At 37.0% G+C, this 576,716-nt stretch overlaps 1 long non-coding RNA gene across 3 annotated transcripts; it reads left to right on the plus strand.

Moving 5' to 3' along the window:
- Positions 1-556,938: 556,938 nt before the first annotated feature.
- Positions 556,939-560,587, plus strand: LOC145112102 (uncharacterized). Of its 3 annotated transcripts, none has more exons than XR_013710437.1 (3): positions 556,939-557,288; positions 559,332-560,157; positions 560,247-560,587. It is a non-coding gene; the product is annotated as an uncharacterized LOC145112102 (long non-coding RNA). The 3 variants fall into 3 exon arrangements; XR_013710438.1 differs by lacking the exon at positions 556,939-557,288 and having other exon boundaries at positions 559,303-559,528; positions 559,798-560,157; XR_013710436.1 differs by lacking the exon at positions 556,939-557,288 and having other exon boundaries at positions 559,262-560,157.
- Positions 560,588-576,716: the final 16,129 nt, after the last annotated feature.

A 576,716-nucleotide genomic window follows, 5' to 3' on the forward strand; every position in this document is an offset into this window, starting at 1 on the left:
ATACATCCTGTTTTCCACGTCTCGAACTTCAAGAAGTGTCTGTCCGATGAGACTCTTGTAATTCTACTCGACGAAATCGAGATTGACGAGAGCCTCAACTTCGTGGAAGAGCCAGTAGAGATCATGGACCAAGAGGTCAAGCAAACGACGCAAAGCCGTATTCCTAGAGTGAAGGTTCGCTGGAATGCCTTGTGGGGACCTGAATTCACTTGGGAGTGCGAGGATCAAATGAAACTGAAATATCCTCTTCTTTTTGCTAAATTATTTGTAATTGCTTAATTGCTTAAACTCTAATTTCGGGACAAAATTCTCTCTAACGGGGGGATAATGTAACAACTCGAAATTTCTATCTTGTACAGTCATTCAATTCAATCACTGTCAGACTCGTTTCTGCTATCTTTTAGCATTGTTTAGGGTCTGTTTGAGTGTTCTAAGCCTAGTAAATTCAAGGTTTGGGTTTAGGGGTGAGTTAAATTAAGTTCTTCGTATAGCATTCGAGCCAAACACTCCTTCAAGAGGAGTGTATGGCCGTACACATGGGTGTACGGCCGTATACCCAAGGTGGCCGTGAACCCAAACCCATATACAAGCTTCTCCCTCATTTTCTCACACTTTCTCACACTTTCACCTCAAGAACTTCCATTCTCTCTCAACTACAATCAAGAACACTCCTTCTAATCTTCAAAAGTGGTAAGTGATTATTCATGTACCTTGTTATACTTGAAAGACCACTAGATTCAAGCTTTGATTCTTCAGGATTCAACATCCCTTCATGATCTTGAAGGGAGTACGGTCGTGAACCCTTCATAGGTTCATTGGCCGTACACACCCCAAGACCTTCCAAAATGAGAACTTTGTCCATCTTCTTGTTGTACATTTGACACACTAGTTTCCCCATGGATCAAACACCCGTTTTTGCATGTTTCTTCCATGAGTGTACGGCCGTAAACTACATGACCGTACACTCTATAACCGTACACTCAATGACCGTACACTCCATGACCATATACTCTATAGCCGTACACTCAATGACCATACACCCAATGGACGTACACCACATTGGCCGTACACATCTTGGCCGTACACACCATTATGTGGCCGTAAACCCCTTTAATGCAATCACATGTGATTGTAACACTTCAATTCAAGTGTTTCCTAGTCCCTAAAGTGGTTTCCTATCATAATTAGTTGTTATATACACTACTTATATCCATAAATGTGTCATTACATGCTTAATAGGATCCGTTTGTGCTCGAGACTTCACTTGACACTTAGCATCCTATATCGACCTTTTACTCGAATGACTCACTACAGGTGAGTTCATACCCCCATATTTTCATAATTTTTACTGTTTTAAGGGGGGGGGGGGGAATACAAGCCTAACACAAGGATTTTGTGTTATAAAAAAATGGTTTCAAATATCTTATCAAAATGGATTTCAGTTATCATCAAATCAAATAGTTTTCAATGATTGTATCAAAATGACATCATGTCACCAAAACGTATTTCAAAATGTTAAACTTCTTTTAAATGTTACTATAAACTTATATTTCTCCCAGAAATCATACTTGTATATATATATATTTACACACACACACACACACATATATATATATATATATATATATATATATATATATATATATATATATATATATATTATATAAATAAGATTTAAAAGGCTTAGGACTGATAACCCACTTTGGTTCCTTTTATTCATTTTAAAACATTTGGGATGTCATCGTCAATACAGAAACATAAGCATAAACAGAACTTACATTCATTTAAACTAGTGATCTACATCTCTTTCAAATCTCTTAGTGTAAAGTAGCTTCATATCGACACCTGTGATACAAATAAGCTTGAGTGGGTCAGGTTGGGAAACCTGGTGAGTACATAGGGTTTTCAACCCACAATAATATAATTATTATGTTTAATCATCAAACAATTAACCCAATTACCCATCCCCATTATCTTCTTTACTCATAAGGATTTACCCTAATAATCAACTATTCCTCGTTCATTCTTTCCTAAGGATTATCCTAAGGAATCGGCACGAAGTCCATCATCGCCACGGATTATCCGACAGGCACTAAGTCCATAGTCACCAGGGTTTAAGCACTAAGTCTGCATAGTTGCCAGGGTTTATACAACATGCACTAAGTCCATAGTCGCCAGGGTTCAGGCACTAAGTCTGCATAGTCTCCAAGGTTCAGGTACTAAGTCTGCATAGTTGCTAGGGTTCAGGCACTAAGTTTGCATAGTCGCCAGGGTTTGACATTATTGTTTTCGAGAGTCCACTTGCAATACATGTCGATGGGTTTTTAGACTACACTGGGTGAACACATCGTTCACAACACCTACAGATTGCGTGCCTGCTACTGTTCCACTGGACTGTCTAGAATAGTCCGTGGTTCTCATCCATTATCTGCTAGATGACGGGGCCAACGCTTGGGTAAAAGGCTTCTCTCATTGTTCACCTATCACCCTAATCTCATTGTCTATATCACCTCTTATCTCATCATCCAACTCATATTTCATCTACCCATGTTTTACCCAACATATTTTGTAGATATAAAATACATATACAGTTTAAATCATTTAAACATGTATAAAATCGTTCATTCAACATAGACATCAAGTATTCAGATAATATGCACACATAACACGTAATTTATATAAAATACTTCATATCTATGTGTAAGATGAAAGTAACTATGCACTCACTTGTTAAAGTGATGATTCCAAACTCGGACAGCGCTTCGCTTCTTAACAATATAATTTCCTGCGACGAAACCTAGTATTATTACCACTAGATTTTAGTCTAATATTACCGTGACTAATTATTAGTCTTAGCGTTACTATTATTGTATAAGCGTTTAAACAATATTTTCCAACCACTATGTACAGACATGGGCCAGACATAAAACACCGGAGGGCAGGACCATTTTGGCATATAGCACTTCTAAAATCCAACAACCGTATGCAGCCCTTTAAACCAGATTCCCCGTACCGCGAGTGGTTAAAAAGATATTATAACGACACTTATATAACTCATAATAATTTCCCAGATATTTATTATAAGGTCCTAATAACATTACTATATTTAAATAAAAGCTATATTAAAAATAGTGTAGGCGTAGCTCACTTACAGCGGGTTTTTACAAAAACCGGGCTTCACTGAAGCAGCGTTTCCGAGCCGAAAAGCTCTTTTTCTTGGAGCCTTCGGGAGCTCCGGGGCTTCCTTCTAGTACTAGAGGGGTACCCTAGGCTTTGGGGGTTGGGATAGTCTAAAGAGAGAGTAGAGAGAGAAAGTAGAAGTCGGAGGTGTGAAAAATGGAGGATGCCTCGCAACCTATTTATAGGTCGGACCTGCTGAGTACGCAACGCGTTCCTGCGAGGGTATGCAGGGCGCTCCTCGTACGCAGGGCGTTCCTCTTCTACGCAGCGCGTTCGTACGAAACGTGTCCGAAGCTCCTTGGTGCGACGTGGTCCATCCGCAGCCTAGTGTTGTGAGAATGCACATCGTTCAATCCTCGTATGCATGACGTTTTCGAGCGCGAGGCGCTCCTTGGCTACGCTGTGCGTAGCCTTTGGACCCAGCTCATATTTTTCCCTCTCGACTTCTAAAATTCGTAACTTTCGCATGCAAGCTCCATTTTCAACGTTCTTTATTTCCACATATAAGCGGGACCGTACCTTACAACTTTCGTTTAGACTTCGACGGCTAATTTTGATTTAATTTTTATAGTTATATTTTTAACAGGCCGGGACAAGAATAGTCCGTTAAAAATTCATAACTTCTTCATCCGACGTCCGTTTTCGTCTATCTTTTTATATCGTTAAGCTACTATTAACGAGATCTTCGATTCTCGTATAGGTTGTGTCGGCCAAAAAGGGCTCGATCTAATATTCGAACTCCGAGCTATGTACTGCTGATCCGAAACTTAGAAAAATCAAAACTTCCTCATACGAAGTCAGATTTGGGCATTCTTCTGATGCACACTCTTGGTTTAACGTATTCTAAGACTTTCGTTTAGATCGCTAAGGCTAAAAATTGCTCTATCGAAAAATGACTATTTACGTCGCATAGTGTCGTGCCGGTTTTGTCGCGAAAATTCGACGAGCCATAACTTCTTCGTTATAATTCAAATTTCGGCGTTCTTTATATGTACGGAACCCTTGTGACATATTCTACAACTTGGTTATGATTATTTATTCTAATTAATCTTTTGTCAAAAAATCGTTTTCGACACTTATTTTCACTAAATTGACTAGCCCGGATCTGCGGGCGTTACATCAACAACCTCTTGTTCAGAACTAGTGCCAACTAAAGATGCATTAGGTTGAGGTTCTTGATCTTCTTCAAGTTCCATGTGCCTCCCACTTGCCTCATCCATTAAAAACTTGCTTTATAAGAATTTAGCTTTTGGTGAGATAAATATCTTCTTCTCACTATGGATGTAGAAGTAATATGCTACACAATCTTTAGGATATACTACAAAGATGCATTTGGTAGATCTTGGCTCAAGTTTGCATGAAGTCTCTTGTCTGACATAAGCTTCACAACCCTAAATTTCATATATGATAAGGATGGAGCTTTTCCATACCACATCTCATAAGGTGTTTTGTCTACCTTTTTAGTTTGTGCCATATTCAAGATACGGGTTGTGGTGAGTAAAGCATAACTCCAAAATAATAAAGGAAGAGTACTTCAACTCATCATAGATCGAACCATATCAAGTAAGGTTCAATTTCTCCTCTCAGAAACACCATTAAGCTGTGGTGTTCTAGGTGAAGTGAGTTGTGAGATAATCCCACGACTCATTTGATGGTCTTGGAACTCTTGGCTCAAGTACTTGCCTCCTCTATCCGAACGAAGGATTTTGATTCTTTTGTTGAGTTGATTTTCAACTTCAGTTTGAAACAATTTAAACTTTTCAAATGCTTCATGTTTATGTTTCATCAAATACACATAACCAAAACAACTAAAGTCGTCAGTGAAGGTGATGTAATATCTTTCACCATATCAAGACATTGTTTTGAAAGGACCACATACATCACTGTGTATGATGCCTAATAAAACACTTGCCCTTTCACTAGTTCTAGAGAAAGGGGACTTTGTCATCTTGCCACATAAGCAAGATTCACATATGTCAAATGACTCAGTGTCAGTTGCCCTCAAAAGTCCAATCTTTTGAAGTTGGGATATGCGCTTCTTGTTTATGTGTCCAAGGCGACAATGCCATAGATATGTTTGGTTCAAATCTTGTTTGAGCCTTTTGGTGATAAATGGACTTATTTTTTGAAGTCTCATCTAGTTTTAATTCATAAATTCAATTTATTGATCTAGCCTCAAAATAGAAAATGCCATCCAAGAAGGAATGAATATTATCATCAACAAATTGAAAATTAAAACTAGATTTTCTTAAACAGGAAACTAATACAATATTTCTAGTAATAGAGGTAATCAAATACACATTGTTTAATTCTAAGTATAGACCAGATGGTAAATGTAAATCAAAATGTCCTATTGCTTGGACTGCAACCCGTGCTCCATTGCCCACATGCAGTACCATCTCATATGTCTTCAGTTTCGTACTCTTTCTGAACCCCTGCAACGAATTACAAATACGAGTTCCACAACTAGTATCAAATACCCAAGTTTTAGATGAAAAACTAAAATAGTCCCATTTAAATCATGATAATGGATATACCTAAAGGGCCTTCCCCGACCTTCTTGTTCTTCAACTCAGCAAGGTACTTAGGATAATTCCTTTTCCAATGCCCCACGATACCACACTTAAAGCATGTGTCATCTTTGGCAACCTTTTCCTTCTTCTTTGGTGGTGGGTTTTGGGAAGCTTTCTTCCCTTTTCCCTTTCCAGCTTGTGGCTTTCCCTTGAAGTTCTTGCCTTTGTTCTTCTTGACTTATCCTTCCCTAATCATGAACACTAGGGGGGTTTTCCTTGGGATATTCTTCTCTGCAGTTTTTAGCATCCCGTGCAACTCAGAGATAGGGTTCTCCCACCCATTCATGTTGTAGTTCATGATGAAGGTATCATAAGACTTTGGCAATGAGTTCAGAATTAAATCTGTGGCCACGTCTTGTAGATATGGAGAGACCAATCTCCCCAGTTGATCCAGATTGCTTTTCATCTTGAGAACATGTGTGCTCCCATTTCCACTCTCCTCCATTTTCATGCCATGGAGGGCTCTTACAGTTTCGAACCTTTCGGTTCTAGCTTGTTAATGAAACATCTGCTTGAGATGTTCGATCATGTCAAAGGCACTAAAGAGTTCAAGATCCTGCTAAAGATCGGGAACCATAGTGGAAAGCATGAGGCATGCAACATCAAGTAAATCATTCACATGCTTAAGCCATGCATCATATGCAACCTTTGGAACAGAAGGTGGTTCATCAGGGGTTTGATTTTCAAGGACACAATCTTTCTTTTCTTGTTTCAAAACGATTCTTAAATTTCTGTGCCAATCCAAAAAGTTGGATAAACTTGTATAATTGGCCTATAACTTGATTACCGAAATCGCAAAAATACTTTGGCCACCAAAAGATGATACTAATGGTTAAGTATCCTATATCCCACTACCATTATACAAGTGATGTGCAAATGTTTATAAAGTTGGATGGCATAGACTTGCATTTTGAAAAGGGGATTTGTATGTTTTATTATTCTATTTAAAACATGTGATATCATGAAAATTGCATGCATCCAATATGTCATGGTATCAATTTTCTAAAAAATCACTTTTAAGGTTCTTATAAAAAGCCCGGTTTTTATATTTCGACTTGGTTTAGTTTTAAAATTAATACCTAGTATTAAGTTTGAGTTTGAGCCATTTAAAACCTCTTAATATTGTTTAATAAATATTCCTTTCATTAAATAACACTTTGGAGTTTGAATAAGTTATAAAAACATGATTTTTACACTAATAAATCAATATTTCAAAAGTTGCCGTAATTAACAATTTTATAAAACCGTTTTTATTTTATGGATAGAATATGTTACATCTAATGTCCATATTTTATATTTTAAAATCCAAACTCCATGTGATGTTTATTTTGTCCAAAATATAGTTTGGGTTTGTGAAAAACTAAATTATCAACCACACAAAATATTTACTTGAAAAATTAACAACACAAGCATGCATTTGACATAAACAAGCCTTCAACTATATAACACTTTTGTGAGCCAACACAAAAGTGTTAAGTCCTTCCTAAGGGACAAAGGGACCAAATATTACAACTTGTTCTTCATGTGATCTTCAAGCTCCCACTTGCAATGACAACCAACTTTGTTGTAATTTTATAAAAACTTTATAAAAGTTATGAACTTTTATAAAATCTTTATAAAACCGTGGGTCTCCATGGTTCTTCAAGAAATGACCTCCATCTTCATCTTGTTACATTTTTTATAAAATAAATCTAGTCTAAAACTAATCTATTTCATAAAAATAACAAGAATAAAAAGTACCTACTTTTATTACATACTTTATGAATAAAAGAATATTACAAACCATTTTTAACCAAATCACACAAACGACAACACAAATAGTCCAAGGCTTGTTTATGCACTCTAAAATACATATAAACATAAAAACCCTTTGTTTTCCTAAGACAACTTTAAGTGACAAAAAATGCATGTAAGTTTTTGTCACAAAAAATAACAATTATAAAGTTGTCAAAGAAAATATGCATGAACTTGTTTTTATACAAAAACAAGTTATCCATATTCTCTTAAAACTAAGATTCCATAAATGAAAAAAATCTTACCAAACTTGCAAGGTGGCTCTAGATACCAATTGTTGCGTTTTATTTAAAAACTACTTTCAAAAACTACAAATAATTGCAAACGGAAGACTTGAGTTTTATAAATAACATAAACATTATATCACCCACCAAGGATCATCTTGCAAGTAGCCAACAGTTTTAAAGCACAACCATAGAAGGAATAAGCAACAACAACCATTGATAAACTTTGGGTCCTCTTGGGAGGCTTGGAAGTTGATGGAGAGATGTTAAACCTTTGAGACACCAACAAAATGTGAACTTGACTTCAAAATAGAGAGAGCATGGAGATGGAAGAGCTACGGTTTTGGCACTAAAAAATGACCAAAATGAAATCCTTTTTCATGTCTAGTTAAAGTAGAAACCTTACCTAAAGGTCCTTAACCATTAAGCCCTTATGACACAAGACACGGATGTCCCCCATGCAAGTCATGCTTGTTTCTTTTAATTAAACAATTCAAAAGTCCGTACTCTTCCAATAAAAGAGAGCCTAAAGTTTGTTTATAAAAGAAGTCAACATTTTTATAAATCTCTGTAACATCTAAAAATTTTATGCCAAATTTAAACTTTTTCAATCATAAATAAAACCATATAGTAATTGTTTACAAAATGTTTTCAATCATTATTCATCAGAGTGTCCCAATAACCAGATCATAAGGATGAGGAGCGGTACGGTCACGCCTTCGCCTTGCCATGATCTCCTGAAGTACCTGAAACAATAAACTGAAAACTGTAAGCCCGAGGGCTTAGTGAGCTACCTCCAAAATACCAATACCCCACTGATAATACCATATCAGTAACAAACAATCAACAACATGCATACTGGGCCATCAGCCTGACTGGACCGCCCTGCAGGGCCTACAGTCTATCTGAATCTGTCCCGAGCCTTTGGCATAACTGGACCGCCAAGTAGGCCTACAGTCTCCCCGGACCGCTCATAGGGTATATTGGCCTTCAGCACAAAGCAGGACCGCCTCAACCCAAGCAACAAATAAATAACTATGTGCGCATAAGTAACATATACTAGCATATACAAACATAAAACATATCTATCTCACTGACCACCAAACATAGCAATCTCTCATAACTAGAGCACTGACCTAGCAGGTCACTAACATATTAATCCCTACGGATCATAAGAGCATAACATACTGTCTATCCTGATTCCGATTTAACAGATCATATCCACATGTAGCATACCATAATGATAACAACTAAAGGGCCGACCTTGGTGCCTTAGACCCTATCAATATAGTAAGGATAACTCTCCTTGCAGATGTCGACTCGGTAGATAAACTTCAACCCTCGGATCACTGCCACAAACTCCACCACGTATTACCATAGTATGAATATACCCATAAGTCCTCAACCTTACAAGGTACTCCATAAACCTACTAGTCAACCCTTGGTCAAAGTCAAAGTCATCAGTCAAGGTCAACAGTCCATGTTGACCTTGACTCGTCGAGTACCCTTGGCTACTCGCCGAGTTCCTTGAAGTACTAACCCACTCACCGAGTCACCTGAGTGACTCGTCGAGTTCCTTCGGTTTACGATCGAGACCCTAAGGCCATTCGTCGAGCTTCCTTCTTGCAACTCGACGGTTACACACGCATACATAAATTGGGGAAACATCAACCGACTCCCCGAGTTGTTCATCCACTCGTCGAGTCTACGACAATATTTATTTGACTCGCCGAGTTGTTCTTCCAACTGGCCGAGTTCATGTCTATCTTCATATGACTCGCCGAGTCGACCATGCGACTCGCCGAGTCCCTTCAGTCCTTTTTGCCATACAGACTCATTTGAGCCATGCAGCGGTTCCAAACTACATATCCAAGCTTCTAAGGCATGCTTTTCACATAAAGTTGCAAACTTTACGTGCATGCATATCTACAAAGGCTCTTAACGTCAAATCCAAGCTCACAATGTGGGGTTCATACTCAAAGAAGCTTCATACATAACCAAATTCGGAGCTTTATGACTCTAGATCCCAAGAAGGGTACAGATCTGAAGTTATAATTTCAGATCTAGCTCATATCTCACATTACCATCTCAACCAAACCATAAAAACCCTAGATCTCAACCAAAAGAGGTCTAGAAGGAAAAGAAGAAAAGGTGACGACTTGATACCTCCAAATGATGCTATCTGAGGTAGATTTCTGATTTCCCACACTTCCTTGCTCCTAGCCTTTTGTTCTCCAAGCTCTTCTTCTCAAAAGATCTCCTCTCCAAAGCTTTAGACACACAAGAGTGAAGCACCACATAAATTAGGGTTTTCTGAGCTCTCAAAGGACTGCAAAGAGGCCAAAGGAGGCTTATGCTTCCTTAAATAGGGTGTAAAACCCCAGGATTTAGGCTTTCATCTCCCAGCTCCTACTCGTCGAGTCCCTTCATGGACTTGGCGAGTAGGCCACTAAATACGCGAACCGACCCGCTGCTACTCGACGAGTAGGGCAACAACTCGTCGAGTAGGCCTTGAAACCAATTAAATTCTTATTTAAACAATACCTGAGAATCGGGGCTTTACAATTCTCCCCCACTTGAACTAGACTTCTCCCTCGAAGTCTGCTGGAATAAACAACGCCGAGTAATGCTCTCGCATTTCCGCCTCCGGCTCCCACGTCCACTCGGATCCTTTCCGATGCTCCCACTGCACTTTTGCCAATGATATTTCTTTGTTCCGCAAAATCTTCTTCTTCCTTTCCAAGATGGCTACAAGCCTCTCCACGTAATTCAGACGCTCATCGACCTGAATATCATCCAGCGATACTACTGCCTCCTGATCCATAATACACTTTCGCAATTGCGAAACATGGAACGTGCTATGAATTCGGATGAGCTCCTCCGGTAGCTCAAGCCTATAAGCGACTTTGCCAACCCTGGAAATAATCCTGAATGACCCAATATAACGGGGACCCAATTTTCCCCTCCTCCTGAAGCGGATCACACCCTTCCAGGGCGAGACCTTTAGAAGTACCATGTCACCAACCTGAAAGTCTAAATCCGATCGACGTCTATCAGCGTAACTCTTTTGCCGACTCTGAGCGGTCTGCAGCCGCTGTCTGATCTGCTGGATCTTTTCGGTAGTCTGCAAGACTACCTCCGTCCGACCCATCACTCTGTGTCCAACCTCACCCCAACAGACCGGGGTTCTACACCTCCGACCATACAACAGCTCAAAAGGCACGACGCCAATACTGGAATGATAGTTGTTGTTGTAGGCGAACTATGCCAGCGGTAGGTGAGAATCCCAGCTCCCACCGAAATCAATAACACACGCCCTCAACATATCCTCGAGGATCTGAATGGTCCGCTCGCTCTGACCGTCGGTCTGCGGATGGAATGCTGTACTAAAGTGCAGCTGCGTACCCAGTTCCTCATGGAACTTCTGCCAAAAACGGGAAGTAAACCTGACATCCCGATCGGAAACAATGGAGACTGGAACCCCATGGCGAGAGACAATCTCGCTGACGTACATATCGGCCAATCTCTTGGCCGACGAACTCTCCCGTATGGCCAAGAAATCGGCACTCTTGGTCAATCGATCCACGATGACCCATATAGCATCAAGCCCCTTCGCCGTTCTCGGCAACTTGGTAATAAAGTCCATCGTGATCTGTTCCCATTTCCACATGGGAATCTCCAGGGGCTGTAGTTTACCATGCGGCTTCTGATGCTCGGCCTTGACCATCCTACATGTCAAGCACCTCTCGACGTACCAAGCCATTTCTCGCTTCATGCACGGCCACCAGTTGCTCAAACTCAAATCCCGGTACATCTTGGTGGCCCCCGGGTGTATATAAAAGTGAGACTTATGAGCCTCCTCCATCACTGTCTGCCGGACCCCTCCGGACATCGGAACCCAAACCCGACTGTGTCGGGTCAATAATCTGCGGCTATCCTGAACAAACCAGGCGTTCACGCCCTTAATACGCTCCATCTTCCAGTTCTCTGGTCTTATGCCCTCGACCTGAGCATCCCTTATCAAGCTCATAAGCGGGGAATCCATCGCTATTCTCATACACCTTGCCGGGGTAGAAGTCCCAGCTCACTTGCAGCTCAAAGCGTCCGCAACCACATTCGCTTTTACCAGGATGGTAAAGGATCTCACAATCATAGTCTTTGACTACATCCAGCCACCTGCGCTGCCTCATATTCAGGTTCGGCTGATCCATGATGTGCCTCAAACTCTTGTGGTCCGTGTATATAGTACATCGGACCCCGTACAAATAATGCCTCCAAATCTTGAGAGTGAATACCACCGCTCCCAACTGAAGATCGTGCGTAGGGTATCTCGTCTCATGCGGCTTCAGCTGCCGCGATGCATAGGCTATCACCCGTCCCCTCTGCATGAGGACCGCCCCCAGACCTGTGATGGACGCATCACAAAATACTACGAAATCCTCGACTCCCTCGGGGAGCGTCAACACTGGCGCCTCACATAAACATCGTTGGAGGGTCTCAAACGCCGTCTGCTGCTCAGGGCCCCATCGGAAATACACCCCTTCCTCGTTAGACGAGTGAGGGGTACTGCAATCTTGGAAAAATCTCGAATGAATCTCCGGTAGTACCCTGCTAATACCAAGAAACTCCTGATGTCTGAGGGAGATTTCAGAATCTCCCACTGCATAACTGCCTCGACTTTGGCCGGGTCGACCAAAATCCCCTCCTGGTTAACAAGATGTCCGAGAAACTGGACCTCTCGTAACCAAAACTCACACTTCGAGAACTTGGCATACAACCGTTCTCGTCGCAAAACCTCCAGCAGCTCCCTGAGATGCTCCTCGTGCTGCTCTCGGGTCTTGGAATACACCAAGATATCATCAATGAACACAATGACCGAGTGATCGAGCATCGGTCTGCAGACCCGATTCATCAAATCCATGAACACTGCCGGCGCGTTGGTGAGCCCAAACGGCATCACCACGAACTCGTAATGACCATAACGAGTCCGAAACGCGGTCCTCTCCACGTCTTCCTCCCTCATCCTGACCTGGTGATACCCGGATCTCAAGTCGATCTTGGAAAACCAAGATGCACCCTGCAGCTGATCGAAAAGATCATCTATCCTTGGGAGTGGATAACGGTTCTTCACCGTTAGCTTGTTCAACTCCCTGTAGTCGATGCACATACTGTACGAACCGTCCTTCTTCCTGACGAAGAGGATCGGTGCTCCCCATGGGGAAGTACTCGGACGAATAAACTGCTTACCCAGCAGCTCCTGAAACTGTGATGACAACTCCTGCATCTCTGGCAGTGCCAGTCGGTACGGCGCCTTAGTGATAGGGGCCACACCCGGCACCAGATCAATCCCGAACTCCACCTGCCTCTCCGGAGGCACTCCAGGTAACTCTTCTGGAAACACGTCAGCAAACTCTCTAACCACCGGGACCTCTGAAACTGAAGTCTGATCCCTGACCCGCGTGTCCACCACACACGCTAAATAACCTGCACATCCGTGCTGAATATACTGCCGAGCCCTGGTGGCCGAACAAAACCCTGATCCTACTCTGGTGCCCTCACCATATACCACCAGTTCTCCCCCACTTGGGGTTCGAACTACTACTCGCTGTCCCTCACAGTCGATCATGGTGCCAAACCGGCTGAGCCAATCCATCCCTACGATCACACATACTTCCCCCATGGGAATAGGAATCAAATCTATCGGGAATGATACCCCGAAAATCTCCAGCTCGCATCCCCGGTAAACCGAAGAAGCAGAAATCCCGTGCTCGTTGGCGATCGAAACTTATCTACCGACACACTGAACTCTCTACTGAAAGTCTGAGATACAAACGACCGACTCGCCCCCGAGTCGAATAAAACCAAAGCAGGCAAGGAGTTTACTAAAAACGTACCTAAAAACAGGTACCACCGATAAGCATAACACAGATACAATAACTGAATAAAAAAATAGAAACATACCAGCAACCACATCTGGTGCTGCCTTGACCTCCTCGGCCGTGAGCTGGAAGGCGCGCCCCTGAGCTTTCGGAGGATCCACCTTGAATGGCCTCCCATCTCCCATCCTCAAAGTAGCCGGTACGGATCCCTGCGCCGGCTTGGCCGCGAGCTGTGGGCAGTTGGTCTTCACGTGACCAACCTGATGACAATGATAACAAATCCTCATATCTACTGGAGGGGAGGACTCGCGACAGTTCCTGGCATAGTGCTCCTCCTTGCCACATTTGTGGCAACCACCTCCTGCTCGACAAATCCCAGAATGACCCCTACCACACTTTCCACAAGTACGACTCTGCTGACCCCCGGTCCGAGTATCAGCGGTCTTGGACCGCTTAGGTGCCAGCTGAGACTGTGACGGAACCTGACGCTGCTCCTTCAACTGCAGCTCTATCTCCAACTCGCACCGCCTCACGACTTCCTGAAGATCCAAAAGAGTCTCACAACGTTGCGTAGCAACAAACTGTCGAATATCAGTCTTGAGCATACTTAGATAATGAGTCAGCTGAGACTGCTCTGAAGCAAACTCGGGTAGAACATATCCCTCTCCGTGAACATACGAGTGATCTCCATCACTGACTCCCCCATCCTGTCTCAATGTTAAATACTCCTGAGCAAGCCGCTCCCGCTCAACGCGTGGAACGTAGCGGGTGCGGAACATATCCCGGAACTGCTCCCAAGTAACAGCAGCTCGCTGATCATCAGTGTACAACCTTGTCGTCAATGTCCACCAGTCCTTTGCCCCAAGCCTCAGCAGGTTCAGGGCACACCTGACCTTCTGGTCAGCAGGACATGAACACGTGAAGAAACATCCCTCCACGTCAGATAAGCACCTTATAGCCCTGATCGAATCCTGTGTACCATCAAACGTCGGGGGCTTCGTGTTATCGAAGTCTTGGTACTGGAAAGCCCTGCCGGCTCCTCCTCTAACCCCTGCCACAGTTACAGCCGATGTGGCTGCAGCGGCAACTGTCTCTGCTAGAGCTGCATATCGCTCATCAAAGTACTCAACCATCGCGGTCTTAATCGACCCAAACATCTCTGGCAGCTGCGCTCAAAATGCTGCATCAATCTCGTCGTGCATAATCTCCCGGATCCTGGCATCCAACTCCTCTGTCCCTATCTGTACCACGGGCTCAGGTGCTATCGGCACCTCCGACCCTCCTTCTCCCGATCCTGATCCTGACCCGGATCCAGTAGTAAAACGTCTCGTCACCACCATACTAAAAATATAACCAAGACGTCAGATAAGCAACATATACCGGGAGACCAATTCCCACCACCCTAGGGGTTGTGACTTCCTTGCTACGCGTATAGGTCTTGTGCTTTCAGTAGTACGGGTCCATACTACCTTCCGCACCTACCCATATTTGTCACAAGTATCACCACAACGCCCTAATACTATCATCAACATAATATGCGCTCAACCCTCACTCCTAGAGGAATATCGACTATCTCGCCACTGGTCTCACAGCTCCTCACAACCCACACATGCATGAAACTTTCATCAACCTCTGCAGTACTAGTGCAGGCTAGTCGCACATAACACTGGACCCAATAGACTTTCGAATATCCAATCCTATCCGAAGACTGAATCAAACATTCTCAGGCTATAATATCTTGATTACGCACAACCGTGATGCCTACACTAACGACTACAATAATGATGTCAATTCCATATACAAGAAACCCTAGGCTAGTAGGCATCATATAATCAGGCAAGTCTATCATGCGATTCCTGAAGATCCCTAGCCTAGCACTAGCATACTGTTCTAACATATCATAATATCAATAACCGTATGGTATTTTGGGGTTTACTTACAAGCTCCGGCTGATCGTACCCTCTGCATCCTCCATCCTTTATTTTGAAAACCATTTTAGAATTTATTCCAAAAATTTCCTTGATTTGAGACTGGGTTCACACGTGTTTTTTCCCCAATTCACTCAAACCAAGGCTCTGATACCAACTTGTAACATCCAAAAATTTTACGCCAAATTTAAAATTTTTCAATCATAAATAAAATCAAATAGTAATTGTTTACAAAATGTTTTCAATCATTATTCATCAGAGTGTCTCAATAACCAGATCATAAGGATGAGGAGTGGTACGGTCACGCCTTCGCCTTGCCATGATCTCCTGAAGTACCTGAAACAATAAACTGAAAACTGTAAGCCCGAGGGCTTAGTGAGCTACCTCCAAAATACCAATACCCCACTATTAATACCATATCAGTAACAAACAATCAACAACATGCATACTGGACCATCGGCCTGACTGGACAGCCCTGCAGGGCCTACAGTCTATCTGAATCTGTCCCGAGCCTTCGGCATAACTGGACCGCCACGTGGGTCTACAGTCTTCCCGGACCGCTCATAGGGTATATTGGCCTTCAGCACAAAGCAGGACCGCCTCAACCCAAGCAACAAACAAATAACTATGTACGCATAACTAACATATACTGGTATATACAAACATCAAACATATCTATCTCACTGACCACCAAACATAGCAATCTCTCATAACTAGAGCACTGACCTAGCAGGTCACTAACATATCAATCCCTACGGATCATAAGAGCATAACATACTGTCTATTCTGATTCCGATCTAACAGATCATATCCACATGTAGCATACTATAATGATAACAACTAAAGGGCCGGGCTTGGTGCCTTAGACCCTATCAATATAGTGAGGATAACTCACCTTGCAGATGTCGACTCGGTAGATAAACTTCAACCCTCGGATCACTGCCACAAACTCCACCACCTATTACCATATTATGAATATACCCATAAGTCCTCAACCTTACAAGGTATTCCATAAACCTACTAGTCAGCCCTTGGTCAAAGTCAAAGTCATCAGTCAAGGTCAACAGTCCATGTTGACCTTGACTCGCCGAGTACCCTCGGCTACTTGCCGAGTTCCTTGAAGTACTAACCCACTCGCCGAGTCACCTGAGTGACTCGTCGAGTTCCTTCGGTTTATGATCGAGACCCTAAGGCCACTCGTCGAGCTTCCTTCTTGCAACTAGACGGTTACACGTGCATACATAAATTGGGGAAACCTCAACCGACTCGCCGAGTTGTTCATCCACTCGTCGAGTCTACGACTCGCCTTTTGTTCTCCAAGCTCTTCTTCTCAAAAGATCTCCTCTCCAAAGCTTTAGACACACAAGAGTGAAGCACCACACAAATTAGGGTTTTCTGAGCTCTCAAAGGACTGCAAAGAGGCCAAAGGAGGCTTATGCTTCCTTAAATAGGGTGCAAAACCTCGGGATTTAGGGTTTCATCTGCCAGCTCCTACTCGTCGAGTCCCTTCATGGACTCGGCGAGTAGGCCACTAAATACGCGAACCAACCCACTGCTACTCGACGAGTAGGGCAACAACTCGTCGAGTAGGCCTTGAAACCAATTAAATTCTTATTTAAACAATACATGAGAATCGGGGCGTTACAATCTCATAACTAGTTTATAATATTTAGACTTTAACCTTTTGGTAAAAGATAAAACAATTCATCGAGTCCAAAATGTTGTACTTGACTAATTAATTCATGCCATATGAAATAATGTGTTAATTGTTATTGCAAAATAATTATTTCCATGAAATAAATATTTTCTCAATTTATTATAAGAGTTTATGAATGTTTATTAAAATGAATTTCTAATAAATAATCATTTGTATAAAGTTGTTGTTAGTGTGACCCTTAGGATCATATGCTATTTAGCAATATCGTTTTAATATGACTCTTGAGCATTCTAGATATTTCAGAAGATTATGAAGGTAAACAAGGAGGTTGGAAAACCTTTCTTTATACGCTTGATCTGCTGAACTTATTTTTAAATATCTTTATATGTTTTGTAAATGTTGAATCTAAAGTAATAAGGTCACATATTTAAACCCATATGAGTTGCCGACAATTACTCGCAGTGAAAATGTCATATTGGATCAAAGTGTCATAATAGGTAGTCAAAGTATTAAAAATTGCAATAAAATTTTCATAATTTGCAGTCAAAGTGTTAGAATTCATAATCAAAGTGTCATAATGCATAGTAAAAGTGTTAGAATTTGCAAACAAAGTGTCATAATTCATAGTCAAAGTGTCAAAATTCGCAGTGATAGTGTTAAGAATTTTTAGTCAGAGTGTCAGAATTTCCAGTTAAAATGTTAGATTCGTAGTCAATGTTTTAGAATTCGTAGTTAAAGTGTCATACTCCACCAACCACAATAATCAAGCCTCTATATATAGTATCTAAGAAAAACGAATGGATTACTAAGATTGTGGAAGTTCTTCGATTAAATCTACCAAACGACATATTGTGATTGTGGAAGTGAAGCAATTATAAGGACATCGACGACCAACACTGAACCTTAAAGACAATTTTATCTTTTTGAGGATGGTATCCTGCTCACCAGATTTCCTCTCTTTTTCTCTTGTTAGCGATTTTAATTTCTCACATGTTAACCTTAATCTACTATTTCTTAGTTTCAAAGGAACCATGATGTGGGTTTATTTGTTGGATTGATGATGAAAAAGGCAGTTAGAATTTGTTTGATAAATTCTAAGTTGGTAAGGTCGACAAGACATCTTGAAACGAAAAATAGGAAGTTGAAGATATGCTTAGTTTGTAGTTTGGTTATGTTCTTGGGCATAGTTCTTTACAACTTGTAAGCATTAATAATATTATTTTTCTTTTAAGTGTACTGCTAATGATATTTGTTAAACGTGACTTGAGCATTTGGAGCATTCTTATGGAGCATTTGAGTTTAATGGAGCATTTGGGGTTTATGGAGCATGTAACAAAGGAACAAATCATCTGAGAAGGGAATGAATCATCTAACAAATGAACGGCTTAAGTGCAAAAGGAAAAAATCTTCTAAAAGGGGGTATCAAGCATATGAAGGAGGTATGGAGCACCTAGGAGTGAAATGGAGAACCTTGGTGAATGGATGAGCCATACATGATCAAGTTGCACCACTCTATACACAAGGTTAGCCACTTTGAAGAATGGTGCACCATTTGGAAGGATGGTGGGCTGTTGGTGAACAAGGAGTGCCATCGGAGAAGTAGAGGCACTCCATGGAAAAATATGTTTCAATTTGTAAGGAGGATGCACCACATTGAAGCCTCATGTGCCAAATGTGAGGAAGGTGCGCTATCCTAGGAAATTATGCACCATTACTTGTACAAGGTGCACCATCCTCAAGGATGATGTGCCATATTGGTGCAAGGATGCGCCACTTGTGTCCTTGATGAGCCATGTATGCTATAATCTTCTCTATGATTCCCAAGATTGTTCAAGGATGCTTAGAAGTTGAAGATGCTTAAGGAATACAACATAATGTACAACCATGATGGATGCTGCACCACTAGTGTTCATGATGCGCCATATGTGCATCATGATGCTCCAGTATGACTCATGGTTCTCCATCATGTGCATTACAGATACTCATGTTTCGTATGACATGGATGAATGTTCCACAAGTTGTTGCATGGTGTATTGTGATTGCTTGACACCATTTATGGGCATTTGGAGTATTCTTGTGGAGCATTTGAGTTTAATGGAGCACTAGGGGTTTATGGAGCATGTAACAAAGGAACAGATCATCTGAGAAGGGAATGAATCATCTAACAAATGAACAGGTTAAGTGCTAAAGGAACAAATCTTCTAAAAGGGGGTATCAAGCACGTGGAAGAGGTATGGATCACCTGGGAGTGAAATGGAGCACCTTGGTGCATGGATGTGCCATCCATGATCAAGGTGCGCCACTCCATAAACAAAGTTATCCACTTTGAAGCATGGTGCACCATTTAGAAGGATGGTGCGCCGTTGGTGAACAAGGAGTGCCACTAGAGAAGTAGAGACACCACTATAGAAGAAGATGTGTCACTTTGGAAGGAGGATGCACCACATTGAATCCTCATGCACCAAATGTGAGGAAGGTGTGCCATCTTAGGAAATGATGCACCGTCCTTTGCACAAGGTGCACCATCCTCAAGGATGATGCGCCGTCTTGGTGCCACTTATGTCCTTAATGAGCCATGATATCCCTTGATGAGCCACATATGCTATAAAGTTCTCTATGATGCCCAAGATTGTTCAAGGATGCTCAGAAGTTAAAGATGCATAAGAAATACAACATCACGTGCACCACGATGGATGATGCGCAACTATTGTTCATGATGCCCCATTTGTGCATTATGATGCTCCACTGTGTCTTATGGTGCTCCTTCATGTGCGTTGTAGATGCTCGTGTTTTGTGTGACATGATTGAATGTTATAGAAGCGTTTTCATGGTGTATTGTGATTGTTTTACACCATTTATGGGCCTATGGGACATTAGGCTTGGCTCATTAGGGTTTTAGATCTGATCTCTTCACTATAAATAAGGATGTTTGCTAGTCATTTAAAGTGTCTTATAATTTAGAGTGATAGGAGAATATATATTGAAATTATACTTCTAACCTCTGTTTGAGAGCTCATAAATAAAGAATACTCCCCTCCTTCTTTTGTACACAGGTCACCTTGACCAAACCACATAAATACTATGTCTTGTGTTCTTTTGGTTTTGCTTGTTTTCCACTTTACTTCCTAACATGTGGTATCAAAGCTGCGGTTTTTCTTCCCGTGATTTAAGATCTCTATGTACAAGTTTGATTTGGAGAAGTTCAATGGTTAAAATGACTTCACTTTGTGGAAGGTGAAGATGAGGGCTCTTCTGATTCAACAAGGATGTGCAACGACACTGGAAGTAGAGGAAAAACTGCCAATGGACATGGCAACTGAAAAGAAGGTGGATATTATGATGAAGGAACATAGTGCCATTTTGTTGAGTTTGACAAATTAAGTACTAAGGGGGTCGAGGATCAAGCTACAGCTTCTAAGCTCTACGTGAAACTTTATGACAAGTACCAGAATAACTCTCTGAAGAACATGTTGTATCAGAACCAATGGTTATAGACTCTCAGAATGTCTGAAAGTACCCAAGTGAAAGATCATATGGATAACTTCAATCAAATCATATTGGACCTACAAGGGGTTGATGTGGATATTAAAGATGAAGATCAGGCGCTCAATCTCTTATGTTCTCTTCCGAACTCATATAAGAATTTTGTTGATACCATGCTCTATTATCGGAAGACAATCAATGGGAATGATGTGAAGGATTATCTTATGTCTAAGGAACTGAAAAAGAAAAGTTTCATTTTGGAGAAGAGGTGTCTACTTTAAGTTTGTTCGTAGGGAGAGGAATGGAAAAAGAGAGGAAAGGGGAAACAGAGGTAGAATACGTTTAAAATTAAATTTTAAATGTAACACCCTGGTTTGAATCATTTCATTATTCGGGGCTGTGACCCGAAGATCAGTTATCATAGGGCGTCAGGCTTTGGGGGAAAGAGAGGTTTAGACCCCTTTAGATGTGGGTAATGTAGAGTAAGGTGACCCGAGAGTTCGGTTTCTGCTTTGGAGCCCAAGGGTATAATACTAAAGTGGTGGTTTAGGCATTTCATGAATCTAGAATTTAATTTTAGAAGGTTTTAAGGCAAATGAGAGTTGATAGGATTGTAGACCTTCTCACTACTTTCCGTGGATATAAGGATCATCAGAATCAGAGTTAGAACGAAGAAGTTATGTCCTTCATGTTGGTTATTTTATGTTGCATCATGGGCTTTATTTTGTATATTCGGATTGGGCCTGTCCATCCGTGATTATTAATTAGGGTTAAGCTATAAATAGTGCATGCATGTATGCCTTAGATACTGTTGTGATTATTATCATTATTGCTTTGTAACCCTAAACACCTCTACATTCGAAGTTCTTAATCGAGCTCTTCTGAGGTGTTAAAGCTTAATCATTCGACATCAGTTAAACCATCCCTGTGTTCTTTATTACGTATTTTATTTCTTTTCTGTTTAGACTCAATCGATCCTACTAGAACATTGTTCTAACAATAGGTATCAGAGCAGGAGACTGTGTAATCATCACGCATTCCTTCTGTTTGAAGAATTCTTAAGGGTTTCCGCTTTTGTCGAATATAAAGAAGCTGTCTTCTTCCTGTCGACGGTAACTCTTGTGTTCGATAAAACCCTAATCTCAAGTTTACAGGTCTGATTCTAGCAGTTCCAAGGAAAGGCTCATCATGTCTCATGACGATTCACAAACTAATCCCATCAACATCTCCAACAACAATGGATCCACTACAAGGGTTCCCATTCTTTACACTCAAGACTATGAAGTGTGGGCGCATCACTTTGAAGATTACGTAGTTGGATATGAAGATAATGGTTATCTCATCCAGGAAGCTATCACGATTGGGCCGTTTGTTCACTCTGGAACGAACATGATAGTGAATACTCAAAAAGAATATAATCAGCTTGTGGCGGACGTAGATAAGATGCCACAGGATGAAAAGGACAAGGTGCTATGTAATGTGAAAGCCATGAGAATGATCAGATTCGCATTGCAATCTGACACTTTTCGTTTAGTCGGTTCATGCACGACGGCTAAAGAAATCTGGGATAGGTTAAAAGAACTGTACTCAACCGATGAGGATCTAGAAAACTCGATCCAAACCTTGTTTCTCTCAAAATTTGGAGTTTTCGAACAGAAACCTGAAGAGAAACCGATACAAACCTTCGATCGCTTCAATCATCTCCGTAGCAAGATGATCAAGCATGGTATTGAAAGAAAATTGATTGAGCAGAAGGTGACCTTCATGAATGGTTTAAGACCAGAATGGATGGCAGTGGTTTCAACAGTGAAAGCTCATGAACAATTTAAAACATACTCGCTAGCGAAACTGGTGGGTATTCTTAAATCCCATGAAAGCGTGGTAACCAAGGAGGCGAAGATAGTTTCGGGTGTGGGATCACTGGCCCTTGTCTCAAAAGGAAAAAGTGTTGCAGAAGAAGAGGAGGATCCAGATATGTCTGAGTGTAACCTTATAGGCGAAGAATATGCAATGATTGTTACCAACCCAAAGAAGTTTGCACGAAAGAAGTTCTCTGTCAATAAAAACAGAAACTGGCAAGGAAGTTACAGCTCTGAGAAGGTGAAAGAAGAAACGAAGAACACCTCTCAAAAGGATGACGACAAGAAAGAAAGCAAGCTTGCGGGAGACTCTGGATTCGACTGCAATTACTGTCATGGCAAGAACCACTTTTCTAAAGATTGCATGTTGAGGAAGATGGCTGAGAAAAGGGACGGTGAAGATGATGAGGCGTATTACATGTGAAAGTTGGAAGAAATAAAGAAAAAGAAGGCAACTAATAGTTCAATGAATGCCTTGATTGTGCTGGAAAATGTGGATGAAGATGAGTTCGGTGGCGTTGAAGTCTGGTCAATCGATTCTGAGGATGAAGAAGTTAGAAAACCCATACATGGAAGAGCTTATGTGGCGAGAGATACTGGTTCGGCTGGAAAATGTTTGATGGTTACTGCTGGAAGACCAACCGAAGGTGAGCTTAAGGAGCCGAACCTGACTGAGGACAAGTGCTTTGCAGCCAAGCCCGTAAGTGAGAAGATCTACGACTGTGATCGGCTGATCAAAAAGGTACAATCCATCCTTCAATCACTTAAAGTTCATGTAACAAATTATGAAGAAGAATTAAATGAACTAAAATTTAAATTCTCTAACTTAAGTGGTAGTCTCATGCTAACTCGCTTAGCGAACTCTAACCTAACTGACCAACTCAGCAGGGTGTCTTCGAAGAGTGAGGAAAGAAGGATGTGGATTGAGTTGAAGGATACGGAGTTAAATAGGGCTAGGGATGAGATTATTTGTTTGCAACAAGACAATTTAAAGTTTTTAAAACAACGGAATGTTTTTTGCTTGATTGCTAAACGCTTATAAACGAATATTACTCAGTTGCACTTAAATTGTGAAATAGGGAAAAAGATTCATAAGATGATCTTACCGTTCCTTGAATTTAAGGAGGATGAGGTCATCGCTGAGTGTGAATCCATAATGTCCTCAGAAGAGACTTCCATCACTTATAAAATGAGACTGGACAAGATAGAGACCTTTATTGACTCTAAGGAACATAAATGTTTGCTCAAAAATCTTTTAGATGAAAATGATAGGTTGAAAATTAAGTCCGAGACCATTCAAACATTTGACTCATCTAACGCCAAATTAATTTCAGAACATAAAATGAATATAGAAAACACGTTTGAATTTGATGAGGAAAGTGAGATGAGCGAAATCTCGGTGGAAGATGTAGTTGATTGCTCTGAATTTATGAAGAGCGAAACCAAGAATGAAAAACCACTCATATCTGAGAACTCGGTTTAATATGCTCGCCTGTCAAAGGACAAGCCGCAGAAACTTAAAGAGAAAGCAATGGTCTATCAGAAAGTTCAAACAGTGCCGAATCAAGTATATGTTGTTACAAGGGTCACTGAAAAACAAACAGCAGAATTGAAAATCTTGGTCGACATAGATAATGCTGAAGGATGCGACGATTACTTCTGGTCTGCCCCTATCGATAATGCAAATGAAACCGTCGGCTTATTGGAGCGAACTTCGTGGAGGGTAAAAGGTAGATACGTTGCTGAACCCATCAACAAGCCCTCAAGTTTTGATAAACCAAGCACGAGTGGAAAAAAATTGATACCAGTAGAACCAAAGAAAGTATCCAATGTACCTTCCAAGAAAACCGAAACTCAAAAGGAGAAGCCAAAATCAAGTTTCAATATTCATAAATCTCAAAAACAGCTGGCTGAACAGAAACGCCAAAGAAATCAGAGATACATGAAGAATCTGAATGAGCGAAAATGGTTTTGGCAGTCTCAAAACCCTAACTATGTTCCTTCCAAGAAAGAGTTAAACGTCAAAGAAAATGACAAGCCAAACCAAAAGGAAAGTTTTAGTCCAAGCTCCTATTATTCCAAAGCTCAAAACCGAACATCCAGTTTCGGTTCCAACACCAAAGCTCAGAACCGAACATCCAGTTTCGGTTCCAACACCAATTTCGATTACAATACCAGATCTCAGAACCGAACATCCAGTTTCGGTCACAACATCAAGACTAACAACCGAAGGTCAAGCTTTGGTCCTTCCTGCTACCAACAAAAGCCGAATTTAATGAAGGACATCAAAGGAAAGGGAAAGCTTGATTCGAATTCTGATAACAATAATAAGAAAAAGTCAGCTAACCTTAGGATTCAAAAGAAGATTCCAAAACCATCTAATAACACACCATCTGATACACCACAATTTAAACAAGATAAAAACAAAATCAAGGTGTATACCATCAAAAGAAAAGACAACACCACTCTAATAAAAAGAACTTATTTGGTTGATCTTTCTGTTGCTATTCCTGTTTCTGTAAAAGACTCACTAGGGCCCAAGAGACTTTGGGTTCCTAAATCTGCTTGAATTTGCAGGTTATAAGTGACGAGCAGTTCGATGACGAATGGTACATTGACAGTGGCTGTTCTCGTCACATGACAGGAAGGAGGGAAGAGTTGAGGGAGTTTTGGTCCCTTAAGGATGGTGGATGTGTGAAGTATGGAAACAATTCTTTTGGCACAATCAGAGGATATAGAATGATAACCAACGGAGAATTCACAATTCTAAAAGTGGCTTACGTGGAAGGATTGCAGCACAACCTCATCAGTGTATCTCAATTGGTTGTGGGAACTAGTTTGAAAGTTTCATTCGATGATGAGGGATCAGAAATTATTGAAAAGTAATCCAAAACAGTTCTGTTGAAATCCGAATGCAAGGGAGAGATGTATCCTTTAAATCTCAACCCAATTCGAGGAAAACCAGCAATATACCTGCTATCAAAGGCAAACTCTGATGAAAGCTGGTTATGGCATCGACGCCTATCGCACCTGAACTTCAAAGACATAAATAAGTTTGTGCTTGGTGATCATGTTCGAGGCCTTCCTTTTCTCAACTTTGATAAGGAACACCTGTGTGCAGGGTGTGAGATGGGCAAACAAAGCAGAAAGAGCCATCCCACACGTATCAATACAAAGATTGTTGAAGCTCTTGAACTTCTGCATATTGACTTATGTGGACCTTCGGCTATCGAAAGCATCGGTGGTAGTAAGTTCATTCTTGTCATAGTAGATGATTTTTCACTCTTCACCTGGGTTTTCTTTCTTAAACAGAAATCAGAAGCAACTCCCAAGTTGAAGGTGTTTATCAAGCAAGTGGAACTGCAGCTGCGAAAGCTGGTGAGGAATATTAGAAGCGACAATGGGCTTGAATTCAAGAATAAAGATTTTGAAGATTTTTTGGCTGAAAAGGGGATATCTCACAACTTCTCGGCCCCCTATACACCACAACAGAATGGAATTGTTGAGAGACGAAACCGTTCACAACTTCTCTTCCGCTATACTTCTGGGCCGATGCAGTTGTAACCGCGTGCTATACTCAGAACCGATCCTTACTTAACAAACGATTCTCCATCACTCCGTATGAGATTCTGAACAATCGAAAGCCCAACGTTAAGTTTTTCCACGTGTTTGGTTCAAGATGCTTCATCTTCAATTCTAAAGAGAACCGAAAAAAGTTCAACGTCAAAGCCGATGAGGGAATTTTTCTTGGTTATTCACTCAATTCAAAGGCATATAGGATTTTGAATAAACGCTCCAAATGTATTGAAGAATCATACTATGTAACCTTTGATGACAATTACATGAAGAAAGTTTAAACAAGCAAAAGTACCATGGGGAAATATTTCCACAATCCGGACAAGTCTCGGTTCCCATTTCCAACTTGTTTGAAGAGTATATAAGGCTATTTGATGAACCAGAAAAGGCCATACACTCAGAAGCGAAAGCGGCAGACAACAAAATTGACAATCTGAAAAAGATCATCGATGAAGCTGCAAAAGATATGGAAAGTGCTCTTCCTAAACCGACTGGTGGTCAACCCTCAACCGACCCTCCAAATAACAACTCAACGTTCAAGGGGGAGGGTTCATCAGTACCCAAAACAACCGATTTGACTTGCGAGGGGGAGAATTCAACTCCAACCCCAACCCATGATAGTCCAATCGAGGGGGAGAATCCAAATCCAAACGATGGTGAAAATACTGAACCTGACATGGGATACGCTTCGCCATTTGAGGGGGAGAATGAGAATTCAAATGACGAAGGTGATCAATCAGAATTTGAAGAAGAGGTAAATGCAGAGTTGGATCCTGTCTATGACCCAAATTACCATCCTCTAATGAAATGGAAAAAGGATCATCCCAAAACACAAATAATTGGTGAATCATCTGAGGGAGTTCTCACACGTTCTCTATTGAAAGCCAAACAAACTGCCTTATTCTCTCATGTTGAATTCTGCATGTTTAATTCGTTTGTCTCGAAAATCGAACCGAAGACGGTTAATGCTGCACTTGATCACGCTGATCGGGTACAAGAAATGCAAGATGAACTCCATGAGTTTGAACGTAATCGATTTTGGAGACTGATTCCCACTCCAAAGGATGCTTCTGTGGTCGGCTTAAAATGGGTCTTCAGGAATAAGTTGGATAAAGAGGGCAACATCATTCGCAATAAGGCTCGGCTGATGGTGAAGGGATATTGCCAAGAAGAAGGGATAGACTATGAGGAGGCCTTCGCTCATGTAGCAAGGTTGGAATCAGTTAGAATCTTTCTGGCATATGCTGCTCATAAAAACTTCAAAGTTTTCCAGATGGACGTGAAATGTGCTTTTTTAAATGGAGAACTAGAAGAAACGGTCTATGTTGAGCAACCACCTGGGTTCGCGAATGAGAAATACCCTGATCACTGCTATATGTTGGATAAAGCTGTATATGGTCTGAAGCAAGCACCGAGAGCCTGGTATGAAACATTAACTCGCTTTCTTAAAATGTCGAAATTCAAGCAAGGTTCGGTTGACCCAACCTTCTTCCGGAAGAAAGAAGGCAAACATCTGATGATAGTTCAGATTTATGTCGATGACATCATTTTCGGCTCCACGAATCCTAGCTTAACGGCTGAATTCAGGAAGTTGATGGAGACTAAATTTGAAATGAGCGCAATAGGTCCAATTAATGTTTTCCTTGGATTGAATATAAGACAGGGAGAGGAAGGCATTTTTATCAACCAGGAGGCCTACACGAAGAACTTGCTGGTGAAGCTCGGTATGACGGGAGATTCGAAGGTGAAGGTTCCCATGGCGTTTGGCACAAAGTTAACACCATCTCTGGAAAAACCTGCTGTTGATGTAACACTCTATCGTCAAATGATAGGGTCTCTTATGTATCTAACATCTAGTAGACCAGACATTATGTTCTATGTTTGTTATTGTGCCAGGTTTCAAGCAAATCCAAGAGAACCTCATATGGTGGCAGTAAAAAATATTTTACGTTATCTGAAGCAAACCTCTTCTCTCGGTCTCTGGTACCCTGCTAGATCCGGATTCTTTGTTCAAGCCTTTTCTGACGCCGATCTTGGAGGATGCAGTTTAGACCGAAAGAGCACAACTGGAGGATGCCAATTCCTTGACGGTAAACTTGTTAGCTGGCAGTCCAAGAAGCAAACCTGTGTGTCTCTTTCAACAGCCGAAGCTGAGTATATAGCTGCATCATCCTGTACCTCACAAATGATATGGATACAAAGCCAACTAAGAGACAACGGACTGAGTATGAAGAAAATACCTCTCTATTGTGACTCTGAAAGTGCGATAAGAATATGTCACAATCCAGTGCAACACTCAAAGACAAAGCATATTGCACTAAGATACCATTTCATCAAGGACCATGTTGAAGATGGAAACGTGGAAGTACATTTCGTTCAGTCCTCTGATCAACTGGCTGACATCTTCACTAAAGCCTTACCAGAAGCAAGCTTCAATAAAATTCTACAAGGTTTGGGAATGATGGAAGCAGAGTCGGCACCGAACCCTCAAACCTCTTTCTAAAAATTAGACAAGCAAAACAGAGCGAACGCTCGGTCTATTTCGGCTCCATCATTTTCGGGAACCGAAATGAAGCGAACGCTCGGTCTATTTCGGCTCTGGAATTTTAGGGAACCGAAATGAACCGATCGCTCGGCTTATTTCGCTTCATTCCTTTTAAGGTTTGATTTCGGCTATATACTTTGTAAACTCTCTTTTAAATCTTTTTCTTGCTATATTTTATTTTTATTCCTAGAGTTTTATTAACTTTAATTTCGTTTATTCTTGTTTCTTTTTTTGTTTTTATTATTATTATTTTTTATTTATTTTTCAGAAAACATCAAAAATCCAAAAATATTTTGTTTTTTTTATTTTTATTTTTCAGAAAATTCAAAATTTTCAAAAGATTTTATCCTTTATTTTTCTCGTAATTATCTTTTTTGTTTGTTTTGTTTGTGTGGTTTGTTTGTTTGCTCATTCTCTTTACTAGGTACCAAGTACATCGTTGCTACATACATTGAAGCTGGGGCAGGTATGACCATTTTTACTTTGAACTAGTTAAGTGTCCCTAGAAGCATGCTACTGCAAGTAGACCGAAGCCTCTACGACTATGGGTAAGGCCTTAATGATTCGATCTATACCTATCGTTTCTTCCCAATCAGGCTGCTAAATTCACTCAAGTCATGTGCTACCTTATTCTTCTCAAATGAGTTAAGAGTTTTCTGCTTTGTCACTTTTATAAATAGCAAGGGTACTTTCGTTTCCTTAGCCACCTCCTCTACCTTCTCCATCAACTTTCGGTTCACCAAGGTAACCCTTGAAACTCTCAGATATTACCACTGAGGTTTATGGTTACACAAAATCTGCGTTGATGATCTTAGATGTGTACACCACGTGCTAAGTGAGACCCAAAATCCAACACCAATAATGAATTGACAGTGAATTTTAATATTCAAGATCTCACTTGTTACCTAACGAAATCTCATTTTATTTTTGAGTGGTCTTTTATGAAATTGTCTAACACCAAGGCCTTTCTTCCCAACAATATCCAGTTTGTTTTTTGTTTTTGAGATTTTTATAACATCATTAGTCACAACAAACTATATCCAACCTACTTGTTCAACAGACCACATCGGTCTCACAAGTACTTTATCCAACGTTCGGTCTTATGTTGAGTATCGATGTTCGGTTGAAGATAAGCCACCCTATAAACCTATTATTTAAAAAGAAGCCTTTCGGTGTTTTTTTACAAACACTCGATCGTATTTTCTCGGGGAACCACACAAGCACTTCAAGTCTCTCTTGACTTTGAAGGAAGAGATTCTTGCCCGTAATCATCTGCTTTATGTCTTATTAAAGACATCACTCACATCCTATACACATTTTGCTTTATTTCTTTATTTTTTGACACACTCTTACACGCAAATTCTTTGTGATTTTCCAAACTTTTGGTTGATGTTCTTTATGGCCCTTTTAAAGTTTTTTTGGAGCAACAGTGGTTATTTTGACATATGGAGCGAAAGTGAATTTGAAAAGACGATATGAGGATAAGATTTTGTATCATGTCATCGGATAATCATTCATTTTGGGCGCGTGAATTTGAAACGGTTCCTAAACCCACGCTTGATGACGTCTATCTGGGGAAACCAAGCTGTCAAATCGTGCTTTTTCAGGCGACGTTTCAGTGATCGCATCATCATCACATAGATTCTTTCTCTCTCCTGGAAACGGTATATAAAGGGTTTCTCGCACATATTGTACCTTCTTACCTTCTTCAAACTCTCTCAAATACAACAGGCGATCTTCCACTGTTCATCTTCCTCCTTCCATCAAGAATGGCGGAATCATCATCTGTTCAAGATCAAACTGCTTCATCGTCATTGCTCGTGATCAAACCTAATCAGAACATGATTATTCAACTAAACCCCTTTTTGTATGATTCGTACATGCTCCACGTTGTTGAATGTCTCAAGTATTCCCCACTGGTTATCGCTCTTACGCAGGTGGAATCTGTTCCCATGTCTCTGCTGTCACAAGTGTATTCAACTGCGTCTTATGACAAGAACAAGGAGAGGATCTATTTTCAAATCTTCACTCACAAGGCATCAATTTCGAAAGGCCGATTATGTTCCCTGTTAAGGCTTGCCGTCGATGCTTCTGTCATCTCTCCTGATTTCATCACTACAACCCAATTGTTTATGATGCTTTATGAGATGGGGTATACTGATGTTCTTACCACAGTGACGAAGTTTAAGAAGTCGTGTTTGCCGCACAATGGAATGGGTTACTTACTCTGATCAACAAAGGTTTGGCGGAACGAGTAGCTGGGTCAGATGGTACGAGTAAGGGTTTTCTGACCATTCTCTATGGTCTCTACAATGGTATCAATCTGGATTACGACTCGATTATTTGGTCACAACTGGTGCAAAGTCTCAACACCTCTACTAGACATTTAGAGATTTCCTGTGGTCGTTTCTGGACCATCGTCACCCGACGGGCCATTGACACCTTACAGATTCCAGTTATGAAAGATGCCTTGGTCTCCTCTGTGGCTACTTTTCATACAAAGAAGATTATCTTCTCAGATGCCACCAAGTTTTCTCACATTGGTTCGATACCTGAACCAATGTACATGTGTGTGTCAAGCGAAAGTAAAGTGATGGCTGACTACCGGAAGCTTACTCCCAAAGGCCCAAGAGAACTGACTCCTGAACAGAAGGCTGCCTTAGATGCTGTGTAAACGCCAGCAAAGCGCGGGAAGAGGGCAGATCCCAAAAAGGTGGAAACCGAAGGTCCTTCTTCTAAGCTTGTCAAGTCCAAAAAGCGAAAGGCTGAAAAGGCTGATTCTTCGGCTCCAAAGAAAGTTAAGAAGATGGCTAGGAAATCAAAGAGTCCTTCTCCTTCAAGTTCAGATCATACTGAGGAGAAATCGGCTGATGAGGAAGAAGAGGTTCAACATCACGGTTCACCAAGAGGTAATACACCCCCTCGTTCTCCAACTCCCACTGAACCACTCAATGACGAAATTCCAACTCCTCCTCTATCTCCACCGAACACTACTGTTCCAGTTTCGGTTGCTCCAATACCACCACCAGTTAATACCGTACCAATCTCTACGCCTCCTTTACCCCTCCCATCTTTTCACAAGCAACTACCACAACTACACCTATTTCCACCACTCCAACCGAACATCCAGTAAACGTCAACGTATCTGATACGGGGGCTAATACTGAAACCGAAACCCCTGTTACATCCAAACCTCTTTCACCCTCACCCTCAACTGATTCTGGTGCTACTCTCGGTGGTGACAATCTTGAGTTTGACTCCAACTATTACAGTCCTTATAGACTTCCCACTGATGACGATGAAGAGGCTTCAGTAACCAGATAACAAGTGAAAAGTCTCGATGAAAAGCTTGATCAATTGCTCGCTTCTTCTTCGATGTATAATGATGTTGTGCTGAAGGCTTTCCTGGACACTACTTTTGAACAGTATACAGGAGCAATTGATAAATCCACAAAGGCGGTTGAAGAATCCACATCTTCATGTCAGAAGGCTACTACAGATGTTGCTGAACTCATTCACAGTTCTCAGATATTTCTTGAATCCATTAAGGGTCATGCTGATGCGAATGCATCTAAAGTAAATGCTTCAGTTGACTCTCTCTCAAAGTCACTACAAGGGGAGCAAGCCATGTTTGAGACTGTTCGTTCTGAAATTCAAGCTGAGAACACTTCTCTTCTTAGCTCAGTGAATTCTCATCTTGAAAAGCTCCATGCTGATTTAGCAAAGGAGAGCGCATTGCGGGAGGATCTTGCTCGTCAAAAATCTACCATTGAAGTCCAGAAGGTTCAATTGGCTCAAGCTGAGCAGGAGATTTCATTATTGAAAACTGAGCGTGCTGTTTTCCGGAGTTGTGCTGGTGATGTTCAGAATATGCTGCATAATGTTCTTAATGCTCATGATCCGATTCTTACACTGACCATCCGGAATCACCTGACCTCCAAGCTTCTTCCTGCCCTTGAACTTCTACATGAGATGATGGGTGTTTCAGAGCGATTCGAACCTCCAAAACAAGGGGGAGAAGGTGCTCAGAAAACTCAACCGAAGGTCACTGTCAAAACAGAACCGAAGGGCTTCGGGTTCTGGGAATCAAGAAAAGAAGAAAGGACTTGCTGATGATAGTGATAAAGAAGAAACTATTGCTGATGCCCTGAAACGGAAGAAAAGGGATAAGGAGTTAGATGAAACCCTTCGAGTTGCAAAGGAAGCAGAAGAGAGGGAGCGAAAGAACAAGGAAGATCAAGATGCCTTAAATTGCAAAAAGGCTTTGTTTCCTCCTTGGACTAGGGAAACGCTCATCAAAGAAGCGATAGAGTTTCCAAGTGTGTACTGGCTGGAACCTGTAGCTTCGTTTGATTGGGAGAATACGAGGGAGTCACAGTTTGATATGCCTATAACACGAAAGGCATTTAGTTTTCACTGCTTTGATTCAACAGTTCAAGTTCCCTCACCTCACCCTCAAGTTGATCATGAACTTATCGATTTTTATCTCAAGTTCGGTCAGCCTCAGTATCTGACTTCGAGTGCACAAAAGATTACAACTGTCAAGGTGTTGAAACCTTCGCATGCAGGGAAGTTTGTTAATGTTAATTTCAAAATAACCCGAGGTTCGGACAACTCGGTTTCTGTGATTTCCCTGGCAGATCTTCCTAACTTGAGTCCTCATGATTGGATCTTATTGTACAACATTTTGCTCACTAATGCGAAGGAGTATGAGCCGATCCTAGATCATCTGAAGAGGATGTTTTCTTCCTATGTCCATGAAGTTGCTGCAATGGATCAGGAGATAACTAATGTTTTGAAGAAGAAACGAATTGTAAAGCCAACCGCAAAGCCTGGAGATGTGAACAAGATGAAACTGGGTCAAATTGATTCTACACATCTCACAGTGATGTTCACAAGAGATGAAGCTAACAGATTTCTTTTCGCTCTTGTTGATAAGCATTTGTTTTCAACTGACTGCTTGGAGCATATAATCAATATTATCCATCGATGCAAGCAAAACACTGAGTCAGACAAGAAGAACTTCACTGACATGCTTCAATGGTATATTACTTTTCGTCATACTCTACTGGCGATTATACCGAAGGTGTTCAAGACTGTCAAAAAATCTTCTATAGCTCAACCGAACTGAGCTCTCGGCTCCATTGACGCAAAGGCGGAAATTGTTGGGTATTTTATGTTGCGTCATGGGCTTTATTTTGTATATCCGGATTGGGCCTGTCCATCCATGATTATTAATTAGGGTTAAGCTATAAATAGTGCATGCATGTATGCCTTAGATACTGTCGTGATTATTATCATTATTGCTTTGTAACCCTAAACACCTCTACAGTCGAAGTTCTTAATCGAGCTCTTCTGAGGTGTTAAAGCTTAATCATTCGACATCAGTTAAACCATCCCTGTTTTCTTTATTACGTATTTGATTGCTTTTCTGTTTAGAATCAATCGATCCTACTAGAACATTGTTCTAACACTTCAAAAGTTAGGAGGATTTTGGGCTAGGACGGGTACGTTGGGCATACAGGGAGTACGTTGGGTGTACCAGGCAGGGAAGATCGGGGTGTGCCATTGAGTACGCTGGGTGTCCTCAAGTTAGGTTCAAACCATAATTTAGGGTCTTGGACCCTATTTAAAGGCCTTAACTCATTCCCAAACCCTCTAATCTTCAGCCTCCATCCTATTTAACCCTAGGTTCGAAACCCTAGCCTCTCTTGTCTGAATTTCAAGCCTTGGTGTGATTTTTGGTGTGCCTTAGAGAAGAATGAGATATTTTTAGAAGCATTGCTTGGCTTGGAGCTTGCGGGGCATAACGATCTGGTACATGGGGCGCACTCCTGAAAGGCTCTTTTAGGCCTTTTGGGCCTTAGGACTTTTGGTAATTGGGCCATGAGATGTTGGGTCAGATATAGGAAGGGTAAAATGGTCTTTTATCCATGGAAGGATAGGATATGGATGGGACCTTGTATTTTGGGAAATGACCTTAACTATTGATTAGGGATAATTTGGATGTTTTCAATGTAAGGATTTCGTTAGCAGCAGCAAGTGTGTTTCGGTTATCTTTGATTGAGTTGAGTCTCCTCATTGTACTCGTGGGTCGAAGGCACCAATGTCGGCCCACTAGGATCTGTTATGTAGTTGTCTTTGTGACCCTTGCATGGTATGTTGGGCTAGGCCCATTGTATAAAGGGCAAGGCCCATTTGTATGTTGGGCTGGGCCCATGGATCAGGAAGGGCTTGGCCCAATGTATGCCAGGTAGGATTCTAGCTGTCTCTGTGACTCTTGCATTTCTATGCTGGGCTGGGCACATTGACTTGGAAGGGCTAGGCCCATTACGGTAGGCTGGGCCCAGTACACGGGCTAGGCCCAATGATATGTATGGTATATGGTATTTTGAGGAACTCACTAAGCTTTGTCCTTACTGTTTTATGGTTATGGTTTCAGGTACTTCCAGTTAGAAAGGGGAGGGCCCGACTTGATCGTATCGCATCCACCCATGTTTCCACAACTATATGATTTTGAGATTGTACTCTGATAACTGTTTTTATTTTGGAATACTTTTAAATGATTGGAAAAAGGATAATTGGCGTTTACGGTTGAATTAAAAATGAAATTTTTACCTTTGGATTTTCGGGATGTTACAAGTTGGTATCAGAGCCTTGGTTTGAGGGATTTGGACACACTCTCGGGTACGACTAAACTCAAACTGGGGAGTTGGTAATCTTTTAAAGGGAAATTAATTTCTAAAAAGACTTTTATAAAGAAAAAAGGGGGTGTGGTGCGTGCAATCAACCGAGCTCAAGTAAGTGACTCCCAGAATACCCATACATGTTGATATGTTATATGATATGAATGTTTTCATTCTAGGACAAGGCTAGGGATACTTTTAGGAATTGCATGATAGATTGGCCTGATTTGTGATGCCTTGTAGCCTAGGAAGCATTGGATGCTATGCTAGATTGGGAATATATATTGGTATCAGTAATTGCTAAGTGTATGCTTTAAAAATTGTATACGATTAGGATCATATAGTCCTAGAATGACTGATTTGACATGATTTCCTGTTCCTCGTTTGGTTGTCGTCCTAAGGTAGAGTGTTTTATTCAACAGTCTATTTGATCCTATATTGTGTATAATTTGCATGCATAAGGCAACCGACAATAAGAGTGGAAGTTCCTAGCATGGGTTGTAGTAAGTGAGCTTGGGATGTCCTTTATTGTTCTGTAGCTTGGAGTGTTACGACACGAATGCTACTTTCTTTGTGCTTTGTGGAACTCTTAGTGATGTGAGTTAAATATTAAGTGAATATTTTAAGTCACATGTTGCAAAGGGTAAAGAGTCTCAGAGTGACGTATTTGACTCTATTGCACAGCTCTCGTTTGAGTCTAACTGTTGTAGGGTTGAGTCTTTTACTCGAAGGATTATCTATGCTTTATGCCATGTGATTGTATTCATGAAGTAGTTAGCTGACATTAGTGGGAGTTCTTCAGAAGCTAATGGCAGGATGAGGTCGGAACCTAGGAGAGCCTAGGAAGTGCTTTAGTGGGTTTGGTTGTGCTGTTTAGCAGGTACTTGGTGTACAAATTTGAAAAGGTGAACTGGAGGGTTCGGGATGACTCTTGAGGAAAGTATGGATAGGTTTGGAATGTAGTATTGGGACCGTAATACTAAAAGCATAGGATCCATCCTCGAATCGAGAGGAGTCATGGAGAATCTAGGAAGCCTGTGGAAGTGTGGATGAAGATTTTTGGGTATGTTCTTATTATTGTATGGTTGCTTTTTAGTATGGTGATGAGCACTCGTGGTGGAGGATCTGGTTAGAGCTCAGGTGCTTGAACTGAGCCGATTGATGAGCAGATGCAGGAGTTTATCTCGTCGGAGATCACACACACTATTTTGGAGCAGACACTTGTGATCTTTAGTTTCGTCAAAGTGGGGATCATGGATATTTTGGATGAGCGTCTGGGAACGTTTCTCACTGAGATTATGGCTATTGTGGGAGCTCGCACTCTTTCCTATTGTGAGTTCTATGCTTGTGGAGCTCCCGAGTTCTTTTGGGGAGAAGGACCCCATTGCTAGTAGGAGGTGGTTAGCGGATATGATGAACACTTTCTGGATGAGTTTCTTCCCCGAGGGGTCGAAGGTCAAATTTTACTCCTGTATTTTGAAAGGCAGAGATCAAGATTAGTGGGAGGAGGTACATTTTGCTTTGAGAGACGAAGCCATTGAGACGATGACTTGGGATGAGTTTGTTACCCAGTTTAGGGCGGAGGTTGCCCCAGCCATTGAGGTGTAACAGTTGGCAAGGGAGTCTCAGGACCTTCACTAGATGACTGACACTGTGGCGGAGATCACCGCCAAGTTTAGGAAAAGGGCTCTTTTAGACCAGTTGTATGTCGCAGATGAGGAGATGAAGAAGACAAGGTACCATGATATGATGCAAGATGATATCCAGGAGTTTTTTAGCTTTTCAACTTGCCGGACTTTGGAGGACATGATAGCTAGAGCTCGAGAGCAGGAAATTGATTTGGAGCACCTTGGGAAGAGGAAGCCAGAGCATATTCAGATTGCAGTGGTCCAAGCAATGAAGCCCAAGACTCAGGATTCGTGTTTGGTAGGCCATTAGGGCCAGACCGTTGTGCCAAGTGTGGGAGGACCCGTGAGAGTGGCTGTCGAGAGATAGAAAGAGGATGTTTCAGTTGTGGTCTGATGGGCCCTTTTAGTAGGGATTGCCCTCGTGGATCGATTCCGAAGTGTTTTTATTACAACCAGGAGGGCCACAAGAAGGCCGAATGTCCGAGGTTGATGGGTGGAGCAATGAGTGCATCTTTTCCAGTTACTTTGAGGATCACTGACGGTCGTGAGGGCAGGGCAGAAGCCCCAACAACAAGGAGCTGAACATTGCAACTTCAATCAGGGGAGGCTAGAGCTTCATCAGTTGCTATAATGGGTATGTTATCTTTTATTTTCTTCGTACTTTTGAATCATGTTCTTGAATGTGTGAGGCATTATCTTTGTTCTAGTTCTCTATTTTTACCTGGTTAATATTATCAAGGATTGATATATGCCATTTTTGCATGTTGGGAGTTATGAGTGGGGCACATCTTCTCGAACTGGATTTAGATGGCTAGGTAGATTGTTGTGGGCCATTGATGGAAACAAATCAGGGGTATCTCTTGGAATATCAATAGTCAGATTAGGGTGATTCGTTCAACAACGAAGTCATAGTTGAGAAGTAATGCATCCCTCAACAGGGATGGCGATCGTTTATGGAAGGACTTTTGGGTGTGATTGCTACCGTTGCTAGGGAAGGAGCGGTAGCAAGTGGATGATGATGGAGACCGCGTGGGATTGTTCAGACATTGGAAGTGTCAAGAAATTTCAAAAAGTGGGATGTTGGGTTGGTGATCAGTCATTTCCGGAAAGGGAATTCATTATTCGCTGTTTTTAGTATGGTTGGAAAGGTATATTTATATCCATGTGGGGGAGAACCGTTTGGATTTTTGGGGATAGAATCAGGCGTGGAACCAGGAAGTGTTCCACATCCTAGTCGAGAGGGAAGCCAGTTCAAGTGGTCGTCTGGATAGAGGTTGTACAAGGTTGGGGGTTCGGATACTTTCAACGATAGGTTGGCACATTTGTAGTAACACATGGAAGACGTGGGATTGGATCCAGGTGGAGAGTTGTGTTAGAGACTCTCTACCTGTTCTTGCCTGTGAAGGCTTTGGGGTTTGAACCATCACCCAGACACCTGATTGGGGTATAGTTGAACGCGGGTTCAACTTATGATGATTATGGTTGGCTTGGTAGTTAGACAGTAAGACCATAGGATGGGTCCATGGCAATATGGAAGTGTTGTAAGACTACGGGGGAGTCATAGCATTCACAAGGTTGATAGGAGGTATGGAAGTGTTGTAAGACTACAGGGCAGCCGTAGCATTCACAAGGTTGATATGCATTTGTGGGGGTGTTGTAAGACTATGAGGTAGTCGTAGCATTCACAAGGATGATAGGTTTTCAGGTAAGTGTTGTAAGTCTGCAATGTAGTCGTAGCATTCACCAGAATGAAGTAGGCCATTGCAGGAGTGGCCATTAGACTTAAAGAGGATCAGTGCATGCCTGGGTTGAGGCGGACAGTATTGTCGGAGGATTACTCTTCGTTTGGGATGAGGATCGTTGGATCCGAGGTGAGGCTAGGCGTGTATATAACTCGATTGGATGAGACCCATGGGCGAGGCCCATTCGATTGTGCAGACTGGGTGAGACCGGTGGGTGAGGCTCGAATGGTCACGTTTAGAGTGGGATGAATTTGTGGTTAGTGATTGGTATCCGTATGATGTATACGCTAGGGTAGCCTTTATTATTTAGACTCTTAGTAGCAACCTGGTGGTGGGACCAGGTGTAAGACTGTCAGTTTCTGCGGTGGATTGGGGATTTTATATCTCAGTTTACTAGAAGGTCGCCGTTGAATATGAAGATTTCGGATATAATGCAAGTGTAAATCTCTTGATTTCGGAATGCGACTTATGTTCCGAGTTAGGAAATGGATTAAAGTCGTGTTGGGAGTCATTTTTGTTTATATGAAAGGTCCTTTCATCGGAAAGATATGGTCAAGGAATTTTCCTGCCTAGGGTATTAGTTGGATAATTCAGGATCGAAAGGATGTATTACGGTACAGATTGTAGAGAGGAGTCCAAGTGGTTGTGTCCGGATTGGTCCTGCCGGTGTGGAGGTCATGTAAAGTTTTGGGGTTTTAGACTTAAAGCAGTGAAGTGCTGGTTTTCCATATTACAAAACTTTGTGGATCGATAATTCGATTCCCATCAGGCGTATGGGTATTCCTATGATTGGGTTTCGATGGTAGCATTGGAAGGTCGTCGTGTGCATGTGTCAATCTTTTCATCAAAGCAGGGTTGAAGAGGAATTAGCCAGATCGTCTAATTGTCTGGAAGTTAGCAAGGAGTGATTTCGAGAACGAAATCTAATTTAAGTAGGGGAGATTTGTAACACCCTGTTTCGAATCATTTCTTTATTCGGGGCCGTGAATCGAAGATAAGTTATCATAGGGCTGCAGTCCTTAGGGGAAATAGAGGTTTAGACCCCTTTGGATGTGGGTAATGCACAGTAAGGTGATCTGAGAGTTTGGTTTGTGCTTCGGAGCCCAAGGGTGTCACACCCCAAAACCGGAATGGCGGAAACGTTCTGGGGTGGACGACGTCATATTTAGTATCACAAGACATGCATCATAGTAATCAAAGTAACGAACAACCATTTCATTAGAAAGAAAGTGTTTATAAAGTGTGTGTTCACAAAACATAGAATACATAAGCAGATAACAAACAAGACTTGAAGCTATACTACTCCATCTTCTGAATCCCAGCACGAGTACCTGTCTACTAGGCTCCTGAGAATACAAGTGATTTGAAAGAGTTGATCATCAATTAAGCTGGTGAGTTCATAAGATTTTAGTGATGTAAGTAAGCTGTAGAAAGTTGTTGTAAAATGTTGTTGAAAATGTAGTTGAAAAATGTAGTAACTTGTAAGTTCTGTTTAGAAAAGTTCGCCTGTTCCTCTTAGGAAATCCTATATTTCCTACTTTGATGAAAGATACGTAAAAATGATTATACAATCCTTTCTATGAGTACTAAATGAACACAAGTGATATAAAACTCAGAGTAAACAAACAATCGACTGTGCGCATCTGCCCTAAGCTCACAACCAAATAAGGAACCGGAAGTAAGGCGGATAGCACACATCCCATTGTTTGTTAAATCATTGTTGTATATAACCCTGGCCTATTCACTTGTTACTCATGGAGTTAATTGTAATGGTTCCTTTATATTTAATGAAAAGATTTTTTAAGAAGACCCTTATTCCTTATAATAAAATGGTGACCACAGTGATTACTTCTATTATCACTTAGTTTATACTGGCTATATATGATCTAATATCGAATAGATAGTTAATTGGGTGAATCTGCCCTAAGCCCACAACCAAACAAGGAACAGGAAGTAAGGCGGAAAGCACACATCCAACTACCTATTGGGTATCAATGATATATAACCATGATGTATAAACTAAAGTATTAAAGAGTTAATCACCTAAGGTCCTTTAAGTTTATCCTGGTTTAATAAAATGGATTAAACCCTTAACTGGTAAGTTTCTAGTTTTGTATACAAAAAGTTCTGATTTGGAAAGTATGTTTTGTACTAGAAAACTGTGCATTGACTCTGTGTCCTATGACTTGACCCATATCTGGTACCCTTATGATGACTTAATGTGTACTGAACGTATATATATCTAGAATCGAATAGAAAATAGACTGGGTGAATCCGTTCCAAGCCCACAACCAAACAAGGAACAGGAAATGAAGCGGAGAGCACACATCCTATTACCTGTCGGATCCTATTGATATATATGTATCCTTTGATGTATACATTAAGGAATCATAAGGTTAGCATTATGGTCCTTTCTACTAAACGTAGCCTTCTACCAAGGCATCAAATGTTATGATTGTTTGTTTATTGTATGAGTGTGTATTTTCCCGAGTGAGACTCTCATTAACTAAATATAGTTTATACATTAATGAATATGTGAGAAGATCACAAAGTAGATGTATTAGGGAAAATAAGATTTTACCTCAGCAGTGACACTACTAGCTATAAAGTAATAAAATACAGACTCCAGGTAGTATTAAATGTACAATACACCTCGGGGAGTCTTTTTGCCATTAATCCTTAGTCGGTTAATTAAAGGTTTAAATGTGAAGTCGTTTGTAAGCGGAAAGATATATTATTATATTTTATCACCTCGTGTCTGCTAAACCGGATACGTGAAATCATACTAAAGTTAACGCAAACCGGAAAGATATATTATTATACTTTATCACCTCGTGTCTGCTAACCCATATACGTGTAATCGTACTAAAGTTAACGCAAACCAGAAATATATATTATTATACTTTATCACCTCGTGTCTGCTAACCCAGATACGTGTAATCGTACTAAACTTAATGCAAACCGGAAAGATATATTATTATACTTTATCACCTCCTGTATGCTAACCCAGATACGTGTAATCGTACTAAAGTTAACGCAAACCAGAAAGATATATTATTATACTTTATCACCTCGTGTCTGCTAACCCAGATACGTGTAATCGTACTAAAGTTAACGCAATCCGGAAAGATATATTATTATACTTTATCACCTCGTGTATGCTAACCCAGATACGTGTAATCGTACTAAAGTTAACGCAAACCGGAAAGATATATTAACGCGATTTTTCCAGGTACTTAGTATAGTATGTTCCTCATGTGCTTGTTATAGTATGTTCCTCCCTGTACTTGTTATAGTATGTTCTGTTTCTGACTCATGTATGAACTGACTCTTTGTATGCTTCATTGTACTAGAAGTAATGACTAGTGTCCTCCTAAACTATACCTATTATACTTTACTAATGTTTTACTTGAACTATTATCGAAAAGACCCATTTATCTACTAAGTTATGCTTGTACTTTAGAAACGGAGTTTTGTAAAACTATAAAGTAACATAACTTTAAAAGAGTTTTCAAAATGTTTTGATCACTTATAAAAGAGATAAGTAATCTTTTGGAAGGTGTTTATAGCAAACATTTACACAATTATCATTGTGTTCAACTTGTATTCCCACCCTTAAAAGCATTTAAAATAGTTAAAAGATTCATTACGGGGTATAAGCTCACCTGATGTGGGTGATTCAACGAATACGTGTGTAAGAATAAGAAGTTCCACGAATGAAGTCCCGAGATACAACAAGTCCTAAATGACATATATTAGCATATACTGACATAAATATAGTGTTTGGAAGCAACCCAATGCAAGGAAACACCTCACGGGACTAGGAAACACTTTGACCAAGTGTTGGAATCACATGTGATTCATCAAAGGAAAGTGGAATGGCACTACCATGAGTTTACGGCCATGGGTTTACGGCCAAGGGAGTTTACGGCCGTAAACTCATGGTCAAACATGCATAAGAGGGTGTTTGAAGGCTAGGGAAGCTTGAGGGACTTTTGCTCTACACAAGGATGAGAAGGACCAACTCAATGGAGAGTGTTGAGGTGTTTACGGCCAAGGGAGTTTACTCCTGGCCGTAAACTCTCTAAATGGTCACATTTAGGGTATTAAAGGTAAGGAGTCTCAAGGGTTCAAGTGTTCTAAGGTTTAGCAAGGGTCTAGAAGTGTTTAAGGTCCAAGACTTGACCTTAATTGGAGTTTACGGCCAAGGGTGTTTACTCTTGGGCCGTAAACTCTCTAAATGATGATTTTGGTGATGGTTCAAGGTCTTACAAAGCACATGGGAGTGTTCTAGCCTCAAATCCAAGCCTTAGGAAGAGTTTAGGGCTCAAATGGCACCTTTATAGGGGTGTACGGCCATGGGAGGTGGCTTGGCCGTAAACTCCTTTTGGTCTTGTGTTTTTGATGTTTTCATGGCTCTAAGCATGAGTCCTAACTAGATATCAAGTGTAGGGAAGAGTACTTACGATGTAGAGGCTTGAAATGGTTGATTTTGGCCAAGAACACTAGTGTGTGTTCTTGGTGTTTCTTGAAGATCTAAGAAAAGATGATTTCTATGGATGAAATCAATGGATGAAGCTAGATTAAGAGATGTATCAACAAATCAAGGAAGAACACTTACAATTCTTGAAGATGTTGGATGAAAAGTTGGATGATACTTGAGAGGATTTGAAGAAAATCGTCCAAGGAAAGAAAGAATGGGAAAAATGGCTAAGTTTATATATATATATATATATATATATATATATATATATATATATATATATATATATATATATATATATATATATATAGAGGTGAGTTTACGGCCCCCTTGAGTTTACGGCCGTAAACTCTTGGTAACTTGGCCGTAAACTCCTCTTGATGGAGTTTAAGGTTTGCATGCTATACTGTGGTTCTAACAGGTACTTCCTAACACTCATTCCTTGAGTGTATTAGGCTTAAAACTCCTTAGAATGACCTTTAACCAGGCTCGAACTCATTACCAATGAGTCTGATACTCAGTTGAGTTGACTGACTGAGCTTTCAAAACAAAAACTTTTTCCGGGTTTTCACATCATCCCCCCGTTAGATGGAATTTCGTCCCGAAACCGAAATTAGCTTTCTTAGCAGTACTACTGGGGTTGCGCTCCTCTGATGGGCAGAATACCTACTCGTAGACCTGGCAACTTTGCCCTGGTGTTCATGATAGGATTCGTACTTGGTCCATCTATCATTACCTCGTGTATACAAGTCGTATATAATTAGGATTAGTAAGACGGTCGGATGTGCGACTCTGCCCCAGGTCCACAACCAAACAAGGAACAGGAGATAGGGCGGAAACACACATACTAAATCTGCGTAATCGTAATCATATACCACCCTCGCGTATACACTGAATAGTGATAGGTGGGCTGTATTCGTCCATAGCCTCTGTGCTCGAACTTGGCCTGTTAGACGAGTGGTATTTCGTGACGGTCTACGGACATTCGACGATAAGGCTTCGGAGGACAAAGTACTCTTCGCACGAGTACTTCAGGGTTTAGAATACGAAAGATAAAAATGAGGTTTAGGTCGGACCGTCGATACGAATGACGAAAGTTTCGAGAACTTGCCGATCGAGGCGATAGAAACATACGAACTTAGTATGGTGAGGACCACGCCAATTCATGACGAATGATAGTAACGGACTCTTTACTGAACAAAGTTTTGGCTAATTGAAAGAAACATCTGTTATACGATGATGTATCCCTAGTGTGTTCGATAATGTACTCCTAGTGTGTTCGACAATGTACTCTTTGTAAATGATCCAGGGCTCTCTGTGTTCCCTTTGATGTTAACACTCCTACGTATCGTACCGCTATGTGGGCATACATACAAATGAGAGTGCTTTGATTAACTGGTGAAGATACTTTATATCATGATCCTCCTCGGTACCACTACGATCGCCTGCCATATACAAATTATGAATATTTAAGATGAATAAGACAGTCGACTGAGAAACTCTGGCTCAAATCCTCTACCAAATAAGGAACAGGGATTAAGGCGGAATCACTCACTCTAATCCTGCAGCCTCTTAGTTGTTCACAACCATGATGTATATGCTACGCCATCATAGCTTCTCTAAACGGATCTTTTAGTTCTCTTGAATACTGTGATCTATTTCAATATGTGAGTTATTATAATTACTTTTTAAGTGTTTTCCCCAAGTTTTAATCTTATATGAATATAAATTAATTTTCAAAGTAATTACTATTTCGAAAACGTACCGCTGCTCGTCGACGATTCCGGGGTAGATTCCCCTGCGGTGATCATCAGAATTCTTCCATCCGCTCCTGAGTTCTTTGTTATCGGGCAGTCGCTCTGATAGTGTCCAGTCTCACCACAGCCATAACAGGCTTGGTTTTCTTCAGCTCCGGGGACTTGGGAGATCGGTTGAGCCGGTGTCCTACAGAAACGGACTGTGTGTCCCTTTCTGTGGCAGTTCAGACACTGCATTTCCCGGCATACTCCGGTGTGGTGATAGTTGCACTTTGCACACTTCGGGAGGGTTCCATCATATCGACTGGCAGGTGCTGGAGCAGCAGGTGTTGTAGCGGCGTACATAGTACTTGCTTGTTGCTCTTGCGGGGTGTCCTGTGTTGTTCGCTTCTTCTTCCTCTTGTTCCCCGACTTCTGATTATAGTCCTTTCCCCTTAATTGCTCGGGAACGAGGACTTCCACACCATGGCGGACTCCATGGTCGATGAGTCGCTGGGCCAGGCGTTTGGCGCTATCGAATGTGGCTGGGTTAGAAGACAACACATCTCCTTGGGTCGGAGCAGTCAGACCCCAAATGTATCTTTCTATCTTCTTACTCTCCGGGGTAACCATTCCGGGGCATAGCGCTGCTAGGTCGCTGAACCGGTTAGTGTAGGTCACTATGTCTGAGCCGACCATAGTGAGCTCCCATAGTTCTTGTTCCAGCTTTTGAACTTTGCCCCTCGGGCAGTATTCTTCCAGCATTAACTCTTTTAGGTTCTCCCAACCTATTGAGTTAGCCACTGATAGGGTCAGTGACTTAACATGGCTGTTCCACCATGTTAGGGCTTTGTCAGAGAAGGTGCAGGCAGCAAACTTCACTTTGCTCCCTTCTGGGCACGAACAGATTTCGAAGACCGAATCTGCTTTCTCGAACCATCGCATCAGAGTGATGACTCCACCATTTCCATTAAAGGAATTTGGTTTGCAGTTCATGAAGTCTTTATACGAACACTCCCTTGGGTGTCCGTGAGTAGCTCCGGGGTTGGCTAAGTGGGTACCGCTACCAGATCCGAAGGTACTACTTTCACCGAGGTGAGCTATAGCAGTTGCCACTGCGGAGGATATCGATGCGTGGAGAGTAGCAGTATCGAATTGTGACGGTGGAGTTGGAGTTATCGGAGTAGGGCGTCTGTTTGATCTGCGAGGAGGCATCTTTGCTAAAGGAATACAAAGATGAGACGGAATAAGTCTAAAGCAATGGACACAAGACGAAAGCTGAAAAGACAAGGTTATCCTAGTTCTGGGTGTATCGAGTCCTGACTTCCACAGGGTTCTAGAAACAATTCATAAAAGAGTCTATACCTAATAAACTCTATGAATTTGAAATGGCTATCCTCGAATGAATATCTGTTGCCTGAATAACTGTTACCAGCTGCATGTAAGAAAATAACCCTAACACATAATGTGAGCAGTGTCTCCACTCGCTCATTAAGTTAACAAGATTATTAATTATTATTGTGACGTGTAGGACGTTTTGGTTACTTCGGTTGATCCTTCTTTGAAAAGCTTCTCATGAACTTGCTTTTGTTCCTCCTTGACTCTTCTGTTGTCTACTTATGAGGAAATGGTTACATCTATCTGGGTTTGTCGTGCGAGAATGGAAGTGACTAAAGAATCTATGAGGTTTAAGGTAACATTATGGGGTGATCCTTACAGAGTCCTCCTATAATTGCACAAGGTATACAAATTGTATATAATTCAAGATTAAATAGACCTTCGAATAAGTGATCCTACTCCAAAATCACAACCATAAGAGGAATGGGTAGTGAAGCGTAGATCACAAATTCTAAGTCTATAAGATCTCAATTATATAAAACCTTGGGAGTATACATTGTAAGATTATAGACCTATCCGTAAGGGTCCTTTAAGTTATCATGTAAGTTGTTTATATAGTGCATAAAATACTCCTATAGTATTTTAATGCAATCTACTTGGTATGTTTCAAACTTGTTATCGCGTTATAGTATCATAGAATATTCCTATTGTATTCTAACTCTAATGTACTTGATCTAGTATTCTCTCAACTGGTGTTTAGGTAAGTTTTAAGACTGTTGCAACACCACATCACTCCCAAACACATGTCGGTCACATCTCGAATGAATATAGTTGATCAGGCTATATTGATCCTAGCGATGATTACATAACTGTTCAGGTTTGACGACAGTGTTCAACCTTTAAATACTTTAGTTCTGTTCTTCTTGTGATACTTGGTCTAGTATGTACATGTATAAGCAAGTAGGTATATTTTTATAACTTATCGTTATACTCTTAAAATATATCATTATCCAAAGCACTTAAGCCCCATTGTCTTTATAGTTGTATATCTTTTATCAGTTGATATACTTAGTTCACTATAAACAATGCTCTGATACCAATCTGTCACACCCCAAAACTGGAATGGCGGAAACGTTGTGGGGTGGAGGACGTCATGTTTAGTATCACAAGACATGCATAAGAGTAATCAAAGTAATGAACAACCATTTCATTAGAAAGAAAGTGTTTACAAAGTGTGTGTTCACAAAACATAGAATACATAAGCAGATAACAAACAAGACTTGAAGCTATACTGCTCCATCTTCTGAATCCCAACACGAGTACCTGTCTACTAGGCTCCTGAGAATACAAGTTATTTAAAAGTTATGATTTGGAAAGTATGTTTTGTACTAGAAAATTGTGCATTGACTCTATGTCCTATGACTTGACCCATACCTGGTACCCTTATGATGACTTAATGTGTACTAAACGTATATATATCTAGAATCGAATAGAAAATAGAGTGGGTGAATCCGTTCCAAGCCCACAACCAAACAAGGAACAGGAAATGAAGCGGAGATCACGCATCCTATTACCTGTCGGATCCTATTGATATATATGTATCCTTTGATGTATACATTAAGGAATCATAAGGTTAGCATTATGGTCCTTTCTACTAAATGTAGCCTTCTACCAAGGCATCAGATGTTATATATGTTTTTTTATTGTATGAGTGTGTATTTTCCCGAGTGTAACTCTCATTAACTAAATATAGTTTATACATTAATGAATATGTGAGAAGATCACAAACTAGATGTAATAGGGAAAATAATATTTTACCTCAGCAGTGACACTGCTGGCTATAAAGTAATAAAATACAGACTCCAGGTAGTATTAAATGTACAATACACCTCGGGGAGTATTTTTGCCTTTAATCCTTAGTCGGTTAATTAAAGGTTTAAATGTGAACTCGTTTGTAAGCGGAAAGATATATTATTATATTTTATCACCTCGTTTCTGCTAACCCAGATACGTAAAATCGTACTAAAGTTAACGCGAACCGGAAAGATATATTATTATACATTATCACCTCGTTTCTGCTAACCCAGATACGTGTAATCGTACTAAAGTTAACGCAAACCAGAAAGATATATTATTATACTTTATCACCTCGTGTCTGCTAACCCAGATACGTGTAATCGTACTAAAGTTAACGCAAACCGGAAAGATATATTATTATACTTGATCACCTCGTGTATGCCACCCAGATACGTGTAATCGTACTAAAGTTAACGCAAACCGGAAAGATATATTATTATACCTTATCACCTCGTGTCTGCTAATCCAGATACGTGTAATCGTACTAAAGTTAACGCAAACCGGAAATATATATTATTATACTTTATCACCTCGTGTATGCTAACCCAGATACGTGTAATCGTACTAAAGTTAACGCAAACCGAAAAGATATACTAACGTGATTTTTCCCTGTACTTAGTATAGTATGTTCCTCATGTGCTTGTTATAGTATGTTCCTCCCTGTACTTGTTATAGTATGTTCTGTTTCTGACTCATGTATGAACTGACTCTTTGTATGCTTCATTGTACTAGAAGTAATGAGTAGTGTCCTCCTAAACTATACCTATTATACTTTACTAATGTTTTACTTGAACTGTTATTTAAAAGTCCCATTTATCTACTAAGTTATGCTTGTACTTTAAAAACAGAGTTTTGTAAAACTATAAAGTAACATAACTTTAAAAGAGTTTTCAAAATGTTTTGATCACTTATAAAAGACATAAGTAATCTTTTGGAAGGTGTTTCTAGCAAACATTTACACAATTATCATTGTGTTCAACTTGTATTCCCCCCTTAAAAGCATTTAAAACAGTTAAAAGATTCATTACGGGGTATGAACTCACCTGATGTGGGTGATTCAACGAATACACGTGTAAGGATGAGAAGTTCCACGAATGAAGTCCCGAGATACAACAAGTCCTAAATGACATATATTGGCATATACTGACATAAATATAGTGTTTGGAAGCAACCCAATGCAAGGAAACATCTCACGGGACTAGGAAACACTTTGACCAAGTGTTGGAATTGTTGAGAGAAAAACTTAGAGACACACTTGAACAAACGTTAGAACAAGTAGTATTGCGGAATAGTTAATCTCGAAGGATCTAAAAGCTCAACAATAATATTAATAAGTTAGAGTGTTAGTTGCGGAAAAGTAAAGTAATATAAATGACAGCAATGATTATATCAAGTATACACTTAAGTTGATTCATAACATGGAATGCATTCAAACCAAGTTAATAAGGAAGATCAAACTTAGTGATTAAGTCACATAAGACTTGCTCCGGAGAGAGGTTATAATCAGTTATGTTTTAGTAAGAATTGAGAGTAAGAAGTGATGCGTAGATAGAGGGATAGAAAAGATAACTTTAGAGAAGTGTATTCAGAATAGATACATGCGTGCTTGAATACAAATAGAGTGAGCTCTATTTGTAGAGACTCACGATGTACACTAGATTACCTCTCTAAGAGTAGCCATGCAAGGCATACTGGACAAAAGAGAGTGTTAAAATAAAAAAACAAGTAAAGTAATCTAGTTAAGTGACTGCGGTAGGAAGAGACTCCAGTTGCGGTTGCTGATGAAGAAGTTGAATGCAGGTGCTGGATGGCTGCGGTAGCTGAAGAGGTTGCGGTAGCTGTAGTTCAAGAGGGTCACTTTTTATGATTCAACAATTTCCCCCTAAGTGACCTATTTAAATTCTGATTAGTTATCAAGTTTGAGAAACTTGATCAGGGTCCACCAAAACTTCCTGATGTTTTCCAGCCAGATGATTCTTCTTAAGATCTCGAACTTGACTTCTGCGGTAGTGTGCTTCGATCTTTCAACTACAGTTCGTCAGATGTCAAGTTGCTTCTTGGTGAGGCGATGCATGGCAGTCATTGGAATGAAGTATTTGACATTATCGATCTTCCTTTTGAAAATGACTCTAAGTTCAGGAAAGTTGGTTGCACCTAAGGATCTTTCTTCATAACCTTCGGTAGGCATCGGTGCAGGATCGAGAGGTGGTAGATCAAACTTCTTGGCAATAGTGGGGTAGATGTCTGCGTCGATTTTGGCAAAATCGCAGACATTTTCCTTCAAAAAGGTATTGGCCCTTTCAAGCGCAATCTTCATTTTCGGGTGCTTTTCTGACTTGTTCTGAAACACCTTAGCAATGAGAAAGACTTCTTCCGGATTCATGCAAGGGAAGTCAGCTTGGGTGCGGACGTAGTCATGTTCTCTTCTGGTGAGGGTGTACTGGATGAAGTCAGCCTTCATGAACTTCCGAAGTTTGTAGTTCTTGACTACGGATGGTCTATCGTTAGACCATATTTTCTCAATGGGAGAGGCATGCTTAGCATAGAAAAGACTAAGTCTCTCGAATTCCATTGGCAGTCTCTTGTGGTCTGGAAGGCTGCGGTCGAATGGCTCGAAAACTGTGAAGTACTTAGCATTTGGGGTGATTGGAACATCCCAGTAGCCATCCGAAGAAGGTTTAGCATATGTGAGGTGAGGTCTGTAATCTTCATCCAACAGTCTACGGTGAGGATTGATCCAAGAGTTGATCAAGGATTCGTCCATGACCGTGTCAAAATCGCATTCTCTCCATATTAGCTCTGCCAGTTTGCCTGCCTTCCAATCTTTCTTCCTTTGGGTGGTGGCAGGAGAGTCAGTTGAGCTTGGAGAGGACATATGCTCCACGAAATTTTTAAAGTGAGGAGGGGTCTCTGGCTTGTTAGGAGTGTTCTCCTTTTGTGGTGAAGTATGATGAGGTGGAGTATGGTGAGATGGTTGCGGTGTAGGAATTTTTTCTGTGATGATGGGGGGGCTCTGATGTTGAGAGATTGATTGATCGGAGTGATGGAGTTCTTCTTCTTCACTTCCCCCTCTTGAGGAATGCAACGGAGGAGCTTCCTCAAGCCATTGTTTAAGGCCATCAACCTTGGCATAGACTTCTTGAAATTGAGCTTTGAGGGCTTTTGCCAATTGTTGATTGTTGGGGATGGAGGGGTTGAAGAGCAGCCTGTGAATCTCTTTGGTGATTTGAAGGATTTCAGGACCGTGGAAGTTGGAGGACAGGGATCGTTGCAGTCTGTTTATGGTGGCTTGAAGAACTGAGATAGTGGACTCATACGCAGTGTGAGTCTCATCTATCAGTTTTTGAGACCGAGTGGCTTGATCCGCAATGGCTACTTGGAGATCTTTCTTGATTACGGTCACCTCAGAGATGAGGCGTTCTGCAGCAGCCATAAAGTCCTTGTGATCTGCTTTGCGGTTGTTGTCAAGGGACCGGATCCCCATTTCAACTTTGAGAGAAATTCTCTCAGCAGCCAAGCGCTCACGCGTTTCCAAGCGCCCTATTCGTTCGATCAGAGACTGCGGCCCTAGGGTGTCTTCTGGTTGCGGTTGAGTTGGCTTGACCGCAGCTAAGATTTGATCGACTTTTGCTTGTAAGCTCAGAAACTCCTTTCTCGTGACCGCATTCTTCTTTTTTTTTCTTCTTTTCTTTGGGTTTAGAAGTTGAATGGTGAGAGCCACTGGATTCCTCCTCTTCATCGAACAGCATGAGGTCATCATCAGAAGAGCTGGGCTTATTTACCTCCTGAATGTCTTCATCATCAAGACCGAAGGTGGGAGCAGAACTGACCTCTATTGCGGTTCCTTCGTCTTGTGATTCATGAATTGTTGGAGTTGGAATTGGATTTGGAGTTGGAGTAGGAGTTGGAGTTACTCTGGAGGTACCTGCACCTTCACCAGTTACTTGAGCTTTGAGGATTGTCTCAGCAATCTCGGTCATCCAGTCTTGAATTTTGAGAATGGTGGCTACGGTATTGGCATTATTTATTGCATCTGCCCAATACTTAGCCACTGACTGGATTTCTTGCTCCTTCTGTTGTTGTTGCTTGATCTGTTGCTCCTTGCGGGCTTGGAATGCCCTTCTGAAAGCGGCATATTTCTTTATTTCTGACTCGGTTACCGGAGTGTAGCGTAACCATGAGTCGTTTGATTCATAGCCGTCAAATCCATTAAATCGCACCGAAGTGTCCATCGGGTCCACGGATCCTTACACGTTTGTGCTCACCGTGCCTAAACCACCTATTGCGGATGTAAGCAGAGTAGGATTTCCTAAGCTTCCTTGGTCTCCTTGAACTGTGGTCAAGTTTGGCCTCGGCTCAGTTCTGGCATGGGCGGAAGAAGTGCCCTGCGGTTGGGAAGGTGTTTGTAGTGTATGGGTGACATTCAAAAGGATGGAGTGCAACTCCTCAGGGGAAAAGAAATGCAGTCGGGAAGCCCTGGAGACCTTAGGGCGTGCACCAGTGTCATCCTCTTGGGAGTGAACTGGAGGGGAGTCTCCACGATGTTGTGAATCAGACTCACTTTCTGAGTCTGATTGGAAAATGATGGTAGTGATGAATGGGTCTGCGGCCACCCCAAGGACTACCAGCGCCTTTTGAGAGGCTTCAGTATCGGTCCGGTCACGCATTTGTTGGATTAGTGTCTATGTCCGTAACTATATTTGGTATGTACTTGACCCGAGTGTGCATGGTCCTTTTGGGTTGCCTTCACCAAAGCAACTTGACAAGGTAATTTGATATGAGAGAGAAGATATTATGGTTTATTAATATATTATAAGAATAATATATTAAAGGAGAAATCATATTTATTTAATTAGTATTAGTCATAAATTAATTAGGAATTAATTTGGTGACTAAAAGAGATTAATTAAATAAAGGGGTATAAACTGTCAAATGTGTGATAGTTAAGTTTTGGGCTGGGAAACCTTATGGACTAAGGGGGAACGAAATTATGATGAGGGATCATCATATTTTCGTCCAAGGGCCTCATTCCAGAAGGTTCCTTGGGCTGCTTGGTGGCTAAGCTATCCATTAGGGTTTAGACTGAAACCCTAGCACCCTACAGTATAAATAGATGCCCTATGCTTCAATTTTAGGCCACTTGATTCCAAGGGAAACCCTAGGGCCGAAATTAGCATCCTTCCCCTCTCTCTCTTAATTGCCTTCTTGCTTCAAGGTGTTTGTGAGCCATTAGAGGCACTACAATTGTGGTGCTTGCTTTCAAGAGTTCAAGAGATCAAGGAAACTAGTTGTTATTGCAATATAACAACAAAGGTATGTCTTCTACACTTCTATATGTTTTTTGAAAATTATAGAAGCATGCTAGGGTTTATTTTGTGTTCATATAGTTGTATGTCTTATAGTGAAAACATAGATCTAATTAGGGTTGCATGCACACATAGGATTGTTTGTATAAAACCTATCAGTGGTATCAGAGCCTTTGGTTTTTGTTTTCAATTTGATTTGATACATATTATGAATTTGACAAATTAGGGTTTATGGCAAGTAAACCCTAAGGCTTGGTGGTTTTCGAAAATAGGGTTAAGAAACCCTATTTGGCGATTTTTTGTAGGGTTCTTAAACTTTTTTTTGCCTAGCCTCCAAATTTCGAAATTAGGGTTATGAAACCCTAGGGATTTCGAAAATCCCTTGCCCCCCAAGACAAGATCCCAAAATTTTAGGGATTTGGATAATGCCATCTTTGTGATTATCAACTTAATTGTTTAAACTAGATAATTGAAGATCTTGAATTATCCTTTCCATAAATTTCGAAATCTAGGGGATAAAATGGATTAGGATAAATTAATTGTTTAATTTTATGATAATCCTTCATGATTTAATAATTTAAATTAATTGTTTAATTTTGATAATTATTAAATCAAAGATTTTTGGTGTTTAAAATTTTAAATTAAATTGTCTAATTTTCGAAAATTTTAAATGCAACAAAGACACTAGTATTTTAAAATGTTTTAAAATACACCCTTATACAATTATGATATTATAAGATTAATTATTATATATATGTATAAGAATAAGCTAGTCTTATCGCTAGTAGGCCTCATTCACGAAGCCAGTCTATAAGGTGGGTATAAGGTTGCTGCCTATAAAATGGCGCTTAATGGATGTACACTCACATCTACCGCTTGCTTGACTGGTGGAGGGTCGTTAGCCGAACGGATAGGATAGGGCACTTAATTCCTCATTATAAGTATAATGGAAATATTAAAGTAACTACATTGTTTTACAAATTCCCACTCTTAGTTACTTTAGGGTAAAATGTGAAAATGATGCTATTCCATGGAATTACACTTTGTACCCCTGTCAAACGTTAGTGGAGCGTGCGTGGTTAACCAGCACACTAATTTGGGATTGACATTGGTGACAAAGGGTGGCTCGATGTCTTATCATAGATCAATGGAGCGTGCGTGGCTAACCAGCACATTGATTAGGTGATGAAGACATTGAGTGCACCATGATGATTCGCATGGTTATTCACAAACTTGTTTGCGATCCTCGGCATCCCAGTCGCAAATTTGAAGTGCATATCGAGATTTAAACATGCCATTGAAATGTTCAATGAATCTCAAAAGAAATCTAGGAATTTTCAAATACATTTAAAACTTAACCTCTTTCGTTTTTCATGGTGAAAATTAGTGAATCGTCATTCACTTACCTTCAAATTATTTACTTTTAGATTACGGCATCCCTTTTCTAAGTTGTAAATAATGTTGTTGGATCCTAGCCCTAATTTCTCATGTGGGTGTTTAATTAGGGATTCATTCTAATCAAACTTTGTTCCTTTCTATTTCAGATGTCAAACGCAAACGCAAACAACAACACTTCTGGGTCATTCTCGCTGATGAACCTGTGTCAAAAGGTGACATTTGATGGCTCGAACTTCAACGAGTGGATGAGATACATTCGCATGATAACTCGTTATGAGGACAAAGAATATGTCCTAGACGAGAAGCTTGAAAGGATCAACCCAGAAGAAGCTACTCCTGAAGAGATGGCCGCCTTTGAGGCCCACGAGCGTGATGCAACGAAAGTTCATTGCATCATGTTGGCCACCATGAACCTCGAACTCCAAAAGTCCTATGAGGACATGTATCCATATGAGATGCATCAAGATTTGCTGGACAGGTACCACCAGAGCGCGAGGCAAGAGCGCTATGAGATCATCACCAACATGATCACCGCTAAGATGGGGAGTGGAGAATCCCTAACTGCTCATTTGCAAAGAATGCAAAGATATGTTGATCGTCTTCTCAAACTTAATGTTAAGTTTGATGAGGATTTGGCTATCGACATCATCCTCCACTCCTTGCCTTCCTGCTACAGCCAGTTCAGAATGACCTACCACATGAATAAGGAAGAGGTCACCCTAAGTAAGCTTCAAGGGCTCCTGAGGACAGCTGAGAGCAACCTCAAGGACAAATCTGTTGCATCATCCTCTACTGTAGCTGCTCCTGTGTTGGCAATTGGCCAAGGAAAGGGAAAGAAGAGGAAGGCTCCTTACAAGAGCCACCATAAGGGTAAGACCCAAGATGGTTCTTCTTCTAGTGGGACCAAAGCAGGTTCTGTTAAGCCCTCTTCTGACCCCAAGGAAGCAGAGTGCTTCTATTGCCACCAGAAGGGCCACTGGAAACGAAGCTGCCCTAAATATCTGCAAGATATTAAGGATGGGAAGATAAAACCCACCTTCTCAGGTATGTATTTAATTAAATCTAATAACTCATCATTTGCTACTTCATGGGTTCTTGATACAGGGTGTGGTTACCACATTTGTTCTGATATGCAGGGCCTAAAAAGAAGTAGGGAAGTGGAGCATGGAAGGATAAGCTTGATCATGGGAAACAAGAAGTCTTCACCAGTAACCAAGATCGGAGTTTATTCCTTAGTGTTGAGTAATGGGTTAGGGCTAGATTTAAATAATTGTTGCTATTCGCCAGATATGGCAAGAAACATCATTTCTTTTCATGGTTTGTTTAGACAAGGTTTCAGATATTCATTTGATAATAGTAATGGTTCTATTAATGCTTATTTGAATGGTGTCTTTTATTTCAATGCATTACCTTGTAATGGGATTTATGAATCTGTGTTAGTTATTGATAATTTAGGAAATGATGTTTTGAATATTGATTCGTCCACAAGTTTGGACAAAGCATGCTTGTGGCATTGTCGCCTTGGCCATGTGAACAAGAAACGCATAGCCCAACTCCAAAAGGATGGAGTCTTGGAGTCTTTCGACCTTAGGGACGATGACGTGTGTGAGTCTTGTTTACTTGGGAAGATGACCAAGTCACCCTTTACTGGCACATGTGAAAGGGGTGAGGGTGTATTGGATCTCATACACACAGATGTATGTGGACCCTTTAGATCCACCACAAGGGACGCTTGTCGCTTCTACGTGACTTTTACAGATGATTATAGCAGATATGGATATATTTACTTAATCAAGCAGAAGTCAGAAACTTTTGAAAAGTTCAAAGAGTTCAAGAATGAAGTAGAGAATCAGTTGGGCAGGAAAATCAAGATGCTTCGATCTGATCGAGGGGGAGAGTACCTAAGTCTTGAGTTTCACGACTATCTGAAAGAGTGTGGAATAGTTTCACAATTGACGCCTCCTAGAACGCCACAATTGAATGGTGTGGCTGAGAGACGTAATCGAACCTTGTTGGACATGGTTCGCTCTATGATGAGTCGTGCTTCGTTACCAATCTCATTCTGGGGGTATGCCTTGGAGACTGTCGCCCATATCCTTAACTTAGTTCCCACCAAGAAGGTTACCAAAACACCTCACGAGATGTGGACAGGGAAAGCTCCCTCGTAACACATATCAAGGTTTGGGGTTGTGAAGCTTTCGTAAGACGAGAGACTCACGACAAGCTAGAACCTCGTAGTGAGAAGTGTTATTTCATCGGCTATCCACATAAGTCTTTTGGTTATCTCTTCTATAGACCAAATGACAATGTTGTCTTTGTTGCTAGGAGAGGGGTTTTCAGAGAAAGAGAACTCATAAGCCAAGAAGACAGTGGGAGTCAAATTGACCTTGAAGAGCTTCAAGAGTCAGGAGAAGAAGGAACCTCTGACACTGGCATGCAACCTGAGGAGGAAACTCCTGTTGAACCTATTGACCAGTCCTTACCTCTTAGACGTTCAAGTAGAGTTGTTGTTCCACCCCAGTTTTATGGTTTCCATATTACTACTGACGGGGATACGTTTATTAGTGATAGTACACTAGTAAATTTGGACGAACCTAACAGCTACAAGGAAGCCATGGCAGGCCCAGAGTCTGTTAAATGGAAAGAGGCAATGGATAGCGAGATTCAGTCCATGTATGACAACCAAGTTTGGAATTTGGTTGACAATGTGCCAGGTCGTAAGACGGTCGGGTGCAAGTGGATCTTCAAGAAGAAGACAGACATGGATGGGAAAGTGCACACTTATAAAGCACGATTGGTCGCGAAGGGCTTTACTCAAACTCCTGGAGTTGACTATGATGAGACCTTCTCACCAGTTGTGAAAATAAAGTCTATTAGGGTAATGCTTGCGATAGCTGCGTTTCATGATTATGAAATTTGGCAGATGGACGTAAAAACCGCTTTCCTAAATGGGAAGTTGGCTGAGGATGTTTACATGAATCAGCCAGAGGGTTTTGTCGATGCAAAGCATCTAAATAGAGTGTGCAAGCTTGAGAAATCCATTTATGGATTAAAGCAAGCGTCTCGCAGATGGAATCTTTGTTTTGACGAGAAGGTCAAAGAGTTTGGTTTTCTGCGAAATGAAGATGAGTCATGTGTATATGTCAAGGCCAGTGGGAGTATAGTGAGCTTCCTAGTATTATATGTCGATGACATACTACTCATAGGAAACGACATCCCAACATTGCAGGAGGTCAAGTCCTAGCTTGGGAAGTGTTTCGCTATGAAGGACCTCGGAGAGGCTGCATATATTCTGGGAATAAGGATAGTGAGAGACAGAAGTAAGAGACTGATAGGACTCAGTCAGGATACATACTTGGAAAGGGTACTAAAACGTTTTAGTATGGAAAATTCCAAGAAAGGGGAGTTACCAATCCAATGCAATACCAAACTGAGTAAGACTCAGAGCCCGAGTACAGAGGCAGAAATAGCTGATATGAGCCGAGTACCTTACGCTTCCGCAGTTGGCTCAATTATGTACGCTATGACCTGTACTCGCCCTGATGTGGCTTTCGCTTTGAGCATGGTCAGCAGATATCAAGGGAATCCTGGTAGGGCACATTGGATTGCTGTCAAGAATATTCTTAAGTACCTACGAAGGACTAAGGAATGGTTTCTAGTCCTGGGTGGGAGTGATGACTTAAGGGTGCGAGGGTACAGTGACGCTAGTTTCCAGACAGATCGGGATAATTACCGATCGCAGTCAGGCTGGGTCTTTACCCTGAATGGAGGAGCAGTGACTTGGAAAAGTTCCAAGCAAGAAACCGTAGCTGATTCAACGTGCGAATCAGAGTACATTGCGGCAAGCGAGGCGTCAAAGGAGGCTATATGGTTGAAGAACTTCATTGGAGACCTTGGAGTTGTGCCATCCATAAAGGAGCCCATGGAAATTTTCTGTGATAATGAAGGAGCGGTTGCCTTAACCAAGGAACCAAGGGATCATGGCAGATCTCGACATATCGACAGGAAATACCATTTTATTAGACATCGGGTAGAAGAGGGACTCCTCGTTGTGAAGAGGGTATCGTCAGAAGATAACCCAGCAGATCCCCTCACGAAGGGACTGAGTAGGGTTAAACATTTGCAGCACGCTAGGAGCGTAGGGCTGAAGGACGATATTATTTTAGATTAGATAGGTAGGAAACTTGTAATGGATGATCATGTATTCAACATTTGATGATTAAATAAAGGTGTGTTATTTATAAGAAAGCTTCTATCTTGTGTTGATTATTTATCTATTGTTTCAATTTTGCATGTTTTGACTTCCTGAATAATAAGATTATTCGAACAGTCCACAATCGTTCATATGTTGGAAGTAGATATGAAGGAAGATTGTCATAAATTTGTTTGTAGATTGTCTGAAAAGTTTTAGACATAGCAAGGTTTGCTGCAAAGTTTATGAGTGCTTATGAAATTTGTATTGAGCATTGGAATAGACCCACACTTGCTGGTATCACTTCATGAATGTTATCACAAGTGATCGCAAGATGATAATATCATATAATCTTTAAACCTAGAGATATGGTTATTGTTTGCTGGTTGATTATACATTGATAATGCGAAAACGCATCAGTAACTTGATGTTATAAAACGCATTATTGTGTGTGGTTTAACTAGTAAATGATAAAGGCATATTAGTCGACGTTTTTCTGTTCCTTTTATTCTATGAGAATAAAAGCGATATCTTGGCCACTTGATGATTTGGTTTGACTTATGTGCCGGGCCCGGTCAGGATGAAGTTGATGTGTTCAACTGAGTTCTATGTCGAACAAATCAGAGATCAAGAAATAAAATGCTAAACAATAAGTATTGTTAGCATGATATCTAGAACAGAGGATTATACGATCCCTTATCTGAAGGACAGATTATTGGTCAGAGTTGACAGCGGCTATTGAAAGCTACGATTGCTAATCGGATACGGAAGTCATATGTGAGATGTGGTTACTAGACTTATCCAAGTGGGAGACTGTTGGATTAGTGTCTAAGTCCGTAACTATATTTGGTATGTACTTGACCCGAGTGTGCATGGTCCTTTTGGGTTGCCTTCACCAAAGCAACTTGACAAGGTAATTTGATATGAGAGAGAAGATATTATGGTTTATTAATATATTATAAGAATAATATATTAAAGGAGAAATCATCTTTATTTAATTAGTATTAGTCATAAATTAATTAGGAATTAATTTGGTGACTAAAAGAGATTAATTAAATAAAGGGGTATAAACTGTCAAATGTGTGATAGTTGAGTTTTGGGCTGGGAAACCTTATGGACTAAGGGGGAACGAAATTATGATGAGGGATCATCATATTTTCGTCCAAGGGCCTCATTCCAGAAGGTTCCTTGGGCTGCTTGGTGGCTAAGCTATCCATTAGGATTTAGACTGAAACCCTAGCACCCTACAGTATAAATAGATGCCCTATGCTTCAATTTTAGGCCACTTGATTCCAAGGGAAACCCTAGGGCCGAAATTAGCATCCTTCCCCTCTCTCTCTTAATTGCCTTCTTGCTTCAAGGTGTTTGTGAGCCATTAGAGGCACTACAATTGTGGTGCTTGCTTTCAAGAGTTCAAGAGATCAAGGAAACTAGTTGTTATTGCAATATAACAACAAAGGTATGTCTTCTACACTTCTATATGTTTTTCGAAAATTATAGAAGCATGCTAGGGTTTATTTTGTGTTCATATAGTTGTATGTCTTATAGTGAAAACATAGATCCAATTAGGGTTGCATGCACACATAGGATTGTTTGTATAAAACCTATCAGCATTTGGCCAGAGGTATCTATTTTTCTTTTCTTAAGGATAGCAATTGGTTGCATATCCTCATCAGAATCACTATCAGGTGTGGTTGTGGTGGGTTTGGTTTTCCGTTTCTTGGTGGGTGCGGTTTGTTTGGGAGCATCCTTCTTGGGAGTTCTTTGTTTCTTCTTGGTGGCCAATTGCTTTCTTCTTTGAGAAAGATTGGAGAGAGTAGTGGAAGAAGGGACTGCGGTACCTTCAGGGTTAATGATTGGGGATGGGTTCTGAAGAGGTGGGGTAGGAGGGTATTGGGCAATACCTTCCGTAGCCTCAATATGGTCTGAGACATCAGCAGTCTCAAGACCCAGAGTAGAAAGAATATGGGTGGGGAGTCTTCTAATTGGTCCAAAAAGAGATTGATCAGAAGATGGATTGTACCTTTTAAGATACTTAGTGACAAAGAAATTGATGTCACTACCCATGTCGATTCCTGCATCCGCATGAAGGTCTGAGATGCAGAGTGACCAGAACCTTGCAAAGGTGAGCTCGGTTGGGTTTTCCCCTGGGTTTTCCTTGGGAATGTATTGTAGAAAGTTGTCCCATAGGATCTGCCCGTAGTTTACATCGTTTTTTGTGAATATGCTCCATACCAACTCTAGAAGCTTCAATCCCATATTGTATGTGCCTCCGGTTCTGCCGGATAGACTGTGGATGACAAAGTGGCAAACAAATTGCCACACCGCAGGCAATTGGTTTTTCTTGAATTCCCCAATCCCCTTAATATTCTTCTGGTATCCCATTTGGTAAAGAGCAGAAGTGAAGTCTGTCATGGTGGGGGTGAAAATCTTGATGGAGGGATGAACAAGGAGATTTATGGCAGAAAGAAACTTTTCCTTGGACAGAATGACCAAAGAATCATTAACTAGGTTAAGATGAACTTCTTGGGGGTTTTCGATTGGGCGATAAGCGGAGAATGCATATTTGAAAAGGGTTGAGATTGGGACAACATCTGTGAAAGCATCAAAGGGGCCAAACAGGGGGTGATTCTTTAGGAACTTGATCATCAGCTTGATCAGGGCATTGTAGGAGGGATGATCTTCGAACACTGCTCTGAAGTTTCTTGACGCGATCGTGGGTGTGAGTTGTCGTGAAGCAGATTCTGAACCAGTAGGGTTCACTGATCCAGATGCCTTTGACTGTTTCTTAGAGACACCGGATTTCACCAATGTTGAAGATTGAGAGAATGAGTAGAGAAACAGAGTTCTTGAAGGATTTGAGAGAAAAGATTCAATGTTCAGAAAGCGTAAAGTGATTTTGGGGAAGACGAAGGGTTTATATAGGTGGTGAATTGGAACGGTAACTATTTTTACCCTAGGTAAAAAGAAAGGATAAGGTAAATGGTCGTTTGGGGGGAATCTTTTGAATTGGCAAATAAATCTCAGCCACATAATTATGAAACGGTTTAAAAAGGTTTTTGAGATTTTACCAAAAAGGGATTTGCATTTAATGAAATGTCAGACATGCATCAACACGTCAGGTGATAGAGTGGTGAGGGGAAAGGAAGTTGTAACGGATGGGACGTTCTGGGTAAGCGGAAAAGACAAATTAAGGATGTGATTATGGAAAAACATTCTTTTTGTCATCATACCTAAAAATAGGTCTGACACAAGGTTTATTCAGAAAGAGAATGAGACTGTTTCTCAAGGGAATGTTTTTTTTGTTATTTAATGTTTTATTTAATGAAGGATCATTAAATAGCACACAAAGATTCAAGGGTAGATGAAACAGTTGAGAAATTATCAACGTGATTGCGGATGGAAACTTTATTGCGGATGACCAGGTGTCATTGCGGATGAACAAATGTCAAATGTCATTGCGGATGAACAAATGTCATTGCGGATGGGTATATTTATGACTGCAGTAGAAGAAACTGAGGAGAGCACTTGTTCAAAAGGTTAGTAATAACAAATAATAAGGACCCATGAAAAATAAGTATGATATATGGTTGCGGTACCTAGACTGCGGTACCAAAACCATCTGTCATAAGTAACTTTCAGTTAGAACCGCAACGGAGACCAAGGATGGTCTGCGGTATCTATCAATTCAAAAAGAATTGCGGGTCGGGATTCATCATTCCTAACATTTGTAGGAAGGTGTTAAGTTTTGTGGAGTCGAGCGCTTTTGTGAACACATCAGCAATCTCTTCATGAGTATGGACAAAGATGAGTTCAATGTTACCTTTCAAGATGTGGTCTTTGATGAAATGATACCGTAGTTCAATATGCTTAGTCTTTGAGTGCTGAATAGGATTATGAGAAATAGCAATAGCACTTTCAGAGTCACAATATATCGGTATCTGCAAGATTCTGTATCCGTAGTCCATAAGTTGTGTCTTCATCCATAGGACTTGTGAACAACAGCTGGCTGCGGCCACATATTCAACTTCTACGGTAGACAGAGATACACAATTTTGTTTCCTTGAAGACCAGCTGACGAGTCTTCCACCCAAAAATTGACATCCTCCTGAGGAACTTTTGCGGTCTAATCTGCAACCGGCGTGATCCGCATCTGTGAAAGCTTGCAGGGTGAAGTCATTGCCTGCGGGGTACCACAGACCAAGAGATTTGCTTCCTTTCAGGTACCGTAGTATCTGTTTGGCTGCGGTCATATGTGACACTTTCGGGTCAGCCTGATACCTTGCACATACACCAGTTGCAAAGACAATGTCTGGTCGGCTTGCGGTGAGGTACATTAGAGAGCCAATGATAGCTCTATAAGTCTTGTGATCCACAAGTTCTCCTGAAGGATCAGCAGAGATCTTATAACCGAAGGCCATGGGGACCTTAGCCGAAGAACAATTATCCATAGAATATTTCTTTAAAAGTTCAGTGGTGTATTTCTCTTGATGAATGAATATCCCTTGCGGAACTTGTTTCACTTGAAGCCCTAGAAAGAAGTTAATCTCTCTATTCATGCTCATTTTGAACTTGTTGGTCACGAGCTTAGCAAATTCATTCACCATTTCTTGATCAGTTGATCCGAAGATGATGTCGTCCACATATATTTGAACGAGCATAAGGTGGTTACCATTTGCTTTTCTAAATAACGTGGGGTCAATCACTCCTCTCTTGTACCCGGATGAGACAAGGAATTCAGAAAGAGTCTCTATCGACCAACCAGAGGAGGAAACTCCTGTTGATCCGATAGATGAGTCTATACCTCCAAGACGTTCCACTAGGGTGAGGAACACACCTGATTTTTATTATGGTTATCACATCACCACTGAAGGTGATACATTTATTAGTGATAGTACACTAATAGATTTGGATGAACCTAATAATTACAGCGAAGCCATTGCAGGCCCTGAGTCTGCTAAATGGAAAGAGGCTATGGACAGCGAGATTCAGTCCATGTATGACAATCAAGTTTGGAACTTGGTTGACAATGTACCAGGTCGTAAGACAGTTGGGTGCAAATGGATCTTCAAGAAGAAGACGGACATGGATGGGAAGGTACATACTTACAAAGCGCGACTGTTTGCGAAGGGCTTTACTCAAACTCCGGGAGTTGACTATGATGAGACCTTCTCACCAATAGCTAAGATTAAGTCTATTAGAGTATTGTTAGCCATAGCTGCATTTCATGATTATGAAATATGGCAAATAGATGTCAAAACCGCTTTCCTTAATGGAAAGTTGGCTGAGGATGTTTACATGGCTCAACCAGAGGGTTTTGTCGATACAAGATACCCTAATAGAGTGTGTAAGCTTGATAAATCCATTTATGGATTGAAACAAGCATCTCGCAGATGGAATCTTTGCTTTGATGAGAAAGTCAAAGAGTTTGGCTTTTCTAGGAGTGAGGATGAGTCTTGTGTGTATGTCAGGGCTAGTGGGAGCATAGTTAGCTTCTTGGTGTTGTATGTGGATGACATACTTCTCATAGGAAATGACATCCCAACCTTGCAGGAGGTTAAGTACTGGCTTGGGAAGTGTTTCGCTATGAAGGACCTTGGGGAAGCTGCCTATATCCTAGGGATAAGGATATTGAGAGATAGGAGTAAGAGACTAATTGGACTTAGTCAGAGTACTTATGTGGATAAGGTACTGAAGAGGTTCAGTATGCAAGATTCCAAGAAAAGAGAATTACCAATCCAGAGTAATGCCAAGCTGAGTAAGACTCAGAGTCCGAGTACAGAGGCTGAGATAGCTGAGATGAGTCAAATACCATATGCTTCCGCTGTGGGCTCGATCATGTATGCTATGACTTGTACTCGCCCTGATGTGGCCTTTGCTTTGAGCATGGTCAGTAGATATCAAGGGAACCCTGGCAAGGCACACTAGACAACGGTAAAGAACATTCTCAAGTATCTGCGGAGGACTAAGGATTGGGTCCTTACCCTCGGAGGCAGTGATGGCTTGAGAGTGGAAGGATATAGCGATGCTAGCTTCCAGACTGATAGGGATAATTTCCGCTCTCAGTCAGGCTGGGTCTTTATCCTAAATGGAGGGGCAATTACTTGGAAAAGTTCCAAGCAGTAGACAGTAGCTGATTCTACTTGTGAATCAGAGTACATAGCAGCAAGTGAAGCAGCTAAGGAGGCGATATGGCAAAAGAACTTCATCGGAGACCTTGGAGTTGTACCAGCTATAAAGGAGCCAATGGAAATTTTCTGTGACAATGAAAGTGCGGTTGCTTTGGCTAAGGAACCGAGAGATCACGGGAGATCTAGGCACATTGACAGAAAATACCATTTCATCAGACATCGAATAGAAGAAGGACTCCTCGTGGCTAAGAGGGTATCATCAGATGAGAACCCGGCAGATCCCCTCACGAAGGGACTGAGCAGGGTTAAGCATTTACAGCATGCGAGGCGCATTGGGCTGAAGGATGATATTAGTTTCAATAATTAGATTCCTGAAACTTGTGAAATGTAATTGACATTTGATGATAAATAAAAGTTGTTATTTATTTATGAGTAAGGTGTTACTATCTTGTGTTGATTGTTTACTATGTTTCAATTTTGCATGTTTTTACTTCCAGAATAATTATGTTATTATTCAAACCATCCACAGTCAGTCAAACTTTGGAAGTAAGTATTGATTTAAGACTGTCATGAATTTGGCTTGTATGATTTGTCTGAAAGTGCTTTGGACAATGCAATGGTTGCTACAACATTCATGAGTACTCATAAGGGCTGAGTATTGGATCCAACCCACGCTCACTTGCATCACTTCATGGAATTTATCTCGAGTGATCGTGAGACGGTAATATCATATAAATCTTCAAACCTAGAGATATGAGTTGTTGACTATGAGTTGGTTATTCATTGATTGTACGAAAACGCATTGGTAACTCGATGTTATAAAACGTGCCTTTGTGAATAATTCAACAAGTAGTTAGTACAAGCATATCAGTCGAAGTTTATCTGTTCCTTCTAGAAATAGGAGCGATATCTGGGCCCCTCGATGATTTGGTTTTGACCTATGTACCGGGCCCGGTCAGAACCTAATTGATGTGTTCAATTTAGTTCTACGTCGAAACAAATCAGAGATCGAGAAACAAATGCTGGACAATAAGTAAGACCATGTTCCATGTGTTTGTCCGGTTGATATCATGAGAACAGAGGATTATATGATCACTTATCTTAAATGGCGTATCATCATCATCTCAGTTCCGAGAGACTTTGAAAGAGCTACGATTGCTAGTCGGATTTTGAAGTCATATTTGCAAATATAGTTATTAGACTTATCCAAGTGGGAGACTGTTGGATATAGTGTCTAAGTCCATAACTTTATTTGGTATGTACTTGACCCGACCCGGCATGGTCCATTTGGGTTGCATGGCATTGCAATACTTGGATAGACTAGATGAGAGAATAAGGCACTTATGATTATTAATATATTATAAGTTCTAATATATTAATAATAGTATTATTTAATTAGTATTGATCAAGTATTAATCTAGTATTAATTTGGTGATCAAAGTGAGACTAATTAAATATATAGGGTTGATTATGACAATCATCAATTCTTTTATGGTGGATTAATGATCCATGGTTTATGGGTTTGGTTATAACCATATGGAGCTCCATGGATAGTCCATGGGAGTTACAAACCCATGGGTCATGAGAAATCAAGAGTCATGACAATTAAGGGCATTCATGTGTAAACCCTAATTGTGACAACACTATAAAAGGAACCCTATGGCTAGCAAAATCGTGACCTAGTGTTACTAGAGAGGGCATAACCGATTTTGAGTGCTAGAAGTATTCTCTCAAGTTATTCCAAGTCTTGTGGTGTTGTGTGAAGCATTTGAGGCACAACATTTGGGGTGCTAGGCTCACAAAGTCTTGAAGGAATCCAAGCAACAACAAGGTATGTATTTTTACTAGTTTTATGTTCTATGTAATCCCCATGCCATGCTAGTTAGGAAATAACCTTTGGAAAAAGAAATTTGCATGTATATAGAGAAAACATAGATTCAAGGTTATTAGGGTTGCATGTACACTTAGGAAGTGTTAGAATGCTCAAAAACCCATCAGCCCACTGTTGGATATAGTGTCTAAGTCCGTAACTTTATTTGGTATGTACTTGACGCGACCCGACATGGTCCATTTGGGTTGCATGGCATTGCAATACTTGGATAGACTAGATGAGAGAATAAGGCACTTATGATTATTAATATATTATAAGTTCTAATATATTAATAATAGTATTATTTAATTAGTATTGATCAAGTATTAATCTAGTATTAATTTGGTGATCAAAGTGAGACTAATTAAATATATAGGGTTGATTATGACAATCATCAATTCTTTTATGGTGGATTAATGATCCATGGTTTATGGGTTTGGTTATAACCATATGGAGCTCCATGGATAGTCCATGGGAGTTACAAACCCATGGGTCATGAGAAATCAAGAGTCATGACAATTAAGGGCATTCATGTGTAAACCCTAATTATGACAACACTATAAAAGGAACCCTATGGCTAGCAAAATCGTGACCTAGTGTTACTAGAGAGGGCATAACCGATTTTGAGTGCTAGAAGTATTCTCTCAAGTTATTTCAAGTCTTGTGGTGTTGTGTGAAGCATTTGAGGCACAACCTGAGGAGGAAACTCCTGTTGATCCGATAGATGAGTCTGTACCTCCAAGACGTTCCACTAGGGTGAGGAACACACCTGATTTTTATTATGGTTATCACATCACCACTGAAGGTGATACATTTATTAGTGATAGTACACTAATAGATTTGGATGAACCTAATAATTACAGGGAAGCCATGGCAGGCCCTGAGTCTGCTAAATGGAAGGAGGCTATGGACAGCGAGATTCAGTCCATGTATGACAATCAAGTTTGGAACTTGGTTGACAATGTACCAGGTCGTAAGACAGTTGGGTGCAAATGGATCTTCAAGAAGAAGACCGACATGGATGGGAAGGTACATACTTACAAAGCGCGACTGGTTGCGAAGGGCTTTACTCAAACTCCGGGAGTTGACTATGATGAGACCTTCTCACCAGTAGCTAAGATTAAGTCTATTAGAGTATTGTTAGCCATAGCTGCATTTCATGATTATGAAATATGGCAAATGGATGTCAAAACCGCTTTCCTTAGTGGAAAGTTGGCTGAGGATGTTTACATGGCTCAACCAGAGGGTTTTGTCGATACAAGATACCCTAATAGAGTGTGTAAGCTTGATAAATCCATTTATGGATTGAAACAAGCATCTCGCAGATGGAATCTTTGCTTTGATGAGAAAGTCAAAGAGTTTGGCTTTTCTAGGAGTGAGGATGAGTCTTGTGTGTATGTCAGGGCTAGTGGGAGCATAGTTAGCTTCTTGGTGTTGTATGTGGATGACATACTTCTCATAGGAAATGACATCCCAACCTTGCAGGAGGTTAAGTCCTGGCTTGGGAAGTGTTTCGCTATGAAGGACCTTGGGGAAGCTGCCTATATCCTAGGGATAAGTATATTGAGAGATAGGAGTAAGAGACTAATTGGACTTAGTCAGAGTACTTATGTGGATAAGGTACTGAAGAGGTTCAGTATGCAAGATTCCAAGAAAGGAGAATTACCAATCCAGAGTAATGCCAAGCTGAGTAAGACTCAGAGTTCGAGTACAGAGGCTGAGATAGATGAGATGAGTCAAATACCATATGCTTTTGCTGTGGGCTCGATCATGTATGCTATGACTTGTACTCGCCCTGATGTGGCCTTTGCTTTGAGCATGGTCAGTAGATATCAAGGGAACCCTGGCAAGGCACACTGGACAGCGGTAAAGAACATTCTCAAGTATCTGCGGAGGACTAAGGATTGGGTCCTTACCCTCGGAGGCAGTGATGACTTGAGAGTGGAAGGATATAGCGATGCTAGCTTCCAGACTGATAGGGATAATTTCCGCTCTCAGTCAGGCTGGGTCTTTATCCTAAATGGAGGGGCAATTACTTGGAAAAGTTCCAAGCAGGAGACAGTAGCTGATTCTACTTGTGAATCAGAGTACATAGCAGCAAGTGAAGCAGCTAAGGAGGCGATATGGCTAAAGAACTTCATCGGAGACCTTGGAGTTGTACCAGCTATAAAGGAGCCAATGGAAATTTTCTGTGACAATGAAAGTGCGGTTGCTTTGGCTAAGGAACCGAGAGATCACGGGAGATCTAGGCACATTGACAGAAAATACCATTTCATCAGACATCGAATAGAAGAAGGACTCCTCGTGGCTAAGAGGGTATCATCAGATGAGAACCCGGCAGATCCCCTCACGAAGGGACTGAGCAGGGTTAAGCATTTACAGCATGCGAGGCGCATTGGGCTGAAGGATGATATTAGTTTCAATAATCAGATTCCTGAAACTTGTGAAATGTAATTGACATTTGATGATAAATAAAAGTTGTTATTTATTTATGAGTAAGGTGTTACTATCTTGTGTTGATTGTTTACTATGTTTCAATTTTGCAAGTTTTTACTTCCAGAATAATTATGTTATTATTCAAACCATCCACAGTCAGTCAAACTTTGGAAGTAAGTATTGATTTAAGACTGTCATGAATTTGGCTTGTATGATTTGTCTGAAAGTGCTTTGGACAATGCAATGGTTGCTACAACATTCATGAGTACTCATAAGGGCTGAGTATTGGATCCAACCCACGCTCACTTGCATCACTTCATGGAATTTATCTCGAGTGATCGTGAGACGGTAATATCATATAAATCTTCAAACCTAGATATATGAGTTGTTGACTATGAGTTGGTTATTCATTGATTGTACGAAAACGCATTGGTAACTCGATGTTATAAAACGTGCCTTTGTGAATAATTCAACAAGTAGTTAGTACAAGCATATCAGTCGAAGTTTATCTGTTCCTTCTAGAAATAGGAGCGATATCTGGGCCCCTCGATGATTTGGTTTTGACCTATGTACCGGGCCCGGTCAGAACCTAATTGATGTGTTCAATTTAGTTCTACGTCGAAACAAATCAGAGATCGAGAAACAAATGCTGGACAATAAGTAAGACCATGTTCCATGTGTTTGTCCGGCTGATATCATGAGAACAGAGGATTATATGATCACTTATCTTAAATGGCGTATCATCATCATCTCAGTTCCGAGAGACTTTGAAAGAGCTACGATTGCTAGTCGGATTTTGAAGTCATATTTGCAAATATAGTTATTAGACTTATCCAAGTGGGAGACTGTTGGATATAATGTCTAAGTCCATAACTTTATTTGGTATGTACTTGACCCGACCCGGCATGGTCCATTTGGGTTGCATGGCATTGCAATACTTGGATAGACTAGATGAGAGAATAAGGCACTTATGATTATTAATATATTATAAGTTCTAATATATTAATAATATTATTATTTAATTAGTATTGATCAAGGATTAATCTAGTATTAATTTGGTGATCAAAGTGAGACTAATTAAATATATAGGGTTGATTATGACAATCATCAATTCTTTTATGGTGGATTAATGATCCATGGTTTATGGGTTTGGTTATAACCATATGGAGCTCCATGGATAGTCCATGGGAGTTACAAACCCATGGGTCATGAGAAATCAAGAGTCATGACAATTAAGGGCATTCATGTGTACACCCTAATTGTGACAACACTATAAAAGGAACCCTATGGCTAGCAAAATCGTGACCTAGTGTTACTAGAGAGGGCATAACCGATTTTGAGTGCTAGAAGTATTCTCTCAAGTTATTCCAAGTCTTGTGGTGTTGTGTGAAGCATTTGAGGCACAACATTTGGGGTGCTAGGCTCACAAAGTCTTGAAGGAATCCAAGCAACAACAAGGTATGTATATCTACTAGTTTTATGTTCTATGTAATCCCCATGCCATGCTAGTTAGGAAATAACCTTTTGAAAAAGAAATTTGCATGTATATAGAGAAAACATAGATTCAAGGTTATTAGGGTTGCATGTACACTTAGGAAGTGTTAGAATGCTCAAAAACCCATCAGCCCACTATTGGATATAGTGTCTAAGTCCATAACTTTATTTGGTATGTACTTGACCCGACCCGGCATGGTCCATTTGGGTTGCATGGCATTGCAATACTTGGATAGACTAGATGAGAGAATAAGGCACTTATGATTATTAATATATTATAAGTTCTAATATATTAATAATAGTATTATTTAATTAGTATTGATCAAGTATTAATCTAGTATTAATTTGGTGATCAAAGTGAGACTAATTAAATATATAGGGTTGATTATGACAATCATCAATTCTTTTTGGGTGGATTAATGATCCATGGTTTATGGGTTTGGTTATAACCATATGGAGCTCCATGGATAGTCCATGGGAGTTACAAACCCATGGGTCATGAGAAATCAAGAGTCATGACAATTAAGGGCATTCATGTGTAAACCCTAATTGTGACAACACTATAAAAGGAACCCTATGGCTAGCAAAATCGTGACCTAGTGTTACTAGAGAGGGCATAACCGATTTTGAGTGCTAGAAGTATTCTCTCAAGTTATTGCAAGTCTTGTGGTGTTGTGTGAAGCATTTGAGGCACAACCTGAGGAGGAAACTCCTGTTGATCCGATAGATGAGTCTGTACCTCCAAGACGTTCCACTAGGGTGAGGAACACACCTGATTTTTATTATGGTTATCACATCACCACTGAAGGTGATACATTTATTAGTGATAGTACACTAATAGATTTGGATGAACCTAATAATTACAGGGAAGCCATGGCAGGCCCTGAGTCTGCTAAATGGAAGGAGGCTATGGACAGCGAGATTCAGTCCATGTATGACAATCAAGTTTGGAACTTGGTTGACAATGTACCAGGTCGTAAGACAGTTGGGTGCAAATGGATCTTCAAGAAGAAGACCGACATGGATGGGAAGGTACATACTTACAAAGCGCGACTGGTTGCGAAGGGCTTTACTCAAACTCCGGGAGTTGACTATAATGAGACCTTCTCACCAGTAGCTAAGATTAAGTCTATTAGAGTATTGTTAGCCATAGCTGCATTTCATGATTATGAAATATGGCAAATGGATGTCAAAACCGCTTTCCTTAATGGAAAGTTGGCTGAGGATGTTTACATGGCTCAACCAGAGGGTTTTGTCGATACAAGATACCCTAATAGAGTGTGTAAGCTTGATAAATCCATTTATGGATTGAAACAAGCATCTCGCAGATGGAATCTTTGCTTTGATGAGAAAGTCAAAGAGTTTGGCTTTTCTAGGAGTGAGGATGAGTCTTGTGTGTATGTCAGGGCTAGTGGGAGCATAGTTAGCTTCTTGGTGTTGTATGTGGATGACATACTTCTCATAGGAAATGACATCCCAACCTTGCAGGAGGTTAAGTCCTGGCTTGGGAAGTGTTTCGCTATGAAGGACCTTGGGGAAGCTGCCTATTTCCTAGGGATAAGGATATTGAGAGATAGGAGTAAGAGACTAATTGGACTTAGTCAGAGTACTTATGTGGATAAGGTACTGAAGAGGTTCAGTATGCAAGATTCCAAGAAAGGAGAATTACCAATCCAGAGTAATGCCAAGCTGAGTAAGACTCAGAGTCCGAGTACAGAGGCTGAGATAGCTGAGATGAGTCAAATACCATATGCTTCCGTTGTGGGCTCGATCATGTATGCTATGACTTGTACTCGCCCTGATATGGCCTTTGCTTTGAGCATGGTCAGTAGATATCAAGGGAACCCTGGCAAGACACACTGGCAGCGGTAAAGAACATTCTCAAGTATCTGCGGAGGACTAAGGATTGGGTCCTTACCCTCAGAGGCAGTGATGACTTGAGAGTGGAAGGATATAGCGATGCTAGCTTCCAGACTGATAGGGATAATTTCCGCTCTCAGTCAGGTTGGGTCTTTATCCTAAATGGAGGGGCAATTACTTGGAAAAGTTCCAAGCAGGAGACAGTAGCTGGTTCTACTTGTGAATTAGAGTACATAGCAGCAAGTGAAGCAGCTAAGGAGGCGATATGGCTAAAGAACTTCATCGGAGACCTTGGAGTTGTACCAGCTATAAAGGAGCCAATGGAAATTTTTTGTGACAATGAAAGTGCGGTTGCTTTGGCTAAGGAACCGAGAGATCACGGGAGATCTAGGCACATTGACAGAAAATACCATTTCATCAGACATCGAATAGAAGAAGGACTCCTCGTGGCTAAGAGGGTATCATCAGATGAGAACCCGGCAGATCCCCTCACGAAGGGACTGAGCAGGGTTAAGCATTTACAGCATGCGAGGCGCATTGGGCTGAAGGATGATATTAGTTTCAATAATCAGATTCCTGAAACTTGTGAAATGTAATTGACATTTGATGATAAATAAAAGTTGTTATTTATTTATGAGTAAGGTGTTACTATCTTGTGTTGATTGTTTACTATGTTTCAATTTTGCATGTTTTTACTTCCAGAATAATTATGTTATTATTCAAACCATCCACAGTCAGTCAAACTTTGGAAGTAAGTATTGATTTAAGACTGTCATGAATTTGGCTTGTATGATTTGTCTGAAAGTGCTTTGGACAATGCAATGGTTGCTACAACATTCATGAGTACTCATAAGGGCTGAGTATTGGATCCAACCCACGCTCACTTGCATCACTTCATGGAATTTATCTCGAGTGATCGTGAGACGGTAATATCATATAAATCTTCAAACCTAGATGTATGAGTTGTTGACTATGAGTTGGTTATTCATTGATTGTACGAAAACGCATTGGTAACTCGATGTTATAAAACGTGCCTTTGTGAATAATTCAACAAGTAGTTAGTACAAGCATATCAGTCGAAGTTTATCTGTTCCTTCTAGAAATAGGAGCGATATCTGGGCCCCTCGATGATTTGGTTTTGACCTATGTACCGGGCCCGGTAAGAACCTAATTGATGTGTTCAATTTAGTTCTACGTCGAAACAAATCAGAGATCGAGAAACAAATGTTGGACAATAAGTAAGACCATGTTCCATGTGTTTGTCCGGCTGATATCATGAGAACAGAGGATTATATGATCACTTATCTCAAAATGGTGTATCATCATCATCTCTGTTCCGAGAGAGTTTGAAAGAGCTACGATTGCTAGTCGGATTTTGAAGTCATATTTGCAAATATAGTTATTAGACTTATCCAAGTGGGAGACTGTTGGATATAGTGTCTAAGTCCATAACTTTATTTGGTATGTACTTGACCCGACCCGGCATGGTCCATTTGGGTTGCATGGCATTGCAATACTTGGATAGACTAGATGAGAGAATAAGGCACTTATGATTATTAATATATTATAAGTTCTAATATATTAATAATATTATTATTTAATTAGTATTGATCAAGTATTAATCTAGTATTAATTTGGTGATCAAAGTGAGACTAATTAAATATATAGGGTTGATTATGACAATCATCAATTCTTTTATGGTGGATTAATGATCCATGGTTTATGGGTTTGGTTATAACCATATGGAGCTCCATGGATAGTCCATGGGAGTTACAAACCCATGGGTCATGAGAAATCAAGAGTCATGACAATTAAGGGCATTCATGTGTACACCCTAATTGTGACAACACTATAAAAGGAACCCTATGGCTAGCAAAATCGTGACCTAGTGTTACTAGAGAGGGCATAACCGATTTTGAGTGCTAGAAGTATTCTCTCAAGTTATTCCAAGTCTTGTGGTGTTGTGTGAAGCATTTGAGGCACAACATTTGGGGTGCTAGGCTCACAAAGTCTTGAAGGAATCCAAGCAACAACAAGGTATGTATTTCTACTAGTTTTATGTTCTATGTAATCCCCATGCCATGCTAGTTAGGAAATAACCTTTTGAAAAAGAAATTTGCATGTATATAGAGAAAACATAGATTCAAGGTTATTAGGGTTGCGTGTACACTTAGGAAGTGTTAGAATGCTCAAAAACCCATCAGCCCACTATTGGATATAGTGTCTAAGTCCATAACTTTATTTGGTATGTACTTGACCCGACCCGGCATGGTCCATTTGGGTTGCATGGCATTGCAATACTTGGATAGACTAGATGAGAGAATAAGGCACTTATGATTATTAATATATTATAAGTTCTAATATATTAATAATAGTATTATTTAATTAGTATTGATCAAGTATTAATCTAGTATTAATTTGGTGATCAAAGTGAGACTAATTAAATATATAGGGTTGATTATGACAATCATCAATTCTTTTATGGTGGATTAATGATCCATGGTTTATGGGTTTGGTTATAACCATATGGAGCTCCATGGATAGTCCATGGGAGTTACAAACCCATGGGTCATGAGAAATCAAGAGTCATGACAATTAAGGGCATTCATGTGTACACCCTAATTGTGACAACACTATAAAAGGAACCCTATGGCTAGCAAAATCGTGACCTAGTGTTACTAGAGAGGGCATAACCGATTTTGAGTGCTAGAAGTATTCTCTCAAGTTATTCCAAGTCTTGTGGTGTTGTGTGAAGCATTTGAGGCACAACATTTGGGGTTCTAGGCTCACAAAGTCTTGAAGGAATCCAAGCAACAACAAGGTATGTATTTCTATTAGTTTTATGTTCTATGTAATCCCCATGCCATGCTAGTTAGGAAATAACCTTTGGAAAAAGAAATTTGCATGTATATAGAGAAAACATAGATTCAAGGTTATTAGGGTTGCATGTACACTTAGGAAGTGTTAGAATGCTCAAAAACCCATCAGCCCACTGTTGGATATAGTGTCTAAGTCCATAACTTTATTTGGTATGTACTTGACCCGACCCGGCATGGTCCATTTGGGTTGCATGGCATTGCAATACTTGGATAGACTAGATGAGAGAATAAGGCACTTATGATTATTAATATATTATAAGTTCTAATATATTAATAATAGTATTATTTAATTAGTATTGATCAAGTATTAATCTAGTATTAATTTGGTGATCAAAGTGAGACTAATTAAATATATAGGGTTGATTATGACAATCATCAATTCTTTTATGGTGGATTAATGATCCATGGTTTATGGGTTTGGTTATAACCATATGGAGCTCCATGGATAGTCCATGGGAGTTACAAACCCATGGGTCATGAGAAATCAATAGTCATGACAATTAAGGGCATTCATGTGTAAACCCTAATTATGACAACACTATAAAAGGAACCCTATGGCTAGCAAAATCGTGACCTAGTGTTACTAGAGAGGGCATAACCGATTTTGAGTGCTAGAAGTATTCTCTCAAGTTATTGCAAGTCTTGTGGTGTTGTGTGAAGCATTTGAGGCACAACCTGAGGAGGAAACTCCTGTTGATCCGATAGATGAGTCTGTACCTCCAAGACGTTCCACTAGGGTGAGGAACACACCTGATTTTTATTATGGTTATCACATCACCACTGAAGGTGATACATTTATTAGTGATAGTACACTAATAGATTTGGATGAACCTAATAATTACAGGGAAGCCATGGCAGGCCCTGAGTCTGCTAAATGGAAGGAGGCTATGGACAGCGAGATTCAGTCCATGTATGACAATCAAGTTTGGAACTTGGTTGACAATGTACCAGGTCGTAAGACAGTTGGGTGCAAATGGATCTTCAAGAAGAAGACCGACATGGATGGGAAGGTACATACTTACAAAGCGCGACTGGTTGCGAAGGGCTTTACTCAAACTCCGGGAGTTGACTATGATGAGACCTTCTCACCAGTAGCTAAGATTAAGTCTATTAGAGTATTGTTAGCCATAGCTGCATTTCATGATTATGAAATATGGCAAATGGATGTCAAAACCGCTTTCCTTAATGGAAAGTTGGCTGAGGATGTTTACATGGCTCAACCAGAGGGTTTTGTCGATACAAGATACCCTAATAGAGTGTGTAAGCTTGATAAATCCATTTATGGATTGAAACAAGCATCTCGTAGATGGAATCTTTGCTTTGATGAGAAAGTCAAAGAGTTTGGCTTTTCTAGGAGTGAGGATGAGTCTTGTGTGTATGTCAGGGCTAGTGGGAGCATAATTAGCTTCTTGGTGTTGTATGTCGATGACATACTTCTCATAGGAAATGACATCCTAACCTTGTAGGAGGTTAAGTCCTGGCTTGGGAAGTATTTCGCTATGAAGGACCTTAGGGAAGCTGCCTATATCCTAGGGATAAGGATATTGAGAGATAGGAGTAAGAGACTAATTGGACTTAGTCAGAGTACTTATGTGGATAAGGTACTGAAGAGGTTCAGTATGCAAGATTCCAAGAAAGGAGAATTACCAATCCAGAGTAATGCCAAGCTGAGTAAGACTCAGAGTCTGAGTACAGAGGCTGAGATAGCTGAGATGAGTCAAATACCATATGCTTCCGCTGTGGGCTCGATCATGTATGCTATGACTTGTACTCGCCCTGATGTGGCCTTTGCTTTGAGCATGGTCAGTAGATATCAAGGGAACCCTGGCAAGGCATACTGGACAGCGGTAAAGAACATTCTCAAGTATCTGCGGAGGACTAAGGATTGGGTCCTTACCCTCGGAGGCAGTGATGACTTGAGAGTGGAAGGATATAGCGATGCTAGCTTCCAGACTGATAGGGATAATTTCCGCTCTCAGTCAGGCTGGGTCTTTATCCTAAATGGAGGGGCAATTACTTGGAAAAGTTCCAAGCAGGAGACAGTAGCTGACTCTACTTGTGAATCAGAGTACATAGCAGCAAGTGAAGCAGCTAAGGAGGCGATATGGCTAAAGAACTTCATCGGAGACCTTGGAGTTGTACCAGCTATAAAGGAGCCAATGGAAATTTTCCGTGACAATGAAAGTGCGGTTGCTTTGGCTAAGGAACCGAGAGATCACGGGAGATCTAGGCACATTGACAGAAAATACTATTTTATCAGACATCGAATAGAAGAAGGACTCCTCGTGGCTAAGAGGGTATCATCAGATGAGAACCCGACAGATCCCCTCACGAAGGGACTGAGCAGGGTTAAGCATTTACAGCATGCGAGGCGCATTGGGCTGAAGGATGATATTAGTTTCAATAATTAGATTCCTGAAACTTGTGAAATGTAATTGACATTTGATGATAAATAAAAGCTTTTATTTATTTATGTGTAAGGTGTTACTATCTTGTGTTGATTGTTTACTATGTTTCAATTTTGCATGTTTTTACTTCCAGAATAATTATGTTATTATTCAAACCATCCACAGTCCGTCAAACTTTGGAAGTAAGTATTGATTTAAGACTGTCATGAATTTGGCTTGTATGATTTGTCTGAAAGTGCTTTGGACAATGCAATGGTTGCTACAACATTCATGAGTACTCATAAGGGCTGAGTATTGGATCCAACCCACGCTCACTTGCATCACTTCATGGAATTTATCTCGAGTGATCGTGAGACGGTAATATCATATAAATCTTCAAACCTAGAGATATGAGTTGTTGACTATGAGTTGGTTATTCATTGATTGTACGAAAACGCATTGGTAACTCGATGTTATAAAACGTGCCTTTGTGAATAATTCAACAAGTAGTTAGTACCAGCATATCAGTCAAAGTTTATCTGTTCCTTCTAGAAATAGGAGCGATATATGGGCCCCTCGATGATTTGGTTTTGACCTATGTACCGGGCCCGGTCAGAACCTAATTGATGTGTTCAATTTAGTTCTATGTCGAAACAAATCAGAGATTGAGAAACAAATGCTGGACAATAAGTAAGACCATGTTCCATGTGTTTGTCCGGCTGATATCATGAGAACAGAGGATTATATGATCACTTATCTTAAATGGCGTATCATCATCATCTCAGTTCCGAGAGACTTTGAAAGAGCTACGATTGCTAGTCGGATTTTGAAGTCATATTTGCAAATATAGTTATTAGACTTATCCAAGTGGGAGACTGTTGGATATAGTGTCTAAGTCCATAACTTTATTTGGTATGTACTTGACCCGACCCGGCATGGTCCATTTGGGTTGCATGGCATTGCAATACTTGGATAGACTAGATGAGAGAATAAGGCACTTATGATTATTAATATATTATAAGTTCTAATATATTAATAATAGTATTATTTAATTAGTATTGATCAAGTATTAATCTAGTATTAATTTGGTGATCAAAGTGAGACTAATTAAATATATAGGGTTGATTATGACAATCATCAATTCTTTTATGGTGGATTAATGATCCATGGTTTATGGGTTTGGTTATAACCATATGGAGCTCCATGGATAGTCCATGGGAGTTACAAACCCATGGGTCATGAGAAATCAAGAGTCATGACAATTAAGGGCATTCATGTGTAAACCCTAATTGTGACAACACTATAAAAGGAACCCTATGGCTAGCAAAATCGTGACCTAGTGTTACTAGAGAGGGCATAACCGATTTTGAGTGCTAGAAGTATTCTCTCAAGTTATTCCAAGTCTTGTGGTGTTGTGTGAAGCATTTGAGGCACAACATTTGGGGTTCTAGGCTCACAAAGTCTTGAAGGAATCCAAGCAACAACAAGGTATGTATTTCTATTAGTTTTATGTTCTATGTAATCCCCATGCCATGCTAGTTAGGAAATAACCTTTGGAAAAAGAAATTTGCATGTATATAGAGAAAACATAGATTCAAGGTTATTAGGGTTGCATGTACACTTAGGAAGTGTTAGAATGCTCAAAAACCCATCAGCCCACTGTTGGATATAGTGTCTAAGTCCATAACTTTATTTGGTATGTACTTGACCCGACCCGGCATGGTCCATTTGGGTTGCATGGCATTGCAATACTTGGATAGACTAGATGAGAGAATAAGGCACTTATGATTATTAATATATTATAAGTTCTAATATATTAATAATAGTATTATTTAATTAGTATTGATCAAGTATTAATCTAGTATTAATTTGGTGATCAAAGTGAGACTAATTAAATATATAGGGTTGATTATGACAATCATCAATTCTTTTATGGTGGATTAATGATCCATGGTTTATGGGTTTGGTTATAACCATATGGAGCTCCATGGATAGTCCATGGGAGTTACAAACCCATGGGTCATGAGAAATCAAGAGTCATGACAATTAAGGGCATTCATGTGTAAACCCTAATTGTGACAACACTATAAAAGGAACCCTATGGCTAGCAAAATCGTGACCTAGTGTTACTAGAGAGGGCATAACCGATTTTGAGTGCTAGAAGTATTCTCTCAAGTTATTGCAAGTCTTGTGGTGTTGTGTGAAGCATTTGAGGCACAACCTTAGGAGAAAACTCCTGTTCATCCGATAGATGAGTCTGTACCTCCAAGACGTTCCACTAGGGTGAGGAACACACCTGATTTTTATTATGGTTATCACATCACCACTGAAGGTGATACATTTATTAGTGACAGTACACTAATAGATTTGGATGAACCTAATAATTACAGGGAAGCCATGGCAGGCCCTGAGTCTGCTAAATGGAAGGAGGCTATGGACAGCGAGATTCAGTCCATGTATGACAATCAAGTTTGGAACTTGGTTGACAATGTACCAGGTCGTAAGACAGTTGGGTGCAAATGGATCTTCAAGAAGAAGACCGACATGGATGGGAAGGTACATACTTACAAAGCGCGACTGGTTGCGAAGGGCTTTACTCAAACTCCGGGAGTTGACTATGATGAGACCTTCTCACCAGTACCTAAGATTAAGTCTATTAGAGTATTTTTAGCCATAGCTGCATTTCATGATTATGAAATATGGCAAATGGATGTCAAAACCGCTTTCCTTAATGGAAAGTTGGCTGAGGATGTTTACATGGCTCAACCAGAGGGTTTTGTCGATACAAGATACCCTAATAGAGTGTGTAAGCTTGATAAATCCATTTATGGATTGAAACAAGCATCTCGTAGATGGAATCTTTGCTTTGATGAGAAAGTCAAAGAGTTTGGCTTTTCTAGGAGTGAGGATGAGTCTTGTGTGTATGTCAGGGCTAGTGGGAGCATAGTTAGCTTCTTGGTGTTGTATGTCGATGACATACTTCTCATAGGAAATGACATCCTAACCTTGCAGGAGGTTAAGTCCTGGCTTGGGAAGTGTTTCGCTATGAAGGACCTTGGGGAAGCTGCCTATATCCTAGGGATAAGGATATTGAGAGATAGGAGTAAGAGACTAATTGGACTTAGTCAGAGTACTTATGTGGATAAGGTACTGAAGAGGTTCAGTATGCAAGATTCCAAGAAAGGAGAATTACCAATCCAGAGTAATGCCAAGCTGAGTAAGACTCAGAGTCCGAGTACAGAGGCTGAGATAGCTGAGATGAGTCAAATACCATATGCTTCCGCTGTGGGCTCGATCATGTATGCTATGACTTGTACTCGCCCTGATGTGGCCTTTGCTTTGAGCATGGTCAGTAGATATCAAGGGAACCCTGGCAAGGCACACTGGACAGCGGTAAAGAACATTCTCAAGTATCTGCGGAGGACTAAGGATTGGGTCCTTACCCTCGGAGGCAGTGATGACTTGAGAGTGGAAGGATATAGCGATGCTAGCTTCCAGACTGATAGGGATAATTTCCGCTCTCAGTCAGGCTGGGTCTTTATCCTAAATGGAGGGGCAATTACTTGGAAAAGTTCCAAGCAGGAGACAGTAGCTGACTCTACTTGTGAATCAGAGTACATAGCAGCAAGTGAAGCAGCTAAGGAGGCGATATGGCTAAAGAACTTCATCGGAGACCTTGGAGTTGTACCAGCTATAAAGGAGCCAATGGAAATTTTCCGTGACAATGAAAGTGCGGTTGCTTTGGCTAAGGAACCGAGAGATCACGGGAGATCTAGGCACATTGACAGAAAATACTATTTCATCAGACATCAAATAGAAGAAGGACTCCTCGTGGCTAAGAGGGTATCATCAGATGAGAACCCGACAGATCCCCTCACGAAGGGACTGAGCAGGGTTAAGCATTTACAGCATGCGAGGCGCATTGGGCTGAAGGATGATATTAGTTTCAATAATTAGATTCCTGAAACTTGTGAAATGTAATTGACATTTGATGATAAATAAAAGTTGTTATTTATTTATGAGTAAGGTGTTACTATCTTGTGTTGATTGTTTACTATGTTTCAATTTTGCATGTTTTTACTTCCAGAATAATTATGTTATTATTCAAACCATCCACAGTCAGTCAAACTTTGGAAGTAAGTATTGATTTAAGACTGTCATGAATTTGGCTTGTATGATTTGTCTGAAAGTGCTTTGGACAATGCAATGGTTGCTACAACATTCATGAGTACTCATAAGGGTGAGTATTGGATCCAACCCACGCTCACTTGCATCACTTCATGGAATTTATCTCGAGTGATCGTGAGACGGTAATATCATATAAATCTTCAAACCTAGAGATATGAGTTGTTGACTATGAGTTGGTTATTCATAGATTGTACGAAAACGCATTGGTAACTCGATGTTATAAAACGTGCCTTTGTGAATAATTCAACAAGTAGTTAGTACCAGCATATCAGTTAAAGTTTATCTGTTCCTTCTAGAAATAAGAGCGATATCTGGGCCCCTCGATGATTTGGTTTTGACCTATGTACCGGGCCCGGTCAGAACCTAATTGATGTGTTCAATTTAGTTCTATGTCGAAACAAATCAGAGATCGAGAAACAAATGCTGGACAATAAGTAAGACCATGTTCCATGTGTTTGTCCGGCTGATATCATGAGAACAGAGGATTATATGATCACTTATCTTAAATGGCGTATCATCATCATCTCAGTTCCGAGAGACTTTGAAAGAGCTACGATTGCTAGTCGGATTTTGAAGTCATATTTGCAAATATAGTTATTAGACTTATCCAAGTGGGAGACTGTTGGATATAGTGTCTAAGTCCATAACTTTATTTGGTATGTACTTGACCCGACCCGGCATGGTCCATTTGGGTTGCATGGCATTGCAATACTTGGATAGACTAGATGAGAGAATAAGGCACTTATGATTATTAATATATTATAAGTTCTAATATATTAATAATAGTATTATTTAATTAGTATTGATCAAGTATTAATCTAGTATTAATTTGGTGATCAAAGTGAGACTAATTAAATATATAGGGTTGATTATGACAATCATCAATTCTTTTATGGTGGATTAATGATCCATGGTTTATGGGTTTGGTTATAACCATATGGAGCTCCATGGATAGTCCATGGGAGTTACAAACCCATGGGTCAAGAGAAATCAAGAGTCATGACAATTAAGGGCATTCATGTGTAAACCCTAATTGTGACAACACTATAAAAGGAACCCTATGGCTAGCAAAATCGTGACCTAGTGTTACTAGAGAGGGCATAACCGATTTTGAGTGCTAGAAGTATTCTCTCAAGTTATTGCAAGTCTTGTGGTGTTGTGTGAAGCATTTGAGGCACAACCTGAGGAGAAAACTCCTGTTCATCCGATAGATGAGTCTGTACCTCCAAGACGTTCCACTAGGGTGAGGAACACACCTGATTTTTATTATGGTTATCACATCACCACTGAAGGTGATACATTTATTAGTGACAGTACACTAATAGATTTGGATGAACCTAATAATTACAGGGAAGCCATGGCAGGCCCTGAGTCTGCTAAATGGAAGGAGGCTATGGACAGCGAGATTCAGTCCATGTATGACAATCAAGTTTGGAACTTGGTTGACAATGTACCAGGTCGTAAGACAGTTGGGTGCAAATGGATCTTCAAGAAGAAGACCGACATGGATGGGAAGGTACATACTTACAAAGCGCGACTGGTTGCGAAGGGCTTTACTCAAACTCCGGGAGTTGACTATGATGAGACCTTCTCACCAGTAGCTAAGATTAAGTCTATTAGAGTATTGTTAGCCATAGCTGCATTTCATGATTATGAAATATGGCAAATGGATGTCAAAACCGCTTTCCTTAATGGAAAGTTGGCTGAGGATGTTTACATGGCTCAACCAGAGGGTTTTGTCGATACAAGATACCCTAATAGAGTGTGTAAGCTTGATAAATCCATTTATGGATTGAAACAAGCATCTCGTAGATGGAATCTTTGCTTTGATGAGAAAGTCAAAGAGTTTGGCTTTTCTAGGAGTGAGGATGAGTCTTGTGTGTATGTTAGGGCTAGTGGGAGCATAGTTAGCTTCTTGGTGTTGTATGTCGATGACATACTTCTCATAGGAAATGACATCCTAACCTTGCAGGATGTTAAGTCCTGGCTTGGGAAGTGTTTCGCTATGAAGGACCTTGGGGAAGCTGCCTATATCCTAGGGATAAGGATATTGAGAGATAGGAGTAAGAGACTAATTGGACTTAGTCAGAGTACTTATGTGGATAAGGTACTGAAGAGGTTCAGTATGTAAGATTCCAAGAAAGGAGAATTACCAATCCAGAGTAATGCCAAGCTGAGTAAGACTCAGAGTCCGAGTACAGAGGCTGAGATAGCTGAGATGAGTCAAATACCATATGCTTCCGCTGTGGGCTCGATCATGTATGCTATGACTTGTACTCGCCCTGATGTGGCCTTTGCTTTGAGCATGGTCAGTAGATATCAAGGGAACCCTGGCAAGGCACACTGGACAGCGGTAAAGAACATTCTCAAGTATCTGCGGAGGACTAAGGATTGGGTCCTTACCCTCGGAGGCAGTGATGACTTGAGAGTGGAAGGATATAGCGATGCTAGCTTCCAGACTGATAGGGATAATTTCCGCTCTCAGTCAGGCTGGGTCTTTATCCTAAATGGAGGGGCAATTACTTGGAAAAGTTCCAAGCAGGAGACAGTAGCTGACTCTACTTGTGAATCAGAGTACATAGCAGCAAGTGAAGCAGCTAAGGAGGCGATATGGCTAAAGAACTTCATCGGAGACCTTGGAGTTGTACCAGCTATAAAGGAGCCAATGGAAATTTTCCGTGACAATGAAAGTGCGGTTGCTTTGGCTAAGGAACCGAGAGATCACGGGAGATCTAGGCACATTGACAGAAAATACTATTTCATCAGACATCGAATAGAAGAAGGACTCCTCGTGGCTAAGAGGGTATCATCAGATGAGAACCCGACAGATCCCCTCACGAAGGGACTGAGCAGGGTTAAGCATTTACAGCATGCGAGGCGCATTGGGCTGAAGGATGATATTAGTTTCAATAATTAGATTCCTGAAACTTGTGAAATGTAATTGACATTTGATGATAAATAAAAGTTGTTATTTGTTTATGAGTAAGGTGTTACTATCTTGTGTTGATTGTTTACTTTGTTTCAATTTTGCATGTTTTTACTTCCAGAATAATTATGTTATTATTCAAACCATCCACAGTCAGTCAAACTTTGGAAGTAAGTATTGATTTAAGACTGTCATGAATTTGGCTTGTATGATTTGTCTGAAAGTGCTTTGGACAATGCAATGGTTGCTACAACATTCATGAGTACTCATAAGGGCTGAGTATTGGATCCAACCCACGCTCACTTGCATCACTTCATGGAATTTATCTCGAGTGATCGTGAGACGGTAATATCATATAAATCTTCAAACCTAGAGATATGAGTTGTTGACTATGAGTTGGTTATTCATAGATTGTACAAAAACGCATTGGTAACTCGATGTTTTAAAACGTGCCTTTGTGAATAATTCAACAAGTAGTTAGTACCAGCATATCAGTCAAAGTTTATCTGTTCCTTCTAGAAATAGGAGCGATATCTGGGCCCCTCGATGATTTAGTTTTGACCTATGTACCGGGCCCGGTCAGAACCTAATTGATGTGTTCAATTTAGTTCTATGTCGAAACAAATCAGAGATCGAGAAACAAATGCTGGACAATAAGTAAGACCATGTTCCATGTGTTTGTCCGGCTGATATCATGAGAACAGAGGATTATATGATCACTTATCTTAAATGGCGTATCATCATCATCTCAGTTCCGAGAGACTTTGAAAGAGCTACGATTGCTAGTCGGATTTTGAAGTCATATTTGCAAATATAGTTATTAGACTTATCCAAGTGGGAGACTGTTGGATATAGTGTCTAAGTCCATAACTTTATTTGGTATGTACTTGACCCGACCCGACATGGTCCATTTGGGTTGCATGGCATTGCAATACTTGGATAGACTAGATGAGAGAATAAGGCACTTATGATTATTAATATATTATAAGTTCTAATATATTAATAATAGTATTATTTAATTAGTATTGATCAAGTATTAATCTAGTATTAATTTGGTGATCAAAGTGAGACTAATTAAATATATAGGGTTGATTATGACAATCATCAATTCTTTTATGGTGGATTAATGATCCATGGTTTATGGGTTTGGTTATAACCATATGGAGCTCCATGGATAGTCCATGGGAGTTACAAACCCATGGGTCGTGAGAAATCAAGAGTCATGACAATTAAGGGCATTCATGTGTAAACCCTAATTGTGACAACACTATAAAAGGAACCCTATGGCTAGCAAAATCGTGACCTAGTGTTACTAGAGAGGGCATAACCGATTTTGAGTGCTAGAAGTATTCTCTCAAGTTATTCCAAGTCTTGTGGTGTTGTGTGAAGCATTTGAGGCACAACATTTGGGGTTCTAGGCTCACAAAGTCTTGAAGGAATCCAAGCAACAACAAGGTATGTATTTCTATTAGTTTTATGTTCTATGTAATCCCCATGCCATGCTAGTTAGGAAATAACCTTTGGAAAAAGAAATTTGCATGTATATAGAGAAAACATAGATTCAAGGTTATTAGGGTTGCATGTACACTTAGGAAGTGTTAGAATGCTCAAAAACCCATCAGCCCACTGTTGGATATAGTGTCTAAGTCCATAACTTTATTTGGTATGTACTTGACCCGACCCGGCATGGTCCATTTGGGTTGCATGGCATTGCAATACTTGGATAGACTAGATGAGAGAATAAGGCACTTATGATTATTAATATATTATAAGTTCTAATATATTAATAATAGTATTATTTAATTAGTATTGATCAAGTATTAATCTAGTATTAATTTGGTGATTAAAGTGAGACTAATTAAATATATAGGGTTGATTATGACAATCATCAATTCTTTTATGGTGGATTAATGATCCATGGTTTTTGGGTTTGGTTATAACCATATGAAGCTCCATGGATAGTCCATGGGAGTTACAAACCCATGGGTCATGAGAAATCAAGAGTCATGACAATTAAGGGCATTCATGTGTAAACCCTAATTGTGACAACACTATAAAAGGAACCCTATGGCTAGCAAAATCGTGACCTAGTGTTACTAGAGAGGGCATAACCGATTTTGAGTGCTAGAAGTATTCTCTCAAGTTATTGCAAGTCTTATGGTGTTGTGTGAAGCATTTGAGGCACAACCTGAGGAGGAAACTCCTGTTGATCCGATAGATGAGTCTGTACCTCCAAGACGTTCCACTAGGGTGAGAAAGACACCTGTTTTTATTATGGTTATCATATCACCACTGAAGGTGATACATTTATTAGTGATAGTACACTAATAGATTTGGATGAACCTAATAATTACAGGGAAGCCATGGCAGGCCCTGAGTCTGTTAAATGGAAGGAGGCTATGGACAGCGAGATTCAGTCCATGTATGATAATCAAGTTTGGAACTTGGTTGACAATGTACCAGGTCGTAAGACAGTTGGGTGCAAATGGATCTTCAAGAAGAAGACCGACATGGATGGGAAGGTACATACTTACAAAGCGCGACTGGTTGCGAAGGGCTTTACTCAAACTCCGGGAGTTGACTATGATGAGACCTTCTCACCAGTAGCGAAGATTAAGTCTATTAGAGTATTGTTAGCCATAGCTGCATTTCATGATTATGAAATATGGCAAATGGATGTCAAAACCGCTTTCCTTAATGGAAAGTTGGCTGAGGATGTTTACATGGCTCAACCAGAGGGTTTTGTCGATACAAGATACCCTAATAGAGTGTGTAAGCTTGATAAATCCATTTATGGATTGAAACAAGCATCTCGCAGATGGAATCTTTGCTTTGATGAGAAAGTCAAAGAGTTTGGCTTTTCTAGGAGTGAGGATGAGTCTTGTGTGTATGTCAGGGCTAGTGGGAGCATAGTTAGCTTCTTGGTGTTATATGTGGATGACATACTTCTCATAGGAAATGACATCCCAACCTTGCAGGAGGTTAAGTCCTGGCTTGGGAAGTGTTTCGCTATGAAGGGCCTTGGGGAAGCTGCCTATATCCTAGGGATAAGGATATTGAGAGATAGGAGTAAGAGACTAATTGGACTTAGTCAGAGTACTTATGTGGATAAGGTACTGAAGAGGTTCAGTATGCAAGATTCCAAGAAAGGAGAATTACCAATCCAGAGTAATGCCAAGCTGAGTAAGACTCAGAGTCCGAGTACAGAGGCTGAGATAGCTGAGATGAGTCAAATACCATATGCTTCCGTTGTGGGCTCGATCATGTATGCTATGACTTGTACTCGCCCTGATATGGCCTTTGCTTTGAGCATGGTCAGTAGATATCAAGGGAACCCTGGCAAGACACACTGGCAGCGGTAAAGAACATTCTCAAGTATCTGCGGAGGACTAAGGATTGGGTCCTAACCCTCGGAGGCAGTGATGACTTGAGAGTGGAAGGATATAGCGATGCTAGCTTCCAGACTGATAGGGATAATTTCCGCTCTCAGTCAGGCTGGGTCTTTATCCTAAATAGAGGGGCAATTACTTGGAAAAGTTCCAAGCAGGAGACAGTAGCTGATTCTACTTGTGAATCAGAGTACATAGCAGCAAGTGAAGCAGCTAAGGAGGCGATATGGCTAAAGAACTTCATCGGAGACCTTGGAGTTGTACCAGCTATAAAGGAGCCAATGGAAATTTTCGGTGACAATGAAAGTGCGGTTGCTTTGGCTAAGGAATCGAGAGATCACGGGAGATCTAGGCAGATTGACAGAAAATACCATTTCATCAGACATCGAATAGAAGAAGGACTCCTCGTGGCTAAGAGGGTATCATCAGATGAGTACCCGGCAGATCCCCTCACGAAGAGACTGAGCAGGGTTAAGCATTTACAGCATGCGAGGCGCATTAGGCTGAAGGATGATATTAGTTTCAATAATTAGATTCCTGAAACTTGTGAAATGTAATTGACATTTGATGATAAATAAAAGTTGTTATTTATTTATGAGTAAGGTGTTACTATCTTGTGTTGATTGTTTACTATGTTTCAATTTTGCATGTTTTTACTTCCAGAATAATTATGTTATTATTCAAACCATCCACAGTCAGTCAAACTTTGGAAGTAAGTATTGATTTAAGACTGTCATGAATTTGGCTTGTATGATTTGTCTGAAAGTGCTTTGGACAATGCAATGGTTGCTACAACATTCATGAGTACTCATAAGGGCTGAGTATTGGATCCAACCCACGCTCACTTGCATCACTTCATGGAATTTATCTCGAGTGATCGTGAGACGGTAATATCATATAAATCTTCAAACCTAGAGATATGAGTTGTTGACTATGAATATTCATTGATTGTACGAAAACGCATTGGTAACTCGATGTTATAAAACGTGCCTTTGTGAATAATTCAACAAGTAGTTAGTACAAGCATATCAGTCGAAGTTTATCTGTTCCTTCTAGAAATAGGAGCGATATCTGGGCCCCTCGATGATTTGGTTTTGACCTATGTACCGGGCCCGGTCAGAAACTAATTGATGTGTTCAATTTAGTTCTATGTCGAAACAAATCAGAGATCGAGAAACAAATGTTGGACAATAAGTAAGACCATGTTCCATGTGTTTGTCCGGCTGATATCATGAGAACAGAGGATTATATGATCACTTATCTTAAATGGCGTATCATCATCATCTCAGTTCCGAGAGACTTTGAAAGAGCTACGATTGCTAGTCGGATTTTGAAGTCATATTTGCAAATATAGTTATTAGACTTATCCAAGTGGGAGACTGTTGGATATAGTGTCTAAGTCCATAACTTTATTTGGTATGTACTTGACCAGACCCGGCATGGTCCATTTGGGTTGCATGGCATTGCAATACTTGGATGGACTAGATGAGAGAATAAGGCACTTATGCTTATTAATATATTATAAGTTCTAATATATTAATAATAGTATTATTTAATTAGTATTGATCAAGTATGAATCTAGTATTAATTTGGTGATCAAAGTGAGACTAATTAAATATATAGGGTTGATTATGACAATCATCAATTCTTTTATGGTGGATTAATGATCCATGGTTTATGGGTTTGGTTATAACCATATGGAGCTCCATGGATAGTCCATGGGAGTTACAAACCCATGGGTCATGAGAAATCAAGAGTCATGACAATTAAGGGCATTCATGTGTAAACCCTAATTGTGACAACACTATAAAAGGAACCCTATGGCTAGCAAAATCGTGACCTAGTGTTACTAGAGAGGGCATAACCGATTTTGAGTGCTAGAAGTATTCTCTCAAGTTATTCCAAGTCTTGTGGTGTTGTGTGAATCATTTGAGGCACAACATTTGGGGTGCTAGGCTCACAAAGTCTTGAAGGAATCCAAGCGACAACAAGGTATGTATTTCTACTAGTTTTATGTTCTATGTAATCCCCATGCCATGCTAGTTAGGAAATAACCTTTGGAAAAAGAAATTTGCATGTATATAGAGAAAACATAGATTCAAGGTTATTAGGGTTGCATGTACACTTAGGAAGTGTTAGAATGCTCAAAAACTCATCAGCGTGTTGTTGTTGAGCTGCGGGTGACACAAGAACTTCGGATAGTTTCGCCATTTCAACAGGATCGAAAAGATCGTCATAATTGACTTCAACTAGATTTAAAGGACCTGAAGAGGCAGGAATATCGCTTTCCATCATTGCGGTGGTTTCAGTGGATGGAAGGGCATTGCGGATGTGAGAATCATCAAATTTCACATCGAAGCTTTCAATGATCAGCCTTGTACGTCTGATGAGCACTCGATAAGCAACCTTGTTAGTGGAATAACCAAGGAAAATGCCTTCATCAGACTTCGATGCAAACTTGTTAAGCTGATCTCTGTTGTTGATCATGAAACATCTACACCCAAAGATATGAAAGAAGTGAACATTTGGCTTGCGGTTGTTAAGGCCCTCATATGGTGTTTTATTGAGACGTTTGCACACAATGCTTCGGTTTTGAACAAAGCATGCGCTGGCTACAACTTCAGCCCAGAAGTAGAGAGGAAGGTGTGCGAAGTTGAGCATAGATCTGACTGCTTCTACTAGAGTGCGGTTCCTTCTCTCTACTACCCCATTTTGTTGCGGTGTGTAGGGAGCTGAGAAGTTGTGAGAGATGCCCTTGGACACCAAGAAACTGTTGAGGAGATGATTAGTAAAATCGGTTCCCTTATCACTACGGATCCTTCTTACTGGAAGCTTGATCTGAAGTTCGATCTCTTTGATGAAGTTGATGAAAATCTGCGGTGTTTCTGACTTGAGTCTGAGGAAGAAGACCTATGTGAAGCGTGTAAAGTCATCTACAATAACCAGTATGTATTTTTTATGATGGAGACTGGCTACGGTAGATGGACCGCAGAGATCAATGTGCAATAGCTCCAGTGGTTCAGAAATTGAAGAGTCCATTACCGGAGGGTGACTTGCTTTGGACTGTTTACCACATTCACAAGCCGGACAAAGAGTATCGTTGCTGAATTTGAGAATAGGGAGACCTCTGACTAGCTCTCCGGTGACCAAATTGTTGATGTACTTGAAGTTGAGATGAGCTAGCTTGCGGTGCCATAGCCAGCTGACTTCGGATACAACTTTGGACAGGAAACACAACTGCGGTATGCCAATGATCAGAGAGACATCCAAAGGATACATGGTACCTTCGGATCTGGATTTGATCAGACAGTGTTTCTGTCACTAGTCATTACATAGCAGAACTGATCATCAAATTCAACTCGATGTCCTGCCTTACATAGTTGGCCTACACTGATGAGATTGTGTTTAAGGCTTTCTACATAGGCAACCTTCTGAATAGAGAAATTCCCCGTAGTGAGAACACCATAACCTCGGATGACCCCATTCACATTGTTGCCGATTGTGACATTTCCACCATTGCATATAGGCCTGAAATCCTGAAGGTATTCTAACCTTCCGGTCATGTGCAAGGAGCAGGCACTGTCAATTAACCATTCTTCTTCTTGTTCCTCCTTGCACAAAGCCTGAGAATTATACGGTTAGTTTAGGCATCCAAACTAGTTTGGAGCCTGGGGCAATTGGTGAATTGCAGAATGATGCATGGACCGAGGTTGCAGGGACGGGTCTCTTGTCAAATTTTAATCCTAGTCCTGGATGTTTGTGCAGAATTAGAGTGTTGTGAGTTTTCGAAAAAGTACGAGGTTTCTGACTCCGACTAGATTTGACATAGGATGAATCCTTTTGACAACTATACTTGATGGGTTTTATGCATAAGAACAATCATATGTGCTCATACAAACCCTAATGCTTGGATCTAGGTTTCTCTATTGTACATGCAATGAATCCAAGACTTACAAACCCTAGATCTATCAAATAAGAACTGAAATAAAGGGTTTAGTATTTACCTTTGATTGTTATATAGCAATAACAATCAATCCTTGCTTTGATTGGCTTCAGAGAGCTTAGTGCCTCAAGTGTTGCACCTCTAATGGAGTCACAAACACCACTAAGCAACTTGGATGAAGAGGGAGGAGAGAGGAGGTAGCCAAAACGTCCAGAAACCCTAATCTAAGAGTTGTCCACGTTTTTGGGCATAAAGGGCTCTTTATATAGGTGTAGGCTATTAGGGTTTACAACTAGGAAACCCTAATCTGACTGCTTAGGCCCTAAGCAGCCCATGGATCCCTTTTTTTAGAGTCATGGACGAAATCTTATGGGCTTCCCCATAAATTTTGTCCACTCCACTCTATGGAGTCCATTAGCCCACTCTTGCAATTATCTTATGATTACAATTCCAGTCCCTTAAGTTTAATTAATCACTTTTAGTCACAAAATTAATTCATAATTAATTCTCGACTAATATTAATTAAACAATATGATTTCTCCTTTAATATATTATTCTTATAATATATTAATAAATCATAATTCTCCTTAATTCATCCTACATATTGCTATGGTGAAGGCAACCCAAAAGGACCATGCTCATAATCGGGTCAAGTACATACCAAAATAGTTATGGACTTAGACACTAATCCAACAGTCTCCCACTTGGATAAGTCTAATAACTATTCTGCGTATGACTTCAGAACCTGATCAGCAATCGTAGCTTTCAAGGCCGCTGTCAACTCTGATCTTATCAGATACGCGTGTCCTTTAGATAAGGGATTATATATTCCTCCATTCTACAAGATATCGTATAGACATGAGACATGGTTTGAAATCATTCTCTCAGTCTACGTGTCGTTTCCCGATTTCTGATTTATGACAACTGACTAATTGAACAAATCAAATCAGTCCTGGCCCGGCCGAGCACTTTCCTTTGTCATCACTAAATCATCGAGGGGCCCACAAATATCGCTTTTATCCCACTTTGGGTAAAAGGAATGGATAAACTTTGACTCAAATGCTTGCTTGCACCTACTAATCGAATCACACACAACAATAAGTTTTATAACACCAAGTTACTGGTGCGTTTACTTATCATCAATGTGCAACTGATCAGCAAGTAACAACTCACACGTCTTGGTTTCAAGAATATACAATATTATCGTCTCACCAATCACTCGTGATAAAACCATGAAGTGATTCAAGTGAGCGTGGGTTTAATCCAATACTTTAATCTTATCAAAGCACTCATGAACTCTGCAGCAAACTTGTGCTATGTCTAAACACTTTAGACAATCTACAGATAGATTCATGACAGTCTTCCTTCATACTTACTTCCAACGTATGACCGACTATGGAGGTTCGAATAACCTAGTTATTCTGGAAGTCAAAACATGCAAAATGAAACGCAATAATAATATTAATCCTATATGGTCCCAAAACTTTTGAGCGTAAATGAAAACCCTTTTATTTAAACACCATATTGATTACTCATTATTCATTGCTTACTATTTCAGAAAATCAACTTATTACTCGAATTATAACCACAATTGTCCCATGCTCCAAGCATACACACTTTGGTTTCCTATGGTCCATACTTTGTGAAATAGATAAATTGAAAAACCTTTTCCAATGAAACTCATTTCACAATCCCCAATCCTTATTATAAGAATACCAAATTCTTGCCACTTTTAGAATATGTTAGATTCTAATAATTTATGCAACAACCCTTTCGTAAAGTCATATAGCACTAAAGTCACCAGGACTTGGCTAATGAAATTACTAAGTTCTCTATCAGAAATTGTTACAGAACAATTTTATAGATGTGATGTCTCTCACTCAAAGTACATTCCTTTGAACATCCTTATGCATAAAAGTTTCTAATCTACATAGATTCTTAATTTCCAACTCCCATTTATGAAAACATTTCCATATTTGCCATATGACAACTCATTCTTAATAGAATCTTATCTATTCATATTAATGTCAATATAGTCCATCCAGTACTATACTTCCAACTACTCACAAGTGACAAATCCTCAGTGAACCTCAAATCGTCCTTTGATAGTTGTTTAATTATTTTAGTCAAAACCGATTCTAGTCCTTTTTCCCTCTTAATGCCCTAGGCATTTGGAAAATTTAGAATGGTCAAATATTATAGCATATGCAATCGATCCTATATCCGAAGCGTATTGGACACGATGCATAATGTCTCACATAAGGACGTGATACTTTATCATCCTTCTGCCATAATATTTTATGTGCCCTGTTCCCACAATTCGAACTATGAAGAGGGATGCCATAATCATAATCGAATTTTGAGAATGCACTATGTATCCTTGACTAAATTTATTAACATTTCTTGATCTAAGCTTTAGAATTTTGAAACGAAGTATAATATTCTCTCCCTTAATTATAGCAAAACAACTTTTCAACCCTTATAACTTTGCAAAATGAATCTTTGTTTTCTATAATTAATATTGCTAACTTGCAATACTTACCATAATAATTATGCTCCCACTAACATGATGATTATTTTCTTACCAGCATAACACTTATGCTCCCACTAGCTTTGACATGTATTCAGAAAACAATTGAACTTCTAGAAAACAATGCTTATTGAATTCCTTAAGTTCATATTTCTAATACCTAATGCTTTGATAAGCCTTTATCTAAGCTTTTTAAGCTCATACACCTTTGCCTTAGATATCTCACATGTGTGTCTAAACAATTCAGAATTTATGTTACTAAGTCCCAAATGTTCAGATCAATTGCCAAATCTCACAATTCGAACTATGAAAAGGGATGCCGTAATCATAATCGAATTTGAGAATACAATTTTCTCAATTGCTATCTTCTTAAAATCTCTCTTAGTGAAAGCATTTCCTCACAATCATTTTCATGAAGGAGGAAAACCTTATGACACTTAGATTTTATGATGTATGTGTTCCTATCCATGTGAATGTGTCAAAACGAAAGTTTGCGGCAAATCTAGAACCATATGGACTGAACTTGTTCAATCTTGATTTCTTGCCTCATGGTAACATGAATGCCCACCATGTCTTCCAAGCAACTCACCCTTTCGTATCAATGTACTTTCCATTGATCAAGGTGCTTTGTCTTTATGCATTCAAATGAGAACTCAAAGAACTCACATGCATAATTAACTCAATTGGAATGGCACAGAAAAAGAGTATGTCATCCACGATAGGCTTTAGACCTCAAGTCGTGTCCTAGTGATGATCAACTAGGTTTACTCTTGATTTGTTCTTGAAGCTTTTCAAGACCATTAAGACTCCCACTGACTCCTTGACATATAAGATTCTCTTGTCAAGAAACATTTCTTGACAAACAAATATTCAAGAGTTAGTGTAGCCTTTTGGCAAGTTCAACACTTCACACAATTGGTCCTGGTTGGTCTTTGTCTTATCCAAGACATCACAACTTACCAATTTCAAATGTGCAAGAATAAGAAAACTTTTCCAAATTCCACATTTGTCGAGTGTTATAAACCTACTTAAGACTAGTCACTCATGTCAGAATCTTGACTCTAAGACTTGATATTGGAACGAAGTATGATTGACTTCTTGATTTAACCATTTCTATAATTCTCGATTCCTCTTCTTAGACATGCAATTGCACTAAGACTCACTTAGAGGATCTATTGAGATATGGTTCTTAATCATTAAGACTTATCATAAAAACACAATAAAAGGTACTCTCCCTTCTTCTTGGAATGGAGAAACTTTTATCTTTCTGCCTACTCGATTCTTCTTATTCGTTCTGCTATTGATTGAAACTCTTTCAATCAACTCAGAATTATACTTAATCTTATAAGTATAACCATATTTAATAAACTTTAGTAAATCATGACGAACATCTTTATCACTCTTGTGGTGGACTTGATCAACGCACAACCTAGTGTACTCGATCTCCTAGTCCTTCTCTTGACACTTTGTCGAAGAATTAGTCTAATTTCCAAATATGAAGTTTCTCATTCATCACGCAACCAAGTTCCATGATTCCAAGTTTCTGTCCAACTGAAACTTGGGCGATGAGAATCTTCCTTTATTTGGAAAATCCTCGACATTTCACAAATAACATAATCAAGAATCACATCCAATTCAACATTGCTAAAATTAGAAATACATAAACATCCATTTTCACATATGCCATTGCAAGGGTAAATAAATAGGACGAAATCAAAATTCATTTTATTGTGGAAAAACTTGTCCTTACAATGCATTTCAAATGAAAACTATGCTATTTCAATTTCTAAGCAATCCATTCTAACTCTAAAGTAGTAGCTCAAAAATCCGATCTTCAAGCAATGCGATCGAAATCCATTTCTTCACGATCAGATTCAGCTTACTTCTTCCCTTAAGCTTCCTCTCTTTTATTCGATCCTACAAAACATCAAAATGTAATCTTATCACATCATGTATTGAAAATCAAAGAATAGGAACTTATAGAGTTAGTTATTGGATTTTACCTAAATTAGAGCCATACGTCTTGACTCTCCCATCTCTTAGACCTCTCAGGTAAACAGGACAGCTTCGTCTCCAATGCCCCTTCTCTTGGCAGTAGAAGCAGATGGACTCTTTTGAAGTTTGGGAGTTTGATTTGCCAGACAAATTTGCTCGATTAGCACGCCAAATCATTTCTGATTCAGCAGCTATAAGCAAATAGGTCAAATCAATGAGGGTCACGTCATGGTCCATCATATAGTACTCTCTAACGAACTTACTATATGATCCAGGAAGTGACTGAAGAACCCAATCAACAGCCAACATTTCTGAGATATCGATACCCATCATCCTTAACCTATCAATGTGTGACTTCATCTCTAAGATGTGTGCACACACAGGTTTCCCATCTTCGTGTTTACTTGCCAAAAGGGCTTGAGTGAGCTTGAACTTTTCAAGCCTTTGAACTTGTGGGTTAGGGAGAATAATTGGAGGAGGTGGAGGAAGTGAAGCATGACTCTCATTTCCTTGATCGTATCGTGGAACTTCATCTTCATTTGGAAAGCTTGTTCCAAGGGACTTGGGAAGACCATTGTAAGATTTAGACATCTACAAAACGGGAGAAAATTCAAGTTAGTTGATAAGAATCCTTGATGTAACACCCAAATGAAACATCAAGGCTAGGATCCAACACAACATTCTAGAACCTAGAAGAGGGATGCCGTAATCTAGTTGCAGAATGTTTGAAGGTAGGTAAATGACGATCTACCAATTTCCACCATGAAAAACGAAAAAGGCTTTTAAGTTTTAAATGAATTGAAACTCCTAGATCTTTTGAGATTCATTGAACTTTTCAATGGCATGTTTAATCTCGATTATGCCCTTCAAGTTTGCGACTGGGATGCCGAGGATCACAAACAAGGTGTGAATAACCATACGAATCACGTGGTGCACCCAATTGCTACTATCACCTAATCAATGTGCCGGTTAACCACACACGCTCCATTGATCTATGATAAACATCGAGCCACCCTTCGCCACCAATGTCAATCCCAAATTTAGTGTGCCGGTTAACCACACAAGCTCCACTAACGTTTGACAAGGGTACGAAGTGTAATTCCATGGATGAGCATACAAATTCACATTTTGCCCTAAAGTAACTAAGATTGGGAATTTGTAAAAGCATTTAGTTACTTTGTACTTCATTATACTTATAATGGAAGGTTTCGTCCTATCCTACCCGTTCGGCTAACGACCCTCCACTAGTCAACAGTGCGGTGGGTAAGAGTGGATACCCATTCAATCGCCATTTTATAGGCAATTTCCTTAAACACCCCTTATAGACCAGCTTCGTGAATGAGGCCTACTAACGGTAAGACTGACTGTTTACTCATATATATAATATTAGACTTTTAATTTTATATATAGTATAGGATGTATTTTACACTTTTAAAATACTTCGTGGTTTTATCAACTTTCTCTTTTAATTAAACTTTTAATTAACTTAACAAAACCATGAGGGAGTGATTTGAATTTTTTCAAAATACTAGAGTTTTAGAATTTAAATATTACATAATTAAACTATTAATCTAAATTTTCAATTCCAAAACTTGAGGGCAAGTTTTGAAACATTTCAAAACATTAGGGTTTAGAATTTAAATATTTCAAAATTAGACTTTTAATCAAAAATTTAAATTCCAAAACTTGAGGGCAAGCTTTGAAACTTTTCAAAACATTAGGGTTTAACTATTTAAATTTCAAAAACAAAACTTTTAAGTTCAAATTTAAACTATAAAACCTAAAGGGAGTAATTTGAAACTATTCAAACTTACAAGGGATCAAATAACAAATAATATAAATCAAACAATTAATTTAGTGATTATCTATATTCGACCTAATCCAATTTTAGTCACAAGATAATTACCAAATAATTTGAATAATCCATATTTATCATATAAAGAAACAATTATTCAAAAGATTTGAAATTATCTATTGTTTTGGCAAGGATAATCATTTAATAAGATAAAATTCGGATTTTAACTTCAAAAAACGATTTAGGCATCAAATCCAAGTCAAAATAGCAACAAAATCTCGAAATATCCTCTGCCTGACGCACAAACTCGCCGAGTCAGCTCTGAACTCGCCGAGTAGGGCCAACTCGCAGAGTCCAGATACTGACTCGCCGAGTTTAGTCGGGCAGAGGCAAGAAAATGTTTTTTCAGCAAACAAAACAGTTAAGCATCACATACAATTGGAACCAATTATGGCTCTGATACCACTGATGGGTTTTATGCATAAGAACAATCCTATGTGCTCATACAAACCCTAATGCTTGGATCTAGGTTTCTCTATTGTACATGCAATGAATCCAAGACTTACAAACCCTAGATCTATCAAATAAGAACTGGAATAAAGGGTTTAGTAATTACCTTTGATTGTTATATAGCAATAACAATCAATCCTTGCTTTGATTGGCTTTAGAAAGCTTAGTGCCTCAAGTGTTGCACCTCTAATGGAGTCACAAACACCACTAAGCAACTTGGATGAGGAGGGAGGAGAGAGGAGGCAGCCAAAACGTCCAGAAACCCTAATCTAAGAGTTGTCCACGTTTTTGGGCATAAAGGGCTCTTTATATAGGTGTAGGCTATTAGGGTTTGCAACTAGGAAACCCTAATCTGACTGCTTAGGCCCTAAGCAGCCCATGGATCCCTTTCTTTAGAGTCATGGACGAAATCTTATGGGCTTCCCCATAAATTTTGTCCACTCCACTCTATGGAGTCCATTAGCCCACCCTTGCAATCATCTTATGATTAAAATTCCAGTCCCTTAAGTTTAATTAATCTCTTTTAGTTACAAAATTAATTCATAATTAATTCTCGACTAATATTAATTAAACAATATGATTTCTCCTTTAATATATTATTCTTATAATATATTAATAAATCATAATTCTCCTTAATTCATCCTACATATTGCTATGGTGAAGGCAACCCAAAAGGACCATGCTCATAATCGGGTCAAGTACATACCAAAATAGTTATGGACTTAGACACTAATCCAACAATACTGACATTTACAAAAACAGATTTTGTCTTTTGATCTGACACTATGCTTGGTCAGCGGTCTATAGGATGAATTGGACTTGTTACCGGTTCGAGGTTGGTAATCCCTGACATGAAAGTTGTTGGATTTTGAAAAAGTTTGTTTTTGAAAAGGTTTAACACGTGCAAATCTTTGAGTCCTTTTTGGTGGATTTGGTAGAATACCCTTCCATTTGTTGAAATTGTGACGTGACTTTGAAAGTGTTGGAGTGGGTAAAATCCCTTTCCATTTAGGATCATTTGAGGAATAGACCTGAAAACCATTTTTTTGAAAAGACTGAACACCCTTTTGGGTTGTGTTAGAAGAAGTAGGAATGACTTTTGAAGATGGACTTTCCCTTTTGTTTGTTTTCTTGGTGGGAGAGTTTTTTTAAAAGTAGTGTGAGAAAACAAATTTTTTTGGACTCTTGGACTTTGGAATTCTGACATGCTTCTTAATTTTTGAAAAAGTGTGTCTATTTGTGCCTCGAGATCTAATTTCCTCTTTGAAGGCCTTTTTGGCCTAGGATTTTGGTGAACCGCAGTCATTGTTGTTCAACTGCGGTTTCCTGGAATTCTTAGAATGATTTTGAAAACGTGGGCTTGAGTCATCCGAACTTTAAGATTCTGGGGTCTATGAGCATTGACCCACTTCAAAGTTCTCTATAGGTAATTCATGATGAATCACCTGAAGGGTCACAGTTCCTTTTACTGAGGACTGCGGTAGTGAAGATTTGACTACTGCAGAGTAAGTCTTTGTTGGGACTTCAGTGGGACTCTTGAGGGATTTTTGACTATAGTGTGAGACACTGCGGTCTGAGGGCAGAGATGGAAAGTCTTTTGAGACTTCGGGGCCCTCAATGAAAAATTCTTCATCAACTACGGATGAGGTTTGAGAATTTGGATAAATGGTGCCACAGATAGGAATTTGATCACTTGTGTGACCCAAAACCTCAGGCATAATTTCCTTAATGACATAATTATTGCTTAGATTATGGAGTCTACCGAAGTGAGTTTTGATGTCTCCGGGGAAGGTCTTGTCATTGACTGGGAAATGAAATTCTCGGTGTGGAGGGACATATAGTTTGTCTTTGTTGAACCGGGGTGAGGAATCCATTGCGGTAGGATATCCATTTGACCAACCCCAATTGTATGTATTGTCCACAGTGCCATTATTTACCAAATTTTCAATAGCTTCACTTTCATTGAACAATTTTTCGATTAAAAGATTTAAGCGTACAATTTCACTATGAACTAAATCTTTCTTGTTCAAAGCTATCTCTAATTGTGTTTCACTCAGCATTCTTGCATCTTTCTCTAACTCTAAGTCTTTTTCTAACATAGCCATTTTGAGTCTTTTGTTATCCAGGCGTCCTCTCACATGGAACATTTCTTGGGACGCAATGTTCTTCTCATCTAAGGCTTTGTTATAGTCTGTAAGGACGGCAGCACAAGTGTCATTAAGATCATCTATGTATGGTTGACAGTCATGCATGCTATAGTTTAGAGTTTGGATCATGATTTTTACCTGTTCGACGATGCTTAGAGTTCCATCATTTTCCATGTAGCAGTAGTTCTTTTCCAGCTTTGTAGACTCATCATCATCCGCAGTTGCCAGCATGCAGATTTTCCCTTTTCCTTTGACACTGCTGATGGCTTCATCTTCATCTCCGGATGACCAAACTTGATGGTCTCTTTTGACATGGGCTACGTATGCCCTTGCCTTTTCCTTATCTTCCAACTCTTGAGCCATTCTAAGATAGAATGCTCTGTCTTTTACTACATTGGCCTTACAATCTCTTGCAAAGTGATTCTCTTTGTTGCATTTGTGACAAATCACAATATCAGTCTTGTCTTCAGAGGTAGTACCAGAGTCAGTGGTTGGAGTAGACTGCGGTACCTCCTTCGGTTGAGAATTTTGAGATTGCGGTGGTGGATGAGAACCTTTTGGATAACAAGAATGATTATTCTGTGGACTGAAGTTACGGTTGAATGGAGGTTTGTTGAAATGTTGATTCTGTTGGGTTTTGAGCATTCTAACACTCCTAAGTGTACATGCAACCCTAAATACCTTGGATCTATGTTTTCTCTATTATACATGCAAATATGAATATTCCAATGTATTACCCTATCTAGCATACAATCCTTGATACTTGGGTAATATAACAAGTTAGAATACATACCTTTTAATGAAGCTTGAAGTCTTGAACTTTAAGAGCTTAGCCCCACTAGTGTGGAAGCCTCAAGTGGAATCAAAAATCACCAAAACACCTTGGAAGACTTTAGAGAATATGGATACTTGGCTCACACTTATGAAATCAGTTATTGCCCTCTTTAGTGTATCCACACTAGCCACTAGCCTAATTTCATGAACCATAAGACCCTTTATATAGTGTGGAGGATTAGGGTTAAACCCTAATACCCATGACCTTTCATTTCCTAGGATCCATGGGTTAAAGCTCCATGGACTATCCATGAAGACTTAGCCCAACCTAAATGAACTTGGCCCACTACACATATATCTAAGAGTCCATATTTAATTAGTTCCTTTTGATCACTTAATTAATTATAAATTAATTCTTGATCAATACTAATTAAATAATATGATTATATATTAATATATTAGAACTTATAATATATTAATATAAATCATAAATATACTATTCTCAAAAGACTATCCATATAAATTGTGCCGGTGAAGTGCAACCCAAATGGACCATGCCGGGTCGGGTCAAGTACATACCAAATATAGTTATGGACTTAGACATTAATCCAACAGTCTCCCACTTGGATAAGTCTACAACTATTATTGAGTATGACTTCAAAAACCAACTGGCAATCGTAGCTCTTAAAGCCGTTGTCGAACTCTGATCTTGTCAACGAACTCTGACCTTTGTCAATGACTTGTCCATTAGATAAGGGATCATATATTCCTCCATTATAGATATCATATGGACTGAGACATGGATTATAATCATTCTCTCTGTCCATTTGTTGTTTCCCGATTTCCGATTTATGATGACTGACTGATTGAACAAATCAAATCAGTCCTGGCTTGGCCAAGCACTCACATGTGTCATCGCTAAATCATCGAGGGGCCCACAGATACCGCTTTTATCCCTAAGGTAAAAGGAATGGATAAACTTCGACTCATATGGCTTGTTCTACTACTTTTTGAATCATACACAAAGGCACGTTTTATAACATCGAGTTACCAATGCGATTTCGTGCAATCAATGTATAACCAACTCATAGTAACAACTCATATCTCTAGGTTTTAAGAATATAAGATATTATCGTCTCATGATCACTCGTGATAAAATCCATGAAGTGATTCAAATGATCGTGGGTTGAATCCAATACTCAGAACTTATGAGCACTCATGAGTGTTGTAGCACCGCTTTGTCCAACATCTTAGACCTCTACAAGCCAACCCATGACAGTCTTGATTCATATCTACTTCCAACATATGACTGACTGTGGATAGTTTGAATAACTTAGTCATTCAGGAAGAATGACCTATTTTATTCTGGAAGTCAAAACATGCAAAATGAAACACAAGAATAAATGAATCAAATATGGTATCAAACCCTATGAATATAAATAGACCACTTTTATTTATCACCATACTGATTACTCATTATTTCATTGTTTCGGTTTTATCAACTTTATACCTGAATTAAAAACACTAGTTGTCCCATGCTCCAAGCATGTACACTATGTTTTTCTAAACAATAGCTTTGCCATACACCAAGTATACACTCTATGTTTGTCTATGATCCTTACTTTGTGAAATAAACCAATTGAACATAATTTCAATGATTCTAATTTCACACTCCCAAACCTTATCGAAAAATGTGAGAATTTCAAATTCCTATCATTTATCGAAATCTGTTTAGATTTTAAACTTATATGCACTGACCCTCCTTTAATGAATATGTACAAAGTCACAAAGACTTGTCAACAGTCATTATAAGGTATTCCAATGGAGATCAACTCCATGGAAACTAAGTCTCATATTCAAATTATATTGCTTTGGACATGCTTCTTGCATTAAGTTTTCTAATCTTACACAGATAACTTCCACCTATGGAGACAACTCCATATTCTCATTTTGACTATCACTTCTGAACAAGAGATGTCAGAATATGTCAATATGGTCCTTCCAAAATTAGCACTATACTTCCAACTGTCCCTGAGCAACCATTCTTTGGTAAACCTCAGATTGTCCTCGACAATTGCTTAATCATTTTAGTCATATCCAATTCTAGACCTTTTCCCTTCTTAATGCCTCTGGGCATTTGGAAAAGTTTAGAAATGACAAATATTATAGCAAATGCAATCGATCCTGTACCCAAAGGAAATGGTACACGATTCATGATGTCTCACATAAAGACATGATTCTAGACCAGTCTTTTGCTACAATATTTTTATTTGCCATGTTTTCAAAATTTGACTATGAAGAGGGATGCTGTAATCATAATCGAATTTTGAGAACGCAATATATAGAATTTCCTTAAGTTGAACCAATCCAACATGAAATTCATATATATATTCTTGACTAAAGATGATTAAGGTCTCAATCTAAGCCTTTAGAACTGAAATGAAGTATATCCTCTCCCTTAATTATAGCAAAACAACTTTTTCAATCCCTGCAGCCTCACGAATTGAAACTTTTGTTTTCTATAATTAACATTGCTAACTTGCAACACTAACAATAATTATCATGCTGCCACTAACATGATGATTAATAGCTTCACTTTCATTGAACAATTTTTCGATTAAAAGATTTAAGCGTACAATTTCACTATGAACTAAATCTTTCTTGTTCAAAGCTATCTCTAATTGTGTTTCACTCAGCATTCTTGCATCTTTCTCTAACTCTAAGTCTTTTTCTAACATAGCCATTTTGAGTCTTTTGTTATCCAGGCGTCCTCTCACATGGAACATTTCTTGGGACGCAATGTTCTTCTCATCTAAGGCTTTGTTATAGTCTGTAAGGACGGCAGCACAAGTGTCATTAAGATCATCTATGTATGGTTGACAGTCATGCATGCTATAGTTTAGAGTTTGGATCATGATTTTTACCTGTTCGACGATGCTTAGAGTTCCATCATTTTCCATGTAGCAGTAGTTCTTTTCCAGCTTTGTAGACTCATCATCATCCGCAGTTGCCAGCATGCAGATTTTCCCTTTTCCTTTGACACTGCTGATGGCTTCATCTTCATCTCCGGATGACCAAACTTGATGGTCTCTTTTGACATGGGCTACGTATGCCCTTGCCTTTTCCTTATCTTCCAACTCTTGAGCCATTCTAAGATAGAATGCTCTGTCTTTTACTACATTGGCCTTACAATCTCTTGCAAAGTGATTCTCTTTGTTGCATTTGTGACAAATCACAATATCAGTCTTGTCTTCAGAGGTAGTACCAGAGTCAGTGGTTGGAGTAGACTGCGGTACCTCCTTCGGTTGAGAATTTTGAGATTGCGGTGGTGGATGAGAACCTTTTGGATAACAAGAATGATTATTCTGTGGACTGAAGTTACGGTTGAATGGAGGTTTGTTGAAATGTTGATTCTGTTGGGTTTTGAGCATTCTAACACTCCTAAGTGTACATGCAACCCTAAATACCTTGGATCTATGTTTTCTCTATTATACATGCAAATATGAATATTCCAATGTATTACCCTATCTAGCATACAATCCTTGATACTTGGGTAATATAACAAGTTAGAATACATACCTTTTAATGAAGCTTGAAGTCTTGAACTTTAAGAGCTTAGCCCCACTAGTGTGGAAGCCTCAAGTGGAATCAAAAATCACCAAAACACCTTGGAAGACTTTAGAGAATATGGATACTTGGCTCACACTTATGAAATCAGTTATTGCCCTCTTTAGTGTATCCACACTAGCCACTAGCCTAATTTCATGAACCATAAGACCCTTTATATAGTGTGGAGGATTAGGGTTAAACCCTAATACCCATGACCTTTCATTTCCTAGGATCCATGGGTTAAAGCTCCATGGACTATCCATGAAGACTTAGCCCAACCTAAATGAACTTGGCCCACTACACATATATCTAAGAGTCCATATTTAATTAGTTCCTTTTGATCACTTAATTAATTATAAATTAATTCTTGATCAATACTAATTAAATAATATGATTATATATTAATATATTAGAACTTATAATATATTAATATAAATCATAAATATACTATTCTCAAAAGACTATCCATATAAATTGTGCCGGTGAAGTGCAACCCAAATGGACCATGCCGGGTCGGGTCAAGTACATACCAAATATAGTTATGGACTTAGACATTAATCCAACAGTCTCCCACTTGGATAAGTCTACAACTATTATTGAGTATGACTTCAAAAACCAACTGGCAATCGTAGCTCTTAAAGCCGTTGTCGAACTCTGATCTTGTCAACGAACTCTGACCTTTGTCAATGACTTGTCCATTAGATAAGGGATCATATATTCCTCCATTATAGATATCATATGGACTGAGACATGGATTATAATCATTCTCTCTGTCCATTTGTTGTTTCCCGATTTCCGATTTATGATGACTGACTGATTGAACAAATCAAATCAGTCCTGGCTTGGCCAAGCACTCACATGTGTCATCGCTAAATCATCGAGGGGCCCACAGATACCGCTTTTATCCCTAAGGTAAAAGGAATGGATAAACTTCGACTCATATGGCTTGTTCTACTACTTTTTGAATCATACACAAAGGCACGTTTTATAACATCGAGTTACCAATGCGATTTCGTGCAATCAATGTATAACCAACTCATAGTAACAACTCATATCTCTAGGTTTTAAGAATATAAGATATTATCGTCTCATGATCACTCGTGATAAAATCCATGAAGTGATTCAAATGATCGTGGGTTGAATCCAATACTCAGAACTTATGAGCACTCATGAGTGTTGTAGCACCGCTTTGTCCAACATCTTAGACCTCTACAAGCCAACCCATGACAGTCTTGATTCATATCTACTTCCAACATATGACTGACTGTGGATAGTTTGAATAACTTAGTCATTCAGGAAGAATGACCTATTTTATTCTGGAAGTCAAAACATGCAAAATGAAACACAAGAATAAATGAATCAAATATGGTATCAAACCCTATGAATATAAATAGACCACTTTTATTTATCACCATACTGATTACTCATTATTTCATTGTTTCGGTTTTATCAACTTTATACCTGAATTAAAAACACTAGTTGTCCCATGCTCCAAGCATGTACACTATGTTTTTCTAAACAATAGCTTTGCCATACACCAAGTATACACTCTATGTTTGTCTATGATCCTTACTTTGTGAAATAAACCAATTGAACATAATTTCAATGATTCTAATTTCACACTCCCAAACCTTATCGAAAAATGTGAGAATTTCAAATTCCTATCATTTATCGAAATCTGTTTAGATTTTAAACTTATATGCACTGACCCTCCTTTAATGAATATGTACAAAGTCACAAAGACTTGTCAACAGTCATTATAAGGTATTCCAATGGAGATCAACTCCATGGAAACTAAGTCTCATATTCAAATTATATTGCTTTGGACATGCTTCTTGCATTAAGTTTTCTAATCTTACACAGATAACTTCCACCTATGGAGACAACTCCATATTCTCATTTTGACTATCACTTCTGAACAAGAGATGTCAGAATATGTCAATATGGTCCTTCCAAAATTAGCACTATACTTCCAACTGTCCCTGAGCAACCATTCTTTGGTAAACCTCAGATTGTCCTCGACAATTGCTTAATCATTTTAGTCATATCCAATTCTAGACCTTTTCCCTTCTTAATGCCTCTGGGCATTTGGAAAAGTTTAGAAATGACAAATATTATAGCAAATGCAATCGATCCTGTACCCAAAGGAAATGGTACACGATTCATGATGTCTCACATAAAGACATGATTCTAGACCAGTCTTTTGCTACAATATTTTTATTTGCCATGTTTTCAAAATTTGACTATGAAGAGGGATGCTGTAATCATAATCGAATTTTGAGAACGCAATATATAGAATTTCCTTAAGTTGAACCAATCCAACATGAAATTCATATATATATTCTTGACTAAAGATGATTAAGGTCTCAATCTAAGCCTTTAGAACTGAAATGAAGTATATCCTCTCCCTTAATTATAGCAAAACAACTTTTTCAATCCCTGCAGCCTCACGAATTGAAACTTTTGTTTTCTATAATTAACATTGCTAACTTGCAACACTAACAATAATTATCATGCTGCCACTAACATGATGATTATTAGCATAACACTTATGCTCCCACTAGCTTTGACATGTACTCAGAAATCAGCTGGACTTCTAGAAATTAATACTTTATTGACTTTCTTACCAAAGTTCAGATTTCTGATACGAGATGCTTTGATAAAACTTTATCACAATCATACACCTTTCCTTAGATAGCATGCATGTGTGTCTAAACAATTTCAGAACTATGAAAAGGGATGCCGTAATCATAGTCTCAATTGTTTAGACCTTTTGCCATCTGCTTCAAATCTACTTGGTGGAAGTGTTTCCTCACCATCATTTTCATGAATCGGAGAGAAACCTTATGACCCTTAGATTTTATGTTGTATGTGTTCTTATCCATGTGAATCGTCAAAACCACAGTCACAAGACAAGGATAATGACAAATCCAAACTCATATGGACTGAACTTATGCAATCTTAACTTCTTGCCACCTGGCAGTATAGGGCCTGCCATTGCTTCCAAGTTATTATGCAACCAATTGAGAACTTTCAGAACTCCTATGCAAAGCCAACTTTAACTGGAATGGGCACAGAATATGTCAACACGATAGGTTATAAACCTCAAGTCGTGTGCTAGTGAAGAACCTCTGGTTTTATTCTTGATTAGTTCTTGAAATTCTTTTTAGGATCTTTAAGACTCCCACTATCCTCTTGACATATAAGACTATCTTGCCAAATATTCAAGAGATTGTGCGGATTCTTTATCAAGACAAACACTTCACACAATTGGCCTTAGTTGGTCTTTGTTTTATCCAAAACATCACAACTTACCAATTTCAAATGTACAAGAGTAGGACACTTTTACTCTTACATTTGACAAGTGTTTTAAACCTTTCTTTAAGATATGTCACTCAAGTTACAATCTTGGAGTATGACTCTAAGAATTGTTTTGGAACGAAGTATGACTCATCATCCTGATCTAACCATTTCAACAATTCATGACTCCTCTTCTTAGTCATAAGAATGCACTAAGATGACCTTTAGAGGACTAATTGTGATATGATTTCTAAATCATTAAGATGATCACAAACATGATACTAAAGTACTCTCCCATCTTTTCAGATTTGAGAAACTTTTATCTTTCTGCCTAATTTGATTCTTCCCATTCGTTCTGCCATACATTGAGACTTTTCCAATGTTTCAGAATTATACTTAAACTTGTAAGTATAACCATATTTACTAAACTTTAGTAAATCAAATAGTCTTAAAGAGCTTTGTGGTGGACATGACCAGTGCACAAGTATGTGTACTCGATCCCTTTAGTCCTTCACTTGACTCACACATCCATGTGAACAAGTAATTAGTCTTGATTTTCCAATGCTTGAAAGTTCTCATTCATCATACTATTCAAGTTGCATGATTCCAAGTTTCGGTCCAATTGAAACTTGGGTGATGAGGAACTTTCCTGATTTGGTAAATTTAGACACTACCACAAATGAAAGAATCAAATCCATTTTCCAATATTGCTATCAGTGGAATCATATAAGCAACAATTTTCCACAAATGCCATTGTAAGGATACTTCAAATAAATAAAATTAAACAATTTTCTTTTATTTTAAAACTTTGCGGAAAAACTTCTCCTTACAATCCACATGGAAAATTGTTGTTATCTATTCCTTAGCAATATATCATAACTTCTTAAGCAACTGCTCAAAATTCTGATGCGATCGAAATCCACCTTCGCGATCAGAATCAGCATATAATTCCTTTAAGATTTCTCTCTATTCTTTGATTCTTAAAACATCAACATGTGACCCAGTCACATCATGTAATGAGGATCTCAGAATAGAACTTAACAGAGTTAGATAATGGGCTCTACCTGATGTAGAGTCAAACTTATTGACTTAAACATCCTTAGGTATATTTGGCAGCTTTGCAATCAATGCCCCTTCCTTTGGCAAAATAAACATATGGACCCTTTGGTAATGGGACTATCTCAGACTTAGCCTTTCTCTTTACCATTTGGTCAACCGGGTTGACTATGGTCAATCCCTTTCCATTGGGAAGAGAATTCTTTTTCTGGATTTCCAGTGTCGCCATTGTCACTGTCCATAAAGTTTTTGGGAAGTTGATCTTCTAATCAAATTTGCTTTACTATCGTTCCAAATCATTGCTGATTCAGCAGCACCAAGCAAATAGATATGATCATTAAGGTTCATGTCATAGTCTGTTTCATACTAGTCCCAAAGGAACTCACTATATGACTCAGAAAGTGATTGAACATCCAACTTTCTCAAGACTTTGACACCCAACTCTCCCGGCTTGTCAATATGTGACTTCATCTCTAAGATGTGATCATACATAGACCTTGCTTTCCATTAGGGCTTGAGTGATCTTGCACTTGTGGGTTAGGGAGAATAATTGGAGGAGGTGGAGGAAGAGAAGTATGACTTCCATGAGCCAAACTCGGGAAGTCATATTCATTAGGAAAGCTTGGTTTGGGAAGATCATTGTTGTCTAAACCAGACATCAACAATGGGATAAATTCACGTAAAGTTGATTTAAGTCCTTAATATAACACCCAATATGATATATTAAGGCTAGGACCCAACAAACTATTTTATAACTTGGAAGAGGGATGCCGTAATCCAAGCTATAAAATATTTGAAGGTAGGTGAATGACGATTCACCAATTTCCACCAAGATAAACGAAATGTATTATTAGGTTTTAATTGGTTTTGAAACTCCTAGATTCTTTTGAGATTCATTGAACTTTTCAATGGAATGTTTCAATCTCGAGTGTGCCCTTCAGGTTTTGTGACTGGGATGCCGAGGATCACAAAACAAGGTGTGAAGTAACCATGCAAATATACTTGGTACCCTTAATATTTACCCCTCAATCGATGTGCCGGTTAACCACACACGCTCCAACGATACTATGATAAACATTAAGTTACCCTTTACCTACCTTGTTAAGTCCAGGTTAGTGTGTCCGTTAACCACACACGCTCCACTAACAGCTTAAACAAAGTGCAAAGTGTAATTTCATGGATTAGCACCTTATTCACATTTTCCTAAGTAACTAAGATTGGGAATTTTTAAGTGTTTAGTTACTTAGTATTTATCATTATACTTATAACGAATGGAGAATTATAGTCCTTGTCCTACCTGTTCGGCTAACGACCCTCCACCGGTCAAGGAAGCGGTGAGTGAGAGTGGACACCCATTAAACTGCCATTTTATAGGCAGTAACCTTATACTCCCCTTATAGACCGGCTTCGTGAATGAGGCCTACTAATGGTTAGACGACTTGCTCTTATACATATAATATATTAAACTTTTAATATTATAATAGTATAAGGGTGTATTTTAAAATTTAAAATACTTGGTGGTTTAATCTATTAATTAAACTAGACTTTTAATTTAATTAAACTCAAACCATATATTTATGGATTAATAATACTCTTTTAATTAAACGTTTTAATTAACTATTAATAAAGTCCATAAGAGTTAATTTGAACTATTCAAAAAAACATCATAATTCCAATTATTAAACTCAAAATTAAAACAATTTAATTAATTGTTTAAGTTATGAACCCAAGAGTTTTAGAATTCAATTCTTTTTTTCATAAAAAACGTTTCTCAAATTCCAAAACTTGAGGGCAAGTTTTGTAATTCTTGAAAACCTTTGGATTCCATAACTTATGGAATTAATGGTGTTTTATGATGAAACTTTCCATGTTCCATAACTTAAGAACAAGTTATGGAATTTTGTAAAACATTAACACCAAATTTTGTAACTCCATAAAAACTTTGAATCAAATTTTTTTTTTTAAAAAAAGAACTTTCATATCCATAACTTATGGAAGTTTCAAAAACCCTTAAGATCACAACTTTAAAAAAAAAACTTTTGAGCTCCAAAATTTTATGACAAAATATGTAACTCCTTAAAACATTTAGATCAAACTTTTAAAACTAATAAAATAATCATATCATTTTATCTTTTACTAAATTTGACCTAATTCAACTCATATAACAAATGATTCAAATTTTACAAATAATTCCTTTTTCACAAAACAAGTAATTATCTTAAAATTTGACAAACGTCATGTTTTTTTTTCCTTTTTTGTCAACTTGAAAATAAAACATTTGCATCAATATAACAGAAAACAACCAATGACTCTGATACCACTGTTGGGTTTTGAGCATTCTAACACTCCTAAGTGTACATACAACCCTAAATACCTTGGATCTATGTTTTCTCTATTATACATGCAAACATAAATCCTTTAAATATTTACTACATAAGTATCATATTATTTTACAAAATTTCATTTTATTAGTTTTATCATTAAAAAAACAAAGTGATTTTCCTTTTTAGTCAAAGAAATCAATCAGCTATACCGTTATATGCAACGACTTTGAATGTCTAAGTTAGAGGTGCACAAACTATTTTTTTTACAAACTGGTTTGGTTTTTTAAACCGGTTCGGTTCAGGTCAAATAAGTCAACACTGGTTCATGCCTAAACCGATTCGGTTTGAAACCTGTTCGTTCATGAAAAAAATCGAAACTGGTTATGTTCGGTTCCGAACCGGTTCATATGAAACCGGTTCGAAAAAACCCACCTTGGATGAAATATGGTCTGAAGCAGCAAAAGTGTGACAACAAGAAACAAGTTGTATCTATGCATACCTTGTAAAAAACTTCATCTCTTCTGTGCAGGTTTGTACATTAGCTCGTAAAAAACAGAAGATTGACATTCTTGTTGTATCAAGTGCACCAAAGAATGAGATAATGTTTGTGCAGGGGTAAAATGGTCAATTGTGGTTTGTGCAGGAGTTTAACAAGGACTGCAACTTTTGGAGGATTGTGTGTGCAGGAGAAACCTCGAATACATGCATGTTCCATGCATACTTTTGTTTGTTTCAATTAACTTTTGTAAGAATATTTATATTATATAGGTTTTGGAGTTGTTTTCGACTTGTCACAGGATCTTGTTATCATTCACATAGTTTTCTCATAATTTAATAAAAATCAAATTAGTTAAGATGTTATAAGTGACATAATTCTAAATAAAAAAACAATAAATAAGAAATAAATTTATAAAATACAAATGATTTTTTTTTCAATAAACACAATGTCTTAACATCATGATTTAAATTAGTCAAAATCATATGAAGCATATTATACCATGTCACAACATGAAAAATTCTAGAGCAAACTAGGTCTAAACTTCAACCATGTACCAGTCAATTCACAACGTAACTTGATGCAATAGAACTATGATTGTCATGAAGTGTAGCGCCCGCAGATTCGGGCTAGTCAACTCAGAGACGATAAACATCAAAAATAAGGTCCACGATGTGAAAATAAGGTCCACGACGTGGAAAAAACCCTAATCAGCCATGCTCCACGACGTGGAAATAAGGTCCACGAAGTGGAACGTGTCAGGGAGACTAATAGGGGCTACAAAACACGTGTTAAAGCTACGGGGTGACTCATGGAAGTCCATGACGTGGCCATATGTATGCCATGACGTGGAATGGCCCAAAACAGCCTATGAATAGCGATCAAAGCTCATTCATTCCTTACACTTTGTTCTTTCATTCTCTCTCGTTTTCGAAGGCCGTTTCCCTTCCCGATGCCTGTCAACGACTAACCGCTGCCAGTTTCTAGCTAAATTCTACCTACAATCAAACTTAAGGTGAGTTCATACGCCTACATTTTCATGTCTTTTTCCTACGTTTTAGGGGGGAGGGGATACAAGTAAACATACGGAAACTCGTGCTAAACTAGAAAATATTGTTATTGTTTTCTTACAGTTTATATAACTACTACATGAAAACATTTGCATACAATACATCTTATGACTCAACGGTTATCAGTTCATATGAGACATACATTGTAAACTATAATAGGTATAGTTTGGAAACATTCATTCTATTTTACCCTTTCAGGGCAAAGAAACGATTATATGAAAATATGATTATTTTTATATATTATAAACATTACGAAAAGGGTAACAATTACATATACAAACATTTTCATTACAAAAACATGTATTTCGTTGGAAATTTGTGAGTCATCGTCTTCGTCGTACCTACCAAGGTATACACGGAAGTCCTGTTTTATAACCAAAGTCTCCATCTGGAGAGTGTGATACTTGTGTATAGATCTATACGGGACTAATGATCCCGCACCCTGGCTGTTAGCTACAACACGACCGACAGATTATGGGTGACAAATGTCATAACTTTTCGACGCCTGAAGAACGTCGAGGCAGACAATTCATTAATAGCACGGTTATGAAAACTCACATGATAAATGACAATACGTTATTTCACGTGAAATCGACAATACATTTATTTTACGTAAAAACACATCTCTTTGAACGGTTTTATTCACGAATAAAACTACATGTTATTAAACTAAGTATGGCATATATACTTGTACTTTTCGGTCTTAGAACGTATAAGACTACAGTTCAATTTTATGGAAAATATAGTATTTTTCGGGATAATTACGATTACTTTACAAACAAACTGTTTACAAATCAGCTTTATGGAAAATATAGGATTTTCCTGGATAAACACTCACATTTTTATAAACAAAGGAATTACAACTCATTTTATAGAAAATATCAGATTTTCTAGAAACAAACGTGATTTCATCTCATTAAATGGCATATATTTATTCATACAAATGCTTATGAACTCACCAACTTAAATGTTGACACTTTTTCTCAAATAACTTGTATTCTCAGGAAACAAGTAAAACAGGTTATCAACAGCATTTGAAGAATTGACGCTAAGGCGTTAAGGAAATCTTTTGACATCATAATGTAATTGACATTTTGGAAACATGTAAAACATACAATGATGTAACTTTTTCAATTACGTATATGATGGTGGTGTTTATTTTCGTTACTATTCAATTGTTATTATACTGCACATGACGTCCTCCGCCCCCAAATGTTTCCGCCGTTCAGGTTTAGGGGTGTGACATACCACAGGTTGAAGCATATACATGAATTTGAATTAGCACATTGACTATTCACCACACCTGATTTATTAAAATTATACATGAAAGTTTGAAAAAAAAACTTGTTTAAAGTACAATTCCATTTCAAGTACAATGCCCATAATATAATTGACAATTATGCCCCTGGTCATAAACAATTGTGATTAGTTCCGTAGTTCAAAATTGATCCCTCCTCCCACCTCTTTGTTTACGTATTCTCTTTCAATTTACCTACACAAAAATCAGAAAAAATTGAACTCGTAAATCTGAATAATTATAATAAATGCAAAGAGGGCATAAAATTTAAAAACATCACCAAAAGAAGCATCACCAAGGCACAACTCAGGAAAAACAATGAATAATGAGCTTGATAATTAATCAAAAGAAGCCAAACAATAGGCACTTTGAAAACAAAAACCAATTAAAAACAATGAGAAAGGCCGATAACAGGGGAAAAAACAGAGCATGAGCAAAACTAGAGTAAGGGGCAAAGCCGTCCATGATGGCAAAAAATCCAATAACCAAGGTATAGATCATCCCAAAATGAAGAGTAAAATCATATAAACACTTCCACCACAGTATCAAAATATTGTAGACAAACACATGCCACATCACGTGCCAAATGGAGTCAGGGGCATTACCGTACACATGATCAAAAAGTCCATCAAAAACGAAAATAATTCAAAACCGACCGAAACTTAAGAAATAGTAGCAAAGTAGCAAACAGATGCAAACATCACCACATCAACAACATTAATAAAAATTTTCCCAAATATAAGGTGCATTTTAGTCGGACTAGAAACAAAAATAGGGAAACAACATCAAACCCTGTTATTTCTTTGTTGATTTACTTATGACACTTAGAGGGGAGGAACCAGAAATATTCATCAGCAGTACACTAGTACAAAAATGACTTACGGTCACACTTTTCGAAAAACGGTCTATCACACTTTTTATTAGAAGTGTGGCTAAAGGCTAGTAAAAAAATTTAGAGATTGTTTTTGGATACTTTTAAATTAGTTTGTGTGACTATTGTATAGATAATCAAAACTTTAACCACACTTAATTATAACAAATGTGACAATTATTATCCACACTTGAACAATGTGGCCATATGTCATCATCACCATCACCTGTCATCACCACCCACCCATCACCACTACCCACCTCCACCACCCACCCACACGCCTGACCCATACACCACCCACTCGCCTGAGCTAAACACCACCCGCCCGCCATACGTCCGACTCACCTCATACTTCCATACGATAGACACAACCCATATCCCACTACCTACCACCCTCCCCATACATATACACATAACCACATCTACATCCCCACCCCCTTACACCAACCAACCCCACTCATCCACTCACTCTTACACTCACACCCAGAACTACATGCATTACTTTATAAATATGGTTTAAGTTTCATTTTCATTTTCATATTTAACCCTTCAAGTTGAGTTTATATATATATATATATATATATATATATATATATATATATATATATATATATATATATATATATGGTTAATTTATTGAAAAATTATTTAATAATATATATCAATCATAAACTTTGTGAGTTTAAGAATTTTAGTTTTTGTATATATTGTCAAAAGTAAATATGTTAATTTGAAGTTTGAGAGTTTTAAAATTTTAGGTTTTTACAAATTTTCAAAATTAAATTTGATAATTTCGTGTTACCGCTCCCATTTTCGTTTCCCCCTTCCTAATTTCAATTTCCACCATTTGTAACACACCTGATATGCTCATCCCTCTCTTTTCTACCCTTTATCTTTTCTCTAAGATAAAATCAATCGCTGGAAACAATATTGTTGGTCCACACACCACGATCTCGCTTCCTTGGTATGATTTTGGTTGTCAAATTAGCTTTTCTTCTCTTCTTCTACTTAATGTAAGTAATTGCTTATGGTCCATTCTTCACTCTTTGCTCATGATTGTGGCCGATTCACCCTCTCCAAATTTCTATGTTGACGAACCATGTGCTTAGTTTTAAGCACATGAAGGGTCTTAAATTGATGGTCTGGATGGCTTTATTTGTGCATCTTTAGCTATAAGCTTAAGTTTTTGTTCATGATTTATATTGTCCGATGCAGGTGAGACGTGTTCAGCTATTCAACTCTTTTCTGCTCTCTTTTGATGGATTTTTGTGGCGTCGACTGCTTAGTCACACCATATCTCTATTCGGTTCTAACCTTCTGATTGATTTTCCACCGAGGTACACTTCTTTCGCTGTTATGGTTAGGGTATGGGACAAGCGGAGGTAAGATTATTTATTGTTCCATCGGTTTCAATTCCAGAGCTTTTTTTCTGTTGGCTATCAAGTACAGGTAAAAAATAATTTCGGTGTATCCTTTCTTTAGTTTCTTTTTAAATTGTTTTATGTACTTTGATGGACTTTGTAATGGTTATGGTTGTCGATTATTAACTTTTTTTGTTTCTCAGGTTACCTCAATATGTTGTGAGAGGAAGGCCTTTTCAATTCAGTTATGTTCTCTGTTATTTTTAGGTTTATTTTGTTGATACTGATGAGCTTTTTCATCAGAATGTATAGATTTTCATTCGTAAATTGATAACGTAGGTGATCCTTCAATTTTGTGTTTTGATTGCATAACGTGATTGAATTTCATTGTGGAGGTCGATAAAGTTATCTAATTGTTTTGTTGATATCTGTTTGTGAAGCGTGACTTTTATGCTTTATTTGTTGATGAAAAATCCCAGACCTATTCCATTATTGATGGGGTTTCCGGTTCCCTTCTTTCTTCTTTACTTCCTTCAAGCTAAAATTTTATAGTGTTCATTTTTAATTGTGTTGTTTGGTTTGATATAGGGCAGAACAAATTTTTTTGTGCTCGCAAGTCGTTGATTGTTACTCCGGATCTTCTCAAGTAATGTTTAATTACCTTGATTTTAATGAGATCATTTCTTCTATTATATTAATTAAGTTACAGGTAGGCGAAAAAATAGCTCCTTTTAAACTTTATGGGCCAAATAGTCGTTTCTTTTAAGCATGCCACATGTTTGTGAAAATGTCAGCGGAATGTTAGTAATGTACACTACAATTATGTGGTTTTTACATTTAAAAAGAATACGAGGCTTAGGTTATGACTTATGAAATTTATGATTTTGTAATTGGAAGAATACAGGCAATATGTTCTACAACGTCGTGACAATTTTATTTTGCTTTTACCCAGGGAGATGCAGGTCGAAGAAGAGAGAATTGAGACTGAAAAAAGTGAGACTTCACGGGCTCCTTCAATTCAATAAATACCCTTTGCTTCTATCAAATCGAGCATGACAAAGTACATGATTTGGGTGGGTTACTTTGGATACTAAATATTCAGGTTTTAATTTTTGATGTATGCCATTTTGGTATTTCTTTTTTATGTAGCTCATAATTATCAATCTATTAAAACTGAATCTTAATTGCAATAATGCTCCATATACACCAGTTTGAATCGTCCTATCTGTATTGTATATTCACTTCATATTTAGTTTTGATTATTATTTGTCCTTTTAGATTTTCATTAGTCTACTTGTCTTATATGGTGTATATACTTCATATGATCTGTTTTAGTAGTAGATTGATAGGTTGCATGTATGATTATATAACTTGGAAACTGTATGTATGTGTTGTATGTAACTTGGATGACATATTGTTGTTGATGTTGGTGGTGTTAAACCAAAGCAATTGGAAATTGAAATTAATATTTCCAAATGTCAGGTTCATATTACACCCTCTAATGGAATATTGGCCAGAGCTGCAGGAGATACAGGTATTGTAGTGTGGTTTCATTTAGTTTATTGACAGCATATGTTATTCATGTACTATACTAATAAAGAATTGATACAGAAACATGGTTCCTTACACATTCTTTTTATATGATCATGTATGGTTTGACTTATAAATGGTTTATTTTCATTTTCTATTCACATGCATATTAGCATATATGAAGCCCTAGAATTAAAAGATGCATATTGTGAGTATCTACGAAAAGGAGTGTTCTCATTCGATATTTTCTGTCACAATTCGCATAAAGTAAATTTTTCAGAAGGAGAAAAGGTTATTAGATGTGGAAAGTTGAATTTTTTTGGTTTACGATGTTTTTTGTTTTCTTTACCATATTTTTATACTTGTTATTAGTACAAGTTTTTTTTTGGCTATTTTAATTAAGGATCTTATGTATGGATTTGTATTTCAATTATTAATAATATTGATTTCTTTTTATCGTTTCATATTGTCGCTTTATGGTTACTTTCATCTATATTGTTTTTATGTGTATGAAATATAGCAAAAGGTAACAATCAAAATTGAATTAATGTCACTGAATATTAAACAATAATCACACTTCAAAATTTTCTTGTGTCTATAATATAAATTTGACTATGTTTTTAAGTTTTTCATTGTCTTTATACAATAGGCAATAGTCACAATAAAAGATTGTTTTTATGACTACTTATTAACCGCAGATGCATGTCTGCAAAAGATATGTAATAGTCTTAATAAACTTTGAATTGTGTGACAATTTATTAGCAAAACGTCACATATAAACAATATGTATGTCGCAAGTTGGTGACATACAGTCACTACTATTACTAAATAAATGTGTCTACTGACGGTTTAACGCCACAATATTGGATAAAAGGATTGATTTTAGGAAGAAAATTCCCTACACAATAGCCACACTTTTATAATATGGCCACATTTTTTCATATCATACGGACACTACATTTTAAAGTGACCATATGACCCATACGATGGCGTCACCTTCCGTCACTCTCAGTGAAAAAATAAAATGTCACTATACGTATATGGTTACACTTTTATGGTCTGTCCGTAGGTGATTTTTGTACTAGTGGTAGCACCAAAATACCATGCTTATTTTTAAACTTTTTGAATTTTATAGCAATGAACTGTCAGTTTTTTATTTTTATTTTTTAATTTTTAATTTTTAATTTTCTTTTACAACATCATACTTTAAGTTTTGCAGCCATTCACGGTCAAAATACCATGATTTTTTTAAAAACTGTGTAGAAAACCAAACAACTAAAATTACATGTACATATGAAGAAAAAGAGTATTCCAGACAATCTCACTTATATAAAAAAATCTCATGATTTGAAAAAAACACAAATGTAATCATTAGCTCTAATATGCAACAACTATTAAGCCACCAACTTTTAACATCCACTAAATAGCTCTAATTTGCATCATCTACATATAGAATTCACTTGCACCTGATCTAAAAGTGCAATTGCCCACACTTAATTACAAAAAGTAGTTTGAGTAATCCATTACTGATTTTACTCTTCTAGGAATAACAAGATATATACTCTTTTAGATATAATAAGTTTCTTTTGTAAAAAATTTAAAAAAAAAGAATTTACTAAGCATTTTATCAAATAGTTTATGAGGATACAAAATATACAAATCGTGAGGCTATTTGGAAGGTTCACAAGAGATGCAAAACAAGTAGAAGAAAGAAAAGTGTACACAGGGGAAGTGCTTAAACAACATTACATGTAATAAGGAGATGCTAACCTGGAAATTGACTGAAGCCCTTGCTTTATTGAATTCGGCTGTAAAGAAAAGAAGTTGGTATGAAAATTAATTGGTACTAGAACTAGATTAAAGCCCTTCTTCTCGGGAATTTTTTAGGGCTAGCACAAAATATTTGAGGTGGTAACAACTGTTGTTGGTTGAAGTCATCGTCAATCTCATAGGATAAGAGAGACATCATCGGATATGCTAGACAACAAAGACACCATCGTCGGTACTTGCCTTTGTCGGAGATAAAACCGCATATGAGTGTGGCAGCATGAAATTCTTGAGCGGGAATGTGAAAGTCAAAAAAGGGATTTGGTTATTAATTTAGGTTTTATTATTTTTTTTTGTTTTTTTTATAAATCAAAGTAATATTTGACCGATTTCAAGATTGACCGATTAGCACCGATGTTGACCAAGTCTGAGTGTAAATTAAAGTTGAAGTCAAAAAGATTTTACAAAAATAATTCTTTGATATTCAAGTTAAAGACAAATATCGTTCTCTTGATGTTAGCTCAAGCTTCTAGAAAAGAAAATCAAGATTCCATTGCCGATGCGATAATTGGTATGCTCACTGATAAGAAATATGCAATATTATTAAATTGAATTTTTACACGACCGACACTATTTACTTGTGTATGTTATTTAGACCGAGGGGTGCATTTTCTATTAAGAGGTTCACTCGAGGTCTATGCGTATCAGAAAGCACCACAATGTTACAAACGGGATGTGACCCCCAACCCACTTTCTAAGGTTTTTGGCAGTTCTCGCTGACCTTAAACGCAACGTGGTTCCTACTAAATTCTGGACTCAAAATTCAAGAATGGTTTCAATCTTAGGGGTGGGAATCAGTTTCCGTTTATGGGTTCTTTGGTTTCCTTAAATCAGTTTCCTCGGTTTGATTTTTTTTTGGTCTAATTTGAAAATCTAACAACATCAAATTCAAATCTCTTTAGACCTGACAAAAACCAAATTCTAATTTTATATGGTTTGGTTTAGTCTGATTTGAAAATCGAACGAAATCGAATTCAATGTTCTAATTTTCAAAACACAAATTAGAAAGGTTCAAACATAAAAAGATAAAGTTCCAAACATGAAGATCGATCAAAAGTTTGTATGAATGACATATGTAATTGAAAACGGAAAGTGTATTGTGCGTGTGAATCGTGAATTTGTGAGGTTTATGAGTCGTAAAGACTGATAACTGAAAACCCTAAATTTGTTAAAGGGCTAAAATGTCTTTTACTTTATATTGGTTATTTAATATTTTTATTCAATATATAAAATATAAAATATAAATTTTAATTAATTAATTAACGCAATTCGTATTTTTGGTTCGGTTTGGTCTAAAGTTTATGACACCAAAATTCAAACAAAAAACAAATTCAAAATTCGGTTTGATCTTAGAGCAAACCAAAAACCAAATTTGAATATGGTTCGGTTTGAAATCGATTTCGATCGGTTCGATTTCTTTTTCGGGTATTCCGGTTGCAAACCAAATAATTCACACCCGTATTCATGCCGGGAAATTCTATTGCATAATATTTATGGTTTTTATTTTAGAGTATAATAGTTACGACCTATGATTTCGTAGCAAATTATGTAGCGACACAACTATGGATTTTCACTCCGTAACAAATGTCGTAGTAAGCTATCTACAGAATTAGATTCGGTGGAAAATGTTGTAGCAAAATAGCTATAGATTTTGATTCCGTAACAATTTATGTAGCAAAATAACTACAAACTTTGATCCATAGCAAAATTTGTAGCAAAATATCTTCACCTTATAATTCTCTAGTAAATTCCGTAGCATGATAACTACAGACTCCGATTACATAGTAAAATTCTATAGTTATTCAAATATTAGCTACAAAACATAATTTTGTAGCTAATTCTGTAGCAAATATACCTACGTCTAATTATTCCGCAGCATAGTCCATAGTAGAATATCTACTGTTTTTTATTTCGTAGCAAAATTCCATAACTATTCAAATATTAGCTACGAAATGCAATTCTATAGCAAATTCCATAGAAAAATAGCTACGACAAGCCATTCTGTAGCATATGTCGTAGCAGAATAACTACGAATTATACTTCCGTAGAAAATTTTCGTAGTTATTTCAACTTTTTCTTGTAGTGTTGGAAGAGCTAGGACCATTATGGTGGGCTGGACTCACTGCGCGGGCTAGGCCTAATGATATGTATGATATGTGGTATTTTGTGGAATTAACAAATCTTTGTGCTTACAGTTTTATGGTTATGGTTTCAGTTACTTCTGGTTCGAAAGGGAAGGGCCCGACTTGATCGTAACACATCCATCCATGTTTCCGAAACTATACGATTTTGGGATTGTACTCTAATAACTGTTTTTATTCTAAAATACTTTTGAATGATTGGCAAAAGTATAATTGGCGTTCATGGTTGAATTAAAAATGAAATTTTACCTTTGGATTTTTAGGATGTTACACAAAATGTTCATCAAATGGTAAATTTTATTGTTAAATGTGACTTGAGTATTTGGAGCATTATCATGGAGAATTTGAGTTCAATGGTGCACTTACAACTCGATGGAGTACTCGAGGTTCATGGAGCATGTGAAAAAGGAACGGATCATCTGAGAAGGGAATCGATCATCTGAAAAAGGATCAGATCAAGTTCCAAAGGAACGAATCATGTAAAAGGAGGTTTGGTGCAACTTGGAGCAAACTGGAGCAACTTCGAGTAACTTGGAGATACTTATAGCAACTTGGAGCATTTGGAGCAACTTGGAACAACATGGAGCAACATGTTGCACCATCCAAGAAGAAGTTGTGCCATCATGATCGAAGTTACACCATGAGGAAGGGTGTTGTGCCATTCAAGTTAACGTTGGGCCAAGTGGAAGGAAGTTGCGCCATAAAGGTGGATGTTGTGCCATCTAGAAGGATCTTGTGCAAAGTAGAAGAATCTTGAACCAAATGGGACGACGTTGTACCATCCTGGAAGATCTTGTACGACCTTGGATAGATGTTGCGCCACATAGAAGGATTTTACGCCAAGCATGAAGGATGTTGCGCCATCATGGTGCAAGATGCGCCATATTCGTTACTTGATGAGACATGACATCCCTGATGAGCCACACATTCTATGAAGTTTCCTATGATGCTCATAAGTTGGTGATGCTATAGGAATACACCATGTTTTACCACCATGATGGATCTTGGGCCATAAATGTTCATGATGTGCCACTTGTGCATCACAATGCTCCACTATGGCTCAAGGTGCTTCATCATGTGTGTTGCTTATACTCATGTGTTATATATTATGGATGAATGTTCTAGAAGCTACTGCATAAAGGATTATGATTGGTTGACACCATTCACTGGCCTATGGGCCAATTGGCTCTGCCCATTAGGGTTTTAGGTATGACCCTCAAGTATAAATAGGGATGCATGCTGAGTCATTTGGGGTGTCTTGTCTTTTATATCCTTAGTGAGTAGGATGAATCTCTACTGGTTGTACTTGTAATCTCTGTTTGAGAAATCTATGAATAAAGAATACTTCGCTCCTGCCCATGGATGTAGGTCACCTCGACCGAACCATGTATATACTCTGTCTTTGTGTGCTTTTGGTTTTTCTTATTATACGCATTACATGCTAACAAGGGTCATCAGAACTTCGCAAGTGGCATCAGATTTGTTCTGAGTCTTGACAAGTATCATCTGATTCCGTAACAAGTCGTATCAGTGCTATGGTTGGTGTTCTGTTGATTGAAGATGGCATCTAACAAATTCGATTTGGAGAAGTTCAATGGTTCAAATGGTTGTGGAAGGTGAAGATGAAGGCTCTTCTGGTTCAACAAGGATGTGCAGTGGCACTGGAAGGGAAAGCGAAACTGCCAAATGACATGGCGGAAAGGAAGGTGGATATTCTTGAAAGAGTGCATAATGTTATTAATTGGAGTTTGGCAGACGAAGTACTGAGAGAGGTCGGGGATCAAACGACTGCATCTGGGCTTTGTGAGAAATTATATGACAAGTATTAGAATAGTTTTCTGATGAACAAGTTGTATAAGAAGCAACGTTTGTATAAACTTAGGATGTCAGAAAGCACTCAAGTGATGGATCATTTGGATTACTTTAATTGGATCATCTTGGATTTACAAGGTGTGAATGTAAAGAATGAAGATGAAGATAAAGAACTTATCCTCTTATGTTTACTATCGAATTCTTATGATAATTTTGTTGATACCATGTTGTATGGTAGGACAACGATCATTGTGAATGATGTAAAGGATTATTTGATGTCCAAGGAACGGAAAAGAAAAGTTTTTGTTGCAAAAAGAATTTTCCAGTTTCGTTGTGTTCACAGGAAGGCAGAACATCAAATAGAAGTGGAGGTAACAGAGGGAAGTCAAGTTCTGAAGCTGAAGCCAATATCAAATGTTATAATTGAAAGGAAAAAGGAACTTCAGAAGAGAATTTCCATTATTGAAGAAAGGGGATAATGGTGTTGGACCAAGCAACAACAATGCTGCTATGGTTCAAGGAAATTTTGATGAAGGGGATGATGGTGATGTTTTGATTGTATGTACATCTGGTTCTGCTGATGCTTGGGTTTTCGACTTTGGTGCATCATATCATCTGACATGCAATTGCGACTACTTCGACTCCTTCAAAGAGTGGAATGGCACAATCATGATGGGTGGTGATTGGTTGAGCAGTATCAAGGGAATGTGGCATGGTGCAGATGAAGATGGACAATGGTATTTTCAGGAAACTAGATTACTGGTTCGTCCCGGAGCTTCAAAAGAATTTGATTTCTCTTGGAACTTTAGCGAATGATAGATTGAAGTATTCTAGAGAGGGTGACTGGTTAAGAGTCTCAAATGGTGCGCTTCTAGTTATGAAGGGAAATATGAATCCTCATGGGATTTATATCCTAGAGGGCTATGCGGTTGAAGGAACGGTGACTGTATCCCAATCCTTGGATCAGTATAGTGATGAAAGCAAGTTGTGGCATCATAAGTTCGAACAAATGAGTGAGAAGGTGTTGTTTGGTAGAGATGCAATGGGAAATGTGAAACCTGGTGATGCTTATGTTCACGAGATACAATGCAGGGTGAAGTTTAGTTTGGTTGGACACTCAAGCAAGGAGATCCTCAAGTGTGTTCCCTCAGGTCGCTGGGGTCCCGCTCCTATGAAGTCTCATGGTAGATGTCAATACCTTGTGACTTTTATCGATGATTACTTGAGGAAGACCTGGGTGTATTTTCTAAATACAAAGGACGAGAAGTGTTTGGGTGGTTCAAGGAGTGGAATATCATGGTAGAGAAATAGATCAGAAACCATGTCTGGTCACTTAAAATAGAAAATGGGTTCAAGTTCTGCAAGGTTTCTTTTGACAAATTTTGCAAATCAGAATGTATGGTGAGGTATTACACTGTATAGCTAACACCGCATCAATGCGGAGTGACAAAATATATAAACGAAATACTAATGGAGCATGCTCAGTGCATGCGATTATCTGCTGGTTTATCGGAGCAATTCTGGGCGGAAGTAGTTAACATTGCTTGCTATATGGTAAATATATCTCCATTAACTACAATTGATTGTCAAGAGGTTTGGTTTGGGAAACCTTCTAAGAATTCTAGTTTACGGATGTTTGGATGTCGTGTTTAAGTTCGTGTGAATGATGGTAAGGTTGTTGGTTTTTAGTATTCTACATCATCCTATGGTGCACATACAACCCTAAATGCTTTGGATCTATGTTTTGTCTAATTATACATGCAATATTGTTTCCAAAGCATTAATCCTACAACTAGCATGCAATTGACATAAACAACATAAAATACTAGTTAGGAGTTTACCTCTTTATGTAGCTTGTAGAACTTGCTGTATTTGGCCTTTAAGAACTTAGTGCCCCAAATGTTGCACCTCAAATGGTTCACAACACACCTTGGACAAAGGATGACTTTTAAGAGAGTATTCTTGCACTAGAAATCGTCTCCATGAACTCTTAGAACATTAGGTTAGCGATTTTAGCTATGGGGTGCTCTATATATATGTTAGGAATCCAAGAGTTATGGGTAAACCCTAATCCATACTCTTGGGCTTATTATCCATGATCCATTATTCAAGTGGGCTAACTCTTTATCGATTCTTCCATAAACTTAGTCCATCATGTATCATAGGCCCAAACTTATATATAACTAATTTACACAATTAGTCCCCATTAATTTAATTAATCTCTTTTGATCATTAAATTAATTCCAAATTAATTCTTGATCAATACTAATTAAATCATATGATTTCATATTAATATATTAGAACATATAATATATTAATAAATCATAAATAACCTCTTCTCAAAAGTCCATCCTATCAAATTGTCGTGGTGATATGCAACCCAAATGGACCATTCTACTCTCGAGTGAAGTACATACAAATTATAGTTATGAGCTTAGACGCCTAATCCAACAGTCTCCCACTTGGATAAGTCTAATAACTATTATTGCAAGTACGACTCCACAATCCCGACTAGCAATCATAGCTTTTAAAAGTCGATGTCGAAATCTAACCTAGTCAATGACACGTCCACTAGATAAGGTATCATATATTCCTCCATTGTAGAAGATATCATATGGACTGAGACATGGATTATAATCATTCTATATGTCCATATGTTGTTTCCCGATTTCCGATTTATGACGACTGACTAATTGAACAAATCAAATTAGTCCAGGCTTGGCCAAGCACTTCGGGTGTCATCACTAAATCATCGAGGGGCCCACAAATATCACTTTTATCCCTATAAGGGTAAAATGAATGGATAAAATTCGACTCAAATTCTTGCTTGTACTTACTCATCAAAGCACACACAACAATATGTTTTATAACACCAAGTTACTGGTTCGTTTACATATGTCAATGTGCAACCGACTTGTAAATTACAAATCACATGTCTTGGTTTCAAAAATATAAGATATTATCGTCTCACAATCACTCGTGATAAAGTCCATGAAGTGATTCAGATGAGAGTGGGTTTAATCTAATACTTGAATCTTATTCCAGGAGTACTCATGAAAACTGCAGCAAACTTGTGCTATGTCTAAAACACCTAGACAATCTATAGTCAGATTCATGACAGTCTTGCCTCAATACCTTCTTCCAAAGTATGATTGACTGTGGATGGTTTGAATAACCTAGTTATTCGGGAAGTCAAAACATGCAAAGTGAAACACAAGAATAAGCGAATCCAATAAGGTCTCAGAACTTATGAATATAATTAAAACACCTTTTATTTAATCACCATATTGATTACACATTATTCATTGGATAATGGTTCGATTAATCAAATTAATACTTGAATTACAACAACAGCTATGCCATGCTCCAAGCGTGCACACTATGTTTACCTATGGTCCTTTCTTTGTGAAAAAGATATATTGAAAGCATTTCAATGACACTCATTTCACAATTCCAAATCCTTATCGTAAATGTAAGAATACCAAATTCTTGCAATTTGCTATAATGTGTTAGATTTCAAACTTATATGCAATGATCCTCTTGTAATGTGTGACAACCCGGAATTTTCATTTGTATAAACTCTATAGTCAAGCACTACAAATAATAGTCAAATTCATTTTTGGAAGTTTTTAGCCGGTTTAAAGTCCGTTTGGCTATTTTTATTTTAAGTTTCGTCAAACGAATAAATGATTGGGAGTATCTTTTAGGAGTGTTGGGGATCAAATAAACAAACAACACCTTAGTTAGGTGTTTACGGCCAAACATGATGAGTTTGGGCCGTAAACTCCTCTATGACCAAGAACTCATGCATATAGCATGAGTTTACTCCTCATTTTACCCCCCTTCTCACTTCCTAGCTCAAGAACACCCAACTTTTCTCTCAACTATCATAGGATCATCTTCCAAATCTTCCAAAAGTGTAAGTGTTTCTTCACTTGTTTTGTTGTTATAACACCTTATCTAGTGTTTATACATCATTTCATCCATGAATTCTTCATTTTTACTTAGATCTTCAAGTGTTCTTCAAAACACCAAGAACACACACTAGTGTTCTTGGCCCTTAACCACTCTTACAAGCTTCATATAAGTAAGTATACTCCTCCTAACTAGTTACTTGCTTAGAATACTTGCTAAACCATTGAAGAACATCAAAAACCCTCAAGAACACTTGTGTTTACGGTCAAGGGATATCCTTGAACCGTAAACACCATCAAGTGGTGTTAAAGTGCCACTAACACCTCCTAGGGCTTGGATATTGGACTAGAACCTTGCATGCATGAGCTAGAAACCCCAAAACACGAAATGGTAGGAGTGACCATGAGTTTACGGCCGTAAACTCATGCGTTTACGACCGTAAACTCAAGGGTTTACGACCGTAAACTCCAAGGGAGTGGTCCAAGGACCGTAAACTCCAAAGATGAGCCATTTTGAGCCCTAGTCCCTTCCTAAGCCTTTGATTCAAACCTAGAACACTTCCTTAAGGGGTATAAGACCTTAAATCACACAATGGTACAATTTACCATGAGTTTACGGCCGTAAACTCATGGGGGAAATGACCAAAAACCGTAAACACATGTAGGGTTACCAAATGAGAGGTAAACTCCAATATGAGGCCATACTCTCCTTAGATGCAACCCTTTAGCACTCATAGCACTTGAAGCAAAGTGTTTCCATGTATTAGGATGTCTTTACTTGATTAATTAGTTGTTAAAAGACTAATTAGATACATTTATGTATCATTACATGTTAACTAGGAACCGTGTGTGTGTTCAAGTCCTCACTTGACACTTAGCATCCTAGCCGGCACTTCCATCCAAACCACTCACTACAGGTGAGTTCATACCCCTTAATTAACCTTTCAAATGATTTTAAGTGCTTTTATGGGGGGGAATACAAGTTGAACATTTCTAGGTATTGCTTTAATCACATGTGACTAATAACTAGAACAAACAGAAAGATTTACTACTGCTTTCAAATTGCTATCAAACTTATGGATTTTCAAGTGTTACAAACCTTTTATTTAACTCTTTAAATGTTAAAACTGCTTTTAAACTCTTTTAAACTTTCATTATTTTCAAACTCATATCTACACCCATATATTTATATAAGTAAGACTTGAAGGACTTAGGACTGATAGCTCACCTTATTTCCTGTTCCTTGTTTGGTTGTGGACTTAGGGTATCCTGTTATCTGTCTGAATGTCGTTGAATTCTTAGTTATATATATATATATATATATATATATATATATATATATATATATATATATATATATATATATATATATATATATATATATATATATATATATATATATATATATATGTGTGTGTGTGTGTGTGTTGGATATAAAACTTTTCACTTTAGTTTAGTACCTTTGTGTAACAAAGGCATCCAAACAACCTTACTATTTAACTATAATAGGTATACTTAAGGGATTACTACTCACTACTACTATTACAATGACCCATACAAGAGTCAGTATATTTATGAGTCACTACATAAGTATTACATTGAGTATCAATACATGCTATACACTATACAAGTGAATATACTATACACTATACAAGAGAATATACTATACACTATACAAACATTGAATACTATAACAGAATGTGACATACTACTTCTCGATACGACACTTCATCGTGGTATCACTTTGTAACCAGAGTCTCCTGGAGGGAGAGCAGACATTGTGTGTATAGATCTATGCGGGACAGACACTCCCACATCCTGACTGCTAGCTACAGTCCCAGCCGAAAGGCCAAGGGGTGACAGAATGCTACCTCACTATTTATGACCTGTAGGGTCATCTGTTATTCAGCCGTCGATCAGCATGGTTACATACGAGTTCACATTCAAACCTTAAATTAACTAAATAAGAATTTAAGGCAAAAATAGACTTTTCGATGCGTATTATTCATTTAATACCACCTGGGGTCTACATATTCATTACTTTAGACTCTCTGAGGTGTGTTGTACATCTAGTACTACCTGGAGTCCGTATTTTATTACTTTACGACCAGCAGTGTTACTGCTGAGGAAAAATATTAGTTTCCCCCTATTACGTTTATTTTGTAATCACCTTACAAGAGTGAAGTCTAAAACTATATTTTTATACGGATAGTTTCACTGGGGAAAAATTTATATTTACAAAAGAACATTTATACGAACAATCGGGTCTTGGTAGAAGACTACCTTTTTACTGGAAAACATAGGGCTTTCTAGGGAGTATACTATTTACAAAACATTTGAAATCAATTACTACACTACATTGTTATTAACATTTTTATACAAGCAATGACACTAAATACTTATGAACTCACCAGCTTTATGTTGATAAACTCTTTCAAAATAACTTGTATTCTCAGGTGATCAGTAGACAGGTACAGATGAAGCTTTTGAGAAGATGGATCACATACAAGACTCATCTTTTATTTTGATTACACTTTTGGTGTCTTACAAATTATACAGAACACGCTTGTATTACAATTATTATATTAATGCAATGGATGTTGTTGCTTGTCTTTACTATTATGCATTGTTGTGCTACTGTACATGACGTCCTCCACCCCAGAACGTTTCCGCCGTTCTTGGTTTTGGGGTGTGACATAATGACTATGCACAAAAGTCATAGAGACTTGTCAACAAACATTACAAAGTACTCCAATGGATAGCAATTCCACTTATGGAAACATTTCCATATTCCCATTTTGACTATCACTTCTGAACAAGCGTTACCTCTTCTCGGAGTATGTCAATATGGTCCTTCCAAAAGTAAGAATATACTTCCAACTGTCCATAAGCAAAAAATATTTGGTAAACCTCAGATTGTCCTCGACAATTGCTTAACCATTTTAGTCATATATCGTTCTAGTCCCCTTTTCCCTCTTAATGCCCTAGGCATTTGGAAAAATTAGAACACGAGAATATTATAGCATATGTAATCGATCCTATACCCGAAGTATATGGGACATGATTCATATTAACGACCTGATACTTTACCAGTCTCTTGCTATAACAGTTCCATATACAGAATTTCCTTATGTCGAATTTTTTCAACATTACATTAATATGTGTCCTTCACTAAATTTGATTAAAATCTCACAATCTAAGCTTTTAGAATTGAAATGAAGTATAAATTCCTCTCCCTTAATTATAGCAAAACAACATTTCAAACTCTGCAACTTTGCAAATTGAAACTTTGGTTTTTCTATAATTAACATTGCTAACTTGCAACACTTACCATAATAATTATGCTCCCACTAGCATAATAATTATTATCTTACTAGCATAACACTTATGCTCCCACTAGCTTTGACATGTACTCAGAAATCAGCTGGACTTCTAGAAATCAATACTTATTGACTTTCTTACAAAAGTTCAGATTTCTGACACGAGATGCTTCGATAAGACTTTATCTAGGCTCCTCAAACTTATACACCTTTCCTTAGATAGCTCACAAGTGTGTCTAAATAATTTTAGAACTTACAACAATAAGTCTCAAATGTTTAGAGCTTTTGCCATATCTAACAATTCGAACTATGAAGAGGGATGCCGAAATCATAATCGAATTTGAGAATGCAAATATCACAATTGCAATCTCCTTAAAATCGACTTAGTGAAAGTGTTTCCTCACAAGAAACCTTATGACACTTAGATTTTATGGTGTATGTGTTCCTATCCATGTGAATTTGTCATAACCATAATCATAAGACAAGGTTAGTGACAAATCCAAACTTATATGGACTGAACTTGTTCAATCTTAATTTCTTGCCACCTGGCAGCATAAGGGCCTAACATTGCTTCCTAGGTTGTTATGCAAACAATTGAGAAGTCATAGAACTCACATGTATAGTCAACTTTAACTAGAATGGGCACAAAAACAAGAATATGTCAACACGATAGTTTACAAACCTCAAGTCGTGTGCTAGCGATAAATAATAGGTTTCATTCTTGATTAGTTCTTGAAACTTGTAATGATACTTAAGACTCCCACTGACCTCTTGACATATAAGACTCTCTTGTCAAGAACCATTCCTTAACAAACAAATATTCAAGAGTTAGTGAGGATTCTTATCAAGACAAACACTTCACACAATTTGTCTTAGTTGGTCTTTGTTTTATCCAAAACATCACAACTTACCAATTTCAAATGTATAATAGTAAGAAAAAATTTTACTCTACATTTGATGAGTGTTATAAACCTTCTTAAGATTATGTCACTCAAGGCACAATCTTGGAGTATGACTCTAAGACTTGATTTTGGAACGAAGTATGAGTCATCTTCTTGATTTAACCATTTCAACAATTCACGATTCCTCTCCTTAGCCATGCAAATGCACTAAGATGTCCTTAAAGGATCAATTGTGATATGGTTTCATAATCACTAAGATGATCATAAAACACAATAATAAAGTACTCTCCCTTCTTCTCAGATTGGAGAAACTTTTTACTTTCTGCCTAATTTGATTCTTCTTATTCGTTCTGCCATACATTGAAACTTTTCTAATGAATCAGAATTACACTTAATCTTGTAAGCATAACCATATTTACTAAAATTTAGTAAATCATAACGAATAGTCTTATCGTTCTTTGTGGTGGACCTGATCAGCGCACAACCAAGTGTACCCGATCTCCTAGTCCTTCACTTGACTCACATATACATGTGAACAACGAATTAGTCTTAATTTCCCAAACACGAAAATTCTCATTCATCACCTACTACAAGTTGCATGATTCCAAGTTTCTATCAAACTGAAACTTGTGTGATGAGAACCTTTCCTTATTTGGTAAATTATGACACTACCACAAACGAAAGAACCAAACCCATTTTCCAATATTGCTACCAATGGAAACACAGAAACAACAATTTTCACAAATTCCATTGTAAGGAAACTTAAAATAAAATAAAATCATAAATTTTTCTTTTATAAAGTTACGGAAAAACTTTTCCTTACAATGCAAATACATATAAAAACTATGTTGTTATCTATTCGTAAGCAATCTATCATAACTCTTAAGCAATAACTCAAAATTCTAATCATCGAACAATGCGATCAAAATCCATCTCTTCGCGATCAGAATCAACTTACTCTTCCTTCAAGCTTCCTTTCTTTTCTTCGATCCTACAAAACATCAAAATGTAATTACATTACGTCATGTATTAAGAATCTCCAAATAGGAACTTAATAGAGTTAGATAATGGACTTACCAAAAGCAGAGTCAAACTTTTTGACTTTACCATCCTTGCGATCTTTCAGGTAAATATGGCAGCTTCGCAACCAATGCCCCTTCTTTTGGCAAAAGAAACATATGGACTCTTTGGGCATGGTACATGGGACTATCTCACACTTAGCCTTTCTCTTTACTATTTGGTCAAATGAATTGACCATGGATGATCCCTTTCCATTGGGAAGAGAAAGCTTTTCTGGACTTCCAATGTTGCCATTCTCAATGTCCATGGAAGTTTGGGGAGTAGATCTTTCAATCAAAATTGCTTTACCAGTGCGCCAAATCATTGCTGATTCAGCAGCAACAAGCAAATATGTTAGATCAATAAGGGTCATGTCGTGATCTCCCATATGGTAGTCCTTAAAGACCTGCTATATGACTTAGGGAGTGATTGAAGAACCAAGTCAACAGCCAACTTCCTTAAAACAACGAAACCCAACATTCCCATCCTGTCAATGTGTGACTTCATCTCCAAGACATGTGTACACACACGCTCCACTAACGACTTGGCAAGGTGCAAAGTGCAATTTCATGGGTTAGCATCAAATTCACATTTTTCCTAAAGTAACTCAAATTGGGAATTTATATGTGTTTCGTTACTTGGTATTTTGATTATACTTTTAATGAGAATTAATGTCCTATCCTACCCATTCGGCTAACGACCTTCCACCAGTCAAGGAAGCGGTGGGTGAGAGTGGACACCTATTAAACTGCCATTTTATAGGCAGTAACCTTATACCGCTTTTAACTTATACATATATAATTATTAAACTTTTAATGTTATAATAGTATAAGGGTGTATTTTACACATTTAAAATACTTGATGGTTTAATCTATAAATTATACTCTTAATTTAATTAAACTTAAACCATGTCATTATGGAATTATTAATTCTTTTTTAATTAAACACTTTAATTAATTTAATAAAGTCCATAAGGTGCAATTTGAACTAATCAAATACTTCAAGGTTCTAAATATAAAAATTCAAAATAAAAAAAACTATTTAATTAATTTTTTAATTTATGAACCGAAGAGTTACATCTTTTTAATTACAAGAGTTTCTTAATTTGAGACTTTTCAAATACCAAACTTGAGGGCATGTTTTGTAAGTATTGAAAAACCTTTGATTTCCATAACTTATGAGTTTAATGTGGTTTTTATGAAAAAACTTTTCATGTTCCATAACTTGAGGACAAGTTATGGAAGACTTTAAAAAACATTTAAGATCAAATTTACCAAGCAAAAATATCATATAATTTTCATGATCTAATTAAACTCATAAGTCAAGATAATTCACATCAACAATATTCAAGAAATTAGTCTACCATATAAACTAATACAAATCTTGAAATTATGACAATTATCTTTGTCACACCCCAAAACCGGAAGGGCAGAACGTTCTGGGGTGGAGGACGTCATGTACAGTATCACAACATAGCATAATAGTAATCAAGCAACAACATCCATTGCATTAATAGAATAATTTTAATACAAGCGTGTTCTGTATAGTATGTAAGACACCAAAATGAATGATCAAAATAAAAGATGAGTCTTGTATGTGTTCCATCTTCTCAAAAGCTTCATCGGTACCTGTCTACTAATGACCTGAGAATACAAGTTATTTTGATAATGTTTATCAGCATAACGCTGGTGAGTTCATAAGTATTTAGTGTCATTGCTTGTATAAAAATGTTTGTAACAACGTAGTGTAAATGTTAGTAGCTATTTGTAAATGTTTGTAAATGGTTGTACTCCCTAGAAAATCTTATATTTTCTAGTGAAATGTAGTCTTCTACCAAGATCCGACTGTTTGTATGTTTGTTCTTTTGTAAATGTAAGAGTTTTCCCCAATAAAACTATCATTATGAAAAATATAGTTTAGGACCTCACCGATTCGAGATGAATACAAAGTAGATGTAATAAGGGAAAATAATGTTCTACCCTAGCAGTATCACTGCCGGCTAAATGTGATGAAAGTGCAGACTCCAGGTAGTATTAAATGTATAATACACCTCGGGGAATCCGTTTGCCTTTAATTCTTAGTTAGTTAATTAAAGGTTTGAATGTGAACTCGTATGTAACCATGCTGATCGATGGCTGAATAACTGATGACCCTTCGGTGTCATATGTAGTGAGGTAACATTCTGTCACCCATGGCCTTATCGGTTGGGACTGTAGCTAGCAGTCGGGGTGTGGGAGTGTCTGTCCCGTATAGATCTATACACATAATGCCCGCTCTCCCTCCAGGAGACTTTGGTTACAAAGTGATACCACAATGAAGTGTCGTATCGAGAAGTAGTATGTCACATTCTGATTATCGTATTCAAATGTTTGTATAGTAGGCCATAGTGTAGTGATGTTTTCTCCGTACAAGTATATAGTATATTATCTTTCATAGTGTATAGTGTGTTCTCTTGTATAGTGTATAGTATGTTGTTTCTCATAATAGTATGTATGTAGTGACTCGTAACTGTACTGTCTCTTGTATGTATCGTTGCAATAGTAATAGTGAGTAGTAATCCCATAACTATACCTATTATAGTTAAATAGAAATGTTGTTTGTATGCCTTTGTTACACAAAGGTACTGAACTGTAGTAAAAGCTTTTATATCCACACATATATATACGATATATAACTAAGATTTCAACGACATTCAGACAAATAACAGGGTACCCTAAGTCCACAACCAAACGAGGAACAGGAAATAAGGTGAGCTATCAGTCCTAAATCCTTCAAATCCTACTTATATAAATATAGCTGTATAGATATGAGTTTGACAGTAATGTAAGTTTAAAAGAGTTTTGAAAACAGTTTTAGCGTTTAAAAGAGTTTAGTAAAAGGTTTTGCAGTGCTTGAAATCCGTAAGTTTGATAGCAACTTGAAAGTAATAGTAAATCTTTCTGTTTATTCTAGTCACTAATCACATGTGATTAATATAATAGCTAGAATATTTCAACTTGTATCCCCCCCATAAAAGCATTTAAAATCATTTCAAAGGTTGACTAGGGGTATGAACTCACCAGCAGTGAGTAACTCGAATGAAAGATCGATATAGGATCGTCGGGTGTCAATTGGAGTGTTGAGCACAAACGAATGCTATTTTACATGTAATAACATATATATGAATACACTTAGTTTATATAACCACTAATAGACACATGGACACGCCTTAGGGACATGAAAACACTTATAATGAAGTGTTACAAACACCTCTTGAAGTCCCAAAATGAGTTTAGGGCCTTAGATTTGAGTGTAAGGCCACCGAACTCGACTTTTATGTGTGTGCGGCCAGGTGTACAGCCAAGGTGTTCGGCCAGGCCTGTGTGCGGCCAGGGTGTGTGGCCAGGCCTATGTGCGGTCGTACACTCCCATACAAATGTCCCCAAATCGATTTTCCAAGGCTTTGTGATGATCCTAAGAAGGTGTTTTTGGCCGATGCTAGGCTTAGATGAGCGTTTAAGTCCATTTTAGCGCCAAACGATGTGTGTGCGGTCACACATGATGTGTGTGCGGCCGTACACACTTGAAGATCATCTAGAATGATGATTTCATGGATCAAACTCGAGTAAAAGGCTTTCTAATGTGTTGTAGTAAGGATCTAAGGATGTTTACTTACTTGTATTGCCGATTGGAGAGGAAAAACTTGAAGAACTCTTGAGAGAAAATGTTCCAGCTTTGAAGGAGTGTGAAAAGGGGTGTAAGGTTGACTTAGGGTCCTTTATATAGGCTAGAGTGTGAGGCTGGGAGGGTGTGTGGTCTGCTGTGTGCGGCTGGCTGGCCGCACACTCGGGTGTGCGGCACCACACACCTTGATGGGTGTGTTTGGCCCGATTTTGTGATGCTACACACATTCTCACCCTTCCTAAGACTCATATCTAGGTTATACTAAGCCTCAAGCACTCATATAGACCCAAAAATTCATTATAAAAATACCAAAACGAGGCTAACTTTGATAAAAATGAAGAATGTACAAGTTAGAAATTTGGGGTTGTCACAATCTTTAAATTAGACGAGCATGATCATTACCTCATGAAAAAAAAAACAGATTTCATGGTTCAAAAAATAGTTTGGGGTAATGATTCTAATCCAATTTCTGGCCAAAACTCGAAATTCTGCACACTGGAGCACCAACTCGGCGAGTACATGAACTGGACTCATCGAGTTGGTCCATTTCTAAGTGGACTCGTCGAGTCACCCAGTGGACTCGTCGAGTTCACCAGTAAGAATGCAGAAAAATGATTTTTCAGCCCTAAGCTCTGATACCACTCTTGGGTTTTAGTATACTACATCATCCTATGGTGCAGATACAACCCTAAATGCCTTGGAAGTTTGTTTTCTCTAATTATACATTTAATGTTGTTTCCAAAGAATTAAGCGTACAACTAGCATGTAATTGACATAAACAACATAAAATACTAGTGCCCCAAATGTTGCACCTCAAATGGTTTACAACACACCTTGGACAAATGATGACTTTTGAGAGAGTATTCTTGCACTAGAAATCGCCTCCATGAACTCTTGGAACATTAGGTTTGTGATTTTAGCAATGGGGTGCTCTATATATATGTTAGGAATCCAAGAGTCATGGGTAAACCCTAATCCATACTCTTGGGCTTATTATCCATGATCATTGATTCAAGTGGGCTAACTCTTTATGGATTCTTCCATAAACTTAGTCCAACATGTATCATAAGCCCAAAACATACATATAACTAATTTACACAATTAGTCCCCATTAATTTAATTAGTCTCTTTTGATCACTAAATTAATTTCAAATTAATTCTTGATTAATACTAATTAAATCATATGATTTCATATTAATATATTAGAACTTATAATATATTAATAAATCATAAATAACCTCTTCTCAAAAGTCCATCCTATCAAATTGTCGTGGTGAGATGCAACCCAAATGGACCATGCTACTCTCGGGTCAAGTACATACCAATTATAGTTATGGTCTTAGACACCTAATCCAACAAAGGTAGAGCCGAGGGCAATGAAGTGCATATTTTTATGATATGCAGATGGATGGAAAGGTCATTATTTGTGGTGTATAGAAGAAGGAACGACTCCAAAATTCATTATTAGAAGATATGTGACCTTTGCATATACAATATGTAATCAGAGAGGAGATGGTATAATTATTGCGGGGAAGGATTTGGGTATTAGCCAGAATGTGGAGTTTGAAACAGAAACCTCACATAATTTTTTGATAAATGAGAAACAGCAGGGTGGCGTGGAACAATATACACGTGAGGAATCCCTTGATCAACCCAAGGTAGAAGTGTCTGATGATGCTGATGCCAACAAAGACAACTTGATGAAACTTCTAGAGAATGAGATTGTGAAGGAAAATTTAAGACCTGAAAAAAAGATAACAAGGATGAAGATTCAGAGTGATAGAAGAGCAGGATGGTTATACATTTTTCACTTCATTGAGAAAGTATTGCGATCATTCTATTGTGATGTAACACCCGCAAATTCGGGCTAGTCAATTAAATAGAATAAGATATGGCATTTTTATAGTATATTATTTAGGTGAAATAATCACAACCAATTTATAGTATATGCAACAAGGATTCCGTACATATAAAGAACGCTGAAATCCAACTTCGTACGAAGAAATTATGCTTCTTCGATGCTTCGCAATTAAACTGGCGCGACTCTGCATATCGTAAAAAGAGAATTTTTGACATATTACTTTTAGCCTAAAAAGATCTAAATGAAATTCATAGTAGTTGTTAAACCGAGAGCGTGCATATAGAGAACATCAATAACATAGTCTGTATATAGGAGTTATGCGTTCTATAGCGATCTGTAACAGCCTAAGCCTATCAAAAGTATAAATTTTTTATAGAGTAAGAATTAGCTGTGATGTGTGAATGAAAGTTGCAGATCTCGTCGAGGGATTTCTGGGGTTATAAAAAACATTAAAAACAAAGCTCGTAGCGCATTATGACATGGCGCTCTCCAGAGGCGACAAGTGGCGATGTTGAGTGGTCGGATCTCTCGCGAGACAAGGCGACCTGGCCCCAGGAAAATATGACATGTGGCTGCATTGGAATGTGACAAGTGTCACATTCTACCTAGAAGGATGCGTGGTAGGCGAACAACAATGTGACAAGAGGTAGGAGCCCCATTAAGCCAGCATCACCCTTGTGCATGGTGCGTCCCTATACCAGGCGCGACACACATTTCAAAACTCTCTCTCTCTCTCTCTCTATATATATATATATATATATATATATATATATATATATATATATGGCTTATTTCCGTATAAGTTCCTCACATCCAACCCGTACATCCTCTCACTCTGAAATCTCCCTCCTGTAGGCCCTTTTTCCTTGAGTTTCTAGCCTACGGTGAAGCCTTGCGATATTCCTGAATACTTAGCTAGTCATAACCTTCGAATAGGAGTTCCCGAGTCAGTATTCTGCCCGCTTAGATTCTTATTTTCATCAAGTACCTCTGTAAGTTAAGCTACACTTTTTTTTAAAGTAACTTATATTTATAGTCACGAGTCATTATTATGAACCTATAAATAAGACTTATGAGTAATTCCAAGTCATTATACCGATTAATATACTTATGGGAGAGTTTTCTAGAATGGTCTCTTTGGCTTGATTGTTGGATTTCAGAAAAGCTATTATGCCGAAATGATATTGCCTCCCAACTGTCCTGCCTCGCTGATCCTTACTTGATAGATGTTGATGTAGACATCAGGATTAGTGAGGACTCTAAACTATACTTATTTTAATAACTAGGATTGTGAAACTAGACTAAGGCTTAATACTTTATGTATCTAGATCTTTTAAAAGTACGAAGCGAAGCACTAGCTAAATAATCAGTCACCTAATTTTATCAAGTGAGTGCATAGTCCTTTTCATAAACATGATTTTAATACATGTATTAATTAACGTATTAAATATCTGTTAAAGAGTTTATGTGTGAAATGTTGCTATTGCAGAACATATCTGATAATATTTGATATGTGAACCAAGTAAGGTTCTATTTGAGTTAGGTTGTTATTTAATGATAACAATAATAAATGTATCATTAAAAAGAAGGATAGATGTTTGTTAATACCTAAATACTCTACACACACAAAAGTAGGACAACGTTGTATAAAAAGAGCCGATATTAGGAGTTGAGCGTTGTAGTCTTAGCATGAGATAATATAAGACATGTAAAAGAGACTTTAGTTTAATTAAGTTGGACAACAGGTAGCATATACTTAAGGGTTCACGTGAGACATTAACGGAGAGTAGAATTCTGACTATCCTGGGCCGAGAGTATGGATTAGGCATAGCCATTTGTCCTTGGTCCATGAGTATGGACTAGGCATAATCATTTGTCACTGATCTGAGAGTATGGATTAGACATAGATATTCATTTCTGATCCGTGATTATGAATTAGATATAGTTATTCATCCGTAGTCCAAGAGTATTGATTGGGCATAATTATTTGTCACCAATCCGAGAGCATGGATTAGACATCAACATTCATTCGTAATCCGAGAGTATGGCTTAGGTAAAGCCATTTATTTCTAAATATGAGAGTATAGATTATGTCGTTGTATAGGATTAAAGTGTGAGGATCGACGGAATTGGTTATGCTTATATGAGGTGTATTTGTATATTGCAAGTTTTAAATATATATATATATATATATATATATATATATATATATATATATATATATATATATATATATATATATATATTATAAAATCGTGGGATTGAAGTCCCTATGTAGTCACCAGGTTTCCTAACCTACGCCGCTCAACTTCGTTATATCACAGGTAGCGGCACAAAGATATATGCACAATGAGAGATTCAAAGAGATGTAGAATGTTAGTATATGAAACTGTAAGGGCTGTTTATGATTATGTTCTTTTATCAGTTATGACATCCCAAGATTTTTATAAATTAATGAGTAACATTTCTTCGGGAATACTTTTATGGTAGAAATTTCGTATTTATAAATAAACTCTATTTTAATAATCATAAAGAAATAGTTTTAAAATGGCCATGAAATTTGGGGATGTCACAGTTGGTATCAAAGCATTAGTTTAAGCGAACTAGGAATTTTGAGGATTTCTAGACTTAAACATAGAATGATAAGAGATGATCATGATATATGTGTCTATTATAATATAGTTAATACACCTGAATTGACACAAGCACTAGTTCACATTAGGACAAGATGCCTAATTTGCTTTATGTGCCAAAAGACTTATGCATGCTATATCTATAAGACACCCAATGATTCCTATCTAATAGCTATTATTAGGTTGACGGTCTGTTGCCGACCTTGAATTAGGAAATTTTACGTGTTCAGATTTCTAAACGTTTAATTACGGTATTATAATTGGCATATAACTTTTCAGAGTGATAAGGAGGATTTTCGTCTAAACCATTCCTATGTACATTCTCGTCTCGGTACACTAAACGCCAATTGGGTGTATAGAACAAGATGGTGAGGACAAGAATAGGATTAGGAAACAACAATGGAAACCAACAGCCTGAGCGAGTGATGGGTCGTGCACCGGTGATCGTACCTGCACCCGGACCTATCACAATGGCGATGATACAAACAATGTTAGATCGTGAAATGGAAGAGACAAGGCGTCTACTTCAGGGGAATAGGGAAGAGCCTATTACACCCATCACGTAACATGAGATAGAAGAACAACAGTCGGAGGAAGCGAATTACAGTTAGGTTGAGCGCCAAGTGGTTAGAAGGAACAATCTTGATAGTATGGTTAAGAGTGGGGGATGTAAGTACAAAGATTTCATGGCTGACAAAATTCCAAGCATTTATGGAAATCCAACCCTGATGCAAGTCATGGAATGGATCTACGAGATGGAGATGGTGTTCGATAGTTGTGACTTCAGTAAGAGGCAGAAGACAATCTTTGATGCTTGACAGCTAAAGGGCGCAGTTTTGATCTGGTGGAATTTGTGGGATGATTATATGCCAAGAGGAGAAGAAAGGAGAATGTCATGGGGAAACTTCCTAATGCAGTTGAATAGAGAATACTGCTCCGAGCAAGACCTTCTACTTACCAACATTGAGTTCCAGAATCTAAAGAAAGGCAAGTTAAGCGTCAGCAAGTATGATACAACCTTCGCTGAAAAGATGAAGTTGGTACATGCTCTGATATCCACAGAACTTTCCATGGTCGATAAGCTCGATAACGGAGTACCAGCGGACTTTGGTTAACGGTAAAGTTAGCGAAGACCATGAAAGAGGCTATCTGGTAAACTAATAATGTGGAGATACAGATTAGGGAAAAGAGTCTGGAGAGAGCTGAAAAGGGAGAGAATAGGAAGATTGAAGGATCTTGTGAATGCAATAAAAAGAGTAGATTTTCAAAATATAACGACAAGGAGCTTGAGAGTAGCGGCAAGGAACAATGGTGTGAGAAGTGCAAAAGGAAGCACTCTAGGGGATGCACTGAAGATGTGACCTGCTTCAAGTATGGTAAGACTGGTCACTTTGCTAACGAATGCAAGGCCAAATAGGAGGTTTGCTTCTAGTGTGGAGAAGCAGGGCATTTCCACAAGGACTGCCCAAATAAAAGAGGAGCGGAAAGGCCAAATATTATGCCGAAGCCGAAGGCAAGGGCGTATCATTTGATCCTTGACGAAAGAACAATAGGTCGAGAATAGAGAGAAACTTATCTAGAGTTTGGGATATAAGGAAGAACACGAGTACTAGTAGAATGAGTGGTCTGATGTAAATCATCTAACTGTTTTTGTAGATAACGCAATTTCCTAAATTATGTTATGTTCTTTCTGTGTGATTCCCTTTTTTGTGATAACTTGGTGAACAGTGAGACAATAATTGGTACGAGTATGAGTAGGTGTGAAAGGTAGTAGAGGCCTATACTACCAGAAGCACAGGACTCACATTTAGATCACAGAAAGTCACAAGGTTACTAAGTCTCTATGTAGTTGAGCTATTTTGTTCATTTCCATCATAAGTTTGTTTCGGTAATGACTGCGAAGATAAATATTATTCTGACCTTAGTGGTCATATCAAATCGAGTCCGAATAATATGCGAAGTAAGTTCGACATAGCGTCCAAATTTAGTTAAAAGATCGAAGGAAAAGATAATCGAAACAATCAATAGAAGTATCGAGATCTCCACTAAATTTAATTAGCTTGTAGCTAGAAGTGCTACATGCTAGAATGTTATTATATCACATTAAAACACGGAGGAAGGTATTTTTCATGCTAGAGTCTGACTCAAAGAGACCCGAGTCTAACCGTTGCATCATACGATGAGAGGTGATTAGAACATGACCCATCGGTATGTTACAGTAGTTGAAGTAAGGACCTTGATTTAGGTTAAGTCTATTCTAGTCTCCAATGGAGATCAAATTTAGAAGGAAGCGCAAATGCATAATTTACACTGTTAATATTCATGAAGTTTCAGAGTTAAAAACTCAATAGAAAAGACATAAGAGTTACGCTTATCACCCAGGATGGAACCGTAAAATGCAAAGTCATTATATAAGCGTTGTTTTGTTGATGATTCCGACACCTAATCATCCTTAGGGGGAGATAATTGTAACACCCGCATATTCGAACTAGTTAAGTAAACTGAATAAGCTACAACATTTTTATAGAATATTATTTAGGGTAAATAATGTTAACCATGTTGTAGTATATGTGACAAAGAATCCATACATATAAAGAACACAGAAATCCGACTTCGTATAAACAATTTATGCTTCTTCGAAGTTTCGCGATTAAACTAGAACGACTCTTCGTATCGTAAAAAGAGAATATTTGATAAATTACTTTTAGCCTAAAAATATCTAAATGAATATCATAGTAGTCGTCAAACCGAGAGTGTGCATATAGAGTCCATCGAGAATAGAGTTCGTATATAGGAGTTATGCTTTCTACAACGATCTCCAACAACCTAAGCCTATCAAAAATATAAATTCTTCATAGATTAAGAATCAGCTGTTGAGGTCTAAAGCAAAATTCTAGATCTCATCGAGAGCTTTCTGTGGATATAAAGAGCATAAAAACGGAGCTCGTATGAAGAAGTTATGCCATTTTGAGAATCTGGAAAATCGCGCAGGCGATGACGTGTCACTCTTCGAAGGCGACAAGTGGCTATGTTGGGTGGCCAACTCCCTCGCGAGATAAGGCAACGTGGCCCACGGAAAACCCGACATGTGGCTCCATAGGGATGTGATACATGTCACATTCTAGAAGGACGTGAAGTGGGATAACGGCAACACGACACGTAGAAGAAGCCCTTTGGAGCCAGCATGACCCTTGTGCGCAGCGTGCATTTCAAAATCTATATTTATGGCTCATTTCTGTACCAGTTCCATTCGTCCAACCACTAAAGCCTGTCACTCTCAAATCTCCCTCACGTAGGTCCTTTTTCCTTGAGTTTCTGGCTTGCAGCGAAGCCCTACGATACTCTTGAATACTTAGCTCTTTGTAACCTTGAAATAGGAGTTCTCGAGTCAGTATCCTGCCCACTTAGACTATGATTTTTGTTAAGAATATCTTTAAGTTAAGCTACACTCTTGTGTTTTCAGTGTAGCTTATATTTATAGTCATAAGTCATTATTATGACCTTATAAATAAGATTTATCAGTAATTCCAAGTAATTATACTGATTAATATACCTACGGGTGAGGTTTCTAAAATTGTCTCGTTGGCTTGGTTGGTAGATCTTGATGTAGATATTAGGATTAATGATGAATCTAGATTATAATTATTATAGTCACTAGGATTATGAAACTAGACTAAGGCTTAGTACTTTATGTGTCTAGGTCTTTTCAAAGTACGAAGTGAAGCGCCGTTGAAGTCATCAACCACCCATTTTTAACAAGTGAGTGCATAGTACATTTAATGAACATGGTTTTAATAAAAGTATTAATTAAAGTATTAAATATATATTAAAGAGTTTATGTGTGAGATGTTGTTATTGCCTGTAATACATGTTAAGAACATATATGATATGCGAACCAAGTATGGTTCTATATGAGTTAGGTTATTATTTCATGATAATTGTAATAAAAGTATCATTTGAGAGAAGGATAAACGTGTATTAATACCTAAATACTTTGTATAGACCGAAGTAGGATAACGTTATCTAAACAGAGCCGGTATTAGAATTTGAGCGTTGTAGTGTTACCAAAAGAAAATATAAGACTTGTAAAAGAGACTTAAGTTTAATTAATTTGGACAACGGGTTGCATATCCTTAAGACTGCATGCGAGACATGAATAGAGAGTAGAATTCTGATGTTCCTAATCCGAGAGTATAGATTAGGCTTAACCATTCGTCCCTAGTCTAAGAGTATGGACTAGGCATAATCATTTTTCCTTGATCCGAGAGTGTGGATTAGACATAGGCATTCATTGCTGATCCGAGAGTATGGATTAGATATAGTTATTCGTCCTAGTCCGAGAGTATGGATTGGGCATAGTCATTTTTTACCAATTCGAGAGCATGGATTAGACATCGACATTCATTGCTTATCCGAGAGTATGGATTAGGTAAATCCGTTTATTTATAAATCCAAGAGTATGGGTTATGTTGTTGTGTGGGATTAAAGTGTGAGGATCGATGGAATTGGGTAGATTGCTTATATGAGGTGTATTTGTATATTGCATGTTTTAAGATATATATACATACATATATATATATATATATATATATATATATATATATATATATATATATATATATATATATATATATATATATATATATATATATATATATATATATATATATATATATAACATCATTAGATTGAAATCCTTATGTACTCATCAGGTTTCCCAACCTGACCCACTCAGCTTCTTTGTATCACAAGTAGCGGTACAAAGATACATGCACAATGAGATATTCAAAGAGATGTATACTTTTAGTCTAAGAAACTGTAAAGCATGTTCATGCTTATGGGACAAATTCCACATTTATAAATAAACTCTATTTTAAATAAGCATAAACAAAAAGTTTTAAAATGGCCATGAGATTTGGGGATGTCACATGTGATCAATCCAAACATTTTGGCACTTCTTTGGCGGTTCGAGACAATCGGGGAAAGCGCATTAGGAAGTGGTCAAGTGGATGTTGTGACACTTGAAGGGAATGCTTGAGGTTTTTTTGGTGTATGGTGTCAATGCATGTCATACTGGCTTGGTTGGATTGATAGACTCAGACCATGGAAGTTAGCTAGAGACTAGAAGATCATTGGAGGTTAGTCCCGTTCAGATTCTTCTTTTTAAGGTGGATAAACCTATCATGTTCTATGATAGGTTATATATTCAAAATTCAGGTGCCAAGGAGAATCCGAAACACATGATGACAAGGTTGTTGCCCAGAGATAAGTTCAAGCTTTATGTGGACTTGGTTGATGTTTGCATGTGGTAAGGACCTTTGGGGATTGATGGAAGGATGAGAGAGGAAGTTCTTGTTTAAGGTGGAGTTCAGAGGATGCTCAAGTCAAGGTGGATATTGTTAAAAGTGACTTGAGTGTTTGGAGCATTCTAAGGGAGCATTTGAGTTTAATGGAGTAATTAGAACATAATGGAGCACTTAGGGTTCGTGGAGCATGTGACAAAGGAACATATCATATGAGAAGGGAATGGATCACCTGAAAAAGGAACGAATGAAGTGCAAAAGTCAAGGATGATCTAAAAGGGGGTTTGGAGCAACATGGAGCAACTTAGAGCAACTTGGATCATTTGGAGCAACTTGGAGCAACATGGAGCAACATAGAGCTGTTGGGTTTTTATTCTAAATTGTTTCATAAAAACAAAGATAGAATCGAAAGACTTTAATTTTGAACAAAATAAAACTAGTTTTATTCCCACCAAAAGATCATTTTGTAAAAACTTAGAAATAGTAAATCACCAAAGAAGAAGAAAGTGAAACAACCTTTGAAGACTTTGGTTCCTTTTGGCAATTAGGAAGTTGATGAAGATGGCTTTAAGCTCCAAGAAAGAAGCTCTCAAGAAGTATCCAGTAACATTTAGCCAACTTGATAAGACGCTAGTCTTATATATTCTTGTAATAATAGAACACTCTTAAGCTTTAAGTTAAGACCTAAGTATTAACTTAAAGAGAGTTTTCAAGTATCATCTTCCACCTAATAAGAACTTAACACTCTAAGAAACTAGAGAGAAATAGGAGATATGATGGTCATAATTTCTTGGTTTTTGGCTTATAAGAGAAAAAATACATGCAAGCCTTTTAATCATCTTAATCCAAGTCCTTACACATTAAATCTTATAAATAATATATTTACATAAAGTTGTTGTTAGTGTGAACCTTTAGGATAATATATTATCTACCAATATCATTCTATAATGACTGTTGCGCATATAGATCCTTCAATATCCTACTTGCATAAGACTTATCATAAATTGATATAGACAATGGAGAATGTCTAGCAACATTTCCCAAAAGCTCAAAGCCTCAATTGATGTACAAGGTAAGTTTATCAGTTATCCATTTATTACATATATCCTGTTGAACATGAGACTTGGATCGCAATCAATCTCATTTGGAGTTTCACTTTGGGTAATGTGCGTTAGATGTAACACCCCATTTTTACCGTTCCATAGGATTCAATGTGAAAAAATGTTTATAAAATTCGGAGTAGAAATTTATTACTCTTTAGCCCAAGAAAAATAGGAAAAATAAACTGAATCATCCGTAAATCGTAAAAATGAGTGCGCCAAAACATACATATTATTATATATTTAAAAGTACACATCGTCCTGATCCCGAAAATATAACTTTCGTAGAAATCCGACTCCGTATGAATTATAAGATATAAATGTAAGCGACGCACAATGAATGTGGGACGTAAAAAGCTACAAAGAAAATGGTTGACCTTTATCTAAAGTCACCAAAAGGAAAATCATTGTACTCTTTAAGATATGAATTTTGAGAAAAAGAATGCCAAAAACGGAGTTCGTACGAGAAAGTTATGATTTTTACGAAATCATTTATTTATATAAAAATATGGACAAAAAATAAATTAAGAATTTGCTATTGGGATCTAAAGGAAAGTTGTAGATCTCTTCGAGATATTTCCGGGGATGTAAAAAACGTCAAAAACGGACTTTGTATGAAGAAGTTACAAAATTTACAAAATATACGTTTTGCGTCGCACGCGGTGTGCCGGGTGCGCGACGTCCTCTTCTAGAAGGTGAAAATGCAGACCATAGAGTGGCCGACATGTGACAAATCGTCAGGGGTGTCGTTGCCTTAAAATGCACGATGTGCACTCCATTTGCATGCGGTGCACCCGAAAAATCGCCTATAAATAGCCTCCAATGGCTCATTATCTTCCCAAACCTTCCAAGTTCTTCTCTCTCTAGTTGCTTTCGATTTTAGCCTATTTTCCCTTAGTTTTAGTCTGCAACGAAGCCCTACAATACCTAAAGTAGTAGTAGCTAGCAAGTAGAAGCTCTTTCAGTGCAATTTCCTGACTTTTGTCTAGGAAATCTCTATAAGTTAAATTACAGTCATCCTTATTTGAGTTTAATTTATATTTATAAGTCATAGACATTATTGTGACAACCCGAACTTTTTTTTTAGTCAACGAAAGTCAATATCCCGTTAAATAAAATTTCGGATTTTATTTATTTTTGTCAAGCTTGTAAGGGTTGAAAGCAACTTAGATCATATAAATTAAATTTATATAAGTGTCGGGTCAAAAATCGTGCGAAAAATCAAGTTTTTCTTCGAAAATCAGCTAAGTCTCGAGCAACCCGGTCTTCACGGTCGTAAACCGTGCATGGTTGGGTGGACCCCACCACCGACCATGACCCCAGCCTATATATACGTGTTTCCACCCTCACTTTTACTTTTCTGGCCGAAAACACTACTTTCTCTCTCTAAAACCATCAACCGAAAACTCAAGTTTTCTCTTCATATATCACCCAATCCACCTTAGAACTTGTTTTGGAGCATTATACATTCATCCTTTCATCAAATAAAACAATCCTCATTCTTGAGTTCACGGTCGTGAACCCTTCAAGTCTTCATATTTCACCAAGAACACCAAGAACAGGCCGTAAACCATTTAAAGACCGTAAACCCTTCAAAGGCAGAAAACTGTAAACGGCCGAGAACAGTTCACGGTCGAGAACAATTCACGGCCGTAGTCCTTTCACGGCCGCAATCAGCCCCAATCGAATCTTGGCTGCAAACCGACTTTTCCACCTCGATCGAGCCTCGGTAACATTCCTTAACCAAAAACAAGTGTTTTATAACACTTTAACTAATGGATTTGCCAATTTAAATATGAATATGTGTTTAATTATTATTAGGATTCCGTTAACTTCGCGTACAACAACTCAAGGGTCCTTAATTCCAACTATGAGTTCATACCCCTACATTTTACTACTTTTACTGTTTCAGGGGGAGAATACAAGTAAATTACTAGAATTTTGTGCTTTTATACAAAATAATTTCAAACATATTTAAAAACCTTTGCAATCGAAACAAACCGAGAGATCACTACATTTATAAAAATATTTAGATATTTTAATCCCTTATGTAACATGTTGAGCATGAGGGTAGTATCTGTGACAACCCGAAATTTTTTGCCTTGTAAGTCCAGCCATTCAATTCAACCAAGAGTCAGACTCGTTTCTGCTATCAATTTGCATTGTTAAGGATCATTTTAAGGGTTCTAAGCTTAGTATAATCAAGTTTTGGGTTTAGGGAAGTGTTAGCTTAGGTTGTTCGCGTTGCAATCGAGCCAAACACTCCATCAAAGGGAGTGTACGGCTGCACACATGGGTGTACGGTCGTACACCCATGATGGCCGTGAACCCATGCTCGTATGTAGGGTATTCCTTGATTATTCTTCATTTCTTACATTTCCACTTCAAGAAATCCAATTCTCTCTCAACTATCATCAAGCTTTTCACATTGATCTTCAAAAACGTAAGTGATTCTTCCATCTATCAGTTGTTATCCTTCTTGATCTAGTATCACCCTTTGATTTCATCCATGAAAATCATCTTTTTTTGTAGATCTTCAAGATTATCATCTTTCACCAAGAACACCAAGAACACACACTTGTTCTTGGTGGCCGTGAACCCTCTTCAAGCTTCCAAATCGTAAGTATCCTTTCCATATGCTTAGTATACATTAGGAACTATTGATTAACACCCTAGAAACGACCATTTTTCATGAACAAAATGAGTGTACAGCCGTACACCCTTGCATGGCCGTACACACCTCAAGACCCTCCAAAATGAGAACTTTGTTCATCTTCTTGTTGTGCATTAAACTCACTAGTTTCCCCATGGTTCAAACACGCTCTTTATGCATTTTTACCATGAGTGTATGGCCGTACACTGCATGGCCGTACACACCTTGGTCGTACACTCCATGGTGTGGTCGTATACTCCCTTTAGTTAATCACATGTGATTGTAACACTTAGTCCAAGTGTTTCCTAGTCCCGAATGGTATTTCCTTGCATGTTAGCTGTTTAAAACACTAATTACATGCCAATATATGCCATTATATGTCATTTAGGACTCGTTTGTGTCTCGAGAATTCATTCGTGGAACTCCTCATCCTTACACGAATCTGCAATTGAAACACCCACATAAGGTGAGTTCATACCCCTATAATCAATCTTTTAAATGTTTTAAATGCTTTTAGGGGGGGGGGGGAATACAAGTTGATTACAATGATAATTGTGTAAATGTTTTGTGATAAACATCATTTTAAAGGATTGCTTATGTGTTAATAAGTGATCAAATCATTTCAAAAACTCTTTTAAAGTTATGTTACTTTATTGTTTATAAAACTCCGTTTTTAAAGTACAATCATAACTCAGTAGATAAATGAGTCTTTTTCAAATCAGATACAGTTCGAGTAAACATACTAAGTAAACTATAATAGGTATAGTTTAGGGGTTCAGTTCATACTATCACTAGTACAGGGAGGAACATACTACACACTAGAACAGAAGGAACATACTATAACGAGAAACAGAGAAAACATATTATACACTAGTTTAGGGAGGAACATACTAACACTAAAACAAGAACAAGATAACTTTAATGTGAGACTACTTCACGACTTAGCAATTTGTTTGTTAAGTCGCGTTTTGTAACCAGAGTCTCCTGGAGGGAGAACGTTATTAGTATGGTTACAACCACATCACATTATGACCTTAAGTAAACAAACTGGTTTTTAAGGTAGTCTGTACTTCAGTAGTCACTTTAAAAGACTACTGAATACTTTCATTTTCCCATTCCTTTCATATTGTGTCATTCTCACTTGAAAGGTAATGCAAACTATTTTCAAGTAAAGATAGTTATAAACTAGGGAAAACTTACATCATTACAAGCGACAAACAGAACAGTCGAGTCTTAGTACATTCAGTTCGAAAGGGGGCTATATCGCTAACTTTATAGGATGTGTGCTTTCCGCTTCATTTTCTGTTCCTTGTTTGGTTGTGGGCTTAGAGGAGATTCACCCAGCCTACTATCTATACGATCTTAGCTATATATATATATATATATATATATATATATATATATATATATATATATATATATATATATATATATATATATATATATATATATATATATTCCGTATACACTAAGTAATCATATGGAGTACCAGGTATGGGCCAGGTCATGGCACACTAATTCAATACACCGTTTTCTAGTACAAAACATACTTTTCAAGTAGAACATTTGGTAGACACTACTAGAAACTTACCAGTAAAAGGGTTTAATCCATTTTATGAAACTAGTATAACTTAAAGGACCTTAGGTGGTTAATTCTATAATACCTTAGTTTATACATCAGGGTTATATATAATTAATACCCGATAGGTAGTTGGATGGGTGCTTTCCGCCTTACTTCCTGTTCCTTGTTTGGTTGTGGGCTTAGGGCAGATTCACACAATTAACTATCTGTTCGATATTAGATTATATATGGCTAGTATAAAATAAGTGATTATAGAAGGAACCATTGTGGTTACTATTTTTACTAAAAGAAATAAGGGTTTTCTTAAAGAATGTTTTCATCAAATATAAAGGAACTATTACAGGGTTATATACAATTATGATCTAACAAACAATAGGATGTGTGCCTTCCGCCTCATTTCCTGTTCCTTGTTTGGTTGGGGGCTAAGGAAAGATACACACAATCGATTGTTTGTTTACTCTGGGTTTTATATAAATTGTATCCGTTTAGTACTCATAGAAAGGATTGTAGAGTCATTTTACTTATCTTTCATCATATCAGGAAATATAGGATGTTCTGGAGGAACAGGCGAACTTTTCTAAAAGAACTTACAACTTACTTTACATCACTAAAATCTTATGAACTCACCAGCTTAAATGCTGATCTACTGTTTCAAAATAACTTGTATTCTCAGGAAACTAGTAGACAGGTACGCGCACTGGGATACAGAAGATGGAGAATAGTAGCTTCATGTCTTGTTTGTTATTTACTTTTGTAGTCTATCTTATGTGAATCACATACTTCGTAAACACTTTCTTTCTAATGAAATGGTTGTTTGTTACTTTGATTGCTATGATGCATGTCTTGTGATACTAAACATGACGTCCTCCGCCCCCGAACGTTTCCGCCGTTCCGGTTTGGGGTATGACAGATTGGTATCAGAGCATTGTTTATAGTGAACTAAGTATATCAACCGATAAAAGATATACAACTATAAATGCAATGGGGCCGAAGTGCTCTGGATAATAACATATTTAAAAAAAATATAACAATACCTTATAAAAATATACATACCTGCTTATACATATATACATAGTAGAACAAGTATCACAAGAAGAACAGAACATAAGTATTTAAAGGTTGAACACTGCGGTCAAACCTGGACAGTTATGTAATCATATCTAGGATCAATATAGCCTGATCAACTATATTCCTTCGAGATGTGACCGACATGTGTTTGGGAGTGATGTGGTGTTGCAACAGTCTTAAAACTTACCTAAATCTATTCAAGGGATTTCTAGATCAGTACATAAAGTTAGAATAGTATGGGAGTATTTTATGATGCTATAACACAACAAGAAGTTTAAAACATACCAAGATCATTACTTTAAAATACTATAGGAGTATTTTAGACTCTATATAAATAACTTATGTGATAATGTAAAGACCCTTCTGGTAGGTCTATGATTCCGGAGTGTATACTTCTAAGGTTCTATATAATTGAGATTTATAGACTTAGAATTTGTGATCTATGCTTCACTACCTGTTCCTTGTTTGGTTGTGGTTTTGGAGTAGGATCACTTATTCGAAGGTCTATTTAATCTTAAATTATATACAACTTGTATACATTGCGCAATTATAGGGGGGCCAGTAAGGATCACCCCATAATTTATCACCTAAATCTCATAGATTCTTTAGACACTTCCATTCTCACACGAAAAACCCAGATAAATGTAACCACTTCCTCATAGCGGTCAGTAGAAGAGTCAAGGAGGAACAAGAACAGGTTCATGAGAAGTTTCCAAGAAGTGATCAGCCAGAGAAACTAAAAACGTCTTATGCGTCACACTAACAAATAATTACCTTAATTGACTTCGTGAGCTAGTGATTACACTACTCACGCTACATGTTAGAATTATTTCTTTTTCATGCAACTAGTATCAGTTATTCAATTCACAGATATTAATTCGAGGATAGCCACTTCTGATTCATAAAGTTTATTTTGTATAGACTCTCTTTATGAATTGTTTCCAAGAACTCTACGAAAGTCAGGACCAGATACATTAAGAACTAGGATAACTTAGTCTTTCAGCGTTCGGCTCATATCCACTGCTATAGACTTATTTCCATCTTGTCTTTGTATTCTTTTAGCAAAGATGCCTCCTTGTAGATCAAATAGGCGCACTACTCCGATAACCCCAACTCAAACTCCACAATTCGATCCTGCTGCTCTCCAAGCAGCGATATCAGCCGTAGTGGCAGCTGCTCTATCTCATATCAGCGAAAGTGGTACCTTCGGATCTGGTAGCGGTACCCACTTAACCAACCCCAGAATTACTCACGGACACCCAAGGGAGTGTTCGTACAAGGACTTCATGAACTTCAAACCCAAATCCTTTAATGTAGATGGTGGAGTCATTGCTATGATGCGATGGTTCGAGAAAACATATTCGGTCTTCGCAATCTGTTCGTGCCCAGAAGGGAGCAAAGTGAAGTTTGCTGCCTGAACCTTCACCGACAGAGCCCTAACTTGGTGGAATAGCCATGTTAAGTAACTGACCCTATCAGTGGCTAATTCAATAGGTTGGGAGAACCTAAAAGAAATGATGTTAGAAGAATACTGCCCGAGGGGCGAAGTACAAAAGCTAGAACAAGAACTATGGGAGCACACCATGGTCGGTTTGGACATAGTGACCTACACTGACAGGTTTAGCGACCTGGCAACACTATGCCCCGGGATGGTTACCCCGAAAAGTAAGAAGATAGAAAGGTACATCTGGGGTTTATCTACCCTGATTCATGGAGATGTACTGTCTTCTAACCCAACTACATTCGATAGTGCCAAACGCCTGGCTCAGTGGCTCATTGACCATGGAGTCTGCCATGGCGTGGTAGTCCCCGTTCTCGAGCTATCAAGGGGAGGGGACTATAAACGGAAGTCGAGGAACAAGAGGAAGAAGAAGCGAACAACACAGGAACCCCCACAAGAGCAACAAACGAGTACTATATACGCCGCCACAACGCCTGCTACTCCAGCTTCTGCCAGTCGATATGCTGGAACTCTCCCGAAGTGTGATGGTTGTAACTACCACCACACCTGAGTATGTCAGGAAATGCAGTGCCTGAACTGCCACAGAAAGGGACACACTGCTTGGTTCTGCAGGGCACGACTCAATCGATCTCCCAAGTCCCTGGTGTTGAAGAAAACCAAGCCTGCTATGGCTGTGGTGAGATTGGACACTATAGGAGGGACTGCCCGATAACAAAGAACTCAGAAACAGATGGACGGATTCTGATGATCACCGCAGGAGAATCTAACTCGGAGTCGCCATCGAGCAGCGGTACGTTTTCGAAACAAAATAATTACTTTAAAAATTAATTTTATATTTATATAAGATTAAAACTTGGGGAAAACGTTTAAAAGTAATTATAATAGCTCACTAGTCTGAACAAGTCACAATATTCAAGAGAACTAAAAGATTCGTTAAGAGAAGCTATGATGGCTTAGTATGTACATCAGGGTTGTGCATAGCTAAAATTTTGCAGACTTAGAGTGAGTGATTCCGCCTAAATTCCTGTTCCATTTTTGGTTGTGGATTTGGGGAAGAGTTACTCAGTCGATTGTCTTATTCATCTTAATTATTCAAAACTTGTATATGTCAGACGATCATAGTGGTACCGAGGAGAATCGTAGTATAAAGTATCGACACTAGTTATCAAAGCACTTTCATTGTATGTACTCGCTCATCGCAGTACGATACGTAGAAGTGTTAACATCAATGAGAAAACAGAAAGCACTAGAAAGTTTACACAGAGTACATTTTCGAGGACACTAGGGATACATCATCGTATAACAGGCGTTTCTTTCAAATCGGCCAAACTTTTGTTCTGTAAAGAGTCCGTTGTTATCATTCGTCATGAATTGGCGTAGTCCTCACCATACTAGGTCCATATGTTTCCATCGCCTTGACCGTCAGATTTGCGAAACCCTTGTCATTCGTATCGACAGCCCGACCCAGGCTTCGGAATCGTCTTCCTCGTATTCTAAACCCCGAAGTACTCATGCGAAGAGTACTGTCGCACCCCCAAACCAGAACGGCGGAAACGTTCGGGGGCGGAGGACTTAAGGTAAGTATCACAACACATGTAACATAGTAATCAAAGTACAATGAACCATTGAATTAATAAGTATAAGTTTTACATAAGTGTTTAAACATTACATATTCAAACACTAAAGTAGGTACAATAGATGACAAGAGTCGCGGTACGGTACTAGGTAGTCTTCTCAAAAGCTTCTGGAGTGTACCTGTCCACTGGATTCCTAAGAATACAAGTTATTTGGAAAGAGTAGATCAACATTTAAGCTGGTGAGTTCATAAGTATTTTAGTTCTGTTAAGTATACCCTAATGTTCTTTGAATAAGTTCACTGGTTTCTCCAGGAAATCCTATATTTCCTGAGGTGCTAGATTGATAACCTCAATAGTTTCCCTCTGTAATTACTTAGTTTATACTGATTATACATAACACAATATCGAATGGACAGTTAATTGGATGTATCTGCCCTAAGCCCACAACCAAACAAGGAACAGGAAGTAAGGCGGAAGTCACACATTTCACTGTCAATCGGATATTACTTATGTATAACTATGATGTAATAACTAAGGAATTATAGAAGTAACCACTAAAGGTCTTTTATGTTATACTAGTTTACCGAAATTAAGTGACTAAGTTTCCATTGGATAAGTGGTTTAATCCCATAAACCGTTCTCTTTGTATTACTGTTTTATATTTGTATTCCTTTATGAAAACTTGAAACTGAGAGTGTTCCTGGCTCCACCAGGTGTTAATGAAAACTGTATTAAACCATTGTATTTTGTATTCTATAAATGGTACTTTGAAGGTGTACTTTCGTTTATTTGTTTATACACTAACGTATTGTTAATACATTTTTAATGAGTAGTTTTTTTTATAACCATACTATGATGGATGGCCTCAAACAAACGCTTTGTGGGCGTTTAAACTGGTGATAACAATTGTCACTCATCTAACTGTAGCTAGCAGCTTGAGTGCGGGGTTGTCAATCCCGATATAGATCTACACACAACTTGTTTCGATCCCCGGGTGGAGATTCTGGTTATAATGTCAGGACTTTCCTATGTTGTCTAAAATGAATTAAACAACCTGAATATAGAGTCTCATAAAAAGCATATTAAATGTTACATGTATATTAGTTTTGAAAACCCAATCATTCTGAAATAATGATTGATAGTATATTCTTAGTTTTCCAAACATGTATTGACAAGTGTAAACCCTTGATTTGTTTTGAATCAAAACCCTGGTTTCTTATAAAACCGTGTATTTTAGTATACTTGAATGATGAATTATTACCTCGTGTTTGCTAATTCGGGTAGTCTGTATAGTACCTTTGCTAATGCAAACACGGCAGAATGTATTATTACCTCGTGTTTGCTAACTCGGTACTCTGCTTATCGTACCTTTGTTAATGCAAACCCGACATTACCACGTGTTTGCTAACCCTGGTACTCTGTATCGTACCTTTGTTAATGCAAACTAGGCATGATGTATCTTTACTTCTTTAATATGTTATGCGTATATTAAAGGTATTATACATATCTTGGTATAGTTGAATTAATTTTGGTAATTTCCTTGGAAAGTATACAGTTGTAATTCATACTTGTATCTTTAGTTTTGAATGATAATTATACCTATTATAATTTATATGTTCTATCTGATTAGCATGGTTTCTCATGGATGAACGCCTTTGCCCAGCCTAATACAATGGTAAAGATACCAAAAGGAGTAACCTTTGGTACTCATATATGTATAATATATATATATATATATATATTATATATATATATATATATATATATATATATATATATATAATTTAGAAGGAAACGACCTTCGGACAACAATACAACCCTAATTCCACATCCAAACAAGGAAAAGGATATAGGATAAGACATTAGTCCTAAGCCCTTCAAATCTTATTTATATATTTATACATATATAAACATGATTTTGGCATTTATACTTTGAAATAGCTTATAAAAACTTTTTCAATGAATTTAACGGAGTTTTTACATGACTTTAAAGATTTAACATGGTTTCACGTTATTTTGGAAGTATTTGATAATTCTTAAAAGCATACGGAATCATTTTTGTTGATTATTATCACATACAGTTATTAACACAATTTAATATTGTGTTAAACTTGTATTCCTCCCTTAAAAAGTATTTAAAAACCATGGAAAAGGTAAATTATAGGGGTATGAACTCACCAGCTTAAATACTGATCTACTCTTTCCAAATAACTTGTATTCTCAGGAATCCAGTAGACAGGTACACTCCAGAAGCTTTTGAGAAGACTATCTAGTACCATACTGCGACTCTTGTCATCTGTTGTACCTACTTTAGTGTTTTGAATATGTAATGTTTAAACACTTATGTAAAACTTATACTTATTAATGCAATGGTTGTTTGTACTTTGATTACTATGTTACATGTGTTGTTATACTTACCTTAAGTCCTCCGCCCCCGAACGTTTCCCCGTTCTGGTTTGGGGTGCGACAGATTGGTATCAGAGCAGTGTTTATAGTGAACGCAGTATATCAGTCATAAAAGATATACAACTATAACCCATTGGGATAAAAACACTCTGACCAAGAGTTATAACTTTAAAAATATATTAATATTTTATAAAAGTATAAGTAGATGCAGAGTATATATACCAGAATGAGTATCACAAGAAGAACAAAACTAAAGTATTTAGATGTTGGACATTGGAGTTAAACCTAGACAGTGACGTAATCATATCTGGGATCAATATAGCCTGATCAACTATATTCATCAGAGATATGGACCAACATGTAATTAGGGGAGTGATTGTAGTGCTGCAACTGGTCTAAAACTTACTTAAATACCAGAAGAATTCTAGAACCAAACATAAAGACTAAACTACTATGGGAGTATTTTAGGATGCTATAACAAGGAAACTGAAAACTTGTTAAGTTCTTGTATCTAGAAGTCCAAGAATCAAACTCATAACTAAAATAACATGGAGGTATGTTACATACCTCTGGGGAAATGTTAAAAAGATCTTTTCTGATAGGTCTATAATTACTAAGTGGATACGTTAAGGTTATATATAGTCGAGATTTTATGGACTTAGAATATGTGATTTTCACTCTACTTCCTTTTCCTTGTTTGGATGTGGTTTTAGAGTAGGATTACTTATTCAAAGGTCTATTTGATCTGGATTATATATAATCGGTACACACCATGTGATTATAGAAGGACTAGAAAGAATCACCTTCGTAAAAAATTTCTCATAGATTCTTTAGACATTCCCCATTCTCGTATAAACCCTTAGATAAACATAGTTACTCCAGCAATCAATAGAAGAGTCAAGGAGGATCCAACAGAATTTCATTAGGAGAATTCCAAGAAAAAACAAACAGATAAACTATAGAAATCATTTAATGCATTTACCCTATTAAGGACACCAACGAGATATTCGCATGAACTTCCGAGATTCAAAATCTTCATTACGAAGTAATGGGGATCGGTGTCAGAATCGGAAGTAAGATAGCCCGGGAATTCAATATACCTACAGAGGAGAGGGACACCCTATAGATACCAGGAGAGAACAAATCATTACCATCCAAAATAGAACAAAGAACAAAGGAAAACCACGCATGATTCATGTGAAGTTGTTCGAGCACCTTTTCATCTAAGTAATAACTAGTAAATCGGTTCAACCTAGTGAGTTAGTGATTTCATTACTCACATTAGGTTTTGAGCTTATCCTCTTTTCCTGTCACGGCTAATAACAATAAATCAGATCACGAAATCTTAATTGATAGTGATTACCTCTCAAATTCATAAGTCTATTTTATGTAGACACTGTTATGAATTATTTTCGAATATTTCGAAAATTGGGAAACAATATCCACCAAACGAAGGTAACTTAGTTCGGATGATACTCGGTTCCTAACCATTCTAGAAACTTAATTTTGTTCCTCACCAGGACTGCATCATAGGGATGCACGTCGAATCATTAAGAACAATATAACAAAATGAAAGATTAATACATAGATACAAATGGTTAGAATACATCTTGAGACACGATAGTCGCTCACGAGCTCATTTCTTATCATGTAACATAATCATGCCTCCAAAGATATGTAACCAACCCACCAGCGAAACACCAATCCTTCAGATAGATGCGGCTACGTTTCAAGCTGCGGTCATAGCAGCTGTAACGGCTGTCATGGCACACCTTAATGCTAACAATGCAAATGTTAGTAGTAATGCTATCGGTAACCCCGATCGTGGTGATGGCCAAGTACAACAACGAGCACCTACTTGTAAGAACACCTCGAACCTTAAGCTTAATTATCCTTAAACGAAAGTTCGAGAACACGAAAGGGGAGTTGTTAAACTCAAGAACCTAATCGAGGGCAACGAACTGGGGCAGTCAATACCCCCATCAACCTGTTATTCTAGCACCAACCAAGCCGTACTTAGGAAACATCCCACACTGCAGCAAGTGCAACTACCATCATCATGGAGTTTGCCGAGAGCTGCATTGCAATAGATGCAACATGAAAGAGCATACCGCCCGCATCTGTAGAACTCAGGTCTAGTTCATCACTTCAACTACCAATGTTGGAACCATTCCCATATCTCACCTTTGTGGCAAAATAGGACATTACAAAAGGAATTGTCCAACAGAGAAGAACGACGGGGGAGCAGGAGGATTTTGATCCCAATACATGGGAAAACATCAAAGAACCCTGCTATATTTTGGTATGCTTCCAAACCCCGATAATTATCTATAATTACTTATATAAAAATTTGAAACCCTAACATGTAAGCTATGATAACTTAGTATATACATAAGGGTCATTTATAATTAAGATTTGTAGACTTAGAGCGAGTAATCCCGCCTCATTTCCTGTTCCTTGTTTGGTTGTGGATTTAAGGCAGGGTTGCTCAGTCAAAGGTCTTACCAATCTTAATTATACATGACTTGTATACACCAAGCGATTATAGAGAGACCTAGTAAGGATCGTTTCATGAAAGTTCATAATTTCAAATTGTCAGAACCCTCGTATTGGTAGTACCCGCCAATTTCGAATGAATAGGGGTTCGCAGCGACAATAACATAATAAAACTAGAAACGCTGAGAACTTAGGTACATAGGATATCATCCTAGAAAGCATTCGTCCCAGAACGACTTAATATCTATTTCGTCGAGAAAATTCTGACATCCTCATTAGACATGGTTTGGCCTAGCCCTTGCCATGTGAAAAATTCTTATGCTGTATAAGAGAACTTTTTCCTTAATTAGCCGTAAGATGAAATTATTTCAATCCATGACACAAAACCCTTAGGTTGTCTCTCGTTTCAAAACTTCATAAGTACTCATGCGAAGAGTAGACCACCATTCTAGCCTACTTAGTAGACAGGAAACTTCAAACGAAAAGCACCGAAGTAGTTTTAGAAGTCAGTAACTACTGAAGTACCTCAATAGATCTCAAAGGAAAATCATTGTACCGCAGGTCAAGTTCAAGAATAGAGACTAAGAACTCATTAAGTAAATCTATCGCTGCTAAGTGTATACACGAGGGTGGTATATAAGTTAGACTTAACAAGATTAAGGATGTGTGCTTCCTCCCTATCTCCGGTTCCTTGTTTGGTTGTGGACCTGGGGCAAAGTCACCCATCCGAACGTCTTGTGAAATCTAAATTATATACGACTTGTATACACGAGGTTATGGTGGATGAGCCAAGTATGAGTCTGATCATGAACTTCGGAGCAAAAGCCTACATCATATATTCTACCAGGTAGAATTCAACATGAGACCACAACGATGGGTTGAGCTACTAAATGACTATGAATTTGAACTTCGTTATCATCTCGACAAAGCCAATATAGTAGCTAACACCCTAAGTCGGAAGGAGTACCCAAGTCATAGTACCAATCATGGACTATGATAACCCATTCAAATCTCTCCACATAGAGTAAGGAGGCTCAACAGGAAGCCTTGAAACCTGAAAATGTGGCAAGTAGAGAAGATAACTAGAACGTGTGAGTGTACGGTATGCCAGTATCTGTTATCTCCACTGAGATAATAGAATCATCTCCCAGTTCAGGCCGTCACTCAAAAACCTCTAGGAACCAGAGTAGTCATGATTCTATGGGATCGGTTATGGTAAAGAATGGGATATCCATTTACCAATTAGTCGAGTCCTTTAACACGCTAGCATTTAAGTTGCTCCATTCGAAACCTTCTGTGGTCATAAGTACAGATTCTATATGCACTGGACTAAAGTAGGTAATACGCAACTAGCTAGAGATCCAATTTCCACACAGCACCCTCGCTGATCTGGAAATTATCCGAGAAACTACCAAAAACAAAATACGAATCGGGAAACGCCATAAAGCTTCCAGAGTTAATCAAGAGAAGCTACGGCTTCGATAAAAGAAAACCCTGGGAATTCCAGGATTGATGACCTTGTCATATGAAGGTCTCACCCTGGAAGGACAAGATACGCTTGTGAAAGCGTGGAATACAAAATTCAAGGTACATAAGACCATTTGAGATTCTTACCAGAATTGGTCTTGTACTTTTAAACTTAAACTACCACAAAAACTTAATTAGATTCATCCCATCTTTCACATATCAAATCTAAAGAGGTGTCTATCCGATAAAACATTTGTTATTTCACTCGATGAAATCAAGTTAAATAAAAGTCTACACTCTATAGAAGAAACAATAAAAACCATGGATAGGGAAATCTGAAGAACCACGCTAAGTCTCATCCCGTTAGTGAAGGTTCGCTGGATTACAAACCAGGAACCTGAATTCACTTGGGATAGGAAAGATTAGACCTAGTCCATGAGTATCACTTTAGACTTAATTTCGGGACGAAATTCCCTCTAACGGGGGGATAATGTGACACCAGTCAAATTTTGGTCAAAAATTAATTGATCAATAATCATAATTGGGATGAACCAAGTGGTAGAGTTTGTAACAAGGTTTCCAAAAACATAAAGAACACTGAAATCCGAGTTATAACGAAGAAGTTATGACCAATCGAAAATTCGCGGTAAAACCAGCAAAACACTGTTCAGTGTAAAAAGCGAATTTCCGATAAAAGGATTTTTAGCCTTAACAATCTAAATGAAACTTGTAGAATATATTAAACCGAGAACGTTCATAAAAAGAACGTGAAAATCTGACTTCGTATGAGGAAGTTATGATTTTTCGAAGTTTCGGTTTCGCAGTAGACAACTAAAAATTCGAAATATAAATCGATCGATATTTAGCCGATGCAACTTAAACGAGAATCGAAGGTCTCGTCAAAAGTAGCACAACGGTAAAAAGACAGACGAAAACGGACGTCAGATGAAGAAGTTATGAATTTTTAACGGATTCCCATCCCGGTCTGTTTAAAATAATAATATTAAAAATAAAGTCGGCCGACGAAGTCTAAACAAAAGTCGTAGAGTATGATTTTACCTACGCGTGCATATAAAGAACGCCAAAAACGGAGCTCGTATGCGAAAGTTATGATTTTCGCAAGTTTGGCACAAAAATAAAGAAAAAATGGGAAAAACCGGGCAATTTCGCATGCCACGTCGCCCTCGCACGTGGCAGCTGCTGAGTGGACCGAGCCCATGCGTGGCACCTCCTGATTGGACCGCAGCCAAGGTCCACTTAGAAGCGAACAGCTTCGCATGAGACACCCCGGAGACACCCCCCTTCGCATCGTGGCACCCACCCATTGGACCGAAGGTTGGTCCTATCCGAAGCGGCCAGCAGCGAACCGCCTGACCGAGCCCTCGCCACCTGTCTGAACCGAGACACGCGTCTGCTTCCTTCGCTGCCACGTTGCTGATGACTAAGCTGCTTCGGAACGAGACTTCGGACTATAAATAGCCCGCGAGACCCTCCAGATTTTTACACCTTTTCACCCCATTTTTGGTCCTCTTTCACCCCTTTCACTTCCATAAACTCCCAAACGACCCCCGAAGGCCCCGGTATCGAGTCTAAAGCCTGAAGCAAGCCCAGGAGCCCCAGAATTCTCGAGAATTCATCCTCTCTCCTGTCGAAACTCTGCCCGGTTTGAGCCGGCTTCTCGTTAAATAAACACTTTACGGGAAACGAAACGCTGCCCAAATCACCGCTTATCAAAGTGAGTTCATACCCCTATAATTTACCTTTTCAATGGTTTTTAAATACTTTTTAGGGGGATAATAATCACACAAAATGATTCCACAAAATGATTCCGTATGCTTTTAAGAATTATCAAATACTTCCAAAATAACGTGAAGCCATGTTAAATCTTTAAAGTCATGTAAAAACTCCGTTAAATTCTTTGAAAAATGTTTTATAAGCTATTTCAAAGTATAAATGCCAAAATCATGTTTATATATGTATAAATATATAAATAAGATTTGAAGGGATTAGGACTAATGACTTATCCTATATCTTTTTCCTTGTTTGGATGTGGAATTAAGGTTGTATTGTTTGTCCGAAGGTCGTTTCCTTCTTAATTATATATATATATATATATATATATATATATATATATATATATATATATATACATATATATATATATATATATATATATATATATATTATATATATGAGTACCAAAGGTTACTCCTTTTGGTATCTTCACCTTTATATCAGGCTGAGCAAAGGTGTTCATCCATGAGAAACCATGCTAATCAGATCGAACATATAAATTATAATACGTATAATTTATCATTCAAAACTAAAGAGACAAGTATGAATTACAACTGTATACTTTCCAAGGAAATTACCAAAATTCATTCAACTATACCAAGATATGTATAATACCTTTAATATACGCATAACATATTAAAGAAGTAAAGATACATCATGCCTAGTTTGCATTAACAAAGGTACGATACAGAGTACCAGGGTTAGCAAACACGTGGTAATGTCGGGTTTGCATTAACAAAGGTACGATATGCAGAATACCGAGTTAGCAAACACGAGGTAATAATACATTCTGCCGTGTTTGCATTAGCAAAGGTACTATACAGACTACCCGAGTTAGTAAACACGAGGTAATAATTCATGATTCAAGTATACTAAAATACACGGTTTTACAAGAAACCAGGGTTTTGATTCAAAACAAATCAAGGGTTTACACTTGTCAAATACATGTTTGGAAAACTAAGAATATACTGTCAATCATTATTTCAGAATGATTGGGTTTTCAAAACTAATATACATGTAACGTTTAATATGCTTTTTATGAGACTCTATATTCAGGTTGTTTAATTCATTTTAGACAACATAGGAAAGTCCTGACATTATAACCAGAATCTCCAGCCGGGGATCGAAACAAGTTGTGTGTAGATCTATATCAGGATTGACAACCCCGCACTCAAGCTGCTAGCTACACTTAGATGAGTGACAATTGTTATCACCAGTTTAAATGCCCACAAAGCGTTTGTTTGAGGCCATCCGTCATAGTATGGTTATAATAAAAAATACTCATTAAAAAGGTATTAACAATACGTTAGTGTATAAACAAATAAACGAAAGTACACCTTCAAAGTACCAGTTTATAGATTACAAAATACAATGGTTTAATACAGTTTTCATTAACACCTGGTGGAGCCAGGCACACTCTCAGTTTCAAGTTTTCATAAAGGAATACAAATATAAAACAGTAATACAAAGAGAACGGTTTATGGGATGAAACCACTTATCCAATGGAACTTAGTCACTTAATTTCGGTAAACTAGTATAACATAAAAGACCTTTAGTGGTTACTTCTATAATTCTTAGTTATTACATCATAGTTATACATAAGTAATATCCGATTGACAGTGAAATGTGTGACTTCCGCCTTACTTCCTGTTCCTTGTGTGGTTGTGGGCTTAGGGCAGATACATCCAATTGACTGTCCATTCGATATTGTGTTATGTATAATCAGTATAAACTAAGTAATTACAGAGGGAAACTATTGAGGTTATCAATCTAGCACCTCAGGAAATATAGGATTTCCTGGAGAAACCAGTGAACTTATTCAAAGAACATTAGGGTATACTTAACAGAACTAAAATACTTATGAACTCACCAGCTTAAATGCTGATCTACTCTTTCAATATAACTTGTATTCTCAGGAATCCAGTAGACAGGTACACTCCAGAAGCTTTTGAGAAGACTACCTAGTACCGTACCGCGACTCTTGTCATCTGTTGTACCTACTTTAGTGTTTGAATATGTAATGTTTAAACACTTATGTAAAACATATACTTATTAATGCAATGGTTGTTTGTACTTTGATTACTATGTTACATGTGTTGTGATACTTACCTTAAGTCCTCCGCCCCCGAACGTTTCCGCCGTTCTGGTTTGGGGGTGCGACAACTTTGCCCTCCGAAACCTTGCCACAGTATATTCAGCAGACCTTCCCGAACTACCACTCGTCCAGCAGATCAAGTTCAAGCACAGAGGCTAAGGAAGAATACAACCCACTTATCACTCATAAGTGTATACACAAGGGTGGTATATAATTATGATTATGTAGATTTAGTATGTGTGTTTCCGTCCTATCTCCTGTTCCTAGTTTGGTTGTGGACCTGGGGCAGAGTCGCACATCCGATCGTCTTACTAATCTTAATTATATATGACTTGTATACACGAGGTAATGATAGATGGACCAGGTATGAATCCTATCATGGACATTAGGAAAAAGTTGCCTAGGTCTACGAGTGGTTATTCTGCCAATCAGAGTAGCACAACCCCAGTAGTACTGGTAAGAAAGCTAATTTCGGGACGGAATTCCATCTAACGGGGGGATGATGTAACAACCCAAGAATTTTTGCTTTGTAAGTCCAGCCATTCAATTCAACCGAGAGTCAGAATCGATTCTGCTATCAATTAGCATTGTTAAGGATCATTTTAAGGGTTCTAAGCTTAGTACAATCAAGTTTTAGGTTTAGGGAAGTGTTAGCTTAGGTTCTTGGCGTTGCAATCGAGCCAAAAACTCCATCAAAGGGAGTGTACAGCCGCACACATGGATGTACGGCCGTACACCCATGATGGTCGTGAACCCATGCCCTTATGTAGGGTATTCCTTCATTATTCTTCATTTCTTACATTTCCACCTCAAGAAATCCAATTCTCTCTTAACTATCATCAATCTTTTCACCTTGATCTTCAAAAACGTAAGTGATTCTTCCATCTATTAGTTGTTATCTTTCTTGATCTAGTATCACCCTTTGATTTCACCCATGAAAATCATCTTTTTGGGTAGATCTTCAAGATCATCATCTTTCACCAAGAACACACACTTGTTCTTGGTGGCCGTGAACCCTCTTCAAGCTTCCATATCGTAAGTATACTTTCCATATGCTTATTATACATTAGGAACTCTTGATTAACACCCTAGAAACGACCATTTTTTATGAACAAAAGGAGTGTACAGCCGTACACCCTTGCATGGCCGTACACACCTCAAGACCCTCCAAAAGACCCTCCAAAATGAGATCTTTGTTCATCTTCTTGTTGTGCATTAGACTCACTAGTTTCCCCATGGTTCAAACATGCTCTTTATGCATTTTTACCATGAGTGTACGGCCGTACACTCCATGGCCGTACACAACTTGGTCGTATACTCCATGCTGTGGCCGTATACTCCCTTTAGTTAATAACATGTGATTGTAACAATTAGTGCAAGTGTTTCCTAGTACCGAAGGGTGTTTCCTTGCATGTTAGTTGTTTAAAACACTAATTATATGCCATTATATGTCATTTAGGACTCGTTTGTGTCTCGAGAATTCATTCGTGGAACTCCTCATCCTTACACGAATCTGCAATTGAAACACCCACATAAGGTGAGTTCATACCCCTATAATCATTTTTTTAAATGTTTTAAATGCTTTTAAGGGGGGGAATACAAGTTGAGCACAATGATAATTGTGTAAATGTTTTGTGATAAACATCATTTTAAAGGATTGCTTATGTGTTAATAAGTGATTAAATCATTTCAAAAACTCTTTTAAAGTTATGTTACTTTATTGTTTATAAAACTCCGTTTTTAAAGTACAATCATAACTCAGTAGATAAATGAGTCTTTTTTGAAATCAGATACAGTTCGAGTAAACATACTAAGTAAACTATAATAGGTATATTTTAGGGGTTCAGTTCATACTATCACTAGTACAGGGAGGAACATACTACACACTAGAACAGAAGGAACATACTATAACGAGAAACAGAGAGAACATACTATACACTAGTTTAGGGAGGAACATACTAACACTAAAACAAGAACAAGATAACTTTAATGTTAGACTACTTCACGGCTTAGCAATTTGTTTGTTAAGTCACGTTTTGTAACCAGAGTCTCCTGGAGGGAGAACGTTATTAGTATGGTTACAACCACATCACATTATGACCTTAAGTAAACAAACTAGTTTTTTAGGTAGTCAGTACTTCAGTAGTCACTTTAAAAGACTACTACATACTTTCATTTTCCCATTCCTTTCATATTGTGACATTCTCACTTGAAAGGTTATGCAAGCTATTTTCGAGTAAAGATAGTTATAAACTAGGGAAAACTTACATCATTACAAGCGACAAACATAACAGTCGAGTCTTAGTACATTCAGTTAGAAAGGGGCCTATAATGCTAACTTTATGATTCCTTAGTTTATACATCAGGGATATATATGAATTGGATCCAACAGGTAGTAGGATGTGTGCTTTCTGATTCATTTCCAGTTCCTTGTTTGGTTGTGGGCTTAGAGCAATTTTCACCCAGCCTACTATCTATCCGATCTGAGCTATATATATATATATATATATATATATATATATATATATATATATATATATTCCGTATACACTAAGTAATCATAAGGAGTACCAGGTATGGGCCAGGTCATGACACACTAATTCAATACACCGTTTTCTAGTACAAAACATACTTTTCAAGTAGAACATTTGGTAGACAAAACTAGAAACTTACCAGTAAAAGGGTTTAATCCATTTTATTAAACCAATATAACTTAAAGGACCTTAGGTGGTTAATTCTATAATACCTTAGTTTAAACATCAGGGTTATATATAATTAATACCCGATAGGTAGTTGGATGTGTGCTTTCCGCCTTACTTCATGTTCCTTGTTTGGTTGTGGGCTTAGGGCAGATTCGCACAAGTAACTATCTGTTTGATATTAGATTATATGGCTAGTATAAACTAAGTGATTATAAAAGGAACCATTGTGGTTACTATTTTCACTAAAAGAAATAAGGGTTTTATTGTTTTCATCAAATATAAAGGAACTATTACAGTTAACTCCGTGAGTACCAAGTGAATACGCCAGGGTTATATACAACAATGATCTAACAAACAATGGGATGTGTGCCTTCCGCCTCATTTCCTGTTCCTTTTTTAGTTGTGGGCTTAGGGCAGATACACACAATCGATTGTTTGTTTACTCTGGGTTTTATATAACTTGTATCCGTTTAGTACTCATAGAAAGGATTTTAGAGTCATTTTACTTATCTTTCATCATATAAGGAAATATATGATTTTCTGGAGGAATAGGCGAACTTTTCTAAAAGAACTTACAACTTACTTTACATCACTAAAATCTTATGAACTCACCAGCTTAAATACTGATCTACTCTTTCAAAATAACATATATTCTCAGGAGACCAGTAGACAGGTACGCACACTGGGATATAGAAGATGGAGCATAGTAGCTTCATGTCTTGTTTGTTATTTACTTTTGTAGTCTATCTTATGTGAATCACATACTTCGTAAACACTTTCTTTCTAATGAAATGGTCATTTGTTACTTTGATTACTATGATGCATGTCTTGTGATACTAAACATGACGTCCTCCGCCCCCGAACGTTTCCGTTGTTCCGGTTTGGGGGTGTGACAGTTTCAATATACATATTGCAAGGTTTCATTATCATACATTCTATACATTCTAACTTTGTGAATCTACTTTGGAAGTATCACTGAACTTTTACAAACATTATAGAAAACTATAATAGGTATAGTTTGGAGTTTAATACATTGTTTTACAAGATTCAAGAACTGTACATCATAAAAACCATATAAACTATGGTAAAACTAGTTTATGGCATACAATACTGTTTTCGAACACAAGAGTACTATACTAAATAATTATTTAAGTATAGTTATTTTTATTCTACAAGACATACGTATAGATTCCAGTACAAGTGAACATTACAATGCTACACGTAAACTAGTTAATACAGGGTTGTGAGGCACTACTTTAGTATGTACCCTTCGGGGTACGGAACTAAATCCTAACACAGTATAACCAGAGTCTCCTGGAGGGAGAGCGTGAGATTTGTGAATAGATCTATTCAGGACTGACAATCCCACACCTGAACTGCTAGCTACAGTTAGGCAGGCATGACTGGGGTGACAAATATCATAACATCCGATACTTGAAGAACGTCGTAGGGGTCACTAGGTCATATCAAACATGGTTATACCAAACTCACAATAGTATAAACTAACCGTTTGTTTACGGAATTCATTTCTTCAATTAGTTTTATTTTCATTAACACAACTATCATACATTACAACTGGAGGATTCCAGGGAATTCGAATACATGGTTTTATTTTAAGAAATACAACTACTATACATATTGGTGGTAGCCAGGGTTTTTCATACAGAACGTTCTACACAAAAGTTTTCGTACAGAACACACCATACAATACATCTGGTAGTAACCAAGCATACAAACTAACATTTTTCATATACTATAACAGGATACAGTAACGGACATTCATAGTTAATTCTATAATTCCTTAGTTTATGCATCTGGGTTATGTGTGAAGAATATCCGATAGACTGTGGAATGTGTGGTTTCCGCCTCATTTTCTGTTCCTTGTTTGGTTGTGGGCTTAGGGAAGATCCACATAATCAACTATCTGTTCGATATTGGTTTATACGTGGCTAGTATGAACTAAGTGGTCATAGAAGGAACTGGTACTATCACGCTTTTGCTAAAGAAAATATTGGATTCTCTTGAGTGCATGTAAACATTTTACAGATTCAGACAGGATTTCATTACAAAAACATGCTTATTAACTCTCCACCTTTAATCATGATACTCTTTCAAAACCGCTTGTATTCTCAGGGAATCAGTAGACAGGTACTCACGTAGGCTTTTGAGAAGACGGAGCTTATAGTGTATCGTCTTTTATACTTTTGGATATATATACTTTTGTTGTATACAAACTATGTATCAAACAAATGTAAATATTTTACTTATTTAATGTAATGGTTGTGATTACTTTGATTACTATGATGCAATTGTTGTGATACTATACATGACGTCCTCCACCCCTGAACGTTTCCACCGTTTCAATTCGGGGGTATGACAGATTGGTATTAGAGCTATTGTTTATAGTGAACCAAGTATACCAAACCTTACATGGTATACAACTATAAACACTAAAAGGGGCCAAAGCGCTATGAAACTAAAAGTATACTTTTAAAATTTAAGTATTTTACAAGAAGTATACAAGTATAAATACATACGAGAAGATATAACATAGTAAGAACTACATAAAAGTATTTAGGACGAGTTGGGCACTACGGTTAAACCTGAATAGTTATGTAATCATATGTGGGGCCAATATAACTTGATCAACTATATTTCTCCCAGATATGACCAACATGTGTTTGGGAGTGACTGTGGTGTTGCGACAAGTCTAAAACTCACCAAATCTGACACTAATGAAGCACATAGTTAAAATACTATAGGATTATTTTATAATTCTATAACACTACACAGAATTGTTACAACTAATACTAATCCTCACAAATGAAAGACCTACAATTCCTTGTTTATGTTAGTAAGCCTTTATTATTGATCTTTGTTAACGCTGTAGGATTAAGATGCATCTTGTTCGAAAGTATCTGACTCTTGAAAAATTTAGAAGGCTTATCGTCATTTTCCCCTTGTATCTTTTAGAGAAAGATGCCTCCCAAAAAGAGACCCAACAGAAAGAACAACGATCCTCCACCGCCGCCACCTCCTCAGTTTGATCCTGTTATGTTCAAGGAAGCAGTTACAAGCGCTGTGGCTGCCGCAATGTCGCAGATCAATTCTGGCGGCACTAGCGGATCGGGAAGTGGTACCTATCCCCTTAATCTTGAAGGTGGCCAGGGATACCCAAATCATTTGACGGCAATGGAGGTGTCATTTCCCTAACTCGTTGGTTCGAGAAGATCAAATCAATTTTCAAGATATGTGCATGCCCCGAGGCAAGCAAGGTGAAGTTTGTCGTCTGCACCTTCACCGATAGAGCACTAACTTGGTGGAATAGCCGATTCAAATCCATAACTCTGCCAGTGGCCAATGCTATGAGTTGGGAAAGTATGAAGGAACTGATGCTCGCTGAGTACTGCCCAAGGGGCGAGATGAAAAAGGTGGAGCACGAGCTCTGGAACCTGAAGATGAAAGGTTCCGACATTGCTGCATACATTGCCTGGTTCAGCGACCTGACTCTTCTCTGTCCTGGGATGGTCACCCCGGAAAGCAAGAAAATTGAGAGGTACTTATGGGGATTGACACCCCCAACTCAAGGGAACGTCTTGGCTGCTAAACCTCTGATATTTGACAGCGCCAAGTGTCTAGCGCATAATCTAATAGATCATGGGGTTGATCATGAAACCGTAATAGCCGTTCCCGAACCACCAAAGGAGAGTGATGGGAAGAAATTTTTTGGAACAAGAGTAAGGGCCAGTCTTCGCAAGAGCCCTCTAAGAAGCAACAGACGGTGGCAGTCCACGCTGCTACTACTCCTGCTGCTATTCCTGCAACTCAAGCATCTGCCAGTACATATGTTGGAACTCTTCCAAGGTGCGGCAAGTGTAACTTTCATCATCACGGACCCTGCTGTGATTTGCAATGCAACAACTATGGCAAGAAGGGACACACAACTCGTTTTTTGCAAGACTCCAGCACAACCAGCCAATCAAGGTCCCGGAGCGGGAGTAGGCCAAGCCTGCTATGGTTGTGGAGGGACCGGGCACTTCAAGAGGAATTTCCCCAAAGCAACAACTGCAGGGAATACAGGGAAGGTTCTAGCTATGGGCCAGGAGGAAGCATTCACTATTCCCACCATAGTTATGGGTACGTTCCTCCTCGACAAGTCTTATGCATTCATTCTTTTCGATAGTGGTGCGGAGAAGAGTTTTGTTAGTCATGCATTTAAACATTTACTCAAGCATAAATCCCAACCTTTAACCGAAACATTCACCATCGAGATGGCTAACGGAAAGAAAGAGAGCACTAAAGACGTATTCATAGGTTGTACCCTTACCCTAAACGACCATTCTTTTCCAATCGACCTCATGCCAGTTTCCATAAAAAGTTTCGATGTCATCATCGGCATGGATTGGTTGAGCCCCAATCGTGCTGATATGCTTTGTTATGAAAAATCCATTCGCCTTAATCTGCCATCTGGCGAAGCTCTCATTATCTATGGTGATAAACTCAGCTCAAGCCTTCGTATCATTTCGTGCATCAAAGCCCAAAAATATCTACAAAAGGAGTGTCATGCATTCCTAGCCCATGTCGTTAACGAAAAACAGGAAGTTAAAGACCTCGAGAGGATCCCCAAAGTCTGCAACATTCCTGATGTCTTCCCCGAAGATCTTCCCGGAATTCCTCCCGAGAGCCAAGTCGAGTTCCGAATCGACTTAATCCCCGGAGCTACTCCCGTAGCCAAATACCCTTACCGTCTAGCGCCGACAGAAATGCAAGAGTTATCTAGCCAGCTCAATGAACTACTCAACAATGGATTCATCAGACAAAGTTCCTCACCCTGGTGAGCCCGAATCTTATTTGTGAAAAAGAAGGATGGGTCCTTTCGGATGTGCATAGATTATCGCGAACAGAACAAGATTACTATCAAGAACCATTACCCCCTACCCAGAATCGATGACCTCTTCGATCAACTCCAAGGAGCCAAATACTTCTCAAAGACAGACCTAAGATCAGGGTACCATCAGCTACGAGTCATGGAGAGTGATGTTCCAAAAACAGCTTTCCAAACTCGGTATGGTCACTACAGGTTTGTAGTATGACCTTTGGTCTAACCAACACACCCGCGGTATTCGTGGATCTGATGAATCACGTGTGCTGCCCATTCCTAGACAAGTTCGTGATAGTATTCATAGATGATATACTTGTCTATTCTCGGAGTGAGGAAGATCGCAGGCAGCATTTGAGGCAAGTGTTGGGAACTCTAAGGGAGGAGAAACTATATGCAAAATTCTCCAAGTGGAAATTCTGGATAAAAAAAGTAACTTTCCTCAGTCACATGGTTAGCGAAGAAGGCATACACGTGGACCCTTCCAAAATTAAAGCGATCGAGAATTGGTCAGCACCGAAGACACCCACAGAAATCCGTCAATTCTTGGGTCTTGCTGGTTACTATCGCAGGTTTATCCAGAATTTCTCCAGGATTGCTAAGCCTCTTACCGCCCTGACTCAGAAAGGTGTAACGTTTAGTTGGGGAGAAAATCAATACACTACATTCCAAACATTGAAGCAGGCCCTATGCAGAGCACCTATCTTGTCTCTTCCAGAAGGGACGGAGGACTTCGTGGTCTACTGCGATGCATCCAATCAGGGGCTAGGCTGTGTTGTCATGCAGCGAGGAAAAGTCATTGCATATGCCTCGATACAGCTAAAAGCACACGAATTGAATTATAGTACTGACGATCTTGAGTTGGGAGCAGTGGTCTTTGCGCTGAAGATTTGGAGACATTATCTCTATGGAACCAAGTGCACCGTCTTCACCGACCATAAAATCCTTCAACATATTTTTGACCAGAAGGAGCTAAACATGAGACAACGACGATGGGTAGATCTACTCAATGATTACGAGTGTGAAATACACCATCACCCCGGCAAGGCCAATGTGGTAGCAGATGCCCTCAGCCGGAAAGAGTATTTAGGTCGCATAGTGAAGGTACTTACAATGACCATCCATTCCCATCTGTCCGCACAAATCAGAGAGGCTCAGCTGGAAGCCTTGAAACCAGAGAACATGATGGATGAAGCCTTGAGGGTAATGGAAAAGAACTTAGAAATCATGGGTGACGGGGTTCTTTATTTCATGAACCGGATCTGGACACCATGGTTCGGTGGGTACAGAGATGTGGTCATGAATGAAGCCCATAAAACTCGATATTCCGTTCACCCAGGTTCAGATAAGATGTATCTGGATCTCAAAAAGCTATATTGGTGGCCAAATATGAAAGAAGAAATTGCTACCTTCGTGGGCAAATGCCTGACTTGCGCCAAGGTGAATGTGGAATATCAAAAGCCCTCAGGTCTACTTCAACAGGCAGAAATACCTGAGTGGAAGTGGGAACGAATCAGAATGGACTTCATTACCAAACTGCCCAAGACCCCGAGTGGCCATGACACTATCTGGGTAATTGTTGACAGATTGACTAAGTCTGCCCACTTCCTGCCAATCAAAGAAACATACAAGATGGAGAGACTGACACAAATTTACATCCAATAGATAGTTCAATTGCATGGTGTGCCTGTGTCCATTATCTCTAATCGAGATAGCAGATTCACGTCGATATTTTGGCAGTCTTTGCAGAAGGCTCTTGGAACTAAGCTGGATATGAGCACAACTTACCATCCACAGACCGACGGGCAGAGTGAGAGAACCAATCAACCCCTAGAAAACATGTTGAGAGCGTGCGTTTTCGACTTTGGTATGTTGTGGGATACCCATTTTCCATTGGTCGAGTTCTCTTACAACAACAGATATCACACTAGCATCAAAGTTGCTCCTTTCGAAGCCCTCTATGGCCGCAAGTGCAGATCCCCTCTGTGATGGGCTGAGGTGGGAGACACGCAACTAGCCAAAGGTTAAGTCCCTGATAACACTCTCACTGGCCCAAAAATCATCCGAGAAACCATAGAAAAGATCGTACAAATCCGGGAACGACTAAAGGCTTCAAGAGATAGACAAAAGAGCTACACCGACAAAAGACAAAAACCTTCTGAGTTCCAGGTTGGTGACCATGTCCTGTTAAAAGTCTCACGCTTGAAAGGCATGACAGGCTTCGGAAATCGTGGAAAGCTAAATCCGAGATACATTGGGCCTTTCGAGATCCTTGCCAGGATCGACCTCGTAGCTTACAAACTCCGTTTACCCCAAGAGCTTAGCAACCTACATCCCGTCTTCCACGTGTCAAACCTCATAAAGTGTCTATCCGACGAGACTCTTGTAATTCCACTCGATGAAATCGAGGTCAATGAGAGTCTTAACTTCGTGGAAGAGCCAGTCGAAATTATGGATAGGGAAGTCAAACGAACGAAACAAAGTCGCATCCCGATAGTGAAGGTTCGCTGGAATGCCAAGCGGGGACCTGAATTCACTTGGGAGCGCGAAGACCATATGAAACAGAAGTATCCACATCTCTTTCCCTAGTCCATAATTGTATTCGTTTTAGAATTTCAGGACGAAATACCCTTTATCGGGGGGATGATGTGACAACCCGAACTTTTTTTTTTTCAGTCAACGAAAGTCAAAATCCCGTTAAATAAAATTTCGGATTTTATTTATTTTTGTCAAACTTGTAAGGGTTGAAAGCAACTTAGATCATATAAATTAAATTTATATAAGTGTCGGGTCAAAAATCGTGAGAAAAATTAAGTTTTTCTTCGAAAATCAGCCAAGTCTCGAGCAACCCGGTGTTTACGGCCGCAATCGTGTTCACGGCCGTAAACCGTTCACAGTCGTAAACCGTGCACGACTGGGTGGACCCCACCACCGACCATGAACCCAACCTATATATACATGTTTTCACCCTCATTTTTACTTTTCTGGCCGAAAACACTACTTTCTCTCTCTAAAACCATCAACCGAAAACTCAAGTTTTCTCTTCATCTATCACCCAATCCAACTTAGAACTTGTTTTGGAGTATTAAACATTCATCCTTTGATCAAATCAAACACTCCTCCTTCTTGAGTTCACGGCCATGAACCCTTCAAATCTTCATATTTCACCAAGAACACCAAGAACAGGCCGTAAACCATTCAAAGACCGTAAACCCTTCAAAGGCAGAAAACCGTTCAAAGCCGAGAACAGTTCACGGCCGAGAATAGTTCACGGCCGTAGTCCTTTCACGGCCGCAATCAACCCCAATCAAAATCTTGGCTGCAAACCTACTTTTCCACCTCGATCGATCCTCAGTAACATTCCTTAACCAAAACAAGTGCTTTATAACACTTTAACTAATGGATTTGCTAATTTAAATACGAATATGTGTTTAATTATTATTAGGATTCCGTTAACTTCGCGTACAACAACTCAAGGGTCCTCATTTCCAGTCTCATTGTCTGGAACATACGCGCATCCAACTGTGAGTTCATACCCTTACATTTTACTACTTTTACTGTTTTCAGGGGGAGATTACAAGTAAATTACTAGAATTTTGTGCTTTTATACAAAATAATTTGAAACATATTTAAAATCCTTTGCAATCGAAACAAACCGAGAGATCACTACATTTATAAAAATATTTATATATTTTAATCCCTTATGTAACATGTTGAGCATGAGGGTAGTTTCAATATACAAATTGCAAGTTTTCAGTATCATACATGTTATACATTCAAACTTTGTGAATATACTTTGGAAGAATCATTGAACTTTGACAAACATTATACAAAACTATAATAGGTATAGTTTGGAGTTTAAAACACCGTTTTACAAGATTCATGAACCGTACATCATAACAAACATATAAACTATGGTCAAACTAGTTTATGACATACAATACTGTTTTTCGAACACAAGAGTACTATACTAAATAATTATTTAAGTATAATTATTTTTATTCTACAAGACATACGTATAGATTCCAGTATAAGTGAACATTACAATGCTACACGTAAACCAGTTAATACAGGGTTGTGAGGCACAACTTCAATATGTACCCTTCGGGGTACGAAACTAAATCCTAACACAGTATAACCAGAGTCTCCTAAAGGGAGAGAGTAAGATTTATGAATAGATCTATTCGGGACTGACATTCCCACACCTTAACTGCTAGCTACAGTTAGGCAGGCATGCCTGGGGTGACAATGTCATAACAACCGACACTTGAATTAGTTTTATCAAGCATGGTTATACTAAGCATGGTTATACCAAACTCACAATAGTATCTTTTAGTATAAACTAACCATTTTTTACGGAATTCACAATAGGTCATATCATACATTACAACTGGAGGATTCCAGGGAATTCGAACAAATGTTTTTACTTTAAGAAATACAACTACTATATATACTGATGGTAGCCAGATTTTTTCATACAGAACGTTGTACACAAAAGTTTTCGTACAGAACACACCATACAATACATCTGGTAGTAACCAAGCATACAAACTAACATTTTTCATATACTACCACAGGATACAGTAACGAACATTCATAGTTAATTCTTCAATTCCTTAGTTTATGCATCTGGGTTATATATGAAGAATATTCGATAGACTGTGGAATGTGTGGTTTCCGCCTCATTTCCTGTTCCTTGTTTGGTTGTGGGCTTAGGGCAGATCCACATAATCAACTGTCTGTTCGATATTGGTTTATACGTGGCTAGTACGAACTAAGTGGTCATAGAAGGAACTGGTATGATCAAGCTTTTAGTAAATAAAATATTGTATTTTCTTGAGTACATGTAAACATTTTACAGATTCTGACAATATTTCATTACAAAAACATGCTTATGAACTCCCCAGCTTTAATATTGATACTCTTTCAAAACCGCTTATATTCTCATGGAATCAGTAGACAGGTACTCCCGCAGCCTTTTGAGAAGACAGAGCTTATAGTGTCTCGTCTTTTATACTTTTGGATATATATACTTTTGTTGTATACAAACTATTTATCAAAAAGATGTAAATATTTTACTTATTTAATATAATGCTTGTGTTTACTTTGATTACTATGATTCAGTTGGCATGACACTATACATGACGTCCTCCACCCCTAAACGTTTCTACCGTTTCAGTTTGGGGGTGTGACAATTATTAAGAACCATTAATTAAGATTTATCAGTAATTCAAAGTCATAATGCTGATTGATCAACTTAACGGAGATGTGTCTAGAATGGTCATGTTGGCTTGGTTGTTAGATTTGAGAAATGCTATATGCCGAAATGGTCCTGCTTCCCAACTGTCTGGCCTGGCTGATCCTTATTTGTTAAAAATCTCAGTATTCATTGGGAGTAGTGAAAGATCTAGTCATCATTACGAGGTTGTCATAGAGATTTATAGGATAAAGTATTCTAGGTTAATACTCGTTCGACGCATTATCCGTCAGTTAGATCGTCAGTGGAATCATTCAGATAGTTGTCAATCTTCCGAGTCATTGTCAAGGTGAGTTTTCACAATATATTATTTGCTCGAGTATATATAATTTGTATGTTAGGATATAGTTGCTCAGTAGTACGAAATTATGCTAGTTCTGTTAGTGGCGTGTAGTATTTAATTATTGAATGTTGTACTAAGTATATGTGTTGATATATTATTTGGGGAGTTGAGGGCGGACCAGCCTCTGCTGAAGGCCAATAGACTCGGGCGGACTAGCATTATGCTAAAGGCCAATGTGCGGACCAGCTATATGTTATAATATATTAATTAAAGAAGAAAGAATTATGCTAAAGGCCAAAGTGCAGACCAACTATATGTTGTAGGCAAAAAGGGCAGACCAGTTTCTTGTTGAAGGCCAAGGACGGACCAGCTTGATGCTAAAGGCCATTGTGTCTATACATTATATATGTATTGTGGGATATGATATTTTGAGGAACTCAATAAGCCTAGAGCTTACCCAGTTGTTATAAATATTTTTCAATTACTTCATCGTTTCGTGAGAAGGGCAAGGCTCGACTATACATGCGCATTCAGAATCATGTTTCCACATAATGTAATAAATACTATGATGTAAATAAATATTTTGAATAAAAAATGAAAATTTTGGGTTGAAAATTGGGACGTAACAAGTTTGTACCAGAGTTTTGGTTTGAGAGAATTGGATGAACACTCATGTGATTCTAGACTCAAGCTACGGATCTGAATATCTTAACAAATATTTTTAAGAAAAAGAACTATATTCAAAAGAAAAGAATGCGATTGCGTACAATCAATCAAAGCTCATAATGGAAAGTGATTGCCAAAATATCCATATTTGTTATGTATACTAATATATGAAATGTTAGAAATACCTGATAGTATGTAGGCTAGGGATCTTTTCTGGAATTGCAGATTAGAATTTACTGATACTTAAGACGCCTTATAGCCTATGAAATTTGCTTGTTAGTTGTTGCGTAGAACCTATATCGATATTAGTTAGTTATCTAATAAATACATTAGGTTTCATGCTCCCATAATTTAATAGTTTTGGTTTCCTGATTTGCCACTATTGCGTAACTCTTGTCTATGTCTAACCGTCGTTGTGTCGGATCTTTCAGTCAAAAGACTGTTTGAGTTTAGAAGCATGCCATCGTATTCGTCTGATAGTTGGTTAATATTGGTAGAAGTTCTTCCTCGGTTAATAGTATGGTAAAGTGGGAAGGAATCTTAGAAAGAGAATCTAGGAAATTTAATATATGCCTAACCGGGCATATTTTCGTAGATAGAGCATCGGTGAAGATGCAAAGTTCCAGTGGATTTTAGGAAAACATGTTGTATGTGCTAATGGGCCACATACATATATATGTTTAGTGGTTATCGTAGGTAGTTCAAAAGTCACTTGGAGACTACGATACATTTTTTAGGACAAGTATGCATAGGTGTGAAAGGTAGTAAAGTCCTATGCTACCCAAATCACATGACTCACACTTGGATCAGGAAGAGTCAAAAAGTTAGGTAGATAGTGTGCCTAACACTACAAATTCATTTTGCGGTATTTCTGTCATTACCATTGTTTCGGCGATGACTAATACATGTTATTCCAACCTCAAAGGTCATAACAAATCGAGTCCAACTAAGATAAATTTGTGACATAAGATCGATGAGTATCCGAGATTTATTGTATGATTGAAGAAGAAGATGACCAACGCAATCGACAGACAGATTGCAAACTATTATTGAAGCTAAATACCCAATAGCTAGAAATGATACCCTCAATAAGGTGGTTATACCACATTAGAATAAGAAGGAAGGTGCTTTCGATGTTACGCGTTTTCTCATAGAGATAAGGATTTAATTTATCATGAACCTGTTTGCATCAAAGGACTATTAGGATATGTGATGACGACTCTGTAGGGGTGAGCATAGTTCGGTTTGGTTTAGTTTTTTGTAAAAACGAAAACCGACTTAAAAAGTTCGGTTTTTTATTTTGGAAAAACCAAACCGTTGGTTTTTTTCAGTTTCGTTTTTTTTCGTTTTTTCGGTTTTATATTTCAGTTTTTTGTTTTTTTTTTTGTTTTTTTTTTGGTTTTTTAGTTAACAAATTATTAGACTCGGCTCATTGGACTTTAAAAGCTCATACTTATTTAATATATACTCCAATACAAATATGCAATATGTCTCATCCGTTTAAGTAATACGGAAATTACCGAAAAATAAAAAAAGATGGTGCCTATTTTTTATATGTGTTCTTATTTAGTATAAAAAAAATCTTAGTATAAAAAAAATCATCTCTTTTGAATCTCACAATCGTTATGAGATGTATGTGATTTGAATCTTTTTAGACTTTTAACTCTCTAACGTCTCGTATCATATACCATAGAATATTAATTTTTATTAATTTATGGATTACTTTACTAATTGTGTGATACTTATACATAGAACGACGCCCTTTTATCTAAAAACAAATACCAAAGCATCGTTTTCAAATGGTTCGGCTTTTTCGGTTTCAGTTTTTTGGGTTTTTTTTCTGGTTTTTGTTTTGTTTTGGTTTTTTTGTACAACCCTACAACTGTATGATATTTAATAGAATGGGGACCGATATGAAGTAGAGTCTCGGAGCAGGTTTAGATGAACAAGGGTTATGCGAACGGATTTCGGTCGAGGTTTCTGAGGACGTCATAAAGGAGTTACCGAGCATGATTGATCAGATCACTAAAAGATTGATGGCCAAATTGAGGGAACGAAGTGTAGCTTCTTGGGCTATTGGGGAAGGAATACAAACTACACAAGGTCAGAGTTTGGAAACTCAACCAGGTAAGAGGAAGCGAATGTAATACTCGCCCCTACTATCAGAAGCTAAAGATTTTGGTTCTACTACGACGAGCATACGTAGTCTAGAAAACCACCCCATTTGTGTTAACTATGGAGAAACCCACAGATTTTTATGCCACAAATACATATGTTTTAAGTGTGGAAAAAAAGGACATATACGACGAGACTGTACCAATACCCAATCCCCTAAAACTTGACGCTCTTTGGCAAGAAAACCTACGACTAAAAAGAGATTTGTGTTGCTTCTTGTCAAGTAAGAATAAACCAACGCTCGTAGGGGCTTCAAAAAGGATTTAAAATAAACTAGTATGTCGAGTTTGTGTTCAAATGCATTAGTTGTTGTCCAACAAACCTTGTTGTTGCTTGAAATTTCTAATAAATTAATAAAAACCACTTGTACCCATTTTCTCATGTGTATGTGTTAGTACGTTTTTCAGCAACATTATGCTTGTCACGTCCTTATCCTGTTTTGGTCATGCCATGCAAGAATACCCCTTACGGTAGGCAAAATCAGTAGTAATACGATGAGAATGTTAGAGGTCATTGGATATGAGAAACATGAGTTTCTTCAAAGTCAAAAGGAGCCACAAATCATGAAGGCAAGGCCAGTTTAGGCTTTAGCAAGATGCGAGGAATGGGAGATGATGGGCCAAACCCAAGTAGGGGAGAACCAACCCTTAAGATAAAGTTGCAAAGGGTAGTTCGACTTTCAATTTCGACGTCAAGGTCCAAGAGAGTAGCAACACGAGTAAGCAGAAGTTGTCAGCTTCATTTTCGTTAAGCAAGTAATAAAAGGAGGTTTTATGTGAGAATACCCACAAACTATGAGTTTCTTGCTTCTCAAGGAAATGTTAGTCTTTCATCCCAAACAACTAATAGGATTCAGAAAGTGGCCGAATTCCCAGGTGCGGTTCAGATAGCCAAGAGAACCATATAGGTTCGTGCCTTCGAGGATGTAAGATTTATCCTCATAGTAGAGGATCATAAATTAATGGGTAGTATAGTTTCCATAGAGAGCATCAAGTGTTTAAGACATGCAATTAGACATACATATTTGATTTCAACCATAGTAAAGGATTTAGTTAAACTATACCAAAGGATTTTAACAGTAGGATCAATGTCAAGGGAGAGAGTGTTTTGGTAAGTATGATTAGAGACCCATAAGAGGAGACCATTTAAAAAGGACTATGCCCATTAAGGATATAGTAATACTTTAGTGTAACTTTAGGCATCAAGATAAACTATGTGATTAGTTATCCCTTTAGTCGATAAGTGTAACAATTAATAGAGAAATAGGATTGAATCTCAAATGTTCATAGGTCGACATAAGACGAAAGTTAGACTTTAGCACCCATACGGTGTAGATTAAGAACCCCCAAATTAGTTGTAGTCTCAAAATTTTATAAAATAAAGATCCATGGCGATAAGTAGATATCAATGAAGGATGATGCTTGGGGCAGTCAGAAATGGTTGTGAGTCTTTAGGACCATCGAAAGGTTGATCTAGAGTCTTCAAGCCCGGGGGATGATGAAAAGAGTGACCTATCCTGAAAATCCTAGTAGTGGGATAAGCGTCATGACGTATCATGAACAAATTATTCAGACAGTAGTTGTACCTCGATGTAGGTAATGTAGCCAGAGCTTTGTGAGAGGGCTATTTGGTAAACCTAGTATTCATTATAGTAAAGGATAAGAAAGTCGTATTTTGAGTCCATCACCAATATTAGAATAATGGTTCCAGGATTTTCAAGTCAGTAAAACTGTCGTAGTAATTTTGGTTAAATTCCGGATGTTGAAACACTTGAACTAGGTTGAAATAGCATTTGTAATCTAGATTCTGAGAGAACAAAATAGATCTGATGCGCAGGGACAAAGTTTGAAAACTCAAACCTTGAGTGGATGCTTAAGATCAATGTCTGCTTGCTAATAAATGTTCTAGCCATGCTTGGATAGACCAGTCAAGTCTAAGTTAATATATTCAACAAATGATCAAGTCATAAATGAAGAATGTGAATAAAAGTTCAAAGTAAGGTTACTAAATGAAGAACAAGAAGAATGTTTGAAAGAGAATTGAAATAACTTAGTAAATTCCAAAAGTGAGCAAATGATCCGTCTTTTACTTTGCATTGAAAGCTCCTTTAAATAGGAGTGTAGGATACAATGAATCACTGAGAGACTAACATAGAACCGGACAATAGAGAAGTTTCTGATATTCTGATTGTCTAACTTTACAAAAAGACTAAGTCCTATGAAGTGTCAAATCAATACAAAGACATATTACATTAATTGCATAGGGACAAAATATTCATTCTGGATTAGCACACATTCCGGTCATGATGACCATTCCGGAATGCCTTCACTTCTAAACATCTCTTATTTAACTCTTCAGGTCCGAACAGATTCCGGACCACTCTTCACTTCGGAACATATATACACTTCAGAATTGTCACTGGGACTTAGGATTGCCAGAGGTTTACTTTCAGGTTCCAACAATCTCCCCCTAAGTGAACTTAGCAATTCATTCAGTTTATACAGCTTCTTCTTTGATGAAAGTGTAGGCATTGAACAACCATTCTCTGACTTCGATGTACCAGGATAGCTGACTTACAAACTTCGCTTTGATCTGTTCCGGAGCATCAGACTTGGATGCTCGAGCAATGAACTTCCGAAGGGATTTGGTTGGAACAAGGTGTTTGTCAAGGACTGGGAAAAAGTCCTTCTTGTTATTCTTTCTGGTTGTGTAGACAAACCCTAGAACCGGGTCATCGATTGGACCATCTGCAAGTAGTTCAGCTTCTAGAAGAACAAAATGGATTTTCGCAACGAAGTCTTCAGTTCCGTATAGGTTTGCCAGCTCATAGTCGCCTCTGCAAAACTCTGCGACATAATCCTTGAGGATGCTCAGAGTAGCATGGTAAGCACCCATACTGATATCATATGCTTGCATTCCTCGGAAGTAAGCAACCAATGTGAGAATGTCATTAGGATTCATCGAGGGGAAATCAGCATCAGTGATGGTCCGGGGTGTTGGTTTGTTCCGGAGGATGTGAAATTGAAATAATGGGAAGTTGAGATCGAACTTCACTAGAATCTTTCTTCCGAATCCATGGACTTTTGTAATTCTTTTCCTCGTCCACACTTCCTTAAAGGGTTGTGCATTCTTGGAATAGAATGTTTTAAGCCTTTCTCGCTCAGTCCGGAGGATCACTTACGGATCGTCATTGGGGTGAAGAGGAGCGAACTTGATGTAGTATTTGCTGTATGGAGAGAGAGGAAGATCGAGCTGTTCAGAGTCATTTTTAGGAACATCGTAATACATGAACATAATAATTTCATGATTACGGAGAATGCCTTCTTGTTGATTTCCTCCTGAGACCATCCTTGTTTTTGCTTTGGAGGAGGTCCGGAGTGGAAGGCTTGTTCTTCGACAGTCATTGGCGATTTGCCTTTGTCTCTCTTTAATGCAGCCATGATGAACCGCATGTTCTCATCCACAACATATTCTGGAGTAGGGTTTGGAAGAGGTTCTTCCGGAATGTCATCAGGGATCCGGAGTGGAGAACCCTGGTCTATAGCAATAATCTTTGGAGCCAGAATAGGTAGAAGCATTGAAGGAGTGGCTCAGAAGACTAGAGCTGTAAGTAGGGACTTTGCCTTAGCCATTTGTATTCCCATCCGAAGAGCATCAGGTAGAGAAGTGATGGTTTTGAGCATTCTAACACTCCTATGGTGTACATGCAACCCTAGAAACCTTGGATCTATGTTTGACTATGATACATGCAAATAATTATTTTTCCAAGGTTCTTATCCTAACTAGCATGGCGTGGGGTACTTGAATCAAATAAAACTAGTAGAATTACTTACCTTGTAGTAGTAGTTGATTGCATGGAGTTTGAGAGCCTAGCACCAATAATATGGATGCCTCAAATGGAAGTCACAAATCACCACAAACTTGGAAACTTGAGAGAATAGTCACAAACTTCTTGAAATCGGCCCTCTTAGTTTACACACATCAACTAGTGCAATTTCAAGAACCAAAGCCTCCTATAAATAGTGTAGTGGATTAGGGTTACATCCATGTAAACCCTAATACCCATGTCTTTTCATTTCCATGAGATCCATGGGTTAAAGCTCCATGGAGTATCCATGGACTTTCCATGCAAGCCTAGCCCATTCCAAATAAGCATTAGCCCACACTATATAAATACAAGAGCCCATATTTAATTAGTCATACTTTTGATCTCTAAATTAATTCTAAATTAATTATAGATCAATACTAATTAAATAATATGATTTTATATTAATATATTAGGACTTATAATATATTAATAAATCATGACTTATACTATTCTCAAACGATTATCCATAAATTGTTCGGGTCAAGTGCAACCGAAATGGACCATGTCGGGTCGGGTCAAGTACATACCAAATATAGTTATGGACTTAGACACTATATCCAACAGTTTCCCACTTGGATAAGTCTAATAACTATAGTTGCAAGTATGACTTCAGGAACCGATCAGCAATCGTAGCTCTTTAAACTCTGTTGAACTATGAAGCGCCATTTTAGATAAGTGATCATATAATCCTCTATTCTATATATCAGCCGAACAAATACATGGAACATGGTCTTGCTTATTGTTCAGCATTTGTTTCCCGATTTCCGATTTGTTTGACATAGAACTTAACTGAACACATCAATTTAGTTCTGACCGGGCCCGGTACATAGGTCAAAACAAAATCATCGAGGGGCCCAGATATCGCTTCTAATCGTAGAAGGAACAGATAAACTTCGACTCATATGTTTGCTCTACTACTTGTTGAACTACACACAAAGGCACGGTTTATAACATCGATTTACTAATGCGTTTTCGTGCAATCAATGCATAACCAACTCATGGGCAACAAATCATATCTCTAGGTTTGAAGACTTATATGATATTACTGTCTCACGATCACTCGAGATAAATTCCATGAAGTGATACAAGTGAGCGTGGGTTGAATCCAATACTCAGAACTTATGAGCACTCATGAGTGCTGTAGCCCCGCTTTGTCTAACATCTTAGACCTCTACAAGCCAACCCATGACAGTCTTGATTCATATCTACTTCCAACATATGACCGACTGTGGAAAGTTTGAATAATATGATATAAACCATAACATAATTATTCTGGAAGTCAAAACATGCAAAAAGAAATAATAGTAAACGATTGACAAGAGATAGAAACACTTTACTCATAAATAACAGCTTTTATTTATCATCAATTTTCAATTACATTTTACAAATTTCAAGATTATCTAACTACTAAAACTAATATCATCCTTCAGCCCTATGCTCCGAGCATGCTGGAGATGCTTAGCCCGAGTCAGTCCCTTCGTGAGGGGATCTGCTGGGTTCTCATCCGATGATACCCTCTTTGCCACGAGGATTCCTTCTTCTATTCGATGTCTGATGAACTGATATTTTCTGTCAGTGTGTGGATCTCCCATGATCTCTTGGTTCCTTGGCTAAGGCAACCGCACTATTGCTGTCACAGAAAATCTCCATTGGCTCCTTTATAGCTGGTACAACTCCAAGGTCTCCGATGAAGTTCTTTAGCCATATAGCCTCCTTTGCTGCCTCGCTTGCTGCTATATACTCTGATTCACAAGTGGAATCAGCCACTTTCTCCTGCTTGGAAGTTTTCCAAGTAATTGCCCCTCCGTTTAGAGTAAAGACCCAGCTCGACTGAGAGCGGAAATTATCCCTGTCAGTCTGAAAGCTAGCATCACTGTACCCTACAACTCTCAAGTCCTCACTGCCACCGAGGGTAAGGACCCAGTCCTTAGTCCTCCGTAGGTACTTGAGGATATTCTTTACCGCAGTCCAGTGTGCCTTGCCAGGGTTCCCCTGATACCTGCTAACCATGCTCAAAGCAAAGGCTACATCAGGTCGAGTACATGTCATAGCATACATGATCGATCCTATAGCTGAAGCATAAGGTATTCGACTCATTTCTGCTATCTCAGCCTCAGTACTAGGGCTTTGTGTCTTACTCAATCTGGCGTTACTCTGGATGGGTAACTCTCCTTTCTTGGAGTTATGCATGTTGAACCTTTTCAACACTTTGTCCACATAGGTGCTTTGACTAAGTCCAATTAGTCTTTTACTCCTGTTTCTCAAAATCCTTATCCCTAGGATATATGCAGCTTCTCCAAGGTCCTTCATAGTGAAACACTTCCCAAGCCAGGACTTTACTTCCTGCAGGGTTGGGATGTCATTTCCTATGAGTAGTATGTCATCCACATACAGTACCAAAAAGCTGACTATACTCCCACTAGCCTTGATATAGACACAAGATTCATCTTCACTCCTTGAAAAGCCAAATTCTTTGACTTTCTCATCAAAGCAAAGATTCCATCTGCGAGGTGCCTGTTTTAATCCATAAATGGATTTCTCGAGCTTACACACTCTACTGGGGTACTCTCTACTGACAAAACCCTCTGGCTGAACCATGTAAACATCTTCAGCCAACTTTCCATTAAGGAAAGCGGTTTTGACATCCATTTTCCATATTTCATAATCATGAAATGCAGCAATGGCTAACAGAACCCTAATAGACTTAATCGTGGCCACTGGTGAAAAGGTCTCATCATAATCAACTCCCGGAGTTTGAGAATAACCCTTTGCAACCAGTCGTGACTTATAAGTGTGTACATTACCATCCATGTCGGTCTTCTTCTTGAAGATCCATTTGCACCCAACTATCTTACGATCAGGTACATTGTCAACCAAGTTCCAAACTTGATTCTCATACATGGACTGTATCTCGCTATCCATAGCCTCTTTCCATTTAGCAGCCTTAGGGCCTGCCATGGCTTCCGTGTAGCTGTTAGGCTCATCCAGATTTACCAGTGTGTTATCACTGATAAGTGTCTCACCTTCTGCAGTAATATGAAAACCATAATAATGCTCAGGTGCATTCCTAACTCTGGTGAAACGCCTCAGAGGTATAGATTCTTCAGTCGGCTCAACAGGAGTTTCTTCCTCAGGTTGAGAGCTAGGGTTTGAGGTTCCTTCACCACTTGACTCTTGAAATTCCTCAAGGTCAATTTGCCTCCCACTGTCTCCTTGGCTGATGAATTCTCTCTCTCGAAAGAATCCTCTTCTTGCTACAAAGACCACAATATCACTGGGTCTGTAGAAGATGTAACCAAAGGATTTATGTGGGTAGCCGATGAAAATACACCTTTCGCGTCGGGGTTCGAGCTTATCGTGAGTCTCGCGTCTCATGAAAGCCTCGCAACCCCAAATCTTGATGTGGTCTAGATTGGGAACTTTTCCAGTCCACACCTCATGAGGTATTTTGGCAACCTTCTTTGTAGGGACTAGATTAAGGATATGGGCGGCAGTCTCTAATGCATACCTCCAAAATGAGATTGGTAGCGAAGCTCGACTCATCATGGAACGAACCATGTCCAACAAGGTCCGATTGCGCCTCTCAGCTACACCATTCAACTGTAGTGTCCTAGGAGGAGTCAATTGTGAGACAATCCCACATTCCTTAAGATAGTCAAGGAACTCAGTACTAAGATACTCACCACCACGATCGGATCGAAGCATCTTAATGTTCCTGCCCAACTGATTCTCCACTTCTTGCTTAAACTCTTTGAATTTCTCAAAGGTTTCTGACTTATGCTTGATTAGGTAGACATATCCATATCTACTAAAATCATCAGTAAAAGTCACATAGAACCGATTAGCATCTCTTGTGGCGGTTCTGAAGGGTCCACACACTTCCGTGTGTATGAGGTCCAACAAACCTTAACCCCTAGCACAAGTGCCAGTAAAAGGTGACTTTGTCATTTTACCAAGCAAACAAGATTCACAACTATCATCTGACTTTAGGTCAAATGACTCCAAGACTCCATCCTTTTGGATTTGGCCTATGCGTTTCTTGCTTACATGTCCAACACGACAATGCCATAAGGATGCTTTATCTAAGCTAGTGGAAAAGTTAATACACAATACATTATTTCCTAGATTATCTACAACAAATACAGTTTCATACACGCCATCACAAGGTAATGCTTTAAAATAAAGAACATTATTAAAGAAAGCATCAATACTACCATTATTATTATCAAAATAAAAGGTAAAACCTTGTTTATACAATGCATGAAAGGAAATAACATTTCTTGCCATTTCTGGCGAATAATAACATTTATTCAAATCTAATGTAAACCCACTATTTAGCACTAAGGAATAAACTCCTATCTTGGTGACAGGAGAAGCTTTCCTGTTTCCCATGATCAAGTTTATCTTTCCCTGCTCCACATTCTCACTTCTTTTTAGTCCCTGCAAATCACAACATATGTGAATACCACAACCTGTATCAAGGACCCAAGACTTAGAATGAGGTGAGTTATTAGACAATATAGTGAATATACCTGCATGGTTGGGTTTTACTTTCCCATCCTTCAAATCTTGCTGGTACTTTGGGCAGTTTCGCTTCCAGTGCGACTTTTCATGGCAATAGAAGCATTCAGCCTCATTAGGGTTAGCAGAAGGAGTGACAAAACCTTTCTTGGTTTTGCTTGAAGAGGAGCCTTCAAGGGTCTTACCCTTGGTACCCTTAGAAGGGTTCTTTCTCTTCTTCCCTTTGCCATGCCCGATTGCCAAGACATTGGCCGCAGTTGGAGTAGGAGTAGGAGTAGTAACAACCGACTTACCCTTTAAACCACTTTCGGCGGTCTTCAAGATTCCTTGAAGTTTGCTGAGGGTGACTTCTTCCTTGTTCATGTGATATGTCATGCGGAATTGATCATAACACGATGGCAAGAAGTGCAAAATGATGTCTATTGCTAACTCCTCAGGGAAGTTCACATTCAGCTTCAGTAAGCGGTCCACATACCTTTGCATTTTCTGCATGTGGCCCGTGATGGGTTCACCATCCTTCATTCGGGTTCTTATCATGGAGGAGATTATTTCATATCGCTCTTGACGAGCACTTTGATGGTAGCGGTCCATCAAGTCCTGGTGCATCTCAAAAGGATAATAGTCCTCATACGACTTTTGGAGCTCGACTGTCATGGTGACCATCATGATGCATGCCATTTTTGTAGCATCTCTTTCATGTACCTCATATTCAGCAAGCTCTTCAGGAGTAGCAGTTGGCTCGGGTACCTTCAGCTCCTTGTCGAGAACATATTCTTTGTTCTCATACCGAGTGGCCATCCTGATGTTTCTGATCCAATCTGTAAAGTTGGACCCATCAAAGATGACTCTCCCACAAAGATTCATGAGAGAGAAGGAGCTAGTTGGGTTTGAGCCAGAAGCATTGTTATTGGAAGACATCTGAAAAGAAGAGGGAATAGATTAGATTAGATATAGAGATAGTCCTTAACAAAACACCCAAATGTAATATTAAGGCTAGGACCCAACACAATATTTTATAACTTAGAAGAGGGATGCCGTAATCTAAGCTATAAGATATTTGAAGGTAGGTGAATGACGATTCACCAATTTCCACCATGAAAAACGAAATATTTAAATAGGTTTTAATTGGTTTAGAAACTCCTAGATTCTTTTAGATTCATTGAACTTTCTTCAATGGCATGTTTCAATCTCGAGTGTGCCCTTCAAGTTTTGTGACTGGGATGCCGAGGATCACAAAACAAGGTGTGAAGTAACCATGCAAATTACTTGGTACCCTTAATGTAGTACCCCTCAAACGATGTGCCGGTTAACCACACACGCTCCATCGATACTATGATAAACATTAAGTCACCCTTTACCTACCTTGTTAAGTTCAAGTTAGTGTGTCGGTTAAGCACACACGCTCCACTAACGACTTAAACAAAGTGTAAAGTGTAATTTCATGGATTAGCACCTTATTCACATTTTCCTAAAATAACTAAGATTGGGAATTCAATAAAGTTTGGTTACTTTAGTATTATCATTATACTTTTAATGAGAATTTATAAGTCCTTGTCCTATCCGTTCGGCTAACGACCCTCCACCGATCCAGGAAGTGGTGGGTGAGAGTGGACACCCATTAAGTTGCCATTTGTAGGCAACAACCTTATACCCCCTTATAGACCGGCTTCGTGAATGAGGCGTACTAACGGTAAGACGACTTGATCTTATACATATATAAATATTATTAAACTTATAATATTATAAAGTATAAGGGTTGAATTTTAACTTTTAAAATTCTAGGGGTTGGAACTAAAGTTTTTAATATGACTTTACATGTTCCAAAACTTGAGGGCAAGTTTTGTAAACTTTCAAAACTTTTCATTTCTCATAACTTATGAGTTAATGGTTATTAAAAATGAAGACTCTTCATTTTTGTAACCTATATGTTCTTTTAATGGTTATTTATAAATGTTACTTTTGGTTATCCATAACTTAAGAACTAGTTATGGACTCCATTAAAACACATAAAGATCAAGAATTAATCTAATCAATTATTAGCACATAATTTCTATGATCTTCTAAACTCATATGTTTATGAGTGTTCATATCAAAATTTCAAGAATCGTAAGTACATATACAAAACTTGAAATTTTGATACGAGCTTTTGAACAAAACTTCGATTTTCAAGTTTTTTTTTTTTTTTTGCATCAAGTATCAAATAAACAAACCAGACTCTGATACCACTGATGGGTTTTGAGCATTCTAACACTCCTATGGTGTACATGCAACCCTAGAAACCTTGGATCTATGTTTGACTATGATACATGCAAATAATTATTTTTCCAAGGTTCTTATCCTAACTAGCATGGCATGGGGTACTTGAATCAAATAAAACTAGTAGAATTACTTACCTTGTAGTAGTAGTTGATTGCTTGGAGTTTGAGAGCCTAGCACCAATAATGTAGATGCCTCAAATGGAAGTCACAAATCACCACAAACTTGGAAACTTGAGAGAATAGTCACAAACTTCTTGAAATCGGCCTTCTTAGTTTACACACATCAACTAGTGCAATTTCAAGAACCAAAGCCTCCTTTATATAGTGTGGTGGATTAGGGTTACATCCATGTAAACCCTAATACCCATGTCTTTTCATTTCCATGAGATCCATGGGTTAAAGCTCCATGGAGTATCCATGGACTTTCCATGCAAGCCTAGCCCATTCCAAATAAGCATTAGCCCACACTATATAAATACAAGAACCCATATTTAATTAGTCATACTTTTGATCTCTAAATTAATTCTAAATTAATTATAGATCAATACTAATTAAATAATATGATTTTATATTAATATATTAAGACTTATAATATATTAATAAATCATAACTTATACTATTCTCAAACGATTATCCATAAATTGTTCGGGTGAAGTGCAACCCAAATGGACCATGCCGGGTCGGGTCAATTACATACCAAATATAGTTATTGACTTAGACACTATATCCAACAAGAAGATGGCCAGGAAACAACAGACCAAATTCCCTTTTCTTCATCTGTCATAACCTTTGGGAAAAGCTTCTTCGGAGCCTTGAGACCAAGAACTCCGTTTGTAACATACTTGTCTTCATCACTGTCTTCATCATCATCAGAGTTATTTCCTAGAATTCCAGAAACAATGTGGAATTCATCATCGGAATTCAGATCTTCATCTCGGAGTTGAAAAACCGAGGCAGGCTTCCATGGTTGGCTGGGACCTTCTCCCCCTCTTGCATCGGTGGCTTTCGGAACCGGTGCAAGTAGTAAGGAGTCCTTCATATCTTCAAACTTGGAGAATACTTTTTGAAGGCACGTATTAAGTCGGCGAGTAAGCACATCATATGCTTTGGAAGTGGGAGCCTGAGTAGCGAGATGATCGAACAGATGGCCAAGAACGGCAAACATCTCATCAAACTTTCGATTCGGAACGTCAACAACGTTCCAAGTGGATCGAAGAAGTTTGATGAGGACTTGTTGGATAATAAGATTCATCTCGTCCTTCTGCTTGATTTCCTTCTCCAATCGCTGAATTTGCTTCTCACGACGAACATGGGTCTACTTAATAAGATCGTTGGTAGCAGACACCTAGTCATCATGGACCCTTAGCATTGTGGTGATCGTGTCGAGATAATGCTCAACCGAAGCATCATACTTAGCTTCAACTTCTTTAATCGAATGCTTGAGCCTGATGGACATCAATTGATCCAATTAGGCTTCCCTTTCAGCAATTGATGGTCCGGATTGATTGGAGAGAGACTGAATGAAGCATCAAGTTTGGAGTCAATTCCGGAAACCTTTTGATTTAATTTGGTGTTGAGATATGTTACAGAGGTTTCGATTGAAGAGACTTTCTTCATGGTATCGGACAAGTTGGTTTGAATTTCAAGAAGAGCGAGTGGATCTATATAATCACCAGCTGAGGATTCAGAGTCAGAATTGTGATGATGAGAATTTGCTTGATGTGATGAGGGATTTGTAGATGGACCAGGTTGAGTGGTAGCATCATCTTCGGGTAGCTTGATGTTAGATTTAGATTCATCATTCGGAGTGATTGAGGAGGATGATCTGAAGTCAAAAGCAGTTTTGGTGGATGGTGGCTTAGATTGAAATCGGACAGAAGACATGAAGTTGGGATCCGGAACCGTTTTTTCTTCATCAGATAGCATAACTTCTTTAGAGAGTTCTTCATCCGGATCGGTTTGGGTGAATTCGTGAGGATTGACTGGTGTTTGTTCTGACGCAAGCTCTGCATCAACATCAGCATCAGTGGGAGGAACGTATGGATGATTTCTTTGAATAACCCTGTTACGCATTGAAATAAGTGTGGCCTCCACCTGAGCTCTTGAAAGATTTGGACGTCTGGACACAACCCTGTTCACGTAATCTTCCCATTTGGGATAGTTAGCTCCTGGTCGTCCTGTACACCTTTCGGGTATCAGACCAATTGTGGCATCCGAAGTCGGAGGGACTACTCCAGCTTCGAAATGCTTAGTGTCCGGAACAGGGGTTCCGGAGTGTGTGCGTGAGGAAGAAACAATAGGAATATCAAAAGTGACACGTGGGTGTGTTCCAGGGGGTTTTAAGGAACTATGTTCAACACCAACAACACCTTTTTGAGAAGGTGAGGGTGGATTATTTGGAGACTCCCCGTGAGTGTGTGCTTGTGATTTTGAATCACCGAGGGGTACCTCGCATGAATGAGCAGGAGGGGTGTTCGGGTGGCCAGAATCAACCAGAATGTCATGTGTTGCTTCCTGTTAAGAGGAGGAACTGACTTTGCATTTCTTTTTAGGCTTTGGCTTTGGTGGGGAATTCTTCCGTTTGGCAAATTTTTTGATCTTTGGTCCAGATGTGGGAGGATTGGCCTCTTCCGAAGTGGGCTCAAATGAGATTGGGCCAAGTTGTGTTGGTTCAAACACAACCGAAGTCTCTAAACGTTGTTTCAAATAAATAGAATAGGAAGGGATTAAGGCCAAATAAAAGAGGATTGGTCCGGAATCCTATGTGCCTTGACAACCTTGAAAGAAACACATACCTCCAGTGGAATCACAGATACAGGAAGCGGTTCGGAAAGTTCCTTAAAGAGTTGTTGAATCGTCAGTGCCTAGAACCTAGGGCTTGAAATCTCATTCTCCTTCCTCTTAGTGGCAAACTTGCAGAAATCCTGCCATAGTACTTCTGGAAGATCAACCACATTGATGCGTCCGGAAAAGATGTTGTATACCACATGGAGCCAGTCTTTGCTAACAGTATCCGTACCCCCGTGCTTTCCGGATAACCCCCAAATAATGAAGTGCATCAACACAGTCCAGAGACCAGAAACAGCTGATTTCTTGAAGTCCTTTGACCTGTAATCCTGATTGTATTCGATGTGATTCAAGAACATTTGAAACTCTTCTGGTGTGGGTTATTGCACTTTGAATCCTCTGGGGTTTTCTTGAACACCAATTGCTTTGAGGAACGTCGACTTGTAGATGGGCACAATCCTGTCGCCAATGATCTTTGTTTCCAACACACCATTTTCAAGTCTGATTTTTGTAAATGCTCTGTGAAGATGATGAAGTGGAAGAGGAGGTTCAGGGACTTTGGTGAGAGGGATGGATATGGGGTGATTTGCTATGAACTCGATCATAACTTTGATGGATTCATCGTAATCCAAGGGATTTAGGGAAAACAGTTGTGTTGTATCCCTGAGAAACGGTTCAGGCGAAGCTGATGATGACGAACCCTTGGAGGTTTTCTTCTTTGCAATCGATTTCCTAGGAGTGGAAGCAGATTGAGTTTGTTTTGGTGAAGAAGACGGAGAAGTCATTGTTGCAGAGAGTTGAAGACTTGATGAACATGATGAACACAAAGAGGGTTTAAAGGTTTAGTGGGTTTGAGAGCATAAAGAGGTAAAAAGGGGTTTTGATGGGTATATATAGGTATAGGAAATGGGTTGGGTTAAGAATGGTAATGATGAGGGTCCGAATTTTAACCGGGTTGCATTAAATGAAAAACGGCTTTTGGAGGTTGAGTTGACTTGGGAGGGGAAAGGTAGGATTGTTTTACGCTTGAAATAGAAAACCCAAACTTGTGATTGGATGGTTGCTTTTGGAGATGTGCAGTCGTGGCACGAAAAACAAGGAAGATTTGATAAGGATCCTCACAAAGTAACCGTTCCAGCAGAAAACGTTTCGCCTTATTAACCTTTGGTATTCAGGATGAGCGGTTCCGGACAGTGTAAGATCCGGAGGATAAAGAGTTGTGCTCCGGAACATGGTTGTTTTGAAAAATGGTCCAGAATAGGAAATAATCCGGAGTGAGTTTCAGTTAAAAAAAGTTCGATTTCGGAGTAAAAACTTGATTGCGATTTCGGAAAAAGTTTATGATTCCGGAGCAAAAATTCTGAAATAATAATTTTTAAAGAATTTCCGGAAGGGATTTGAAGAAGTTTCTGGAACATGATTTGTAAGCCATTCCGAAATAAGATTTGAGAAAACTACCGGAGTGAATTTTGAAATTCCAAAGTGCAGAAGGCAATACCTTTCCGGAGTGGAATTCCGGGATGCCATTATGAAGTATATTCCGAGATAAAAATTTTGATCACTATGACTATGTGTACTTGAACAACAAATAATCAGGAGGAACTGTACAACTTAAACTCAAGTGATGGTCAAAAATAAAGATAAGTAAAATGATTCTATGTATTCCGAGAGAAAGTAGTTCTGAGATGAAAAAAGCTTTTTAAGATCGGAACTAATTTTCTTTCGAATACTTCCATCAAAGAGAACAAGTCTTCTGAAAGAACTAAGGATCTGGCATCATCATACCCATCTTGTTCATAAAACCATTGAATTTGGTTTCGTCTAATGCCTTAGTAATGAAATCAGCAATCTCATCGTCAGATGGAACAAAAATGAGTTCAATGTTACCATTTAGAACATTATCTTTTATAAAATGGTACCTTATATCAATGTGCTTAGTCATTGAGTGCTGAATTGGATTGTGAGAAATCGCAATGGCACTTTGAGAATCACAATCGATAGGAATGCTTTGAAAGAGGTAACCATAATCCAAGAGTTGAGATTTCATCCACAAAACCTGAGATGTACAGCTGGCAGCAGCAATGTATTCGACTTCGGCTGTAGAGAGTGCAATGCAGTTTTGTTTCTTGGATGACCAACTGACCAAACGACCACCTAAGAACTGACAGCCACCTGATGTGCATTTTCTATCAAGTTGAAGACCACCATAGTTTGAATCTGAATATGCTTCAAGTAGGAAGCTCTCGTTTTCTGGGTACCGGATTCCGAGACTCTTTGTACCTTTGAGGTATCGGAAAATTTGTTTCACAGCCAAGAGATGAGACATCTTTGGGTTGACTTGAAATCTGGCACATAAACATGTGGAAAACATGATATCCGGACGACTTCCTGTGAGATAGAGCAGAGATCCAATCATTCATCGGTACTTCTTTTCATCCACTGATACACCTGAGGGGTCGGCAAAGATCTTGTGTCCGAAGCCCATTGGTACCTTGGCTGAGGCACATGTATCCATTGAGTATTTCTTGAGGAGTTCCGAAATGTACTTCTCTTGGTGAATGAGGATTCCTCTGTTAGTCTGTTTGACTTGGAGGCCAAGAAAGAAGCTTAACTGCCGATTCATGCTCATTTGGAATCGATTGATCATTAGTTTAGCAAAGTCAGCAACCATAGATGAATCTGTAGATCCAAAAATGATGTCATCTACATAAATTTGAACCAGCATGAGATGCATTCCATTTGATATTCAGAACAGGGTAGGATCTAGAATTCCTCTTGGAAAACTAGAGCGCTTGAGAAAGTCAGTGAGGGTCTCGTACCGTGCCCGAGGATCCTGCTTGAGGCCGTAGACTGCCTTTCGGAGTTTGTAACAGTAGTTCAGAAAGGAGAGATTAACAAAACCGGGGGGCTGTTGAAGATATACTTCAGTTTCCAGTTCACCATTAAGAAAAGCACTCTTAACATCCATTGGGTAAACTTTGAAGCCTTTGTGAGCAACATAAGCAATAAAGATTCTGATGGCTTCAAGACGTGCAACAGGACCAAAAGTCTCATTGTAGTCGAGCCCTTCAGTCTGTGTAAATCCTTTTGCCACCAATCTTGCTTTATTCCGAATAATAACTCCTGCGTCATCTAGCTTGTTGCGAAATACCCATCTCGTACCGACAATGGGATGATTCTGAGGAGGAGGCACGAGAGTCCACACTTCATTTCGGTCAAATTCTGCTAATTCTTCTTGCATGGCTGTAATCCAGTCAGCATGCTCTAATGCTTCCTTGATGGATTTGGGTTCAACCATGGATATAAATGTCGAGAAATGGCATTCATTTTGGAAACTTGTGGCGGAACGAGTCTGTACACCAGTATTAGGATTTTTTATAACTTGGTTCGGAGGATGATCCTTTGTCCAGACGTGTAACCTAGGGAGTTCTTGTGCAGCAGTCGATCCGATATCAACAGTAGGATTGAGTTTCTCCCCCTAAATGGTTTGAATATGAGGATGATGATCCCCCTGAACTTCTGCACCGGAGAGGTTGACATCATCATCATAAGGGAACTCAAATAAATTTTTATTTTCATCATTGTTGATAGGATTGGAGTCGTCGAAGTCAGCAGCTGCATCTTGGAAGCCATCCACATTTTATTCAAGAGAGGGAGGAGCATTCTCCCCCTCAACCTGAGAAGGTTGAAACGGTTCGGAATCAAATGGAGGGAGGCTTGGGATCAGACCGGAGATGTTTTGTGAGACAGGAGCTGCCGAAGGAGAGATAGGAGTGGGGATTAGCCTTGTTCGAGATTCCGAATCAAAGGCTGTTTCGGAAGGTCCAAGGAGAGTTTCAAAATCAACTTCAAGAATTGTTTGCGGGTTCGGACATCCTGGCGGTGGAGCATCAGACTCCATAATGTGAGTTGTAACATGGGTTGGGCCAGAATTCCGAACAAAATTGTCATCGAAACTAACATCAAAGCTTTCTTCCAGAACACGAGTTCTCCGATTAAGAACTCTGTAAGCTTTTGATTTAGAAGAGTACCCAAGGAAGATGGCTTCATCAGCTTTAGGTTGGAACTTGGTAAACTGATCACAGTTGCTCTTGATGAAGCATCTGGATCCGAAAACATGAAGAAACGAGATTGTTGGCTTCCGACCATTCATTGCTTCGTATGGTGTCATGTTGAGGCGTCGGATTGATGATACTCCGATTTTGGGTGAAGCAGGCAGTTGATACGGCTTTAGCCCAAAGGTAGAGTGGTAGATTTGCGAATTTTAGCATGGATCGAGCAGCTTCAGCGAGAGTTCTATTGCGTCTTTCGACTACACCGTTCTGTTGTGGAGTATAAGGGGCTGAGAAGTTGTGGTCAATTCCATTCTCGGTGAGGAATTTCTCAATGGTGGAATTAGTGAATTCCGAGCCATTGTCACTTCGGATTCTCCTAACTGGGAGTTTAATAAGAACTTCTATTCCTTTGATAAAGTTGATGAGCTCTGAGGCTGTTTCGGATTTCAGACTTAGGAAGAAGACCCAAGTGTAAAGTCATCAACAATCACAAGAATGTATTTCTTATGATGAAGACTTTCTACAGTGGATGGTCCACAAAGATCAATGTGTAGAAGCTCCAATGGTTCCGAAATGTATTTTTCGATGATAACAGGATGACCCTTCTTCGATTGCTTACCAAACTCATAAGAAACACACAAATGATCATTTTCGAATTTGAGAAGAGGTAAACCTCTCACCATTTCGTCAGATACAAGATCATTCATGTACCGAAAGTTCAGATGAGCGAGCCATCGGTGCCATAACCAACTGACGTCAGGAACAGCTTTGGTGAGAAGGCAGAGTTGCGGTTTGCCAATATTCATGTTGATGTCGAGGGGGTACATGTTCTTGTTACGATGCGACTTGATTAAGCACTCTTTCCGGTATTCAGTCATTACATAGCTGTACTTTTTGCAAAATTCCACACTTACCAAATTATGTTTCAGATCAGCCACATTTGAGATAGAGAAGTTTCCATTGTTGAGAATTCCGTAACCACAAATTTAAGAGTTGGAGTTGTTGTCATATGTCACGTAACCAGCGTTTGGAGAAAGCTTTAGATCTCGTAGAAAGTCTTTCTGCCCCGTCATGTGCATGAAGCAAGCACTATCAATATATCATATTGTATCTTGCTCTGAAGCACAAAGTGCCTGTAAAATTAGTGAGTGATGGACTTTATAGGCTCCGAGTTAGACTTTGGGACATAGGCACCGGCTTTAGACTTAGATTGTGACTTCGGAACAACTTTGTGTTTCCTGGTGGTACTTTTTGAGTTCTTTGGAAATAGACAGAAGGTTAAGGTCTTTTCATCTATCCAGTAGTCATATTCATTGACTTGAGGGTGGCTAACAGTCTTCTTCGGACCTTGAACTTCCGGAACGTTGGAAACGGTTGTAACCTCCGGAACTGTTGTTTCATCAATAAGAGATTTGACTTTCCACACAAGATTTTTCTTTGAAGATTTTGAAAATTTTGTTTTCTTAGCAGTTGTGGATTTTCTTGGTGACACATTGGTTTTCGAAAGATTAGGTTTAAAAGTTATGCCATCATATTTAGCAATAAAAACAGATGAAACAGTCCGAGGAGGAGTGTTTTAGACAGTCATGGCATTCACACGAGATTTAGGCTGAGTAGTACTGACTACTTTCTTGGGTTCTACAGGACTGAGAGATTCAGAAGGTCTATTGAGGATCTTAGTGGGAGTGAAGGAGTTTTGACTATGGGTTGATGAATGGGAGTTCCGAGATTCACTCTTTTTGGAGTTGTCAAGGAACCTGGAATTTTGTCTAGTCTTAACTTCCTTTTTATGTGCATTTCGAGCTTCTACTTTGGGATCTACAATATCCTTCCTATTCATCATTGGTTTTCTCTTAGGGTAAAACTAGGATTTTAAAGTTTGTCTTGCGGATGGATTACTAAACTCAGGGTTAATGGGAACCAATTTTGTTTTAGAGACTACTAAGGAATTCGGTTCGAAAGAGTCAGACGAGATACAACTTTAATTTTCAACTTTATCATCTAAGGATGCCCATACAAACTCAGAGGTAACAGTTTCAGTTGTCACCGGAATGATTTCTTCAACAACACAGTTGTTCGGATGAATATGCTTAGGAACGTAATCTACACGATTTGAAACACTGTGATGTAATTCCGTGGTCCGATTCACGCCTAGGTTTATCAGAGGTGGAAGAGGCGTGGAATCGGGACATTTGACAGCAATTAGTTGGACTTCAGGAATTAATGACTCAAAATGGTCTGTGGTCTCATGAAGAGGTGACGAGGGAGAAACAGGGGTGTCTGAATGTTTGATGTTCGGAAACGCTCCCATGAATGTCAAATTTTGCAATTCCTTCAAGGGACGAGAAATTGGTTTCGGAAACTCGCTTCCGAGACCAGGTGGTTTAGACCATGCATGACGAAAATTATGAGTCAACCGTTGGTTCGATTCAAGTATGTCTATAGAATTATGCAAAGCATCTATCTTAGCATTGAGACGTTTGTTATCAGAGATCAAGACATTTCTTTTAGAATATGTGATTTCACATTTGTCTTTTAAAATGATACATTCATCGTTTGACATTACAAGTTCACGCTCTAAAGACTCGATTTTCAATTTTTTATCCTCAAAACGTAACCTAAGACGATTTAATTCGCAATCCTTCTTCTCACTGGCTTATATGGCAGACTCATAGGATTTATAAATGGTGCTCATATCTGTTTGGATTTGGTTCAGATAAGGTTCACAAAGAGATGGACCAATTATTATCAGTAATCATAGATTTTACCTGCTGAACGATGCTTCGACCGGGTGGATCATTGGTGGCCATATAGCAGTAGTGAGGTTCAGCAACATCATCTTCATCTTCAGAACCGGAGGACCAATAGCTTGCTTCACATTCAACGGATTGCCTTGCCATCAAGCACATGTTTCTTCCAGGTACCAGGTCATCATCATCTCCGGATGACCAATATCCTTCAATATCCCTTGATGTAGTTGTTAGGAAAGCTTTTTCACTTTCAGCCATTTCTTGACCTCTTCGGGCGTAGTATGCAGAGTCCTTGATCTTTTGTTTTTGTGAAGCTTCTGCCAATAAATCTTTTGCAAAGTGATTTGCATGTCCACACTTGTGACACATAATTTTTGGTTTATCCGATTTTGGATTCTGTTGTGGTTCCGAGGTAGAGTTTGGTTTTGATATGTTTGGTTTGTATGAGGGAGGATTTTCCGGAGTTGGTTGTGGTTCCGGAGCTGAGTATGTTTGAGGATTGTTTTGGTGAGGAGCATTGAACCGATTTTGGTATGGTTTGTAAGAGGGATTGAAAGGACGTTTGTATTTCATGGAGAGGAGAGAAAACTCCTGTTGGAAAAGTAGTTCAGAGTTCAAGGCTTCAGAATCATCAACATGATAGTTTTGTGTGGGTAAGATGGGTGCGGAAGGTTGAACAGATGGAACAATGGGTTTGAAAATATCCGAAGTAGATGAGTTCCTAACGGTTGGTTTGAAAGAACTGACAAGAGCAAGAGGGCCTCCGGAGAGTTCCCTTATGGTTTCAGCGACATTAGACTCGTGTCCTTGAAGTTCATCAAAAAGGTGATAGAGCATTAACTTTTTCAAAGAACCATTACTTTGGAGACAAGATTTCACATTTCCCCATCCTTTGCCGAGACTGTTTATGAATTTGAGATTGTACTCCAAGGGATTTCGGACAATCCCATGAGCAGTCATGTTGTTGACCACTATTCGGTAACGGTTGGAGGCTGAGGCCACTGATTCACCAGGAGTGGTAGTGAAGGTATCAAAGTTATTGACAACTGAAGTGAGATGCTTGTCTTTCATATTTTCCGAACCTTCAATCAGGTCCTGAAGAGTGTCCCAAATCTCTTTTGCTGATTTGCACAACTTGATGTGCTCAAAGAGTGAAGGAGGAACACCAAACATCATTTCTGAGAAAGCAACTTGATCAGCATGCAGCTTCTTAATATCATCTGCAGTTAGAGGAGCTGGACGAGCTTCATCCTGACCGATAAGCTGAGCAACAACATCTCTCACAACTGTTCTTACAGGAACAAGAGGACCTTCTTTGACGGACCTCCAAATTTCTTCACCTTTATCTTTGGCCAGTAAAAATCTTTCCATTCTAACTTTCCAGTGATCATATTCTTCCACAACTAGTAATGGGGCACGTATAGGGCCACCCACACTATTTGCGATTTGCATTGAAATCATTTGTTGAGGATTAGAAGCAACCATTGAAGTTAAGATATCTTTAAGAAAAAGTGGTATATAGAAGAAATTTTATCCTTAACACAGAAATGGTTGAAATACCAAGGTAATTTCAAACCAACTATAATCTGATCTTATGGAGTCAAAGGACAACCACTTGAGCTCTAATACCAATTGAGAGAACAAAATAGATCTGATGCACAGGGATAAGGTTTGAAAACTCAAACTTTGAGTGAATGCTTAAGATCAATGTCTGCTTGCTAATAAATGTTCTAGCCAAGCCTGGATAGACCAGTCAAGTCTAAGTTAATATATTCAACAAATGATCAAGTCATAAATGAAGAATGAGAATAAAAGATCAAAGTAAGGTTACTAAATGAAGAACAAGAATAATGTTTGAAAGAGAATTGAAATAACTTAGTAAATGCCAAAAGTGAGTGAATGATCCATCTTTTACTTTGCATTGAAAGCTCCTTTAAATAGGAGTGTAGGATACAATGAATAAACTGAGAGACTAACATAGAACCGGACAATAGAGAAGTTCCTGACATTCTGATTGTCTAACTTTACAAAAAGACTAAGTCCAATGAAGTGTCAAATCAATACAAAGACAAATTACATTAATTGCATAGGGACAAAATATTCATTCTGAATTAGCACACATCCTGGTCATGATGACCATTCCAGAATGCCTTCACTTCTAAACATCTCTTCTTCGACTCTTCAGGTCCGGACAGATTCCAAACCACTCTTCACTTCGGAACATATACACACTTCAAAATTGTCACTGGGACTTAGGATTGCTAGAGGTTCACTTTTAGGTTCCAACAGATTCATGTGGGTTTTAAGATAGGTCAGAAGCCTTCTGGAAGGCATGATCTGGAAAGTACATTCCGTTAGGATGTCGTAGATAAATTTCCTTAATTAATCATCTTATATAGAGTCGACTGTGTCAACATTTCACATATGAAGGTGACCATTCATCGTAAAATAGAAATTCAGAGAGTCCTAACCGAAGGGTTCTTGGTTTTGAATGATTTTTCTAGGAGAGCAAGAGTACATATAACGTAGAAAATGACGTTCTACGAGACATATAAATGCGAAAACATCAACTAAATCACGAGCTAATCTCGATAACCCCGATAAGATAACGTCTAGGTGCACGAGGAGCAGAATTTCGAAGACGAAATCTTTGTAAGTGGGGGAGAGTTGTAGCACACCATTTTTACCGTTCCATAGGATTCAATATAAACAAATGTTTATAAAATTCGAAGTAGAAATATATTACTCTTTAGCCTAGAAAAATAGGAAAAATATACAAATCGTCCACAAATCATAAAATTGAGTGCGGTAATATATATATACATATATATATATATATATATATATATATATATATATATATATATATATATATATATATATGTATATATAAATATATATATATATATATATATATATATATATATATATATATATATATATATATATATATATATATATATACGTATATATATATATGTATATATATACATACATATTATATTTAGAAAGTACACGTCGTCCCGATCCCGAAAATATAATTTTTGTGGAAATCCGACTCCGTATGAATTAGATAACATTTTTATAAGATATAAAAGTGAGTCGCGTGCAAGAGAGTTATTATTTTAGCAAATCCATTTAATTATATAAAAATATGGACAAAAAATACATTAAGAGTTAGCTAATGGGATCTAAAAGAATGTTCTAGATCTCATCGAGAGCATTCTGGGGATATAAAGAACGTAAAAAACGGAGCTCGTATAAAGAATTTATGGAATTTACAAAAACCGCGTTTTACATCATGTGCGGTGCATGCTGGGTGTGCGACGTGCGGTTCTGGAAGGTGAAAAAGCGGACCATAAAGAGCCGACACATGGTACAAAGAAGTTGCGGAGACATCGCCTTAAAATGCACGACATGCACCCCAAAAATCGCCTATAACTAGCCTCCAATGGCTCATTCTCTTCCCAAACCTCCCAAGTTCTTCTTTCTCAAGTTGGTTTCAATTTTAGCCTATTTCTCTTAGTTTTAGTCTGCGGAGAAGCCATGCATTCCCCAAAGTAGTAGTAGCTATAAAGTTGAAGCTCTTCCAGTGTAATTTCCAAACTTTTGTCTAGGAAATCTCTATAAGTTAAATTACACTCATCCTTATTTCAGTGCAATTTATATCTATAAGTCATATTCATTATTATAAACCTATGTATAACTTTTGTCAGTAATTCCAAGTCATAATGATGATTAATCTATGTAAGGGAGAGGTGTCTAGAATGGTCATGTTAGCTTGGTTGTTGGATTTCAGAAAGGCTATACGCCGAAATGTTCCAGACTCCCAACTGTCCGACTTGACTAATCCTTATTTAATAAAACTCTCAGTGTTCATTTAGATTAGTGAAAGATCTAGTTTTCATTAACAGGTTTTCATAGATATTAATAGGATAATGTGTTATAGGTTAATACTCATTCGATGCATTAGCCGTCAGTTCGATCGTCAGTAGAATCACTCAGATAGCTGTCAATCTTCCGAGTCACTGTCAAGGTGAGTTTCTCACTATATTATGTTCTCAAGTATATATCTTTTGTATGTTAGGATATAGTTTCCAGTAATACGCCATTAGGCTAGTTACGTTAGTTGCATTTCGTATTAGATTATTGCCTATTATACTAAATATATGTGTTGATATATTATGTGAATAGTTGAGGGCAGGCCAACCTCATGCTGAAGGCCAATAGACTCGGGTGGACTAGCATTATGCTAAAGGAAAAAGTGTGGACCAGCTATATGCTTTAGGAAAAAAGGGCGGACCAGCTTCTTGATGAAGGCCATTGTATGTATACATTGTATATGTAATGTGGGATATGATATTTTAAGGAACTCGCTAGGCCTAGTGCTTACCTAGTTGTTATAAATGTTTTTCAGGAATTTTCATCTGTTCTTGATAAGGGAAAGGCTCGATGGTACATGTGAATTCACAATCATGTTTCCTCATAATGTATTAAATACTTTGATGTCAATAAATATTCCCAGTAAATAAAAATGAAAAATTTGGGTTAAAAACTGGGAAGTAACATTAAATGTCTAACTCTCAACACATATCAGGAACAAATCCCATCTTGAATACATAAGCTTCTTGCCTAGTTCACACCGTACCTAAAAATGACTTTTATAATTGCCCGATTATGGATAATCATTTGACCATATCAAATTACAACAATCCTTACACTTAAGTCCCAATACGTATCTTAGGTGTTAATGATACAAAGATAGTACCTTTTAATTAAGTATCAGTCATGACTGCGATCTATGAGTTGATCTTGATGCGGGTCCATCAATACTAATTCTATGACAAGTACCAATGAAACTTGGTTACACTCACTTGTCTACTTTCGTCCAATGAGAGTTTGCCAATGCAATTTAGATTAGTCTTACTTCATAATTGCTCCCATAATATAACCGACTATGAACTTTTAGAATAATAATATTATTCATGGATTAAACATGCTAATATAGAACATAAAAAGTTTTAATGTGATGATCATCTCACAATATATCAATGCATTCTTGTATTTTTGTTGTTACAACGTTCCAATATCCAAATACTAAATCCAAATCAAAATCCCATTTCAGAATAATGAAGTCTTATAGTTGAAGTGTGACCATTCATACTTAGATCAAAAGAAGGACTTTATTCATGGGTCCGAGTAAAATTAATTTGTATGAAATATGCGAATACTATCATCTCCTTTTTTGACTTTACTCTAGATATAGTTAAATATCTTGGAGAATATGACTGGTGTTCTTTCGTGACATAGAGTATCTTAGCTTGACTAAGCATACTCTCGAAGTCATGAAGATTTCTATATGATCCTTAAATTGAAGAAATCAATATAGTTATTCAATGAACACATTAATCCAATCATATTTGATTTTAACTTCGAAAGTAGGTAGTGTATTCTTGTGTAGTAGATTCTGCAATTATGTTTTGCTTGGACCTCATTACCACAAAACTTACTCTTCATTCCATAATGATGTAATTATCCAATTGTAATTCATAATTTTATATATATATATATATATATATATATATATATATATATATATATATATATATATATATATATATATATATTTATATATATATATATATATATATATATATATATATATATATATATATATATATATATATATATATATATATATATGTTTGAAGTTAGTATCTTATGTAGCTCTTTAAATAATTATCTTCTTCCACACTGATTATCTCATAAACATTCTCTTAGTTCTTCTTAAGTACTCTTAGAATGTTCTTATAATCATTTAGTGACTTAGCTATGTATTCAATTTGTATCTCATCATATGACATAAATGATGGATTCATTTTCCAAGCAAAGAGAATATAAATCATTTCATCTATATCAAACCTATGTGCTAGGTCTTCTTCAGACAAAATCAAAAAAGGTATCATGCGACAATGCCAAGAATCCTCCACATGAATCTTGTATCTTGACCTCTTTCAAGATATTGTTAATTTATGCAAAAGAATTTTAAACTTTTAGCATTCATATTTATCTATCTCTATGGATCTTACATTCTAAGAATGAATCTTGTTACTCATAAGTCTTCAATTTAGAAATACTTTCCGAGTGAAGGTGATAAGATTAGGAGTGTCACTATCGTCCCACTAGTTCTTAGCAAACACATATTTTCTTTTCATTTTGATATAAAAACATACCTTGTATCTTCATATTAAAATGACTATTCCAACCTTGAGATGTATGCTTTACATCCATAAATGGATCTTAAGTTTTACATGTTTTGTTAGGATAACATGGATTAAGAAAACCTCCAGGCTAAGATATATATGTATCTTCTATTAGATGTCTATTAAGAAAAAGCGGTCTTTCTTGAAATCTATTTTCTATATCTCATATTAAGAATATGAAGTTATAGTAAATAATATACTTATTGATCTAATTATAGCTACTTGTAAAAAAGTTTAATCACAGTCAACGTCATGGGTATGATAAGTGATGGGTTTGAGCCATAAGAACTTTCCTATATGCACATGCAAACCCTAATGCTTGGATCTAGGTTTCTCTAATTGAACATGCAATTATCCAAGTCTTGCAAACCCTAGATCTAGTGAGTATAATACAAACTTGATGAGACAAATCAGAGCTAGATGATTACTTCTTGTTGCTTGCTTGAATCTTCTTGTTCTTAAGCTTAGAGTCACAATTGTCACTCCTCTAATGGCTTACAAACACCAACTAGCAAGAGGATGATTTGAAGAGAGAATGCAGGCACAAAATCGGCTCTTAGGAACTCCTTAGGGTTTTTGGTAACCGATTTCTGTAGCCCTTGGGGTCTTTAAATACTTGAGCTGCTAGGGTTACATCCTGAAACCCTAATTGAATAACTTAGGCCCTAAGCAATCCGAAGACCCTTCTAGATTGAGGCTTGGACGAATTCAAGTAGTCCATACACCTTGATTTCGTCCACCCTATAATCCTTAAGGATCCATAGCCCAAAATCAACTATCACACAATTGACAGTTCCAGTCCCCTTTATTTAATTATGCTCTTTTAGTCATCAAATTAATTCCTAATCAATCTATGACCAATATTAATTAAATAATATGATTATTCCTTTAATATATTATTCTCATAATATATTAATAAATCATAATATATTCTCTCTCTTCATAAATCACCCTGTCAAGTTGCTATGTTGAAGGTAACCCAAAAGGATCATGCACAACCGGGTCAAGTACTTACCAGATATAGTTACTGGCTTAGACACTAATCCAATAGTCTCCCACTTGGATAAGTCTAGTAACTACAAATGCAAGCACAATCTGATTAGCAATCGTAGCTCTCAAAGATGTTGTCGAACTCTGATCTTATCAGTAACCTGTCCTTTAGATAAGGGATCGTAAAATCCTCTGTTCAAGATATCATGTGGACAATTGCATGGAACATAGTCATACTTATTGTCCATCAATTAGTTTCTCGATCTCAGATTCATTTGACATAGAACTTAATTGAACACATCAATTCAGTCCTGACCGGGCCCGACACATAAGTCAAATCAAATCATCGAGGGGCCCTGATATCGCTTTTACCCTCTTAGGATAAAAGGAACAGATAAACTTCGACTTATATGCATTTATTATCCACTAATCAAATCATACACAACAATGCGTTTTATAACATCAAGTTACTGATGCGTTTGCGCATTATCAATGCACAACCAATTAGCAAACAACAAACCATATATCTAGGTTTTAAGATCATATGATATTACCGTCTTGCGATCGCTCGTGATGAATTCCATGAAGCGATTATAGCAAGTGTGGGTTTATTCCAATGCTCAAATCAAGTTCATAAGCACTCATGAACGTTGTAGCAAACCTTTGCTATGTCTAATACATTTTAGACATTCTACACACCAATTCATGACAATCTTCATTCATATCCACTTCCAACATATGAACGACTGTGGACTGTTCGAATAATTCGATCATTATCAAATAATTCAATTATTCAGGAAGTCAAAACATGCAAAATGAAACAATAGGTAAATGATTAAGATAAGACAACAACATTACTAATAAATAATACTCCTTTATTTAATCATCGAATGTTAATTACAATTTTATCTATTACACGTTTCTGAACTATCTAATCTTAACCCTGCTCAGTCCCTTCCTAAGAGGATATGCTGGGTTATCCTATGACGATACCCTCTTCACTACGAGGAGTCCTTCTTCCACCCGATGTCGAATAAAGTGATATTTTATGTCGATATGTCGAGATCTACCGTGATCCCTTGGTTCCTTGGTCAAGGCAACCTCTCCTTCATTATCACAGAAAATTTCCATAGGCTCTTGTATGGCCGGCACAACTCCAAGGTCTCTAATGAAGTTCTTCAACCATATTGCCTCCTTTGACGTTTCGCTCGCCGCTATATACTCTGATTCACACGTTGAATCAGCTACGGTCTCCTGTTTGGAACTTTTCCAGGTCACTGCTCCTCCATTAAGGGTAAAGACCCAGCCTGACTGCGAACGGTAGTTGTCCCTGTCGGTCTGAAAATTGGTGTCACTGTACCCTCGCACCTTTAAGTCATCACTCCCACCGAAGACTAGAAACCATTCCTTGGTCCTCCGAAGGTACTTAAGAATATTCTTGACTGTGATCCAATGCGCTCTGACCGGGTTCCCTTGATATCTACTGACCATGCTCAAAGCAAAGGCCACATCAGGACGAGTACAAGTCATAGCATACATGATTGAGCCAACTGCGGAAGCGTAAGGTACTCGGCTCATCTCTGCTATTTCGACTTCAGTACTCGGACTTTGAGTCTTACTCAACTTGGCATTACTTTGGATTGGTAACTCCCCTTTCTTTGAATTCTCCATACTAAAACGTTTTAGTACCTTGTCCAAGTAACTATTCTGACTAAGTCCTATTAGTCTCTTACTTCTGTTTCTCACTATCCTTATTCCCAAAATATAGGAAGCCTCTCCGAGGTCCTTCATAGCGAAGCACTTCCCGAGCCAGGACTTAACCTCCTGCAGTGTCGGGATGTCGTTTCCTATGAGTATTATGTCGTCGACATACAAAACGAGAAAGCTCACTACACTCCCACTGGCTTTGACATATACACATGATTGATCTTCGCTTCGCAGAAAACTAAACTCTTTGACCTTCGCAGAAAAAGATTCCATCTGCGAGACGCTTGCTTAAGTCCATAAATGGACTTCTCAAGCTTACACACTCTATTGGGATGCTTCGCATTGACAAAACCCTCTGGCTGAGCCATGTAAACATCCTCAGCCAACTTCCCATTAAGGAAAGCGGTTTTGACATCCATCTGCCATATTTCATAGTCATGAAATGCAGCAATGGCCAACATCACCCTGCTAGACTTTATCTTTGCAACTGGTGAGAAGGTTTCGTCGTAGTCAACTCCAGGAGTTTGAGTGAAACACTTCGCAACCAATCGTGCCTTATAAGTGTACACATTCCCATCCACGTCAGTCTTCTTCTTGAAGATCCCTTGCACTCGACCGTCTTACGACCTGGTACACTGTCAACCAAATTCCAAACTTGGTTGTCATACATTGACTGAATCTCGCTGTCCATAGCCTCTTTCCATTTTGTAGACTCCGGGCCTGCCATGGCTTCCTTATAGCTGTTAGGTTCGTCCAGATTCACTAGTGTACTATCACTAATGAACGTATCCCCTTCTGTAGTAATATGAAAACCATAAAACTGGGGTGGAACATTAACCCTTTCGGAACGTCTAAGAGGTAAGGATTCGTCAATCGGTTCAACCGGAGTTTCCTCCTCGGGTTGAGCGCCAGTGTTAGAGGTTCCTTCATCGCTCGACTCTTGAAGCTCTTCAAGATCGATTTGCCTCCCACTGTCTCCTTGGCTTATGAGTTCTCGCTCTCGGAAAACCCCTCTCCTTGCAACGAAGTCAACATTGTCACTCGGTTTGTAGAAGAGATATCCAAAGGATTTCTGCGGGTAGCCGATGAAAATACATCGCTCACTACGAGGTTCGAGCTTGTCGTGAGTCTCTCTTCTTACAAAAACGTCGCAACCCCAAACCTTGATATGTGCCAACGAGGGAGCCTTCCATGTCCACATTTCGTGAGGTGTTTTGGCAACCTTCTTCGTAGGGATTAAGTTAAGGATATGGGCGGCAGTCTCTAAGGCATACCCCCAGAATGAGATAGGTAGTGAAGCACGACTCATCATGGAACGAACCATGTCTAGCAAGGTTCGATTACGCCTCTCAGCCACACCATTCAACTGTGGTGTCCTAGGTAGCGTCAATTGCGAAACTATTTTGGATTCCTTGAGATAGTCGTGGAATTCAAGACTTAGGTACTCTCCACCTCGATTAGATCGAAGCATCTTGATTTTCTTGCCCAACTGATTCTCCACTTCTTGTTTAAAGTCTTTGAACTTTTCAAAGGTTTCTGACTTGTGCTTGATTAAGTAGATATACCCATATCTGCTATAATCGTCTGTGAAAGTCACATAGAAGCGATTCACTTCCCTTGTGGTGGATCTAAAGGGTCCACATACATCTGCATGTATGAGATCCAATAAACCCTCACCCCTCGCACAAGTGCCAGTGAAGGGTGACTTGGTTATCTTTCCAAGTAAACAAGACTCGCACACGTCATCGTCCCTAAGGTCGAATGACTCCAACACTCCATCCTTTTGGATTTGGGCTATGCGCTTCTTGTTGACATGTCCAAGACGACAATACCACAAGCATGCCTTATCCATACTATTGGAAGAATCCACACACAACACATCATTTCCTAAGTTATCTACAACCATCACAGTTTCATATATTCTATTACAAGGCGATGCTTCAAAATATAAAACATTATTAAGATAAGCATAAATAGAACCCTTTTCATTATCAAATGAATATCTAAAACCTTGTCTATATAAACCATGAAATGAAATGATGTTTCTTGCCATATCTGGCAAATAGCAACAATTATTCAAATTTAAACCTAATCCATTACTTAGCACTAAGGAGTATACTCCAATCTTGGTCACAGGCGACGATCTTCTGTTTCCCATGATCAGATTCATCCTTCCATGCTCCACATCCCTATTTCTTCTTAGTCCCTGCAAGTCAGAACATATGTGAAAACCACATCCTGTATCAAGAACCCAAGAAGTAGCATGTGATAAACCATTAGATTTAATTTTGTAAATACCTGCCAAAGATGGGTTGATCTTCCCATCCTTGATGGCCTGCTGATATTATGGGCAGCTTCTCTTCCAATGCCCTATCTTGTCGCAGCGGTGGCACTCTACCTCCTTAGGGTTAGATTTGGGTTTAGCAGAAGCAACTTTGGTTCCACTAGAAGAGGTACCATCTTGGGACTTTCCCTTGTGGTGGCCCCTTGAGGGATCCTTCCTCTTCTTACCCTTCCCTTGCCTTATTGCCAAGACAGGGGCAGGAGCATGAGTTAGAGTTGATGCAACAGATTTATCCTTGAGGTTGCTCTCAACAATCCTAAACAAGCCCTGAAGCTTGCTCAAGAAGACCTCTTCCTTATTCATGTGGTAGGTTATGCGGAACTGGTTATAGCAGGAAGGCAATGAGTGAAGGATGATGTCAATTGCCAGCTCTTCATCGAAGTTCACATTCAACTTCAGCAGGCGATCGACATATCTCTTTATCTTTTTCAGATTAGCGGTAAGAGACTCTCCATTACCCATTTTGTTAGTGATCATCGAAGTGATGATCTCATACATTTCTTGCCTAGCGCTTTGGTGGTAGCGTTCCAACAGATCCTGATGCATCTCATAGCGGTACTTGTCCTCATAGGACTTCTGGAGTTTTGCAGTCATAGTCGCTATCATGATGCAATTGACTTTCCTAGCATCACGCTCGTGGGCCTCATAGGTCGCGATCTCTTCGGCGGTAGCAGTGTCGATGTCAATCTCCTTTAACTTCTCATCGAGGACATATTCTTTTTCCTCGTAGCGAGTGACCATGCGAATGTTGCGGATCCAATTACTGAAATTGGTCCCATCAAAGATCACTTTCCCACACAAGTTCATGAGTGAGAACAAACCAGAGGAGTTTGAACCAGAAGCGTTGTTGTTTGCGTTCGACATCTGAAAAGGAAAAAGAACAAAATTGATTAGAAATGAATTTCCCCAATTAATCACCCAAATGAAAATTTTAGGGCTAGGAACCAACAACATTATTCACAAATTAGAAAAGGGATGTCGTAATCTAACAAGTAAATAATTTGAAGGCAAGTGAATGTCAATTCACTAATTCTCCACCATGAAAAACGAAAAAGAGATTAAGTTTTAAATGTATTGAAAAACTCCTAGATCTTTTGAGATTCATTGAACTTTTCAATGGCATGTTTAAATCTCGATATGCCCCTCTAGTTTGTGTCTGGGATGCGGAGGATCACAAAGTGGGTGTGAATAACCACGCAAATGTACATGGTGCCCTCATTGTTACAATCACCATTTCGATGTGCCGGTTAGCCACACACGCTCCATCGAACTATGACAAACGATGAGTCACCCTTTTCCACCTTTTCTTAGAACCCAATTAACGTGCCGGTTAACCACACACGCTCCATTAACGTCTTAGCAAGGGTACAAAGTGTAATTTCATGGAATTTCATCAAATTCACTTTTGCCTAAAGTAACTAAGATTGTGAATTTTGTAAAAACATTTAGTTACTTTATATAGATTCATTATACTTTTAAATGAGGAAAGTTTTCCCTATCCTACCCGTTCGGCTAACGACCCTCCACCAATCAAGGAAGCGGTGGGTGAGAATGGACACCCATTAAATGGCCATTTTATAGGCCATAACCTTATACCCCCCCCCTCTTATAGATTGGCTTCGTGAATGAGGCCTACTAACGGTAAGACTAGCATTTAAGTTATAGATATATATATTAATCTTTTAATATTATAAGTATAAGGTTGAATTTTAAAACTTGTAAAATTCTAAGGTTTGAAATTTAAATAGTTCAAATTAAAACTTTTAATCACAAAACTTAAATTTCAAAACTTGAGGACAAGTTTTGAACTTTTCAAAACATAAAGGATCAAATAGCAAATAATATAAATTAAACAATTAATTTAATGATTATCTAAATTTGACCTAGTCAATACTACTCGCAAGACAATTCAACAATTAATTCAAATAATTAATTATTATCAAATAAGGAAATTATTATTTAAACAATTGGTAATTATCTTTTGTTTTGATGAGGATATTGACAAAAAGATGATAAAATTCGGATTTTATTGAACCAAAACGATTTAGGTAAGTATACTCAAGCAAAACAACAAGAAATCCCGAAAATCACTCTGACAGACGCTCCGACTCACCGACTCCCCTGATGGACTCGTCGAGTTCATCCTACTCGTCGAGTCCACAATGGGACTCGCCGAGTCTGTCAGTTAGAAGGCAGAAAAACGATTTTTCCAAAGCTTGAACAAATAAACAATGCATCAATTCAATAGAAATCAATCAAAGCTCTAATACCACTGATGGGTTTGAGCCATAAGAACTTTCCTATGTGCACATGCAAACCCTAATGCTTGGATCTAGGTTTCTCTAATTGAACATGCAATTATCCAAGTCTTGCAAACCCTAGATCTAGTGAGTATAATACAAACTTGATGAGAAAAATCAGATCTAGATGATTACCTCTTGTTGCTTGCTTGAATCTTCTTGTTCTTGGAGCTTAGAGTCACAATTGTCACTCCTCTAATGGCTTACAAACACGAACTAGCAAGAGGATGATTTGGAGTGAGAATGTAGGCACAAAATCGGCTCTTAGGAACTCCTTAGGGTTTCTGGAAACCGATTTCTGTAACCCTTGGGGTCTTTAAATACTTGAGCTGCTAGGGTTACATCCTGAAACCCTAATTGGATAACTTAGGCCCTAAGCAATCCAAAGATCCTTCAAGATTGAGGCTAGGACGAATTCAAGGAGTCCATACACCTTGATTTCGTCCACCCTATAATCCCTAAGGATCCATAGCCCAAAATCAACTATCACACAATTGATAGTTCCAGTCCCCTTTATTTAATTAATCTCTTTTAGTCACCAAATTAATTCCTAATTAATCTATGACCAATATTAATTAAATAATATGATTATTCCTTTAATATATTACTCTCATAATATATTAATAAATCATAATATATTCTCTCTCTTCATAAATCACCCTGTCAAGTTGCTATGGTGAAGGCAACCCAAAAGGACCATGCACAACCGGGTCAAGTACTTACCAAATATAGTTACTGGCTTAGATACACTAATCCAACAATAAGGACCATAGTCAATGACATGAGTATGAGAAAAAATCTTTTATAATAAGTCTTGCATAATGTGTATATATATCCATGCATGTATTCCTTCTAAAAGAATATCTTACTCCTTCTAGCCTTACTATATAGAGGAAGATTAATCAAACCCATACTTGATTATTACACATGGATTACATCTCAATGTTCATGACTCTAAGTCATTTATCAAATTCAAAATTTGATATAACATCTTGGTAGTTGATGGATTTTCTAGAAACCATTAAGAAGAACTCATCAATTATAGATTCCACCTTTGTCATGTCAAAGATGATTTCTACCATTAATGCGAATCATTTGTGTTTGTGAATAGCTATTATTCGAGTTCAATAATTCCTTGTTGAAACTGGTGTCAACAATTTCTACATTAGGGTATGGTTCTTGACATGTTTCAAGTTTCATATGCCTCCCACTTGCTTTGTGTCACACCCCCAAACCGGTACGACAGAAATGTTCGGGGGTGGATGGCTTCATGTATAGTATCACAACCATTGCATTACAATAATCAAAGTAAACACAACCATTAAATTAATTAAGTTCTCCCTCCAAGAGACTCTGGTTATAATCTCAGGACTTTTGTTAGTACTTAAGTAAGTACGCGAATAATGCTTACTCATAAAATGCTATACTAACGATTACATGTAGAATAAAATGAATCCATTGAATTTAACTCTATGTCTATATATCTCATAAACTATATATATGTCTGGTTGCATTGAATCCATGATTTGTGCATTGATATGTTAATTGATCCCTAAACTATAGCTATTATAGTTTATATGCTCATTCATGTATTTAATTCAAGTTTTACATTGAAAGCTCTGTGATTATGATGAAAACTCCCCTTATGCTCCGCATAGTACAAAAGGGATAAATATCTATATATTTTATGAAAGTATAGAAACTATATGGTTGTATCAATTGTATCCATTTTAAGTTCATTGAAATCCTTTTGTTTAAGTTTCACAAAATCATTTATGTTTGCCTTGTATTCCCTCCCCCCCCCCCCACTGAAAACGTTAAAACAGTAAAGATATAGGGGTATGAACTCACCTTATGTGGGTGATTCAATCGAATATGCGCGTAAGGATGAGAAGTTCCACGAATGAATTCCCGAGACACAAACCAGTCCTAAATGATATATAATGGCATATATAGGCATGAAATTAGTGTTTTACACAGCTAATATGCAAAGAAACCACCCTTCGGGACTAGGAAACACTTAGACTAAGTGTTACAATCAGATGTGATTCACTAAAGGGGTGTATACGGCCTAACCATGGAGTGTATGGCCATGGGTGTACGGCCATGGAGTGTACGGCCATACACTCATGGTAAAACAAGCACAAGAGGGTGTTTAAACCATGGGGAAGCTTGTGGGTCTATTGCTCATCAAGATTATGAACTAGGATCTCATTTTGGAGGGACTTTTGGGGTGTTTTCAGGTGTGTACGGCCATGCAAGGGTGTACGGCCGTACACTCCTTTTGTTCCAGCTAAATGGTCAATTCTAAGGTGTTTAACATGAGTTTCTAACGTATACTAAGCATAATGAAAGGATACTTACGTTTTGGAGGCTCAAAGAGGGTTCACGGCCACTAAGAACAAGTGTGTGTTCTTGGTGTTCTTGGTGAAAGCTGAAGATCTAGCCAAAGATGAATTTAATGGAATGAAAACATGAATCCTTCACTAGTAAAGCAATGAAGCAACTAATCAAGGTAGGAAACACTTACATCCTTGAAGATCAAGGTGAGAAACGTGATGATAGTTTAGAGAGAAATCCGAAATCAAGGCTTGGAAGTGTAAAAAGTGTTGGAAAATGACTAAGTGTCATCTTTGTAGGTGAGAGTGTACGGCCATGAGGGGGTGTACGGTCGTACACCCATGTGTACGGCCGTACACTCCTCCTGAAGGAGTGTTTGGCCCGAAATGCAACTTTATGACTTTGGTAACACATCCCTTAACCTCAACCTTAATTTTACTAAGCTTAGGACACTCGAAAAGACCCCAAACAACGCTGAAAGGTAGTTGAAATGAGTCTGACTTGGATTGAATTGAATGTTGTACAAGATAGGAATTTCAGGTTGTCACATCATCCCCCCGTTAAAGGGAATTTTGTCCCGAAATTAGAGTTTAACCAATTTACATGGATGAGGTGGAAGGTACAGATACTCACGATTCATTTGATTCACCCGATTTCTAGGGAAATCAAGTCCTCAGAATACACGTTAGAAGGCTTTCGCCACAAGGTACGGTTTCGTTTTCATTCGCTGGACTTCACTGACTAGGGTTCCCAAAGGTTTCTCTCACTGAACTGGATTTCTACAGATTTCTTTACCAAGACGAGGTTTTTGCTTACATTGATCTAATCAAGTGAAATTATAAAAGTTCCGATGGACAACCGCTTATTCAAATCTCTATAGACGTGGAAGGATAGGGTGAAATGTATTGAATTTCCTAAATAGACAGGACATGTAAGCTGCTAGGCCAGTTCTATTTAGAATCTCACATCGTCCTAAGTACCTTGGATTCAGCATTCCATGCATCTGAAACACATGATGCCCTTCTAGGGTGAGGTTCCCATTTGACGTGATCATCATCCTGGAGTTCCAAAGGTTTTTCTCTTATGGAAGGCGTAGCTTTCCCGATTGGTTGTAGAAGTTCTAGGTCGTTTTTGGATTCGTACATTTTGTTTAGCAGTTTCCCTCGAATGGTTTCTGGATCGGCGAATATGTTGTCTGACATTTGGCAACTAACTAGTTGCGTGGCACCTACCTTAGTCCAGTGCAGAGATGTTTTGTGCTTGCGACAAATGAAGATTTTCGAATGGAGCAAGTCCAAATGCCAGTATGGTAAAGGACTTAACTAGTTGCCAATTGGGTATCCCAAGCTTTACCAAGGTCAATCGAATGCATTTTCTGCACAATCCCTAATGGTTGAATCGTCCTATTATTCCGTCTGTCGTTTCATGGATGGTAGGCTATGCCCATGAGTAGCCTAGCCCTCAGGGATCTTCTGAAGTGACTGCCAAACTCGGAAGGTGATTCTATTATCTCAAATAGAGATAACATACATTTGAACACCGAGCAGTCTAACTAATCCCTCGGACACGCGTTCCATCAGCTTTTCTATTGTGTCTGTTTTCTTTAATTTGCAAGGAGCGTGCGGATTTAATCCGTCAACGGTCACTCAAAATTATATCGTGCTCGTCTGTTGCCTTGGGAGGCTTGACTATGAGGCCAAACGCAATCTGCTACCTCTGATTGGCGGAATACCCACCCGTAGACCTGGCAACTGTGCCCTAATGTCCATGATAGGATTCATATCTGGTCTATCTATCATTACTTCGTGTATACAAGTCGTATATAATTAAGATTAGTAAGACAGTCGGATGTGCGACTCTGCCCCAGGTCCACAACCAAACAAGGAACAGGAGATAGGGCGGAAGACACACATACTAAATCTGCATAATCTTAATTATATACCACCCACACGTATACACTTATTAGTGATAGGTGGGCTGTATTCGTTCTTAGCCTCGGTGCTTACACTTGATTCTCTGGACGAGTGGTAGTTCGGGAAAGTATGCTGAATATACGGTGGTAAGGTTTCGGAGGGCAAGTTACTCCTTGCATGAGTACTTCAGGGTTTGGAATATGAGCGAGATGATTCTGAGGACTAAGTCGGGTTGACGTTACGAATGAAGAGGGCTTCGTGAACTTGACGGTCAAGGCGATGGAAACATATGAACTTACTATGGTGAGGACCACGCCAACTCATGACGAATGATGACAACGGACTCTTTACTGAAACAAAGGTTAGGCCGATTTGAAAGAAACGTTCATTATATGATGGCGTATTCTGAGTGTGCTCGACAATGTACTCGGTGTAAATGTTCTAGTGCTTTCTGTTTTCACCCTGATGCTACCACTGCCACAAATCGTACCGCGATGAGCGAATACTAATAGTGCAGTGTTTTGATTACAAGTGTTGATACTATATATTATGATCCTTCTCGGTACCTCTATCATCACCCTGCATATACAAGTTATGTATAATTAAGATGAATAAGATGGTCAACTGAGTAACTCTGCCCTAAATCCACAACCAAACAAGGAACAGGAATTAAGGCGGAGTCACTCACTCTAAGTCTGCAAAATCTTAGCTATCCACAACCCTGATGTACATGCTAAGCCATCATAGCTTCCCAGAACGGATCCTTAGTTCTCTTATGAATGTTGTGACTTGTTCATGCGAGTGAGTTATTATAATTACTTTTAAAGTTTTCCCCAAGTTTTAATCTTATATAATTATAAATTAAGTTTTAAATCAATACTTAATTCGAAGACGTACCAAAATCTCAAAAGCAGGATCCCTCGCTGCTCCTTTATGTCTTGTTGTTAGTTTCCTCCTTCTCCTCCGTCACCTCTCTCTGTTGGGCAGTCTCTCTTGGCATGTCCCCTTTCACCACATGCATGGCATACCTGAACTATACTCGCATCGGTGGTTGAAGTGATGTGCTGAGTCAGAGTTTCGCAGAAGCGAACTCCTTCGTCATTTATCTCCGTTGGACATTCCTTCCTGAAGTGTCCAGATTCGCCGCACTTGAAACAAACATGTTTTACTAGGGAGATTGACTGTGTCGGCGCCCTGCAGAAACGGGCAGTGTGCCCCTTTCTGTTACAATTTCTACAGTGTAACTCTCGGCAAGCTCGGTTGTGTTGGTAAGTAAATCTGTCAAACTTTGGGAGATTTCCAACATATCGTTTGACGGGGGTTGTAGTGGTAGATGAAGTTCCAGATGTTGTGACTAATGTTGTGACCGCAGGGGTAGTCACGGGCTGTCGTCTCTTGTTAGAACCTTGAGCCGACCTTTTTATCTTGTTATCCCAGAACTTTCGCTTCTTGTTCTTAGCTTTGTGGTTTGGGGTGTTCTTGTCAACTGACACTCGCTGGTTCCCTTGATTGCCACTGCGATTAGCATAACGGGCACCGTTGGCGTCATTAGCATTGAAATGTGTCATGACGGCTGTCACCGCAGCTGTGACCGCAGCCTGAAAAGTAGCGGAGTCTATCTGCAGAATTGATGCTTCGCCTGTTAGTTGGTTTCTTCCTGGTGAAGACATGATTCTGTTGCACGGCGAAGAATGATCTCGTGAGTAATGCTGGTCATCACTAGATGCATTCCATTATTTTAAATGTACTAAATAGTTTCACCCTTTTCTGAGCTATTCTCAATGTCTCCGACAACATTCCTGATATGTGCCCATAGTAGTGGATAGGAGTAGGTTTTGTACGTGTGATATTTAAACTAAGTCATCTCTGGTCTGGGTGTATTCTGGTTCTGACTTTCATAGGGTTCTGGAAACAATTCATAAAGGGAGTCTATCTAAAATAAACTCTATGAATCAGAAGTAGCTATTCTCGAATGAATTTCTGTGAACTGAATAACTTATACTGGCTGAATGAAAAGAAATAATTCTAACACATCGTGTGAGTAGTGTAATCACTAGCTCACGAAGTCAAGTAAGGTAATTATTTATTAGTGTGACGCGTAAGACGTTTTAGTTTCTCTGGCTGATCACTTCTTGGGGATCTCTCCTTGTTTCTCCTTGTCTCATCTACTGACTGCTATCATGGAGTGGTTATGCCTATCCGGGTTTGTCGTGCGAGAATGGAAGTGTCTAAAGAATCTATGAGATTTAAGGGTAACATTATGGGGCGATCCTTACTGGGTCATCCTATAATTGCGCAATGTATATAAGTTGTATATAATTTAAGATTAAATAGACCTTCGAATAAGTGATCCTACTCCAAGACCGCCACCAAACAAGGAACAGGTAGTGAAGCATGGATCACAAATTCTAAGTCTATAAAATCTCAATTATATAAAACCTTGGAAGTATACACTCTGGAATCATAGACCTACCGGAAGGGTCTTTTAAGTTCTCACATAAGTTATTTATAGTGCCCAAAATACTCCTATAGTATTTTATCATAATGAACTTGGTATGTTTTAAACTTGTCGTTTGTTTTATAGTATCATGAAATACTCCCATAGTATTCTAACTTTTTGTTCTGATATAGAAATCCCTTGAATAGAGTTAGGTAAGTTTTAAGACTATTGCAACACCACATCACTCCCAAACACATGTTGGTCATATCTCAAATGAATATAGTTGATCAGGCTATATTGATCGCAGATATGATTACATAACTGTCTAGGTTTGACAGCAGTGTTCAACCTTTAAATACTTCTATTCTGTTCTTCTTGTGATACTTTTTCTAGTATGTATATATGTATAAGCATGTATGTATACTTTTATAAAGTATCGTTATATTCTTAAAATATATTATTATTCAGAGCACTTAGGCCCCATTGTATTTATAGTTGTATATCTTTTATCAGTTGATATACTTAGTTCATTATAAACAATGCTCTGATACCAATCTATCACACCCCCAAACCGGAACGGCGGAAACGTTCGTGGGTGGATGACTTCATGTATAGAATCACAACCATTGCAATACAGTAATCAAAGTAAACACAACAGTTACATTAATTAAGTAAAATGTTTACATCAGTTTGATTCATGTTTATAGACATCAAAAGTATCACAAAAGTAAAAGACGAGACTCTATATGATCCGTCTTCTCAAAACTCCAGGAGGTACCTGTCTACTGATTTCCTGAGAATACAAGCAGTTTTGAAAGAGTGTCAGCATAAAGATGGTGAGTTCATAAGCATGTTTTGAGAAGAAAGTCGGTTAATAATTCAATAAGTGTATTTGTATGCTTCCAAGAAAATCCATTATTTTCTAATAGGTGTATTCTGTTACTAAATCTCATTGAATAAGTCGTGCATTGTTTTGATAAATAAGAAACCTCTTTTCCATGAAAAACTCTGATTATTGTCAGTATGTATAATAGCTCCGGAAAAGCTTTGAAAACTTTAATAAGTATAATAGTTCTATTATTTTATAATAAAACTAATTAAAGATATTATCATTCGTACATTAATCGTATATTATTAGTACCAAATTTATGAGTTGTTATAAACATACTTGACCATTGAATTGCCTGAACGACGTTCTTCAGGTGTCGGAATCGAAATGACTTTGTCACCGAGGCCTTCCGGCCTAACTGTAGCTAACAGTTATGGTGCGGGATTGTCAATCCCGTATAGATCTATACACAAACACATGTTCTCCCTCCAAGAGACTCTGGTTATAATCTCAGGACTTTTGTTAGTACTTAAGTAAGTACGCAAAGAACGCTTACTCATAAAATGCTATACTAACGATTACATGTAGAATAAAATGAATCCATTGAATTTAACTTGCTGTCTATATATCTCATAAACTATATATATATATATATATATATATATATATATATATATATATATATATATATATATATATATATATAAATATATATATATATATATATATATATATATATATATATATATATATATATATATATATATATATATATATATATATATATATATATATATATAAATATATATATATATATATATATATATATATATATATATATATATATATATATATATATATATATATATATATATGTCTGGTTGCATTGAATCCATGATTTGTGCATTGATATGTTAATTGATCCCTAAACTATACATATTATAGTTTATATGTTCATTCATGTATTCAATTCAAGTTTTACATTGAAAGCTCTGTGATTACGATGAAAATTCCCCTTATGCTCCGCATAGTACAAAAGGGATAAATATCTATATATTTTATGAAAATATAGAAACTATATAGTTGTATCAATTGTATCTGTTTTAAGTTCATTGAAATCCTTTTGTTTAAGTTTCACAAAATCATTTATGTTTGGCTTGTATTCCCCCCCCCCTGAAAATGTTAAAAACAGTAAAGATATAAGGGTATGAACTCACCTTATGTGGGTGATTCAATCCAATATGTGTGTAAGGATGAGAAGTTCCACGAATGAATTCCCAAGACACAAACGAGTCCTAAATGATATATAATGGCATATATAGGCATGAAATTAGTGTTTTACACAGCTAATATGCAAGGAAAACACCCTGCGGGACTAGGAAACACTTAGACTAAGTGTTACGATCACATGTGATTCACTAAAGGGGTGTATACAGCCTAACCATGGAGTGTACGGCCATGGGTGTACGGCATGGAGTGTACGGCCGTACACTCATGGTAAAACATACACAAGAGGGTGTTTGAACCATGGGGAAGCTTGTAGGTCTATTGCTCATCAAGATTATGAACTAGGTTTTCATTTTGGAGGGCCTTTTGGGGTGTTTTCAGGTGTGTACGGCCATGCAAGTGTGTACGGCCGTACACTCCTTTTTTTCCAACTGAATGGTCGATTCTAAGGTGTTTAACACAAGTTTCTAACGTATACTAAGCATAATGAAAGGATACTTACGTTTTGGAGGCTCAAAGAGGGTTCATGGCCACCACGAACAAGTGTGTATTCTTGGTGTTCTTGGTGAAAGATAAAGATCTAGCCAAAGATGAATTTAATGGAATGAAAACATGAATCCTTCACTAGTAAAGCAATGAAGCAACTAATCAAGGTAGGAAACACTTACATCCTTGAAGATCTACGTAAGAAACTTGATGATAGTTGAGAGAGAAATCTGAAATCTAGGCTTGGAAGTGTAAAAAGTGTTGGAAAATGACTAAGTGTCATCTTTATAGGTGAGAGTGTACGGCCATGAGGGGGTGTACGGCCGTACACCCATGTGTACGGCCGTACACTCCTCCTGAAGGAGTGTTTGGCCCGAAATGCAACTTTATGACTTTGGTAACACATCCCTTAACCTCAACCTTAATTTTACTAAGCTTCGGACACTCGAACAGACCCCAAACAATGCTGAAAGGTAGTCGAAATGTGTCTGACTTGGATTGAATTGAATGTTGTATAAGATAGGAATTTCGGGTTGACACAGTTTGTCATTAGAAGCTTGCTTTCTTGCGACTAGACATTTAAAGGAATAAGAAAACTTATTCTTGGTGGGTTTTTATAATCTAAATACCCTTTTAGAATATTCTACAAATATATAATTAATTGGTGTTTTTTATTCTACATACAATTAATAGTCATTGAAGTATAATCCCAAGAAGATTAATAGAGGATATATCTAACAATTAGAGACTAAACTATATCAAGTAAATTTTAATTCATCATTTATTATCACTAAGGCTTTATATGGTATTACTGGGTTGTATCTTGTGCTTAATCTTAGACATTCATTAGAAACGAAGTCATGCATCACAATGTATAGTTCCTTAATAATTATTTCCTCTAAAGATTGGTGAAAAATATCATTAGGAATCTTTTATAGATAAATAGGTTTCACATATGTCAAATAAACTACATTATTTTTCTTCAAATATTCATTTCTTGGTGTTGGAATATGTGTGTTTCATTTATATAATAAAGATAACAATGTCTTAGACAACTTTAATTCAAAACAAGTTTAAGTCAAAAGTATGTGGCATATAGTACTTGCAATTTATAAAATATTGATATTTACTTTATAATTCTATTTAGAGATCTTGTCTCATAAATAGAAGTTAATCATTTAGAATATGAATATTATCGTTATGAAAAACGATCAAGTAAATAATCAAACATTTAAATATAATATCTGAGACATATATATTTACACATGCTAAATTTAAAATATACATTGTTCGAAAACAAACGTTGTTTTATATTACAAGTAATTTATGTTCTAAGCATACATAATAAACCAAACTCAGAGAGTATAGTTCAAACTTGCTTGTGCTCAACTGATTACTCTTCTATAAATATCTGCAAACAAGTTACAAATATTAGATTAATATTTAAGTACCAAGTACTTGAGTGTTATATGGAAAGTAAGAGTTCTATCTAGTAGATACCCGAAGTACAAGTCTCTTCAAGACTTTGTTTTAAGATAAGAGACACAGTTCCTCTTCCAATTTTTAGTTTCTCCATGGAAAAAACAAGATCCACCTATATGGGCCTTATTGGATTTTTTGGGCTTAAAGGTGTCCAATCCATAAAACATTGGCCTCTTAGATCACACAAAGCGATTCTTTTCAGCTTTGTATTATTGCATTTTTTGAACTAATTTAAAACAAATATCACTGTATTTATTGGAATATTGCTTAACCTGTTATATCATCAAATATATATTTAAATTATCTGAGACTTCGTATACATCATGAATAATTGCTCCTAGTTTGATGTTAGAAGAATCTTTAGCATCATAATGATGCCTTTACTAGGTATCATGTTCAGGTCTACTGCTCAAAGCAGGTTGTTTAGGACTAGGAGTTTTAAGAGTATACAATTTAGATCTCTCATGAGATTGTCTATGAAGACATGAACCCATTCATTGAATTTGTATCTATCGAGTGTTATTGTTTTTCAATTCATTTAAGAAAATCATAATTCATAGTAATGAGAGTGGATTATATATCTACAAAATTTTAACAAAATTCATTTAGTGTTTTCAATATTTAGTCTTCAATAATTAATACCCTTTTAGTTTCCAAAGACATTAATTATCGAAGTACAGGATCCAAGTTGCAAAACAAATAAATGGTTAGGTATCCTTTATCTCATTCATTTAAATTCAACCTGGTAGATATCGATTATCAATTATATTCTACTATATAATTTCTAGATTTATGGGATCGCTAATAACAAATTTAATTATACCTGTTTGATCCCATCTATGCGTCATAACTCTCTTGCTTAGGTATCCTTTATCACAAAAGATTTCCGATCAAATCATCCAATTTAAAAAAAAAAATTGTGTAATCGACCTATAACTTGGTTATAGAAATCACGACAACACCCTGGCCATCAAAAGATAACATTAAGCGGTTAGGTATCCTTTATCCTACTAGTGCATACAAGAGATGTGCGAGTGTTATTAAAAAAGGATTGCATGGATTTGAGGTTTGTAAGGCGTTTTTGATGCTTTTATAATTTTAGTTTAAAAAACATATTATATAATGGTTATTGCATGCATCGAATAACCCACGATATACTTTTAAAAAATTATTATTTTATGTATAATCACATTTTAACAATGTTCTTTTATAAAATCCAGTTTTATAAAATTGACGCGATCAAATTTTAATAGCAAGTAGTAAGTCTACGTTTGAGCGCTTTAGAAAATTTGTAAACTTTTTATTAAAACTTACTTTTATAAAATAAGTTTTGAAGTTTTATAAGTTTATAAATCTCAATTTTACACTTATGCAACTTTAATCCCGAAATTTTACGGGTTTCTAGTTTTAACGTTAAAGCTTGTTTTATTTTAAAACTATTTTCACCATCTTATGTTAAAATGTAAATTTCATTAAAATCAAACTCCTTTGTGATGTTTATTTATGTTTAAATATGATTTTGCATTCGAAAAACTAATTTATCAACCATAACTCAATAATAACAACATAAATAAAAAACAACACAGACATATTAAAAACACATGTGCATCAACCAACAAACTAATGACATTTTGTGATCCTTCACAAAATGCCAAGTCCATTCCTAAAGGGAAATTTAAAGGGACCAAAAATATTCTAGTAATGTTGTTGTAGAAGCTCCCACTTGAGAAAGCACTCATTGCCTGCAAAAAGTTGAAAGGATTCTTGAAAGTAAAAATTTAGCAACATGGAACACTTTCAGGAAGTGTTGCAGAAAGTATCACAAAAGTTTCAATACTTGCCCTCAAGTTTTGGAATTTAAATTAAAAAGTTTTAATTTTGAAATATTTAAATTCTAAACCCTAGAGTTTTAAAAGTTTAAAATTCAACACTTATACTATTATAATATTAAAAGATTAATAATTATATATATATATATATATATATATATATATATATATATATATATATATATATATGTATGTATAAGATAACACAGTCTTAACGTTAGTAGGCCTCATTAACGAAGCTGGTCTATAAGGGGTGTTTACGGAAGCGGCATGTAAATGACCGCCATTGGATATCCACTCTTACCCACGACACTCTTACCTAGTGGAAGGTCGTTAGCTGAACGGGTAGGATAGGACAAACTAATTCCTCATTAATAAGTATAATGATTTTATTAAGTAACTAAATGTTTTCATAAATTCCCAATCTAGTTACTTTAAGAAAAATGTGAAAATGATGTTATTCCGTGAAATTTCACTTTGCACCTTGCCAAGTCGTTAGTGGAGCGTGTGTGGCTAACCGGCACACTAATTTAGGACTAGTAATGGTGGCAAATGGTAGCTCGATGTTTATCATAGATTAATGGAGCGTGTGTGGTTAACCGGAATATTGATTAGGTGATAAATGACATTGAGAGTACCAAGGGCATTTGCATGGTTATTCACACCTTGTTTGTGATCCTCGGTATCCCAGTCACAAACTTGAAGGGCATAATCGAGATTTAAATATGCCATTGAAAATTTCAATGAATCTCAAAATAATCTAGGAATTTCAATTCATTTAAAACCTAATGTTCCTTTTAGTTTTTCATGGTGGAAATTGGTAAATCGTCATCTACATACCTTCAAATTATTTGCGATTAGATTACGGCATCCCTCTTCTGTACTGTAAATACTTGTGTTGGGTCGTAGCCCTAATTTTTCATTTGGGTGTTAAATTGGGGATTCTTATCTAATCTAAGCTTTGTCTCTTTTCTTTTTAAGACGTCGACTTCAAACAACAACGCGTCTGGCTCAAACCCTTCTGGCTCTTTCTCCCTTGTGAACTTGTGTGGGAAGGTGATCTTTGATGGAACCAATTTTAATGATTGGATTCGCAACATTCGCATGGTCACCCGCTACGAGGACAAATAGTATGTTCTCGATAAGGTGTTGTAGGAGATTGACCACAACACTGCTACTCCTAAGCAAATCGCTCAATATGATGCTCATGAGAGGGATATCACAAAAGTGTCGTGTATCATGCTTGTGACCATGACTGCCTAAATCGAAAAGTCCTACGAGGACTTCTATCCCTACGAGATGCGCCAAGATTTGATGGAAATGTACCATCAAAGTGTGAGGCAGGAAAGGTACGAGATCATCGCCTCCATGATTACTACAATGATGAAGGATGGAGAGTCCATAACGGCCCACTTACAAAAGATGCAGAGATTCGTGGACCGCTTGCTGAAGTTAAATGTAAACTTCGACGAAGAGTTTGCCAAAGATATTATCTTACACTCTTTGCCTCCCTGTTATGATCAGTTTCATATGACCTATCATATGAACAAGGAGGAGGCCACTCTAAGCAAGCTCCAAGCCCTTCTATGAACTGATGAGAGTAGTTTGAAAGGCAAGTCTGTTGCATCCGCTCGTACTGCTGCTGCCCCTGTCTTGGCAATTGGACAAGGGAAAGGGAAGAAGAGGAAGGCTCCTTGTAAGAGCCACAAGGGAAAGTCTCATGATGGACCCTCTTCTAGTGGGACCAAACGTGGTTTTGCTTCTCCCTCTTCCAATCCGAAGGATGCAGAGTGCTTCTACTGTCACGACAAAGGGCATTGGAAACGAAGCTGCCCGAACTATCTGCAAGACATCAAGGATGGGAAGATAAAGCCCACCTTCGCAGGTATTTATACTATTCAATCTAACAACTCATCACATGCTATTTCTTGGGTCCTTGATACAGGATGTGGTTTTCACATTTGTTCTGATTTGCAGGGTCTAAGAAGATTTATGATGTGGAGGATGGGAATATGAACTTGATCATGGGGAATAGGAAACTGTCACCTGTCACCAAGATTGGAGTTTATTCTTTAGTACTTAGTAGTGGATTAGGTTTAGAGTTGAATAATTGTTGCTACTCGTCAGAAATGACACGAAACATTATTTCTTTTCATGGTTTGTATAAACAAGGTTTTAGATTTTCGTATAATAATGAAATTGGTTCTATTAATGCTTTCTTGAATGGTACTTTCTATTTTGAAGCATTGTCTTGTAATGGTATAAATGAAATTGTGATGGTTGTAGAAAACATATGAAATAATGTTGCGCACATCGATTCGTCCAATGGTTTGGACAAAGCATGCTTGTGGCATTGTCATCTTGGACATGTCAACAAGAAGCGCGTAGCCAACCTCCAAAATGATGGATTGTTAGAGTCATTTGACCTTAGGGCCGATGACATGTGCGAGTCTTGTTTACTTGGAAAGATGACCAAGTCACCCTTCACTGGTACTTGAGAAAGGGGTGAGGGTTTATTGGATGTCATACATACGGATGTATGTGGGCCCTTTAGATCCAACACAAGGGATACGAACCGCTTCTACGTGACTTTTACCGATGATTATAGAAGATGTGGGTATATCTACTTGATCAAGCACAAGTCAGAAACCTTTGAAAAGTTCAAAGAGGTTAAGCAAGAAGTGGAGAATCAGCTGGGCAGGAAGATAAAGATGCTCCGATCCGATTGAGGTGGAGAGTATCTTAGTATCGAGTTCTACGACTATCTTAAGGAATGTGGAATTGTTTCGCAATTGATGCCGCCTAGGACACCGCAGTTGAATGGTGTGGCAGAGAGGCGTAATCGAACCTTGTTGGACATGGTTCATTCCATGATGAGTCGAGCTTGGTTACTTATCTCATTATGGTGGTATGCCTTAGAGACTGCCGCCCATATCCTTAATCTAGTCCCAATTAGAAGGTTGCCAAAACACCTCACGAGATGTGGACAGGGAAGGTTCCGTCGTTAGCACATATCAAGGTTTGGGGTTGCGAGGCTTTCGTAAGACGAGAGACTCACGACAAGCTCGAACCTCGTAGTGAGCGATCTATTTTCATCTGCTATCCGCAAAAGTCCTTTGGATATCTTTTCTATAGACTGAGTGACAATGTTGTCTTCGTTACGAGGATAGGGGTTTTCTGAGAGAGAGAAAACTCATATGCCAAGAGGACAATGGGAGGCAAATTGATCTTGAGGAGCTTCAAGAATCAAGCAATGAAGGAACCTCTAACACTGGCACTCAACCCGAGGAGGAAACTCCTGTTGAACCGATTGACGAATCCTTGCCTCTTAGACGTTATACTAGAGTCACTGTTTCCATATAACAGCTGAGGGTGATACGTTTATTAGTGATAGTACACTAATAAAAATGGATGAACCTAACAACTACAAGGAAGCCATGACAGGCCCGGAGTCTGCGAAATGGAAAGAGGCCATGGATAGCGAGATTCAGTCCATGTATGACAATCAAGTTTGGAACTTGGTTAACAATACCAGGTTGTAAGACGGTCTGGTGCAAATGGATCTTCAAGAAGAAGACCGACATGGATGGGAAAATACACACATATAAAGCATGATTGGTTGTGAAGGGCTTTACTCAAACTCCCGGAGTTGACTATGACGAGACCTTCTCACCAGTAGCGAAAATTAAATCTATAAGGGTTATGCTAGCCATAGTTGCGTTTCATGATTATGAAATATGGCAGATGGATGTCAAAACCGCTTTCCTGAATGGGAAGTTGGTTGAAGATGTTTACATGAGTCAGCCAGAGGGTTTTGTCGATGCGAAGTACCCTAATAGAGTGTGTAAGCTTGAGAAATCCATCTATGGATTAAAACAAGCATCTCGTAGATGAAATCTTTGTTTGGATGAGAAAGTCAAGGAGATGGGTTTTTCGAGAAGCGATGATGAGTCTTGTGTATATGTTAAAGCCAGTGGGAGTATAGTTAGCTTTCTCGTTTTGTATGTGGATGACATACTGCTCATAGGAAATGACGTCCCAACCTTGCAGGAGGTTAAGTCCTGGCTTGGGAAGTGTTTCGCTATGAAGGACCTCGGAGAAGCTGCTTATATTCCGGGGATAAGGATATTGAGAAATAGGAGTGAAAGACTAATAGGAATTAGTCAAAGTACTTACTTGGATAAAGTGTTGAAATGTTTCAGCATGGAGAATTCCAAGAAGTGGGAGTTACCAATCCAAAGCAATACCAAGTTGAGTAAGGCTCAATGTCCGAGTACCGAATCTGAGATAGCAGAAATGAGTCGAGTAACTTACGCTTCCGCTGTTGGCTTAATAATGTATGTTATGAAGTGTACTCGCCCTGATGTGGCCTTCACTTTGAGCATGGTCAATAGATGTCTAGGGAATCCTGGTAGAGTTAATTGGACTGTGATAAAGAATATTATTAAGTACCTGTGGAGGACTAAGGACTGGGTTCTTATCCTCGATGGGAGTGATGACTTGAGAGTGCGAGGGTATAGTGACGCCAGTTTTCAAACCGATCGAGATAATTTCCGCTCTCAGTCGGGATGGGTGTTTATCCTGAATGGAGGAGCAGTGACCCAGAAAAGTTCCAAGCAGGGGACCGTAGTTGATTCAACGTGCGAATCAGAGTACATAGCAGAGAGCGAAGCGTCGAAGGAGGCAATATAGCTAAAGACTTTCATCGGAGAACTTGGAGTTGTACCTGCCATAAAGGAGCCTATGGAGATTTTCTGTGATAACAAAGGTGCAGTCGCCTTAACCAAGGAACCGAGGGATCATGGCAGATCCAAGCACATCGACAGAAAATACTACTTCATCAGACATCGAGTAGAAGAGGGACTCCTCGTATTGAAGAGGGTGTCATCAAAGGATAACCCAGTAGATCCCATTACAAAGGGACTGAGTAGGGTTAAGCAATTGCACCATGCTAGGAGTATTGGGCTGAAGGACGATATTAGATTTAGTGATTAGATAGCCTTTAGAAACTTGTAATAGATAAAATGTTATTGACATTTGATGATTAAATAAAGGAGTTTTATTTATAAGTAATGTTACTGTCTTGTGTCAATTGTTTACTATTGTTTCATTTTGCATGTTTTGACTTCCAGAATAATATGATTATTCAAACCATCCACAGTCGATCATACTTTGGAAGTAGGTATTGAGGCAAGACTGTCATGAATTGGCTTGTAGATTATCTAAGCGTTTAGACATAGCAAAAGTTTGATGCACCGTTCATGAGTGCTTCTGAAATAAGATTTGAGTATTGGATTAAACCCACGCTCACATGAATCACTTCATGGAATTTATCACGAGTGATTGTGAGACGATAATATTGTATAGTCTTTAAACCGAGATATATGAGTTGTTGTTTACGAGTTAGTGGTGCATTGATAATCCGTAAACACATCAGTAACTTGATGTTATAAAACGTATTGTTATGTACGATTTAATGAGTAAATAGTACAAGCATATAAGTAAAAGTTTATTTGTTCCTTTTATCCTAAGAGGATTAAAAGCGATATCTTGGGCCCCTCGATGATTTTGTTATGACTTATGTGTCGGGCGTGGTCAGGACTAAGTTGATGTTTTCATTTAAGTTCTATGTCAAACGAATCAGAAATCGGGAAAAAAACTATTGGACAATAAGTATGACTATGTTCCATGTATTTGTCCGCATGATATCTTGAGAACGGAGGACTACATGATCCCTGATCTATAGGACGTGTCAGAGTTCGACAACGGCTTTTGAGAGCTATGATTGCTTATCGGATTTTGAAATCGTACTTGCATTTATAGTTATTAGACTTATCCAAGTGGGAGACTGTTGGATTACGTGTCTAAGCCTATAACTATATTTGGTATGTTATTGATCCGATAGTAGCATGGTCCTTTTGGGTTGCCTTCACCATAGCAACTTGACTAGATGAATTATGGAGAAAGAGGTTAATTATGATTTATTAATATATTATAGGAATAATATATTAAAAGAGAAATCATATTATTTAATTAATGTTGGTCAAGAATTAATTTTATGGTCAAAAGAGATTAATTAAATTAAAGGGACTGGTACTGTAATTATAAGATAGTTACAAAGTTGGGCTTAGGGTTTATAAGGATGGCATGGACGAAATTCATGTGGGATTCCACATAGAATTCGTCGAAGGGGCCTTCTGGAAGGATCCTATGGGCTGCTTAAGGACCAAGCAACTGGATTAAGGTTTTTACTGAAACCCTAACTGCTCAGCTATATAAGGAACCCTTGGGCATCCCAAAATCGGCCACTAGAAACCCTAGAAGGATCTCCAGTTGATTTTGTGCATCTCCCTCTCTCTCATATTCTTCCAACTTGCTTTTGGTGTTTGTGATCTATTAGAGGCATCACATTTGAGGTGCTAAGTTCTCAAAGGTTGAAGATCAAGCGAGCTACAATTGAAAGGTAACATTCTTATCTTTATATTAGATGTAAATTTCGATTTATACATGCTAGAGTAGGGTTATAGCTTTGGATGATTATTATTGCATGTACAATTAGATAAAACCTAGATCCAAAGCTTTAGGGTTGCATGTGCACCATAGGAATGATATAATACTAAAAACCCATCAGTGGTATCAGAGAGTAGGTCGTTTTTCTATTGTATTTGATGCATTGCTTAATTGTTCTTAGGTGAAAAAGTTGAAATTCTGCAATCTAACTGATTTACTCGTCGATTCCTCTGATGAACTCGACGAGTCAAGGCTACTCGACGAGTCCAAAGTTTGACTCGACGAGTCGGCTCGTCAGTTGGCAGATTTTTAGGGATTTTGACCAGAATTGGATTAGGATAATTACCAAAAATGTTTTTGACCGATAAAACTTGAATTTTATTATATGGGAATGATTATCCTCATCCAGTTAGAAGATAATTGTCAAACTATAAGATAATTATTAGTTTATATGATAAGGATAATTATTCATATTATTTGATGTGAATTATCTTGTCATAAATTGAATTAGGTCAAATTCGGATATTGACAAATTATTTGATTAATTATATTAATTTTTAAATTTGATCTAGAAAGGTTTTGAAAAGTTTCATAACTTGCCCTCAAGTTTTGGAATTTAAATTAAAAAGTTTTGATTTTGAAATATTTAAATTCTAAACCCTAGAGTTTTAAAAGTTTTAAAATTCAACCCTTATACTATTATAATATTAAAAGATTAATAATTATATATATGTATAAGATAAGTCAGTCTTACCGTTAGTAGGCCTCATTCACAAAGCTGGTCTATAAGGGGTGTTAAAGGAAGTGGCCTGTAAAATTACGGCCATTGGGTATCCACTCTTACCCACCGCACTTTTGACTAGTGGAGGGTTGTTAGCCGAACGAGTAGGATAGGACAAACTAATTCTTCATTAATAAGTATAATGAATTTCTTAAGTAACTAAATGTTTTCATAAATTCTCAATCTTAGTTACTTTAGCAAAAATGTGAAAAGGATGCTATTCCATGAAATTTCACTTTGCACCTTGCCAATTCGTTAGTGGAGCGTGTGTGGCTAAGCGGCACACTAATTTGTGACTAGCAAGGGTGGCAAAGGGTAGATCGATGTTTATCATAGATTAATGGAGCGTGTGTGGTTAACCGGCACATTGATTAGGTGATAAATGACATCGAGAGTACCAAGGACATTTGCATGGTTATTCACACCTTATTTGTTATCCTCGAGATCCCAGTCACAAACTTGAAGGGCATAATCGAGATTTAAACATGTCATTGAAAAGTTCAATGAATCTCAAAATAATCTAGGAATTTCAATTTAATTAAAACCTAATGTTCTTTTTCGTTTTTCATGGTGGAAATTGGTAAATCGTCATTTACCTACCTTCAAATTATTTGCAATTAGATTACGACATCCCTCTTCTGAATTGCAAATAATAGTGTTGGGTCCTAGCCCTAATTTTTCATTTGGGTGTTATATTGGCGATTCTTATCTAATCTAAACTTTGTCTTTTTTATTTTTAAGATGTCGACTTCAAACAACAATGATTTTGGCTCAAACCCTTCTGGCTCTTTCTCCCTCATGAACTTGTGTGGGAGGGTGATATTTGATGGAACCAATTTTAATGATTGGATTCGCAACATTCGCATGGTCACCCTCTACAAGGACAAAGAGTATGTTCTCGACAAGGAGCTGAAGGAGATTGACCACAACACTGCTACTCCTGATCAAATCGCTCAATATGATGCTCATGAGAGAGACGCGACAAAAGTGTCGTGTATCATGCTTGGGACCATGACTGCCGAACTCCAAAAGTCCTATGAGGACTTCTATCCCTACGAGATGCACCAAGATTTGATGGAAAGGTACCATCAAAGTGCGAGGCAGGAAAGGTACAAGATCATCGCCTCCATGATTACTACAAAGATAAAGGATGGAGAGTCCATCATGGCCCACTTACAAAAGATGCAGAGATTCGTGGACCGCTTGTTGAAGTTAAATGTCAACTTCGACGAAGAGTTGGCCATAGATATTATCTTACACTCTTTGCCTCCCTTTTATGATCAGTTTAGTATGACCTATCATATGAAGAAAAAGGATGTCACTCTAAGCAAGCTCCAAGGCCTTCTACGAACTGCTGAGAGTAGTTTGAAAAGAAAGTCTGTTGCGTCCGTTCTTACTACTGTTCCCCTGTCTTGGCAATTAGACAAGGGAAAGGGAAGAAGAGGAAGGCTCCTTATAATAGCCACAAGGGAAATTCTCACGATGGATCCTCTTCTAGTGGGACCAAAGGTGGTTCTGCTGCTTCCTCTTCTAATCCGAAGGATGCAAAGTGCTTCTACTGTCTTGACAAAGGGCATTGGAAACGAAGCTGCCTGATGTATCTGCAAGACATCAAGGATAGGAAGATAAAGCCCACCGTCGGAGGTATTTATACTATTCAATCTAACAACTCATCATATGCTATTTCTTAGGTCCTTGATACATGATGCGGTTTTCACATTTGTTCTTATTTTCAGGGTCTAAGAAGAAGTAGGGATGTGGAGCATGGGAAAATGAACTTGATCATGGGGAATAGGAAAGTGTCGTCTGTCGCCAAGATTGGAGTTTATTCTTTAATTCTTAGTAGTAGGTTAGGTTTAGATTTGAATAATTGTTGCTACTCGTCAGAAATGACACGAAACATTATTTCTTTTCATGGTTTATATAAACAAGGTTATAGATATTCATTTAATAATGAAATTGGTTCTATCAATGCTTTCTTGAATGGTACATTCTATTTTGAAGCATTGCCTTGTAATGGTATATATGAAATTGTGATAGTTGTAGACGACTTAGGAAATAATGTGTCGCACATCGATTCGTCCAATGGTTTGGAGAAAGCATGCTTGGGGCATTGTCGTCTTGGACATGTCAACAAGAAGCGCATAGCCCAACTCCAGAAGGATGGAGTGTTGGAGTCAATTAACCTTAGGGCCGATGACATGTGCGAGTCTTGTTTACTCGGAAAGATGACCAAGTCACCCTTCACTGGTACTTGTGAAAGGGGTGAGGGTTTATTGGATCTCATACATACGGATGTATGTGGGCCCTTTAGATCCACTACAAGGGATGCGAACCGCTTCTACGTGACTTTTACTGATGATTATAGAGGATGTGGGTATATCTACTTGATCAAGCACAAGTCAGAAACCTTTGAAAAATTCAAAGAGGTTAAGCAAGAAGTGGAGAATCAGCTGGGCAGGAAGATAAAGATGCTCCGATCCGATCGAGGTGGTGAGTATCTTAGTATCGAGTTCCACGACTATCTTAAGGAATGTGGAATTGTTTCGCAATTGATGCCGCCTAGTACACCGCAGTTGAATGGTGTGGTAGAGAGGCGCAATCGAACCTTGTTGGACGTGGTTCATTCCATGATGAGTCGAGCTTGGTTACCTATCTCATTATGGGGGTATGCCTTAGAGACTGCCTCCCATATCCTTAATCTAGTCCCAACTAGAAGGTTGCCAAAACACCTCACGAGATGTGGACAGGGAAGGTTCCCTCGTTAGCACATATCAAGGTTTGGGGTTGTAAGGCTTTCGTATGACGAGAGACTCACGATAAGCTCGAACCTCGTAGTGAGCAATGTATTTTCATCGGCTATCTGTAGAAGTCCTTTGGATATCTTTTCTATAGACCGAGTGACAGTGTTGTCTTCGTTACGAGGAGAGGGGTTTTCCAAGAGCGAGAAAACTCATATGCCAAGAGGACAATGGGAGGCAAATTGATCTTGAAGAGCTTCAAGAATCAAGTGATGAAGGAACCTCTAACACTGGCACTCAACCCGAGGAGAAAACTCCTGTTGAACCGATTGACGAATCCTTGCCTCTTAGACGTTCCAGTAGAGTAATTGTTCCACCTGTGTTGTATGGTTTCCATATAACAACTGAGGGTGATACGTTTATTAGTGATAGTACACTAATAAATATGGATGAACCTAACAACTACAAGGAAGCAACGGCAGGCCCAGAGTCTGTGAAATGGAAAGAGGCTATGCATAGCGAGATTCAATCCATGTATGACAATCAAGTTTGGAACTTGGTTGACAATGTACCAAGTCGTAAGACGGTTGGATGCAAATGGATCTTCAAGAAGTAGACCGACATAGATGGGAAAGTACACACATATAAGGTGCGATTGGTTGCGAAGGGCTTTACTCAAACTCCCGGAGTTGATTGTGACGAGACCTTCTCACCAGTAGCGAAGATTAAATCTATAAGGGTTATGCTAGCCATAGCTCCGTTTCATGATTATGAAATATGGAAGATAGATGTCAAAACCGCTTTCCTGAATGGGAAGTTGGCTAAAGATGTTTACATTAGTCAGCTAGAGGGTTTTGTCGATGCGAAGTACCCTAATAGAGTGTGTAAGCTTGAGAAATCCATCTATGGATTAAAACAAGCATCTCGCAGATGGAATCTTTGTTTCGATGAGAAAGTCAAAGTGTTTTGTGACAACCGGAAAATTTTTATTCTTGTAAGGTCAAACACATCAATCGAAGGTCAAACTTATAGGTTTCTAGACCTAGTATACGTAAGGGTTGTGTGTTAGGAAGTGAACCACGTAAGAACCGACAACCAAGAACTACATTCAAGCCATAAACCTCAACAAGTGAGGTTCACGACCGCAAACTAGGTTCACCACCGTGAACCCTCCCTTGGCCGTGAACTATACCTTATATATATGAGGTTGTTCTATTTTATCCTCGTTTCTTCATCTCTTGGCCGAAAACCCTCCCTTTCTCTCTCAAGTATCGTATACCAAGAACACCATTTTCACTCTTTTCATCCCTTTTTCCTTTTGCATCTCCTTAGTATACCACTTAGGACCTTCAAACACTTGCCAATCATCAAGATTTTCCAGTGTTCTTCCCTAATTTTGGGCCGTGAACCCTTCTTAGGGACGTGAACCATCCATGGGCCATGAACCCTTCATCGGGCCGTGAACCCATCAAGCTAGCTGTGAACTCCTTTTCAGCCTTCCATTTTCGATTCTAACACTTCTTTGTAAGTGTTCCCTACTTCATAGGTTGTTTCCTTTGCACCTTAAATGTTAAATGCACTAACTGTATACATATATATGTCTTAATATGCTAAATAGGACTCGTTTGTGCTTCGGGACTTCACTCGTGAAACTTATCATCCTATATCGAATCTTCAGTTGAATCACCCACATAAAGTGAGTTCATACCCCTATAATCTACCTTTTTAATGGTTTTAAATGCTTTTAAGTGGGGGAATACAAGTTGAACACAATTAAATTGTGTTAATGTTTACATCTGATAACAATCACACAAAAGGTTTTCTTATGCTTTTAATTATTATGTTTATAATAAAAGATTACCAAATGTTTCCAAAATGACATAAAGTCATGTAAACTCTTTTGAGTATTGTGAAACTCCTTGAAAAAATTGTTAAACTCTTCGGAAAACTGTTAAACTCTTTTAATTGTTTTATAAACTCTTTAAACTTATATTTGTCAAAAATCATGTTTATATATGTATAGGTATATAAATAAGACTTAAAGGGGTTAGTACTAATGAATTGCCTTATTTCCTTTTCCTTGTTTGGATGTGGGCATAAGGTGGAGTTATTTGTCCGAAAGTCGTTTCCTTCTTAATTATATATATATATATATATATATATATATATATATATATATATATATATATATATATATATATATATATATATATATATATATATATATATAAAAGGTTACTTCAGTCAATATCATTACCTTTGTATCATGTTGAGCAAAGGGGTACATTCATGAGAGATCATGCTAATCACGTAGAACATATAAATTATAATAGGTATAATTTATGAAACAAACGAGAAATCTATTTTTACTAGATAAGCATACCAGGTTTAAACTACTTTTTTAGAAAAAGGATATATTTTGATCTTTCCTTAAACCTGATAAACCAGAAATGTGAGCCACTACTTCACGGCATAGCAATATACTTGTTATGTCGCTTTTTGTAACCAGAGCCTGCTGGAGGGAGAGCGAGCATTGTGTGTATACATCTATACGGGACTGACAATCCCACACCTCGCTGCTAGCTACAGTGGGACCTACCGGTCTACGGGTGACAAATGTCACATTAGTTTTGACGCCAGTAGGTCGTCGTGTTAAACACTAGTCAATCAGTATGGTTATAACTTTATCACATTTTAACCCTAATTAACCAGTTCAATAATAGGGTAGTCATTACAACAGTAGTTTATTTTTAAGAAATACTACTGTATTAATCATTTTCCACAAACAAAACAGAACTGTTTTATGGGATTAAAAGTACTCTTCACAAACAAAACGGAAAACATTCTTCTTATAATTTTATGGAGAGTTAAAATTATGTTAAACTATATTATAAGTACAATAATACTTAAACAGAACGGTTTATGGGATTGTAAAACTACTTTAATTGTAAACCAGAAAGTGTAGGACTTTCTGGAACGTAATCAATCACTTTCTTAAATATGAAGCAACCATAAATGAAACTAATGCTTATGAACTCACCAGCTTAAATGTTGATCCTCTCTTTCAAAATGACTTGTATTCTTAGGAATTCAGTAGACAGGTATACTCCCGGAGCTTTTGAGAAGACAGCCTAGTACTGCGCTGCGTCTTTTGTCTTTAACTATATCTACTTTTGATGTTCAATATCTAATGTTTGAACACTCATGTAAATACTTTTACATTATTAATGCAATGGTTTTTTGTACTTTGATTACTATAATGCATGTGTTGTGATACTTGACATGACGTCCTCCGCCCCCGAACGTTTTCGCCGTTCCGGTTTGGGGGTGTGACAGATTGGTATCATAGCATTGTTTATAGTGAACTCAGTATATCAGCCATAAAAGATATACAACTATAAACACATTGCGATAAAAACACTCCGACCAAGAGTTATAATTTAAAATATAAAAGTATTTTATAAAAGTATTAGTACATGCAGAATATATATATATATATATATATATATATATATATATATATATATATATATATATATATATATATACTAGAACAAGTATCACAGGAGAACAAAACAAAAGTATTTGGAGGTTGGACATTACAGTCAAACCTGCACAGTTATGTAGTCATATCTGGGATAAATATAGCCTGATCAACTATATTTATTTGAGATGCGACCAACATATGTTTGGGAGTGATAGTGGTGTTGCAACGAGTCTAAAACTTACCAACCATATACATAAAGGAATACTAGAACCAAACATAAAGTTTAAAATACTATAGGAATATTTTATGATGCTATAGCAACAAAACTAAAAACTTACCAACTTCTTATATCAAGAAGTTCTAGAATCAAACATATAATTAAAATACTATAGGAGTATTTTAGGTACCATAAATAACTTATGTGAAAATTTAAAAGACCCTTTCTCTTAGGTCTATAATTACTAAGTGTATACGTTAAAGTTGTATATAGTTGAGATTTTATAGACTTAGAATAGGTGATTTTCGCTCTACTCCCTTTTCCTTGTTTGGATGTGATTTTAGAGTAGGATCACTTATTCGAAGGTCTATTTTATCTGGATTATATATAATCGGTACACACTATGTGATTATAGAAAGACCTAAATGCATCGTCCTCGTAAAAATGTATTTGTAACGAAAATGTTTTATTAATATCATAGATTCTTTAGACATTCCCATTCTCGTATAAACCACTTAGATAGATGTAACCATCCCACCACAACAACCAACGGAGGAATCAGCGACGATCCAGAAGGGATTCGTTAGGAGGATTCCGAGAAAGAAACTATAGAAACCACCAAGTTTCTTTACCTTATTAAGGGCACTGATGAGAAGTTCGCATGAACTTCTGGGATTCGAACTCTCAATTATGAAGTAATGGGGATCAGTGTCAGAATCAGAAGTAAGACGGCATAGGAATTCAATATACCTACGGAGGATAAGGACACCATTTTGATACCAGGAGAGAACAAATCATTACCGCCCAGAGTAGAACGGAGAACAGAGGAAAACCACACGTGATACATGTGAAGTGTTTGAGTGCCTTTTCGTCACATTAATAACTAATAAATTAATGCAACCTAGTGAGTTAGTGATTACACTACTCACGTTAGGTATTAAGTTTATCGCCTTTTCCCGTCACGACTAATAACAGTAAATCGGATCACTAAATCTCAATTAAGAGTGATTATTTCTAAAAATTCATAAGTCTATTTCATGTAGACACTGTTATGAATTGTTTTCGAATCTTTTCGAAAGTTGGAACATGATATACACCAACCAAAACTTACTTCTGCCCTTTACCAGGACTACATCATGAGGATGTAGGTCGAAACATTGAGAACCGGATAACAAAACGAAAAATTTATATGTATATAAATAATTAGAAGACATCTAGAGACAACCATCGTTGCTCACGAGCTCGTTTTCTCATCGTGTAACAGAATCATGCCTCCGAAGAAACGTAACCAACTCACCGGAAAAACACCAATCCTTCAGATAGATAAGGCTACATTTCAAGCTGCAGTCACAGCAGCCGTAACAGCTGTCATGGCTCACGTTAATGCTAACAATGCAAATGTTAGTGGAAATGTTATCGGCAATCCCAATCACGGTGCTAACCAATTTCAGCAACGAGTGCCTACTTGTAAAGAAACTCCGGACCTCAAACCTAATATCCTGAAACGAAAGTTCGAGAACGAGAAAGGGAGTTGTTCAACTCAAGGACCTACCGAAGGGCAACAATCTGGGGCAGTCAATACACCCATTATCCCTGCTATCCCAACACCAGCTACACCGTACTTAGGAAACCTCCCACACTATAGCAAGTGCAACTAGCATCATTATGGAGTCTGCCGAGTACCGCATTGCAATGGATGCAACATGAAGGGGCACACCGCCCGTTCCTGTAGGACTACAGTCGAGTTCATCACTTCAACCACAAATGTTGGAATCAGTTCAATATGCCACCTTTGTGGTGAAATAGGACATTTCAAGAGGGACTGTCCAACAGAGAAGAATAACAGGGGAGCAGGAGGAGTTTGACCCCAGAGCATGGGGAGGCATCAAAGAACCCTGCTATATTTTTGGTACGCTTCCAAACCGTAATAGTTAATCATAATTATGCTTACTCTCTCGTTCGAACCAAATCACAACACTCATATAAAAATAGGAACCCTAACAGGTAAGCTATGATGGCTTAGTGTATACTTTAGGGCCATTTATAATTAAGATTTGTAGACTTAGAGTGAGTGATTTCGCCTCATTTCATGTTCCTTGTTTGGTTGTGGATTTAGGGCAAGGTAACTCAGTCTACCGTCTTCCCAATCTTAATTACACATGAATTGTATACACCAAGCGGTTATAGAGAGACCTAGTAGGGATCATTTCATGAAAGTTCATTATTTCAAATTATCAGACCTCTTCTATTGTTAATGCTCGTTAATTTCGGAGCAAAAAGGGTTCGTAGTAATAATACTAAGGATAAAACCAAAGGCGCTGAAAACATATGTATGTAGGATAGTTCATCGTCCAAGTAATCACTTCTTCCAAATCAACTTAATATCTTTTACATCGAGGTGTTCCGACATCATCATCCGTCATGGTTTGGCTTGGTCCTCACCATGCAAAATTCCTATGCTGTGTAAAAAAACTTTTCCCTTAATCAACCGTCAAATGAAATTCTTTCAATCTATAACGACAAACCTAATCCAAACCCTTATATCATCTATCGCTTCAAAACTTCAGATGTACCCATGCGAGGGGTACCACGTCCTTCTAGCCTACTCAGTAGATAGGCAACTTGAAGCGAAAAGCACCAAAGAAGTCTCAGAAGTCACTAACCACCCGAAGTATCCCCAATAGATCTCATGAGGTTAATCCATCGCTGCTAAGTGTATACGCGAGAGTGGTATGTAATTTAGACTTAATAAGACTTAGGATGTGTGATTCCCCCCTATTTCCTGTTCCTTGTCTGATTGTGGACTTGGGGCAGAGCCACCCATCCGAACATTTTGTCAATCTAAATTACATACTACTTGTATACACGAGGTGATGGTGGATGAGCCAAGTATGAGTCTTATCATGAACTTTAGAGCAAAAGCCCGCAGGCTTACTACAACAACCGGAGATACCTGAGTGGAAATGGTAGCGGATTCCAATGGGCTTCATAATCAAGTTACCCAAGGCAACAGGTGGACTTGATACCATTTTGGGTGATCGTCGACAGATTAACCAAGTCCTCACACTTCCTGCAAATTGAAAGGAAATGGGAAAAATTAAGGAGCTAACTAGAACGTGTATCCGAGAGATTAGCTGGACTGCACGGTGTTCCAATATCTGTTATCTCCGTTCGAGATAGTAGAATCATCTCCCAGTTCAGTTAGTCACTTCAGAAATCTCTGGGAACTAGGCTAGTCATGAGCATAGCCTACCATCCTTAAACTGACAGACAGGATGAGAGAACGATTCAAGCATTAGAAGTCATGCTGAGAGCATATGTGATCGACTTTAGTAAAGCATGGGATACCCATTTACCAACTAGTCGAATCCTTTACCATTCTAGCATTAAAGTTGCTCCATTTGAAGCCCTTTTTTGGTCACAAGTGCAGATCCCCTCTGCACTGGACTAAAGTAGATGACACACAACTAGCTAGAGGACCAATTTCTAGACAACACCTTCACTGGTCAAAATATCTGAGAAACTACCAAGAAGAGAGTATGAATCCGGGAGCCATGTAAAGCTTCCAGATTCAGACAGAAAACCTACGACTTCAATAGGAGAAAACCCTTGGAATTCCAGGTTGGTCACCACGTCATGTGAAGGTCTCACCCTGGAAGGGCATGATACGCTTCGGAAAGTGTGGATTACTAAATCCAAGGTACATAAGACCATTCAAGACTCATACTAGATTTGATCCAGTAGCTTATAGACCCCGACTACCTCGAGAATTCAATAACATACACCCTACCTTCCACGTCTTTAACTTGAAAAAGTGTTTGCTCGACGAGACTCTTGTTATCCCACTCGATTAGATCGAGGTAAAAGAGAGCCTCAACTTTATGGAATAATCCGTAGAAATCCTAGATAGTGAAGTCAATAGGACTACTCAAATCCTATCCTGATAGTAAGGGTCCGCTTAAGTACATAGCGAGGACCCAAATTCACATGGGAGCGTGAGGATCATCAGAAACACAAGTATCCACCTCTTTTCCTTTAGTCCATGTGTATACCTAAGACTTAATTTCGGGACGAAATTCCTGTTAACGGGGGGATGATGTGACAACCCGCAAATTTTTATTCTTGTAAGGCCAAACACATCAATCGAAGGTCAAACTTATAGGTTTCTAGACCTAGTATACGTAAGGGTTGTGTGTTAAGAAGTGAACCATGTAAGAACCGAGAAACAAGAACTACATTCGAGTCATAAACCTCAACAAGTGAGGTTCACGGCCGCAAATTAGGTTCACGGCCGTGAACCCTCCCTTGGCCGTGAACTATACCTTATATATATATGAGGTTGTTCGATTTTATCCTCATTTCTTCATCTCTTGGCCGAAAACCCTCCCTTTCTCTCTCAAGTATCATATACCAAGAACACCATTTTCACCTTTTTCATCCCTTTTTCCTTTTGCATCTCTTTAATATACCACTTAGGACCTTCAAACAATCGCCAATCATCAAGATCTTCAAGTGTTCTTCCCTGATTTTGGGCCGTGAACCCTTCTTAGGGTCGTGAACCACCATGGGCCATGAACCCTTCATGGTGTCGTGAACCCATCAAGCTAGCCGTGAACTCCTTTTCAGCCTTCCATTTTCGATTCTAACACTTCTTTGTAAGTGTTCCCTACTTCATAGGTTGTTTCCTTTGCACCTTAGATGTTAAATGCACTAACTGTATACATATATATATATATATGTCTTAATATGCTAAATAGGACTCGTTTGTGCTTCGGGACTTCACTCGTGAAACTTATTATCCTATATCGAATCTTTAGTTGAATCACCCACATAAAGTGAGTTCATACCCCTATAATCTACCTTTTTAATGGTTTTAAATGCTTTTAAGGGGGGGATACAAGTTGAACACAATTAAATTGTGTTAATGTTTACCTATGATAACAATCACACAAAAGGTTTTCTTGTGCTTTTAATTATTATGTTTATAATAAAAGATTACCAAATGTTTCGAAAATGACTTAAAGTCATGTAAACTCTTTTAAATATTGTTAAACTCCTTGAAAAAACTGTTAAACTCTTCGAAAAACTGTTGAACTCTTTTAATTGTTTTATAAACTCTTTAAACTTATATTTGTCAAAAATCATGTTTATATATGTATAGGTCTATAAATAAGACTTAAAGGGCTTAGGACTAATGAATTGCCTTATTTCCTTTTCCTTGTTTGGATGTGGGCTTAAGGTGGAGTTATTTGTCCGAAGGTCATTTCCTTCTTAATTATATATATTATATATATAGACCACTTTGTCAGTAGAAGGTTATTCAGTCGATCTTCGTAAGTAAGTAAGTAAGTAACACTTTCATCGATGATTCCTATAATCCTCTCAAGGATATACAAGGTTACTTCAGTCAATATCATTACCTTTGTATCACGTTGAGCAAAGGGGTACATTCATGAGAGATCATGCTAATCAGATAGAACATATAAATTATAATAGGTATAATTTATGAAACAAACGAGAAATCAATTTTTACTAGATAAGTATACCAGGTTTAAACTACTTTGTTAAGAAAAGGATATATTTTGATCTTTACTTAAACCAGATAAACCAGAAATGTGAGCCACTACTTCACGGCATAGCAATATACTTGTTATGTCGCGTTTTGTAACCAGAGCCTGCTGGAGGGAGAGCGAGCATTGTGTGTATAGATCTATATGGGACTGATAATCCCACACCTCGTTGCTAGCTACAGTGCGACCTACCGGTCTACGGGTGACAAATGTCACATAAGTTTCGACGCCAGCAGGTCGTCGTGTTAAACGCTAGTCAATCAGTATGGTTATAACTTTATCACATTTTAACCCTAATTAACCAGTTCAATAATAGGGTAGTCATTACAATAGTAGTTTATTTTTAAGAAATACTACTGTATTAATCATTTTCCACAAACAAAACAGAACTGTTTTATGGGATTAAAAGTACTCTTCACAAACAAAACGGAAAACATTATTCTTATAATTTTATGGAGAGTTAAAATTATGTTAAACTATATTATAACTACAATAATACTTAAACAGAACGGTTTTATGGGATTGTAAAACTACTTTTAATTGTACATCAGAAAGTGTAGGACTTTCTGGAACGTAATCAATCACTTTCTTAAATCTAAAGCAACCATAAATGAAACTAATGCTTATGAACTCACCAGCTTAAATGCTGATCCTCTCTTTCAAAATAACTTGTATTCTCAGGAATCCAGTAGACAGGTACACTCCCAGAGCTTTTGAGAAGACGACCTAGTATCGTGCTGCGTCTTTTGTCTTTTACTATATCTACTTTTGATGTTGAATATCTAATGTTTTACGACTCATGTAAAAACGTATACATTATTATAGCAATGGTTTTTTGTACTTTGATTACTATAATGCATGTGTTTTTATACTTGGCATGACGTCCTCCGCCCCCTAACATTTCCGCCGTTCCGGTTTGGGGGTGTGACATGTTTAGTTTTTCGAGAAGCGAGGATGAGTCCTATGTATATGTCAAAGCCAGTGGGAGTATAGTTAGCTTTCTCGTTTTGTATGTGGATGACCTACTGCTCATAGGAAACGACGTCCCAACCTTGCAGGAGGTTAAGTCCTGGCTTAGGAAGTGTTTCGCTATGAAGGTCCTCGAAGAAGCTGCTTATATTCTGGGGATAAGGATATTGAGAAATAGGAGTGAAAGACTAATAGGATATAGTCAAAGTACTTACTTGGATAAAGTGTTGAAACGTTTGAGCATGGAGAATTCCAAGAAAGGGGAGTTACCAATCTAGAGCAATACCAAGTTGAGTAAGACTCAAAATCCGAGTACCGAAGCTGAGATAGCAGAAATGAGTCGAGTACCTTATGCTTCCGTTGTTGGCTCAATCATGTATGTTATGACGTGTACTCGCCCTGATGTGGCCTTCACTTTGAGCATGGTCAGCAAATATCAAGGGAATCCTGGTAGAGTTCATTGGACCGCGGTAAAGAACATTCTTAAGTACCTACAGAGGACTAAGGACTGAGTTCTTATCCTCGATGGGAGTGATGACTTGAGAGTGCGAGGGTATAGTGACGCCAGTTTTCAGACCGATCGAGATAATTTCCGCTCTAAGTCGGGATGGGTGTCTACCCTGAATGGAGGAGCAGTGACCTGGAAAAGTTCCAAGCAGGAGACCCTAGCTGATTCAACATGCGAATCAGAGTATATAGCAGCGAGCGAAGAGTCGAAGGAGGAAATATGGCTAAAGAACTTCATCGGAGACCTTGGAGTTGCACCTGCCATAAAGGAGCCTATGGAAATTTTTGTGATAACGAAGGTGCGGTCGCCTTAACCAAGGAACCGAGGGATCATGGCAGATCCAGGCACATCGACAGAAAATACCACTTCATCAGACATCGAGTAGAAAAGGGACTCCTCGCGGTAAGAGGGTATCGTCAGAGGATAACCCAGCAGATCACCTTACAAAGGGACTGAGTAGGGTTAAGCACTTGCAGCATGCTATGAGTATTGAGCTGGAGGACGATATTAGTTTTAGTGATTAGATAGCTTTTAGAAACTTGTAATAGATAAAATGTAATTGACATTTTATGATTAAATAAAGGAGTCTTATTTATAAGTAATGTTATTGTCTTGTGTCAATTGTTTACTATTGTTTCATTTTGCATGTTTTGACTTCCAAAATAATATGATTATTCAAACCATCCACAGTCAATCATACTTTGGAAGTAGGTATTGAGGCAAGACTGTCATGAATTGTCTTGTAGATTGTCTAAGCGTTTAGCCATAGTAAAAGTTTGCTGCAACGTTCATGAGTGCTTCTGAAATAAGATTTGAGTATTGGATTAAACCCGTGCTCACATGAAACACTTCATGGAATTTATCACGAGTGATTGTGAGACGATAATATCGTATAGTCTTTAAACCGAGATATATGAGTTGTTGTTTACAAATTGGTGGTGCATTGATAATGCGTAAACGCATCAGTAACTTGATGTTATAAAACGTACTGTTGTGTATGATTTAATGAGTAAATAGTACAAGCATATAAGTCAAACTTTATCTGTTCCTTTTATCCAAAGAGGATTAAAAGCGATATCTTGGGCCCCTCGATGATTTTGTTTTGATTTATGTGCGGGGCGCGGTCATGACTAAGTTGATGTGTTCATATAAGTTCTATGTCAGACGAATCAGAAATCGGGAAACAAACTGCTGGACAATAAGTATGACTATGTTCCATGTATTTGTCCGCATGATATCTTGAGAACGGAAGACTACATGATCCCTTATCTATAGGACGTGTCAGAGTTCGACATCGGCTTTTGAGAGCTACGATTGCTTATCGGATTTTGAAGTCGTACTTGCATTTATAGTTATTAGACTTATCCAAGTGGGAGACTGTTGGATTAGGTGTCTAAGCCCATAACTATATTTGGTATGTGGTTGACCCAATCGTAGCATGGTCCTTTTAGGTTACCTTCACCATAGCAACTTGACTGGATGAATTATGGAGAAAGAGGTTAATTATGATTTATTAATATATTATAGGAATAATATATTAAAAGAGAAATCATATTATTTAATTAATGTTGGTCAAGATTTAATTTAGAATTAATTTTATGGTCAAAATAGATTAATTAAATTAAGGGGACTGGTACTGTAATTATAAGATAGTTACAAAGTTGGGCTTATGGTTTATAAGGATGGCATGGATAAAATTCATGTGGTAGTCCACATAGAATTCATCCAAGGGGCCTTCTAGAAGTATCCTAGTGGCTGCTTAAGGACTAAGCAACTGGATTAGGTTTTTGACTAAAACCCTAACTGCTCAGCTATATAAGGAACCCTTGGGCATCCCAAAATTGGCCACTAGAAACCCTAGAAGGATCTCCAGCCGATTTTTTGCATTTCCATCTCTCTCATATTCTTCCAACTTGATTTTGGTGTTTGTGATCTATTAGAGGCATCACATTTGAGGTGCTTAGTTCTCAAAGGTTGAAGATCAAGCAAGCTACAGTTGAAAGGTAACATCTTATCTTTATATTAGATGTAAATTTCGATTTATACATGCTAGAGTAGGGTTATAGCTTTGGATGATTATTATTGCATGTATAATTAGATAAAACCTAGATCCAAAGCTTAAGGGTTGCAAGTGCACCATAGGAATGATGTAATACTCAAAACCCATCAAAAATAACATTTAGAAACATTTTAATAGTTTCATAGAAAATATGTATGGATTTTTCTTGCAAATAGAAAACCATCCATGTTTTCCAAAAACAAAGATTTCATCAACATAACAAGTAATCTAACTAATCTTGCAAAAATGGCTGTGATACCAATTGTTGGATTTTTATTCAAAAATTGTTTCATAGACACAAAAATAGCAACGAAAGGCTTTAATTTTGAACAAAATAAAACTAGTTTTATTCCCACCCAAAGATCATTTTTGCAAGAACTTAGAAAGATTAAACATAACCAAAGAAGAATAAAGTAAAACAAACTTTGAAGACTTTGGTTCCTTTGGCAATTAGGAAGTTGATGAAGATGACTTTAAGCTGCAAGAAAGAAGCTCTCTACATGTATCCACCAACATTTAGCCAACTTGATAAGATGCTAGTCTTGTATATTCTTGTAATAATAGAACACTTTTAAGATTTAAGTTAAAGCCCAAGTATTACCTTAAATAGAGTTTGCAAGTATCATCTTCCGTCTAATAAGAACTTAAAACTTTAAGAAACTAGAAACAAAGAGGAGATATGATGCCCAAAATTCGTGGTTTTTGGCTTATAAATGAAGAGATACATGCAATCCTTTTAATCATCTTAATACAAATCCTTACTCATTGAGTCTTGATACTCTAATACGTCATGCATCTAGCAAGAAAAAGGATACAAGTGTAAGAACATGACCATGTGATTACATAAATGCAAGCATGTCTTCTCTTCCCTTTATGGTTTCCTTGAATACTTTATAAAAAGAAGAATCTAGTTTTTCTATAAAAACTCATCTAATTTTTTATAACTTATAAAACATATAAATCCATATAAATCAAAAAAAACCCCTTTTACTCCAAAAAGATGTACATTACATAATAAATCATACCTTAGGATATATTATGATATATTTTGATACTTAGCATTGAAAATTATTATTTCTATGAAATAAATAATTTCCAATTAATTAAAAGATATATATTTATTTCAGAATCAAATTCTTATATACATCAAGTTGTTGTTAGTGTAACCCTTTAGGATCATATGTTATCTAGCAATATCAATATATAATGACTCTTAAGCATATAGAGCTTTTAAGAGCAACATGTTGCAACATCCAAGAACAAGTTGCACCATCATGATAGAAGTTGCACCATGAGGAAGGGTGTTGCGCCATTCATGTTGAATTTAGGCCAAGTGGAAGGAATTTGCACCGTGAAGGTGGATGTCGCACCATCTAAAAGGATCTTGCGCCAGGTAGAAGGATCTTGTGCCAAATAGGAAGATGTTGTGCCATCCTGGAAGATCTTGTACCACCTTGGATAGAAGTTGGGCCACATAAAAGGATGTTGCACCAAGCATGAAGGATATTGTACCATCCTTGCACAATATAGGCCAACATCATACATGTTGCGCGACCTTGGTGCAAGATGTGCCATCTTCATTCCTTGTTGAGGCACGTATGCTATGAAGTCCCCTATGATGCTCAGAAGTTGGTGATTCTCAAGGAATGCACCATTTTTTGCCACAATGATGGATGTTGAGTCACTAGTGCTTAGAAGTTTCGACCATTATGGATAGTGCTTAATAAGTTATGTTTAACTGCAATCATCAATGGATTCCCAATCAAAATGGGAGATCTGGGCCAATTAAATTTGCCTTATGAATTTTGCAACTCTACTTCTATAACTTCTTTAGCCGATAAGGGGCAAGAATTAATCTTATGCCATATTATTTTGACAAGAAGCTCGGTCTACCAATGCTCCAAGACAAGAAGATGACACTTAGAATGGCAGATCATTCGATCATTAACCCACATGGAATCATTGGATATTTGTTTGTGAAAGTGGGGAAATTTATTTTTCCAGTTGACTTTGTGGTATTGGATATGAAGGAAGATGAAGACCTTCGTATAATTTTGGGAAGACCACTCTTGAGTATCGCAAGAGAACTTGTTGACATCCACGACTCAAAGCTCACACTTCATGTATAAGATGAAGAAATTACTTTCGAAATGAGTCAACAAGTGAGATATAAATTACTAAGAGATGAAGTGCTAAGGATGGATACTTTAGAATAGGAACACATTAGTGAGCTAGAACAGATGGAAAAGATGATGGAAGAAGAGTTACAAGTTTGGGAGAAGCCTCATGTTGCAAATGTCAAATGTCTAAACCAAAAGCCTCAATTCCTATGAAAATTAAGGTGATCACGTTCACTACACCCAAGGCTCAAATGGAAGAGGCAAGTGATGAAAGAGAAGTTGATTCAAGTGACGAAGTTGAGATAATTGCTGAAGATTTGGGTGGGGAATTAGAGAAGCCAACAATGGTTAAGATGGAGCTAGATAAGATGAATAGTACAACGGAGAAAAAGAAAGGCAAAGAGGTGAAGTGTAAACATGAAGAAAGTGCTAATCCAAAGAAGAAAGAAAACTCAAAGAATGCATATATAAGATGGGTTCAAGCTTACAAGAATAAGTGGAAAGAGAAAAAGGAGAAAAGGGAGATCCCACTCCGAACCACAACAACATATAATGGGAAGGAGTCCGGCTCATGACTCTTGAAAAAGAAGCGCTTTTCGGGAGGCAACCAGATGTTTAAGAGTTTGCATTTTATTTTCCTTTTTGACTTCTCTTTAGTTTTTATTTTCAGTTTTATTTTTAGTTTAACCGAATTATCTTGTGTTTCTCTAGTCTTTTGATTTTATTTTGTAGTGTTGAAAGGAAGTGAAGCAGTGAAGGCACTCAATTTGAAGAAGTCGAGATTTTCTTATAAGATTATAATTGAAGACCATGTTTTTTAATAAGTGTGGGGTTCATACATTATGAAGAGAAGAGTTTTGAAAAAGTTATACAGAAAGAAAAGGTTGGGAATGATCCTAATCCATTAAGATAGAATGATGTATTTTTGTTGGCTTTTTAAGGCATTATGAGAAGACACCACGACGTGGCCATCATTACCAGGCCGTGGCATTTGATATTATCACGACTGCATCTACCTGTCACCACGACGTGGCAACACTAGGCCATGCTGTGGCGATCTTGTATTTCACGACCATTACGACTTCAACCTCGACACCACGATGTGGCGTTTCTTTACCACATCGCGGCTGAGGTTCATCTCGATTTTTGAAGAATGGTTCTTTAGTTAATTTCAACCCTGCTCATTTATATTCACAAGAAGAGAGCTCAGAAATACTGCTTCCGGACATTATACAAGAAGTCCAAGCTTTACCACACAAGTTTCAGAATTCGATCTCACCACTACTACCCCAGGGGAGTCTGATCTAATTTATCATCTTTAATTTTATGGTATTTTATTGTATTAACATGCAATGGGGACATTTCATCATTTAAGTGTGGGTAGGGGGTGAATATAGGAATACAAACATATCGATAAAAATTTGAAAAAATAACTAGGAGTTAAAAATTTATAAGAACGATTTTAAATAATAATCTAAAAATTGAATCTAGTTAAAAGTTGTCATGTTGAGATCTAGGTTGTCAGTGTTGTGTGGGACGATCCAATGCGAGTTTCGATGTTTATTTGATCCAATATATATTCTAGTGTATTTGTGGCTTCCATATCCTAGTGAAGTCATGGAACAAAAACACGACCTTGCTTAGTTGAGGGTCATAATATGTCGAGCACTGTGTACCAAAAATGTATTCAGGAGAGCTTATGTAATCATTGCACCTTAGACTAATACCTCTAACCAATAAGGGTTGAAGTTAAGTTCCCTTGCTTAAGCATATGTTTTTATAGGACTTTTAGTTTTGAGAGAAAAATAATAGAAACATGGAAAAAAAGTAGCAAAAGTTTGAGAGAATAAGAGTCTATAAAGATATGAAGATCAAGAAATATCATAAAGAAAAGTTCCAAATCTAAGACTCAAGAATAAGACAATTTGCCAAGTTATTATTTATTCTAATTTTTTTTATTTCTAGGTTAGTTTTCCATATGTATGATCGAGGGCTTAACCACAAATTACCTTAAGGTTAAGAAAGATTTCTTAGGATTTATTCTAAGGGATGAAAAAAATGAGTGTTGTGTAAAAGAATTGGGGAAGTGTTTATGAAGATTGTGAGTATTTAGGATTGGAGAAGTTCTTAGGAAAAATTAGACACAAATACATGCATTTCAGACTTGATGTAATGGAGAGGCTCAAAATGGATTGTCTTGTGCGATGTTGGTGGCTAGGGTTTTGATATAATAATAATAAAATTAGTTTTTCTTGAGGGCAAGCAAAAGCCATGTGTGGGGTATTTTTGTATGTGCATATTTAGTCATATAATTCATGCATATTTCTTAATACTTTTTTGCTATAATTGTGCTTAATTTGGGACGAAAGGTGCTTACTATGTTTGAAATCTATTTTGTAGTAGAAAATACATGCTTGGGAAAAAAAGGAACCAAATGAAGAGCTGGAAGTAGGAATGGATGAGCTAAAGAAGGAGTGAAGAAAGAGAAGACTTTAACATAGAAGACCACAACATAGTGATCGTCCACCATGACGTGGCGAATGGAAGATTCCCGATCATTAACATTAACTAAGAGAATATGAGATTTCAACAAAGACCACGTCGTGGTGGCATTTGACCACGTTGCGGTGATCGATTTTATGGGAACTATAAGTATCTAATTATTAGCTTGAATGTAAAGACTTCCAACCGGTTTTCTGAGGAGAATTGCGATTAAAAATCTTTGGAAACTGAGAAGGTCGTATCAAGTGGAGCTCAAGATTTGAAGAAGATTTAGAAGATTTTTACATAGATCCATTCAGTTTGCTGAATAAACTCATGTCTAGTTTTAATTGCTTGAATTTTGTGTGTTTTTCTACTATCATGAATGGCTAAAAACCTTATACTTCTGTTTGGTGAAGATGAACCTAATCGTTATGTGTTGATTTCATTTATTGGATGCTTTATATTGATTTTCTTGTATTTTGTATTTAAACCCTAGCATGTTTTAGTTCTAGTTTATATTGATTATTAATCAGATTTTGTGTGATAGTCGATCATTCTAATTGCATGAATTTTTCACCTAATTGTTTATGATCATTAAATAATTTGAGCTAGGTTTAATCAAATCGTAGATAAAGTAATTAAATCTAGTAACTTTAACTGTGTTAGAGAGCATAGTTAATATTAATTTGTGCTTGGTTGCTTAACTTGATCATATGAAAGTAACTACTATAATTCAAAGTCCAATTTGTTTTCATTATCGATTTGGTGTTCAACGCTTGATCATTGCAAGGTAATTCATAAACAGATAAGTCTAGATATTTGATCATAATAGCTAGTTAACAAATTGGTAATTAATATATTTTATCCACTAGAAATCAACCATAGGAGAAGGTAAAATCAGATCTAAGCAGAAGTATTATTTTAATCTTGAATTAAATTTGTTTTGTTTGCTTAATTGTTTAGTTAAGTTCTTCTGATCTTCCACAATCAGTCACAATACCCACTTTAAGTTTGTTTTTTTAGTTTAATTAAAAGTAGTTAGATTAATTAATTGAATTATGTTCCCTTTGTTCGATACTCGACTTACCTAAGCTATTCTATAATCCGACTAGGTACACTCCCTCTAGGTGCATAGTTAGTTAAGTTAAGTTATAAATTTAAAAAAAGTAGGTACTTTTGTTCACATCAAGTTTTTAGCGCCGTTGTCGGGGAACGACTTATTTGATTTATAGTTTAATTGCATTTAGCTACTCAATCCTTTTGTGGGGTAAAAACCACAAAAAGTTAATTTTCTGCTTTAATTTAATTTAATTTTTTGTTTCAGAGAATCAACAATGTCGTGGTCATTTTTGCCACGTCGTGGTTACTTCTCAGTCGATTTTTAGTTAGTAATTTTTATTCCATTTACGCATTTTTATTTTTCTTTTGTTTCGGTGATTTATGACCGAGGATCAAAAACTCTCATAATTCCAGCACTTCAAAATCTAGAATCAGCTTTCCACAAGAAGAAGGACAAGATGGTCAACGAATCAAGTAGCACTTTCCAATCAGAAAAATTCGATCTTTTTGAGAAGACGCCAAGTTAGAAGGAAGTAGGATACGAGCCAGAATCATCTACCGATGGAAGTTCAGACGAAGAGATAAATAGCGAGGTTGAAGAGATGGCGAATATCATGAGAAAGAAACATGGGGGATTACAAGAAGAGGATACGTGAGGATAATGGACCAGGTCTTGTACCACCTGAGATTCCAGCTGAAAGAAGTGTGGAGCTCAAATGGCATATTCTATCAATGCTAAAAGACATACCTTTCGTCGTGAAAGAATATGAAGACGCATTAAAGCACATAGATGAAGTAAAATACATTGCAAACTACTTCAAAGTTCCAAATGTGCCACGAGAATAAGTTTTACTTAGGATGCTTCCGGTGACATTTACCAGTGAAGTTAAAGTTTGGCTGAAATTCCTCATGCTCGGATGTAACACCAGTCAAAATAGGTCAATAACAATCACATGTGATTATGCCAATCATGTAACGTGATTTTGTTAAACTAGTAATGTGATAAACTTACTATGTAATTCATGATAAATTCTAAAACAAGTATGAACTTTCATACATACTTTATTTAATCATTCAAAGTATACGTCCATATGATTCCAAAAATATAGAGAACGTCTAAATCTGACTTCGCGTGAAGAAGTTATGATAAATTTTAACGCTATAAAGCCTTATAACAAGAGGAATTTAAAATAGACTTAGAATTAGCTATTGGAGTCTAAAAGAAAGTCGTAGTACTCGGAATTACCTACGCGTGCATATAAAAAACACCGAAAACAGAGCTCGTATGCAAAAGTTATGACCTGCCGAAGATGTAGCTGTCTGAGAGCATGACACGTGGCAGAAAACCCTAGCTGTCTGGATTCACGACGTGAACATTAACTTCACGACGTGAAAGTAGTCCAGGACACTAATCGGAGCTAGAAAACACGCGTTAAGGCTATGGGATGACTAATGGAAGTTCACGACGTGAACCTATCATGTTCACGACGTGAATGAGCCCAGAACACCCTATAAATAGCGATCAAAGCTCATTCAATCCTTACACCAATTCTTTTCCCTCTCTCTCATTTCCGAAGGCTGTTTTCCTTCACGAGCCTCACTACGACGAGCCTCTGACCATTTAGATTCTATAGATCACACTACTAGGGTGAGTTTCACGGCCCCACTTTCTAATGTTTTGGGGGGGGGGGGGGGGGGGAAACGCATGCTAAATATTATATATCTGTTAATATTATGTCTATATGATAGTATATTCGTATTGACATTGATAGTTATATTATCCGGGATATAGTTGTTTTAAATATAATATTTTGAAAATATACAATTATTATCAACTTGTTAGCATGTTATTATACTAATGTAGATCTTGAGTTATACTTAGGATTCTATATATATATATATATATATATATATATATATATATATGTTGTGTGCGATATAGTTCCGAAGTTATATTCGGAAGTTCTATATGTTAATTTATAAAGTATGTTGCTATTATTGGTTTTATGTCAAGATAAAACTTGGTATGCTATATGTTGTTATTGTTGGTTTTATGATAAAACCTAGTTTTACCTCAAGTTATAGTTGTTATACTGCCTAAATATTATGAAATTAGGAGTAATGTTAAAAAGAATTGTCTAGTAACTTAGGGTTTTAGACACGAATATGCGTTGTTGTTAGAGTTATAGGAAGCCGACAAAGTCTACATGAGCTACCTCATTCATCAACTAAGTTTGGGAATCTTAGTGGAAATCCTCTGACCTGTAACCATTAATCCCGTGTGAGCGAGAAAGTTGTGTATGGATCTATGTGGGTTAACGCTCCATCCGTGGTTGTCGGCTACAACCCAATCAGTTTTACGGTGGACTATAGATATATGCGGGTTGACGACCCCACCCGTGGTTGCTAGCTACAACCCAACGGTATGCGGGTGACGAACTGTCCTATTGATTTTTATGGACCCGGCGTCGATGAAGCGTACGGAGGAAGTATTTACCTTGCTGGAATCCTTTATGGCACCAATGGCGGTTTTATTGTGGCACCAATGGAGGAACCATTGGTGGGATATCTTTTAATCAGAGGTTTGTATGTCTAGCAGCGGTTACAGACTCATGGTAGCACAACTTTAGAAGCATTTTACTTTGTCAATATACAAGTATGAATGTTAAGTATAAGTTTCCTAAAGACTTATAATCTAAGTACAAGGAACTTGTAGGTATACTACTTTCTCATTAAGTAGACAATTATACCTAGTACACTTACTCGTATAGAATTGAAATAGATTTATACGTAGCAATTTTACTCGTATAGAATTGAAATAGATTTATACGTAGCGGTTTTACTCGTATAAATTTGAAATAAGATTTATACATAGCAACCTTAGTTTGTATAGGATTGCAATCATTTATTCATAATATGTATAACTTATAGGTATATCACTTATTTAATAAGTAAACCATTATACCTAATATATATATACTAAATGTTGGAGAGTCAAAATGATACTTTCAAAACTATACTTTTGAACTTGGAAAATGTATTATTTTTATATGGAGTCAAAACCTGTGGACTCACCAACTTTATATTGACGTATTTTAAAATGCATGTGTTTTCAGGAAGTTGATAACTATGATACAAGAAATGACGTTACACTGGCCGGTGTTTCCGCCGACGGTCGGGGTGTGACATCGGATCCAATATCACTTGGGCTAATCTTCATGACAATTTAATTGAGCAATTTAGTCCACCTCCGAAGATCTCAAATTTGAGAAGAAAATTGCTAATTTTCAACAAGAAGTCAGAGAATCGTTGTGTGAAACGTGGGAAATATACAACGGCTTGCTTAGAAGTTTCCACAACATGATTTAAATGTTCAACAATAAGTATCCATTTTCTATGATGGGGTGAATGTCACAACAAGGCAACTTCTTGATTCTCAAGGACCAATGGCGAAGAAAGAACTGGTCACGATTAAGGAATTGATTGAAGAATTTGTGAAGCATTCACGCGAATATCCTAACCGAAGAGAAGATGTTACTAGAGCTAAAGGAGATGGAGGGAACGAGAACTTAGTTGCAGCTTTGGAAAATTTATAGAATATGGATCGGAGGATGGAAAATATGGATTAATCTATCCATGCAATTTCGGTCGGGTATGATGATTCTAGCGGGCCACATTTGACCAAGGATTATGATCAAGATGAGAATGGTAACCAGAAAGCACAAGTTTACTACTCGAGTGTTGGTCGGTTTTATGGAAACTATAAATATTTAATTATTAGGTCGAATGTAAAGACTTCCAACCGGTTTTCTGAGGAGAATTGCAAATAAAAACCTCTGGAAAGTGAGAAGAAGGTCGAGAATCAAGTGGAGCTCAAGATTTGAAGAAGATTTAGAAGATTTTTACATAGATCCATTCAGTTTGCTAAATAAACTCATGTCTAGTTTTAATTGCTTGAATTTTGTGTGTTTTTCTACTATCATGAGAGGCTAAAAACCTTATATTTATGTTTGGTGAAGATGAACCTAATCGTTATGTGTTGATTTCATTTATTGGATGCTTTATATTGATTTTCTTGTATTTTATATTTAAACCCTAGCATGTTTTAGTTCTAGTTTATATTTCTTATTAATTAGATTCTGTGTGATAGTTGATAATTCTAATTGCATTAATTTTTCACCTAATTGTTTATCACATCTTAGATAAAGTAACTAAAGCTAGTAACTTTAACTGTGTTAGAGAGCATAATTAATATTAATTTGTGATTGGTTGCTTAACTTAATCATAGGAAAGTAACTACTATAATTCATAGTCCAATTTGTGTTCATTATCGATTCTGGTGTTCAACTTGTTCTTGATCATTGCATGGTAATTCATAAATTGATAAGTCTTGATATTTTATCATAATAGCTAGTTAACAAATTGGTAATCAATATATTTTATCCACTAGAAATCAACCATAGGAGAAGGTAAAATCGGATCTAAGCATAAGTATTATTTTAATCTTGAAGTAAATTTGTATTGTTTGCTTAATTGTTTAGTTAAGTTCTTCTGATATTCCAAAATCAGTAAAAACACCCACTTTAAGTTTTTTTTTAGTTTAATTAAAAGTAGTTAGATTATAAATTTAAAACAAGTAGGTACTTTTGTGCACATCAAGTTTTTGGCGCCGTTGTCGGGGAACGACTTATTTGATTTATAGTTTAATTGCATTTAGCAACTCGATACTTTTGTTGGGTAAAAACCGCAAAAAGTTAATTTGCTGCTTTAATTTAATTTAATTTTTTCTTTCTGAGAATCAACAACGTCGTGGTTATCTTTGCCACGTCGTGGTTAATTCTCAATTAATTTTTAGTTTAGTAATTTTATTCCTTTTACGCATTTTTATTTTTCTTTTTTTTCGGTGATTTATGACCGAGGATCAAAAACTCTCATAATTTCACCACTTCAAAATCTAGAATCAGCTTTCCACAAGAAGAATGACAAGAGGGTCAACAAATTAACTAGCACTTTCCAATCTGAAAAATTCGATCTTTTTGAGAAGACGCCAAGCAAAAAGGAAGTAGGATAGGAGCCAGAATCATCTACCGATGGAAGTTTAGGGTTTAGGGATGGCGAAGAGATAAATAACGAGGTTGAAGAGATAAATAACGAGGGTTTAAAGCAGACGAAGAGATAAATAACGAACTTAAAGAGATGGCAAATAACATGAGAATGAACTTATTATTTTTTTAACAATTTAGTCATCTTTAGGGTGCGATTCTTATTCTAAAGGGTTTGTTTTTGGATGGAAATCACTTTTAAGAATCTTGCCATGAGTTGGATCTTTTAGTATATGTATAATACAGTCATTCAATTGATAATCAAACAAAATCATTCAGAAACTATTAATATAAAAAAAAAAAATTTATCGTTATACATTTTGTTCGATAACTAAAATTACTTTTTGTTATTTACAGTCCAAATTGATATCTTTTCAAAAATAAATGAATTTTTTGAAAATAAATAAATAAAGCAGCGATTCTAAAAATAAGAAACAAAAAATATGATGGTTTTTGTGAAATTTTCCTATATATTAACTATAAAGATATAAAATATAAATTTTTCTTGCATATACAACTATTGAGCAATCATTTACATCTTGAATGTTTTTTCATTTGAATAAATGATATATTTAACAATCATATTTTGGTTTTAATCAAATATTTAATTGTAGGATACTTACATATGAAGTTTGTAGATATTAACTAATATTTATACTCATTTGTTATATAGAAGGTAACTTGTGGAATAGATGAATTAACATCTATGCCCCAACTATGGAACATGACCTTTTATATAATCTATACAAGAATAATGTCATGTAATTTAGATGCGAATGCACTTTATTCGGTTATAAGGCGCAACAACAATCATGTTTTCTTAAATTAGATGGAATATATTAAAAATGAGTGCAAAATAATACGCCCAAAAAACATAAACATGTCAAATTCTTGATATCTTGGAATATGAACGTACGTTATTTCACATTCTATTGTTTAGTATCAAATTTTGTACAAATATCAAAAGCATATGCTCCCTTCTTCCTTATATCAACTTGATACGTACTAAAAGAGCATGAAAAGTTCATTCTGTATCAAATCTTAAAATATCTTTTAATAAAGACAAAATACAGATTTCAAATCTTCACCAATGTAGAAACTTAACTTTTGTTGACGTACGCTTCAATTAACGTGTTTGTCATTTTCACAAATCAAAAAAGATAACATAAGTATTGCAATTTTCTTGCAAAATCTTTAAAAATAATAATAATAATAATAATAAATAAATAAAATTAAAAATAAAAATAAAAACTAACGATTAGCAAGGTCGGTCCTGATGATTCAAGTGCTGAGGACGAGCTGGAAAAAAAAGGTCCTTAAGTCCTAATGTATAACGAATAAAATTATATAAACTAAAGTTTTTTTTTTTAAAACAACGATAAATTTTATAGCAATAATTCAAAGATTCAAAATTTTAAGTCCATCATGGAAGAAATTGAGAAGCTAAATCCACGTGTTCGGTGTTGGTTGGAGAGTTATCCACTTAACAAATCCACAATGGTAGGCATGATTTGGAGAAGAGATAAAAGAGTTGGCAAGCTTTTGGTTACCGGTAGGACTGTTTAGTATTTGGATAATACCAAATTGTTCAATTGGACAATTTGGTTTGAACTATTTGGTTTAGATATTCGCATTTTTGGATTAATTTTCAACAAAACCAAATTATTATTTTGGACTTTCAATTGGTTTTGGTTTATAAAATAAGAACCGAATAGCCCAAAAAAAACCGAATAACAATTTATTATTTATTTATTTTTAATATATCTATAATTGTTTATTAATGTTATAATTTATTTTTTCAAATAAGTTGAAAAAGTTTCACCAAATAAATAATATTAATATACTTTTTCTCTTAAAATTTTTTTATCTATTAAATATTAAACTATAATATACTTTCTTTATAGTTGTTTATAAATTTTAAATCACAATTAAATAATTTGTTTTTTATTCTTCTGTAAAAATTGATGATATTATAATTATATGTCGTTTTAAAAAGTTCTGCTTTTTTAAAACAGATCCAACCGAATGGTAATTGGATCGGATCAAATTGGATTTGAATTTAGTTTTGACTATTCGGATTAATATTTTGAAAATCGAAATTAATTTGAATTTACTTAATTAAATCAGATCAAACTGATACATCAAAACGAACACCCTTAGTTACAGGCCCTAAAGACTTGGCAACCCTACTTGCAGAATTTATACCTCAACAAGTATAATATTTAGCTTATAAAGAATTATTTAGGATTGCTCCGTTTCTTTAGATTAGGGATGAGCAACGGGCCAAACCCGGACCGGCCCGGTCCGAACACCGAAAACCCGAAGACCGAAAATCATGAATTTTCTTACCCGAAAACCGGACCGTTTTTGGGTGTATCTGGTTCAGGTTCGGTCCGGTCCGGTCCGGTTCCGGGTACTAAACCGGGTTTCGGGTTTTGGACCGAATTAGGCTTTGAAATCGGTACACCGTGGGGCTTTACTTAGATCACGTGCAAATGAGGTGTCTACAAAAAAAATACTGTTAGGGTGCAAAGTCACTCTTGGATGTATTTGTGCTTTACTCCTTTGTATGTGTAAATCAGTTGTCTTTCCTATAAATAGGAAGTGAGTGACACTCATATTTAGGATGATCATTTTGGAGTGTTAGACTAGAGAGAGAAATTTGTACAAACCCATTTGTATATCCTTTCTAGATCTAATATGAGCTTACACAGATTTATTTACTCCTGGTGTTCTTGAGTTTACATGATGATTCACTAGAACTTTTCTTATTCCGCATATGCCATCATAATCAACACCACTATAATTGGTATCAGAGCGGGTGTTCTTGATTTGATCAAGAATTGATGCATGATGGCAATCTTGATTTGGTGATTCTTCATGTTCTTATTGATCTTCGTATTTTGAGAGTGTTTTGTGTTCTAGAAATCGAATTCTTTCTTCATTTGATCCACAATTCTATTTTCTCTCTCTAGAATACTTGTTTGTACCACTTTCTCTCACTAGAATTTGGTTCATATTCACTTTCTCACGCTAGAGATCTCCTTGATTCTTACTTTCTGTCTCTAGAAAACCCATGTTCATATCATTTGATTCGAAAGAAAAGAAGCAATTATGGAGAAATGGATGATACAGAGTGAAGATTTTCAAAGTGAATGTACTTTTGAATATCTTCTTTATAGCTTGACTGTTGGATTGAAAAGTGAAAGGGGTATCGTTGTAAATGGAGAAAAGAATGAAGTTGGAGAATTAATTAGTTGTCCAATTTATCAAACCAAAGATTTGTTTGATCGTTTGATTACAACATATCAAAAGAGACGAAGAAATAAGAAAGAAGGAGAAGTCATAAAAGGAATTCCTAGTGCTGAATGCAAATAAGGAAGCAATAAAGTTGAATATTATGCAGATTGTCGTGAAGCTCAGGAAGGTTTTCTTGATGATGATCATGATGTTCAAGAAAAAGGAGTTCAAGTTGATTCTCAAGATAAAAAAGTGTTTTGCTCGATTGGAGTTCAAACTGATGATATTTTGTGTTCTTGTGATTCGTTTGAAGGAATGATTCCTTATCGGAAGCCGGTGATCCAAGAAATTCACAAGTATCAAAGTCCAAAAGATTTGATTCAAACTCACAAAGTTGAAGTTGTGGAAAGTGGGTTTGTTCATGAAATCAAGTCTTCAAGATGCAAAAAGATGAGAAAGAAAAAGAAGAAGAAGGTGAAACGGAAGAACAAGCGGAATTATTTACAAAAATCGTCAAATGTTGTTGTGAAATCTAAATCCGTGAAGCAAATTTGGGTTCCAAAGCAACAATCTCAAAGTGTTGCATTGAATTTGAAGTCAAAATCCAAATGTGTTGGTGGTTCTTTTGAAGATGTTCCTGGATCGTTGAAGAACACGAAGAACGAGTTGTACAACACGCATAATGGGTGGTACAATATTCAAATTGGAGATTTTCTCGTTCCAACAAAAGAACCAAGATCTTCTAAATTTGATTCGTTCGTTGCAAATGGATATCGATTCGTCAAAAAGGTATCACAAATTCTCAAATGGATTTCAAAACATCCATGATTTCTATTCGTATTGAGCGTTTTTCATTTTTGAGCGATTTGCTTCATTGGATCTAATCCGTTTCAACCCCACTGATTGATCCAATTATTATTTTTTTGATCAACCATCAAAGTCAAAATCATTTTCTAAAAAAATTCGATTATTGTTCATCCAAGCCCAAACATACAATCGGTTACTATTAATCTGATTAGATTCAATTCGAAAGCCCAATTGTGAATCTTTACAGTTCATATAATTCCTGAGCCCACTTAATTTTTTTTAAGATCCGATTTCTTTGATTAAATCCGAAAAATCCATCTGATTCTCAAGTAGTTCATCAGTAAAAGTTTCACGTGCTTATCTTACTTGTACCTTCAACTCATGTGTGATTGCTTCTGAATCTTCAATCTCGTTATCTCATTTCTTTTTCTTGTTAATCGGTTGAATGCGATTCGTATGTTGATCGAGATTGTTTTGAAGATTTGTTTGATTTTGAATGCGAATCGTATTTAGATTGGAGAGCATTAGAGCACATTTGGTTTAAGTTGACTTTCTGAAGTCAAAATCAATGTTCTTGAGAAATCAGTACTGGAATCGATTGAAAAGGAAGGGTTCTTTTGATTTCGAAAGTTTGTTATTTGATTGTGAAACCTCAATTTTGGGTCAATTGATGAGTTCGAAAGTTGACTGTGCTGGAAATTGGTTTAGATGTCGATTGTTCTAAGTCAAAAGTGAAGGCTGATTTGAAATAACTTTACGATTCGATGATTGGAGTCAATAATCGTGATTTTGATGTCAATGTTGGTTTGGTGATTTGGAGTCGACTGGAAACTGATTTTGTATGATGAGAACGAATGTTGTGAATTCGTGAAGATATGGTATTGATGATAGCCTGTTGATAGCGAATGACGAAGTATTGTTGATGTCGATCTGTAATACAATTTTTGAAAGCTTTGTTGATTTGGGAAGAGTTGATGTCGATTTTGGATGGAATCATGAGGCTACTGATGAACAGATGAATGTCGATAGTGTTTTGGGGATGAGTCGACAATGTCAATAGCGAAGTGTGCAAGCTGATAATCGATAGAAGGATTATGTTCGCTATTGAGGATCGATTGGGTATAGTCACTGTGATATCGATAATTGCTAATTTAGGATTATAGATGTCGATTTTGAGTAAGGATTCGATGGTTGAAGTCTTTGAAATCGAAGGCCTGTTGGTTCGATGTTAGAGAAAGAAGTCAAAATGGGTCATGTGAGAATCGATTTTGTTTAATCGATTTTGAGTTCGCTTTTGTTTAATTTCGAAGGTTTGAAATCGGTGGAACTCTTTGGATTGGCTGACGAAGGACTGTGATCGATTGTCGATGATCGTCACAGTGGTTGATTTGGTCAGATGGGTGTATCACCGATGAGGAAGGGATTTTATTTTGAAATTTCGATTTTGAGTCAATTGCTGGGATCGACAGTCGACTGTGCTGGGATTTGATTTCAATGTTTCGAAGGGATTGAAGAACGAATGTTTGGAGTTGATTGTTTGATATTGATGATTTTGGGTTATTGTTTGAAAAATGAAGGATTGTAAGCTAATTTCGAAAGATTGGAGTCTGGATTCGTTATTGGGAAGTCGATTAATAACGAATGTTTGGAAGTCAATTGTTTCGAAGGTTTTGAATTCAATTGGGAAGTGATGATAATTTCGAAGGATTTGGTATCGACTAACGAAAATTTTGGTTTAATTTCGAAAGTTGATAACAAGTTGGGAAGGAGATGAAATCTTTGTTACCAGATTCACGAACTGGGTCAATTGAAGAAGATGATACAGAAATTTCGAAATCAGTCCTTATACTTTCGAAAGTTTGACACATTTTACCCAATTTCGACATTTGGGGTAATTTTCGACAGTTTGGAAGAAATAAGGCAGAATTTTCGAAATTGGTCCCTGAAATTTTAAAAGCTTGGCAGCATTAGTCCAGATTCGACATCATGACATATTTTCGACATTTTAGATGTGAAGAATGCAGTACTTTCGAAAGTAGTCCCTGAAGTTTCAAAATTTTGGCTGTTCATACCCAATTTTGAAAATGGGGATTTAATGCTGAGAAATTGAAGAATGTTCATTTCTGGTCCCTGTAGTTTGTGCGAATTAACATTTTCTACCCAGTTTCGCAAATGGGGTAGAGTTTTGCATATTTGGCTGTTTTTGGTGTAACCGGTCCCTGCAGAATTCTGTTTTTGACGGTTTTTACCCGGATTTTGGAAAATCTTGCAACTTTCACCCAAAAAGTCAAAAAGTTTTCACAAATTGGAATTTTTTTGAGGCTTTTTCGTGATTGTTTTTTCGTGCAAGATTTTTGGTGATTCATTTTTGGTACACATCAAGGGGGAGTATTGTGAAGTTTATTCCTCGGGCGCTTCTCACCCTTAATGGGTTTTATAATCATTTTTTGATTATAAAAAGGGGGAGAATGATGGGTATTCGAAGCGAGTTTTTCGGGTATTCATTTGCGAATTTGAAGACCGGTGTTATTTAGAGGGGGAGTTTGGTCTTGATCGCGCGAGCTCGTTGGATATTAAAGCCGGACATCCAATCCTAACTTTGAGGGGGAGAATGTTAGGGTGCAAAGTCACTCTTGGATGTATTTGTGCTTTACTCCTTTGTATGTGTAAATGAGTTGTCTTTCCTATAAATAGGAAGTGAGTGACCCTCATATTTAGGATGATCATTTTGGAGTGTTAGACTAGAGAGAGAAATTTGTACAAACTCATTTGTATATCTTTTCTAGATCTAATATGAGCTTACACAGATTTATTTACTCCTGGTGTTCTTGAGTTTACATGATGATTCACTATATATTTTCTTATTCTGCACATGCCATCATAATCAACACCACTACAAATACAAACGTTATTAACATTTGGAACAAATAAAAACTACACTATTTAGCATAAAAACTGCACTTTTTATAAAAAAAATTGCATGTTTTAACAAAAAAACATCATTGTTAATAAAAAAATTTACACTTTAACAGCTTTGATGTGTAAAAAAATAACAAAAAACAACATTATTTACAAAAAACTGCATGTTTTTATAAAAAAAAAATACATGTTTTTATAAAAAACTGCATCTTTTAACAAAAAATAACATACTAGATACATTCATTCATGTCAAATGATAGGGACATACGTTGATAAAGATTTGTAAATAATGTTACAACTTACAATAAAAACATCAAGCTTTATACATAATGTTCCGATAAAACATTAACTAATAAATTAATATCCTTATCTATATATTTTAAGGTGAAAATGTTTTCCGGTCCGGTCCGGTCCGGTCCGGGTTAAATCTCATATTTCCGGTACGGTCCGGTCCAAACCCGAAACCCGATTAGTGGTAAAAACAAAACCCAAAAACCGGCCCATTAATATGAATATACGGTCCGGTCCGGGTCCGGTCCCGGTTTTTCTTCCGGTCCGGTCCGGTCCAACGGGTCGTATGCTCATCCCTACTTTAGATTATATTTGTTAATAAATAATCAATGAGGTAATTTTACTCTACATTATATTTGTCTTAGTTGCAGCCCTTCCTGTGAAAGAACTACAAATTGGGCATCACCACCATTCTAGCAATAAAAAACTTGATCAAACTCACATTTTGGGAAACCTAGATAACAAAATCAAAATGTATCTCCTAGTCAAGCAATTTCAATTATGTGAAATACACAAGGATTGGCCTTTTTGCTAGAAATTGCGATGCCATATTTTTTTCCTCTTTTTTTATTTGGATTCTATTGCATTAAATGGATCATATATTGTAACTTTTACAAATATATCTACCACATCACCTTCAACATTTTCATACGAAGGTTTGATAGCATCATGTCTATATATCAGGGGCAATTTTGGAACATGAGGTAAGATCCTCTATTTTTTCACTTCCACATGGCTCATTGTTACCATTAAACCTAATCTGTGACAATTGGGAAATTTCTGTCAACAACCGTCGCTAGAGACAAATGGTAGCAATAGACTTTTGCATATTTCGGGAAAATATGATCAGGTATGCTATGATTTATAAGTAGAAAAAGGCCAGTAGGGTCAAAAATGAATGATCAAAAAATTATAGCGCAATTAATAATGGTTAGAGTATTTGGAAAATATATAATAATGTGATCCCAATGATATAAACTTCATAAAAAACTGACTCTGATTGGAGGAGTTATGACTTTCTAAAATTTAAAAATCAATTGCGTTATTAACGTAATTAATGTCAAAATAATATAAAGAAATCGGTTGAGTTTTAGCTAGTCATTAAAAGGAAAATTGTAGTACTCCGACAGACAAGAACTTTGAAATAAAGAAGGTCGAAAACGGATTCCATATAAAGAAGATACGATTTTTGGAAAAATATAAAATACATGTTAAAAATAAATGTTACAATTTGACAATGCAACCTTAAGGAAAGTTGTACTACTCAAAGATAGCTATACAAATATATAAAGATGGTTAGAAACATTATTCATATAAGGAAGATATGAATATTTATAGAAAATTTAGCGATGCACGCGAAGTGCGCGCCATGCACGACGCGCACGTCTGACACCCGGATTTGTCGAGATTGGAGAGATATAGACCACCAGAAGTGTGAAACGTTGCAAGCTTTGGATGGAGCCACGGGTCTTTTGGACGACTCATATAGGGTGCGTCGCGCACATATGCACTATAAATAAAGGTGGTCACTTTCTGAATTCTCCACATCCAAAAACCCAAAATCTCTCTCGTTCTATTGGTCTATATCGGAAATCCTCCCAATGGCACGAAGCTTCGGATGCAATAGCAAGGATATCCGTGACCATGCTACTAAGGTGAGTTCACAGCCCCATTTTACTATGTTAAAGGTTTTAAGGGGAAGAATACATGCTTATCAAAATGTATTATCAAAATATATTTTTATATATATTAATAGTTAAACAAAGCATGAAACGTTAGGATAATATACGCACAGATAATCAACCCGGTTGTAAGCTATGTTATTATGCCTAAAAGTTATAATGCCCGATATTCTAGGAAAAGATTTTATCTAGATGTTATACTATCCAAATTCCTAGGATACCATAGTACCTAGAAGTAATGACGGTCAATTATATGGATATGCATTGTACTTAGTTGTTACTCTGCCCGAATATCCTATTTGTCAAATTAATCATAATTAGGGTATATATATATATATATATATATATATATATATATATATATATATATATATATATATATATATATATATATGGTAAAAGAATACATATGTATACAAATATAATTATGAGATATATGCATTTTAATTATCATATATAAAGTAAAAAGATTATATAGTGATAATCAAAGGTTTTATAAAAGAGTTAAAGAAAAGATAAAACACCTAAGATTATGTCACAACTCCAAATTTTAGACCTAGCATGGTCTAAACCCTAGCCAAGTAATAGTGTAATCTACATTGCAACCTTAACTTCATGGTGTCCTCTATAGTCTTAGGGCTTGTTTATAGAGCTAACAAAGAAGTATAGAAAGAAACTTATACTAAATTAGAAAGGCATAATCCAACACTTGGTAAAAGATAAAGGGTTAAATCATAAAATTTCACACAATAGAAGTGTTCACGGCTCAAAAGTATATAGATCCAAGAGTTCACGGCCAAGGCTTAATGACTAGGGTGGTTCACGGACTTGGGAATCAATTCATTTTAGGGTTAACGATCCTAAATCTTCTAGAACCCTAGGTTTACGGTTTGGGAATAAAGAACAATGGGAGTTCACGGCCAAAACCAAATGAGTAACGATGTTCACGGTTGAAAGTTTTAATTCACAAAGGAGTTTACAGATGGACAAATCCGAAAACACCCTCTTATTGGGCTGAAAACCCAATTCAAGTCCATTAATGGACCGTAAACACCCAAGGCCCAATGCCAACTTAACCGTAAACACCCCCTATATATATATGTGTGTGTTAACACCCTGAACCAATTCATTTCTCATTTTTCAACCGTGAACACTCCCATATTTGCTCTCAATCTTCATCCGTGAACAACCCATTTCCTTTCAATCTTTAAGTGTTTACGCCCCAGAATCTTCAAATCTTCAACCAATTTACCAAGAACATTCATATCCACCTTCAAATCTTCATATCATCTTCAAATATTTATATGGTCCCCAAGATCCAACCGTGAACACACTTGTTCAAGCGTGAACTCATTTAGACCCAACCGTAAACCCCTATTTTACAACCGAAACACTTAGCAACATTTCCTACTTAATTCCTAAGCATTGTCTACCTAAATAAATTATTATTTAACCTTTATTTAAATTAATATTCTTATTAATTTAAATGCAACGTCAAATATAATTATTTTAGGGTAACGTTATTAGCACGTACGCTTACCCGGGGATCGTCTCTACAACTCGCTACTTCCAAATAATGCACATTTAAGGTGAGTTCATACCCCTACATTTTCACTATTTTTAAACATTTTTAGGAGGGGAATACAAGTGAAACACAAAGAAATTTTGTGCTAATATTCAAAGGATTTCAAACAGTTTTAAAGTACATCAAGTCGTTTCAACTGATTCCAAACATCTAAGAAGTGTTTTCAAACTACTTCAAATATTTTATACTTTTATTTCAAAGTACAGGGTTATATGTATATGTCTTAAATATATGTGAATACAAATTTTATTTAAATAAATCTTTAACCTTTTTGTAACATGTCGAGCAAAATGGTACCTTTCTTATCGTTTCATAGAGTTATACAAACTATTTAGCTACAAGAACTTTCAATGCATACAGAACATACATTTAAACTATAATAGGTATAGTTTATGGAATACTACTCTAGATCACTACTACAAATACACACTACTAAAATAATTATTTAAGTATAATTATTTTATATTTACTAAGTGCACTACTACATGATAATACAAACGATTACTAATACAAGAGAAAACTATAACACTATACGTAAAACCAGTTAACATAGGGTTATGAGGCACAACTTTGGGTACCTACCAGGTACAGGTTCAAGTCCTATAAATTATAACCAGAGTCTCCCAGATGGAGAGCATGAGATTTGTGTATAGATCTATACGGGACTAACAATTCCACACCCAAACTGCTAGTTACAGTTAGGCAGGCATGCCTGCGGGTGTGACAAATGTCATAAATACCGATGCCTGAAGAACGTCGTAGAGGCCACTAGGTCATATTAGTATGGTTATATGGAACTCACAATAGTATAAACAAGGTTTACGAGATTAACACTACATTAAACATTTTATGTTAATATTAAATCTCTCTACACTACTGGTACAATACAATTACATATTGGGAAAAGGATTTCATACATCCGTTTTGATAAATAATCAAACTACGGTACACTATTTTACACTACTTCTGGTGGATTCCGGGCACTATTACAGACACTACAGACACTACAAACACTACGGACACTACTACAACATAAACACTACACTACATTTTTTAGTAACAAGAACAAACATTCAGAATGGAACCATAATGCAAATTTTATGATCCCTTAGTTTATACACCAGGGTGATATATATAGGATCCGATAAGCAGTAGAATGCATGATTTCCGCTTCATTTCCTGTTCCTTGTTTAGTTGTGGACTTAGAGCAGATTCACACAATCTACTACTTATTCGATCATGGTTATGTATAACCTGTATACAGTAAGTAACCATAAGGGGAAACAAGTATGGGCCAGGTCACTAGATACAAGTGTGGGAAACAACATACTATTTTCTAGTTCAGAACATACTTTTCTGTAAGTACGTTTAACTAGGGTATACATACAAAAAGGTTTGCATACAAACATAACTGTAATTCAATGCGTTTACATGTGTGAGTCAACAAAACTTTCATTTATTTACATCAGAAGATATAGGATTTTCTGGAGGAACAAATCAACGTTTTCAAAGAACATACTTTCTAAATACAAATTCTTATGAACTCACCAACTTTAATGTTGACACTTTTTCAAAACCACTTGTATTCTCAGGACACAAGTAAACAGGTACTCGTGCAGTTTCTAGAAGACGTAGCATGGTAGCTTCAAGTCTTTATTTTGCTATTTACTTATGGAGTCAATCATATGTGATTAAAATACAATGTAAACACTATATTATCAATACAATGGTTTTGGTTGCTTTGATTACTATTATTCAATTGTTGTGATAATACAAATGACGTCCTCCGTCCCCGAACGTTTCCGTTGTTCCGGTTTGGGGGTGTGACAGATTGGTATCTGAGCATTGTTTATAGTGAACTAAGTATATCAACCCATAAAAGATATACTACTATAAATACAATGGGGCCGAAGTGCTTTAACTAAAAGTATACTTCTAAATATAAGTATTTTATGAGAAGTATACATACATACATAATAGAACAAGTATCACAAGAAGTACAATACAGAAGTATTTAGGAAGTTGAACAGCCAAAAGTAGGTTTAGAGATATATAATCAAGTCTTGGGAGAATATAGTCTGATCAACTATATTTAACCAGGAGGTGATTAGCATATGCCTAGGAATGGTCGTGGTGTTGCAACAAGCCTGAAAGTTACCAACCCCATATATACAGAGGATATCCAGAACAAAACATAAAGTAAAATACTATAGGAGTATTTTAGCATACTATAAGATAACAAAAAGTCTAAAAGCATACCAAGTTCATATACCAGGAAGCTCTAAAATCAAACATAGAGTTAAAATACTATAGGAGTATTTTAGGCACTATAATTAACTTATGTAAAAATTAAAAGGCCCTTATTGGTGAGTCTATAATTACAGAGTGTATACTTCCAGAGTTGGATATAATTTAGATTTTATAGACTTAGAATTTGTGACCTATGCTCCACTTCCTGTGCCTTATTTGGTTGTGGTTTTAGAGTAGGGTCACTTATTCGAAGGTCTATTTAATGTTAGGTTATATACAACTTGTATACACTGCATAGTTATAGGAAGGCTCAGTAAGGATCACACCATAAAATAAAATTCGTTTTATTTAAATCTCATAGATTCTTTAGACATTCCTATTCTCGCACGAACTATATAGATAAATAGGTGTAGCCACTCCACTACGCCAGTCAGCAGAGGAGTCAAGGAGGAACAAGAGGAGGTTCATGAGGAGAATCCTGAGAAGGGATTAGCCATAGAGAAAGGCGCCGGAGTAATCACTACTGAACCATACCCTAGCGAGAACAGACATAAGAAACTTTCTCGGACATTCGACGTCCTACGCTCTATTGTGAAGTAATGGGAATCAGTGTCAAGACCCGAAGCAGGATGGAGCGTAGATTCAACACATCTACAAAGGAAAAAACACCATAGGAATGCCCAGAGACAAGAAATCCCTACAGATAACTCTAGTATAATCATGTCAGGAACATAGAACGGAGGAAACCACTCACTAGACATGCGAAGAGACCGAGCACTATACGCGTCACACTAATAATAATTAAGCTAATACAACCTAGTGAGTTAGTAATTGCACTGCTCACACTATGTGTTAGATTTATCTTGTATTTCGTGACAACTAGTAAAAATTATGCAATTAACAGAAATTCATTTGAGGGTAAACACTACTAATTCATAAGTCTATTTTATATGGACCTCTGTTATGAATTGTTTTCAGAACACTATAAAAGTCGGAACATAATACACTCGGAACTAAGATAGCTTAGTTTAAATAACACTCGACTGGTAGCCCCTACTAAATACTTATTACCATTTCATCTTGTAAACCTTATGGTTGAAAGATGCCTCTTCATAGACCAATAGGGTGCGATCATACCAGCACTAATGCACTGGATCCCATCAGAACTCCGCAGTTAAGCGTGCTTAGGCAAACTTAACACTCCATCTCAGGGATGTTTAGCACCAGGAGTATTAATTCAACGTGAACTAGCACCAGGAGTATTAATACGAACCATGACAGCCGCTACAGCCGCCGTGACCGCTGCTTGAAACATAGCAGTGTCGAATTGAGGAGGTGGTGGTGGCGTCGGTGCTTCATTGACATGTCTTGGATTTCTACGAGGAGGCATCTCTTGCTATAAAAGTCAATAGATAAAAAGACAGTGAGATATCAAGAATGAATATGAATTTGATATCTCTGAACGAAACACTTAATTCAACGTGAATCTTGTAAAGAATTGGAAATTGAATCCACTGCAAGTACAACTTGCAACGGGATAATATGAAATTGAATGGTTATTTTTCAAAGAGTATGAATGTACATGTCGACTGTATTGGTATATATTAAGTATATGTAATCAGGAACACTTGACCTTAAAGCAGGTCTATAATATACCACAATACTGAGGGAGTGTCGACATCAAACCAACCTACCAAAAATAAAATTTTCGCGGTCGTATTGAAAGCATGAAAAATAACACTGGAACATTTATGTGATCCAAAACTTTGGAATAGGATGTTTATGATAATTGTACTAACTCTTGTTGAAGTAAAGTGCTTATTGTTTTATTGATACTCAGTTTTGTACATATCATGAAAAGTAGTATATACATTCGATATAGAAAGTAGAAAGTAGAAGTAGTGCGAACACTACTTGCAGCGATTGCTACGACAGTTGCTGGGTTCCGCTTCGTCTTGTGCTTTCCAGCACCTTTCTTGGGCAGCTTGATGCTCCCTCAATTCTCTTATCTCTGATTCAGCAGCATTAAGTTGCCTTTGAAGGGCTTCAGTATGGTGCTGAGTGTCATCCTGAATTTCGTCAAGACGAAGGATATCTGCAGTGTTAGCCTGCGCAACCGTATTCACTTGAAGGATTCGATTAATCGAAATCCTTGATTGATCGAATTGCCGGGCTATTCGGTTCACTATAACTGGAAGAGCTTTATCAGCTGTTCCTCCTCTAGAGACGTTATAGAACCCTCGTGCCATTCCGTAATGAGGGCGTTGGTCGTCCTGTCGACTCCAATGGTTTATGTATTGGCCCCACTCAGGTATGGGTTCTGCTTCATCTTGCCTCAGGGGACGCTCCCCAGGGTTCCATACTTGTGGCACTGTATCCGTACCACTTGATTCGCTGTCCTCAAAGGGTTCTTCATCTGAGTCTAAGATCCAGCCTGCATTTTGTGGATTGTAGGGGTTTCGCACCCCCAAACCAGAACGGCGGAAACGTTCGGGGGCGGAGGACTTTAGGTAAGTATCACAACACATGCAATATAGTAATCAAAGTACAAACAACCATTGCATTAATAAGTATAAGTTTTACATAAGCGTTTAAACATTACATATTCAAACACTGAAGTAGGTACAGGAGAAGACAAGAGTCACGGTACGGTACTAGGTAGTCTTCTCAAAAGCTTTAGGAGTGTACCTGTCTACTGGATTCCTGAGAATACAAGTTATTTGGAAAGAGTAGATCAGCATTTAAGCTGGTGATTTCATAAGTATTTTAGTTCCATTAAGTATACCCTAAGTTCTTTGAATAAGTTCACTGGTTTCTCCAGGAAATCCTATATCTCATGAGGTGATTAACTGATAACCTCAATAGTTTCCCTCTGTAATTACTTAGTTTATACTGATTATACATAACACAATATCGAATGGACAGTTAAATGGGTGTATCTGCCCTAAGCCCACAACCAAACAAGGAACAGGAAGTAAGGCGGAAGTCACACATTTCATTGTCAATCGGACATTACTTATGTACAACTCTGATGTAATAACTAAGGAATTATAGAATTAACCACTTAAGGTCTTTTATGTTACACTAGTTTACCGAGATTGAGTAACTAAGTTCCATTGGATAAGTGGTTTAATCCCATAAACCGTTCTCTTTGTATTACTGTTTTATATTTGTATTCCTTTATGAAAACTTGAAACTGAGAGTGTGCCTGGCTCCACCAGGTGTTAATGAAAACTGTATTAAACCATTGTATTTTGTATTCTATAAATTGGTACTTTGAAGGTGTACTTTCGTTTATTTGTTTATACACTAACGTATTATTAATACCTTTTTAATGAGTAGTTTTTATTATAACCATACTATGACGGATGGCCTGAAACAAACGCTTTGTGGGCGTTTAAACTGGTGTTAACAATTGTCACTCATCTAACTGTAGCTAGCAGCCTGAGTGTGGGGTTGTCAATCCCGATATAGATCTACATACACTTGTTTCGATCCCCGGCTGGAGATTCTGGTTATAATGTCAGGACTTTCCTATGTTGTCTAAAATGAATTAAACAACCTGAATATAGAGTCTCATAAAAAGCATATTAAACATTACATGTATATTAGTTTTGAAAACCCAATCATTCTGAAATAATGATTGACAGTATATTCTTAGTTTTCCAAACATGTATTTGATAAGTGTAAACCCTTGATTTGTTTTGAATCAAAACCCTGGTTTCTTGTAAAACAGTGTATTCTAGTATACTTGAAATATGAATTATTACCTCGTGTTTGCTAACTCGGGTACTCTGTATAGTACCTTTGCTAATGCAAACCCGGGAGAATGTATTATTACCTTGTGTTTGCTAACTCGGGTACTCTGTATAGTACCTTTGCTAATGCAAACCTGGCATTACCACGTGTTTGCTAACCCTGGTACTCTGTATAGTACCTTTGTTAATGCAAACTAGGTATGATGTATCTTTACTTCTTTAATATGTTGTTTTTATATTAAAGGTATTATACATATCTTGGTATAGTTGAATGTATTTTGGTAATTTCCTTGGAAAGTATACAGTTGTAAATCATACTTGTATCTTTAGTTTTGAATCATAAATTATACCTATTATAATTTATATGTTCTATCTGATTAGCATGAATTCTCATGGAATATCACCTTTGCTCAGCCTGATACAAAGGTAATGATACTAAAAGGAGTAACCTTTTAGACTCATATATGTATAATGTATATATAATTAAGAAGGAAACGTCCTTTGGACAAATAACACAACCTTAATTCCACATCCAAACAAGGAAAAGGATATAAGATAATTCATTAGTCCTAAGCCCTTCAAGTCTTATTTATATATTTATACATATATAAACATGATTTTGGCATTTATAATTTGAAATAGTTTATAAAACATTTTTCAAAGAATTTAACATGGCTTTACGTTATTTTGGAAGTATTTGCTAATTCTTAAAAGCATACGGAAATTCTTTGTGTGATTATTATCACATACAGTTATTAACACAATTTAATATTGTGTTAAAACTTGTATCCCCCCCCCCCCTAAAAAGCATATAAAACCATTTAAAAAGGTATATTATAGGGGTATGAACTCACTTTGATAAGCGGTGATTTGGGCAGCATTTCGTTTCCCGTAAAGAGTTTATTTAACGAGAAACCGGCTCAAACCGGGCAGAGTTTCGACAGGAGAGAGGATGAATTCTTGAGAATTCCGGGGCTCTGGGGCTTACTTCGGGCTTTAGACGCGATACCGGGGCCTTCGGGGGTCGTGAGAAAGTCGAGGGGGTGAAATGGTGCAAAATGGGTGAAAAATGGGGTGAAAAACTCTTCTTATGCGAGGAGGCTCGCACCCTTTATATAGGGGTGCGAGGGTTCGGCCGAGGAGGACAGGTGGCGAGGCGAGGGGTGAGTCAGCAGGACACGCGGCAGCTCCTGCGAAGGCGGCTCAGATTCGGACCATGTGCGGGGCACGTGTTTTGGACATGTGGGCTCTTCGGACTGGACCGGACTTCGGTCTAATGAGAGACTGACACGCATGCGAAGGGGGTGTCTCCAGGGTGTCCGAGGGGTGTCTCCGGGGCATCTCATGCGAAGTTGTTCGCTTCTAAGTGGCCTCGACTGTGGTCCAATAAGGAGGTGCCACGCATGGGTTCGGTCCACTTAGCAGCTGCCACGTGCGAGGGTGACGTGGCATGCGAAATTGCCCGGTTTTTCCCATTTTTTCTTTATTTTTGTGCCAAACTTGCGAATATCATAACTTTCGCATACCAGCTCCGTTTTTGGCGTTCTTTATATGCACGCGTAGGTAAAATCATACTCTACGACTTTCGTTTAGACTTCGTCGGCTAATTTTGAACTTATTTTTAATATTATTATTTTAAACAGACCGGGACGGGAATCCGTTAAAAATTCATAACTTCATCATACGACGTCCGTTTTTGTCTGTCTTTTTTACCGTTGTGATATTTTTGACGAGACCTTCGATTCTCGTTTAAGTTGCGTTGGCTAAATATCGATTAATTTATATTTCGAATTTTTAGCTGTCTACTGCTAAACCGAAACTTCGAAAAATCATAACTTCCTCATACAAAGTCAGATTTTTACGTTCTTTTTATGAACGTTCTCGATTTAACATAATCTACAAATTTTATTTAGATTGTTAAGGCTAAAAATCCTTTTATCGAAAATTCACTTTTTACACTGAACAGTGTTTTGCCGGTTTTACCGCAGATTTTCGATTGGTCATAACTTCTTCGTTATAACTCGGATTTCTGTGTTCTTTATGTTTTTGGAAACCTTGTTACAAACTCTACGACCTGGTTCATCACAATTACAATTATTGATCAATTTATTTTTGACCAAAACTTAACTGGTGTCACATTATCCCCCCGTTAGAGGGAATTTCGTCCCGAAATTAAGTCTAAAGTGATACTCATGGACTAGGTCTAATCTTTCATTTCCCAAGTGAATTCAGGTCCCTGGTTTGTAATCCAGTGAACCTTCACTAACGGGATTAGACTTTGCTTGGTTCTTTTGATTTCCCTATCCATGGTTTTCATTGGTTCTACTACAGAGTGTAGACTTTTATTTAACTTGATTTCATCGAGTGAAATAACAAGTGTTTTATCAGATAGACACCTCTTTAGATTTGATATGTGAAAGATGCGATGAATGTCATTAAGTTTTTGGTGGTAGTTTAAGTTTAAAAGTACAAGACCGATTCTGGTAAGAATCTCAAATGGTCTTATGTACCTTGAATTTTGTGTTCCACACTTTCACAAGCGTATCTTGTCCTTCAAGGATGAGACCTTCATATGACAAGGTCATCAATCCTGGAATTCCAAGGGTTTTCTTTTATCGAAGCCGTAGCTTCTCTGGTTAACTCTGGAAGTTTTATGTCGCTTCCTGATTCGTATTTTGTTTTTGGTAGTTTCTTGGATGAATTCTAGATCAGTGAGGGTGCTGTGTGGAAATTGGATCTCTAGCTAGTTGCGTATTACCTACTTTAGTCCAGTGTAGATAGGATCTGCACTTGTGGCCACAGAAGGTTCTGAATGGAGCAACTTGAATGCTAGGGTGTTAAAGGACTCGACTAATTGATAAATGGATATCCCATTCTTTACCATAGCCGATCCGATAGAATTATGACTACTCTGGTTCCTAGAGGTTTTTGAGTGACGGCCTGAACTGGGAGATGATTCTATTATCTCAGTGGAGATAACAGATATTGGCATACCGTGCACTCACACGTTCTAGTTATCTTCTCTAATTGCCACATTTTCAGGTTTCAAGGCTTCATGTTGAGCCTCCTTACTCTATGTGGAGAGATTTGAATGGGTTATCATAGTCCATGATTGGCACTATGACCTGGGTACTCTTTCCTACTTAGGGTGTCAGCTACTATATTGGCTTTGTCGAGATGATAACGAATTTCAAATTCGTAGTCATTTAGTAGCTCGACCCACTGTCGTGGTCTCATGTTGAATTCCACCTGGTAGAATGTTGGCTTTTGCTCCGAAGTTCATGATAAGACTCATACTTGGCTCATCCACCATAACCTCGTGTATACAAGTCGTATATAATTTAGATTTCACAAGACGTTCGGATGGGTGACTCTGCCCCAGGTCCACAACCAAACAAGGAACAGGAGATAGGGCGGAAGCACACATCCTTAATCTTGTTAAGTCTAACTTATATACCACCCTCGTGTATACACTTAGCAGCGATAGATTAACTTAATCAGTTCTTAGTCTCTATTCTTGAACTTGACTTGCGGTACAATGATTTTCCTATGAGATCTATTGAGGTACTTTGGTAGTTACTGACTTCTAAGACTACTTCGGTGATTTTCGTTTGAAGTTTCCTGTCTACTGAGTAGGCTAGAATGGCGGTGTACTCTTCGCATGGGTACTTCTGAAGTTTTGAAACGAGAGACAACCTAAGGGTTTTGTGTTATAGATTGAAAGAATTTTATCTTATGGCTGATTAAGGAAAAAGTTCTCTTATACAACATAAGAATTTTCACATGGTAAGGGTCATGCCAAACCATGTCGAACGAGGATGTCGGAATTTTATTGATGAAATAGTTATTAAGTCGTTACGGGAGGAATGATTACCAGGGTGATATCCTATATACCTAAGTTTTCCGTGCTTCTGGTTTTATTCTGTTATTATCACTACGAACCCATTTTGATTCGAACTTGGCGGGTACTACCAATACGAGGGTCCTGATAATTTGAAATTATGAACTTTCATGAAACGATCCTTACTAGGTCTCTCTATAATCGCTTGGTGTATACAAGTCATGTATAATTAAGATTGGTAAGACCTTTGACTGATCAACCCTGCCCTAAATCCACAACCAAACAAGGAATAGTTAATGAGGCGGGATTACTCACTCTAAGTCTACAAATCTTAATTATAAATGACCCTTATGTATACACTAAGTCATCATAGCTTACCTGTTAGGGTTTCAAATTTTTATATAAGTGTTATGATTTAATTTAAACGGAAGAGTAATCATGATTATAGATAATTATCGGGGTTTGGAAGCGTACTAAAATATAGCAGGGTTCTTTGAGGTTTACCATGTATTGGGATCAAAATCCTCCTGCTCCCCCGTCGTTCTTCTCTGTTGGACAATCCCTCTTGTAATGTCCTATTTCACCACAAAGGTGACATATTGGAATGGTTCCAATATCGGTAGTTGAAGTGATGAACTCAACCGGAGTTCTACAGATGCGGGCGGTATGCCCCTTCATGTTGCATCTATTGCAATGCAGCTCTCGACAAACTCCAAGATGATGGTAGTTGCACTTGCTGCAGTGTGGGAGGTTTCCTAAGTACGGCTTGGTTGGTGCTAGAATAACAGGGCTGACGGGGGTATTGACTGCCCCAGTTCGTTGCCCTTTGTTAGGTTCTTGAGTTGAACAACTCCATTTCGTGTTCTCGAACTTTCGTTTAAGGACATTAAGCTTAAGGTTCGAGGTGTTCTTACAAGTAGGTGCTTGTTGCTGTACTTGGCCATCACCATGATCGGGGTTACCGATAGCATTACTACTAACATTTGCATTGTTAGTATTAAGGTGTGCCATGACAGCCATTACAGCTGCTGTGACCGCAGCTTGAAACGTAGCCGCATCTATCTGAAGGATTGGTGTTTCGCTGGTGGGTTGGTTACATTTCTTTGGAGGAATGATTATGTTACATGATAAGAAGTGAGCTCGTGAGAGACTATCGTGTCTCTAGATGTATTCTAACCATTTGTATCTATGTATTAATCTTTCGTTTTGTTATATTGTTCTTAATGGTTCGACCTGCATCCCTATGATGCAGTCCTGGTGAGGAATATGAATAAGTTTCTAGAATGGTTATGAACCGAGTAGTATCCAAACTAAGTTACCTTTGTTTGGTGGATATTGTTTTCCTAATTTTCGAAAATATTCGAAAATAATTCATAACAGTGTCTACATAAAATTGACTTATGAATTTGAGAAGTAATCACTATCAATTAAGATTCCGTGATCTGATTTCTTGTTATTAGCCGTGACAGGAAAAGAGGATAAGCTCCAAACCTAATGTGAGTAATGAAATCACTAACTCACTAGGTTGAACCGATTTACAAGTTATTACTTAGATGAAAAGGTGCTTGAACACTTCACATGAACCATGCGTGGTTTCCCTTTGTTCTATTCTGGGTGGTAATGATTTGTTCTCTCCTGGTATCTATAGGGTGTCCTTCTCCTCTGTAGGTATATTGAATTCCCGGGCTGTCTTACTTCCGATTCTGACACTGATCCCCATTACTTTGTAATGAAGATTTTGAATCTTGGAAGTTCATGTGAATCTCTCATTGGTGTCCTTAATAAGGTAAGGGCACTAAATGATTTCTATAGTTTGTTTACTTCTCCTATGTTTCTTCTTGGGATTCTCCTAATGAAGTTCTGTTGGATCCTCCTTGACTCTTCTCTTGATTGCTGGAGTAACTATGTTTATCTAACGGGTTTATACGAGAATGGGAATGTCTAAAGAATCTATGAGAAAATTTGAATTTTTACGAAGGTGATTCTTTCTGGTCCTTCTATAATCACATGGTGTGTACCGATTATATATAATCCAGATCAAATAGACCTTTGAATAAGTAATCCTACTCTAAAACCACATCCAAACAAGGAAAAGGAAGTAGAGTGAAAATCACATATTGTAAGTCTATAAAATCTCGGCTATATATAACCTTAACGTATCCACTTAGTAATTATAGACCTATCAGAAAAGATCTTTTAACATTTCCCCAAAGGTATGAAACATACCTCCATGTTATTTTAGTTATGAGTTTGATTTTTGGACTTTTAGATACAAGAACTTAACAAGTTTTCAGTTTTCTTGTTATAGCATCCTAAAATACTCCCATAGTATTTTAGTCTTTGGTTCTAGAATTCTTCTGGTGCTTAGGTAAGTTTTAGACCAGTTGCAACATTACAATCACTCCCCTAAACACATGTTGGTCATATCTCGGATGAATATAGTTGATCAGGCTATATTGATCCCAGATATGATTACGTCACTGTCTAGGTTTAACTGCAATGTCCAACATCCAAATACTTTTGTTTTGTTCTTCTTGTGATACTCATTCTAGTATATATACTCTGCATGTACTTATACTTTTATAAAATATTAATATATTTTTAAAGTATAACTCTTGGTCAGAGTGTTTTTATCCCAATGGGTTTATAGTTGTATATCTTTTATGACTGATATATTGAATTCACTATAAACACTGCTCTGATACCAATCTTTCGCACCCCCAAACCAGAACGGCGGAAACGTTCGGGGGCGGAGGACTTTAGGTAAGTATCACAACACATGCAATATAGTAATCAAAGTACAAACAACCATTGCATTAATAAGTATAAGTTTTACATAAGCGTTTAAACATTACATATTCAAACACTGAAGTAGGTACAGGAGAAGACAAGAGTCACGGTACGGTACTAGGTAGTCTTCTCAAAAGCTTCAGGAGTGTACCTGTCTACTGGATTCCTGAGAATACAAGTTATTTGGAAAGAGTAGATCAGCATTTAAGCTGGTGATTTCATAAGTATTTTAGTTCTGTTAAGTATACCCTAAGTTCTTTGAATAAGTTCACTGGTTTCTCCAGGAAATCCTATATCTCATGAGGTGATTAACTGATAACCTCAATAGTTTCCCTCTGTAATTACTTAGTTTATACTGATTATACATAACACAATATCGAATGGACAGTTAAATGGGTGTATCTGCCCTAAGCCCACAACCAAACAAGGAACAGGAAGTAAGGCGGAAGTCACACATTTCATTGTCAATCGGACATTACTTATGTACAACTCTGATGTAATAACTAAGGAATTATAGAATTAACCACTTAAGGTCTTTTATGTTACACTAGTTTACCGAGATTGAGTGACTAAGTTCCATTGGATAAGTGGTTTAATCCCATAAACCGTTCTCTTTGTATTACTGTTTTATATTTGTATTCCTTTATGAAAACTTGAAACTGAGAGTGTGTCTGGCTCCACCAGGTGTTAATAAAAACTGTATTAAACCATTGTATTTTGTATTCTATAAACTGGTACTTTGAAGGTGTACTTTCGTTTATTTGTTTATACACTAACGTATTATTAATACCTTTTTAATGAGTAGTTTTTATTATAACCATACTATGACGGATGGCCTGAAACAAACGCTTTGTGGGCGTTTAAACTGGTGTTAACAATTGTCACTCATCTAACTGTAGCTAGCAGCCTGAGTGCGGGGTTGTCAATCCCGATATAGATCTACATACACTTGTTTCGATCCCCGGCTGGAGATTCTGGTTATAATGTCAGGACTTTCCTATGTTGTCTAAAATGAATTAAACAACCTGAATATAGAGTCTCATAAAAAGCATATTAAACGTTACATGTATATTAGTTTTGAAAACCCAATCATTCTGAAATAATGATTGACAGTATATTCTTAGTTTTCCAAACATGTATTTGATAAGTGTAAACCCTTGATTTGTTTTGAATCAAAACCCTGGTTTCTTGTAAAACAGTGCATTCTAGTATACTTGAAATATGAATTATTACCTCGTGTTTGCTAACTCGGGTACTCTGTATAGTACCTTTGCTAATGCAAACCCGGCAGAATGTATTATTACCTCGTGTTTGCTAACTCGGGTACTATGTATAGTACCTTTGCTAATGCAAACCCGACATTACCACGTGTTTGCTAACCCTGGTACTCTGTATAGTACCTTTGTTAATGCAAACTAGGTATGATGTATCTTTACTTCTTTAATATGTTGTTTTTATATTAAAGGTATTATACATATCTTGGTATAGTTGAATGTATTTTGGTAATTTCCTTGGAACGTATACAGTTGTAAATCATACTTATATCTTTAGTTTTGAATCATAAATTATACCTATTATAATTTATATGTTCTATCTGATTAGCATGAATTCTCATGGAATATCACCTTTGCTCAGCCTGATAAAAAGGTAATGATACTAAAAGGAGTAACCTTTTAGACTCATATATGTATAATATATATATATAATTAAGAAGGAAACGACCTTTGGACAAATAACACAACCTTAATTCCACATCCAAACAAGGAAAAGGATATAAGATAATTCATTAGTCCTAAGCCCTTCAAGTCTTATTTATATATTTATACATATATAAACATGATTTTGGCATTTATAATTTGAAATAGTTTATAAAACATTTTTCAAAGAATTTAACATGGCTTTACGTTATTTTGGAAGTATTTGCTAATTCTTAAAAGCATACGGAAATTCTTTGTGTGATTATTATCACATACAATTATTAACACAATTTAATATTGTGTTAAAACTTGTATTCCCCCCCTAAAAAGCATATAAAACCATTTAAAAAGGTATATTATAGGGGTATGAACTCACTTTGATAAGCGGTGATTTGGGCAGCATTTCGTTTCCCGTAAAGAGTTTATTTAACGAGAAACCGGCTCAAACCGGGCAGAGTTTCGACAGGAGAGAGGATGAATTCTCAAGAATTCCGAGGCTCCGGGGCTTGCTTCGGGCTTTAGACGCGATACCGGGGCCTTCGGGGGTCGTGAGAAAGTCGAGGGGGTGAAATGGTGCAAAATGGGTGAAAAATGGGGTGAAAAACTCTTCTTGTGCGAGGTGGCTCCCACCATTTAAAAATGTATATTATAGGGGTATGAACTCACTTTGATAAGCGGTGATTTGAGCAGCGTTTCGTTTCCCATAAAGAGTTTATTTAACGAGAAACCGGCTCAAACCGGGTAGAGTTTCGACAGGAGAGAGGATGAATTCTCGAGAATTCCGGGGCTCTGGGGCTTGCTTCAGGCTTTAGACGTGATAGCGGGGCCTTTGGGGGTCGTGAGAAAGTCTAGGGGGTGAAATGGTGCAAAATGGGTGAAAAATGGGGTGAAAAACTCTTCTTATACGAGGAGGCTCGCACCCTTTATATAGGGGTGCGAGGGTTCGGCCGAGGAGGACAGGTGGCGAGGCGAGGGGTGAGTCAGCAGGACACGCGGCAGCTCCTGCGAAGGCGGCTCGGATTCGGACCATGTGCGAGGCACGTGTTTCGGACAGGTGGGCTCTTCGGACTAGACCGGACTTCGGTCCAATGAGAGACTGACACGCATGGGAAGGGGGTGTCTCCGAGGTGTCTGAGGGGTGTCTCCGGGGCATCTCATACGAAGCTGTTCGCTTCTAAGTGGGCTGGGCTGCAGTCTAATCAGGAGGTGCCACGCATGGGTTCGGTCCACTCAGCAGATGCCACGTGCGAGGGTGACGTGGCATGCGAAATTGCCCGGTTTTTCCCATTTTTTCTTTATTTTTGTGCCAAACTTGCGAAAATCATAACTTTCGCATACGAGCTCCGTTTTTGGCTTTCTTTATATGCACGCGTAGGTAAAATCATACTCTACGACTTTTGTTTAGACTTCGTCGGCTAATTTTGAACTTATTTTTAATATTATTATTTTAAACAGACCGGGACGGGAATCCGTTAAAAATTCATAAATTCATCATACGATGTCCGTTTTTGTCTGTCTTTTTTACCGTTGTGCTATTTTTGACAAGACCTTCGATTCTCGTTTAAGTTGCGTCGGCTAAATATCGATTAATTTATATTTCGAATTTTTAGCTGTCTACTGCTAAACCAAAACTTCGAAAAATCATAACTTCGTCATACGAAGTCAGATTTTTACGTTCTTTTTATGAACGTTCTCGGTTTAACATAATCTACAACTTTTATTTAGATTGTTAAGGCTAAAAAGCCTTTTATCGAAAATTCACTTTTTACACTGAACAGTGTTTTGCTGGTTTTACTTCAGATTTTCGATTGGTCATAACTTCTTCGTTATAACTCAGATTTCAATGTTCTTTATGTTTTTGGACACCTTGTTACAAACTCTACCACCTGGTTCATCCCAATTACGATTTTTGATCAATTTATTTTTGACCAAAACTTGACTGGTGTCACAAGGGGTCCCCCGGTAAATTGGGTTCAGCCATAGGTTCTGTATTAGAAGTAAGGTTAGTAAAATACTCTCCGTGGTATTTTAATCTTTGTGTTCTGTTCTATAGTTCTTCTGAATATGTATGGTAAGTTTTAGACATGTCGCAACACTACTATCACTCCCAAGCACATGTTGGTCATATCTCAAATCAATATAGTTGATCAGGCTATATTAATTCCAGATATGATTACATAACTGCCCAAGTTTGACTATAGTGTTAAACATCCAAATACTTTTAGGTTCTTATGACTGTGATACTGTACTTGTAGGTATGAGTGTTAGTATACTTCTTGTAAAAATACTTAAATCTTTAAAAAATATACTTGTAGTTAGAGCTCCTAGCCCCGATGTATTTATATTTTGTATATCTTTTATAGATTGATATACTGAGTTCACTATAAACAATGCTCTGATACCAATCTGTCACACCCCCAAACTAGACGACGGAAACGTCCGGGGGTGGAGGACCTCAATTGTAGTATCACAACACATGCATCATAGTAATCAAAATACAAACAACCATTGTATTTAAAAAGTATAAGTATTTACATGTGTTCAATCATTGTATATTGAACCAAAATAGTTGTACAAAAGAAGATATGACTCAACATAGCTCCATCTTCTCAAAAAGCTCGGGGAGTACCTGTGTATTATTTCCCTGAGAATACAAGTAATTTGAAAAGAGAGTATCAACATAAAGTTGAGTGAGTGCATAAGTGTTTATGTTTAAAAGAGTGTCTCTGTATCTTGTATATGTAAACTGTTCCAGAAAATCCTATATTTTCTGTTGTATATGAAAAATAGTTTTATTCCCATAAAACCGTTCTCTTTGTATCAATGTTTTGTATTTGTATTCCTTTATGAAAAACTTGTAACTGAGAGTGTGCCTGGCTCCACCAGCTGTTATTGAAAACTGTATTGAACCATTGTAGTTTGTATTCTGTAAACTGGTACTTTGAAGGTGTACTTTCGTTTAGTTGTTTATACATTAACGTATTGTTAATATCTTTTTAATGAGTTATTATAACCATACTATGACGGATGGCCTGAAACAAACGCTTTGTGGGCGTTTAAACTGTTGATAACAATTGCCACTCATTGGTGTGTATGCCTGACTATAGCTAGCAGCCTGAGTGCGGGGTTGTCAATCCCGATATAGATCTACACACAACTTGTTTCGATCCCCGGGCTGGAGATTCTGGTTATAATGTCAGGACTTTACCTTGGTTGTCTAAAATGAATTAAACATCCTGAATTGAATGTCTCATAAAAAGCATATAAAACGTTACATATATATTAGTCATGAAAACCCAATCATTCTGAAATAAATGATTGACAGTATGTTCTTGAATTAGTATTCCGAACGTGTATTTGACAAGTGTAAACCCTTGATTTGTTCGGAATCAAAACCCTTGTTTCTTGTAAAACAGTGTATTCTAGTATGCTTGAATCATGAATTATTGTTCTATGTATCATAAATTATACCTATTATAATTTATATGTACTTTCTGAATCGGTATTTAACTGTTTTTAGCATGTAACCCCTTGCTCAACATGTTACAAAGGTATTTGAACTGATGAAATAACTTTTATATTTATATACATACACAATTTTATATATAAGAAAATTTTAAACGACACTCGGACAGATAACCGATACTATAAGCCCACACCCAAACAAGGAAAAGGACCCATAATGAGTTATCAGTCCTAAGCCTTTTAAATCTTATTTATATATATATATATATATATATATATATATATATATATATATATACAAATATGAATTTTGGGGAAAAATATAAGTTTATAAAAGAGTTTGATGTTTTGAGTATTTTTGATGATTTAATGTCGTTTTATCATGATTTGAAATCATGATTTTATAACACAAAGTTCTTGTGTTATGCTTGTATTCCCCCCCCCCCCCCCTTCCCTTAAAACAGTAGAAATTATGAAAATACGGGGGTATGAACTCACTTTATAGGTGGTGATTCGGACAACGTTTCGTTTCCCGGAAAGGAGTTTATTTGACGAAAAACACGCTTAAATCGAGCAGAGTTTCGACTGGAGAGAGGTTAACTTCTTGGGAATCTCGGGGCTTCGAGGCTTTCTTAGGGTTTTAGACTTGATACCATGGCTTTAGAGGTTGTATATAAGTTTGTGGAAGTGAAAAATATGAAAGTGTGTGAAATTTGGGGTGAAAAGTGTAAAATTCTCGGAAGCCCTCGCATGCCTTATATAGGCTGAAGCCTCGGATCCGAAGCTATGCGAGGCTGCCGCGTGTTCGGATAGGTGGAAAAGGAAGGAGGTTGCTTCGGACAGATGGCTCAGAGGTGTTGGCTTCGGACTGGACCGGACTTCGGTCCAATGGAAAGAGGGCATGTGTCCGAGGGGTGTCCGGGGGGTGTCTCCTGCGAGGGTGTCAACTGCTTATTGGACCTCAGACTTGGTCGAATCAGAAGGCGCCACGCGAGACTGCGGTCCAATCAGAAGGTGACACGTGGAGGCCTCGCATGCGAGGGTGACGTGGCCGAAGGTCAGCCTTGCGAAATTGTCCTGTTTTCAATATTTCTTGATTTTTGTGCCAAAAACTTGCAAAAATCATAACTGTCGCATACAAGCTCCGTTTTTGACGTTATTTATATGCACGCGTAGGTAAAATTATACTCTACGAGTTTCGTTTAGACTTCGTCGGTTAATTTTGAATTTATTTTTAATATTGTTATTTTTAACAAACCAGAACATGAAATCCGTTAAAAATTCATAACTTCTTCATCCGATGTCCGTTTTTGTCTGTCTTTTTACCGTCGTACTACTATTGACGAGACCTTCAATTCTCGTTTAGGTTGTGTCGGCTAAAAATCACTCGATCTTTATTTCGAGTTTTTAGCTGTACACTGCTATACTGAAACTTAGAAAAATCATAACTTCTTCATACGAAGTCAAATTTTGACGTTCTTTTTATGAAAGTTCTCGGTTTAACATAAACTACAAGTTTCATTTAAATTGTTAAGGATAAAAAGCCTTTTATTGAAAATTCAGTTTTTACACTGAACAGTGTTTTGCCGGTTTTGTCGCGGATCTTCGATTGGTCATAACTTCTTCGTTATAACTCGGATTTTAGTGTTTTTTGTGTTTTTGGAAACCTTGTTACAATCTCTATCACTTGGTTCATCCCAATCGAGATTGTTTAATAATTTATATTTGAGGGTCAGTTATGTAAATATACACAGTATGCTAAAATTTCTCTTTATTGTTTTAAAAAGAACTACAAATTGATCTACATTATTACATAGGTTTGAAATAACGGTTTGTTACATGCAACAAGAAAAGGCACACTGCCCGTTTCTGTAGGACTCTGGCCCGACACATCACCTCGTACACCAATGCCAGTGTGAGCCCTGTATGCCATCTATGCGGTGAAACGGCGAACTTCAAGAGGGACTGTTCAACCGAGGGGAATGACGAAGGGGCAGGAGGAGATTGACGACCGAACCAGTAGAAGCAGCAAGGAACCTTACTTAGACTTTTGAGAGTGTTTTAAAAACAATAATATTTAAGTACCATATGTTTGTATGGTACGTGGTATGTTTACTAAAACTATTGTCCTTTAGAAAGTAGTTAAAATACTCTCTCGTTCAATCAGATCACAAATCTTATACAAAAATATATACTTAGGATCCTTGCAGGTGAGCTATGATGACTTAGTGTATACATCAGGGTTAAGTTTAATTAAGATCTTGCAGGCTTAGAGTGAGTGATTCCGCCTTACTTCCTGTTCCTTGTCTGGTTGTGGATTTAGGGCAGAGTCACTCAGCCAACGGTCTTATCCATCTTCATTACACATGACTTGTATACACCAAGTGATCATAGAGGGACCTGGTAGGGATCATAATATGAAGTATCACCACTAGCTATCAGAATAATCTTACTGCAAGTACTCTCTTGCTGCGGTACGAATCAATTGTAGTAATAATAACACTGATCAAAAGAAGAGTACACACAGAATGTACTATCGAGTACACACAGAATGCACTATCGCGTACACGTAAGACGCACTGTCGCCCTAACAAACGTCTCTCTCGAACCGGCTTAACACATATTTCACTAAGAAGATCTGATGTCGTCATACGACATGGATTGGCTTGGTCCTCGCCATACGACTCACGTGTTCTAAATCGAAACGACCCTTCGCTTTAACCAACCGATTAACAAAGCTCTCGTCACTTTTGACGACAAACCAGATACGAACCTTAGAATCGTCTCTCGTTTCAAATTTCCGAAGTACTCATGCGGAGAGTATTATATCCTTCCGTAACCTTCCCGAAATATCCCCAACAGACCTTTTGGGAATACCCCATATACAACAAGTCAAGTTCAAGCACAGAGGCTAGGGACAAATACGGTTAACCTATCTTTATTAGGTGTATACGTGAGGGCGGTATATAATTAAGATGTTACGAACTTAGGATGTGTGTTTCCGCCCTATCTCTTGTTCCTTGTCTGGTTGTGGACTTGGGGCAGAGTCACCTATCCGACCGTCTTATAAATCTTAATTATATACGACCTGTATACACCAGGTGATGATAAATGGACCAGGTATGAGTCCTACCATGAACTGCAGGACAAAAGTTGCGCAGAACTACGAGCGGACATCCTACCAGTTGGATTAATGTAGTCAGGTAAGCCAAACCCGTACACTCTCGACCGATCAGAACAACAGAACCAACAGTGAAGATCCACTGGAATGTCAAGCGAGGATCAGAATTCACTTGGGAACAAGAAGATCACATGGAACAGAAGCACCCACCTCTCTCCCTAGTTCCACTTAGGAGTTGAATTTCGGGTCGAAATTCCCTCTAACGGGGGGATTATGTCACAACTCCAAATTTTAGACCTAGCATGGTCTAAACCCTAGCCAAGTAATAGTGTAATCTACATCGCAACCTTGACTTCATGGTGTCCTCTATAGTCGTAGGGCTTGTTTATAGAGCTAACAAAGAAGTATAGAAAGAAACTTATACTAAATTAGGAAGGCATAATCCAACACTTGGTAAAATATACAGGGATAAATCATAAAATTTCACACAATAGAATTATGCACGGCTCAAAAGTATATAGATCCAAGAGTTCACAACCAAGGCTTAATCACTAGGGTGGTTCACGGACTTGGGAATCAATTCATTTTAAGGTTCACGGTCCTAAATCTTCTAGAACCCTAGGTTTACGGTTTAGGAATAAAGAACAATGGGAGTTCACGACCAAAACCAAATGAGTAATGATGTTCATGATTGAAAGTTTTAATTCACAAAGGAGTTTACGGATGGACAAATCCGAAAACACCCTCTTATTGGGCTGAAAACCTAATTCAAGTCCATTAATGGACCGTAAGCACCCAAGGCCCAATGCCAACTCAACGGTAAACACCCCCTATATATGTGTGTTTACACCCTGAACCAATTCATTTCTCATTTTTGAACCATGAACACTCCCATATTTGCTCTCAATCTTCATCTGTGACATCCCCAAATTTCACGGCCAGAAAAGACCGATTTGTTTATGCTTTATTTGAAAATCAAAGTATATTTTTAAATAAATATATTGAGGAATTTGTTCCCGGAAAAACATGATAAATATATTATCAAAGCATTTCCGAAGAAATGTATTTTGTTCATATTAAAACTTTGGGATGTCATCGTCAATACTGAAACATAAGCATAAACAGAACTTACATTTGTTTACACTAGTGATCTACATCTCCTTTAAATCTCTCAGTGTAGAGTAGCTTCGTATTGACACCTGTGATACAAATAAACTTGAGTGGGTCAGGTTGGGAAACCTGGTGAGTACATAGGGTTTTCAACCCACAATAATATAATTATTATATTTAATCATCAAACAATCAACCGAATTACTCATCCCCATTATCTTCTTTAATCTTAAGGATCTACCCTAAGAATCATCTATCCTTCATTCCTAAGGATTATCGTAAAGAATAGGCATGAAGTCCATCGCTGCCCGAGGTTTATACTACAAGCACTAACAAACGTCGATCCCCATGTATTGATCCTATACAATGATCTTACAAGATCTAGCCTAAAGGATCGATATGAACAACAAAATGACGAAGCTGCTTCGGAAATTCCCTAGCAGCAAACGAGGATCGGTAAAGACATCAAATGAGGGGAATGGAATAAGTTTCACCACGAACCTTCATTCGTAAAAGAAAGAACCACAAGATAATTAAGTAAGGGGTAGTTATCTAGATAACAATTCCTAGCCGTGGTCCGAATATTGTGAGGTATTTTACCCCCAGACTCACCCTATCCAACATCGAACTTTGCCTAGCAGTGGTCTGAATATCCTGAGGAATTTTACCCCCAGACTCACCCTATCCAGCATCGAACTTTGCCTAGCAGTGGTCTGAATATCGTGAGGTATTTTACCCCCAGACTCACCCTATCCGACAATATAACACCAGACATACCTAGTAGTGGTCTATTTCCGATACACTTTATTAGGAAGTCTACGAAGTTCCCTTAATTACTTCATGAAAGGAAACGCTGACATATGAAGCTCGTCTGATCACTTCATAAAAGAAATGCTGAATCCAAAGCTCTTTCAAAATAAAAGTATGGGGAAATACTAATAGAGTACTCCCGTACGCTCCCGTAACTGACACATAATAGTGTCAAAACGACTTTGTACATGATGGTACTTCTGGCACATTATAGTACTCTGGTATGCGTAGGACTCGTACCCGAGAACATAATAATACCCCGACACAAGCAGCACCTAAGACATAGGGCTTTGAAAAGGACTTCGTACATAAAATGTACTTCTGTACTTAGGACGTACTCCATCGATCATCGATCTCACAACACACGTACTCTTAATAAGAGGCTACCCAATGTCCAAACTTGATTGAACTAAACATCCCTTTTTAAGTCTTAACCCATCACTAGGCAAACCTACACTGCTTATAATCAATTTTCGATACTATCTCTGTTTAGGCAACGCTAACTAGTGTATACTTAACACAAATTTTTAAGTAATAATATCATATATACACATCTTAACACATATTGAACCATATCTAACACATATCTCGGGCAATAACAAATATTTCACAGACATATATATTTAATACTTTAATCAATACTTGTATTAAAATCATGTTCATGAAAGGGACTATGCACTTGATACCTTATCGGATGAACGCATAGTTTAAAAATACATAATCCGTACTCCCGGATCTAAAATTTACCTCCTTACCTAATCCATATTCCCGGATCGGGTATGTCTGATCTATCATAATAAACAAACAATATATATATATATATATATGTATATATATATATATATATATATATATATATATATATACACACATAGCACGTATTTAATCTAAGATACTTCATATCTATGTGTAAGATGAAAATAATATGCACTCACTTGTTAAGAAGACGATTGGACAGTACTTCGGCTCTAAAAATAATATTCTTCGATGAAACTGGGATGTTTTCTCAAAAACTGGGATTCACGCGGGCAGAGTTTCGACTCGAAAACTCTTTCTCTCGGGATCTTCGGGGGGTCGGGACTTGCTTCGGGTGTTAGGGATGATACCTAGCCTTCGGGGGGAGGGGGGGGGTTAAAAGTAGGCTAAAAGGAGAGTAGAAAGTGAAAGGAAGCTGAGATTGTAAACAAGATACGACAGCCTTCGGTTTCTATTTATAGGGTGCAAATTCGACATTCACGTCGTGAACCATAAGTGTTCACGTCGTGACTTGGATCCTGGTCACCTCCTAGGCTTTCCGTGTGTCTCCTAGGCTCAAAACGTGTCGTTCACTGAGTTCACGTCGTGAACGCAGTCAGGTCTGAAAGTTTGTGCTCCGAACTTCAGAAATTCATATCTTTCGCATACGAATACCGTTTTTGACGTTCTTTATATCCACGCGTAGATGAAATTATGCTCTACAACTTTCGTTTAGACTCCATCGTCTAATTTTGACTTTATTTTTAATATTATATTTTTAACAGGTCGGGACAAGAAAAGTCTGTTAAAAATTCATAACTTCTTCATCCGACGTCCGTTTTCGTCTGTCTTTTTATCGTTACGCTACTATTAACGAGACCTTCTATTCTCGTTTAGGTTGTGTCGGCTAAAAACCGCTCGATCTATTATTCGAATTTCGGGCTGCATACTGCTAAGCCGAAACTTCGAAAAATCATAACTTCCTCATACGAAGTCAGATCTAGGCGTTCTTTTTATGCACGCTTTCGGTTTAATGTATTCTACGACTTTCATTTAGATCGCTAAGGCCAAATATCGCCCTATCGTAAGTTCACTATTTATGTCGCATTGTGTCGTGTCGGATCTGTCGCGAAACTTCGACTAGTTATAACTTCTTCGTTATAACTCGGATTTCAGCGTTCTTTATATGTACGGAATCCTTGTAACATATACTACAACTTAGTTAAGATTACTCCTTCTAAATAATCTTCCATCAAAAAAGTCATTTTTGACGCTCATTGTCCTTAAATTGACTATCCCGAATCTGCGGGCGTTACATCATCTGTGAACAACCCATTTCCTTTCAAACTTCAAGTGTTTACGCCCCAGAATCTTCAAATCTTCAACCAATTTACCAAGAACATTCATATCCACCTTCAAATCTTCATATCATCTTCAAATATTCATATGGTCCCCAAGATCCAACTGTGAACACACTTGTTATTGCATGAACTCATTTAGACCCAACCGTAAACCCCTATTTTGCACCCAAAACACTTAGCAACATTTCCTATTTAATTTGTAAGCATTATCTACCCAAATAAATTATTATTTAACCTTTATTTAAATTAATATTCTTATTAATTTGAATGTGAAGTCAAATATAATTATTTTATGGTAACGTTATTAGCGTGTACGCTTACCCGGGGATCATCTCTACAACTCACTACTTCCAGTTAATGCACATTTAAGGTGAGTTCATACCCCAACATTTTCCTTATTTTTAAACATTTTTATGGGGGGAATATAGGTAAAACACAAAGAAATGTTTTGTTAATATTGAAAGGATTTCAAACAGTTTTAAAGTACATCAAGTCATTTCAACTGATTCCAAATATCTAAGAAGTGTTTTCAAACTACTTCAAATATTTTATACTTTTATTTCAAAGTACAGGGTTATATGTATATGTCTTATACATATTTGAATACAAATTTTCTTTAAATAAATCTTTAACCCTTTTGTAACATGTCGAGCAAAAGGGTACCTTTCTTTTCGTTTCATAGAGTTATACAAACTGTTTAGCTACAAGAACTTTCAATGCATACAAAACATACATTTAAACTATAATAGGTATAGTTTATGGAATACTACTCTAGATCACTACTACAAATACACACTACTAAATAAATTATATAAGTATAATTATTTTATATTTACTAAGTGCACTACTATAGGATAATACAAATGATTACTAATACAAGAGAACACTATAACACTATACGTAGAACCAGTTAATACAGGGTTGTGAGGCACTACTTCGGGTACCTACCAGGTACAGGTTCTGATGAATTGATGAATCGAGTATGAAACAAATCAGAGTAAATCAAATGTAATTTGAACACGAGAAGTAAATATAATCTGGTTTCAGCTCTATTACTTTCGATGAACACAAGTACAAGAACGATAGTAAAAAGGGTGAACTCTTGCAATCACTCTCTAACTCTTACTATCTACTCAATGCTCAGCTCCTATTTATAGGAAACAGGAAGTACAAAAAATACTAAGGCTTAGACGTTAAGCTTCGTACATGAGACACCTTAGCAAATACATAACAAAATATACGAAGTGAACAAAACATACGAAGAGAACAATTAAACAGACTTCGACTGATTACAACATATATCGACCCTACATTCTCCCCCTTTGTAAACAAGTCGAACTTCTCAAGTTGAGAGAATCTGTGCAGCAAACAACATCACTCTTCGTATCTCCGTATACCATGAAATAATATTCTTTAATTCCTTCTTATCCCCTTGGGTGTTTTTCGAACAGTTATTCATACGAACAATAAAGTTCGTATACTGGGATGTAGTGTACCTCTCCACTTCGCATGCCCGGAACAAAAATCTTTTAGCCTTCCCATTCTTGTCCTTTCCTGCGAAGACCAATCCAAATGGTTTTAAGCAAATCTCTCCATCTGCATATTTCTTCAACTCAGCTTGAGTCTTCGTGACTTCCATAGGAACTTTCACTTCCAACCCCTTCGCAGAAGCCAACTCCACATCAGTAAGGGCCAAACACTCATAGTAATTATCTATTAATATTTTGATGTGGGCAAGACAAAGTCTAAACACTTCTGGATCTGTTCCTTGAAGATGTGAAGCATTCTTATCTTTCAAAAGCAATGCAACTTGTATAAGTTCATACAAGTTCATTAAAGGAAAATATGCAATAGAGAAATCACATATTTGACCATTCTCCCTTGCAACATGAAAACGAAAATTATGCATCATGTTTTCGAACAGAATATCCCTCTTAATACTGATCACCTTCTTTATCTTCACCAAAGACCAAATCTCCTCTGGAACTTTCCCAAGAACAGCATGAAACCTAAGTTTCATCTAAGTGTAGTCATCATCATTATCAAACTTTTCAGCAATTCTATATTGAGCCATGATGAACATCATCTCATTCACAGTGAAATCAAGTTGGTTCATATCTGAGTTAGCAACAACATAGCTTTGTTTTGGCTTCTTCAGAAAACCATACATTTGATTATATGAAACTTTTGCTTCGATAGTTTCATAATTGTAATGCTTGCTTGGATCACCCATATTCATTCCAGGTGGATCACTCGTACGAAGTCTCAAAATACTCTGAATCACCCTTTGTTTCTCTATTTCAGCTTCAACTTCGGCTTTCTTCTCTTTTTTTGATTTCTCCACAACAATTGTTTTCCCTTTGTCTTGTTTCGAAGAATCATCAACAACTTTCTTTGGTTTTGAACTACTACCACCTTCAGCTGAAGAATCAATCACAATGCCTTTGGCAATTGGCTTTGTAGTTATCATTGTCGAACTCACTAGACCAACAGTTGAAACAATTGGCTTTGTTGTTGGAATTTGCGTTGGAAAAACTTTTCCAACAACCTTCACTTCTTCATGCGAAACTCCATCACCAACCTGCCTTTCTCCCCCTTGCACCCCTGTGACAACAGGCGGGGCATCTGTTGGTAATAAATTCGAAATTCTTGACAATGGGGCCAATTGTTTATGAAGAACGGCTTCAAACTGAACAAACTTCTGGGACAAGAACTCAGGAGTAATGAGTGAAGATGTAGCAGGATTGACAACGAGTGCTTTCAACTCCTTTAACAAACTAAGAACTTCCACGAAGCTTTGACTCTCATTCGTAGAAAGTTGAGTAATTTGAGGACTCAAACTTTCGTACAATTTAACAAACTTTGTGACTGCATCACAAATAATATCCATCTTCTGATTGAGAGACGCATAGTCTTTCTGAACACTAGCAATCTCTTTCGCCATGTCTTCACGAAGTTCTTGAATTTGCAAATTAACATCCTCCCTTACCTTCTTCACATCTTGAACGAACAATACATGTCGTTCCTTAACCAACCGTCAAAAATCTTTAACTTCTCCCAGAAAATTCGAAGATAGAGACTTCACACGTAATTCATTATTCTTATCATTCTGGTCCAACTTCTCCATAATGTGTGATTCAGATTTGTTAATCAATCCAGAACATTTGGTAATTATTCTGGATTCGACAGCTTTGAGCATACCATCAACCTCCATACTTGACACCAAATTACTTCCCCCCATATCAGCATGAGACTGAATAATCGAATTCAACTTCTTGTTAAGAATCTTGAACTGCTTCATAGACATTAACATATGATCTGGAAAATTGTCTTCCTCATCTTCAAATTCCAAATCATCAAAAGTACCTCCAAAACCTCCTTCGTCAGTATCAGTTTCAGGTTCTTCGATAGATTTGGGTGGATCAATGGATTGGGATGAAAAAATTATGGTAAATGGATTTTGAATAACACGCTCAAAAGTAGGTGAGTTTGTTGTGTTTGAAACAGGAATGATATAAGGTGGTAATGAAACAGAAGTATCCATGGAAGATAATACAGGAATACCTTGGACTGATACTGAAATCTCTTTATGCGAATCTCCTTCACCCATGTTGACATTTACATTTGTATCATATACGTGTATAGTGATGTCTGAAGTTCGAACCTCCTCAGGAACTGACTTGGTTAACGAAACTTCGAGTGGTATGACCTCAAGCTGCTCAGGAATCGATGGTGGTTTGGAGATAGTAGCATCAGGTGTTTCAGGAACTTTCTCACCTTCGGAGGATTCCTCTTGAATAACCAACTTTCGTTTCTTAATCTTCTTCTTGGAAATATGCTTTGCCACATCTTCAGCTCTTCGTTTCTTTGACGAAGGAGAAACAGGAGCTGGAACCTCACGAATAAGAACCCCTTGATGATTAAGATGTGGTTTACGAACCATGGTTGGAGAAAACCTAGAAGACCCGTCTGTAGACTTTCGTGAACCACGAGTCATCTGTTTTATTCTTCTAAAAACACCAGACTTTGATGGAATTGTTTCTTTAGCTTGTTCATCAACAACAGGCTCAACAGGCATTGTCGAAACATTCGAAACTTGCTCCTCTGTCGTAGACTGTTTCTTTTTAGACTTCTTTGGCTTGGGTTCGTGCACAGGCTTCTCAGGAGTGACCTTTGCATCCTTCTTCAACCGTTGTGATTTCTTAGAAGGACCAACATCCTCTTTTGATAACAATTTTCATCTTTCGTCATCAGGATTAATAGTCTTCAAATATTCTATCAAAATGGGATTCACTGGATCAACACGTTTTAACATTGCATCAGGGATTCTAGCAATGTTTGGAAACTCTTCGGCATTATCTGTAACCTCCTTTGGAAAATGATACTTCAAGAACTCAGCTTTTTCTTCATCAGCTGGCACATCAATCTCTTCTTTGTTATAAATATAACAAAGAATTAAACTCCAGTATCATGCACACGAAATGCCTTGAACCACATTTGTGTTCTCCACACTTTTCTGAAACTCCTTCCACATCTGAGTAGAAAAATCCACCGGAATATTATAATAAAGCCTAACAACCATGGCATAAACCTCCATTCGACCTTTATCCAAGCCAACACTGCGACCAGTCAGGCATCGAAGAAAATTTCCAAACAGAAAATTCCCAACACTTGGAAGGCCAGATTTCTTGAAATCACTAATCTTGGTGAGTGGGGGTTGATGACCCATCTCATTGAACATGTAAACAATTTGAGCAAAAGAAAGATCAGTGTAGGGTGGAGAATTAGGAATACAAAGAATTTGACAGAAAAGCTTCTTGGTAAGACGAATTTTCTTGTCATTCACCAAATTGAAGGTGATAACATCCATTGCCTTGCTATACGTTGCAATAGACGATGCTAATGAAAGCCAGGATAGTGGAACAACAAAAGAATTGAACATAGCAGTAGACAAGACAGAGTTCTTCAAAGCCACGATCAACATCTTGAGTTCTTCAGGGTACAGAGAAACATCCCCCTCAACTTGATAGTTAGTGCTTTGAATCTTCATTAATGGTTGAGAAAAAACTTCTTCAGTAGACTGGGATGGAGCAACAACAGCAGTAGGATTCGCCATGATTAGGGTTTTGAACATTGGAAGAACGAGTAAAGATTTCTGAGACAAATTGGGGATTTTTCTTTTGAAAACCTAAACTGATAAAGAACCCTTGAATCCCATTTTATATGTAACCCTGAAATTTGAATGTGAAGCGGGAGCTGCATTAAATGAGATCCGACGTGGCACCTTAAAAATCTCACCACTATTCCGATAAAGTAGCCACGCGTAAAAAAGTACCCATCACATCTCCTTGGTACCCGGAAAGAAGACAGAAAGTCTTGTCAAACAGACTGTTCATTTATCCCAATAGAAGTGTAACCGTCATGAACCTTCGTTATTGAGGTAAGGTTCTTTAGTTTTCCAGACTTTCTAAATCATCAGCCTGAGTTGGTAGTACTCAGAACCTCAAGGATTTCATGAGTGCAGTGTGCCAAAGAAATAAGATAAGAAGCAAACTAACGAAAAATTTGGAGTCTGTGATGTCGAAAAATAAAATTTCGACACAAAAGCAGTAAAACCGCAGGCAAAGGTTGCTTCGTTAATTATCAAGAGAGATAATCAACTGCTTGTGTATGTTCCCGTGAATTTCAATCGAATACTTGTAGAGAAGTATCGAAGGGCTTCTTTTTCAAGGCTTCGTGGGTGGCTTAACAATTTCGTTACATATCAACCTAAACATAAGTTGAGTAATTGTAACCGAAATTACCTGTTTGACCAGTGTAGTCAGTGACAAGTATGCTTTGAATTATTTTGAATGTGACAAGTTAAATAGTTGATACTCCAACTAAAATCATATTCAAAGAAAAATTAGATTCAGCTGGATCCTGTTGGGAAACAAATGTCGTGGGTTTCGACCATTTGATCAAGACCACTCAAAACAATTGAATATGATTCGAAGCATCGAAGATTGGTACTGAAACAACTGTTTCGTTAAAACTGGAACATAGTTCCCTGTCAATTCCTTAAATGAGTTCGTATATTTGGGTTTCACTTTCATCACGGTCTCATGATGTTAGATCATTAACACAGAAGTTTGATATGCCTAGATTGGTTTGATCGATGACCTCTCGGACATATGTCATTGTGTGTGAAATGTGTTAGAATTTTGAGATGAAAAAGATTGGTTCACGAAATCAATTGTACCTCTGTTATGATTGGACCAAACAGACAACTCTTAACTCATTTGAGAAGAGTAAGGTAGCTCAGGAGGCTTGAGTCAATGGAGGCTTAGGTCGACATGCTGTAGCATGCTTCTAGGGACAGTCTAACTAGTACAAAGTTGTCGAAATTTTACCTTCCCATAGAAACGCAAACATGACCCTTGTAAACCTTTCGTGAAATCTGTATGAAGAAAAGATAAAGAACAAAAGAACAAAAATCTTTTTGATATTTTTGTGTTTTTAAGATTTTCGAAAAAGAAAACAAACAAAAAAAAATCTTTTTGGAATTTTTGATTTTTCGAAAATAAAATGACAAAACAAAAATAAAATCTTTTTGGAGTTTTTGATTTTTCGAAAAAAAAATGACAAAACAAAAATAAAATCTTTTTGGAGTTTTTGATTTTTCGAAAATAAAATGACAAAACAAAAATAAAATCTTTTTGGAGTTTTTGATTTTTCAAAAATAAAATGAAGATACTAACACACGAAAAACATGTGACCGACTAACGAAAAACTTTGACAAACTAACGAAAATTTGATAACCTAACGAAAATTTGACAAACGAACGAAACTTTGACAAACTAACAAAAATTTATACTCCAAAACAAAGTGCTCTAGATGTCGAATTCGAAGCGTGTCGAAGCGCTGAACGTGAACAGTAACCTTTGAATGGTTAATACTGTTAGCCTCTGAATGAAACAGTTTTGCCTCTGAATCGACACATTTGTATAACACTTCTTTGTCATACATTCGAAATCATCCCTGGAACTGAACTCGCTTCCATCATTCCCAAACTTGTTAAAATTCGAACAAATAATTTTTCATCTAAAGCTTTTGTAAAAATATCAGCAAGCTGATCAGTTGTTTTTACAAAATGAACTTCAATGTTGTCATCTTCCACATGATCTTTGATAAAATGATAACGAAGAGCAATATTTTTGGTTTTCGAATGTTGTACTGGATTATCACAAATGCGTATAGCACTTTGTGAATCACAATACAGTGGAATTTTTTTCATATTAATGGCATAGTCTCGCAATTGACTCTGGATCCAAATAATTTGTGAAGTGCAAGCAGCAGCTGCAACATATTCAGCTTCATCAGTAGAAATCGAAACACACGTTTGCTTTTTCGATTGCCAACTAACCAACTTTCCATCCAAGAATTGGCATCCAACACTTGTACTTTTTCGATCCAAAGTACATCCTCCTAGATCTGCATCTGAAAAGGCCTGAATAAAAAATCCTGATTTCAAAGGATACCACAATCCTAACGAAATTGTTCCTTTGAGATAACGAAAAATGTTTTTCACTGCAGTCATGTGTGGTTCTCTTCGATTTGCTTGCTACCTAGCACAATTACATACAGAAAACATGATATCAGGTCTACTTGCAGTAAGATAAGGCAATGAACCTATCATGCTCCTGTATAAAGTAAGATCAACCGCAAGAGTTTCTAACGAAGGATTTAGCCTCGTTCCAACCGCCATTGGTACTCTTAACTTCATTCTATTTGTCATTCTAAACTTTTCGAGCAAATTTTTTGTATATTTTTCCTGATTGATGAAAATTCCTTCTCTGCTTTGATTAATGTGTAAACCCAGAAAATTATTGATTTTACCCATCATGCTCATTTCGAATTGGCTTTTCATCAAATTTTCGAATTCACTAGACAAAGCAGGGTCAGTCGAGCCAAAAATAATATCATCAACAGAAATTTGAACAAGCATTAGATGATTCCCAACTTTCTTTCGAAATAATGTGGGGTCAACTGATCCTTGTTTAAATTTTGATTGTTTTAAGAAACTGATAAGAGTTGCATACCATGCTCTTGGTGCTTGTTTTAACCCGTATACTGCTTTATTTAAAATATACACATGATCAGGATATTCTTCATTAATGAAACATGGAGGTTGTTCAACGTAAACTGTTTCTTCGAGTTCACCATTGAGAAAAGCACATTTCATATCCATTTGATAAACATTGAAATCTTTGTGAGCTGCATAAGCCAAAAATATTCGAACAACCTCGAGTCTTGCAACAGGGGCAAAGGTTTCTTTATAATCGATACCTTCTTGTTGCAAATATCCTTTTACGACTAATCGTGCTTTATTTCGTACAATATTTCCCTCTTTGTCGGTTTTGTTTTTGAAAATCCATTTTAATCCGACAATCGAAACATTTTCAGGTTTAGGAATTAATCTCCAAACCTTGTTTCTATCAAACTCAGCCAGTTCGGATTGCATTGCAACAACACAATCTTAGTGTTCCATTGCAATCTTAACTGTCTTTGGTTCAATTTTCGAAATGAAAACATTAAACATGCAAAATTCTTGATGAGTATTTATACCTCATTCTTTCCACGAATTTGAGCTCTTGTCAAAACTCCATCTTGTGGATTTCCAATGACTTGCTCTTTCGGATGATTGCTTGTCCACTTTTCCAATGGTGGATATGCTGGATCAAAGTCTAAAGGTGCATCTTCGTACATCTCTCCATTTTCTGATCCTGCAACAAAAATATTATCATTTAGATCATGAAATTCATCATTTTGATCAAGACTTATTGTTTCAGTATCATCATGCTCCCCCTCGAAATAATTTTTATTCTGATGCTCCCCCTCGACAACATCATTCAAACTGCTCTTCCCCCCCTCGAAAGGATGCTCCCCCTCAACATTTGAAGGAATATTCAAGTGCTCCCCCTCCACTTGAGCATCTAGCATACTTTCGCCATCAACAGTTGTATCAGTTGTTATTGTTGACTCAACAGTATGTTTTGAAGATTCAGGAGTTTGATTATCAGCAGCATTTACTTCAGCATCAACTGCCCTGTCTGGAACACCAAAAATTAAATCATAATCAAAATATGATGAATTAGAACTTTCAGACTCATCATTCGATTCATTAAGAATTGGTTTTTGTTCAAATTGTTTTGCAACTTGTTTCACGAAGTAATCATCAAAAGTCAGATTAAACGTTTCTTCTACTTTACGAGTTTGTTTATTTAATACTCTGTATGCAACTGAATTAGTCGAATATCCCAAAAATATTCCTTCATCAGCCTTACCTTGAAATTTCGAAAGATTATCTTTGAGATTCATGATAAAACACCTGCAACCAAAAACATGAAAGAATTTGACATTAGGTTTTCTGTTATTGTTGAAACTGCTTCTGCCCATAGATATTGAGGAAGATTCGCATATGTCAACATAGTTCTTGCTGCTTCGCAAAGTGACCTATTCCTCCTTTCAACCACACCATTTTGCTGAGGTGTATAGGGCGAAGAAAAGTTATGCGAAATTCATTTTTCCGTTAAGTACGAATCCAACACATTGTTCTTAAACTCAGAACCATTATCACTTTTGTTTTTTCGAACGTTCTTCTTTAGACTTAACTCAATTTTCTTGATAAATTCGATCATTGTTTGAGCGACTTCAGATTTCAACCTGAGAAAATACACCCAAGTAAAACGTGAAAAATCATCAACAATAACCAAAATGTACCGTTTCTAGTTGAGAGTTTCAATAGTTGATGGTCCACAAAGGTCAATATGAAGAAGTTCCAAAGGTTCAACAATTTTCGAATCTATAACAATTGGAAGTCCTTTACGATGTTGTTTTCCTTGTTCACAAGCTGCACACAAAGTATCATTATCAAACTTTAGTACAGGTAAACCTCGAACAAGATCATCAACGACCAACTTATTCAAATTTCGAAAGTTTAAATGTGATAAACGTCGATGCCATAACCAGCTGACATCAGAGGAGGCTTTCGAAAGTAAACACACTGAGGGTTTGCCGATGATTAGTTTGATATCAAGAGTAAACATGTCACCATGTCGTTTGGACTTGAGCAAAACTTCGTTAGTTTCAACATTCGAAATGATGCTGCCTGCTTCGTTAAACACCACTTGATTACCAGTGTCCACAACAAGTTGTGAAACACTTATCAAGTTATGTTGAAGACCTTCGACATATGCAACTCTCTTAACAATGAACTTCCCATTTGTGACTTTACCATATCCTTTCACCTGACACTTGTGATTGTTTCCAAACTTGACTACTCCTGCATTCTCCAAACTTCGATAATCACGTAAATTCTCCTTCTTTCCAGTCATGTGATGAGAGCAACCACTATCAATGTACCATTTATCATCATGTTGCTCGTCACATAGAACCTGCAATTAATGAAAGAATTTAGGTACCCAATGCTGTTTGGGTCCTTGGTTATTAGCTTTGAAAACCGAGTGAAAGGAAGAACCTAAAACCCAATTACAAACTTTTGATTTGAAAGTGTCAATTAAGTCGACATCATTGGGTAAAGGAGCAGAAACATAAGTTTTCGAAGCTTTATATTTGTCACTGACATTCGCCTTTTTGTCCTTAGGTTGGTTTGCAACAGGTTTAGCTTTTGAAACTGGTTTCCATGTTTTCACAGGAATATTTGATTCTTTGGAAGAAGAACTTCCGTTTGACGAATCATTCAAATATTTCTCATATGCTTCGCGAATTTGATGTTGGGAAAACTTACGAGATTGAAACATCTTTCCTTGTCCTTCAAGCCAATGATCGATATTAGTCACATTTGACGAACCCTTTGTGTATGACACTTTCGAATTCTTCTTTCCAGAAGGATTTGGAAAATCTGGTTCTTGAGGTATAAACTTTGCAGTTTTTGATTTATTATGCACAATTGTTTGATTGTTTGCAAACTTTCGAACATTTCCAACTTTTCGATTATTCACAAACTTTCGAACATTCTCTGATTTTCAAACATTCTCAAATTTTCTAACGTTCTCAAATTTTCGAACATTCTCAAATTTTCGAACATTTTCAAATTTTCGAACATTTTCAAATTGACCAGAATTATCGAAATGTTGACTTATTGTATTGGAAGAAAATCGATTTGGATTGTTTGTTGACTTTGAAAACTTTGGTTGGCTTTTTGAATGAAAATTTTGTTGTTTATCATTTGTTGGAAAAGTTTTTTTTTGTTTGAAAACTTCACATAATCATTTTGAAAATCAGACGAAATTGGTTGAGCGGGTTTTTCCTTTTTATCCGAAAGTTTTGAAAACTTATTTTGTACAGGTTTGGACAACTCTTTTTCAAACACTTTCTTGGTTGGTATTTTTGATTTCGTTTGCCTTCGAAAATTTTTCAACACGATCCTTAAATACGTTTGAATTAAGTTTCACATTCTCAGTTGTTTCTTTAGTTTCTTGTTTCAAACGTTCTTTTGCATTTGCTTGTTTTTCAATCCATTTTCATTGTGGTTTTTGTCTTTGAAAAACATACGAATTCTTTGTTAGATTATTTTCGAAAGTTATTTGATTTGAAAAGAATCCTTCGTCTGATGTTTTCTTATTGTCATCTTCGACCATTTTGGTGAACTCTAATTTGATGTTTTCAACATTTCCAGTAGTGAGAAACACTTGATTTGGAAATACAACATCATCTGTATATTTGAAATTTGGATACACCACTTGATTTGTTTCCAAATAATGAGCTCCTTTCTCAGACACAACTTTGTCGAAATTTTCAGTGTCTCCAAACACTTCATCAACAACAATTCGTGGAATGGTTGGTTCGTTTGAAACAGGCTTTTCAGGCTTAGATTTGTTCAAAACTTGTTCTTCATCCTCATCATCACTACTATCTGTTTAACTCTCTCTGACACTCACCTTGTCAAAATCAAAACCTTTCGAAGTTGAGGGTTTGTCAGTGGCAACCTTAACCAACGAATCATTACATTTTTCCTTTCCTTTAGACTTAGATGTGACATTAATGACAGACAACTGTGAACAATCGACACTTTCCTCCTCCTCAATTTCACTGATTTCGCTAAAACTATCAGAATTATCATCGACATCAGCGAAATTAGATTGAGAGTCAAGTTTCGAATTCTCAGTTCTTTTCAAAATTTTGATTTGTTCATTTTGGGTTAAGGTATCATTCACAATGTCAAAAAGTTCATCAACATTCAAATATTCATCTATCTTAACAACACCATAAGCAAATCCATTATCAGACACTTTATCCAATTCTGCTATGGTTTTCTCATAATCATAAGACATGCTATCAATTTTCTCTCTTTCGAATGCTTGAAAAGGTAATAACTTCCTATGTTGTTCTTTGCTAATATCAGACGAATGATGTATAGCAGTCAATTTTGCATATAAACGCTTTGCAGAATTACAGTATATATTTCTTTGAGCTAACAACATTTTAACATCACTACTTCACGAATCCCTATCACACATGATATTTGTAATCTGAAATTCTAAACTCTCAATTCTTATTTTCTTGGCATCTAACTTCTTCTGTACTTCTATCAACTGAGAAGTTGATTTCTTAGCCTCGTTGCTAGCAGAGATAACCAAAGCATCGAAATAAGCAACAGTGTCATCAAAAGCAATTAATTCATAATCATATGCACTCAAAGGAATATTAAAAGATTAAAGAATAGAACGTACCTTGGTGGTCATTGGTGATTTGTCAGAACTTTTAGTCATGAAGCAACGATCTGGCACGACTTCATCAGATTCATCCTCAAATTTTGCAAACATGGCTCCATGCGTAGGATTACGCATTTCTTCGTCATCCGATCCCGAAGACCATATCTGATAAGTTCCTTCGTTCTCATCATCAACCTCTCCCTTTGCCACCAGAGACATTCCTTTCGCCTTTGCCCTTACTTCTTCCAACCTCTCAATGTAATAGGCTTCGTCCTTCACCTTGTTTTTCTTCTCATCCTTTTTACGAAGTTGGCAGTCACCAGCCATATGATTGGCTCCTTGGCAATAATGACAATCAATTCCTGAATCAACTTTAATCTTTTTCTCAGAATTTGTCTCTTCTTTCTCTACTTCCTTTTTCTCACTTTTCTTCTTCTCTTCTCCTCCAGCCTTCAACAAAAATCTTCCTTTCACATCAACATTTTTTGACTTTGAATTGAACGGTTTTTTGAAAAATTTCTTTACTTTGTTATTTGAATAAAAAGCAACAGCCTCATCATCCGAATTCACAATAAACCCTTCTTCATCAGAATTCTCATATATATATATATATATATATATATATATATATATATATATATATATATATATATATATATATATATAGGATCCGAGAAGCAGTAGAATGAGTGATTTCCACTTCATTTCCCATTCCTTGTTTGGTTGTGGACTTAGAGCAAATTGCCAATGGTCCAACCAAGCTTAATTTCGATTCTTCAGCCATCTCATTTATCTCGCCTTCGTGAGTCTTTAGCAGATTATACAAATCATTCAATGATGATGTGTCGAAACTCTGTTGTGTTTTCACCATTAAAGTAACATTCCTCCATTCTTTTCGTAGACCCATGATGAATGTCAAATTGAATTCCATTGTCGTCCTTGTAATGCCATGACGATGACATTTATAGATCAACTCATTCAGCCTATCATAGTCACCTTCAATTGACTCACCATCTTTTTGCTTGAAATCTTTTAATTCAATCAAACAGTGCTTAACTGAATTAATTTTCGTCTTCTCGCTTCCTTGGAACTTTTCTCTGAGATTATTCCAGATTTCTTTTGCAGTTGTACAACTTCTGACATAGTTATACACAACTTGAGGCAATGCACCGCATAAATCCCTTATACATTGTTTTTCCAGTTTTTTCATTCGATCAGATTGAGCATCAACACTCGTAGTACCAGATGAAGATCCAATCGGTTGAAGATTTGTCGGAAGAGTCGAATTCCCTGAGATGCATGACCAAAGCTCTTCATCGATTTCATTCAAGTAGTCTTGAATACGATCAGACCACTGATCATAGTATTCCAGAATGAGCATAGGAATATTAGTTGAAGATTCTAGCAGATGAGAGTATGAAGTCATTGAGTTTAAGTTGAAGTTCGCCATTGACGTACAGATTGAATTTTTCTGAGAAATCAAAGAGAATTTGAAAGCAAATTGTTGAATTGAACAGAAAAATCAAGTAGAACACTCGATTCAACAAATCAATTGTAGAATCGGATCATAACTAAAGATCAAGAAAACTTTTCACTTCAAAAGGTGCAGAAACGTTTTGAACCAGAATTTGATTCAAAAACCTTTTGAATCAGAATGAAAATCGAATCGCAGATTATGATTCCTGCTCTGATACCAATTGATGAAGTGATGAATCGAGTATGAAACAAATCAGAGTAAATCAAATGTAATTTGAACACGAAAAGTAAATATAATCTGGTTTTAGCTCTATTACTTCCGATGAACACAAGTACAAGAACGATAGTAAAAAGCGTGAACTCTTACAATCACTCTCTAACTCTTACTATCTACATAATGCTCAGCTCCTATTTATAGCAAACAGGAAGTACAAAAAATACTAAGGCTTAGACGTTAAGCTTCGTACATGATACACCTTAGCAAATACATAACAAAATATACGAAGTGAACAAAACATACGAAGAGAACAATTAAACAGACTTCGACTGATTACAACATATATCGACCCTACAGGTTCAAGTCCTATAAGTTATAACCAGAGTCTCCCGGATGGAGAGCGCGAGATTTCTATATAGATCTATACGGGACAGACAATCCCACACCCAAACTGCTAGCTACAGTTAGGCATGCATGCCTGGGGGTGTGACAAATGTCATAAATATCGACGCCTGAAGAACGTCGTAGAGGCCACTAGGTAATATTAGTATGGTTATATGAAACTCAAAATAGTATAAATAAGGTTTACGGGATTACAACTAATTCAAAGATTTTATGTTAATATCAAATCTCTCTACACTACTAGTACAATACAATTACGTATTGGGAAAAGGCTTTCATACATACGTTTTGATAATTAATCAAGCTACATTACACTATTTTACACTACTTCTGGTGGATTCTGGGCACTATTACAAAAACTACTGACACTACAGACACTACTACAGTATAAACACTACTCTATGTTTTTTTAGTAACAAGAACATACGTTCACAATGGAACCATAATGCAAATTCTATGATCCCTTAGTTTATACACCAGGGTGATATATATATATATATATATATATATATATATATATATATATATATAGGATCCGATAAGTAGTAGAATGAGTGATTTCCACTTCATTTCCTGTTCCTTGTTTGGTTGTGGACTTAGAGCAGATTCACACAATCTACTACTTATTCGATCATGGTTATGTATAACCTGTATACACTAAGTAACCATAGGGGGAAATGGGTATGGGTCAGGTTACTAGATACAAGTACAACAAAGGTCACTAAATACAAGAACAACATACTATTTTCTAGTTCAGAACATACTTTTCTGTAAGTACGTTTAACTAGGGGATACATACAAAAAGGTTTGCATACAAACATAACTGTAATTCAACGCTTTTACATGTGTGCGTCAACAAAACTTTCATTTCTTTACATCAAAAGATATAGGATTTTCTGGTGGAACAAATCAAGGTTTTCAAAGAACATACTTTCTAAATAAAAATGCTTATGAACTCACCAACTTTAATGTTGACACTTTTTCAAAACCACTTGTATTCTCAGAACACTAGTAAACAGGTACTCGTGCAGTTTCTAAAAGACGGAGCATGGTAGCTTCAAGTCTTTATTTTGTTATTTACTGATGGAGTCAATCATATGTGATTCAAATACAATGTAAATACTATATTATCAATACAATGGTTGTGGTTGCTTTGATTACTATTATTCAATTGTTGTGATACTACACATGACGTCCTCCGCCCCCGAATGTTTCTACCGTTCTGGTTTGGGGGTGTAACAGATTAATATGTTAGTAAGCTTTTATTATTCATCCTTAGCATAATTAAATTCAACTACCCCGAACCTATAATCGTTAATCTTGCGAGACCCAGAAAGATATGTATAGATCTATACGGGACTGAAACCCCCACCTGTGATTGCTAGCTACAATCCCATCAGTATAACTTTCATTATATACACACGTTATTCAACGTCCGATGAAGCGTCGTGTGGGGAAAATGTTTGTCCACAACGTTGATTATGGGGGCTCATGGTAATATAACCTAAAAACCTTAAGGAAATCAACTACCTAGAGGGACGCCTTCAAGTAGTAAACATTATAATATATCAGGATTGGTAAAATATCCTAAAATATATTATAATAAAATAGGATTGGTAAAATATCCTATAAACTATTTAAGTTAGGATTGGCATAATATCCTAGAAATATATTTATAAGTTAGGATTAGTAAAAATATCATAGAAGTATATTAATACAAGTTAGTATTGGTAAAATATCTTATAAATAATAGAATAAAGATATAGAATATTAGGATTGACCATACATCCTAAAAGATAAGTTTTAAGAAATAAAAGGATTTCGAAGCTATGAAATGGAAAACCTAGAAATTGATAATAAGAAAATCCTCTTATTCATAAACAAAGATCCTAAAAAGTTTGCAAAAAGACTTTTATCAATATCTGTTAAACCTATGAACTCACCAACATCAAGTTGACGTTTTCGAAATCGTAAGTATTCCTAGGAAGGAGAAGAAATCACCGTAAGGAAGGACAAGCAACTCGAAGATAGATAGGTTTCTTTTATTTATCCCATGTAATAGACATCATTTATTAATAAAAGGTATTTATAGTTTGTACTCTGTGATTTGGGTAATCTATGTACCGTCGTCACCCCTCGGTGCTTCCGCCGTTGGCTCGGGGTGTGACATAATCTCATAGACTGGTAATCTGATTTGGCAATCTTGGAGCATGAAAATGCTCTATAGTGATGAGTGGTTTATTAGGTTAGAATATTCCCTTGTATGGAAAGCATATTCCCTCCACTAGTATATAAAGTGGAGGTGAGTTGCAACAACGGGTTATTTCAGGTCAATAAAAGTCAAAGGAAGTCAATGAAAGTCAAAGGAAGTCAAACATAAGTCAAATAATTTAATAGTTAAATATTATACTCCAAAATATGGTAAATTATACCCCAATTTATGTGTTTTCGGTTTTAGGAATCAAAATCCCACCCAAACCGAAAACACCTTTGATCCATTTGAGAATCGAAATCCTTCCCCACCGAGAACCTTTGGACCGCAAAGCCCCACCGAAAACTCCCTTTGACCGAAGACCTCTAGACCAAGAACCCTTGGTTTTGGGTTGGACTTTTTGACCGAAATCCTAGTTCTCGGTTTGGTGGATAAGCCGAGCACATCAACATTAGGCGGTGGCACACTAATCTAGATGACAAATTACACATTTCAAGGTAAGTGTCACATCAATTTATCCCCATATTTATATGCTCAAACCGAAAACACCCTTCACAAACCACATTTACGTCCCAAAATCCTCCACATTTTGCTCTCAAAACTCAAAAACAAATCTTGAAATCTTCATCCAGTATCTTAAAATCTTCATATTCACCAAGAACATCTTCAACCATTTCCCCAGAAAGCAAACTCTTCAAAATAGCTATTAAGAATTTGGTAAGTTTACTTATATCATTTAATTTTAAATAACACTTTATTAATAGTTGATCTAATTTATACACGATATCATGTTTTAAAATAAATTAGGATACAACTATATTCACGTGTTCTAATGCGAAGAACATCGCCACTCACACCGTTACCCAACCAAGAACACACCCGAGATGAGTTCATACCCGACAGTTTTCCCAATTTTTATATGTTTTAGGGGAGAATACAAGTAAAACACAAGATAAATTGTGTTAATATACAAACCATTACATTTATATTTTTATTAAATATAAATATACATATGGGTACAAATCTGATACAGTAAAATTTTAACCCTTTTGTAACATGTCGAGCAAAAAGGGTATAATTATATAAACGAACATATATAATTATTTTATTCCAACTTATTATCATGACAAATTTGATAATAATATACAAAGGGTTCACCACTTTAACGAAGCATTTATATAAATCTATATAGGACTGACAATCTCGCACCTAAGCTGCTTGCAGCAGCTAGACCGGAAAATCTAGGGTGGCAAATGTCGTACCATTCCGACGCCTGAAGAACGTCGTAGCAGGCCAACTAGGTCATTATGATGGTTATAATAACTCACAATTTGGTATTAATAATATGTTTGGTTTACGAATACATACACATCTTCGAATGGTTTATTTATTTAAAAATACAGTACATTATTTTCCAGTTAATATAGTTACATTTCAGGAAACATACAAAGGGTTTTACACATATACGATTACAGTACAATATTTTCTAGTATAATACAGTTTACGTTTTGGAAACATACGTTCAAACAGTTTTGTAAAGATATAAAACTACACTATCATAAAGTATAACAATACTTATACATTTTAGTCTTGGAACATTTAAGACTACATTACATATACAAAGAAAATATTGGATTTTCTGGAAGAACATACTATCATTTTCAAGGAACCAAGACACTTATTTCTCATACAAATACTTATGAACTCACCAACTTAATTGTTGACACTCTCTTTTCAAAACCACTTGTATTCTCAGGAAATCAGTAGACAGGTACCCACACATGTTTTGGTGAAGACTGAACTTAGTATTGTTACGTCTTATATTTTTGTTGTATTCTTTTCGATTCAAACAATGATTCAATGACAATGTAAATATTAAATTATCAATACAATGTTTGTAATGCTTTTATCTCTATTATGCAATTTTTGTGATACCGTACAAGACGTCATCCGCCCCCGGACGTTTCCGCCGTTTACTCGGTTCGGGGGTGTGACGAATTGGTATAAGAGCGTTGTTTATAGTGAACTAAGTATATCAAACTACACAAGATATACAACTATAAATACAATGGGGATAAGACGCTCTCACTAAAACTATACTTTTAAAAATTGATAGGATTAATTCCTTTAAGATCGATAAGATTAAAAAAAAACAGTATGTAAATAAGAACACAACAATGATTCAAATGAGTTGAATGGTTAAGCTTCACAGCCTCAGAAGAGCTCGACAAAGAACTTCTACTATAGAGGCGTGATTAGGGTTTACAAAAGATTACTTCAGATCAAAAGCGTTAACAACCTACGGTGCATGCATGCACTATATATAAATAAACCCTAATAAATGAGACGACTAGACAGGCCCAAAACCGTGTACATGTTGGACTAAATATTGTAAGCCCAATGACACAACACCTAATACCCAACAATCTCCCCCTTTGAGTCAATTGAGGCGAGAGATACTTCACTGCTGAGTCTTCTTAACGATATTGAAGAGCTTGGGTATCACAGCGAGTAGAGTTCTGCGAAAGCCGATATACCACCGAATCATATCGTTGAAGTTTTTCTTCGCAGTAGCATCATTCAAGCTACACTTGTTAATGATCTCCAAAATGTGTTCTAAGCAGATGGTGGAGGATAAGTGTTCGTATGGTAAAGCGAAGAGGCATTTTTGGTAAGCTCCAGGAGTATCATTCCCACGCTAAAACATCACGGTCATGTGGTCTGTATCAATCTTACCCATATGCATTTCGCTCATGTCGCTGGCTTTTCCAATCGGTTTGACAGTAGGCTTTCATTTTAGAACACCATCAATTTCAACATCAAGCTTCGCCACTTCATATATATATGAAACCAACATTCGCTTTAGGTGAGCCAGAATGGGTTCATATTTTTGATCTTCAGTCAGCAGGAGATTGAGCAACAAATCCAATCATGAGGATTAAGATTGGGCAAATCAGCAAATTTGAATACGTGTATAACATTAGTTGAGCTTCTTGTTGCCTTGAACTTCGCATTCACGAAGCTTCCTGTAGCGATCGGTCCTGTGACTTTGACTGTTGTTAACTTCTGAGTACTCCAGGTAAGATATTGAGGTTTAGCATAAGCGAGATAAAAGTCAATTAAGGCTTTATCTACTTTCTCATCAGGAGAAGGAACTGTTGCAATTGAATCAAAGCAATGAAAAACGAAGGCTTTACGTGTTATTGGCATGTCGAACTGGGAATCCTTCGTGTTTTCCAATTCAAAAGAAGGAACTGGCTTTAACCAGTGAACACTTGGAAATTCAACAACCTCATGCAACATTCTCTCCAACGTCCACAATGGAAAAAGCGTTTTTCTGCTCTCCAAAGCGTCGTGAGCTTCTTTTTCTCTTTTTTCCTTCTCTTCAGCTTGTCTCACAATGCGAGCATTTTCATTTAACTCATGATCACGAGCCTTTCGCATTAGTTGATCTTCTTCACTATCTTCATCATCATCAACCATTGGATCTTTTCCATTTGAACCCGAAGCTACATTATCCTTCGGTTCGTTTCTGCCTTTGTAGATTGAACTTTCTCAGCTTCTCCCCCTTGTTTCGGAGGGACAGGTGCCTCAAAAACACCTTCTAGTCTATTAAGAATAGCGAAAGCAGGACACAGTTTATCTGCCAAGTGTCTGCGAACACTAATGGTCAGAATGGAATCATGTCCCTCAAGAAGATTGGAGAGGAGCGAATTGACATCTCCGACGCATGTTTTCATGACCGTTCGTTCAGACTTGAGCTCCTCGATTTCTTTATTCGCTTGCTTGAGCTTAACGGTTTGAGTTCGGAGTTGAGTGGTGTAGAGAGCAAGTTCATCCATTACTCTATTTTCAAAAGCCAGATCGTCTTGGAGCGAAGTAAGCCTTGAAGATATAGAAGTGTGAAACGTTGTGTTATACGCAGAGATATCTTTATGAATTTGCTCCAGTTTCTCCCTTTCAGTGCGAAGCGAAGTGGTTAATTTGGAAACCTCAGCATTCGCTTTGGAATCATTCGTTTGAGCTACAGTTTGGAGCTCTGTCATAAAGGTCTTTGTGTCTGAGATTAGTTTATAGACTTTTACGGTCGCTTGTTGACATGAAGTAGCAGAATTAGCAACTGCCTGGTTTGCTTTTTCGAGAGTGGCTGCATGTTCTTTTACAAGAGCATCAAACATAATCTTAACTGCTGCTTCATAATATGCTTGGCTTGAGGAGGCAGTAGAAGACGCATTAAGAGTATCCAGTTTTGCGTGTAGATCTTTGAGATACTTCTGAGTGATAGGGGCATCGTCATCACTCTCTCCTTGGACAGAGAATGGACTATAATGGAATATGTCAAAATCTAGTCCACCAGCACCGAGAAAATCGTCTGAATCATGTTGAGGTTGAGGAGAAAGGGGAGGTGTGGTAGAAGTAATTGCAAAACCTGAAGTCTTTGCCCCCACATCAGATGCGTTGACATTAACAGGAGGTTCGCTTGTAGTGGTAGTTATAGTGGTACTGGTTTCACTGAAGATATGTGATTGAAAAGGAATGGAAGTAGGTGGTTAAGTGGTAACAGGAAGTGGGCAGGGAGCAATTGTGATAGGAATAGATGTGGAAGTAGGGGATGGTGGATTAGAGAAATTTACCTCCTGATCATCGCGGTTGACATTATCCTCAGATTCGCCTTGATTTGCATCATCAGATTCGCTAGATGAAGATGAGGAAGGGATGCGAGCTTTGCGAACTGGCTTCTTGACTCGCTTCCGTTTTGGAGAAGAGGGAGCTGGCTTGGAAGAGTCGCCTTTAGTCTTTCGCTTTTTGGGAGTCGGAGGGTTGGTAGATGGACCTTCTTTTGGTTGCTTTGGTTTTCCCCCTTTCTTGACTTTATCTGCTTCATCAATAGTAAGCTGCATCTCAGGAGTGATGATCCTAGGTCCAGAACATCGATGCTTCTTGTATTCCCCAAGGATTTTGCTCGCCCTATACACACACCTATACATGGATTCAGGAATTGAACCCACGAAAGAAAACTTGGAAGTATCAACAACGATTATCTTGGTAGTGTGAAAGGTTGCAATCGATGACATCAGAGAATCTGCCATGACTCGAATGTTGAACTTCTCGATTGCCCGCTATACCACGATGGTCTAAAATCGACCACAGGAAATCTCGTTGTGTCGAGTAGTGGAGTTTGTGCTTTGCACCAGTTTAGCCCATAAAACAGAACCATAATCAATGTTGATCCCATGGTAGAGGCCATAGATGATCGTCATGAAGGACTTACTTGCGCAGTCCAAACCAGTTACCCATTCGGAAAATGCTTTGAAGAGAAAGGTAAAAAGGCCATTCCATTGGAGAGGAAGGTTAGACTTCTTGAACTTGGTGATGGAGGAGATGAGATCTACGTACCCCATCTGATATAACATGTCAAAGATTTGAGCAGGGGAGATCGACTATGGATTAACCATTGAATCGTTATATGCAAGCCCTAGAAGAGAGCAAAACCTAGCCTTCGTGATAGAAGTCTTCTTGTCAAGTATCTCAAAAGTTATCCATTCCTCCTCCTTGACATAGGATGTTGAAGAATAAGCTTTTGACAACAGCGACATCGGAACACTCTCGAACTTGGTTAAGGAAGTGACCAACGGTGAGTACTTCAGACGTTCGACGATCGACAACATGTATGCATCGTATTTGAATGGAGCCAAATCAAGAACCAAGTTTTGATTCTGTTTGATCGTGAGAAGAGATGACTGAGCAGATTGTTCTTGAATTTAGGGTTCATAAAATCTTTGAGAGTGGTAAAGATTGAATCGTGGATTGAAAACCCTTTTTATAGTGAAAGAGAAAACCAAACGACGATTGCGTGACGATCCCTGATTTGGCGCCTGGAAAAGTGGGATGTGACAACTGTAGCGGCTGATAGGGTGTCAGATGACATCAGGTGGCGTGAGGAATGGAACCGTTTAAAATTCCACGTGCCTTTATTTTGAAAATCCTATCTTCAATTGCCGCGTCAGCAATTTTAATCCCCAACGCAGCTGATTCCTTGATTTCTTTCAAAGATATAATCACCTTTTACTTTTGAGAAACAACCTTCATAAGTGCATGTATTAACAAATCTGCGAAACTGAAAAATGCCATAAGTGTCACAAACAAGAGTTTTTGAAAATCATAAAGATCTTCGTGCAAGAGTTTGCCAAAGATAAAGAAGTAAAGCAAATTATAACTGTGGGATTTAAGTGATGTCAATAAAGACATGAAACTGTGGATCCCGGGCACGAATCTCTTCCTTCTAAGTCAAGAGAGACCAAGAAGTGTCGGTGTGGTTTCCCGTTGAAGTACGATCATTTGTTTGTTAAGAAACAATGAAAGGCATCTTTTGAAGTTAGGCTTGAAAAGGTGGTTTAATCTTCAACCCAAACTACGAAACTTAACATAAGAACGAAAGTAGGATGAAGTACTTGTGTGACCGGTGTAGCCATAACCACAAGTAGGTTTGATATTATTTCAGTGACTAGATGATTATAGAAATCTCAAAAAAAAACAAATGGATCTTATGGGTAGAAAAGTCTTGGTTTTAGAACAATTCATAAAGATCACGCGAAAAGAAAAGAGATTTCATGGTACAATCCACAAATGTGGAGTTACGTCAATTTCGTGGTGATAGCTAGAACTTTTTAATTGTTCACCGTCAGTTCATTTATGTGTGTTGGATGTTGGGTTTCACTCAGTTCGTGGTGAACGAAGCCAAGATCATTAACACAGATGTTTTTGTAACCATAAACCTCAGTGGTATAAATGAGAGTCTCAAGGGTTACATTAATGAGAATAAATTCAAATGGAGAAAAGTGAAGGTGGCTCTAGAGAAGTAAATGTACCTTTGCTATGCGAATAGGACCAAGCAAATAACTCTTAACTCAAGATGAGAAGATTAAGGTAGCTCGTGATTAATGTGAATTTAACAGCCTAGTTTGGAAGAAACGAAGGGTAGATTTGGTTCATTAAGGCTTCATATCGAGTCTGTTGAGGCTTTGGTAAACATGCAACATCATGCTTCTAGGGACTTATACCTTCCCCATCATTCGTTTTTTCAATTTAACCTGCAATGTTACTCAAAGAAACAAAAGAAATATCAAATAAGAAAAGAAAATATTTTTGGATTTTATATTTGGAAAGGAAAAACATAAACAAATTAAATTTTTATGTATTTTTTTTAAAGCTTTAGGAAAGGATAAAACGAAACGAGAAAGCCTAATATACAAAATGTACAAAAATATCAGACCACGAGAGTTCGCTTAAGAAAAATGGCGTGAGATAGGTTGAACGTTCGTTTCAGTTCGTGTACCGAAAAAATCGGAAAACGAAATAGAGCGAGCGTTCGTTCTATTTCGCTTATCAAAAATATTAAAAGCGAAAGCGAACAGGTAACCCGAAAGCGAAAGGGCTACTTAATAGGCGAAAGTGGTTTTGGAGCTGACTCAACTTCCATCATTCCCAGTCCTTGGAGTATTCTATTAAAGGATTCTTCCGGCAAGGCTTTCGTGAATATGTCAGCCAATTGGTCTGCGGATCGAACAAAATGAATATCAACGTTGCTATCTTCTACGTGGTCCTTGATGAAATGATACCTCAGTGCTATGTGTTTTGTCTTTGAGTGTTGCACTGGGTTGTGACATATGCGAATTGTGCTTTCGGAGTCACAATAGAGTGGGATTCGCTTCTTGTTCATGCCATAGTCTCGTAATTGACTCTGAATCCATATGACCTGAGAAATATAAGATGCAGCAGCAATGTACTCAGCTTCGGCTGTTGACAACGAGACACATGTTTGCTTTTTGGATTGCCAGATGACAACCTTGCCATCAAGAAATTGGCATCCTCCAGTAGTGCTTTTTCGGTCTAACCCACATCCTCCAAGATCAACATCTGAAAACGCTTGGACGAAGAAACATGATTTCGCAGGACACCATATACCGAGTGAAGTGGTTCGTTTCAGATATCTAACGATATTCTTAACTACCACCATATGAGGTTCGCATGGATTAGCTTGAAACCTAGTACATAACAAACGGAAAACATAATATCCGGTCTACTGGCTGTTAGATACATTAGAGATCCTATCATTTGGCGATAAAGAGTCATATCAACAGCTAACTTTTCCAGAGATGGTGTTAGTTTCATTCCGAATGCCATTGGAACCTTCACTTTGGAGTCTCCCGTCATGCCGAACTTGGACGGTAAGGTCTTTGTGTATGCTTCTTGATTTATGAAAATGCCTTCCGGTCCCTGTCTTATATTCAAGCCAAGGAAAAAGTTAATCGGACCCATAGAGCTCATCTCAAATTTAGTTTCCGTCAACTTTCCGAATTCAACTGTTAAGCTAGGATTCGTAGAGCCAAAGATGATGTCATCAACATAAATTTGGACGATCATTAAGTGGTCACCCTCTTTCTTGCGAAAGAAGGTTGGGTCAACCGAAGCATGTTTAAATTTGGACATTTTAAGGAAGCGAGTAAGAGTTTCATACCAGGCTCTTGGAGCTTGCTTCGGACCATAGATTGCCTTGTCCAATATATAGCAGTGATTGGGATACTTCTCATTCACAAAACCCGGTGGTTGTTCCACGTATACGGTCTCTTCTAATTCTCCATTTAAGAAAGAACACTTAACATCCATTTGAAATACTTCGAAGTTCTTGTGCGTTGCATATGCCAAGAAGATGCGAGCGGATTCCAACCTCGCAACAGGAGCGAAGGTTTCTTCATAGTCGATGCCTTCTTCCAGACAGTATCCCTTAACCACGAGTCTCGCTTTGTTCCTTATGACATTGCCTTCTTTGTCCATTTTGTTGCAAAACACCCATTTAAGACCAACCACAGATGCATCCTTTGGAGTGGGAATCAATCTCCAAACCTTATTTCTTTCGAACTCATTGAGCTCGTCTTGCATTTCCTGTACCCAAACAGAGTGATCAAGACCAGTATTGACAGTTTTAGGTTTAATTTTGGAGACAAACGAATTAAACATGCAGTATTCCACTTGAGAGAATAAAGCAATCTGTTTCGCTTTTAGTTGAGATCTTGTAAGAATTCCTGCAGATGATTCATCAATCACTTGTGTTTTTGGATGATCTTTGGTCCATTTTGTTAGCGGAGAGTAATTTGGATCATAAGATGGATCTATTTCAGCATTCACGTCTTCGTATTCAGATTGAATGTCGAATCGTCATTCGCATCCTTATTCTCCCCCTCGAATGACGAGTGGTCCTCTTCTTCAGGAATTGAAGTATCTCCTGTGAGTGGAGGTTCAAGAAACACTGTGGGAATAGAGTCATTCGAATCAGTGGGTGGAGCTAGAGAAAGAGACGAAGTGTAACCCTCCTCCGGTGATGAACTGTTCGTTTCTTTTGGAGTAGGTTGCTCCCCCTGAAGACTTGCATTGGAGTTAGAGTTCTCCCCCTGGAATAAAGTGCTCATGTCTTGAGGCATGTTCGTTGTTGATGGTTGATCGTGCATGTCTTTTACAGCATCATCAATTATCTTTTCCAATTCTTCAACCTTATTATCAGCTGTCTTTGCTTTAGAAGTGATGGCCTTCTCAGCTTCGTCAAATAAAAGCATGAATTCTTCATAAAGATTGGCCGATGGAATGGTCGCTTGGTTCGTTTGAGGAAAAATCTCTTCAACTTGACTATCATTCGCTTGTGTCTTCTTTAAGTAATTGTCATCGAATGTAACATAATAGGTTTCTTTAATATTTTTGGATCGTTTGTTTAGAACCCTATATGCTTTCGACGTAGGCGAATATCCCAGAAAAATGCCTTCATCAGCCTTTGCATCAAACATATTTCGTTGTTCCTTTGAGTTGAAAATGAAACACCTAGAGCCGAAAACATGGAAGAACGTGACGTTAGGTTTTTGCTTATTGATAATTTCATAGGGAGTGACAACAAATCTTTTGTTGAGAAGCGATCTGTTTTGTGTAAAGCAAGCGGTGGCAACGACATCAGCCCAGAAGTAAAGAGGCAGTGATGCGAACGAAAGCATGGTACTGGCTGCTTCGCACAACGAACGGTTTCGTTTTTCAACGACCCTATTTTGCTGTGGAGTATAGGGAGCAGAAAAATTGTGAGATACTCCCTTATCAGTGAGAAAAGCATCGAACGCTTGGTTCTTAAATTCCAGGCCATTATCGCTTCGAACATTACGAACGACCTTTCGCAGTTGTAACTCAATCTGCTTGATAAAGTCTTGGAGCTCAGAAGTTGCTTCATATTTCTGCTTAAGAAAGAACACCCAAGTGAAATATGAAAAATCATCTACAATAACGAGAACATATTTGTTACCGCCAATAATTTCGATTGTAGATGGGCCACAAAGATCGATGTGAAGCCGTTCAAGTGGCTCAAGAACCTTCGTGTTCAGTATAGTTGGATGACTTTTTCTGCTTTGCTTCCCCATTTCGCAGGCAACACAGAGATTATCCTTGTCATATTTCATGAGAGGAAGACCTCGCACATGATCACCAAGAACTAGCTTGTTGATATCTTTGAAGTTGAGATGCGAAAGTCTCCTATGCCACAACCAACTATCGTCTAAAGCAGATTTAGTGAGTAGACAAATAGAAGGCTTCACTCGTATCGGATTGATATTCAATGGATACATTTCGCCTTTGCGTTTTGATTTAGGTCGCGCTGTTTTAGACTTCTTTTCAATAATTTCATATCCTTCATTGTCAAACGAGACCTTTAACCCAGTACCAACTACCAACTGCGAAACACTTATTAAGTTGTGTTGCAGTCCTTCAACATATGCCACTTTCCGAATTGAGAATCCGTCATTCGTTATCATGCCATACCCTTTGATTTCCCCAAGTGCATTGTTGCCAAACTTCACGAGACCATCATTCTTCAATTCCCTGTATTCTCTCAATTCCTCTCTTCTTCCTGTCATGTGACGCGAACAGCCACGATCGATATACTATTCAGTGCCAAACTGTTCGTTACGTATAACCTGCAAAAATTAAGCAGATTTAGGAACCCAAAGGTGTTTGGGTCCTTGTGAGCCTTTTACAACAACAGGATAAGCAATAGAGAGATCAACCATAAAAGTTCGTTTTATTAAGGTGGTTTTGTCTTTCTTCTTTATTGTGAAAAAATTGATACGATTATCTTTCTTGTTCGCTTCTTTCATGTTCATTTGTTTTTGTTTTTGTTTGTTTTTAATTTGATTTTTAACAAACTTTCGCACTTCCTCCTTAGATCTAAAAGGAGTGTGGGACTATGAAACTATCTTCGCCTTCCCTTTATCGTGTCGTGAGGAGGTGGAAGAGTGCGAAGCTCAGATTTGGAAACGAAGGTGGTTTTGGGAGATGACTTATGGTTTGGGGGATAGGATGGTTTGAAGACAGAGGATCGATGATGATTTGTATGTCTTGGATCCTGAGGGTCGTGAGACTTACGAGATGAGAAGCCTTTTGGATTCGCATTTGAGGAGAATTTTTGGCTTTTAGAATTAGCATATGATTCAACGTTCGTTTGAGGATTGAAACATTTTTCATGGTGAACGTAGTTTGGATTTCTTGACTTCCAAAATTGTTTTCGTTCCTGCAGATTTTTGTTGTATCTCGCGTTTCGTTGGCGTTTTTGTGATGCGAACCGTTCAACACATTTGTGAACATTCGCTTTTGCCCTTGATTTTCGCACAAGAGTGTTTTATTGAATTGAGGAGTTACTGGTGAGATTGTCTTTGGTTCCACTTGAACTTCCCTTTTCATAGGTGGTGTCAACCTTGTTTAAAGGTTCAACAACATACCTCCCTTTAACTCTCCAAGAGGTTTTCTTAGATATACCTACTGCTTCATCTACATTGTCAATCGGGGTGGACCAGAAGTGCTCATCACACCCATCAACATTATCAGTTTCGACTAAGGATGTTAGTTTAACTGTTTGACCTTTAGACACTCCATTGACTGCAAAAACTTGGTTAGGTGTTGTTTGGACATTTGGAAAGACAGTCGCAACTTCCTTTAGAACCTTTGGATTATATTGATAATACCGTGCAAATTCAACCGAATTTTCTGAAATGAGAGCCTTCGCTTTTTCAGGTTTGTTTTTAAAGAACTGGGAGCAGTCAACCTCATCTTCTATAGATATTTCACTCATTTCACTATCGTCATCGAATTCAGAAACATTTTCAACATTTAATTTATTGTCTGAACTCAATTTCGAACTCAATGAATCAAATTTCTGTACAGTTTCAGTTTTGATCTTTAACCTGTCATTTTCATCGAGTAACTGTCTCAGCATATCCTTGTGGTCCTTGGACTAAATATATGATCTAATTTTGTCAAGTCCAATTTTATAAGCCTCTGAGGTTTCGTCCGATGAGGCGATGGATTCACATTGATAACAATCAACATCAATTTAATGAGATTATCATTGTCATATTTCATGAGAGGAAGACCTCGCATATGATCACCAAGAACTAGCTTGTTGATATCTTTGAAGTTGAGATGCGAAAGTCTCCTATGCCACAACCAACTATCGTCTAAAGCAGATTTAGTGAGTAGACAAATAGAAGGCTTCACTCGTATCGGATTGATATTCAATGGATACATTTCGCCTTTGCGTTTTGATTTAGGTCGCGCTGTTTTAGACTTCTTTTCAATAATTTCATATCCTTCATTGTCAAACGAGACCTTTAACCCAGTACCAACTACCAACTGCGAAACACTTATTAAGTTGTGTTGCAGTCCTTCAACATATGCCACTTTCCGAATTGAGAATCCGTCATTCGTTATCATGCCATACCCTTTGATTTCCCCAAGTGCATTGTTGCCAAACTTCACGAGACCATCATTCTTCAATTCCCTGTATTCTCTCAATTCCTCTCTTCTTCCTGTCATGTGACGCGAACAGCCACGATCGATATACTATTCAGTGCCAAACTGTTCGTTACGTATAACCTGCAAAAATTAAGCAGATTTAGGAACCCAAAGGTGTTTGGGTCCTTGTGAGCCTTTTACAACAACAGGATAAGCAATAGAGAGATCAACCATAAAAGTTCGTTTTATTAAGGTGGGTTGGTCTTTCTTCTTTATTGTGAAAAAATTGATACGATTATCTTTCTTGTTCGCTTCTTTCATGTTCATTTGTTTTTGTTTTTGTTTGTTTTTAATTTGATTTTTAACAAACTTTCGCACGTCCTCCTTAGATCTAAAAGGAGTGTGGGACTATGAAACTATCTTCGCCTTCCCTTTATCGTGTCGTGAGGAGGTGAAAGAGTGCGAAGCTCAGATTTGGAAACGAAGGTGGTTTTGGGAGATGACTTATGGTTTGGGGGATAGGATGGTTTGAAGACAGAGGATCGATGATGAATTGTATGTCTTGGATCCTGAGGGTCGTGAGACTTACGAGATGAGAAGCCTTTTGGATTCGCATTTGAGGAGAATTTTTGGCTTTTAGAATTTGCATATGATTCAACGTTCGTTTGAGGATTGAAACATTTTTCATGGTGAACGTAGTTTGGATTTCTTGACTTCCAAAATTGTTTTCGTTCCTGCAGATTTTTGTTGTATCTCGCGTTTCGTTGGCGTTTTTGTGATGCGAACCGTTCAACACATTTGTGAACATTCGCTTTTGCCCTTGATTTTCGCACAGGAGTGTTTTATTGAATTGAGGAGTTACTGGTGAGATTGTCTTTGGTTCCACTTGAACTTCCCTTTTCATAGGTGGTGTCAACCTTGTTTAAAGGTTCAACAACATACCTCCCTTTAACTCTCCAAGAGGTTTTCTTAGATAGACCTACTGCTTCATCTACATTGTCAATCGGGGTGGACCAGAAGTGCTCATCACACCCATCAACATTATCAGTTTCGACTAAGGATGTTAGTTCAACTATTTGACCTTTAGACACTCCATTGACTGCAAAAACTTGGTTAGGTGTTGTTTGGACCTTTGGAAAGACAGTCGCAACTTCCTTTAGAACCTTTGGATTATATTGATAATACCGTGCAAATTCAACCGAATTTTCTGAAATGAGAGCCTTCGCTTTTTCAGGTTTGTTTTTAAAGAACTGGGAGTAGTCAACCTCATCTTCTACAGATATTTCACTCATTTCACTATCGTCATCGAATTCAGAAACATTTTCAACATTTAATTTATTGTCTGAACTCAATTTCGAACTCAATGAATCAAATTTCTGTACAGTTTCAGTTTTGATCTTTAACCTGTCATTTTCATCGAGTAATTGTCTCAGCATATCCTTGTGGTCCTTGGACTAAATATATGATCTAATTTTGTCAAGTCCAATTTTATAAGCCTCTGAGGTTTCGTCCGATGAGGCGATGGATTCACATTGATAACAATCAACATCAATTTCATCTTCCTTTAATTCCAAAAATGGCAAGATCATTTATGAATTTTCTTACCAATTTCACAATCCAAATGCAATTGAGTGATATTAAAATAAAGTCTCTTAGCAATCAAACAAAAGATGTTACGTTGTTTTAAAAGCTTTAAATTGTCTCGCTGTAAATAAATAGACTCGTCCTTAGACCTAGAAAGCTCCGACTCTATCTTCTCTATCCACATCCTTCGTTCCTTACTTTTTGATGACAACTTGCTGATTTGATCGGTTATGTTAGAGTTTGTTAGGCGAGTTTGTTTTAGACTTTCTCTTATACTTGAAAAGGTGAATTTTAAATCGTTTAACTCAGTTTCATAATTAGATATATGAACATTAAGAGATTCAAGAATGGAATGTAACTTATTAATCAGCTGATCACATTCGCTGATTTGTGCAAGAATTGGCTTCGCAGTGAAGCAGCTATCATCCTTTCTTTCATTCGCTTCTTCTTGTCCTCCATCTGTTGCATACCCTCGCATTTGTGACACGTCGTTTGTCACCATAAAACACCTTCCGCCCGTATGTGAATCCTTTTCATTCGCCACAAAGCTCTTTCCATGAGTGGGTCTTCTAACTTCTTCATCCTCTGAATCAGTGGACCATACCTCCACTCCACCGAACTCATCATCATCATTATTACCCTGCACAATCAAAGCAGGCATAGACTTAGCAGCTTTCTTTTTCTGCTTGATTTCCTCAAGCTTGCAAAGATAGTAGGCCTCATCATCTTCTCCCTCTTTCTTCTCATTCAATCCCCTCAGCATGCACTCTTTAGCCAAATGATTCTTTCCATGACAATAGTTGCACTCATAGCCTGAATCACCTGCAAGCAATTTCTCTTTCTTTTCTTCTTCCTTCTGGAAGCTATTTACTTTCTCCTCCTTCGCTTTTTCTGAACTGTAGCTTCCCTGCCAGTTTTGGTTTTTGGAGGGAAACTTCTTCTTTGCGAATCTCCTGGGATTCGATACCATTAGAGCGAACTCTTCATTTGAGAGCTCAGTATCAGAAAGAATAGTCTCATCTTCATTTTCAGAAATTTGATTCCCCTTTGCAACCAGAGCCAATGTACCCATGCTAGACATAACTTTCGCTTCTTTAGTCACTTCCCTTTCATGCGACTTTCGAATACCTACTAGTTTTTCTAAGGTGTAATTTGGGAACTGCTCGTGAGCTTTCACCGTTGATACCACCGTCATCCATTCAGACCTTAACCCATTCATAAATGTTACCTTCTGCTCGATGATTTCACATTTAATGCCATGTTTTTTCATCCTACTCAAAAGATGATTGTAGCGATTAAACGTTTGATTAAGATTTTCTTCAGCCTTTTGCACAAAAGCACCAAATTCAGAGAGCAATAGCGTTTGAGTAGAATGCTCCAGATCTGCATCTGTTGAGTAAAGCTCATTAAGCGTATCCCATATGGCTTTCGCTGTGTCACAAGAACTAATGAGACGGAATGTATCGGCCTGCAATTCGAATCTGATGATTCCCATTACTTTGATGTTGCTCTGCAGTTTTTCTTTCTCATCATTAGGAACTTCCTTGACTTCAAGAAGAATTTAATTGAGATCAGATTGAGTTTTAATCTCCCTTTTTGTTCCAGAGTGAATAAAAGCTCCAACAGTGATAGCTTGCTAGATCAAATAACCATTGTCTTCTAACCCTAGAACATAGTGTTCAAAGTGAAGTGCCCAGACTTCATATTCACTGGGAAAGAGGATGGGAATCCTTGTTGTTGACCCAATATTGTTGATGGAATTGATCTGAGATTCGTCGTGCGACATTTTGACAAGATCTTTGCAACCTGTTTAAGAATCAGATGTGTAAAAATTTAGGGTAATATTGAGATCACAGCGTCAAGAACACAGAGATGACGACTAAGCAGGATCCAATATTAACGGAAACCCTAGTGGCTTCTTTTAACAGAAGAGATGCGTATAGATTACACAGTCTCCTGCTCTGATACCAATTGATAGGATTAATTCCTTTCAGATCGATAAGATTCAAAAACAGTATGTAAATAAGAACACGACAATGATTCAAATGAGTTGAATAATTAAGTTTCACATCCTCAGAAGAGCTCGACAAAGAACTTCTACTGTAGAGGCGCGATTAGGGTTTACAAAAGATTGATTCAGATCAAAAGCGTTAACAACCTACGGTGCATGCATGCACTATGTATACATAAACCCTAATAAATGAGACGGCTAGACAGGCCCAAAATCGTGTACATGTTGGACTAAATATTGTAGGCCCAATGACGCAACACCTAATACCCAATAAAAATACAAGTATTTTTATAAAAAGTATACGTACATGCGTATATACCAGAAATAGTATCACAGTAAGAACTACATAAAAGTATTTAGATAAGTTGAACACTGCGATTAAGCCTAAATAGTTATGTAATCATATATGGGATAAATATAGCCTGATTAACTATATTTATTTGAGATACGACCAACATGTGTTTGGGAATAATCGTGGCGAACAACGAGTCTAAAACGTACCAACACTACATACCAAGAAACACTAGAACAGAACATAAAGTTAAAATACTATAGGAGTATTTTATGACACTATAGAACTATACAACTAGACCCTTCATGTGTCCTTTTACTGCTAACCTTGTGTAGGCAACATAACTAAATAGTTAAGACACTCTGTTTTGATAATGCTCGATTCATAGCCATTATTAAAGACTTATCATTATTCCACTCTTAAACCTTATGGTAGAAAGATGCCACCACGTAAATATCAGACGTGTCAACAACACCCCATCAACTCCACCACCGCCACCACATCCACAAATGGACACTGCAGTTTTTCAAGCTGCAGTAACAGAGTTGTGGCAGCCGTCGTGGCGCAAATCAGCACCAATGATGCCGGTGGTTCGGGAGGTGGTACTAATAACGCTAGCCAGGGAGACAGCCAGGGACATCCGAGGGAATGTTCCTACATAGACTTCACAAATTGTAAACCCAAGTCGTTCGATGGCACCGGGGGTGTCATTGCTCTAACACGCTGGTTCGAGAAGACATAATCGGTGTTCGAAATTTGTGCATGCCCTGAAGCTAGCTAGGTCAAATTTGCAGCATGAACATTCATGGATAGAGCTCTCTCGTGGTGGAACGACTATGTCAAGTAATTGAATCTCCCAGTAGCCAAAGCCATTAGCTGGGAAGACTTGAAAATTTTGATGGTACCAGAATACTGTCCGAGGGGCGAAGTGCAAAAGCTAGAGCAAGAACTCTAGGGTCTGACGATGAAGGACTCCAAGAGTGCATCCTACACTGCCAGATTTAGCGATCTAGTAGTGCTATGTCCCGGGATGGTCACCCCGAAGAGTAAAAAGGTGGAACGATACATTTGGGCACTATCTCCCCAGATTCAAGGAAACGTGATAGCTACAAATCCACTTACTTTTGATAGTGCCAAACGTCTGGCACAAACATTGGTGGATCATGGAGTCCGCCAGGGCTTCATGACATCCATTCCAGAACAAACCAAAGAAAGTGGCAACAAAAAGAAATTTTGGAACAAAAGGAAGGGCTAGTCGTCACAAGAGCCCACAAAGAAGCAACAAACTGTAGCAGTTCATGTTGCTACTGTTCTTGACACTCCAGCACCCGCCAAACCCTATGTTGGAACTCTCCCAAAATGCAACAAGTGCAGCTTTCATCATTATGGAGCCTATCGAGAGATGGGCTTCAATAATTGCAACAGGAAAGGGCACACTGCCCGTTTCTGTAAGACTCCGGTACAACAAACCACCCAAACCGCCAATGCGGGAGTGAGCCAAGCCTGCTATGGTTGTGGTGAAACAGGGCATTTCAAAAGGGACTGCCGAAAAGTGAGGAATGCAGAAAGTGTGTGAAGAGTTTTAACGATGGGACAAGAGGAGGCAGTGAATGATCCTATCGTGGTTACCGGTACGTTTCTCCTCAACAATTCATATGCATGCATTCTTTTCGATAGTGGTGCGGAGAGAATTTTTGTAAGCCGTAAATTTAAACACTTACTTAAACAAAATTCCCAATCACTAAAAGATACATTCACCATAGAAATGGGAAATGGAAAGGCAGAGAGCACTAACGACATATACATAGGATGTACCCTCACTCTAAACAACTATTCTTTCCAAATCGACCTAATGTCGGTCACAATAAAAAGTTTCGACGTCATCATTGGCATGGATTGGTTAATTCCTCACCATGCCAATATCCTGTGTTATGAAAAATCCATTCACCTTAATCTGTCAAGTAACGAAACCCTCGTCATTTATGGCGACAAACCCGCACGAACCTACAAATCATTTCCTGCGTCAAGGCTCAAATGTATCTTTGTAAGGAATACTACGCCTTCTTAGCGCACGTCGTGGATAAGAAACAAGAAGTGAAAGACATCAAAGACATCCCCGAAGTCTGTGACTTCCCCTTCATATTCCCCAAAGATCTCCCAGGAGTCCCACCCGAACGCCAAGTCGAGTTCAGAATCGATTTGATTCCCGGAGCTACCCTTGTAGCCAAATCCCCATACCGTTTAGCACCGGAAGATATGCAGGAATTGTCCAGTCATCTGAACGAACTGCTAAGCAAAGGATTCATAAGAACAATCTTCTCACCTTGGGGGAGCACCGGTCTTGTTCATGAAGAAGAAGGATGGATCGTTCCGCATGTGCATAGACTACCGGGAATTAAATAAAATCACCATCAAAAACCGATACCTTTACCTCGAATCAACAACCTCTTCTACCAATTACAAGGAGCAAGTTTCTTCTCAAAGATCGACCTATGATCAAGATACCATCAACTACGAGTCCAGGAGGAAGATATTCCTAAGACCGCATTCAGAACTCGCTACGGTCACTATGAATTCGTACTAATGCCTTTCGGACTAACAAATGCACCCGCGATGTTCATGGACCTGATGAACCATGTGTGCCGACCTTACTTAGACAAATTCGTAATAGTTTTCATCAACCACATATTAGTCTACTCCCGAAGTAAGGAAGAACACAGCCAACACTTACGACAAGTCTTGGAAACATTAAGGGCGGAGAAGTTGTATGCGAAGTTATCGAAGTTCAAAATCTGGATTCAAAAAGGGGACTTCCTAGGTCACGTGGTTAGCAAGGAAGGGATACACATGGATCCCTTAAAATCAAAGCAATCGAAAACTGGGCGACACCAAGAACTCCAAACTAAATTCGTCAATTTCTAGGCCTCGCTGGCTATTACAGAAGGTTCATTCAAAACTTCTCTAAGATCGCAAAGTCACTCACCAACTTGACTCATCAGGGTGTAACCGTCAACTGGGAGGAGAAACAAGAAACTATTTTCCAAACACTAAAACGAGCCTTATGCAGCTCCCCGATCTTGTCCCTCCCATAAGGGACGAAAGATTTTGTAGTTTCTACGATGCATCCAAGCAAGGGCTAGGCTGCTTTCTTATGCAACGAGGAAATGTCATTTCCTATGCATCGAGACAACTTAAGAACCACGAAGTCAACAATACCACGCACGAACTCGAACTGGGAGCAGTAGTATTTGCTCTGAATATCTGGAGGCATTACCTTTATGGTACGAAGTGCACAGTCTTCACGGATCATGAGAGCCTCCAGCACATCTTCGATTAAAAAGTACTCAACATGAGGCAACGACGATGGGTAGAACTACTCAATGATTACGAATGCGAGATTCGCTATCATCCTGGCAAAGCCAATGTAGTAGCAGATGCCCTTAGCCGAGAAGAATACTCGGGTCACCAAGTAAAGTCATTAACCATGACCATCCATTCATACTTGTCCACGCAGATCAAAGAGGCTTAGCTCGGAGCCTTGAAACCCGAGAATGTGGTAGGTGAAGCCTTAAGAGGAATGGATAAAAACCTAGAAATTAAGGATGACGGAGTTCGTTACCTCATGAACCGGATCTGGACACCGAAGTTCGGTGGGTACAGAGACGTAGTCGTGAACGAAGCCCACAAGACTAGATACTCTGTTCATCCCGGTTCAGACAAGATGTATCTGGACCTCAAGAAACTTTATTGGTGGGCAAAAATGAAAGCAGAAATTGCTACCTATGTGGGCAAGTGCCTGACTTGCGGCAGGGTCAAGGTAGAATACCAAAAGCCTTCAGGTTTATTACAACAACAAGAGATACCCAAATGGAAGTGGGAGCGGATAACTATGGATTTCATAACCAAGTTGCCCAAGACCACGGGTGTCCATGACACCATTTGGGTAATCGTTGACAGATTAAGCAAATCCGCGCACTTCCCGCCAATAAAAAAACTGACAAGATGGAGAAGTTAACCAGGACGTACATTAAAGAGATAGTACGATTGCATGGTGTGCCAATATCCATTATTTCTGATAGAGATAGTAGATTTACCTCACGGTTTTGGAAATCACTACAAAAGTCCTTGGGAACCAAACTCGACATGAGTACAGCGTACCATCCCAGAATGATGGGCAAAGTGAGAGAACCATTCAGACGGTGGAAGACATGTTGAGAGCTTGTGTGATAGATTTTGGTAAATCTTCGGATACCCATTTACCACTCGTTGAATTCTCGTACAATAACAACTATCACACTAGCATCAAAGTTGTTCCATTCGAAGCACTCTATGGTCGTAAGTGCAGATCTCCTCTGTGCTGGGTTGAAGTGGGTGACACGCAACTAGCAAAGAAACAAGTTCCTGACAGCACTCTCACCGGTCCCGAGATCATACGAGAAACTATACAAAAAATCGTTCAAATTAGAGAACGACTAAAAGCATCTAGGGACCGACAAAAGAGTTATGCGGACAAACGACGAAAGTCTTTGCAATTTCAGGTTGGCGACTGCGTCCTGTTAAAGGTCTCACCCTGGAAAGGAATGATATGTTTCAGAAAACGTGGAAAACTAAATCCAAGGTACATCGGGCTATTCGAGATTCCTGCTAGAATCGGCCCGGTGGCTTACAAACTCAAACTACCGTAAAACTTTAACCCTTTTGTAACATGTCGAGCAAAAAGGGTATAATTATATAAAGGAACATATATAATTATTCTATTCCAACTTATTATCATGACAAATTTGATAATAATATACAAAGGGTTCACCACTTTAGTGAAGCATTTAAGCTGCTTGCAATAGCTAGACCGGCAGGTCTGGGGTGACAAATGTCGTACCATTCCGACGCTTGAAGAACATCGTAGCAGGCCATCTAGGTCATTATCATGGTTATAATAACTCACAGTTTGGTATTAATAATACGTTTGGTTTACGAATACATGCACATCTTCGAATGATTTTATTTATTTAAAACTACATTATATTATTTTATAGTTAATACAATTACATTTCAGGAAACATACAAAGGGTTTTACATAGATACGATTACAGTACATTATTTTCTAGTATAATACAGTTTACATTCTGGAAACATACGTTCAAACAGTATTACAAAGATATACAACTACACTATCATAAAGTACAACAATACTTATACATTTTAGTCTTGGAATATTTAAGACTACATTACATATACAAAGAAAATATTGGATTTGTGGAAGAACATACTATCATTTTCAAAGAACCAAGACACTTATTTCTCATACAAATACTTATGAACTCACCAATTTAATTGTTGACACTCTCTTTTCAAAACCACTTGTATTCTTAGGAAATCAGTAGACAGGTACCCACACAAGTTTTGGTGAAGACGGAGCTTAGTATTGTTACGTCTTATATTTTTGTTGTATGCTTTTGGAGTCAAACAATGATTCAAATACAATGTAAATATTAAATTATGAATACAATGTTTGTAATGCTTTGATCTCTATTATGCAATTGTTGTGATACTATACATGACGTCATCCGCACCCGGACGTTTCTGCCGTTTACTCGGTTCGGGGGTGTGACATGAGTGGTCATTTTGTTTAATGTGTGCATCATGTAGACTTTAGATAGTTAGATAGATAGATAGAGAGAGAGAGGGAGAGAGAGAGAGTGTGTGTGTGTGTGTGTGTCTGTTTTGTTAGAGATTCTCCCCATCCATGTGAGTTGTTCATGTAACATTTATATATCTCTATTTATCCATTATCTGTTTACTCACATGTTTATCATACGATTATCTTCTTGATATTATCTTTCTGCAACAATCCAATAGAGAACATGAGAACCTACAAGTGGTATCAGAGCGAGACCTTGAAGATCTAACTGGTTATTTCAAGGGAACGATCCCGATTGCTTTATTATCTTAAAGATTTTCATCATTCTTGAAGAATTTCTCAGCCTTCACAATTGGAAAATTTTCAGTGAGTTTTTACTACTTTTGTTGGTGATGTTGCTTGAAAAATAAAAATTATGTTGTTCTATTCAGACATTTTGTTGTTGTTAAGTCTAAGTTCATGAAGAAATTTATTTTATGCTGAACAAGATGAAGTTCTTTGTTATAAAGGTGGTGTTAGATCTTTTTTATCCCATGTATAAAAATGTTTTCGAAAAAGAAATAAATATTGTTATGGGGTAAAAGATTCTAACAAAGGTATGAAGTTCAGAAGATATGGTTTTTAGAGTGTTTGGATATTTATTTCGGATTGTACAATTTGATTGACATGGTGATACAATGTTTATATGCATGCATTTTCCGAGAAGAAATGGAGTTATGGATATGCATTTTCCAAGAGTACAAGTGATTTTTGCTTGTGGTACAAGCTTTAATGCATGTGTGTTTGTCTGGGACCATAAGAAAAATAAAAATTTATTTGGTTCAAAGAATGATACAGTTGGCTGCAATACTTCTTGTCAGACGTGTGTGGGGAGAAAAGCAAGCCAATATTAATGGTGCGACTCTCTCTACCAACAAGTTGATTGCACAACTCGATACACCAACAACAACATCATCGTTTGGTCTTATCTTCATTTTTTAATTCGACGCATGCTTTATTGTTGGAGAAAACATTTTTTGTCTTTTTCTTGAGACACATGTGCAGTTGGAAGATTGGGAATAGCAGGTTTTAAAAGTCAATTTTGTTCATTATGTTCTCTTTTCCTGCACATGGCAAGTTTTTATCCCACCTCATTTATTTCTTTAGTACCTCTTGCCGGCTTATGTATCCTTTTGTCCGAGATTTGAGCTACCTGCATATAATTTCTGAGACTAATCCATCCATATAACTCATTTTTCTATCATCCTATTTACTCCATTCCGAGATTTAAAAAAAAAGTATTTGACCCAATCGTGAGAACAAAAGCAATCTCGGATCCTATTTTCTTTTTCTACAATACGAATTAAATGGAATTTATCAGTTTCTACCAACATTTTTTAATTTTGGATTCAGTTGATTCAGTGTAATCAATTCCAATCGTTATTTGGATTTAATGACAGATCCACTTCTTTGTTCGGATCCTATTTTCTGAAATGAATTGTTTTGTGGGTTCCCACTTTTTACTCTTGTGAATCCATTTTCCAAACTTGACTAAAAAGAATGTCTCATCAAGTCTATGTAAGGATCCACTCAAGTGTGGTAAACCAGTCTTGTCACGGAATCCATTTTGTTGATACTCATCTCGAAATTTTCTCTCTGAGGTGAAGATTCTGACAAAGAAGTTGTGGAAGTAAACACTTCTGAAGCCGATGATGATGATGATGATGATGATGACGACGAAGATGATTTTGTTGATGATGTAATTATTGGATTACAAGCCATCAGAGAACCACCAACCAAAGTCCTTTCATAAGCAGAGAAGATGAAAAGGTCCTCAGCTTCTTGGCCATCATCTTTGTCTGAAGCATTCAAAAGGAGCCGAGACATGAAGAAGGTTAAAACAAAGCTAATTGATGACTTCCGAGCTACTCAACCAATGCCTCCGTGAACAAGGTTTGAGAACTCAAACCTTGAATTAACTTAAGATTAGTGTGTGCTAATAATAAGGATCCAGTCAAGTCTGGTAAACCAATTTTCTCGCGGAATTAATATAATCAACAAAGTGCTCAAAATTATAACAAGATTAAGTATGAACAATGTAAAGCAATTCAAGAACAATGTGAATGTAAGAGGGAATGATTGACTGTATAATTCTTGATTGATGTGAAAAAGGTGTATGTTCCACTTACTTAATACAAGGGTGACTACTCCTTAAATATCCAAGGAGTAACAAAAAGAGAAACTGTAAAAGTAAGTGTGGACTATCAGACATCTAAAGATCAACAGACTGACACAACCGCTTCTTTTGATCTTATCTTATGTACTATACTATCACACAATAGGAACACAACAAAATAGCACTTAGAACAATAAATACACATTACAGACTTTAAAACCTTCTATCACTAAGATGCCTCTCAGGATGATCTTCTACTTAGGACTAGTCTGCACTTCGGAATTCATCATCTCGGACATGCTCCACTTCGGATTGCATAAGGATCACTTTGCATGTTCAATCAATCTCCCCTAAGTGACCTTAGCAATTATCCAATTCATCACTTAGCTTCGTCAAACACAAACAAGTAAGCACTCTCAAAAAATCCTTTTGATTGGTCTTGTTCTTGAGGTAGACATAGCCAAGTTCTAGTTCTTCATTTGTTCCTTCTACTAAGATCTGGGCTTCAGGAAGTTCGGTAGAGATCTTGGCCAAAAAGTTTTTTGTTCTAAAAGATGAGCGAACTCCACATCGGTTTGAGAGAATTGAACGATATAGTCCTCTAGAAAGCATATATCAGAGTTGTGAGCTCTAATGCTCGATTCGTTTGTTTGACAATCTCGTAGGTGAGCAGTTATGACAAGAATGTCATTTGGATTCATTGAAGGGAAGTCTGCATCAGTGATGGTGATGGTGGATTCCTTGTTCCGAGATATGAAGTACTAGTATAGAAGACAGACAAGATCAAACTTGCTTTGGACATTTCTACCATGACCAACTATCTTGGTAATTTGCTTCTAAGACCACACTTCCTTTTAGGGATGTGCGTTGGTAGAGTAAAAAGTTCTCAATCTCTCACGCTCAGTTTGGATGATGATTTGAGGATCATCAAATGGATGCAGGGGTGCAAACTTGGTATAATAGTGTCCATGTGGAGAGATTCGCAGGTCAAGTTGATCAGCATCTTGAGTTGGAAGATCGAAATACATAAAGGGCATAAAGTGTGTATCATGAAGAATCCCTTCTCGGAAGAGAGGAGAAATTCCCAACATCGGATTTGGATTGTCTTTAAGTGCTTGAATCTGAATGCTTTCTTCTAGTGTTTGCTGTAATTGTTCCATTGACCAGCCCTCGGACTTTTTGAACGAATTCATTGGGTTGTCAGAAGCGGTGGCTATTTGTTTGCCTTTGTCTGTAGATAGATCAACTTGAGATGAGATGGAGGAGATGATTTGTGGTGCAGATTTAGTAATGAACAAATCGGATGGAGGAGGAACCAACGACTCTTCAGGAATCTCATCCGGTTTTCTGATTGGAGAACCTTCGTCAATTTGGACAATCCTCAGAACAGGAATTGGAGGAGACATTGGTTGAGTAGCTGGGAAGGCATCGATTGTTAGATTTGTTTTAACCTTCGCCTTGTCTCGACTCCTTTTGAACGCTTTGGACAAAGATGATGGCCAATAAATTGAGGACCATTTCATCTTCTCTACTTCCGAAAGAACTTTGGTTGGTGGTTCCTTGATGGCTTGTAATCCAAGAATTACATCATCATCATCATCATCATCATCATCATCATCATCGGCTTCAGATGTGCTTACTTCCACAACTTCTTTGTCAAAATCTTCATCTCGGAGAGGAAATTTCAAGATTGATCTCCATTGCACTATTTGTTGTTCTCCCACACATCGTTCTCCCCTCTCACATGGGACGGACCAGCCTCCGATGCAAGCAATGGAACAGACTTGAGCTCTCTTAGGAATTCAAAGAGTCATTGAAAGCTTGTGTTGATTTTCTTGAAAAGAAAATCATAAAATTTGGCAGTGGGAGTTTGTGCTATGAGATGAGAAAAGGTTTCATCAATGATGTGAAGCGTTTCATCAAACTTTTTGTTCGTAACATCCATATGATGTTGAACTACAAGGATGGCCTTGATAAGCACTTCTTGCATAACCATTGTCATTGCGTCTTTGTGACTAAACTCTTTCTCCAACCTCTGAATCTGTTTTTCATTTCAGATGTGAGTTTGTTTGATCAGGGTGTTTGTGGAAAAAAGCATGTCGTCATGAACTTTGAGCAAAGTGGTGACGATGGATATGTGATAATCCATGTTTTCCTTATAACATGCTTCGGCATCTTCTAAAGTACGACTTAGGCGAAGCAAGATAAGCTGCTCCACTTGATTTTCACGATCAAGTTCGGATGGAACAAAAGCTTTGATCTCGGAAAGTGATTTGAGCAATAGGTCAAGTTTTGGCTCAAGGCCTGCAACTTGCTGAGTGACTTTGTCGACCTTGGATTTTGCTATAGCAACATTATCTTGAAGTTCCAACAATGCGAATGAATCTGTAATATTTTCGTCGAAGGATCCAGTGTCCGAGGTGGAACTTTCAGACTTATGATTAAAATCTTCTTTGCTCTTGTCATCATCTTGTGGAGCTTATTGAGTAGAAGAATCTTGATAACCTTCTGGTGTGGTTTCTGGAGGAGGAGGAACAACGTCATTATGATCAGGTTCAACATTTTCTTCGGAAGCTTCCGAGGAGGAAGTGAGTCCAAAATGGAAATGAGCTTTAGAGGAGGAAGGCTTCTAAAAACTGTTGAGCGAGATGCAAATAGGAAGAACACCAACAGTTGTACAGTCATCTTCAAAAAGGATTTCTTCCAAGACTTCATCATCGTTATTTGGAGGAGAAACATCTTCAACACTCACAACCTTTGGAGGAGGATCATCCGAGACATTGGTTGGCTCGGGAACATCTCCTATGACATCATCACTGTCTTGTGGAGGATAATTCTTAGAAACATAAGGAATTTAACTTTGGAACTCTGTATCCCCTTGACTGCATCGATAAAAGGTTGAAGTTCTTAATGAATTTCTTCATTTGATGGATACACGAAGGAGATGCGACTGTTGATTGCTCATTGGCGCATCAAAATGAGTGTGTATTCCACTTGTTCTATGGAGAGCTTTGGATGCATCGTATGATCCCTGTTAACAAAATCTACCCAATCCTTGTCAAAAATACCCGATCGTCATTTACCTGAACCAAGTATCAGATCGGTGGTGGCTTTCGAAATAGGAGGGACAACTCCTGTCTCGGAAAACTTCGAATCAGTGACAGGGAACCTGATTGTGCTTGTGTAGAAGAGAAAGGGAAGTTCTATGACAACCCAAAATTTCTATTCTGTACAACCATTCACTTCAATAAAAGTCAGAACTGTTTCTGCTAATTTTCAAGCTTTTTGGAATAAGTTTGAGTGTTTTAAAGTTAGTACTTCGGGAGATATCAGGAGAGAGGATGCCCTAGGGTTTATTGTGCAAAAATAATGTCCCAAAACTCTAAGAGTTTGGAGTTTACGGCCTAAACAAAGGTGTTTACGGCCGTAAACCTTAAAGGGGGGGGGTATAAATATGACACTTAGTCATTATTTACCACTTTTTCACATTTTTAAGATCCAAACTCAAATCCTCTCAAGTATCATCCAACTTTTCTTCTTGATCTTCAACTTTGTAAGTGTTTCTATCCCTAAAAAGTTGATATCTACCTTAATCTAGTGATCTTACATGATTCCATCCGTGAAATCATTCCAAATGTGTAGATCTTCAAGTTTCACCAAGAACACCAAGAACACACACTAGTGTTCTTGGACTTTTAGCACCTTTTCAAGCTTCTATCTAGTAAGTAATCCTACCCTAGTGTATTGTAAGACTTGTTACACTTCTAATCATCAAGAAAACACCAAAGAAACACAAGATCAAAGGTATTTACGGTCCAAGATGTTCTTGGACCGTAAACCCTAACAAAGGGGCCAAAGTGTGCCCTAGTCCCTTACAAAGCCTTGGAAACTAGTCTAGATACCATTCTTGATGTGCTAGGGGCTTGAAACATCAAAATGACCATAAACCATTTGGGTTTACGGCCGTAAACCCAAAGACAAATGGTCCAAGGACCGTAAACTCCACAAAGGAGTGAAATGGTGTCCTAATCACTTCCAAAGGCTTATACTTGAAGTAGGAATGCTTCTTAGGACTTGTAAAGCTTCAAAACTCAAAATGGTCAAAGTACCATGAGTTTACGGCCGTAAACTCATGGGTTTACGACCGTAAACTCAATAAGTTATGGTCACAAAACCGTAAACTCCAAGGGAGTTTACCCTTGAACCCTAAACTCAAATGCAAGGTCCAACCACGCTTAGATGCAATCCTTAGGACTTATAGAACTTAAATCAAGTGTTTTACATGTCTTAGGAGGTCTTAACTTGGTTAATTAGTTGTTTTATGACTAATTGGATACATATATGTGTTATTATATGTTAACTAGGATCCTTGTGTGTGTCCAAGTCTTCACTTGACACTCAGCATCCTATACATTCCGTTCATCCAAACCACTCACTACGGGTGAGTTCATACCCCTTAATTAACCTTTTAAATGTTTTTAAATGCTTTTATGGGGGGGAATACAAGTTGAACAATTATAGTTATTATATCAATCACATGTGATTAATAACTACCAAACAAGTGGATTTCTTACTTTTCAAACTGTGTTACCAAACTGTTTTACAAACTCTTTTATATACCAAATGCTTTTATCAAACTCTTTTACATGTCAAATACTGTTACTTAAACTCTTTTAAACTTATATTCTGTTAAATGTGTATCTATATAGATATAGTTATATAAGTAGGATTGAAAGGACTTAGGACTGATAGCTCACCTTACTTCCTGTTCCTTGTTTGGTTGTGGACTTAGGGTATCAGGGTTATTTGTCCGAAGGTCGTTTCAATCCTAGTTATATATTATGTATATGTATATAGATATAAAAGGTTACTTCTTTCATTCAGTTCAATACCTTTGGGTAGCAAAGGTATACACAAACATGTTCATACATACAAACAACATTACTAGTAAGCTATAATAGGTATAGTTTAGGGAGATACTAATATTATTACTAGTTCAATGAAACATACAATGAGTCAGTTCATACATGAATCATAATACATAGTGATGAGAAACAAACATAATACATAGTGATGAGAAACAAACATAATACATAGTGATGAGAAACAAACATAATACATAGTGATGAGAAACAAACATAATACATAGTGATTAGAATCAAACAATACATTACAGAGAGAACATACATACATGCTAGACAGAGGAAGAACACACAATACAGCTAGCACATACATTACATATACATTACTTCAGTTATGTGAGCCATGTAACGGGGCATGGCACTACCTGCCATGACCGTTTTTGTATCCAGAATCTCCTTAAGTGGGGAGCGTATGAGTTTGTGTATAGATCTATACTGGATTGACTATCCTACACCTTGCTGCTCGCTACAGTTGGACTTGCAAGTCTACGGGTGCCAAATGTCATTTCTTACGACGTCTTACATCGTCATTTTTCTATGAGTCGGTAGCAGGATACAGGCCGATCACATGGTACTTTAAATAACAATTGGCTTAAGGTAGTTGGTACAGCAGTAGCTACTTAATACAATACTACAGTACTATTTCATTTTCCCATTACATTTACATTGTGATCTTCACACAATAAACAATAATGTAAAACTATATTTTGGTTAATAATAGTCAGATTTGGGAAAATACACACTCTTACAAGAGACACACACACACAGATACTAGATGCCTTGGTAGAAGGCTACTTTTAGTAGGAAACATAGGGTTTTCTAGGAGAGTTCAAACAATTACAAACTTTTACAAACTTATACAAACATCTTACAAACATCTTTCAAATGTTTTCATACAAATACAGACACTAATATACTTATGATGTCACCAGCTTTAAAGCTGATACTCGCTTTCAAAATAACTTGTATTCTCAGGTCGCCAGTAGACAAGTACATGTGCCAGGTTTTTGAGAAGATGGAGCTCGTTCAAGACTCATCTTTTATTTTGATTTGTACATTTTTGGTGTCTATATAACTTGACAGAACACACTTGTATGAAATTATATTATTAATGCAATGGATGATGTTGTTGCTTGTTTACTACTTTGCATTGTTGTGATACTATACATGACGTCATCCACCCCCGAACGTTTCCGCCATTCCGGTTTTGGGGTGTGACAGATTAGTATCAGAGCATTGTTTATAGTGAATCGAGTGTATCAACCCATAAAAGATATACGAATTATAAACACAGCGGGATTAAAATACTCTGATAAAGAGTTTATACTTTTAAATAATAAAATATTTAACCAAGTATACATACCTGGATCCATACTAAAATCAGTGTCACTAGGACAGAACAAAAGTATTACGATTGTTGGACAGCACAGGTAGACTTAGAGACATATAGTCAAAGCTGGGAAGATATAGCCTGATCAACTATATTATCCGAGGGTTGACTAGCATGTGCCTAAGTGTGGTTGTGAGGTTGCAACAAGTCTAAAAACTTACCAACACTACTACAATGAGAACATAGAACAGAACATAAACTTAAAATACTATAAGAGTATTTTGTGTTACGATAACTCTTATCTGAGAACTAAAAAGGTCCTTATTAGTATGTCAATAGTTGTTGAGTGGATACACTAAGGTTATATGTACCTAGGATATTATAGACTTAGAATCTGTGATCTTTGCTTTATTTCCTGTTCCTTGTTTGGTTGTGGGCTTAGAGTTAGGGTCACTTATTCGAAGGTCTATCCTGTCTTTGTTACATATGACTGGTATGCACTACCTAAATGTTGAAGTAACTGATAAAGATCATTTTATAATTATCTAATTAGTTCGTCTATTTAGTTATTTCTTTATCCCTTTTCTCGCGTAGATTTCATGGCTGGATTCCATATCCCCGGAGACCCGTACTACCTCAACAACGGCAATGCAGGATGGCTGGGAGAAGAGCCAGAAGATGATCACCCAATCCCATTGGATGATCACGAAGCTGAAGGCTTTTCTGAGGATTCTGACTCAGAGCCAGAAGTCAACAACCTACCCCCACCTGCTCAAGACCTGAATCCTCGTCCAGAATTTCAAGGACCCACACCTCTGTGGGCCACAAACTTGAATAGATGGAGTCAGGAACAGGGTCAGCCCATTCCCTACAATGGGGACAGAAGTTTCTACAACCTCACCGAGGGAGGTTCAGCTGACAGGGTCCTACCCATCATGGTTCGTAGGATTTCCCGGAACACAGAGCAGGGTCGAGCAGCTATCGACCGAGTCGTGGAGATTGACGCCAACTCTGGCGTTAACACCGTCCGCATTCGCCAACTTGAGTCTGCTCATGAAAGGACTCAGGTCCGCAATGCAGTTCTGCAGAGGGAACTTGCTGAAACCCAAGCTGAAGTCAGGGAACTTCGAGCTCAGCAAGCAAGGTCTGAAAGGCGTATGAGGGACATAGAACGTCTTCTGTCGGATTCAAGAACTCACTCTAGTAGTTCTCGTCGCCGATAGAGTCTCATCGACTTCTCTTTTGGATATAACCTAGTTAGTATAAAAACTCTAGTCTGATTTCCTATCTTCGTAAATCTTAGACCTGTTAGGTCTTGATTGGGTTGTAGTCTGTCCAAAATTTTCCCATCTTGGTTGATGTAAGCCCTACTTCTAGGTCATTTTTCCCGAACTCATTACATCTGTAATTCCAGTATTATTGACAGATATCTAATCTCATGGAAATTATTATCCAAGTGCTATCATCTGTTTGTTCTTAATCTACATTCAATCGTGCTATTCAATTGTGCTGTTGGACTATGGAGAGTTAGTCCATGAGTCGTTCTCATCAATTTCCCTATTAAATTCTTATCAATATCTTCATCTTTGTAAACTTATAGTTGAAAGATGCCTCCTCGTAAATCAACAAGACGCGATCCTCCCGCACCGACACTACCTCGTCCTCAGTTCGATACGGCAGCTCTAAATGTTGTTGTAGCTGTGGCTGTGGCTACAGCCGTGGCACAGTATCATTCTTCTGGTTCCACTGGAGGAGGAACCCCTGTCCTATCTACTCATGGTGAAATCCCTGTGCGCTTGAGAGAGTGCTCCTACAAGGACTTCATCAACTGCAAGCCAATGTCCTTCAAAGGGACAGGCGGAGTCATTGCCGTCTCGCAATGGTTCGAGAAGACCGAATCGGTTTTCGAAATCTGCTCCTGTCCAGAAGGGAGCAAGGTCAAGTTTGCTGCTTGCACCTTTGAGTCAAAAGCCCTAACATGGTGGAATAGCCATGTCAAGTCACTATCGCTGGTGGTGGCTAATTCTATGGGTTGGGAAACTCTGAGAGATCTAATGATTGAAGAGTACGGCTCGAGGGGCGAGATCTAAAAGCTGGAGGAGGAACTGTGGAGCCTAACCATGAAGGGCTCCGACATAGTGTCTTATACCGCCAGATTCTGCGAGCTGGTGGCCCTCTATCCCAACATGGTACATACAGAGGGAAAGAAAATTGAAAGATACATATGGGGGCTGATGCCACCATTCCAGGGAAATGTTTTGGCTTCACACCCCACTACATTTGATAGTGCCAAGCGATTGGCACAGCGGCTTATAGACCATGGGGCTCGTACCCCGGCCGCAACAACAACCCTAGCCATCTTAGAACCCGCCAGAACTGCTGATTCCAAGCGGAAGTTCTGGGATGACAAGAAAAAGAAGAAGGCTGCCAAAAAGCAACAGGTCGTGGCAGTTCATGCTGCGATAGCACCTGCCGCTGCTGCTCCGTTAAGGCAGTACGCTGGAAGTTTGCCTAAGTGCAACAAATGCAACTTCCATCATACAGGAGCCTGCCGGGAAATGCATTATTTGAACTGCAACAGGAAGGGGCACACTGCCCGTTTCTGTAAAGCTCCGGCGAGGCCAATCACCCAAGTCCCTGGCGCTGGTGTGGGCCAAGCTTGCTACGGATGTGGCGAGGTGGGCCACTACAAGAGGAACTGCCCGAAGGCAGGGAATGTCGGTGGAGTGGGAAGGGTTATGGCCATAGGCCACGAGGAAGCGGTTGCCGACCCCACAGTGGTCACTGGTACGTTTCTCCTCGATAACTCTTATGCATGCATACTATTTGATAGTGGAGCGGAGAGGAGTTTCGTGAACCAAAAATTTGCTCATTTACTTAAGCAAAAATCACGAGCACTTACAGAACCGTTCACTGTAGAAATGGCTAATGGAAAGACAGAGAGCACTAGCAGTATATACATAGGGTGTACCCTAACACTAGATAGCCATTCATTCTTGATCGACCTCATGCCGGTCTCAATTAAAAGTTTCGACGTCATTATCGGCATGGATTAGTTGATTCTTCATCGTGCCGACATCATGTGTTACGAAAAGGTTGTACGCCTTAATCTGCCGTCTGGCAAAACTCTAGTAGTTTATGGCGACAAACCCGGCACGAACCTTCGTATCATCTCAAGCATTCAAACGCAGAAATTCTTGCGAAAGGAATGTCGCACATTCTTTGCTCATGTGGTCGATGTGAGCCAAGAAACGAAAGACATTCAGAGCATTTCAGTAGTACGCGACTTTCCCGACATCTTTCTAGAAGAACTCCCAGGATTACCTCCGCAACGACAAGTCGAGTTCAGAATCGACTTAGTCCCAGGAGCTACTCCCGTAGCCAAATCGCCCTATCGTCTAGCACCTGCAGAGATGCAAGAACTATCCTGTCAACTTAACGAACTGCTCAGCAAGGGCTTTATAAGACCAAGCTTCTCACCCTGGGGAGCTCCAGTCTTGTTCGTCAAGAAGAAAGACGGATCGTTTCGTATGTGCATCGACTACAGGGAGCTCAACCAACTGACCGTCAAAAATTGTTATCCTTTGCCTCGTGTTGACGATTTATTTGATCAACTTCAAGGGGCGAATTTCTTTTCCAAAATCGACTTAAGATCCGGATATCACCAACTACGAGTGCTAGGGGAGGATGTTCCGAAGACAGCCTTCCGAACTCGTTATGGGCACTACGAATTTGTACTGATGCCGTTCGGATTAACAAACGTGCCCCTAGTATTCATGGACTTAATGAATAGGGTGTGTCGTCCTTACTTGGATCAGTTCGTCATCGTCTTCATCGACGACATACTTATCTATTCTCGTAGTAAGGAGGAACATAGTCAACATCTTCGACATATCTTAGAAACACTGCGTTCGGAGAAGCTCTATGCGAAGTTCTCGAAATGCGAATTTTCGATCCGAAGAGTCGAATTCTTAGGGCACGTGGTTAGCGAAGAGGGAATACACGTGGACCCTTCCAAAATCAAGGCAATTGAGAGCTGGTCAGCACCGAAGACGCCTACAGAAATTCGTCAATTTCTAGGCCTTGCTGGCTACTATCGCAGGTTCATTCAGAACTTCTCGCGAATTGCAAAACCTCTTACAACACTGACCCAGAAAGGCATGGCCTTTGACTGGGAAGAGAAGCAGGAGAGAGCGTTCCAAACGCTCAAGAGAGCCTTGTGCACTGCGCCAATACTATCCCTCCCCGAAGGGATAGAAGACTTCGTTGTCTATTGCGATGCGTCAAATCAAGGGCTCGGATGTGTTCTGATGCAGCGAGGTAAGGTCATCGCCTACGCCTCGAGACAGCTAAAGACACACGAGGTCAACTACACTACCCACGATCTTGAACTAGGAGCAGTTGTGTTTGCTCTGAAGATCTGGAGACACTACCTGTATGGTACAAAAAGCATAATCTTTACAGACCACAAAAGCCTACAACACATATTCGACCAGAAAGAGCTCAACATGAGACAACGACGGTGGGTCGAGCTACTCAGTGATTACGAATGCGAAATTCGTTATCATTCGGGTAAAGCCAACGTAGTAGCTGACGCCCTAAGTCGGAAAGAATATTCTGGTCGTAGAGTCAAATCATTGACTATGGCTATCCATTCACACTTGTCCACACAAATTAAGGAGGCTCAGCACGACGCTTTGAAACCTGAAAATATGGCGGGTGAATCCCTGAGAGGGATGGATAAGAACTTAGAGGTTAAGGGTGGCGGAGCTTATTATCTCATGGACCGGATCTGGATCCTGAAACTTGGTGGTTTCAGGGACTTGGTCATGAACGAGGCGCACAACACTCGTTATTCCGTCCACCCAGGTTCAGATAAGATGTATCTGGATCTTAAAAAGCTATACTGGTGGCCTAACATGAAAGCAGAGATTGCTACCTTCGTGAGTAAATGCCTTACTTGCGCCAAGGTCAAGGTCGAATACCAGAAACCCTCCGGTCTACTACAACAGCCTGAGATACCAGAATGGAAGTGGGAGTGGATCACTATGGACTTCATAACCAAGTTGCCCAAGACAACGGGTGGACTTGATACCATATGGGTCATCGTCGACAGATTGACCAAGTCTGCACACTTCGTACCTATCAAAGAAACAGACAAGATGGAGAAACTTACAAGAAATTACATACGGGAGATTGTACGACTGCATGGTGTTCCCTTATCCATTATCTCGGACAGAGATAGTAGATTCACTTCGAGCTTCTGGCAGTCGTTACAAAGTTCCTTAGGAACTAGGCTTGACATGAGTACAGCCTACCATCCACAAACAGACAGGCAAAGTGAGAGGACTATCCAAACCTTGGAAGATATGTTGAGAGCCTGTGTGATCTACTTTGGGAAAGCTTGGGATACTCATTTACCCCTTGTAGAATTTTCCTACAACAACAGTTATCACATGAGCATAAAGGCTGCTCCATTCGAGGCCCTCTATGGCCGAAAGTGCAGATCCCCTCTGTGCTGGGCTGAGGTGGGTGATACCCAGTTAGCTAAGGGACGAGTTCCTGAAAGCACTCTTACAGGTCCGAAGATCATTCGGTAAACGACAGAGAATATCGTTCAAATTCGTGAACGATTGAAAGCCTCTAGAGACCGACAGAAAAGCTACGCTGATAAACGAAGGAAACCATTAGAATTCTAGGTGGGCGACCATGTTCTATTGAAGGTCTCACCCTGGAAAGGCTTGATACGCTTTGGAAAGAGTGGAAAGCTAAATCCAAGATACATAGGGCCTTTCGAGATGCTTGCCAGAATCGGCCCTGTAGCTTACAAACTTAACTTACCGCACGAACTCAGTAACGTACATTCTACTTTCCACGTCTCGAACTTGAAAAAGTGTCTGTCTGACGAGACTCTTGTAATCCCACTCGACGAGATCGAGATCAATGAGAGCCTCAACTTCGTGGAAGAACCTGTAGAGATCATGGACCGGGAGGTTAAGAAAACAAAACAAAACCGCATCCCGATAGTGAAGGTTCGCTGGAACGCCAAGCGAGGACCTGAATTCACTTGGGAGCGAGAGGATCAAATGAAACTGAAATATCCTCGTCTTTTTACTTAGTTATTTGTAACTACTTATTTGCTTAAACTCTAATTTCGGGACGAAATTCCTTCTAACGGGGGGATGATGTGACAACCCAAAATTTCTATTATGTACAAACATTCACTTCAATAGAAGTCAGAACTGTTTCTGCTAATTTTCAAGCTATTTAGAATAAGTTTGAGTGTTTTAAAGTTAGTACTTCGGGAGATATCAGGAGAGAGGATGCCCTAGGGTTTATTGTGCAACAATAATGTCCCAAAACTCCAAGAGTTTGGAGTTTACGGCCTAAACAAAGGTGTTTACGGCCGTAAATCCTAAAGGGGGGTATAGATATGACACTTAGTCATTATTTACCACTTTTTCACATTTTCAAGATCCAAACTCAAATCCTCTCAAGTATCATCCAACTTTTCTTCTTGATCTTCAACTTTGTAAGTGTTTCTATCCCTAAAAAGTTGATATCTACCTTAATCTAGTGATCTTACATGATTCCATCCGTGAAATCATTCCAAATGTGTAGATCTTCAAGTTTCACCAAGAACACCAAGAACACACACTAGTGTTCTTGGACTTTTAGCACCTTTTCAAGCTTCTATCTAGTAAGTACTCCTACCCTAGTGTATTGTAAGCCTTGTTACACTTCTAATCATCAAGAAAACACCAAAGAAACACAAGATCAAAGGTGTTTACAGTCCAAGATGTTCTTGGACCGTAAACCCTAACAAAGGGGCCAAAGTGTGCCCTAGTCCCTTACAAAGCCTTGGAAACTAGTCTAGATACCATCCTTGATGTGCTAGGGGCTTGAAACATCAAAATGACCATAAACCATTTGGGTTTATGGCCGTAAACCCAAAGACAAATGGTCCAAGGACCGTAAACTCCACAAAGGAGTGAAATGGTGCCTTAATCACTTCCAAATGCTTATACTTGAAGTAGGAATGCTTCTTAGGACTTGTAAAGCTTCAAAACTCAAAATGGTCAAAGTACCATGAGTTTACGGCCGTAAGATCATGGGTTTACGACTGTAAACTCAATGAGTTATGGTCACAAAACCGTAAACTCCAAGGGAGTTTACCCTTGAACCCTAAACTCAAATGCAAGGTCCAACCACCCTTAGATGCAATCCTTAGGACTTATAGCACTTAAATCAAGTGTTTTACATGTCTTAGGAGGTCTTAACTTGGTTAATTATTTGTTTTATGACTAATTGGATACATATATGTGTTATTATATGTTAACTAGGATCCTTGTGTGTGTCCAAGTCCTCACCTGACACTCAGCATCCTATACATTCTGTTCATCCAAACCACTCACTACGGGTGAGTTCATACCCCTTAATTAACCTTTTAAATGTTTTTAAATGCTTTTATGGGGGGGAATACAAGTTGAACAATTATAGTTATTATATCAATCACATGTGATTAATAACTACCAAACAAGTGGATTTCTTACTTTTCAAACTGTGTTACCAAACTGTTTTACTTCAAACTGTTTTACAAACTCTTTTATATACCAAATGCTTTTATCAAACTCTTGTACATGTCAAATACTGTTACTTAAACTCTTTTAAACTTATATTATGTTAAATGTGTATCTATATAGATATAGTTATATAAGTAGGATTGAAAGGACTTAGGACTGATAACTCACCTTACTTCCTGTTCCTTGTTTGGTTGTGGACTTAGGGTATCAGGGTTATTTGTCCGAAGGTCGTTTCAATCCTAGTTATATATTATGTATATGTATATAGATATAAAAGGTTACTTCTTTCATTCAGTTCAATACCTTTGGGTAGCAAAGGTATACACAAACATGTTCATACATACAAACAACATTACTAGTAAGCTATAATAGGTATAGTTTAGGGAGATACTAATACTATTACTAGATCAATGAAACATACAATGAGTCAGTTCATATATGAGTCATAATACATAGTGATAAGAAACAAACGTAATACATAGTGATGAGAAACAAACATAATACATAGTGATGAGAAACAAACATAATACATAGTGATGAGAAACAAACATAATACATAGTGATGAGAATCAAACAATACATTACAGAGAGAACATACATACAGGCTAGACAGAGGAAGAACACACAATACAGCAAGCACATACATTACATATACATTACTTCAGTTATGTGAGCCACGTAACGGGGCATGGCACTACCTGCCATGACCGTTTTTGTATCCAGAATCTCCTTAAGTGGGGAGCGTATGATTTTGTGTATAGATCTATACTGGATTGACTATCCTACACCTTGCTGCTCGCTACAGTGGGACTTGCAAGTCTACGGGTGCCAAACGTCATTTCTTACGACGTCTTACATCGTCGTTTTTCTATGAGTCGGTAGCATGATACAGGCCGATCGCATGGTACTTTAAATAACAATTTGTTTAAGGTAGTTGGTACAGTAGTAGTTACTTAATACAATACTACAGTACTATTTCATTTTCCCATTACATTTACATTGTGATCTTCACACAATAAACAATAATGTAAAACTATATTTTGGTTAATAATAGTCAGATTTGGGAAAATACACACTCTTACAAGAGACACACACACAGATACTAGATGCCTTGGTAGAAGGCTACTTTTAGTAGGAAACATAGGGTTTTCTAGGAGAGTTCAAACAACTACAAACTTTTACAAACTTATACAAACATCTTACAAACATCTTTCAAATGCTTTCATACAAATACAGACACTAATATACTTATGATCTCACCAGCTTTAAAGCTGATACTCGCTTTCAAAATAACTTGTATTCTCAGGTCGCCAGTAGACAGGTACCGGTGCCAGGTTTTTGAGAAGATGGAGCTCATTCAGGACTCATCTTTTATTTTGATTTGTACATTTTTGGTGTCTATATAACTTGACAGAACGCACTTGTATGAAATTATATTATTAATGCAATGGATGATGTTGTTGCTTGTTTACTACTTTGCATTGTTGTGATACTGTACATGACGTCCTCCACCCCCGTATATTTCCGCCGTTCCGGTTTTGGGGTGTGACAAGTTCAAATTGACTTGTAAGTTTATCCCAGGGGGCTCCATGGGACTTTGTTCAATATGAACACTACCTTTTTGGGAAGATGGGGGTAGATTATGTGAGACTCTATGTGTGTGTGTGTGTGCAAGTTGTGATTTTGAAACTCCGGAGGGTACTTCGAAAGAGTGGCTGGGTGGGGTAGGCTGAGACCCAAAGTCAGGTCAAATGTCGATTAGTGAATCCTTTTGAGAGGATTCACTAGCTTTGGTTCTCTTTTTGGCTTTGACTTTATAAAGTGATGCCTTTCGCTTGGCAATCTGTTTCACTCTACCTTCCGAGGTAGCAGATTTATTTTCTTCCAAGGCCGTATCATCCGAGACCGGGGCAGGTTGTGTTGGGTCGAACACAACCGAGGTCACAAGATGGTTTTTGAGATGTAGTGATTCAGAAGGAATAGTGCATAACATGTGGTCAGGTAAAAGTCTTAAAGGTCCGGAAGCATTTTTACTAGGCAACCTATAAGTTTTGATAGTCTTGAAAGAACAGTATACCTCTTGGATGTCAAAGATGAGTGGACTGGCTTCTTGTCTCATAGAGTAAAGTTGTTGCAGAGTCAAATCCTAAAATCTTGGACTTTGGATCTCGTTCGGTTTCATCTTAACAACAAAATTTATGAAATCTTTCCCCATCACTTCCAGTAGATCAACGACGTTGGATTTTACGTTGAAGATGTTGTATACCAAATAAAGCCAGTCTTTGTTCATGGTGTCTATACCACCATGTTTGACAGACAAACCCCTAGTAATGAAGTGCATTAAGATAGTCCAAAGGCCATGAACAGCTGATATCTTGAATTGCCTAGCTTTAAACTCGCCATTGTAGCTGATTTGGGTCAAGAACGACTGAAACTCTTCAGACGATGCTTCCTGCACTCGAAAACATTTAGGGTTTTCTGTAATTCCAATTGCTTTTAGAAAGGTAGCCTTGTGAACCAGTACGATCTTATCGTTAGTGATCATTACTTGAAGAACACTATCTTCAATCTTCACTCTTTCGAAGGCTTTGTGAAGAAGTCTAAGACGAAATTTAGGTTAGGGATTTTGATGTGAGCAAAGACGATGGGATAGAGGTAGATGAACATGATCATTATTCTTATAGACTCACATAATCCATTGGGTCAAGAGAGAACAATTGGGTTGTTTCTCTGAGAATGATTTTTGTGGATGAAGATGAAGCAGACCCTTTTGAAGATTTCTTACTGGTTGTAGGTTTTAAAGATCTGAGAGCCATAGAGGATTATTTGGAAGCCATTGCAGGAAGTGAGAGAAAGCTTGAAGAACAGAGTACGGAAGAAAAATCTCTAAAAAGACAATAGCCAAAGTTAAAAGTGGGAACCGTTAGGATTTAAAATCCTTATATATGTTGGAATTTCCAGGACGGGTCGATGAGTAGAATGATAACACCCGAAAACCGAAACGGGTTGCATTTAAGATACAACCCGAAAAGGCTTCCTATGTGACAATTATTATTAAAAGGATTAGACATATTTTTTTCAATTTGGGAAAACCGTCGATTCAGTTCAAAATACTCAGTACTTTATTTGAACATGTACCAAAGACATGGTTATTTAGAATTAAGAGGATAATCATAAAATAAATTACCATTAAGATAATCATGAGAAAACGTTTCAGAATCATAACTTAAATTATATCCTTAAAACTTATTTATTGCTGAGAATTTCGGAACAATCAAATTCTGAGATGGAAAGTCATAAAATGCTTCAGAAAAAAATGAAACTCGTCATTGGTATATAATATAGATTTGAAGATGGCACAATCTCCAAACAAATATCAGAGGTATAAATGCATGAAGATCTTAGAGGACAATTTGGAAAAAAGATTTGTAATTTCGAGAACTGAGGAACAAAGCTCGGAAAGAGATAAGTGACGAAATCACATTACCATGTCTGATTTGAATTTCGAGGTGTATTTCATAGAAAAACATTTCGAGGCAAAATTTTCAAGGCATCCAATATGACTATATCGGACAAAACTTCAAGTAATGTAGTATCCTGAAAATCTTAAGACTAGAAGAATAGGTTAGGCAAAAACACATATAATGATCCTTTATTTTCCGAGAAGAAACAATTCCGAGGAAGAAGAGTTTTAATTCAAATTATATGACTTTCTAATGTTTCCATTAGAGAGTACAAAATTCTTGAAAGAATTGAGGATCAGGCATCATCATTCCCATTTTGTTCAGAAACCCATTGAATTTCGTTTCATCTAATGCCTTAGTAAAGACATCAGCAATTTCATCGTCAGATGGAACAAAATGAGCTCAATGTTACCGGTTAGAACATGATCTTTAATAAATTGGTACCGAATATCAATGTGCTTGGTCATGGATTGTTGAATTGGATTGTAAGAAATCACAATTACAGTTTAAGAGTCACAACAAATATGAATTTTTTGAAATCGATAACCATAGTTCAGAAGCTGAGATTTCATCCACAGAACTTGCGAGGTGCAGCTTGCGGCAACAATGTATTTCTGCTTCGGCTATTGAAAGAGCAATATAGTTCTGGTTGTTGGATGACTAGCTAACCAATCTTCCACCCAAAAGTTGACAACCGCCAGATGTACTTTTTCTATCAAGTTGAAGTCCTCTATAGTTTGAGTCGGAATAGGCTTGAAGAAGGAAAATTTCATTTGCAGGATCAAAATTCTGAGGTTCTTTGTTCCTTTGAGATATCATAAGATTTGCTTAACCGCCAAAAGACGAGACATCTTCGGATTTACCTGGAGTCTAGCACACATACACATTGAGAAAATGATTTCAGGGCGACTTGCAGTGAGATAGAGTAGCGATCCAATCATTCCCCTATACTTCTTCTCATCTACAACAAAATTGGATGGGTCCGAGAAGATTTTGTGTTTGAAATCCATTGGAACTTGTGCAGAGGCACAATTTTCCATAGAATATTTCTTTAGAAGTCTGGAAATGTATTTCTCTTGATGTATTAAGATTTCTCCATTGGTCTATTTGACTTGCAGTCCAAGGAAGAAGCTTAATTCACGATTCACACTCATTTGAAATTGACTAACCATTAGTTTTGCAAAGTCAACAACCATCGTTGGACCAGTTGACCCAAAAATGATATCGTCGACATAGCTTTCTACTAGCATGATATGTTTCTCGTTTGTTCTTTAGAATAATGTGGGATCGAGAATCCTCTATGAAAACCAGAACGCTTCAGAAAATCAGTGAGAATCTCCTACCAGGCGCGAGGAGCTTGCCTGAGGCCATAGACATATTTTTGAAGTTTGTAGTAGTAGTTCGGATATGAAAGATTTACAAACCCAGGAGGCTGTTGAAGATATACTTCACTATCGACTTCAACATTGAGAAAAGCACTCTTGACGTCCATTTGGTAAACTTTAAAGCCTTTGTGAGCAGAATAAGCAAGAAAGATTTGGATAGCTTCAAGACGGGCAATAAGAACAAAGGTCTCGTCGTAGTCAATTCCTTCGATCTGAGTAAATCCTTTAGCTACCAATCTTGATTTATTTCGGATTAGAACTCCAATTTCATTGAGTTTGTTTCTGAATACCCATCTCGTACCTACAATAGGGTGATACCGAGGAGGAGGGACAAGAGTCCACACTTGAACTCTGTCAAATTTTTCTAGCTCTTCTTGCATATCTGTAATCAAATTAGAATGTTCTAAGGCTTCTTTGATGGATGTGGGTTCAACCATTGATATGAATTCCGAGAAGTGACACTCATTTTTATTGTTAGTAGAAGAGCGAGTTTGAATTCAAGCATTGAGATTTCCAATGACTGGATTCGGAGGATGACCCTTTGTCCAGATATGCAATCTCAGAAGTTCTTGAGGAACAGATAATCCAATATCATCAATAGGGTTGTGTTACTCCCCCTGAACAACTTGAGTTTGAGGATGATGCCCCCCCTGAACTTCTGAACTGCATATGTCAACATCGTCCTATTTTGGAATGTCAAAGAAATTAATGTTATCTTCATTTTTGTTCGTAAATGGATCGATGAATTGATCTGCTGCATCTAGAAACTACATTTGATTAGAGGGTTGGGTTTTTATTCTCCCCCTCAACCTGAGAAAGTTGAAGCGTATAGGAATCAAATAGGGAAAAGGTTGGGGTCGGACCAGAAACGTTTTGATAATATGGAGTGGCAGATAAGGATGGTCGTTATCGAGATTCCGAATCAAGATCAGTTTTTATTGGTCAGAACAAGCTTTCGAAGTTAACTTCAAAGATAATTTGATGATTTGGAGACCCAGGAGGTGGAGCATCGGACTCCATGATATGTGTTGTAACATGAGTAGGCTCTGAGTTCCGAACAAAATTATCGTCAAAGGTAATATTAAATCTTTCTTCAATTACACGAGTCTAATGATTCAGAACTTTGTAAGCTTTAGATTTGGTTGCGTATCCCAAAAAGATAGCTTCATTGGATTTTGGTTGAAACTTGGTGAGTTGATCACGATTGTTTTTGATAAAGAATCTACATCCAATAATATGTAAGAATAAGATACTCGACTTTCGACCATTCATTTCTTCATATTGTGTCATATTAAGATGACGATTGATGATGCTTCAATTTTGAGTGAAGCAGGCTATAGAGACGACTTCGGCCCAAAGATAGAGAGGAAGGTTTTCAAATTTCAACATCGACCGAGCGGCTTCAACAAGAGTTCGATTTATTCTTTCAAGAACACCATTTTGCTGAGAAGTGTAGGAATCAAAGAAATTTTGTTCAATGCCTTTGTCGGTAAGGAAATTCTTAATTGTGGCATTTTGAATTCGGACCCATTATCAATTCGGATTCTTCGAACATTAAGTTTGACCAGAACTTCAATGGCTTTGATGAAATTTATGAGTTAGGAGGCGACTTCTGACTTTAGCCTTAGGAAGAAGACCCATGTGAACCTTGTGTAGTCATCAATAAATACAAGAATGTACTTTTTCTGATGTAAACTTTCTACGATAGATGGTCCACAAAGATCAATATGAAGAAGTTCAGGTGGTTCCAAAATAGATTTTTCAATTAGAACAGGATGACCTTTCTTTGATTGCTTCTCACATTCGCACACAGCATAGAGATGATCGTTTTCAAATTTGAGGAGAGGCAAACCTTGGACCATTTCACCAGACACTAGATCATTCATGTATCGGAATTTAAGATGAGCAAGCCTTTTGATGCAATAACCAACTGACTTCAGGAACATCTTTTGATAGAAGACAGATTTGAGGCTTTTTGATGATCATGTTGATGTCCAAAGGATACATGTTTTTAATGCAATCATAATTGATGAAACATTCTTTTCGATCTTCTATCATAACGTAGCTATGCTTCTTGCAGAATTCAAATCTCCGATTTGCATCAGTAAGTTGAGCCACACTAATCAGATTATGCCTGAGATCGAATACATAGGCAAATTGTCGTTGGTCGGGATGTCGTGACCTCGAATTTGAGAGTTTGCATTGTTACCATAAGTAACGTAACCAACATTTCGAGCAAGTTTGAGATCACGATGAAAATCTTTCTGTCCAGTCATGTGCATGGAACAAGCGCTATTAATATACCATATTGTATCTGGATCCACATCTCGGATTCATCCAAATGACCAGGTTTGGAAAATGGATTCACAAGAGTAAAAAGTGGGAATCCACAAAACAATTCATTTCGGAAAATAGGATCCGAACAAACAAGTGGATTCGTCAATAAATCCAAATAACGGTTGGATAGGATTACACTAACTCAACTGAATCTGAAATGAAAAGAAAAAGTGGGTAGAATCCAATAAATTCCATTTAAGTCGGATTTTAGAAAAAAAAAGGTAGGATCTGAGACTGGTTTACCAAACTTGATTGGATCCTTACATAGACTTTATGAGAAATTCTTTTCGGTCAAGTTTGGAAAATGGATTCACAAGAGTATCAACAAAGTGCTCAAAAGTTTGAGAACTCAAAGCTTGACCGAAAAGACTAGTTTACTGTGACAAGACTTGATTGGATCCTTACATAGACTTGATGAGACATTCTTTTCGGTCATGTTTTGAAAATCGATTCAAAAGAGTAAAAAGTTTAGGAACTTAAACCTTGAATTAACTTAAGAACAATGTCTACTAATAATAAGGATCCAGTCAAGTCTGGCAAACCAGTCTTGTCATGGAATCCTTATTATTAGCAGACATTAATCTTAAGACTAGATTATCAACAAGCCTTGAATGAAAAGATTGGTTTACCAAACTTGACTGGATCCTTATTATTCCCACTTTTTACTCTTGGGAATCCACTTTTTACTCTTTTGAATCCGTTTTCCAAAAATTTTAAATTTCGGATTCAGTTGAGTCAGCATTTGGAGCTTTTTTTTAACCCATTTTTTTTAGCCTCGGACTCAACTACATTGAATCTGGATCCACATCTCGGATTCATCCAAATGAACAGATCATATACCGAGACTTCTGTTTGTCAAATTTTTTTTAATATTATTTCCATTTTAACCATTTTTTTAAACCATTTTTTTTAAAAACAATTATTTTTTTATTAAAGCCAATGACTTTTTTAACACCAATTTTAGCTCCATGGTTCAATGCTTCATTCTTCTTGCTGATTACGAGTGAAGATATAGTTATTTCAGATATTATTATTTGTGTCTTCTTCCTCCTATCAAGCAACTTGCATTTGCAGCCTCCGATTTATATGCTTCAGAGATTCGGATCCATAACTTTTCATTCGGAAACTTGTCTGATCAGCAACGTTTTCCGAGGTTTGGATCTTTTCAAAGGTTCACATTTTACCTCCTTCAGACTGGTTACATATGGTCTGGGACCATCATTTAGACCGATTAGAGGTTTAGACCAGTTCATTTAGACCTTGATTGACGAGTCATTGGTTGTGCTTTGGGAGTTCGGGTTTGCAATTCGGTTATCAGCATCACTTCGGTTCAATATTATGATTCTTCAGGAGCGGGTTTATCATATATATTCTACAGTGTTTTCTCAGTTCGGGAATACATCACCAAGTCTACCCATGACCTGAAAAATACTATCCTCGTTTTTACGGGTAGATGCTCACATCAAGGGGGAGCATGCGATACTCCATCATATCCGACATATTCTCTTTCCCGGTTTCATGATTATTTTTTTATCTTTATTGCATTTTCAATCAAAAATAGGGGAGAATCATAAGCATCCATTATGAGTTTATTATTTGAGTTTTTATTTTAGAGACATTTGAAGACGGAGATTGATTTAGTAATGTTATATGGCACTGATTTTTGATCTTTATAGATCGAATTTTTGGCATTACTAGATGTTCTTCGGGTTACGATTATTTATCATCAGACTCTACATTTTGGGATGTCTCGATTGTGTTTTCATCCGGATCAAATATTATGCTTGTTTGAGTTTGGATTTGCGATACATTGAAGATGAAGATTATTTTGTTGATTGACGTGGCACTTATTTTTGATCTTCAGATCAAATTGTTGGCATTGCTAGAACATGCCTTCAGATCCACATTATTTATCATTCGGCGTTTACTTTTGGATGCTTCACATTTTTAGCAGGTTATTCTTCCGAGATTATTTGGTGCATTTTCACTCGATTTCGGAATATTGAAGACGTTGTTTGATCCGATATTAAGCCCTTCGATTATACAGTCGATGGGAAGACTGTGAACATGATCGGTTTTGGGGACTGATAAGTTTCAAAGATTGGGATTTCATATTTTTATTTAGAGATTGGGGTCCTCTGTATGTTCTTTGATGATAGAGATTTTATTGCCAAATTTCGAGATCACAACAGCTTCAGCTCTTCCGAGACACTTCAGCACCAAAGCTTTCCCGTCAGATGTTCTGCCTTTTATCACTGCTTATTACCCTCACCAATTTTGAGCATTTAGGTGGAGATTGTTGGAGCATGAAAATGCTCTATAATGATGAATGATTTATTAGGTTAGAATATTCTTTTGTGTGGAAAGTATATTCTCTCCACTAGTATATAAAGTGAAGGTGAATGATCATTTTGTTTAATGTGTGCATCATGTAGAATTTAGAGAGAAAGAGAGAGAGAGAGAGAGAGAGTGTGTGTGTGTGTGTGTGTTGTGTGTGTGTGTGGCTGGGGATTCTCCCCATCCATGTGAGTTGTTCATGCAACATTTATATCTCGCTATTTATTCATTATCAGTTTACTCACATGTTTATGTTCATCATTGTTCATACGATTATCTTCTTGATATTATCTTTCCGCACCAATCCAATCGAGAAAATGGGAACCTACAGCCAATTCCGATTGAAGGCTTGGAACAAAAAGAAAAGTAGAAACCTTTTACTTGAAAATCGTTGCACATTGTTGTTGTGATGCACGCTGTTGAATCACTGTAAATCACAGAGGTAGACAGCTAGTTGTGCCATTTTTGATATCGACTTCATTGTTGTATACTTTTGGCGGTGCGTGGTTGACGAACGATAGTTGATGAGTCTTCCAGTTTCTAATTGGGCCAACCTATATATATATATATATATATATATATATATATATATATATATATATATATATATATATATATATATATATATATATATATATTAAAAATTTTGGGCCCACAAAAAAATAGGCCCTATGCAATTGTCTTGTTTGCCCCGGTTCAAACCTGGGCTTGACGATTATTATCACAACTTAAAAAGTACTTGTCTTTTTTTTTTCTTAGAATATAAATTCAACGCTTTCCTTTGGTAGATGCTCTGGAAATTCTATTTGACGAAATTCAAATATCATAATATATGTTTTGGTGATATTCTTAGAAATTTAATCACAACTAGTACTTGTGTTTATCCCGTGCGTTGCAACGGAGATTTTGTTTGCAAATAATAAAAACGAAATATTGTAACTTTAATGCTTATAATAAATTTTTTTCTAATTCGTATATAGTGATTTACAAATGTTAGTAATCCAGATGTAGTACGGAGACGATTAGACCAAACAATTATAATTCAAGGAGACGGGTGAAAATAAGACATGAAAATGTATCTTATGAAAATTATTAAAAAAGAAGTCTATAAAAGAATACTATGTAAGGACCATAAATCAAACTCTAAAATATAGGAAGGGATAACTTATCAAATAACATTAATTTAACTTCAAAATAGACAAAATTTCAAAATTGGTCCATGTGGTTTATAAAAGGTAACATTATCAGGACAAATATGAAAAACGTTACATCACTATTCCCTGTGGTTTTCTTTCCTGCATGGTTGATCACTATGGTTTTGTTTTATTTTATAACTAATCTAAATTTACTATTATACCCCAAATGTTTTTAAAAATTGATTTCGTTTTTAATTAAAATAATATTTTAAAACTAAATAAAACTCACCCTAGCCCTAATCAATCTTAAGGGTTTCTTCCCCGTTTCAAACCTCGCTACAAGAAAATAGTATCTTATTCCTCTCTCTCTCTCTCTCTCTCTCTCTCTCTCTCTCTCTCTCTCTCTCTCTCTCTCTCTCTCTCTCTCTCTCTCTCTCTCTCCCACACACATATACTTCAACGAGATGTGCCCTTCTACGGTGACACGCATCCAAGAAACATTAAAGTCATCGGACTAGTGTCTTTTTTTAATTAAATAAAGATTAAGATTCAAAAAATAAAAAAAAACTACATGAAAACGCACAAATATTGACCAACATAGCACATGGAATAAAATCAGAGAGCATCTAATGCCATTTTTAATATCGCATCAACCGAACTTCAATTGAAGAAAACAGTTCTAATTGCACAAGGAACCCACATTCTCCTCTTTGTCATCCATTCCAAGCTTTAATCTTCCATGAATGCACTTCCTCCTTAAGAACACAATACACCATCCCTACAATATAAAGTATATTCATTTTGTAGTTGTGTATACTATTGATCTTGATACAAAGCAACAGAATGTTATAGTTGTAGGCAACGTTGAGGTGGATCCCTTTATCAAGAAGCTGGTCAAGACTGCAAAGCATTGAGAGAAGTCGCTGAAAAACCCCAACAAAGAGGAGAATATGGCATCCAACAGCGAGAGAAAGAATGAGAAAGAGAAAGAGAAAGGGTTTGAAACTGGTGGAAACAGTAGTAACGAAGACAAGAATAATCGAATGGGAATCCTATAAGCAAAAAAGTGAGGTTTTTCTGTAATGTTCGCTAAATATGATGGAACTAGGATTGTTTTGTGGTGGTGGTGGACGGTAATGGAAGAAGTGAGCAAGATTGAGTGGGTCTCATGCAGTTTTGTAAATTAATATTAATATCTATCAATATATATATATATATATATATATATATATATATATATATATATATATATATATATATATATATATATATATATATATATATATATATATATGTGTGTGTGTGTGTGATTTTATTGTTTCTAAAGTAAAAAATATAATTACAAAAATGGTCCCTACGTTATGGCACAATACACATCTATTGTCCAACATCAAAAAAATGGACAAAATTGGTCCCTATTGTATTTTGATATTACAAACTCGGTCCCTCTGTCAGACGGTGCCAGTTACTTGTCGTCTAATACCCATCATGTGCGTAGCATGTGAGGGTATTTTTTTCCTTTTACCTAGCTCTTTCAATTGCCCTTATATCATTGTTTTGCATTGTCGATCTCTCTCTTTTATTTTTATATTTCAACTCCATCTCTCTGTCCCTCTCTCTCTCTCTCTCTCTCTCTCTCTATATATATATATATATATATATATATATATATATATATATATATATATATATATATATATATATATATATATATATATATATATATATAGAAGTTAGTTCAAATAAAAACAGTAAATAGTGTGGGAACGTAAAAACACTATGTTTATGTTATTATTCTGTAATGAATTTTGTATATGTGTATTGTTGAAGTAATTCTAATATAAATATTAACTTTCGATTAGTCATATATTCATTACAATGTTATTATTCTATTATAAACTTATGTATGTGCATTTTTGTAGTAAATTCTAATTTTAATTTTAACCTTTGACTATTCATTTATTCTTTGCTGAATAATGACATAAAGTTGTCGATACAAAATTCATTGCAGAATAATAACATAAAAAAATGTTTTTACATTCTCACACTATTTACTGTTTTTATTTGAACTGTCCCCTATATATATATATATATATATATATATATATATATATATATATATATATATATATATATGTATCTTCTCTAAGTCTTTACACACAAAGATGAAAATGAATGTTTCCTTCTATGGTTGAGGACATGTGATCATGACATCATGGCACAACAAAAACCCCGATCAACAGTTTTGGCATGCTTGAAGTCCGGATCAAAGTGCCCATTCAATTGATGGGTCAATCCACCAATGTGTCTTAGATCCATAAAAATCATACACGACTTGTTGAGGGGAAGAAACAGGCTCGAAGACTGTGTAGCAGGTGGTGTTATGATGCTAGTTTGGGGGTTGTAATCTTTTATTGTTTACTTTTTGTTGTAATGGATGTGTCTTTGGTGTAATGGAATTGTGGTTGTGTAATGGAAAAGTTTATGGTTTACTTAATGGAAATGTGTTTATTTTTATACTATGGTGCAATTATATTTTTTTTGTAACAACATAATGGTTCAATTACTAGTAACTTATTAAGCAAAAATTGATCATTGCATATACAATTAAAATCAAATTTTGTTACCATAATAGGCACATAAATTGTTGTGGCATGAAACCACATACAAAATTTACACATAATTGTTTTAAACACATCCATGGTGTTAATTGTTTAATGATCAGTACAATAGATTACATATAAGTGCTTTTATAACACAAAGAAAAACAACATAAAGCAAACCAATAAAAACAAACATTTTATAACATCATTAAACACAAATAAGAGTTCTTCTTGGCATTTCCCCTTTTCCTTATACTCTTACTTGGTCCACCTTGACCTTTGCAACTCCTAGAGTTATACCCCTTGTTTATGCACTTCCTACAAGTTATTATCACAAACATTATTTACAACTTTTGTTTGGCTTCGTTTCATCCACTACTCTTGTCATTTTCTTCTTAGGCCTACCATCAAAAACCAATACACTCATAAGCAATATTGAAATGTATATAAAAAATTTTCAACAAACTGGAAAATGATTATATGTGTCTATGATGGTTTGGTACAATTAAAGTGGTTGGGTAGTTGGATATAGGCCACATTGTTCTCCCATTTATTGGTTCAATCTTTTAACTATGCATATCTTTCCATGTTGTTAACCAATAACAAAGATGTACCCAGGTTTCAGGGACTTCAACTTCCATTCCATTATCCAACATGTCAAATACTACAACTACTCCATGCTTGCATAGTATACCAGTTACCTCCTATACCCTACATATACAACTTTTTCCCTCATATTTACCATAAATTGATCCATGGTAGTACCACTGAACTGATACTTGTCATTTCCAACAAATATACACTTGTATTGAGCAGTATACATTTTTGCTTGTTCTAAAATTATGGTGGCATATGGTGTTAATTCTCCCTCGCATCTTTCAATTGTTTTTTTGTACAGTTTTCAACCTCTTCATCAAGTAATCCATTATAAAGTCCACACAAGTGATAACAGGTTTCTCTCTTCCCTCTTCTAGCTTTGAACTGAAAGCCTCACAAATATCATTCAGTAATGCATCTGTGTGTGACCTTCCTATACATTTATAACAATGAGAATATTAAAAAATGATCATTCATCCATACCAATATAACATGCACCAAATAAATATTAGAGTAGACATACCAAAAAATGGCTTAAAGACCAATGTTTTGGTGGAATCTTAGTTAACCATGCATGAGCTTCATTGTTCATTTTCGAAAAATCTGCCATGACCTTATGAAAATGTACTTTTGTGGTTGACCTACGATAAATCTACACTTGGTCCTTGGTGTCAACACCCTTCCACTAAAGTCTCATGTTCTCATGGATATGCCTTAAACAATATCGGTGCTCAACATTTAGAAAGAAATGGTCAATTGTAGGTATCAGCCCCTTTCAAACACATAATTAGGCTCAACAATTACAAAACAAAACCAAAAAAGTGAACATGTGAATGGCTTACCTTTTGTCTCTCACTAATGGATGTGAGGTTAAAGTTGCTTCCCATCTCAAAATCCTCTCTGAAGTGTGTCAAAAACCATTTCCATGAATCCTTGTTTTTAGCTTCAACCAAGGCATATGCAACTGGGTAAATTCCCTTATTCCCATCAAACCCTATTGCTAATAACAATTTACCTAGATATTGACCATTCACAAAGCAACCATCTAGCCCTATAAATCCCTTTTCCCTATTATGAAACCTTTTTAAAGCCCCCAAAATGGACGAGTTAACTGTTCATGATGGAGGATGAATCTTTGGAGATGATGCCATCAATGATGAAGACCTAATTACAGTGTGAGGCTACATGTTAAGAGGATTAAGCAGAAACAATATAACAACAAATTCTGAAAAATGTGGACCAGTCACCAATGAATGAATAAAGCTGATATAGGTAAACTGACAATAAATTACTTGTCTTTTGAATACTTACTGAAGCACTCGAGGTGGAAACTGAAGTAGCTAAGTTTCGATTTATATAATTGGATGCAGTCAAAAGGGTTTTTGTCTTTCATCTAAACGAATCTTGTTTCTCCGTTGAATCTTGGTTGGAGAAGATACTTGAGAACCAAGAATCCCCAAAATCTTAATAGATATGAGGAAGATAGAGTAAGAGAACCTAAGACGAAAGGTGTGGGAAAGAAAAGGCAACGAACAAGAGGCGAAAGTGGGGGAATAAAACGTTAATCAAAGTGGTTCCTATGATGGCAATAGCGACAAGTTCAGACCAGTTGAACCACCTTTGCTTTGTGATGTCAACGTTTTACAAAGAAAATCAATTCCATGGAATTGTACAATCGTGTTAGAGAAATAACGGAATACCTGTAATCAGAAGTGAAAAAGGAAAATTAATTTGGCAACTGACCTCCATATATCTCAAAATTGAAGCAGTGGAGGCTTCATCTTCAAGAGACGGAGGTCGCCATCTCATGAAGCAGATACAACAAAGTAACCATCAGAGCAAAGAAATAAAACGAATGTGTCAATCATGGAGCCATTAAGTCGATGGTGAAGTGTACATCTCCAGTCGGAAAACAGAAAAGCGAACCCTATTGGATCTAAATCATCTATTAAATGGCAGAGAGCCACCGAAAATAAAAACCTCGTTTCAATTGTGAATATTGAAGAAAAAAGGCGGTGCTCTTTGTCGGGAAACTTCCACTTTTAGCAGTTGTAGATCGGAACAAAGGTAAGTTACCTTAAAGCTACAATGATTGGTTATCTGCTTCGCGATCGGTGGAGCAGGCCTTCAATTGATTTAATCAAAAAGAAAAAATAGGTGGGAGAAAGATAGAAAGATATCCTAGGCGAGGCTCACGTCGTTGCCGATTTTATATGTGAATTTGAGAGAAACAATCGTCTTCATAGGTAGTTGTTTGCGGATGGAGAATACGACTGAGCTAGTCTAATGGTAGATGGTAGTTGGTAGAGGCGGTGAACATTCTAATAGAGAAGACGATGTTACAGTAGGCGAGGGATGAAAGTTATCAAACTGCATAAACTTCTGTGGTCAAATAATGAAGGGCAATTAGTTAACTGTTTCTTAAGTTCATGTGAATATATATATATATATATATATATATATATATATATATATATATATATATATATTTGACACCAATATATTATTCTTTTAATGAATAACTTAATATAAGTTTTTAATATATTATTTATTCCGTCGTATAATTTCTTCATTTAAATTTTACCGAAGATATTTATTAAAAATTCTATATTAATTGATACAAACATATAAAAACATAAAATCAAATATCTTCTATATGAAATGTCATTAAAACTATTTCTAATGATGTATAATATTTAATGATGTATAATTTAATGTTCTCATTGAGAGTTTAGTGGTTGAAGAGTGCAATTTGGGATAGAAGGATCATGATTTAAACATGAGCACACCAAAAATATTTTTTATTATTCCGCAACTGCTCTTCTATATTGACCTTTAAACGGGTTGACGTGGTCTTTTAGATGGTATGGTTTACCATTTTTTAACTTAAAAAACCAAAAAATAAAATACTAATATATCTAAAATTGGTTTCATTGTTAATATCAATAGTCAAAAGTAAATATTCTTTTTTATTTTGTTTGTAGTTATCTTCCTGCGTAAATAAAATAACGACGAATGAAATCCATTAATTATTTTCTTAGTCCTATATTTTTATTCTGACAACTATTTTCATCTATTTAGTAGTAAAATAAATAAATACAAAAAATATAAGGATACTTAATTTCTCTAAGATTTATGGGTTTAGTTCATTATAATTTATATGGGATAGACATAAAATTTACAGACAAAAATTTAATGTCAGGACTGTTTAACGAGTTTACTTTATTGGAAAATGATCGTCGTGTACTCAATAGTAAATCTTTTGATGTGTTATTTACTCCACCCTTGCTAACACCCTCGTATACATAAAATATTTTATTTTAATTATATTCAAAATATGTATTAATCTATATCTTCTTAATACTTTCTTTAAAAAAAATACAGATATATAAAAACATGAAATAAAATATTTTCAATATTATATATAAATAACCCCATGATTGATGTTTATCTAAAAGACAAACAACCATGTCATCAAAGAATTTTCTCTCTTTCATAAACACCAAACAATGTTGGATGTTGGCCCCATAAAAATAAAACATGTCCTGTCAACTTGGATGCTTGGATGGCTGTTAGACTTTGCCAAAATGATGATAACATGGATAAATTCCCCTAAATTCCTAGTGTTTGGGACTCGATTAGTGGGAAACATATGGAACAACAATAATATATGATTTTACGATTCTCACGGCATCATGTTCTTCTAATATATTGGTTGAAGTAAGGGAGCATCGGATGGTTTACGTAGTTTGTGGTTTATTTGGTTCGGGTTATATGGTATGGTATTCGTCTTCCAACCGAACATTACTTGAACAGTATTAACAGCGGTTAGACTAAATTTGCTTTATACGGTATTAATTTATACTGTTTAGTTATGGGTAATATATATACCAAAAGCCCAAAATTATAATCATCTTTATTTATTTATTAATTTATTTATTTGAAGCCCTAAGACAATTATCTACTAAAAAAAAATGAAGTTTATAACTTATATACATGAGGTTTTGTCAATTTGTATGACAAATTGTATATAATTCAGTGGCGGATAAAAAAAAATCAAAGGTTGCATAAATTTTTTAGGGGTTGCAGTACTAGAAAAAAAACTTGTTCCGGAATAAAGTTCTTGTCACAAAATCGTCACTAAACTAATGAATTTACACTAAATTCACAAATATCAGAATTTATGATGGATTGCCGACGGATTAGTGACGGATTTGTGATGAATTTCCAACGGATTTGTGACGAATTTTAAAAAAAAGTCATTAAATTTTTATTTGACGGAAAAATTTGAGGGATAGTCCGGGCTGCATAGTAGCTCTGCCCCTGATATATTTGATAATTAAACGAGATTGTATGATGTATTGTGTGTATATATATATATATATATATATATATATATATATATATATATATATATATATATATATATATATATATATAGAGGTTGAATCGAATGAGTTTTAAAAATTTTATAATTACTAAATATTAAAAAACTCAAAACGATATTTAGTTTTAAAAATAAAAAAATCAAAAAATAAAAACAAAAACTAAACAAAAACAGTAGTATTTTCAAGTATGTACTAAACATACTAAAAAAATAAAAAAAATAAAAAAAACCGAAAAAAAAACTAATTTCTAAAAAAACAAAAACAAAAACAAAAGAAACGAAAAAAAATAATAAACGTTAAAACTGAGTATATATCTGTTAATTTCTTTTTAAAATTAAAAAAAACAAAATAAAAGAAAATAAAAGAAAATAAATAATAAACTCATCCAAATAATGTTTCATGAATGTTCGTTGCACATGATTAAACCCTCGAGTTCGTATTAATTACAACGATCGTAAGTCGCGTTTGAATGCACCACGTCAAAGTATTAGATTTGACGTTCGTGCTCTTGACGAAATGGATGGTGGATATTTGTCTTACCGGAAGCGACTATATATATATATATATATATATATATATATATATATATATATATATATATATATATATATATATATATATATATATATAGGTAATGATCAATGCAAAATCAAATATGTGTTAAAACCATAACGTGTTCTAAGACTGTTGGGTATGGACAACGCCCACCGGGGCATTTTTGCGCATTATAACGCAAAAACACCGCCCTTCATCGTTATTGGGCATTATACGCCTGCGCGTTGCTTCCCGTTACCACCTCCCCCTTCTTTTAAGGTCGTTTTCTTCTTTTTTTCTAAAATCGTCGGTTGCCCACACCTACCAGACTAAAGTCGTATTCCATATTTGTTTTTTCAACCTTTTGTTTATCACTCATTAGAACTCTAATTAAGATTTTAATTCGTTGAAAAAAAGTTATTTTTAAAATGGGCTTATAGGTATGGTAATAACCATTTGTATCTATGCATATTTTTAAAATAAATTTCTATTCTAAAATGAAAATTCAAAATTGCTTAAAAAGCAATGGCTAAAGCACAAATTTGGTTGTTGAAAAAAATCACACAAAAAATTGACATTCACACACACACACACATATATATATATATATATATATATATATATATATATATATGTTCAAATGAGAACAATTTTTATTTTCAGAACATTTGACAACAAATTTGAATTAACATTGAAAAAAAGTGTGTCATTTAAGTTTTAATGAAGAAAGGGGCTTATATGTCATTTAGCATGATGATTCCATGTGCTTTCCTTTTCACACACAAAAACTAGTGACACACTACTCCGACCAGCACCGACTCCTCCTGCTATGCCCATCCGCCAGCGACCCCACTTCCTTGTGCTTTTCTTCTTCCTACAAGCTTTCATCTATGCTCGATACTTGTTCCAGAAATGCAATGCTCAAAGTCGATAATCTGATCTCCCGAATGTACTATCACTACTCTCTCTCTCTCTTTCTCTCTAGCTCATTAGATCGACCAAACTAAGAACTGAGGTTACTTATCAACTATTTGGATCGATTACGAGCTCATACAGTCTCACTCGACATCGATACTCCTAAAAGACGAAGTAATTGTTGTATGATTTACAGGTTTTGTAACTTTGATTCAATATTTAATGGTCCAGTAGTGGCTTGATTGAATTGTCATTTGAAGTTTTTCTGACTAATCCAACATATAAAATCCAAGTTGACACATTCGCAGGTTTTATATGCTATAATCGTGCATAATGATGCCCCGTTTGTGCATGCCCAATTGAAAGCCCTTGACTCTATTCATGGTTAAGAAGTAAACCTTCATTTGAGGTACAAACCTAATATAAATATTCCTTATGCCTACATTTAAACACAATCCATCATGTTTAACCTCCTATTTTACTATAACTTGTATTTTACTATAACTTGTACTCCCCCCTTTGTTTTTTCTCTTGAAAAATCATTATAGGCTGGTAATGGGCGTGTAGTTACACATGAAGAGCCTACATTCATACATAGATCACTTGATTTGACGGAAAAGGTATACTTTACAGGAAGTATATTATTGGAACAATTTTTTTTTGCACTCTATTTTCCTATAAAATGGCAACTTCTTTAGAGAAAATTAATATGTTTATTTGTTTTCTTCCAAAACCATAAGGTCCTGTGTAAGGAAGCATCCTAACTGCATGATGCATGGACCATATAGACACACACTTTATCAATGGTTGTAAATAACTCTCCTGGAGTTCTCAATGGTTTTAAATTACTTTCTGTGAAGTTATTTAGATTTTACTTGACAATCATAATTCCATAGAAGCCAACAACAAAATCATAGTTTACCTTTGGTGCCATGGAATCCAAGTCAAGGAAGGGGGGGGGAGAGAGAGAGAGAGAGAGAGAGAGAGAGAGAGAGAGAGAGAGAGAGAGAGAGAAACAGGGACATCACAGTTTGTAGCAAAAAGGGCAATCCTGGTGTGTGTATATATAAAGGTAGAATAGTGATTTTAAATTAAAAACCTATTGTGTGGAATTAGGAATCAATGTAGGCTAATTATTTTAAATTAAAAACCTAAATAAAGGTAGAATAGTAATTATAGGTATTATAATAAATTATGTTTACTAATTAAAACAAATATAAATACAAATGAATATCCCTTTATTTTAGGCATGTTTGTTAATTAAACATACTAAAATATCATTTACTTCACAAACGTAACCATTATCTTTTTCATCTCCAATCATGTTCATCCGCTACCCATAGCTCCTGCACCAAGCCGATACCACCACCGATTTATCACCGAATATCTACCCTCTCCTAAAAGCACTTGTTCGTCACGTTATTCCAATCGACTCCATGCGATTTTGGCTTTTGTGAGGTATAAATTTGAATCAACTTCTTTTAAGATTGAGTAACCCTAGTCTGCAACGATTTCTATTTTAATTTTTTAAGTTTCGTTTTTTTTAATGTGAGTTGTTTGATTCTTCAAAGTATTTGGTGCATTTTGAACCGAACTACTTTGATTTTAGCTATAACTAAGAATTTTGACTTTAAATTTGTGATTTTGTAGTGCGCATATATCCTCTATTTTTTTTTGTTTAAACAAGAAAGTTACCCTCTTAAGCTAAGATGGACCCGAAGACCTTTTGCCTAAGTGAACCCGAAGAGAGCTACCCGGAGATTACTTTGGTCATCTTATGAACCCGCAGATGTGAAGATGACCCGCCGAGATGAACAAAAACATGAAGACTGTCATAAGTTACTTTTACTGACTTTGCTTGTATTCATTGTAATATCCGGTGTACCATTCAAGGTCACCGTAGTCAGTTGCTTTATGTTATTTTATAATTTCCTTGTAACTTTTGGGACTCTATAAATAGAGCTTCCCACTTCATGTATTTTTACCACTTCAGAGCTTATCAAATATAAGATCGTTCATCTCTATATCAAGTTATCTTAACTGATACTTAAACTGAGTCCCTCTTCACTTGTGTTGTTCATCATATACTAACTTGTGTTTCCATGCAAACCATGTTACGATTCAGCTAAGTGTCTACTTGTTTAATGCTTATTGATATAAACTTGCTGCTATTTACTTTCCTTACATTTTTGCAACCTAACTTATCTAACTTGTTATTGTTGAGCTAACAAGATCCATTGATATTAACTTATTATTCCACAACTTATTATCTCGTTACTAATATTTATCAAGTTTTTCTCTCAACAATTGGTATCAGAGCCAATGTGGTTGCCTTTTAATTCCTTTCAGAAAAACGAAACTCTTTTCAAAACTCTGATTTAAAAGGCCTTCTATACCACTAAAGCTCATTTAAAAAAAAACAACGAAAGATGGTGGAAGCTTATTCTCTAAACGTTTCAAACAATGTTGAAAGTTCTAAATGAGCTCCAATACTTGTTGCAAGTGAATATCATCACTGGTCCCAAAAAATGGAAATATATTTGAAGACACTTGGAAGAGATGTGTGGAGATCTGTAGAAAAAGGAACCTCATGTCCCCATTCTCACTCCTATCACAACTGATGGTGCTCAAGTCAGACTTGTAGGTGATCAAGCAGCGATGAACATACCCACTAATGATGATCTTGAAAAGATGGAGAAGGATGTCATTGCCTTCTATGAAATCTCTTGTGGTGTTGCTCCAGATAACTTTGACAACATCATCAACTGTGAGTCTGCAAAAGAGATTTAGGACGTGCTCAAGAATCTCTATCAGGGGTCTGAACAAGCTCAAGACAAGAAACTCACCATTGCACTCAAGGAATTTACCAACTTCAAAGCTCTACCCGGTGAGAGTCTTGACAATTCATTCAAAAGGTTCAACCTCATTATCACGAAGCTATCAAATGTTGGTACTGTTCAAAGCAACCACGAAACAAACCTGTAGTTCCTGAATAGGCTAGGAAGACACTAGATAATGTTGGATTAGATGTCTAAGCCCATAACTATTATTGGTATGTATTCGACTCGAGAGTAGCATGGTCCATTTGGGTTGCATGGCATCGGAACAATTGGATAGACAAAATGAGAAAAAGGTTATTTATGATTTATATTAATATATTATAAGTTCTAATATATTAATATGAAATCATATTATTTAATTAGTATTGATCAAGAATTAATTTGGAATTAATTTTGTGATCAAAAGAGACTAATTAAATATGTGGGGATTTATTATGTAAATCATTCATTCTTATATATGTGGGCTTGTGATCCATAATCCTTCATGTTGGGCTTAACCCATGTGGTAACCCATGGATACACCATGGAGGTTAAAACCCATGGATCATGAAGGAAATGGAAAGTCATACACATTAGGGTTTACATGGTGTAACCCTAAATGAGCCACACTATATAAAGGACCCCATGGTTCATGAACTGGCACTAGTGCATACACAAAAGAGGGCAAGGGCCGAATTTCATAAAGGTGAATCAAATAATCTTCTCTCAAGTTATTCCAACTGTTGGTGGTGTTGTGTGAACCATTTGAGGTGCAACACTTTGGGCACTAAGCTCTTAAAGGTTCAAGACTTCAAGCTCTATCAAAAGGTATGTCATCTAACTAGACTTTTGTAGTATAGTTGCTCCATAATATGCTAGTTAGGATGATGCTTTGGAATTTTGTATATAAGCATGTATAATAGTGAAAACATAGATCCAAAGCACATAGGGTTGTATTCACACCATATGAGTGTTAGAATGCTCAAAACCCATCAGTGGTATCAAAGTCTAGGGTTGTTTTCAATTATACTTGATGCTACTTGCTTGGAAATGCCTTAAAAATCGATTTTCTGCTGTTGTGGATAGTGGACTTGCCGAGTCCAAGGCAAAAACTAACCAACTCGCCGAGTTTGTTCATACACTCGACAAGTTGGTGCTCCATAATGCAAATTTTCGAGGTTATTGGCTAGAATTGGACTAGGATCATTACCATAAGCTGTTTTTGAACTTATAAACATGTTTTTGATGTGGTAATGATCATACCAATCCAATTAAAATGATAATTGTCACAAGTTTCATGTTTTGTATTAGTTTAATGGTTAGGCTAATTACATGAAAATTGTTTGATTTGAATTGTCTTGTTCATATGAGTTTAATCTAGATCATAGTTTTTCTTGACATGTTTGTTTGTTTATTAGATGATCTAAATGGCGTTTAATGTATTCCATAACTTGTCCTCAAGTTATCGAAAACCAAAAGTTTTTGTGTTAAATCTTCATTAAAGCTATAGGTTACATAATTGAAGAGTCTTTTCTCATAAATAGTTTTATGGAATCCATAACTTGTCCTCAAGTTATGGATGTTCAAGAGTCTCTTCATTAAAGTCTTTAAAACCTATATTAAACTCATATGTTATGGATTCCAAAAGTGTCTTGAATTGTTCAAAACCTGCCCTCAAGTTTTGGAATTTGTAAAGTTGCACTTTTGAATACTTTAGTTCCAAACCCTAGAATTTTAAATAGTTTAAAATTCAACCCTTATACTATTATAATATTATAGGTTTAATATTTATATATATATATATGTATAAGAGTAAAGTCAATCTTACTATTAGTAGGCCTCATTCACGAAGCCGGTCTATAAGGGGGTATAAGGTTACTGCCTATAAAATGGCAGTTTAATGAGTGTCCACTCTCACCCACCGCTTCCTTGACTGGTGGAGGGTCGTTAGCCGAACGGGTAGGATAGGACTCTAATTCTCCCTTCATTAAAATTATAATGATAAATATAAAGTAACTAAACTTTTATTAAATTCCCAATCTTAGTTACATTAGGAAAATATGAATTTGGTGCTAATCCATGAAATTGCACTTTGCACCTATGTTAAGTCGTTAGTGGAGCGTGTGTGGTTAAGCAGTACACTAACATGGGACTGACAATGTCTGGAAAAGGGTAGCTTGATGTTAATCATAGATCAATGGAGCGTGTGTGGTTAACCGACACATTGATTAGGTGGTTGTGACATTGGGTGTATGAAGTTAATTTAAATGGTTATTCACTCCTTGTTTATGATCCTCAGCATCCCAGTCACAAACTTGAAGGGCACAATCGAGATTTAAACATGCAATTGAATAGTTCAATGAATCTCAAAAGATCTAGGAGTTTCAATCCATTTAAGACCTAAAATTTCTTTTCGTTTTTCATGGTGGAAATTCGTAAATCGTCATTCACCCACCTTCAAATATTTTATAGCTTGGATTACGGCATCCATCTTCCAAGTTATTAAATATTGTGTTGGGTCCTAGCCTTAATATTTCATATTGGGTGTTATATTAAGGACTTAAATCAACTAACTTGAATTTCTCCCGTTGTAGATGTCTAGATTAGACAACTATGATCTTCCCAAATCTCTTGGAACAAGCTTTCCTAATGAATATGATATCCCACATGGCAATCAAAGGTGAAAGATAAATCCCTTTGTTGTGCCTTAATGGGACAAGAAAATCATACTTCACTTCCTCCACCTCCTCCAATAATTCTCCCTAACCCACAAGTTCTAGGTCACTCAAGCCCTATTGGCAAGATGGAAAGTCTATGTGTGCTCACATCTTGGAGATGAAGTCACATATTGACAAGCCGGGAGAGTTGGGTGTCAAAGTCTTGAGGAAGTTGGTTATTGACTAGGTTCTTCAATCACTTCCTAAGTCACATAGTGAGTTCCTTAAGGACTGCTGTATGACAGACCATGACATGACCCTTAATGATCTTACCTATTCGCTTGTTGCTGCTGAATCAGCAATGATTTGGAGCACTGGTAAAGCAAATTTGATTGGAAGATCAACTTCCCAAACTTCCACGGACAACGAAAATGGTGACATTAGAAGTCCAGAAAAGCTTTCTCTTCCCAATGGAAAGGGGTCGGCCATGGTCAAGTCATTTGACCCAATGGTAAAGAGAAAGGCTAAGTCTGAGATAGTCTCGTGTATCATTTCCTAAGAGTCCATATATTTCCTTTTCCAAAAGAAGGGGAATTGGTTGCGAAGCTGCCCTATTTACCTGAAAGATCATAAGGATAGTAAAGCCAAAAGGTTTTGACTCTACTTCAGGTAAAGTCCACTATCTAACTCAATTAAGTTCCTTTTTGGAGATTCTTAATACATGATATGACTAGGTGACATTTTGATGTGTTGTAGAATCGAAGGAAAAGAGAGGAAGCTTAAAGGAAGAGTAAGCTGATTCTGATCGTGAAGATGGATTTCGATCGCATGGTTCGAAGATCAGAATTTGAGTTGCTGCTTAAGAGTTATGATAAATTGCTTAGGAATTGATAACAACATGTTTTTCATTTGTAAGTACATTGTAAGGATATGTTTTTCCGCAAGTTTTAAAATAAAAGAAATTTTTTTGATTTTATTTATTTTAGGTTTCCTTACAATGGCATTAATGGAAAATTGTTGTTTATATGATTCCATTAAGAGCAATATTGGAGAATGAATTTGATTCCTTCGTGGTAGTGTCATAATTTACAAAATAAGGAAAGATTCTTATCACCCAAGTTTCAATTGGACAGGAACTTGGAATCATGCAAGTTGTATTGTATGATGAATGAGAATTTTAATCTTTCGAAAATTAAGACTGATTCCTTATTCACATGTATATGTGAGTCAACTGAAGGACTAGGGGATTGGGTACATTGGGTGTGCGCTGGTCAAGATCCACCACAAAGATCGATAAGACTATTTGTCATGATTTACTAAAGTTTAGTAAACATGGTTATGCTTACAAGTTTAAGTATAATTCTGAAACATTGGGAAAAGGTTCAATGTATGGCAGAACGAATGAGAAGAATCAAATTAGTCAGAAAGATAAAAATTTCTTCAATCTGAAAAGATGGGAGAGTAATTTAGTATCATGTTTTATGCTCATCTTAATGTTTATGGAAAAACCATGTCACAATTGATCCTCTATGGATATCTTAGTGCATTTGTATGGCTAAGAAGAGGAATCGTGAATTGTTGAAATAGTTTAAATCAAGAAGATGAGTCATACTTCGTTTCCAAAACAAGTCTTAGAGTCATACTCCAAGATTGTAACTCTGAGTGACATGATCTTAAGAAAGGTTTAAAACACTTGTCAAATGTAGAGTAAAATGTTTTCTACTCTTGTACATTTGAAATTGGTAAGTCGTGATGTCTTGGATAAGACAAAGACCAACTAAGACCAATTGTGTGAAGTGTTTTTCTTGATAAGAATCCGCACTAACTCTTGAATATTTGCTTTCTCAAGGAATGGTTCCTGACAAGAGAATCTTATATGTCAAGAGGTCAGTGGGAGTCTTAAAGATCTTGAAAAGTCTCAAGAACTAATCAAAGGTGTTGTTTATCGCTGGCACACGACTTGAGGTTTGTAACCTATCGTGTTGAAATATTTTTGTTTCTGTGCCCATTCCAGTTAAAGTTGACTATGCATGTGAGTTCTATGAGTTTTCAATTGTATGCATAACTACTTTGAAGCAATGGTAGGCCCTTGTGCTGCCAGGTGGCAAGAAGTTAAGATTGAACAAGTTCAGTCCATATGAATTTGGATTTGTCACTAACCTTATCTTATGATTATGGTTTGCCAAATTCATATTGATAGGAACACATACACCATAAAATCTAAGTGTCATAAGGTTTCTCTCCGATTCATGAAAATGATGGTGAGGAAACACTTCCACTAAGTAGATTTTAAGTAGATAGCAATTGTGATATTTGCATTCTCAAAGTCGTTAGTGGAGCGTGTGTGGTTAACCGACACACTAAGATGGACTTGTGAGAATGGCAAAAGGTCTAAACATTATGATTACGACATCCCTCTTCATAATTGTTTAGACACACATGTGAGCTATCTAAGGAAAGGTGTATGATTTTGAGAAGCCTTGATAAAGTCTTATCAAAGCAACTAAAGTCAATAAAGTATTGATTTGTAGAAGTCCAGCTAATTTTTGAGTACATGTCAAAGCTAGTGGGAGCATAATGGTTATGCTAATAATTATTATGCTAGTGGGAGCATAATCAATTATGATAAGTGTTGCAAGTTAGCAATGTTAATTATAGAAAACAAAAGTTTCAATTGGGAAAAGTTGTTTTGCTATAATTAAGGGAGAGGAAATTATACTACATTTTCAATTCTAAAAGCTTCGATTGAGATTTTAATCATCTTTAGTCAAGGATATATATATGAATTTTATGTTGGAATGGTTCAACATAAAGAAATTCTATATATATTGCGTTCTGAAAATTCAATTATGATTACGACATCCCTCTTCATAGTCGAATTATGAAAACATGGCAAATAAAAAATATTGTAGCAGAAGACTTGTCTAGGATCATGTCTTTATGTGAGAAATCATGAATCGTGTCCCATATGCTTCGGGTATAGGATCAATCACATGTGCTATAATATTTATCCTTTCTAAAATTTTCCAAATGCCTAGGCCATTAAGAGGGGGAAAGGTCTAGAATTGGATATGACTAAAATGATTACGCAATTGTCGAGGACAATCTGAGGTTTACCAAAGATTGGTTGCTCATGGACAGTTGGAAGTATGGTGTAAATTTTTGGAAAGGACCATATTGACATATTCTGGCAAGAGGCAACTCTTATTCAAAAGTGATAGTCAGAATGGGAATATGGAAATGTTTCATAGGTGGAAGTTATTCATTAAATCTGTGTAAGATTAGAAAACTTAATGCAAGATGGATGTTCAAAGGAATGTACTTTGCATTTGAGACTTCGTTTCCATGGAATTGATCTCCATTGGAATACTATGTAATGTCTGTTGACAAGTCTTTGTGACTTTGTGCATAGTTATTACAAGAGGATCAATGCATATAAGTTTAGAATCTAACATATTTCGGTAAAATGACAGGAATTTGGAATTCTTACATTTCCGATAAGGATTTGGGATTGTGAAATGAGAATCATTGGAATTATGTTCAATTGATCTATTCCACAAAGTAAGTATCATAGACAAACATAATGTGCATACTTGGAGTATGGCATAACTATTGTTTAGACAAACATAGTGTGCATGCTTGGAGCATGCCATGACTATTGTTTCAATTCAAGTATTAAGTTGATTATTCGAAACATTATACAATGAATAATGAGTAATCAATATGGCTCAAAAGGTTCGGGGCCATATAGGATTAGTATTATTATTGTGTTTCACTTTGCATGTTTTGACTTCCCGAATAACTAGGTTAATCAAACCATCCACAGTCGATCATACTTTGGAAGTAGGTATTGAGGCAAGACTGTCATGAATGGGTCTGTAGTTTGTCTGGGACAAATTGGCTACAGTGTTCATGAGTGCTCCTGGAATAAGATTCGAGTATTGGATTCAACCCACGCTCATTTGAATCACTTCATGGATTTTATCACGAGTGATCATGAGACGATAATATCTTATATTCTTCAAACGGAGACGTGTGAGTTGTAGTTGCGATTCGGTTGCACATTGACATATGTAAACGCACCAGTAACTTGTTTGTTATAAAAAATATCGTTGTGTGTAATTTTATGAGTAAGTACAAGCGAGCATGTGGGTCGACGTTTATCCATTCCTTTTACCCTTGGAGGGATAAAAACGATATCTGTGGGCCCCTCGATGATTTAGTGATGACATCCCTAAGTGCTTGGCCAAGCCTGGACTGATTTGATTTGTTCAATTGGTCAGTCGTCATAAATCAGAAATCGAGAAAAAATAGATGGACAGAGAGAATGATTATAATCCATGTCTCAGTCCATATGATATCTAGAATGGAGCTTTATATGATCCCTTAGTTAATGGACACGTCATTTGACTACGACAGAGTTTGACAGCAGCTTTAAGAACTACGATTGCTAGTCGGGATCTTGGAGTCATACTTGAATAATAGTTTTAGACTTATCCAAGTGGGAGATTGTTGGATTAGATGTTTAATCCCATAACTATTATAGGTATGTATTCGACCCGAGAGTAGCATGGTCCATTTGGGTTGTATGGCATCGAAACAATTGGATAGACAAAATGAGAAAAAGTTTATTTATGATTTATATTAATATATTATAAGTTCTAATATATTAATATGAAATCATATTATTTAATTAGTACTGATCAAGAATTAATTTGGAATTAATTTTGTGATCAAAAGAGACTAATTAAATATGTGGTGATTGATTATGTAAATCATTTATTCTTATATATGTGGGCTTGTGATCCATAGTCCTTCATGTTGGGCTTAACCCATGTGGTAACCCATGGATACTCCATGGAGGTTAAAACCCATGGATCATGAGGGAAATGGAAACTCATGCACATTAGGGTTTACATGGTGTAACCCTAAATAAGCCACACTATATAAAGGACCGCATGGTTCATGAAATGGCACTAGTGCATACACAAAAGAGGGAAGGGCCGAATTTCATAACGGTGAACCAAATAATATTCTCTCAAGTTATTCCAATTGTTGGTGGTGTTGTGTGAACCATTTGAGGTGCAACACTTGGGGCACTAAGCTCTTATAGGTTCAATAATTCAAGCTCCATCAAAAGGTATGTCATCTAACTAGACTTTTGTAGTATAGTTGCTCCATAATATGCTAGTTAGGATGATGCTTTGGAATTTTGTATATAAGCATGTATAATAGTGAAAACATAGATCCAAAGCACATAGGGTTTCATGCACACCATAGGTGTGTTAGAATGCTCAAAACCCATCAGATAACTGCAAGGATGATAGTTCAGGGTGACAGGAAGATTCAAACTCTTTCACTTTTCAAACTCTATGGTGAACTTCAGGCTCAATAGTCCACTGTGTTAAAAGAATGTGCAGACTTGGGTGGTCCACTTTCTTTAATGGCCCAAACTTTTCAGTTTGCCATCAATCTCCCCAGTATACTTATCCCAGAGAGTCATCATACCTACCAACGTATGACAACTCTCTACAGTCTTATGAAGCAGATGTTGAGTTAGATGATGAGGAAGAGTTTCGAAATGCCATTTCCCTCGTCAGTCAATAGTTTAACAGACTTCCACCACCCACTTTTCACAAAAACCAACAGTTTAATAAACCACCATTCAACCGAAACTTCAACCCGCAGAGAAACCACCAACGTTATCCCAGAAACACTCACCACAATCCTCAGCTTCAAAATGCTCCCCAAATAAAGGAAAACCCACAGACCAACAAGTCTCAATACTTCGGTCGTACTACCAAGGACAACAAGGATGGAGTTCTGGTCTGTCAGAAGTGTCACAAAGAAAACCACTTTGCACAGGACTGTAAGGCAAATGTGGTAAAGGACAAAGCATTCTATCTCAGAATAGCTAAAGAAATGGAGGAAAAGGAGAAAGAAAAGACAAGGGCATGTGTAGCCCAGGTGCAAAGGGAACATCATGTGTGGTCCTCAGGTGATGAAGATGAAGAGCTTGGCAACAAGAGGAAAAGAGGGAAGATATTCATGATAGCAGCAAGTGAAGATGATGGATCCACCAACTTGCAAAGGAATTACTGCTACATGGCAATGGAAGGGACCCTATGCATCGTCAAGTAGGTAGAAGTTATGATTCACTCTAATGGTTATAGCATGCATGATTGTGAACCTTATTTAGAAAGACTTAATGAAACATGTGTTGCCGTCCTTTCAGACTACAACAAGGTCTTAGATGAAAAGAACACAGCGACCCAAGAGCTGTACCATGTGAGAGGAAGACTAGAAGACAAAAAGCTTAAGGTCATTATGTTAGAGAAAGATCTATTGTCAGAAAAAGATGCTAGAGTCCTTAGTGAAACCCAGTTAGATGTTGCTTTTAATCAACGAGATCTTGCCCGAAAAGAAATTGTACGCTTGAATCGTTTAATTGAAAAACTGTTTAATGAAAGTGAGGCTATTGAGAATTTATTAAATAATGTGACTGTTGATAATGCATATAATTGGGGATGGTCCACTGGGTACTCTACCAACGAGAACTCTCCTCCTCGGTTCGATTCGAACGTCCCTATGTCCCACCAGGCCGACATTTTCATTATCCAGTCAATGACAAGCCTATCCCAAAGACATTAGATGTCACTTCGGTAGAATTCATGATCTAAGGAATAATTGTTTCATTGAGGAGATTCATCCTGAATCCTCAGGAAACTTAGATAATTTCATGCCTATCATCGGTACAATCAGTCCCAGTTCTCAGTCCAGTTCATTGGTGGACGAAGAAATTGTTATGGAATAACCCGAGACCAAGACTTGTCCCAACAAAGACTCTTCCTTAACTTACTCTGCGGTACTCTAGTATTCATTACTGCAGACCCCAGTCAAGTTCACAACCACTCTTCAACCTATTTCACATGAACTACCCATTGATAATTTTGAGTTTGGACAATGTTCCCAGAATCATGAACTCTCTAGTTCTGATGACTCAACTCCCAGGTCATTACCTCAATCAAATAGTTTCAAAAAAACCTCAGTTAAATATTTATGATGTTGTTCCACCAAAGGTTAAAGCAAAATTGTCTTTGGAAAAGGAAATCAGACCCCGACGGAAAAAGCGGGAAGTAGATTTAAAGAACAAAACTTTCAAAAACCAAGCCATGTTTTCAAACAAAAGGAATTTCGAAAAACCCATCACTGCAAAAACTTTTCAAAATCACACCGCTGTCGATGGATTGTGCAAAAAGAGATGTATAGTGACAAAATTTCTTGAATCAAAAACTTCTGTAAATTCTCAAAAAGGAGTCAAGTCAACATCACAAAATTACTTAAAAGAACAAAAATTGAAGGGTATTTTACACACTTCACACTCTTCGAAAACTCATCAATCAGTCAAAAAGTCAAAACCTAATTTTAGGTCCTTCAACAAGCCTTTTTCAAAATCATCAGAGACTCCGAAAAAAAGACAACCAAGGACCATTCCAAAGAAAAAGACCACACCCTTCAGACCGTTGACCAAATATGGTTTGTGGATACATGAAAAGAACCTATCTTCTTGATTTTATCCACTGACTAAAGTGATGTGACAACTGGCAAACTTGGAGTCGAACCAAGTTAAAAGATATAAAATGTATAAGTGAAACCACATCTTAACTTTGTTGCATTGTATCACCTATAGCCATGAGGGCTTGTTTTATAAGTTAATAAATATGTGTATATTGAAACCCATGTTGATTTAAGTTAATATAAGTCAACATAAGTCAAAAGGTTAAGTCTAAAACCATACATAAATACACTACAATTGAGATTTCGGTATTTGGAATCTAGAACCTTAGGGTTTTCGGTTTTAGGAATCTAGTATCATGTAGATTTCGGTTTTGGGAATCAAAGTTCAATGGGGTTTTCGGTTTTGGTAAGGGCGAAATCTAAAATGTGTACCCCTTGGACTGAAATCACCCATTCTTGGGTGATGACAAACCGAAATCAAGGTGATTTTGGTCATGCTTAGGCCGAAATCCCCCAACTTGGCCCACTTGTGTTGCCACTTGATTGTTTGTTAGCTTCCTAATATGATAGATTACACATACCATGGTAAATGTCACATCATAATCCTATCTTTTCCTTCCTATATAAGTCACGAATTAGGAAACATTCAACCCTGCTTTCATAGTAAACAAACTTCACCTCATACTCTCTTAAAACTCAAACCCATTTTTTTCCTTTCAACCTCAAGTTCATAACAATCCCCAGGAGACTTCTTCTTCAAAACTTATTCTCTAGGATTTTGGAAAGTACACTTCATAAACCTAGTGTATATGCAACACTTGTTTTACTAGTTACATATCCTCACACATTAATATGTGTTTAAACTATTAGGATACAACTAGCTCCCTGTATTTTAGACTCGAAGATCATCGTTTTCACCTCGTTATCTAACCGCGATCACAGTCGAGGTGAGTTCATACTGTTGGATTTTATGTACTATAACACTCTTATGGTGCACATACAACCCTAATGCTTTGGATCTAAGTTTTCTCTAATTATACATGCAACAAAATCATCCAAATCATGAAACCTATAACTAGCATACAAAGGTGATATTTAAATCGTAAAACGTAGTTAGAGTATTACCTCTTTGTTGTAGCCTGTGGAACTTGGCCTTTCAAGAGCTTAGCACTCCAAGTGGGATACCTCAAACAAGTCCCAAACACCATGAACAGTTGGAGAATAATGAGAGAGAGGTTGGGAGCTCCAAAAACCGGCTAGGTTTACACCTTGGAGTACTAGTGGCCAATTTTGCAAGCTTAGGGACCATATTTATAGTTTGGAATCATTAGGGTTTAAACTTGTAAACCTTAATTCACTTGGGATTTTAATTCATTAACTCATTAGCCTTATGGACTAACTCTTCATGGACTCTCACAAAGTTTTAGACCATTTCTAATTAACATGGATCATTAGCCCACACTATAAATATCACTAATTTACATAATTAGTCCCTGCATATTTAATTAGTCTCTTTTGATCACTAAATTAATTCCAAATTAATTCTTGACCAATAATAATTAAATAATATGATTTCACAATTAACATATTATACTTATAATATATTAATAAATCACAAATACCCTCTTTCTCAAATATCCATCCTGTTAAATTGTCCCGATGAAGGTAACCCGAAATGGACCATGATGCTCTCGGGTCAAGTACATACCAATTATAGTTATGGGCTTAGACACCTAATCCAACAGTTTCCCACTTGGATAAGTCTAATAACTATAACTGCAAGTTTGACTTGAAAACCGACCTGCAATCGTAGCTCTCAAAAGCCGTTGTCGAACTCTGACGCGTCAATTAGATAAGGGATCATATATTCCTCCGTTCTACAAGATATCGTATGAACTGAGACATGGATTATAGTCATTATCTCTGTTCATGTGTTGTTTCCCAATTTCCAATTTATGATGACTGACTAATTGAACAAATCAAATCAGTCCAGGCTTGTCCAAACGCTTACGGTGTCATCACTAAATCATCGAGGGGCCCACATATATCACTTTTATCCCCTTAGGATAAAGGAACGGATAAACTTCGACTCATATGCTTGCTCTCTTTACTCATCAAATCACACACAATGATACGATTTATAACACCAAGTTACTGGTGTGTTTTCATATCATCAATGTGCAACCGACTTCTAAACTGAAACTATATGTCTCCGTTTGAAGAATATAAGATATTATCATCTCACTAATCACTCATGATAAAATCTATGAAGTGTTTCACGTGAGCGTGGGTTTAATCCAATACTCAAATCTTATTACAGGAGTACTCATGAACACTGCAGCAAATTCGAGCCATGTCTAAACATCTTAGACAATCTGTAGTCAGATTCATGACAGTCTTACCTCAATACCTACTTCCAAAGTATGATCGACTGTGGATAGTGTGAATAACATTATTATTCGGGAAGTCGAAACATTCAAAGTGAAACATAAGAGTAATCGAATCTAGTACGGTCTCAAAACTTTTGAATATAAATAAAACAACTTTTATTTAATCACCATATTGATTACACATTATTCATTGTATAATGTTTCGATTAATCAACTTAATACTTGAATTAAAACAATAGTTATCCCATGCTCCAAGCATGCACACTATGTTTATATATGGTCCTTACTTTGTGAAATATATCAACTGAAAACATTTCAATGATGCTCATTTCACAATTCCAAATCCTTATTACTTTGTGTAAGAATACCTAATTCTTGCCACTATATGAATGTGTTAGATTCTAAACTAGCATGCAATGTATCTTTTGTAATGTCGAGGTGCCAAAGTCATAGAGACTTTGCCAACAATATTACAAATTTTTCCACTGGAGATTGATAACAAAATAATTCCAAGGAAGCAAAGTCTGAAATTCAAAGTACATTCCTTTGAACATTCTTCTTGCATAAAAGTTTCTAACTTACACATAGATTCTTAATATCCAACTCCCACTATGGAAACATTTCCATATTTGCCATATGACAATCCATTCTTAATAGAGTTCTGTTTATTCAAAATTATTCAATATGGTCGATTTATTACTGTACTTCCAACTGCCCACAAGCGACCAATCCTTAGCGAACCTTAGATTGTCCTTAACAGTTGTTTAACTACTTTAATCATATCTGGTTCTGGTTCTTTTCCCTTTTAATGCCCTAGGAATTTGGAAAATTCAGAACACATAAATATTATAGCATATGCAATCGATCCTGTACTCGAAGCATATGGGACACAATTCATAATGGCTTACATAAAGACATGATACTTTACCAGTCTCTCGCTATAACATTTCCACATATAGAATTTCCCTATGTTGAATCATTTCATCATAACATTCATATATGTTCATGACTAAATTCTATTAAAATCTCAATCTAAGCTTTTAGATTTGAAATGAAGTATTAGTTCCTCTCCCTTAATTATAGCAAAACAAATTTTTTTTCAAACTGTGCAACTTTGCAAACTTTTGTTTTCTATAACTAGCATTGCTAACTCGCAACACTTACCAAAATAATTATGCTCCCACTAGCATAATAATTATTTTGTTACTAGCATAACATTTATGCTCCCACTAGCTTTGCCATGTATCGAAAATCAGCTGGTCTTCTAGAAATCAATACTTGTTGACTTTCCTACCAAAGTTCAGATTCCTGATATGAGGTGCTTCGAAAAATCTTTATCTAGACTTCTCAAGCTCATACACCTTTCAGATTGAATAGCACAAGAGTGTATTTGAAACTTTCAGAGCTTAAACTAATAAGTCCCGAATGTTCAAACTATTTGTCATTTCTCACAATTCGAACTATGAAGAAGGATTTCGTAATTATATCGAATTTTAGAACGCAATTAACACAACTGCTATCTCCTTAAAATCTTCCTAGTGAAAGCCTTTCCTCACAATCATTTTCATGAATTTGGAAACCTTATGACACTTAGATTTTATGGTGTATGTGTCCCAACAATTATCATAAGACAAGGTCTATGACAAATTCAAACTCATATGGAGTGAACTTGTTCAATCTTAATTTATTGCCACTTGGCAGCACTAGGGCCTACCATGTCTTCGAAGTTGTTAAGCAGCTCACCTATATAGACCAATGAACTTTCACTGATCAAGGTCCTTCGCCTTATGCAAACAATTGAGAACTCATAGAACTCACATGCATAGTCAACTTTTAACTGGAATGGGAAAATAAGCAAGAATATGTCAACACGATAGGTTACAAACCTCAAGCCGTTAGCTAGTGATACACAATAGGTTTATTCTTGATTAGTTCCTGAAACTTTTCAAGATCTTTAAGACTCCCACTAACCTCTTGATAAATAAGATTCTCTTGTCAAGAAACACTCCTTGACAAACAAATATTCAAGAGTTAGTGCAGATTCTTATTAAGGAAAAACACTTCATATAATTGGTCTTATTTGGTCTTTGTCTTAAAGACATCACAACTACCAATTCTAAATGTGTTATAAACCTACTTAAGATATGTCACTAAAGGAACAATTTTGGAGTATGACTCTAAGACTTGATTTTGGAATGAAGTATGACTCACCTTTATTGATTTAACCATTTAAACAATTCCCGATTCCTCTTCTTAGCCATACAAGTGCACTAAGGTGTCCTTAGAGGATCAATTGTGATATGGTTTTTATAATCATTAAGATGATCATAAAACACGATACTAAAGTATTCTCCTTTCCTTTCAGATTGGAAAAACTTTTACTCTTTCTGCCTGTCTGATTCTTTTTATTCGTTCTGCCATACATTGAAACTTTTTCAATGATTCAGAATTACACTTAATCTTGTAAACATAACCATATTTTCCGAATAGTCTTATCGATCTTTGTGGTGGACCTGACCAATGCACTACCAAGTGTACCCGATCCCCTAATCCTTCACTTGACTCACATATACATGTGAACATGGAATTAGTCTTAATTTCCCAAAGATGAAGGTTCTCATTCATCATACAATACAAGTTGCATGATTCCAAAATTTCTGTCCAACTGAAACTTGGTGATAAGAATCTTTCCTTATTTGGTAAATTTAGACATTACCACAAACGAAAGAATCAAATCCATATTGCTAAACATAGATACATACAAACAACAATTTTCACAAATGCCATTGTAAGGAAATATAAAATAAGATAAAATCAAAATTTTCTTTATTTATAAAATTACAGAAAATGTTATCCTTACAATGCAATTACAAATCAAAACTATGTTACTACATATTTCTAAGCAATCTATCATAACTCTTAACTAGCATCTCAAAAATCTGATCATCGAACCATGCGATCGAAATTCATCTCTTCGCAATCAGACTCAGCTTACTCTTTCTTTAAGCTTCCTTTTTGTTCTTCGATCCTACAAAACATCAAAATGCGATCTTATCACATCATGTATTAAGAATCTACAAATAGGAACTTTATAGAGTTAGATAGCGGACTTACCTGAAGCAGATTTATACACTCTGACTTTACCACCCTTATGATCCTTCAGGTAGATAAGGCAGCTTCGCAACCGATGCCACTTCTCTTGGCAGATGTAACAAACAAACTCTTTTGGAATGGCACACGGGACAATCTCAGACTTAGCCTTTCCTTTCCCCTGGGAAGAGAAATCTTTTCTGGACTTCCAATGTTTCTATTGTCAATGTCCATGGGAGTTTGGGAAGTAGATCTTCCAATCAAATTTGCATTACTAGTGCGCCAAATCATTTCTAATTCAGCAGCAATTAGCAAATAAATAAGATCGATAAGGGTCACGTCGTGGTCTGTCACATAATAGTATTTAACAAACTGACTATATGACTTACGAAGTGATTGAAGAACCAAGTCAACAACCAACTTCGTCGAGACAACGACACCTAACATTACCAGCTTGTCAATGTGTGACTTCATCTCCAAGACGTGTGAACATACAGACTTTCCATCTTTATGTTTGCTAGCCAATGGTGTTGGAGTGACCTTGAACTTTTCAAGTCGACGAACATGTGGGTCAGGGAGAATAATTGGATGAGGTGGAGGAAGTGAAGTATGATTTCTATGAACATCATCTTCATGATGAAAGCTTTTTCCATATGATTCCGGAAGACCATAGTTGTCAGAACTAGACATCTACAAAGGGAGAAATTCAAGTTAGTTAATTTAAGTCCTTAATATAACACCCAAAATGAAATATTAAGGCTAGGACCCAACACAATATTCTACAAATCGGAAGTGGGATGTTGTAATCCAATTGTAAAATATTTGAAGGTAGGTAAATGACGATTTACCAATTTCCACCATGAAAAACGAAAATGAATATTAGGTTTTAAATGAATTGAAATTCCTAGATTCTTTTGAGATTCATTGAACTTTTGAATGGCATGTTTAATCTCGATTATGCCATTCAAGTTTGTGAATGGGATACCGATGATCACAAACATGGTGTGAATAACCATGCAAATTAGCTTGGTACTCTCGATGTCATTAATCACCTAATCAATGTGCCAGTTAACCACATACGCTTCATTGATCAATGATAATTTATGAGAAACCCATTGCCATCCTTCATTTGTCCACATTAGTGTGTCAGTTAACCACACACGCTCCACTAACTGACTAATAAAGTACAATGTGAAATTTCATGGATTAGCACCAAATTCACATTTTTCCTAAAGTAACTAAGATTGGGAATTTATAAAAGGTTTAGTTACTTTATATTTCATTATACTTTTAATGAGGATTTAAATGTCCTGTCAAACCCGTTCGGCTAACGACCCACCACTGGTCAAGGGTGCGGTGGGTAAGAGTGGATACCCCTTATAGAGCAACTTCCTTAAACACCCCTTATAGAGCAACTTCGTGAATGAGGCCTACTAACGGTAAGACTGACTTTTTAACTTATACATATATAATATATTAGACTTTTAATTTTATATAGTATAAGGGTGTATTTTAAACATTTAAAATACTTGGTGGTTTAATCTATTAATTAAACTAGACTTTTAATTTAATTAAACTCAAACCATATAATTATGGATTTATTAATACTCTTTTAATTATTTATCAACAAAATCATAATTAAAACTTTTAATTCTCAACTTAAGTTATGAAGCCAAAAGGTTTAGTATTTAATATTTCACAATTAAAACCTTTTAAATCAAATTTTAAATTTCAAAACTTGATGGCAAGTTTTGTAACTCTTCAAAACTTTTAGAACTCCAAAACTTGATGGCAACTTTTGTAACTCTCCTTTCTCCATAAAAGAGACTTTTCAAGTTCCATAACTTGAGGGAAAGTTATGAAACTCTTCAAAGCCATTTAGATCAAATTTTGTAACCTTTCAAAACTCTTGGAATCCACAGCTTAAGGAGTTAATTGTTTCATGAATGAGACTTTTCATGTCCATACTTTATAGAGGTTTCATGAACTCTTTAGATCAATCTTTTAAATTAATAAAATAATCAAATAATTTTATATTTAACTAATTTTGACCTAATTCAAATTCATATAGCAAAATGATTCAAATTTTACAAATAATTAGTTTTTCATAAAATCAAGTAATTATCTTAAAATTTGATAATCATCATGTTAGTGGATGGGGATAATCATTACCATATTAGTAAAATCAAATTTTATGAACAAAAACAATTTCTTGTAATGATCGTAATCCAAAACAGGCCAAAACTCGAAAATTCTGCTGTTTGACGATCCAACTCGTCGAGCCAGGCAATGGACTCATCGAGTTCATGGATAAATTCATCCAACTCGTCGAGTCCATCTTAGGACTCTTCGAGTCATCAGGCAATGGCCAGAAATGTCATTTTTCCAACTTTGAAAATCAAATAATTGCATCAATATAATAGAAAATAACCAAGCTCTGATACCACTGTGGGATTTTATGTACTATAACACTCCTATGGTGCACATACAACCCTAATGCTTTGGATCTAATTTTTTTCTAATCATACATGCAGCAAAATCATCCAAAGCATGAAACCTATAACTAGCATACAAAGGTGATATTTAAATCGTAAAACCTAGTTAGAGTATTACCTCTTTGTTGTAGCCTGTGGAACTTGGCCTTTCAAGAGCTTAGCACTCCAAGTGGGATACCTCAAACAAGTCCCAAACACCATGAACAGTTGGAGAATAATGAGAGAGAGGTTGGGAGCTCCAAAAACCGGCTAGGTTTACACCTTGGAGTACTAGTGGCCGATTTTGCAAGCTTAGGGACCATATTTATAGTTTGGAATCATTAGGGTTTAAACTTGTAAACCTTAATTCACTTGGGATTTTAATTCATTAACTCATTAGCCTTATGGACTAACTCTTCATGGACTCTCACAAAGTTTTAGACCATTTCTAATTAACATGGATCATTAGCCCACACTATAAATATCACTAATTTACATAATTAGTCCCTGCATATTTAATTAGTCTCTTTTGATCACTAAATTAATTCCAAATTAATTCTTGACCAATAATAATTAAATAATATGATTTCACAATTAACATATTATACTTACAATATATTAATAAATCACAAATACCCTCTTTCTCAAATATCCATCCTGTTAAATTGTCCTTGTGAAGGAAACCCAAAATGAACCATGCTGCTCTCGGGTCAAGTACATACCAATTATAGTTATGGGCTTAGACACCTAATCCAACACATACCCCCACATTTTTCAAAGTTTTCTATGTTTTAGGGGGGGGGGGGGGGGGGGAGGGGATACAAGTAAAACACAAGAATACTTGTGTGAATATACAAATTGTTTCTTACGTTTTCTTATATTTTATTTCATGAAAATGCTAGATAACGTTACTGCCAAAATTACAAATTTTTACATGCAAAGTAGGTAATACACAAAGGTTTTCATTTAGACAGAACAAACATTTACAAACTATAATAGGTATAGTTTGTGGAATATTCATGCTATTTTTACGTTACGAAAAGGTAATACATACATTTACAAGAAAAAGGATTTTCATTTCATTTTGACGTAAACTCGTTAATGAATAAATTTGTGAGACTCGTCTTCAAGTACTTATCTAAGTACCAACAAAGTCATGTATTATAACCAGTGTCGCCTGGAGGGAGAGCGTGACACTTGTGTATAGATCTGTACGGGACTGACAATCCCGCACCTAAACTGTTAGCTACAATTAGACTGGCAGGTCTGGGTGATAAATGTCATAACATTCCGACGCCTGGAGAACGTCGTCACAAGCCAACTAGTCACTAACATGGTTATAATAACTCAAATAGGGTATTAACAACACATTTTGGTTTACGGGGTTAACAACACTTAAATGGTTTTATATACGTCTAAAACTACATACACTATTTTTAGTATGGAAATACTTATATATTTCGGTCTTTGAGTATTTAAGACTACAATTCATTTTATAGAAAATATTGGATTTTATGGAACAAACACTATCATTTCACGGACAAACGGCTTACAACTCATTTTATGAAAATATCGGATTTTGTGGAAATAAACACGATTACTCCACACGGAAAGGTTTACAGTTACTCATACAAATCCTTATAAACTCACCGACTTACTTGTTGACACTTTTTCAAAACAACTTGTATTCTCAGGGAACTAGTAAAACATGTAACCACCAGCTTTTAAGGACGGGACGCTAAGGCGTCAGTTAAAAACTCATTTTTGTCATCATATTGTAATTTATTTGGAAACATGTAACTCATGCAACAATGTAACCTTTTAAATTATATTTATGATGGTTGTGCTTTCTTTCTTTACTATTACTCAACTGTTATGATACTGTACATGACTTCATCCACCCCCCGAACTTTTCTGCCGTTCTGGTTTGGGGTGTGACAGATTGGTATCAGAGCATTGTTTATAGTGAACTAAGTATATTAAACCACGTAAATATGTACAAACTATAAATACATTGGGACTAAGAACTCTCTGACGTAACATTTTCGTATGAGTATACTTTAAAATATTATGATATTTTTATAAAAGTATAAGTACAATCATACTCACTAGTTCAGTAACGTAACAGTAACAAAACAAAAAGTATTGAGATAAGTTGAACACTACGAGTAGGCCTCGAGGTATATAATTAGATCGGGAATGAATATAGCCTGATCAGCTATATTTATCCGGGATGTGACCAACGTATGCCGAAGAATGGTCGTAGTGAACAACAAGTCTAAAACTTACCAAGCCGTCATACCAAGAAACTCTAGAACCAAACATAAAAGTTTAAAATACTATAAGAGTATTTTATGATACTATAAGAACCGTAACAGCAACGTTTAGGCCTTGATATTTATTAAAACTAGTAATCATAAGGAATCTTCTCACAAGAATAAATCAAATCCTTCACATAAAAACTAAAGACCCTTACTGGTAGATCTATAATTGCAAAGTGTATACGTTAAGGTTATATATAATTAAGATTCTATAGACTTAGGATTTGTGATTCCGCTTTAAATCCTGTTCCTTGTTTGGTTGTGGGCTTAGAGGGGAGCTACTTATCCGACGGTCTATTCGATCTTGATTATATACAACGTGTATACACTAAGTAATTATAGGAGGACCCGGTATGGGCCACAATTTTATTAATATATATATATATATATATATATATATATATATATATATATATATATATATATATTTCTATTAAAAAGTTATTATCCCTAAAAAATATTACAGAATTACACATTTAAGTTTTTCATATATTTCTCATGAAGAGTTGGATTAGGTTTCTAAGCCTATAACTATAATTGGTTTGTACTTGACCCGATACAAGCATGGTCCATTTGGGTTGTAACACTCTGGAACAATTTAATAGGATGGATATTTGAGAAAGAGGTTAATGTGATTTATTAATATATTATAAGTATAATATATTAATTGAGAAATCATATTATTTAATTAGTATTGATCAAGAATTAATTTGGAATTAATTTAGTGATCAAACGAGACTAATTAAATTAACATGGACTGATTGTGTAAATCAGTGATATATAGTTTGGCCTAATGATCCGTATTGATTAGTAATGGACTAAGTTCATGTAAGACTCCATGAAGAGCTAGTCCAATGGGCTTATCATATGGATTATTTGATTAAGGCCCAAGGAAGTGGATTAGGATTTAACTCTTGGATTCTACACTATATAAATGTAACCCCTAAGCCAAAAATTGCGCACTAGTGATTCTAAGAAGATTTTTGTGTCTCCAAACCTCTCTCTCAAGTTCCTCCTCTTGTTCTTGGTTTTTTATAATACATTTGAGGCATCACACTTGAGGTGCTAGGCTCTTGAAATACCAACTCATACAAGCTACAATTAAGAGGTATTCTTCTAACTTACTTTTATGTTTGAATTGCCAATAGTGTATGCTAGTTGTAGGTTTCAAGCTTTGGAAATTTTATTGCATGTATTACTAGAGAAAACTTAGGTCCACAGCTATTAGGGTTATATGTGCACCGTAGGAGTGTTATAGTACACAAAACCCAACAGTGGTATCAGAGACATGGGTAGTTTTCTATTATATAGATGCATTGTCTAATTGTTCAAAGTTGAAAAACCTAGGAAACTGCCTTTTAACTACTGGACTCGACGAATCCATACATGAACTCGGCGAGTCCATGTTCATAAGTGATGAACTCGACAAGTCCATTATCAGACTTGACGAGTTGGATCATTTGTTGGCAGAATTTTCGTTTTTTTGGCCTGTTTTTGGATTAGGATCATTACCACAAAAACGTTTTGGTTCATAAAATTTGATTTTGTTGATATGGTAATGATTATCCCCGTCCAATAACATGATGATTGCCAAAATTTTAAGATAATTACTTGATTTTGTGAAAAGCTAATTATTTGTAAAATTTGAATCATTTTGCTACAAGAGTTGAATTAGATCAATTTAGTAAAAGATAAAAATGATATGATTATTTTATTGGTTTAAAGTTTGATCTAAATGTTTTTAAGGAGTTACAAATTTTGTCATCAAATTTGGAACTCAATTTTTTTTAAGGAGTTACAAATAAATATTAGTTAAATTGATCTTAATGTTTTTGAAGAGTTCCATAAGTTATGGAACTTGGAAAGTCTCATCTTCATAAAACAAATTAACTCCTTAAGTTATGGAGTTCAAATTTTTTTTTCAATAATTACAAAACTTTCCCTCAAGTTTTAAAAGTTGAAAACTCTAAATTAAGAAACATTTAATTCATAGAAACCCTAGTAATTTGAAAAGTTTTCAAAAATGTAACTCATAGGTTCATAACTTAAAATTAATTAAATAGTTTTATTTTGATTTAGCATCTTGATGTTTTTGAATACTTCAATTAACTCTTATGGGCTTTATTAATAGTTAATTAAATGTTTAATTAAAAGAGTATTATTAAATCCATAATCATATGGTTTAAGTTTAATTAAATTAAGAGTATAATTTATTAATAGATTAAACCATCAAGTATTTTAAAAGTTTAAAATACACCCTTATAATATATAAAATTAAAAGTTTAATATATTATATATGTATAAGTAAAAAGTCAGTCTTACTGTTAGTAGACCTCATTCACGAAGCTGGTCTATAAGGGATGTTTAAGGAAGCGACCTATAAAATGACCGCCATCGGGTATACACTCTTACCCACCGCACTCTTGACTAGTGGAGGGTCGTTAGCCGAACGGGTTTGACAGAACATTTAAATCCTCATTAAAAGTATAATGAAATATAAAGTAACTAAATTTTTTATAAATCCCCAATCTTAGTTACTTTAGGAAAATGTGAATTTGATGCTAACCCATGAAATTGCACTTTGCACCTTACGAAGTCGTTAGTGGAGTGTGCGTGGTTAACCGACACACTAATTTGGGACTAACAAGGGTGGCAAAGGGTAGCTTGATATTAATCATGGATCAATGGAGCGTGTGTGGTTAACCAACACATTGATTAGATGATTTGTAACATTAAGTGTACCAAGCTAATTTGCATGGTTATTCACACATTGTTTGTGATCCTCGGTATCCCAATCACAAACTTGAAGGGCATAATCGAGATTAAACATGCCATTGAAAATTTCAAAGAATCGAGGAATTTCAATTCATTTAAAACAAAAAATTCATTTTCGTTTTTCATGATGGAAATTGGTAAATCGTCATTTACCTACCTTCAAATATTTTTCAATTGGATTACGGCATCCCTCTTCCGAATTATGAAATATTGTGTTGGGTCCTAGCCTTAATATTTCATTTTGGGTGTTTCATTAAGGACTTAATTCAACAAAACTTGAATTTCTCCCTTGTAGATGTCTAGTTCTGACAACTATGGTCTTCCCGAATCATATGGAAAAAGCGTTCCTCATGAAGATGATGTTCCCAGAAATCATACTTCACTTCCTCTACCTCCCCCAATAATTCTCCCTAACCCACATGTTCGTCGACTTGAAGAGTTCAAGGTCACTCAAACCCTATTGGCTAGAAAACACCAAGATGGAAGGTCTGTGTGTGCACATGTCTTGGAGATGAAGTCACACATTGACAGGCTGGGAATGTTAGGAGTCGTTGGCACAAGGAAGTTGGCTATTGACTTGGTTCTTCAATCACTTCTTGATTCATATAGTGAGTTCATTAAATATTACTATATGACAGACCGCGACATGACCCTTATCGATCTTACCTATATTGCTAATTTCTGCTGAATCAACAATGATTTGGCGTACTGGTCAAGCAAATTTGATTGGAAGATCTACTTCCCAAACTTCCATGGACATTCACAATGGCAACATTGGAAGTCTAGGAAAGCTTTATCTTCCCAATGGAAAGGGATCGGCCAAGGTCAAATCGTTTGAGCAGATGGTAAAGAGAAAGACTAAGTCTGAGATTATCATGTGTACCATTCCGAGAGAGTCTATTTGTTTCTATTGCCAAGAGAAGGGGCATTGTTTGCGAAGATGCCATATCTACCTGAAGGATCACAAGGATGGTAAAGTCAGAGTGTATGACTCCGCTTCAGGTAAGTCCACTATCTAACTCTATTAAGTTCCTATTTGTAGATTCTTAATACATGATGTGACAAGGTCGCATTTTCATGTTTTGTAGGATCGGAGAAAAGAAAGAAAGCTTAAAGGAAGAGCAAGTTGAATCTGAACGCAAAGAGATGGATTTCGATTGCATGGCTCGATGATCAGATTTTTGAGCTGCTTCTTAAGAGTTATGATAGATTGCTTAGAAACATTTTGGAACATAGTTTTCATTTGTAATTGCATTGTAAGGAAAAGTTTTTCCTGCATTTTATAAATAAATAAAAATTTGATTTTATCTTGTTTTATATTTATCCTTGCAATGGCATTTGTGAAAACTGATGTTTGTATATTTCTATTGTTAGCAATATTGGAAAATAGATTTGATTCTTTCGTTTGTGGTAGTGTCATAATTTACCAAATAAGGAAAGATTCTCATCGCCCAAGTTTCAGTTGGATAGAAACTTGGAATCATGCAACTTGTGTTGTGTGATGAATGAGAACCTTCGTCTTTGGGAAATTAGGACTAATTCTTTGTTCACGTGTATATGTGAATCAAGTGAAGGACTAGGGGATCGGGTATACTTGGTTGTGCGCTGGTCAGCTCTACCACAAAGAACGATAAGACTATTCGTTATGATTTACTAAAAGTTTAGTAAACATGGTTATACTTACAAGATTAAGTGTAATTGTGAATCATTGGAAAAGTTTCAATGTGTGGCAGAACGAATAAGAAGAATCAATTAGGCAGAAAGATAAAAGTTTCTTCAAACTGAAAAGTAGGAAGAGTACTTCAACATCATGTTTTATGATCATCTTAATGATTATGAAAACCATATCACAATTGATCCTCTAAGGACATCTTAGTGCATTTGTATGGCTAAGAAGAGGAATCATGAATTGTTGAAATGGTTAAATCAAAAGGTGAGTCATACTTCATTCCAAAGTCAAGTCTTAAAGTCATACTCCAAGACTGTGACTTGAGTGACATGATCTTAAGAAGGTTTATAACACACTCATCAAATCTAGAATAGAAAATGATGTTTTCCTACTCCTGCACATTTGAAATTGGAAAGTTGTGATGTATTGGAAAAGACAGAGACCAACTAAGACCAATTGTGTGAAGTGTTTTTCTTGATAAGAACCAGCACTAACTCTTGAATATTTGTTTGTCAAAGTAATGTTTCTTGATAGAGAGAATCTTATATGTCAAGAGGTCAGTGGGAGTCTTAAAGATCTTGAAACGTTTCAAGAACTAATCAAGAATATAGCTGTTGTTAATCACTAGCACACGACTTAAGGTTTATAACCTATCGTGTTGACATATTCTTGTTTCACTGCCCATTCCAGTTAAGTTGACTACGCATATGAGTTCTATGAGTTCTCAATTGTTTGCATAACAACCTGGAAGCAATGGTAGGCCCTTGTGCTGCCAGGTGGCAAGAAATTAAGATTGAACAAGTTAAGTCCATATGAGTTTGGATTTCTCACTAACCTTGTCTTGTGATTATGGTTATGACGAATTCACATGGATAGGAACATATACATCATTAATCTATGTGGCAAAGGTTTCTCTCCGCTTCATGAAAATGATTGTGAAGAAACACTTTCACTATGTGGAATTTAAGGAGATAGCAAATGTGATATTTTCATTCTCAAATTCGATTATGATTACGACATCCCTCATCATCGTTCGAATTGTGAGAAATGGCAAAAGGTCTAAACATTTGAGACTTATTGCTATAAGTTCTAAAATTGTTTAGACACACATTTGAGTTATCTAACGTAATGTGTATGAGTTTGAGAAGCCTAGATATAGTCTTATCGAAGCATCTTGTATCAGAAATCTGAACTTTGGTAAGAAAGTCAACAATTATTGATTTCTAGAAGTCCAACTGATTTCTAGGTACATGTCAAAGCTAGTGTAAGCATAAGTGTTATGCTAATAAGAATGTAATTATTATGCTAGTGGGCGCACAATTATTACTTTAAGTATTGCGTGTTAGTAATGTTAATTATAGAAAACAAAAGTTTCAATTTGCAAAGTTGCAGAGTTTAAAAAGTTGTTTTTCTATAATCAAAGGAGAGGATACTTATACTTTATTTCAAATCTAAAAGCTTAGATTGAAGTATTAGTCAAACTTAGTCATGAGTATATATGAATATCATGTTGGAATTGAAAATTCTATATATGGAAATATTTTAGCAAAAGACTCACGTGTTTATGTAAGACATTATGAATCGTACCCCATATGCTTCGGGTATAGGATCGATTACATATGCTATAATATTTTCGTGTTCTGTTTTTCCAAATGCCTAGGGCATTAAGAGGGAAAAAGGATTAAAAGCGGATATGACTAAGGTAGTTAAACAACTGTCAAGGACAATCTAAGGTTCGCCAAGGATTGGTTGCTTATGGGCAGTTGGACGTATAGTAATGAATGGACCATATTGACATTATTATGAATAGACAGGATTCTATTAATAATGAGTTGTCATATGGAAAATATGGAAATGTTTCCATAATGGGAGTTGGATATTAAGAATCTATGAGAAACTTAGAAACTTTTATGCGAGAAGGATGTTCAAAGGAATGTACTTTGAATGTGAGACTTCATTTCTGGGAAATTGTCTTGTAACAATCTCCAATCGAATACTTTGTAATATCGTTGGAAAAGTCTATGTGACTTATGTACCTCGACATTACGAAAGGAATCATTGCATAATAGTTTAGAATCTGACACATTCCAATAGTGGCAAAAATTTGACATTCTTACACTTGTGATAAAGATTTGGAGTTGGGAAATCAGTTTCATTGAAGATGTATTCAATTGATCTATTTTACAAAGAAAGGACCATAGATAAACATAGTGTGCATGCTTGGAGCATGGGCTAACTATTGTTTTAATTCAAGTATAAAGTTGATAAATCGAAACATTATACAATGAATAACGTGTAATCAATATGGTGATTAACTAAAAGGTGTTTTATTTATATTCAAAAGGTTGAGACCATATAGGATTTGATTATTCTTGTGTTTTATTTTGCATGTTTTGACTTCCCGAATAATAAAATTATTCAAACTATCCACAGTCGATCATGCTTTGGAAGTAGGTATTGAAGCTAGACTGTCATGAATGGGTCTGTAGATTGTCTAAAGGTGTTTAGACATAACACAAGTTTGCTGCAGTATTCATGAGTACTCCTGTAATAAGATTTGAGTATTAGACTAAACCCACGCTCATTTGAATCACTTCATGGATTTTATCACGAGTGATCATGAGACGATAATATCTTATATTCTTGAAACGGAGAGATATGAGTTGCAGTTTAGAAGTTGGTTGCACATTGATCATATGTAAACACACCAGTAACTCGGTGTTATAAAACATATCATTGTGTGTGATTTGATGAGTAAATAGAGCAAGCACATGAGTCGAAGTTTATCCAATCCTTTTACCCAATGTGGGATAAAACTGATATATGTGGGCCCCTTGATGATTTAGTGATGACAACCCTAAGAGCTTGGCCAAGCCTGGACTGATTTGATTTGTTCATTTAGTCGGTCGTCATAAATCGGAAATCGGGAAACAACACATGAACATAGAGAATGATTATAATCCATGTCTCAGTTCATACGATACCTAGAATGGAGGAATATATGATCCCTTATCTTATGGTCGCGTTAGTAATGAGATCAGAGTTCGACAACGGTCTTTTGAGAGCTACGATTGCTAATCAGATTTTGAAGTCGTACTTGCACTTATAGTTATTAGACTTATCCAAGTGGGAGACTTTTGGATTAGGTGTCTAAGCCCATAACTATAATTTGATAGGATGGATATTTGAGAAAGAGGTTAATGTGCTTTATTAATATATTATAAGTATAATATATTAATTGAGAAATCATATTATTTAATTAGTATTGATCAAGAATTAATTTGGAATTAATTTAGTGATCAAAAGAGACTAATTAAATTAACAGGGACTGATTGTGTAAATCAGTGATATATATAGTTTGGGCTAATGATCCATAATGATTTGTAATGGAATAAGTTCATGTAAGACTCCATGAAGAGTTAGTCCAAAGGGCTTATCATACGGATTATTGGATTAAGGCCCAAGGAAGTGGATTAGGGTTTAACTATTGGATTCTGCACTATATAAATGTAACCCCTAAGCCAAAAATCATGCACTAGTGATTCTAAGAAGCTCTAGATGATTTTTGTGTCTCCAAACCTCTCTCTCAAGTTCCTCCTCTTGTTCTTGGTTTGTTATAAGACATTTGAGGCATCACACTTTAGGTGCTAGGCTCTTGAAAGACCAATTCCTACAAGCTACAATTAAGAGGCATTCTTCTAACATACTTTTATGTTTCAATTGCCAATATTGTATGCTAGTTGTAGGTTTCAAGCTTTGGAAATTTTATTGCATGTATAACTAGAGAAAAATTAGATTCAAAGCTATTAGGGTTGTATGTGCACCATAGGAGTGTTATAGTACACAAAACCCAACACAAAGTTGCTCCATTCGAAGCCCTCTGTGGCCGGAAGTGCAGATCACCTTTGTGATAGGCTGAAGTGGGTGACACGCAACTAGCAAATGGGCAAGTTCCTGACAGCAGTCTCACCGGCCCTAAGATCATAAGAGAGACAATAGAGAAGATTGTCTAAATTCGAGAAAGAATGAAAGCATCCTAAGATCGACAAAAGAGCTATTCAGATAAGCTACACAAAACCCTTGGAATTTCAGGTTGGTTATCGCGTTCTGTTAAAGGTCTCACCCTGGAAGGGAATGATACGTTTTGGAAAACATGGAAAACTAAATCCAATGTAAATCAGGCTATTCGAGATTCTTGCTAGAATCGGCCCGGTAGCTTACAAACTACAACTACCACAGGAACTTAGTAACGTACATCCCATCTTGCACGTATCCAATATAAAGAAGTGTCTATTCGACGAGACTCTTGTTATCCCACTTGGCAAAATCGAGATAAACGAGAGTCTCAACTTCATCGTAGAACCAGTGGAAATCATGGATATGGAGATCAAAAGGACAAAACAAAGCTGCATACCAATAGTAAAGGCCCGTTGAAATGCCAAGCGAGGACCTGAATTCACATGGGAACGAGAAGATCAAATGAAACAGAAGTACCCACACCTTTTCCGCAACACTTGAAGTCCCACTCAAAGCTCAAATTTCGGGACGAAATTCCCTCTAACAGGGGGATGATGTGACATCTGGCAAACTTGGATTCGAACAAAGTCAAAAGATATACCATGGATAAGTGAAACCACATGTTAACTTTGTTGCATTGTATCACCTATAGCCATGAGGGCATGTTTTATAAGTTAATAAATATGTGTATATTGAAACCCATGTTGATTTAAGTTAATATAAGTCAACATAAGTCAAAAGGTTTTGTCTAAAACCATAAATAAATAAACTACAATTGAGATTTTGGTATTTGGAATCTAGAACTTTAGGGTTTTCGGTTTTTGGAATCTAGGATCATGTAGATTTCGGTTTTGGGAATCAAAGTTCGATGGGGTTTTCGGTTTTGGTAAGGCCGAAATCTCAAATGTGTACCCCTTGGACATAAATCAACCATTCTTGGGTGATGAAAAACCGAAATCAAGGTGATTTCGGTAATGCTTAGGCCGAAATCACCCAATTTGGCCTACTTATGTTTCCACTTGATTGGTTGTTAGCTTCCCAATATGATAGATTACACATACCAAGGTAAATATCACCTCATAATCTATCTTTTCCTTCCTATATAAGTCACGAATTAGGAAACATTCAACCCTCCTTTCACAGTAAACAAAGTTCACCTCATACTCTCTCAAAACTCAAAACCATTTTTTTTCTTTTCAACCTCAAGTTCATAACAATCCCCAGGAGACTTCTGCTTCAAAAGTTATTCTATAGGATTTTTGTAAGTACACTTCATAAACCTAGTGTTTATGCAATACTTGTTTTACTAGTTACATATCCTCACACATTAATATGTGTTAAAACTATTAGGATACGACTAGCTCCCAATATTCTTGACTCGAAGATCATCGTTTTCACCTCGTTATCTAACCGCGATCACAGTCGAGGTGAGTTCATACCCCCACATTTTCCAAAGTTTTTCTATGTTTTAGGGGGGGGGGGAATAAAAGTAAAACACAAGAATACTTGTGTAAATATACAAATCGTTTCATAAGTTTTCTTATATTTTATTTCATGAAAATGCTAAATAACGTTACTGCCAAAATTACAAATTTTTACATGCAAAGTCGTTAATACACAAAGGTTTTCATTTCGACGGAACAAACATTTACAAACTATAATAGGTATAGTTTGTGGAATATTCACGCTATTTTTACGCTACGAAAAGGTAATACATACATTTACAAGAAAAAGGATTTTCATTTCATTAAGACATAAACCTGTTAATGAATAAATTTGTGAGACACGTCTTCAAGTACTTATCTAAGTACCAACAAATGTCCTGTATTATAACCAGAGTCTCCTGGAGGGAGAGCGTGACACTTGTGTATAGACCCATACGGGACTGACAATCCTGCACCTAAATTGTTAGCTACAGTTAGACCGGCAGGTCTGAGGTGATAAATGTCATAACATTCCGACGCCGGAAGAACGTCGTCACAGGTCAAATAGTTGCTAGTGTGGTTATAATAACTCACATGGGTTATTAACAACACATTTTCGTTTACGGGGCTAACAAACACTTAAATGGTTTTATATACATATAAAACTACATACACTATTTTTAGTATGGAAAATACTTATACATTTCGGTCTTGGAGCATTTAAGATTACAATTCATTTTATAGAAAATATTGGATTTTCTAGAACAAACACTATCATTTCACGAACAAACGGCTTACAACTCATTTTATGAAAATATTGGATTTTCTGGAAATAAACAAGATTACTTCACACGGAAAGGTTTACAGTTACTCATACAAATTCTTATGAACTCACCAACATAATTGTTGACACTTTTCCAAAACAACTTATATTCTCAGGGAACCAGTAAAACAGGTAACCACCAGCTTTTGAGGACGGGACGCTAAGGCGTCAATTAAAAACTCATTTTGTCATCATATTGTAATTTATTTGGAAACATGTAACTCATGCAACAATGTAACCTTTTAAATTATATTTATGATGGTCGTGTTTGCTTACTTTACTATTACTCAACTATTATGATACTGTACATGACGTCATCCGCCCCCGAATGTTTCCACCGTTCCGATTTGGGGGTGTGACAAGAGAAACGTCAGATCCCACCTCGAAATGTCCAGAGGAAAGTTGAACATCATGGTCCCAAGCAAATATGGAAAAAGAAACTTGTTAGTAATTTCCACATGTATGCATTTGTTAATAATGTTTCCCACGTTACCTCGGGCTTCAACCTAGTTTGGGTGCCCAAACTAACCAACTGATTGTGTAGGCAATGTGTAAGGAGGATCAAGAATAAGAATGGTTAATTTATAGTGCCTACTCCTTGCACATGACTGGAAGGTTAGAATACCTTCGTGACTTCAGGCCGATCAGTGGTGGTGGACATGTTACCTGTGTGGAACAATGCAAAATGGGATCATCAGGGGATATGGAGTATTCACTGTGGGTAGCTTCTCAATTCAACAAGTTGCTTACGTAGATGGTATTAAACACAACTTGATCAATGTTGGTCAATTATGCACAACTGGTCATCAGGTAGAGTTCGACAATGAGTATTGTTGTATCATGACGAGTGATAGAAACAAACGCCTGATCAAATCCAAAGCCGAAGGGACAATGTATCCACTGGATGTCTCTTTAGTCATCAGAAAACCTCAACTATGTTTCTTGTCAAAAGCAGCATCTGAGGTGAGCTGGTTATGACATCGAAAGCTAGCACATCTCAATTTCAGATACATCAACAACTTGGTGACTGAAGAGTTGGTCAGAGGACTACTAATTCTAAAGTTCAATAATGATACTTTATGCCCAGCGTGTGAGTGTGGTAAACAAACCAAGGGAAGCCGTCCATTGATAATTGATTCCTCAATTGCTAAACCTCTAGAGCTTCTTCATATAGACTTCTGCGGTCCATCAACTATAGCCAACCTTCATCACAAGAAATACATTTTGGTTATAGTTGATTATTTCACTCGTTTCACTTGGGTCTTTTTCCTAAGAGATAAAGCTTCAGATTAAACTTCCCGTAAGAAGAATAAGAAGTGATAATGGCATAAAGTTTACTAATCAGCTCCTAAATAGCTTTTTGGTATCAAAAGGGATCAACCATAACTTCTCGGCACCATACACACCGCAGCAAAATGGAGTGGTGGAGAGGAGGAATAGAACGTTGGTCGAAGCTGCAAGATCCATGCTAAACTTTGCCAATTTACCTCTCTACTTTTGGGCTGAAGCAGTGGCAACTGCTTGTTTTGTTCAAAATCGAAGTATCATATGCAAACGCCTCAACAAGACTCCGTATTATGGTTTGAATAATTGAAAACCCAATGTACGTTTCTTTCACATTTTTGGTTGCAAATGTTTTGTGGTCAACAACAAGGATCATCTGAATAAGTTTGCACCGAATTCAAATGAATGCATGTTCTTGGGTTACTCAACGAACAAGGTTGCATACACGGTTCTTATAAGGCGAACAAGACTAATAGTAGAAAGTTTCGATGTCAAATTTGATGACTATTATATCCGCAACACGACTCACCTTACAAAAACAAAGTTTATCCTATAAAGTGATATCCCACCATCCTCGGTTCCATTAAACATAGTTGAAGTCAACTTTGATGACCTCTTCGATCCCACAGAGACTACACATCTTTCAGAAATTTTGGTGTCTCCGGTAGCACAACAACAACATGCAGAAGTATCTAGACCTACCTTGTCTGAAGAAACTTCATTCAATACTTCCACCTCGCCGGTTGAGGGGGAAAGTTCAAATCCTTTGGAAGTCACAACCATCGAGGTTCCAGTACTTGGAGATATTGCTCCGGTACCTATCCACAACATGATCAATCAATCAACTGTTTCTTAAGATTTTGAAGATGAAGAAATTGAAAACATTGATACTACAATGGATCTAAGGATAATCTATCACTCATCGGTCCAGGGGGAACACCTAGTGTTGGTTCAGAGGAAACCATCATCAATTCAGGGGGGAACTCCCATCTTCAGTGCAGGGGGAACTTCCATCAACAACTGCAGAACTAATCCCACCAGTCCAAAATTCATCTGCGGATTAATCTCAAATCGAGGGGGAACTACTTCCTTCAAAAATACTCGAAGACTCCCCTGAGGTAGAGGATATTCCCCCAAGTGCAGCGGCTGATGATCAGCAAACTCATCTACACATTTGGATGAAAGATCACCGACCAGGCCAGATCATTGAGAACCCATCTGCAGGTATTCAAACTCGTTCCTTTACGGACTTAACTAATCATTGTCATTATGGAGCTTTCCTATCTTCAGTCGAAACTAGAACCACAAAAGAAGCTCTCATGGAGCCTGATTGGATAATAGCAATGTAAGAAGAATTGGCTGAGTTCGAAAGAAACCAAGTCTGGAAACTGGTACCAAAGCCTAAAGGGCACACTATAGTTGGAACAAGATGGGTTTACAAGAACAAGTTAGATGAATTGGGTGTCGTGGTTCGCAACAAGGCACGTTTGGTTGCAAAAGGATATAGTCAACTAGAGGGTGTTGACTATGACGAGACATATGAACCTGTTGCAAGAATGGAAGCTATATGTATTTTTCTAGTGTATTCATCACAAAAGAATATCAAGGTCCACGAAATGGATGTAAATAGTGCTTTCCTAAATGATGAGCTCACTATAAGAAAACGCCAAAATAGCAACGGAAGGTTGCTATGGAATGTATTTTCGTTGTTATTCTGCAACAGATCATGCTATGGAATGTCGTTCCGTAGCTAATTTGCTACCACATTTTCTACGGAATTAGTTTTCTGTAGCAAAGATGGGAATTGCTACGGAAATTGTTACCAACTCAAAATCCGTTGGTATATTGCTATCGATATCTCTATGGAAAAACCATTCGTAGCAAATTTGCAACAAATTTTTTTACAAAAATACTTTCCGTTGTAATTTTGCTACAGAATTAAATATCGTGGTTAATCTGCAATGAAATTTTCAACGAAATAAAATTTCATAGTTGCTTTGCTATGGAAGTAACATTCATAGCTATTTACCTATGAAATTATGCTACAGAATTTTATTTCCGTTGTTTGTTTTGCTATGAAAAGAAAAGCCTAACTAAGTTGTTACAAATTTTGTTACGAAATTAAATTCCATAGAAAATTTGCTAAAGAGTTCAAATTCATAACTATTTAGCTATGAAAATTTGCAACGACAATAAAACTCGTGGAAGTTTGACTATGGAGCCAATATCTCGTAGATGATTTGCTATAGAGTAAATGTCAACTGCTATTTTGTAACGATTTTTGTTACGAAATTAAATTTTGTAGCAACTTGTCTAAAATTAAATTTTGTAATGATTTTTATTACAATTAAAAGTGTCAAACACAAAACTGTTTCCATGTTCCAACAATAATTGTTTGTTTATATAATCTGATAAGTAGCTAAAATCAAAAGTTACAAATGACCAAAACACAAATGTTAGATCAAGACAGCCAAGGGCAACCCTGTATGTTAGAGGTTTAAATGTAATTTTAGACAGCGTTTAAACCAAAAATGTTACTTAATTTAATCATAGATGAAAGAAAGTAAAATAATTAATATACTTGATTAAAATTGGAAAACTTAATTGATACAAGTGATATGACTGTGAAAGTAAAAGATATTCTCTAATTTATAAATTTCTTTAATCGAGTATATGATAATGAAATTTATAAGTATACTCTGTTATCTTGCGTGCAAAAGATTTACAAATAAGACTAAATTGAAGTTTGTGGGCCATATCAAAAATAAATTCTAAATTCTTAAATAAAGTAAACTAAGCTAATTTAATTGAAAAAAGTGTAAAGCAAGAATCGAACTCGCGGCAGGTGATAAATAAAGGCAAGCGCTTTGCCTGTTGAACTTATAGAAATTTGATTTCTTTATCTAGAAACATCTTATATATATATATACGGGATATCTACTAAGTCGGTCATCAGCCTATGTGGCATGCCAAGTTGAACACTTTTTTGATGTGACAGCTGACATGGCCATACCACGTCAGCATAAGCCTCTTTACTAAAATAAAATGGAATTTTTAAGGGAAATGAAGGGCATGGGACTCGAACCTGGGTCTCCTCCCTCTTAACCTGGGTCTCCTCCCTCTTATTCCTTCACCTTAACCAATTGAACTACATACACTTCATTTCTTTTCCTTTCCACTCAAATGTTTTATGCCTTGATTTGAACCTCTTTACTAAAAAACAAAGACTTTTTAAAGAAAATGGAGGGCATAGGATTCAAACCTGTGCCAAATCCATCTCATTCAGCCACATTAACCAGCTGAACTACCTACATTTGATGCCTTTACCTCACCACTCAAAAGTTTTATGCATTAATTTCTGAAGCTTTTAATACAACAACAATTTTATTATTTTTATTATTATTATTATTATTATTATAATAATTATTATTATTATTAAAAACGTAAATAAATATAATAATTCGTAAATAAATATATTTAAAATATATATGTATTTTTTACGTATTTTTAAAATATTTAAGTATTTTTTATGTATTCTAAGTATATTTAAGTATTTTTTATGCATTTTAAGTATTTTTTTATGTGTTCTAAGTATTTTTTTCATTTATTCTAAGTATACCACTACCCGCCACCATCACCCCCACCACCTATCACCACCATCCACCAAAACCTACACCACCACCTACCCACCCACCACTACCACCCGCCACCACCACCCCCACCACCTATCACCGCCACCCACCTCTACCACCAACTACTACCACCAACCACCATTACCAACACCCGCCACTACCATCTACCAACACCACCACCCGCCTCCACCCATCACCACCACCTGCCTCCACCATGAATCACCACCACTCGCAACCACCACCACCACCCACTAAAACCACCGCCGCCACCACCACCCAACAGCACCACCCATCACAACCACCTACCACCATCACCCACGCTATCACCTCCGCCACCATCACCACCAACACCACCACCACCCACCCACCATCACCACCTAGCCACCACCACCAACTACCACCCGAAACCAACACCCCCACCACTACCTACTACCCAACACCATCACCCGCCTCCACCACCCATAATCTCCAACACCACTACATGCCACCACCCATCTTTACCACCAACCACCCACATCATCACCACCTACCATTCTCACTACCCACCACCTACCACCGCCACCAAACATCACCACACGCCACCACCACTCGCCGTCACCCACCCATCAATACCACCACCACCTACCCATCCACCACCCATCATAACCATCACCCCCACCCTCACACACCAAGACCACCACCACCCATCACCCTTTAAAACCACCACTACCACCACCAATCATAGCCTACCCCTACCCATTTAACTTATCGTATACTCACCCATCTATGGCTTATGGCTTCGGTCTTATGGACTAGGTTTTAAGGCTTAGGGTAATAACTTAAGGGTTATGGTGTATGGCTTAGGAGGCAAAATTGTTAATGCTAAGGGATTATGGCTTATACCTTATGCCATATAGCATACCTTATGTCATATGGCTTATGGCACAAGCCATAAGACCTAAACCCTAAACCCTATACCCTATACCCTAAACCCTATACCCTAAAGCATAAAGCCTTAAGTCATAAAGCCTTAAGCTACAAGCCATAATCCATAAGTCATAAGCCATAAGCCATAAGCCATAAGCCATAAGCCTTAAGCTTCAATCCATAAGCTTTAATCCTTAAGCATATAAACATATATACTTGTGACTTAGGGTTTATGCTTATGATTTATGTTTTAAGGCTTTAGGGCTTATGGATTGGGGATTAGGCTTAAGGCTTATAGATTGTGAATTACGGTTTAGTGCTTATTGTTTAAGGCTTAGGGTTTATGACTTAGGGTTTAAGGCTTATGACTAATGACTTTGGGTTTAGCCATATGGATTATGGATTTTGTCTTGTGGGTTATGACATATGGCTTATTGCTTATGATTTATAGCTTAATGCTTATGATATATGACTTAGGTCTTTTAGATTATAGCTTAGGGTTTATGACATAAAGAGTATGACTCAAGACTTAGGGCTTATGGATTAACGATTATTATGTATTATCGCAAGGGGTTTATGGTTTATGGCTCATGACGTATGGCTTAAGGCTTATGGTTAATTAATGGCTTATTGGTTATGGATTATGATTTGGGTCTTAGGGTATATGGCTTATGGTATATCGCTTAAGGCTTAAGGTTTAATGCTTGGGCCATATGGCTTAATGCTTACGGATTACGACTTATGGCTTAGGGTTTAGCTCATATATCTTAGCGTTTTTTACTTTTGACTTATACCTTTAGGTCTAGTGCTTATGGATTAAGGATTATGAATTTAAGCTTATGTCTTAAAGTTTGAGGCTTAAGGCTTATGGTTTAGCGCTTAAATAGTAGGGTATAGTTCTTAGACTATCAACCAATCCTTATACCTTAAGTCATAAACCCTTAAGTCCAAAGCCTTGAGCGATAATCTATAAGCCATAAGCCACAACCCATAAGCCCAAACCGTTCCTTCACACTCACACCAATATGTTCACACCAACCACACCCAACATATATCTTACCTGCCACTACCGCCCCCACCCCCACCATTATACCTATACGACTATTCCCACAAGCCCACACAGACACCTACATCACCCCTAGTTCTTAGATTTTTATTTTTCACAACTCAAGCCAAGAGTAGAAAAATAAAAATATTTATATTGTCATTAAAAATTTATAAATATTAATAGATATATAGGTTTTAAAATTATGATTACATTTAAAAGCTAGTAATTTTAAGACAAATAATAATAATAATAATATTAAAAAATAAAAATAATATAATAAAAAAAATTATTAATTAAAAAATTAAATATTTATTTTCTAAATTTAAGATATGTAGTTTTTATAGATTTTGATATTCCCTCCAATATTTTTAAAATATTTCGCTGCTCCCTCTTATAGTTTTAAATTATTTTGAATTTTTAACGCACCCAAATATCAAATAACCTATCCTCAGATCGGTCCACAGAAAAAAGTCGCCTACTGATAAATAAGGGTTTGTTTAGGTTTTACCCCATCGTAACCACCTCCTCATTGAATATCTTTTGCCTCCTTGTAAGTCTCTCTCTCTCACTCTCTCAATTCCTGTTATGTGTTGGCGATAGGAACCCTAAGAACACAAGCCACCAACCATGAAGGTAGAATCGTGGGAACAATCCCAATCTTCTTCAACAGGTATGAGACTCCTAAACGACTTTGTTCACTGCTGAACCCGCCGCAAGAGCAGAACTTGAACCCTCCGTTGCCGACTTCTTTGTCGTCTAATCTAACGGAACTATCTAGGTAAACTTACCGTTCTAATATGTTGTTGTCTCGTGGCTCAATTGTTAGGCCTCATGTGTCTGTTAGCGTTCATTCTATTGCGAAATTGAATCTTTCTCCTTATTACTTTGGGTTGCATAGAGCTTCTAAAGATCCTTACGACAGAGTGAATAATCCCAACGGTGTTATTCACCTTGGATTGGTAGAAAACAGGGTATAATTTATGCATATACCGTTCTTTCTTTTTTCTTAAAAGCAATGATTAATTATCTGAAATACAGAGGATGATTGTGGCCTTCTACAATTTCCATTGCACATAAAAGCCATTCATTTCCATAAAAGGTCATCGAAATATGAAATTTGTGTTCTCCAATCTCTTAGTTTTCATATTAGCATGTATATCAAAATTTTATTATTGTGGTTTCCAAAAAGGCAATTAGAATATCAATTGAAATTTGAAAAATGAATTGAATCATAGTTGTAGGCATTTGTTGTTTTGTATCATTTTTATGGCTTAATTTGTTATTTTGTCTCATTTTTATGACTTAATCAGTGATAACAGTGGCTTCACATTATGGACCAGATTCATTCTCAATATCATGTGTGCACATGGGTTATAGTTGCATTAAAATGCTTGTTGTGTGCTTCGATTTTGATTTTGCTGAGTTATATTTGCTTGCTATTGAATAGGTATGAGAAGGGAGTTGTCATTCAGAAGAGTAGATCTTTATGTTTATATTCTTGAGCATCCAACCATATCTCGATTTCATGTTCGTAAGCATTACCTTTTATCTTCCATGATACAACGAACTTATTCACCTTGCAACCTGTTGCTCTTATTTTTTTGCTTTTCAATCCTTGATTAAGAAATCATTATGATCTTGATAATGCCTTTAACATTAAGATTTCAACTTAATCACATACTTTCTTCTCTGCTAACTCTCCACTTCAACGAATCTAGTGGTGCTTTCATGTATGATCTTAGTAGTACACATGGAACATTTATAAAAAGGAACCAAGTACTTAAACTTTCATTTCAACTTCATACATCAATACAACTAACTATTGTATGACGGACATTCTAATCTTTATATGTTATCCCTTTTCACTAATTAGGTGAAGAAAAAGGTGTATATGGAGCTCCATGTTGGTGATGTTCTTCGATTTGGCTAGTAAGTTCGTGCCTTTTATGTTATTCTTTTATCGTTTTGTGTCGGTCGTTTGAATTTAACACTTATTCTTTCTTTTCTTTTCTTTACTTACAGTTGTTTTCGTTACCGAGATATCTTTTTTTGTTTTTTCATTGTTCAACTCGGTTGTACATATTTTAAGGACCAACTGACTTAATGCCTTCGGTAAGGCCCTTCAACTATCTCTTTCACTTGAAGCCTATTTTCATTTCATATTATGCCAAGTTCATTAACTGTTTCTTATTTGTTGTAAAAGGAAAAAAGACTTGCAAAGTGTTAAAAATCTTAAAATTAGACAAGAGAAGCGTAACATGGAAGCTTCTCTTCTACAAGCAAAAAGAAAAGCACGGATTTTGCTATGGAACCAACACCACAGATTTAGCTAGGGAGTGATAACAACAGATTCAGCTAGGGAATCAGCACCAGGGATTTAGCTAGGGAGTCATCACCACGGATTCTGCTAGGGATTCATCACCACAGATTTTATTAGGGATTCGTCACCACAGATTTTGCTATGGATCGACTACAACGAAAGTTTTGATGGAATAACTACCACAAAATTCTCAACAGAATCCTCCTACGAAATACACGACGGAATACCATCTACAACGGATTTCATTACGTTGTCACATTTGTGACGGAATTATTGTTTCCGTTGCAACACCTTCGCTACGGGGTATTTTTGGGACGTAACTGTTCAGTTGCAAATTCCATAGCTATTCGTCTTTTGCAACAAAATTTCATCTTTTTGCAACGGATTCCTTCCCTAGCAAAATCGCGTTTTTTCTTATAGTGGCAGAAAGGGGAAGTGTATTTGCAACAACCTCCAGGCTTCAAAAGTTCATAATTTCCCAATCACCGTTACAAGCTGGAGAAAGCAGTCTATGGGCTAAAGCAGGCACCTAGAGCTTGGTATGAGACTCTCTCAGAGTTTCTTGTCAATTCAGGGTACAAAAGAGGTGTGATAGATCCACTTTATTTAGACGAGTAAATGATAAACACTTGATGCTCATTTAAATTTAAGTGCATGATATCATCTTTGGCTTAACAGATCAAGGGATGGTGCATGATTTTGCAAAGCTTATGACAAGCAAGTTTCAGATGAGCATGAATAAAGAGATTAATTTCTTTCTATGGCTTCAAGTTAAACATATCTCTCAAGGGATCTTCATCCATCAGGAAAAATACACCACTGAGTTGTTGAAGAAATTTTTCAATGGATAATTGCTCCTCGGCAAAGGTCCATATGACCTTTGGGTATAAAATCTCAGCTGACCCTACCAGAGAGTCAGTTGATCATAATATATACTGAGGAATGATTGGCTCATTGATGTACCTCACTGCTAGCCGGCCAGATATTGTGTTCGCTACGAGTTTATGTGCTAGATACCAGACCGATCCCAAAGTATCCCATTTGACCGCAGTCGAGCAGATCTTCGGGTATCTCAAAGGGAGTAAAGTCGTGGGTCTCTGGTACCCTACAGGTAACGACTTCAGTCTGCAGGCATTCACAGATGTAGATCATGCGGGGTGCAAATTTGATTGAAAGAGCACTTCGGGAGGATGTCAGTTTTTGGGTGGAAGATTAGTAAGCCGGTCCTCAAGAAAACAGAATTGTGTCTCTTTATCAACCGCAGAGGCAGAATATGTGGCCGCAGCCAGCTGCTGCTCTCAGGTTCTCTGGATGAAGACACAACTTTTGCAATACGGGTATAGGATGTTGCAGGTGCCTATCTATCATGATTCAGAGAGTGCAATAGCCATTTCTTATAATCCTATTCATCACTCGAAGACAAAACACATAGAGCTACGGTATCACTTCCTTAAAGATCATATCATCAAAGGTAACATTGAACTCATCTTTGTTCCAACTCATGAGAAAATAGCTGATTTTTTCACCAAGGCACTTGACTCCACAAAACATAATGGATTTTTTGAAATGCTAGGGATGATGAATTCAGACCCGTAGTTCTTCTTGAAAGAATAGCTACCACAGACCTCATTAGTCTTCAGGTGTGAGTAAAATTATTTATTTTCTTTTCAAATCAAAATTTTTGAAGCACTTTACTCATCGTTATCTCTTTCTAGAATAACTGATGTGGTATATACCTCATAAATTTCTCCTCACTACACTTTGTATATTGAAGTCATTTATGATCTATATACTTCTCGGTTCTCTTTACTTCTTTTATTTCTAACCTTTATGATCTAGTTTATCTTTAGTTCTCATCTCCCGCAGACGCACTAATGAACCCGCAATCATCACCTCACAAATGCTTTAAATGACGTTGTGTGCTACTTAATGATGTTAAAACATTCTTCAAACATTTATTTTATCGCATATGATTATTCAGTTACTTGTGTTGAGTTAAACCTCAAGAACGATTTGATGATCATAATGCGGAATATAAGAACGAACACAATAAAGAAGATGTGATTGCTGAACAAAATATTTTATTCAAGAACATGAGGAAATTACACTATAAGAAAAGATTAAAGTAAATCTATTCTACCTTAGAATCCTCATTACGATTGGCGGCTATAGATTGCCTCACTATTAACCCTAATTATGAATAATACATGACAATATATAGGGAATAAAATAAGTCTTGGGCCTAATAACCTACACATAATCAAGGGGGCCCATTGTCATAATCCATGGAATACTTTGAACCCTACAACTTCTCAAGAGACTTTCCCCAGTTAGGCCTATTTTTTGGATAAAGGATAAATAAGCCAATTTTCATAAGCAAAATCCTTTTGAAAATCTTTTTCACTTATCCAGTCACATCATGCAACTGTTGGGGTCACACCCGTTCCACTTCCCCAACTTATTCAACGAACCAAACTGTTTTCACCCCACGATTGTACGACGTGTGATAATGAGCCTGCAACACATTAAATGCTCCTCTTTTCTCGGAAAATACTTGTTTTTAATTTAATTTAATTTAAATTGATAACGGTAAAAACATAAAGGTTTTTAGCTTTAACAGTGTAATTAAACTATTATCAATTTATTTTGAAATCCGGAGGTATAAAACCCCCATTTGCTTCCCCAAGACAGCTTTATGCTTTCTGAACTCAGATAGACGAACTTCATCTTCTTCCTATTGAAAAAACCCTTTTCAAAGAAAGTTCTTCAAACATTTTTCTACAATAATGGTGAAATCGGTTGTGTCGAAGAATCAATCAAAGGGCACTGGATCTGCAAGACCAACTGGGTCTGGATCCACAATCAAGGATCTTACTCCTTCAACTGTTGCTAGCAACTACAGAGGGATTTTCGATTATCACGACTCTTACAATGAAGCAATCAAGATCATGATGAAGTTTCTCCCAATTCATCCCCTATTTGGTGCATTTGAATCATTTACTGAAGTTGTTCCACAAGTTATTCTCTTCAAATGTGGATTTTCTGCATTTAGGCCCAACGACAAACACCAAGAAGTTCATATCCACCTAATTGACAATTCCTTGGTTGTCTTGACCAAGGAAAAGTTTCTTGTAGCTATCAATTTGAGGGTTTTACCTTCAAACCAATTCTACTCACCAAGCACCAATGATGTCTGTATTGTACCGGATGGGGTACCAAGTCAAGCTCAAAGGAATCACTGGCTTCAAGAAGAGCAAATTGCCTGTTGTATGGCAATTTGGATGTCACTATGTCACCCGTTGCCTGTCAGGAAGAACTGGAGGGACAGACAACATGGGAAAACCACTACTTGATATCTTATGGAGCATCTTTACTGGCAACCCAGTCAACTACGGGCAAATCCTCTCGGAGGACTTTCTACAATATGTATTCAAAGGTTCCCCAAAGGAAGGTATGACAAAACTTACTTTTGCAAGGTTCTGGTCTCTATGCCTTGTGGATCTTCACAAGGATACCAACCTCAGACTTGGAAATGACACAAATCTATTCTCTGGAAGAGACCTCAAAAAGTACAATCCCTCTAAGGATCAATCTATTTTCGGTCCTATTCGTCGTCTTACCATGTACATACTTGAGTCAATTGGACTCACAACTATTGAGGTAGCTGACCATATTTTGGCTACGAGTGATATTGCCCCATATCACTCTTCCCTGCGAAGGCCCCTTCAGCCTACCGAAGACCAAGCCCGCAGCCCAAACCCAAAAGAGTCAAATCCATAGCCATTAAGAAAACACTCGGAAACATTGTCATTAAGGGTGTGGGTGTCTTAAAGAAGAGAAAACTCAAACCCGCAAAGTCCACTCCTCTCGTCCAAAAGTCTCCATCCAAGGCTCATGACTCTCCTGTAAATGCCATCGATGGGAGCTTGAATGATCCTTCAGAATCCGGAGATGTATTTAGGAGGAAAAAGTTGACACTTACCCCCAATTAAAGCCATATGCAAACCAAGGCAAATGCAGGAGTCTCTCAAAAGACTCCCGCAGCCGTTCGAGTCCCCGCAGACTCACCTGCACGAACCCAATCTAACCACTCTGATACAATAAGTGTATCAGTTTCATCACATCATGGAGACAGAAACCAATATGGAATCCAAGTGAATGCAGATGTCGATATCCACCCTAAGGTCTCCAGGGCTTCACGCTTACACTTTCAATCTCCCGAGGAGCTGAACTCCATCTTTCTTCATGTCACACATACACCGCAAACACTTGTTGCACTGCAGGTTCCTTTTTCAGAGGCCCTAGCCAGAACAGAGCCGAGGCCAGACTTGGTTTTAGACCAAGGAGACGGAGGAAGCTTTGGAAATCCTGTTCCGCCAACATTACACACAAGCGGTCTAGGCATGGTGAGCAAAAATGTACAAGGATCCATGAACCCAAGGTACACCTAAATGAGACAAGGATTTAACGGTTATGCATCTAATGATTCGTGGTCACGATATCGCCCAACAACAGACTGTAGGCTAAGGAAGTTTGAAGATTTTAAAAGAGCTCTTCATGAAAGGAAGACTTATGTCAAGTGCAACATCAACAACAAAAAGAAGAATCCCTTCTCCAAGAGGCCAAGTATTCGGCCACTATGATCACCAACGCGAAGACGGTGCATGACATCCTTACAATTCAATAATGGATGTCAGAGATGGAAAACACCGTACAAAAAGTTCAAGAACTGGAGTATGTTGCTGGTCCTTCCAACCCTCCCCCAAACAACGAAGCACATGACTCAAATGAAGATGGTACTGCCATTGAGATCAGCTCTACACCAACTTTTGGCCTTGATGACAACAACAATGATGAAGTTCAACAGTCTCTCTCTTCAGATGTCTTCATAATATTTTTAGATGACGAAGAGTCTAGTGGTTCCCATCATTCCACTTCCAAATCGAAACAGAAAAGAAGAAGAAGTTGGTTGTATCTCGAAAGGAATCTCTCAATCTCTAATCCAAGGTTGATCAGATCTTGGCCACAGTCTCCTCCAAAACCCCACAGAACTCTGATGTTCCAACTCCACAATCTCTCATTGATTGTGTTGAAGTATTGGAAACCAGATAAAGAATGACTGCAGAAAGAGTTCTTCTACATATAGAGATGGGCATCAGGCAACTCGATAATCAACGAACGTTTGATCACAAGGAATTTATCTCCAAGGCAGAAGACTTCATTGAAGAAGTAAAAGAGCTCAAAACTGACCTCCAAAAAACCCTAAAATCTCAAGAAGGTAAATCTAACCAGCTCATTGAGGAAACTCATATTGATTACGAATTAGGGTTTACGGTTCTTCAAGAAACAATCAAAGGGTTGAGAAGATCCTTAACTGCAAAAGAGAGGGTTGATGAAATCTTCAGTCTTACCAATGAGATTTATCAACAACTCTTCAACCCGGAGATCCCCACAAACAAAGTTGTGTATAATCAGATGGAAAAGCAATTCAACGCCACTTTTCAAAAGTTAGATGAATTGAAGCTTTGGTTTGAGGAGCAAGCTGAGTCTGCTTCCTCAAAAGGGGGAAGTGATAGTGATCCGAACAAAGGGATAAAACTCGCTTAGTTCAAAATTTGCAAACTCCTCCTCGACACCAACCATCTGCAGAGAATAGTAAAGAACTAGCTCCTCAGGGTTCACCTCAAAAATCAACTCCTCAGGATTCTCCCCAAACATCAATTCCTCCTCACCTCAAGAACTTGGAAGAGGAAATGTCATCAGACCACACCGATGACTCCCCTGCAACAGTTCAAAGCACAAGGGTTTGATACAACTTTTGATGAAACCCTAATAAAATCATTGGTAAACCCTACCCGCAGACTCCTAGACTACGATTATGTTCCAATTCTTACCTAGGAAGAATCTCCATCTGATGGTTAATGAGACATCCTTATCTTTCCATCTCAAAGTACTTCCCAGTGTTTCAACAGTTTGAGCTCAATCTTCCCAAAGACAGAAGACTCCCTATGGACTTTGAACGTATAAGTCTTTTCCATGCTAAGAACGGTGGAAAACTCCAAGACATCTGGTCCAACGACAGACCGGAAGGGGTGAAAAATTACAAGGTCAGGAAATTCATGAAAAGTGAATTCTTTCAATACACCCTGACCTGGAGAGGACATGAATATGTCAGATCTCAATCAGGATTCGTCTGCATGAATCCTGAACAGATCTTTCTGATTGACCGGGTGTTCCAGCTTAAGGCAGATAATTATCCCAAAATTAAAGTTACCTTCGAAATGGCTTGTGAATTCTTGAAGGCTCTGGTGTGTGATTTTGGAAAGATAGACGCAGAGATTCATCCTGTTCTTGCCAACAAGTTTGATTTTCCTCCTTTCGATCACGTTCCAATCATCACTAAAGGATTCCAAGAAATGAACCTTGGTGCAATAAGCTTTCCAGAGCTCGGGATAGTCTACAAGAAGTCTCAAGACAGTCCAAAGTTCTTCATTCCAATTACAGCAATTCATCATCTAGCCAAGAAGCAACTAGAGATCACTTTAACTTCAGTACAAAAGTCCAAGCATACCTATGAAGAAGTAAAGTTTGAAATATCAATGAGGATTAAATAGATGTATCAACTCAGGAAGTTTTGGGGGATCATCATCAAGTTCCTCATGATGTACCAATGAAGAACTTAGCTGAGAGGTCACTTTGGGGAAATTGTTGAAACAAGAAAGTGAATCTCTTCAGCTAATATGGACCCACATATCTTTTGCCTAAGTGAACCCGAAGAGAGCTACCTGGAGATTACTTTTGTCATCTTATGAACCCGCATATGTGAAGATGACCTGTAGAAATGAACACAACATGAGGACTGTCATAAGTTACTTTTAGTGAATTTGCTTGTAGTCGTTGTAATATCTGGTGTACCATTCAAGGTCACCGTAGTCAGTTGCTTTATGTTATTTTATCATTTCCTGGTAACTTTTGGGATTCTATAAATCGAGCTTCCCACTTCATGTATCTGTACCGATTCATAACTTATCAAATATAAGTTCGTTCATATCTATATCAACTTATCTTAACTGATACTTAAACCCAATCCCTCTTCACTTGTGTTGTTCATCATATACTAACTTGTGTTTGCATGCAAACCATGTTACGATTCAACTAAGTGTCTACTTGTTTAATGCTTATTGATATAAACTTGCTGCTATTTACTTTCCTTACATTTCCGCTACCTAACTTGTCTAACTTATTATTGTTGAGCTAACAAAATCCATTGAAATTAACTTATTATTCCACAACTTATTATCTCGTTAGTAACGTTTATCAAATTTTTCTGTCAACATTTTCGTTTCTGGTTACACTAATTATTTATTTAATTTTAACTTATGTTATTGAACTTAGAATCTCAAAAAGATAAACTAAATAATTAAGTCTTGGCTCCATTATTAATCCAAATTTTATGCCTGGGACCCTCTTATTTGCATTCCTAAATTGAAAAATAATATTAAACCGAACAGAAGAACAACAAAAAAATTAAACAAGGCAACTCCTGTTTGCAATTTTAAATTGAAAAATAATATGAAACCAAACAAGGAAGGAACAAAGCAATCAACAACAATATAACTTTTATTTGTTTTTTTTTCTAGACTATGATTTTGGTTATTTGATTACTTTTTTTTTCGACTGAGATTACTTCTTTAGATTGTTAACTAATAACACAAATCATTCTATTATAATATTTACATTGTTAGAATATACATTAAATTATTCTATTAGAGTATTTTACTTGATTGGTTATTCTATACATTGTTAGTGTATTTTACTAATAATACAAATCATGTTTTGTTTAAGGACCCATACACTTGTGAAATCACTAACTACATACGTTATAGACGAGGTGATACAATGATATGGTTATTTGTATTGCTTACTATTCTACTCGAATCATTATATCAGAATGAATTATTCTATTAGAACCATTCTATCATAAAGTTGATTTTGTTTTCTTTGTGGGTTTAGGCTTTGAAGAGACTTCCATTGATGTGGAAAAGAAAAAAAAGGTGAAGAACAAAAGCGTATCCTAGCAGAGTGTATGCTGTCAGAATGTATAAAGCGATTCTTAGCAATAATATTTTTTCGGAATGGATTAGTGTTTTGCTAGAGTTTGATTTACTTTTCTTTTTCTAATCATTCTTAGTTTTAATATTTAAGATTAAATGTAATTCTTAACCATTATTAGGCATATTTTTTCCAGAAAGAATGTAGCTATTATTGATAATATTATTCTTTAAAGATCATGTAATTAGTGATTCTTAAAGAATAGAATACATTTCATAGAAAATTTGTATTCTACATAAAATTTAGTTTTTGATAATATATGTTATTGAAGTCTTTTAGCATGTTAATTCTCAAAAATATACTGAATGTGACCATATTCGATAAGAATAAAATCGAAATTATCTTTACTAGTTTATGACTAACATTCTGTCAGAAATCGGATATGATTGAAAATTATATTAAATCTAAAACTAAATTAAATAAAAAAATAGAATTTAAAATTAATATACTCAATTATCCATTAAATTCCGAAATTTTCCTTTTTTAAACTTCTATTTCCTAATTTGAAAGTAATTCTATATTTCTTATATTTAATACTATAGGTAAATCACTTTTTTTAATAACTAAAATGATTGGACCACAATCATTCATATGTCCACATAATAGATAGTTAGAATACAATAACGTAGCCATATATATATATATATATATATATATATATATATATATATATATATATATATATATATATATATATATATATATATGCTCTTAGGTACCCTTTTTTTATCTCATCGTAGGATTGGCGTAATTACAGAGGTTAATATTTTCTTGTTCTTTACTTTTGTGAACTTGGTATTGTTTTCTTGTAAGGCATGTCATTATCTATAGTTGTTTGTCTCTATAAATGTAGTTGAATATCATGGACAGAGGCATTGATGTCTATAAGCAAATATGTACATTATTATCAGGATTAATACATAATTTATCTTTTTGTTGTTGGTTTATAGTAATGTTTATTACATTACTTCATAGATCTAACAAGCCAATCTCTAAGCTTTCTTCTGTACAACAATTTCGACCTTTCTTCTTTAAATCATTCATGTTAATGATGTTATACTACAAAATATTTAAGAAAAACTTTCTTATGTACATCCTTTCCATGTTGCTCCATCTTCTTCTGCTGGTGCAATTGATGGGTGGATGTAAATTGCTAATCCTTCGATGTCAGATGCCGCTGTTGCAACTAGACATTCTGACCTTGTGCATACTCCAGTTTCATGTCGGGTTTACTTTAGATTTTATTAAACTTTTTGCGATTCCATGATATATACTAATATTTATACAAAAAAGTGGATGAATTGGTATTTTTCACTTACATGTGGAGCTGCATTTCAGAAGCATCCACATATATCTCCAAGGGATCCTCAATTAGAATGTCAAATGCAATCGGATATCATGTCACATGTTGGCTAACGGTATTTTGGTCAATCATTGATACACATTAAATGAGATATGTGAGTTTATCATTGTCATTAATCCTATTTTTTTTTTATTTTTTTGTTAACTTTCATAGGTTTTACCTTTCTTATGATTAATGAAAAACAATGGTTTATATAGGTTTGGATTTTTATTTATGGTTTTAAATAAAAAGCTAATCGATCCTAGAAATTCGATTAGTTTCATCTTCAAACCAAATCGAAGTAATATTTTTGTTGTATTTTCTAGTTGAAAATGGGGTTGATGAAGAAACTTGATTATTTAGGCTGATTTATTTGAGGCTCCAAAATCAAGGTTTTGAAAAACGATGCTTTCCCCTTTTCATCAGTTCTTCCATAAAAAAAAGCAATCTTTTGTTTTTTACAAAATTTTGAATTATAAAACAAAATATTTATGGATTTATGCATCACAATAAAGCTATATATATATATATATATATATATATATATATATATATATATATATATATATATATATATATATATATATATATATATTACTTTCATTTATCCCACCACCAAATACCAAATAATGGTTGTTAATCATTATAAAATGGTGACAAAGATTAATTGTGATTGGTCAAATTTATCTTTAAAATATTTAAATATTATTTTAGTGAATTTTTTGGTCATATGTTAATTGAAGTATTATACTTTCTTAAGTTGATTTTTTTATAACAACTTACTATTGCCAATAAATATATTTTAATATATCTAAATTTTACCCACATAAATCATATGTGATTAAATACATATAATCACATGTGATTGTATGCATTTAATCACCTACGATTTATGTGGACATTTTTTATTTTGCGCATGTTCGATTAAATAAGTAGTCTTGTGTATTTAATCACATATGATTTATATGGAAAATATTTGTTTTCAAGTTATTCATTCAATAATTATTCTCATGTATTTAACCACATATGATTATATGTATCTAATAACATATGATTTATATAAACAAAAACAATCTTGTCCATATAAATCATATGTGATTCGATACATATAATCACATGTGATTATATACACGATAACAATTGTTGAATCAAGAACGCGAAAACAAATCTTTATCCACATAAATCATATGTGATTAAATACATCTAATCACATGTGATTATATGAATCTAATCACATGTGATTATATCTATAATCACATGTAATTATATCTATAATCACATATAATTATGTACAGGAGCACAACTAGTGAATCGAGAACGTAAAAATGAAACTTGTCCACATCAAATCATATGTGATTTTATACATATAATCATATGTGATTAAATACACGAAACCAATTATTCAATCGAAACCGCAAAAATAAATATTATCCACATGAATCATATTTGATTAAATATATATAATCACATGTGATTATATATATCCAATCATATACGATTTTTTTGGACAAAATTCATTATTGCATTCTCGATTTAATAATTACTCTTTTTCAACTTTAATCATATGTGATTAAGTAAATCTAGACACATGTGATTATATGTATCTAATCACATATTATTTATATAGACAAAAAAGAATCTTGTCTATATAAACTATATGTGATTCGATACATATAATCACATGTGATTATATACAAGATAATGACCATTGAATCAAAAACGTGAATAATTATTAAATACAGTAATCGTATATTATTTAATACATATAAATAGATATGATTAAATACATGTGAAGAATTATTGAATGGACATCAGAAACAAATATTGTTTATATAAATCATATGTGATTAGATACATATAATCACAGGTGATTCTATGTATCTAATCACATATGATTTATGTGATTAAATACATATAATCACACATGATTTATGACATTATACACATTTATTCACATATAGTGTTGGTGGTTGTAGCGAGCGAGAGATGGTGGTGGTGAAGACGGCTGGGTGGCGTTGGTGTGGGGTGGGTGATGGGGGTCTTGGTGGGTGGTAGGTGGGGTGGTTGTGGTGGGTGGTGGTGATGGCTGGTGGAGACGGGTGGTGGTAATGAGTAGTGGTGGTGGTGGGTGGGTGGGTGGGGTGGTGGTGATGGGTGTTGGAGGTGGGTGGTGGTCGCGTGTGGATTTGATAATGGTGGGTGGTGGTGATAGGTGTTGGAGGTGGGTGGTGGTGGTGGGTCGGTTGTGGTTATGGTGGGTGGTGGCGGTTGGTGAAGGTCGTTGTGGTGGTGGGTGGTTGTTTTGGTGTGTGGTGGGTGGGGATGGGTGGTGGTGGTGGGTGGGTGGGTGATGGTGGTGGTGGATGTCGGTTGTGGTTGGCGGTGGCGGGTGGTGATTATGGTGCCTTTCGTGGGTGATGGATTGGGGTGGTGGTGATGGGTGACGTTGACGGGTGGTGGTGGTGGTGGTGGGTAGTGTTGTTTGGATGGTGAGTGGTGTTCGTTAGTGGGTTTCTTAATTTTTTTTACTTATTTTTTGATTTATATTGATATTATTTGATGATTTTTATTTAAAAAAATTATATGGTTGAATTTTTTTTTCAAATGTTCTCGCAATAAGAAATGTTCTTGATTGAACGCGCCCCTATATATATATATATATATATATATATATATATATATAGATATATATATATATTATACGGCATACTTTTTATATATATTAATTATCTGATATATATATATATATATATATATATATATATATATATATATATATATATATATATATATATATATATATCAGATAGTTAATATATATAAAAAGTATACCGTATAATATACAACGCGAATAACAAACACGATCGACCAGCGGAGGCCCCACGAGAAGAGTTAGATGAGATACAATTCATCAACACGCTGATAGATTTTCAGCTACCGCCCGACCTATAATCGTTAATTCTTAAGTGAGCGAGAGATATATGTACAGATCTATACGAGATTGACACTCCTACTTGAGGTTGCTAGCTATAACCCGACGATAAGTCGAAGGAGGGATAACTTTTTGAGCACAATGACGTCCGATGAAGCTCACATTATTTTCAGGATCAACGGTCGTAACTCGATTATAGGAAATCGTAATAACTTTGTCAAACTAAAAACTAACTATCATAAACAACTAATAGGAACTAATTCAACTAAGTAGTGATAGTACACACAAACTCTAGGAAGCGAGTTTAGGTCAACCAACTTCTAAGTAGCTTAAATTACCACTAGGAATCTAGCTATGGATGTAGTGATAGTACTCACAAACTCAAGGAAGTGAGTTTAGGATAAACAAAACAACTAAAATACCCACACACGTTTTATAAAAATAAAACCTGTCGCCTCACCGACATTATGTTGACATCTCAAAACACATACATTCTCAGGAGAATGAACCCGTCTGAAGGAGGAGTTAACCACGGTGATGCAGCCTGGAACTTATGTGCTTTACGTTTGTACTTTGCGTTCATAATCTACCTGTACCTCGAACAAGTATGTAATATCTTTCATTTAATGAATAAATCTACCTGACGTCGTTTGGAAAACTCACCAACTACTATCTCAGGGGAGTTTTTTCCATTATTTATCTCCATGTATGCATATTTTAATACATCGAGGACGTTGCATATTTTAATTATGGGGTAGGGATTAGTAACGCCCGCATTTCCCGCTAGACATTAATTAGATGATTTAGTAGTTAGGGTCAACCATTGTAATCTTTTTGAAGTAAAAAAAGAGGATTATTAGAATATTATGTGCTCTATGTGTAGTTATATGTAGAATATGTGCTTAAGGATATATCATAAAATAAGAAATAAGAATACACGTCTTGAATAGAATAATTATTAGACCAAATAGCCTCTTTGAAAGATGTAGTAGTCATGATGAGGATTCTGGAGATAATCTAAAGCTAAAAAACCGACTTAGAACGAAGAAGTTATGATGCATCGAAGTTTCATGTTTAAACCGTCATGGCTACATATGTGGTAAATAGTGAATCAGAGATAGGTCACTTATTAGCCTTAGTAATCTAAACGAAAGTCATATTTTACATAAAAGTGAATCTGTACATATAGAGAACGTCTAAATCTAACTTCACTAGAGGAAGTTATGAATTTTCTAAGATTCAGCGCAACAATGTGTAATACTGATATTGAATTATAGATCGGTTGATTGTTAACCAAAACAATCTAAGTAAGAATTAAATATCTCATTAATAGTAGTACAACAATATAAAGACAGTTAGAAACCAACGCCGGATGAGAAAGTTATGCATTTTATATGGGCTTTAACGATCTAAGCATGTGTGAAATAAAAAAATGAAATTAGCCGATAGAGTCTAATGAAAGTTGTAGATCTCTTTGAGAGCTATACATGTATATAAAGAACATGAAAAACAGAGTTAGTATGAAGAAGTTATGAATTTAGCCAATGCCCGACATGTGTCACGCTCTGAGAGGAACCCTAATCGACCAAGGCGGTGCACGACATGCACTTGGTCCCGACGCAGAAAAAATACCAATTTTCTGTCCTATAAATAAAATTCAATCCCTTGTCCATTTCCCACACCCTTACAACCTTTCTCTCTCGATAATCTTCGATTTTTAGCCTATTTTCCCTTAATTTTATTTTGCAGCAAAGCCCTGCGATACTTGGAGTAGTAGTAACTAGCAAGTGGAAGCTTTGCCATTTCTATTTCTAGACTTTTGTCTAGGGAATCTCTGTAAGTGAAATTATACTCAACCTTATTTAGTGTAATTTATATTTATATTCATAGTAGATGTTATAAATAAGATTTATTAGTACTTCCATGTCATTGTATTGATTGATCTACTTATGGGAGTGGTGCCTAGAATGGTCACGTTGGCTTGGTTGTTGGATTTCAAAAAGGTTGTATGCCAAAATGGTCCTTCCTCAAAATGTTCCTGACTGGCTGCTCCTTATTTGATGCAACACTCAATATACATTGGGATTGTTGAGGAAACTAGACTATTAATTAGTCATAAGAAATATTAAATTAAGACTAAGTGCTTAAATGAATCACTGTCCAACTTTCCAGTAATCCACTTTAACAAGTGATTACATAGTTACTTTCAGTTTACACATAGATATAAAGTATATAGATGATTAAATGCTATATGTCCCTATTATCTATATTACTTGATATTTGTGTTAAATGAATTATATGATTTTACTCGATTTAGTAATATATATATATATATATATATATATATATATATATATATATATATATATATATATATATATAGGGTAGTGATGGGTGAAGAAAATGTTGAAATGATGATGAGAGGCCTCGACTTTAAGATGATCTAGTCATCTAGCGGAGTATAGACGATGACCACTAACTATTCTAGACAGTCCAGTGGAACGCTACCAGGCTTACAACCTGCAGGTGTACTCCTTCCCCCCATGGTTGCCTTATTGACATATATTGTGATGAATTCCCTTAGTAGTATTGTCTACCCCGATGCTTACAATGATATGTAGGATAGGTCCCATGATATTAGTATTTAGGACCAGGATGTGAGGATATCGGGATTGGGTAATCGGGTTATATGTTTTTATGAGAATACATAATTAAAAGAATTCAATTATTGTAGGTTAACAACCCTATGTGCTCGTCACGCTCCAATGCTTGAACCACTCAGTTTGTTGTATTACAGGTAGTGGCATGAAACTAAAACTGTGATGATCTGATTAGAGATTTATGGATTATTTGTCAGTAGAATAATAGATGTTTGTAGGGCCTGTATTATTTTGGTTATGCTTATGTTTCTGTGTTGATGATGAAATCCCGTAGTTTTTAATATAAATAAACTACAATTCTTTTGAAAAGTTTGATAATAAATTTTATCATGTTTTGGGAACAAAATATGCATAATTAATCTTTTCAAAAGAATACTCTGATTAAACCAAGCATACATAAAATTTTCTTTTCTGGTCATGAAACTGGGGATGTCTCAGTTGGTATCAGAGCATTAGTTTAAGCGAACTAGGAAGTTTTGAGGATTTCTAGACTTAATGATTTCTTTTAAACCGTGCTATAGTTATAAGATTCCTTAGCATGCTATCAGATTTATGGTTTGTTGCCGACTAAATTTGGAAATTTTATGTGTTCAAGCTTCTTAACATTTAGTTATGGTATTAGAACTGGCATATAACTTTTCGGAGTGATAAGGAGAATTAATGCATCTAAACCTTCCCTATCTTAATACTCTCGTCTCGATACACTGAACGTCATCTTTTGTGTATACAACACCATGGTGAGAACTCGCAACGGATTAGGAAATGGAAACCAACAACCTTAGCCACGAGTGATTGAGCATGCACCAATTGTTTCCCCTACACCCAAACCTATCACATTGTCAATGATGCAGGCGATGTTAGATCGGCAGATGGATGAACCTACTGCAAATATAGTGCAACGTGAGCTGGAAGTAGAAAATTCGGAGGAAGGAAACTAAAGTAGAACTGTTAGTCGAGTGGAACCCCAAGTGATTAAGAGAAATGACCCTGAGGAAGGGAATGAAGAAAATGGTTGCAAAGACAAGGACTTCATGGCAGCCAAACCACCCAGCTTATCTAAGAACCCAACACTTGTACAAGTAATGAACTGGATCTCCGAGATGGAGATGGTGTTCAACAGTTGTGACTACAGTAAGAGAAATAAGATGATTTTCACTGTCCGATACCTGAAAACAGGAGTGTTGAGTTGGTGGAATCTATTGGCAGACTCCATGCCAAAGGGGGAAGCAAAAAGGATGTAGTGGGAGGATTTCCTTGCATAGTTGAAGAAGGAATATTGCTCTGAATGAGAGCATCTGCAAATCAATAATGAGTTCCAGAATCAGAAAAAAGGGGAAATGAGTGTCAGTTAGTACACTGTCACATTCACTGAGAAGATGATGTTAGTACCTCACCTGGTCCCTACCAAACTCTCAAAGGTTAACAAGTTTGCTAACAGACTACCAACAAACTTTGATCCAATGGTGAAAATAGCAAGGACTCTGAAGGAGGCCATCTAGTCAGCAAAGAACATGGAGACCCATATTACGGAGAAAGGTATGGGGAGAGTGAAGGTAGGATGTTAAATGTTATTCGAGCATTTGGAGCATTCCCATGGAGCATTTGGCACACTTGGATCACCTGACAAAGGAACGGATAAAGTGATAAAGGAACGAATCTTTTAAAAGGGGGTATGAAGCACATGGAAGTGGAAGAAAGCATCTTGGTGCATGGATGCCCAATATACGCTTGAAGTGTTATTCTATAAGCAACATCCATAATGTGGAAATGCCACTCATTGTCTAGATATGCCATTCTGGAGGAAGAAGCGCCACTTTAAAGGAAAAAGCGCCACTCATAAGGTGGAATCGACATCCGTTGAGAAGAAGCGTCATTCCTTGCACAAGAATCTCCATTCTGATGTTGATACACCATTATGTTGCAAGGATGCGCAACTTATGTTCCTTGATGAGCTGTATGCTTTAAAGTCCCCTAAGATGCTCAATATTGTTCAAGGAAGCTCAAAAGGTAAATCTTATCAAGTATTATTTCTTGATGTGCAACCATGATGGTTCATATGCCATGGTGATCTTGATGTGCCACTCTTGCATCATGATATGCCACTATGGATCATGATACTCCATCATGTGTGTTGTTGATGCTCATGCAAGAATGAATGTTCTAGGAGATGCTGCACGGTAGATTATGACTGGTTGGCATCTTTCATGGGCCAATGGCTAATGGGCTTAGCCCATTAGGGTTTTAGGTTTGATCCCTCAAGTATAAATAGGGATGCATGCTAAGTCATTTTGTATCTTGAATTCTTGAGTGTTAGGCGAATCTCAGTAAAAATTACTTGTAACATCTGTTTGAGAAATCAGAAATAAACAATATTCCCCTCCTGCTCGTGGACGTAGGTCACTTTTACCGATCCACATAAATACTGCGCCTTGTGTGCTTTTGGTTTTGCTAGTTATCCGCATTACTTCCAAACAAGTGGTATCAGAGTTGTGGTTTGTGTTTCTATTTATTGAAGATAACATCTCAACAGTTTGATTTGGGGAAGTTCAATGGTTCAAATGACTTCACTTTGTTGAAGGTGAAGATGAGGGCTCTTTTGGTTCAACAAGGATGTGTAAAGGCACTGGAAAGAGAGGCAAAATTGAAAAAGGACATGGAGGCTGGAAAAAAAGGGTGGACATTCTGAAAAAGGCACATAGTGCCATTCTGTTGAGTTTCACAGATGAAGTACTGAGGGAGCTCATGGATCACACAACTACCTTGAGGCTAAAACTTTGTGACAACTACGAGAACAACTCTCTGACGAACAGGTTGTATCAGAAGAAAAGATTGTACACTCTCAGAATGACTGAAAGTACCCAAGTGAAAGATCATATGGATAACTTCAATCGCATCATCTTGGATCTACATGCGGTAAATATGAAGATTGAAGATGAAGATCAGGTGCTCATACTCGTGTGTTCTCTTCCGAACTCATATGAGAACTTTGTTGATACCATGCTCTATGGTAGGACAACGATCAGTGTGAATGATGTAAAGGACTCTCTGATGTCCAAGGAACTGAAAACAAAATTTCATTTAGAGCGGAGGTATCCAGTTTTGGGTTGTTTGTGAAGAGATTAAGGACAGAAGAGAGAAAATGGGGAAACAGAGGGATATACGTTCCAAATCGAAGTATAAAGTTTCATTGAATGCTAAATGTTATAACTTCAATGAGAAGGGGTACTTCAAGCGAAATTGTCCACAGTTGAAGAATAATTTCTACAGTGAATCAAGCAGCAATAACACTGTTGTTGTGGTTCAAGAAAGTTCTGATGAAGGGGACGATGGTGAGGTACTGATTATAAGTACATCAATTTCTGCTTTTGTTTGGGTCTTGGATCCTGGAACATCCTACCACATGGCGTACAATGATGACAGGTTTGACTCCTTCAAAGAGTGAAATGACACTGTCAACATGGGTGATGACTGGGTGAGCAGTATCAAGGGCAGGGGCGCTATACATATCAATATGCGTGATAGTATGTTCCAGAAGTTAGATTAGCGGTATGTTCTGGAGCTTCAAAAGAATCTAATTTCTCTTGGTAGTTTAGCAAAGAATGGGATGAGGTACGTTGGTGAAGGTGACTGTGTCAAAGTCACCAAAGGCTCCCTCGTTATAATGAAAGGGAAGATAAATTATGGAAGGATTTATATCCTAGAAGGCAGTATGGTTATAGGAGCGGTGACTATCTCTCAATCCTTAAATCAAGGCTATGATAAGACAGAGTTGTGGCATCATAGGTTGGGTCACATGAGTGAGAAGGGCATGTCAGTTCTAAGTAAACAAGGACTGCTTGGTGGAGAGGCTCCTGGAAAAAATAAATTTTTGTGAATATTACGTCAAGGGAAAGCATCACAAAGTGATGTTCGGTACCAGTTAGCACACAAGCAAGGAAATCCTGGAATATGTTCACTCGGATATGTGGGGCCCTACACCAGTGAAGTCTCAAGGAAGATGCTTATACTTTGTGACGTTCATTGATGACTATTCAAGTAAGATGGTTTGGTTGTACTTTCTAAAGAACAAATATGAGGTGTTTGGGAAGTTCAAGGACTGGAAGACTATGGTTGAGAAAAGAACTGGACAACAGGTCAAGACTTTGAGGACTGACAATGGGTTGGAGTTCTTCAATTCTCCATTTGATAATTTCTGCAAGGAAGAAGGTAATATATAGTGAAGAACCGCATTGTACGACACACACCATAACAAAATAAAGTGGCAGAAGGGATGAACCAAACACTCATGCAGCATGCAAAGTGCATGTTGATATTTTCTAACTGATCCAAGCAATTATGGGCAGAAGTATTTAACACTACTTGCTATCTGGTGAACTGATCACCAACAATTCCTATAGACTTTAAGATTATTCAATAGGTATTGTCCGGAAAAACCTTTGACTATTCTGGTTTACATATATTTGGATGCCCCGCAGATACTCATGTAAATGATGGTAAACTTGAGCCAATGGAAATGAAGTGAATATTTCTAGGATATGCGACAAGAGTAAAAGGTTGTCGACTGTGGTGTACAGAAGAAGGAAGAACTTCTAAATTTATCATGAGAGAAGATTTAACCTTTGATGAATCTGCCATGGGTAATCAGGGAGGAGGTAATAAAAGTCAAGCAGGGAATAAAGATTAGGGGTGCTAAACAGAAGGTGGAGTTTGTTTCTCAAACTCCAAACAAAGTTGTGATAGGTGATAAAGATAAAGGAGGAAGTGAACACCCTGGACAAGATGAAACACAAGAGCAACCCATGGCATCTTCTTCTAGTAATGATGTCGGGGAGGATGATGGGTCTGAATCTATAAAAAAAAGATCCAAGAGGGTTATTTGACAACCTGACATATATATGGGATGTGTCAATTCTAGTGATCTTGACTTCAATGATTTTTCTTTAGCAACCAGAGAAGATATTCATACTGAGGAGCCTCAATTATATAAAGAGGCGGCTGTGAGTAATGAAGCAAAAAATTTGTTGATGGCCATGAATGAAGAAATAAAATCATCAGAGAAGAATGAAACATGGGATCTAGGTCCATTCCCAAAGGGAGAAAAACCATAGGAATGCAAATGGATCTTAAAAGGAAGGAAGGGATACCAAGAGTTGAACCAGCTAGGTTCAAGGGAAGGTTGGTGGTGAAAGAATTTTCTCTAAAAGAAGGAATTTGTTATCACGAGGTGTTCTCACCGGTCGTGAAGCACAAGACAATTCGGGTTCATTTGGCCATGTTGAGTGAATTTGATCTGCAGCTCGAACAGCTTGACGTGAAAACTACATTTCTTCATGGGAACTTAGATGTTGGGTCAAAATATTGGTTTATACTTTGCTTTTCTAGTTGATTGTAATTTTCTGTAATATTTTATGAGTTTACGGTCAGGTTTACGGCCAGGGAGGTGTTTACGACCGTAAACCCTGTTTACGACGAATGTTTCTCATGTATATATAGGGGTGAGGGGTGTGAGGAACAGAGTGAATAGAAGAATAAAGAACGAGAGAAGAGAGAGAGAGAGAGAGAGAGAGAGAGAGAGGAGCTTATGTGTGTGTATTCTAAGGTGTTTTCTAGAGAGAGAAAGTGAATCTTGTGTAAGGAACTTCAATCATATCATCAATACATTCAAGATTCAAGTTATTCTTCTCCTCATTCTCTTCTATTTTGATCTGGCATCATCCGTTTGATTGGGATTCCGCACCAAACGGATCTGATTGATACTCAAGCATTTTGGGGACTTACACTTGGTATCAGAGCTTGGTTGTATCAATCAATTTTTGTCAGATCTGGAGCTTATTTGATCTTATATTGGAAAGATTCTTGCGTTTTTGGATAGATCTCTGAAAATTAGGGGGGGTTTGTTCTTCGCGTTTTTGATAAAAACGAGTTTTGGAGCAAAAAGAGGTGAAAAACGCTGTTTTTCACATAATCTGCGAAGAGTTTACGACCTTTGAAGGTTTACGGTCGGCGGCGGCGGCGGCGTTTACGGCTATGGTTTCCCAGAGTTTACGGTCGCCGGAGTTTAGGGCCGGTGTTTGCGGCCCGGCTATTTAGGGCCGGAGTATACGGTCCGAGTTTACGGCCCAACAACACCTCAGTCCATAGAGTGCGACCTATACTTAAAAAAAGGGGAGGAATTTTCAAAGCTCCAAGGATTCGAACCCGGGTGCTTTGAGTCAACAAACTAACGCCTTACCAACTCAGCTAGGCTGCTTGTTGTTTCAAGCCTTTCGATTTTAATTCAAAACCTCTCACTGTCGCACCTTATTTCGCATTTTTTACACTTTTAACCCCAAAATTCAATTTCTTTCATTTTTAAATTACATTTTCAACCAAAAATTTTAGTTTTTAAATTTTGACTTTTATTTTTGACTTTTTACTTAAAATTTTGACTTTGACTTTTAAAATTTGACCTTTGACTTTAAACTTTGACTTTCTAATTTAACTTTTAAATTTTCAAATTTAGCTTTTCGGTTTGACTTTTAAGTTTGACTTTTTAAGTTTGACTTTTAAGCTTGACTCTTTAAATTTGACTTTTAATGGTTTTTGAGGTCTACAAGGGAATTGAAGACATGAAAGAGAGTCGTCAGGATATGTTAAGACAAAGTTTCAACATGTTCGATTATATCCCTGGAGAAACCCTGGAAGCTCAGTTGCAGCGATTTACTACACTTACTACTGAGATGAATATAGCTGGGATTTTCTTGACTAAATCTGAGATAAACAAAAAGCTGTTGAATGCACTTCCAAAGTCGTGGGATATGAACGTGGATGTCATCAAGAAGACAAAAGATCTCAATCGTCTTAGTCTTGTTGCTGTAATTGAAGAACTTGACACTTTGAAGTGTGGAAAAACAATGAGTTCCGCAAACATCCCGGTCAATGAAGTTTCATGCTCTCAATCATGTGAAGATACGATTAAAATTCTTCGTGAACATAATGATTTGCTAAAAAGGGAAGTCGAGGACCTAAAATACGAAGGATATCAACTTAGGAAAGGACAGAAACCCCTGAAGGCTGAATTAGAAGCAAAAACCAAAGACTTTAGGAAGCTTCGGGAAGATTATAGCAATAAATGTGAAAATTATGACTATGTTAGGAGACAACTTGCTGAGTTGACTGCTGAGCTTGACACATTAAGAAGCAAATTTGAAACTGCTGATTTTGATTTTAAAAAATTTGATGTGTTAAGCGAAGTAGTTGCGAACATGATAGACCATTGTTTGAAATTTAAAAATAACCAGCAAAAGGGTTTAGGGTATGATAGTGTTCCTCCACCTTTCAATCATAACTACACATCCATCCCTATGACACAGGAAGAAATTGACAGGGAGACACATCTTCAATATGGAAAACCAGCTGGATTTGTGTCAGGAGGTATTCAGGTTGAAAATACTAATGATTCTACCTCATGTGCAGGTAAAGTAGCAGAAGATGAGAACAAGGAGAACACCATTGAACAAACCAACATCTCCTTGAACTCTGAATCTGTTGCTTCGAACTCAGCTGCTTCTGATCAACCTGCTGTTGGTAAATACATGCAACCAATTCCAGTGAAACAGAGTGCCTGTTGTAATTGTGCTTGTGGGAAAAATATGAGACAAGGCAAGGATACGCCACCAGGGGCAGGAAGAAACAACTTCACAGTGAAGAATAAGACATGTTTTCACTGTGGAACACCTGGACACATTGCCAGAAATTGTCCTAATCGCGCATACGTTCCCTACTATGCACAAGGCTGGCAGAACGCGCCAAGAGGGAGATACTTCAAAAGAAACCCCTCGAGGTCAAGTTCAGACAATGGGGACTGGAACGCGCAGAAGGCCAAGAATCAAACCCACAAGGCCAAGAATCCGAATCCCAAGGGCAAGAAGGGAATGCCAGCCAAGAAGCCAAATCCAAGAGATGCTCCCGTGAAGCCAAAATCAAATTCATCTCAACGAACGACATCAAGATCAAAATCAAGTACTGAGCCACCCATCAAATTGAAAAAGAAATGGGTTAAACCCAACTACAAATGGGTTCCAAAGGCCCACTCTCCCAAATCTTTTAACGATTCTAATATTTCTTCATCTTCTGTTTGTGATAAACATGATATGTCATGGGAGAGAGTACCCTGCAATGATGACAAAGGTCGACCCAGTTTCAAAATGGACTGGGTTCCAAAGACCAACTGATCCCGCTCTGTGCTGGAGCAGCTATGGAGGTATATCATCAGACTTCGGTTTGTTGGTAGTGGCTGTTCCAGGTACATGATAGGAGGCATCTCTCAACTGTACAACACTCGGAATTTTGTTTGAGAGTATGTGTCCTTTGCGGGAAGGGAAGAAAGGAAGGAGTCACTCATGGGGTTTGTGCTTAACGACATGAAGAATTTTCGGATCTGTTCTGAGATTATGCGTGCTGGTCTCAGACCTTCTGGATGAAAATTCAATCGGTGACTTACGATTTGAGTTTTCTTCTCTATACTTCTGAGTTTATCTTAATCTGATTCGTTTTAAAGACAATCTTTTATAGTTTTTCGTTAGTAGGTATTGTTTGGGAAGTGATATCAACAATGTGATAACGGGCAGTCTAAAACATATGTAAAGGACTAAATCTGAATTGTCTAGACTCTGTGATCAATGTGCTGGTAGGCACGAAGGATTTGACAGTGTGGATTTAGATAGGACTGTTTGAACTGACCATACGACGCTCAGGTAGATTGAGCAGTGAGATAAACACGGGAACCCACAGGATACACTAAATTAATATGCATCTAGAACTGTGGCTCGGCGTTTCCTTGATGTACAAACTTATGTCCTTAATTCAGGTTCTGATAGGGCGACTGGGGTGTTCTGATAAAGTAGGTCTGTAGAAATCATTTTCTTGCTTTCTATCTGTCAGTCATATGTTGCCTCCTCTGCGTGATCGGAAGATCCGACCTGGATTGCAACATATGCAACTCTATTTCTACGCACCTCCTTATCTATGAAACTATTTCTATCTGTTAGCCATATGTTGTCTCCTCTGCGTGATTGAAACATATCCGACCTGGAACACAGCATATGCAATATTCTACCTCTCAATCCCTCTATCCTAGTTAGCCATATGTTGTCCCCTCTGCGTGATTGAAAGAGATCCGACTTGGGACACAACATATGCACCTATTTCTAAATCTGACTTCCTCCTTAATAATTGTTTACTCACCTAAAGTAAGGAGTCCTTAGGAAGTTCTTGATAACCAGGGTATATCGGGAAGTGGGGAACACGTTCTAGTGCAACTAAAATTGAACCATTTAAGAGGTTGCCTGTAGATCTCGTTGCTTAATTTAAGTGGACAACAATACCCGTGGTCGTTGTCAGCTAAATGGTATATTTTGAAAATTTTGTCAATATCCTTCGTGTTTAAGTGGACCACAATACCGGCAATTGACCGGATCCATTCATGAATGTGAAGGTACTGATAAACAAAGTTAAGACTGTCTCACAACTTTGATCCCAAATATTTTTTGTTTTTGTTAAATTTGTTCATAGTTTTCCTTTATGCACAAATTTAGGGGGAGAATTAAAAATAATAATAATAATAAATTCAAAAATAAACAAAAATCAGAAAATTAAAAATCCAAAAATAGTGTTATATTCTGTTTTATTTCTTGTTCAAGAAAATCAAAAATCCAAAAATATTTTTGTTTCTGTTTTATTTTTTTTCAGAAAATATGAAAAACCCAAAAATATTGTGTGCTAAAATTTTCTTTTAGTTTTGTTTTGTCTTGAATAGTGAATTCAGGTGAAGATGAAACTCATGGAGTTTGTGTCGAAGATTTTCTGAGCCAAGGCTTCATCCGTGATCATCGAAGAATTCTCATTCGAAGGAGCAAGAAATGAAGATTATTCTTTTGAAATTCAATCTTTCAACCCCAGAAGCAAGGTGAAGCTGAAATTGAAGATTATTTGACGGATTGCATTTAAGTCTCCTCAATCAGTCTGCTGCTATCTATGAACTTGCTGAAGTGATGCAGAAGATTTGTTCTCTCTGATGTTCTCTCTGAAGATTCTCAAGCTGAAAGCGATATCTTTCAAGAATCAGTACAAGAAGCCTCCTCACCCAATGTGCGTTCAATGTCAAATTCTGTAGAAAATCTCAACTGCTCAAGATGAAGTCAATTATTGAAGATTCATCATGTTCATCTTGAAGATGTGAAGAATTTGAAGATTAATGCTGAAGCCAAGCTCCCAATGAAGATTAACAAGAAAAGCCAGCTACTTTTTAGGGGGAGCTTGTTGGGTCAATTAAGAAAAGAAAGCTATAAACCAAGGGGGAGATTGTTGGGTCAAAATATTGGTTTATACTTTGCTTTTCTAGTTGATTGTATTTTTCTGTAATGTTTTATGAGTTTACGGTCAGGTTTACGGCCAGGGAGGTGTTTACGGCCGTAAACCCATTTACGGCCCATATTCCCCATGTGTATATATATAGGTGTTAGGGGTGAGGAATGCTTGGGAGAAAAAGGTGAGACATAGAGAGCATATTGTAGAGAGAAAAACTTAGAGAGAAAAGAGGAGCTTTAGTGTGTGTTAGTGTGTGTGAATCTTGTATCTGGATCTTCATTCATATCAAATCATACAAGATTCATCATCTTCTTCTTATCCTTCTCTTCTATTTTGATCTAGCATCATCCGTTTGATTGGGATTCCGCACCATCAAACGGATCTGATTGATACACAAGCAGATTAGGGACTTACAATTGGGAGAAAAAAAAATTTAAAATTTAAAATAAAAAAATAGTGTTATTTTTGTTTTATTTTTCAGAAAATATGAAAAACCAAAAAATAAAAAAATAAAAAAATAAAAAATATAAAATTGTGTGCTAAGTTTTCTTTTAGTTTTGTTTTGTCTTGAAAAGTGAATTCAGGTGAAGATGAAACTCATGGAGTTTGTGTCGAAGATTTCTGAGTCAAGGCTTCACCCGTGATCATCGAAGAATTCTCATTCGAAGGAGCAAGAAATGAAGATTATTCTTTTGACATTCAATCTTTCAACCACAGAAGCAAAGTGAAGCTGAAATTGAAGATTATGTGACGGATTTCATTGAAGTCTCCTCAATCAGTCTGCTGCTATCTTGAACCTGCTGAAGTGATCCAGAAGATTTCTTCTCTCTGATGTTCTCTCTGAAGATTCTCAAGCTGAAAGCGCTATCTTTCAAGAATCAGTACAAGAAGCCTCCTCACCCAATGTGCGTTCAATGTCAAATTCTGAAGAAAACCCCAACTGCTCAAGATGAAGTCATCCATTGAAGATTCATCAAGTTCATCTTGAAGTTGTGAAGAATTTGAAGATTAATGCTGAAGCCAAGCTCTCGATGAAGATTGACAAGAAAAGTCAGCTACTTTTTAGGGGGAGCTTGTTGGGTCAATTAAGAAAAGAAAGCTATAAACCAAGGGGGATATTGTTGGGTCAAAGTATTGGTTTATACTTTGCTTTTTTAGTTGATTGTAATTTTCTATAATATTTTATGAGTTTACGGTCAGGTTTACGGCCAGGGAGGTGTTTACGGCCGTAAACCCTGTTTACGGCCGTAAACCCTGTTTACGGCCAATGTTTCTCATGTATATATAGGGGTGAGGGTGTGAGGAACAGAGTGAATAGAAGAATAGAGAATGAGAGAAGAGAGAGAGAGAGAGAGAGAGAGAGAGAGAGTGAGAGAGAGAGAGAGAGGAGCTTATGTGTGTGTATTCTAAGGTGTTTTCTAGAGAGAGAAAGTGAATCTTGTGTAAGGAACTTCAATCATATCATCAATACATTCAAGATTCAAGTTATTCTTCTCCTCCTTCTCTTCTATTTTGATCTGGCATCATCCGTTTGATTGGGATTCCTCACCATCAAACGGATATGATTGATACTCAACCATTTTGGGGAATTACATTAGAAGATACGATTTATGTCCTAGACAAAAGGGTTCCTTGATTCTAAGAAGGATCATGCATGTTTTCTGAAGAAATCTCTGTATGGTTTGAAGTAGTCTCCAAGACAATGGTAGAAGAGATTTGATGCATTAATGATCTCACATGGCTACAATCTTAATCAGTTTGACAATTGTGTTTACTCAAAGGAATTATCATCAGATTCGTACACACACACACACACACACATATATATATATATATATATATATATATATATATTGCTATATGTTGATTGCATGCTCATCGTAGCCAAGGACATGGCTAGAATAAATGACCTGAGGGCAACCCTGAAGAATGAGTTTGAGATGAAGGATTTGGGAGTAGCAAAAGAAGATATTGGGGATGGAGATTCAAAGGGATAGAAGATAAGTTCGGTAGTGTATTTCCCAACAAAGTACATTGATAATGTTCTTGCAGCCTTCCGACTGTGACCAGTCTAAACCAATTGGAACTCCTTTGGCGGCTCACTTTAAACTTGGTCAAGATACCATACCTACAACTATTGAAGAAAGGCATATATGAGCAGGGTTCCTTAATCCTTTGGCTCATTAAGTTAATATGGTAAGTAGGTTTATGAGCAATCTAGGGAACGCTAATTGGGAAGCTATCAAGTGGATCATGCAATACTTGAAGGGAACGAAGAGGTTTGCTTGGCATATGGAACAAATTCAAAAAATGACTTGGTTAGATATGATGACTCTGATCAAGGAGGTGATTTGTTGAAGCACAGGTCACGGACATGTTATATTTTCATTTTGTTTGGATCTGCCATCCATTGAAAACCAACGTTACAAGATACTGTGGCTTTATCTACAACTACATCTGAGTACATGTCTATGACAGAATGAATAAAGGCGGAGATATGGTTACAAGGGCTTATTTTGAGTCTTGGTGTGAAGTTTTAGAAATCGGTATTATACTGTGATAGTCAGAGCGCTTTGAATCTTGCAAAGAATCCTATGAATCATGAGAAGTCGAAGCATATTGATTTCAAGTTGAATTTCATTCCTGACATTCTAGAAACCGACAGGTTCTCAATTCTAAAGATTGATACCATGGTGAATCCAGCAAACATGTTAGAAAGTCATTTCCGTGGAGATGTTCAAGCTTTGTGTGGACTCGGTTGATGTTCGCAGGAGGTAAGCCCCTTCGGGGCTTGATGGCAGGAAGGGAGATGAAGTTCTTTTTTAAGGTGGAGTTCATAGGATGATCAAGTCAAGGTGGAGATTGTTAAATGTGACTCAAGTATTTGCAGCATTCCTGTGGAGCATTTGGAACACTTGGAACTTAATGGAGCACTCAGGGTTCATGGAGCATGTGTCAAACGAATGGATCATCTAATAAAGGAATGGATCTCCTGAAAAAGGAACGGATAAAGTGACAAAGGAACGGATAAAGTGACAAAGGAACGGATAAAGTGACAAAGCAACTAATCAGATAAAAGGGGGTATGGAGCACCTGTAATTGAAATGGAGAATCCTAGTGCATGGGTGTGCCATCTATGCTTGGAGAACCATTCTATAAGCACCATTTTGGATGTAGAAGTGCCATCCATAATGTGGAAGCACCACTCATTTTCTAGATATTCCATTCTAGAGGAAGAAGCACCATTTTAAAGGTAGAAGCGCCACTATGGTTCTAGAAGCACCATTCTGGAGGTAAAAGTTTCATTCTTGAGGAAGAAGCGCCACTTTAATGGAACAAGCACCATTATGGTTATAGAAGCACCACTAATATGGAGGAAGCAACATTCCTTGAGAAGAAGCGATATTCCTTACACAAGAAGCGTCATTCTCATGTTGATGTGCCATCTTGTTGCAAAGATTTGTTACTTATGTTCCTTGATGAGCCGTATGCTTTGAAGTGCCCTATGATGCTCAATATTGTTCAAGGAAGCTAATAAGTTGAATATTCTCATGGATTATTACTTGATGTGCCACAATGATGGTTGATATGCCATGGTGATGTTGATGTGCCACTCTTGCATGATGATATGCCACTATGGATCATGATGTTCCATCATGTGTGTTGACGATGCTCATGCAAGGATGAATGTTCCAGAAGATGATGCATGGGGGATTATGATCGGTTGTCACCTTTCATGGGCCAATGGGTCAATGGGCTTGGCCCATTCTGGTTTTAGGTATGATCCCTCAAGTATAAATAGGGATACATGCTAAGTCATTTTGTATCTTGAATTCTAGAGTGTTAAATGAATCTCTGTGAAAATTGTACTTGTAACCTCTGTTTGAGAACTCAGAAATAAAGAATACTCCCCTCCTCCCTGTGGATGTAGGTCACCTTGACCAAACGAAGTAAATAATGTGTCTTTTATGATTTTTGTTTTGCTAGTTATCCGCTTTACTTCCTAACATGTGATAAAAGATAAGTTTTGAGGGATTGACAAGATCCAGCAAGAAGAATAGATTCTCGAGGTCCGGTTCCAAGAATTTTGGAGGAGGATGAGGTGAAACAAAAAGGTGTGATAAATGCAAAGAGAAACACTCTGGGAAGTGTGGCGAAGAGGTGGCCTATTATAAGTGTGGGAAGACAGACCACTATACTAATCAGTGTACATCCAACAAGAAAGTGTGCTACAGATGTGAGGAAGAAGGGCATATTGAGAAGGATTACCCGAAGAAGAAGGAGGCTGCAGAGCCTAACCTGTCGCCGAAGCCGAAGCCAAAAGAATTCCAGATAAGTCTAGAAGCAACAAGGGGGAAGCAGATGTCACTTAAGATACATTTCTAGAGAATGATTTTCCTACCAATATTTTATTTGATTGTGGAGCTAACTACTCCTTTATTTCTCATAAATTTGGTAGAAGACATGCATTGCCTGTAAATAGAGTAGATAGTGCTCTAATAGTAGAGGTAGCTAGTGGCAAGTTTATACCTGTTAGCGAATGCATGAAGAACATCGTCATTAACTTGAATGGGAATAAATTTCACTAGAAATTATTGCCCATTAAGTTAAATGGTTTCGGCATAGTATTAGGAATGAATTTGTAAGTGTCGACTAGTTGTAAGTAGTCGAAGTATGTTTTGTTCTCTTCGAATATTTTGTAATGTATTTTACTAAGGCGCTTATGTTCGAAGCGTTAGTGTCAAAGCCTTAGTATATTTTTTGTATGCTTTCAGTTCCCTATATATAGGGTTATTTACTAGAGGTAGAGAAGAACTTTTACAGACTTGTCTCTTTTACTCTGTAAAGAATTCGAAAGCGTAATAGAGCATAACAGATTATATTTACATTATGTGTTCAAATCTCACATTCATACTTGAATTCATACTCTGATTAATTCATTACTCGATTCTTTGGCTCATCAATTGGTATCAGAGCAGGAATTATATCTCTGATCTGATTTTCACGCTTTTCAAAAAGTTTTTGAATCAATTTTTGATTCAAAAGTTTCCGCACTTTTTGAAAGTGAAAAATTGTCTAGATCTTAGTCTTTGATTCGATTCTGCATTTGAATTGTTGAATCGAGTGTTATTCTCATCAATTCAATTTGATTCATCTAGTTTGTTTTCAAATTCTCAAATCTTTTCAAACTTCTCAAAATCTTCTTCCGTACAACAATGGCGAGTTTCAATCTCAATTCAATGACGTCATTTTCTCATCTGCTAGGTTCATCAACCAAAATTCCAATGCTAATCCCTGAATACTATGATCAGTGGGCTGATCGGATGCAGGATTATCTGAATGGTCTTGATGAAGAATTATGGACATGTATCACTGGAAATATTAATGTTCCAGTGAATGTTCAACCAATCGGATCTTCTTCCACAAGTTCTGGTGTTGATAATCAAGGTGATCGTCTGAAGAAATTGGAGAAAAGGTGTATGAGGGAATTACGAGGTGCTTTACCTCCAGTTGTGTACAATTACATTAGGAGTTGTACAACTGCAAAGGAAATCTGGAACAATCTGAAAGATAAATTTCAAGGAAGTGAGAAGACAAAAATCAATTCAGTTAAACAATGTTTGGTTGAGCTGAAAGACTTTAAACAAAAAGAAGGAGAAACAATTGAAGTTTACTATGATCGTCTGAATGAGCTAATCTATCGATGCAATCGCTATGGAATTACCAGGACTTCAATGGAATTCAATCTCATCTTTGTAATGGGACTTCGAAAAGAGTGGAGGAGTGTGAATATGATGGTAAAGAATCAACAAAGTTTTGATACATCAACTCTCAATGATTTGTACAATCAGTTGAAAACACACGAAGTTGAAGTAAATGAAATTGCTGAGGAATCGAATTTGAATTTGGGAGGTCCATTAGCTCTTGTGTCAAAAATTTCGGAAAGAGAAGCTGAGAATTGTGATTCTGAGGAAGAAGAAGGATTCATCATGAATTCGGATGATGAAGCAATAGCATTTTACTCGAATAATCGTGTCAAGAAATTTTTCAAAAAGCCGTTCAATTCGAATACTAAGCTTGCTGAGGTGAAGGGAAATTCTGTGAGTAAAAATGTTGTTGAGGAGAAAAAGAAAGTGGAGAAGCAAGATTCGAAGATAGTTGAAGGAAAGAGTGAGAAGAAGTTGAAAGGTGATGCAGGAATAGATTGTCATTATTACAACGGTGCGAATCATCTTGCAAATGACTGTATGCTTCGAAAGAAGGATGAGAGGAAGAATAAAGTCAAGGATGAGGCATACTATGCAGAGAAGCTGGAGGTGGTTCGTGCTAAAGCAAAGAATTTGTCATTGGTTGCAAAGGGTGAGGATTAGGATGAAGATGGAACGTATCAAATCTGGTCATCTGGATCAGACGATGAGAAAATGAGGAATCCAACACATGGAGCATTCTATGCGAAAATGGAGGAACACTCAGAGGATGAGGAATTCAAAGTGAGGGGACGATGCTTCGTATCCAAAGCTGCTGACAAATCTCCAATGACTACAAAAAGGTACGTAAAATTCTCGAATCTTTTAATATTCCTACTCACTCTTATGATTCTGAACTAATATCTTTTGATGAGACGGTTACTTATTTTGATTCAATTGTTGTGTCTGCTAGTAATGAGGCCAACAAATTGTCCATGGAGTTGCTAGAGACCAAAAAGAGATTAGATTCGAAAATAAGCAAAATTGAATGTATGGAATTACAAATAACAAACATTATGTGTGATAGAGATTCTTTAACGAGTGAAGTTAAACTTTTACTAGCACAAAGAAACATTTACTGTAATTCTGCGAAAAGACTATATGGCAAATTAACTGATTTACATCATTCAAGTGACATAGGTAAAGAGCAACATAGAAAATTACTACCTTTTCTAGCATTCGAAAGAGCTAAGGTAGATAATATTTCGTATGATTGTGAGCAGATAATAGCTGATTTTGACAAAGTTCCTGATGATAGATATAAATATGGAATTGTCAAAATTGATGAATGTCTTGATGCGAAAGAATTAGTTAACATCGTGAATGATACTTTGACTAAATCTGAACAAATTCAAATTTTGAAAAAAACTGAGAATTCAACATCTGATTCTCAATCTAATTTTGCTGATATTGAAGATAATTCTTACAATATTAGTGAAATTAGTGAACTAGAAGATGTTGATTGTTCTCAGTTGTCTGTTGTTAATGTTGCTTTAACATCTAAAGGGAAAGAAAAAGTTAAGGATTTGATGGTTGAAAATGAAAATGATATACCCTCAACTTCGAAAGTTTGTGATATGAACTTCGTGGATCTCAAAGACAGCCAAACTGATGATAGTGATGATGAAGATGAAGAGAAATATTCGAAGGAAAAGAAAATTACAAAAGAAAAGAAACTCCTCGAATGGTGGTTGATCAAGTGTATGGTGATACACAAAAGTTCGAAAAAGTAATGAATGAAAAAGGTGAACATTATCTTGAAACGAATACAGTGGTTTATCCAAATTTCAAATGCACAGATGATGTCATTTTTCCAAATCAAGTTTTCGTAACTACTGGTAATGTTGAAAATATCAAACCAGAATTAAAGAAGTTGGTTGAAGAGGATAATTCAAAAACAACTGACGAAGGTTTTTTCGCAAATCAAAACACAGTTGAAAACAACTTAACAAAGAATTCATATGTATTTCAACGTCAAAAGCCACAAAGACAATGGGTTGAAAAATCAAAAATTGAAAAAGAATTTTCAAAACAAGTTGTAAAGGAAAATGAAAAGGTTGTCAAACTAAACTCTAAGGAATTTTAAGACCAAATTGACAAATTTTCGAAGGAAAGCAACGTTTCAAAAAGACAAGTAAGAAAGAAAATATTTTGGCAGAATGTTGAGTCTCAAAAGATGTCTGAATCACAATCACCCAAAAATGTTTTCAAAGCTAAAAATCCCTCTTTTTCAACCAAAATACAACTTTTCTCTCAAACAACACATTCAAGGTCTGAAGTGAATAATCAAACAAAGTTTTCGAATGTTTCTAAACCAAATTTTTCAAAAACATCAAATTCAAATCAAAAATTCTTTCAACGTCAACATTTTAAATCAACAGTTGATACGTCTTATAGTCAATCTTTTATAACAAAACCAAAAGTTGATTTTGTTCCTCAAAAGCCAAATTTTCCTAATCATACGAAAAAAGAAACAATGAAAACTTCATGAGAAAAAGGAATGACTTCAAGGAAGAACATTGATCATTGGCTTGAAGGCAAAGAAAAGATGTATCAGTCAAATAAATATTCAAAGGAGCAAATTCACGATGCATATGAAAAATATGTGAATACTTCATCAAATGGTAGTTCATCTTCTAAGGATTCGAACATTTCAGTTAAAGCTTGGAAACCAGTAATAAAAGCAAAGAATGTTCATTCACAAACTCAGAATTCGAAGGGTAATGTCAGTGAACATTCGAAACCATCAAACACTTATGTTTCGGTTCCTTTAAATGAAGAAGTAAACATAATTGATAGTCTCAAAACCAAAGTTTGTGATTGGGTTAAAAGTTCTTCATTACATTCGAAATTGAAATCTAATTTCCAAGGACCCAAAAAGCCTTGGGTACCTAAAATTTTCAATTGATTGTAGGTACTATGTGACTAGCAATATGATAACAAATGGTACATCGATAGTGGTTGCTCTCGTCACATGACTGGGAAGAAGGAGAATTTACGAGATTTTCGAAGTCTCAAAAATGCTGGAGTAGTGAAGTTTGGGAACAATCAAAAATGCCAAGTCAAAGGATATAGGAAGATCACAAATGGACAATTCACAGTGAATCGTGTTGCATATGTTGAATGTCTTCAACATAACTTGATAAGTGTTTCTCAACTTGTTGTGGGCACTGGCAGTCAAGTTCTTTTTAACGAAGAAGGGAGTGTAATTTCGAATGTCAACACAAAATGAAGTATTACTGAAATCCAAAAGGAAGGGTGACATGTTCACTTTGGATACCAATCCGATAGAAGGGAAAACCTGCTATATGTCTTCTTTCGAAAGCAACAACAGACTTAAGTTGGCTCTGGCATCGAAGACTTTCTCATCTCAATTTTCGAAATATCAATAAACTTGTGGTACAAGATTTGGTAAGAGGTTTACATGTACTTAAATTTGACAATGATTCTTTATGTGCAGCTTGTGAAGTTGGCAAGCAACATAAACAAGGTCATCCAATAACAATAGATTCGAAAATTGTTTCACCTCTGGAGGTTTTATATATTGATTTGTGTGGTCCTTCGACTGTTTCAAGTCTCAACAAGAAAAGGTATATTTTATTTATTGTCGATGACTTTTCCAGATTTACGTGGGTTTATTTTCTCAGGCTTAAATCCGAAGTTGCACAAATCATGATTGATTTTATCAAAAAGATGGAAACGACATTGAAGAAGATTGTTCGAAAAATTAAGAGTGATCATGGAACTGAATTTAAGAACAATGTTCTTGATTCATTTTTGGTGGACAAAGGGATTTCGCATAACTTCCCATCTCCATACACACCACAACAAAATGGTGTTGTTGAACGAAGAAATAGGTCTCTATGCGAAGCGGCAAGGACTATGTTGGCATATGCGAATCTTCCACAATACCTTTGGGCTGAAGCAGTTTCAACTGCATGTTTTACTCAAAACAGATCCTTCATTCATCGTCGATTTAATCCATATGAAATTCTCAACAATCGAAAACCTAACGTCAAATTTTTCCATGTTTTCGGATGCAGGTGCTTCATTATGAATCTCAAGCATAATCTTACGAAAGTATGCAACACCATCCAGTTTGATGATTACTACATTAAACAAACAACAACTCAGTTTGAAAATCATCCAATTCTGAAAAACATACAAGATGAATCTGAATCCTAACAACCATTAGATATTGATTATGATTTAATTTTTGGAATTTCAGATCATGTTGTTGATGCTGAAATCAATGCAAGTGATAATCATATCTCTGAACTAACAAAGCATAATGATACATCAACATCAAATTCTCCAGAAATTGGCTAAAGTATGCAACACCATCAAGTGGAGGGGGAGCACTTGGATTCGAATTCATTAGATGACGAACAACATTCTTTCGAGGGGGAGAAAGAAAGGATGAATGATGATGTTGAGGGGGAGCATAATGTTGAGGGGGAGCATTCAGAAAATATTGAAGATAATAATGGTTTTGATGATGCTTGTTCGATTGTAGGCTCAGAACACGATGATATATATGAAGATGCACCTTTGGAATTTGATCCAGCATATCCTCCAATGGAAAAATGGACAAAAGATCATCCGAAGGATCAAGTAATTGGGAATCTACAAGAGGGAGTTTTAACAAGAGCTCAAATTCCTGCAAAGAATGAGGTATTGAATACTCATCAAGAATTTTTCATGTTCAATGTTTTCATCTCTAAAATTGAACCAAAAATAGTTAAGATTGCAATGGAACACTTAGATTGGGTTGTTGCAATGCAATCTGAATTGTCTGAATTCGAACGAAACAAGGTTTGGAGATTAATTCCTAAACCTGAAAATGTTTCGATTGTCGGGTTAAAATGGATTTACAAAAAAAAAACCAACAAAGATGGAAATATTGTTCGAAACAAAGCCAGACTTGTTGTCAAAGGATATTCACAACAAGAAGGAATCGACTATGAATAAACTTTTGCCCATGTCGCAAGACTCGATGCGGTTCGTATATTTCTGGCTTATGCAGCTCACAAGGACTTTGATGTTTATCAAATGGATGTGAAGTGTGCATTTCTAAATGGAGAGCTTGAAGAAACAGTATACGTAGAACAACCCCCAGGTTTCATTAACGAAGAATTTCCAAATCATGTTTATATTTTAGATAAGGCAGTTTATGGTTTGAAACAAGCACCACGAGCATGGTATGCAACTCTAACCTCATTTTTGAAACAATATAAATTTAAACAAGGATCCGTTGATCCCACATTATTTCGAAAGAAAGTGGGGAATCATCTAATGCTTGTTCAAATTTATGTTGATGATATTATTTTTAGCTCAACTGACCCTGCTTTGTCTAGAGAATTCGAAGATTTGATGAAGAGTAAGTTCGAAATGAGCATGATGGGAAAAATCAATAATTTTCTTGGTTCGAATATTCGTCAAAACAGAGAAGGAATTTTTATCAATCAAGAAAAATATACGAAGAATCTGCTGGAAAACTTTGGACTGACGAATAGCACGAAGTTACGAGTTCCAATGGCAACGGGCATCAAGCTAACACTGTCGTTAGATAAACCTGTTGTTGACATAACTTTATATAGAAGCATGATTGGTTAATTACTTTATCTCACAGCTATTAGACCTGATATCATGTTTTCTGTGTGTAATTGTGCAAGGTATCAGTCTAATCCACGAGAACCACATCTCACTGCTGTGAAGAATATCTTTCGTTATCTTAAAGGAACAATTTCGTTAGGATTGTGGTATCCTTCGAACATTGGGTTCTTTGTACAAGCATATTCGGATGCTGACTTGGGTGGTTGTAATCTTGATCGAAAAAGCACAAGTGGTGGATGTCAATTTCTTGATGGTAAATTGGTGAGCTGGTAGTCGAAAAAGCAAACATGCGTATCAATTTCAACAGCTGAAGCAGAATATGTGGCTGCTGCTGCTTGCACTTCGCAAATAATATGGATCCAAAGTCAATTGCGTGATTATGCAATAAATATGAAAAAGATTCCATTATATTGTGATTCTCAAAGTGCAATACGAATTTGTCATAATCCTGTGCAGCATTCGAAGATTAAACATATAGCTCTTCGTTATCATTTCATTAAAGATCACGTGGAGGATGGAAATATTGAAGTACATTTCGTGAAAACAACTGATCAGTTAGCTGATATATTCACGAAACCTTTAGATGAAAAATCCCTTGTGAGAATAATAGAAGGGCTTGGAATGATCGATGGAAATTCTGTTCCATGCGAAAAAGGAGAATGATGGTTGACAAGGAATGAATCAGAGGCGCTGAATAAAAGATAAAGCAAAGTCATTCAGCATTCAGCGGTTACTGTTCATAGTCAACACTTCGACCCCTTTGAATTCGCACATTTATTACTTCTTTTAAGGGTTGATTCTGAGGTTACTGTTCATAGTCAACGCTTCGACCCCTTCGAATTCGTACATTTGTCAATAATAAAGGAATGACAAAATTTCGTGTGTTTGAAACAAGTACAGTATATTTTTTTTTTAATTTTCGAAAAATTCAAAAATCCAAAAAGATTTTCTTTTGTTTTGTCATTCAATTTTCGAAAATTTCTAAAATACAAAAAGATTTTCGTTTGTTTTGTCTTTATTTTCGAAAAATCAAAAATCCAAAAATATTTTAATTCTTACTTCTTTTTAGTATTTTGTTGCAGATTATCATGATGATACAAAAAGGGATTATCTTTGCAGTACTAGGGTAAGGTACATTTTTCGTATGAATTGATAAATTTTTCATCTTTCGCACTAGTTAGGTTCTCCCTAGAAGCATGCTGCTGCATGTTGACCAAAGCCTCCATGACTCAATGTGTGTGTACGAAAGCCATAATGAAATTATTCATACAAAGATTTCTTCCCAATCAGGCTTATATTCACATTAGTCTCTGAGCTACCTTACTCTTCTCAAAATGAGTTAAGAGTTTACTGTCTGGTCCAAACATAACGGAGGTACTTTTCGTGTCTTACATCAATCTTTTTCATCCATAAAATTCTTTCACGATCACACACGAAGACATATGTCCGAGAGGTCTCTGATCAAACCCATCGAGACTTAGATATATCAAAACTCTGTGTTAATGATCTGACATCATGAGACCGTGATGAAAGTGAAACCCAATTTTCATTAACTTTTAAGGAATTGACGGGGAACTCAGTTCCAGATGTTCACGAAACTTTTGTTTCTGTACCAAAATTCGAAACTCCAAATCATATTCATTTCGAATGACTGGTCTTAATCAAACATTCGAAACCCACGATGTTTGTTACCCAACAAGATCCAGAATATAAATTTTTTTTTCTTGAATATGATTTCCGTGTGAGTTTCATTCGAATATCCTAGTCATATAAGAAAAATTTAAAGCAAACTTGTCACTGACTACACTGGTCAAACAAGTAATTTCTGTTACAATTTCTCACCTTATGTTTAGGATGACATGTAACGAATTTTTTTTAAACTACCCACGAAACATTATAAAAGAAGCCCTTCGATACTTATCAACAAGTATTCGATTGTAATTCACGGGAACCCACACAAGCTATTGATCATTTCTCTTAAGGATTAATGAAGTAATCTTTGCCCGGGATTTAATCTGGTTTTGTGTCAATGATTTGACATCACAATATCCCATATTTTTCTTATATTTGTTTCACGTCTCTATTCTTTGAAACACAGCACTCACGAAATCCTTGAGGTTCTGAGTAATACCAACTCAGGCTGATGATTTCGAACTTCTGGCGTATGACTTCGCTTTTCATCCCAAAAGTGAAAGAGCCTTGCTTCCATTCGAAGGGTTCTGATGGTTACAATACTATTGGTGATCACAAGACAAGCTGTTTTTAAATGACGTATGGTATTCTGTCCGGTTTTCAAGGTGATGTGACAACTACTTTTTGACACATGGCTACTTTTCAGCAGTAATGGTCCGACTTTCAAGATGTCACGTCGGATTTCATTAAATACACATCCCGCTTCAAATTCAAATTTTAGGGTTACATATAAAAGGGGATTCAAGGGTTCATTGTCCGTTTACGCGATCAAAAAGCAAATTTCCCAAAATTTTCTATTCATCATCTTCTTCAAACCCTAACAATGGCGACTTCTGCTCATGTTGATTCTCATACAACTGAAGATGCCTCTTCATTACCATTAATGAATATTCAAGCAACAAACTACTACTTGGAGGGTGAAGTTTCTCAGTATCCCGAAGAATTAAAGATGCTCATAGTTGCTTTGAAGAACTTGGTTTTGGCTAAAGCAATGTTCAACTCTTTTTTTGTTCCATTGTCCGGGCTTTCTCAAGCAGGATCGACTGCAACATACAACAAAGCATCTGATACGATTACGTTTCATCTGGTGAACGATAAAAAGGTCAGGCTAACCAAGAAACTATTCTGTCAAATTCTTGATATTCCGAATTCGCCTCCATATGTTTCATGTACTTTTCCACAAATCGTTCACATGTTCAATGAGATGGGATATCAGCCACCATTGTCCAAGATTAGTGATTTTAAGAAATCTGGACTTCCAAGAATATGGAATTTCTTATTTGGAATTTTTCTAAGATGTCTGACTGGGCGATCCGCTGGTCTTGATAAAGGAAGGATGGAAGTTTATGCCATGGTTGCTGGCATATATTATGATATTCAAGTGGACTATTCTACTCAGTTATGGAAAGAGTTTCAAAAAGGAGTAGAACATACGAATTCTGTTCATGGCATTTCGTGTGCAAGATATTGGAGCTTGATCTTGCAACATCTCTACAATAAGGAAGGGGTTTTAGTACCCGATGATGAAGAAAGAGCAGTTTTTCAACCATACCACTATCCGAAGGATGTTACAGACAACGCTGATATTTTTCCATCAGTGGCTCGTATTCCCGATGCAATGCTTAAAGGGTTGATCCTTCGAATTCAGTTTTGGTGGCATATTTACAGACTATCAATACTACAATTGAAACTGGTGTATTATTGGATAGAGAAGATACAAAATCCAAGAAGACAAAGAAGACTGAAACTGAGTCAAAATCATCGAAATCTCCCAAGAAGAAGTCTGAAACTGTTGAAGTATCTGTTGCTGAGACTCAAGTGGTTGAGTCCATTCTTGAGGAAACACAAGAAAATGTTATCCTTCCTTCGAAGACTGGAATGTTTCGAAGAATTAAAATGAAGTCTTCCCATAAACGCAAGTCTCCCACACAACAAATGATTCGAAAGCCTCAAATCAGTCATCAAGGCGTTTTAATTAGGGAAGTGCCAACACCTGTTTCTCCTGTGTCAAAGAAACGAAGGGCTGAAGATATGGCAAAACGTTTGTCGAAGAAGAAGAAGAAGAAGACTCGCAAACTTGTGATTTCTACTGAGTCAACTGAGGATGAAGGTGAGAGAATTCCAGAAACTTCAGAGTTTAATCTTATCACAGAAACTTCTACTCCTGAGTAGACTGTTGTCAAACCACCCGAAGATTTGATTGCCAAATCAGTTCCTGAGGAGGTTCAAACTTCAGGCATCCCTGCACACGTATCTGTACGGATGCACATGTCAATATGAGTGAAGGAGGTTCGAAGAATGAAGCTACAGGTCCATCTACTTCTGCTCTTCCTACTTCAACAACATATTCACCTACATTCGAACACATTATCAATCAACCCTTCACTTCTCTTTTTTCTTCTCAATCCATTGACACACCCAAACCAACTTCTCCTATTCAAGAAACTGTTTTTATGGAGACAGAGACTGATAATGAGGGGTTTGGAGGAATGTTTGATGAATTGGAATTTCATGAAGACGAAGAACAGTTCCCCGATCACATGCTGATGACCATGAAGCAGTTTAAGATTTTAAATCAAAAGTTGAATTCTGTCATTCAATCTCAAGCAGATCTAGGGGTTGGTTCATCTGTTTCAAGTGTTGAAGTTGATTCGTTGCTAAAGGTGTTTGAATCCAGAATCATAAGTAAAGTATTGGGGATGCTTAAAGATTATGAATCTCGACTCTTGGAGAAGATTGATTATAATGATCAAAACAATGAAATTCGGATTAATTCTCAGAGTTTGAAGTTTACTTGTGACATGAGAGAGTTGAAGAATGTTGCCAAGGAAAGACATGTTCTTTTTATTCAAGATGTGAAGAAAGTTCGAGAAGATGTCAACTTGCAAATTCACGAACTTCGTGAAGATATGAAAAGAGAAATAGCAACTGCTCAACATGACTATGCGTCATTGCATAACAAGGTTGATATCATTTGTGACACAGTCACTCGGTTTGTTAAGTTGTATGAACATTTGAGTCCTCAAATTACTCAACTTTCAACATCCGAAAATGCAAGCTTTGAGGAGGTGCTTAAGTTGCTCAAGGAGTTAAAGGAGATTTCTGATAGGCCAATGTCTTCTTCATTGATTACTCCTGAATTCTTATCTCAGAAGTTTGTATAATTCGAAGCCATTCTCAACAAGCAACTTGCCCCTCTCTTTCGTATATCCAGCCTTCTTCCAACAACAAATGCCCCGCCTGTTTTCACAGGGGTGCAAGGGGGAGAAAGAAAAACTACAGAGTCGAAGTGTAGTGGTGAGGATGCGAAAGTTGTGGGAAAAGTCTTTTCTTCAAAAATCCCAACAACAAAGCCAGTAATAGTTTCGGCTGAGATGGTGACTTCAACAGTTGTAACAACATTACCCACTACAAAAACTTTTTCGAAAGGGATTGTAATTGGTAAATCTTCGGAGACTGGTGGAAGTGGGTCGATTCCAAAAGAAACAATTGATAATCCAGCCATGAAAGATAAAGGAAAATCAATTCTTTTGGAAAAGTCAAAAGAAGAAAAGAAGGCTGAAGCTGAAGCCGAAATAGAAAAGCTCAAAATAGTTCAAAGCATAATGGCTCAACGTGCTAATGATCCGAAGGGAATGAATAAAGGGGATCCAACAAAACACTATAACTACGAAACAATCGAGGCCAAGGTTGCATTCAATCACATGTATTCGTTTGAAAAGAAACCAAAACAAAGCTATTTGGTTACAAATACCGATGCAAGCCAGTTGGATTTCCCGATAAACGAAATGATGTTTATCATGCCTCAGTTCAAGGTCGAATGGAATTTTAAAGAGAAAGATGAAGGTACACACATGAAAATTCATTTTCATGCTGTTCTTGGTAAAGCCCCTGAAGAAGTGTGGTCTTTAATCAAAATCAAGAAGGTGATAAGTATGAAAAGGGATGTGGTTTTCGAAAACACAGTCCAAAATTTTAAATACGTGGTCGTCAGGGCAGATGGAAAATTTTGCGAATTCACTGTTGCAGATTTTCCATTAATGAACTTGTATGATCTTATACAAGTTGCATTACTTTTGAAAGATAAATCCTTTTCATTCCTTCAAAACACAGAACCAGATGAATTCAAGCTTGGAGTTGCTCACATCAAGATTTTTATCGAAAATTACTATGAGTGTTTGACACTTACTGATGTGGAGTTAGCTACGGCTAAAGGAATGGAAATAACAGCTCCAATGGCTCCTTCGAAGACACAGACAGAATTAAAGAAATATGCTGATGGTGAGATATGCCTGAAACCTTTTGGAATTGTCTTCGCAGGGAAAGACAAAGCTGGTAAGTCAAAGCGGTTTTTGTTCCAAGCGTGCGAAGTGGAAAGGTACTCCACTTCTTAATATACGAACTTAATTGTTCGTATGAATCATTGCAAGAAGAATAATGAAGGAGATAAGAAAGAGTTGAAAAAGATTACCTCTTGGTATACAGAGATTCGAAGGGTGTTGCTGTATTCTATCACACTTCTTACAAATTGAAGACTTCGACTATTATTACAAAGGGGGAGATTGTAAGGGTCGAATAGTTGTAATTAATCGAAGTATGTTTTGTTCTCTTCGAATATTTTGTAATGTATTTTACTAAGGCGCTTATGTTCGAAGCGTTAGTGTCAAAGCCTTAGTATAGTTTTTGTAGGCTTTCAGTTCCCTATATATAGGGTTATTTACTAGAGGTAGAGAAGAACTTTTACAGACTTGTCTCTTTTACTCTGTAAAGAATTTGAAAGCGTAATAGAGCATAACAGATCATATTTACATTCTGTGTTCAAATCTCACATTCATACTTGAATTCATACTCTGATTAATTCATTAGTCGATTCTTTGGCTCATCAGAATTGGCTTATTGCGAACGACGCCAAAATACTATGTAAGAAGAAGATAGTGAGAGTGAACCCTCCTGGAAGAGAATCATTTATGGTGTACGGGGACAAACGCAGAGTAAACTCTTGGTATAGATTACAAAGAGTTAAATAAAGCAACGGTGAAGAATAAATACCCATTGCCTATGATAAATGACCAGTTTGATCAGCTGCAAGATGGAAGCGACTTTTCGAAGATTGATCTCAGGTTAGGATATCCATAGCTGAAGGTGTGAGAGCAAGATATTGAGAAGAGAGCTTTCAGAATGAGATATGGAAATTATGATATTTTTGTTATTCCGTTCGGACTGACCAATGCTTCAGCAATATTTATGGATTTGATGAATAGGGTTTTTAAACTGTTCCTAGATAAATCTATAACAATGTTCATCGATGACATTCTCGTATACTCGAAGAGCCAACGGGAGCATGGCAAGCACTTGAGAGAAGTATTAGATGTTTTGAAATTTGAGAAGCTATATGCAAAGTTCTCAAAGTGCAATTTTTGGATCCGAGAGGTGCAATTCTTAGATCATGTGGTTAACCAAGAACAAATAATGGTTGATCCAACAAAGATCGAAGCAATAATGAAGTGGAAATGACAATGAGACAGTGACACTGGCTAGAATTACTCAAGGATTATGATTACAAGATACTTTACCACCCTGGTAAAGCGAATGTCATAGCAGATGCTTTAAGTAGGAAAATGAAATTGGAAAGGAGGAGACCAAGGGCGTTGAGAATTGAGATTGTCTTGACATTTAAGGAGAGTATTAATAAAGCTCAGGAGGAAGCCTTGCAAGAATGTAACCGAAAGGAAGAAGGTTTAGGAAAAACGTTAGTATTTGGTACAAAAAGCTAAGGATTTAAGCTATTCCAAAACAGAATTTGGGTGACAAAGATGGGAGGTATGAGATCTCCTCATGGAAGAAGCTCACAAAACCATGTACTCCATTCATCTAGGTAGTACCAAGATGTATAGGGATCTGAAACCTTACTACTGGTGGCTGACGATGAAACTAGACGTTGCTAAGTATGTGGGTGAGTGTGTGACCTGCACGAGAATTAAAGTGCAACATCAGAAGGCGTATGGGAATTTGTACCCTTTACAGGTACCCTTGGGTAAGTGGGAGGATATTAACTTGAATTTTGTAACCAAATTATGCAGAACAAAAGGAGGTCATGATATGATTTGGGTAATCATGGATCGATTAACGAAGAGTGTGTATTTCATAGCGTCCTAGGAGAGATGGTCTATGGATAAGCATGAAAATGTTTATGTGAAGGAAATAATAAGACTTCACGGTGTTCCCTTAACAATCATGTCAGATCATGACAGCCGTTTTACTTTGAGATTTTGGAAGAGCTGACATGGAGAGATGGGTACAAAGTTGTGTTTGAGTACAACCTACAATCCATAGGCTGATGGTCAGAGTGAAAGGACAATTCAAACACTGGAAGATATGTTGAGAGCATGTATCCTGGAATTTGAAGGTAACGGTGATGAGCATCTACACCTAGTAGAGTTTTCCTACAATAGTAGTTAACATTCAAGCATTAAGATGGCACCTTATAAAGCCTTTTACGGACAGGAGTGTCGTACACCATCTTGTTGACTTGAAGCTGGAGAAAAGTTGTTCATGGGACCAGAGATGGTCCATCTAACTACTGAGATGCTAAAGGTGATTATTGAAAGGATGTTAGGAGCTCACAATCGACAAAAGAGTTGTGCTGACAAGAAGCAAAAACTAATGACTTTCAAAGTGGGAGATTTGGTGTTGCTCAAAGTCTCTTCGTGGAAGGGACTTATAAGATTTGGAAAGCGATGGAAGCTGAGTCCAAGATTCATTGGACCATTTAAAGTGATTCAGAGGATTGCAAATTGGGCTTAGAAGTTGGAGTTGCTAGCAGACCTAGAGGGTATTCATAACACCTTCAATGTGTGTTATTTGAAGAAGTTTGCGAGAGAAGTTCTCGATATAATTCCAATCATGTAGTTAAGGATCAATGAGAATAAAAGGTTGATTGAAGAACCCGAAGAGATTTTTCACCGTAAGACGAGGAAGTTACGAGGTAAGATGGTAAAATTATTGCTAGTGCGATGGAAACATACAATTGGTATGCACCTCACCTGGGAGACAGAGGACTACGTGATGATTCCTTATCCATATTTGTTTGCTGATGCATGATTCTGGGACAGAATCATCCAAATGGGGAGAGAATTGTAACGTCCGCGTTTCCCGCTAGGCATTAATAAGATGATGAAATAGTTAGGGTCAACAATTGTAATATTTTTGAAGTAAATAAAGAGGATCATTTGAGTATTAAGTGCTCTATGTGTAGTTATATGTAGAATACATGCTTAAAGCAATATAATAAAATAAGAAATAAAGATACACGTCTTGAAAAGAATAATAATTAGGTCAAATAGCCTCGACGAAAGATGTAGTATTCATGATGAGGATTATGGAGAAATAACGGAAGCTAAAAACCAACTTAGAACGAAGAAGTTACGATGCATTGAAGTTTCACGTTCAAACCGACACGGCTACGGTTGTCGTAAATAGTGAATCGGAGATAGGTCGCTAATTAGCCTTTGTAATCTAAATGAAAGTCATAGTATATATAAAGTGAATCCGTACATATAGAGAACGTCTAAATCTGACATCAGTAGAGGAAGTTATGAATTTTCTAAGATTCAGCGCATCACTGTGCAATACTGATATCGAACATTAGATCGGTTGACTATTAGTCAAAATAATATAAATGATAATTAAAGATCTCATTAACGGGAGTTCAACGATATAAAGACAGTAGGAAATGGACATCGGATGAGAAAGTTATGTATTTTATACAAGCTTTAATGTCCTAAGCCTATGTGAAATAAACTAAGTCGAAATTAACCGATGGAGTTTAAATGAAAGTTGTAGGTCTCGTCGATAGTTATGCATGTATATAAAGAATGTCAAAAACGGAGTTTGTATGAAGTTACGAATTTTTGAAGTTTCATGAGATGCACCATGCGCAAAAAGAGAACGACGCGCATCTTCTAGAACTTGCCACGTCGCACCAGCCAATGTCTGATACGTGTCACACTCTGAGAGGAACCCTTGCCGACCAGGGATATGCATGGCGCACGCTTGGTCCCTACCCATAAATAGTACTCAGTCCCTTCTCCATTTCCCTCACCCTACATCGTTTCTCTTGTGATAATCTTGAACTTTTAGCCCAGTTTCCCTTAGTTTTAGTCTGCGTCAAATCCCTGTGATCCCTGAAGTAGTAGTAGCTAGCAAGTAGAAGCTTTACCAGGGCAATTTCTTGATTTTGTCTACGGAATCTCTATAAGTTATGTTACACTCAACCATATTTAGTGTAATTTATATTTCTATTCATAGTCGTGGTTATAAATATGAATTATCAGTAATCCCATGTCATTGTATTGATTGATCTACTTACAAGAGAGGTGCCAAGATTGGTCATGTTCGCTTAGTTGTTGGATTTCATAAAGTTGTACGTCGTGATGGTCCTGCATCTCAACTTTTCCTGCCTAGATGATCCTTATTTGATATAATTTCAGTATACATTAGATTTGTAGAGGAACATAGAGTATTAATTAGTCATAAGAAATATTAAACTAACACATAGTAATAATTAAACATAGGTCACGTCAAAGGAAATGTTAAGTCATGTAACGAAGTGTTGTCCAACAATCTTGTCAGCCACTTTAACAAGTGAGTGTATAGTTACTTTTTAGCTTACACATAGATATAATGTATCTAAATGATTAAATGTTATGTGTTCCTATTATCTATATTACTTGATTTAAATGTTAAATGAATTATATGATTTTACTCGATTTAGTATATATATATATATATATATATATATATATATATATATATATATATATATATATATATATATATATATATATATATATATATTGGGTAGTGATGGGAGAAGAAAATGATGAGATGATGATCAGAGGTCTCGACATTAAGATGATCCAGTCATCTAGCGGAGTATAAATGACGACCACAGACTATTCAAGACAGTCCAGTGGAATGCTAACAAGCTCGCAACCTGTAGCTGTTTTTCAACTATGTGTTCACCAAGTGTACTCCCCCCACCCCATGGTTGCCTTATTGACATATATTGCTAAGGAATCCCCTAAGCAGTATTGTCTACCTCAATGCCTACAATGATCCCTAGGATAGGTCCCTTGAGATCAGAATTTAGGATTAGGATGTGAGGATAATGCGAATGGGTAATCGGATTTAATATTTTGATGAGAATGCATAATTAAAAGAATTTAATTATTATGGGTTGAAAACCTTATGTGCTTACCAGGCTCCCAAGCCTAACCCACTCAGGTTCTTGTATTACAGGCAGTGGCATGAGAGTACATGTGTGATGATCTGATGAGAGATTTATGGATTATAGGCCTGTAGAATAATAGATGTTTGTGAGGCCTATATTATTTTTGTTATGCTTATATTTTTGTATTGACGATGACATCCCGTAGTTTTTAAAATAAATAAACTACATTTCATTGTAAATGTTTGATAATAAATTTTATCTTGTTTTGGGAATAAATTCCGCATAATTAATCTTTTCAAACGAATACTCTTATTAAAATAATGATAACTAAATTGGTCTTTTCTGGCCATGAAATTAGGGATCTCACAGGATTGATTTCAAGAGAAACTTATCAATATGGATAAAACGGTTAAATTAAAAGATATTATATCAACTTATGAATGATAATGTCAAACAAATTAGAAGGATATATTTTGTGGATATGTTGTAACTTTAGTGAAATCATGGAATAAAAATGTAAACTTGTCTAGTATGAAGGTTATTGTAAATTTTGCATTGTTTTGTTGAAATATACCCCCACCTAAAGACATAACTTAACCAATAAGGGTTGAGGTCAATTTCCAAATGAAGTAGAACGGAAAGAAAAAGTTCCAAAATAGTCAAAACTCAAAATATGGAAAAATTAAAATTTTCTAGTTGACCTCAAGAAAAGGAGTCAATGGGCGACATAACCTGGGCAACCATGCTGAAGGTAGTGTCTGACTCTTGTTGTTGAGCATAAAGTCGGTCCACCCTACGGCCTCTCACCCTGAATCAGTAAACCTCCCCCAGTTGGGGTCCGAACCCGCACAAGTTATTGCTCGTAGTCGATCACTGCCCCATTTGGACTCAACCAGTCCATACCTACTATAACCTTATTCCCTCGTAGGGGAATGGGGACTAAATCCACAGAAAACTGATCATCAAACAACTACAGTGTACATCCCGATGAACGCTCGCAACCCGAACGGTCCTATGATATGCTATCTCTACATCTAGTGGACAGTACAGCTCTCCTGGAGCTCCCACAAACCGCTTGCTGAGCGCGAACGACAGAAAAGATCGGGTAGCCCCCGAATCAAATAATACCAGAGGATATATACCGTTCACAAGGAACGATCCTATAATGAAACACATAAACATAAGAAATAATCAACATAAATAAGGTGATAAGGAGAAGATACATACCCGTCACCACATCGGGAGCTGCATGTGCCTCCTCTGCTGTCAACTGGAAGGCTCTGCTCTTGGCCACTGGCGCCTCTGATGTCCCACCCCCAAACCAAAACGACGAAAATGTTCGGGGGCGGAGGGCGTCATGTACATTATCACAACAATTGAATAATAGTAATCAAAGCAACAACAACCATTGTATTGATATTAAAGTGTTTACATTATATTCGAATCATAGTTGGATAACATCAAAAGTATATAATAGAAACAAAGACTTGAAGCTACTATGCTCCGTGTTCACAAAACTTGCGAGTATACATGTCTACTAGTTTCTTGAGAATACAAGTGGTTTTGAAAGTGTCAACATTAAATTTGGTGAGGTGATAAGCATTTTGTTTTTAGAAAATAAGTTCTTTGTTCCTTGAAAATGTTCATGTGTTCCTTCAGAAAATCCCATATTTTCTTAATAAGTAATGATAAGTAATGTGACCATACCAGTTCCTTCTACGATCACTTAGTGAATAAAAGTTATATATAATCTAGATCGAATGGACAGTTGAATGTGTGGATCTGCCCTAATCCCACAACCAAACAAGGAACAGAAAGTAAGGCGGAAATCACATATTCCACTGCCTATCGGATCTTCATTATATATAACCCTAACGTATTCACTAGGTAATCACAGAGTTAACAATAATGATCCTTTTAGATGTGATGAGTGTATATCATTACGTAAATATTTAGTTAATGCTTATTGTGATAGTTCATTATAACCATACTAATATGACTAATGGCATGCACGGCGTTCTTCAGGCGTCAGAAAGTTTATGACGTTTGTCACCCTAGAACTTTTGTTCCAACTGTAGCTAACAGTCAGGGTGCGGGATTGTCAGTCCCGTATAGATCTATACACAAACTCACGCTCTCCCTCCAAGAGACTCTGGTTATAATTCAGGATTTTAACGGATACCATGTTTGGTACAACAAAGGAGTGGCTCACAATCCTGTATTAACTAGTTTACTAGTAATAAAATGAAAAACCTTTTTGTAAATAACATGTAACTTTGTAAAATAGTACCTATGTTCCATAAACTATACCTATTATAGTTTATAAGTTTGTTTCCGTATTGTAACCTGGACTTTGTAAAATAGTACATATGCTCCATAAACTATACCTATAATAGTTTATAAGTTTGTTTCCGTATTGTAACCTGAACTTTGTAAAATAGTACTTTTGTTCCATAAACTATACCTATTATAGTTTATAAGTTTGTTTCCGTTGATGTGAAAAACCGTTGCGTCTTAACATGTTTTGTAATTGTTTGTAAATTTAATAGTAACGATGTTTTACGTATTTAATAAATTTCACGTTTAAATGCATATTAATGGTAAGAAAATATAATAAGCAATTTATATTTTTAAACACAAGATTTCTTGTGTTTTAATTGTATTCCCCCTAAAACAATTTAAAAATCGTGAAAACGTAGGGGTATGAACTCACTTCGAATGTGTGTGCTAGTTCGGACGCGAAGTGATTGTGAAGGATCCCCGGGTTAGAATACGTGAAAGTAGTTGTATCCTAATAATATTTATACACGATATCGTATTTAAATTAATGAAATAATTTAAATACTAATTTAAAGTGTTAGACAACACTAAATTATGTAAGAAATACTCACAAAAATTCTAGGAATTATTTGAAGGTGTTCTTGGGTGTTCTTGGTGTTCTTAGGTGAAAACTTGAAGATATGAAGGTTGTTCTTGGTGTTCTTGGTGAAAATAAGAAGATCTGGGTAAAATTCTTAGGAATATATGGGGTTTACGGATGATACTTGAGAGCAAAATGAGGGTGTTTACGGCCTAAAAAGTGAAAATGAATTGGGTTTACGGCTGAATATATATATATATATATATATATATATATATATATATATATATATATATATATATATATATATATATAGGGTTGTGTTTATGGTTCATAATGGGCCATGGTTTTGGGTTTTCGGTCCTTTAATGGACTTTTGGTTGTGTTTTCGGTCACACAAGACCGAAAACCCTTTTCTCTTTTGAATCAATGGCTGAAAACTCTAACTTGGTAAGATTCCCAAACCGTAAACCCTTGATTTCTTGAATTATTGGACCGAAATCTAAGTGTTTCTAGTATCTTTGGACCGAAAACTACTTGTTCTAGAATCTTATGACCGAAAACTCAATTGTGGTGGGTTATTTTATGCTTTAAACTTTAATCCTTTGACTTATGTTGACATATATTAGTTTAAATCAACTTAGGTTTTAAACTACACTTAGTTATTAGCTCTATAAACATGCCCTAAAGGCTATAGATGATACAATGCAACAAGGATTACAATGTAATTTCACTTGTACTCGATTAGGGTTTAGAACTTGCTTGATCAAAAATTTTCCGGTTGTGACATTATCCCCCCGTTAGAGGAAATTTCGTCTCGAAATTCGTTCTAGAGTGGTTATTCTTTGAACTAGGGAAAGAGGTGGGTACTTCGATTCCATTTGATATTCTCATTCCCATGTGACTTTAGGTCCTTGCTTGGTGTTCTAGCGGACCTTTATTATTAGTATGTGACTTTGTTTCGTTTAATCTGATTGTCTGTTTAGGGATGGTAAACTGTGCTTAAGACGGTGGAGAGTGTGGTTTTGGTTTACTTGTCTACGTTCACTCGAATGGTAGCATGATCACTCTTAGTCTTAGGCAGTTTTGTCCTGAAGTTCACGGTAGGACTCATATTTGGTTCATCTATCATCACCTTGTGTATACAAGTCGTATAATTAATATTGAAAAGAGATTCGGATGGGTGGCTCTGCCCCAAGTCCACAACCAGACAAGGAACAGGAGGTAGGGCGGAATCACACATCCTATGTCCGTAGAATTTTAATTATATACCACCCTCCCATATACACTTAGTAGTGATAGGCTAGCTGTATGGGTCCTTAGTCTCTATTCTTGAACTTGACTTGCTGTATCAGTTCTATCCCTGGGAGATCTGTTGGGGATACTTCGGGAAGGTTACGGACTTCTGGAACATCCTCGGTGTTTTTCGCTTCAAGTTTCTTGTCTTCGGAGTAAGTTAGGAATGTGGGGTACCCCTCGCATGGGTACTTCTGAGTTTTAAAACGAGAAACGATGCGGAGGTTTTTTTCGGGTTTGTCGTTATAGATTGAAAGAATTTCGTTAGTCAGTTGGTTAAGGCGAAGGGTCTATTCATAGCACATGAAATTGGCATGGTGAGGACCAAGCCAATCCATGTCAAATGACGACGTCAGAACTTCTTATGGTAACAGGTATTAAGTTGATTTGGAAGGAGTGATTGTTTAAAGCGATGGTTTATTCTATGCTTATGTCTTTAGTGCTTTCTGTTTTATCATTTTTATTACTACTGCGAATATTTGTACCGCATTTAGCGAGTACAGGCAGTAAGAGTGCTCTGATAATTAATGATGAAATCTCGTAATATGATCCCTACCAAGTCCCTCTATAATCGTTTGGTGTATACAAGTCATGTATAATTAATATTGATAAGATCCTCGACTGAGTGACTCTGCCCTAAATCCACAACCAGACAAGGAACAGGAAATAAGGCAGAATCACGCACTCTAAGCCTTTAAATTCTCAATTATATATGACCCTAATGTATACACTAATCCATCATAGCTCACCTGCAAGGATCCTTAGTTTTTATAGGAATGATGTGTTTTGTTCGGACGAGAGAGTAATTTATAATTATTTATTAAAAATTTAAGCTTTAAATAATTTTATTGGGAAACGTATCGCTGTTCAAAGGTGGTTCCGGGTGAGTCTCTTTTGAAGTGTCCTGTTTCACCGCACTCGTAACAGGCCTGACTTACACCAACAATGGGGACCTGGGAGATTGGTTGTGCCGGTGCCCTACAGAAACGGGCAGTGTGCCCCTTCTTGTTGAAATTTTTACAGTGTAACTCTCGACAGGCTCCATAGTGATGAAAGTTGCACTCGTTGCATTTTGGACGAATCCCAACATATTGTCTTACTGGTGTTGGGTCAGCAAGGGTAGTGGCATCATGAACAGCAACGATCTGTTGTTTCTTCGAGGGCTCTTGTGTTGGGTGTCCCTTTTTCTTGCTCCAAGACTTTCGCTTATAGTCACTCCCTTTGGTTGGCTCAGGAATGGAGGCCATCACACCTTGGTGAACTCCATGGTCCACAAGTGCCTGTGCCATATGCTTGGCACTGTCAAAAGTAAGTGGGTTGGCAACTATCACGTTCCCTTAGATCGGGGGAGTTAGTCCCCAGATGTACCGTTCCACTTTCTTACTTTCCAGGGTGACCATCCTGGGACACAGAATAGCCAGGTCACTAAATCTGGCAGTGTAAGCTGCAACGCCGGAGTCCTTCATCGTTAGACCCCAGAGATCTTGCTCTAGCTTTTGTACTTCTCCTCTCGGGAAGTACTCTTCCATCATCATTGCTTTTAAGTTCTCCCTGCCCATTGAGTTAGCCACTTCAAGGTTCAGTGACTTGACATGGCCATTCCACCATGTAAGGGCCCTGTCAGAGAAGGTGCAGGCAGCAAACTTCACTTTGCTCCCTTCCGGGCACGCGCATATTTCAAAGATCGACTCCATTTTCTCGAACCATTGCATTAGAGTAAAGAATCCCCCGCTTCCATTAAACTATTTGGGTTTGCAATTCATGAAGTCCTTGTACGAACACTCACATGGGTGCCCGTGGCTTTCTTTGTGGTTCGAATTGTTAGCACCACTACCCGCCCCACTGGTACCATTTGCGTGGATATGAGTCTTGGCGGTTGTGTTGGGTTTTGAGCATTCTAACACTCCTATGGTGTACATGCAACCCTATAAACCTTGGATCTTTGTTTTCTCTATTATACATGCAAATATTAACTATTCCAAGGTTTCGTCCTAACTAGCATATTATGAAGCACCTATACTACAAAGTTCTAGTTAGATGACATACCTTTTTATGTAGCTTGATGTCTTCAAGCTTTAAGAGCTTAGCCCCAATAGTGTGGAAGCCTCAAATGGAATCACAAATCACCAAAACACCTTGGAAGAACTTGAGAGAATATGTATGCACACTAAAATCGGCCCACTCTTATTTTCACACACTTGTGCCAATTTTGTGAGCCAAGGACCCCTTTATATATTATGGAGGATTAGGGTTACATCCATGTAAACCCTAATACCCATGACCTTTCATTTACATAGGATCCATGGGTTAAAAGCTCCATGGACCATCCATGAAAGCTTAGCCCAACCTAAATGAACTTGGCCCATTCCATATATATATAAGAGTCCATATTTAATTAGTTCTTTTTTATCACTTAATTAATTCTAAATTAATTCTTGATCAATGCTAATTAAATAATATGATTCCATATTAATATATTAGAACTTATAATATATTAATATAAATCATAAATATACTATTCTCAAAAGACTATCCATATAAATTGTGCCGGTGAAGTGCAACCCAAATGGACCATGTCGGGTCGGGTCAAGTACATACCAAATATAGTTATGGACTTAGACATTAATCCAATAGTCTCCCACTTGGATAAGTCTAAAACTATTATTGAGTATGACTTCAAAACCTAACTGGCAATCGTAGCTCTTAAAGCCGCTGTCGAACTCTGACCTTGTCAATGACTTGTCCATTAGATAAGGGATCATATATTCCTCCATTCTAGATATCATATGGACTGAGACATGGATTATAATCATTCTTTCTGTCCATTTGTTGTTTCCCGATTTTCGATTTATGATGACTGGCTGATTGAAAAAATCAAATCAGTCCTGGCTTGGTCAAGCACTCACATGTGTCAATCATCGAGGGGCCCACAGATATCGCTTTTATCCCAAAGGTAAAAGGAATGGATAAACTTCGACTCATATGGCTTGTTCTACTACTTGTTGAATCATACACAAAGGCACGTTTTATAACATCGAGTTACCAAATGCGTTTTCGTGCAATCAATGTATAACCAACTCATAGTAACAACTCATATCTCTAGGTTTGAAGAATATAAGATATTATCGTCTCATGATCACTCGTGATAAAATCCATGAAGTGATTCAAATGAGCGCGGGTTGAATCCAATACTCAGAACTTATGAGCACTCATGAGTGTTGTAGCACCACTTTGTCCACCAACTTGGACCTCGACAAACCAACCCATGACAGTCTTGATTCATATCTACTTCCAACATATGACCGACTGTGGATGGTTTGAATAACTTAATCATTCAGGAAGAGCGACTTAGTTATTCTGGAAGTCAAAACATGCAAAGTGAAACACAAGAATACATGAATCAAATATGGTATCAAACCCTATGAATATAAATAAATACTTTTATTTATCACCATACTGATTACTCATTATTCATTGTTTCGGTTTTATCAACTTTATACTTGAATTAAAAACACTAGTTGTCCCATGCTCCAAGCATGTACACTATGTTTTTCTTAAACAATAGCTTTGCCATACACCAAGTATGCACTCTATGTTTGTCTATGATCCTTACTTTGTGAAATAAACCAATTGAACATAATTTCAATGATTCTAATTTCACACTCCCAAATCCTTATCGAAAAATGTGAGAATTTCAAATTCCTATCATTTATCGAAATCTGTTTAGATTTTAAACTTATATGCACTGACCCTCCTGTAATGAATATGTAGAAAGTCACAAAGACTTGTCAACAGTCATTATAAGGTATTCCAATGGAGATCAACTCCATGGAAACTAAGTCTCATATTCAAAATACATTGCTTTGGACATGCTTCTTGCATTAAGTTTTCTAATCTTACACAGATAACTTCCACCTATGGAGATAACTCCATATTCTCATTTTGACTATCACTTCTGAATAAGAGATGACTCTTTTCAGAATATGTCAATATGGTCCTTCCAAAATTAGCACTATACTTCCAACTGTCCCTGAGCAACCAATCTTTGGTAAACCTTAGATTGTCCTCGACAATTGCTTAATCATTTTAGTCATATCCAATTCTAGACCTTTTCCCTTCTTAACGCCTCTGGGCATTTGGAAAAATTTAGAAATGACAAATATTATAGCACATGCAATCGATCCTGTACCCAAAGAAAATGGTACACGATTCATGATGTCTCACATAAAGACATGATTCTAGACCAGTCTTTTGCTACAATATTTTTATTTGCCATGTTTTCAAAATTTGACTATGAAGAGGGATGTCGTAATCATAATCGAATTTTGAGAACGCAATATATAGAATTTCCTTAAGTTGGACCAATCCAACATGAAATTCATATATATATTCTTAACTAAAGATGATTAAGGTCTCAATCTAAGCCTTTAGAACTGAAATGAAGTATATCCTCTCCCTTAATTATAGCAAAACAACTTTTTCAATCCCTGCAGCCTCACGAATTGAAACTTTTGATTTCTATAATTAACATTGCTAACTTGCAACACTAACAATAATTATCATTCTCCCACTAACATGATGATTATTAGCATAACACTTATGCTCCCACTAGCTTTGACATGTACTCAGAAATCAGCTGGACTTCTAGAAATCAATACTTTATTGACTTTCTTACCAAAGTTCAGATTTCTGATACGAGATGCTTTGATAAAACTTTATCAAAATCATACACCTTTCCTTAGATAGCATGCATGTGTGTCTAAACAATTTCAGAACTATGAAAAGGGATGTCGTAATCATAGTCTCAATTGTTTAGACCTTTTGCCATCTGCTTCAAATCTACTTGGTGGAAGTGTTTCCTCACCATCATTTTCATGAATCGGAGAGAAACCTTATGACCCTTAGATTTTATGGTGTATGTGTTCTTATCCATGTGAATCGTCAAAACCATAGTCACAAGACAAGGATAATGACAAGTCCAAACTCATATGGACTGAACTTATGCAATCTTAACTTCTTGCCACCTGGTAGTACAGGGCCTGCCATTGCTTCCAAGTTGTTATGCAACCAATTGAGAACTTTCAGAACTCCTATGCAAAGCCAACTTTAACTGGAATGGGCATAGAATATGTCAACACGATAGGTTATAAACCTCAAGTCGTGTGCTAGTGAAGAACCTCAGGTTTTATTCTTGATTAGTTCTTGAAATTCTTTTTAGGATCTTTAAGACTCCCACTATCCTCTTGACATATAAGACTATCTTGCCAAATATTCAAGAGATAGTGCGGATTCTTTATCAAGACAAACACTTCACACAATTGGCCTTAGTTGGTCTTTGTTTTATCCAAAACATCACAACTTACCAATTTCAAATGTACAAGAGTATGACACTTTTACTCTTACATTTGACAAGTGTTTTAAACCTTTCTTTAAGATATGTCACTCAAGTTACAATCTTGGAGTATGACTCTAAGAATTGTTTTGGAACGAAGTATGACTCATCTTCCTGATCTAACAATTTCAACAATTCATGACTCCTCTTCTTAGTCATAAGAATGCACTAAGATGACCTTTAGAGGACTAATTGTGATATGATTTCTAAGTCATTAAGATGATCACAAACATGATACTAAAGTACTCTCCCATCTTTTCAGATTTGAGAAACTTTTATCTTTCTGCCTAATTTGATTCTTCCCATTCGTTCTGCCATACATTGAGACTTTTCCAATGTTTCAGAATTATACTTAAACTTGTAAGTATAACCATATTTAGTAAACTTTAGTAAATCAAATAGTCTTAACGAGCTTTGTGGTGGACATGACCAGTGAACAAGAATGTGTACTCGATCCCTTTAGTCCTTCACTTGACTCACACATCCATGTGAACAAGTAATTAGTCTTGATTTTCCAATGCTTGAAAGTTCTCATTCATCATACTATTCAACTTGCATGATTCCAAGTTTCGGTCCAATTGAAACTTGGGCGATGAGGAACTTTCCTGATTTGGTAATTTAGACACTACCACAAATGAAAGAATCAAATCCATTTTCCAATATTGCTGTCGGTGGAATCATATAAGCAACAATTTTCCACAAATGCCATTGTAAGGATACTTCAAATAAATAAAATTAAACAATTTTCTTTTATTTTAAAACTTTGCGGAAAAACTTATCCCTACAATCCACATGGAAAATTGTTGTTATCTATTCCTTAGCAATATATCATAACTTCTTAAGCAACTGCTCAAAATTATGATGCGATCGAAATCCACCTTCGCGATCAGAATCAGCATATACTTCCTTTAAGATTTCTCTCTATTCATTGATTCTTAAAACATCAACATGTGACCCAGTCACATCATGTAATGAGGATCTCAGAATAGAACTTAACAGAGTTAGATAATGGGCTCTACCTGATGTAGAGTCAAACTTATTGACTTTAACATCCTTAGGTAAATTTGGCAGCTTTGCAATCAACGCCCCTTCCTTTGGTAAAATAAACATATGGACCCTTTGGTAATGGGACTATCTCAGACTTAGCCTTTCTCTTTACCATTTGGTCAACCGGGTTGACTATGGCCAATCCCTTTCCATTGGGAAGAGAATGCTTTTTCTGGATTTCCAGTGTCACCATTGTCAATGTCCATAAAGTTTTTGGGAAGTTGATCTTCTAATCAAATTTGCTTTACTATCGTTCCAAATCATTGTTGATTCAGCAGCACCAAGCAAATAGATATTATCATTAAGGTTCATGTCATAGTCTGTTTCATAGTAGTCCCAAAGGAACTCACTATGTGACTTAGAAAGTGATTGAACATCCAACTTTCTCAAGACTTTGACACCCAACTCTCCCGGCTTGTCAATATGTGACTTCATCTCTAAGATGTGATCACACATAGACCTTGCTTGCCATTAGGGCTTGGGTGACCTTGAACTTGTGGGTTAGGGAGAATAATTGGAGGAGGTGGAGGAAGAGAAGTATGACTTCCATGAGCCAAACTCGGGAAGTCATATTCATTAGGAAAGCTTGGTTTGGGAAGATCATTGTTGTCTAAACCAGACATCAACAATGGGAGAAATTCTCGTAAAGTTGATTTAAGTCCTTAATATAACACCCAATATGATATATTAAGGCTAGGACCCAACAAACTATTTTATAACTTGGAAGAGGGATGCCGTAATCCAAGCTATAAAATATTTGAAGGTAGGTGAATGACGATTCACCAATTTCCACCAAGATAAACGAAATGTATTATTAGGTTTTAATTGGTTTTGAAACTCCTAGATTCTTTTGATATTCATTGAACTTTTCAATGGCATGTTTCAATCTCGAGTGTGCCCTTCAGGTTTTGTGATTGGGATGCCGAGGATCACAAAACAAGGTGTGAAGTAACCATGCAAATATACTTGGTACCCTTAATATTTACCCCTCAATCGATGTGCCGGTTAACCACACACCCTCCAACGATACTATGATAAACATTAAGTTACCCTTTGCCTACCTTGTTAAGTCCAGGTTAGTGTGCCGGTTAACCACACACGCTCCACTAACAGCTTAAACAAAGTGCAAAGTGTAATTTCATGGATTAGCACCTTATTCACATTTTCCTAAGTAACTAAGATTGGGAATTAATAAAAGGTTTAGTTACTTAGTATTTATCATTAATACTTTTAATGAAGGGAGAATTATAGTCCTTGTCCTACCTGTTCGGCTAACGACCCTCCACCAGTCAAGGAAGCGGTGGGTGAGAGTGGACACCCATTAAGCTGCCATTTTATAGGCAACAACCTTATACCCCCCTTATAGACCGGCTTTGTGAATGAGGCCTACTAATGGTAAGACGACTTGCTCTTATACAAATAATATATTAAACTTTTAATATTATAATAGTATAAGGGTGTATTTTAGACATTTAAAATACTTGATGGTTTAATCTATTAATTAAACTAGACTTTTAATTTAATTAAACTCAAACCATATATTTATGGATTTAATAATACTCTTTTAATTAAACGCTTTAATTAACTATTAATAAAGTCCATAAGAGTTAATTTGAACTATTCAACAAAACATCATAATTCCAATTATTAAACTCAAAATTAAAACCATTTAATTAATTGTTTAAGTTATGAACCTAAGAGTTTTAGAATTCAATTCTTTTTTTCATAAAAAACTTTTCTCAAATTCCAAAACTTGAGGGCAAGTTTTGTAGTTCTTGAAAACCTTTGGATTCCATAACTTATGGAATTAATGGTGTTTTATGATGAAACTTTCCATGTTCCATAACTTAAGAACAAGTTATGGAATTCTTTAAAACATTAATACCAAATTTTGTAACTCCATAAAAATTTTGAATCAAATTTTTTTTTTAAAAAAAAAGCTTTCATATCCATAACTTATGGAAGTTTCAAAAACCCTTAAGATCACAACTTTAAAAAAAAAACTTTTGAGCTCCAAAATTTTATGACAAAATATGTAACTCCTTAAAACATTTAGATCAAACTTTTAAAACTAATAAAATAATCATATTATTTTATCTTTTACTAAATTTGACCTAATTCAACTCATATAACAAATTATTCAAATTTTACAAATAATTCGTTTTTCACAAAACAAGTAATTATCTTAAAATTTGACAAACGTCATGTTTTTTTTTCTTTTTTTTCAACTTGAAAATAAAACATTTGCATCAATATTACAGAAAACAACTCATGGCTCTGATACCACTGTTGGGTTTTGAGCATTCTAACACTCCTATGGTGTACATGCAACCCTATAAACCTTGGATCTATGTTTTCTCTATTATACATGCAAATATTAACTATTCCAAGGTTTCATCCTAACTAGCATATTATGAAGCACCTATACTACAAAGTTCTAGTTAGATGACATACCTTTTTATGTAGCTTGATGTCTTCAAGCTTTAAGAGCTTAGCCCCAATAGTGTGGAAGCCTCAAATGGAATCACAAATCACCAAAACACCTTGGAAGAACTTGAGAGAATATGTATGCACACTAAAATCGGCCCACTCTTATTTTCACACACTTGTGCCAATTTTGTGAGCCAAGGACCCCTTTATATATTATGGAGGATTAGGGTTACGTCCATGTAAACCCTAATACCCATGACCTTTCATTTACATAGGATCCATGGGTTAAAAGCTCCATGGACCATCCATGAAAGCTTAGCCCAACCTAAATGAACTTGGCCCATTCCATATATATAAGAGTCCATATTTAATTAGTTCTTTTTAATCACTTAATTAATTCTAAATTAATTCTTGATCAATACTAATTAAATAATATGATTCCATATTAATATATTAGAACTTATAATATATTAATATAAATCATAAATATACTATTCTCAAAAGACTATCCATATAAATTGTGTCGGTGAAGTGCAACACAAATGGACCATGCCGGGTCGGGTCAAGTACATACCAAATATAGTTATGGACTTAGACATTAATCCAACAGGTTGTTACTGCGGCTGTTACGGCAGCCTGAAAGAAAGCAGGATTGTATTGTGGTGGTGGCGGCAGTGGTGGATTTGTTGACGTGTTGTTGTTACGCCTGTTATATCTACAAGGCGGCATCTTTCTGTTGTAAGGTTTAAAAGATGATATGGGGTATGTCTTTAGTATTGGTTATAAGTCGTGTGTCGATTGAACTATGCTATCTTAGTTCTGTGCGTATCATGTTCTTAATATTATAGAGTTTTGTAAACAATTCATAACAGAGGTCTATATAAAATGAACTTATGAATTTTTAATAGTGACCACCCTTATATGAAACTGTGACTTGATGTACTAGTATTTGTTGCTACGAAAGAGGTGATAAGCCTAACACATAGTGTGAGTAGTATAATCACTAACTCACTAGTTATATTTGTTTATTAATTATTAGTGTAACGCATAAGGTGCTCGCTAGTTTGTTCATGATAGGCTAAGATTCGTTAACGATCTCTCTAGTGCCTTTCTCTTCGTCCGATCCTTTCTCGGAATCCTCCTCATGTTCATTTGCTTGGCTTTTGTAGTGGGGTTATGATGTCTAAATATATCGTTTGTGCTAGAATAGGAGTGTCTAAAGAATCTGTGAGATAAATAAAAGTATCTCTATTGAAATTTTTATGATGATTCTTACTGGGTCCTCCTATAATCACATAGTGTATACAAATTATATATAACCAATATCAAATAGACCTTCGAATAAGTGATCCTACTCTAAGACCACAACCAAACAAGGAACAGGAAGTAGAGCAAAAATCACAAATTATAAGTCTATAAAATCTTAATTATATATAACCGTGGGAGCATACACTCAACAATTATAGACCTACCAGTAAGGGTCTTTTAGTTTTCACATAGGTTATTTATAGTGCCTAAAATACTCCTATAGTATTTTAATTGTATGTTTGATCTAGAGCTTCTTGGCATACGAATTTGATAACTTTTTAGACTTGTTTTTATTGTATGGTATCATAAAATACTCCTATTGAATTTTAAACTTTATGTTTGGTTCTAGTATTCCTTTGCATGTAGGGTTTGGTAAATTTTAGAGTTATTGCAACACCACTATCACTCCCAAACACATGTTGGTCATATCTCAAATAAATATAGTTGATCAGGCTATATTTATCCTAGATATGATTAAATAACTGTCCAGGTTTGATTGTAGCGTCCAATATCTAAATACTTTTGTTTTTTTCTTCTTGTTATGCTTGTTCTAGTGTGTGTGTGTGTATATATATATACATATATATATATATATATATATATATATATATATATATATATATATGCATGTATGTATACTTTTATAAAAATATTGTTATATTTTAAAAGTATTTGTCTTGGTGCTCCATCTTCTGTATAGTTTGTAAGACACCAAAAGTATAATCAAAATAAAAGATGAGTCTTATATGTGCTCCATCTTCTCAAAAGCTGCATCTGTACCTGTCTACTGATGACCTGAGAATACAAGTTATTTTGAAAGAGTTTATCAGCATAAAGCTGGTGAGTTCATAAGTATTTAGTGTCATTGCTTGTATAAAAATATTTACAACAATGTAGTATAATAACTGACTTCAACGTTTGAAAATAGTATAATCCCTCGAAAACCCTATGTTTTCCGATAAAAGTAGTCTTCTACCAAGACCCGATTGTTTGCATGTTTGATCCTTTGAAAATGTAAAAGTTTTCCCAATGACACTACCAGTATGAAAATATAGTTTTAAACTTCATTTATGTAAAGTAATTGGGAAAAATAGTGTTTTACCCCAGTAGTGCCACTGCCGTCTATATGTAATGAAAATGCAGGCTCCAGGTAGTATTAAATGTACAATACACCTCGGGGAGTCTGTTTTGCCTATAATTCTAAATGTATTAATTAAAGGTCTGAATGTGAACTCGTATGTAACCATGCTGATTGACGATTGAATAACCGATGACCCTCCGAGTCATATGTAGAAATGTGACATTATGTCACCCCTTGGCCTTTCGGCTGGGACTGTAGCTAGCAGTCGGGATGTGGGAGTGTCTGTCCCGTATAGATCTATACACACAATGCCCGCTCTCCCTCCAGGAGACTCTGGTTACACGGTGATACCACTGTGAAGTGTCGTATCGAGAAGTAGTATGTCACATTCTAATTATAGTATGTTCTCTTGTATATTGTATAATGTATTTTCTGGTATAATGTATAAAGTGTTCTCTTGTATAGTATATAGTATTCTCTTCGTATAGTATTTAGCATGTATTGATTCATTACAATACTGACTCTGGTAGGTGTCATTGTAATAGTAGTAATGAGTTGTAATCCTTAACTATACCTATTATAGTTAAATAGTAATGTTGGTTGCATGCCTTTGTTACACAAAGGTATCGAACTGAAGTGAAGACTTTTATATCTAACACAAATATATATGATATATAACTAAGAATTCAACGACAGTCGGACAAATAACTGAATACCCTAAGTCCACAACCAAACAAGGAACAGGAAATAAGGTGAGCTATCAGTCCTAAGTCCTTCAAGTCTTACTTATATAAATATATTAGTATAGATATGGGTTTGAAATTAAAGTAAGTTTAAAAGAGTTTGAAAACAGTTTTGACATTAAAAGAGTTTGATAAAAGGTTTGAAACACTTGAAAATCCAAGGTTTGATGGTAATTTGAAAGCAGTAGCAAATCTTGTAGTCTGTTCTAGTTATTAATCACATGTGATTGATACAATAACTCTAACATTTCAACTTGTATTCCCCCCCCCCATAAAAGCATTTAAAATCATTTAAAAGGTTGATTTAGGGGTATGAACTCACCTGTAGTGAGTGGAGTGGATGGAAGTGTCGGGTAGGATGCTAGGTGTCAAGTGAGTACTTGAACACACACGCGGATCCTATGTAACATGGAGTGAAACATAAATGTATCTAATTAGTTATTTAATCACTAATTAAGCAAGTAAAGACACTTTAATGTATGAAAACACTTTGTTTCAAGTGCTAGGAGTGCTAAGGGTTGCATCTATGGAGAGCATGGCCTCACATTGGAGTTTACTCCTCATTTGGTAGTCCTTATGTGTGTTTACGGTTTCTGGACCACTTCCCCCATGAGTTTACGGCCGTAAACTCATGGAAATGGTGCATTTGTGTGTTTCAAGGTCCTATATCTCACAAGGAAAGGTTCTAAGTTCGAAACAAAGGCTTAGGAAGTGGTTAGGGCACAAAAGGGCCCCTCATTGGAGTTTACGGTCCTTGGACCATCCTTGTGAGTTTACGGTCGTAAACACTTGGGTTTACGGTCGTAAACCCATGAGTTTACGGCCGTAAACTCATGTATGCCTCAACTTTTTCGTGTTTTGGTGTTTTTAGCTCATGCATGCATGTTTCTAGCCCTTTATCCAAGCATTTGAAGGTGTTAGGGGCATCAAAACACCATTTGGGGGTGTTTACGGTTTTGGGAGATCCCCAAACCGTAAACACATATGTTCTTGGGGATTTTGATGATTTTCCAAAGGATTAACATGTATACTAAGTAAGTATCTAGATAGGAAGGGTACACTTACTTATATGAAGCTTGTAAGAGTGATTAGAGCCCAAAAACACTAGTGTGTGTTCTTGGTGTTCTTGGTGTTTTGAAGAACACTTGAAGATCTAAGTAAAAACCAAGAATCCATGGATGAAATGACATATAAACACTAGATTAAGTGTTGTATGAACGAATCTAGGAAGGAAACACTTACATTTTGGCGGATTTGAAGAAATGAACTTATGATACTTGAGAGAAAAAGCTTGGTGTTCTTGAGGTGGGAAGTGGAGAATGAGGAAAAAGTGTGTAAATCTGTGCTATATGCATGAGTTCTTGGGAAAATGGTGTTTACGGCCCAAACACTTCTTGTTTGGCCGTAAACACCTAGCTAAGGTGTTGATTGTTTTCTTTGCTACACCTCACTAATAACGACACTTCTTTTTATTTGATCGTTTGATGAAAAATAAAATAAACACCCAAACGGACTTAAATCCGGCCAAAAATGTACTGAAATGTTTTTGAATATTATATGAAGTGTTTAACTGCAGAGATTATACAAATGAAAATTTCGGGTTGTCACATCATCCCCCCGTTAGAGGGAATTTCGTCCCGAAATTAGAGTTCAGGCAACTAAGTTATTACAAAATAACTAAGTAAAAAGATGAGGATATTTAAGTCTCATTTGATCCTCGCACTCCCATGTGAATTCCGGTCCTCGCTTGGCGTTCCAGCGAACCTTCACGATTGGGATGCGGCTTTGTTTCGTTCGTTTGACCTCGCGGTCCATGATCTCTACAGGTTCTTCCACGAAGTTGAGGCTCTCGTCGATCTCGATCTCGTCGAGTGGGATTACAAGAGTCTCGTCGGATAGGCAGTTTTTCAAGTTTGAGACGTGGAAAGTAGGATGTACATTACTAAGTTCGCGGGGTAGGTTGAGTTTGTAAGCTACGCGGCCGATTCTAGCGAGGATCTCGAAAGTCCCTATGTATCTTGGATTCAGCTTTCCACGCTTTCCGAAGCGTATCAAGCCTTTCTAGGGTGAGACTTTCAAAAGGACTCGGTCTCCCACCTGGAATTCCAAAGGTTTCCTTCGTTTGTCTGCGTAGCTTTTCTGTCGATCTCTAGAGGCTTTTAATCGTTCACGAATCTAAACGATCTTCTCTGTCGTTTCCCGAATGATTTCCGGACCCGTGAGAGTGCTGTCAGGAACTCGTCCTTTAGCTAACTGAGTGTCACCCACCTCAGCCCAGTACAGAGGGGATCTGCACTTCCGGCCGTAGAGGGCTTCGAATGGAGCAGCTTTGATGCTCGTGTGATAACTGTTGTTGTACGAGAATTCGATAAGTGGTAAGTGGGTATCCCACGCCTTCCCAAAGTCGATCACACAGGCTCGCAGCATGTCCTCCAAGGTTTGGATAGTCCTCTCACTTTGTCCGTCGGCCTGTGGATGGTAAGTTGTACTCATGTCCAACCTCGTTCCTAGGGAGCTTTGTAATGACTTCCAGAATCTCGAAGTGAATCTACTATCTCTATCTGAGATAATAGATATAGGAACACCATGCAGTCGTACGATCTCCCTAATGTATGTTCTGGTGAGCTTCTCCATCCTGTCTGTTTCTTTGATGGGTAGGAAGTGTGCGGACTTGGTCAATCTGTCGACGATGACCCAAATGGTATCAAGTCCACCCGTTGTCTTGGGTAACTTGGTTATGAAGTCCATAGTGATCCGCTCCCACTTCCACTCAGGTATCTCCGGTTGTTGGAGTAGACCTGACGGTTTCTGGTATTCAACCTTGACCTTCGCGCAAGTAAGGCATTTACTTACGAAGGTAGCAATCTCTGCTTTCATGTTAGGCCACCAGTATGACTTCTTGAGATCCAGATACATCTTATCTAAACCTGGGTGGACGGAATATCGAGTATTGTGCGCTTCCTTCATGACCAAGTCTCTGAAGCCACCGTGCTTCGGTGTCCAGATCCGGTCCATGAGATATAAGGCTCCGTCACCCTTGGCTTCCAGGTTCTTATCCATTCCTCGCAGGGATTCTCCCGCTACATTTTCAGGTTTCAAAGCTTCGAACTGATCCTCCTTAATTTGTGTGGATAGATGCGAATGGATAGTCATTGTTAGTGACTTGACTCTTCGACCAGAATATTCTTTCCGACTTAGGACGTCTACTACTACGTTGGCTTTACCCGGATGATAACGAATTTCGCATTCGTAGTCATTGAGTAGCTCGACCCACCGTCGTTGTCTCATGTTGAGCTCTTTCTGGTTGAAGATGTGTTGGAGGCTTTTGTGGTCGGTATAGATGGTGCTCTTCGTACCATACAGATAGTGTCTCCAGATTTTTAGGGCGAACACAACCGCTCCTAATTCGAGGTCGTGCGTGGTGTAGTTGACCTCGTGTGTCTTCAGCTGTCTTGAGGCGTAGGCGATGACCTTACCTCGTTGCATCAGAACACAGCCGAGCCCTTGGTTGGATGCATCGCAGTATACCACGAAGTCTTCTATCCCTTCGGGGAGGGACAGTATCGGTGCGGTGCATAAGGCTCGCTTCAGATTTTGGAATGCCTTCTCTTGTTTCTCTTCCCAATCAAAGGCCACGCCTTTCTGGGTCAATGTAGTAAGGGGTTTCGCGATTCGAGAGAAGTTTTGGATGAACCTGCGGTAGTAGCCAGCGAGGCCTAGAAATTGACGAATTTCTGTAGGCGTCTTTGGTGTTGACCAGTTCTCAATGACTTTAATTTTGAAAGGGTCCATGTGGATTCCTTCTTCGCTCACCACATGCCCTAAGAATAGCTTCTCCGATCATAAGGTTTCCAGGACTTGTCGTAGATGATTGCTATGCTCTTCCTTACTTCGAGAGTAGATAAGTATGTCATCAATGAAGACGATGACGAACTGATCCAAGTAAGGATGGCATACCCTATTCATCAAGTCCATGAATACGGCGGGCGCATTGGTCAGTCTGAACGGCATTACTACGAACTCGTAGTGTCCGTAACGAGTTCGGAAGGCTGTCTTCGGAACATCCTCCTCAAGCACTCGCAACTGGTGATACCCGGACCTCAGATCAATCTTGGAAAAGTAACTCGCCCCTTGCAGTTGGTCAAATAAATCGTCTATGCGAGGAAGAGGGTAACGATTTTTGATCGTAAGTTTGTTGAGTTCCCTGTAATCGATGTACATACGGAACGATCCGTCTTTCTTCTTCACGAACAAGACTGGTGCTCCCCAGGGTGAGAAGCTCGGTCTTATAAAGCCCTTACTGAGCAGCTCGTTAAGTTGACCGGACAGTTCTTGCATCTCAGCAGGCGCTAGACGATAGGGCGATTTGGCTACGGGGGTGGCTCCTGGGATTAAGTCGATTCGGAACTCGACTTGATGTTGGGGAGGTAATCCCGGTAGCTCTTCTGGAAAGACGTCGGGGTAGTCACGTACCACGGGGAAGTCTTTCAGGTCTTTTGTTTTCTGGCTCGTGTCGACGATGTGTGCAAGGAACGCGCGATATTCCTTACGCAAATATTTATGGGCTTGAATACTTGAGATGATACGAAGGCTCGTACTGGGTTTGTCTCCGTAGATCAACAAGGTTTCCTTATTTGGTAGGTTCAGACGGATTGCTTTGTCGAAACACAGAATATCGGTACGATGGAGACTCAACCAGCCCATGCCCACAATGACATCGAAGCTCTTGATTGCTACTGGTATGAGGTCGATTGGAAACGAATGGTTATCTAGTGTGAGGGTACAACCTATGTAGATTTCATTAGAACTCTCTGTCTTTCCGTTAGCCATTTCTACGACGAAGGTTTCTTTTAGTGGTTGCGGTGATTGTTTAAGTAAGTGTTTAAAGTTTTGGTTTACGAAACTCCTCTCTGCCCCACTATTAAACAAGATACAAGCATATGAGTTATCGAGAAGGAACGTACCCGTGACTACTGTGGGATCTGCTACTGCTTCATTGTGGCCAATAGCAAGTAGTCTGCCTGCTCCTCCTACATTCCCAGCCTTTGGAGAGTTTCTTTTGAAATGTCCTACCTCGCCACAGCCGTAGCAGGCCTGGCTTACTCCCAAACTGGGGACCTGGGAAATGGGTTTGGGTGGTGTTCAGCAAAACCGGGTGGTATGGCCCTTCCGGTCACAGTTAGTGCAGTGCATTTCCCGGCAGGGGCCGTTGTGATGGAAAGAGCACTTGGTGCACTTGGGTAGACTTCCTGCATATGTTTTGGCTGGTACAGGGGCAGTAGGAGTAGTGGCAGCATGGACAGCCACCTTTTGTTGGTTCTTTAAGGAGGATTGGGTTGTTTTACCCTTCTTTCGGTCCCACCGCTTCCTTTTGTTGTCGGATGTCTTCGTCGGTGCAGTGGCAACTGTTGTGGTTGCTGATGGAGTGTAAGGAACTTCATGATCAATCAACCTTTGGGCCAAGTCCTTGGCACTGTCAAAGGTCGTAGGGTGTGACGCTAGGACGTTCCCTCGATACGGGGGCACTAAACCCCAGATGTATCTTTCAATTTTCTTGCCTTCTGTGGGGACCATGCTAGGACACAGAGTCACCAGGTCGCAGAACCTGGCTGTATAAGCCACTATGTCGGTCCCTTTTATTTTGAGGTTCCAGAGTTCCTCCTCGAGTTTCTGAATTTCGCCCCTAGGGCAGTACTCCCTTGTCAGAAGGTCCTTCAGTGTGTCCCAGCCCATGGCATTGGCTGTTACTAAAGAGAGTGATTTGACATGGCCATTCCACCACGTCAAGGCCCTTTCGATGAAAGTGCAAGCTGCGAACTTTATCTTGCTCTCTTCGTGGCACGAGCACATCTCGAAGATGGCTTCAGTTCTTTCGATCCATTGGGATAGTGCAATGATCCCTCCGGTCCCATTGAAGAATGTTGGTTTGCAGCTCATGAAATCCTTATAGGTACACCCCTGTGTACGTGGGTGGATTTCACCATGTCTAGAGTTGGTGCCCATTCCGGCTCCACTTGCATCGCCAGAATTTATTCGGGCCATAGCTGTGGTCACAGCTGCGGTTACAGCTGCCTGAAACATCACCGCATCAAACTGTTGCGGAGGAGGTGGTGGTGGTGTTTGACTTGCAGGCGTGTTTCTGGTCGGACGCTTGCAAGGAGGCATCTTTTACTGAAAATTTATAAAGATGAGGACAATAGTAAGTATCGACTGTAAGTATGAGGAGAGTGTTTCATGGACTAAATCGCCATAGTCCAATTGTTAGATAGAAGCATATCAATAGAGTAGGAAAAACACAAGAGTAGGAACTTCTCACTAGATTAGATAACTGTCAAGATTACTGGTATTAATGATGTAAAATGTGTTCGGGAAAAATGACCTAACAATAGGTCTTACATCAAACCATAAGGGAAAATGTTGGCAGTTTAGAAGTCTAGTTAGAGTACTTTCAAAGTTAGGAAAGTTCACAGACAAGTGCTCTATAGAGCATAGAAAAGATAGGCTATTCCTTAATCAAAAGAGAAAGATGAGTTAACATCTTCTACCGGCGACGGGTATCCCTCGGACGAACCCTTAGGTCAGCCAGTTGACGTACAACTTCCTGAAGATGTCGTTCATGCGCTCTCTGACGCACTCGGAGTTCCATGACTTCGGCTCGGGATGCAGCCAGTTGTTGCTGTAGAGCCTCATTGGTCCTCCTAGTCCTATCCATAGCTTCTTCGAGTTGGCGGATACGGACAGTGTTAAGGTTAGAGTTGGCGTCAATTTCCACAACTCTGCCGATGGCTGCATGGCTTTGTTCGACGTTCCTAGCAATCCTACGGACCATGATGGTCAAGACTCGGTCAGCTGAACCTCCCTCGCTTATGTTGTAAAAGCTTCGATCTCCGTTCAAAGGTAAGGGCTGACCCTGTTCATCACTCCATCGATTCAAGGTTGTTGCCCACATGGGAGTGAGACCTTGAAATGTCGGACAGGGGTTGGGGTTTGGAGCTAATGGGGGTAGGTTGTTGACTTCTGGTTCAGAGTCGGAGCTATCCGAAAAGCCTTCTGCATGGTGATCATCCAAAGGGATTGGGTGATCATCTTCTGGCTCGTCATCAAGCCATCCTCCAATACCTTGGTTGGGATAGTACGGATCGCCAGGGAGATGAAAGCCAGCCATGCTATCTACGCGAGAATAGGGAAAAATAGTTAATAGACGTACTAATCTAAGATACTTATAAGATGATCGTTATTAGTTGATTCAATACTTGCATAGTGCATACCAATTACATGCAACCGAAACAGGATAGACCTTCGAATAAGTGACCCTAACTCTAAATCCACAACCAAACAAGGAACAGGAAGTAAAGCAAAGATCACAGATTCTAAGTCTATAGCGCCTTAGTCACATGTAACCTTGGCGTACCCACTTAGCAACTATTGTCCTACTAGTAACGACCTTTTTAGTTCTCACATATGTAATTCATAGTAATGCAGAATACTCCTATTGTCCTACTAGTAACGACCTTGTTGCAACACCACAACCATTCTTAGGCACATGCTAGTCACTCCTCGGGAAATATAGTTGATCAGGCTACATCCCCCTAGATTTGACTATATGTCTCTAAGCCTAATCGTGCTGTCCAACAATCTCAATACTTTTATTCTGTTCTAGTATGATACCGACCTTGGTATAAATAGATGTATATATATACTTAGTTAAATATTTTATTATTTAAAAGTATATATTCTTGGTCAGAGTGTTTTAATCCCGATGGGTTTATAGTTCGTATATCTTTTATGGGTTGATATACTTGATTCACTATAAACAGTGCTCTGATACCAATCTGTCACACCCCAAAACCGAGAACGGCGGAAACGTTCTGGAGTGGAGGACGTCATGTACAGTATCATCACAATGCATAATAGTAAAGACAAGCAACAGCATCCATTTCATTCATATAATAATTTTAATACAAGCGTGTTCTGTACAGTTTGTAAGACACCAAAAGTATAATCAAAATAAAAGATGAGTCTTATATGTGCTCCATCTTCTCAAAAGCTGCATCTGTACCTGTCTACTGATGACCTGAGAATACAAGTTATTTTGAAAGAGTTTATCAGCATAAAGCTGGTGAGTTCATAAGTATTTAGTGTCATTGCTTGTATAAAAATGTTTACAACAATGTAGTATAATAACTGACTTCAACGTTTGAAAATAGTATACTCCCTCGAAAACCCTATGTTTTACGATAAAAGTAGTCTTCTACCAAGACCCGATTGTTTGCATGTTTGATCTTTTGAAAATGTAAAAGTTTTCCCAATGAAACTACCAGTATGAAAATATAGTTTTAAACTTCATTTATGTAAAGTAATTGGGAAAAATAGTGTTTTACCCCAGCAGTGCCACTGTCGGCTATATGTAATGAAAATGCAGGCTCCAGGTAGTATTAAATGTACAATACACCTCAGGGAGTCTGTTTTGCCTCTAATTCTAAATGTATTAATTAAAGGTCTGAATGTGAACTCTTATGTAACCATGCTGATTGACGATTGAATAACCGATGACCCTCCGAGTCATATGTAGAAATGTGACATTCTGTCACCCCTTGGCCTTTCGGCTGGGACTGTAGCTAGCAGTCGGGATGTGGGAGTGTCTGTCCCGTATAGATCTATACACACAATGCCCGCTCTCCCTCCAGGAGACTCTGGTTACACGGTGATACCACTGTGAAGTGTCGTATCGAGAAGTAGTATGTCACATTCTAATTATAGTATGTTCTCTTGTATATTGTATAATGTATTTTCTGGTATAATGTATAAAGTGTTCTCTTGTATAGTATATAGTATTCTCTTTGTATAGTATTTAGCATGTATTGATTCATTACTGTACTGACTCTGGTAGGTGTCATTGTAATAGTAGTATTGAGTTGTAATCCTTAACTATACCTATTATAGTTAAATAGTAATGTTGGTTGCATGCCTTTGTTACACAAAGGTATCGAACTGAAGTGAAGACTTTTATATCTAACACAAATATATATGATATATAACTAAGAATTCAACGAAAGTCGGACAAATAACCGAATACCCTAAGTCCACAACCAAACGAGGAACAGGAAATAAGGTGAGCTATCAGTCCTAAGTCCTTCAAGTCTTACTTATATAAATATATTAGTATAGATATGGGTTTGAAATTAAAGTAAGTTTAAAAGAGTTTGAAAACAGTTTTGACATTAAAAGAGTTTGATAAAAGGTTTGAAACACTTGAAAATCCAAGGTTTGATGGTAATTTGAAAGCTGTAGCAAATCTTGTAGTCTGTTCTAGTTATTAATCACATGTGATTGATACAATAACTCTAACAGTTCAACTTCTATTCCCCCCCATAAGAGCATTTAAAATCATTTAAAAGGTTGATTTAGGGATATGAACTCACCTGTAGTGAGTGGAGTGGATGGAAGTGTCGGGTAGGATGCTAGGTGTCAAGTGAGGACTTGAACACACACGCGGATTCTATGTAACATGGAGTGATACATAAATGTATCTAATTAGTTATTTAATCACTAATTATGCAAGTAAAGACACTTTAATGTATGAAAACACTTTGTTTCAAGTGCTAGGAGTGCTAAGGGTTGCATCTAAGGAGAGCATGGCCTCACATTGGAGTTTACTCCTCATTTGGTAGTCCTTATGTGTGGTTACGGTTTCTGGACCACTTCCCCCATGAGTTTACGGCCGTAAACTCATGGAAATGGTGCATTTGTGTGTTTCAAGGTCCTATATCTCACAAGGAATGGTTCTAAGTTTGAAACAAAGGCTTAGGAAGTGGTTAGGGCACAAAAGGGCCCCTCATTGGAGTTTACGGTCCTTGGACCATCCTTGAGAGTTTACGGTCGTAAACACTTGGGTTTACGGTCGTAAACCCATGAGTTTACGGCCGTAAACTCATGTATGCCTCAACCTTTTCGTGTTTTGGTGTTTTTAGCTCATGCATGCAAGTTTCTAGCCCTTTATCCAAGCATTTGAAGGTGTTAGGGGCATCAAAACACCATTTGGGGGTGTTTACGGTTTTGGGAGATCCCCAAACCGTAAACACATATGTTCTTGGGGATTTTGATGATTTTCCAAAGGATTAACAAGTATACTAAGTAAGTATCTAGATAGGAAGGGTACACTTACTTATATGAAGCTTGTAAGAGTGATTAGAGCCCAAAAACACTAGTGTGTGTTCTTGGTGTTCTTGGTGTTTTGAAGAACACTTGAAGATCTAAGTAAAAACCAAGAATCCATGGATGAAATGACGTATAAACACTAGATTAAGTGTTGTATGAACGAATCTAGGAAGGAAACACTTATATTTTGGCGGATTTGAAGAAATGAACTTATGATACTTGAGAGAAAAAGCTTGGTGTTCTTGAGGTGGGAAGTGGAGAATAAGGAAAAAGGTGTGTAAACTCGTGCTATATGCATGAGTTCTTGGGAAAATGGTGTTTACGGCCCAAACACCTCTTGTTTGGCCTTAAACACCTAGCTAAGGTGTTGATTGTTTTCTTTGCTACACCTCACTAATAACGACACTTCCTTTTATTTGATCGTTTGACGAAAAATAAAATAAACACCCAAACGGACATAAATCCGGCCAAAAATGTACTGAAATGTTTTTGAATATTATAGGAAGTGTTTAACTGCAGAGATTATACAAATGAAAATTTCGGGTTGTCACACCAATCTGTCACACCCCCAAACCAGAACGGCGGAAACGTTCGGGGGCGGAGGACGTCATGTACAGTATCACAACAATTGAATAATAGTAATCAAAGCAACAACAACCATTGTATTAATATTAAGGTGTTTACATTATATTCAAATCATAGTTAGATAACATTAAAAGTATATAATAAAAAAAAGACTTGAAGCTACTATGCCCCGTCTTCACAAAACCTGTGTGTATACCTGTCTACTAGTTTCCTGAGAATACAAGTGGTTTTGAAAGTGTCAACATTAAAGTTGGTGAGCTCATAACCATTTTGTTTTAGAAAATAAGTTCTTTGTTCCTTGAAAATGTTCGTGTGTTCCTCCAGAAAATCCCATATTTTCTTAATAATTAATGATAAGTAATGTGACCATACCAGTTCCTTCTATGATCACTTAGTGAATACATGTTATATATAATCTAGATCGAATGGACAATTGAAAGTGTAGATCTACCCTAAGCCTACAACCAAACAAGGAACAGGAAGTAAGGCGGAAATCAAACATTCCACTACCTATCGGATCTTCATTATATATAACCCTAACGTATTCACTAGGTAATCACAGAATTAACAATAATGATCCTTTTAGATGTGATGAGTGTATATCATTACGTAAATATTTAACTAATGCTTATTGTGAGAGTTTGTAACTCCCGAATTCTACTACGTATCAATTGGATTCACTTTGATGGTGCAGAATCCCAATCAAATTGTATAATGCAAGATAAAGATGAATAAGAACAAGATAATTAATCTTCAATGCACACGATATATTGATTAATCGTCCGGTACATTAGATTCCGATTACACACGGTTTTCTCTCTATTTCACTCTAGATCTCGTTCTAAGCATATGGCAGCCCCTTAGAACATCCCTCACTAGAATCTAGGCTAAACTAACACTATTTATACCTAGACCTAATAACAAAGCCCAAGCCCAGAACCCAAACAAGCCAACATCAATCCTAACCAAAATCACATGTGATTTTGGTCCAAACAACACCAAAACAAGGTGTTTTCGGTTCTAGACCGAGAACTCTAATATCTTATGAACAACAAAGTATAAACCACAATTTATGACCTAACAATCTCCCCCTTGGTTTATAGCTTTCTTTTCACTTAGAATAAACCATAATTTAGTCCTAACAATCTCCCCCTTCGTTTATTGCTTTCTTTTCTTTTCAGTCTTCCTTGATCTTTGGCTTTCAGCTCTAATCTTCGATTTCTTCACAACTTCAAGATGAAAATATAAATGTCTGCATGAATAACTTTATCTTGAACAGTTGCACTTCCTTCAAAGATATGACTTTGAACGCACCTTGGGTGTAGAGGCTTCTTGTAAAGGTTCTTGAAAATCAGCACTTTCAGCTTTGAAATACTTCAGAGGAAATAACAGAGAGATCGATTCTTCTGGATTACTTCAGCAAGTTCATAGATAGCAACAAACTGATTGAGGAGGCTTCAATGCAATCTGTCACATAACTTCAAGTACAGCTTCACCTTGCTTCTGGGGTTGAAAAATTGAATGTTGAAAAATAATATTCCCTTCTAGTTCCTTCGAATGAATGTTCTTCAACGATCACCGATGCGTCTTTAAAAGTAACAAATGACTAAAAAGTCCATGTAGAACACAGAATCATAAAGACCCTTCTCACCACAGTTGTTCAAGGACCCAACCTTGATTCAGAATGAGACTACTCGCAGTATCTGTGCGAACACGGAGGAACGCACTGCGATTTGTTGAGTATCGGAGAACTACTAATGGCTATTTTGATGTCAGCCCATGCATATCCTAGATCAAAGATCTCAATATAGTTTTTCAAGTTAAACAAGTTAACTTGGCCCTTGGCGAGACGTTCAACGATAATCGTGCCTTGCGAGGTGCATCGCCCTAGTGCCTTGACATCTGTACAGTTTCAGACTTTTAATTCCTTAAATACGAAAGTTCTTAGAAAGAAACTGACTAACTGACAATTTATACAGTTTCAATCCTTCAATTCCTTGTGAAAATTGCGTGAATTGTAATGACCATCAACTCCTTTCCTAGTTTCTTCTCCTTGCTCAGAAAATTCTGATACAGTCTCCATGAGTCTCTTCTTATTTTTGAATTCGCTTTTTAAGACAAACGAAACTTTGAGATAAAAAATAAAAGTAAAGATAAACTTAGCACACAATAGAAATAACTAAGAAATAAAATTAAAATTAAAAATACACTCAAAAGTAAAAATAAAATAGTTTTGGATTTTTGATTTTTCTGAAAAGAAATAAAAACATAAATAAACATATTTTTGTATTTTTTTAAATTTTATGATTTTTTTTTTATTTTCTGATTTTTGTTGTTTTTTTTTAATTCTCCCCCTAGTTTGTGCATTGAGGAAAAATATGAACAAATTTAACAAAAACAAAAATAATAACTAAATTTAAAACATTTTTGGGATCAAAGTTGTCAAGAAATTCAATATCGTTTATCAGCACACGCCTGCATGTTTAACTCTGGTCAATCACCAATATTGTGGTCCACTTAAACACAAAGGATATTGACAAGTTGGATAGATTATAAGTGACAAGACATTGCACCTATATTCCTAAATAGACCATTTTGCTGACGACGACCAAGGATATTGTTGTCCACTTAAATTCAGCAGCGAGATCTACAATCAACCTTTAGTTAATCCAATTTTAATCTCACTAGAACGTGTTCCGCATTTCAAGACATACCCTAGTAATCAAGGAATTCCAAAGAGCTCTTTACTTTAGGTGAGTGCTCAATTATTTGAGAGAGGATAGATATAGAGATCCATATGTTGTGCCCCAGGTCGGATCTCTTCCAATCACGCAGAGAGGACAACATATGACTAACACAGATAGAGGGTTAAAGAGATAGAAAGGTGCATATGATGTGTCCCAAGTCGGATCTTCCGATCACGCAGAGGGGACATCATATGACCGACATAGATAGATAGAGAGAAGCATAGATAGAGATGTATAGAAATAGAGTGCATATGTTGCGTCCCAGGTCGGATCTTCCGATCACGCAAAGGGGGCAACATATGACTAACAGAGAGGATAAGAAAGAAGAACAATTTCACACCGACATACTTTATCAGAACCTCCCAGTCACCCTATCATCTCCATAATTAAGGACATAAGTCTGTATGCTGAAGAAATGTTGAGCCACAGTTCTAGATGATAAGTAACTTTAATGTATCTCATAGGCTCCCTTGTATATCTCACTGCTCAATCTATCCAAGTGTCGTATGGTCAGTCCAAATGTAACTATCTAAGTCCGGATGAGTTAACACATTTAAGTCATTTCATTGTCAGCTATGTCTAGTCCTTTTGAATCCTTTGTGCCTACCAGCACATTGAACACAGAGTCTAAACAATTCATCTTCAGTGCATTACACGCCTCTCATATTGTCCTTTAGCACTAGACTTCATATCACTTTCCAAAAATACTTGCGAAAGAAAACATTTTTTTTAATTTCTCCCCCCTTAAATTGGGCATGGGGAAGAAAGAAAATAATAATAAAATTGTCTTCAAAACGTATCATTTAAAAGAAAACTTAGAAGTATCGAGAAGAAAACTCAAACTGTAATTCAACAATTGAAGTTGCATCCAGATGATCTGAGAACAGCACGCAGATGCAGCAACATGTTCTGCCTCAGCTGTGTTTCAATTTCGGAACAAATACAAAAATTCTTCACATCGTTAAGTACAATCCCCACTTGTGATCCTTTCCTTTCTTTCTTTCCCGCAAAGCACACATACCCTCACTTAAAGTTCTGAGTGTCGTACAGTTGAGAGATGTCTCCTATCATGTGCTTGGAACAGCCACTATCAACAAACTGGAGTCTGATGATATTCCTCCATAGTTGCTCCAACACATAGTGCGGGATTAGTTGGTCTTTGGAACCCAGTCCATTTTGAAACTGGGTTGACCTTTATCATCTACGCAAGGTACTCTCTCCCAAGACATATCCTACTTATCACACACATAAAATGAAGAAATGTTAGAATCATTAGAAGATTTTGGAGTATGAACCTTTGGTACCCTTCTGTAGTCGGGTTTAACCCATTTCTTAACTGCTTGGATGGATGCCTTAGCACTTGCTTTTGAACTTGAAGTCGATCGCCAAGATGACTTTGAATTAACTGATCTTCGTTTAACTGAGCCATCTCTTGAATTTGGCATCTTGTCAAACATTCCCTTCTTGTCCTTGGGAGTTTGATTCTTGCCCTTCTTAGCATTCCATTCACCATTGTTTGAACGTGGCCTCTAAGGGTTTCTTTTGGAGAATCTCCCTCTTAGCACGTTCTGCCACACATTTTGGTAGTAAGGAACATATACACGATATGGGTAATTTCTGGCAATGTGACTGGGAATCCCACAGTTAAAGCAAGTCTGTCTTTTCATGTAGATGAGATTGTGACTTGGTCCTTGTCCAAAAGAATTTTGTTTCAAGGGACTTCCACAAGCACAAGCACAAGAACAAGAACATTTAGCAGATTGTTTAACGGACTTTTGTGGCTTGGGTTTTTCCACAGTGAGAGTATTATCATCATAAGATTTTGAAACACTTTCAGCAGACTTGGAATAGATTTTATTCTGCTTACTCCCACCTTGCACTGCTTCTTCATCTGCACATGAAGTAGAAGCATTTGTATCGCTCACCTTATCACAAGTTTTTGAATCATTTTCAGCAGAACAAGAGTTATTTGTGTTCTGCCCATGCCCATCTTGCACTGTGACCTGCTCTGCACATGAGATAGAAACTTTAGTATCATTCACCTCAATATTCTCAGTTGGGCCAGATTGTTCAGTCTTAACTGAAGCTGGTACAGGAGGCTAGCCATATTAAGCAGGTGTATCTACCTCTTTGGTTTCAAGGGGCGGGGTATAGTTATCATTGAAGGAAGGTGGAACACTATGATACCCTAGACCCTTATTCTGATTATCTTTGAATTTTAACTGTTTTTCTATCATTTCCTCAGCCTTTTTACTTGACACATCAAACTTTTTAAAATTAAAGTCTGCATTTTCAAACTTATATTTAATGTGTTAAGCTCGACAGTTAGACTGGCAATCTTTCGTTGAGCATAATCATAATTTTCACATTTATCGCTATATTATGCTTGAAGTTTTCTAAAGTCTTTGATTTTGGCCTCTAATTGATTTTTAAGGGTTTTTTGTTCCTTTATGATAGTATATCGTTCATATTTAAGGTCCTCAATTTCCCTAATTAATAATTCATGTTGATCACAATAAGATTTAATTTTAGCTTCATAGGACTAAGAGCATGAAGCTTCATTAACCTTGGTGATTAAAGAACTCATTATTCACCAAAAAGAATAATTTGCCAAAAATAGATCTGATTATGAAGCCAAGAAAAATGCCCTTTGATTTGAAACCTCGAAAGTCAAGCTTGAAAGTCAAGCTTGAAAGTCAAACTTGAAAGTCAAACTTGAAAGTCAAACTTCAAAGTCAAAATTGAAAGTCAAACTTAAAAGTCAAAGTTGAAAAGGTAAACGTGAAAACTTGAAAGTTAAACGAGAAAGTCAAAGTTAAAGGTCAAAGGTCAAACTTGAAAGTCAAAAGTCAACTTTGAAAGTCAAAGGTGAAAGTCAAAGTTCTTTATCCAAATAGAATAACCTTGACCGTAAACAAAAGTTTCTAAACCAAAAACGAAAATTTCTAGACCAAAACCGAGAGTATTTGACCAAAAACGAGAGTATTTGATCAAATACGGGCCTTTTTGACCAAAAATGAAGCTTTAATATCGAAAACGAGGCTTTAATAACGAAAACCTCATTTTCAGACCAACAATGTTAAAAATCCAAAATTAGCACCGAAATTGTGACGGCTGGAGATCCGAATCCGAGAGAAGGACCGACATCGCGAGGCTTCTGACCGAGATGTCTCGCACCGAGATCAGTAAACCGAAATCTGAGGCTTCTGTCTGAAATCTAAGGCCGAGAACTGGCGAACCGAGAAGCGAAGACCGTGAACGAGGCGAGAACTTCGGACCGAGAACCCTCGCCTCCGACCAAGAACTACTGCTAACCGAAGACCGAAGTTGCTGACTGCGATATATTCTAGGGCTTGACCGAGATCCGAAGTCTGCCGCCGAGATCTCGCAAATCTTGACCTAAAATGCCCAAAACTTGCCAAGAACACGGGATTTTCAAATCTTTAATTCCAAACTCGATCAAAACTCCAAAAATATGAAGAACACAAAGAACAATGGCCAAAATTTTATAAAATATAAATCAAAAACACCAAGAAACTCCAAGAAAAACCGTTTGCAATGACCCGATTAATACCGATCCAAGCTCTGATACCACTTTTAAGTCCTGAATTCTACTACGTATCAATCGGATTCACTTTGATGGTGCGGAATCCCAATCAAAGTGTATAATTCAACATAAAGATGAATAAGAACAAGATAATTAATCTTCAATGCAGACGATATATTGATTAATCATCCGGTACATAAGATTCCGATTACACACGGTTTTCTCTCTATTTCACTCTAGATCTCGTTCTAAGCATATAGGCTAAAATAACATTATTTATACCTAGACCTAATAACAAAGCCGAAGCCCAAAACCCAAACAAGCCAACATTAATCCTAACCAAAATCACATGTGATTTTGGTCCGAACAACACCAAAACATGGTGTTTTCGGTTCTAGACCGAGAACTCTAATATCTTATGAAAATCAAAGTATAAACCACAATTTATGACCTAACAGAGTTCATTATAACCATACTAATATGACTAATGGTTTGGACGACATTCTTCAGGCGTTGGAAAGTTTATGACATTTATCACCCCAGAACTTCCGTTCCAACTGTAGCTAACAGTCAGGGTGCGGGATTCTCAGTCTCCTATAGATCTATTCACAAACTCACGGTCTCCCTCCAGGAGACTCTGGTTATAATTCAGGATTTTAACGGGTACCATGTTTGGTACAGCGAAGGAATGGCTCACAATCCTGTATTAAGTAGTTTACTAGTAATAAAGTGAAAAACCTTTTAGTAAATAATATTTAACTTTGTAAAATAGAACCTATGTTCCATAAACTATATCTATTATAGTTATTAGTTTGTTTCCGTATTGTAACCTGGACTTTGTAAAATATTACATATGTTCCATAAACTATACCGATTATAGTCTATAAGTTTGTTGCCTTATTGCAACCTGAACTTTGTAAAATAGTACTTTTTTCCATAAACCATATCTATTATAGTTTATAAGTTCGTTTCCATTGATGTGAAAAATCGTTGCGTCTTAACATGTTGTGTAATTGTTTGTAAATTTAATAGTAACGATGTTTTACATATTTAATAAATTCCACGTTTAAATGCATATTAACGGTAAGAAAATATAATAAGAAATTTATATATTTAAACACAAGATTTCTTGTGTTTTACTTGTATTCCCCCTAAAACAATTTAAAAATCGTGAAAACGTAGGGTATGAACTCACCTCGAATGTGTGTGCTAGTTCGGACGCGAGGTGATTGCGAAGGATCCCCGGGTTAGAATACGTGAAAGTAGTTGTATCCTAATAATATTTATACACGATATCGTATTTAAATTAATGAAATAATTTAAATAATAATTTAAAGTGTTAGACAACACTAAATTATGTAAGAAATACTCACAAAAATTCTAGGAATTATTTGAAGGTGTTCTTGGGTGATTTTGGTGTTCTTGGGTGATTTTGGTGTTCTTGGGTGAAAACTTGAAGATATGAAGGTTCTTCTTGGTGTTCTTGGTGAAAATAAGAAGATCTGGGCAAAATTCTTAGGAATATATGGCGTTTACGGATGATACTTGAGAGCAAAATGAAGGTGTTTACGCCTTAAAATGTGAGAAATGAATTGGGTTTAAGGCTATATATATATATATATATATATATATATATATATATATATATATATATATATATATGTAGGGTTGTGTTTACGGTTCATAATGGGCCATGGCTTTGGGTTTTCGGTCCTTTAATGGACTTTTGGTTGTGTTTACGGTCACACAAGACCGAAAACCCTTTTCTCTTTAAATCAATGGCTGAAAAGTCTAACTTGGTAAGATTCCCAAACCGTAAACCCTTGATTTCTTGAATTGTTGGACTGAAATCTAAGTGTTTCTAGTATCTTTGGACCGAAAACTACTTGTTCTAGAATCTTATGACCGAAAACTCAATTGTGGTGGGTTGTTTTATGGTTTAAACTTTAATCCTTTCACTTATGTTGACATATATTAGTTTAAATCAACTTAGGTTTCAAACTATACTTAGTTATTAGCTCTATAAACATGTCGTAAAGGCTATAGATGATACAATGCAACAAGGATTACAATGTAATTTCACTTGTACTCGGTTAGGGTTTAGACCTTGCTTGATCAAAAAATTTCCGGTTGTGACATCCGACCGGCCCTGGCGGCCATCGGTAATCCTCAATGTAGCAGGAGTGGGTGCGGCCACCTGTCCTGCTGCTGATAAACTCGGGCACTGGGACCGCTTGTGTCCCCTCTGATTGCACTAGACACAAATCAGATCTGATATTATGGTAGTGGTGGTGGTGGTGGTAGTTGTACAGTCCTTGCTAACATGACCAGTTCGGTCGCACTTGAAGCAACCCGAACTAACCGCCATGCACGTTCCCTCGTGCAACTTGCCGCACTTGCCACAGCGGCTGCGGCCCTGCTGGCTCCTCGATCGGTGATCTGATAACTTGGGCTTCTTGCCCGCACTGCCTGACTAAACCCCTTCCGTTTTCCTCTTCTTCTCCATCTCCAAATCAAACTCTCTCTCTCTCTCTCTCTCTCTCTCTCGAGCCCTCGCAATCATATCTTCCAGTGTCTTGCAGTTGGATCAGCTCACAAACTGGCAGATATCACTCTGTAGCATCTCATGATATCGGGTCTTTTTCATCTCCTCGTCTGCCACGTACTACAGAACAAGAAGGGCCCTCTCCCTTAAGACGGCGGTGATCTCAGTCACTGTCTCAGTTGTCAGCTGGAGATCCTGGAACTCCCTAGCAAGTTGTTGCACCTCAAGCATAGGTGCAAACTCGGACCTGAACCTAGCCGAAAAGTCACTCCAGGTCATCGCATCTAGAGCTACATCATCTCCAATAGCATGTCCGACCTCCTCCCACCAGTCACGTGCTCTGTCTTTCAGAAGACAGGAAGCAAGTCGGACCTTGTCCCCCTTGGGACATCGGCTCATACGGAAGGCGTTGGCAACATCAGCCAACCACCTGCTGCTAGCAATGGGGTCTCGAGCCCCATGATAGTCTGGAGCTCCACAAGCTCAGAACTCCATGAATGTCATCCTGAGCGCCCCTAGCATGGCCTCCATCTCCATGCGGAATGCACCCAGCCTCTCATCACGTATCTCCAAGATTCCCTCCTTGACCGTACCGAATATCACAGGAGTCTGGTCTAAAATATTGTGCGTGGCCTCAGATGAAATGAACTCTCTCATCTGCTCGTCGAGCTGCCCGGCTCCAGAACCCGAGCCTGATCCCTCACCGGTGTCAGAGCTTCCAACTGGCCTAGTGGGTAGTGTCACCGTACTGAAAATACACCATAACAAATATCAGAATACTCATCATAAATCGAGGGATCTCACTTACTACAAGTTTCATGGGTTCATCTCAGCCTTCCTTGATTCGAGTATGCATCCTCTGCTTTTAGTAGTATGGGCCCATACTAGCTTCCACATCTATCCGTACTTTCCTCAAGAACTGACTTGACTCCACCAAGTCTCTTCTACTACTACTGTTGTTCGCACGCTAATCTCATCCTAGGCTTGCCCTAGGGTAATCACCAACCCACTCTCCGCCATTAGCTGCATAAGAAATCCATGTTATCTCCCCTAACTAGCTCTCGAATACCATTACATATCACTAAGACCAGATAATTCTTTGAATGAGAGGTCCTACCCTACAACAGTTAGACTCATACAAGAGCTGTGAAATAGAGCTAAACCTAACCTTCTGAAATTATTTAGTCCTCGTAATATATAAGTTAACATATTCGTTTACTAGTTAGTTAAAGATAACTAGAACTCCTAAAATCACAAATCAAGCAGCATTCGAGCATTGATTAACCATAATCAAGCATATCCTACTCAGGCCATCATATTACTGACTAATCAGTACTAGCGTACAGTTCAATAAGCTCATACAGCAGGCATATAAGGCATCCTTCCTACATCCTTAGCCCTAAACTAGCATGCAGTTATCATACATATTTAACAGGCATACAAGGCATCATTCCTAGATCCTTAGCCCTAATCTAGCATGCAATTCTCATAATCATAACATAACAAACTTGTATGGGTAATTTGGGAGAACTTACTTGAGCTCGGCTGATTGCATGCACCACACCCTTTTCTATTTTCAAAATACTTTTTGTGAAAAAAATGGTTTTTCTTTTAAAAATTGTATACCAAGTCCTTAGTTTGAGTTCAGACACACCTGAGAGTGTGCCCAAATCTCTCAAACCAAGGCTCTGATACCAACTTGTAACATCCCAAAAATACGGTCCAAAATTTTCATTTTTTATTATTAAATAAACCATAGTTATCCAAATCATTTCATCCAAAAATATAAGTCATCGTATCAAATCAGAGTATCATATCAAAACAAATGTCAATATATCAGAGTAAAATATCCCAGGCTAAAATCATGGTGTGTGCACTGCAGTCATCCCGAGCTCTTCCCCTTGCTACCGAAAGTACCTGAAACCAAGACTGAAAACTGTAAGCACGAAGCTTAGTGAGTCTCCCCAAACTACCACATATCATACAAATAATCACATAATCACATAATAAAATAACATTGGGCCTTGCCCGCTACATCGGGCCCCACCCGACATCGGACCGAAATCCAACATCGGGCCCCGCCCGGAATCGGACCGATGTCTGACATCGGCCCCCGCCCGGCATCGGACCGAAGTCTGGTATACATAATAACAATTCAACAAATACATATATACATAATCACATAACATAAACATATAAACATTCCTCGGGCCCCGCCCGGCATCGGACCGAAGTCCGGAAGCATATAACATAACTTATAAACATTCCTCGAGCTTTCCCTGGCATCAGACCGAAGTCTAGATCATATAAACAAACACATGCAAGAATAATGAAGACATAAAGCTTATAAACATTCCTCGGGCTTTCCCCGGCATCAGAATGAAGTCCGGAAACATATAAAACTACATCGGGCACTGCCCGGCATCAGACCTTAGTCAGGAATACACTATCATACGTAAACGGGTCGGCATTGGTGCCTTAGACTCGTTCCTATAGGAGGAAACTCACGTCAATGTCGTGTGAATAACTTAAACATCTCTGCTCCGCACCCGGCTCTACTCACACCCTATACATAACAACCTCTTAGTTATCATTCCATACTCAAAACCCCTTCACGGGTCAACCTTGGTCAAAGTCAAAGTCAACACTCTGGTCAAAGTCAACATTCTGGTCATAGTTAACATTCTGGGTTGACTCAACTCGTCGAGTTGGTCCATCAACTCGCCGAGTTCCATAAATCATAAACCCTGAAATCACGATCCAACTCGTCGAGTTTCTCCTATCAACAGAATCGGGACACCCCGACCCAACTCGTCGACTTCCTCTATGAACTCATCGAGTTCTTTAGTCTGTTAAGCTTTCTTAATGTATTAAGGCATTATTCCTTCGAATCTGAGTCCCATATTCTAGATATGGGTTGAAAACATACCTAGGAGGGTAAAGTTTACGACTTTACCGATTAAGACCCATCCTAGAAGAAATGAGCCCTAACCCTAACTCAAAATGGCTTAGATCCTACTCCAAAAGCCATCAAAACTTCAAGACAAGGCATACAAACTGAGATCTAGACCCTAGACACTACATGAACACGTAAAGTCTCATACTTTCTCCCCATGCATGGCCTTTTGGAGCTTGAAAGGCCAAAAAGACATCCTAAAGCTTGCATGGGGCTTCAATGGCAATAAAGTTTGCACCTTTATGCCATGAAAGCCCCCCATGGTTCTAGATCTGAAGGTATACTCTCTTGGGACGTCCATTTCCCAAGGATCATACTTCTTGGACCAAAAACTCAATAAAGTGATAATAAGGAGATCTAAGAATTCACTAAGCAAGTTTGAGACTTGCTTACCAGAAAATGATGAGAACGAATTAGTGTCTCTGGAATCACTAGCTTCTTCTTGAATCCTCAAGCTTCTTCTTCTTCTTCCAGAAGCTTCAAACACACAAAACTCTCTCAAGGATGGCTCACAAACTCACACAAAGCATTAGGGTTTCGAGATTTAGGGTTTAGGACTTAGAGGCTAAAAATGAGGCCAACCTGTGGAGGTTAAGGTGTTTAAATAGGGTGCAAAACCCTGAAAATTAGGGTTTCACTCTGCCAGTCCTACTCGTCGAGTAGACTTCACATCCCGTGTCTAATTCCATTCCTACTCGATGAGTTTGGGGCCTCCAACTCGTCGAGTTTCTATACAAAGGTGAATAACTCTTTAATTAAATACATACCAGGAACTAGGCGTTACAATAGTAGGTAAAATGTTATCGATGAGATTTAGTAGAGATTCAAATATATAATGATAAGTAGAATTATCTAATAATTGATGACTAATAGTAGGTGGAACATTATTAGTTAATAATTGTCGAATTCTATGTTGAATGGAGAATAGTGACATCTGAAAAGTGTAACACCCGAAAATTTTCAAATCTTTTTACATGTTATGGTTATAAAAATCATTTCAACGATTAACCTGCATTTAGCAAAAACAAGGTACCACAAAAAAATTCTAAGTAAAACATTGGGTGTTACTATTAAGCATCATAGAAACCATAGCAAGCAAATATGAATTACATCAGTACCATTAAAAATGAGCCTGGCAAGCTCTACTCAATCCACTATCACTTAACTTCTAACTTTTATCTAACATATTCTCTCTTAAGTGTATCATGAGATGCATGACATTAAAAAGACATACATAAGAAAATAATGTCTTGTGAGATATGTTGGTTTGTGACCCAAAATCTTTCTCACATTTTTGTCAAAAACATTTAAAATCATTTTCATGAAAATCATTTCATACGTAACATAATATATCATAACATATCATTTCATACATAACATAACATAACATATCATATCATATCGTATCATTCCTTTGTGTTTCTTTCCAAGTCTAGTTCCAAGGTGAAGAGAACAAATCAACCCACTGAGGTATCATGTTGATCGGGACATCTACTTCGTAAACGGAGGTACCATCACAATAGATTCCTCCAAGGTCTCTTATGAGGTATCATGGTCTAAATATTTTTGGTAGTGTCTTTTTTACTTTCTTTTTACCTTTCACATTATCAATTATCAATACTCATATAATCATTTATAATAGAATATGTTACTAGAAAGATATACTTTGAAAACACACATTTCACATTTCCACAACATTCTTTGCTTTTAAAAGCGTTCTTGATTTCAAAGCATTCCTTCAAAACATTTTTTTCAAAATTATTTAACACTTTCATTTCAAAACGCTTCATATATCAAAGCATTGGTATTTCATTATCATAAAATCATTTTTTCCATGTACCCAAAAGTGGGAAGATGCCAACACGTACTCACCTAGGTCACCAATGTACCTTAATACTCCTTTCTAGCTCATATACATGACCAAACACTCCTTAGAAACCTATACATTGTAGGTGAAGGTCAAAAAATAACCAAAATACCCTTGAGGGTCAAAAAAATTATACTCTTCTAAACATCATTTTTCGACCATTTCTAACTAATACGATTGGAATCAATTGAAACGGATAAGCCAAACTCAAGTTAGGAAAGTGAGTAGCATTCAGATAAAAAAACACAGTCATGTTTCTCTAAAACACAATCGCATTTTTCTTTCGGTACAATCCAAGTTTGTTTTTTGATCAAAATGGTACTCTCCTTAGTATAGTTCTTGAAGGCCCATTCCAGTTCACTTTGTACCATTTGTATAGGTTCTCATAGATGGCTAGGAGGTGTTTTTAACCTAAAAACGCTCCACTTAATCCATTAAGTGCTCATTTAAACCTTTAAGAGCATATTGATCCTCAAATTCCATAAGAAGAGTTACGTAGTCTATTGTTCAATTGAGCATTCTAAAACTGACAAAGCTTGTTCCCAACTTATTGAACACCCATATAAATGTTTTCAACTACATAAAACCATAATCAATCTCATTGTAAGTACCTAATCTAACTATGGAGTCTTCATTTCCATTACATCTTCCAAAATTGCCCTTATCGCTAATAGTTCCATAGATAAATCTAAAAATAAAGAGACACCTTATGTTTTTGAATCGAAATCATTCCAACAGTATCCACTCATAAATATGAACTTTCTTTACTCATCAAATGCTCAAATACAAGGGAATCCATTGTTTTCATCATAATTTCCCCCAAAACAATAGAATTCTATGTTTATACTTGATTGTACCTTCATGGATAAATTTGAGAATTCCAATTGGATTCATTGATATCAAATATCAGCTTGGTCATAAAATTCAATCCCATTTAATCATTAATTGCAATATCCCTAAATCGGGTTTTTCTAGGATTCATGTGGGTTTTCACACAAACATGAAATCCATCAATGTGATGATTGGTTTGAGAGTGAAACCATCAAAAACTACTCAAGGGAAGTTAGAAAGCAAATCCCCAATCAAGGAATCAAACTAAAATCACTAATGGTGTTTTCCCTAAACCTTGAATTCAAAATTTAGAGGTAGAAGAGAATAGATTATACCTAGCAAGATTTTGATTCCTCTTTCCTTTGTTTGGATGCTCAAATCTTGTCTTAGTAAAATCCTTAAATAAAAAATCAGAGAAAGTCACGACGAGAGAACTCCTTAGCTTCATCTCCACATTTTGTATGAATGAGGGGAAGTGGGTGAATCTTATTTCCCCAATATTTTCACATTTAGTCGAAAATCAACCAAATATCAATACTTCTGATTTGAACATAAGTTTTGATATAATGAGTCCTTCCTCATACATTTTATAAACTTTTTAGTCCCTTCCATTAATTGAAACAACCCTTTGGTCAAACTCACTTTGCCAACTTAACACTTCTGTCCCTTTAACTTTTGAAATGTTATTATTTTCATATGTAACTTTATAAACTTCATATCAACTAATTATATGATTATTCTTTGATGATTTAACTATATAAATCATCTTTCATTTATTTAATTAATAAATTTAAGAATATAGTCTTAAATTTTAGGGTGTTACAAAAAGTCACTAGTTTAAAATAGATGTTGATTGTTAGTGATTTCATGTTGTACTTTATTACAACAATATACTTTTATGTATTATTAGAGTTAAGTTTATAAGGTGTACACATTGTGCAATTTAAGATGTTCTAGAGTTAGAATCTTGGTGAAGAAGTGTGTCTGTAATCATGACGTACAAAGTATATTTGGAAAGACTATTATACACTTTGAATGCAGTTTTGTACGACGCGAGTGATATTTACGCTATGCGTCTAGGTGTTCGTTGGTGTACACGTGTTGAGGGATCAATACATCTGGCGAGTGAGTGAGATATACGACACATGTAGACAATATGTGGGAATCAAGATGATGCACGAGTGCGACATGCCCCCAAAAAAATCTTATGTATATAAATGCAGTTTTATTAATGAGTTTGACAAAATGAGATCAGAAAGAGCTAAAGAAAGATGGATCTCGGAATTTTGATCGGAGAGTTGGTTCTAGAACGTGTCAGATTAATGCACGACGTTAGCTAGTCGGTGGACTAGGGTTAAAGGATTAATTGGCTACGTGGAGATTAATCGGAGACCAATAATTGCTAATTTGATGAAATTTAAAAATCTAAATCTGACTAATATCATATCAAATATTGTAAATACCACTAATATTATAAAAAATGAGTTAATATGATCAATACAAAACTAACCATACTTGAAATAGTTTCTATTGAGATATAACTTCTTCAAAGTGTTAAAATTTCATCGTTTTCTACTGTTTCATGCTTTGTGCATGTAGGGATTAATCGTGACCTATTCGCCATTTTTACAACACTGATATATATATATATATATATATATATATATATATATATATATATATATATATATTGATATGTAGATTCGATAGAGTAGGTGGTAGTGTATTTCATTTGGAGAATTTATATCCAAAGTGATGTATTATAGTTGTCATGAATTATCAATTAAACTTATTGGTGTAATAAGGTAATTATCGTTGGTGTTAAATTTTGTTAAAAGTATCATATGGTGCCATAAGATGATAACATGCTTGAGAGTATAAGTTGTATTATAATTGGAGTAGATAGTAGATGATATATTATTATGTATATTTAGTGAATTGTTGTTATGTTATTGTAGTTTTTATTCATTAAGTCGTATGGCTTACGATGTTTTATTATTGCTGTGTTGCAGGTTAGGTTTTTGTTGCATCCCGCTCAAATCATATAATGTATACCAGTATGATTCCTTGTGATTTATTCTAATGTGCTAGTGTACATTAAAGTGTTTTTATAAATCTATAAGTAAATAAATTTTGTGTTGTACCTAGGACGAAAACTAGGCGTTACACTTTTGTCTCTTCAGATACATAGGTTTTAGACAAACAAAAATTTAACCATTTCAGTTATATTCGAATAAATTTTAAATCGTTTTAAATTCCATTCCAATATATTTTCAAATTATAATTTCATAAACATGTTTTCATGGATAATGCAATGTCATTTATGCAATGCATGATTTTGAACCACACAAGAGTTTTCGGGAATTCTCCATCGGGTCCCCGTTTCTAGTATCCACCGTTGAACTGCCAACAAGGATGAATAAATCAATCCTAATGGCCATTTTCTCATACGTAGTAGCTTACATTTTTGTTGGCATAGTTATACACTCACCCCTTGCACCGAAGTGGTTATCTATACATGTTCTTCCCAAAGTTGTAACTACTGAGGCATTTGTGGCATCACAAAGTCACCATCCCCTTACGAAGATGGTTGTTTTCACATCGTCGTCAGGTATCTAAATCTTCATGCATAAAGTTATGCATAAAAAATCAATACCACTAAGGAAAATTAGTTCCAAATCAATACAAACTCACATAAAAAAATTGAAGAATCAGCACTACGTCACAAAATGGCATTATACTTTAACAACACATATTCCGTGTAATTCACTCTCATTAAACACTAAACTAATCCTTTCATAATGATTTACGTAAATGCTTTATTTTACACGTTAACGTTAATTGTCATAACCATGTAAAAACTATGTTAATTTAGATATTATAGCATAATTATAAATTCTAACTTGTTTCAGTAGCCAAATATGTCTCATAAATCTCTAAAGTCATGTATCATAATGCTCTTGATAGGAAATCAAGCAATACTTGTCAAGACTCAGAACAAATCTGATGTCATTTGCCAAGTTCTGAAGACCCTTGTTAGGAAGTAATGCGGATAAAAAACTAAACTAAAAGGACCATAAGACACAATAGTTATGTGGTTTGGTCGAGGTGACTTACGTCCATGGGAAGGAAAGGAGTATTCTTTATTCACAGATTTCTCAAACAGATATGACAAGGACAACCAACAGATATTCGTCCTACTCACTAAGGATATAAAGACAAGACACATGACTTAGAATGCATCATTATTTATACTTGAGGGATGAGACCCAAAACCGTAATGGGTGAAGCCCATTGGCTAATACGACCATGAATGGTGATAACCAATCACAATCTGGCATGCAGCAGTTTCGGGAACATTCATCAATGACATACAACACAAGAGCATCAACAACATACATGATGGATCACCATGAGCCATATTAGACCATCATGATGCACTAGTGGTGCATCATGAACACAAGTGGCCCAACATCCATCATGATGGCACAACATGGTGTATTCCTTTATCATCACCAACTTCTGAGCATCATAGGGGAATTCAAGACTCATCATGGATATCATGGCTCATCAAGAAACCAAGATGGTGCAACATCTTCCTTCATGGCACAATTTCATCACTTGCGGCGCAACATCTTCCCTTTTGGCACAAGATCCTTCCTCTTGGCGCAACTCCCTTCAGTGTGGCGCAACATGCTCCCTAAGATGGCGTAAATTATTCAAATGACACAACATGCATCAAGAGACGGTGCAACATCCCTAAACTTGGCACACCATCCATATGGATGGCGTAATATCCATCCTCTTGGCGCACCTTTAACTTGGATGGCACAACATGTTGTTCCATATTGCTCTAAGTCCTCCAAGTTTATCCTTACCCCCTTTTAAAGGATTTGTTCATTGGTGATTTGGTCTGTTCCTTTGTCTGATGATCCATTCCCTTCTCAGATGATGTTCCTTTGTCACATGTTGCATGAACCCCAAGTGCTCTATTGAGTTATAAGTGTTCCATTGAACTTAAATGCTCCATGAGAATGATCTAAATGCTCAAGTCACATTTAACAATCTTCAACTTGACTTGAGCATCCTCTGAACTCCATCTTAAACAAGAACTTCCACTCCCTTCCTGCCAATAAATCCCGGAGGGGCTTACCTCCTATGAACATCAACCAAGTCCAATTAAAGATTTAACTTATCTCTAGGCAACGACCTTTTCACCATGTCTTCCAGATTTTCCTTGGCACCAGGCATTTAAATGCATAACCGGCCATAGAACATTATAAATTTCTCCACCTTTAAAAGAAGACTCTGAACAAGACCAACAACTAATGATTTTCTTGTCTCCAGGTCACTTTCATGCTCTGAGTCTATCAATCCAACCAATTTTATGTGTCATACATTGGAACCATACACCAGACAAACATCAATCCTTTCCTCCAAATTTCGCAAGATCCACTTGACCACTTCACCATGTGCTTGGCCCCGATTGTCTTGAACCGCCAAAGAAGTACCAACATATTTGGACTAATCACGATAGAAATACTGCAAGACTTTCTCAATGTAGTGAGAAATGTAAAACCATCATGCTCTTCTATCACTCTGAATCTCCTTCCTTGTCATCTTCTTTTCAACTCATAAATCATTCATTAGAAGCTCGTTCTCCAGAAGCTTCATCAAGTTGTCTTTCCCGACATCAGCATCACCAGACACTTCTTCCTTAGGTTGATCAAGGGATTCATCATGTCTATTTTGTTTGATGCAACCCTGTAGTTCCTCATTTATGATAAAATTGTGTGGGGTTTCTGTTTTAAACTCCACCTTCTAGCTAGCACCCGTATCATTCCATACTACACTTGTACCACCTCCTCTCTGGTTACACATAACTGATTCCAAGGTTGCATCTCTTCTTATAACAAATTTTGGAGTCTTCTTTCTTCTGTACACCATAGACAATGACCTTGCCTTCCAGATGCATATCCTATAAATATGCACTTTATTACCCTCGGATCCAGTTTACCATCATTCATACTAGCGTAACCAGGGCATCAAAACATTTCTAAACCATAATTCTCATAGGATTTCTCATATCACACATATTGAGGAATCTTACAATCACTTGAAGTTGATGGAGATCTATTCGCCAGATAGTAAGCATTGTTGACTGCTTCCACCCAGAATTTCTATGATAAATCAATAGATAATCGCATGCATTGAGCATGCTCCACTAGTGTTTGGTTCATCTGTTCTGCTACTACGCTTTGTTGTGGTGATAGTCGTACAATGCACTGGCTCAATGTACCTTCTGTTTTGAAGAACTTTCCAAACAAATCCTTGTAGAACTCCAACCCATTTTCTATTCTCAGTGACCTGACATGGTTCCTAGTATGTTTCTCAACCATGGTCTTCCACTCCTTGAACCTCCCAAACACTTCATCTTAGTCCTTTCTCTTCAGAAAATACACCCAGTTCTTCCTTGAGTAATCATCGATAAAAGTCACAAAGTACTGACATCCATGATGAGACTTTATAGGCGAGGGACCCTACAGATCTCAGTGAACACACTTGAGGATCTCCTTGCTTGAGTGTTAAACCGAATTGAACTTCAACCTACGTTGTATCTCTTGAACACAAGCTTCACCAGGTTTAGCATTTATAGTTGCATCTCCCCTAAACAATCCTTTTGCGCTTATATGTCCCAACTTATGATGCCACAACTTTCTTTCATCATCATACTAATCCAAATATTAGGATACAGTCATCGTTCCCCTAATCGTACAACCTTGTTCCCCTAATCGTACAACCATCCAAGATATAAATCCCATGAGGATTCATATTTCCCTACATAAAAACAAGATCACCCTTGGAGACTCTTAACCAGCCACTCTATCCAAAATACTTCAATCCATCCTTCGCCAAAGAGCCAAGAGACATCGAATTCTTTTGAAGCTCTGGGACGAACCATTTATCCAGTTTCCTTACTATACCATTGTGCATCTTGATTTAAATAGAGCTATTGCCCTTGATACTGCTCAACCAATCATCACCCATATTGACTGTGTCATTGCATTCTTTGAAGGAGTCGAACTAGTCACGATTGCATCACATATGATAGGATGCTCCAGAGTTCAAGACCCAAGCACCAGCAGAACTAGTTGTACATATAGTCAAAACTATCACCCCCATCATCAGAATTTCCTTGAACCATAACAGCATTGTTGTTGCCTGGTCCAACACCATTATTCCCTTTCTTTAGCAATGGACAATCCCTTCTGAAGTTCCCATTTTCCTTGCAGTTATAACATTTGATGTTGGCTTTAGATTTGGAAGTTGACTTCATTTTGTTACCTCCACCTCTATCTGATGTTCTTCCTCTGCCTGCAAAGAAACCGAAACTAGAAACTGTTGGATAAGGTGTCTAAGTCCATAACTATATTTGGTATGTACTTGACCCGGCTTGGCATGATCCATTTGGGTTGCATGACATCATGACAATTGGATAGACAAAAAATGAGAAAATGACACTTATGACTTATGATTTATTAATATATTATAAGTTCTAATATATTAATATGAAATCACATTATTTAATTAGTATTGATCAAGAATTAATTTGGAATTAATTTTGTGATCAAAAGAGACTAATTAAATATATGAGGATTGATTATGTAAATCTTTCATTCTTACATAGTGGGCTTATGGTTCATGATTCACTAGATTGGGCTAGGACCCATTGGGTGCTCCATGGATGTTCCATGGAGGTAAAAACCCATGGATCATGGGGGAAATGAAAAGCCATGCACATTAGGGTTTACATGGTGTAACCCTACATGTGACACACTATATAAAGAGCCTCATACGGAGTAAAATCGGCCACTAAGAGAAGAACAAGAGGGCTAGCCGATTTTTGTGATCAAAGTGTACTTCTCTCAAGTTATTCCAAGAGTTGTGGTGTTGTGTGAAACATTTGAGGCATCACATTTGGGGTGCTAGGCTCATAAGTTCTTAAGGAATCCAAGCAACTACAAAGGTATGTCATGCTACTAGTTTTTTTATATTACAAGTACCCCATGCCATGCTAGTTAGGATGAGAACCTTGGAAAATTCTTATTTGCATGTATATTAGAAAAACATAGATCCAAGGTTTCTAGGGTTGCATATACACCATAGGAGTGTTAGAATGCTCAGATCCCATCAGTGGTATCAGAGCCTAGGCTTGTTTTCAATTATACATGATGCTACATGTTTTTCCAAATTTGAAATTCTGCCATTTTTGCTTCTGACTGCTCACCACGACGTGGTAGTATTTACCACGACGTGGTGACGCACTTGTGTGCAGAATTTCGGGTTTTTGCTTGCTATTGGATGAGGATCATTACCCTAAATTGTTTGTGAACCTCGAAAACTGTTTTTCAAGAGGGTAATGTTCTTGCTTGTCTAATTGAAAGGTGATTGTCAAAATTTCATACTTTGTTTTAGTTTATATGATTAATCTAAATTACATGGAATTTGTTTCATTTGAATTACCTTAACCATATGAGTTTAGGAAAGAACTTGAACATTCTTGGTAGTTGAATAGTTTCTCTTGATGTTTTTAATGGACTCCATAACTTGTCCTCAAGTTATGGAATTCCAAAGGTTTTATTTTAATTGGATCACTAAAAAGTCATAGGTTATAAAAAATGAATAGTCTCATTTTCAAGAACCATTAAACTCATATGTTATGAAGTTGAAAGGTTTTGAAAAGTTTCAATACTTGCCCTCAAGTTTTGGAATTTTTAAAGTCACTTTAGAAAACTTTAATTCCAAACCCTAGAGTTTTAAAAGTTAAAATTCAGCCCTTATACTTTATAGTATTATAAGTTAATAATATATATATATATATATATATATATATATATATATATATATATATATATGTATGTATGTATAATATCAAGTCAGTTTTACCGTTGGTAGGCCTCATTCACGAAGTCGGTCTATAAAATGGCAGCTCAATGGGTGTCCACTCTCAGCCACCGCTTCCTTGACTGGTGGAGGGTCGTTAGCCAAACGGGTAGGACAAGGACTATAATTATCATTAAAAGTATAATGATAAACATAAAGTAACTAAACTTTTTTTAAAAATTCTCAATCTTAGTTACTTTAGAAAAATGTGAAATTGGTGCTAACCTATGAAATTACACTTTGTACCTTACCAAGTCGTTGGTGGAGCGTGTGTGGGTAACCGGCACACTAACATGGACTAGTAAGAGTGGCAAAGGGTGACTTAATATTTATCATAGATAGGTGTTGCGTGTGTGGGTAACCGGCACATCGATTAGGTGATAAAGATTAAGGGTACCAAGTTAATTTGCATGGTTATTCACACCTTGTTTGTGATCCTCGGCATCCCAGTCACAAACTTGAGAGGGCACAATCGAGATTTAAACATGCCATTGAAAAGTTCAATGAATCTCAAAAGATCTAGGAGTTTCAATCCAATTAAAACCTAATAATTTATTTCTTTTTCGTGGTGGAAATTGGTGAATCGTAATTCGCCTACCTTCAAATATTTTATAGCTTGGATTATGGCATCCCTCTTCCAAGTTATAAAGTATTGTGTTTGATCCTAGCCTTAATATTACATTTGGGTGTCTTATTAAGGATTCAATATCTAATCTAAACTTGTCCTTCTTCTTTTCAGATGTCTTCCAACAATGCTGCTTCTGGCTCAGACCCTACCGGCTCCTTCTCTCTCATGAACCTTTGTGGGAGAGTCATCTTTGATGGTTCAAACTTTAATGATTGGATCAGGAACATCAGGATGGTCACACGTTACGAGGACAATGAATATGTCCTCGATAAGGAGCTGAAGGAAATTGATGATTCTACTACTACTCCAGAGAAGATCGCTGACTTTAGGGCACATGAGAGAGATGCTACCAAGGTGGCATGTATCATGTTGGCCACAATGAAAGCTAAACTCCAGAAGTCCTATGAGGACTTTTACCCTTTTGAGATGCACATGGACCGGATGGACCGCTACCATCAAAGTGATCGTCAAGAGAGGTATGAAATCATCTCTTCCATGATAACAACCCGAATGAAGGATGGTGAACCTATCACGGGCCACATGCAGAAAATGCAAAGGCATGTGGACCGTTTGCTCAAGTTGAATGTGAACTTCCCTGAGGAGTTGGCTATTGATATCATATTGCACTCCTTACCTACTTGTTATGATCAATTCCGAATGACCTATCACATGAACAAGGAGGAGGTCACACTTAGCAAACTTCAAGGGCTTTTGAAGACCGCTGAAACTGGTTTTAAAGGCAGATCGTTTGTTATCACTCCTACTCCTACCGCCGCCCCTGTCCTGGCAGTCGGGCAAAGTAGAGGGAAGAAGAGGAAGACCCCTTCAAAGGGTACCAAGGGAAAGTCTCTTGATGGCTCCTCTTCAAGTGGAACCAAAGGTGGTTCTGTCACTCCTTCTTCCAACCCTAAGGAAGCTCAATGTTTCTATTGTCAGGAAAAGGGGCATTGGAAACGAAACTACCCCAAGTACTTACAAGATGTTAAGGATGGGAAGGTCAAGCCTACCCATGCAGGTATTTACACTATATTGTCTAATAACTCACCACATACTACTTCTTGGGTTCTTGATACATGTTGCGGTATCCATATATGTTCTGATTTGCAGGGCCTAAGAAGAAGTGAGGATGTGGAGCACGGAATAATAAACTTGATCATGGGGAATAGAAAAGTTTCACCTGTCACCAAGATTGGAGTTTATTCTTTGTTGCTAAGTAGTGGGTTAGTGTTAGATTTGAGTAAGTGTTGTTACTCGTCTGAAATGGCGACAAATATTATTTCTTTTCACGGTTTGTACAAACAAGGGTTTACTTTTTCATTTGATAATGAATGTGGTGGTATTAATGCTTTTTATAATAATGTTCTTTATTTTAAAGCATTACATTGTGATGGTGTATATGAAACTATGTCGGTTGTAGATAACTTAGGAAATAATGTATTACATATCGATTCTTCCACTAGTTTGGATAAAGTATCCTTGTGGCATTGTCGTCTTGGACATGTTAACAAGAAGTGTATAGGCAACCTCCAGAAGGCTGGAGTCTTGGAGTCATTTGACTTAAAGTCGGATGGTAGTTGTGAGTCTTGTTTGCTTGAAAAAATGACAAAGTCACCCTTTACTGGTACTTGTGCGAGGGGTGAAGGTTTGTTGGACCTCATACACACAGATGTGTGTGGACCCTTCAGAACCGCCATGAGGGATGCTAACCGCTTCTATGTGACTTTTACTGATGATTACAGTAGATATGGTTATGTCTACTTAATCAAGCACAAGTCAGAAACCTTTAACAAGTTCAAAGAGTTTAAACAGGAAGTGGAGAATCAGTTGGGCAGGAACATTAAGATGCTTCGATCCGATCGAGGAGGAGCGTATCTTAGTACAGAGTTCCTTGACTATCTTAAGGAATGTGGAATTGTTTCACAATTGACACCTCCCAGAACACCACAGCTTAATGGTGTGGCTGAGAGGCGCAATCGAACCTTATTAGACATGGTTCGTTCCATGATGAGTCGAGCTTCGTTACCAATCTCATTCTGGGGGAATGCCTTAGAGATTGCCGCCCATATCCTTAATCTTGTCCCTACCAAGAAGGTTTCCAAAACACCACACGAGATGTGGACTGGGAAAATTCCCAATTTAGACCATATCAAAATTTGGGGTTGCGAGGCTTTCGTGAGACGTGAGACTCAGGACAAGCTCGAACCTTGTAGTGAGCGGTGTATTTTCATCGGCTACCCACAAAATTCCTTTGGTTACCTCTTCTACAGACCCAGTGAGAATGTGGTCTTTGTTGCAAGGAGAGGGGTCTTTCAAGAGAGAGAGAGTTTATAAGCCAAGGAAACAGTGGGAGGCAAATTGACCTTGAAGAACTTCAAAAGTCAAGCGGTGAAGGAACCTCAAACCCTAGCAGTCAACCTAAGGAGGAAACTCCTGTTGATGAATTCTTACCTCTGAGGCGTTCCACAAGAGTTAGGAATCCACCTGAGCATTACTATGGTTTACATATTACTGCGGAAGGTGATGCATTTATCAGTTACAGTACACTGGTAAATCTGGATGAACCTAAAAACGTTAAGGAAGCCATGGCAGGCCCTGAATCTGCCAAATGGAAGGAGGCCAAGGATAGCGAGATTCAGTCCATGTATGACAATCAAGTTTGGAACTTGGTTGACAATGTACCGGGTCGTAAGACGGTCGGGTGCAAGTGGACCTTCAAGAAGAAGACCGACATGGATGGGAATGTACACACTTATAAAGCGCGACTGGTTGCGAAGGGCTTTACTCAAACTTCGGGAGTTGAATATGATGAGACATTCTCACCAGTAGCGAAGATTAAGTCTATTAGGGTTTTGCTGGCCATAGCTGCATTTCATGATTATGAAATATGGCAAATGGATGTCAAAACCGCTTTCCTTAATGGAAAGTTGGATGAGGATGTTTACATGAGTCAGCCAGAGGGTTTTGTCGATGCAAAGCACCCTAATAGAGTGTGTAAGCTTGAGAAATCCATTTATGGATTGAAACAAGCATCTCGCAGATGGAATCTTTGTTTTGATGAGAAAGTCAAAGACTTTGGTTTTTCGAGGAGCGAAGATGAGTCATGTGTATATGTTAAGGCTAGTGGGAGTATAGTTAGTTTTTTAGTATTGTATGTGGATGACATACTACTCATAGGAAATGACATCCCAACCCTGCAGGAAGTTAAGTTCTGGCTTGGGAAGTGTTTCGCTATGAAGGACCTTGGAGAAGCTGCCTATATCCTAGGGATAAGGATATTAAGAGAAAGGAGTAAGAGACTAATTGGACTTAGTCAAAGTACCTACTTGGATAAGGTGCTGAAAAGGTTCAGCATGTAGGATTCCAAGAAATGTGACTTACCAATCCAGAGCAACGCCAAACTGAGTAAGACTCAGAGCCCGAGTACAGATGTTGAGATAGCTGAGATGAGTCGAGTGTCGTATGCTTCCGCTGTAGGCTCGATCATATATGCTATGACTTGTACTCGCCCTGATGTGGCATTTGCTTTGAGCATGGTCAGCAGATATCAAGGGAATCCGGGCAAGGCACACTGGACTGCGGTGAAGAATATTCTCAAGTACCTACGGAGGACTAGGGACTGGGTCCATACTCTTGGTGGGAGTGATGACTTGAGAGTAGTAGGGTACAGTGATGCTGGTTTCCAGACTGATAGGGATAATTTCCGCTCTCAGTCGGGCTGGGTGTTTAACCTAAATGGAGGAGCAATTACTTGGAAAAGTTCCAAACAGGAAACAGTAGCTGATTCAACTTGTGAATCAGAGTACATAGCAGCAAGCAAGGCAGCAAAGGAGGCAATATGGCTAAAGAACTTCATTTGAGACTTGGAGTTGTACCAGCTACTAAGGAGCCTATGGAGATTTTCTGTGAAAACAAGGGTGCAGTTGCCTTAGCTAAGTAACCAAGGGATCACGGCAGATCCAGGCACATCGACAGAAAATATCACTTCATTAGACATCGGATAGAAGAAGGACTCATCGTGGTAAAGAGGGTATCATCGGATGAAAACCCAACAGATCCCCTTACGAAGGGACTGTGTAGGGCTAAGCATTTGCAGCATGCGAGGTGCATCGGGCTGAAGGATGATATTGGTTTTACATATTAGATAGTTTTTCTGAAACTTGTAATATGTAATTGACATTTGATGATTAAATAAAAGTTGTTGTTTATTTATAAGTAAAGTGTTGCTATCTTGTGTCAAATGTTTACTATTGTTTCAATTTTGCATGTTTTGACTTCCAGAATAATTACTTTATTCAAATTCTCCACAGTCAGTCATATGTTGGAAGTAGATATGAATCAAGACTGTCATGAATTGGGTTTGTAGATGTCTAAGGTGTTAGACATAGCAAAAGTTGCTACAACATTCATGAGTGCTCATAAGTTCTGAGTATTCGATTCAACCCACGCTCACTTGTATCACTTCATGGAATTTATCTCGAGTGATTGTGAGACGGTAATATCATATAAGTCTTCAAACCTAGAGATATGAGTTTTTTATTATGAGTTGGTTGTGCATTGATTGTACGAAAACGCATCGGTAACTCGATGTTATAAAATGTGCTTGTGTGTATGATTCAACAAGTAGTTAGTACAAGCATATGACTCGAAGTTTATCTGTTCCTTTTAATCCTTGGAGGGTTATAAGCGATATCTGGGCCCCTCGATGATTTTGTTTTGACCTATGTGTCGGGACCGGTCAGAACCAAATTGATGTGTTCAATTTAGTTCTATGTCAAACAAATCGAAAATCGGGAAACAAACTTCTAGACAATAAGTATGACATTGTTCCATGTATTTGTCCGGCTGATATCTAGAACAGAGGATTATATGATCACTTATCTTAAATGGCGCATCATCATCTCAGTTCCGCGAGACTTTGAAAGTGCTACGATTGCTGGTCGGTTCCTGAAGTCATACTTGCAACTATAGTTATTAGACTTATCCAAGTAGGAGACTGTTGGATAAGGTGTCTAAGTCCATAACTATATTTGGTATGTACTTGACCCGGCTTGGCATGGTCCATTTGGGTTGCATGGCATCATGACAATTGGATAGACAAAAAATGAGAAAAGGACACTTATGACTTATGATTTATTAATATATTATAAGTTCTAATATATTAATATGAAATCATATTATTTAATTAGTATTGATCAAGAATTAATTTGGAATTAATTTTGTGATCAAAAGAGACTAATTAAATATATGAGGATTGATTATGTAAATCTTTCATTCTTATATAGTGGGCTTATGGTTCATGATTCACTAGATTGGGCTAAGACCCATTGGGTGCTCCATGGATGCTCCATGGAGGTAAAAACCCATGGATCATGGGGGAAATGAAAAGCCATACACATTAGGGTTTAGATGGTGTAACCCTACACGTGACACACTATATAAAGAACCTCATATGGAGTAAAATCGCCACTAAGAGAAGAACAAGAGGGCTAGCTGATTTTTGTGATCAAAGTGTACTTCTCTCAAGTTATTCCAAGAGTTGTGGTGTTGTGTGAAACATTTGAGGCATCACATTTGGGGTGCTAGGCTCATAAGGTCTTAAGGAATCCAAGCAACTACAAAGGTATGTCATTCTACTAGTTTTTTTTAAATTACAAGTATCCCATGCCATGCTAGTTAGGATGAGAACCTTGGAAAATTCTTATTTGCATGTATATTAGAGAAAACATAGATCCAAGGTTTCTAGGGTTGCATGTACACCATAGGAGTGTTAGAATGCTCAAATCCCATCAGAAACTTCTTCTCCAACTGAAACATTCCTTTTCAGTTCCTTGGACATCAAAGAATCCATCACATGGTTCAAATTGATTGTTGGCCTACCATACAACACGGTATCAACGATATTCTCATAAGAGTTCGGCAGTGAACATAATAGAATAAGTGCTTGACCTTCATCTTCAACCTTAACATTCACATCTTGCAAATTCAAGATGATCCTATTGAAGTTATCCAGATGATCCTTCACTTTGGTGCTTTCCGACATTCAAAAAGTATACAAAAGTTGCTTCTGACACAACTTGTTCATCAAATAATTTTTATGATACTTGTCACACAATTTCTCCGAAAATCCCAGATGCACTCGTTTAATCCACTACCTTTCTTAGTATTTTTTCTATCATCAACAAAATATGACCATGCGCTCTTTCTAGAATATCCACCTTCCTTTCAGCCATCATGTCCTTTGGCAGTTTTGCTTCTCCTCTAGTTCCATTACACATCCTTGTTAATCCAGAAGAGCCCTTATCTTCACCTTCCACAAAGTAAAGTCATTTGAACCATTGAACTTCTCCAAATCAAACTTGTGAGTATATATCTTCAATTACAGGAACACAAACCGCAACTCTGATAGCACTTGTTAGGAAATCAGACTATACTTATAAGGACTTAGAACAAATATGATTCCATTTGCCAAGTTCTGATGACGTTTGTTAGGAAGTAATATGGATAACACGAAAAACTAAAAGCACACAAAGACACAATGTTTATGTGGTTTGGTCGAGGTGACCTATGTCCACGGAAATGAGTGGAGTATTCTTTATTCAAAGAGTTCTCAAACAGAGATTAGAAGTACAACCAGCAGAGATTATTTCTACTCACTAAGGATACAAAGAAAAGATGCATGACTTAGCATGTATCCCTATTTATACTTGAGGGATCATACTCAAAACCCTAATGGGCAAAGCCCATTGGCCCATAGGACCGTGAATGGTAACAAAAAATCACAATCCTCCATGCAACAACTTCAGAAACATTCATCCATGAACATCAACTGTGCACATGATGGATCAACATGATCCATAGTGGACCATCATGATGCACAAGTGGCACATCATGAATACTAGTGACCCAACATCCATCATGGTAGCACAACATGGTATATTCCTTTATCATTACCAACTTCAGAACATCATAGGGGAATCAACACTCATCAGGGATATCATGGCTCATCAAGGAAGCAAGATGGCACAACATCTTCCCTCATGGCAGGACATTTTCCCTCATAGTGCAACTTCATCACTTGAGGAATAACATCTTCACTTGTGGTGCAAGATCCTTCCTCTTGCCACAACTCTATTCAGTTCGGCGCAACATGATCACAAATATGGTGTAACTTCTTCACATGGCGCAACATCCATCAAGAGAAGGCGCAACATCACTATACGTGGCACAACATCAATATGGATGGCACAACATCCATCCTATTGGTGCAAATTCAACTAGGATGGAACAACATGTTGTTCTATGTTGCTGCAATTGCTCCATTTTTCTCTTTACCCCCTTTTGGAATATTTGTTCCTTTTTCACTTGAACCGTTCCTTTGGCTGATCGTCCATTCCCTTCTCAGATGATCCGTTCCTTTGTCACATTCTCCATGAACCTCAAGTGCTCCATTGAGTTCTAAGTGCTCCATTGAACTTAAATGCTCCAAATGCTCAAGTCACAATTAACAACCATAATGTCATTTTAGGCATTTTTCCATATTTTGACAGTTTGACCTTTTTTAATTTTCTTATTTTTCTTAAATCCTGCAATAATATCAAGAATATTACATTATCGTAATTTCAATTTCATTTTGGATCATTCCAGTATCTAAACATGCTTTAAAAAAGCAAAACACTTTTTTTAATATCTTTTCCCTATTGTCCCATTTTTTTCAAGTTCATATTTTTCTCGCAAGAAATGTGTTTAACTCTATGCTATAAAGTGTCAAACATGTAGCAAATATGTTTTAAACATGTATAAAGATTTATAGGACTTTTAAACCAAATTCTATTTTGGCACTATTTGATAGTTTTCTCATTTAGACATCCTAGTTTGTCTAAATATGATTTCTTATGTTTTAAGATATTGTCTCTGTAACTTTTCAGGTTCTTACATGTTTATAAAACAATGTCAAGGTTTATATTTTAAAACATCTCTCATTTTACTCTACAATTTTTGCGATTTTATGCGGTTCAAGTCTCTAAAAAGTATAAATTACTTTACATTCTACATTTTTAATATATTTTGTTAACTAATACATCCAACATTACATAAATTTCTTTACAATTTCATCTACACTCATATGTTTTGGTATTGTTGAAACGATAACTTTTTAGTTTGATAGTTTTAATCATTTTTAGGTTTAACAATATACCTCTTTTCTTGACCCAAAATTTGTTATTTCTTTCTTTCTTGCACCTTTTTATGATAAGGGATAATCCTTGTTAAGTTTGGTGTCATCACGAAAAAAAATTTCACTTTTAATAAAATTGTTTAACGGCCATTACATAAATTTTAAGATATTTTTTTTTAGCTTATAACTCATTATTCAAATTTTATTAACTCATTCTAAATTAATTTTAGTCAATTTATCTAAAAATTTTGACTTTGTCAAAAAGTCAACTTTTGACATCCATTATGGATTTTAGTCTTCTTTAAATCCGCATCACTTTCTCATATGACTTCCAAATGAGTTGCTTCTTTTTTCTGTATCATTCACTCTGTCACGATTACATGTTAGGATGAATAATGAAATGATTCAAATAATTATAGATCAAGTTACATTGACCTAAGCATGGGTACTTGGAAACTTTAATTTTCCTGACTTGGAAAAATTTATGGATTCTAGCTTTGTACGTAAGTTTTTCTAAATTTTGGACATTCATAACTCTCTCATACGAAGTCATATTAGATTGACTTCTTTTAATATGTGTTCTTTGACTTCCCAACTAAATGTAGGAGTTTTTAAATCTAGACTCGGATACCTGGAAAGTGGACTTTGGAGGCTCCAAAGTAGGTCATTTGATGATTTTGTAAAATTTTATATTCCACTTGTAAATCACCAATTCCATTCTTTTCTTTACATTAAGTGTTGGAATTCACAATTCCATTCCATTTCGGCATTGTTTGTATGATTCTTTTCTAAGTGACAAGCTTTAATCATTAATTTTAACATTTATACACTTATTCAATATTTTCAAATGCTTAATCAACTAAGAAAATTTAACCTTAAACATGTATAGTGTATTAAAGATATATATTAGCTTGATTATTTGGTGCTTTTAAGTCCAAAAACTAACGTATTTCATAATTCTTAGATTAATTCTATCATTATTTATTCATGCTTTGAATATATTGCTTGAATTATGCCATAATTCTTAACATACACCCACCATACATTGAAGAAATTAAGCATAGTCTGAATTTCTTCAAAAATTACCTTCGATTTTATGCCTAATTTGTGGAAAACGGGTGGTGAAGAAGTTAATTTGTAGTTGATATCATTAATTTCCGGTTATTACTGAACAATTGCCAACTACAACCACCGTTTATAGGTAGGGGTGAGCATGGGTTGGTTTCGGTCGGGTTTTGAAGTAAAATCGAACCCAAACCATTCATTTGTTTTTTGGTTTTTAGAACCCATTGGGTCCTATTTTCTGGTGTCTTGGGTTAAACCCATAGATTCATGGATTTCAGGTTTAAACCTGTGGGTTTTGTGCTTTAACCCAATGAGTTCGGTTATCTTGATCGATAAGGTAAGAAACCAATAAAACATGAGACATTTTCTATTAAATCTAAAGAACACTCTTTTTCAGGATTGAATAAATATGCCAACCAATTCCGAAAATGGAAAAGGTGTTCTGCCTTTAACCTCAACGAAGCCTCTTTCTCTACTAAAGGAAATTATGACATATAGCTTCTAGGTAAATGAAAAGACCATGTCATTTTGTATCTTCCATGTTGAGACATTCTAATCACTCAATCAAAAACGTCTTCCTAATATAAGAAAAATAAGAAACTTCAAAATTTAAAGCAACGGTGAAACCACAAACCAAAGACTTTATCTTTGGAGGCCTCTCTTGACACTGATGAATCTTTAATTGTCCCAAAAGCCTCTCGCACCAATTTTTTTCGGTTCCCATATATTATACTTTAAATGTGAAAGATATATGTGGAAAGGAGCATGATTAAGAATGGTTTGTTGATAATGCTAGTTTTCTACATACGGCATACATGTTGGAATACATGTAGTACTAAAAGATACTGAAAAATGGAGGATTTGTTACATTCAAGAATTACATTAATGGTATCATAAGACGATATGGTGTACTGGCCAATGGTATATTTACAATTAGGAAGGTTGCGTTCATATATGGATTAAAGCATAATCTATTCAATATTGGTTAACTTTGTGAAGCTAAATATCAAGTCGAGTTAGATGATAAGCACAGTTGCATTATAACCCTGAACAAGGATAAATATTCGATAACCTCGGGCAGATATTAAAATATGTATCCTCTCGATATTAACATGTTCATTGGGAAGCCTTAGCTTTGTTTCCTTTCAAAATCATGTACGGGTGTTAGTTGACTTGCTCACTGAAGACTCACACATCCAAACATTCATTACATGAATAATTTTGTTACTAGTGAGACAGTAAGGGGAATGTCACTCTTGATGTTTGAAAGTTATTATCTTTATAATGCATTTGAATATGAAAATAAAAGTAAAAAGAATCATCCTTTGATCTATGAATTCTCTATCTAATAACCTCTTCAACTGCTATATATTGATTTATGTGGACCTTCAACTATAGAAAGTCTAAATCATATACGACACATTTTCTTGATCGTAGATGATCATACTTGATACACTTTGATCTATAAATCCTCTATCTAATAACCTCTTCAACTGCTATATATTGATTTATGTGGACCTTCAACTATAGAAAGTCTAAATCATATACGACACATTTTCTTGATCTGATCATATAACCGATACACTTGGTTATTCGTTCTCAAGCTAAAAACTGAAATGACTCCAGAATTCATTAAATTTATCAAACCAATGGAGTTAAAATACTAATTACCGAATCAAAGGATTCGCAGTGATAATGAAAGTGAGTTTGCTAATGCAACACTATACGAAGTTCTTGTTAACAAGGGTATTGAAAAAAACTAATATACTCCTTATACCCCACAACATAATTATATTGTCGAAAGACGCAATACACAATTACTTGAATCTGTCAGGTCAATGCTCAGTTATGCCAAATTACTCTTGTATTTTTGGGCCGAAGCTCTCTCTACATCATGCTTAGTCGAGAACCGCAATATAAACAACAAGCATATCAATTGCAATCCTTGTGAAGGTATGAGTAATCGTAAACCCATTATTAAATTATTTCATATGTTCGTTGTCTCATCACAAAAAGTTGAGATTACCTAAGCAAATTTCAGCCAAGATCCTATAAAGAAATATTTCTAGGATATTCCAATACTAGAGTTGCTTATTTGATTCTTAATTGACGCACCGTAGTCATTGAGGAATGAGGAAAGCTTTGATGTAGATTTTGATGACGACTATATTCGAAGGACTAACATAAATCATGTTACCACTTCCGTTTGTGAGAGTGATATTCCGACTTCTGTTAATTCCTATCAAAGAGTTGTGAATATAGACTTTGAGTCACTCTTCGGTCTACTTGTGTGACGTTCACATGAGATAAATTTATCATGCAATATTTAAATATGATATAAGAAATCAAAATTCTTATTTCTAGGAACCAGAACCGGAACCGCCGGAACCGGTTCCGGTACCGGGTACCCGGTTGTTTTATGCTTTTTATTATTATTATTATTACTATTATTATTTTTCCATTATAAATCAACAATTACAAATCATTAATTATTAAAAAGTTATATAAACATAACATTTAGAAATTAACCATTGGTTTTTAAGTATCACAAATCAACCATTTGCTTTTTACTATGTGGGAATGATATACTGTCGTGTACTGTCTCTCCATTCTATTTAGAAACAAGTCATATTACTTTGTTGCAGCATCGATGTAGTATAAGTAGCCATCCCAAAATAACATAACAAGTTCAGTTTCTTTTGGCTTCTCACTTACAATACATGAACTTTGAATTTATGTAAACTCTTTTTTAATCTGGACATCGCAGCAATAGCAAATATGACATCCCTCAATTCCAAATATGATATATATATATATATATATATATATATATATATATATATATATATATATATATATATATATATATATATATATATATATATAAACCGGTTCCGGCGGTTACCTAGCGGGTAGCGGTTCCGAAAAAAAAAAGAACCAGAACCGGAACCACCTTAAGCGGTTCCGGTTCCGGAACCGGCAGTTCCGAGGCGGTTTCGGTTCCGGTAACAGATACCCGGTTCCGATCCTCACCCCTACCTAACAGTTATTTGAGAGCGTATTTGTCATATTTTTTTAATAACGACATTGTTTGAAATGGTAGATGGCTGATTCCACAAACTCACAAAGCATGGTTTAGACCCAAAGCCTGTAGCCCAATAGAGAAAATCAACTAGCCCATTGGATCCATTATGTCAAGGTCAAACCTCCATAAGCATAGAAAATGATGCTCATATTTAATTCTTACTCGTTTTTTATACTTTTAAACCTTTTAAATTTTTATAGTAACGATAAGAATTTCAGAAAGATTAAGTTTATGGAACAATTGGAAAGTCATTGAAAAAAATACATTTTTATGACACGATTTTATGTGAAAGATGATTTGTTTTGCACTATCTGATATGCTACAAGTTAACATTAAATACAACAAAATATAAAAAGGATTTACGCCTTGTGTATTGCATTAGTGATATAAACGATTGAAAGAAACATAAAAGTTTCATTTACAAGAAAGTGTAAATACACATTTAAGGAGTCAAATGTCATTGAAGTCCTATAAGGGTGGAGGGTATCCACCGTCCGATTCTTTCCGATCTTTTTCATTTTTATGTTTTTCTCTTTTCTATCTTCCTCTCTTCCATACTATAATATATGTAAATCTATATTTTTCATTTCTTTCAACACATTTATTTTTAATATTTAATTCATACTATAACTAATTTAAATTAAAAATAACATTTTATTAAAAAATACAGTACAATAAAACATAAATTAAATCCTAAAACAACAATTAAAATAAAAAATAAATAAATAAAATACTTGAAACGGAATTTTAAAAGACAACTTAACAAATTAAATCTAACTACAATCACTAATAAACTCTAAACAAATATGATGGTTTTTTGCAATATTACACACCCTCTTGTAACAAAAATATTACATTGTATGGTGTTCACACTACTCTTTTTTGTTGTGTTTATGTAACTATTGTGAAAATTATCATCGATCGTTAATCGTTGCAGATGACAATCGTCAAGTATAGTAGAATTAACATCGATCTATGATAAAAATGCAAGATTTCGTATTAAAATTTGATAAGAAAAATCAGTCAAATAGTCTGTATTCTACAAAAAAAGTGCACAAAAAATTATGTTATTTTGTATAAATAACAACGTATTTCGAAAATACATGTCGTCCCCATCCCAAAAACATAAATTACATAAAAATCAAACTTCATACGAAGGAAATGATATTTTTAAAAACTTAAAAAACAACCATGGATAAGGACTATTTGATGTAAAAAGTTAAAGAAAACTCGATTGAGTTTAGCCAAAACTTTGTAAAGGAGAATCGACTTACTCTTCTATGCAAGACCAATGAGACAAAGAATGCCGAAAACGGAGTCCGCACGAGAAATATATGATTTTTGCAAAATCATTTAAGATTATAAAAATAAGGGATGAAAATAAAATCATAATATGTTGGATTAAATATGGTTTATGTTGGAGATCTGGATACCCCTTGGATTGTGTGAACACTTTCCGAACTGATATTTCTACCCTATGTTTGGGTTGCAAGAAATTCAGCATAGGATAATCTAAGAGGACACTTACGATTCTAGGCACAGAAAACGTAAGACAAATTGCTAGAAGGATTCTGTGTTCGTTTGGAGAAGAAAATAGCTAATAATTTCCGTGCATCTCTTCTCAAAGAGAAGTGTCGTTTATATAATAAATGAGATTAGGGTTTCTCTTAGGGTTGGCCGTCATGGGTTCCTTTGGAAGCAAGCTAGGAAATCTGAAATTTAATGAGGATTTAGGGTATCCAAAACTAACGAATTTTGTTAGTTTTACCATTGTCACCCTAAAGAATTTGAATTTCCCACTATGTTCCCATATGTAAAATTCGGAAACCCCAACCAGGGGCTCTGCCCCTTGGAACCCGCTAGGGGCGCTGCCCCTAGACCCCGCCAAAGGAGCGATGCCCCTTTGGAAACCCTGGACCTAGGGGCGCTGCCCCCGGACCCCCGACTTTTCATCGAACCGGCTTCTAATTCGATCTTATACACACGTGCACTCCGCACAAACCCGTACATATATTATAGTACAATTATGAAGCCCCTTACCTCACATGTTAGTTCCAATTACATAAAATGACATGGTGACACTAAAATCACCAACAATCCTCCCCCATTTTAGTTTAACCCTTGAACAAACATAACCTTATCAAAACAAAACCAAACTAGTACATAATGAAAATATCAAAACGGTTAAATTTCCACTTAGTATCATACATTTGCAAATACTCGAGAATCAGGGTGTTCTAAGAATTGAACCCATCGACCCATTTGAATACCAGAAAGTAAAATACATACTAGTTTATTGAATTTCTAGCCAAAACAACTTGAGACTATTATAAAGTCGTGTGTCCCAATCCTCTCATGGTCGTATCAAGGTCAAATCCACAACCTCTTGAAATGCGGCTACACTTCACAATCACGTAGGTAACTCCTTTCCATGTATCTGCACATACATTTATCAAAGGGATTATTAAGAAGTTAAACATTAACCTGGCTAATTTGCAGAACCATACACATACCTGGGATGAATACTTCATGTGTTCCAATCTATAATTATGAGCTTTCCACATTGAATTAAACTCCTAACATTATGTTAGGAGGGAATTGGATGTCTCATCATTACAGAATTAAATGGACTTTATTCCATCCCGATTACAGACTTGTGCACTAAGTCTCTTGTCAGACCTTTAGTCAAGTGATCTGCCAAATTTTGTTGCGATTTCACAAACTCAACCGAAATCACACCATTCATGATTAGATCTCTAATCATACTATGTCTAACACGTAGGTGTCTACACTTGGCTATATGCCTTAGCCAAAGAGGTTGTCCTATCCAAAGGATAGAAATAGGTGCTATCGGTTTAGTCCACAAAGGAATTTCATACACTAAATTCCTTAGCCACTCTACTTCTTTACCAGCAGCTGCTAACGCAACAAACTCATCTTACGTTGTTGATTTTGTAATGCAAGATTCCTTCTTGGAAGCCCAAGAAATGTCACCTCCCCCAAGCAAGAATACCCAACCAGAAGTTGAGGAATGGTGCTTGTGACATCCCTATTTTCACGGCCAAACGCTTATTTAAAAATTAGAGTATAATTTTTGAAAAAATAGTATTGCGGAATTTGTTCCCAGAAAACATGATAAATATATTATCAAAGCATTTCTGAAGAAATGTATTTTTATTTATATTAAAACATTGGGATATGATCGTCAACACATAAACATAAGCATAACGAAATATTACAAGCCTTACAGTAATTAAACTAGTGGCCTAATACTCCTTGAATCTCTAAGCATAATGTATCTTTCATATAGCCATATGTGATACAATAAACTAAGTGAGTCAGGTTGGGAAACCTAGTGAGTACATAGCGTTTTCAACCCACAATAATATAATTATTATGTTTAATCGTCAAACAATTAACCCAATTTCTCATCCCCATTATTTCTTTCTTCTTAAGGATCTTTCCTAAGAATCATCTATTCTTCATTTATTCATTCCTAAGGATTGTCCTAAGGAATAGGCACGAAGTCCATCGTTGTCAGGGTTTATCTATCTGGCACTAAGTCCATAGATGTCGATGTTATCTATTAGGCACAGCTGTCAATGTTATCTATTATTCACTACGTCCATAGTTGTCAATGTACATTTATAAGTCACTAAGTCCATAACTGCTAGGGTTTTTAGAGTACATCTGGAGAACACGTCATTCACAAACATCTACAGGTTGCGAGCCTGCTAGAGTTCCACTGGGCTGTCTAGAATAGTCTATGGTCGTCATCTATACTCTGCTAGATGACTGGATCATCGTTAAAGTCAAGGATTCTCATCATCTTTCACGTCTCATCATCTATATCATCTTTCTTCTCTCATCATCCATATCATCTTTCATCTACCCATATTTACCCAATATATTTATAGGTATAAAAATACATATACAGTTTAAATTAAGTAAAACATGTATAAATCGTTCATCTAGCATAGATATCAGGAACACAGATAATAAGCACATATAGCATGTATTAATATTAAATACTTCATATCTATGTGCAAGATGAAAGTAACTATGCACTCATTTGTTAAAGTGACGACTTGAAATTCGGGCAGCGCTTCGCTTCTAGCAGTTGTTTTTTCTGTTAATAAAACCTAGTATTATTATCACTGAGTTTTAGTCTATTATTTATTAAGACTAATTATTAGTCTAGATTCATCATTAACTCAAAGTCTATTTTCATGATCTATCATGTAAGGAACAATCAGGTAGGATCATATCAGAGGTAGGGTCTGTTTGGTATACAAATTATACTGTTTGGAAATCCCACTTTAAACATCTCACTAAATCACAGCCTAAACATCATCCTCGTAAGTAGATCAATCAATATAACGACTTGGAATCATTGATAAAATTTGTTTATACGTTCATAATAACGATAATGAACTTAAACATAAGTTATAATTAAAGTATGGTAAACATAACCCACTTACAAGGGGGTTTAGCGAGGAACCGTGCTCTGGGCGGGTAGAACTTCTGAGTCGAAAGCTCTTCTTCTCGGGGCCTTCTGGCGCTGCGGGACTCGCTTCTAACTCCTAAGAAAGGCTAGAGAAAAGCCTTAAGGCTTTGGGGATGTTTGAGAGAGAAATGGGTGAATAGGTGTGGAGAAATGAGGGGAAAACGCCACTTATTTATAGGCTGGAAATCTCACAAACGCGGGGCGTTCAAGAGCTGAACGCGGGGCGCTCAAGAGTTGAAAGTTAGGCGTTCGCTGCCACATGTCGCCATCTCGTTCCGAGCCATGGGGAAGAAGGTGTGGCCCAGTTCGTGCCACGTGTCACTCGCTGGTTACTCCAAAAACTAATTATCTTCTAAAATCTGTAACTTTCGCATACCAGCTCCGTTTTTTACGCTCTTTATATCCACGTGTAGGTAGCGACGTGATCTACCAAATTTCTTTTGGACTCCATCGACTAATTTTGAATTTATTTTTAATGTTATATTTTAACAGACTTAGACAGTTAAAGTCTGTTAAAAATCGATCAATCTAAAATTCGATTTACGGGCAGTATACTGTTAGGCAAAATCTTAGAAAAATCATATCTTCCTCAAACGAAATCAGATTTGGACGTTCTCTATATGCATGCTCTCGGTTTAGCATATACTATGAATTCCGTTTTGATTGCTAAGGCTAAAATCTAGCTTATTAAAAATTCACTTTTTACGATACGCGGCATCGTGTCGGTTTTGTCGCAAAACTTCGACGGGTCATAACTTCTTCATTATATGTCGGATTTCAGTGTTCTTTATATGTAGAGAATCCACGTGACATATACTATACTTTGGTTAAGATTATTTATTCTAAATAATCTTCTATCAAAAAGTCATTTTTAACGCTTATTATCTCTAAACTGATTAGCTCGAATATGCGGGCGTTACAATTATCTCCCCCTTATGATGATTACGTCCCAGAATCATCAACGAAACAGGGCTTGTATAATGACTCCATACATTATCTTTTCATCCTAGGTAATAACCGTAACTCTTATGTCCCTTCAAATAAGTATCTAACTCTTGGATTTCTTGACTGTTAGCGGTGCTCAATCTTCCACCCGCTCTTCATACTATGTTGGAATTTCAATTGTAACCTTCGAGTTACAAGCCCGATCCTTATTGGAGACTCTTGCTCCTTTGTAAATAGACTCAACTTAAGATAAGTTCTTTACTTCGATTACCGTAACAGACCGATGGATCATGTTCTATTGACCTCTCATCGTATGATGCAACGCTTAGGCTCATGTCTTTTAGAGTCAAATTCCAGAATGGAATATACCTTCCTTCATGTTCTAATGTGATATAATCACATTCTAGCATGTAGTACTCCTAGCTGCAAGCTTAATACTTTAACAACGATCGCGATACTTCTATTGATCGCTTCGATCTCTTTCACTTCAATCTTCTGGCTTAAGTTGGATGTTACATCGAACTTGGTCCTTCGAACCATGCAACATACTTATCTTAGTCGGACTCGATTTGATATGACTACTAGGTTCGGAATAACAATCATCTTCTTAGTCATTACCGAAACGATGGTAATGACAGACATGAACAAAACATAATTCAATTACTAGCGCCTTGGTAACCTTGTGACTTTCCCTGACCCAAGTGCGAGTCATGTGCTTCTGATAGTATAGGCATCTACTACCTTTCACACCTACTCATACTCATCCCAAGTATTGCCTCTCAGTTCACCAACTCACCATACAAGAATTTCACATAGTCATTTAACACATCGGATAACATAACTAAGGTTTATATTATTTCTTGAAACGATTACATAGATATTCAAGTTCACCCTACACTAGGCCTCTTATATTAGGCTACACCACATGATACTATCTATATGGCTACTTTATATCTCGATCTTCAGATATATATATATATATATATATATATATATATATATATATATATATATATATATATATATATAGAGAGAGAGAGATCCATACTCCTGATCCCTTGCATCGTCGCCTGCTTCATTAAGGATCATCTGGAATGCTCTTGCCTTTGGCTTTGGTGGTGCATTTGGCGTTGCTTCTTCTTTTTTCTTCGGGAAATCCTTTGATATATGCCCCTTGTTTCTACATCCATTGCATACCTTATCATTAAGCGTACAACCCTTGGAATAGTGACCAATCCTCCCACACTTATAACAAGGAACTTCCCCGTCGCATCTCCCATAATGTTTCTTCTTGCACTTTTCATACCACTTGGATCCATAATTTTGGTTATCCAAATTAGACTTCGAGAATCTTCCTTTATTATCAAATCTTGAGGATACCTCAATCTTCCTCTTTTCTCTCGCCTTATCTTTTTCTAAACCCTTTTCTCTTATCTGGGTCTCTACATTCTTAACTTCCCAGATGGCGACTTTCAAGGTGGTTGCTTGTTTGACCATTGGACCAAAGTCTGCTGGTAATCCATTAGCAAACTTGTTGACCTTGGAGAGTTCAGTTGGAACTAAATAAGGAACAAGCTACATTTTCTGCGTAAAACTTGCAGCTTACTCGCTGACGCTCATCCTTCCCTTCTTCATATTTTGGAACCCGTTGTTGATCTCCAGAAGATCCTGCTTAGAGCAGTACTGTATTTTCAGTGGTATCAAAAAGTCTTCCCAAGAAATCTTGCCAACTTCTCCCTTGGGCATGGTATCATCTAGTAGCTTCCACCAGCTTAATACCCCAGTCTTCAAAAGTGTAACCACGAGAGCGGTCTTGTGTTTGTTACCACAATCGCAACTTTCAAACATCATCTCCATCTCGAAGCTCCAATCCATGACTTCCACTAGTGTTGGGTTTCCAGAAAGACTTGGTGGTTTGGATTTCATGAAATCCTTGTACTTACATCCACGTCCATCATTTCCTCTATTGGGTTGGTTTCTTCTAACCACTCATGGCTCAGCTTGACTGACAGTCTGACTATAGTTTCCTTCATCTGACTGTTCAATGTTCAGTTCAGGTTGTACAATGGGCACAGTGGGTTCATCCCTATTAAGAAACATTTGTCTCATCTACTCCCTTTGTTCGGCCATCATAGCCAAAATCATTGCTTGGACTCCTGCCATCGTGATTGGCTCGGCTGTAGCTGCTACCTCTGGTGCACGCTCAATCACTCGTGGTTCAGGCTGTTGGTTTCCATTAGCATTTCCTAATTTGATGTGAGTTCTCACCATTTCGATCTATACACTCTAGCAGATGTTCAGTGTATAGCGACGAGAATAAAGATAGGGAAAGCTTTATTTACGACAGACGTATAAATTTCCTTATCACTCCGAAAAGTAATATGTCAGTTCTAATATCGTAATTAAACGTTTAGAAACCTGAACACATAAAATTTACAGATCCGGTCGGCAATAGACCATAGTACCGATCAAACGATAGCATCATAAATCATATAAGGCATCTTATAGCATAAATCATTTAGCACATAAAAGCAATTTAGGAATCTTCCCTAAATAATCTAGTGCTTGTGTCTATTTAGGCATACATCCTAAATATAGCGGACAATCATCTCACAATCATCGCTTAGCATTCTAAGTATAAGTCTAGAAATTTACTACAAGTTCCTAGTTCGCTTAAACTAATGCTCTGATACCAACTACGACATCCCCATTTTCACGGCTAGAAATGACCGATTTATTTATCTTTATTTAAAAATCAGAGTATCCATTTTGAAAAAATAGTATTGCGGAATTTGTTCCCAGAAAACATGATAAAGATATTATCAAAGAATTTCCGAAGAAATGTATTTTTATTTATATTAAAACATTGGGATGTTATCGTCAATAAAGAAACATAAGCATAACAAAATATTACAAGCCTTACAGTAATTAAACTAGTGGCCTAATACTCATTGAATCTCTCAGCAGAATGTATATCTTTCATATAGCCACCTGTGATACAATAAACTGAGTGGATCAGGTTGGGAAACCTGGTGAGTACATAGGGTTTTCAAACCACAATAATATAATTATTATGTTTAATTGTCAACCAATTAACCCAATTTCCCATCCCCATTATCTTCTTTATTCTTAAGGATCTTTTCTAAGAATCATTTATTCTTCATTTATTCATTCCTAAGGATTGTCCTAAAGAATAGGCACAAAGTCAATCACTGCCAGGGTTTATCTATCAGGCACTAAGTCCATAGATGCTGATGTTATGTATTAGGCACAGCTACCAATGTTATATATTAGGCACTAAGTCCATAGCTGCTAATGTTCATTTTTAAGGTAATAAGTCCATAACTGCCAGGGTTTTAGAGTACATCTGGTGAACACGTCGTTCACAAACACCTATAAGTTGCAAGCCTGCTAGCGTTCCACTGGATTATCTAGAATAGTCCATGGTCGTCATCTATACTCTACTAGATGACTGGATCATCGTTAAAGCCAAGGCTTCTCATCATCTTTCACCTCTCATCATCTATATCATTTTTCTTCTCTCATAATCCATATCATCTTTCATCTACCCATATTTACCCTATATATATATATATATATATATATATATATATATATATATATATAGGTATAAAAATACATATATAGTTTAAATCAAATAAAACATGTATAAATCGTTCATCTGGCATAGATATCAGCAACACAAATAATAAGCACATATAGCACGTATTAATATTAAATACTTCATATCTATGTGTAAGATTAAAGTAACTATGCACTCACTTGTTAAAGTGACGACTCGAAATTCGGGCAACACTTCTCTTCTGACAATTGTCTTTTCCATTGACGAGACCTAGTATAATTATTACTAAGTTCTAGTCTATTATTTATTGCGACTAATTATTAGTCTAGATTCATCATTAACTCAAAGTCTATTTTCACGATCTATCAAGTAAGGAACAACTAGGTAGGATCATATAGGAGGTAGGGTCCGTTTGGTATACGAAGTATACTATCTGGAAATCCCACTTTAATAACCTCACTAAATCACAGCCTAGACATCATTCCCGTAAGTAGATCAATTCCTAAAACGACTTGGAATCACTGATAAATCTTGTTTATAGGTTCATAATAATGATAATGAACTTAAACATTAGTTATACTTAAACTCTTAAAGTATAGTAAGCATAACTCGCTTACAAGGGGGTTTACCAAGGAACCGGGCTCTGCGTGGGCAGAGCTTCTGAGTCGAAAGCTCTTAATCTCCGGGCCTTCTGACGCTCCGGGACTTGCTTCTAGCTCCTAAGAAAGGCTAGAGAAAATCCTTGAGGCTTTGGGGATGTTTGAGAGAGAAATGGGTGAAGATATGTGGAGAAATTAGGGAAAACGCAACTTGTTTATAGGCTGGAAATCTCACGAACGTGGGCGTTCAATAGCTGAGCACTGGGCATTCGGTGCCACCTATTGTCATCTCGTTCCAAATCGTGGGGAAGAAGGTGCGTCCCAGTTCGCGTCACGTGTCACTCGCTCGTTACTCCAAAAAATAATTATCTTCTAAAATCCGTCACTTTCGCATATGAGCTCCGTTTTTGACATTCTTTATATCCATGGGTAGGTAGTGATGTGATCTACAACTTTCATTTAGAGTCTGTCGGCTAATTTTGATTTTATTTTTAAAGTTATATTTTAACAGGCTTAGACAGTTAAAGTCCGTTAAAAATTCATAACTTTGTCATCCTATGTCCATTTTCGACTATCTTTATATCGTTGAACTCCTATTAATGAGATATTCAATTCTCATTTAGATTGTGTCGGCTAAAAATCGATCGCTCTAAAATTCGATTTCCGGGTTGTATACTACTATTAGAAAAATCATAATTTCCTCAAACGAAGTCAGATTTTGACGTTCTCTATATAAACTCTCTCGGTTTAACATATACTATGACTTTCATTTAGATCACTAAGGCTAAAATGTAGCATATTAAAATTTTACTTTTTACGATACGTGGCGTCGTGCCGGTTTTGTCGCAAAACTTCGACGGGTCATAACTTCTTCTTTATAAGTTGCATTTCAGCTTTCTTTATATGTACAAAATCCTTGTGACATATACTATACTTTGGGTAAGATTATTTATTCTAAATAGTCTTCTATCAAAAAGTCATTTTTAACGCTTATTATCTCTAACTTGATTAGCCCGAATCTGCGGGCGTTACAGTCCTCCATGTTGGTTATCCAACTTGCATCCGAATGACTTTCTAAAACCGAAGGGATCCCCAAGTAACTCAAACCATAATCTATGGTACCTTTGAGATACTTAAACACTCTATTCATTTCTTGCCAATGTTGAGCAATAGGATTACTAGTGTACATGCTCAACTTAACCACAACAAAAGAAATACCAGGTCTGGTACTTGTCATGGCATACATCAAGCTACTGCTAGCCTTAGAGTATTCCAAATGTGAAATGGGAACGCCATTATTTGGCATTAATTTCACACTTGGATCCATAGGAGTAATCACAGGAGAACAGTCGGTAAAATTGTAACATCCCGACTCCCAAGTATAATATTTATATATTTATTTTTTTTGGGTTGATTAAGTGACTCGACGAGTTATATGCCCGACTCGTCGATTAGAGTCGGATTGACCACATGAGTTTAATGACCAACTCGACGAGTTAGAGAGCCGACTCGCCGAGTTAGCGCTGTGTGAGGAAACCCAAAATCTATGGGTTTGTGTCCTATTTAAAGGGCCTTAAGCCCTCATTTCCGCCTCACCGGCCACCCAACTCCCCTGTGTGAAACCCTAGTCGCCTAGAGTGAGCTAAGAGAGAAAAGAGAGTTAATCTTGGGCATTTATGTGATCTTTTGGAGGATAAGTGGAGAGCATCAAAGCTTGGATCAAGAGGAGGCTTTGGATCCAGAGATTCTTCAGATATTTGCTTCAGTTGGAGGTAAAAATATGCTAACTTGATCATTTCCTTATGAGTTCTTGGTTTAAGGAGTTTTTAGGGTTTTCTCCCATCCATCTTGTGTCATTAAGTCATTGGAGCATGGCTTGAGGTTGGAACTTCAGATTTGGACTGTAGGAGGCCTTGTGAGTCCAAAGACCCGAGCTTTATTGAGCTGGAGGCAAGCTCTTGTGCATTTAACCCTTGTTGGAGCTTGTATTGGCATTATGAGCCTAATATGCCATGCATGAACATAAATTTTGCAGCTTTACGTGATATTCGAGCCTTAAGAAGATAGATTCGAAGTATGGGGCATTAGTTCTGCTTTAAAACGTCTAAATGATAATTCGACTTAAGGCACTCGACGAGTCGATTGTAGTTTGTCCTGATGAGTCTGAACACGTTGAAACTCGGCGAGTTGACGGGTCAAATCGACGAGTTGAGTTGTAATTTCATGAGGGTTCTTAGGAACCGAAGGGACTCGACGAGTCGCATAGATGCACTCGACGAGTTGGGTCAACATGGACTGTTGACTCGAGTGTTAACTTCTGTTGACTTTAGGGTTTGGTCAAACTTGAGGGATAGAGGTCATGCAGGGGTAAAATGGTCTTTTACCCATCCCAAGAGTTAAAAAGGGAATAACATGAGTTTATTTAGATTTGTGATCTTTAAGTGTTAATTAGAGATGCTTATTACATGTAGGCGGGGATTAGACTGTTCGAGGGGTATTCAGTTTCCTTGCTTGCTTACGAGGTGAGTCTTCTCACTATACTTACCTAGAGTGGTAACCTTTATGTGACCGGAGGGTCTTGTGTGCTTATATTGGGTATTGTGATATCCTGCATTATGCCTTTGTGATTTATGATGAGTATTATATTGAGTTTACTGAGTTGGGATCAAAGGGTCCTCCCGAGTTGTGGGACCGAAGGGTCCCACTAAGACACATTGACCGGAGGGTCTTATTCGAGCATGGCCATGAGAGGCTAATGAGTTATGTGTGGTATTTTGGGGAACTCACTAAGCTTCGTGCTTACCGTGTTATGTGTTATGTGTTTCAGGTACTTCTCAGGACCACGGGAAGGCTGCGGCTTGATTGTACACACGAGTTGGAGATATCTTTTGGAGGATCCTAGATTGTGATTTAATCAACTTATGAACATGTGATTTTGATAATTTGACATTTTTGGAAATTTTGAGATTGTGCTAATGATATTGAATGTGATTTTTAAATGAAAAAAAATTGTTTGAAAATTTACGGTGTTACAAGTTGGTATCAGAGCCTTGGTTTGAGGGATTCGGATATACCTTCGGGTGTGTCTGGACTCAAACTGAGGATTCGAGAAAAAATTTCAAATGAAATTCTTTTTCTAAAAACGAGCAAGAGTTAAGAGAAAACGAGTTGGAGCAGTGTGTACAATCAGCCAGAGCCCGAACGGTAATTTACCAAAATACCCTTACTTATTTGTGTTATGAGATATTTATGAGATGTTAGGGATGTATTCTAGATGATAGGCTAGGTATTTCATATTTAGGGCTAATGTTGCCTGATTTGTGATGCCTTAGCCTAGGAGTTGCTGCTATCTATTGTTGCCTTGAGTATGTGTTGAGTAAGAGTATTTAGCAGGAATCATTTAGAAAGAGTTCTAGGCCGAGTAATCTAGGAGAGGTACCTAGATAAGCATATGAGGGGTCTGCTGAGAGAGTAGTCTGTTATTTGTGAGAGATAGAGTACGTGTACATTGGTATCCTTGGAGGAGGACTTGGGCTGACTGCAGGTTGGTTTGGAAGGTAGTATTGGGCATGTACTACTGAAAACACCGGATTTGTATGCAGCCCAAGTAAGAATCTTAGGGTACTAAGGAGCATGTAGGGGCGGGAATCGAGTGTGAGTATGCTCGAGCGAGTCTTTGATGATTTTTGTGTTGTGTTTCAGAGACATCATGGTGGGTACACGCCACAACCCCGAGAGCAGTAGTGCTGGTGACGAGGAGATCCGTAGGATCATCCATGAGGAGGTGGTCGCAGCTATTCGAAAGGAGATATCGGAGATGTTTAGGTCTATTAAGACCAACCTGATCGAGACATTCGATGAGCGGTATGCCGCTGCTACTGAGGCCGCTGCTGCTGTAGCTACCGCAGCTGTTGTCGTTGCTAGACCACAGGGAGGTGAGTCGTTGTTGTTCCGCGAATTCAGCAACACGAAGCCACCAGAGTTTGATAGGACACAGGATCCGATTGCTGCTATGAGATAGATCTCCGACATCGAGAGATGTTTGTACACGTGTTCATGCCCAGAGCATTTGAGAGTTTGGTTTGCGCTGAACCAGCTTCGCTTGGGAACGAAGGACTGGTGGAAGTTTGTGACAGCAAGCTTTACCCCTGCAGATCATGCTGCAGTGACATGGAAGAGGTTTACGCAGTTGTTCTGAGACGAGTATGTTCCCCAGGTGGAGAGGGAACGGTTAGCCCAGGAGTTTCTGTCTCTCAAGCAGAAGACAGAAACTGTGACTGAGATTTTGAGGATGTTCCATGAGAGGGCGCTGTTTTTCCCTGAGCACGTGTCTACCGAGCAAGCACGTGTGAGACGATGTCTGAGCATACTGATGAGGGATATACGAGAGTTTGTGGCGAACCCGTCATACCGGACATTGGCTGAGCTTCAGACCAATGTCAGGCAGAGGGAGATCGAGCTTGAGTTGCACGCCAGGGAGGTGGGAGAGTCCCAGGGGAGGGAACGGAGACCAGTGCAGTCGCAGCCGGCGACGGGCTAAGCCCGCTGATACGAGAGTTGGGGGCCAGAAGGGCCGCACTTGTGGTAAGTGCGGCAAGAGTCACGAGGGATCATGTCGGGCAGGGATTTGCTACAAATGCGGCAAGGAGGGGCACATGGCGAAGGATTGCCCCAAGGGGTTTGCAGTTTGCTTTCACTGCAACCAAACCGGTGATCGGAAGACCGAGTGCCCTCAGCTTATTCAGGGATCAGCTCAGGGTTCTGCACCTGCTGCTTTGTGTGCTACTGATAGTCGGCCGGTGAAGGCCGATTTTCCGAGGGCTCGTGGGAGAGCTTTTCAGATGACAGCGGAGGAGGTCCGCGCAGCACCCGATGTCGTGGTTGGTACGTATTTCCTTATGTATACTATTTTTAGATTTGTCGTGCTTATTCTATGTTATATATAGGTACTTTTCTTATGAGTTCTTTACCTGCTTTGGTGTTATTTGACTCAGGTGAGAGTCAATCCTTCCTGTCTTTAGCTTTTAGTCGTCACATCAGTATCCGACGTGAGGCGTTGAGTCGACCTCTGAGGGTTTCTATAGCCGACGAGCATGCGGTTGTCGCTACTGATGTATTCTGAGGATGTGTACTAGAGATTTTTGGTATGAGTTCCCGATAGACCTGGTGCCTATCGCGATGGGTGATGTTTGTGTTATAGTGGGCATGGACTGGTTCAGTCGGTTTGGAGCTATGATCGACTGTGAGCGTCAGATGGTGACTATACGAGACCCTAGTGGGGAAGTGCTTACGGTGTATGGCGAGGGTACCAGATCTGGATCAGCTTTCTGCTCTACTGCCAGAGCGAGATAGAGTCTACAGCAGGTTTTTATGGGCTTTTTGGCGTATGTGATGGATACGCAGGTTGCTACAGAGAGGCCGAGTTCTATCTCTGAGGTTCCGATAGTGTGCGAGTTTTCGGATGTTTTTCCCAGGGAGTTGTCGGGTGTGCCTCCCGAGAGGCAGGTGGAGTTCCGGATTGATTTGGTTCCGGGTGCGGCGCCTATTTCCAAGGCACCTTATCGCCTTGCACCACCAGAGATGCAGGAGTTATCCTCACAGCTCCTGGAGCTGCTGGGGAAAGGTTTCATCAGACCGAGTAGCTCACCGTGGGGAGCACCAATCCTTTTTGTCGAGAAAAAGGATGGTTCACACTGGATGTGTATTGATTACCGAGAGTTGAACAAGCTGACAGTCAAGAACCGTTATCCACTTCAGAGGATCGACGATTTGTTCGATCAGTTGCAGGGGGCGTCTTGGTCCTCCAAGATTGATTTGAGATCTGGATATCATCAGATGAGAGTTTGCGAGGAGGATATCCAGAAGACGGCTTTTAGGACTCGTTATGGGCACTACGAGTTTGTGGTGATGCCTTTCGGGTTCACCAATGCACCGGCAGCGTTCATGGACCTCATGAACCGGGTGTGCAGGCCTATGTTAGATCGATCGGTGATCGTGTTCATCGATGATATTTTGGTGTACTCGAGAACCGGAGAGCAGCACAAGGAGCATCTTAGAGAGATTCTTGGAGTATTGAGGTCGGAGAGGCTTTATGCGAAATTCTCCAAGTGCAATTTCTGGTTACGAGAGTTCCAGTTCCTGGGATATCTTGTCACACCCCCAAACCAAGGATGGCGGAAACGTCCGAGGGTGGAGGACTTCATGTATAGTATCACAACAACGAGTATAATAGTGCTCAAAGTAAATACAACCATCATAAATATAATTGAAAAGGTTACACCATAGTATATGTTTACATGTTTCAAAATCAATTACATTATGATGACAAAATGAACTGTTTGACGATTAAACGTCCCATCCTCAAAATGTTGTTGATTTCATGTATCACTGATTTCCTGAAAATACAAGTAGTTTTGAAAAAGTGTCAACAATTAAGTTGGTGAGTTCATAAGAGTTTTGTTTGAGGAAAAAGCCGTTTTCCTTGTAAAAGTGATAGAGTATGATTCCAGAAAAATCCAATATTTTCCTTGTAAAAGTCATGTAGTCCTAAATCCCAGGACCGAGAATATATGTGTGTTTTGTACTTATAATGTTCATAATAGTAATGTGTTTCCAAAGAAAATCCAATATTTTCCTTATAAAAGTCGTGTAGTCGTGAATGTCAAGACCGAAATGTACAAGTATTTTTCCATAGTTAAAGTAAATCATGCAAGTTTAAATCGACATAAACTCGTTTAATTTAGAAGTAAAACTCCTTTTTAAAATAGAATTTTCCATGTAAACTTGAAAGATTGTTAACTCCCTATGTGAGTCGCTATAACCATACTATGACGAGAAATAACCTGCACAACGTTTTTCAAACGTTAAGATACTATGACTCATGTCACCCGCAGACCTGCCGGTCTGGCTATAGCTAGCAACGAGGTGTGGGGTGTCAATCCCAATATAGATCTATACACAATTAGCACACTCTCCCTACAAGAGACTCGAGTTATAACTTACAGGAATTGGGATCCCGTACTCGAACGTACGGGGAGCGAATTGCCTCACAACCTAAGTTAACTAGTTTACATATAGTTTGATATTAAACCTCTTCCGTGGAGGAAGTAAAATCACCTTTTATGAATAAATTAGTGATATAAAATCTTTAAACTATTACTATTATAGTTTATCATGTAGTATATGAAAAACCTATTTGTTTTGAGAGTAAAACCTTTTTCATGTAGTAAAAATCCATAAACTATGTTTATTGTGGTTTATTATATGTGTTCGAAATGAATGAATAAACCTTATCATGAATGACTAAATTTCAGTTTATGATGATAAACTAACAAGAAAATACATTCGATATTTAGAACTTACTGTTATACACTTTGCTCAACATAATACAAAGTGTTATGAAAGTTATAGGCTGTTAACTAGTTTTAGCCTTTCAGCACTGTTTTAGAAAAGTCATACAAAAATCATACGAAGTCGAAAACTGAATCCGTAAATTCTGAGAATTCACAAAATGTGTCTAGTTTATTCATAATTTTTTTATTATGATTTTTAGAAGTCTTTAATTTGTGTTAAAATGTTCATATTCATAGACTCGTCCGAATTCGTTTCTGAAATGATAGGCTGTTTTGTAAAAATCACCATAAATTGTAGAAAAATTGTATAGTGATGTGCAAGTAGTCATTTTAAAGGTATGAACCTGAACTATTTTCATATTAAACAGTTTTGAAAGATATTAAGTTTAAGATAGTCTAAACAGTCCGTGAATAAGACTCAACTTTTCTGATGAAAGCTGTTGTTTGAGTTTAGTTGTGTTCTTGGTGTTTTAACTTGTATTCCCCCCCCCCCCCCCCCCTTAAAACTTAAGAAAAACATGAAAAGATAGGGGTATGAACTCACCTTGTGTGATTTCAGAAGATGGATGATGAAGAAAGGAAGTGTTCAACTCAAGAACACTTAGAAGATTGCTTTGAAGATTCGAAGTTCAAGAGTAGAAGAAAAGTCTGGAGAATAGCCTTGAATCTCGAATTTTAGAGAGAGAAAGTGAGAGAGAAAGGAGTTTGTTCTTTGGTGGAGAATGAGAGAAATTAGGGAGTTTTTGCTTCAGTTGGAGGTAAAAAGATGCTAACTTGATCATTTCCATAGGAGATCTTGGTTTAGGGAGTTTTTAGGTGTCCTCCCATCCATCTTGTGTCACAAAGTCATTTGAGCATGGGTTGAGGTTGAAACCTCAGATCTGGACTATAGGAGGCCTTGTGAGTCCAAAGACCCGAGCTTTATTGAGCTGGAGGCAAGCTCTTGTGCATCTAACCCTTGTTGGAGCTTGTATTGGCATTATGAGCCTAATATGCCATGCATGAACGTAAAGTTTGCATCTTTACGTGATATTCGAGCTTTAGGAAGATAGATCCGGAGTATGGGGCATTAGTTCTGCCTTAAAATGTCTGAATGAGAATTCGACTTAAGAGACTCGACGAGTCGATGAGCTGACTCGACGAGTCGGTTGGAGTTTTTCCTGATGTGTCTGAACACGCTGTAACTCGGCGAGTTGATGGGTCAACTCAGCGAGTTGAGTTGGACTTTCATGAGGGTTCTGAGGAACTGAAGGGACTCGACGAGTCGCATAGATGCACTCGACGAGTTGGGTCAACATGGACTGTTGACTCGAGTGTTGACTTCTGATGACTTCAAGGTTTGGTCAAACTTGAGGGATGGAGGTCATGGAGGGGTAAAATGGTCTTTTACTCATCCCAAGAGTTAAAGAGGTACTAACATGAGTTTATTTAGAGTTGTGATCTTTAAGTGTTAATTATAGATGCTTATTACATGTAGGCGGGGATTAGACTGTTCGAGGGGTATTCAGTTTCCTTGCTTGCTTACGAGGTGAGTCTTCTCACTATACTTACCTAGAGTGGTAACCTTCGTGTGACCGGAGGGTCTTGTATGCTTATATTGACTATTGTAATATACTGCATTATGTCTTTGTGATTTATGGTGAGTATTATATTGGGTTTACTGATTTAGGACCGGAGGGTCCACCCGAGTTGTGGGACCGGAGGGTCCCACTGAGACACATTGACCGGAGGGTCTTTTTCAAGCATGGCCATGAGAGGCTAATGATTTATGTGTGGTATTTTGGGGAACTCACTAAGCTTCGTGCTTACCGTGTTATGTGTTATGTGCTTCAGGTACTTCTCAGGATCACGGTAAGGCACCGGCTTGATTGTACACACGAGTTGGAGATATCTTTTAGAGGATCCTGGATTGTGATTTAATCAACTTATGAACATGTGATTTTGATAATTTGACATTTTTGGAAATTTTGAGATTGTGCTAATGATATTGAATGTGATTTTAAAATGAAAAAAAAAATTTGTTTGAAAATTTACAGTGTTACAAAAATTAAACTTGAGAATTTAGTCAATATAATGACTTTGAGTCATCACCAAACCTTTGTTCATCCTTTTAATTCTTATTCCAAGAATTACTTCAGCCTCTCCTAAATCTTTCATGTAAAACTAAGATGATAACAATTTCTTTGTTTCATCTACATGATTTTGATGTCATTATTTAGGTGCTTGTTTTAGCCCATACAAAGATTTGACAAGTTTACAAACCATATGCTCTTTACCGGTCATAACAAAACCTTTTGGTTGTTTCATGTAAACCTCCTCGTCAAGATCACTATTTAAAAAGGTTGTTTTCACATCCATTTGGTGAATAACCAGATTGTGGATACTTGCCAAGGCAATCAACAATCTAATAGTAGAAATACGTGCAAATTGAGCATATGTATCAAAAGAGTCAACACTGGGTTTTTGTCTAAAACCTTGAATGACTAACCGTGCTTTGAATTTGTCAATAGTACCATTAACATTCATTTCTTTTTGAAAAATCGATTTGCAAGCAAGTGGTTTAGAACCTGGAGGCAAATCAGACAACACCCATGTGTTGTTCTCAAGAATTGATGAAATTTCATCATCAATTGCTTCCTTCCAAAAGGCACTATTGCGAGACTCCATGACCTCTTGATATGTCTTAGGGTCGTCTTCAATACTATAGAAATAAGAGTTCAAGATTAATTTCATCGCTTGAACCTTCCACCAAATACAGCTGGAACTCGGATCCGAAATTTTTCGCAATTTGGCCTCTTTTGCTTCTACGAAGCTCTTGTGGTTCTTGCACATTACCACGATCTTGAGTTTTGAATTTTGCACTTTATTAGTACCAAAATTCGGATCCTTAGTCCTTTGAATCGATGAAAAATGCATCTCATCAAAAATTGCATCCCGTGATTCGATAACAATGGTAATCGAAACCGAATCATTAGGTTCTATTACATAAAACCTATACACCTTGGAATGTTATGCATATCCAATGAATATACAATCAATTCCACGTTCTCCCAAATTTTCCTTTTTAGGATCAGTGAGTTTTACAACTGCCCGACATCCCCAAACCCGAAAATAACTCAGATTCAGCTTTTTCTTCAACCAAAGTTCATATGGGACTATTTTGTTCCTTTTATTTGGAACCCTATTTAATAAATAGCAGGCCGTTAACATAGCCTCTCTCTAGAATCCATCACTCAATCTCGAGTATGACAACATCGAGTTTACAATTTCCTTTAAAACTCGATTTTTGCGTTCAACAGTACCATACTGTTGGGGTGTGTAAGGTGTCGTGGTCTCATGAATGATACCCACTGTCTGGAAGTATATAGGGACCCTTATATTCACCTCCCCTATCAATCCTAAGACATTTAACCGGATTGCCCAATTGCAATTCCACCTCGGTTTTGTATATTTTGAATTTATCTAAGGCTTCATCCTTAGAATGTAACAAATACACATAGCAAAATTAAGTGCGGTCATCAATAAAGGTGACTATATACTTTTTATTTCCCAAAGAATGAGTGGAGTGAAAATTACATAGGTCACTATGTACAAGTTCTAAAACAGCTGAACTTCTAGTGACACTAGGAAAGGGCTGTTTTGTCACTTTTGTAAGCATGCATGTTTTACATTTATCAGAAGTCATATCAAAGGCTGGAATTAATCCATCCTTTGACATCTCATGCATCTTATTAAAGTTGACATGACCTAATCTTACATGTCAAGGCATAGATTTATCAACATTAGAAGCAGAAGATACAAATGCAGAATTTTGAACAGGTAATAATTTATCAACAATATTCAAACAAAACATTCTATTATTTAAATATCGAAAGCCAACAAACATTCCACCCTTAGGTAAAATAAACTTATCCTACTCAATAACTTGTTTAAAACCATCAGAACTCAAACAACAAGAACTAACAAGATTCTTGCGAATATTGGGAAGAAACAAAACATCAAAAAGCCTAATTGTATTTCCAGAAGTAAGTTCAAGAAACACGACACCAACACCACAAATAGGAATAAATGAATCATCTCCCATTTTCAGCACCGACCCATCTTCAAGAAGAGTTAATGTTTCAAACATCCGTTCATCCTTGCATACATGGTTCGTTGCCCCGGAGTCCATCCACCAAGCAACATCACCATCATCTACATAGAATGATTCAAGAATGAATGAAACATAGTAAACATAATTCTGATTAGAATTATCAAAGTTAGTAAAAAAATGACCTCCTTTAACTTGGGCCGAAGACTCATTCACCTTCCCAGTGGCTCCATTGTTTTCCAGCACCATTGTTGCCTAAGTTCACATGAAAATCAAGCTTGCAATGCCCAACTTGATTGCACCTCCAACAAAACATATCCTTTTTCTTTTTGTTGGAGTTGCTTGGACATGTTCCTGCTTACGTTTGCCATGTCCTTTGTGGTTCTGATTTCTTGGTTTGTTTTCAACCATATGAACCGAGGGCTGTCCAGATTCAACTTTCCTTTTGGATTTATCAGATTTGTCACTTTCCTCCACACTAAGAGATTCTTCAATGAGAATATGACTAGCAAGTTGAACCAAAGACAGTTCCACCTTTTGATGTTTTAAGTTATGTTTGAAGTCTTTCCAAGATGAGGGAAGTTTGTCAGTGATGCTGGACACATCAATGGATTCATCCATATTCATACAGTGCAGTTTAAACTGACCATATATGGCAAGGAGTTCATTGTATTGTTCAGTGACAGACCTTGAATCTTCCATCTTAAAATTATTAAAATCACTGGCCAGGAACTTCTTGCTAGAAGCGTCCTCAATGATTTATTTCAATTCAAGGGTGTCCCATAACTCCTTGGCACACAAGGCTTCACTATGGATATCAAATAAAGCATAAGACATATTGTTGTGATCTTTGCAGATGTAGTCATCGTTGTCCCACTTCTGTCTCCTCCTTATCTCTTCAATTTTTTCAGTAGCACCTTCCTCAACTTTCAGTGATCTTGGAGTAGTCAGCACGTATGATGCCTTCAGAGTAGTCATCATGAAGTTCATCTTCTTCTTCCAACGCCTAAAATCGATGCCTTCAAACTTGTCCAGCTTTGCAAACTTCATGGTCATCTCGCGGAATGAGTCTCCCATCCCCAGAAACATGAAATATCAGTTCGACTGTTGCATTAAATAGGGTTTATGTTGGAGATTTGGATACCCCTTGGATCGTGTGAACACTTTTCGAACTGATATTTCTACCCTATGCCCGGGTTACAAGAAATTCAGCCTAAGATAATCCAAGACGACACTTATGATTCTAGGCATAGAAAACGTAAGACAAATTCCTAGAAGGATTATGTGTTCGTTTGAAGAAGAAGAGAGCTAATAATTTTTGTGTATCTCTTCTCAAAGAGAAGAGTCGTTTATATAATAAATGAGATTAGGCTTTCTCTTAGGGTTGGCCGTAATGGGTTGCTTTGGAAGCAAGCCAGGAAATCCGAAATTTAATGAGGATTTAGGGCTTCCAAAACTAACGAATTTCGTTAGTTTTACCGTAATCACCCTCAAGAATTTGAATTTCCCACTATGTTCCCATATGTAAAATTCGGAGACCCATCCAGGGGATTTGCCCCTTGGATCTCGCTAGGGGCACTTCCCCTAGACCCCTCCAAAGGGGCGCTTCCCCTTTGGAAACCCCGGACCCAGGGGCGCCGCCCCTGGACCCCCGTCTTATCGTCGAACCGGCTTCTAATTCGATCTTATACATGCGTACACTCCGCACAAACCCGTACATATATTAGAGTACAAATTATGAAGCCCCTTAGCTCACCTGTTAGTTCCAATTACATAAAATGACATGGTAACCATAAAATCACCAACATAATAGCCAATGCAACCTTGAAGAAAGTTGTAGTACTCGTCAATAGCTATGAGTGGATATAAAGAACGTCGAAAACAGAGTTTGTATGATAAATTTATGGATTATCTACATTTTCCACGCCGCGCATAGCTCGCACGACGCGCACGCCTTCTAGAAGGAGGGATGTGGCACCACATGCTTTGGACACATGGCATGGGAATTCTGGAGTGACATAGCCACGACGCGACATGCACCCCCATAATTCGCCTATAAAAGCTGCCCCCCCCCCCCCATCATTTCTTATAACTCAAATCATATTATTTAAATCTTTTTCCTTGAGTCCAAGCAGTCCCAACATCTGAGCAGTTTCCAGCAAGAAGAAAATATTGATTATCGCACGCTATGAGGATGAGCTTTCACGACCCCTTTTTTTAACGCTTTTCTCAAATATACGTGGAATACATGTTAAATTATTATTATATTATTGCATTATAAATATTATTTTTACAAACATATTTTATCAGTACTATGCTTAGATAATATAATAGTATTATAGCTAGTCGTCACTCTGCTAGGTTCTTAGGAATAATATTATGTGTGGTAGATACTCTGTCTAAATTTTATGGATGATATTACGCATACTCATTACTGTGCCCAACTCCTATGAATAATATCATTTCCTATCGTTACTCTGCCCAAAATCTCATAGATAATACTTATATTATATCGACACTATTCTCGTTTCAAAAAGGATAATTGTAGTATATTATGTCGTCACTCTGCTCGTTTCAAAACAGATAATTGTAATATATTATGTCGCAACTACGCTCATTTCAAAATGGATAATTGTAGTATATTATGTCATCACTTCTCTCGATTCAAAATGGATAATTGTAGTATATATTGTTGTCACTCCACGCGGATAATGATTATATATTATGCCGACACTTTGCCAGTTTGTCTTTACTAAATATATCAATATACTATAATTATAAATTAATTATAATTATACAATGAAATATCGAAACTCATTTTACGTTAAGACTAGTCGAGCAACTAGTTAAATGAGGCAATCACTCATCTTAGCTAATTAAGTTTGAGCTAAGATCACGTCCTATAGTCGTTAATCTTAAATGAGTTGGATGATTATTTATAGATTTATATGGGGTTGACACCCTCACCTGTGGTTGCTAGCTACAACCACGGCATGCATAAGTGTCTAAACTTATAAAACGTACGGTAAAGCAATATGCAGGGAAAATTACTAGTGAGAAGCTCGATTATGAGAACTCATTATAAACGTGTTATTCATGACTTAAGTAAACAGTTACAGTTTAAGATTAGACGGTATCCAATTAACCTACATTAAGTATGGAAGTACACTCTCGGTCAATCTGTTCTTATAGAATAGAATCACCCATTTTCATAAGCACACTCCTAAGATAAGAAGACACTATTATTTAAAAACTACATAAGATGAACGATAAAAGAAATACAAAAGCTATAATACCTATAAATAGTAGAATACTATTTTCAAATTAAAGGCACCCTAATAGTATAAATCAAAATACTTAGACAATTTAACAAAGTTTCGTATAAAAAGTATTTTTAAAGTATTAAAACTTATGAACTCACCAACATTATGTTAACGTTTTCAAAACCATATGCATTCCTAAGAAACCAATAAATGAAAGCTCTAAAGAAGTGATTGATTGATGGAGCTATTGAAGGCTCGTCATCGTTTATAGTTATGCATAACTATCAAGGCATCTTTTGTACTAGAAATTTTACTATTTCAAAAATGTATTGTGATGTAATATTTTTATCCATAATTGAAATTATATTTTTGTTATAACTTGTTTTGTACTGTTCAATGTATGTTCAATATTTGTGATCCAACACTCTAACGTCGCACAGTCGGCGTTTCCGGCGTCGGCCGGGGTGTGACAGTTTAAAGACTAAATTACATAAATGGTCCTTGTGGTTTGGTCGAATTTTCAGTTTTGGTCCTTGGTCCATAAAAAAAGACCAAATTACCCTTTCTTTCTTTTTTCTTTTTCTTTTAACAATTATATATATATATATATATATATATATATATATATATATATATATATATATATATATATATATATAATTGTTTTTTATATTTATTAATTAATATAGATTATTTATAAAATTATTTTTATTTTATAAATCAATTATCTAAATTATAAAAAACCATATTATTATTAATTTTATTGTTATTATTATTATTATTATTATTATTTTAATATTTATCTTTGTTTTTGAGGTTTAAAAATATTTTAATATTTTTGACGTTTTACTAAATATAATTTTTAATGTTTTTTTTTGTTCGTCCAATATAATTATTTAATGTTGTTTTTTGTTTACATCATTCATTTATATGTAGAGCTGTAAACGAGTTAAACATTTGGTAAGGTTCGTGAACTATTCGGCGGGAAGTTCGTTTATGTTTGTTTATTTAATAAATGAACTAACATGAACAAAAATTATCGTTTGTTTAGTTAAACGAACGAACATGAACAATGGTCTCGTTCGTTCATTTATGTTCGTGACCGTTCGTTTACGTTCATGTATGTTTGTTCGTTTAATTTATTTATATTCATTTATGTTCAATTTTTTTTATTATATTACCATATTATATGTTCGTTTATGTTTATATGTGTTCAGTTGTGTTTGTTTATCTTTGTTCGTTTATGTTCGTTTAGTACGTTCACGAATATAAATGAACGAACATGAACACGACAATTTTTTAAACGAACGAACACGAAAAAGAAAATCTCATTTGTTTATCAGTTCGTTTGGTTCGTTTACAGCCATTGTCTGTGTTCATTTGGTTCGTTTATAGCCCTACTTATATGTTAGTGTTTGTTCTTTTATTCGGTTTTTATGGTTTTATGTGTTTTTCCTTTACATCATTCGTTTATATTGTACTACTTCTTCATTTATTGCCAAAATAATTATATTTTTTTCGTATTACTATTTTTGGAAAAAAACAAAGTAAACTTTTATATATATATATATATATATATATATATATATATATATATATATATATATATATATATATATATATATCGTTAAAGAAAGATTAAAAAACAAATATTAAATAAATTTATTGGAAGAGTGATAGTTATTCCGGTTATTGTTTTATTTTCTTTATTCGAAAAAAGGTAAAAAAAATCATTATATAATTTAAACGAACAAAATGTCAAAAAAACAACATAAAAAAATTTATTTAAATAAAACGACAATGGCATCCGATGTAAGACCTTGGAAGGTTAAGACCACGTGGGGGGTCTAGTGGCACCCGATGTAAGACCTTGGAAGGTTTCCATGACATCCTTATATGTTTGTATGCATGACTTATGTGGTATATGTAGCTGATATAGCTAATATGGTTTATGTAATTATGTGGATTGTGTGGGGTATGCTTTGAGGAACTCACTAAGCATTAGCTTACTGTTTGTTGGTTGTTTCGGGTACTTCGGCATCTAAGGAAAAGAGCCCGGCGTGATGGCGCGTCATGTACTCTCCGGTATTTCATTTGGGGACACTCTGATATTATGAATAAAATGTTTGATATTATGGATTTTGAAAACAATGTGATTGGAATTTTATATTTTACGGAAATGATTTCGTTACTTAAAAATGAAAAATTTTATTGGAAATTTGGGCTGTTATAGTTATTACTTATGTATTCTAGTTGTTAGTAAGGTAGTTCTCGAGCCCGGTCGATCCCGAGGCAATCTTCGAGTCCCAAGTCATGATTCTACCCTACTTCAGTGGTTTCACACTTTACAAGTGAGTTCACGACCCTTTTTTCTATCGTTTTATATAATATAAGGGGGGGGGGGGGGATACATGCTTATCAAATGGTTTTGTAAAAATGTTTATGTTATAAATATCAAATCATTTTATAAAGCTAGATGTCTTAGGCTAACTTAGCTATAAACACCATGCCTAGTTGTAAGATATGATATTGTGCCTAAGAGTTATGATAGTCTAGGAATAGATAATACCTAGATGTCATAAGTAAAATGCCTTAGGATAGTATAACTATAGATGTTATGCCTAGATTTAGGCCACGATCTGTGTGTAAAAGATATGATGCCTGATAATTTAGGGTTAAGTATTACCGAGATGTTATAATGACCAACTCCTTAGTAAACTATAAGTACCTAGGAGTTATGCTAGGTAAGATTTAGGATATGCATTATACTTAATTGTTACGCTGCCCAAATATCTTGTTAAAATAATCATAATTAAGGTGTATATATATATATATATATATATATATATATATATATATATATATATATATATATATATATATATATAGGTAAGTTCAATTGAGAAAATAAAAAAGGTTGAGAATGGGAGAATCATTCTCAGCCACTCATTTATTTTTGCCGGAAAAGGCTCCGTTATACCAGCGGAAATGAGAAAGGAATACACATGTGTTTTCCAACAAAACATGTTTCCTTAAATTATGTTAATCATTACCTTAATATATACAAAAACATAGTTTTTTTCGTTTTTTTAATTTTTAAGAAGCTATTTTTATCGAAAAATAATATTAAATATACCAAAATTCATGATTTTTTATTCTCTACAAATAGACATCCATATTGATATACTTTTAAGATAAAATAAAAAATTTATTTTTTTTATATTTTCAGCTATCGTTATTCATAAGTGAATAAAAATGCATCAAATTTTTGCTACATTACATTTGTTATTCACTTATGAATAAAAATATATAATTAATTTATTTTACAGTTTAAGTATCATTTATACTACTTATTAATATATGAATAACAAATTAACTGTAACAACAATCTGATAATTGTTTTATTCATATATGAATATAAAATATGACGACAACTAATACACGTTTTATTCATATATAAATAGAATATATGACGAAAGATGATGTAAAAAGTATATTTTAAGTAAGAAAACTTTATTACGTGTCATATTCATATATGAACGATACTTAAACTATAAAAAAAATTTAAGCATACGTTTTATTCATAAGTGAATAACAAATGTACTATAATAAAAAATCTGATAGAGAATAAAAAATTATGAATTTTGGTATATTTAATATCATTTTACGATAAAAATGTCTTTCTAAAAATAAAAAAACAAAAAAAGTATGTTTTTGTGTATATTAAAGTAATGATTAGCATAGTTAAAGGAAACATGTTTGGTTGGAAAACACATGTTTATCCGTTATCCATTTCCGCCGGTATGCCTAAGTATTTTGCGGCAAAATAAATGTGTGGCTGAGAATGATTCCCCAATTCTCAATCTTTTTTTTCTCAATTGAACCCTCCTCCCTCTCTCTCTCTATATATATATATATATATATATATATATATATATATACACACACACACACACAAAGATCAACCGATGATATATAGTCGGAAGAGTATATACAAAGATAGTGTGGTGTGTGTGTGTGTATATATATATCATATAATTATGAGATCATAAATATAATTATCAAATTTATAAATATAGGATAATAAATATATATATATATATATATATATATATATATATATATATATATATATATATATATATAATAAAAGGTACATATTTATACTAGTGTTTTCTGCATAATGTCTTAAATTTAAGACTAAGAGGTATAATTTATATATCGACAAACCTTTGATACAGTTTCATATAGCTAACTCATCCTTTCAATTGAGAGAAAATGACTTATAAGGGTAATCATCTCTATCGATTTGTTCACAATTAGGTAACTTTTTTATTTTTGTACATATTTGACCATTTAACTTGTTATATGTGTTCACATATTGGCAATGTCACCGACTATAGCAGGTGACAATGCTAATATGTGAACAAATTAACAAGTTAAAATGGTTAAATATGTACAAAAAAATGAAGTTACCTAAATATGAACAAGATGAAAAGGTAGTTACCCTGATAAGTCATTTTTCTCACTTTTAATAGCGATTTTATTTTTCATATTTGTTTGTATTATTTTTTTCAAATGTTATTTTAAAAATATCCATAATTTTCTAAATATTTATTAAATATTTATCATTTTTAAACTTTACTTTTAAATTAATAAATATGTTTTTGTTTTGTGAAATATTTTATATAGTCTCTTAGAACTTTTTTTTCTTTTGTTTTTAAGCATATACAATATTTTTAAAGTAAATAGTATCTAATAATAAAATTAAATTAATTAAATATGTAACGATAATTATGGAGGGTCTTTTAAAAAAATAAAAAGAAAATATTACTTAGCAAATAAAAAACAAAAAAATCTATATAATGTAAATGTTTTAAAATTATTCCAACTTTTTAATAATTTTTAATTAGAAGTTTATAAACTTTTAAATTTTTTAATACACCGTTTTAAACTAGTATTTAACAAAAATATTTTAAAATGTTATTAAAAAATATTAAACTATCATACAAAATCTGTGAAACATTTTAAAAATGTTGTAAAAGAAAGTTTAAAACTAAATATATGAAAATTATAAAACAATTGTGTGAAAATGTATGAAAATTATAAACCAGTTGTATTAAAATTATATGAAATATTAAAAAAAGTTCAAAAAAATTATAAACAAAGATTTAAAACATTGTATTAGAAAATCCGTAGGAAAAAAATATCATAAAAATATTGTAAGAAATAATAAAAATTTTTAAAAAATTTGTAAAAAAAATATTCACATTTAAACAACTTTCTTTTTTGTATACATTTGACTATTTAATTTGTTAAATGTGTTCATATAGCAGGTGACAATGGTAATATATGAACACAAATATGTGAACACATTTAACAAGTTAAATGGTCATACAAAAAAAATAAAGTTATCTAAACGTGAACAAGACGAAAAGATAATTAATCTCGCAAGTCATTTCCCTTCGATTGACACAGAATGCCAACATGGAGGATTGACCGATTGACAAGGTGTCTAATACAATGAATACCAAGCGATATATTTGATCCAACGATTTCAAAACCTTGTGAAGAATCACAAAGCCTCATTTCCATCCATTTATATTATTAATCACAAAACTCATTTTCCGAAACCCCAATCTTTCATTATCGTACCGACCATGAAACCATGATCTGCATCCTACCCGTCGCGATTGATTACCTTCATTTCTCCATCTCTTATACTACCTTGAACTAACCCTAAACGCTACCAGCTCTCATAGGATCTGTAACAGACACCACCGGTGCCTCCACCCACCGTCAACATCTCTTTAAAAACCCTATAATCTTCAGCCAGAGCCGTCATCGACGTAATCTATACCACTGGCAATACTACCATCAGCCGCCATGGCTCCTCATCCTTCTTCTTCTCTCACTAGATAAATGATTTGTTTGTACTTTCACTTCCAAAAAACACAAGCCCATTTCTATCTTCAACGTAAGCCAACTAGCTTGCAACGCTATTGTCATCTTTATTGTCATATCTGATATATTGTTTTTGATTTTGTTTATTAGAGCTTAAACTTCAAATGGTGATTTTTTTTTTGTGTCTGACAAATTTGTTAATCTATGTCATTTATGCTTGGTTTGACGTAATTATTCAAGTAAAAATGAAGATGCCATCTATTTAGTAAACAAAGCAGTTAAAGAAGGAATTGTAGTGTTTTTTGTACATATTTTTGTTAAAATGCTTGATATTCTTGTGATTTTGATAGTTTTAGAGAATATATTGTTCTGAAATCATTGATGGTTTTGTGATCACCTGTTTTGATATTTTTATGATTGTGATATTCTAATGGTTTTATGTATGTGCTTTAAGATCTGGAACTACAAATTAAAGACACCAAAACGTAAAAGTAGATCTATACAAGGTTGTATTGAGCTCTTTGTAGTATATCTTATAAGTTATTATGTTGATCATAAAGCATTCATGTTCCTCATTTTAAAAGTGTTGATGTTCAGTTTGTTGTTTTAATGCTATAATATCCGAAAAAATTATATAAATTGTCAATAATTGTTAATTTCGGTAGTTGGTATCCTGTTTGATGGAGTTAATAGCGTGTCTTTACCGAAAAAGGTTTTTAGTTTCAATGGGTTCTAATTAAGCTTTATTTTGTTATCTCTCTTTTTGCGTTATGATATAAACTTTGTGTTTGATCTTATTTCTGTTGTCTTATTGTTCTTGACAATATCTTTATGTGTATGTATGTGACGATATTGTCTTATTTGTGTTTGTTTATCTATTATGTTTGTATGATATTTAGTATGTATGTGTATGTTTTATTATGTCTGTATGCATGATCTACTGAAAATTTTCAAGCATAGAAAATTGGTGCAAAATACTCCTGAAATGAATGATATTTTTCTTTGATGGTGGAATAATACAATAAAAATGGGCATAAAAATCAAAATTTAAACTCAATGAGAACATAAGGTAAGGATATGTTACTATAATGATGATTTATTTGCATACATTTTCAAAATTTATAAATCTATATAATTTTAATATTTAAAATTGAAAGCGGTTAAATTTACTACCTTCATAATTTTATATCATTAGCATATGACTTTAAGATTGTAAATGACTCCCAGTTATTTTTAAAAAAGATTTAAATTATATTTTTGTTTTATTTTTTAATTATATTAACTTAATATATAATACACATAATAGCAGTTTTAGTTAAACAATGGTGATTTTATTCGAGTCCTCCTAGATGAGTTTTTTGGTAAATATAATTTATTGAAAGCATGTAATTGTTGATTCAATGTCATTTTTTTTTTAATGGCAAAATTATATAAAAGATGCCCCAACTAGCAAGTGACTAGGAGGGGACTTGCTAGTTGGGTCTCTTTTATACCTTTTGTTGATCATTTGTCAATAATCATTGAAGACGAATTTCATTGGCTTTGTAAAGGTAAATCGGACAATTATGTATAATAATATGAAGAATTTTAATTTTTATTTACTATATTTATCTATTAAGTTGATACTTAATAATTAAAAAATCGTTATACTAACCTTTTTTTAATCAAAAAAGTTTGTGGAAATGCACGTTGATACATATGGATTTTAAATATTGTAATTATTTCATAAGTAGTTTGAGTTTAGATCTTGGACTTTAAAATTTTCCACTTTATTCTGTCAATTTTTCAAGTACATTCGATTAAACAAAATATCCTTGAACAAAAATAATACTTGATTTTTAAGTATTGTATAATTGAAAAATGCATCCTTAATTGTTGTGTTAAGTGTTAAGCCATGATGACAATATTTCAAGTACCGTATAAAGTTTTTGTTACTGTTCATTATACGGAGATTGTCATTTATATACATATTAATTTTGATTTTGAGTTCCCTTATGCACACTAACTTAACCTTATTGGACCACCATTATTTTTTTTTAATTTTTTTTTTCTTTTATTCTATCAATTTATTTTCTTCGTGGGGTAGTTAATGCCTTGCTATGTGTCCTTGGAACAGACGTATAATCCCTGGTGAAATTGCTGAACTTGGTCACATATACGTGTCAGCTTCTTCTTCTCTGCAGTTTTGTTCTCTAATCAAATGCTTACACACCTCGCTGATGCACCCACCGCCTTACCCTAATCTCCATGACTATATCTCTTATCGGGGTTAAATGAAATGCTTACAGAGCTCTTCACCGACAATTGATTCGGGTAAATATAAACCTCTCACATAATCCATCTGAAAACCCTACATCTTCTCCGTTGATGGTTTTCATCGGCGGGATGGTTTTCATCGGCTTAAAATCATAATTGATTTCTTCCCACCAGAAAAGCGCTCCAAAGTAGCTATGGCAGTACTGTCATTTGTGCACCGCCATCAACCTACACACCAACGCATCAACACTCCCACTTTCCCAAATCGAACCTTTAATTTAGGTTTTCTTATGATTCTGATTCTGATTGGGTTCAATCTCTTTCAGATAACTATCTCACCGCTAATTTCTTTGCCGGTTTTGGTTTTGGAGTTGAGTACGACATCTAGAGGCTTGAAGACGAACCGTTGTTTCAGTACTTTCGGGTTCCTTCTTTTTCCTTCGGTTTCAGGTTTTTGGGTTTTAGCTTTCCACTGCGTTTTCGTCCAACGGTTTAACGTCTTGATTTCTCTTCTCGATTTCTATCACCAAGGACTATTTTTTTTTTTCTTATGTTGTTCTATTACTTCAATTGTCTTATGCTGTCGGTGGAATTTTATATGACAGATTGATACTGATAGTTGGAAGAGGAGAACAGAGATGGGGAAAGGCCCAGGTCTATATCCCGATATGGGCAAAAAAACAGAGGTAATTCATCAAAATTTCCAGTTTTTTTACATCTATGTCCGTATGTGCTCTCAGCTTTTTTTACTGAATTTTTATTGATTTGGACATAGTATTTACCACCACCGTTTGCCTCCATATGTTGAAGGAAGATGGAACTAGGTCGCGATGCTCCTATCTTATTAAAGCCTCGATTTCCCTTTTGCTTATCTCCACCTATATTTTATACTTGGGCATAGATAGTCGGAAGCAAACGCCTCCTGCCACGAACTCTGTTGACTCCTGCTTTCTATGTCACCACCATCGAACGGACAATACACCACCAATGGGTTTGAACATGAGTTATGGTTAAAACACACCTACCTTGAATACTCGATAATTCATGTAGAAACATTTAAAGAAGTTATATTTTATTTATATTGATTTTTAAGAATAAAACACACCTACCTTTTAATCTATTGTTAAAATATGTGTTATGGTTAAAAAAATTAAAAATAAATGAAAAAAGACTTTTTTTAATTATACAAATGAAACTTATTAAAGAGTGTGTCAACAAATAAAATTAATGATAAAATATATTTGACAGAGTTGCAAAAATGGTCCCTGTGGTTTGTCAATTTCTGTGGGTAAGGTCAGAAAAAAGTGTATTAGCATCAAAGGTCGTTATTTGGTGGTTTTGTTGTTGTTTTGGTCCCTACCTTGTTAAATTTAACGGCATGACTTTTAACTTTTGGCAAATGACGGGTTTACCCTTAGGACCATTTCTGCAGTTTTATCTTTTTACCAAACTACAAGGACCAATTATGCAATTTTTATTTATCATTGACAAAATTACAAAAATGGTCCCTGTGGTTTACTAAAAGTCACAAACTCAGTCCCTGTAATTTTTTTTTGATGCAAATGGTCTTGTGGTTTGTAAAACTTATACAAATGATCCTTTTTACTAACTCCGTCAAACTTCTGTCATTAGTGTCTCCCATGTGGGGGTATTTTTGTCTTTTCAAGTATAGGAGGGGACTGAATTCGTTAGATTAAAACCACGGGACCATTTTTGTTATTTGCCTTAAAAAATAAATATCTGAATGTGGTAGGGTTTGACCTCACCACCTCTATTTACATAAGAAACACCTTAACCAACTAAGCTGAACATGGTTTTGATGTTTGTTTTCTAAAACTAATTCATATAGTAAGAAAATCGTTAAACATAAATAATAATAAAAAATGCAAAAACATACTTTTACATAATTTTTTTTAAATAAAACAAATATATTTTTGCGTATTATAAAATAAATAAATTTATACAAATATTTTTTATGTTTTTTTATGTAAATATGTTCTTTTATATATTTAAAAAATATATTTTTCATATAATATTTTATTACGTTGTATTGGAATGCAAAATCGGTCGAATTGTTTTAAAAATTAAAATATATCGCATTAATTTTGGAACAAAAACATTTTCTTAAATGATTCTTTATATATATTTTACAATAGTAATCTGAGTATTGTTCCGATGGTAGTATAATAACATACTTCCAAGTAAGGATGAAAAATATATTTATATTGTCATTAAGCTAACACTTATAAATAACATTTTATTTTTTATTTTTCATTTTTATAAACATAAACAAGATCTCATAAATTCCGGCAAAAAAAACAAGTTATGTTTTTTTTAATACGTGATTTTTTAGATAATCGATTGGGCCAATACAAAAACTTATTCGACCGATTTTGCATTCAGTTTTCTAAAAACCGTTTTTCCCGTATTAAAAAAACATAACTTGTTTTTTTTTTGCGTTATAAATATGAAAAATAAAAAATAAATTTTATTCATAGGTGTTAGCTTAGTGACGATATAAGTATATATTTCATTGTAAATTGGAAATATGTTATTATAATACCAACAGAACAATACCCGGATTACTATTATCAAATATATGTAAAAAAAACATTTAAGAAAATGTTGTTGTTCCAAAATTAGTGCGATATATTTTAATTTTTAAAACAATTCGACCAAATTTACGTTCCAATACTAGGTAATAACATATTATATGAAAATGTATTTTTTAAATAAATAAATAAAAACATATTTACATAAAAACAAATACATAAAAAAACATAAAAATTATTTGTATAAATTTATTTTTTTTATAATACGTCAAAAATATATTTGTTTTATTAAAAAAAACGTTTCATGTAAAAATATGTTTTTGCATTTTTTTTATTATTTATGTTTTAACGATTTTCTTAGTATATAAATGCGTTTTGGGAAGATAAAAACAAATAAATTTTTAGCTCAATTGGTTAAGGAATTCCATTTGCTAAGGTCGAGGTCGTTAGTTCGAACCTCACAGCCTTCAGATCTTTACTTTTTTATGAAAATAACAAAAATGGTCCATGTGGTTTAAATGTAACGAATTCAGTCCTTCCTATACTTGAAAAGACTAAAATACCCCCACATGAGAGGCACTAACGGCAGAATTTTGACGAAGTTAGTAAAAAGGGCCATCTGTGCAAGTTTTGCAAACCACAAGGACCATTTGCATCAAAAAAAATTGCAGGGACTGAGTTTGTGACTTTTAGTAAACCATAAGGACCATTTTTGTAATTTTGTCTTTATCATTTTATTGCATTATTGCATATTAATTCTTTTAATTACTTTTTTTAAAACTTTTTTTTATTGTATTATTTTTTTATTGGATTATTATATTTTAATAAATATTTTTTTAATATATTATATTTATATATTAATAAATATTACTTTTTTATTATTAATTTTTTTGAATTTCTTCTTTATTGCATGAGTTCTTGTTTATTGGATTATTATATATTAATAAATATTATTTTTAACATATAATATTTATCTATTAGTAAGTGTTACTTTATTGGATTATTAATTTTATTTAATTAATTAATTTTATTTTTTTTATTGCGTTAATTCTTTTTATTGGATTATAAATTTAAATATATTATTTTTATTTCTAATAAATAATATTTTTTTAATTTTTTTTAATTTCTTTCTTTACTGTTTTAAATAAAAATATCAAACACTCCTAGTCGGCTCTTCCATTCGTTGCTTTTTACCACCTTGTGTCATCGTATCATCTCGTTGGCAATCATCGATCATTGACTACAGTCGACCATTCTTGACGAAAACTACCCCAGTCTACTACCCACACAATGTGAAATAAACCCCAGAAAGCATACATCCTCCAGTCGACCATTCATTACAGATACCGCCATCGATGACGACAATGTTAGAATGAGGGTTTCAAACCACCATAGCCACTACATGTGGTGGCAAGGTTCTCGAACTCGTTATTCGGTACTCGTTCGGCCGAACGCCGAGTAGTGAATACTCGAATTTGGTAATTCATGTAGAAATATTTTTAGGGAAATTATATATGTCAAAATCATAAGTTAAAATCATAAGTTCATTGAAATATATAACAAATTTAGATACATGTGAATACATAAAAACTAAAATACACACGATGATCTCACTTCCTAAATAATTACTAAAATTATATATATATATATATATATATATATATATATATATATATATATATAGTAACAGGGTTGGAGACGACTGGATAGTGGTTTTTTGTGACTGAGTGATGATGGTGGTGTTGTCTAAAATATGTTATCTTCCCAATATTCAAAATAAATTAGGAAAGGTGGGGCGGGTGATATTTTTTGGTATTTTTATTTACAACATAAAATAAATAAATTAAAAGAAAATAAAAACAATTAAAAAATATTATTTATTATAATTAAAAATAATAATTTAAATTAATAATCCAATAAAAAGAATTAACATAATAAAAAAATTAAAAAAATTAATTAAATGAAATTAATAATTCAATAAAATAATACTTACTAAATAGATAAATATTATATGTTAAAAATAATATTTATTAATATATAATAATCTAATAAAAAAGAATAAATGTAATAAAGAAGAAATTCAAAAAATATTAATTAAAAAAATTAATAATAAAAAAGTAATATTTATTAATATATAAATATAATATATTAAAAATAATATTTACTAATATATAATATTCCAATAAAACAATAATACAATCAGAAAAAAGTTTAAAATAATAATTAAAAGAATTAATATACAATAATTCAATAATATGAAAAAGAAAAATTGCATAATTGGTCCTTGTAGTTTGGTAAAAAGATAAAACTGCAGAAATGGTCCCAAGGGTAGATCCGTCATTAGCCAAAAGTTAACAGTCATGCTGTTAAACTTAACGAGGTAGGGACTAAAACCACAACAAAACCACCAAATAGGGACATTTTTTGCTTATAAACTTTTTTTATGGACCTTACCCAAAGAAATTGACAAACCATAGGGACCATTCTTGCAATTTTGTCAATTTATTTATTACTAAATTGCATGTCTTTTGAATAAGTAATTTGTGGAAAGAAAATTTTAGATGTTCATCGATCCGTCGAATGAAAACCAATCGCCGTAAAAAACTAATAACCAAAAACACCAATCGTCGAAAACAAACTAACATTAAAAAATAAACTATTCGTTGTGTGCTAAAGGAAACTATTTGTTAATTGAACCTATTCATGGATCCCACATTGATGACCGCTACATATGGTTTTACATTTCATCAAATTATCAAATAAAAACAAGAGCAATAGATGATATCGGATAGGATACTATCCCGCCCCCTATATACATACCTAACAAGAAACTATTTAATGAAACAAACTGTCTAATATAAAAGAATCTGTCAAAAGGCTGAAACGAACTATCTCACATGAGAAGAAAACTAATTGTTGCATGAAAATTATCTGTCGTAATGAACTATCTTGCGCCGCCGCATCGTGCGGGTACCCTACTATTATATATATATATATATATATATATATATATATATATATATATATATATATATATATATATATATATATATATATATATATCAGTGTTGTAAAAATCCCGATTAGGTCCCGATTAATCTCCGATTAATCCCTAGGCGCTACTCGACCGATTAGAGAGCGCCTAGCGATTAATCCATGCATAAAAAATGACTGAAACAGTAGAACCCGATGAAATGTTAACACTTTGAAGAAGTTATATCTCAATAGAAACTATTTGAAGTATGATTAGTGTTGTATTTCTCATATTAACGTATTTTGTTATGATATTAGTGATATTTATGAACTTTTATATGATATTTGTCATATTTAATTTTTTTAAATCTAACAAATTAGCAATTAATGGTCCCCGATTAATCTCCGTCTAGCCGATTAATCCCTTAACCCCAGTCCACCGACTAGCTAATGTCGAGCGATTTTTACAACCTTGATATATATATATATATATATATATATATATATATATATATATATATATATATATATATATATATATATATAAGGGGAGTGCGCGGTGCGGTTTGGTGCGGTTTATAGGTAAAACCACAAACCGCACCGCATATGCGGTTTGGGAATTTTAGAAACCGCAAACCGCACCACGGAAACCTTAAACCGCGTTGTGCGGTGCGGTTTAGTGCGGGCGGTTTGTGCGGTTTAAATGCGGTTTGATTAGTTTTTCAACATTATGCGGTACCGGTTGTTCTACTTCGTAAATCGTACGGTGTAATTATTCTTTTAGGGACAATTACAACTATGATATGTTGATAATTTAAATTAGTTAAAAATTATAACATAGTTAAGCATGTATCGTAAAATTAACTAATAAAAGTAGATCTATATGTATATATTAATCGTAAAGATGTATTGCATCGTAATTTCTAAAGTAAATTTAATAGTGAACCGATTGAGTTGTGGGTTTAACAAACAATTTAGTAGTAAGTGTTTATATAAGTTCATGAATAGTTTTATATATTAACTTTGCAAGAACGACTGTTATGAGGTGCACGTCATAAAAATCTGTCAAAATTATACTAATATGACTCCATTATATATATATATATATATATATATATATATATATATATATATATATATATATATATATATATATATAATGCGGTGCGGTTTGAACCACGGTTTTGTATATATAAACCACAAAACGCACCGCGTAGTGCGGTTTAGAAAAGTTACAAACCGTAAACCGCACCGTAACCGTCCAAAACCGCACTATGCGGTGCGCTGTGGTGCGGTGCGGGCGGTTTATGCGGTTTATTGCACACCCCTAATATATATATATATATATATATATATATATATATATAGGGGTGATTATGGAAAGATAAAAGATAAATACCTAAGGTCAATGCGTTAGTGAGTTGATAATTCGTCCAAAGGCCTTGATTAAATTCGGCATTTGTCCAAACCTATAATCGTTAATCCTGCGAGAGCCTGAAAGTGTCGATTATAGGGACTCACGGTAAAACATTAGATCAACTTAGAGTATAGTCTATTATAGGAGCTCATGGTTATACATTAAAATCGCCTTAGAGTTTAGATTACCATTACAGATACCTGGTACGATAATTATAATACGTTAGGATCATTAGATATCTTAAAAAGATAGTAAATTAGGATTAATAAAAATATTCTAATTAAAATACGTTAGGATCGTTAGATATCCTAAAAAGATAGAAAGCTAGGTTAATAAAATATTTAAGAAAGATTTTTCTCAAAAGAAAAATGATTCTTAAAAGCTACTCAATATCGAAAACTCTAAAAACCTATGAGCTCACCAACATTATGTTGACGTTTTCAAAACTGCATTGATTCCTAGGAAGCCGTGAGATGGAAGCTTACACTCCCGGAAGCAGCAGCTGATGGAGGAAGCGGCTAGGAAACCCATGTAGTTTATCGTTCATGTCTATTTGTTAAGACACTGTTATGTAATAGGAACCTAGAAATCCGATGTAACGTTTTATCTATAAATGAAATAGATGTTTATGTTACATATTCTGTTTTGTACTGTTCAATATATGTTCAAGGACTGAGAACCAACATCCTTACATCGCACCGCCTGGTGTTTTCGCCGATGGCCGGACAAGGTGTAACACAATTGAAACTACACATGATGAAAGTGGGCTCTATGGAGGGTTAGGTTCTGGTCCAATCTGTTGTGAGTTGGAAAGACACCTTGGTAGCGAGAGCAGTTATACACGAGATCAGAAAGATCCACATTTCGGGACGAGTGAAGGTGAAATGAGTGATTCTGGTAAGGAACAAACTTTTATTGGCCATGTCTCAATTTACACTGAAGCTTAGTTTAAAGCAAAAATATTTCTTCAAAAGAATGCAAAACTAAAGGAAAAAACGGAAGAAGCTAAAAAGGCAATTAAAAGCATTCACGGAGAATTTCCATCAAGTGTTTAGATTGATGAAGAAAAACTTGCTAAGAAGAAATGCCTAGAAAAGCTTCAAGGAGATACATTGATGAAGGCTCTTAAAAAGACTGAAATTGCTCATGAGGTTAGAAAGAGAGATGTTGAAGATTGGAAATATGACTTTGTACAAGGTATGATTGATGGTAAGAACGAAAAATACAACCTCAAAGCTCAAGCAGAACATGATGTTGCTCTGAAAAAAAAAAAGAAGAAATGAGGTAGAGAAAAGAGGAAGAAAACAAAGTTCAGGCCATTGAAATTGCTAAGCCAGATGATGTTGACTGCTAGCAGAGTAAGCAAGAAGAAAAGAAGCATGTGGATGTTGAACAAGAGTAAACAAAAAAAGAATGTTAAGGAAGAAGAAGAGAGAAGGATTGTTGAAACTTAATCAAAGATAGATGTTAATGAGGCTGAAGCAAGAAGGGTTATTGCTATAGAAGCAATGATAGATTCAAAACCAATTGCTGATGATGACAATGAAGATAAAATCCAAGGGTCAGAAGGAGAGAATATTGATGGGTTTTGAGCATAACAAACGAAAAAAACATATGTGTGCATGCAACCCTAATTTCCCGATCTATGTTTTCTCTAATTGAACATATAACAATTGAACATCAATTGGGAAACCCTAAATCTAGTAGTATATTTTTGAAATTCGTATAACTAGGGTAAGAATACATACCTTAATTGTTATATTGCAATAACAATGCTTTTCTAGTCTTCTTCAAACTTTGAGAGCAAGCGTCAGAAGTGACACGAGTCTAGTGGTTCACACTCAAACTAAGCAAGAGGATGAGAGAGGAGAGAGAGGAGAAGGAGAGCTAAGAATTTCAGCTATTCCTATAAGGAATCAAGTGGCAAAAATTGTGAAGGGGTTAGGCTCCTTATATAGTGAGGTAGCTTAGAGCCAAAGCTAGGGTTTTAGGAGGAAACCCTAATTCCTTAGCTTAAGGACCAAGCATCACATAAAATCCCATCCAAGAGCTCTTGGACGAAAATTTTAGGGCCTTCCCAAAGATTTTCATCCAACGTCTTCTAGGGAGGTTCTAGAGCCTAATTCCTCAACTATCAATAAATTGCCAAACAGCCCCTGCACTTTTAATTAATCCAATTAATCCTAAAAGTAATTCCAATTAATTTCTGATTAATTATTAATTAAATAATATGATTTATAATTAATATGTTATTTTCATAATACATTAATAAATCAATTATCTCAATTTATTAATCAAATAATAAATTCAAACTCTCTCTCCAAAAGTCATCATGTCTAGTTGCTAGTATGAGGGAAACCAATAAGGACTGGGCTACTATCAATTCAAGTATATACTAATTATAGTTATGGGCTTAGACACCTAATCCAATAGTCTTCCACTTGGATAAGTCCAATAACTATAGTTGTCAGTATAACTTCAAAAATTAATTAGCATATTGTAGCTCTCAAAGCCCTTGTCGAACTCTGACCCAGTTAGTTACATGTCCTAAGATAAGTGATCAAATATTCCTCCGTTCTACAAGATATTGTATGGACATGAGATATGGATTACAATGTATCTCATTGTCCAAGTTTTGTTTCCCGATTTCTGATTTATAACGACTGAAATCAGACTACCAATTGAACACATCAATTCAGTCCAAGCTTGGCCAAGCACTTTAGATGTCATCATCAAATCATCGAGGGGCCCACATATATTACTTTTCCCATTAGGGCAAAAGGAACAGATAAACTTCGACTTATATGCTTGCACTATTCACCCATCAAATCAAGCACAATAATACGTTTTATAACATCAAGTTACTGATGCGTTTACGTATTATCAATGCATAACGGTCTTGTAAACAACAACTCACATATCTCCGTTTCAAGAATATAAGATATTATCGTCTCAAAATTACTCGTGATATAATCCATGAATTAATTCCCTGAGCGTGGGTTTATCCAATACTGCAAATCCCCATTTCCAAGTACTCATGAAAATTGCAACAAAACTATTGATATGTCTAAATCCTTAGACAATCTACATTTCAATTCATGACAGTCTTAATTCACTATTTACTTCCAAAAGTACGATCGACTATGGATGTTTGAATAATCCAATTATTCGGGAAGTAAAACTTGTGAAGTGAAACACAATGATAACCTAATTTAACTATGGTCTCTAAACTATTGAATATAAATAAAACTCTTATTATTTAATCACCATATTAATTAGACTTTATTCATTGTATAATGTTTCGAGTAATCAACTAAGCACTTGAAAACATCAGTCATGCCATGTGATAAACATGCATACTATGTCTCTTTATGGTCCTTCCTTCGTGAACATATCGATCGGATGTTATTCCAATGATGCTCATTTCACAATTTGTTACTACTAAATGTGATAGAATTCAACCTTACATGCAATATCCTTTTGTGATGTCAAGGCTTCAAAGTCACAAAGACTTCGTCAACGATATTACAAAATGTTCTATTAAAACTTGTTACTTAAAACAATTTCATGGAAATGAAGTCTCAAATTCAAGATACACTCCTTGAACACCTTCCTTGCATTAAAGTTCCTTACTCACATGTAGATTTAATTATCAACTTCCACTATGGAAACATTTCCATATTCTCATATGACCATTAATTCTGAACAAGAGTCACCTCCATTCAAAATTATGTTAATATGGTCCGTCCAAATTAATACTATACTTCCAACTGTCCAAAAGCAACCAATCTTCAGTAAACCTCATAGTGTCCTTGATAGTTGTTTAACAACTTTTAGTCACACCATGTTCTAGTCCTTTTCCTTCTCAATACACAAGGCATTTGGAAAAATATGAAGAAGTGAATATTATAACTGTTGGATTAGGTGTCTAAGCCCATAACTATAATTGGTATGTACTTGACCCGATATTAGCATGGTCCTTTTAGGTTGCCTTCACCATAGCAATTTGATAGGATGAATTATAGAGAAAGAGGTTGATGAATGATTTATTAATATATTATAGGAATAATATATTAATTGAGAAATCATATTATTAAATTACTATTGATTAGAAATTAATTTGGTGATCAAAAGAGACTGATTAAATTACGGGGACTGATATTGCAATTATCTGATAGTTGCAAGTTGGGCTTATGGATCCCTAGGAAGGGGTGGACGAAATTCTAAGTGTGGCCCCACATAGATTTCGTCAAAAGGGTACCTTCTGGACGGATCTACTGGACTGCTTAAGGCTTAAGCAATTAGATTAGGGTTTTACCTGAAACCCTAGCAACTCAGCTATAAATACACCCCATAGCTTCATGAATTCGTCCCTATGCTTTCATAGAGAACCCTAGCTGATTTTAGAGCCTCATCCTCTCTCTCATAATCTTCCAATTGCTACTTGGTGTTTGTGACTCATTAGAGGTGCAACAATTTAGGCACTAAGCTCTTGAAGGTCAAGATCTACAAGCTACAAAGAAAAGGTATTTAACTAACTTTGTTTTAGTTATAAATCTCGAATTTGTGTGCTAGACTAGGGTTTATGCTTTGGATAATCAAATTGCATGTATAACTTGTGAAAAAACTAGATGCAAAGCATTAGGGTTGCATGTACACCATAAGAGTGTTGTAGTGCTCAAAACCCATCAATGGTATCAAATCTTAGGGTGTTTTTCTGTTATATTTGATGCCATGGTTAATTGTTCAAAGCTGAAAGCTATCGAAATTTGGACTCTGACAGATGAACTCGGCGAGTCCAATGTGGAACTCGACGAGTTGAGGCAACTCGAAGAGTCCAAGCCTAACTCGACGAGTTGACTCGTTTGATTGTAGAATTTTCGGATTTCAAGCCTAAATTAGATAAGGATAATTACCATAAGATTTTTTAACTGATTAAAATCGATTTTTCTGATATGGTAATGAATATCCTCATCTAACTGAAAGATAATGGTCAAATTTTAAGATAATTACAAGATTATGTGATAAATTAATTATTTGTAAATTTGATTTGAATTTATCTTGCCAAATAAAATTGGATTAGGTCAAATTTTGATAAAGATAAAATTATATGATCATTTTAATTATTTTAAATTTGATCTAGAAGTTTTGAATAGTTTCAAAACTTTCCCTCAAGTTTTGGAATTTAAAATTTGATTAAAAAGTTTTAATTTTGAAATATTAAATTCTAAAACCCTAGTGTTTTAAACGTTAAAATAAAACCCTTATACAATTATGATATTAAAAGCTTAATACTTATATATATGTATAAGATGAGTCAGTCTTACCGTTAGTAGGCCTCATTCACGAAGCTGGTCTATAAGGTGTGTTTAAGGAAGCGGCCTGTAAAATGACCGCCATTGGGTATCCACTCTTACCCACCACACTCTTGACTAGTGGAGGGTCGTTAGCCGAACGGGTAGGATAGGACATTAATTTGTAACGCCTGTTTCCTGGTACACATTTAATTATAATTTATTCATTTTTGAAGAACTACTCGACGAATTGGGAGCCCCAGAATCGTCGAGTAGAAACAAGATTGGACGCGAGATTTAAGTCGCCTACTCGATGAGTTGAGAGCCTCGACTCGACGGGTAGGGCTGTCAGGATGAAACACTAATCTCCGGGTTTTGCACCCTATTTAAGCATCTTAATCCCCACTTGCTGGCCTCATTTCTAGCCTCCAAGTCCCAAACCCTAATCCACGAAACCCTAGAGCCTTTTGTGAGTTTATGAGCCATTTTTGAGTGAACTTTGTGTATTTGAAGCTTGTGAAGAAGAGAGTAAGCTTGAAGATTCAGAAGGAAGCTTGTAGATCCAGAAACAACTTCTCATCCTCTTCATTTTCTAGTAAGCAAATCTCAACCTTGCTTAATATTTTGTTAGATCTCCTCTTTGTCGCTTTATGGGGTTTTTGGTCCAAGAAGCTTAGTCCTTGGGAAATGGGCGTCCCAAGTGATCTGCGTTTCAGATCTGGGGTCTAGAAGGGGTTTCATGGCATAAAGGTGCAAACTTTATGACCATGGAAGCCCCATGCAAGCTTTAAGGTGTTATTATGGCCTTTTAAGCCTCAAAAGGCCATGCATGGTAGGAAAGTTAGGAGCTTTATGTGTTCAAATGATATCTAAGGGCTAGATTTATGCTAGTATGCTTTAGTTTGGAGTATCATGGCTTTTAGACCAAGATCTATGTCCTAGAGAACTAGGGTTTTAGCTAAACCCTTGAGGAAGGGCTATTAATGGGTAAAGTTGGAAACTTTACCCCTAAAAGGACGTATTCAGTGTATAGGAGAAGCAAGAAGCCTAGATCTGAAGAGTAGGGGTTTAATCCCTTAAGATGGCCCAAACAGACTGAGGAACTCGGTGAGTCCAGAGAAGGACTCGACGAGTTGAGTCGTTATGTCCCGATTCAGTTTAAGATAGAACTCGACGAGTCTATGAAGGGACTCGACGATTTGACTCGTTTTATTGCGACTATGAGTAGCCAGGGAACTCGGTGAGTTAGGGGGGGTGACTCGACGAGTTGGATCACGAGTTCAGGACTTTTGATTCATAGAACTCGGCGAGTTGATGGGTCAACTCGGCGAGTTGAGTCAACCCAGAACGTTGACTTGACAAAATGTGACTTTGACCAAGGCTAATGTAGTCATGCTACCTAAGAAAGATTTTGGACATTGATCAAGTGATATTGTGATGATGTTAGCTGAGGAGTCGCGGAAGCAGCCGATAAAGACCCCTTACCGAGAGATTCAGCAGCAAGCTTTGTGAGGTGAGTTCTCCTCCAGTAGGAACGGGTCAAAGGCACCAATGCCGGCCCGTTTATATATGCTACATATGCCGGACTTAGGTCCGATGTCGGGGTTAGCCCGATGTAGATTATATGTTTCCGGACTACGGTCTGATGCCGGGGCAAGCTCGAGGAATGTTTTGTATGCTTGATGTCTTCGTGATTCTTGCATGTGTTTCTTTATATGTTCCGGAATTCAGTTCGATGTTGGGGCAAGCCCGAGGAATGTTTAGCTTATATGTTTTGTGTTATATGTTCCAGGCTTCGGTCCGATGTCGGGGCAAGCCCGAGGAATGTTTATATGTTTATGTTATGTGTTATGTTATATGGGTGTTGATATGTTATACGTATATCGTACTTCGGTCCGATGCCGAGTGGGGCTCGATGCCGGACTTCGATCCGATGCCTGGCGGGGCCAGATGTCGAGCGGGGCCCGATGTCGGATTCGTCCGATGCTGGGCGGGGCCCGATGTAGCGGGCAAGACCTAATGTATGCTATTATATGATTATGTGTATGGTATGTGGTAGTTTGGGGAGACTCACTAGGCTTCATGCTTACAATTTTTAGCTTTGGTTTCAGGTACTTCCGGTAGCAAGGGGAAAAGCTCGGGATGGCTGCATGACATACACCGTTTATGATTAGCCTGGGATATGTTAGTTTGATTTATTGACATGTGATTAATATGGATACACTGTTTTGACATTTGAGATATTATGGTTCATGTTTTGATAAATGATTTTTAGTAATTTTGGTTTAATTAATAATTTTAAAAATGAAAATTTTGGACCGTATTTTCGGGATGTTTCATAATTCCTCATTAAAAAGATTAGTGAAAGTTATAACGTAACTAAATGTTTTTATAAATTCCCAATCTTAGTTACTTTAGGAAAAATGTGAAAATGATGCTATTCCATGAAATTTCACTTTGCACCTTGCCAAGTCGTTAGTGGAGCGTGTGTGGTTAACCGGCACACTAACTTGGACTAACAAGGGTGGCAAAGGGTAGCTCGATAATTTTCATAGATCAATGGAGCGTGTGTGGTTAACGACACGTTGATTAGGTGGTAAATGACTCGAGAGTACCAAGCTAATTTGCATGGTTATTCACACCTTGTTTGTGATCCTCGGTATCCTAGTCACAAACTTGAAGGGCATAATAGAGATTAAACATGCCATTGGAAAGTTCAATGAATCTCAAAAGAATATAGAAACTTCATTTTATTTAAAACCTAAGTGTTCGTTTCGTTTTTCATGGTGGAAATTGGTAAATCGTCATTTACCTACCTTCATATAATTTGCAATTGGATTACGACATCCTTCTTCTGAATTGTGAATTATAGTGTTGGGTCCTAGCCTTAATATTTCATTTGGGTGTTATATTAGGGATTGCTTATCTAATCTAAACTGTGTTCCTTTTCTTTTTCAGATGTCTGGCTCAAACAACGCTTCAAGTTCGAACCCCTCAAGCTCCTTTTCTCTTATGAACATTTGTGGGAGGGTCACCTTCGATGGGTCCAATTTCAATGATTGGATCCGCAACATCCGCATGGCCCTCCGATACGAGGAGAATGAATAAGTCCTCGACGAAAAGCTCAAAGAGCTAGATGAAACTAAATCTTCCGCAGAAGAAATAGCCGAGTATAGGGCTCACGAAAAGGACGCGAGAAAGGTGTCGTGTATAATGGTAGCCACTATGACTCCTGAGCTGCAACGGTTCTACGAGGACTATTGGCCTTACAAGATGTGCCAAGATTTGATGGAAATGTAACATCAAAGTGCGCGTCAAGAAAGGTACGAGACTGTTGCCTCGTTGATAACGATAAAGATGAAAGATGGAGAGTCCATCACGAGCCACTTCCAAAGAATGCAAAGGTATGTGGATCGTCTGCTCAAGTTGAATGTCAACTTTGATGAAGAGTTGGCGATTGATATCATTCTCCACTCTTTGCTTCCTTGTTATGTTCAGTTCAAGATGACTTATCATATGAACAAGGAGGAAGTCACCTTGAGCAAACTTCAAGGTCTGTTAAGAACTGTTGAAAGTGGGTTGAAAGGCAAAGCTGTCGCAACCACTCCTGCTGCTGCTGCCCCAGTCTTGGCTATTGGACAAGGGAAGGGGAAGAAGAGGAAAGCTCCCTCTAATAATCACAAGGGAAAGTCTCATGATGGATCTTCTTCAAATGGATCCAAAGGAAAAGGTGGTTTTGCTGCTCCCTCATCCGATCCAAAGGAAGCAGAGTGCTTCTACTGTCACGAAAAAGGGCATTGGAAATGAAGCTGCCCGAAGTACTTGCAAGACATTAAGGATGGGAAGATAAAGTCGTCCTTCGTAGGTATTTATACTATTTATTCTATTAACTCATCACATGCTAGTTCTTGGGTCCTTGATACAGGATGTGGTTTTCACATTTGTTCTGATTTGCAGGGGCTAAGAAGAAGTAGGGATGTGGAGCATGAGAAGATGAACCTGATAATGGGGAATAGGAAATCGTTGCCTGTCACCAATATCAGGATTTATTCTTTAGTGCTTAGTAGTGGGTTAGGTTTAGAGTTGAATAATTGTTGCTACTCGTTAGAAATGACGAGGAATATTTTTTCTTTTCATGGTTTGTACAGACATGTTTTTAGATTTTCATTCAATAATGAAATTGGTTCTATTAATGCTTTCTATAATGGTACTTTATATTTTGAAGCATTTCCTTGTAATGGTGTATATGAAACTGTGATGGTTGTAGACAACTTAGGAAATAATGTGTTGCATATCGATTTGTCTATGGTTTAGAGAAGGCATGCTTGTGGCATTTTCGTTATGGATATGTCAACAAGAAGCGCATAGCCCAACTCCAAAAGGATGGATTGTTGGAGTCATTTGACCTAAGGTCGGATGACACGTGCGAATCTTGTTTACTTGGAAAGATGACTAAATCACCTTTCACTGGCACTTGTGAAAGAGGTGAGGGATTGTTGGATCTCATACACACCGATGTGTGTGGGCCCTTCAGATCCACCACAAGGGATGCTAACCGCTTCTATGTTATGTTCACCGATGATTATAGCAGATATGGGTATATCTACTTGATCAAGAACAAGTCAGAAACCTTTAAAAAGTTCAAAGAGTTTATACAAGAAGTGGAGAATCAATTGGGCAGGAAGATAAAGATGCTCAAATCCGATAGGGGTGGTGAGTATCTTAGTATCGAGTTCCACGACTATCTCAAGGAATGTGGAATTGTTTCACAATTAACGCCACCTAGGACACCGCAACTTAATGGTGTGGCTAAGAGGTGTAATCGAACCTTGTTGGACATGGCTCGGTCCATGATGATTCGAGCTTCGTTACCTATCTCATTTTGGGGGTATGCCTTAGAGACTGCCTCCCATATCCTTAATCTATTCCCAATTAAGAAGGTTGCCAAAACACCTCACGAGATGTGGACATGGAAGGTTCCCTCGTTGGCACATATCAAGTTTTGGGGT

The sequence above is a fragment of the Lactuca virosa genome, chromosome 5 (genome assembly GCF_052849685.1).
Source record: "Lactuca virosa cultivar CGN04683 chromosome 5, Lactuca_virosa_CGN04683_v6, whole genome shotgun sequence".
Taxonomy (NCBI): Eukaryota; Viridiplantae; Streptophyta; class Magnoliopsida; order Asterales; family Asteraceae; genus Lactuca; species Lactuca virosa.